This window comes from Anas acuta, chromosome 15 (assembly GCF_963932015.1).
Source record: "Anas acuta chromosome 15, bAnaAcu1.1, whole genome shotgun sequence".
Taxonomy (NCBI): domain Eukaryota; kingdom Metazoa; phylum Chordata; class Aves; order Anseriformes; family Anatidae; genus Anas; species Anas acuta.
The window spans coordinates 14,018,956-14,468,519 of record NC_088993.1 but is presented as its reverse complement, the minus strand read 5'-3'; the positions used below and the strand labels follow the sequence as shown (position 1 = coordinate 14,468,519).

The 449,564-nt window shown below is 38.9% G+C and overlaps 2 protein-coding genes and 3 long non-coding RNA genes across 7 annotated transcripts; all 5 read right to left on the bottom strand.

The window, feature by feature from the left end:
• Positions 1 to 6,590: 6,590 nt before the first annotated feature.
• LOC137865125 (uncharacterized) lies at positions 6,591 to 14,394 on the bottom strand. Of its 2 annotated transcripts, XR_011101758.1 has the most exons (5): positions 14,053 to 14,394; positions 13,509 to 13,568; positions 13,257 to 13,426; positions 8,148 to 10,798; positions 6,591 to 6,891 (listed from the first exon to the last, which is right to left on the bottom strand). It is a non-coding gene; the product is annotated as an uncharacterized lncRNA (long non-coding RNA). The 2 variants fall into 2 exon arrangements; XR_011101759.1 differs by lacking the exons at positions 6,591 to 6,891; positions 8,148 to 10,798 and adding an exon at positions 12,811 to 13,173.
• A 2,422-nt stretch (positions 14,395 to 16,816) lies between these two features.
• Positions 16,817 to 29,703, bottom strand: LOC137865123 (cytochrome P450 3A30-like). 2 transcript variants are annotated; one of them, XM_068699919.1, is made up of 13 exons: positions 29,543 to 29,703; positions 28,459 to 28,552; positions 27,293 to 27,345; positions 25,916 to 26,015; positions 25,327 to 25,440; positions 25,055 to 25,143; positions 24,457 to 24,605; positions 23,811 to 23,938; positions 23,398 to 23,476; positions 22,217 to 22,377; positions 21,795 to 22,021; positions 20,159 to 20,321; positions 16,817 to 17,993 (listed from the first exon to the last, which is right to left on the bottom strand). In XM_068699919.1, exons 1-13 carry the CDS (start codon positions 29,611 to 29,613, stop codon positions 17,898 to 17,900), a joined length of 1,524 nt encoding a protein of 507 aa, XP_068556020.1. In that variant the 5' UTR covers positions 29,614 to 29,703; the 3' UTR covers positions 16,817 to 17,897. The 2 variants fall into 2 exon arrangements, with proteins under 2 accessions (XP_068556020.1, XP_068556021.1); XM_068699920.1 differs by lacking the exon at positions 28,459 to 28,552 and having other exon boundaries at positions 29,543 to 29,620.
• Positions 29,704 to 36,557: 6,854 nt separating this feature from the next.
• Positions 36,558 to 429,225, bottom strand: SDK1 (sidekick cell adhesion molecule 1). Its single transcript, XM_068699921.1, has 45 exons — positions 427,468 to 429,225; positions 317,491 to 317,650; positions 312,266 to 312,372; positions 308,245 to 308,392; positions 247,544 to 247,677; positions 193,620 to 193,731; positions 192,437 to 192,627; positions 183,632 to 183,715; positions 177,588 to 177,782; positions 176,270 to 176,386; positions 175,846 to 176,013; positions 173,633 to 173,735; positions 172,342 to 172,518; positions 163,356 to 163,492; positions 156,513 to 156,660; positions 155,501 to 155,641; positions 151,875 to 152,056; positions 143,795 to 143,910; positions 140,538 to 140,730; positions 137,174 to 137,272; positions 132,057 to 132,248; positions 130,088 to 130,209; positions 122,366 to 122,475; positions 119,727 to 119,877; positions 117,591 to 117,828; positions 111,789 to 111,904; positions 111,334 to 111,523; positions 109,237 to 109,335; positions 101,119 to 101,313; positions 96,929 to 97,130; positions 94,846 to 94,949; positions 93,014 to 93,084; positions 88,053 to 88,188; positions 86,132 to 86,191; positions 84,118 to 84,219; positions 69,367 to 69,482; positions 67,751 to 67,937; positions 66,655 to 66,792; positions 63,495 to 63,656; positions 62,562 to 62,687; positions 54,655 to 54,819; positions 51,963 to 52,100; positions 49,850 to 49,970; positions 49,493 to 49,622; positions 36,558 to 42,752 (listed from the first exon to the last, which is right to left on the bottom strand). The coding sequence occupies exons 1-45, from the start codon at positions 427,937 to 427,939 to the stop codon at positions 42,480 to 42,482; spliced, it is 6,828 nt and encodes a 2,275-aa protein (XP_068556022.1). The 5' UTR covers positions 427,940 to 429,225; the 3' UTR covers positions 36,558 to 42,479.
• On the bottom strand, positions 388,120 to 407,028 carry LOC137865128 (uncharacterized). Its single transcript, XR_011101761.1, has 2 exons — positions 406,552 to 407,028; positions 388,120 to 389,203 (listed from the first exon to the last, which is right to left on the bottom strand). It is a non-coding gene; the product is annotated as an uncharacterized lncRNA (long non-coding RNA).
• Positions 412,012 to 427,461, bottom strand: LOC137865127 (uncharacterized). The gene is made up of 3 exons (XR_011101760.1): positions 424,302 to 427,461; positions 415,350 to 415,503; positions 412,012 to 414,242 (listed from the first exon to the last, which is right to left on the bottom strand). It is a non-coding gene; the product is annotated as an uncharacterized lncRNA (long non-coding RNA).
• Positions 429,226 to 449,564: the final 20,339 nt, after the last annotated feature.

Below are 449,564 nucleotides of genomic sequence, written 5' to 3'. Positions count from 1 at the left end.
CATCCTCATTCACACCCCCCAGGAAGCCCGCACGTGGTCCTGCAGGATGCCCAAACTCCTCTGCCTGGGACTCCACTAATTGCCCATGGTCCTCAAATAAAGCATCAGGCAGAGGAACGGCTCCATGGGCAACGAGCATCCTTGCTCTCAGATGAGGCTTTTGACTGCACTTCAAAAGGCTGCTGAATGCCACACGTGTGGGGATCTCAAGGACAAAGTTCTGCTCCCATTAAGCCAGGCTGTGCGAGCTGCCTGTGCCCATCTGCGGGAGCGGGGCTGGGTCCTCTGCCCACGCACCAGCGAGGCAGGGGTCTGCGCATGCATATGGATGTGCTTGGATAATTAGAAGCGTACAGCTGGGGGCTGGCATCCAAAAACCAGCATTTGGCTACGTGCCTCCCTTCCGATTGCTAGCAGCAGCCCGCGGTACCCAGAGCCACCCCTCTCCATGCCTTCACTCCTCGAGCAGCTGAGCAGCATTCATGGTGGCAGGTGAAGAGAGCAGGGCTCACTGCTCTCAGCCTCTCCAGGGAAATCCCCAAATCCCGGCAGAATTATAGATGCTTTTTTTTTTTTTTTGCCTTTTATCCCCAGACTTTTAGTCTAAGGGGGATACTGGACTCTGTTCTCACATTAGCAGTGAAAAAGAAGCAGAGAAGGAGTTTTCTGGGCTCCCTCGCCACCTTCATGAGTGGGGAAAAAAGGCAAAACCCAGGGGACCAGATGCAACTAAATTGCTAAGTCAGAGCACAGAGGGCATGCAGGCTAAGACTTTTCTAACAGACTGCTTTCTTCAGTCAGAAACCAATCATTAAACACAGTATTTCATGTGTGTGGGGAAAAAAAAAAAAAAAAGGAAAATTGTTAGAATAGCAAGTGTCTGATAATAGACCAGATTCAGAAGTAAATGTGTGCTATCTGAACAATAAAAGTATATGCATGTATAATAAATATGATGCCTGCCAATGACAAACTCTGATTTATATTCCTGGTGTTTCTAGCCCTAGAGCATCACAAAAACATCATAATGAAAAACATTCAGAAATAAATAGGAAAGGATGAACCTGCTTGTGCAAGCAGGGAATTACACTGCTTGCTGTGCCCCTGCCTGCAGGCACCAGGGTCCTGTGCTTGTTCATGGCCAAAAACATCAGATCCTACAGGAATCTGGTTTCTGCCGCAGTCACAGCTCTGTGCAAAGACTAGGTTGAGTTCATGCAATGCAGGGGGCCAAGGAAACATCCTCTAGACTGCAGGCTAGCAAAGTGAAAAGAGCAGAACATTGGTCACCAAACCACCAGTTTTAATCCAAAACGAGAGCCTTACCACGGTAGCAGTAGGTGGAAAACCCCCCTTCTTCAGGTGGATCTTCAGGGTCCGTGGCCAAGTAGCGTGGCTATGCCTGAGCTAGAGACCTGCCCTCCTCCAGCACAACTCAAAAAGGAACAAGGGCACCAAGATGTGCTTAAATGGTCCCCAGGGCCCTGGGTGTGGGTGCAAGACCCAGGTGAGGCTGGTCAGGGCTGTTAAGACCAGTCAGTGCCTCGGGGCCTGGACAGGCTCATGCTTTGCACCAGGTTCTGAAGATTTGCCTCTTCCAGCCTCAGCTGGATAAAATCTTTGTTAAGCCTTGACAGTTTAAGGCCTGTCTAGATGGGTTTGAGTGTCTGTAAGTTTGGTGCCTGGGTTTTAAAGCAGAAGTTTATAAAGGCCCATTACGGGGCATAAATACTGAATCTGTGTGATCTGTTCTACCTTTAGTCACCAGGTGTTTGGATCTGACAGCCTGGGTATGGCACCAGTAATTCAGAACTAGCACTGAGACTGTGAGCAGCCCCAGAAACCCAGCTGTCAAAGTAGGAACCAACTAGTTAATTTGGAAATTATTTTGTCCTTTTTCCCCTTAGCTGCAAGAGGAAAAAATATTTTTTAAAGTACCACTTCGGCTTTCAGGTGGCTGGGATGGACTTTTGATGCTCAAGTTCTGTGATCATCCATCCCCTCTTGCTGCTTGCATCTAGCTACAGAAGAGAGCAGCTTCAGCAGTTAGCAGAGAGGAGTCAGTACAAGATCAGATCGGGTCTGTAATAGGTAGCAGGCAGGAAAGGCTGGAACAGAGCAGCACTTTGGCAGCTGCTCCAGTGGTTTGGGACATGAGAGACCGAGGAAAATTCAAGATGGTCAAACAACACTTTGCCTTTTCACCTCCCCTCAACATGAATGTGACATTTTCACTGCAGGCTTTCATAAACTGCAGCAATAAGTGGAGCAGAAAGGCAGTAACCCATCCAAGGGCCAGTGCGGATCTCCATTGCCTGCAGTGGAGTCGAAGAAATCAGCCTGCCACGCATTTCCCAATGCCATAGGCTGCTACAGAAGATGCACCGTGCCAGGGTATCCAGCCTGAGAGCAGAGTCCATTTATTTCAGGACTGAATTTGGCCTGGGGCTGGTGCTATTCTGAACAAAGTTGGAAATCAGTGACCTGTGGAAAACACTTGTTCAGCACCTGGTTCAGTTAAGAGCCCAATCTGCAAACAGTAAAGTCTGGATGCTCCACCAACCAGAACGAGTCCTAAAGCTCTCAGAGTTTACTGTTGAAGTTAGGTTTACCCATCTCTTAATGAAGCAGATTTTTGTTCTGGGGGTATTGTGTCCATTTCACAATGCGTTTCATTGTCTTACAGATGTATGTCCCCTCTTTGGTCCTTCCTTTGAAAGGGTGAATGGGAAAGGGAAAGGGAAAGGGAAGGCACATATGACCCCTTCTGGGGTACATCAATCAGAGCAGAGCAGCGAAAGATAACAGGCTGCATAAACTCTTCTTAGGAGCCACCTACTATTTACCTAAATTGCATTTCTTAGCACTGTTGAGAAGCATTCCTCCTTCTTTGAAAGGAGGGATGAAAGCAGGAGTCCTGTGATGTCTCTGCCCCTCATCCCTTCTCACACCTCCCACCCACATGGGAACTGCTCTGTGCTGCAGCAGCTGCCTAATCACTAACCCCTGTAACACACATCAGACTAGACTAAATTTACCGATTTGGCAACATTCTGGCTGCTGCTTTGGCAGTGATGGGCAAATCTGAGATCCAAACACACCTGTTCACCATTTTAACCCCATTAACTGGATTTATAATGCTTTGGGTGTAGGAAGATATGGGAAATGTGTTCTCTGCATCAGCCCCTTTTGTTGGGTGACAGAGCTGCATTCATCTGTCCCTTAGACCAAGAATGTTTCACCAACTGATTTAATTACATGAAGCTTATGCAGGAGTTACAGAAGGATTATCTGGGTTTTATCATGGTTATTATAGAAAATGATTATATTGTTACTATTACAGAGTTACAAAACGTAAAGAGGAATCACAGCAAACTTGGCAAGAGCTCATTAGGAGTGTGGTGCAGTCTGCAGGAGCTAATTAAAAATGCCTATATCTCATAATAACCATTTATCTCATCACAGCCTCCATTCCCTGACTTTCTTTCTCTGGATGGAGTGAGAGCGAATGATCTCTTCTCACTGGTGTATGTGCACACTGTAAAACACACCGAATATGCTGCAGTACACATGGTTTTGTTCCAGGGTATGAAGCCACCAGCTCCATCCTTGCCCGCCTGGGCTGTGGGCTGACTGCCCTTCCCGACCACATGAGGCCACATTAGATGCTCTGGGGCTGCCTGGAGATGCTTTAGGAAATAACTTATTCAACTATTCCAGAAAAAGCTTCTTGACATTTTAGATTCTTGGCCCTGTGAAGCGTTATGATGATGAAGGTGACTCACAGCTCCTCTTCTGCTCATGAGGTCACTCCAACAAACTCCAGCTCTGTCCAAGCTCTCCAGAGGTGAGCACATCTCTTGCCTCCAAAGGCATCCACTTTAATTTTGTTAAATGCTGCTTATCTGCAGGATCCATCTTAATTTCCCTGGATCTTCTCACTACAACTGTCACACAGGTCCCTGACTGCAGTATCACTGTCTCCTCGTGGCAATAAGGGTAAGCGTGGGGCTGCTGTCTCCCAGCCGGAGGGATTGCCATGGCTCATCTAATTCTCTCTTTCCCCCATGCCCTGGAAACGACAGAGGAAATCTTCACTAATACATAAACCTGTGTGCTCCTCCAGGAGCTCTTCTTCTCTCCTGCATCTGTCACACCAGAATTGCAGGGGGAAGGCAAGGCAGGTGACACGAGGCAGCTCGGTGGTGGCTGTCTGACCCTGCTCTTCCCCCCGCGCTGCATACGGGACAACAGCTGCAGGAGAGGAGGAGGAAGGCTGAATGCAAGAAGATGGGGACCGTAACCCTGCAGGAGATGCTGGTTGGGAGACATGAAAATGGTATTAAAACAGCATAGTAACACGGGTATTTGCATTTATTGTGCTCAAAGTCTTACTGAAGTGGCTGGTAACTCTGGTATCTCTCTGTTTCCAGCAATATGTTGGTCTGCACTGCAAGCTTCGCTGAGACATCTGCATCTCTTCTGTAGGATTGCTCCTTCTGTACGTTTTCACAACAACAGAAAGACACAGCTTCCAGTTAATCTGTGTTATCTGGAAAGATGAAATCAAAGCGAAATTCGTTTTGTCAACAGGGGTGTGAGTGCTGACAGGAGATGGATAGGAACAGGCGAAAACTAGCTGTAGTGGTGCCCGACAAATCATTTCTCACACTTATGGTGCCTGGATGCAGGGGGATATTCTCGAGATGACATTTGATGAACCTGTTTTCTTTTGGAGCTGGAATTAAAAGGCTCTGTAGGAAAAGAAAAGAAATAACTTGCAAAGGCACACAGCTGTGATACCATTTTCTGTGCAGCCCCACGACACTGGGCAGCCTGCAGGGGAGCAGAGCAGAGAGGCACAGCCTGCCTTGCTCTCCAGGGAAAGGAGGGTGTACTTACACTTCTTAATCCATCCCAAAATATCAGTATCTTGGAAACAAATTCCTTGTCATGTTTAATCTTTGCACACATTTTCAATAAAGCAGATGGAGAGGCTGCTGAATAATGAAATCCTTGAGCCTGTTGCAGCTGAAGTCAGATGTAAAATCAACGTCAGCAGCACGGAGATTGTGCTCCTCGTGACAGCAGGAACCGAGTCTGAGGTCTGTTGGCCTTCAGTGCAACCCGGCGGATCCTCACCCCTCCAAGACACTGCTTTTCTGCTTAAAATTTCTTGGTCAAATAAAGACAATTAAGTAACTGAGGAGCATAAAAATGTCAGTGTGAGTAGCTCAGCCTGTTCCCAACAGTGCTGGCAGCAGATGCTCATGGAAAAGCCTGGGAACAGGGTGAGAGTTAAAGGTACTTCTCAGAAATACTCTCAGCTGCCTGGGCTTTGTGGTTCAAGGAGTCCATAGATAGGCTCAGAAAGGGAAATACCTCTTTTTGCGTGTACTGAAAACCTTCCAGTTTCAATCTTTAAATCTTTAGTTCTGCTGGGAGGGATGGTAGAAGTCATTCCCTCTTTGCCCTCTCCTTGTCACTCACAAGTGACATCAGGCAGCAGGAGATGGTGACTCTGTTAACCAGCTGCTGGAGTCCTGGCTACAGCTGAGCTAAAATAGACAACACTTAATTTAAAGTTTTTGTTTTGTTTGTTTGTTTGTTTGTTTTTTCTCCAAAGAATTCCTGCTGATTTGCAGCCAGACCTTGCTGTGTCCATAGGGAAACTCACTGCATCCTCTGCTTTGGGAGCTGTCTGCTGACCATTGCGCTGGCTCCCCCCTTTCCCAGTCATTATTTTGACACCAGCTGGCCATGGTTTTATTGGGTTTCTTTGATCATATAGACCCCATGTCCATAACTTCAGACAGAAATCAGAACTATTTTTCCCCAAACCATATATTTTAAATTGTTTCATCCTAAAAATAATTTCTATTTTTTTTCTCCCATTATTATTATTTATCCACACGTGTGACGAAGACGATCAAATGAGTAGTGCCTACTCTTCACTTTTCTGTACAGCCTGGTGTCTCTGGTGACTAGGAACACTTTATCAAAACCAATCAATTAAACCTAAACAATCAATTAAACTAATCAACTAAATCTAACCACTCAATTAAACTTATCCACTATGCCCATTGGGCTGGCATGTCCAATATTCAGAAAAAGAAAACACGTATTTAAAATCCTGGCATTTTCCCAAAAGTTGTCACTCCCCTTCTGAAAACAATGCTGGAGAAATCAGGATTTTGCTCCTGTAACTTCTGCACACTTCTCCCTTTTAAGCTTTCTTTGCCAAACTTCATTTTCAGATTTTCAGATTTTCAGATTTTCAGATTTTCAGATTCAGTATTCCTGCCTAAAACTCTGTTGTATCAGCCCTTCTCTCAGACGTCCTCTGTTTTCAGAGGCAGTTTTGACTGCACACAAAAACTCAGCTGCTGCCCAAGATGAGGAAATCTCTTTTTGCAAGGACAGCAGACAGGGAAGCTCTTGGCAGATGGAGCAACCTGTGAGTCACTTCCGTGGCTTTTCCAGGAGATGTTGCAGACAGAGGCAGGACATTGAACTTAGCTGAGATTTCCCAACTGTCATGTTATTTGGGTGGCCAAACATGAGTCATTTCTAAACCTAGATCACGCTGGTTTTGTTGTTGTTGTTTTGTTGTTTTTTTTTGTTTGTTTGTTTTCCCTGAAAACAGACTATCTACTAAAATAAAACAAAACAAAACAGATATTCCTGGTGAAATCAATCTGTGTCAGCTTTCCTGAAATCAGCACCATATAACAAGCATGAATTTTTCTCCTCTAAGTTATTTATCCTCATGCCTGGGACCAGACTGAGGAAAGAGGCTGGAGAGGCCGTTATGTCCCACCAGTAGCTGTCCTCTGAAAGCAGTCCTGTGAGCTGAACAGGGATGCAATGCTGCAGTCTCATCTCTGGATGCTGAAAAAAAATTCTAATGAGAAAAAGATTTTCATATGGTCAATGACTAAGACAGTAATTAAATGAACTATATAAAATGTTTTGGAATTAGTAGAGAAAAACACAGCTTTATAAAGTGTAATAGAGGCTAAGGAAAGCAGCAGTGTGACCCCCAAGATTTTGACATGTATTCAGCACGTGTAGCATGAGGTGTCCTGGTGTACACGTACAATGGGACTCGTCTGAAAGGAATGAAGAGCACCAAGGAGCGAGAAATTAGAAGACAGAAAAGAGGGAGGGGGATTAATCAGCATTAGTGCTGCTTTCAATCACTGTGTTCCCTATAGAAATTAAATTGCTCGACTCATATCAAGTTACCCATTACCAATACACGCCGTTGCTTTCGTTCCTCACTTTGCTGGGCAGACTGCAGTGATGTCCTTGTGCTTCAGCCTTGTCTGCAGAGTAAAGGGGTTAATTTGATCTCCCTCTCTGTCTCTTTAAATATAACTCCTAAATTTGATCGTTTGCCTTTTTTTTTTTTTTTTTTTTTTAATTATTACTACAATAGCTGCAGCTTTTCTGGAGGAAATAGCTCTCCCACCAATACACTGCAGTTTTCCAAAGCAAAGTTTGAACCACCTCCATCAAACCTAATGGTCACAGCTTTTAAACCTTTCAATGAGGGTAACAAGCTATTATTAACCACAGCACAAAAGCAAAATACAAGCTCTCCCAGCCCAGTATCTGCAGCTCCAAAACCAGATATAACAAGACAAACACATCATATACACATACGTAATCCTGAGAATATCTGTCACATATATACATGGTACACACTTTTGGTTCTTGCATAGATATCCATATACTTGGAGTAGCCACAAATGATAGCTGCAAAAAACAAGTCTCCGATTTTCATTACCACCTGTAATTCCACCTGGGTTCATTACTTCCTCTGCTAAAGTGATAAATAAAGTAATAATTCTCCCTAAAAGCTGTGCTGTGTATTGCACTGCTTGAGCACCCTCCTGGTACATTAATGGGGTGCTGGGACAGGCATTATGGATGTTTAGATCCCAGTATATGAGCTGAGTATTCCTCCCCACCTCAAATTAAGAAACCCAGCATTTTGAGGAGATTTACATTGATTTTTCTGCTGTAAGCCAAACCAAGCTAGAGCATCTGGAGTTCTTCACAAAGTGCTCGGCACGTGCTGGAAACTTGGCCTTGTGTCCCTGAACAGGCCAGAAATAGCCTGTCCCCAGGGATCAACTGACCTCCATGCTGCCTTTCCAGGTCTGTAAATTTTATCTGATGGGCTTCAAGGGATTTCCTCTGATTATTGCGGGTGCCTCTGGAGATAGATTTGAAAGGATCCTGAATGCCTGTGAGACCTCTCCCTCTGAAGCCAACCCATGGAGAAACCTGGCGGAGGAGCTGTAAATCTTGGGAGGTTTTACAGCAGCTCCCCAGACATCTGTATTGCCTGTATCAGCAAACGCTCCATGCATCGCTATGGGAGTGGGATGTGGCAAGGGGAGAGCTTAATTTAGAAAGCAACTATTTAATACCTACAGTTCTACATGGCAGCCAAATATGTAACCCCAGACAAATAGCTTTCCTAACGCAGACTGTATTAATATGTGTATATATATAAAGTAACAGCATTGCACTCACATGCTCATTTTCCACTGGCTGATCATGGGCAAACCCTCAATCACATCCAGACCCTGCTGTGCTACCACAAATGCTGGAAAGAGGTAAATATTCACGTGTCTAGGCTCCTTGTTTCCCTTCCAAAAAGAAGGCATGCTACTGCCCCAGCCCAGCTGCAAGGGAGGCATTTGAATTAAGAACAGAGCTGCACAATAAATCTTCCTGGGTGGGAACAGAGGTAGCACAATGGGGTTGAAAAAAGAGGGAGTGGGAAGAAGGTTCTGGGGCATGCTGGTATTTTGATAGCATACATAGTTTTGGCCAGAAAAAAAAATATCTCAGATTGGTTTAGTGGCAGTGATGTGATGGGTTTGCAACCTTTCCTACAAAACCTGATGTGCTTTGTATAAAGAGTGCCATAGAAATGAGAGGAATCAATACAAAGATGCCTCTGTGCGTGCATGTTTTATATTAAGACTTAGTTGATGACTTCTCGTCATTTGAAAGAAATGTTCAGCCTCAGTGCTTGAAATTATCCAGCTGCAGCATTTTCTACTCAAACCAATCTCCAGTTAATTTGATCCTTCATTTATCTTGAACAAAGCCTCCTAATAAAAACATTTGTATTACAAATGATACACTTGATCAATGGGATTGCTTTAGGCAAGTATTTGATAATTTGAACACTAGCTATAAAAAGTTCTCATTTAATAAATGTAACTGGCCCAAATTTGCAGTGAGAGAAAGCCCCAAACCTGTACATCACTAAACAAGCCAGACTGTAATTAAATATAGGGTTATTTAGATGTTCTTAACAACATTATTGTTAGAACTGGCTAGTGTAATCTCTGTGATATTAGCCGTAATTATTTTTAGGTAGCACGATTAATTATTTAGTTCAGTTCAAGTGACAAGAATGGATTGATTCAAAATAAGAAGCTGACTGGGTGCTAAGCTATTAATTTCCTTTCAATCCTGTAATTCCTTTGGTCAAATTGGTGAGATAAATACACACACGAGAAAGAGGCAGAGACCTCTCCCAGGCACGGACTCATGCACACAAATACCTGCACACCCCACCCCTCGCACTACAGGCACCTCCTTGACAAATCTGCCTGTGGGCATATTTACTGCTGTTTTCCCACAAAACCTGCCAGAAAACTTCTGACTTGTGTTTTGGGCAATAGCACCCTGGGCATCAACAGCAGCCAGGTCCTGTGCAGTACAGGGGATAACACGGGACCCTTTGCAGGGGCTGGGAGTGGGGAAACAGCCACCAATAACATTCATGCCTGCATTTCTGAGATCGCTTTTCAAGCATATGAGCACTTCAAGGTCGCAGACTGCTTTGCTATGGATGGTATGTTCCCCCTCACAGGCCTGGGTCTGAGCTAGGAAACATTACCCCTTGACAGTCAAAGCGGATTTCTGCTTTATTGCATTTGCTGTTATCCCTCACTCCTGGATGCTTTGGGAAGCAGTCCCCCTACTTGGAATTTTATGCTGTGTTTATTTTCATTAATGGTGGCATTAATCAGCTGTTTTCCCTGGGTCTCCATGGACTGCTCGAGGATACTCTTGGAATGCAAAGACAAATTCCAGGTCAGAATTCCTGTTGCTTGCTATTATTATGGTTGAAAAGTGAAATCACTGCTCTCTTTGTTCAGACTTGTGCACGAGCACACTAAAAAACTGCCAGCAGCTCCAGCATCCCTTCTGCACCCTGGTCAAAGAACTCTGTTCCGACACAGCTACCAGCAGCTGTATTATGAAAAAAATTGAAGTCTACAACAAAAATGTCACACCATACATCTGCCTATTTTGTTTTGCTTCTCCAACCCTTTTAAATCAGCATTTTTAGGACTTCATTTAAAATGGAAGACCAGGAAAGGGCACAATGAGGATTCTCTCCTGTCACATCACGCACTGAGTTGTACACCATAACAGCCTCAAATCTCTTCCAATCCATCACTTATTTCCCTCTAGAAACTTTTCCACTCTATTGTCTTTGACTGTTATTTATTTATTTGGTTAGCTGACTTCAAGGGACATTTCTCCTGGCTGGATAAAGACATTTTGCAAACAAACGCGTGGAAACATTTCTGATAACGCTGCAGAAAGCTGGGTCCCTGTGGGCAGGTGATGCTCCGTGCCGTCCAGCAGCCACCGCAGCCTGCTTCAGGAGCAGCATTTTCACTGCTGGCTGCAGCGAGGGCTGAGGTGGGAGGAATTAAAGGGTTGCTCGAGGATCCACCGGGCTCTAAGGACTCCCCTGGGGAGGATAAAAAGGAATTAAGAAGGACTTTTATTGACGAGGATATGTTGCTTGTGCACACAAAAGAGCGTAATTGTAAGTATAAGGAGGGAGGTTTGCTATGGCTGAAACTATCGTTTACACCCCATGGAGAGTAAAAAAAGGTCTTTTTAAAAAAATAATAATTAAAAAAAAAAAAGGCTGAGAACTTGGGTAGATGCTCTACCTTTTCTGGTGCTTTACAAGTCAGTCCAAAAGGCCTGAGGCCCAGATAAGGGTTACTAAATAGGAAAGCAGCAATAAATAAATAGCATTGTCGCCCCTTTTCAGAGAGCTCCACATTTTGCTGCAGCACCCTGAGACACTGAGCTGGAAGAAGAGATGTAGATCTTCATCAACAAAGTGTATTCCGTGGAAAAAAAAACCACCTTTGGGCAACTCTGCAGCATCCAAAGGAGAGGAGAACACGATGCCAGCGTCTGTTCAGCGCCGGGAGAAGAGAGCATCTGCTTCGAGACTCTCTGACGTTTACTTCGAGTGAGAAATCGTTGCCCTAGCCATAATACTTCAGGAGCGAGACACATAAAGTGAATGGAATCCACACAAATGAGGTAGTTAGCGTAACCGAATACGCTGTTCATTCCTTCAAGAATGAAAAATATGAGTAATTCCCTGGCAAGGCCCAATTACAGCCTGCCAGCCTTAGCACACGGGTTATATCTATTATGAAATAATAAGATAACATTAATAAGATTCCCAGAAAGAATATCAGATAGCCATTCTCCCAGCTGCATAAAGCTGGTCTGACTATTCAAGTTGTCTCCTGCCTGAGGAGCCCAGCACTCACCAGGTCTTTCTGGTCATCTTTGGCCAGAAAGGTGCAGGTCTGCCAGCTTTTAAGCAAGCGGCTCCGAGCGGGAGATAGGGCAAGGGCTGTGGGAGTTCTAAGGAGCTGCTCTCTTTAAGGGAATTTCAGTATCAGGCAGGAACTGGGTGCATATTCTTCAGGTGAATATTGCCACCCCCTTCCTTTCATTTTTTTTTTTTTTAAATAAAAATGAAATATAATAAATAATAAAAAGACTTAGGTACAGTTGATTGTAACATCACAGGTTGCTCAGAAGCCCAGAAGGGCAGGAGACAGCTGTGATTTCCATCACTGATTTAGCAAGCTGCTTCTCAGACACTGGTAGGGGGCAGCCAGCTCTCCAGGCCCAAGGAGCGAAGCTACCAGCAGCCAGAGGCTGTACATTTGGCAGGTGGCTAAATTGGCTCCGCAGCCTCACCCGGCCTTCCCTTCACGGGGAAGGGAAGATGCTGAGTCTCAGCACAGAGGGTAGTGTAATGAGGATTAATAAGGCGTGTGAAGATGCTATGTAATTGTCCGGCTGGCTGTTTCCTTTGCACCTTATGCTATCATTTATGCTCATGCAAAGTGGCTGTAAAATGCTCCTGGTCTGATTCAATATAACTCCACGGACCCTCGTACAGGTGTAAATTGCTCTGTGAAGTTCAGGGCAATGTCTAAATGCCCTGAATCTAGGCTCCTAATCTAGTCGTCTCCATTGTCTTTCCTTCTGTCCCTGAAATTGCACACAGCCAATTGAATATTTTAGTGCCCAATGAGCTACAAAATGTTGGCTATTTCATGCAAAATAATGCATGAAATAAATAAACAAATAAATAATAATCCCTGCCTGGGACTCCCCAAGAGGTGAATTTTCCGTTCTAGCCCCTCAGGGACTGGAGGTGCACGATGACCATGAATCCAAGCCAAAGACAAGCCATGAAAAATGAAGTTACAACATCGTCTTGAAGGAAATGGTCAAAAAGCCCATGCCTGACCTTGTCCAGACATAGGAAAAAGCAACTGCAGACCAAGAGCAGCTGTAAAATGAGCCTGAACTAAAACGTATTACAGGGAATAACCCTTAAAGAGGTGGAAGGCTTTGCTCGATGCACTCCTACAGGTAATTTCAATCCCTGGCAGCTGCAATGTTTCAATAATGAATGTCAGACCGCTGGACAGCTGAGAGGGGAATAAATATCTATTTGCCTTCACTGGAAGTAGCATTAGTTTGACATATGACATTCAAATGATATGAACTTTAAAAGAGTGGTTAAATGACTGCTGTTTGACTTGAAACCTTGAATCCACCGAAGCAGCATCCCAACCGTTTACCTTCGCTCCGAGGGGGATTGAAACGCTGGGCTTAAAAATGAGAGATCAGAGCGTTTCTGCAAACACAGCCCGCGGGATGCAGCGTGTCCAGCTGGTAGCATATGTGCCCCGTGGGACGAGAGGGGGAAAGATGGATTCTGCTGTATGGCACCGTCCTTGTGTCCCCATCACCGCAGACGCCTGCAGCCAGCACAGGGGGAGCAGCACAGAGCTGGGTGACAGAAGGGGAGAGGATTGAGGGACGAGCTCTGGGGCCATGGGACAGAATGGGGTGCGAGAGCAGGGTGCCCCTACCTGGTCCCGTCCTCTTTCTCCTGGTGTCCTCCTCCTCCTCCTCTTCCTCCACGCCGCTCTCGGAGGCTCTCTTGCACTCTGCCTCCCAGGCAGCCAGCCCAGCCTGTGCCGTGCCCGTCAGCTCATTTCGGGGTTGTCCGAGAAACCAGCGCTGTGGAGCATTTACCTCTCTATTTTGGGAGACCTTGTTAAGCACTTGTCACATTAGCCTGTCAGCTTAATACCAGCAGTCATAACACTTTTATAACCTACCTGCTGAAGTGCCTTTGCTTGCAATCCTTGCACTAAAGCAAGAGCTCAGGACCAAAGCTGCTGCAAGAAAAAAAAAAGAAATCGCTGCTTCCTGACCTTTGGGCAGACTCTGTGGGCTAATTATTCCATCGATTTTAACCGAATCAAGCGTTCAGTGAGGCTGTCTGGAGGCCTGCCTCTGTTCAACTGCAGGTCTCGTACCGCACCAGCAGCAATCATGCGGACAACCTTGTCGCGAGCTGGGGTCAGGGTCAGCAAAGCTCCGAGTGGCTCGCGCCTGGTGGCAGGCAGGGCTGGTGGCAGGCAGGGCTGCCCTAGCAGGGGACAGCCCAGGGACATCCCCACTCGCTGGCTCATGCCACCGGGGGAGAGGACCGAGAGCCAGCAGAGCACTGGGGCATGCATTAAGCCCAGCAGTGACACCCCTCCCAGCACCGTATTAAATGCAAGCGGGTGCTCTTGCTTAAAACTGGACTAAATAATTGAAGCACAAGTGAGTGGGGCCAGATTTGAATGTTGCAGCTTCGTGGTGAGCTCTCCTTACAGCAAGGAGAGCTTTCCAGGAGCTGCTGCTGCTAAGCTGAAGGCAGGTTAGCTTCAGGAAGCAGCACTGTGCTATGGGAGGGAAATCAGCACAGCAAAGGAGCTGGCACTGAGGGCCTTTTATAGATCCTATATGTGTTTCGGGGGCAGCAGGAGACTTGATTCAGCAGCTGAAGCACATTAGATGAGCTCCTGAAGCACTTGTGGTTGAGTGCCGTCCAACCGAAACCCATTTGCTCACTCTGTGACTTCACTGGGATCTGAGTCAAAGCATGGCACAAAGGCAGATATGCACCAGATCTCACTGTTGGTTAGCTGTAAACATTTTTATTTTTTAAATGTATTTGCAGGTAAACTGAGGCATGACGCTGCTGAAGCCTTAAGCTCCATTTCCCTCTGGCTGCAGGGGAGCTGTGCGTGTTCAGCACCTCTGGAAGTCAGAGCAGCAAGGACAGGCACAGACCAACCCCAGAACTGCGGCACCAACCAGAGGAACACCAGAAATCAATCCCATCCCACGGGCTATGCCAGGCTCGTGTCTATCTGTTGGAAGGCTCCCAGGATCAGAGCGATTCCCCACTGTAAGCTCCCACCCAGCCACCCCACCAAACCAACATTTGAACCTCATCATTGAAAACAGCATCCTGTTAACCTTTTCAATGCCTTTTTCCCCTAATCTTCCTTTCTGCTCTTCATCACTACCAGGTTTAGCAACCCCTGCCTCTGTGTCAGCCCCATTAGCAGCAGCACTGCTATCGATTCTCCTGGTCACAGTGAGGTGGACGTGAAGTTTCCTGGTTAACAGAGCAGAGCCTGGGAGCAGCACCACTCTCTGCCTCCCCTCCCTGATTCAAGGTGAAGGCAAACGGGCAGATCAGCCTCCTCTCCTAATCCTTCCTACAAGCCCAAGTGGGAAACAGCAAAGGCGTGCACTTGCTACTCTCCAGTGCTTCTGAATTCAGCCAAATGGAGGTGAGATTTGGCATGCCCCAGCATCACCTTATCTTTGCCAGAACCCAGCACAAGCACCTGAAGATAAAGCCAGGCAGCACCACGAGCTCGCTGGTGGGTTCTCCGCAGGTAAATCCGCGTTGCAAGCTGCAGCTGCCGGCTCACACGCTTAACCAGAGCAGAGAAGCAGCACCAGGGTGCCAGCAGATGAAGATGCCTTTGAACAGAGATGAGAAAGGCTGAAATCCTTTGACACCTGGAAGTGAACTGTATATTACTAAAATGTTAAGCAGCTTTGTGAGAGAGATTATCCTGAAGGATATTTTCCGCAGTGTTGACATTTGTGTGTGAGTGATTAATTCCAGCGCGGGCATGGAGCAGGGAGGCAAAACCCTTTGTGAACCGCTCGTGACTTCCCTCGCTGCCACCAGCCAAGCCACAGCCTTCAGTCTAGAGAGGTCGTTAATGCCTCCCTGACCTGTGACACTGTGTTACTTCATCACCCTCATCTGCTCGGTCACCTCTGAAGGCAGAGACTTGGGGATTTTCCATGCCCCTTTTTTGTCAACCACTGTGGCAGCAGAGTCACTTTTCTGCTGTTTGTTCTCCTGGTTTTTGACTGCCTCTATATTTTGTTGTTATCTCTTGAGATGCTCCATCACAGCCACAGTGAAACACAGAGCAATGGCTTTAAAAGAGAGGGACGGTAACAGCAGAAAACAAAGATGAACCCTTGCTTTTGTGCAAGGGCAGCAGAAGGTAGCTGTGAAGCTGCAGGTCATGAAGGCAAACAGGGAAGCTGGAATTTTCTGACCCTCCCACCCTGCTCATCGCTGGCTCTCAAGGGAAACAGCCTCATCCTTTCCCTACCCTTTCAGGCAAGGATGTCTTTCACTGGGGAATTTAATCCACTGCAGAAAGGTTGTTATGTGTCTTTTGGGGTTTTCAACTAAATGCTTCAAAAGTATGAAGAAAAAAAAAAGAAAATATAAACTATAAAAAGAAATAAAAGATATATAATAATATATATAATCTATCTGTCTATAAAAATAGTATATCAGAACAGAAAAGCAATATAAAAAGAAAGAAAACAACTGCTGTCTAGTGACTGAAGTTCCTAAGCCCATTTTTGCACTGGAGACCACTTCACACTTACACCATCAATGGCTCTCCTCAGCCATTTATTTTGGACTGGGGCGTCTTACACTCAGCGTCTCTACAAGCAGCTCTTACTACTGATGATATATGTTAGGTAACACCTTAGATGCGTTTAGGACAGAATGAGTTTTCATCCGCCAGGAATCCAAGCATTATTATACATGGTAGTGACCGGGGTAGGTGCACATGCAATTATTTCAGCCAGCACTGAAATTTGACAGTTTGGAAGCAGAAGACTGTGATGGGGAAGGGTACATCAGAGCAGGTACGTGAGTTGTCCAGGAGGGAGCACGGACAGCACTTTGAACCCTGCATGAAGTCATCAGATCTGCAGCATGGAGCAGACCCTGGAATCAAACCTCTTTGCTCTCACAGAAAGACGAATGCCTGGCTGAGACAAGCAAGCCAGCACCTTTGGTAATTTGTGTTGTTACCACGTCATAGTAGAAAAATGAACTGCCAAAACAGGCTCCTGTATCCATTCTGTGGCCCTGACTTTTGAGGCAGAGGTACATTGAGGATCCCACCTAAGCAATGAGGAAGCCTTGCTAGGAGAGGTGGTGGGACAGGACCACACCATTTTTTGGCAAACAGCTTGTTAGACCTACAGATGGATTAACTTGTGTATGGAGGAAAGAACAGAAGCAGAGACTGGCTTCAGTTGGGTACAAAAGAGGTAAGCAAGCTTTTTATTGTGATTAACTTCTCTTTAGCAGTTTCTGGACAAGTAACACGAAGTGGGAGAGTACAGAGCATAAGGTCCTCCAGAATGTAAAAAAAGCATAAAGTCTGGGCAAGACTTCCCAGCTCTCAACAGCCAAAGGCAACGTCTTTCTTCCAGACCAGTGTTCCCCAGGACATCCAAAGGCTCTCAGTGCTACACCCTGTGTCATTTTTAATTCAGTTAATTTGGTCTTACAATGGCCTAATACACATCAGAGACTAAAAGGTGTCACAGTAGCAGTGTAGATGGTGCCTGTACTGACAGTCGCTTCTGTGGGAGATGGCTGCGTGCCCGGGGTAAAACAAGCAAACAATCAGAAAATACACGCAGGGCACTTCTCTCCCACTCCACAAATCTCCAGTCATTAGGGGGAACTGCTTGTCTCTGGGCTCCTTCAGTTAACTCATCTGCAATCTGAATCACTCATAAAATCATAAGAAAATCTAAATAAATCAGCATCAGAAAATTTGCCACGGGCATTCATTCCTGCAAGGACGTGACCACTTTAACACTTGTCAGGGTCAGAGCACACAGCTGAGGAAATATCCCTGGACAACTCTGCATCCCCAGGAGTATAAAACCAGAAGACACACCGAGCTGCCCAGCAGGCAGTAGGAACAGGAGCAATAGTAGCATTACTTAACTGTGTGCAATTTGCTCTCCCTCTCCTGATTTAAATTACACTGCCAGAAGAGACTGACAGTGTCTGGAATCAAATTGCTGAGAAAAGTGCCTCTTCAGAAGTAGAAGAAAAAAAAAAAAACACCCAAATAACTTGAGTGGAAATGGTCTTGCAAAATGCCTATTGTGATCTGGGACAGCAGGATCTGGGACTGAGGAGTTTTCATTAGGCTAATGCTCATTTAATTATGCCAGGCCAACCCCCTAAATGCCATGTTGTGAAATGGGGATTTGCACCACTGACATTTTTACATTGCACACATCAATCTGGGTCTCTGCCTAAGATTTAGGCAGAGAAAGCACCATCAAACAAGAGTCTCTGATCTGTTCCTTCACTTTTCCAGGTCACCGCGGACTCTGGGGACCATCTTCAGGACGATGGGCTTCTTTGGTTGCATGAAACCTTTCGTGTCCAAAACCAGGGGGATCTTGAGGAAAAAAGAAAACCAAAAGTACCACGTAAGATGGGGAAAAATGGGGAAAAGGGCAGTCATGAAAATGAGAGAACCCCTACAGCCCACACACATCTCAGCCACCCCCCATTTTCAGTGCATTTCCTGACTTTACAGGTGTGTTTATAGGGCTATCACTAGTGCTCATGTAAAACAGACATGAGCTGGAGCTCAGTAGCCCTCAGCTCTTGATGAACTGGTCAGTGAACGCTGGTGTCCACATGGACAGTAAGAGGCACTCAGTGCTTGATGGGCTGCACACAGAGGGAAAAGCAGCCAAAATCCATCCAGGGAGCAGCAGCTGAGGAGGGGCACACGATGCCATTTTGTTTAACACTGAAATGTGTCAGCACTAAGGGGAGCTGGGCCATAATGGGAGTTAGAGGAACAATGTTATCTGGGAAATGAAGAAACAGAGAGAGCTGCTTGAGCTGAGTACCAAAGAAAAAGAGTCCTCCTGCAGAAAAGCACCAGGTTCCCTTGGGGTGGAAATTTCAATAAAAAGAACATTTACAGTTAGTGGTGAAGGGAGTCATCTTGTGGGGCAGGGAGAAGTGCTTCACCGAACCTCCTCCACTGCCACAATGCTGCTCATGTCCCAACTCTCCTCCTCCCCTGCAGGACACGGGCAGTACACCCCCACCCGACAAAGTGCACTAAAAGCCCCAATAAGCTTTGCTTCAGGAAATTTCAGCAATGTGGCTCTGAGCCCAATGTGCCATCAGTGGAGGAGTGAGAGGAGGTGGCAGCTCCCATGTCTGTATTCCAAAGGGATGTTCTGAGGTGAATTTTTCCCTTCCCCTCTGATTCAATACACACGACATCTTCTGAAGGAAAAAAGGGCTGAAAGAGACCCATAAACCTATGGGCACCAATAATACAATACATATTTAACTTGTCTCCCTTTAATTAAAGGCAGTTATAAAAAGAATCAATTTTATGGATTGCAGAGGACTAGAAAAATGTCATTAGACTTGGGGGAGGGTGGATAGGTCACCACATTGTTAATGGACTATTACAGTCTTTCACCTCCGGGTTACTAGTTGAGTCACAATCTGAATCTGCAGAGATTCCAGCTGAGTGCTCGTGCCAAGTAATAACTCTGTGAGTATTTTTGTTTTATACAACAAATGTCCTTTGAATGCACTTGCTGCCCCCTCTGCTCTGATCTCCTAAGCTTGTCTCGTGAACAAAATGTATTAATGGCAGCAAAGCCAGATTGGGGCTGGAAACTGAGTGTCCGTAGCCGAGAGTAACAGCAGATGCTACCTGCCTCTGAGTCATGGGGAGTTGCCCTGTTTTCAGGATATGCTGCGATGATTGCTGGAAAATTACATCAGGCATTTCCTTTATGTCAAACAGCCCCGTCCTGCAGGGCCTGTCCCATCAGCACCGTGTGCAGCAATGTGGGAGCCCACACAAAACCAAAAACAGGTGTGAAGGAGGGAGGGAGCCTGTTCCCTGTTTCTCCTCTGCCTCCGAGGACCTCCATAGCCTCAAAGGGGGAAGAGTCACCAATTAAAATTTATCTCAGATTGCACTTGGCTTAAAATTGTTATGCTTTAGAGGTCGCCTGGTGGCCCGTAAGAAATGAATTCTGCTGTCTCGGGGTCTCAAAGCGAATGGCCATGCCTGTGTGGCAAAGCACAGCCTTGGAGCAGGGATAATCACTCTCTGGAGCAGGGTCTGCCTAAGCTGGGTCAAGGCAGAGTGGCAGGGAACAGTAGGGGCTGAGCACCCTGCAGCTAGCTGCACCCCAAGCAAAGCAGAGTACTTCAGCCTGATATATTCCATTAACATCAATTCTGCTTCTGCAGAGGCTTAAAAAACGTATCAGTAACTTGTGTCAAACCATTTAAAATAACTGAGAGCATTTAAATACGGTTATTCCCACATGCCTCTCTAATCCACAGTGAAATCTTCCTCACTGGTCTCTGTGTGAAGCAGTAAAAACCCAAGTCTGCAGACAAGGTTCAGTGGTCATGAAGCTATCAGTCTCTGAACTCCTTGGGGATGGGGGATTTAATGTTCAAGTGGGACAGTTCCCTATTTGTCCTGAGATGCAGGAAAAAGAGAGTGCACAGGACCACCCCAGTGGGGCCAGAGAGCAGGTAACAGCACACATCATCCCAAATCCTCACCGGAGTGTCTTTGCAGGGTCTGAATGAGAAGTGTTGCAGAAGGACAACCACAGCCATTTTCATCACGAGGAGAGCAAACCTCATTCCGATGCAGTTCCTGGGGCCGGCCCCAAACGGCAGGAAGATGTAGGGGTCGATGGATTCTTTGTTTTCTTTACTGAACCTGATTACAGAAAAATATGTAAGGTTAGAAAGAGCTTCTGTTCTAGGTGTGTCGGCTCTCAGATCTGAAGATATGAGGGGTCTGGGAAGGCAAAGGCTTTTTGTGTTTCCGTGCATATTAGAAGAAACCAGCTAAGTCCCTTATTTCTGTCTCAATAGATGCCTTATGCCTCTGCTTTTATCCTGCTGTTTGGAGTTGGCTGCGCATCTCTGGGTGTGTCAGGTGAACAGGGAAGACCTGAAATATGCTAACAATTTCATAACTACTCTTTTCTCAGAACTCCCTCTAAGCTCAAAAACTGAACCCAGATTTCAAACCCTAAAACACACAGGTCTACAGCTTCACATCTTCCCTTTAGATCAAAGGCCTGAGCGAGCACAAAGACGTTCTCCCCCTGTGTGACTAAAAGGAGGGTTGCTTTTGAGACACACCAGCCATTCCTCTCCTCATCATGAAAAACAGGGAAGAACAATCAGCTTCACAGAGGAATTTTCCACTGAGCATTTTCAGCAATGCTTTTCAGTGATCAGTTAGTTTTCACGTCAGGAAGCTTTTCATTCCCAGTGCATGAGATCTGGGTATAAACCTTAACCACATTAAGCCAGCAGTGAAGTATCTCGCTACCAAGACACCAGCACAACCCGATGATGAATTTCCAGTGAGGCAAGTGATCCTTAAAGAGTTCCTGTCTACCCACCCTTCCCTGTTTGTCACCTGGTGTAAGAACCAAGCTGCTGGAGTTACCGAGGTGCAACACGCCCCTTGCCAGATGCTCCCACTGGGGTGGTTTCTTCAGCAGCCAGCATGAGGTACATGGCCCACAAGGGTCCATGCTGATTTCAGCAGTAAACATCCCCCTCTACCTTATGCCTGATGCCGCCGCCATGCTGTGTCCTGCAGGGGACCACAACCCCACACCAGGATTAGCTTCCAGAGGCATTTGAGCTCGTGGTGCAAGGGCACAGATCTGGGCCTGCTCTCCCTGGGCCAACCCTCAGTGCCTTCTTGGCCACCTGAAGATGAGCAAGCCCAGGGTCTCCCAGGCTTGCCTCAGGCCTTTGTCTCGTTTCCCAGCAGCTGGCAGAGCCTCCAAAGCAAGGATTGTTTCACAACTAGAGTTGAAAAATTAAGTTTTATTTCCTACCTGTCTTTGCCCTTCCACTGCTGATTTGCACGGCAGCATGCCAGTCACCCAATGGCTCTCGTTTTAATATCTGGCCATAAACCCCTCAGTGTTACAGCTGCTGGGAGCTGCTCTCACTGTCGCTTCCTTCAATGCAGTTAATTAAATTCCATGCACAGTTTATGGATGTAGATCATAAAACTCCCCTCACGGTAATGCTGGGACTAGATGTCAGACAATGATAAATGCCTAATTTAAATGTTATAATCATGCATTCCCCACTTTCACTGCCATTTCCCCTCCCAGGAACCAGGTCGAATGTGCAGCTATTTCTCGCACCAGGCCCTCACCTCTCAGGCCTGAACTCCTCCGGCTCAGGCCAGTACGCCGGGTCGCGGTGCATCACGTAGGCTGGGATCATGACCACCATGTCCTTTGGAATAGTCACCCCGTTGATCTCCACCGTCTTCTTGCAGACCCGCTCGATCCGCCCCCCAGGGGGGAAGAGCCTGAGGGTTTCGTTCACCACCATGTCCAGGTATTCCATCTGCATGATGGTGTTGTACGTGGGAGCAGCCTGGGGACAGCAGGGGAGACAAAGGTCTCAGGATGGCTATGAACACAGGACCCCAACCCCCCGCCAGAAACCAGAAAATGGGAAACCTCAGCCCCAGCATCAGTTCCATTCTGGGTTGCTTCCAGCCTGGTTTGTGGTTCAGGATCCACAAAAAAATATGTGGGAATGAGCCCAGAGTTTCTCCATCCTCCTTACCTTGTTGGGCAGGTTTGCATCAATCTCATCCTGAAGCTGCTGCTGCACATCAGGGTGTGTGGCCAGGTTATAGGAGATGTAGCTGAGGGTGGAACTGGTGGTTTCGTAACCAGCAAAGACAAAGACAAGAGCCTGGGCCAGAATCTCATCATCACTTAATGCTGAAAAGAGGCACCAGAAACATGTGTAAGAAGCTGAAATCTACAGCACAAGTGTGATTAACCCTCAGAAATCCAGGATCCCACTTGTCAGTCCAGGTAATACTATCAATAACTACTTAACACCTGTTGAAGGAAATATCCAGCTAACTTAGACTGGTAGCCTCTGGCACAGGGCAGGGTGGGTCTAGCACTGGTGTGAAGCCAGAAAAACACTGTCAAGGTCAGCAGTTACTTTGCTGTATTTAAGGGTAGAATTGCACCAGCAAAGATATGCATAGCCTGAGCCTGATTTAGAAAATCTGTTATCTTCTGGAACTGTGCTATCTGAGCAAAAAAAAATAAAAAAAAATGGGTATGTGCCAGGAAAAATTGAAGGTGAGGAGATGTCCAGCAACTGCTCTAAGCTCTGAGGTTAGCCACATGCTGCTGAGGGATTAGTAGCCCTGAGCATAGTTTGGCAGTGGTAATGAAGACAATACAGGATTGTGGTATTGCAGCAGCATCCCAGTGCTGCCAGGATGCAGCCTGCAGTGCAGGGTGCCACACAAATTCCCTGTCTGTGAATATCAGAAGTTAACAAGCTTCCTGCCTTGATGGAGGCTGATGGTCTGGGCTATGCCTTGGCTGACCCTTTATTTTCTGAATCTAACAGTTAACCTGGGATGAGCAACAGAGATGAGCTTGTCGATGAGCAAGGTACGTGCAGCATATGTGCTTTGTGTGCTTTATGAAATACAGCCAGCACCACTGGCCTTCAGAGAAGACAAAATAAGAAACAAAGAGGCAAGGAGATATTCACTCTGTTTGCTTTTTGTTGGATAAACGGCCCTCAGGACTTACCCCAGGAAATGGGATATAATAAAATATGGCTGATATGTGATAAGCATCATTATGGCCCTGCTACTGAGACCTTGAAACTCCCATAGAATAAATGACTACAATCCTCTCCTACTTCCATTCTTTAACCACATGAAGAACCACCTGCTCTCTGCTGAGGGCAGGACAGCTCTCAGGACGTACTTTTGTACAAGTCATTCTCCTCAGCAGACTTGGAGTTGTTCTGTGAGTCCACCATCAGCTGCAGGAAATCAACCCGGTCCTGGGGAGAGGAGGAGGCAGTCAGAGCAGAGGTGGGTGGGCAGGGAACAAAACTTGTTCAGCACAAGCTCCTTGAGGAGATGCCTGCTCCACTTGCAGCCCCCCAGCTTCAGAACATGTTGGGGTTCAGGCTGGAGACCCCCTATGAACACATACATTTTCCACATGGAAGCCCATGCAGGGGGTGTTTCTGGCCCTCCCACATTTGACAAGCAGGGAGTTATCCTGGAGAGGAGCAAATGAATACCCCACAGATGCTGAAGGCATGACCAGGGTCCTCCTGCACTCAGAAGGACAGTGCTACGGACAGAAAATGCCCTCTGGGCAGGACTCACCACTTGGTAGCCATTGTCCCGTTCCTTCTTCATCTTCATGAAGTTGGCATTGAAGAAATCCATGACTTTTGAGGGTAACAGAGTCACTTTCATCTTTTCCAGTACTGGGACAACGAAGGGGAACAACACTAAAAGGAGAGAAGTGAACAACATATTATAGCTCAAGGAGGCTGTTATGAAGCGTAGAAAGAAGTGGGGTGAATCTGAGTCCTGACCCAACAAATTGCCTTTCATTGCCTTCAGATCTTTTTTCTTTAAAATAAATAAATAAATAAATAAAAATTAAAATTAACAGGCCTCAGCTGGCATGCAATAGCACTTGAGAATCTTCTGGCCTTCTACTATGATATGTCCTCAGTTCTGCACTGAGTGCAGCTCTTGGTGACACACAACAGCAGCTCTCCACTGCAAAAAGTATCTCTGCTTGTAAGATGATGGAGCAAAGACCCACATGGGGCTGTGCAAATCTTGGCTGTGATTTCCCAGGGGAAATATTTCCTCAGTCCTGCTAGGGTGAATGTAATCCTGCAAAGTGCACCTCTCAGATGTCAAAGAGGACTCTGAGGTACTGAGGGAGCTAAAACGAAATGCAGGTGGTCACTGCACGTGGACGATTCAGGGCTGTATGAAATGAGGTGTGTCATACCTAATAATAGGAACACGGGGTTTAGAAAACTGAATTTGAGAAATTTCTTTATGTTGGTGACAAAGGGATCATTGGGGTTGTTCATGGAGTCAATATCCACACTGAAAGAAGTGCTGACCACTACGTCCATGCTGTAGGCTCCAAAAATGCTGAGTAGAGAAGAAAAAAGAGTGAATGGGATGAGCAAAACCAGAGCAGTGAATAATAGCCAATTTAGGAGCAATCCTTGAGAGAGGGAAGCTCTTTTACATTTTTATCTGTAAAAGAGACTGTAAAAATGGCATGTAAAAATACCACATCTGTGATTTGCGGGGCTTCTGGAATGGGCCCAACTGCTGCCTTGAAATGCATCCCCAATAAAATGAGATGGGGAACCGAGCACCGTTACCCAGCCTGAGCTGAGCAGAGCACAGCAGGCCCACTGCAGAGGAGCACAGCTGAGAAGGGCTCTGTGCTGCAGCATGAAAATCACAGAATTGTAAGGTTTGGAAAGGACCTCCAGATAGCGTTGGGTCACACCCCAAAATGGCTCTCCAAAACAGCTCCTTCCCCACACTGAATACATACTCTTTCCTGTCAGCCTCACAGAGTTACTCACTCCTTCATGGTCACGAACTCATCGTTAGCCACTTTCTTCTCAATGTTTTTCACTAATTTTTCACCATAGAGCTTAATGATAGGGAACATCTGAAATGCAAACCAAAGCAGAAGGCACTGAGACTCTTTCACCTTCTCTAAGCAAGGCTGGGCAGCTCCACGCTGCCATCTGCAACGGGCCACAGTGAGCAAGTCTTTGGCTTCTGGGGGAAGGGGAAAGGTCCCAGCACTCCTCCAGCTTTTGGTGCAAAATACCAGCGGCCTCTGCTTTACCTCCTTCAGCTTCCCGCTGGTGAAGGTTGGAGACAGCACCGTGCGGATCCTTTTCCACTTCTCATCTTCAGCCACACTGAGAGCTGACTCCAGGATCCCGTTCAGACGGAAGTTCTGCATGAGGAGAATTTGGCAGGAAAAGGGACGTGGTTTTACAGGGCAATGGGTGAAGGTTTCTGCCCCCCTTTGACATTACAGCAATGCAAAGAGGCAAGGAAAACAACAGCAACAACCAACACAACAAAACACACAAACAAATATCACGGAGCATTGACTTGGCCCCTAAAGTCATAGCAGCTCTACCTCAAACAGCAAACAACAGAAATGGAAACAGTGCAAGAGGCAGAAACAGCTCGGTTCTAGCATACATCCAGGCTGATGCCCCAGCCAGAATGGCCTCTCCACCTCCCTGGCAGAGTTTTGTTGTCAGTCCTGTCAATAAGCTGGGGCACAACAGAGAGCAAATACTTGCTGAAGGGCTCATAGAGACTCAGAAGCAGAGAGTAAGAACAGAAACCAAGAAGAAACTCTTCCTTTCTTGCTGCATTCGCTCCCCACCAGAGAGGAAAGCAGAGGACGAGATACCCACCCGGCGGTTGGTAAAATTGGTATAGCACTCCTTCACCAGGATGGTTTTGATGATGATGGGGTCGAGAACAGCCAGCAGAGGCTGCCTGCCGTCAAAAATCCTAAGCCAAGAGAAAGCCACGGTCAGTCCATTGCTCACGGGCAGCTGGAGTGAGAGCAGGCTGCTTTGCCCGGGGACAGAGCACTGCGCAATGAGCGCTGCAGCCCACGGGGTTTGGGCCAGCTGAGTCCCCTCTGACAAAGCTGCTAAAGGGACGGGGCTGAAATGGGTTTATTATGCCGTAAAACCAGAGAGAGGGGAAAAAAGGACAGTGCCAAACACGGACAGCATGAGCACTTCTAGCCATCATCTGTGCTGTTACAGAAGGATTTCCAAAGCAGTGTGAGTTCAGATAAAAGGCAGCTTTGGCTGCAACATTGATCCCCGCATTTGGGCTGTCTGAGCTGTGGTTCGGTAACTGGTGGCTGCAGTCAATAAGCCCATACTGAATGGCCACCTGTGGGGTAAAGAGATTTCCCTGTGTGGCCTACAAGGCAATGAGAGGGGAAAAAAATAAAATCTCATCTGCCTCTTCTGTTTTCCGGTCACCAGAGGCAGGAGAACTTAAAAGCCAAAGGGCAGGAGCCTTGGGCCACAGCCGAGGGAAGCTGCCGTCTTCAAGAGGTTTGAGAAAAATTTAATCTTTCCAAAAATATGCTTAGTTTCATGAAGCTCCTACGATCTTTGTGCACCAGTTTTGCTTCGGTCTGCGAGGTTCCCAGGAGAAGCACGATAAGAGCCCCGTGCCTGCCTGCACAGAGCCAGCGCTGGGCAGGGAGCGGGAGGAAGGTTTAAAGGTGGCTCGTGCCCTGGCTCTGGGAGAAGCAGGGAGCAAGATGAAACACACCACGGCAGCCTGCAGCTCGCTTTCTGCTCCAGACAGACACAACAGAGGCTTCAAAGGCTTGAGGCTCTGTTTGACACCAGCAGTGGAGTTTTCTGGGCTGGCTGCGTAGCTGGGAAATGATCGGTGCCTTTCCTCGCTAACGCAGCTGGAGCTAAGAGATAAAGGCACGGCCGTGCTGATGTGGTGGGTGCTGGAGGATGGGGGAGCTGCCTGTCCCCAAGGTCACTAACACCACTGTTTAGCTCTGAATGCTCCCAAAGTGGGGAAAAAAATAAAGACCCCCCAGCTGGCTTCCATCATCCCATCCCAGCAAGAGAGAAGTCCTGGAGAGAACGCTGGAGACTTCCCCAGCCATGAAACTGTTTTTTCCCCATGCCCCAAGCCATCACTGCAGGAATGACAGTGCAGGGACATGGTAGCAAGCCACCCATTCCCATTTGAGATAGAGAAACACCCAGATAGAGAACTTTGTTCTGCAGAAAGAAACTCACCCCCAGATTTTACCGTATTTTTCAAAGCACATCTGATCAAAATTTAGGAATCCCTGCAAAAGAAAAAAGGAGAAACGAATGGTTTGTGAGTGAAGAGTGATCAAAGCAGGTCCCAGCCTGCAGCTGGGAGCATCCCACGGACCCATCCTCAGAGGCAGAGGCTGGCGGGTGCACGGCAGCCCTTAAGAGCCACATAGACTCTGAGGGGACATTTGTGCTGGAGGTAAAAAGAGAGCAGAGAAAGAAAACTGCACTTTCAACTTCCACCAGCCAACCAGCGCTAAAAATATAATGAAGACAAGGTACGATAGGGTACACAGCTCTAGTGTGAGCAGAGTTAGCAGGCAGAACTAGATCCCAGCGTGTCCTTTCATCTTCAGCTCAACAGGTTAGAGCTGCTACTGCCTCGTCCTCCTGAGATCTTCCACAGCAGTTACTGAACCAGAGTGATGAGGGCTCTTCTGTTTTCCTTTGTTCCCATTAAGGTTTTAACTGATGTTACATGTAAGGATGAAACTTTTGGGACACATAACACTCACCATGCATCAACTAAACCATTAGTAAGAGACCATGTGTCATGCTGTAAACTCAGCAAACACAAGTTTAAACACCCCTTTCATTGAAGCTGAAGCTAATACATTTCATCCTGCGTTTCCAGGCAGTTATCTGGAGCCAGCTGATACCCAGTTCTTTGATAAGGTTTGCTAACTTGGTCGTACTTGTTTTATTTGGAAATCTATTCAGCTGGATTAGTTTTAGGATGGTGGAACAGATGGCTGGACAGGGCATTGCTGGGGTGTGACACAAAGCACGAAGAAGCACACAATTCTCAGAAAGTGGCAGCTTTAGGTAGCTCCTCAATATATTTTTTCTTTGTTTCCAACAGTTCTTCAGCTGCTGAGGAGTGGGTAGAAATCTAAATGGGAGCTAATAGCTCAAATTATGAAGTGAGTGAAAAACACAACACCCCTCGTTCAGGTCAGCAAGAACCTTAAAGTAATTTTTGTGTTCTCTGTGTATCCATGGAGCTTCCTACCTGGAAACGTCATTGCCATTACCAAGGAACCAAGGATAGGGGAAAGATGTGACCAAAGAATGGAAAAAACCAGCACCACCTACACGTAAGCCCCTAAGGCAGATGTGGATCAGCAGCTGCCCATACTCACGTGCCGGTACTCCAAGAGCGTTCCCAAAAACGGCAGAGGCCGTGGCCCGGGGATGCCCAGCTTCTTGAAGGTCTGGTAGGGCCATATCCCATAGCTGCCGAGCAAAGCCAGTGTGTGAGATGCATTTACGTAACAAGAAGAGAAGGCTCTTCACTCTAAGCACAGCGAGCAGCTTACATAGCTGCTTCTTGCCACACAGAAAAAGCTGAAATTACGGACAAGCAGCGGCAGACCTGCTGGGGCTGCTCTGCTACTTCAAGAAACCCAAGACCATTTGGGGTACATCTCCATACAAGACAAGGGCTGATGACAGCTGCAGCCCAGCCTAGGCAGATGCAGACATCTCAGACCTTTGCTCAGGGGCTGCATCCCACTGCCCAGGTCAGACAACGGTGACTCAGGAGGCTGAAGGGAACCTCAGAGGGACCAAGATCCCAAGCTGAGACCTGCCCTTGGCTTTGCAAAGACCTCCTGTGAAGCCCAGGTGGAAGAGCCAGAGCAGCACAGCAGCCAAGCAGGGGCATAAATTAAAAGAGCCAATTTAAGTTTTTGCCTGCGTAGCTCACTACAGCTCCCACGAGTGCTGTAAGCAAAAGGGCAATTTTGCCAGCATAACTATTTAAGCAGGGGCTTTTGCTTGCAGAAGCAGGGCAGACTTTACTTGCTGCCTACTCCCAGCTTGCACAGCCCAGCCCTTTGCAACCAGGCAGTTTGCTCCAGCAAAAATAGAATTACTCCTCCCTTTGGCTCTGTGTGGCAAAGCAAAAACAACAAACGAAAGAAAGAAAGAAACAAAACAAAACACAGAGGTTCCTTTTAATCCTCCCAATCGTTTCTTGCTGACAGGGAGGCAGGCAATACTCTCTGACTTCCTCCAGCAAAGATTTCCTTCGTCCCACCCACCCCCTTTATCAGTCCTCATCTCAGCCTTGCAGGTAGCACAGGAAGAGTCAGGATTGTTTTTCTAACACTAATTAATGCACCAGGGCACTTCCTACTGAGTGTGATGCCCCTGTGAGCCCTGGCTGCCCATGCACAGGGACTTCTCCTCCCCAGGCACCCGTCAGGTCTAGCCTCTACTCACAGAATCAGGAGGCTAAAGAAAATGATGAGGAGTGTCCAAGTGGCTAGGGAGAAGTCTGGCAGGAGATTCATCGTGCCTCCCAGCCTGACAGCACCTGACTCCTGCACCGCCCAGGCCTCGGTTTATGAGGTTTGGGGCTGACCTTCAGCTGCAGCCGCGCTCAGATGACGCGGAAGGAGGCGTTGTGCTGCCTCGGTTGCTCAGACTTTAACCCTTGGGCAGATTTGTCCCTGGATGGTGCCAATACCATGCCCAGCCCTGAAGGTTTTGTGACATGAAACTGCTGAAGGTGCAATTTTCAGCAGGGGAAAAGGTAGCGAAGGGGGAAGACATCCATAAAACACCTTCCTGGGAGCGGTGAGGCTCGTGCAGGGAGCTGCCAGCTGCTCTCGCTGCAGCCACCTGCTGCTGGCCGTGCTCTCCGTGGCCCAGCTCACCCCCAGCTGTGCTTTCACCACGTCCATCGCTTTTATCAAGGGGTATGATCAGGAGGGGCTAGGCAATGCTAGGAACTGCCAGGTTCCTAGACAGGTTGCTAAGGGCTGTGCCCCTGGGCCAGCAGCATTTTTTTGCCTCTGCCCTACTGTTTGCAAAACAGGTCCAGGCTCACCTCCAGACCTGTACTGAAGAGCCAAGAAGCAGCACTGACACCTTTCCTAGGAAGACATCTCGGAGGTGCCCAGCTTTGCACGGCCATGATGTGCTTGGTGATTTATGTAATCAGTGACAGATGGGAATCAATTAAGCATTTTACAGGGGCACGTGCCCGAGTTCTGCCCCATAGCCTGCACTGGGCAGCCAAAACCCCATCAGCATGGGGCTACAACTGCCATGTGAAAGGAACCTTACTTCCCTTTTGCTGGGCTCTTACAAAGCACCTGGACCTGAGGAGGCCATGCTCAGGCACTCATCCTGTATCTTTGCATCCAAAAGCAGGTTCTCCCCACACGGGGTGATGCTGGGGACCTCCAGCAGGATGTCAGGGGCTGAAGTTTTAGAGGTGCTCGGGGGCAGATGTGTCCCTGCGAGGGCTGCAGGCACGGGTTAGCTGCCTTGCTTCCCTCACACAAAGCCTTTGATTTTCCAATTACCTCTGCTAATAACTGGTGTTATATCTCAGCAGGAGCTGGGTTTGTGGTTGGGTATTTTCTCCTCTCAGACAGAAACTGAGGCAAAGCCTCAGCAGAGAGAGAGGCCAGCCCCCCTTCTTGCTCCCTCAGAAAGTAAATAAACTGTGCAGCAGCTTCACACACAAGGAAATCACTCCTTTCATCCCAGATGGGTCTGGTGGGAGCAATTTACTCATCTGTAGGTGACTGGCAATCTAACAGACCAGCCAGGAGTAGGAGCAAACAAGATGCAGAGCCCGACAAACCCACGGTGCTGCCGTGCTGGGGCTGGCAGGTGACAGTGGCACCATCCTGACCACACCAGGAGCACATCCCCTCCCACCAGCAACCTCCCCACAACCTCATGGTGATGAAGGAACCACATGCAGGAGAGGAAAACACGCTGCTGCAGCTCTGGAGGTGTTCCTGCTGCTGGGCAGTGGAGGGTCACTATTGAAAGCCACATCCACTGGGCTCCGCACCTGGCTGCTGAACCTTTACAAAGTCTTTACTTACCCAATTTTTCAATATATATATATATATATATATATTTTCTTGCTCGTCTCCTGGAGCACTGTTCTGTCTCTGGCTTGACAGACTTTGAGAAAAATCACAGTCAATAAAAGTCATTTCTCCTCTGAGAAGATGCCCTTCATGGTCTTCTCAGCCCCTGACCACCCAAGTGCTGCTGTCTGACAAGAGAAGAATCAGAAGGAGAAGGGGGAATTTATCCTATCTTACTAAATTAGGTATTCCCCCCCAAATAGCCACCACCAGTCAGAGCTGCAGATCCTGAACACATCACATAATTTTATATGAAATGAGGGTATTAAAGCAATCCTGCTATACATAGACAGTGCTTTGGACCAGACACGATGGGGGAGCGTGTCCTTACTGAGGCTATTTCTGTAATGAGAATATCACTGAAATGGCACCCAGGAGGGAAGAAGCAGAGCAGAAGGCTCTCCGCAGGATGATTCTGGAAACATCTGAGGGCTTGGAGGGCACCCAGAGAGTGCCTGCACACAGGCACAGTCCAGAGTCCTGCGGTACTGACCGGGGTGTGCCAGGTGCTTCCCACCTCAGGTGTGCAGCAAACAGGCTAAAACAAATGAAAAATAACTGTACTGAACTGATGTCAACTCTCTTAATTTTGAGTGATTCATAAAATTGTCCTTTTTTTTCTTCCTCTCCCAGCTCAGCTAATGGTTTCCTTAATAAGCAATATCTCCGCGAGAGCTGTTAACCCCAGCAGTAAGAGTCACGCTGGTGGCCAGCAGGCTCTTGGTGCACAGGGTCACAGAAGACACACGAGACAGGGATGGTTTGCAGCCACAGCCACATTCCCAGGGTTAACGGCGTGCGACCACAGAGGAACCAGCACGGTCCAAGCAGAGCCTCTTCCTCCAGGTCACGAGCAGCCGTGGCCTCAGCTCCCCTGACATCACCCTCATGCTGACACCAACACAGCGCTGCTGCTTCTCCCATCAATAAGAAAGCCCAAGGGCACTTGAGAAGCTTGTGAGAGCCCTGGCTGTCTGCAGGGAGCTGTAAAAAGGCTGTGCTGTCGTACCTCAGGGTGAGCAGGGGGAGCTCAGTGTGACCCTGTTCCCCAGGGCAGGGCAGCAAGGAAAGTATGGGTAATTCACAAGCTGCTGGTCACCACGCTTAACACAAACAGAAGGTGATTTGGGTGGTGATAGCTGGTTGCAGTCACCGGTATTGTCACAGCTGCAAAAATGGGCTTGTCACAGGAATGGCAATTCATCTTGGAGCATCAGGGAACTGATGACTGAATTGATGGGGCATGGAAGATGCAGAACTTCAGAGGAACGGGGCTGACAAATGAAAATGCCCTTCTGCTTGTAAAAACTCCTGGAGACACAGAGGTTTGAAAACCACACAGTCTTTCCCTGAGGAGAGGTGATGTTACCACCACCCGGCTGGCAAAAACAGGACCGAGAAACACAAGGGGAAGAACAGTCCTGCATGGACACAGACCACTGGGCTGATGACCACCCCAAGCAGTATCATAGACCCCCAAGGTTTACATTTCTTCCACAAGCTAGGGGAAAAAACAAACAAACAAACAAACAAAAACACACACACACACAAAAAAACAAACCATACTGTAACACACACCAGACTTCTAACAGACAAAGTATTTGCATTGACAAACAAACTGCCCTTCACTGACTGTCACACATTTAACAACTCTTTTCTTATGTTCCTCTCATCTCACTGTAGTCTTTTGCCTGAAGTCAAATTTCTGACCAGCTGTGCTCTCACACGAGCCTCCAGAAAGGCCTCAATGGGCAAGCACCACGCACACAACTGTTTACTCCGGTAACACCTCTGAAGGCTCCCGAAGCGTCAGCATCTGAAACCCATCTCCCTTTCACTCCTCTGTAATTTCCTAGCAAAGACAGAAAATTACAACCCACAGCCGGCGCTCCACATAAAGCCAATTACAAGAAGCGTGGGGGTGGCAGTGCTCTCTGACACCAGCCCCGCCAAGGACGGTCCATCCTTCGCACGTCTCGTCTGGTGCGATGGAAGAGCTCTTCTCTGCACCGCAGCCTCCGTTAATGAAGTACACTCGACAGAGAACTATCCGAGGGTGAAGGGGCAACACCACATTCACAGTGACCTCAATTTGTGCCCAGTCGCTTCAAAATCATGAGCCCAGGCAGATAACAAACAAACAAATATGTAAATGAATCACGGAAGGGCCTTAACGACACCAGCTCAGAACATGCAACACCCAGCCTTTTCCACCACGGTCCCCTTAGCCCAAACCCACCCCATATCATGGGACACGTTAGGAACATGTGGTGATTGCAGAGCCAGGGTGTGTGCCCAGCCAGACCCGGCTCTCAGCAGGGCATTGAGGCCCATGGGCAGAGTTAGGCCCAAGGCTCCTGGGCTGCGGTGGCTCTTCCTATCACAACTGCAGGTCGGGCAGCATGTGCGTGACAGGGCTGCTTGGCCCACAATTCATTCACTGCCAGCAGCTCCATATCAGCGGGAGTTGGATGTGAGCCATATCCAAGAAGGCCAGGCACGATCCCTCCTGAGAAACCCAGCAGGCTCAGCTGGAGGCTTCTTGCTCGCCCCTGGCTGGAGGGTTTCTGCTGTAACTAAAAGCCAGCACTGGGCTGTCTGGGCTAAGCCTGACCTGCTCAGTGAAACACAGACATCTCACCTTCTTTGTTTCTTCTGTGGTGGGGATCAGTGGAAGCACCTTCATCAATTGGGCTGGAAGGCTTTTGCCAAATGGAAGACTGAAAAGCTGAAACTTTCTTTTCCCGATCACTTGGTCACTTCCATGGTAGGTGGTTAAATGTTTCCTAATTTCCATCTGATTGCATGAGGTTGTATCCCAGAGGATAAGTTCTCCCAGACGATTAAGTCACAGTCCCACAAATCAGTCTGGAAATTTGCCCTGCTTCAACCCATATTTTCCACATTTCAGCTTCTCTGATTACTCTTAATTGCCCGTCTCCTCCCTGGCCCCTACCTCCAGGGTGTTTGTACCAATCAGATGTGCTTGTACGTACACAAAAAAAGAACCCAAGATTAAAAAAAAGTGTGTATTTACCAGTTGAGTCTTGTACTGCTGGAATTAATCTCTAATTAGGTCAGTCATGTTCCCCTGGTATGGTATGAGTGATAGCACTGGAAAACAAAGACAATTTATTGAGACCCAAAAATAACTCATCCTGCTGTTTCGTAAGAAAGATGGGTTTTCTTTGCCCTGCACCGAGGACGTTTGCAACTGAGGCCACTTGGACACGCAAACTGCGGCTTGGTCCCATAGGCAAAGCTGCCCTGTGCCTCAATTTCCTCCTGTTAAACAAAGAATATTAATCCTTTCCAGTCTGACAGGGTTGTGGTGAGGTCACCTGCGTTTGTAAGGCTTTTTATCACTCTTGGCACAAGGCCCCGGGCTATATTACACATGCCTTTTTTTTTTCAGGACCGCCTTTCAGCCTTATCTGCACGTTCTGTTTAGTGCACAAAGTACAAGCATTGGCACAGTCTCATGTTATCAAGGGTTGGGGTGAAGAGTAGCAGAGCCATTGGTGCAGCTACTGCATGTCTGCTTTCCTCGAGTGCATATCACAAGGCCCATGGTCACGAACAGTGACCTCAGCCTGCAGACGTTGCACAATATGGAGAAATCTCTTCTCATAACATCATGGGCGTTGGTTGCTTCCTCCTCTGACACACTGTTTTTGCTGTAAGGCACTGATAATTTGCAGCTTTTTTTTTTTTCTTTTTTTCCATATATAGGTGCAGATTCTCCAATTTTGCAAATGACTTCATCGGCGTCAGCACTATTGGCAGCTGAGACGTTTGCGTGCCTAAACTCTGCAGGATGACTTCACGCATTGAACTCACCTGACTTAATAACATCCTGCCTAACAAACAGCGATGCACATGCCAATTGCCTACCTAACAGAGGTCTCTACAGGCCTGGGAAGTCAGCACCAAAGCTTCAGCAACCACATCGCCAGGGCTTATCGCCTGCATTTTCAAGGAAATGGCACAGCAAAGCAAAAGGACCCCTTTTCTTGGGATGTGGTAGAAGTGCAAGAAAAATGAACAAAATCACATGTTCAGATAAAGTTCTTTTTGACATGGTGGGAATTGTGGGTTCAAAATGAAAACAATAAACAAAGCAAGATGAGGAGAAAAATATAAAAAACAAGAGGCAGGCTTAAAAATTTAAAATAAAAGGAGCAAGGAGAAAAATAAATAACCCCAGAGCAAAACTGCAGGGGTAAGAAGAGGAAACAAATGAGACAAATAGCAGGAAAAGGGCCAGTAATGAAAGCTCAGATTACTTGATTCACTCAAGCCATTGCTTTTGCTGTTCAGGGCAGGGCGGGAAGCCAATCTGTTTTCTCTGGTATTGTTTAGGCTACAAATACCATGGCAGATTTCCCATCCACTCCAGTGTTTATGGCCATGCTCCACTCCTAACCACGAAAACATGTGCAGAGGAAACGTGTCCTGAGAGGAGTGAGGGCTGGAAGCGGGAGGATGATACACTTTGGAGCTGAATGACCTCAAAAAAGCACTTCTGCATTTTTCTGGCTATTTTGTAGAATAATGTCTCGTTCACAAAATTCTACAGTGCAAGGATTTTCATCTTCAAAATGGGTACATTGATACCTCTGGGTTATTACAAGCTACCAGCCACAGAGGGCTGCCTGTATTTATACAACACTGCATTGTTTATAATATCCGTTTCAGAAGCAGGAAAATAAAAGTTCTTTCCTTAGCAGTTTGACTCCCTCCCCATCTCCCACTTGGAAAATATTGATTTCCCACCATTGCCTCTCCCAGCAGAGCTGCAGCCAACCTGGCTGCACTTGGTTTACTCCTCTAGGCCTGATCCTCACCTGGTGTCAAGCCACAATTACTCCTGAATAGCAGCTGCACGGATTTACACTGGTTGGGATCCAGCCTGGCCTCACAACATCAGCACACTTGTGGGACCTGAATAATGGCTGCTACAGGGCTGCAGGGAATGACAAATATTTGTGAAGGGACAAAATCATACAAACTGGTGGCCCCATGGGTTTCAGCTCTCGTGTACTAAAGGTCTGGGGGAAGTTTATCACCATCAAACACCACAAATTTCAGGCTGATCAAATTTTGGGTGTAAACTATTTGAGAGTGCCATTTTAGCTGAAAAGCAGCAGGGGATTATAAGATTTTATAGTCCAGAACTAACAGCGTGGAATTTCAGCCCGTGTTACATTTTCACTGTCCTGAGCTGTTAAATCGTGAGCACGCTGGCAAGGCACCAAGACATTTCTGCAAGCCAAAAATAACAGAAGAGGCTTGAACCCCCCCCAACCTCCCCACCAATAAAAGTACCAAGGACACACACATTCAAAAAGGGTTCTTTTAATTAGAAGCAATTTTGCAAAAGAAGAAGTAACTTTCTCATATAAAATAGTGGAGTGGTGAAGGTGAGGCTAACGAGAGGTGTGGAACAAAAATCCAGGGCAAATTCCCAAGGAGACACTGAAGTAAAAGCAACGGCCCAATAACCATAGTACACTAAAGGATAACTCTGAAACAGCTGGGTAAGGTGTTCCTACCCCTAAACTGACAGCAGATACCAAATCAGAGGACGGACTTCATCCAGAGAGCAGCAAAGCAACCGGCTGCCAAGCCACCCTAGCACCGTGTTCTTGCACCTTTCTGCTACCCGAGAGCTGCTGCAACATCCCCACAGGTCACACCACTGCCCCCATGCTCAGCGTCACCAATTGGGGAGTGCTATATGTCCTATGGGACACCACCAGCAGAAAGGTGGCACTTCCAGACATAGAGAATCGGACATACACCAGAGAACACTTTGACATAAAGTGCTGCAGTCCCATTCCAGTCTCTATATCCAGTGATTCAAGCCCCGAGAAAGTGCACAGTGATCAAACAGTAATCAACCGAAATAATGAATTTCGTGTCAAGTCTTGAGGCTCTGAAGCCATTTGAAATGGGCAGGTGGCAGCTCCGAGAAGATAAAAACTCTGAGTCAGTGCCCAAATCTCAAACCATAAAGGTACCTCGCCCCTTATTCAAACCCGTCCCACCTGTCCCACGTGACACTTGTGTGCTTATCAGTGCTGGCTCTACTAGAGTGGGTGGCAAGCTTTGCACCTCTACAAAGCCCACACCAACTTTATTTATCTGGGAGGGCTGGGGTTGAGATGTGAGGGAGAAGAGGAACGTAGAAATATGAAGAAATTAAGGGATTTGTCAGGTGAAGCCGCTTAAGGCTCATGCCCAGCCCAACCTGTTCAGTCTCAGGGTTAACGTGCTCCTAATTGAAGGGTGGCTTTCCGTGAGAAGGAGGTTTTAATGGATTCTGTACAACCACATTGTCATGCATGTGGCTTCTGTGTACACGCAACAGCAACAAACCTCTCCCCACGTGACCTCCAGTAACACCAGGATGTCGTACGGACTCCACACACGCTGGCAAAAACCTATAAAAACAACCTAAGAAATGTGATTGAACTAGCAGGAACTCCAGGCTGAATGAAACTCCTTTACAATACAACCTGCCTGTCTAGCAACCGTTCTGTGACAGCTTTTCCTCTTCAAATATAATCCCTCGTTGCATGTGCCCTTTTGGCTACTACTGATAAAGGAAATTGCCAAAGATAGGGGGTTTGGGGATCGAGTTCTCTTCTGTCTCAGGTTTCTAGCGCTGCTGATTTCTAATGGCCCTGCCAAAAGTTCTTTCTTTTTAAAAATTTCCTGACAAATTCTCTCTCTAAAAAGACTTTTCTGAAATCGGTTGCCTTGTTTAGTCTGAAAATAGCAAGTGGGAGAAGATAGCAGTGCTCTGTATGTATAAACAGCTCTCTCTCCTCCCTTTTTGGAGAGCAGATTGGATAATCTCTGGATGACCCAATGGATTTCTTGAGGGAAGCAATGACAAGGATAATAAATGTAACCCCACCTCACAACAGACATGGATATTTATTCTAAAATTTGCTAAAGCAGCTTCTGGCAGAGACCTGGGTATAAGCAGGAGAAATGAGATCTTGGCCCATCTGCAAAGCATCACTGCTTTTAGCACTCCAAATGATGAGGAAAAAAAATTATCTTTTTGGTAATGGATTAGCTTCCTTTTCTCCTTTTCTTCTCCAGTAATACCAACTGCCTCCAAACTGGGGTCACTGGCCACAGTGTGATTCCTTTAGTACGTGCTGCCGAACTCCTTTGCCTTGCATGTTGCCCCCACTCCCTGCTTTCCTCCCAAAGCAGTTTCCAGCTGGTGACTCCCAGGGTGGGGAAGGAGAGGCTGTCACTGACTGAAGTAGGAGAGTGCCCCCTCCTGTCCCTTCCCACCACTGCCCCATGCACCCCAGCCTTGCACCAACCTCAGAGCACTGAGATGGGAATGGAAAATACCCCAGCTGAGGCAGCAGGCTCTGGCTGGGGACACTCCATGTGCGAGATGGAGTTTTGGAGGACAAAAAGGCTCCATTGGCGGTGGCTTGGAACAATACCAGGGGCTGTGGGAGGCTCCTTTGCTCCACATGCACTTGTGCACATGGTTTGTAATAGCGCCGAGCCGATCCTCAGTCCCACGGGGAGGGCTGCGAGCATCGCTGACTGATGGCTGGTGTCAGCTCAGCCCTGGGAGGGGGGCGAAGGCTTGGGCACTCTTTTCCTGCAGGGAATGGGATATTTCCATGGCTATTGCATGAAAAATGAGCTCCTGTTAAACTGTTCCCTAAAATGTCTCCCTTGGTCATTTCATAACGCTGTTTTTATTTTTTAATAACAGTCACCCAGAGACCTGAGAAACAAGGCAAAGTAAATAAATAAATACAGATAAAATATCCTAACAAAGAGTTTTCCATAGAAGCCTTCATTTTTCAAGACTGTTCTAAATAGAAAAAAGGAAACAGAAGTAGATTTGATGGGTGAAGTTATTGTAACATGACAGCTAATGTTTAAAAGTTATATTTCAAAGCTGTAATTCCCAAAGATTACAGCTATGAAAGAGAGCTTTTCTTGCTAACTGATGGAGTGTTTCCTTCTAGATAGAACAATTTACCTGATATTAGAGGTAAATAAAACCTACCTATTCATCATATTTTGCAAGTGCAGCATATGAATAGGAAGGCACAGGCATCATGCATGTAGCTATACACATCCTGGGCAGGAGAACGTATATCCTCCTCTCATCTTAGGAGTGAGCAGGGTAGTGCATGTCCATGATTAGTGAATGCCTATGTAAAATAAACCCACATGTAAGAAAAGCCAACTCCTAAACAAAACAAAACCAGGAGTGATAATAGCCTGGAATGGAACAGAAATGGCTTTGTTCAGATCAATGGGTCCTAAAGGAATCCAATCTAACCTTTTCATTTGGTGGCAGTCAGAAGAAAAGGGCCATACAGCCATGTCAGCAGGCCCACAGCAAGCACAAGCACTTTTGTTGCAGATGGCACTGAAAAAAAAAGGGATTGTTTATTCTCCTCACTTTGTACAGACTGTACTGCTCCCCATGTTTTCCTTCAGTCAAACTGTGGCCACAAAGTCCTTTTTCTTTATTCCCCGTGGTTTCCTTGCCCTTTTTCTCAATGTGATATCAGAACAGTCCTAAGGAGTAACTTCACCTTATATCAATTCAGATCTGACAATATTCAGGAGGTATGGAGCTACTCACACAACGCTATCCTTTGGAGCAATGTCTTCAACATTTGATCTACTTTATTCTAAACTAGATCTTTAGGTCCCTTAGTGATCCTTGGAAGGTTCCTCCCATAGCACTACCTCTGTTGGAGTTAAGCCCCATTAAAATTCCAACATCAACGGCATTGTTGTGTCCCATGTATATATAACAAGAAGTTCAAAATACGTAATCTGATGCAGAAAATAACAAGGAAGAAAGAAAACAAATCAGAAAGTCACATCGATAATTTTGCCTAAGAAACAAACAAAAAATAATCAGACTGAACAATTTTTTGTTCAGTTCAGTAATTAAAGCAAAGTCCATATGGCTTAAGAGAACAGTCAAAGTGCACAGAAGGCAGCAGGGTTTTTTTGTTTGTTTTGCATTCCTCTTCACATCATCCTCTTTGGAGCCTCTTCTCCATCCCACACACATCCTACCCAGGTGCAGAGAAGGGGGTGCCTCACAAGGGTTTTGGCTCAAGCTTGTACCTTTGCAAGTCCCTTGTTATCTAATGAGCTGTGGATAATTATCCCAACCTCAAAAGCACTTAAACACACCCACCGGAGTTTTCGGTTCTGAACCTTTTGCTTTCTGGAGCCTGTGGAAAAGAACAGCAATCCAGTGCCAATGCTATCCGGAGTCTGTATGCACCAAGGGCAGCAGTGCTCAGAGGCAGTGCCAGAGAGTAAAGGCAGTTCTGAATTGGTTTGCCCTGTCTGAGAGGCACTGAAAGGTGACAGCAAGGCTGAGCATGCCCTTGGACCTTCCCTGTCCAGGTGAGGTGCCACCAGGCTACATCTAACCAGCCCCAAAAGGCAGGGATAGGCAGGTGCTGAAATCAGCGTTAGGTTGGTTTCAGCAGCCTGCCTTGAAGACACCACCAGGCAGTGCCACAGCTGTCCCTCAGCCCTGCAGAGAGGACAGGGACAATTTGCAATAGGAGCAGTGCCCACACGTGCCCCGATGCGACGTTAGCAAGTAGCAGGATGCCAACTTTCCTGGCTGACCTACATCCACCTGGGAGGAAATGCCAGATGCTGGAGTGGCGAGGACGTGCCTCCTTCCAAATTTACCTTTCAAACTCTTGCAGTAAAAAGCGTAGCGATCCAGGACTGCTGCTAGGTCCAAGGGCTGGACTCGGTTTCTTTAAACCCCTGACAATTTTCATGTGAACAAAGAACATGCTGCTAAACATGGCAGACTCAGGAAAAGGACAGAAAACAAAAATAAAGCTGTACAAAAGGAAGGAAAATAAACAAACCATCTCCCTCTTCTTTCCAAAGCCTGTAGCTTCAAGTGCACAAAGCAGCCTGTAAATGTGCACAAGGTAATTCATGACCCCAATGCTTGAAAAAAATGTGTTAGCTTTATTTGGAGACACTTCGTTGCTTTTCCTAGATAAGAAGCTGAAGAATCAATAAAAGGCACCTGTGGACACCAAAACTCACCCAAGCCGTGTGACGTGGCTTCAAAAATCAAACAAACCCAACTACCATGTACCATTTTTACAGATCAGCAAGCAGCACTGCAGAGTCTGGGCAAGAAAGGATGCTCAATTTCTATTGACAGGGCAGGATAACTTTCATGATCAAAAACCTCATCAATTAGTAGACGCTCTAGCTTGTCCCTGCAATCTTAATTGAAAGATTCCTCTGGCTTGCTGGGTTGTGTCCTTTGACTTTTAAAAAATGAACAATTCAAATGGCACATGCAGTCCACAAGGGAGGATTAGAGCCACACCAAAAATAAATCGACCTCGCATCTGAATTCTTCCCACTTGCTTCACCCACTGCTGCCCACGGTGCTCTTTTGAGCCATCAACTCTTCTAAAGGCCCTGGAGTTGGAATATTTAAAGATTGCAGCAGGCCCCATTTGAACAAGAAAGGAAAGCAGGTCAGCAATTCAGCATACGGACACCAGTAGTGAGCCTAGAGCAGACACAGTGACACATCTGAGCCTAAGTGAATCAGCCAGTGCTCCTAATGTGGGGAGCAGCCACGGGGAGAGGGGAGAGGAGGGGTCTGCTTTTCACGTCAAAGTCTGTCCCTTCTCTGTGTTTTCCTACTTGACCCTGATGGTAGGGAAAAATTGAAAAGAAAAATAAAGAGAGTAAAGCAAAAGGAGCCTGGGAGGTTTTATGTTCTCTCGTCAAATCACATCACAAAGTCACTCATTGCATCTAGGGAATTCACCTCCTTGTTGGACATGGGATAGGAGGAGGGCAGAGAAAGAAAGAGGGAAGAGAAGGGCACGGGAGCTGCTTCCTGAAGCAGTGTTACAAAAAAGTGGTTAAAAAACCCCTACTATTCACAAGTGGTTAAAATCATCACTTTGCAGAATTCCTTTTTTTTTTCCTTTTTTTTTTTTTTCTTTTTTTTAAACAAAGGTTCGGCTAGTTCAGCTCCATACTTTTAGAGTTGATTGTCTTCGGGAAAAAAAGGAAAACCAAAACCAAAACAGCCTCATTCGTGTTCCCATCCGCTCTACCCTGATAGAGAAAGTTATCACCCCCAAGTTCACCACCCCGGCCACGCGCACACGGTCGCTGCGACGGGGCGCCCCGCGTGCTGCCGGCGGCTCGCCTGGGCTCTTCCCTCCCGGCCCGTGTCAGACGAAGGAAGAGAACCCTGTCACTGGAGTCCGGGAGCCGGGCGCGGGCTGTCCCGTTGGGGTGTACACCCCTCCTGAGCTCTGTGTCGTGATGACAGTCTGGAAATAGGGTTCTGTCTCGCTGGCTGCGCACTCCTCGTATCTGTAGGACGCCGGGTGTTTCACCCCTTTCTGCTGCCGCTTCCAGGAGTTGTAGTACGTGGGGTCGCTCATGTAATGGTTCACAAAGGAGTGCTTGGGCAGCTCGTCTTCATAATCCGAGTCAGTGGCCTGGAGCAGCAGGGGAAAAAAAAGCAGCCATTAGCATCTGTGATTTAGCTTGCTCCGCTCTAAAAGAAATCAGAGAAGTTTAATATCAGCAGCTGACAAAAGCTGTGATTTTAGGGTAAGGTGGGTTGTAATCCAAGTGTAATACATTCTGGGCTGTAGGAAGCAACTGCTCTGGTTTAGCCAGGCTTTGCTGCTAGAGGGAAGGTTCCCCAATGATCTCTGATGCTAAGAGATGCAGAAAAATCCATTCTAATTCACCGCAGAACACTGCTGCAAGTGCTACAAGTTCCTGTTTTGACAGAAGATGCTGAGAAGGGTAGAGACACTGTAGGGAAACCAACAGCTTTCAGCCATATAATCAAAAAGATTGCAATTACAACAGCAATTGAGAATCTGTCTTCTTCTGCTGCAAGGACTGACAGAATGCCTCTCATGCAAATGCACACAAGTTAGCCAGACGTGCTGTTGTTTATGCTGGTCAGATCAGGGCACCTGCACAGTGCTCAGAGTCTGGCTTGCAAGCCCCATTAAATATTGAAAATTAGTTATATCACTGAAAGGGAATTAAGCAAAATTGCAGTTTATTTCAGGCAAACAACTCCATTCTGTATGTTCCAGCTGATTATCGGTGGTGTAACAATGCACCCAACCAGCAGCGATACAGGAAAACAGAAATGCAAAATCTGGAAAAGAACTGCCAGAAGGAGGGGTCACTCTCCTGACATGGCTCACATATAGGTCAGCGTTCAGAGAAGATCTTGGCCCTTCAAACATTTACACACAGTGCCTGGTAGCTTCAAAGCTTGTATCAACGTCTAGCTGGAGCTGAGGAGCTCTACTGAGATGCAACCAGATCAGCTGTGTGTGCCTGCCCCTTCCCCCGTACCACTGCTGTGATGCAGCTGGAGGAAGCACAGAGGGCTCATCCATCTCCTCTGAAGAGAGACCACAGCAAAGCCTTGGCCACTATATCTGAGCGCACATTTTCCTTCTGTTCCCAGTAACATTCCCACCGATAACAGCCACATCCCATACAGCACACAAACATTTACTCAGTCATTGCCATATCTCACGCCTTCCCTCAAAATCTCTTGTTTGAGTATGCAAAAGCTTTCACTTCTCTTTTTTTTTTTTTCTTTTTTTCTCCCAATAATCTGCATAGCCAATTCGAAAGGCAATTAAATATCAAAGCGGTGGCTGCCTAAGACATACAAGAGAGAGATGGGTAAGTGCAACTCGCAACTGTTAGTTGCTGCAATTAGTTTCAAAAAGTTGGTATCATTCTGATCTATGACACCCCACAGCAAACACACATCCTCCTTGATCCTGCCTGCCACACAACTAGTCTCTCCTCTTCTGAAGCTCCTTTTTAATGGTCTCTGAAGAACAACCCTCAAATGCCTTGCAAACCATCATTTGAAAAGGGCACCGCATCCATCATCCTACTTCTTTGCTTAGATAGCTGCTTCAATACTACTTCGTGAGTGTTTTCCAACACAGTGGGTGATGGACAGGGATGAGAAAAATTTCCCAGAGTTTTCCGAAAGCCTGAGCAACGCAACTCTTAACAGCTTTGCAAAATTTCCCTTCTGCTGTTAACAGTGCTCTGGCTTTTTCAGAATTACCTCGTTTGATTATTTTATGAATGTGAAGCTCCAGGTGCCTTGACACGTAATTAATATTACAACAAAACCCCACCAGCGTTTAACAATTATTCCAGAAGGAACCCAGCAAGTCTATCACCTAGAAAAACCCTCCTTTGCACCAGCTGCCAACCTCGGGAAGCCAACACCAGATTCCCTCCAAAGGCCATCCTGAACAGGTGGTTTTTGCAGCATGCCTGGAATATCCCCAGATTTGGAATACTTCACAGCCAGTGGGTGCAGAGAGCACTTCCAGAGTCTTGGCACTGCTGCAGGAACCATCCTGCCAGCACTGCCCTGTCTGTTTTGTAAGGCGCTCCAACAAAAGCGCCTCTGATGACTGCAGATGTGGCAGCACGACAGGGAGGGAGGGCAACAGCTTGGGCAGGCCAGTCCTCAGCTGCAAAGGCAACCAACCTTTCCTGCAAATCTGATTTCCTCGTTCCTATCGAGAAACAAGTTGCACTTGGCACCAGCCTACACCTCCAAACATTATGCTGCAGCTTCACAGTCTGATGTTAAGGTAGAAAGTGCGTGGGGATCTGGGGGATGGTGGCAGCACCCAGAAGAAAAGTCTCTGCATCCTGAGCAGAGGCAGGTGGCTATGGTTTATTCACCAGAAACTTGTAATTGAGCTCCCAGATGCCATGGATGGGCTCCCTCTATCAAAGGTACAATGCTACCACTGCCCTTACCATGTATTCTGACTCCTTCCCCAGTCCAAAGTCAGTCTTAGTGCCTTGCGCACACTCAGCCACCCCCAAAGAAACAAGCCCCTGCTGAAGAGAGGGATCACATCAGCTTAGTTGAGGTGTCACAAGGTGACACACTAAAAGCAAACAAAAAAACCCACACTTAGTGGTCTTTCTGATGACCCCACAGATGTACAGAAACATAAAGATGGTTAAAAGGGCAAGAGATCTAAGAAGAGATGCTGAGAAGCAGCTGTATCCAGAAAGCAAACTCATTACTTACTAGGTATAACAACACCAATGCAGCCACTTGATTTCTGTCCACTGCTAGGAGAAAATACTTACCCACAAAACTAATATAATTTCTGTACCCAAGCCAAATCCTTCTGAGACTGCCAGAAGTCAACATAATAAAGAGGAGAAATACTGGGAACACTTTTAGATGGGCTGCTGCCACTTGAAATAGTGTCACTTGGACTTGCCATGAACAGAAAGAGAGAATTTAAAACTAGGCCACCTGCTGATAATCTGTCCGCTAATTAGTCCATTATCCCTACTGAAAGAGAATACTAATTTAGTGTAAATAAGGCCAGTGCCTTTCAGAAGGGACTTGCATGAAACTTGTGTACCTGCACAAGCATCATCTAACTTCAGCCTTTCACCTTTGTTTGTGTTGATGCTGGAAAGGATAACCTACTCATTAGTCTCGATACATTGTTTTTTCTTTACATTTCCTTCAAAATAGGCAGGATCTGATTATTCTGTCCATGTTTCCAAAGTATATTCTAAGGTCTACTTTGAACAAGGTACTAATAACTGCCCTGAGCAGCAAGGAATTCTCCAAATTACAGTCCTACATCCCCCTCTGCCCTGATGAAAATCAAGCTCTAGAAAGATAAACGTTCTGCATGACAATACAGACAGCTTATACTAGGGGATTACTTTCTAGTGTTTTTTAAACTATTGAGTAAACAGAAATGCTGCAGGGCTTTTTGCTTTGTTTTTCCATTTTCCCCGCTCTGCGTCGCCCTTCAGTGCGGCTGTGGCTTTGTTACCTTGGAAACCTCCATAGGCTGGAGCGCGATTGGGTGTACTGTGACATTACCGACTGTCAACCAGGGGTGTGTGGATGCCTATGCAACAATAAATACAGAAAATGAGAGGCTATTTACGTATTTTATTGATAGCACGGAATGCACAAATGCTGTTCGGAGGCAGAACAGCCAGCAGTGCCGGCTAGCTTAGTCCATGGGAAATTTGAAAATAGTTCCAATTATGTAAGTATATATTTATATTAAGTTACGGGAGAAGCGGCTTTTGGAGATTATTTCTAAAAACGTAGATGGTAGCAGCTTCTCTTGGTTGACATGAAGTGCATATGCTGTAAGAGATGAGGTGACCTAGAAGGGCAAACAGATTTCTCTGGACATGGCAGCCCTTGCTCATTGAATGTGTCATCTGCAGCTGACTTCCACATGGTGCCCAACTTGTCAAAATCACTTGAGAACTTTATTGGAAATGAGTTAAATCATATTCCCTAACAAATGTTAAGTGGGAACTTATAATATGAGAAAGGGAAAATCAGTTAGACTGTAGAGAGCAGCCTGGAAGACCAGAGCATTGCCAGCAGTCAGCACTGACTGATACTGGGTGCAATCTGTGAGAACGTTATCTCCTGAAAACAGTTTTTTGAGACCAAAAAGATGCATGAGAGCAAGCAAACATACAACACCCTCCCCTACCCCCCAGTAAAACTGCTCTTCCATGGCTGGATGACACTGCAGACATATCATCAAGTTTCTGCACGTGGTGAACACCAAATTTCTTCAGATTGTCTGTCCAGAGCTTTGTCCACTTGACTCATTATCTAAAAGCCTATTATTATTAATCATTTAGAAATTACACTTTTAGCACTCTCTTGCTCCATACCTGCCAATTAAACTACTTTAACCTCATTAACAGTACTGGTGCTTGGCTTTCGTGACATGGAGTAAGTTAACCACTTGATTTATGAATTTTAGAGTACTGCTTGGTCTGCTACATTTTCTCGTCATTTCTCCCTTGTTCTCCTCTTCAGGAGGGAGCTCAGAGGAAGGCTCCCAGGCAGCTGTGTTGTAAATGCAGTCAGTCAGCCTGAGAGTTTCTCACAAACTTCTTCTTCATGTTCAGTAAACCCCACGAGACTTGAAGCCAGCGAGCTCCCTTCTTTTCCATGTAAAATCTTGACACCTCAGGCAATAGGGGTAAAACTGAGAAGCAACAAGATGACACGTGGGTTGAAAGCAAAAGCACAGTTTTTGTCCTTGCCTGCCCTTATGTGCATTGTATTAAGTGAAATTTGAGCTCCACACAAAGACATATTAGAGGAAAACAGCATCAGGACCCCACCCTCCTTTGCTGGAAAGAACCAAACGTGTGGAGCTCCTATATAAAAAAAAAGATATCTTTAACTTTTCATATAATAGGAAACACCCTCGTCTGCTAAAAGAGATGGAGATTCTGAAACTCTCAGAAAACAGCTTGTCTGTTAAGATATCCTTTGAGAACAGAAACCAAAAGAACAGCAAAGACAAACAGGAAGAGCTAATAGGTACACAAATATTTGAAAACAGAGCGGTCAAACATCTACAGCCACCTCTGCCCCCCTCCACCCTCACCTCCTGTCTATACCAGCCAACGTAAACAGCATTTTCAGGCTGATCAAAAGGCAGCATCTCCTCTTGCTACCTCTACTGGGAGCCTATTAACATTTCATGCCTAAAAGCACTCCCCACAAAAAAAAAAAAAAAGGCAAGCATCAAAGACATTATACAGAAGGGCTGCATATCTAAGCCCCAAGGAAAAACAGGAGGCACATTTTGTTCACATACTCACATGCACACACAGATTCACGAAAACACAAGAATCTCAACTGAGACCTTCAGGCTTGACAGCAATACACAGTAAATAAATAATATTAATAATAGTATGAGAAAACAAAACAAAACAAACCCCACTTTCTTCTGTGTTGCACAAACAGTGCATATAGAAGGCAGTAATGACACCCTGTAAGACAACTTCTGCGCATTACCAGGAAATACCACACGGGGCATTGAAATTAATGTCAGAAGGTGCTAGAGCTAAATTCATGATCATGCTCAGCGAACTGTTTTAATGACAGGTTTAATGCTGGGTTGTTACAGTGACATGACCAAAGCACTGTGGGTTTAATCTGGAGGTAACACTTGTGCCTCGCGCAGACAGCAGCTCCAGCTACACGAAGGAAAGCTGCCGACACGCTGGGTCGGCCATAGGGCAGCACAAAGCAGCAGGCTGTCCGTGGTAATTAACAGGAGGTGAGAGCTAGGTAGCCAGGAAAAGCAGCTGTAGCTGCAGGTGCAGAAAAGCTACAGATGAAAACTGTCATCTTCTTTCACTACTTGCTGCTCTTGATTTATTCTTGCTGGAAGGGTCAGGGTTGGAGTGGTTTGGCCCACTGCTCGCTTCTTGTGCTGTCAGCTCAGATTCGTCAGGCTCTCAGCTGACAACACACAATTTGAGAGACAGATTTACCTTTCTGTACGTCCCTTGGAGTCTGCCTATTCACCCATGGCCACTGTTGGGCTTCTGCAGACCAAAATCACTTTACTTCTTCTTAAAGGGGACGTGAGATAGGGCACAGCCAAAGGTATAATGCTGGCATACAACCACCTTCCTTGGAGAACAGTGCCTGAAAGCAACCCGAGCAGAAGGCTCCTTTAGTGCTAGCCTAATGTTGTGGACTGGAGTGTTTCGAAACCTGAATGCTGGGCTCTCACAGCAATTGCTATCCCTGGCAGGTTACTCATTCTTCACTTACTCCCACTGTGCCTGTAGCACAGGCAGCAGTTATCACCACTGAAGACCACACTTCCGAAGCTTAGTGTTTGCTGCAGCTGTCTAAAAAAGGCACTGTGAAAACTTCAAAGCACATCCCATACTTCAGTCACTGCAGCCATCCAGAGCGTGTCCAGGCAGTAGCTGCAGCCAGCTGGTTGTTTTGCAGCACGTACTTGTTTGCCCAAAAACACTCCATCGTTACAGTCCATGCGCAGAAGGGGATGTGCAGCTCCTTACCAGAGGAGTCAGCACACGCTGACTGACTGGTTGTGTTTGCCTTTCTGTGTAACACTGGAAAACTGTGAATATCTGCCAAGGACAGATCTGGAATCTGCCCTGGCTGGGTCCTGTTTGTGATTCCCTCTTGGGACATTTTAATTTTAAAATGTGATGTGAACAGCCCGAGGAATAGGACATTTTAAAGTCACCAAGACAGACAAATAATGACAACGGTATAAGGCAGGCATGGGAATGGCATTTCAAAGACTTTCCAGGATTAAGGGGGGAAAATTGGCAAGCACTTGGCAAGGCAAAGGCAAACACTTACTTCTGACTCTGATACTTCTAAGGGCTTCTCATTCAGGCCCAAGCCCTCGGTCAGCACGGCTCCGTTGTACTTGTTGCAGATATCCTCATCAGAGTAGTGCAGCCCTCCCGGGCTTGGGCGGGGAGGAGACCTAGGAAACAGTAGGTGAGTGTATAGGATACTGTTTTTTCTCTGAAATGACACAGTTAAAAATACAATTAAATCATGCTTAGAAGCCAGCCTCAGCCTAGGGCAGTGACTCGGGTAGTAAAGTCCTCCCTAGATCCTCCAGACAACAGTCTCATTTTGCCTATTTAACAGCTGTCTGAACCTAGATAAAAAGCCATTTCCAGGAGCATGTTGTTCCAAGCTTCTTACCTGGTTCCATTTTTCTTTGAGAAAGTGCTCTTGATGTTTAGGTGTCTGCTGTTGAGCTCCAGGGCAGTGAAGCCTCCGTTATCTAAGGTGACCGACTCTTCCACGTTGGAGATGGTTTTACCTGGAGCCAGGCAACAAAAAATTCAGCTGAAACATGGGTATTTTTCCCCCAAGTACAACTGTAAGGAGTCGCTATCTTCCCCTTCTTTATGTTTTATGCCATTATTATTCTTTTTGAAAATCTCTTTACCTTTGTTACTGGCAAATGAGTACAAGTTGAAAGAAAAGAGCATATCAGGAGTGCAAAAAGGCAGGAGTAGCCAAAAGAGGGGATGAAAGGAGTCATGGATGGATGTGTTTCATTTGGAGGTATCTAAAATAATGCAGATGAACAGTGCTCCACATGTGATTATTTTTGTCTTTTGTCTATGAATGGAATACAGGTGAGTAATTCAGGTAGCCACTGAAGATGCCCTAAACCAGGTGACAAGAATCCCATTTATGCTGATGGAAAGAAAGCAAGAGAAAGTAAAACTAGGAAATATAAAAAAAAATAAAAAAAATAAAAAAAAATGGGAGGACAAGAAGACAGCAAAGAAAGAGAAAGGGTCAGTGGGCAGCAAACAGGAAAAAGATGTCAGAGCTGTAATGAGCATAAGACATAGGTGTGAGACATCACCAGACAACATAAGGCAGGGAAAAGGACAGGGGACTGGCAGAAGAGGGAAAATACAGCAAAGTACACTTTTTTTTTTTTTTTTGGTGATCAAATATAGCAAGAGCTTATTCTTTCCCATGCTCTTCTTTATAATCCCAAAGGTGTGAGCTCAGCTAGTGTCCTGGGGAGAAAGACTGGTTGCACATTGCCACTTTGCAGCAGACAGGTACTTTATCCTCAACTTCAATTTCAATGCTACATTAAGACTCAGTGTGAACACTGATATCTGACAGTACAGGTCAGACCTGTCTTTTCATGTCTGTCCCCCAAACACTGAGCAAAACTAAGAAGATGAGCGATTTCCTATGAGCTATGCATACAAATATGTAATAGCATTAACTTGGTAAAATGCCGTGGTATTCTTTCATCTCATATCGCATGGGACTAAAATCTGATTTTCTAACGCTTTTTAGAAGTGAATTATAAAGAAAGAAAAGATCTTCTCTTTGGGACTGAATCGCTAAATATTGCCTGGAAGATTCTTTCAAGACTCCTTCATTACATTAATCCCTCAGAATGGGTAGTGCAAAGACTCATCCACCTGATCCTACTCATTAATGTGCCTTTTTGGTACCTTCTAGCAGCAGAGCAATTTCTTGCTGGAGGTGGAGAAGGCTATCTGAGAATTAACACACAGGAACAACCCTTCCATGTAAGAAGAAGAAAAGGTTCAGAACAATATTCAGTGCTCCAGAACAAGGTGCTTTGAAAGGGGACTCTTTTAACATTCCTAGTTACAGAGCAGGTAGTTCCTGTTTCCTTTCAAAAAGGAGACTGGTAAAAATTGTAAGTAAAGGAAAATTCTAAGCTAGATGCTCATGGTGCCTTAAAGTTTAACAGGTCCAGGTAACGAAGACTTCTAGCTCCTTGGTCCCAGCCCAATAACTGTAGCTTGGCTTAGGGAATGAATGTGAGATACTGGGCACCCTATTTAATGTAAAAGAGTTATGATGTAGTCCTTATGCATACAGGCGTAGGATATTTGCACTGGGTATGGACATGGAAAAGCAGAACCCTTCTTCTCCCCATCTATCAGGGAATGACAACTAAGCTAAATAAAGGCTCAGCTTATTCATTTTTTGTGGTCTTCTGCCAAACATTTGACCCAGACTCCTTGGCTTTAGCTACAGTCCCTGGGACTTCCAGATGCTGTCCTGTCCAAGCCCATGGCTGGTTAACTTCCAAAACCTGATAAGATCCAGCACTCTTTGCCCAGTAAAGCTATGGGCAAAAGCCATTTCTACCAAATTAGATAGTAAAAATATCCAAGTCTTCTGCCAAACAAAATACCTATAAAGAGAGTCCATGCCGATGAAATCACAGATTCAAAGGGAGGACATTTCTAATTCCTGCAGCTCTTGAGAGTATGTGTACAGCGCAGAGATGATGTCTTACCTGTGCTGCAGTTCTTGTACTTCTTGCTCTGGCCATGCAGGACCAATGCAAACACCACCAACAGGATGAGAATCAGACTTGAGAGAGCCATCACCAGCAGAAACCACCACTCCTCATAGAAAGGGGCTTCTATTTGTGCTGAAAGAGCAAAAGACAAACAGCAACTCCTTACACTCCTTCACAATTTCCCCTTCTTCTCCACAATGAGCGAAATCCATAACAGTACTCAGTAAAGAGGTGTTCAAAGGAAATAACCTAGTCCACGTGAAAATAAGACCCTCAAAAGGCTTTCTGACACTTCTAGATATATAGGACCATACCACAGCTCCAACTTCTCCACGAGCATCTCTCAGACTTGGAGCAGTGCTGCAGAATCCCCTAGCTAAGAAGCAGTTATCACCAAGTGAAGGTAAGAAGGTTTCTTCCCACAGCCCAGCACACCTGTATTTCTCAGCTCCTGTGGTATGCTTAATACTCCCTGGGTCAAAGGAGCCACTAATATACTTGTCATGACCCATGGCTACTCCACTTTTTAAGAGGCTTGCCTTGCCAAAATGCTGCTCAATGGCTCTTTGAAAAATACAACTAGTGCCAGGGAACAAGGTACATTCGAGTCAGTACCTCCGTAGTTTAAACCCCAAATTCCAACATTGACTCCTGTTCTATATGGTATTGTCAGTGACTTAAGCCAAGCCCAACACGCGGCACATTGACATTAATTCAGTTCCCTGAATTTTGTGTTATCTCAAGTCATTTCATTCCATTTGACCTCAATTGTAGGCACAAAATGATACTAACTTCCTTTTTCTAGAGTTATCTTGCCACTCTGGTTTGAAGTAGTAAGTACTATTATTTTTTTTCAGTGATATTCTCTTTGTCAGCATCCCTCAGCTCTGAGAAAAAGTGCTGCCACTGTAGCACAAATCAGCAGTTGTATATTATTTCCCTGTAGTCCGTAAGGTAGAAGAACACCCATAAGAGTGGGTGATGCCAGGAGACCAGCTTCAACCAAAATCCTCATTATCACTGAATCCAGGCACTCTTTTTCCCCACATTGTCCTGGACCCTGGATCTAAAAATGTCTGTTGTAAGCCTTACGATGTGGGCTTAAATTTGTTCCGGATCACTGGGTGTTCTGTAACGGTGAAAAGTAGCCACTGTCTTTCTTTGCTAGGAGGCCAGTCCAGGCCAACAAAGACCTAAAGGCAAACTGCACAAGCCATGCTGGGCTGAGCAGATTCAGTGCAATTTATACCTCCCTGTGTTAGCTGAAGTGGCCAGCCTAAAATACTGTATACTTTTACGACTGCGAATCTCAATGGAAACCTCTTACTTTCATGCAGCAATTTGAGATGAACACTGAAGCATCAAAAGGAGGTGAATTAAATAGTTCTGTTCAAGCGGAGAACATACAAACAAGCAGTTTATTTATAAAAAGCATCAGAAGGAGCTGCATGCCTGGCTTCAGGGGAATAATGTCTTCCGGGAAAGGAAAGATTGACATGATTACTGACCCTTTACATTGTGTTACAGCCTCTGTGAAACCACAGATAGGAAAAGCACTGACTCTTGGTGTTTGAAGTAGGTTGTCTATGCCCTTGTCCTGAAGGAGAAAAGGAAGGGTAGCACTCACACTGAAATCCATAGACAGCTCTCACAGGTTAAGTGGTTAATTGTGTAAGGACAAATGCAGCCGTGATGGCGATAGCAGCATTTGCTACTCCAGCCTGCTGGGTAATCGCTGAGTGGTGTTTATGCTTTTCACTCGAGAAGCAGAGATAAAAGCCACTCCAGAGACTGGATCATTGCCAGGTTCTCAGGACTCTCCAGAACTTTGAATCACAAAGACATTTTATCAGGTTCTTTTATTCCTCGTCTGTCTTTGCTGACACAGCAAGGATGAGACCTGTTGCTCAAAAGCAACCTGGAGCACAACCCTCTCTGCAAGGGTAACAGGAGAACTGAGAAAAACTTTTACAAGGGCGAGCTTCCCACTTCACAAGAAGCCATCGAGCTTGAACTGTCCAAACATAGCAAGCTGAGTGGAATTTGCTTTTCAAGGTGTAGAAGCTCCTTCAAGAAATCAGAGTGCTGGTTTGTTCAAAGGGACTGTGGAAGCATGCTCACATAGCCCTGTTTACCAGGAATAACCACAACAGAGCAGGTGGGTGGGAAGAGTCCGTGAGCACCACCAGCAAGCTGTTGTGATGGAGGCTGGAGGTATCACAATATGCTGGAATTACCAGCACAGAGGATATCATGAATAATTTGGGGAAACTATAATTCTACATTCTTGAGAGCTAAATGCAAAATAACACAGAAATTGCTTATCACAGAACCTTGGGGACAGAGAAGAAAGGAGAGTAAACAAAACAACAGACTAGGAGAGGAGGAAGAAGAAAAAAGCAAACACATTGTAGACTTTATAAATTAGTCTCAGGCAAGAAATCATATATGTAAACACTCACCAACTTCCTGAGAAGTTTGTCAAGCTTAAAAATGGCACATGACTATTCTTCCCCTTGAGAGTAAAGTATACTGTAATAACAAGCCTTGATTCACTCTGCTTTTGTCTTAAAATAAGTGAAAACAAGCTGGTCTTGATGATTTATTGTAACAACAGAAACTTCATTATTTTTTCTCCTCCACTCCCACTAATTCCATTGGAAAAGGTAACAAAAAGCTTGATTACCTGATACCGCCACAGAGGGAACACTTGGTTCTCCATAGCCAATTTCATTGACAGCCACCACCCGAAATTCATAGGTCACACCCTGCTTGAGTCTGTCCAGGCTGACTGTGTAGGAGGTAGCGCTGCGAGGGATGTCCTTCACAAACATGTCCCACAGTCCTTCATCTGGGAAAGCAGCAAGGAGAGGAACAGCATTAACTGTGTGACTTGGCACTTCCTTCTGCTCGTGGAAAATAATTGTCATTAATTGTGTGCTTGAACCGCAGGCAGTGGACATGCTTACCTGAAGGCTGCTCAGTGATACACACAAATGTCAGATTGCCCTGCAAGACCCCATCTGTAAAAGGATTTACTCGTGACGGGGGTCTTACAACAGCCCAGATGGAAGAGTTCTCTGCTAAAATCTGCAGCAGCACCCATGGTGACCTAAGCTGGCTAGAGCAGCTGCCAGCCATCTGGGTCCCTCCTGACCAGGTATGGTTGCTGCATCTGCATGCCTGTTATTTGACAGAGCAACTAAGCCCACAACAACCTGGTATTTTAATGAGTCCTAACTGCAAAGGATTTGCCTGCTTTTTCCATTGCAAAACTGACTTCACTATCCCGGTGCATAGGTTAGGTTTGCAGACTAATGTCAGATTTGGGTCTTGGCAGGAAGCACTGTGGCCTTGCATGAACTGGTGCCTGGTGGACTGGTGCCACTGGCGTGCTGCTTGCTTCACAATATCAATATAGAGACGTCCTTTTGCATGGGCTGGACTGCAGCGTGGCACAGCCCACAGAGAGAGGCAGCAGGCACTGCACTTCTGTGCCATGCATTTTTAAGCAGGAATGAGTTTTTGTTTGTATTATAAAGCTCTAAAAGTTGCTGGAAACACAATGCCTTCTGCATAACTGATGAGAGTGTTTCAGTAGGGTAATCTTGATTCTCAACAGCCATACTGACATTTATCCTGATGTGCATCCTGACGAGGCACCGTTCCGGTCCCTGATCCATACGCGTAATCTTATATTCACTTGACTTCAATGGAAAGGACTTTCAACAAGATGGATGCTGTTACCAGTAAGAACAAAACCAACTATAATTAAAGATGCCAGTCAATAATTTTGAGTGCAGGAATCAAACATTAATCTAAACAGACTGCTTTTCTATAACAACCGGTGCCCAGCACTTTTTTTTTTTTTTTTTTTTTTGCCACTGACAAAATGGCTGTCTACACAAGGTGCCAAACTCTCAGCTAGCCTAAGCCAGCACAGCTCTTAAGGATCTGACCTGATCAGGCTTTTACTTTTAGTTATCAAAGCTGTTCAAGCAATGCCTATTTTTCTCTGTATGTCCCACAGCAATAGAAGTACAGTGATAACCTCTGCACAGATACTATTGCAGCACAGGAGCCGGCTGCTTTGAAAGAAAGCCCTCTGCACTGTGAGACTCAAGCATCAGCATGACTTCTGTAGCTTGAGGTGTTATCAAGGTAACAATAAAGCTGAAGCCAGCAGCACCACCCTTAGCGACTACTGCTGCTGTGACAATGGAAGGCCAGAATCAGTTCTCGTTTGCTTTGCGTTTACCTGCATGTAAACTAATTGAAGTCACTGCAGCAATTCTGAAACTGTGCTGGTGTAACAGAGCAAAATTTGGCCCTCCGCCTACTTCTGTGCAACAGGGAACAAAAGCAAAGATGGATTGATTAACACTGCAGGTGCATTTCCATGTGAATATTTTAACTTTGGCACCAGTAAATATTGGCTCTGTGATTTGTAACGTGCTGCACGTCTAGCAACGCACACATTGACTAACAGCCCCCAAACTACATCTTTTCTGATCATGAGCTTTGGCATCTCAGTGGATGCAAAAAGCAAGCTGAAATGTTATTGTTCCAGCTACATTGAGAAATACTGAAGAACAATAAAAATAGGTAATTTTTCTGTCATGCTTAAAATTCAGACCAATACATTATTCACTAGCATGATCAGAGTATAATGAAGTTATCATAATGTACCATTGTTATGTATTAGTTGGATATTACAATGGCTATAAAACAAGAGATAAAATATTGACTTCCCTTTTACAGGGCAATAGATGGCTAGATTATTTCTACCACGTAAACTTACAATGTAATAAAAAGGGGGTTTGGGATTTAGTTTCTCCGAAAAGGGTGGAGTGAGGGATGCATTTTCAAAGTTGGATTGTTGCAACCACCAATACTAAGAAGACGCATCTCAGACTATAAAACATTGCCATAATTGCTAGAATTGCCTGAGCTTTCATAAACACATTTGTAAACAGCAATAAGAGAATTTGAGCCCATTGTGAATTGTCTGAAAAGCAATTTGTTTGCATTGAAAGATGCTTAAATGATGGAAGAAAAGGCAACAGTAGAAATGAAATGTTCAACGCTCATTGTCACAAACACAACTGTACACACACACACTTCCTTGCTCATTTTCTCAAACCTATCAGAGTGCACAGTGCAGAATATCAAACAGACCAAGGAAGCGTAAATTTAACCACTTGGTAAAGCTTGCAATAACTTGGTAAAACTATCCTTGAGAAGCTAGTGTGACATTTCTACCTCCTTGTCCCCTTGGCTATTGTGATGATGGTGTGAGGCAATGACAGCTGCTGGTGAATGCTTTTTCGGGGGGATTCCTGCCTCACTGGGACTCAGCAATGCTCTGGAAAGATGGGGACATCCTTATGACTCCCCCATTGCTGACACCAAGCAAATGTTATGCGCAGGGTAGTTTGCAGCTTCCCCAGCTCTGGCCAATAAGGTTTTTAATTACAGAGCTTCAGTTTATCTCATCTCCATCTGGAATATTCAGGCCTCTCTTTGTAAACAGAGATTGCAGTCAGATATACCCAAACTAAAAAAGCATTTTATTTCAGTACTGAGCTCGGTAATTAAATATTGAACAAAGACTTGTGAATTCATTCACCACATCTCTTCCCCCATCCCTTAAAACTAGGTTTGCTCTAAATGTTAGAAGTTCAGCTGAGATAGAATTCATTAGAAGGTCACCTGTGATAGCAAAGATTGGCCTTTAAGTTCAGTAGAAAATCATTAGTATACTGTACACATCATTTTCCACTCAGTTTAGGGAGGAAGGATGTGCATGCCATGGCTGGGATAGCAGCTGAGTATTAACTCAAGGAAACTATCAAGATAAGCCAAGTTTGCAATGCTGGACACCTGCAAGGAGGTACAAGACTCAGCCAGCCCCAGTCAGCTCCTGGTTCATGTCCTGTGCCACGCAGCACAGCTGGCATTGCACTTGTGTTGGAGCAGAAGCCTTTGTGAGCAGTAACATCTGTACCCTTCTGTATTTCACATGGTCTTTCAGTGGGCTCTCAGCCTCTTAACAATGCATGGGGAGAAGACCTAAATTACGAGAGAAGTCACAACCATCTCCAACCTACCATGAGTCCAGTGTGCCCTGGACATCCTCCTGTGCAGGCAACTCACCGCCCTGGTCAGGTGTAGCCCAGGCACAGCACCCACAGGCCTGCCTGTTTTCACCAGCAATTAATCGGGGGCCAAATAAAACTGTCAGGAAGCTACGAGGGCTCCTGGCTCTGCTAACTCCAGCCGCTAACAAACGACTGTAGTGCTGCAGCCAGAAAGATGGAAAGCTGTCAGTTATTTGGGTCTTAAACACCAGCCTTCCCCCTTGGAGAAAGAGGAGGGCTGTGCTGTAAAACTTTCTCCTAATTACGCATTAGGTGGTTTATGAGGGGAGAAGCAGCTGAGAGTTAAGGACCAGCTGAATGCGAGCAGCATTCCTCCTACAGAGGGAAAAATTAAAATGGGGATGCATTTGTTAGAGGGCTGGATTATCATGCAAACTAACGAAAGGACAAGAATGGGAAGTGAAGGCTGACAAACTGTCAGCCTCAGCATGTTGTTTGCAAGCAGAAGCGAACCAAAGGCCCCATGGCAGATGCCGGCAATGCAGCTGCACCCTTCACTTTGAATTTACTGACTTTTGCTGGTTTGAGTCCATGTTTGACACTGCACTCCCTCATTTGTTTAAAAATAAATAGAAAAGGAAGAAAACATGAAAACATTACTCAAGACACCAGAAAGAAAACTGAAGTGAGATCTGCCCTTGGGGTGTGGGAAGCGAAAACCAGCATTTATGGGAAGGACAATCCTCACTCCAAATAGACAAGTTCTTCCCCAAAACGTCTGCCGCCTTCATGGAACTGATCAACTGAGAGAACAAAAGAAAACACTATTCTGACTTGTCTACATCCTGAGCATATGATTTGTAGCTGATCTGAGGCCTAACCAGCCTATTCATGCCAGCCAGAGCGCTAGAAGTGTTATTATTGGAAACATATTAAGCTGCAATTAGCTCCCACTGGCCCGAAGTCATTCCTTACTTGGGGAAAAGCAAACAAACAAAACCCAAAACACATGGTGGGGAGAGAGGAAGCACAAGAGGAAACCTCTGCAGTCGTATCCTGGGTCAGAGGCTTTCCCGAGATGCCACCAGCTGTAAAACAGATTGACTGAGCATCTGCTCAGCTGCCCCACAGCTCGAGACAACCGTAGCAGGCCAATACGTGCGTGAAGGCCTACACATGGATGTGTCCTCCTGGCAGAGGGGGTCCCTAGGACACTGTGCAGAAACACCTGCTTTGTGAATAGGGGATAATTGGGAAGGAAAGCCTGAGTGGGCCTGCTCGACGCTTTACAGGCCACACGCCTGCCTTTAAAGCACGGTACAGAGAGAGGAGCCTTGGAGATGACACACAGTGGGGAAAAGAGGGGCAGACCCACCTTTGTCCACTCCCACCAACAGTGCTGGGAACTTTATTGATGTGCCATTTCTGTCTTTTGCTCTGCACATCGAAACAAAGGACATGATCTAATACCCACTTCTTAGCCAGCCTAGTCGATGTCTGGGGAGTGCTTACTATGGCAGCGACAGAGGCTGCTTAATTGCATTTCGAGTAATGCACAAGAAGCTAAACTGGAATCCATTTCTCCAGGGACAGAGGAGCTGAAGGAAAAGAAAAACAGTTCTGTTTCTGTACTGTCTTCCTCTAGCACAGATCACTGGAAAAAATATTGGTTTGCCTGCTCCATGCTGGTGTCTGAGTATATTCAAAATGCACAAGAGGTAGTCAGTCTGGTCACCTTCCATAAATCCAAGGGAGAAACGGGCAGATCAAATGAACAATCTCAGCTGCCTGCTGCCACCACTGCTAAACCCAGCAGGACGGCTAGAGCCCTGTGAAACACAGCAGGGCACTGAAAAATTCTAAGGGAAGTGACAAAAGGGGGTAGGGGCTTGCCATTTATGACAGAAAGCCACCCTCTTACTCTGATGGAAGAGCCTTGGCAGGGAGCTACAGCAGGGAAAATGAGATGATACAGCATTTAACGTTTGGGGTAATGAGGCCTATAATAGATGACACTTGAGATGTGAAATACTAAGGTAGTGGTATTGCATTTGAATATTGGCAACAAGCTAAAGCTTTTCATCTGTCTGTTCAATGCCCCTTTTTTGATCTCAGAAGGATGAATATCTTCTCCTTCCTTGATTTTATGTGAAGGGCACAAGTCAACTGCTCTTCTCTTGGACAACAAGTACTTAAAAATAAAGGTTGCTCCAAACCATGCTCTACTACCCATATAAATCAACATGCAGAAGCAAATTCTTAGAATTATATTAAAACACAAACGGCTCTGAATGGCCAGACCTGACAGGAGGAATTAGTTCTCTGTCTTTGTTAAGCTCATAATGCAGATTTCAAACTCCTCCATGCAGAGATGAGGAAGAAAAGCGGTACTGAAAGGAAGCCGACACTTGCGTGAAATAAGCAAGTGCTCCAATTAGTTCGTCTCCTCTCTTGGATCACATTTCACGCTTTCTACAGCTGCAACCAGAACTAAGGGTGAGAATCCAGCATACAAATGGCTAGTTCATTTGGTACAGCAGCATGAATAGGATTAAAATAATCTGAGGAGGAATTAAATGCCTCAACAGTCAGGTTGCAAGAGCAGGAGAATAAGACCTCTTCTGTGTGTTTCCAAGATCAGTGGAGTGGGGCCAGCTGGAATGACCCAGGGTTAATGCAGCTCAGACCTGCTTTGGAAGGACTATTTTCTTTCTACTCAAAAAGAGTGGACCACAAATCCTACATCGTTAACCATGAACTGTAAAGTGTTGGTGCACATCCAAAGGTGAGACAACCCCAGAAACATCCAATCAGTTTGCAGTGCTGCAACTCACAAGTTGAATTTCAAGCTGCAAACAATCTGTACATATGGTACAGGTTTCCCCCCAAAACAAATTTACTCTAAAAATTGTGTTTGGGGAAATGTAAGCTGGTAAGAAAGCCTCAGTGAAGGGTTTTGTTTTAACTTTACCTGTTAACGTTTTTACCTGTAAACAGCGTTATTCAAATGAGAGAGGGTATTTTCTGCATACAGGGAGATAAAGGCAGAGCCAATAAGCTGATGTAAAGCAAATGCAAGCACTGGGTGTCATGCCTCTAATTCAAAAAACTCTTGATCACTCTGGGGAACTCCAGTGCTTTGAAAATGCACACATTTTCCTTCAATTTGTTTTGGAAAAAAAAATTACGTTAAATGACAGAAATTAAGAAGAAATGTTAGAACTTGCTCTGCAGTGGCCCTATCAAAGGCAACTATGATTTTGCTCATTTGCAGCTTCAGTGATGACCAGGATGATTTTGTTACTGGTCTGGTTAAATGCAATTAAAATTGTTGGGTTTAAATACAACCTTACATTTAAGACACATCCAAGAAACAGTTAGGATCCTTTATATAGTCAAACAGATAAGCATTCACTTAATCAATATATAATCAAGCAATGTGTAGGCACCTAGAAGTAAAAAAAAGGAAAGAACAAGCAGCCAACATGGATATGTCAAGTATAAATCATGTCTAATTTCCTCCTGTGACAGGGTAGCAGACCTTGTCAATAGAGGAGAAAGAACAGACATCATCTATCCTGACTTCAGCAAAGCTTTTGACATCATGACATTCAAACACGGCCTACATGAAACAAGTATCTGGTAGATGCATCAACTGCTGAAAACTGTACTTGGAGAACGGTTATCAGCATTCCCTGTCAGAGTGGAGGGAATTTATCAAGTGAGATTAAACAGGGGTCTGGCAGCATTCACTGTTTTTGTTAATGACTTGGCTACCAGAAAGTGTGTGCTTAGTAAATATGCAAGGGGTACCAAACTAGGAGAGGCTGCAAACAAGCTGGAGAGCACACCTAAATTTAATATGATCTTCTCCAACTGGGAAAATATTTGGGGAAAAAGCAGAAAGCAGCTTTAGTAAAATGCAAATGCCAGAAGCACAGGAGCTCTGGGAAAGCACCAAAAAAAAAAACAACACACGGTGATGAGGGGACTCCTCTCACCCACTTATGCCCTCCCAGCAGAACAAACAGGGGAAGCCATGTGTGCATGCTGCTTCAGTTCTGGCCCTGCTATTAATGGTGATTAGCTGCTGAGTTCTGCTGCCGAAGGATAGATCTCTATCTGTGGCCCTCAAAACACAGTTTGCAAGTATTTAAAGGTCCTTGTGCATGAGAGATGCTGTAAGCATTTAAGTGAGTTTTAATTATTAACTCTATTGGTTCATCAGTTGGATGATTTACCAGTGATGTGGCACAGTGGAAACTAGAGCTCTTAGGGTAATTTTCTGTGACTATTCCTAAACAGGATAAAATCTGGTAAACCATGTAATAAACTAGCAAAGGCTTAATACTGGGTGGTGATGGCTTTCTCTCACAAAATCCCAGCAGTTTACTGGGACGACAAACAATCCCTCCACTGAAGGATGGGTTTCAGCGTGGACCAAAGGAAGGGAACCCAAAACATCAAGCTGTCCATGTTTCCCATGGCTTACCTGAGGGCCGTGCCTCTATAATGTACCCGGTTGTGGGTTTTTCTCCTGAATCTCCTTCAGTCCATTGTAGCGTCAGCCCAGAAGCAGATTTTGTCACCAGAATTTCCTGAGGGGAGCCAGGAGACCCTGAAGGATGAAATGACACGGCAAATGACATGTGGGTGGTATCAGAGACACAGTGTGGTATTATTCATTTCTTCTAGTGACAAAGGAAAAAAATAATCTAGAAATATTGGTCAACACACAAACAATATAAAACAGCTCAATAGGCTACTGGCCTAATTTTTGTGCTGGTTCTAGTCCCACCAGTTACAAACACCAATGGCTAGGTTTTACAGGTGTGCCTGTTAAGAAAAAAGACGATATAATTTGAGGGATTTTACCCTGTTAGACTATCTGGTATCACTGATCAAATAGGAGAACCAACTGTTTTGGTACACACACTGTATCAAGCAGAGAATGCTGAATTTCAGCCTCCTCTTGGCATATCAGGATATTTGCAGACATCTCCCTGTGCACAAGCCAAAGTATCAGGAGGAAACAATTGTAAATTCTTCCTGATTTTACATCCAGGAACCTCTGCTGGTTTAGGCAGAATTATTCTAGTTCTGACTCCAAAGCATAGCACTACAACCAGAATTATGAACCACGCTGTCTGGCTATAGCTTTGAATTCCCTGGGTGGCTACTTTGCGCTATGATTTATTCACGCTGTTTTGTTTATTCACATCAGTCTTTTAGATTTCAGAAAAAAAAGGAGATGTGTTTTTCATGGGTAGTTGTGAAACCCACTGAATCATGCCCTGAGCTCTTGTGACTCAACTTCTCCTTGGCTTAGAAATCCATGTTAAGCCCCAAGTGCTTTATTTCCTGCTGCTGCACTGCGTTTGCATAACTTATCTAGCTCATGACATGCTTTTATGGTTCCACTTACCTTCTGCTGGCCCAGCTGTGACATTGGCTTGCAGTTCAGGTCCATAGGCAATGGTTCGGGCTTGCACTCTGAATAAATAGGTCATGCCCTTGGTGAGATCTCGGACCTTCAGCCAGCGTTGCCAGTTCCCTTTTATGTCCACAGTCACCACCTTACTGACCCCTGAAGTAGCCACAAAGATGAAAAATAAGAGAAGGTTGCAGTGAAAAAAAAAAAAAAAAGAAAGAAAAAATTAGCTTATTACATCTAGTTGGTAAGTAAAATTATCTAACCGTTTGCTAAGAAAGTATTTCTTACAATTAGAAGGAGTTTAAGTAGTGATAATAGCCAATTTTCAGCACTGATAAGTATAATTAGAGTTTAAGCTTGATAAGTGGGTACTGACAAGAAAAAAACCTTACAACACAACTGGGAAATTACCAAGAGACTACATGCAACTTCACTAATTACTCTGGGAAGAAAGGAAGAGGTAAACGAGGAGGACTGCAGCGTTGCAGATTGCTTCCTATGCAAGCATTTCTCTGCTCTTTCTTTGCCAAGTAACTTGCAATGCTGCCTTGGAGGAGGACGTAAGGGAGGATGGTCTTCCCTTTGTTCTTGTCCTGGCTTCCACCATTACCAAGTGAACGCAGAATGAGGGACAAATATCTCACAGGTAACTTCTGGGTATAAATACCACTGCAAAAGGGGATGCAGTTAAAGCACTACTAATTTGAACAAGGCTAAAGTCATGATTTGTGTTTCACTCTTCCTCACTCTTTAAGAGTTTTTCTTGCATGGATGAATTAAACTATAGTTTTTGCTGATATTTTCTAAAACTAAGTTAACAGGAATAATTTGATACACGAAGTATTTTACAAAACAAAAAACATTTGAATTAACAGAGCCCTTTTGGCATTTTTTGGTCCTGTAGATGTACGTAACATTTCGAACCAAAAAGATACGAAGTGGAAAAATATTTTTCCCACTTGAGAAAGCTGTCTGCTAGTTTCCTCTCCAGAAAAAATACAGAATGAAGAAGTGTTTCAATCTAAATGTTTATTTTATGCAAATCAAGATACCTCTTTCAGTTTTTATCAGTTAAATAAAGAATAATGTCCAAGTGATTTCTGTTCAAAGTTTTCTCCCAGACAATTTATAATTCTGAGAATCTTTCCTCAGTTAACAAGGAAGCAGTAAAAGTGCTCCTTCCTTCCCTAGGTGTACTATTTCATTTCTCAGAGACAAATCATGAAGCATTTGTCATTTCAAAGTAACGTTCTGAAAAAAAAGAAGGAACTGTTAAAAAAAGGCTCCAGGGCAATTTTGTTGTCTATTATGGTGTAAAACATAACACTGTAAAGCTTAAACAATAAAAGGTCAAACAGGGAGAAGACTGCACTACAGGACAGATCACTGTTTGAAAGTTTTGCAAAATGTGCAGGTTTTATTTGGTGGCTCATGAGCGAGAAAGCAGGAGGTGTCACAATGGCAAGGAGGCTCAGCCAAGAACCACAGATGGGAGAAAAGTCAAAAGATACAGGAAAATGGTCTGGTCTGGGTGTTTTACTGTAGTGCAGAACATGAGACCTGGGGCTGGGAGGACCCTGCAGGATGTGGGAATCTGGCGGGTGGTGGTAGCCCACAAGCCCAGCTGCCTGGTGGCATTCAGCACCACTATGTGCTCCATCTTCAGTGAGTTTGGCTTTGCCTAAATAAATGAACATGGGTTTTCTATCTTTCCAAGCAAAATGATGGCTTTGAGGGAGGGATTGCTTACCACAGAGGGAGAATAAATGTTTGATGAAAGAAGAATGTTGGCACAAGAGTAAATGGGTAGAAACTGAAGAATAAATGTAGGCAAAAATTTAGAATTGAAGGAAAAACCCTCTATAACGTCCTTGCTCGCCCCAGAAATCTTCTACAGGGGAAGAGGAGACAATGTGGAGTCAGAAAGAGCACAGGCAGAGGTGGGCAGGAGAAGAAAAGAAAACAAAGATTCTGAAGAGGTTAAATCAAATGCATTTAGAGAAAATATGACCTGACACTTCCATACTTTCAGGGAAAAAAATGTATTCTTAAACACTGTGTAAGAATGAATCTAAGGCAGAAAATGTCCACAGAGCCTGAACCTCCTGCATACCCTGTGCACATTTCTTGGTCAAAATTAGAAATGCTTTCCGCATTAGCTCTTTGTGCTTGGATCTGCCAGCCATAAAGGCTGAAAGTGCTTTTATTCTCGTGTTTTCATTCCTGAGTATAATTTTCTCAGTGCACGAGACATGGATATTCAGACAATATAGATCTTTATTCCTTACAGAAGCAGCAAATACTGGTGGTTGATATCCTCATTTCTTTGGAAAAGAGTTCAAAATGGATTGGCAATGGCTGAAATTACTCTCCCTGCTGTCACACTGCCAAAGTTGGACATACTATTGAACTACTGGCAATCTACCAGGAATACAAAAATATTAATAAGACCATCCCCAAACTGCAATCTTTTCTAATTCACCTTTGAAATCAATTTACATTTGTTTTCAGATAAATTGCCAAATTATTTTCTGTTGCTGTTCTGGCAAATGAAGGAAACATTTGTGGCCACCACATTGTTGTGGTGTAGCTTAAATCTAGTGCTGGGTTAAAAATGCTGCCTGAAAACTCTGTGTAAACAGACACGACTAAAACTCTATCACAGTTATTCTCCCCTGTCAAAAGTAGCAGTGGTACCAGTGATGACTAACACATTTGATGCCCAGGCAATCTTTGCGATAACAGAAGTGACACATAATGTGATCAGAAACACAAATGAGCCTGACGACTATTCTGGGATGGAGCCCACTCAGCAATTTTATAGCGCAACACGGGGAGACAATCAGGCACGCTCAGGCTGAGTTTCCTCTTCTCCCACACTGGGTAACAATGGCAGTAAAATGACTTTTCAAATCATGCAGAATATAGTTTGTGCAAGAAAATGAGAGAGGACAGACAAAAGCTATATTCCACAATATTACAGTTTGCTGAATAGTTTTGGCAAAAGCAGAATTGTTTTACTTACCCTCTGCCACCTGGCCTCTCTTGGAAAATGGCAGAGAGCAAGTAGGAAATTGGGCAGAGATAAAAGATGCTTCAGTGCATTTCTGTCATTTTCCTATGAATATGTATGATCTTAGGTCTTTCTTACCCTGGACGGGAGCCAAAGGCTCATAGACTACTCGATAACCCTGCAGGACTCCATTCGCTGCTGTCGGCTCGCCCCAAGACACGTTGAGTGTCGTGGAAGTGATTTCAGAGAATGCCAAGAAGCTGGGAGCACTGGGTGCTGAAAGGATTACAAATATATTGAGTTGCAGCAGGCATAGTGAATCTGATATACATACGTATTATAGAACATTTTTTTTCCCAGACTAAATCTAAAGGACACAAACTAAGAATGGGATTTACCAATTGGATCAAAATTTCCCAGAATCAATCATAAATACAGCCTCTCCTAAGAAAACCACCCACTCCACTGCAAAATTGGATCTCAAAAGCAAGCAAGGAGACATGACAAAGAAGGAAAAGACTCTCACAGGGACACTAAGTTTGTCTTCGCTCTCTATCTAGCTGCTGATTTTCAGAAAACTTGCAGCATTTACATGTTTGATATCCCCCTGTCATTTCTGGTGGAAACGTGCTGCAGATGCTGGGATTTCTCAAGTTAACTCCCTCAGAAGAGTAGCAGAATTAGAGGGCTGACAGACAAAAGGGTACTAAGTGAGCACACAGCTCAAGTGCATGCTTCCTCCTCATGGCCAGCCACGATGGTGCTGCCTGCTGCAGTGCTGGAGCGCTCCCACTGCGGTCACATCCAGCACAGCTCAGCCTATGTGGCTTAAAAAAAAAATAAAAAGAAAAAAAAAGATGAATTGCAAAAATCTCAGCACTTCTCTCACAAGACTGCTTGGGGAATTTCCAGGCTCTGTAGACAAGTTTAGATTTTCAGATGTGATAGCAGCGGCCGCACAGAGACCCGCAGACAGTTTCATTCTGGATCAGCTCGCAGAGGGATCAGTCATTCTGCCTGCCTGTTCTAGCTTCCACTGCACTGTTCCCTTTCCCACGATTGCCTTTTCTGATCCCCTTTTTTCCCCCCTCCACAACCATTATAATGTAATGACCTGTCTAAAGATAACTCTAAACACCAGTACAGTCCTCCTGGACAACCACCCCAGCCGCTGCCCAGTTATTTGCTGGTGACCACCAAGTCCATGCTTTGAGGCAAAAAAGCGATCCCATACCAGCCTGGTGTGTCCTGCCCTGCGAGGGGCTGCTCCTTGGGCCATCCCCAGCTGCATTGAAGGCAGAAATGCAGACCATGTACCGCGTGTGGCTGGTCAGGTTTTTGAGCCGGACAGTCGTCTCCGGAAGGAAAAGGACCTTCACTTTCTCCGTGTCATTTTGGACGTCGCTCTCCCAGTAATAAATCTGTTGGAACAGGGAGGTGTTTTAGTATATCCACACCTCTAAAACATCCTGGCTTTACAGCTGTAAAAGATCAGGAGGACGGAGCAGCCTTGCTCTGGGATCCTCCATTAAATGGGATGCTAACGCTTTTCACCATAGGCCCAATCTTTTCTTCCCCTTTGGAACTTACCCTGAGTCTTGTGACCATGTAACTGAGCACATCATTCAAAAATAGAGCACAAGTTGAAGAATGTGGCCTAATGACAATAGATAGGAGCTGCCAGAGCTCAGCAATGACAGGTCAGTTTCTGAATTCTTCCTAAAATGCTATCTGCCTGTCAGCACTGGCACCGTGATACAATGCTCCCATAATTTGTCTCCTTATGCACACAACAGATTCACCATTTGTGTTCACAGGACAGCCAAGCAAATGTCTTCCTGAAGATGGTAATAAAGACTTTCCCTAAAGTTCCTTGAGGTACTTTTCCCCATTCTCGCCTTACATAATTTTTATCCCGATGCCATAAAATTAGGCTTTGGAGAAGACGATTCCAAGAGAAAAGTGGTGCCAACCCTACTTATTGGACAGGCCTGGCACGGAGAGCATTACAACAGGCCAAAGCAAGCCAGAAAGTTGAAAGAATGAGCCAAGGCGAGACTCTACCTTGGCTCTACAAGCCAAGCTGTTAGAGCCATCTATATACATAGAAAAGGAAAAGAACATGAATTGATATATAAGGTTGCTTGTTACTGCCAAGAAGGGATGCCAGATTATTCACATTGGCTTGGCTTTTCTTCGCTTATGGATCTAAATTCATGGAGAGAGGCAGAGCCAGACACTGAACCCCAGCCAAGCTCCAGTGTTTGTAGACTTGCCCATTTCCACTCTCTGAGGGTCCATTCTCTTGCTGGAGAAGCTAAACAACATGCCTGCGCAACGTCCTTGTCTCCTATGAACCAAATGCAATTAATACTATGATTTAATTTTGTTAAAGTTAAGGAAATGAAATAATTCTTGTGAAATCTGACCTGGCTCAGGCTTCTAGCTTGGAGGAAGTACTGCTTTTCCTAATAGCTTTGGAACAATTGATAGATAGAAAGCTCAGTTAGTGTTCTTCAATACTTTTTTGCCCCAAGCTCTGCTGTCTCTGTTGCTTTTTGGAGCAGATATGTTGCCTGAATAAGTGTAGCTGCCTCCCTGTCTGTGTGCCCTGTTTCCCCATGCTCTCCTTTCTCTGCAAATAGCAACACTCTTTTCCTTTTCTCCCCCCTTTCCCCTGCCTCATTTTCTTTCTTTAGATTTCAGGACACAGTGCCATTTCCACACCACAGTCTGAATGCTGTTTTAATTTGCCTTGTGCAGTGAGGGCAGCTGTAGTTATAGAGCTATCTTACAAGTCAGAGCAAAGCCAAGCAAGACAAATGAAACCAGCAGAAGCAGAAGTATTGCCTTGTAGCCTTGTATATTCCCATTTTGGCTGTCGGCGGGAGGAGGGTCCCAGGTGAGCTCCAGCTGGCTCGCAGAAAGGGAGTTTACTTGGATGTTCTGTGGGGCCATCGCCGGAGCTAGAGAGAGGAGGACAGAAGAATTAATAGTGACAAGCAGAACTAGTTCATATCCAGGCTGCAATGTTCCATTTGCGGAAGGACCCAGGACAGGCTCTGTTTACGCCACCAGCCAGCTAACAGAGCTGGCCCTGGAGGCGTCAGCATCGCGGGGAAGTCTCAGGTATAAAGCGGCAGCGCGCGTGGATGGAGAAGCCGCCGAGCCTCCAGAGAGCGCGATGCTCTGTCTCACACAGACCGGGTTAGACAGTGAATAAACTCAATCCTGTCAGCAGCTTTGGGAAATAAAAGCAAATCTTTTCTTTATTCTGTGGTGATGTTTCAGGCTTGCCTTTGGCAGCGATGCTGGGCTCCTCAACAACAGCCTTGAAAGCAACTGTGGGACGAGGCAGGCCCCTCGCTCTGGCAGCCCGGCCTTTCTTACAGGCCTTTGTAGCACTGAGAATGAGGACCAAAATGCTGCTGAAAACCACCTCCCAAAACAGATACTAATCGATTCAACTAATATTTTATGTATGACAGAATGGCTTTTAGCTTGCTACTTGTTAGCCTTGATTTCATTACACCTACCCATACACATACTGGATCTCCTGGGCTCCTGGTGGCACTTCTTTGCATTGTGCTATGCAAGAAAACTAATCTTTGGCTTCCTTTGAGCGCACCTGGGTCACACCAGCTTTCCCTTTTGTTGGGATCCAACTCGATGCGGATGGATTTTCCTCCCCAGTGGCTAGCAAGGTCTGCTTTCCAGACCTGCTGCCTCTGCCTCCAGCAGATCTTAACAAAACAGCACATTTTGTTTCCAGGAGAGATGTTGAAGCGTGTCGTGTTCGAACTCCAGAAGTGGGAAGGGAAAGGCAGGGCAAAGGGCACGCTTCCCCTTTCTCTGTGCTCGTGGTGCTGCAGCCTTCACCCAGCCTACCTGAGAAAGCTGCCTCTTTTCTCTCTGCCCGTTTATGGGCCATAAATAGAAGTGATAAAACATTCACCACTCAAGTAAGATAGCCCCGGTTATCTGTTCCTCTGGAGACTTCCTTCTTTAGAGAGAATGACCTTCATAAGTCACACTTTTCTACCGATACTCCCTCCCCCCAGCATTATAAAATAAAATAGTAATTAACACCCACTCAGCCTGACACCAACTATTTATTTTGTTCTAACTGTGTGGTTTCCATATTATCACTGCCCACCCTGCCGTTAATGGAAATGTTAATAACCAGCGCCAGGTTGTTGTGACAGATGCTTGGGCTCATTATCAGAAATTCTTATTTACCGCTCCATTAAACGACAGAATCGCACAAAAAAACAATTCAATCAAAACTAACTGGAGGAATTTTAACAGCCACATTAATAATCCAAAACATAAATAAAGTTCATGTCTTTTGCATGTTTGCCACCGGCAACTCTATTGCAAAATTATTGCTGTACAATTAAAATGTGAAAGGCAAAATTGAAAATAGCCATTATCCCAGTGCTCAGCTAAAACTATTTGTTTGTTATATTTTTTTGTTTCTTTTTTTTGGCTGGATGTACCAAACGCACTAGGTGACAATGACTGTCAGTAAAACATAGGTTTGGCTTGTTCACAGGGGTGCTCTCATCTAATTGCTGCCCTGCCTTCCTTTGTTTCTCTGGGGTATTGAAGGGGGCAGCTAGCTGGCTTGCTGGCTGCATTCACTGCAATGTAGTGCTGCTAAGGACCAAAAATCTCAGCATTTTGAGACTTTCGCAGCACATATCAGAGTGCAAAGCCAAACCGATCACATAATACAAACCTGAAAATACATCTCAGAGATTTGCAGATGATGACATGCTCAGAGAAACAGGAATATGTACAATCACAGGAAAATGGATCACTTTAGCGATGTATTTTCTTTCTAGGTAGTGACACTACTGTCTGTCCTGAGCTGACAGCTTCAAAGTGCTTTCAATACCCAGGTCTGAAGCGGTGTCTGCAATAGCATTTTTCTTTGGATCCTACACACCAGCCTGGAACAATTGCTGCTTCCGAGCTGCGACCATTAGAAGAGCCGGCGTGTGCAGCCTGCTGCCACAAAAACACCATTTTTCCTCAAACCCTTTTTATAGAGCACGTCTAAGAAACACAATGGTTAAAAACTGCCAGTGATCACTCTCCACTGACACCGTCGCTGCTGGAACTGCACTTTTGCTGGCATGGCGGTGGAGAATTTGATGGGAGGGGAAAAATAAAAAATAAAAGACTGTGGAAAAAAAGACATTTCACCACCCCAGAGCCTCAACAACATGCAAATTGTGTTGGTTTTGTGCCCTGTGAGTCTGTCCCTGTGTTCAACTTTCAAAGGCTGATCTGTCCCTCCTCTTCTAAGCACAGATTTCTTGTTGACAGCAAGGGACAGCAGAAAAGTGCTGCTTACTCTTGCTGCGGCTCTGTGCACACAGCACATTACACTAACAGTGAAATGAAATACTTTAAAAAGGAAGAAACACATCCCTAAAGACTCTACCTGCTTGAAACCCCAGACCACTCACTGAATGTATGGACAGCCTGTGCCAATAAAAGTGAATGCATTTTAAATGTGAATTCAAAAGCTTTTTACCTTCTAGGAATGCAGTTCAAGATTACCGAGCTCTGATTTTTTCATGGCTGTTGAAATCACTAATACATAAAAAGCGAGGTTAAAGCCTCATACCTCACACTGCTTTAGGTGTTAGTGACATTATCAACTACAGCAGGAGTGACATAGACCCCTGAGGGTCCAAATTCAGGTCATGGCAGGTGGAAGGCATTTCACTTTCCCTGAAAAATATGTATGCATTCATGAAATCTAATTCTCTGCAAGTATCCTGCTTTGGAATCTCCTGCAGATATTTACAAACATTTCTTTTCTTATCGGATTTCAATTCACCTTTAAGATAATCTCCTTGAAACTCTCAGTCAAAAAGTAAGGAGAAAAGCCTTGTATAGTAATTAGTAAAAATACCAATAGCTATGGACTGGGTTGATGTTGGCACGGTTGTGAAAAGACAACAAGTCTATCTGGAGTTAGAGCAACGAGAGTGAAAATGGATGCATTAAAAAAGTTACACATCTACATCCAAATTTAAACTTATCACTGTCCTCATTTGCACTTGAACTGAACAGCCTCTGCTCACGCTGCAGACAATTTGAGCTTGGAAATGCTTATAACCTTTAAAGAGAAGGTGCTTTAAATCCCCAGTGGCTCTGCACTAGATCTCCATGCACCGCAGAAGGTTCACCTTAGTTTTTCTCACTGCTTGCCTGGGATATTTGCTCTCTGGGCTGTGTGGCAGTACGAGCTTTTCATCAATATGAAAGTACTGTTCCTTTTCTTAGTGACAGTTGCCACAGGTAGGCTACAAATCCTTGTGATTCATCGGGTAAACTTAATAACTGTTTTTATAAAGCATTCCTTGCTGCTGTTGCATCTGCTCAAATTTCTGGGTAGAGAAAGACTTCTCCTCTACCGTCTTTCAAATTACTTAAATAAAGCCAGTATTATGTCAGGCAATTCACAGACAAGTCTGGGACAAGATGCCCCGATACTCATGTACTCATGTCATTTAAATAAACATGCAGACAAAAAAAAAAAAAAAGAAAAAAGAAAAAGCAGTGAAGCAGTGAAAGAGACCAAAGATTTTCTGTGCAACAGCTTGATCCCACAGTTCCAAACAATCCCAAGCAAATTTCTGTTCTATAAAGACCTCTGATCCTTTTCTATCTAGCAAGCATTTCCCCCCCTCCTTGTTCATCAAAGCATGCTTTTGTGAACATGCCTGCTTTTATTCCCTAGTAATCAATATATTTGCATTTTGGTGTTAGCACCTAGAGGCCAGAATCTCATTGCACAATGTGTTGCATAAACACAGAATAAAGACAGCTCCAGGCCCTAAAAGCCTCTAATCTGTATGTCTACACATTCTAATGGAGGGGTGGTTGGAGCATGTTCTAGCATATCAACTGTAATCTTAGCTACCTTCTCCCTACAACAAGAGAGACACAGCAATATTTAATGTAGCATAAGCGCACAATTACAGCATGAACACGCAGCACCTTCCAGGTTTACACATTGGTTCCTGGCACACGCGGTCCTGGAAAAATGGAGCTGGAAAGGATCCTGAGAGGGCTCAGACAATCCAGCCTCCTGCATCACACTGGGCTCAGCTCTGCTGGTCAGATGTTTGGGTAATCTTGGCCACTGTCCCCTTTCCAAATTCCTCTGCCATCCCCACACGGGCTCTGTCTATTTTAATAACTCTTAAAGCGTACTCTTGGGTTACTTGTTTTCCTTAACGTCTGGCCAAAGCCAGCCTCGCTGCACTGAAGTTCTGTTCCTGCAGCGGGATGGAGAACAGATCCTTCCCGCTCCCTCTGCAGCCGCTGCCCTCAAGTTATGGCAGAGATAAGCAACTGTTAAGTGGATTATAAAAAGCCAAACACAACAAAACAAACAGAAGGTCACAAGATAAAACAGCTGAGGCTGATCAGCAGAATGGGCAAAGGGAAATATAAGAGGCTTTCTTGCAGTCTGGGCTTAGAGAAGAAACACAAGGATGGTATCCTCCCGAGAAAGAACAAAGGGGTGTATTTGCAAATGTTTGTAGTCATTCCTTCCATGAAGGAAAAGCAGCATGAGAGAAAAACATTCTGTGCTTATTGGCCATTTTCTTACAGTGCCTGTGAAAGAAAGGTGGGAGCGAGGAATGCTTCCTCTGTGCGGCAGTACCTCTGTGCCATTAGGAATGCTGTGTGAGCTATGCTGATTAGTTCAATAACAATTAGTTAATTGTGCTTCAAAAACAGCAACTGTGAAGCTGCTTTCTGCTGTGACAAGGCAGTACAAGCTATATTTAGAATGTAAAAGATGTTTCCCACCAATTTCTGCCTGTTTTAAGCAAGGCTACATTTTTGTGATGGAAGTACACACTTTTTTTTTTTTTTTTCTTTCCAAGAGCTGCTCTTTCTGGGGCTATTCAGATGTATTTCAGATGCAGTAGGACAGGCAGATCCACATTCAAAAGCACACATAGTGACTGACATCCTTAACCCCTCCAACACAACTCTGTTTGCTAACACCAGACCTGATGATGCTCTTACCCTCTTATTCTGCCATCACAATTTGGCACCAAAACCTAGTGCTCTGCCAGTTACCAGCCTCGACAGGCTTGTGTCACCCTGCGACTTGACCTGAATCTGAGAAAAGGAGTTCTCTGATCTCTCTCACCTTTGAGAAGCCCAACCTCCTACTGGAGGGCAGCTGCAAACAGACGGCTTTAAGTAGGAAATAACCCGTTCTTCAGCGTGGTGAATTATGTGCTGATTTACAAGATTGCATAGATCAGTGTTAGAGAAATTGAAACATTTCCTAGTGTACAAGAGACCAAGAGAAGTCGATACAAGACTAACTCGAAGAAGAACTTTCTCACCTTTGTGAGCACTGATGAAGAGGGAGCACAGTCTAATCGAGCCAAAAAAGAAAGACAAATCTACCTTGGTGGGAAAGAAGGGATGGTAAGGAGAAAAACGCTGTCAGGATGGAGATTTGAAGAACCTAGAGCACCCACCACTACTTTCTTCTGTGCCATTTTATCTGGGTAGACAAAGACTTGCCCCCTGCCTGAACACTACATTTTGTGCAGTAGCCATATTTCACCACATCACATTATAAAGGGTATTAAGGTCATGAAAAAATGCAAATAAAAGCAGCTGCGAATGATACCCAGGAGTAACACACCCAACCCAGCTTCTCTGCTAATCACTGGGAGGCTTCCCAACATCCTCTAGGCATATCATCAGCCTTCTGGAGAGGTGTGTAGAGGGATGCAGGTAGTTAAAGAAGGAGAGATCACATTCAACACACGTATTGGAAAAAAACATTGAAATGAAACAAGGACTAGAAATGGGTATTCTTTCCATGGACCCAGACTCTAGGAGGTTATCTGCTAGTGCCATTTTTTCAAACTAAGGAGGCAATCATGTTCTGAGGAAACCTCCACGGATATGACTTATTCATGAAGAACCTTTATAAACTGGCAAGTGAATCAAGCAGAAGTAATTCTCATCCTCTCCCTCACCATCTCTTCCAGCAGTGGTGAAAACACTGGTGCAGTGATTGCTGATCTTTTAACTCAGAGTTCAGTTTTCCCAATGAGCTATGTGCAATCTGGGATGTTCCTGGGGCAGAGATGATCTGAGTGATGCAGAAAAGTTACTGTGTTCACAGCACAACGCCTAAACCAAGATGCATGCTATAGAGCGGTACAGTGAAATAGACCCTGCAAACAAAAGCTACACACTTGGCTTTTGCTGAAGCCCGCAGTTCTACTTAGCTAATAAAAACCTAAAATAGGCTATCACATTGCATACTGAGATTATCCATCAAGAGACCGAGAACAACCGACCCAGAAGTAAAGCCCTTACAAAACTGTCAGACTGCCTCTGGAAAGGGCATGCAGGTGGTTAAAACGGGAAGGGGAAAATAATAAAATATGCTTTTTTTTCTCTATTTTCTCTGTGTCAACAAGGATACTCTCACACAAAGGCAGCCCATCAGTCAGCAGAGATAGACCCACGAGCAGGAACAGCAAGAGTCTGACACGCATTAGGTACGCACAAACAAACATGCCAGTGTAAACCCTCATGCTGAAATCCCTTCTCACATCGATGTAAATTAGGGTTAGTTCCACTAAAGCGAGTGGAGCTAACCCAGTGTGAAAGTTGTGTAACTAGGAGCAGTGTCGGCTTCGATGAGCACAGGATTCACCCCCCGGGATGTACTGAAGGTTGTTCAAGGACGCATGAGGTGGCGAAGGACTGCTGAGTGTTTGGTGCTCCAGCCCGACTCCTCTCCCACTTGCACCAGGAGTGGGAGCAGCACCACCTGGGAAAGCACCACTCTCAGTTCTCTTAAAAAAGTCCATTAGACAGCAGCAACGCTACCCACTTCAGAACAACTCTCAGGCTGATACCCGAGACTCCTCCTCTGCCATTTACACTCATGCTCCTCTCATTATAACTTGTTAATCCCACACTCCAATATCATAATACCACAAGTTCATGGCAGCAGACAAAAGCACCCACTTAGTGTTCGCTAACAGCAGCACCTACTACAGCCTAATAAGCGCCAACGTCTCCTTACCTTCCACTAAAGTCAGGAGAACATATCAAATAATTAGGGTGAATCTCCACTGGGTTTGCCATATCCCAAACGTTAAAAGCTGTATCAAAAAAGTCAAACTGAGCAGGTAAGATCTGCCACTGAGATAACCTTTCCCTGCGGCTTTTGAAGCAAGTCGTATAGTTGACCTCCAATGAGGGATTAATTTAGGATTTACAGATTGCAATGGTAAGGGAACCCCAGGGAAACCTTTCAGGACTGTAATCCCATGGTCCTGGGGAGAGAGAGTCTAAATTTATGTCTTCTAAACTTTTGAGTGAAAGTTTTCTCCTAGTTTATTTTACAATCATAATATCTGTGAATTCATTACTGTGGTCCTCTGTCGCTGACACCATATTAGTGTCTGGATCTTTGTGGCCATGATGTTTTAGAATATTGCTAACTCATACTTTCATAATAAGAATGGCAACTTTTTTGCTTTCAGTCGACAAGAGGCAACCTGAAATGCCTCCAGGACCATGATTGACGATGGATACAGCAAACAGATGTCAGAAAAGAAAACCAACTGTGCATCTCTACAGCTGGCTTCACAGCAAAGCCATCCAGAGGAGACAAAGCCACAGGAGCTGAGACCTGTGTGAAAAAAACTACATTTTGCTCACATATCCCAGGATGAAGCAAAACAAGCAGAGCAGGACTGTGCAATTAGAGTAAACAGAAATTTGGCTGAAAATATAACCCTTTAGTCAAAAATACTCCAACTCTAGCCTGGGTCTGCTTGAATATGAGTTATCAGGCAGGGGCTTCCCCACTTCTTTACCAGTGCGATTTATGGTCCGTTTTACTTTATTACAGATTGCTCATGTTTTTGAAAGGAAGGTTAATTCCTTTGCTTTTAATGGAGTAGCTCTGCTGTCAGCTCAGTAAGGCTCTGCATACACGATCAGACTTCTCATCCCTCTGCCCTCTGTGCAGGGATGTCCCCGCACTCAGCTCTTCACAGGCCATATAACACCGCAGCAGAACTGTGAACGGCCAATTTGTCCTGTCGCTCCCACTGCTGCTTGCACCAGCTACAGAACAAAGGCGGGAGTCCTGATGATGAATTCAAGCACAGATAGTATGTCTGTCTCAGGCTATGGTCAGTGCTGAAAATCGACATCAAATTGGTGGGTTTGCGAGACAGAAGTTCATCATCCCAGCAAAACATCGTGTGCCAATTGCAGCCCAACACCACCTACGCCAACAATAGCAGTGGAAGAGATAAGGAAGCTCAGTTGATCAAAACCCGATTAGATTTTTGGTTGGACAGAAACATCTTTCCCACATTGAGATGTGATAAAAAGAGGCAATTAAACCAGAGCTAAGCAGGAGCTGCTGCACTGTATAAAGCATTGTGCTGTACCAAAGGCTGCTTATGACCAATATTAACAACTTAATGAGCTGTTAATGAGGCGCACATTCAGCTTTTACTTGCAGCATGAAAACACTGCAAATCATTTTAGGGAGCTTCTGGATCATCAATGGAGAATTAAAGATGTCAAATAAACCCATCAAAATCTATGTCTCAATCTGGCCACTGCTTTCTAGTAAATTCTCTTAAAATTCCTTTTCCTGTATGGCAGAATAACTTGCTTTGACAGCAGTATGACTCCCACTTAGAGTCTGCTTCCTTCTGCCTTGACATTAGATTTCAGTCTCCAGAGAGCTGCAGGGATGTCTTTTTGACATGTTGACATTAAGGACACTTTTTCCACAGACTCACACTGGCATGGTTACTTTCTGTTTTGCCGTTCTAAGATCAGCTACTGAGCTAAGCTACCAAATTCTGAAGTTTAATTCTGGAACCTCTGCACTCATCTATACACAAATTAAGAACTTAAAATTACCCTTCAAAAATAGCCAATTGGAGTAGGAAATGGAGGTAGGGTTTATCGAGAAAATTCATATCCATAATTCCCCAGCAGCGCAGCTCCACCGGTAACAAGCAACGACTAATGCTCTAATGTAGGCACGCTTTAGTTTGTTATTTTTTACTATGCTGTCATAACCCTGCAGGATTAGATAATGCAACTGAGTGCTATCTATACTGCTATTACCACCAGTGGAGCAGTGATGGGAACAACAAATCCAAATTGGACCAGCTGCAGACAAGCCCCAAGTGGAAACCATGTATACAGTGAGTCTGGAGTTTAAAATACACCACAAAATACTGATGTGATCTACCCAGTGGCTGATCCTGCTGTCTGAAAGGGAGTGCTGTTGAGATTTAGGGATTGTAGTTGTAATGGCTTGCAGTAACGCAAGAGAAGCAGAAAAGAGGTTTATATCCTGTTTGGAGTGGAAAAGGTCTTTTCACTTCTTTTCCCCCCAGCATCTTCCTATAGTTTTCCTTCCTTGCTCTGTTCTGATTTTACTCTGTTCTTTTAGCACGTTGTTGGTGAACCTCACTTGGATCTTTAACTCTGAGCTCAGTGGCTTAGAGAGAAAGGCACTGGGGACAGGATGAAAACCCAGTGTCAAGCCTGGAGCAGGACATGCCTGTTATTGCAACAGCCCTGCAAAATTTTTTATATTGAAGATGAAGGGAAAGTAAAATCAATGTATCAAACACCCTGCTGTCCCCCAAAAGTAGCCTTCTGCTGATGTTCAGAATTGTCAAAAATTAAAATGCAAATACCCTAACATACCAAAGGCTTGGCACTTCCAAAGCGCCAAGGAAGGTCAATCCCTTTGTTTAAAGTGGAAGAAAGCAAAACCAGTGATTTCTTTATTATACTGCTTTCCAATAGCTTCTCTCCCTCCCCTTTTGTTTATCAAGGGAAGATGCTGTCCCTAGGCTGACAGGTTTTAGACAACTGCAGTGTGAAACGGCCACGATAATCCCTCTCTTCCCTCCTCCAGTGGAGTCTGGGATGGAAATGCCCACCCAGTTCTTCTAGCTGTGCCAGCAGCAACACGGAGCCTATCTGCATAGGCACAGCCAGCCACTGAGAGGCAGAACGCACGTGTCCCAGACAGATAGGAGAAAACAGCCGAGGGGGCCACAGCAGACTGATTGAAGCTGCCAGTTCTAATGTGTTGAAATGCTGTCATTCTTCTTGTAGGCTGTTAACAAGGAGGCACAGGGGACTTCTCCGTACAGCATCTTCCCAGCTACGTTCGGGGCACAGAAGGAGATAAAGCTTCCGTGCTGTAAGAGAAAGGAGGCCCGAGGTAGTGCTGAGGGACTCCCTTCTCCAAAAAGTGACCTAGAACAGGTAGGCGAGTCCACGTAAGATATTTTATACAAACACACAACAAGAACGAGGCCTGCAGGTAGAGATGAGAATACTTTGGCATTTGCAAGCTTCACATCAAGGGGTAAATTCAAGTTTTTGAAGAGTGTAAGAGAAGAGAAGCAGTCATCCCTCTGTCCCATGCCTGTTCCTTTCTAAGCTATGGTTTCACTTTGATGAAAGCAAGATGGAGAGGAAACCTGCTTTTCCGAAAGATGTTAGCAACAAAGCAGTGTTTCAGCGGAGGACTTCTTAGAAGGGGATCTCTGTTTCCCAGCTCTTTGCTCCTTCCCTTTCCTTTAGCAGAATGAGCACTGAGAGATCATTATTAAAAAGAACATTATTAAAAAGAACAACAAACCAGCCTCATCAGTTCTGGTGAATTCTGAAGGTCACCAATGTCGCCATCAGTTATAATGACACACATCACTCCCCTCTCCACACGAATGGATTTACAACCTGTTCAAAGCCAAGCATCTCTCAGCGTACTTCACCCCTTCTGCTACCTCCTCTCCACACACACACTTGGTCTCCTCCAGCAGCAGCTGCTGGAAGAAATTATGAATTCCATTATTTTTCATCCAGAACAGCTTTGCAGTATGTAGCAAAAGCACTGGAGGCTGCAGGCTCGTTACTGCAGGATTTGTATTGCCGCCTTCCATTTTATTCACCATCCCAAATTAGGTGAAGCACGCGTGCCCCAAACCTGTGATTTCTGTTTAATTAAAATGCAGGTGGTGGAGCCTCCTGAACTCCAGAGCCCACCACACAATCAGATAGCGACAGCAAGCTGGTAAAATAATGCACTTGATGTAGTGGCTGCTCTAACAGAGTCTTAATTTCAGTCAAGCAGAACAGCACCTCTGGTAGCAGCTGCATTTAGGGCTGGGACGACTATCAGTACCCAGCCTCTCGCTGCACACTCACTGCCTTCCCAATCAAAGCCGGAGTCCCTGACAGCTCAACTGTTAAATGAATTAACAAGGCGAAAGGGGGGCTTGCCGAAGGGGCTGCAACTCCCTTCCTCGTTTCTGCAAGTGGCAGCTTTCAGTTTTTCTGTCGTTTGTCAGGAGCTGCACGTGGCTCTCTAATGAGCAGGGCAGAGCTGCAGCCAGATCTAAATAGGCTTTTTTTTTTTTTTTTTTTTTACCTATTCACCTATTACATGGAGCTTAAGGCAGTGCAGGGGAGGAATCCAGAGGCTCGATGCAAGTGGGAACAGCACCGGCTCTGCTCAGAGGGACCAGGCAGCGCAGCGCCCCTGCACACAGCACAGTCCCTGCCTGGTCTCCTGGTGTGGGGAAGGTTTGCTCTCCCACATCATGGAGTTTTTCAAACACCCAGACAGAACACAAAATGGAGCCTTCGTTGGGTTGTTTCATCTTATGGGAGAAAACTGCTGGGAGAAAAGTTTTGGTCCACCTATAGCAAACAAAACAAAACCAAACAAAGCCTGCTTGCATGTAGCCCCTTAGTTTACCTGGCTGCTCAGGATACAGGAGCTGTCATTCACGTCTAGCCCTTTGCCTACCAGCAGGTTGTTCTTACGGAGTTCCCAAAATCTCTCCCTGCCCCTCGGTCAGAGCCAAATGAGAGCTGAGCACACAAGCTGCCTGAGGAGGATGCTGGTTTGGGTACGGCTAAACAACATGCTTGAAAGAAACTCCTCGTTCTGGTGCTTTTTACTCGTTTGATTTGCAAAACTGCCAGAAGGATGGTTTTAATGGTGTATTTATTTGTTTATTTATTTCTGAGTTTGTTAGGGGGCTCCATTGCTCACTTGAGTTCTTACTGTAAAAATCCAGGTACAATGATTGGACAACGTCAAATCTAACAGGGGAGAGGGCAAGAGCAAAGGAAGGATTTGTGGATGCTTCTTCTTCTGCACTGATTATCTGACTGCACTGGACAGAGACGGGTCATTTACTGTTCTGATGCTGCACAGCACATCAACCGTCAGTATGATTTTTGGATGCTCCATGCTGTACAAAACACTATGAATTCAACAGAGTTGGGTATTTTCGCTGTGCTGGCTTAAATACAGCACATTCCCCCTTAAGGCATATGCTGTATATTCCTTTTCACAACTGAAAGGAATCTTCTCACACCTACCAGAATTACCGCAACCCTAACAGCAGAACAAAACACCATTTAACACAGTATTTGGACTTAAATTATCCAGGGTCTTCCTGGGGCTGGTCCCCTTCAGTAACTTTGTGTGCAGTGCTATGATCTCATTGCCAGCATCTGTTGTTTACTGAGAAAGATTTCTCTATTTTTTACATGGGTGACCCATCATCAAAGCTAAACAGACCCATTTTTTCCAGCTTGCTACTTAACTGCCTTTACCACGGGTAAGAACATCAAGCAAACAACAATAACAAAAACTTGTATTTCCCCAGCACACTTTAACTCAAAGGTGTCACAAGTCAATTTAAAACTTAAATTGCCATACCAGCTCCAATCACTTTGCTCACAGTATAAATCACAGTCGGCTCTGGAGGTGGAAGAAGCAGTTATATAACAAAGCATAGTAACTTCACACAACAAGTGTGAAAATCTGCGGGAAGCTCCTACGTTCATCACTTCTACTGCATGAATCCAGATTGTCCTGAAACAGAGGTAAATCCAGGATCTCTACAAATCGCACTGAGTCATGCTACAACTTCAGAAACACCAGCTCTGCCTGCCTGTGAAAGGTCTCCTGCATATCTGTTTCCTCCCAAGTTTTGCTCCTTCCAGTGCTCTGTTCCCTGAGTTACAATAAGAGAGACATGATATACCAGCATCTTTTTGTTTTCCCCAGCTGATTTTCTGTGCTGTGTACACGTGTAGAAATGTAGTTGCTGGCTGAGTTTGCAGCAGTGAGATTTCTAGTTCTGAAACAAAAATGTATTCTGAAGCCAGATACAGTTGGCTCCACTTGGGGCTTCCTTTGCTGCAGTTACAGAAGGAAGTTGGAGCAGCAGCAAGCTAGAAAAAATGTAAATATTGCCAACTGTTTCTCCAGAACCATGCTGCTCTGATTAATTTATGATGTTTTCAGAGGAAGATAGCGACTGGTACACCTTATTTGAAATGCAAAGGTTAAGCAGAGTTTAAAAAAAAACAAACCCTGTGCTTTACTGAGTTTTGAGCAATATATTTAATGAATAACAACAAAATGTATTAGCACCGAGTTTGATAACTTTTACATCCTAGCCTTGAGACAGAAGAACAAAAGTGCAATCAGATTTGTTCCCGGCAGCAGACTGAACAACAGGAGGGTGCATGCTGCTGCCTATTCTTGTTTTAGGCTTCAAAAAGATGTTGCTGCAGAAATTGATACCATAACTAACAACTATTTCAGCACCAGCCTCTCTCCAGCTGGGGTCACCGTAAATACCGCACTGCCACTGGGGCTGTGAGGAAGACATCAGCTATTCCAGTCCTGCGCTGGCTGCTCAGCTAGAGTTACTGAGAAGAACAGGCTCAGCTGTGTGTTATCTGTGCTCTGCAAAATCACCTGTTCTACAAAGCATTCAAAGAAGTGCCTAGTTAACTCTCTTGTCCTGATTTCTGCCTCTGGCCTTCCAATGGAGGGATTTAAAATTGATCAGCCAGTTACACTTCAGAAATACAGCCCGACTTCATGCACTACAACCATAATAAGTAATGGCATGAATATTGCACTGAAACACAGCTTAGGTAGAAGCTGGATGCTGGCATATAATGTCTGCATGTTCTTGAGAGTAATCATCATCTGTGACTCCAGAGCTACCATTAAACCGGACACAATGTCTTCTTGACTTCAAGAGCATAAAAATACAGCAAGATGTGGGGCACAGGCAATGTCTCTATAGAGCTATAAAATAAAAGAACCAGCTTTCCAAGTCTCCCTTGTTTTGCAGTTTTGTTTCTTTTCCCTTGTGGCTTTCCTATGCTCTACTTTTTACTTCTTTAACTTGAGTCAATTTTCCCCTCAAGCCAATTTGGTATGAACAGTCATCCTCCTGCGACTCCAAAAAGATTTTCTCTTCTTTCTTTCAGATGCACTCTCTTCCCTTATTCTTGTAGACCATCTGGCTTTCAAATGGCAAGAAGCTGTCAGAGCCAACCTATTCCAGGAGAGGACACTACAGAAAACCTGCTAGTGATCATGGTTGTGCAATTTTTCAAAGCAACCCTTTCCCAATATTTGGAGAATATTAGAACTTGATGGCACTTTAAAAAAAAAAAAAAAAATTTCTTTTTACCTACCTGCTTCACCCACAAACACTTCCACTGGTGTGCTGGTAGGGCTCTCACCAATTACATTATACACAGTCATCAGCACTTCATATCTCTTGTATTTCTTCAACTCTGAAAATGCAAATTATATTAAATATTATTACTTACCCTATATTACTTTATTGACATTTCTTATATTCTGTTACTTCTTTATCACCACATCTCTCTCGTGAAACACAGCATTAGAACAGTGCAATATCTACTTCCATCCTTCCTTAATACACACATCAAAGCAGAAATTGCATAATTAAGAAAGATCTTTGCAATGAGATGACAAAATTTTCCCAGCATTTCTTCAGTCCGTTGCTCCAATAGGAAGGATCATCCTTGATGGGTAACTAGCTAGGGGAACATCTCTAGGTCATTCTTGGTGACAGAGAAAAGGCAGGACTTTGCTTTGAATGTTCACCATTTGAGCTCATTCTGATTTCCTCTACTGGTAGGACAGAGCATGGCTTCAAGCCTTTGCCTAACCCCTGGGACTTTCACCTGGGGAGTCATTTAACAGCTGCACTGCTAGACAATGCCACTGCTGCAGCAAGGAATTTGGAGCCCCATGCAAAGTATTCAAGTATATCTTGCTCCCTCAAAGTGATCACAGTTTAAACATCAGTCACAAAGAGAAAGTGGAATTTGAAGTGTGGGCTCTGTTTGGCCACCAGGCAACCAATTTCTTTGTTGGCATATAAAAACTGCTCTTACAGATGAGGTATGAGAATGAAAGCAGTGTGAAAAAAGAAAACACAATGATATGGGGGTAATTAAATGATGTAAATGGGGGTGGAGTAGAACCATGTCAACATCATTAGATGAGGCAGCAGCTCAGCAGTTTCAGATTTTGCATATCCAGGATGAAATAATCAATCCTAACAGAAAAAAATATCATCTACAAATATTTAACAGTGAAATTAAAGTAGGAAAGAGATTGATACTATAAATTGCTGTATTTAAATGATCACTGAATGGATTAAGACATGCATGGCCAAGGGTCTAAATTTCTCCCTTTGCCATGAATTTTCTCTGTTATCTACAAATCACATTGTACCCTTATCTCTGTTATACTATGTCATTGGTTTGGTAAGGTTCAATATGTCTAATCATACAGGATTTTCAAGTTTCAGTTTCACAGAAGCATGTACAAGTGTCTTGCTCCTTTATTTGACACAGAATTCAGCATCGTTCCCTGGTCTCAGGTATACTGTGATACCCAACATATCACTAATGTTTTGCTAGTCTGTTAATAAAAAAAAATAATAATTAAAGATATATAGCTCTTGATTGGAAGTACAGTACTAGGCAGCTGGTACAGTGAAACTTTAATCGCTGCCATGAAAAGCCACAAGGGAGATTTTAGTGTTAACTGGATGTGGAAGAAAATGGAACATATGAGAGTTCATGCATGCAAGTTTCAGTGGGGATAGGGTTTCATATTTTTTTTAGCCCATCACAATCTGTGACTCAAAAGCCTTGGGCAAAACCTATCTAGTGAACCATCATCACTACAAAGCAACTTGCCTTTTAACTCTGTCGAATGCTATTTTATTCATTTCCAATTGAAAACACCTCTGGAGATGCATATAAATTCATTGGGCCCTCTCTAAACTGGCCTCATACTCCACGGAAAGCTTGAGCATTGCAATGTTTGAATCATAAGACTAATGATGTGATACAGCTAAACTCAGATGGACTGCAGAATATGTAGCAAGCATATCAAAATTCATTTAGCATCAGCAATACTGGGTTGTTACAGTCAATAATGTTTTACCTTCCCAGCAGCCACATTTTTACAACAGCTACCTACTTGCATCATCAATGTCTTTTGATGTAGGGAAAGCAAAAGCTTAAAGAAAAAGAAACTCAAGAAAGCAGAATCATTAATCTGTGTTGATTTCTGCTAGATCCACTGAGGAGAACCATAGGAGTTTGCCTATATTGTATTTTGAGCCATTAAAAAGAGTCTCATCTAAAGGCAATGTGCACTTACGTGTTAATTCATACGTCGTTAATGCAGAGCTGCTGTTCACTGTCTTGAAGCTGCTTTGGGCTATTCAGGGTAAGCAAAGCAGAAAGCTTGTTACAGTGCAAGGAAACAGTTATTGCAAATGATGTACAGCAGAGACAGAGGCAAATGATGCAGCACACACATACACAACTTGAGCTTCAGGACTATACCTTGAAGGGCAATAAAACCACATCACTCTTGTAACACATCAAAAGCATCTCACTCACACGGGTTCTTTCATTTCCTCCTCAAACAGAGTATCTCACAAATATACAACACAGAAATGTTCTGACTCCTAGATTAAATAGAATAAATGAGTGAAAAGGAAACAGTTTCTAGGGGGGAATCTCTCAACACTGTATTGCATTCTTATTTCTCAACATGCAAAATTCAGAACATGAGGAGCGGCAGGGTAAAGACCTGGAACACGGGCCACAAAGAGCAAACACTTACAATAGGACAAGACCTGATTCTTTAAACGTATGTTAGATTTCCCACAGTTTCACTTACAGAATTCAACATTCCTGCTGTGAACAAACTGTAATAATATGCTAAGCTGTGCAAAACTGCAGGTCAGTGAGGAACAGAGGTGTACTAAGGTTAACACTGTCATATTATAAGGAGAAAGAGGGAAGTTTCTATTAAAATGCTCGTCTCCAACCCTTTTGTTCTCTCTTGACTCCCTGGAGAAGTACAGCAAGGTGTTTTCTACTATACAGCTATTAGGAACATAGCTGCAGGGCCAGCCAAGAAGAGGGAAGAGAGGAAAACAGTAGGCTTTACAAGCTCCATGAGACTAGAGAGCATCCAAAGTCATTATTTTATGATAAAACACACAACCAATCATTCAGCTTTGTATGGAAAAAACAACAACTGCGCACACCCTATACCTATAGGAGTTTTATTTCTCTCCTCTGGTTAAAACTCTGTACCCTCCCAGAACTCTCGTTCAGAACTGATGATGTAAACGAGGGCAGAGTTAGAAGCTTATGATACGTTTAAAACATCCACTTTTTCCACACCCACACAAAAATTATCCTTGCTTTTGCAGAAACCATTTGTATGGGTTCAGGGAAACAAGGAAGTCAATAAAAGATATTAAAATAGTCTTATTCAGCCATATTCTGCTGCTCACAGAATATTATCTTATTCTGAATATTCCACTTACATCAAAAAGGACAAAAGATGGTCCTGCCCTGAGCATGTTTCATTACTGGGCCATACCTGTAAAGTTACTGAATGCTCACATCTTTACCTCCCATCACCTTATTCTACCTATTATTCCATCTGATTTTCTTTCTATCCTTTGTCTAAAAGTCCTTTTTATTTTTCTATTATCCCCTTCCCTCTCTACCTTCTTTCCATGAGAGCCAAAAAAAAATAGCAGCCAACACAGCAAGCATGCACCTTCTTGCTCATTTTTGCTATTTTCTTCCAAAATAGGGACTAGCACCTCAAAATTTTAGAAGTGTTACTTGAAATTTCTCATCTGTTGTTTTTATACCACAAAAACAAACTATCAATATTAGAAAAAATAGAAAATATTGGAAAATAGCAAGTGGAGGAAAATGAAGTCCCCCTCTTTTTCTTTTGACGGCAGAACTAAGTACACCAGGGTAATCATCCAGTGAAGACAGCAGAAAGTAGGAAATCAGAGGGTACATGGAGGACAGAACATCAGTTCAAGCACGATGGCACAGATTAGAGCGCACCATTACAAGTGATGCTGATCATACAGAAGTTAATAGCATTTTCCAGCATCTTCACTCTGAACGTGTAAAACCCAAATTATCCCCAGCACTCTTGGACACAATCGTGTGCTGTTTCCACGTGGTAAGAGTGCACGTAATGTCTGTGCATGGACAGATTTTGGGATATTACAGTGTTAAAAACATAGGCTTACGTGTGAGCTCTGCTCTTAAAGCTGAAGGGTTCTTGATGGTTTTGGATTCTGTTCCAGACCCGGTGTCGTAGTCCAGTTCCCGATAGTAGATGCGGTATCCCAACAGCAAGCCGTTCAGACTCTCAGCTTTAGGTGGCTGAAAGACATTCACCCGAAGAACACTCTTGTTAAGACATGCACTGCAACAAGCATCCGACACGACAGACAGGAGCTGGCACCAGTTCTGCACAAAGGGACGCGGTGCTGCTCTCTGGTGAAAACAGCCATTAGCAATGTACAAACTCGTGCAATGGGAAAAACACAAGTTAAAGGCAACTTTGATGATTTCTCTCAGCTGTGGCAATTACAAAAGGCTCTTTACTTAAAAATTGATGCCTAATGCATTTCTCTGAGATAAGCTGCTTTCCTTCTTGGTCCAAAAAAATCTGTGTGATAAATAACATAAACAGATCGCTGAAAATGCATGTCGCTGGTCTCCAATGCAGCAAACCATTATTTCACTTCTCCTGAGATGACAAAAATAAATTATTTTGCCAAAGACAAGCTATTTTCCTTGGGGACTGCTCATAGACTATTGCTCATTTGCCAATGTTTTACTGAAAGACTGATGAGAGAATAACCAAAACGTGTTATATCGTGGCTTTAATTAGGAAGATGAGAATAGGCATCAGAGAGGCTTTTAGAGAAGAGTCACAGTATGATGAACTCCGATGAGTTGCATAGGTTCAGTCCCATGGGAAAACACAGGTATCCCTCCACAACAGCTTGGAGCAGCAGAGTACGTGTGACCATTGAGCTGGCCCAAATGCATGTGGTTTGCTCCCCTGGAAGATGCTACTAGATGTCCCAAGACATGGTACCTCAGCATGGCTTCTTGAACAGTCCTTCACATCTTCCTTCAACTACAGATACCCAACCAGGAGCTTTTTGTCTGAATGGATTACTTAAGGACAAGAAAAGAGATTCTTGATGTTGGGGAAAAAATGACTTTTATGAGTCTAATGCAGGCTAAGAACTGCAGAGAAGAAAAGATGCCCTGAGCCATTTATCTTCTAAAGATTCTTGTACTGAAATTTAAGGGGCTGAAAGGATAAATGAAAAGGGTTTTAATGATGATCTTGCCTTTAATCCAAGAAGATCCCTAGCAGTCTTGAGAACTTTACTACAGAAACCTTCTGTCCATCATTAAAAAATTAACCACTGGTGTGATACACTGTTAGAGTATAAGGTAATACCACATGTAATTTTAATGCAGAAAGTAAGAAGAATATTTTTACAGGAAAGAAGGCAGAAATTTGGTAATAACCTAACATTCTGCTTCCAGAAATGACATGAATCTTCCATTACTTCCTCGGGATAGTAGAAGGTAAGAAACAGCTGTCCTGTCTCCTTGGAACTAAGTTTTCTTTGGGCAAGGGCTGAAGGAATTAAGTAGAAAGATTGTAGTTCATGGAAAAAAAAAAAAAAAAAAGTATGTGATCCAGTGTATATAATAAACACCAAATTACCAAGAAAAGGAGCAGAAAGTGCTCTTGCAAGAAGCCGCTTCTTTTGCAGCTGTCCTGCGCAGAATCTGTCGAAAGCAATCCCAGACTTCCCAGGATCTTGCTTTACTTGCTATGCATGGAGAACCTCATTCATCATCAGGTTTCATGCTCATTATTGTGCTCCATCCTTTGCAGAAGTTTTGACCGCCTTTCACTATTATTTAACAATTGTAGTACAGAATGATCCAGGAACACAAGATTGTGAGGGACCTTGGGAATCATCAAGATGAGGCCTTCATGACTGCAGAAAACAACTTCTAAAAGTCCTTTTCATAAACAGAGCAAGCTCCACCAGAAAATAAGCCAATTTTTCTGCTTCCCAGTATTTCTGTGGAAAGCTGTTCCAAACCTCCCTACTTGGGTGGTTAGAAACTTCATTAAATTTCTCATCTAAATAATTCAGAGAAAGTCCGTAACCATTTGTTTCTCTGCTAACATTGTCTTTTGGGTTAAATTGTTCTCCCTATAGGGTATTTATTCCTTTGCTATATTTAAAAGAAGAGCAGCCATACCCCCTCTCAGAGTCCACTTTACAAGGCAAATAAATCAACCCCTTGTACAAAAACCTTTTCCAGTCACAGGTTGAAGCCCTGGTGTAAGGGACTGAACAAATAAACCAAACAAAGTGACAGCCTTGTCCACGGCTGCCTGGCACCATCACTCATGGACCAGCTGAAATGTTATCCTCTGCGAGATGGAGAAGAGATATTGTTTATTGGCAATTACTAGCATATGTACCATGATTTTGATTTTTTTCTCCCTCCTTTTTCAATCTTATGACTTTCCTTTTTTGTTTTCTATATTATAACAAAGCTGCTTTAGCTCTGACAGTGCCCTAGCTGAGAAAGACCCGACAGCACTGTATAGTCATCACCTCCCTCTGTCCTAGAAGGGAGGAGTCAAACCACAAACCCGAGGACTGTTTTCTACACAGACAAGGTAAAGGGAGACATTGTCCTACCCGGGTAGTACATTGCCACAAAGGAGGAGAAAAGCTGAAAAAAAAATCTATATAATAAAGCCTGTCCATCATTGAAAAAACTTCACAGAATGAAAAAAAAAAGTATATATTACATGGATTTGCATTTCAGTTAATTATTATCTAGAAGGAAGGTGCTATTGCAAGGATTCAATGTCTTTTTCTATTTAACTTTTAATCAAAAACATTTTTTTACTTAAAAAAAAAAAGTTGAAATAGAAATCCTAGAGAATCTTAAAAGAAAAACACTACTGAAGCTGTTCCTCCCTACCCTGCCATACAGCTGCTAAGAGATAAAGCTTAATTCCTCACTGCGGTACAACACCGATTTGTTGATAGCAGGCATTGTTTTCTTACGCTTTCATGTGATTCTCCATTTTTCCCCTTCTTTAAATTTAGGACAGGAAAGCTCAGAAAATAAATGGCTTGAAATCTGTCTTTCTCCTTGCCACAGAAATGATGATTCTCTCCTGAAAAGGGTACTCTGCTAAAAGGTCAGGTCTTCCCCTTCCTATGCGTCTCTCATGGACAGAAGTCTGCTTTTGATGTAATGGATTATTTAGGGTTTTGTATGAAGGCCTGAGGGATCTGCTGAAACAGGTAAAATGATCATGAGTGGCAGGCCATAATGCTGTACAGAATTAAGAGAAACAGTTTTGTGCTCTTGAAAAAAGAAAGAAAACAACGTAAGTTTGAATAATTGCTGTCTCTATGGTAGAAGCAGAACAGTACATAACCCTGATGTTAACTGTAACATCCTCCAGAACATTTGAAATAACCTTGCATTATTGATACAGCAGCCCGCAATGGAAATTACTTATTTTCTTCCTACTTTAAATTTAAAAATAATGGACTGATTGGACCAAGCAGCTGAAAGCACAGATAGTGCATCTAGAGTTTGTTTTGTGAATTATTAACATGGCTCAAAGTTAAAAATTTAGCTTTGCTTGGAAATCTGCTCTCCCATTTAGCTTGACTGCTGTTTTCAGTTTACATTATTTCTTAAACACTGCTGTGAAACAACTTCTTAATTGGAGGCTATTGTGGGACTTGAAGATTTTTGTTTATTTGAAAAATATAGTGCGGCTGAATTACCAGGACCTATTAATATACATGTAGTAATGACATATAATCGCCCACAACTCCCTTGAGATGGCTCTGGCACAACAACCCCATTTCATTTTCATGAAATAAAAAGCATCCAATTACCTAAACAACCACCTATTTCACATTAACTACACACCAATAATCAGTCAATTGGGGGAATGTTTATTTCTACAGTACATCATGCCTCACATTCTCTTTGCCCTTTTTTTTTTTTTTTCATACCTTTTCCTTCACTGTGGGTTTTATTTGGAGGTGGGGCGACAGATTTACATCTCTCCACAATTCCTTTGGTAAAACCGTTCAACATGTCTCCTATTTGTTCAACATGCTGTAAGCAATGTTGTTACTTAGTATTATGCTGCATGAACTTGGGCCAGCAACCCAGTAGTAGAGCCAGGCATATTTTTAAAGTGCTGCTGCACAGCAATAAACAGACCCTCATACATACATTTTTTTTCCAAAATGCAAGGAGCCCCATCTGTACTGTAAACGCATATGTACATTTTTCACTCTAATGCAATCTGTCCAAAGCCATCCTTATTATGTGTGTGGGACATTGTCTCAGGAGTAGGGTGGGCAGAGGCTTTGCAGCAGAGGTTACAGATAACGCGCAGCACCCCACTGGGCTCCCTCTATTAGTGCTTACTCCACAAAAAGGAGCCTCAGGCACTGGGTCACAAAATGTTCCAGCATATCCCAGGAGGCCAGTATCAGATTGAAAGATAAAGGAAGGCACAGGAAAGACGTATATAAAATGCAGACTCGGCACGAATTCTTTCACATCCAACTCAGAGACATTACGGAGCGCTGAAACTTGCTTTCCTCTACTCTGAAGAAATCTCAGCTTTTAGCCCTCAGAAAGCCAAAAGGGCACATGGAGCTCCTCAAAGTACGAGCAGGATACCACGCACAGCATACACTTCTGATTACTTCAGCAGCTGGAGGAGGCAGTATGCAATGTGAACAGCAGTGAGCTTTTCCTGATCCTTACCAATACCACACACCGTTAAATGCTCTCATTGTAAAGATGCACATCTATTGCCCAACAATTAAAGGACAGAAGAATCTGTGAAAGTAATAATCTTGGGCATCTCTAGAGAAACTCTTACCTCCCAAGATTTTCCTCACAGGGTACAAAGTAAAACTAACACACAGAAATTTCTATCCATCACTAAAATATATGCCCAGAGCAGGAAACCAGGGAAGTAGCTGCAGTCCTTCAACTTTACTACACTCCTTCCAGCTCAGAAAAACAGCCATTGCAATGAACCATTGCGGCCAACAAGTCAAAGCAAACAAGAAACATCATGAGTTTGCATTTTACCTACCTGCCATTGCACAAGGACAGATGAAGTAGTGTGGGGAGTTACTAACACAGAACTGGGTGGCTCATCTGGAACTAAATGAGAAAAATAGAAAGGTAACCAAAACAGTTATAGCAACAGGGTGAAAAATAGGCAGCTTATTCATCAAATTCTTCACTGCTGAAAGAAGTCTTCTGTCCCAGTCACTATGCGGTGGGTTTCAAATGCAATGCTGCTGATACGAATATTGCAATCCAGGCAGAAGCCAGCCATTTCTCATACACTCCTTGCTCTACCTGTGGCCTTGGCAACTTGAGCAGGAATAAGAGAAAAGCTCAGGGCATAAATCTGGAGGAAGCTGCATCATGCCAGCTGCTCACAAACAACTAGCTAGAAATTCAAAGTGAAGTTAAACCAGCTGAGTGTGTGCTGGAAAGCATGAACAAACCACTCCCAAATTTTCCATGACATTTTTGCCACAGTTGGGGCAAGCCCACGTTGTTTTTAAGAGTCCATGTCATGCATTCCCAGATTATTTTAATTAGGACAGCTTGATTTACCATGGGTTAACCCATTCCTGTGTCCACGGCCTGTAACAAACACATCTGCACACACTCCAGCAGCTCACGTACAAAGAAGGGAAGGCTTATCAGGAGCTGACAGCCCTCTGCAGTGTAATGCTCTAGTGGCAGCACCAGGTTTGCTCAGCAGAATAAATGTTCACAGTTTGTTAAGGAGGTGAGAAGCTTTCACAGCCTTTCCTAGTTGTATTGTGAGGAGGCCAAGCACAACTCTGGATTCACCGTAGCTAAATTCAAAGAGAATTGAAAATAAAATTTTGAATTCCAAAATAGTGAGTCAGTATTGCCTCATTAGTACCAGTTACAGCCTGCACCATGCAGCAGCTCATTCTGGAAGGTGGAGAGTTGAGATGCCTTTAAAAGGCTGCTAGGCACATCGTTTTTTCAAGTACTACAAAAATACTTGTTTAACTTAGGATACCCCCAAGCTCTGTCCTGTTTTTCTAATTTCAGTATCACATTCTTTAAACATTCCTCGGCATTTTTTTTTCCTATTTTTATATCTGCATGTCCTATTTGACTAGTCATTCCTTGTGCTGTATTAAATACTAAATCTGAGCACTGTATAAACACAGGTATCCCAGTATTATGCTATTTCCCAGGCTAAGCGTAAATGCCAATGCTTTTTCTCACTTTGCAGAGTTCATTTCTCCATTGGTAGTCCCATTCAAGACATCAGAGCTAATTCTGCATTCAGGCATTGGCTTTATACAATCAAGGAATTAGAAGCTGATCTCTAAGGCTAAAAATAAAAGCCTTGTCAATGTCATTCACAGTTTATTAGTCCTGATCTGCAGGATTAAATGCTCGTGTTTCCAGGAGCTTCGTGCTCTTTCTTACTTATACCTCAGCAATTTTGCCGTACTGCAGAGTGATGTGGATTGTGAGTGAAAACAATTGAAGAAACTTCTTCAAATGTATTCACGGTTCTACATTTATTTTTAATGATCTCCTGTAAATTATTCAATTTCTGCAAAGATAATGGTTAGTGCAGAGTTTGGAAGCCAATCAAACGGAGTTTAATTCCATTTGGAGACTCCTGAAAGTATGATTCATTCCGAGGGCACAGCAGGACACTTAAGACTGTCTGTTATTAATTCAGCCCAACCTCGTTACTACCTGTATCAATCTCCTAAGAACAAAACCACATTTGATGTTGAATCTTCACTCCAGGCACCGTGGAGATCACATTGCAGCGGGTTCAGCAGACCCAGGAGCATGCCAGAGCACCCATCCCATGGCAATGTCCCCAACCTGCCTCTCCTCCATGCTTACCATCCTGCAGAGTTGTGACCGCTTCAGTCTCCGCACTGAAGTCACTGTCTCCGATATCGTTGGTTGCTTTCACTCGCAGTTTGTAAGAGGTGAATGGATTCAGGCTGTGGAACATACAATAAGGCATCTAAGAAATCTCCCTGCATCATCACAGATTGCTTCATAACAGGCCTTTAAAGACAGCCTGCCCATTGGCAGCTTCTCTTCCCCATGCCACTTTTTCTTTGCAGCCTCCCCCAGCTTCATCAGGACACAGAGCTGTTCACACCCTCAGTGCCACCAGCATCTTCTCAGATTGCCTTGGGCCTGAAATCCTGAAAACACGCATGGATTCAGAGCTGAATCATGCTCCAGAAAACAGCCATTAAGGTGCAGTGCATGGAGCAACCTATGACTGCTCTGCTGCATGGGGTTGCAAAACCTGGCTTTCATGGTGCTGCATAAGCTTTGCCTGAGTTATCCTCTGAACACACCAGCAGGTTTGCTCGTCCTCAGTGCACAGAGAGGCAGGTGATGTGCAGGGTCAGCCCGTGAGTCAGGATGAAGCTGGCATTGGAATTCAGAGCGTCAGCCTTCTGACTAATCCTCTACAGCACGCCGTGTGATCAGCGCGTTTTATTCCTACTGAATTTTAAATTAATGTTATTACCTAGATTATTTAATAAAGACAGTAACAACAGGTTCCCTGCAGCTCTTTTATCGACACAGGGCTTTAAGATATGCAAAGAGCGATTTCCAGCTGACATAACCTTAGCAAAGATTCTTCTGGCTTGGTTTGGCAGGGAGAAGGTGTGGGGGAGGCTGCCTTTTGATTCACATGCAGGGTAGAAATGCAGAGCTGTAAGTTATGGGGGATTTATCTGATTAATTGGAAGTGTCTAGCCACCAGCTGGCAGATGTAACACTGACTACAACCCAAGTAAAGATGCTTGTAAGGAATGATTAAACATCAAGAGATAATGCATTCTGATGGGCAGCACTCTAGCACCATGCACATACTACTCTTCTGGACTTTCACAGGAAAATGCTTTTAGCAAGTGGGAGAAGAACACTTTCAGCAGTACCACACTATTAGGACACCATTACTTACCTACAGCAACTTTAAGAATTTGAATCATCTTCCTTGAAATACAGATCTTTTGTTTTCAGTAATGCCAATGTCAAGTCTAAAGGACACAGTTGGTCTCCTTGATTTTAGAAGTTTTGACTGGAAAGATACTGGGTATAATTCAGGGGGGGTATAACACCTCCAGGGTTAATGAATCTGGTTTATATCTGTACAATAACTGTCAGGTTTTCTTTTTTTTTTTCTGCACAGTCAGACAAAAGGATACCAATGTATCTGCATCTTCTGGCACATGACCAGAGAGCAGCCATATGTCACAGCCACTGATATTTTTATAACAGACCTGAAAAATCTGTATCTGAATGCTTTGAGCTCAGTATTTTGCAGAAGCTCTCAGCCTTTCAGAAATAATCTGATTTGTACTAGTTGGTCAATAGAGGAAATGGACAGCAAAACAAGTACCTTCTCATAGACACTCAATTGTTTTCACAGATGTTACAAGGACTTTAATTACAACAGCACTGCTGAGGATATAATGAAGTCTGAATAACAAAGTTGAGGCATTCTGATGCTATCTATAAACTTCAGTATGGAAAACGCAGATAAAAATGGTTCTCATTTCATCTGGAAAAGCTTATATAGAGATAATTGCAATGCAGCATTAAGAGTGGATTTTAACATCAGTCACTACTGAAAGGATTTTTCACTAGTTGTATTTTACAGAGCACTGCATAGCTACATATGCTTTAGCCTGAGTAGCATTATCTACCGTGCTGAGCTTTCATAAGGGCTTCAAAAGATGCACTGCAATTCAAATTTAATTAGATTTATTGCATGACCTTCAGCAAATCTCTGAATTGCTTTTCATAACACCACCTCTACAATGGGATCGGTGACCCTCACTTAACCTATCTCCCTCCAAAAGACCGTGAAGCTGAGTGATGCTAGCTTTGGCCTTCTAACTGCTCTAAGTGGAAAACACTGGAATTTCCATGCCAGGCTGGGATCATACGGTACCTTTCAATGATGCAGGATGTTGCCTCATGGCTGATAGAAGAGGAATAGGTTTGCCAGTCTCCGTTTGGCAGCTCTCGCACTTGCACCGTGAAATACCGTATTGGTGAAGATCCGTCACTTCCAGGGACCCACTTCAACTGCAGGCTCCGTGATGACACATCCGACTGGGGGGTCGTCAGCTGCCTGGGAGGTGCTGGCCGTTCTGCAATTAAACCATAAATTGGTATTGCCTTGAGAGGCTATTCAAGCTAATAGAAAATGTGATAGCATAATTGGATTTTCATAGTGGTAATGCCACAGGAGATTGAACTTTTGGATTTGCCCCATGAAGTGTAAAAGCCATCCCCTTCCTTAACCTTCTGCAGCAAAGATGTGCAATAAAACTGATTCTTATCTCCCTACATAAAAGGTCATAACTGAACATATACTTTGCTAGCAGCAGACCTCAAACTTTTGAGGGTCATAACCTGGCAGGTTAAGGAAGAATCATTAGGAGCAGCAGCCAAGCAAATCAAAAAAGTCTTTAATGAAACTCAGGTGTGCTCCCAGCTACAACTGCTCTTTGACAAAACTTGCCTGTGAACTAGCTCACTTTTTAATCTGTGCTTTCTGCTTGGTACCAGAGGATTCTCTCTGTGCTACATCACATCTTCTTCTACCAGTTGCTCCCCAGTCAAGGCATGAAGAAGAGGAAGGGATGAACTGGACCAGGCTGGTGTGTAGCAGAGTCCAAGTCCACAACTTACAGTCCATCCCAATACCTGCTTCAGTTCACTTCCAGACCTCCCCTCTTCTTTCCTTCTCATTTACTAACTTTGAATCTGCAAAGTCAGACCAGCCACTGCCAATGTTGAGGGAGATCTCCCTGAAGTAATCAACAGTACACCTTTAGATGAGGCAAGGAGTGGTAACGCAGGTGTGAGCATGCCAGTCCCCAACTGTTTCAATATAGATCTCCTTTCCCGTCACTGTGTCTCTGCACTCCATCGATTTCAATAGAGAAACTCTATAGAGTGAGGAATAATTGTTTAATTGTTTATCATGAAGATTATTGATTCTGATTAAAATGTGTGGCATGTAATAAAGCAGAAATTGATTGGAGACACTGCAGTGACTTGCTTTTGAGAAGCAATTCAATTCAACTTCATCAGCACTCGTTTCCATAAACATCCCTCTGATGGCATGATTCCTCACAGCTCTGTATGGCGAGCACATTATTTGTTTGCCATCCCCTGAAAACATTTCCTATATGTTTTGGCACCTCTCTGCAGCATGCTCTTGCTGACATCAGTGCCAAAAGATTTGTAAGCTATTAGCTGTAGGAAGCCCTCAGTGCCAGCCGCCTGCGATCCAGAGTACAATGCAAAAGGTCAATGCCTTACACTGACAGGCTGAGACAGGTATTCAGGGTTATTCTATCAAAGGAAGTGAGTGTTATGTGGGGATTTAATACTCTCTGCTGATAAGCTTTAACCAGCTTGCAGTTTTGGGCAGGTCAGATCTTGCAGTCAGTCTCCCATGACTGGGTTTCCTTCTGCTGCTAATGGGAGATCTTAAAATCTCCTGTACTGCAAGATACACTTTGTGACTGTTTGTACAAAAGCATTAGTATAAAGAGTTTATTTCTGGGAATTTAGCCACAAGCAAATGTTCAGGTGAGCTGTTTGTGCAGGAATGTAAGACCAGGCCATATGACTCAATGGGCTCCTTTTAATTTCTTGCTACATTTACATCTTCTGACTCAGTTCTGCCTGGATCCCTGGTGCTAACTAGTCAGAAAGGTATCATGCCATTATGTAGATCCAGAGCTCTACGGAAGCATGTCTGGAGAACACAGCTACAATACAGCTCAGGACCTGTAAATCAGAGGTATCACTGTAAAATATAAAGCTTTATACTGCGGGAATTTAAAGGGCAAGAATAAGTGACCAATTTTGCTGATCTTCGAGGGAATTTTCATGCCTGCTTACCTCACTATCAAGGTCAACAAGGATATTAAATGTGTTTTTATTAATGGAAAGTAAATATCTTTTCACTCTAGAATATTTATTATGTATACAAGTTCCAGGCTTGTTTATTTGTTTACTTGTTCACAGAATAGCTGCGCTAGATAAACTTCTTTATCATCTCCTCACACTAATCTTGTTGATGTAAGATTATACATTTTTCTCTCTACACTTTACATATGGGATCACTTCAGTTAACTCTCAGTGCCTTGGGACTCAGTTCCATAGCACATGCACAGACACAGTAGAGCCATCCATCAAAAAGAGAAAGAGTTCCTTTTATTTTATGACTTGCCTATTCAAGATAACCCTAAAGCACTGACAGCAACAAGGGATCATTGTTCCTGCAGTGGAGCTGGGAGTTCTGCCTTGAGCTATTGTGTATCCAGCAACAGCCGGTGCATGGCCTGGGAAATCTGAGCACATTTTGTTGAAAAGGAGAGGTTCTGAGCTTTGACTATTCACTTTATTGGGCATGCCTTTTTTTTTCCTCCCCCTGAAACTTATACATTTGACTTTAAACTTCCACTTTGACAGCAATCAGACAGTGGTGGAAGAAACCTTGAGCTGATAAACCTGCTTGATGGACAGTATCTTTAGCAGAGGCACTTTAAGTTTCCTAATACAGCTCTAGAGGTTCTTTCTCTAAGGACTGCACTGTTACACACTGGGAGGCTGCATGTGACCTGGAGAGCTATGCTGGTGGGAATTTTAACACCAACCACACAGGATTGAAGTAGCTGAAATGCAACCCATCGGTCTTCCCTGCTGGTGGTTGAGTATCAGGCCAATGACTTCTCTTTTTCAGAAGTGTTATAGGAAAAGAGTAAGGAAGATGTGAGCAAATAGCATGCAAACTCCTTGCTCTCGCACTAACTAATTGGTGAAGTGTAGAAAGGACTTAAAATGAGAGATCGCTTTGTAGTTGCATTTTAAGAACCAAAAGTAAGTATTATTTGTAGTATTAGAGTGCAAATCTTGGGCTAGAGTAAAGACCATGTACACGTGCACACACAAAAGTGCTAAGAGTAGTTGAAAGATGTCTACAGAGGTCTGCTCTAGCTACCTGCTGAAGTGTGCTTCTCTCTGAACAGTGCTTTTATAAATCACAGAAGTTGTATGGTAGTAATATTTGAGGGTGAGGTTTTATTGAAAATCAATATGAAAATTGTACAATTGGTCAAGGTGGCACATGGCACAAAATCTAACTGCACAAGGGAGTGAGGCTGGTAACATTGCCCCAGCTAGTTTTGACTTCACCAGCTCAAGAGACTAGATAAACGCTTTGCAGTAGAACATGGCATATAATGTAAGAACAAAGTAAAGCCCACACTCTTGTTCTCTACTAATACCTCCTATTTTAGCTCTGAATGAAAAAAAAAAACTTAACAAATAGAAAATATTTTTTTTCTGTTAGCTCTGGAGATCCATTCTATGACTGGATAATTGAGCTGTTACTTGAGCCAAGGCATTAGAAACAAGCAATGATGCAGAGCAGATTCTGTAATAACTTATATTACTTATAACTTTCACATTTTGATACATTTATCTAAGCATCTGCATTCATTCATGTACATGGAGCTCTTGCTTTCTTCAGGTAGGTTTCCTACAGAACAGAATTTGAGGATGCAGAATGTGAATAACCATTTTGAGCCTGATACAAGAAGTAGAAAAATTCTGGACAATCCAGAGGCAAACACTCTGCTTGAATTTACAGCAGTGAAAAGGCCAAAGCAATTACTAACACACTAGGTCGGATTAAGGTGTAATGGAGGAACCACATGAAGAAATCCTGCAACATCACTGACTCTCATTCTGTGTTCCCTAATCAATGTAATTCATCCATCATTTACGTTCTTAAGCTTGCAATCTTTCTAGAGAAGAAGAGAGCTGAAAAAAATAAAACTATTTGACTGCAGAAGGAGGCTGCATATGGCCAATATAGCAGCTGATGGAAAAATCAATCTCCAACAGCCCGGCAGGTTAGAAGAACTGCCTCTCATAAAAGTCTGTCTTGCTCACCAGGTTTCTAAAATCATGATGTTGCTATGGTTTGGAGCAGGTTTATGGTGTGAGAAGGAGGAGGTGTACAGGCTGTAGCTTGTTATTAAAATTCCCCTAAGTGCAGCACAGGCTCTAAGGCATGCAACAGAAAGCTCCTCAACCTGTGGCTGCAAGCATTACCTCTTTTCTCTGTCGTGATCACTGTGGCTTCCAGAGGCTCCCCCCAGCCTTGCCTCGTCTTGGCAGACGTCCGAAAGATGTATGCTGACTCAGGGGTGAGGTCTGTAGCAGTAAACTGCCTGACCGTTGAACCAACCTCCACTGTTGTGAACTTGTTAGGGCTGCTGCTGGCCAGGCGGTATGCGATCTGATAACCTGAAATCACAGCGTCAACAGAAGAGAGTAGAGAGGTTAGGATGTTTTTCTAGCAGGAACAAAAGAGCACCAAAACTATTACTTTATTGTAATTACTTGTTTAACTGGACCAGAACTAAGTAATTTGCTTCCTTTAGGGCTTTAAAACTCTGCTACATGCCAGCCGTCCACAGTCAGGTGCAATACCTTACAGAGAAATTACACACTGCGGCGCACACAAGGGTCTATTCAATATTATCTGCCCTGGAACTGATTTCGCTTTCCATCCTTCATCCCAACAAGACACAAAAACGTATAATCTTTCCTGAGCATACTTATACTGTTTTGGAAAGGCAATGAAACATATAGTTTATGCAATTCATCTCACCTGGCTCAGCGAGTTCAGGACAACACTCTCTCAGCTTTCCACCCAAACCCACACACACACACTGTTCTCCCCTCTAACACACACCATGATAGCACTTGTTGAAACTAAAAGTTCTTCGGCTGTACCCAGGTAAATGCTTGCCCCTGCTTTTTGCATTTGCCTTTCTCTCAGCTCTCTCACTCCCCTGTAACTGTATGGTGAAGGCTGGGACTGGCAATAAAATCGTTCCCCTTCTGTCTTTAAACATTTCTGTCCCTGTCCACACCCCAAGGAAGAAGCCTGCAAGCTGTGAGGTCCTGCTTAAATCATGCTGCACTTAATAATCAATTTTGTGGATGCCTGCAAATGATAGCCCTCATTCCAACCTGCCTGCCTGACGATTACGAGCTCACAGTTTAGTGTGTATTATTAATGATCCAACTGTGCAAAGGAGGGCGTCCAGAGTTCTCACGCACCACTAGCAACAACTGGCCCCCATAGAGGGTCTGCCAAATGTTCAGACTCATTCTGTACATTCAGCAATTGAATCAGGCTCTTACTCCTGGAGCTTGATGGTAACTTTCAGTCCAGCTGCTAACTTCCAAAATCAATTAATACCCGAACTGGTGTGGGGCTTTATTGCTCAAGCTGAATACAGTTGTATGATTAAATGCTTCATGAAGTTACGCGGGGCGGAGGGCAGCCAGCACATCCAAATCAGAGCAGCTGAAAACAAAATAGTCATGACATGATTCTGCCAACCGTCTGCTCATCTTCTGAAAGACAAAGGGGTCTGCAGACACCTGGGACCACCTTTTTCTCTTGGAATTAATATCCCAGCTAGAGTTTGAACTCCCACCAAATTTTGGCTGAAACAACAACAAGGGGAGCCAAGCTCGGTGTGCTTCATTCTTGAAGGCCAGTGCATGAAAACTGCACATTGTATCTTACCTGTAGCTACTAGACAAAATCGAAGGCATTTATTTTTCACTGTGAATATGCAACAATTGGCACAGCCCCACTCACAGGAAAGACACAAACAGAGTTTGTGCGCACTCTTGAGGAAATGCCATACTTGTGTGTGGTACATGCTCTCATGAACAGTGAAATTTAATTGGGATACAGATGGTAATAATTTTGGTGTGCTGGTTCTCATAGTGCTGTTGATGAAGCCCCAGCACTTCCTTGACTTTTTTTTTTTTTTTTTCTTCTGCAGCTGTTAGGAAACGGAGGGCAACAGCCATAGCTGCCTTAACGTAGAACAAACCTGGCTGCACAGCCACCTCTAAGAGCAACCTGGCCTTCAGATCACCTGCAAGCTGTGGTTACAGCTGGGACAGAGCTGTGTCACTGCACTGCCCCAATATGCAGCAGCCACCCACACCTGAAAACATGCCCCAGGAACAGAAAGCTTCCTGCACCTGACCTGCCTCATTTCGTACTGCCGTGGGTATCCAGTGAATGTGCTGGGCACATTTGTACACCAACTTGTCCACAGCTGGGTGGATAACATTGGATTAACGGGGCCTGATTTTCAGAACTCCAGAGCATGCTTACATGCCAGCAAAGTCTTCAGGTCTGACTCTTTGAAGATCTCATTTCTTCTCCTGCAAACTATCTTCTTTCACCCACCAGCTCTCCCATTGCTGGTCCCATATGTTTCTTCACAATATTTCTGCATCTTTAATACTACGGCATTTTGATCTTTTGCAAAAGTCCACAGGAAGATAGATAGCAGCGGGGAGAAGGAATGGATACATTATGAGCTTTCTTGTTTATACAGGTGTGCAGAACTCAGGAGTGAGAACCCCAATGTAAGATCTCAATAAAGGGGAAAACAGAAAGAGAAAAGCACTGGGGCAATTTTTACAGCAGCAGGGAAGATGAAGGAAGAAGTGACTAAGATGGCTAAAGAAGTTTGATAAAGCGACTTAAGATGTAAAGAATAAGACCTGGAGGGAAACAGACAATATTAAAAGAATAGAAAACTAGATTTATCTAGTTATTAAAAGATAAGTATATCTGTGAAATATCATTGTCAAGCAATTTTCTCTCTTTTCTAAATCATTCTAAAATATAAAGTGTAGTTAAAATGTGAGGAGGAAATAGAAAGACAACTATTTACTGCTAAATGGTGGTACTCATGCTAGAAAGCCAATTACAAATGTGCACAGATCAGGCGAAGGAACACACTTGTCTAGGCCATCATAACAACTTACACGGGAGTGGATCCTTGGCTAGCGTAAAACCTAATTTAGCCACGAGAAAAAAGAAATCTCTCACGCCATCTCAGACAGGTTCTGCAAACTCCCTTTCAATGCACTTCTTCGAAAAATAGCACCGGCCACTGCTGTCCCCTCCCCTACACGTGCCATGCTGGGTGACAGCTGGGGTAAATATCTATTTTCCTGGGTGTCTCAGGCAGACTTTACACAGCCATAGCCTGCATCTTTAAATATTTCTTCAGAAACTCAACACTTCCCTCAGCATGATTCAAAGGTACATATCCAGCCTCTGCATCTGAACTCAGCTCACTCTTGTTGCTGCCTACAAACCTCCTGAGACACACTCAGTATCTTAATTTTGATCCCCTACATCACCTTCCACTATTAGACAATTTGGGCAGCCAAGATACGTTCTGTCATAAAAATCACTGCTCTGAGTGACACGGAAGATGTAATATTAAACCACAGCTCAGATAATAATTAGGGCTAACACAAGATCAAAAAGATAAAATTATTAAGTTGATGAATTTCAGCAACAAGGGAAGGGAGAAGACAGGAAATGTTGGGTGAAATTAAACGAGGCAAATCAATAGAAGTAAATGGAAAGTGTTCAAAGAGAAATTAATGTATGCTTGAGGGCTGTAAGAGGCAATACCTGTGATTACTGCAGAGGATGAATAAGGAAGCCACATTTCTTTACTAGATTACGACAATAAGATGTTACAGATACGTTAGATAAAAAAATAAAAAATCAAAGGTTATGAATGAAAATGAAATCCTTAAAGGATGATTGCAGCAAACTTTTCTAGGAAAGGAGTATCTTACAGAATGTTAATCATCTGGATGGTCAGTCAGAGGGATATGTACCATTTTCTTCATTTTTCTTGCTTTCTTTTTTTTTTTTTCCTACATAGCCTTAGACGCCAAATTTCTTCTGTTACTGGGAGTTCTGCTGTTCACCAGGCCAAACTAGCATAACAAAAAACCTGAAAGATCAGCTCCTCAGGAGTTTATTTATTCATTGAAACAAGGCTTATTTTTGCATTAGCATCTTCTTAAGTATTTTTTGCACAACTGCGAGCAGTTTCATGAGCTATGCTTTCTGAACTCAATAAATGGCAACAGTCTGAACTGCCTGTTAAATGTTAGGTCACTAACACAGCCAGCAGATTCCCCAAAGCAAACAGGCAGGAAGATGACAACACACCATGAATATAAAAAAGCTTTCAAGCTCATCACCATACAAAGCCCTTCAGAACTGACAGCACCCGCTCATGCAGGCCATGGTGCAGCAGAGATACAAACACTTATTAATTTGTCACAGAACTTAGGGAAAGCCAAACGATACTGGGAGGTTACGGTCTGCCTAGTGGAGCAGCAATCCAGTTTGTTGATTTTACTGCTTATCTGTTTAAGGGCCAGCGGGTGTGCAAATGCAGCCTAGGATCAAAATACGCATTTGCAAACATGGATTACATCCAATTTTGGTTCTAATTCTCAGTGGAGTTCTTACACTCTTTTGCAATAAGCTTCAGGTGAACGCTAAATACAAGTGTACCACGAGGAATACTAACCAGGAAGGATGCTGCCTGAGCTCTTGTTTTCAGGGGAAGCTCATGGATAGACTGGCATATATGCACATTAATGCATCATTTTCCTTTAATAGTGTTTGAAGGAGCTATGCTGGGTGCTAGCTGAATGGAGTGCAGAAAAGAAGACAGAATTAAGCCTCAGATGGTTACTGTAACATTCCCGAAAGGAGAAGTGGAAATATCTAGCAGTTCTCTACAGTAAAATATTTAAACAAACAAACAAGTAGTTTTCCCTCTTGGTGCCTGCCAGTATTTCATCCTGCTAATCTCTCTCTGAAATGCTAGAACATGTTTTGATATAGATTACAAAAATGTTAGCTGCAAAGGTGCTTGTATACTCAGAGGACAAAGCTAGCAGAGCAGGAACATTAGTTCAAAGGCTGTGAATATAAGTTGCTCTTGCAAAAGAAAAAAGTATTTTTTCCTTGCAACCCCACTAGTGAATAACAGGGCACCTTGCAAAGTAATATTAACTTATTATTTTCCAGTAATTCTACTTCAGTGTGCTACAGGGTGGTGGTTACAATGCTCTTTCAAAAGTTCATTGCAGTAATAAGATTTAAAAAGTGCACAAGAAAGAAAATAAACTTGCAACCTTTAGAATGCTACTTTTCTTTTTTTTTTTTTTTTTTTTTTTTTTTTTTAGGTATTTTTGAAGCACTCCTCACTTCTTATAAAAGATCACAGAAGTAAGTACCCAATGTAATTTTTACTTTTTCTCTCTGACACTGGCAGCTAACTACTTCCTCCAGGAACCTCAATTTTTCTACTATCAAAAAAACAGAGGAGTGAAAACTGTTGAATGAAGACAATGGATTTCAAAGAAGTGGACTGGGGAAATTGGTAAAGCCCCCTGGGAAGGAATTCTAAGGGAAAAAGGAATTCAGGTTAGCTGACAATTTTAAAAGAAACAAAAATAAAAGTTCAACTATCGCAATGCAGACAGAAGATGTTAAGAGCCCAGTACGTTTGCATTCAGATCTCACTAATGACCTGAAAATCAGATCTGAATTGTACTAAAAGTTGAAACAGGACAGATTACTAAGGGAGTGTATAAATAGACAGCACTAGCATGTAGGAACAAAATCAGAACAGCTAAAAGTGCACAGTGAGTTATAACTTAAAGGGCAAAGGCAGTGAGAAAGATTTTAGAAATACAAGAAACAGAAGGAGAGGTCAACTACTGGGAATAAAAGATGAACACAAGACAGGTGACACAAAAGAGCAGAAGCCTGATACCTCTGCTGCTTCACTTTGACACAAAACCCGTTGATATTGACTAGATACTTAACACAAATTAAAACTGACAACAATAGAAGTATGGATGTAGGCTAGAATAGAGAATAGGTTAACGAATATTTAGCTAAGCTAGATGTAATCAAGTCAGAAAGGCCTGATGAAATTTGCCCTGCAGTGCTTATATAACTAGCTGGAGCCATCTCTGAATAATTAGTGATTATCTTCAAGAACTTGTGGAGGGCAGGTGACATGCCAGAATATTACCGAAGGGCAAGCAGAGTACCTTATCTTATAAAATGGAGGAAGAAAAAACAAAGGAGTTATGAACAAATTAAGCTAAAGTTTAATACCTAGAAAGATCCCGGATAAAAAAAATTGAGGAAATATATAAACATCCATGAGATAATTAAGTGCCAGGGAACAGCTAATACGTATTTGCCTGGAACAAATAATAAATAACAAATCATTTGTTTTCCATTTTGACAGCGTAATTTGGCCAGGTGGGAAGAGTAGATATGATCCACATTGACTTTAAGTAAGGCTTTACTATGGTTCCACATGGCCCTGTCAAAAGCAAACTAGAGAAACAGAATTTAAGAAAAATACTGCACATTTTGCCTTGATCACTTAAAAAAAAAAAAAAAAAGTCAAAATGTTGTTAGCAACAGTTTGCTAACACATTGGTAGGGCATATTAAGTAAGGTCTCATGAGTACAAGTCCTGAGTCTGTTTCTGTTCAGTATTTCCATTAGTGACCTGGCTGATGGAATTGCCAGGCTACTTGCAAACTTCAAAAATAAAGCCAAATTGTGAGTAGTTGCAAGCCCTTTAAAGGACAAGACTGTAATTTGAAGTGATCCTGTTAATGAGAAGAGATGGTCTGGAATCAGTAAGATGAAATTCAATAAAAATACATGCAAAGTACTGCACTTACAAAGAAAAAGCTTAATGTACACCTGAAAGAGGGACTGACCTGCAGAAAAGGGGAATAAATTAATAGTGAGCCATAACTTACTTCATCACAACACCAGTGCTGCAAAAAAGTCAATACAGGACCAGGTACCCTGTGATGTGTTACTGGGTATGGAGTGTTGAAGACACAGGAGACAACAGTCTATGTGTTAAACATGACAACCATGCTAAGGGACACCTTTCACCTTCCCTTCCAGCCCCATACTTGTATGATTTTGTCATCAGTGTTGTGGCACTGACCCAGAATTGAACGAGTGGATGAATTGCACAGGGCACTGTACAAAGACGAAATAAAAGAGAGTTCTTACTCCACCGAGCTTGCAACTCCAGCAAATAAGGCTGACCAAGTGCAGAAATGGGAGACATTGCAACAGTCCAGAGAGCAAAATATCTTTTGTACTTTCTCATCATTTGTAACAAATGATTTTTTTTCTCCTTAACCACATCCTGTGATTCAAATCCCAGTCTCTACTAAGAGCAAACTTAGATGACACACAGTTCCTTACAAGAAACACAACAAATCAAACCCACAAGACAATCTGGAAGCCAAGCTTCCTTGAGCTGCAGAGAAACCCTGCGTGGATCTGTCTCTGACAACTAAGCGGTGCCAAGTTTCACGCAAACTCTCTTTCTTGTGCTAAGAAGATCCCTGCAGAGGCTGCCTTTGGACCCCATTTGATGATTTCCTTGCAACTTCAGGTGTCAGGATTACCTCCTGAGCACCCCCTGTGAGAAACTACACACCTAAGCAAAGACTCCAGCTTCTTGACTCAGGATCTAAACACAAAGACAGACTAGTCCTTTACTTAAAGGGATATTTAGAGGGATAATCCTTACTCACCTGCTAAGACTATCATAGAACGTGTTGAACATCAGCACAGAACACAGACAACACTACCATGTAAATATTAGCTACATTAATTTAAGAGGCAAGAATAGATTATTACATTGTAAAAGCCTTCGACGTTTTAAAGGTAGCTGCTGGTATACTCCTGGTGCAAAGGCAACCCGGGAGTTACAATAGCAGGAAAGTAAGAAGGTTTTTCATGAATTCCTCTCATTCCTTGCTGCTCCTGTTTATCTCAATAAAAAGCCAAGTGTGAGTTAACTCCTTGCAACCTGAAGGAAGCAGTAAAACAGAAGCACACGTGAAAATGACAAGTTAGGGATGCCTGGCAAAGGCAAGTGGGGGGGGAAGGAAGGGAAAAACCAACTCTGTCCTGCTGTTGCTCAACAGGCAGCTTGCCAAACAGCCCAGCCAAGCAGGTTACAAATCCAAATGCAGATAGAAAGAGAGATGACAACTCAAACACAGTGCCATGAATGAAATGCGATTCTGACTCAGGAAAACACGCGCCACGGAGTCTGGCAGAATTTTCCTCCTCACCGCAGGGCACCGTGCCTCTCAGCTGATATACCAGCCTATCTTTTCTTTAGCCATGGATCTGCTTATGTGTGGCTTCTAATCTGATGTGCAAGGGGAAGGAAAACCCAGCAGCCTTTGGTCTCCAGCCCTCTCCTGCCAGCCCTCTTTGCTGCTCCCTCTTACCCAGGATAACTCCGTTGGGCTCCTCCGGCGGCTGCCAAACAATTCGCACCGACGTCAGCCTCACCTCGGGGAACACCAGCCTCACGGGCGGCCCGGGGGCTGGAAAGAGAAACAGAGATCATGCTAGTAGGCATTACATGTCAGGGGAATTACAAGTTTTCTGCTTATTTTACATGGAAGGCAGCCCAAGGTGTAGCTCACCAATAATAAATAGATGGTTAGGAGCGCCCACGTACATACATAACACATTTACTCCGAGGGATCCTGTCCATAGCTGAATGCCTCCAGCACCCACGAGCTCCAAGCACAATACAGAACTAGTACACCCTACCGTGTTTTACTGCACATGTGAAATGAGTTTAGCAGGATGCTCTGACAAATGAGCTTGACCTCTGTGAGTTATCTCCCAGTGGCGTAGCGGGGAGCCCCTGTAAGCCAGCTGCATCGCTGCCTCGTCACCAGATAACCGAGCACATCCCACGAAGCAAGTCACTGAGCTGCCTTTATGGACAGGAGTTGTGTCAGCTTAATCTACTTCACACCTGCTGGAGCTGAATAATATCTCCTCTCTGTGTCATCGGTGCTAGCTTTGAACTGCTTTCTGATTTTACACGTGCATTTTAAACACGTAGGTCTGAGCAGGAGAACCCGAGGCAGGTGAGGTGCACATTAATAAGGATGGCTGGTGGCTGCACTGACCATTCCAGGTTTGCAAGGTGAGGAGATGTTAATTCACACATTTGCATCCACAAAATTTCCCCTTCAGCACAAATTCCACCTGCGTGTTACCCCTGATGATACATTTAATTAAGCTGAGCCCAGAGGAGACACAACATATTTATGTCAGGAGTACGGAGATGGAAGAACAATTTGTATCATTTGCCAACATGCACTTAAGGAGGGAACTGCTATAATGGGGTTATCTTAAACAAACAGTTTTAAATATTTCTCATTAAAGTCTGATACATACAATTCCGTGAGTGCTCTTTTACTCCCTGCAGAGTTCTGCTAACAGCAATTTCTCTTTGTTTCCTTTCAAAGAAAAGCCATGTCACTACAGAGGCTGAATGCTGAGAAAACGGCTAAAAGAAATGCCTGGGAGCTGCTGTCCCCGTTCTGTCCCATTCCTGTCCCTGCATGCTCTCGCACCTTCCCTGCACTCTGCAGAAAATGCCTGGTTAAGCCAGGAGTCTGAATGCACTTCAGCCCAACCAAATAGCCTTAATGAATTTGCTTGTAGATACCAATGTTTATTCCATTTCTACTGGGAACATCTTGACAAACTTGTTTGTTTGTTTTTCTTCACTGGGAGTAATAAACAGAAGCCTCTTGCACAGATACTACCCTTCATAGCAAAAAAGGTAATGAAACTAAAAGCAACTATAGCATCTGCAAAGCAAAAAATGCTCTAAGAGTTGAATTAAATTTCTGTACAACCCCACCAGCAGGAATTCTCTCACCCTGCAGGTGTGTTCAAACAGAACTGGGGTGAGGAGGGTTGCCCAGGGTTTTTCAGCATATGAAACTGCACTTCAGAGTCCCTGAGCTCATGGGAAGCACTGGAGGGAATTACAAAAGGAAGATGGTATGATCACTTTCCACGGTCAATGCCTTATTCTTTTGGAAAAAAAAAAAAAAAAAAGAGAATGGATTACTGAAGCTGCAAATTCCATATCTCTCCTTCAGTCCAATCAGACCCAGATTTGTTTATTGCTTCCAATTGTAGCACTCTACTTTTTCTTTAGAGCATGATTGAACTTCAATAGACATTTATAATTGGGCTTTATAAATTGTCTTCAATAGAAATTGTCTACATCAAGCTTCAGAGTACAAATAATTTTAGAAGAATTTTTCCTCTTCATTAGCTGTGGGGAAAGAGGAAATGGTGACTATAGTTTTCGATGTTTTTGCCAATTCTCATCCCATGATTGATGGAACAGTTACATTAGGTAAGGATCAAGTCCTTTTAGTTCAAAGTTGAAAAAAAAATCCAAAAAGTCTTAGTGTGGACTATCCTCTACACCTGCATTACTAAAAGAAAATAGTGTTAAAATTTGGATCAAGACAAACCCTTATTTTGGCAACCCGTACACTTACCATCATCCTTGGTTCTTTCTATAACTGGAGGAGAGCTGGGGACTCCATCTCCAATGCGAGTGAACGCCAAGACCTGGATCTCATAGAGCACATATTTCCGCAAGCCAGACAGCAGGCAAGACTGAGTGTGGTTCCCTCTCACTATTTGGCTCTTTGGTTCAGAGTCTAAATCTTTTGCTTTGAAAAGTATCTGTAGAATAAATGCATACGAATATGGAAAGAAAAACATATTACCAAAAGAGGGGTATGCATTTTAGATTCTTCCTTTTCACATGATATAAAATGAGATTAAATTCACCAGTCACCCCTTTCAAAAACAGCACACTTCCGCTATCTTATCTGGTTGAGTTATGGATAATATTAACATCCCCCAAGTGAACAATAAATTACAAATGCAAAAACGTAGCCAGGTAGTGCTTTAAAAATGTAGAAAACATGAAACTCCACTTGCATACCTTGTAACCCAGGACCAGACCATTCTGCTCTGACTCAGGGACTGCGCTCCATGTCAGAAGGATCTGGGTTGAACTCACAGCTTCAGCGGACACATTCTCAGGAGGAGCAGAGGGAACTAGAATAAAACAGCATTACCAACAGCAGAAATAGGTAAAACATTCCAGGTCATTTTGCTCCATCTCCCTATCTCCTTGGGATTGTTTCGGGATCCCTTAGAGTACTACTCTAATCCCAAAGGACTTGAATACGTTCTGAACAATCCCTTCTTTTCTAGTTTCATTATACATCATCTTCACATTTCAGCCTACTTAACAATTTCTCACCAGTTTGTCTCAGAAATCACGATGTTTGTAAAGAGCTAAACACTCAACGCTAATCACAGTCTACAGAAGAACAGTAAATATAGACAGACATGAATAAACTTGAGGTTCTATATATTTGCAGTAATTAGAATCAAGTTTAAATTGCTGGACTTCTACAAATGTCTATCTCCTAGCATTTCTTTTCCTTATGCTTCATTTCCCTATGCCAAAAGCTAGAAATCTTTATGAATGAGAGTTTATCTTACAGTATGATCTACTCTATCATGAAGTTTTAAGCCACACTGGCTATCTATACTATCCAAAAGGAAATTATAGCATCTTGTCTAGCGTTAGCAATAATTCCAACCACTGGACAGCACCCAGACCTCCCAGTTCAGTAAGAAGTGCTTTAACCTCTAAGCCTTTTGATTATGTGATGGTGCTTAACATTTGCAATACATCAATTATAGACAGATACATTAATGCAAGGTGTATTTTCAGGGATTGATATGGTGTAAATGAAAGATATGCCTATTTCATTTATGTTGCAAAATTGGCTCTTATGAAACTAGAAACATTATTAGAACTGATGGCACGGGAACACTGTAATTTTCTCTGACTTGAGAGAGGAGCAAACTTGCATTTTCTCATGCCATTAAAACTCAAGCCACTGCAAAACCACCATACAACTGCAAGCTTTTGTGGGCAAGCTTAATAGCACGCAGTGTTATGCAAGCAAAATTGGAGGCTATTTTTAAGAGTTCACATTTTATGCTGCCCTTTCATATTTTTTTCCTGTGGCATTTCCAACATCTGAAGGGTGCAATCTTTCCTAAAGCGTGATACACCTGTCAGACCTCAAGAGAACACTCACCAAGTTATGTTACACAAGTACTTATGGACAGTAAGGCTTGATTAGGTGCTGAATATATCACAAAAAGGAGCACAAGTCTCTGCCAAAAGTAATGCTGTCCAAATGAAAGAACAGATCAGCTGTTTTGAAGGCTAGCTTCTGAAGCTCCTAGCAACATGAACAAGATAATGAGTATGACACCGGAATTAATATAAATGGGGAAAAAAAAAAGACACTAGTCCTCACCCTTGTGCACTCAAGGTTAACCACAGAGATAGTCATTTCTGAAACAATTTCCCTGTTACCAATTATTTGGGACATGAGGAACAGAGCACCGTCACATGACACTGCAGCAGACTAAAATCCCATTTTTTTTCCCCTCCAACGCTGAAGTGCTCTTCTTTTTTTTTTAATCTTCTCCTAGATTTATCCCCCACAAGGATATAATTATGTTAAAGGAAAATAGATTGCCAGGAGCCATGAATGTCTTTGGATAGCTGCCATAACTTTATCTGTAGATCTTCACAAAGAGCTACTCCCACATGAATCACTTCTGGAGAGAGAAAGGGTGGAGGTGGGTCGCAGGAAACCAGAATGCATAGAGGAAAGAAGCCCTTTCCAGCCACACTTATTTTTATTTTATCTGCTTTGAATCCTTTCAAGAGTGAAAGTTCCTTTATTTTACAAATATTTCTTTTTCTCTTTGATCAGCAGCCACGAGATTTCCCGAATTCACAAAAGGTCGAGGCTGTGCCCGGGCTGGCCCTGTGTGCATGCTTTCTTTGAGGTGTGTGTACAATCACGCTGCTGGCAGGGGGACTCTAAAGCTAACAAAGGAGAGAATGGTTTGTTGGAAGATTTATTAGCTCAGACTCCTCCTAATTCCCAGTGACAGCAGCTGAATGTCCCCTTTCGCTGGGGAGGGATATAAACCCAACATCTAAAAGGCAAAAATACTTGCATTGATCACATATTTTGCTCCATGTTAGTTTTCCATTGCTATTCTCATATTGGTGTTGAGAATTTTATTTTAATACGGATGTATGAATTCCAGACCTCTGACTGGTAGCATGGATCTTATTGTTGCCTATCTTTTGTCAGGTAATGCAGTTTGATCAGCCATTTAAGAACGAATTGAAATGTAACCTTCATTTCTTTGACCTCCCTACTCTCTTAGGATATCCTGTTTCAAAGTAATTATAGTTTGCTAAGACTGATTAGTGACTTGAGTGAGGCATATAGATCCTTCTGTCCTCTGCAAACTCTGTTCTCTAATGCTGTTTCCTTAACTATTGCACTAAAGACTTAGTTAAAAGCTCCAAAGCAAAGTTCTCATTAGCAACCTACAAGAACAGTGCAGAAGCCAAGCAAGTCTCCATCATATCGCAGAGCTTTAAGGAAATGAACCAGAAAAACTGAAACTAAATGATTAGTTAATCCAGCAAACTGCCAAACTGTACTTTAGAAGATCAAACATTAGAAATTACAGAGTTTCTGGTACTTTGCACTTGAACTTCAATAGGAAAACAAGTTTTTAAGGTTATCTGTCTTGGCATCCAAGATCGTGCATCTTTCTACAGCTGATATAACCATATTTAATATACAGCAAATGATGCTGTTTTATGTCTCTAACTGGGCCAAAAGCATCTTTCAATAAGACAGTCTGAATTTTGGCTAAGAAAGCTAGATGGTATGATACAGTGGTTCTCTCCATAGCAAAAAGCACGCAACCATTTTGTGTACAAAATTAGATACTGCAGGCCACATTCTCAGCTTGTATCAACTGACAAATCTTGCAGTGACATTGGACCACATCTGAATTATCAACTGATGCTTGGTTACACCACGGTAACCGCTTCATGGAAGTCTGTCTCTGACTTTCATCAGAGATTGATCCTTGTGACCATGCTTGTGTAGGAGCTGATTTTGAAGACAACTATACACATTCATGTAGCTGAATACCAGAAAATATGAAGGAACTGGTTAGGTGTATCTGAGATGAACTCTTTGAAAATAAGGTTTGTATTTAAAACAAATCAGCCCTGTCATTGTTGCTCTAATAAATCAGATATCTTCACATTTTCTTGTTTTTTCTATACTATAACTACTACCATATTCAATTCATAGAGTATGAATTCAGCTTGTTATTTTGTACTTATTTTATGCTGTAAAATCAAATAAGTTTTTTTTTTTTTTAAGGTTAGAAATTAAATAACACACACACAAAAAAAAACAAAAAAAACAAAAAAAAACAGATTGATAAAACCTGTCCTGTTTAAAAATCCTAACTCATCCCACTCCATTTTCAGCTGCTTGCATTTTTAACCCAGATTTTCATTTAAGAGCTTCCCAACTTTTTTAAGTCTGGGTAACCAAAACCCACTGCATTATTTATTCTTCCTTTTTCTTTGTTTTAAGATGTTTCAAATTCAAGTGCTCCAGAATCAGGAGAATACCTGTACCAGCCTGCTCCTTTGTTGTTAGAGTGTGTGCTTGCTCAGCTATTGGTGATAAGATCTCTTATCATAGTAAAGTTTTATTTTTAATACAGGTTTTGGACTCCAGTGACTGCATGCTCATTAGATAGTATGAGCTAATTTAGTGCCTGGGCTCTGATTTCTGAAGCTCCTTGGATGGTGTAAAACCCAGAACTGAGAGTTCTGTCAACGAACCAGCTTGGACAATGTCACCTCTGGCCCACTGTGAGGGATGTTTAAAATCTGCAGCATCAGTCAAAACCCACTTTCCTAGGACTTTGTATCTATAAAATGGAAAAAGAAATGTTTAGGATACCTGCTTTTGAAGTATTTTGAAAGCCCAGGTGATAAATGTAATTTTTCTCATAACTCAAAAGACAGATGTAAAAAATGTTTTGAACTCTTTTGCCAACTTTTGATAATTTTATTCCTATTTTAACCTTATTCTGTGGTACATGCAGGTTAACTGCTGATTTCCTCTCTCATGCAGATTGCCCACATACCCTGCTTTTTGTATACTGCAAATTAATAAAGATACATCCAAAAGGCTGAGCCCTGACTTGCTCTATTCAAGAAATCAGATGTTAGTATCAAAGAAAATACATGAAAAAAAACAAATGAGTCCTTATGCCTAGATCACAGCTTTGTATTATTTTGATCCTGGTTTCAGTGTGTCTCCTATAATCATTTTCAAGTCAACCTTCTTTTAATACCGCAAGAGAAATGCCAAATACACACATGTAACCTCTGATCTTCAGATGCTGAGCAAGAGCACTATAATCCTAAGGTTTTATGAAATCACTTAATCTTAGTATTTACTACATTTCAAAAGAAGTGTTTGAAGAGTAGTGGAAAGGAGAAAATGGAGCATGTGGTATCTTTTTATTATGATACAAAACACTTCAAAACTATTTTGTCTGGGTCATGCTATCTCTAACTCCAGTACAAACATGCCCTGTTTAAAATACCTCTGGCAATAGCTTTCCAATTACTACTTTCCAAAAAGCAGCACTTTAATGGAAGGGGATGACTTCGTCTGGCCTTCTTCTCAGCTAGTTCAAAGGACAGTTATCTGAACCAGCAGACCAAATCGTGCACTACACACAGTGCTTCCATTTCACGCCAACCAGCACTGTGTGGTACAGAGGGAACACACATGTGCCCGTGTCTGTAAGTGTAGGGTATGCATAATATTAAACTGAAAAGCATTTTTATTAAGAAAAATGAGAAAAAATAGTAAGAAAAAATATCAGCATTGGACCATAGGTCACAAGAAGCTTTTATTATATAACTTTTAAAACATAAGTGTCATCCTTTCTTTTAATCATTCACTTGCAATATGAATTTTAATTTATCAGGTGCATGTAGGGCAGGTTTGGAAACAGGCTATGTGGAAGTTAACAGCTAGAGAGCAGCTTTTCAAGATCTGCTTTACTGTTGCTACTGAGCTAACAATAATTTACTGTTGCCTGAAATTGTGAGTTTGCTTATGGTATTTGAAGTCTCTATGCTAGTATGGATGAATCAGCTAGACAGTACAGTACCCACGCTCTATGTCTACATGAAGGTTATGTCTATATAACCTTGTGTACACAATTTTAGAGGGTAGTTTTGAAAATGTGTCATCAAAAGCTCAGATAATTATCTTATTTCTATGTGGCTAATCAGCTCTCTAAAATAATTTGTGCCCTTTTAGAAATACTTGGAGTTTGAAATTAAATTTCAGATAATCATAACTGCGAGAAAATCTGCCCCATACCAGAAGGAGATAGGGGAAGGGGGAGAATTAGGAGCAATGGAGCTACTAGGGAGGGAGAGGAAGCGTGTGCTGGCTGCTCAGTAAGAGAAGGCTGTACACAAGCTTCTCGTTGTGCTACCTGTTATGCTGCCAAACTGGGGCAGGAGTGGGGAGAGGTTGTTTTATTTGCTTTAAATAAACAACCTGCAGGTTTATGCATGAAAACATGGTAGGAGTAAGACAAATAAATAAATAAACTCCCTCAAATGTCTATATGTCTTTTTGCCTTCAGTGCGTCTAGAGATTGTTTTTTTTCCTTTCATTTTTGATTTAATGGATCAACAAGCAAAAAAAAAAAAAGCTGAACAAAAAGGCATAGAATGCTGAAAATTCTCCAGCATGTCCTTCACAGACACAATGCTTTGACTTACCAGACTCCCGTGTACGACCTCTCACTACTTCACTCCATGGTCCTGCCCCAATGGCATTGAAAGCCTGGATCTGCAGTTCATACTCCGTCCACTCCTCCAGATCTTCGATCGTGTACTCTCTCTCCAGTCGGTTGTTAATAACCTTCATCAGGGTAGGAGATTGCAAATCCGCACGCCAGAACTTTATCCTGTACCCCACCGATTCTGGATTGCCATTATACTGTGTGTCGGGGAGGGGCTGCCAGAGAAACAGACAAAGAAAAGCACAATATTACTACTCAGAACACACTGCCAGGGCTTTCCATGCTGTACACCAAGGCTGTCTAAGCTCGTATAAGGCCACAGGAAGGCAAAAGAGAAAGGGGGATTAATTTCTAGGGTTATTTATCTTTCATTTCTCTAATTTCTGTGTTGCTTGAAATTTTCTTTTAATTTTTACCTTTATTTTGTACCACATAGATATGCTGACAGAACTGTGCCACTTGCTGTGGGTGTATCAACAGAGATGATACCAACAGAATATATTCAGGGCTTTGTGATTAATTATGGAAATGAATGATAAATTGCTGGAGCATGTGACAAATTCATTTATCGTATTTTTTAAAAAACTTTTTTACTGACTCTCTCCCTATTCATTTATCAGCAGAGATTTATTCCAGTATTCTAACTCCTCAAGCAATTTGGGAGATTAAAATATGAAATAATTAGCCTACTTCATGAAGTTTCAAGTTTCTCCTCATAAAACTAACTACACGATGCCACGGATGGCTGAGATTCAGTTCTGATTCACTGGCAAAGTTTGATATACATTAACATTTCACAGCTTAGAAGACTATATCCCGCAGGCAAGCAGGGCTAAAAATGTGACCCTTATTCTGTTGGAAGGAAGGAATTCCCAGCTCCCAGAGGGACACAGATTCACCTGTAGGTCTTGAAAAAAAGAGATTAAACACTTTCAAATGCTGATGTTATCAAGCATGAAAAAGGTATGCCAGGGCATTTTTAGCTGTGGCTGTTGCTCCTTCTGAACCTTGCACAGTTGGACTCACGAAAACCAGGCTCCCAGATAGTGCAGCATGGAAACACAATCTTAAAAGTTTTTAAAAGTCTCTAAAACAACTTTGAGTTAATTTTGATGTAAGACGTGTAGGTCTGGCTATAGTACCAAAGGTTTAACAACGTGGGCACGTTATTCACACAGTAAAGCCATGAAGGAGTTACGTGGGTCCTATCAAATGAACTGCAAAGGCTTTTCTACACATCCTGAGGTGATGCCTTCGCGTTTGATGTTTTGGGCTTTCAAGGTTCAGAACTAACTCCTGTTCCATTGACAAATTAGAATTATTCCTGGCCGATGGGAGAAATCCCCTCCTGTTTCTGTAGCCTGATTTTGACTTCTAGACGTAATGAGTTTATGCATGGAAAAGCTAACGTTTGGGCAAAAGGAAACCTGCACTTCATCAGCTTCACACCACAGTAACCCCAGCGGAAAATCCGACCTAACAGGCGAGAAGAAAAACCATTCTGGAGCAGGTTAATTGCCAAACAAGTCCCAGTGTGGCCACCCTACAGGTAAGTGAGACAGTCAAAGGGGCACAGCAGTGTCATCAATCACTGCATCTTTGCAATTAATCAGTTGTGTCTACGCTTTATCACATAACTCCATAGCCTTTCACATAAATATCTTCCTACAGGAGCATAACATGCAAACTTTGCTGTCTTTGAACTGCAGCGATTCAGTACAGGCAGGATGACTGTCAATGGCCTGTGTGTACCTTCTGGGGGCTGTTTTATACAGAGCAAACAACTGAGCCCTAGGAAACTGCAAATTGGCTCCAGTATTATATTTCTGTCCCACATGTTGACCCAGACTGTGGAACTAGAGTCTCAAAAGCCGAGGCTTTACACACAGGCATATATTCCCCTGATGAAGTGGCAGAGGCAGTGGCAGTAGGCAATTTAAGTGATTAATAAGGCACTTAAGGTAAGTCTCAGATTTCCGAGTATTCTGAAAAAGGAAATCATTTTGCCGTCACTCCTTATGCCAAACGCAAGGAAAAAAATAGCATCGCTGAGCTGGGGACCGCCTCCGCGCCTCGGGCGCTGGCACCCCCCCATCACCACTCGATGGCTCACCACCCAGCGCATCCACAGGCTGGTCTCACTCGCCGTGCGCACGGTCACGCTCCCAGGGGCGACGTCCGGAGGAGCCTGCAGCGTCTGGATAACCCGCGAGGGCTGGCTCAGAGGGCTGGGGCCCACCACGTTCACCTGCCTCATCCGGAACCTGCAGCAAAGGGAGGAGGCTCAACGAGAGGCACCTCGTGTTCCCGAACACCCAAAGGGTGGGAAAACATGAACGGGGTCTCTCTAAATGTTCTGCAAAGGTCATCGTGTGTAGGTCCCTTTTGTATTCATTGCTGAATGGCTGATGGTAACCGTTTTCTGATCCTCTCAGGTATTTAAAAAAATGAAAACGAGATTAGCTTAGGTTCTATTAGAAACTTAGGTATTTGTGTGAGAAATTCACGTTAATTATGCTAAGTCTGATGAGCTTATGCTAGCTGTAAGTGATTTTCTCTTGCAGCACTTGCACAATACAACCAGAAAGGTATTAAAATATCAAACTTCAGATATTCTCATTCCCTGTCAATATAAAAAATATTCCGGTGATAACATTTCCCCTCAATTACTGGTTGAAAGAAGCTGATTTATCCCCATGCTGCGTTTTCAGGTTTCCTGCACAAGTAAGATTAAGTTATTTAATATGGATATGGTTCTTTAAAAAATAACCTGTCTGCTTGAAACCATCTCTTCTACAATAGAAATCCCTACTGGGTCAGAAGAGATTTAGAGAAATCTTTTTTTCAGGAAGCACCAAATAATTAAGACGTGCTGTACATTTCAGATACTCTCACCCATCATAAACACAAGAAGGTACTGCAATTAGAGGCATCCAGCACTTGCACATAAATACATGACCTGCTCATATTAAACAATTCAATTTTGGACCTAATGACTGAACTTGGGGAAAGGGTGAGCTAGTCAACATAGCTGTGTTTACTTATCTTCCCTGATCTCCTTGGAAAATGCATTAAAGGAAACACATTAAACAAATACTGTCCTTGATTCTAGTGTCAAACCTTGGCACAAAATATAGAAAAGAGGCTGGCCGATAAAGATGTGGTCTGATAATTAGCTTTCATGATTTATTTCCTAAGTAGGTAATAAGTAAAGCTGACTAGAGAACAACAAATCCATTTGGCAACAACACTCGAGGTTTAAAAAAAATTACATAAAATTGTTCTAGACAAACAAAATAAAAAAGCTCATCTTTGTGAGAGAAAATAGGTAAAATTCAAGGAGCTGCTTTAGTGTACAAATGATGATAAAGAAAATCAGAGGGATCAGGGGTCACTCTAATATTCAGTAAGTATGGAAGGAAAATGAGTGTGATGCTCCAGAGAGAGAAAAGAGATGTAGCAGCAAAATAAACCAGAAAGTTCGATAGAAAAATGTGTGTATATCTATCTATCTATCTATATCACAAACTCATCACACACTTTGTTATTATTTGTTAGCCCTAAGACAGTTCTCAATGCCTCTGGTATGTGTGTAAGTGATACTTTGCATGGACACTGAACACTGAGCTCTGGTACAATCTGCACTTTACTATCACCTATGCCTCTTCAGCTTTAAAGATCTACCATTTTGGAGAGCAAAGTCTTTTCAACCTAGGTCATTTTTCTAAACTTCTGTACAAGATATCTCTGCCCATGTACCAAAGTTTAGAAAGAGCTTTTATTTGAAAAAAAAAAAAAGAAAAAGAAAAAGAAAAAAAAAGGATAAAAAGCAAAGTACTTTAAAAAAAGGGTGAGGTGTAGGACGCTTCAGTGGAGAGTTTGTGTGAAACTCTCCAGTATGTTTCTGGGCTTTTGACTAAGGGAAGAAGACTAGTGGTGTACCAATTAGTTTAAAATGATACAAACTTTACTTTGGTTTTATCTAAGGCTAGCTCTCTACAGCACATGGGGTAGCTAACTGGCCTTTCAGCCAGGGGAAAATGTACAAAGCTTCTTGCAAGTTGATTTAACACTTGTCACTATATCTCCTTGCCAACGAGACTTTATGTCAGCAAGCTATTTCATCAAGTATTTTTGTAAGGATTGAATATCTCAAATTCTCAAACCTTATCTATACTAAAGCAATGCATCACTTACATTGCATTGATTTAAAAATCAATCTCATTTAACAGGGGTGCACCCATAACGTAGATGCACTTCAATCAGCTTAAGCCTTGCATATATCTATTAAGTTTAATTTGGGAAATTCTTATAAACAAAGGCTTCATCTAATTGATGTTACCAAATTAAGCTAAATCAATAAAATGATGTTTGAACTGGTGTAAATATGTAATTACAAGTTTGCACCAGTTTAACTACAATTGATTTGTCACTGATTGATGTTACACTGGTGCGCCCTTTAGCTGAGAGAAGTCACAGGAAATCAGTTACTCATAATACCATTTCACTTTGCACTTGTCTTCCCTTTTAAATGTTATGAACTATATTGCATGCAAATTATAATTAACAGTATCAGACAAACAATTTTAAGTATAAACTGTGGAAACAGTGAACCTTTTCCCTTTTGTTCGGATAACAAAATACAGCCAGCTGTTACTGATTAGGAAAGCTGTTCCATGATGCAATTAACTTTTTTTTTTTCTTTCTTTTTTTTTTCCCCCCACACCGCAGCTAATTACCTGCTGTTCTTACCTGTAATGAGTGTAAGGAGTAAGGTTTGGTACCTCCAGCATCTGAGCATCAGGTTCATTCTCCACCTCATGGAGATTCACCCACTCTTCTTCGTCACCTAGTACACCAACCTGTATAAAGAAAAGGTAAGAAAAAATATAAAGCAGACCATATGTGTGTGTGTTGCATATCTGTGTGTGTGTGTATATATATATACACACACATAAAATCTGTGTGTGTGTGTATATATATGTAATTTTACATACCCAATTTTGCAATTTGTGCCACTCTGTGCAACGGAAGGACAAATACTTCTAAACATGTGATATCCATTTAATATTTATTTTCACATAACAAGACATTAGTTATTTGTAAGGCAACAGCATAGCCAAGTTAGCCAACTTGTACCTAATTGGTACTTCACCGGGATTCTCTGATAGGATCTAGTCCAGAAAAACACCATGAGAGCTATTACCCCATTCAATCTCACTGCCGCAATACAAAAATATTAAGGAGTAATATAACAAAATGAAAAATAGCCTTGATAATAACTTACATGAACTGATGCATACTAAGTAAGTCTCAATTGAGGTAAAATGCTACACAAATGAAGACAGAGAAACAAGAACAAAGTCAAAGAACAAAAGTGTTTTAACCTCATCTACTGGGCTGCACTTAGACCAGGCTCTTCCACATTCAGAGCTTTGTAATAATTAATCACAGCACTGCTGAGAATCAGCCCAACACGTCCCTCAGCTACAGCGCTGTTAGAAGGGACAGAAGGGTGATGGGAGCCAAAAGCATTACTTTCCGTATAGATTTTTGGAGATGATATGAAGATGAATGAGGACTTTAGAAGGAAATCAACAAGACCTGAGAGGAAGGCCAGCCTGAAATGGGACCCTGGTAGGCGGCAGTAAGAGCAGGCAGGGCTGTGTGCTTAAGAGCCATAGAAGGAGATGTAAGAGAGGTGGTAGATGTCTGAATTTCACATTGGAGATTCACAAATGTAGAAATACAGAGGACCTTAGACAATACTCCCTGCTACAATTGCCTAGCACCATGCACTTTTTTACTCATATGCTTCAGCCCTGCCACAATGAAAGAGGGTCTTTGCTTCAATTCAATGAGGGAGTGATGTTCTTATCACTCTGTTCTTTCACCACAGCTCCAGGAAGATCCCACTTCATCAAGATTTAAGAACATAAAAAATATCCTTTGGGGTAGAACAAGTAGACCAGGAAGAACAAGTAGACCATTTCAGCTCCAACACAGCAGCAGCAAGTAGCATTTTGTGAGAGCCGCAATCCTGGCCATAGCTGTAGTCAGTTCCCTCACCCTGCCCTGGTATCCACAATTCTGGGTTGAGGGATATTAGAGGGACATACGCAGCTATTCCCTTTAGTATCTATTTATGGACTTCACGTCCATTAAGGTGACTAATCCTTTTTTAACCTTCTGACACTATCTACTTCCACAGCCTGCTGTGGCAACAAATTTCAGAAGCTCAAGACCCAGTGTGTAAAGAGCTACTCTCTTTAATCTTTTTTAAATAGATCCCTACAAGTTCTGTATACTAGCTACAGCCATTGACACTGTCAAGGCACTTGATAGGCAACATAGCCCAAAGTATCTAGCAAATCCCAAGTATTTTGAACAGAAAATGAGGTTTCTTGCACTCTTTCTTTCTTTCCCCTACAGGAGAAGCCGCCTGATTTATTTATAGATGTTTTAGTTCTTTGCTCACTCAGGAGTTGATGTGCTGCATATTTATGTTTGTGCATGAAGAAATGACACAAGGAAAATTAGGCCAAAGAAATAAGTTCTGCATTGCACAGCAAAAGGAAGCCTCTGTGATCTTCCTAGCAGAGGACTCCTTTCATGGAGGAACGTGGTTGCAAAGGTGTTGGTGGGTCTTTCAGTCTTGATGGGTATCACAGACACTGCTAAACACCAATGATCTTGTAATCTACACTGACATTTATTTTATGGGCCTTTGAAATTCCCAGTCCCAACCGTGCTCCAGAAATTCTAGTGAAGTTCATGGATAGAGAAGCTTAAAGGACGCATCTTGAGACAGGTCCGCATGGTAAAACAGAACAGACCTAAATGCAACACCGAGACCAAAGAGATGATAGAGATGTCTTTTTTTTTTAAAAAAAAAAAAAACAAAAACAAAAACACTTTTTTTTTTAAAAAAAAAAGCTACATGAACAAAGAAAGGAATAGAGAGTTCATTTTAGTCACGGAAACACAGAACACTGTTTATTAAAAGAGTTTCTGATTAATTTTGTAGAATGCTTATTTTTACAAAATTCCTTGCTCTTAACAGTATCTCCTCAAAGTGCCGCAGTAATTGTATAGCAACAATTCAGTGTTTTGGAGACTGCAAATAATCTCCAGTAGTGAGTTAGAGTCTTCTTTTTATATTCCAAGAACAATAAGAGCTTTTAAAATATTTCTTGCATAGGGGAAAAAAAAAAAAAAAAAGACCAAAAAGACCACAGGTTTCGATCATTATGCAGCAGCAGGCAGGTCATTAATACACATTAAGGACCACATGGTTCAGACCCAGAGGCCCACAGGGCTGAGAACAATTGACATTGACTCAAGCTTGAGAGGTGTCCAAAACCCCTGCCTGTTTTGCAGATATGCATTTACCAGCTGGCTGCAAAGGTGAAAATATTAAGGATCTTTTACTGATTGAGAGCTGGTGAAAGCTTTTATGCTCACAGGACTATGGCAAGCTCCCCAAAGGCTATCCCAGGAGATAGCTTTCTAATTTTAAATGCATTCCCTGCTAGGAAGGATGGGTGTAGCCTACAAGGAAATGGCAGATGCCAACCAAGCCCGCTATACTGATTGTCTCTGAGCTCAGGAGCCAGCTGGCAACAGGTGGCCACTACTTGGTTCAGGAGCTGGGGGACCCTGGGCAAAGCAGCAGCACAGACAATCCCAATTAACCTCTTGCAGACTCCTTCTCTGCTGAAAGGCAGTGATTGAGAGGGAGCAGGAGAAATCAAGCACAGGCATATTTCTGTAATTCAGGAAAAACAAAACAAAACAAAACACTTTTAAAAACAAATAGTTCAGGAACTTGCTTTATTTAGAATAATACCTGGTAATGCTCCATGATCTGCAGTCAGCATGTGGGCCATTTTGCTACTGAAATCAGTAGCACATTTAAGAGTGTCCTGCTTTTGTGGGGATTTTTTTTCCAAAGCAGGAAGACTGGAGGGTGAACAGCTCTAGGGGAGCTTGGTAAACAGCCTGGGGACTTCTGCATGACTTCTGCCTCATGAGGCCATGCGATTCTAGGTCACTGTTACTCAGTGCAAGTTTCACTTACTCAATTATCTCAGAAATGAGTCTTGGAACAGAACTTTCAGTGATGGACTCCTGTATTTTTAACTTCTGCAAGAACCTCTGTAGGTTCCGAGTTTCAGGCTCTTGAAGGAAAAGGAAATTATTTTTCCTGAAAAACTCTGATGGTAGATCAGAGGAAACGTATCCGTTTCAAAAATCAGAGTACAAAGGGATTCCCATGAGGCAAAAAGAACTGTGAGAAATGGTTAGGATAAGAGTCCTACAGGGGGCCAGAGAGTCCACTGTGAGCCAGCCTGCATTACATAAAGTTAATTTGGAGGCTTATTTCTCGTTGTTTTTTGGATAACAGTAAATGCAAAGTTCAGAAAAGGATTATGTTTGTGACAGGTGCACATGTATTCGTCTGTGCATTGTTTTAGGAGGCAGATGAGAACACCAACTGCTTTGCTGTTGCCATCAGCATAAAAACTCCTTAAGAAATGCACTCTGCATCTTAACAGTTCTCAATATAATAGGGCCGTGATCCCCAGCAGGTCTATGGGGACTGCCACAATTAAAATACCTACATCCGCCAAGTCACTTCATATGATTCTCCATAACTATCAGCCATCATAAGCTGGCACATATATATTTCCATCTCTAGGCTGTTCCCACGGCATTATGTTCAATAAAAGGGCACATTCATTTATTATTACAGAAACGAGACAGTAAAAAACAATATTGGAAATGATGTCAGACCCCCTTACTTTTCTAGGCATTAGTTTCTCCATTTCTAAATGGAAAATTTTACATATCTTATCATCTTATCAATTGACTTAACATTGTCTGATGGATACTATGTGAGTGAAGTTGCAGAATTTTGACTTAAAAAAAATCAAAAACAAAATTTGGAATGTAAAATCATTTGCTACCTTTTTTTTTTTTTTGACAGTGATGCTACCAAAATTGTGAACAGTTATTAAGAACTAACTGCAGGATTGGGAAACACAATGTTTCTGTACATTATAGAGGTACCTTGTGTTCCACTATAGTTCAAGATATGTCAGAGTTTTCATTATAGAGGTCTATAACTCAGGCATTTGAAGTCACTTTGGGAGAAATTCGGTTCACAGGATGTCAGCCTGGGTGCAATTTTTTTTCTTACAAAATCCTTAAATCGATTCACCCATTTTTGATTTAAAGATTGGCAAAGGCATAAAATTGTCAGAGTTTCAGACACTTTATTTGCCAGCTCTGAAGTGAAAACGACACCAAGAGAATCACCTCATACAATGGATGAATCCTATCTGGGTCACTGACTTAACCCACAAAACCAGAAAATTCATGGCTAAAGTTACAGATGTCCCAGCTCATGGTTTTACAAGAGAATACAGTGAGAATACTTTAAAGGTTTTACTACTTTGAAACTTCCCTTTCCATTTCTGCTGCTGCTCACAATAATAGTCAAAGGAAATCTTTCTCAAAACAGCAGAAAGGCTTTAAGCAAAAACTCTACATTAGTCCATATACTCATTAATTAACGTTAACCAGAAAACAAATCAAACTTGGCAGAAGTTAGTCAGCTTCTCTAATCAGCCCATAGAAAGCTAAAAGATATGGCCTACCTACCAAGGCACGGTTACAAAACTCTCATTTATATAATCTCACAACTAAACCACAAGAAAAATATGCTGAAAGTGGGTTGCAGCACAGAGAGAGTGCAAACATGAAACCATGTGAACACTAGCAGGGATTCATACTCATTTGTGGTTGCAAATTACCAGAAAAATATGTCCACAATAACTCGTCAAACTGCATCTGAGTTCAGGATGATTGGCGACAATAAGAAAAACTTACTGAAATTCTTTCAGGATGAACATGTAACTCGTGTCAATCCCACAAGACAGTTACTGCTGGACCTTCTGAACAAGTTTCTGCAAAACCTTTACAATACATTAGACCCTCTTTTTCTATAGATTATACTGTATGTAATGGAAGAGCATTTTAGAATCACTTTTAAAATGGCATTGGTATTTTTATTTAGCAGTTTGGAAATCCACTTTGCTACAGTTCTCTCAGTCTAGATGCAAAGATGGAGAAGAAACTGCTGATGATTTTTTTTTTTAATTTTATTTTAAGAAATCCTTCCAGAAGTACAGAAAGGAGCTTTACCAGAAACACAGAAATGAGATTTTCAACACTTGGTATTTCAGTATCTAGTAGCAATAAACTCTTAAAGACCTAATTTTCCTTCTTATGTTCGCTGACATAACTGAGAATTAGTTCCACAGTGGATCCCATGAATTTACCCCCCCAGCACAAAAAGCAGAAGCCAAGGCCAGATGTACAAATTTTCACACAAACTGGAATTCCCAGCTGTGTTTTCATACAAATTATTCATGAAGTATTGGATTTCAAAAATGGCACTTAGCCAAAATGGAAAATTTGGAAGACTTTCTAAACCTGTCCTCATCAACAAAACCTCATGCCACATGAAGGAAGAAAAACATGTTGGTGGCAGTGTGTAGATGTGTGTGTGTAACTTCTAAACTTCTGTTTAGAAAATACAGTGGGTAGGTTGGGTATAACCACTGCCCTTCAGCATAACACAGTCCCCAGGAACAATTATGGTAATTTGTACTAAAATACAGATGATGCAACAGTAGTCTGCATCATGTCACAGAGGAACCTTTGCTTAGAACAAATGTGAGTGGAAGGTCTAAGTGAACAATGGTGTTTCACTGGAAGCTGTTTTGTGAATGCTTGTGTGTCTCTGAAAGGTAAAGCATAAAAAATCATGAAGTCCAGGTCCATGGCAGCTTAGATCCAAGCCAGGATGTGGGCATTCCTGCCCTCATCTCTGATCCCACCACCATGTTCTCATCTCCTCCCCTACACTGATGCTCTTCTGATCACACACAAATCCTGAGTGGAGTCGAACTGTCTGAAAGTCATTTGTTCTTGGCTGGATCACGTCCTGTAGCAGCTCGGGATATGGCTGCACCAGAACTGGTGCAGGCAGAAGCTAAACAAGAGAAAGTCTTGCTGGGAGTGATGAGGATGACAAAAGAGAGCAGGACAACAAGACCTCTTGGTCTACACTGGCTAAAGGTGCTGTGAAATTGCACTTTGAGAGAGAAGTTTAAGTTGGAATGCTGGCAGAAAAGGGCTGTGAACAAAGGATTATATGCGGCTGTCATCCTGGAAACAGGATTTGCTATATCCGTAAGGAATCATCAATTTCTTTGCATAACTGAAAAGATTTTTTGTTAATCATGTGAGCAAGATTTTTTTTCCCAAGTATTAAATCCAATCGGAACAACATTTCTTGCTGTGCCAAAGCTGAACAGTGAGGTATAGTGCAGGAGAAACTTGCCGGGAGAGCTGTAGTGAAAAGCATGACAGACTCTGCTGTGATTTTGGCTGTGCCCCTTCCCCACATGGAGCAAATATTGGTGGACGCAAGATCTATAAGAACCACCAGTCTCTTAACTTTACTAGGGATGCATAGGATGTTATGGTGTTTGTGAACAGGAGAGATCCTCCCTTCTTCCCTCCCCGCACACCAAGAACCCTTCAACCACTATCTGCACTTGGGGCACTTCAAGGATGCAGATGAACCTCATGGTAATTATTATTGCAGTTTTCAAGTACTCAAATATATTTCATTTCAGTGGCTTTCTGCAACTCATGTGATTACAGAATTAACAAATTCCAAGCCATATCAATGTGGTGCTCCAGCACAAAAATGTTTCTCAGAATGTGCCAAGCCACCATATTATAGGATTTAAGTGTTTAATTCTGTAATATGTGATCGTGTGTATGTAAATTGTACAAAATGTACCAACTTGTTCACAACAGTCTCATTACCAAGTGAAGTGATTGTATCAACATGTCTAATTGGTGACGATGATATAAGAAGTCCAACATTTGGTCTTAAAAACAGATTATATTATTTATAAAGATCTGTGGGTGGAAAGGAAGAAGCAAAGCTCATCTGTCACAAGAACAAATGAGGAATATATAACTACTCCAAGGCATAATGACAGCAGAAAGAGGGATATTGTTTAAAGCCGATGAAGAGAATTCATCCTATTCATATCTAAAGACCTGGATAGAAAACCTCAGTATATTTCATTACAAGACAGCACAAATGCACTCAGTGTCATGAATAATGGTATCTTTACTGTTCGGGTGCAATTCTTCCTGTACTTCTGCTCTATGTGATAATAATTTTAGTTTGCATCTGGTTTGAAACCTGAGTTTAGGTTCTGTTAGGTGCGTTTTCAAACCAGATGCAAACTAAAATTATTATCACATAGAGCATCATTGCATTGATGCAATTAAACAAAAACTGTAATCCAAACAGAAATTCACTACTTGGACCCTTTTCAACTCCTCAAAAACTTCATTAGGAGCCTTTCGTCAGGGACATACCTGGCCTTCAACTATCCACTTGCAGATGGAGGTTTTGCCGTCATAACCTGGCCGGAATTGAAGTGTAGCAGAGCGAGGGCTGATGTTAGAGATCACCAGGTTGGACGGAGCACCTGGAAGTTCTGCAAAAAAGAGAAATAAATACACATGAGAGGTGGAAATGCTCTTGGTAATAAGGCCCTATAACACAGGCCAACATTCAGTGTTTCAGCATATAAAGTACCTTTGCACCGATTACTATAGATGAAATATTGTGGGTTTTTTCTTTCTTTCCTTCCTTTTTTTTTTTTTTTTTTTTTTTTTTTTGGCAGAGTATTAAATAAAGCACTACTATTTCTGCTGCTCTGAGCACGCACCACGTTTTACAGATAAAAAGAGAAGAAAGCCCCTCTACAGAATTACAGCTACTATTTTAGAGAAGTTGAGTAACAGACAAGGCGTGGTGGCTTGGGGGAAAGGTACTTCCCAGCTCCAGATCTGCCAGTCACTTGTCAAGTCACCTAGTTTCTCTGCACTTCTGTTTCTGTAGAATTAAAATGGCAATAATACTTACTTCTTATGGTAAACACAGCTTTAATATGTTAACAACTGAAAAAGACTCGAGTTTTCAGGTAGGGTAAGTGGAAGACTTTATGCTTCTCATACTGACCTGTAATAGGTGGGTGTTAGGAGCTATTTCTGATGGCTGAATAGAGCTAAAATATATATATTATAATGTCTATTGTCAATAAAGAGGGTGACCTTCCTATGGGGAAAAATCTGGAGCTCCAATAAGATCTTTGTCTCACATCAGTCAAGCTTAGAGTGGCATTTACATTTTTAATACTATCTGAATTATCAACAAAAGCAAGCTCAGGAAAGGGATTAAATGTAGATTGTTTAGAATAAATTCCCAACAGTACCTGCATTCGTAAGTAATGGAAATTAGTATTATAATCAGTAATCATTCATAATGTTGTACTATGTGCAAATGCAGCAAGCAAAAAATGGGCAGGTTTTTGGCACGTATTTCAAGTACACATAAATACACAATATTTCTTGCTTCTTACTTCACATTTGTGGGAACTATGATCAATAAACTAACTCTGACCAAACAGGATAATGCTGTTATCTGGGTAACAACAGGCAGCATGGCATTGATCCAGTCTGCAACTTGTCACAATTACCTGTGATTAGGGAAAAGAAAGGCAAGCATACTTCAAGACACACAGAAAAGTTCAAAAATACTAGAAAGGGGAAAAAATTGATTACCATCAGGGATGTACGTTAGCTGTTCCATTTTGGAAAGTTCTACTTGTACAGCCTATAAATTAACTGAAACTGCTGTTTTGAGGCTTGAAACGGCTTTTTAGTTTGCTTTCTATACAGGATGAAGGAGAGTGAAGAATTTTAAAATCCAAATAAAAAATGCTAAACCAAATAATTCACAGGTCCCTAAAATGCTGAATCAGACAATGGAGAATAGGACTACCTCTTCTCAAGTCTTTCTCAAGCCACAAATGCTAAATCTTGCAAATATTTCAGTTTCATTATACAAATGTCCTCTCACAGGTGATATAAACTATACTACTTATAAATAGAGAAACCATTCCCTTTTAACAGCATTCAAACTCTATTTTTCCCAAAAAGCAAAACTTTCTGATTTGATTTCTTCTTCTTATGTTACCTTGTAAATATTAATAGATTCTGTATGGTATCCACTTCAATTACTTTGACTGCATCATCTTGCACACTTTTTTTTTTTCCATGTGTACAAAACAACCTCAATTTTCTGGTAATTTCAATTTGTGAATGTATTCATGTTAATATTTTAATCTGTTCTAAGAATTAACTTTAAATTATGTGGTAAAGAATTCTGATGCTTTATAAACCCACCCATATTTATTATAACTGAATCAAAGTCGCTTGTGATCTTTGGAATACGTGTGGAATGAGCCTGCTTTAATTTGTTTCATGATATTTTACCAACCTGGAGGCACACCAGAAGAGATGGTGGAGGATGTGACCCATCCACTCCCTTTTGCTGTCACAGCTGCCACCTCGATCGTGTATGTGGTGAGAGATGACAGCCCCGTGATCTTGTACTCAAGTGTTGTGTTGGTTAGCGTGCGGGCAAGACGAGATTCATTTCTGCCATACACCTCCCAGGAGATCTGATAGCCTGAAAAATAATTACACAAAGTCAGGGGGCTGTAACAGTGGTGGGAGTCTAGTTTTTCTTCTAAAGCACTATTATGCAATAACCCAGAGACTGGTAAATTACTGCTTCTGCAAGATTTGCGTGTGGTCTATTGTAGTATGATTTATTTCTTACTCTACTCCATTACAGAAATCTTTTGTAAACAGTAAAAAAAAAATAAAAATAAAAAATTGAGGTAAACATTGGCTAAAATACCAAAGCATTTTTCTACTACATTTATTTCTAACAAACAATTGACATAAATACCCAGGGGGTGTCATCTGCCCATCAAATTACAGGTGGGGGAGGACATGGAGTCTCAATGGCCTATTTGTATTTTTCTATGAATATACAGAGCTTGCTGTGAAATCTCTAGGAAACCTGGGGATAAACTCAAAGAAAGGTGGACTTTCATTTTGTGAACCCTACAAAATGAATAGGAAGAAACACTGGAAAATATAACATTTTCTCACCAGCCAGAATATCTAATTAAAAATCTACATGCACTTAGTACACCTATCCCTTTTCCAGGCTGAAGCAACCTTCACTGCTATGTATCTACAAATCTAACAATAATGATCATGCAGAAACATTGTGGGACTCTTCTAGGAACCAAAAAAACCCTACTCCCCACTGCTTGTTCCTCGCACAAGTCCTTTAGCAAGGTGAATCATTATCCCTTCTTTCAAAACTGTAGTGTAGCCAATCTATTGTCCAAAACTGCACTCACCCTGACCTCCATATTATTCTTATATCACAACCAGGCTCTGAAACCCTTTCCTTTCTATCATTTTTATAACCATTTACCTTCCAAGAACTTTTGAAACTTTCTACTGTCTGATTTGCTCAATTTTACCTCCAAATCTGCTTGTCCTTCTCCTGCCCAGTCCTACTTTATTCTCATTTGAACCCACTTGAACCTTACTGTGCCAGTCTCCGGAGAGCGTGTCTGAAAAGTTTGCTTGATTGCAGCTCTCTTTGTGATTTGACTCAGGGGAAAAAAAAATACACATAGCTCTTGAATGCCTGTGAAATGGAAGTGAGTGAAAAGGACTAACAGAAAGGAATCCCACTGAGAGAGCCACGAATGAGGCAAGCTGGCTAGAGAAACTCCCTACTGGGTTCCTGTTCCCATCATACGAGATGAGGAATTCAGACCAGTTGTGGGGGAGGAGGGTTTTTGTTTTGTTTTGCTTTCTTTTTTTCCCCCCCAAACATAAGCTGATTAACATATTGAACTAGCAAAATACCTTATGGTCTTGATCAACAAGGAAACATCACCTCAGGAGCTAAACACTTGGTGAGACACACATTTGTGAGAGAGCTTGAAAGGTGTGAGATGGCATCCTCCCTCTGGTGCTAGCTGCCATCACTGACGGATTCAAGTTAACATACTTGTGCATGAAAATGGGCTCAGAGTAATCACATAGTCGTTAATTATGCTTCAAGTGAAAGGGCAGTGATAAACAGCCAAGAGGCGATGCTTCAACCAGTCCGGCTACATTTCAACCACTCGTCTGACTACAAACTACCTAGGGGAAGGAGAAAAACTCCCGAATGCTCACCTGGAGCCAGTTTTAAGTGTCCGAAATGTCCCATCTGTTAAATAGGATTTAATTAAGGCAGTAATTTACCAATATCTCAGAGACTCTGCAGTGATTTGAGGCTCTCTGCTTGAGAATCATTTACCAGCGATCAGAGTTTTTATAGTACAGGCAAGATTAAAATCTGCATGAAGATTTTGACAAAACTTAAGGACTTTAAGGACTTTAGAAACAGAGGGCGAACTGAAAGGTTGAGTGAGAATCAACGAAGGAGTTGCAAACAGAACCACGTCACTAGCATCCCCTCTCTTTCAAAATCTATGCTTGTTCCAGACAGGACAACGTGGATGAGTGAGAAACAGTCTGAGGAAGGTGCCCTTGTGCATTTTCCCACTTCTCAAGCTGTGGCACTGAGGACACAAAACCAGCAGCTGGGAGCCAAGCCAGCTCCCAGGAACGTCTGCGTGCAGCCATGGATGGGGCAGAGGCTGGGCAAGGGCCGTGCAGTGGCTCATCTGTCTGCCTGGGAGCTGCGGGTGACCCTGCCGTGCCTGCTTTGAACCTGTGCATGGGCTGGCAGAGGGAATCAAGGAGTACCACCCCGGAATAAAACAGAATGCATTGTTCAGAACAATAAACAGAATAAGAGATAAGCAGCAGACTTCTAATGCTCTCCCTGTCTGTTTGTGACTCACAAACGATAGGAAGTTTCCTGTACCATGCACAAGACAATCTGAAGTGACTGAGATTTCTTCTCTCCCATCTAGATAAACTTCGCATATACATCAAATGTTGGTGATTATTCTTTGAACATTTTATGTTTTCTCCCTTGTGACTACAGGGATGAGGCACAGCTTTCCTGCCCATTAGGCACATAGTCTCTATGTATTTATTTACTGAAAAAAAAAAAACTTTAACCAGGAAAAATATCATAAATTCGCATGCAGACTGAAGAAAAGGCAAAGAGGCAGCATTTACTGTGGATATTTCAGTCCCGAAAGTATAGTTAAATTCTAGTTGTATAAACACAGAAACAGAAAATACATACATATATGCCGAACTGACACAAAGCCAAACGTAATCATGCATAACAAAACCAGATGAAAAAACGCTGAAGGAAAGGAACAACAACAGGCGTACCCCCAAGTAGCACTTAAGCCACAATGACTGACAGATGGGCAGAACTTTAGGACATGTGGTTGGTAAAAATGTGCTCGCTGATTTACAGACGTGATCACTGCCAGCAACACGCATGGAGAGTCCGATCGGGCTGGGCAGAGTGCTTCCTCTGCCTTCAGCGTACGTGAGAGCAGGAGAGGTGCTGCAGAGCCCACCCGTATGCTTTGGCTCTGCATCCTCTCCATAAAACGCTGCCTAACAGAAACTAATGACCAGAAGAGTTTCAGAAATAATTTTCCGTTGATCTGGAGTAAATTCTCTACAAGCGAGCAGTACACCCAATCACGAACTGTCCGTCTACATCCAGGTGCTCATAAATCAGTGTTTACTGAGGGAGGAGGAAGATACGGAGATTTACAGCAAGAGTAATGGGCAATTTCCCAGAGCAGGCTGGCTGCCGGGCACCACCCTCCGTGTTTTCCTCCCCCCAGCTCCGGTGCACGGAACAAGAAGTTCCAGTAAAGATATCAATGAGCAGAAATGAAGAAGAAATGCCTCCCTGAGTGCTCAGACCTCCAAGGGGCTCTCTATAAACCTCTGAGGTACTCAGGGGCATGAACAGTTTTGCTGCTCTTCTAGCCCAAATGTAATTTGCAGCATTAAGAACATTTTTGTTTCCGTATATACTTTGTTGGGCATTTTTACATCAGTGTTCCTTCATGAAGGATATAGCCTCTCGAGTTCCTTCTCGCTAAAACAATTTGCCCCGACGATAACACAGTTCATCATTTCACTCCACTGGTTTTCAACCCATTCTGGGAGGTGGCAGCTCGTTTCTAGGAAAGCAATTCTGCAACACTAAACACAGTGCTGCTAATTGGTGCTTTACAAGGATGAATATTACATCATCTTGCTTAGATAACTAGATTGAGATTTAGGTACCTAAATTTAAGCACTCGGGCTTGAAGGCTTTGGCCATCCTCACTGAATCAATACTGCTCTGCTTTCAGAAGTCATTAGTTTCTGATCTTGAACCACTTAAATCAATGCATATTTCAGGACGGCTACTATGGTAAAAAGGAAGATGATAATCTGCGTAAAGAATCCACATGTACTATAAACAGCATGGAAGACATGCATAAATGGTGCATGTGAAGAGAAGACACTGACAGAAGCAAGTCCAATCCAAATACTCAGCCCTGTCAAAATTAAAATGTTTCATAAAATTGGACTGATATAACATTTTAATGCTCAGGAGCCAAAAAAATTATTTTGTTTGTTGTTGTTCTGTTTTTTTTTTTTCTTTTTTTTTTTTTTTTCCCTAAAATATATTTACTTTCTAAAAGTATTATGATACTTTCCTTAAAATTAAATGTTGATACTCCCCAAACAGAGGATATTGGTCCACATAAAATTACCTTCTCCCTTACCAACTATGATTTTAACTCCAGCAATTTTAAATTTGGGAGCTTTGTTGCGCTTCAAAACCTTGAAAGCCTTTGTTAAATAGAGTGTCCACCCTGTGCAACAGTAATAGTTTCCCATTTGAAAACAATACTGCCTCTGTTGATAAGAATTAGATTTTCTCAACTATTTATAGCTGCCTTTATGAAAAATAATGAAGTTGCTGATGTTACATCTACATTGGCACACAATAAATAGATAAATAGCAGAGAACAGTCAAATAGCCAGCTCATCAAAGAAATGAGAGAGTTCTGAACTGCTGTGATGGTTTATACAAAATTAAGTAATGACATGCAAATTCTGTCATGCAGTCCACAGCCAGACCACTTGATCACAGATGAAGGATACTGCTGATTTCAGGCTTGGACTTGATTGCAAACCTTAGCAATGCCAATTCAGATTTTGCAGCTGTAAATTCAATGTAGGAAACCCCAACCTCTGTGGCAAAGGACAAACACCGTCTCACAAAGTTTCAGAGATTAAGTAACAGAGGTGGAGGTCGTGGACAACTTAACAAGACTGTAGACTCTGTGGGGAGCTGATTTCTAATACAGGCTGCCATTTCAGTGACCACAATCATGAGCTGCCAGTAATTGGACCCGTACTTTCTATAATGTGCCCTAGCTGACATTTCAATTACCCAAAAGATGAACCAGGAAACCAGCACTCGCAGCAGCCGGTTCTCCCTAAATGCTCTATTATGCAAACTTTTTTTTCACTGCAATGATACATTCCTTCACCACCACCCCCTCCAAAAAAAAGGTAGCAGCTGATACTTGCCTGTAATGATGCCATTTTTCTCTACAGGTTCTTGCCAGCTGACCTTGAGAGATGTGTCCAGAATCTCAGTGAAACTCAGGTGTCCCACAGCTCCTGGCTCTGGCAATCAGAAAAGGAAATCTGTTAACAGGAGAACCCCACTTACTTCTGATCTGATTCATGTGGCAAGGTTAGGGCTGAAGAAATAAAACACTGAGCCGGGGCCAATAGAAGCCTGCTGGAAACATCAGTGAGAGCTGCAGGGGAGAGGGGAGAATGCAAGGTGTTAAGAAGCACTCTGGCTATCATCACATAAATTATTTTATCCAGTCGCCATCCTAACTGTGCAGAGAACTAAAGAGAGCGGCAGCAGGGGACTTGCACACAACGTGTTCTCTGTCTTTCTTCTTGATCTAATCTAATTAGAACAATCAAGCTGGCAATCCTGGAAGTGATTGTGTTTGTTTTTTTCCCTCCACTACAGCATGCTGTGGGTACCCGTGCTGCTGTGGGCAGCTCCTCAGGCCTTGTGGCTGTGAGCAACACCACCTGCACAACCCTCATCTGGAAAGAGCCTTTTGCCTATGCAAGGTCAGAGCAAGGACAGCATCACTACTTGGATAGACTGTCTCAAAACAACTCTAAAAACGTCCAACATAATGGCAACTATCTTCTGTAAAATGAATACAAGTGTGTGAAACTTTTAAAGGATTTTTATGATGTAGCTCAAGAGCTCTTAAAAATTTCAGCTCCCTGGTGTGCAATGAAAGAGCATAAAATGGAATGACTGTCAAGAATATGCCATCCTCCCTCAATTTTGATCTTCAAGGAAGACATCCTGACTGATTTTTGATCCAACTGCGGTTCTGTCTTCAATCGATGTACTGGAAAAAGGAGTTTTTGTTCACTTTATATTCACTGTGTTTCTGTCATTGGATCCCTGCCTGAGTATCCTCCAGCTCCACTGACATCAGTTGGCAATTTCTCGTCTGCAATTTCATATTTTGTTTCCTCTTCACTTTAGTCCAGTTTCTCATTCCCCTCCAGCTAGGATGAAAAAAAAAAAAAGCCTGCCAGTAGGTCGGCTACAACCACATTTGCAATTCTGCAATCCTAGTGAGGAAAATTTCCAAATCCATTCTGCACTATCTAGTAGTTGAAGCATTACACAGAAAGAACTGCTGATCTGGTAGTGATCTCAGGAATACCTAACAGGAGCACGGCAATTATGTGCTATTCAGGAACACGTATCTACACGCATGCAAGCCACAGAACTCACAAAGCTTCACTCCAATTAGCTCCTGCAATTGCATTCCAATTTTAATGTCATAATGAAAAACAGGTGCAGGTTACACCAAGCCAGGACACATTGCTTCTGACTGGATGTCAGATTTTATTTGACCTACAGTTCATCAGCAAACAGACTTGCTTGCACTATTTTTTTTAAAGGAATGCCTAACTTTGCTTTACAGACAGAAAATTATCACCTGAGAACATGAGTGACCGTCCCTTCAAACCTTTTCCCACTACATAAATCCAGAAACAACTTAGATTCAACAAGTTCTCCACAAAGACACATTATACCATACCACACTTAACTTCTCAATCATCATAAAAACAATTCTAAAGGAACTACAATTAAAAAAAAAATCTCGGTTATCTCTACTGCCTAAGATCCTTGCAGCGTGCAGCTGCATTTGACAAGAAATGTTTACAAAATAAAAGTTTGGCCTTTTCTTATTTTATGTTTCATGATGGAATTTTCTCATGTTTAAAATGGCATGTGATCCCAATGTTTCCCTGAGTTATTCCCAATATTTTGACTGTGCTCCCCCTCCCCCCTTTCCACAAAGTCTCTAAGGCTCATTTCTGCATTCCCTCTTCCATGAGCAGAAATATTAATAGTCTATTTTCTTCTTCCCAGCAGATTAATTTTCATGAAATCTTAGGAGTCTCATATCTTTGGCTTCTTGCTCTTCTTTACTCTCTGTAATTAGCCATGGAATAAAAATGTTTTTGGAGGGAGAAAGACAGATGGATCTAAGACAGACAGCCAAACACATTTACACTGCCAAAGCCTCATTTCCTAAAGAAAACAGGCAAGATGTTAATACGACACACAGAAACCTAATGCATGCTTTTCTTTCCTCCATGCCTTTTGCTTTAACTCCAGGTAAACATATATGAGTTTATATTAGTTACTAGGAAGAAAATTAACTCTGTCCTAACTGAAACCAGGACACTCATAGATATCTGATACTTACAATGCTGTCTCTGTGACCTTCTAATACGCAAAGGTTTAAGTCCAGAATCTGTTCTTGGGACACAGGTCTAGCACACGGAGGAGGTGAATCACAAAAGGAAAATCCATGGGAAGGTACTTAATTTTCTTCATACTCTTTCAAGAGTATCTCATGAAAAATTGGATTAGCACTTTGAGCCTCACTTCTGTGAATGTTAATGTTAATTAAATTTTTCTTTACGGGAACATCGACTAGCCTAAAAGGTCCTTATTAAGGCAAAGTAGTATTTCTAAAAACAATACCTTAATGGCTGCATTAGACTTTTTAAAAATTCTGATTTGGATCTCTAAATGTGCAGCAGTGTTTATGATGCTTTGTGAAAGGAAGACTGAAGCCCTGGCCAAAGCCAAGATCACCGCAGACACACAGTTAGCTATGATGGCCACTGCAATTTAATTACCTGCAACTGACAGACCAGACTTGTTAGTCCCAAACGTGCCTCAAACACACACTTTCAGGGAGCCACAGAGGTCAAAACATTTTTTTGATGCAGCAAATAATTTATAAGCTAAACGATCCAGCTCTTTTTATTTCATTCCATGAATTTGACTTCAGTTTTAGAGAGTAAAAGCTACTGAATTTTCACGATGTTGGCTGTTCTGTTTTACACAAATACTTGCAATATAATATAGAGATTTTCAATATATTGAATAGCAGAAGGAAACAATCTTAAATTAATCATTGATCTCCACAGGATGTTCTGGTGTTCAGTTCCTCAGAAGATCAATTCCTATTTATCTGGATGCCTAAACATGGACTTGGGAGCATAAGGGTTCACAGACAAACAACATATTGTGTTAGCTGAACCACGCTATGGAGCTTTCAGCTCCTAAGCAATATAAAATAGTTCAGTCCATAATGAGAAAAATATTAAACACCTTTCATTTTCTACCTGCGAAAAGAAAACATATGGACAACTGGCTGAGGTCATCATCTGATGCAAAGTAACTTAAGAAGAGACTACAAAATGCTTGTAAACTTAAGGTCTGATTTTAAGTGCCCAGATGTAAAAATTCTGGCTTTTATATTGAACCAGACAGAATCTGAGCACTGAGATTCTCTACCAGTGGCTCACTACTCACTGTCTTCAAGGGTGCGTAGCAGCTGCGGTGTGCTTCGAGGTCCATCTCCAGGTGTGGTGAAACACAGAACTGACGTATAGTAAGTAGTGTATTTCTTCAGGTTGGTGATACATCCGCTGTGAACACCATGGAAATCAGGAGCAATGGTGACCACAGTCACAGTCTCTGGAGCATCCACTGGCCATGCTAGAAGCTAGAAAATTTAAACATAAATGAGATCTCATTTGAAGCTGCGTCTATTCAGAACTAAAGTATGCTTGGCTGCCAAAACCATCTTAATCTGATTGTAAAAAACAAGCAGTACTGCTCAACTATTGTTAGTTCTGATGCTGAACAGATGGATATAATACTGTTAATATGGTAACAGGAGGGATGTGTGTAATACTTACTAGTGATGGGGGATGTACCGATTCCATGAAGGTATTACAATTCTCAATTTCTGCTACTGAACAAGGCCAAAATTATTGAGTGGCTATTTGTGTATTTTGTACAACATGACTCTCTTGTCCCCCTCTGGGCTGCTCTGCCTACCCTGAACAATCTTTGCCGCTGAAAGGAGAGTGAAGTAAGAAGGGCAATTTCAGTGCTACCCTGAGTTTAAAAAAAATAAAATAAATAAAAATAAATCATATTACAGGGTTCCCTGAAAGATCCCACTGGGCTGGGAAGGGGAAGAGAGGGGAGGGAAAATCCTCCTTCCCTTTCCATAGCCCTCAGCATCCCACTGATCAAGAATTTTACAGTGATTGACTGTGTGCGGATAGCCACACTGTGAATGATTCAAAAGGTTCTGGAACTACAGAAAGAATAGGAAATAATCATAAAAACGATTAGTACAGTTTTCGACAACTAGGTCCCAAAAGTGAGATTCCTGAAGATATTTTCATGCATTTAAAGTTAACATGCTTGTCAAGCCACACTTCTTCCAGGCTTTAGTCATCTCAGTGGATCTTCTGGGTGATCAACGTTTTTTAGAGTAGAATACCTTATCTCTAAGCACTTAAATAAAGACTTCAAACTTTGAATTTTAAAACGATTTCTGAAATCATTGTAACAACGTAGAGGTCTAAAGTTTTAAAGTGCTTATGAAACTTCTGTTTTGTTCAAAAATCCTTATCCTGTAGATGTTAAAATCTTAGCACGTTAAAATTCTAGGCCTTACTCAGTATCCGTGTAAATCATGCTAGTTGTATTGATTTCAGGCTCATAAACATGAATAGATACCTGAAATTATTGAGCTGTATTTGACACATTCAGCCGTCTACTGGCTGATAATCAGACTATACTCCTTATAGTCAGAAAGCAGTTAGAGGACTATAAGGACTCATTTTGTTAGAAATATTTCATATTTGAAAGGTGCACTTTACAACTTCTTGAAATGCAAATAAATTCCAAAGAAAAGATAAAAATGGAATAATGGTTGATGGAATTGTAAGTTTTATTTTCTTTTCTAAATCACCTTTGCGGATTAGATTTGGCATTTATAACTTTGGGGGACTGAACTTCTCTTTCTCAAGTATTTCATTGCACATTCTTCAGAAAACATGCGCAGGAAATAAAGGTGAAGAATTTTGTTAGCTAAAGGACAAAATGGGTTTAACCCTTAGGAAAAGCAAAGGCCTAGCTTTGGCTACTACTGTTTATAAACTACACAAAATAAACTATGCAATAGAAGTAACTGTCACAGCAATGTTCTCACACAGTCTGCATACTGTAATTCATATAGCCTGTGAAAAATAGGAATTACAAAGCTGTTGCAACCTAATCACGGAAATACAAGTATTTTTGATCATTCCCAGAAGTTTTTAATGACTACTGACAAATACAAATAAAGATCTTTGTTATTTTATACAATTGATAAATAAATTTAAACTTAAATGAGAAGCAGCTATGCAATGAAACTAATGATCTTCATACTGAAGCTCTGTGTTTGAATAAAACAAAGAATAAAAATCTAAAATGTGGCTTTTCCAAATCTGACTGAGCTCACCATGTTTGGACTTGCACCAGATAATTATAGCATGTTGCAGTCCACTGATCCCCAAAGGGCTTTTATTCTTCACAGTCCAAACAGAAGCCAGGTACTACCTCTGTATCGAGGTTTCAGGCTATGTTTTTGCAGTCTAAAATCACTGTCAGCAACCCAGTCCTGACAGCTGATCATATCTCTGGGAAAAAGAGACATGTACATCTACTTGTAATACTACTTCAGCAGGGAGATTCTGAAAACACCACTGTTCTTTATAAGAAAAATATAGATCTGGGCAAAAGTACTGAAACACATGTGTACCTCTGTCTCAGTTTCTCCATCACTTTCAGACATTCTTAAGAGAAGGATCAAGTCTTCTGAAACTCCTAAAATCCACCTACAATCCTCCAATTCACAGCTTGTCTTCTGAACCACACGTCCTTTTCAGCTCAGTGAGCATTTCCTCACACAACACCTAAATCCAGCTCCCTCCTCCCTGCCAACAGAACATACCTGTCGTCCCTTTTCTTCTGCAATTCCTACAAGGTTTCTCTTTGTTCTTTCTATGAATGTTTTTAAACCCTTCCTTTATTACGTCCCCACTGCTGAACCATGGAAGGAGTTTCTATTAAGCAGTCCTTCCTGAGAGACAGAAATAAACCACTCCAGCTACACTTCACTGGGCAGAGGACCACCAAGTGCTCTGTCAAGCACCCTCTACCTACTCTGCACACGGTAAAACATTGCCAACTGCCCCATCAACAGGGACTCACCATGCTAACACCACGCCATTGAGCACGATTTAAAATTTTACATTTTTACATCTCCAAAATCATCACAGTGGGAAAGTTAAGACAAATATTTAGCGTGACATCTTGGTTCCTAATGAAATGAATGGGAGTTTTGCATTAGAGTAAATAGAAATTTCCAGGCTGATTTAGTGGCACAATGATGTGTCTCCTGCACGATTTGACATCAAACTGCTTTTTGGATTTGGAAATTCTCCAGGCAAATAATAAAGGTATTAGAACTTTTATAATTATAGTTATTATAATATATATATATATTATAACAATATATTACATATATAATAATATATATATATTAACAATATATAAACCAGCAAATGTTACATGAGGAGCAACAACTGTTGAGTCCTCTCTTCATTTTGTTTCTTAAAATACACAGTCATTTTGGACATTCATAGATTGTTAAATTTCTAATTTTTGTATATCAGGCTCTTACAGGAAACATTATTTGAAGATGTAGAAATCTTGTTCCTATTTACCTTGTATCCTTGGTTAATACCATTGATGAACTGCTGGGGTGGAGGGTTCCAGAGGAACTGGATGGTTGTGGAGTTCACGGCTTCGACTTGCACGTTTTGCGGTGGAGCTGTAGGCACTGCTCCCAGTCAGGCAAGAGGAACAGAATATGAAACAGAATGGAGGAGAGATGAGAGGTCAAAAGAACCTCTTCACTGCCACTCATTAGTCTCAAAGTAATATCAAGCCTGAGAAAAGGATGCACTTCCTGTGATATGGTACCCAGCAATGATTTGCAAAGAATGGTAATCGAGTTATTTCTCATCCTGTATCAGAAATTCTTTCAGGGGGAGGGGATGAAATGCTTTCGGTAGCACATAACTCCTCAGATGAGTTTTTCATAAAACTTGACACAGGAACTAGGTAATGATAGGTGAACACATCTCTTTCAATTATCCATGACTGCACAGAGAATGAAGTTTCACCAAGAAACTTCCTGAGAATTTCTCTTAATACCACACAATTCCCCAGATCAAACTAGCAAATGTGGGGTCCGCACAATTAAATTTACAATTGTGAATTATAATCTAGCAACACCATTTATTATTTACTACTGCTTAAAAATTAGGACCAGTCATATCATATGCAATAGATTTTTCTTGGGAATTGGAGATATTTTATCTTGATACTGTATTCACTCACGTATATTAAATTTATTATATATAATCTGAACCAATACAACCTCAAATCTATTTAAACTTGTGTAAACTTTTCATGTCAAGTACTTATTTAGGTAGATTATTTCTTCAGTACAAAAGGAAAAAAAAAAAAAAAGCTTGGAACATGGAGGCATACTGGCTTCAAAAAACAACAACACAACCCACGATGTAAGTATTTTACCATTTAACATAATGTCTCTTTAAATATCTTCCAGGCAATTTCTTCAACTCATTGCTTTAGGATGTCATTTCTTTAGTTCTCAAGAGGAAGTAATACTAATAGTCAGGTCTATTTTTCCGAAATTATCAATTTCATAGTAAGTTAAAGAAGAAAATTGCTATTTGATTAAAAAAAGAAAAAGTACTAATACCCTTTGAATCCTAAAAAATCAGTTTAGTAAAGCTTCAAAAACATGACTATTGACAGCCATGCACATTTGTATTCTGTAAAACAGGAATAATCCACAAGTGATTTTGAAGCTTGAAAAGCTTTGTTCCTTCTGCTTCCAAGAGAAACTTTCTACCAAAGTCCAATGACCTATGCTTCTAAAAAGTAACCACAGTTCCAACTGAGAAATGCTGGTTTGTTCCATACTTTTCAAAAACAGGTCACAAACTTTAAAAGCTTCAAAGTACTTTTTGGAAATTGAGTCTTTGTATGGAGGAGAAATCAAGACATTAAGTTCAAAAATGTAAAAATGTCCCTTTGTCCACCAAAAGCTTTGTGTGAAAGAGACATCCAGGTCCATTATTCTTAACTGGTGTACAAGCTATAGTGAGGTTGCTGCCAACAGTGCTAAGACAGTGTACACCTAGTCAAAGACATTCACAACCTAGAAATATCAACACAGAAATCTGGAGAGATCCAGAAAGATGTGAGGTTTGAAATGATAAGGATATCCACTTTCTTGCCTTGTGGCACTAAAACTCTCTGATGGCTTCTGGCTTGAAAATTTAGCTCTGCACATTTCTTTCTTTAACTTCAGAAATAGTGTATATTATTGAGAATCACCTTGCCCTAATTTAAAACCCAATGTCACAATTTATAACTATGTTTAATTATTGAGTTCTAAAACCAGAATTTATCTGATACTACTCTAATTTCTTGTTAGAATCTAGGTCCTATTTCCAGCCATGTATCATAATTGCCTGTATGTTTTTGGAAAGTTACAATAATCTTACCAACCCGTAGACATCAAAGTTTTTGTAGTTAAGAGATTCACCAAATCATCCTGATATACAAGTCACTATACAGTCATAATGAGCTGCTTTGGCTACATTCCCCTACTATTTTTTTTTTTTTTTTAAATTATTCATGTTCTTTGATGAAACTGTTTATTATGAGAGCCATGATTGACTTCACTTTGCTTTTGTGTTCAATGCTTTGTATAACTGATAGCTAATGTAAGAATTTTTAAAATCAAAATTCATACTTTCCTGCACATTGGAATATTTTGTTGTTGTAGCTGCCAGAGATTTGTTATTGCAGAAGAAAATTGTATAGGAAACCTTCAAGTTAGTTTATTATCAGAAAGTCATCTGAATATCATAGGGAGATTAATCTCCTTCTGTCATTAAGGCTGAACAGCCGAGCATCCTCCTCTCCACTCATTTCCTTCTGTCGAAGTGCTACATTACAACTCTATTTATATGTGCTAAGTTGATTTTGTAACTTATAAAAACTACACAGAAAGTCTATATCTAACCCATACGCTGTTCACTGACAACCACAGCCAAAGAAATTCAGAATTTACCAGAGGTATGAAGAGTTTGTTGTTCCCAGAACACCAGTAACATACAGGTGACCACTGACGGAAGAGTCAGCCGTACAGCCACTGCCAACCAGGGTACTCCCAGTCTTCATCCTCCTAAAACACTTACTAGCATGCACACTGCTCGCTTCATTTCTGGGGGCATTTTCTTTACTGCAGAACTCCACAAATGCTGTATGACCAATAGCAAATTTCCAGTAATTTCAATAACATGAGGATTTTATTCTAGGAGTCTGACAAAAATACTTTTCATAATACTGCAAATTTTTCAAAATACTGCAATTTTTTGAGAGGAAAAAACCTGCATCAGCACGCCTCAAGTTTTCATTTATAGCCCTTATTGTAGCACATCTCGAAAGAGCCCAGGCAGGCACTTTAGGATAGGTTTACTGTAGTTTTAGAAATGTGGAAAACCAAATATACTAGTTATTTATTTTAAATAGTGAAATATTTTTCTTTCATTAGAGGATAATTTTCTGAAACACAAATAAATAATCACAGCACAAAGAGTACCTGCTATGATAAGAGAAGCGGTAAAAATCATGACCAGAAAATATAAACCCTTCAGAATACTGGAAACCACGATGTGTATTACAATTCATCTTTAAAATCTTTATTGAAGAATCAACATCTGCATCACAATGAATGAATTTAAGAGATGGAAAGAATATGGTCTGTCTAAGATGCATAAGCTTAATTATCCTGCAGAAGATGTAATATAATACATTTTTATATTTTTAATCAGTAAAATATTGGCATCATGACCTCGAATTTACTTCAAAGTGACAGGATAGAGTTCTTCTTTTATGTCCTGATCTTAAAGACTTTCTTGGTATTTGAATAGTTTTGCATTAAAAAGAAAAAGTTTGACAGAGCTGACCTTCTGGTCATTTCTAAACTCAGATACTTTTCCAAGATCACAGTTAGCACCTTGCTGAAGCTGCAACTGTCTGCATTAAGAATTTCCTAATTTAGTGGTGGATGGTTATCCTCCTCCTACGAGTTTCTTGTTGTCAAGCAGTACAAGAGCTACCAATGTCAAACAGTTGTTTCAAAAGTAATCCCCATGTGTTTACATACTCAATTTTAAAATCTGATCTTCATGATGTTTGCAAGTATTCCTAAACCATCTCACACCGGAGACCCACCTGGGAGTCATCTTGGAAGTGCAGATCAAATTGGTCAGACAAAACCAACTGTTACTTTCTTCCCTATAAAGTTCACGCGGTTGGAAATCTGTTAAGAGCTCAGCTCCCGGGACTGCAAGCTAATGTGCAGCATTCTAAGTAGAAAAGGTCATGGAAGCACTCTAGATAAAAGCCATTAAAAGGGTTTGGCTGACAAGATAATTGAGAGAAGAGAAGGCATTAAGGTTAAGCATGTGTACATGTAATTATTCTGTCTGTAGCTATGTGCAAATAGCATGTAAACCCTGCACAGATTCCAACGGACAGACTGCTGGTCTTAAATACCGACCTTCAACAAAGGCTTGTGGAAAAGCGCCCTGCTCCTCCCAAGCTCCTTGTTGGCAGCTTCCGTGTCTTAGCAAGGCAGGCTCAGGGAACCTCAGGTTTTTCTCTATGTGAGGGTTGAGTTTTTCCTTCAATGCACTGGCTTGAGGTGCTAAGCTGCACCCACTGGGAGCCATGGGGAGAGCCTTGTACAGGAGCGTGCTACTCCTTCTGCAAAGCCTCTTCCCCTCCGCACCTGGCCGACAACATTTGCTCTGCTTGGAACTGCAGCAGGTGCACAGAAACAGTGGTCTCTGCTGTTCTACACGTGCCAATATTTGAAATTCAAAAGTGTGAGGTTTGGCATCAACTGAAGAGTTTTGCTTCCTGCAGCTGGGAAATGCCTTTTTCCCTTTCTCACACGCCTCTCACAAGGACCAAGTTTTACTTCTTTAGTAAGAGCTGGAAGCCAGAAGCCTCACCAAAAACAACTGGTAATTCACAACCTTTGTGAAATCATTAAAAACAACACCAACAAAACAATAGATGGGAAATGACACCTAACAGTGGTAAGACTGAGAGCTATAAAATCCAGATGCTACAACTCCAACCTGCTTCTGCTCAGGAGCAGCTGGGCCAGAATGACATTCATGGACGCTTCCTGGCTGTTGGTAAGTTCCCCAAACAAGGTGAATAATGAAGATGGTTTTAGCAAAAATGTGTAAGGGAAAATTAAGGACTCTTTTACCTCAGGCAAACTGAAATGCTTGTAGAGGACACCCCTTATTCTGAGATTTCCATTTCAAGATTACTTCCTACATCAAGGAGGAAGTTTTCAGTCAACTGAAACAGATAACAGATTTGTCCAGTTCTTCTATCTCAGTCCTTATGAATTTATCTAATTCAACTCCTACTGCCTGTGGAAAAAGCCACTTTGGACCTGCTGAATACTACATTGTACTTCTGTCCTTCCCTGTACTCCATCAAGACTCACTAGTCTGGTGACTCTCCCAGCCTTTTACTCAAAAAGGGCCTTTTCTGGCCTTTTAAGGTGTCTGTACACAGCAAGTAGGGAAAATAAAATAATATCAAACTACATGCTGAGGCTTATAAACTTCAGGATATAACACTGGCTTTTGGAATGTGCATCAAAAGAAACACTTAACAGCTAAATTAGAAATAAAAGTAGGTTAATTCCAATGTAAATTGTCTAAGAAAAGCTCTGTCTCTACTTACAAGCCTTGCCTTGGCTAAATCTAAAGAGTGTTGGATGTTTTTCAAGGAGAGACAAGCTCAAAAGTATTCATGCTAGTGAGATTAAAGGGACAGTAAAAAATGGAAGATTCTCAAATCAGCCTGCAGGAAAAGGTAAACATGTCCAACAGTACTGAGCAGAGACAGTATCAGCGCTATCCACAAAGATGTTTATACATCTCACAAAACTACTCATATGAAAAAGTATTGGAAAACTTCAGTTTGTCATATGGCAATGAGAAGTCCTGCAGGACACTGTTTAACTAAGAAAAATTTGCCCTATGCAGGAGGCTGGCACAAATCCCTGTGAAAAGTAATATCAAAGTAAGGAACAGCTGGAGAAGCTCTGATGAAGAAAGACCTATATACCCAGAGCATCAAAGGATTAGGCTGAATATCACTCTGAAAAGACTTTCAAGATTTAGAGACAGTCAAACTGTCTGACCCTAGTGCTAGGAAGTTCAGTGCTTTGCCAGTAAGTCTTTCTGACATTTTATCTAGCTGACATTATGTGCCAGTCTCGCTACAAGTTTAGATCGCTCAGCATCTTGCAAGTTTGGCTATATTCTAGAAACTGGTAATTTTTGAAGAGCTTTGAGCAGCTGATTAGTTATCAGTGGCTAACACAATGCCAGAGGACTAATAAGGGATTAATGGACTGGGTTCTGGTATAAATCCACAGCTTATATGGCCAGTCAATATTCTTCCCGACGAAGATGCCAATGTGCTGATCTGCTCCTGCCAACGGCTTGATCTGCTCCCAGTGTTCATTTCCTGCCAGGCTTTGACTGCACAGCACATTTGATTAATATGAGGTATTTCAGGTATTTTTCATCAGCAGACAGACAGGTTCTTGCCAGCACAGCTCACATCATTTAATGCATGTCAGAATAGAGGTGGTGGTGGTCGTAGTAGGAGAGGGGGATGGATGGGAGTGTGTCTTTGACATTTATCTCGGCTCACATTAAAATCGGTGTATGATTTACAAGGCAGTTTTACACACTGCTTTTTCTCACTCTTGCTGCTTTGGTTTAGGAAGGACAATCTAGAGCAAGAAACAACCACTGGCCTTTCCTGTCATTTCCCAACTACAAGACAGACAAATATGCAGGGTTATGGACAGTAGGACGTTACTTATCGAGACTTTATTTTAATCCAATTTCAAATGATCCTGATACCACTCAACCTTTCTTCTTCTCAACTCTAGATGTAAAAAGGCTTCAAACTCTTTTTAGAGCAGACTTCAGTGATTTGCACAGATATCCAGAAGGGCATTGACTAGAAGATACAGCATCCATGAAGTAATTTTTTATTGCTATTATCAAATAATGTTATAAAATATATAACAAAGATCCTTTTGTTGTTGTTGTTGTTCATGTCTACCCACTCTTGATCAGTTAGGATATAGATAGAAACTGTATAAACAGGCCACTGCAGGTTGTCCTGCAGTCTAAACATTCTTGATAGTTAATATGAATGCAGGACTGATTACTCTTAATTTATAACAGAGGATTTATATCCTTATAAACGACAACAGACAGCCAATCAATAAAGGATGATAATAACAGCACATAATATCAAGGGAAATTAGAGTCAATTGCAGGGTTTAAGAAAAAGAGTGTGAAGTCCAAACCTGAGTCTTAACAGATGGAAGGCTAAGGTGATGTGATAGCCTAAAATGTCCAAATAAACAAAGTAATGAACTGCAAACATATTCACAGAATAGATTCAAATTCTTTGTGCAAACCAATTCTCAGCAGAGAGCTGGTCTTTAGTGGGATACAAAACATTAATCCTGGCTGTAGAGAGAAGACTTTGGAAAAAGCATTTCAAGGTCTGCTATAAATACTTCTAGAAAGAGGTGTCTAGACTCCTCTAAACTGCGAAACTTCAGATGCCCTAAGACAAAATATGGATAGCTTCCTGTTTTAATTATTGTGGTTAATTACTATTGCATGCAAACAATCTTTTCTTAAAGATCTCCCTACAACTCAAACTGTATCTAATCACATTATGAAGTACTCCTACTAACAATTAACAAACAACTACACAATTTTCACTGATTATAAATTAACTGATGTACTATAAAACTGCAAGTTTCTAAAATAGTTTAATTGTTTTATGACCAGTAGAGACCACATACTGTCCAGTGCTCAGAAACCAGCATAGCCCTGCCATTATGAAATATAAAAAAAGCTTTAAGGGCTTGGTACTTAATTATCCTACAGATTTTTATACCAATCTAGAGGTGTAAACATGCCTTACACTGGTTGTAAAAAGTAATTACATATCCTTTTTTTGATGCAATTTATATTCTTTTTAAAGCACTTACCAGAAAGGTGTGGAAGAGCCATAGCATAAAAATGAAGGCTCTGATGATCATTCTGTCTTCCTCTTTGCAAATGTCTGAAATGCATCATCCTTGAACTGCTATCAAACATACTTTCTCCAAAGGCTCTATTTCTCTTTCTACAGTTCCTTTCAAATTTATTCCAAATTTCTAAATCAAGTTATTCTGTGATCATCAAAAATAATGATGCTGGTTTGCTCTGCATTTGTCTCCTGTATTATGTATGTGGCATACTGCATATCTTGACTGCCATAAACCCAATTCCTTGACAAATTCCCTATGCCTCTCCTGTCAGAGTAGTCTCAGCCACTGCATGTCACACATCCTATAAATCCATTCCATGGGACCCACAGCTTTTTCTACAACAGAGGGAGCAATGGAGTCTCTACTTAAGCACTCGAAACTTGTGTTTTCTACTTCTTTCCAACCCAACAAAGATGTCTTTCAAATATGACTGAACTGACCATTCATTTTACAATTGTTAGGTGGGACTATCGGAGAGTGCATATTCTCCTTAGTAAATTGTGCTTTGACACATACAGTTCCGATTTGCTCACCTCCCTGTAAAGTGTACTCTGTCACAGGTCTGCTGAATGCTCCCAGCCCAGCTCCATTGTAAGACGCCACCTGGATTTCATACTGGGTCCAAATGATCAGGTCTTTCACTAAGCAGTAGTTAATTTCTGCACTGGTGATGTTCTTATACTGGTATTCTCCAGGGAGGCCAGCCAGGCGATACCTACCATATGGGAAGAAAAATTTGCTGTTAATTAGTTGGTATCAATTATAGAAAATATCCTGACTAGCAAAATAGCTTCCTTTGTGAAGAAGCAATATTCACACTTTTACAGCCGAATTATACAAAGAATAATGAAAAATTATCAGAAACAACAGACTAACTGCTGATAAGACCACATCTTGTTTGACTACTATAGTATTTATAATGTGATCTCACTGAAATTACGTGCATAGACCTAAACAAAATGGGTATTTTAACCTGTTTTATGGCTGTGGAAAAATTACAGCTTTTTAAATGTGGCTTGTCTAGTAAAAAATGTGATTTAGGAGAAAAAAATAGCCCCGATATGATTTTTATCAGGGTGCTGCTGTAAATCAGCTTGAGGAATGTTTTTTTCCTTCTCTGAAATCTGAAAAGGAAGAACTCAGGCAGGCTCTGACCTAGAGCTACAGGCACTGCCATCTCTGGCTTCCACCAGGATTCACATCACAGCATGATTAAAATAAGGACTGAATACATTTGAGATTGAAGGACTGGTTAAGCACAAGAATTCCTGGAGGAGAGCTGTACCAAATAAGGCTGAGTGGTAGACATCCTGATAAACTTTCTACTAAGGCATGGAAAACTGGAAAATGGAATATATTTTTCCCTGTAAAAACTGCGTTGCAGAAAACAAAGCCCTTTTGATGCATCTATTTAGGCTAAGAAACTACGAAGAATAAATAAATTATAGAAAACAAACAAACCCTGCAAATCTGTGAATGTGAATAATACTGTTTGTTTTCCTTCCTTTATTAAAATGGTACAATGGATGCTTACAATATGCTAATTCACATCAAATCAGAAAAAGAGACCAAGTAGTAAGGGGCATGAGGCATTACTGTTCCACAGAGCAGACAAATTCAGGAACATTTGAATTCTTATTCACGCACAACTTGTACACGCTCATATTCATCTTTTGCTTCACAATAAGCACCAAAATCTTATTGGCACAGAACAATTTCACTGACATCTTACAGACTGATCTTAAGTTATCTGAGTTAAATTGGTACAATTTCTACAGCTAGACAACTTCTGCATGTACTTCAGCCACAAATTTTGTTCTAAAATCTCCTCATAAAGAGATCAGTTCTTAATCACTGACAACCCCTCTTCTCTGTTGAGGAGTTGCTTGCCTGACCGTATTTTGTCACAGTTAATAACATCTGTGATGTTACAATTCCATTTGTGAAATAGAAATGGAAACAAAGAAATATCAGCTCTCAGCTGAGCTTATTGAATCATCTTCATCTTTTCTTTTATCTTTTTTTTTCTTCTTTTTTTTTTTTTTTTTACTTTATATATCTACCTTCTCCTTTCTTTCGTCTCCTGCGAAGGTTGCATGCATCCTGGCAAAGTCAATTCTTTGTGCAGCACTGTTTTGTCTCACACCTAGCAGACAAGGTGTGGAGTGCTCCTGTGATTTAATCTATTATGCTGTTAGCATGGCACTCCTCTAAATGCAATACTGCCAGTGAGAAAAAGGGCAGAGGAAGAAGGCCAGTTCAGAAATGTCATGTCTTCACAATTTTTCTCACCATAGACTTTGATGTATACTCTGTATGACTTGTGCAGTGCACCTTCACTTTTAAAGATCAGGTGCTCCATCAATTTAGTATCTTGCATGTCTTCAGCATTGGGTCTGTAGGATGCACAGTGGTTTTCATTTTGTTATACCTTAATACTATAGAAATCAGTGCAGGAAGACCTTTCTTCAGTGCACATATTGTTGTGGCCATGTATTTTGACTTAGAAGAACAGCTTGGTTTATTGCCTGGGACAGTTGTGCTTTTATACGATAATCTTAAATTCTTTTTGATTAAATGCTTTCTTTGTGGTCTAGACAAAGCACGTAGACATCAAAAACATTCACAGATTGACCATAATGAATATGATCAGTCTCTATTAAAATGGAAAGAGACGTTATAGGGAGGACCAGGATCAATTATGCTAATAATTGTTGGCATCACTGAAAATGCTCTACAGGGAAAACAGATAAGATTGCCAGAAGTGGGAGGCTATAGGATTGCTTTCTCAAAGGACTTAATGTTGAGACTGGTTAACTCACTACGAGTAGCTAAGGAGTTAATCCTATCATCAGGTAGGCTGGTTTGAAGGAAAGAACTGTACAGACAACATTTGTACCCTGTGCAAACTGGTACCCAACTCTCATGACAAAATTTCAGCTACAGACAGAAGCTAAAGCATCTTTCCCCACCTGTCACTGATGACCAGCACAGCTTTCAAATTGAGTCCATCTCTTAAATCCACAGGCACTTGCACAAGTGGTTCACTACTATAAAAGCTTCTGTGCAGGTGACAGGGAGATTAACAGACTTCAATTCTGCCTAAAGAGGAAAGGAACTTTCCAGCTCTATTTTGGGAACTCACCAACACTAACATCGCATAAGCATTCCCACCCGTGCCAGCAGAAGTAGGAGCACAGAATGAACAGGGTGTTGGCATTTAGACTGTAGCATTTAATTATATTTCAGTAGGTCTGGAGGACACTACATTAAAAATGTCAGCAACCTGCCTACAATAGGCTGTAACTGTCAGTCGGAAATATGTCAGTGGTGGTACAGTGCTTGGGAACTTCCCACAAATACTCTGATTTAGATAATGTCTCCCTTTCTAAAGGTAAGGTCCTAGCTGGCTGCTAGCATTGCACAAAACATAGGAAGCCAGTAGGCTGTAGATGAATTGGGTGTAGATGAATTCTGTTTCTCTTTAATAAATACAGCTGAGATTGAAAGAATCGTACTCAACTAACCAATTTTAAAAACCAGATCAAGGTCTTCCCCAGATCAAGGTCTGTCATGAAGCATTACCTGTGATTCCTTCCTCTCCATTTTGTTTGGCAGAATACTGAAGGTTATTGATTCTATTCTTGCTCTTCCATAGAGCAGGAGCCCTTTGTGACTTTGTTAAGGTAATTCACCTCTCTCTCAGTAGGCTGAGATTGCAATACACACATACACATCTGCAACGCATAGGCTGCACTGTACCAACTTCCCTTGTAAACACTTCTAGTTCTTGGTGTTTCACTTCACTTCACTTTAAAAATGGAAAAAAATTATCAGGATGCTGAGAGTCTCCATAGGATGCTAGTCCACACAGCAGGCCCATTCAGAGTAGCTATCAGTGTAAAAAACAAACTGGTGTTCACTAACTCTTTAGTAAGATGGGCCAGAATTCAAATGTCTGCACCCTTGGGATCATTTGAACAGAGGCAATTTCTCATCTGTAATAAACCAACGCAGCAATGGCATTTTTAAATAATAACTAACATATTTAATGGAATTAAGAATAGTTTTTCAATACCATATTCAAACACAGCATTAAGAACTCCCTCATGCATACAAGAATTGAGCTCCAGGCTTTCCAGGGTAGGAAATTACTTACCTTAGGATGTACCCATGAAGAACTCCATTATGTTCGCTTTCAGGAGGAGGTTGCCACTGGACCATGATAGACTGATTAGTGCGCCCACTGGCCACTATGTTTTTAGGTGGGGCACTAGGTGGCTCCTCAGGCAGCATCAACCTGAATATAAAACAACGTGAGGGAGGTGGGTGTTGAAATAAATGATAGGTAACATTTCTATTTCATGTATCCAACTCCATGTGAACCAGTATCGTTTATCAAAGTCTGATCACTAGAAAGAAATATAATGCTGATCAAACTGCTGAAGACATGCATGAAATAGTTACAACAAATCAACATAATAAGAAATCAGTTAAGCAAGCAACAAGACAGACAGCTGAGGTAACCTTATTCTCTCTGAATCACCCAGGCTGCTACAACTCTTTAAAAAGATTACAAGCCTGAATGAGTTAGAGCTCAGGTCCAGTGTCTGTGACTCCTTCCAAATTGTTTCTTTCAGCTCTTTCAATATTTTTCATATCAAACTCCTACATTTTGAAAAAGCCATTTAGAGTTCAGCTGTTCTGCAATTCAAGCTCACAGCAAGCTTCGGTTCACATAGGAAGGGGGATGCATTTGAAACCAAATTTGATGAAGCCATCCTTCTATGTCACATCTGGGTGAATTGCAGAAGTGACATTGCAATGATTGGGTGAAAGCTGTACTCCTTCCAGGGCTAACTGCAGTGACTTAACACAATAAGAAAAAAAATATTAGGGTTGCACACACTTATTTGACCATCTTCCAAGATTCTGTTCAGCTGATACACTGGAAATATGAGGGCACCTCTCCCATTGTGTGCTGATATCCTGCACCACCTAATTGCCATTATCACCAATTACTAGCAGCTGCAGAGCACTCTCCAGAGGCTTGGGTAATGATAACTGCTCCACTTCCCAGTTACTGTGCAAAAGATAACTTTATGCTATTCACTCACAACAGTCAGCATTTTTTTTTTCGTGGAGTACATAGGAATGTATTTTTACTGTACCTGCTGGTCTCAGCGCTGTACTGGCCTTTTCCCACCTGGTTAACTGCACATACTCTAAACTGGTAGGTTCGGGCTGGAGTTAGTCCACTCACAGTGACGCCAGTCATTTTGGGGTCAAGATTTGATAGGTGAACCTTCCAGGGAGAATCTGTTGGAATAATTAACATTTGAGAGAGACCGGAGTGCTTGTTAAAAACGCTGCAGAAGTGAGAAATTGTCTCTGACTGCACAGAGCTCTTTGTGTTTGTTTTCCTCAGAGGAACTTTGGAAAGAAGTTTCTTTTTCAGCAAAAGAAACCTTCCTGTCAGCCCACACGGTTATGCAGATTGCACATTTGTCTACTGGAAAGTGATGCTGCACATGTCATGGCATAATAAATAAAAACTATATTCATTAACATTTTAATAAAAGAGGAAACAAGCATGATAAAGACAGATGGGCTGTGTATTTCACAACCCATCTGTTTGGCAGGCCATTACAACACCACACCCATGAGTGGCTCTGGTGGAAGGACTGTAATGAAATTCACAGGCAGTTTGGAATATCGTTGTACCCAGCTTGCAGGCAGGTGTAGAAGCATTACGCTCTCTGCCAAATCAGCCCTTTGCTGTAAGACCTGAGAAAGCTTCTGCTGCAGATCCTACGTCTGCAATTTTTTTTCCTAGAGATAGTATATGGCATTCAGTCTAATCATTTCCTAGGAAGGTTCCCTGATATAAACAGTCCCAGCAGTACCATAAAACCCTTGTTGTCAGTTCACATACTTCACATGCCGAGCTCCTCTGATGCCCGAACTATATTTTCAAGTTTTCAAAGAGGTCAGAAATGAAACATGTTGAAAATTAAATATACTGACTTCTTTTCTTCCTGGGCTGATGTCATATATTCTCTCCAAAGTCACGACTGAAACCGTCAAGGAGATGTGACATTTGGTCTGCGTTGCAACAGTACAGCAATGGAATCAGCCAACTTAAAGATTTGCTCAGATTTTAAATAATACCAGCTGTTTTCATGCTCCCTGCTCAAAATTACAAATACTTTTGGAAATTACTGAGGAGCTAGCTGTAGATTTTGGCAACATATCTGTGCATGTTGCTCATCAGAAGTGCATCGCAGCTCCTGGCAGGTGACCTAGACGTCTGCCTGAAAATGAAGATGAGATGTCCCAAATGTAGAAAGCTGCTAAACTTCACACCAAGATGTAAACCACCAATTTAGTACTTTTCTGGCAGATTCCTTAGAAAGTTTAAGTCCACTGGGGTGTGATGCCTTTTGGGTTATAAACACTGCATCTTCAAGTTATTCAGGATATATTTACTCCAGTAGTGGCTTTCTGAGAAAAAAGTCCTTTTTAACAGGAAAACTGACAGAGCAGAATACTGGGAATGCTGGAGAGGGACATTTGCACAGCAGTCAAGTTCCATCTTTGCCAATTGTTGTTGATTTGCCATCAGTCGCTTCTGCTGCAAGATCTGGAGCGCAATTCATCTTAGCTGAACACTGGGCTTCTTTTAGGAAAAGGATACCTGTGCTGACATTGGCTAGGAGTTTTGTGCACTCTAGTTCCTTCTTTCTTTAATCAAGCTTCTCCTGAGACTTTACAAATAACTGTTTACCTTGTTACACCCAGAGTACACAGTAACAAATCAAGATAAGCCAAAGTTAAGGTATGGCTGACTTAGTAAGCTGCCTGAAGCAGCTGCATTAAGAAAACGGAAGAACAGACAACACTAAGAGAGCAAAATACCCTTGTATGAGCTACTTGGGTAGTGGTCCATTTCCTAGAGCAAATCAGTTTCATTTGTTTACTGCTAGTGTAAACACCACCTGAGAGTGCTTAACCCAAGCAGTTCAATGTAGTGAGCAGTTTGATTCAACAACAGGGCCTATTAATCTCTTCAGCACCTTGGGGCTTTGCTCTGTTTATATGCTGCATCTGTAGAATACTTTATTTATTCTTTTTCCTCTCCTGGTGGAAGATAAAAGATCTAGCAGGAAGAGAGATTAAACTGAAAACTAATATAAACGAACCCTATTCATCTCTTGGGCACTCTGATTCGTAAAGGAAAGTGGTTTGGGGGGGATTTGCTTGCTCATGGAGCAGTGGATACAGTGAGTGTTCAGAGTATCTTTAAAATTTAAATGTCAAGGTTTTTTTCTTGACAATTAATAAACTAAACATTTTGAGAGGCTGTTTCCCCACTTTAAATCCAGAACAAACCCCAGCATTGTACAGAAGTTCATTTTACCATGTAGAAAAGCAATTCTAGCATTGGAAACGTTCCATAAGATTTTCAACACTGACTCTCTTCTCCTTCAGGGATGACTGTCACTTGCCTGTCCCAGGAAGCCTGGAGAAGTTCCACAGTGACAAGAGACTTGCCAGGTCAAACTATTAAATAAATCTCTGTTATATTGAACAGACTCCACTAATCCTTCATTTAACTTAAGCTGCCCAGAAAGTATGCTGGGCTTTGCTTGCTTGCTCTTGTGCTGTAATTGCCACTCTCCGAAAAACTTTCACGTTTAGTTGTCTGTCTTCTTAAGGATATTGGGTATTTTGAATTAACTCCGATGGCCTCTCCAAGTTAATTTATTGGAAACCAAGAATCTCACAGGCTATTCTCTAGCTTATAATATGATTTTTCACCTTTGAGAAATGACTTTTGTTCTGTTAAGAATTTTGGATGCATTTTTGATACATTTGATAACACTGGTTACTGGTTACCTACCAAGAGGTATTTCTTCTATATTTTCCTATCTACCTCACAACTCTTGCACTAATTGCAAGTTCCTCAAGAATCATTTCCAATTTGATATTACAGAATATATCTATTGCAGAAATCTAATTTTTGTAGCTTTGGAGTACATTTCCATCTCCTTTCTTCTCCAAGGGTTTAGCACTGACAGTACTATTGGAATTTACTGTCCTACTGGAGTTTACTGAATTCATCTTTCATGACAATATGATATTGCAAAAAGCTCAAATAAAAATGAATTGGCTCATCCTTCCTTTGGTAGGACTTCAACAAGGTATATTACTGGCCTGAGAAAAGTATCTGTTTGCACTATCGTATATAGGCCTGCATCACTGTTGTAACAGAGTGTTGCTTTGATTTTTACAAAGATTTACCTATGTGTTCAATTTTTATCATTGGAATATTCCTACCAAATTCAGCAAGACAACTCACAGACTTTCAGTTAGGCTAGTACAGATGCTCTTCATAGGAGCTTTAATTATCTCCTCATTGAAATGATGTGATGAATAGGGAGAGTTGTATCATTACATCGCACAGATATCCCAGAATACAATAAAACAAAAATGGGCTTTTATGTTAACTGTACTCAGCAGAATTCTCTAAGTATTAATTCACTTCTTCAGATAAAAAAAAAGTCAGCATAATTTTTGATTAATCCTTGAAATCTAAACTTTTTTTGGGAATAAAATATACGGAATTCCTTCTAACACCATGAAGATTCTCCGCAGGAATTCCTCAGTATGCTGCAACAGGGGTTAAACAGGTCACAAAACATCCACAAATTATGTTGGTGCAAATAACAACTTATGCTACTATTTATTTGAAAATCCTATTTCAAATGGAGGTTCACTTTCCCAGCTCTGTGTGGGCAGGAATACTTAATGACTGTGTTTCCCTGGAACTGTGCTTTTCAAATTAGATTATAAATTTGCCCCCAAATGTTTAAGGCCATATGTCTCAAATCACCCACAGACACAGTCTACTGTGAATACTTGTAATTTGAGAATTATTACATTGTGCCAAATACATTCATTTTAAAAATTAGGTGACTTGGTGACTGGAGTTGTTCATATTTCCAGCAATTTATGTGCACGATCTGTCACTGTTTTTTTCCTCTAATTAAAATAAGGTTTTTATATCTCTTTACTGAATTGAAATTAATGAAAAGGAGTTCTAATCCATGCCAGGTGGATTGACACGCCTCTCTCTAATGTAGCTAGTAATTAGTCCCCTGAAATCTACACTCATTATTTTGAACCCTCTTCAGCTAGTTCTCTGAAACAGATACTGTTATTATGTATTCACTTACAGTATGTGCTTCAAAATGTACAATGGATCCTAAATGCTATTAGGAAATAATTCAAAGCAAAACAACTAAAAGGATGAAAAAAACTAGGCTACATTTTGGCACCTGTAGCAGTAAAGCAAAACCCACATATTAAAACTCCACACATCCAAGAATAAACTCTTCTATGCAGATTTGCTAAAAGAAATCATAATTCTGATGTCCCTCCCTAACCTTTAGATGGGTGAAAACAAACTGGGATTGGGATGTTAAGTATACTGCGCTGCTGCTGACAGTGAAAGAGCTACAGACACAAGGATGTGAGCACAAGGAGGGCACATGCCAAATCCCTGACAGTTGCTCTTTCTGCAGCACAAATGGGACCGATGGAAAACCTGAAAAGAAGTTTTCTTTGAAAAGCAAAGAAAGATGCTGCACAGTCATATCAGACAAAACTATACCTACATAAGATCAAATGTCAGCTTCATTCATGAACATCACATGGGGGGTGGGAGGGGAACATGGCAGCACCAAGGAAATACGCTGTTTTCCAAAGGAGTGGCAGGTCTGTAGAAACTAGATATTGACTACATGCTACTGAGATCAAAATGATCCTCAAAAACAAACACTTCACAAAAATAAAAGCAAAACAAGACAGTGACAGTATGTAGACAAAGTCAGCTTTGCAAACCAAAGTCACTGCTGACATTGTTCCACTATTCTGTTGACATCTCTAAAGCTGAGCAATAACATATGAAATTAGAGAGCATGGTAAAAGTGGAGTATTCAGGGGCTTAAATTCCTCCCTATCCTACTCCTATGAGTAACCATTTAGAGACCAGGCATAAAAGCAAAGGAAATATAGAGATGAAAATCAAATGAGAGCAAGATCTAGGGTATTTCTGGGAGTTCAGATGCTCAATGCACAAGAAGACTGGTCTGTGTTTGGTTTTTGCAGCTGCAAGCTTGCTGAAGTAAACATACCTATGATTTGTGATAATGAGACTCTCTCAGTGGTTGATTGCAATGCCATCAGCCAAAATTATTGGATCTATCATGGAGCGAGCAAGAGTTCACAGGATCCCGTGGAGTTCTGAGAGACTGCATAATTTCTGGAGAACTATTGTTGATTTTTGCTGAGCCTTCTACAGATTTCAGCAAATGAATTATAGCATTTTTGAAATGATGGCACATCTAGCCCATTCTCTTACTAGAACTGCAAAACATCCTTGCAATAATGACGTTGAAAGACCTTCCAAACCTCACCAGGACACTAAGTGAGTTGCCCCTTCTCTTATGGCCCCAAGTGCGTATGCTCAGTCAGTTCTTTGCTGCTTCCACGTAAACACAGCTCTAGTATCTTTGCATCATGTCCCCAGACTGGGATTTTATTAACTCAACTCTGTCAAAGCCACCGGGAGCCATGAAACGCAAGGGTAACAACCCTGGGTGAAAGAACACGTAAGGAGAAGCAGACATGCAGTACTGGCCTGTAGGCAATAGGAAGAGAAAGAGAGAGAAGAGAGATAAGAAAACAGATGGTGATAAAAAGGTGCAGTGGGGTGGGAGCCAGGAGCCCAGAACACTGTGAATTTTCTGAGTCATCCATTATAAATAAATAAATAAATAAATAAATAAATAAATAAATCAGGAGTCGTAGCTCTAAGACAACCGTTTTAAGGACAGTGGTCCTAGGCATGACTTCAGATTTCCGTTAGAACATTGCACTTTGCTCAACAGATGTCAAGATCATCAGTTCTGGAACCTCTGTATCTGAAAAGTTAGGTACTCCAGCCTGCAAAGCACAAAGGTTTATGTGATTGGAAGCTCAAGCTTCATCTCAAACTCCCTGTGTGGCAAAACAAAATGCTACTCTCTAGATAATAATAAATCAGCACTGTTTCACATTCAGTTATGCAGTGGCTAATTTCCACATGTCAGAAGAAGTGATGCTCTTAATTTTTTCATCAATTGCTAGGCTTGGATTTCCAGTTCCTAGGGTGATAGAGATTAGAAAGTATTGCCAAGGTGACTGATTTCCATATAACCTCATCTTTCAATCAATTCAGAAAGAAGCATTTAGCAGTGTCCCTGAATAACCTTGCAAACTGACAGCCACAAAGGACCAGACATGCAGCATGACAAAATTACGAGAAGTGGGCATTCACAAAGACCAGGTTTGCAATCTATGAAGCTAGATATTTGTATATTTTGCAGCTCTGTATCCTCAGCCACCTACTTAAAAGAAGGATATGAAATAAAAGCCTAGGGAAAGTGGAGAAAACATATGAAACCATATACAGATATGACAGTTGCTCCTATTGACATCCAAGTTGGTTCCTCTGACAGACCATCAATTCCTTGTATTATCATACTGCCTGCACTTTTCAAGTGAAATTGGGGCTCTGAATGCATCAGGATATCTAAGAACCCAGAGCAAAAGACAACAATGGAAAGAAATAAATATGACTCCTGCTATTTTACAGATGTCAAATAGAAGCACTGAAGGATGAGCTGACATGCCTGAAGTCAGACTGGCTGGAGGTAGAACTAAGGCTTTCCTGTATAGCAAATTCACCATATCAGAACTTTTTTTTTTCTTTTTTTTTTTTTTTTTTCTTTTTCAAATATTTCAGGATGTTAATAGCTGAGTGTAAAACCCAGGGCTTCCCTGCAAACTGTCGCTCATTTAGCAAATTACAATAATATTTTGTTGATGGCTCTGGTAAAAGCTAAGTCTGCAAGAAGGCTGAATAATTAAGAAGTATATGAGATTGAAACATATTTGACTTTACTCACTATTCTCAGAGAGCTCGACCATGTAGTAGAGAACAGGGCTGTTTCCATCAAAAGGACGCACCCAGGAAAGCATCACACTACGGCTGTATGAGGAATTCAGAGTGGCCAGAAGATTCTGAGGGGAATGAGGCAGCTCGCTGTTAAGAAAATAGAAAAAAAATGCACAGAAAAATCAATCTACATTTCATTCAGGACAGTCTTATAGGCAGCTAAAGGCACATGGCATCAGACTTGTATGATGATAGATATAAAACTACCAGCAGCTATTGTGCAATTAAATAAATGAAAGACATCTCTGAATTATTCACAATTTTGTCCTATTTGGGGGAAAAAAATAACTTGTGCTGAAAGTCCCAAGGCTGATGCTTAGAACAGCTAATGGAAATGTTGCTAAATGTGGGAAAAGCCAATTTTCATACTGTTTTTTGATTGAGACAAGTTGGTCAATAAATTTCTCTCTCTCGCTTTTTCTCCCCTTCTTACAATGATGTCCTAGCAATGTGACAGCAGTAATATGTATAAACAGTAAAACACATGGGAGATGCGATTTAACATGGAATTTTTCATACTCAAGGAAGCAGAAGACATTGACACTATCCATATAGAGCTACTAATCAAAATTACCATATGTATTCTTAGGCTACAGAACAGCTTGATTTACTCATGGATTCAGGCTTATCCTGTCATGGGTAGAATCTTTCCTTCCTATAATAAGGATTTTTTTGGAAGCACCTAACCAGAAAATACAGAGAAAATGCCTGCAGAAACCCCATGGAAATACAAAATGAAACATTAAAAAAAAATAAAAATAAAACAGCAGCTCAATTAAAACGTGTAATTTCTCTACATAAAGGCAATTTATGGAAAAACATTTCATTTGGACTCATTGCCTGAAAGTCAGAGGCTGCATGGTGCAGTGAGAAAACTGAATTCTGCTACATCCCTTAAAGGCTGATATGTATTAAGTGATAAGAGCCCTTCAGTCATTATAATTAAGCCTGATTTTTGCTCCTTCTATCCTGATTCCTGAGGAGGACGAGCATCTCTGACAGGGAAGGAAGAGCAAGGAGGGCCAGATTTTGCCCATTCAGTCTGGTGCTTCTCCCCAGGAAAGCTGAGCAGTAACCCTCCCTCAGCATGTACTGCTAATCTGCTCTGGCCAGAGCAGAAAGCCACAAGGGGACTTCATATCCTTAATTTAAAAAATAGCAATTTCACATCGTAATGTATCATGCTACTGAAGGCTTACAGTTATTTAAAAGCCGCAACTCCTTAGCCACTCACAGAAGTAAATACAGAGTCTGGCTTTAAGCCAGAACAATAAATATGCTCTGGATTCAGGTTTCTACTGGAAGACTGAGGAAAGTACAAGAGTCAATCCATACTTTTATTATTCTTCTGTTAAAGCTGTGAATGCTTTTGTTTGTCATGGCCATATGCTGTGGAGTTGGTGAGAAGGAAGCAGCGAAGGAAGAAAGAGGGGAAGGGAGGAAAGAAAGTAGAAAATGCCTCAAGAGCCAAAGAATTGCCAGGAAAATACACAGGTAAGGAGACAACACAAGTGGAAGGCTCTCACCCACCCACGCCTATGCTTCCTAAGGCTAAACTTGGGACCCAAGTCTTATCTTATCTCATTCGATTTTAAATTCCTAACCAAATTAGAAGCGTGGTAACCCCAGGCTTTTTCTGAGGAATGACACCTCAATTTGACCTCTGGAATGACAGAAATTCAGGTATTAGCTTTATTAAATCACTTGGTCAAGACTCTTTGATCCTTCCATCAATTACAAGGAGCATAGGCTGGCTATGTTCCCACTTAGTCTGGGCCTGATGCACCCAGGCTCCAGAATTTGATGCAAAAACAGCTAAGACATGGTCACTCTGGGGCTAGAGGAAACGTCAGGCGCAGGGAAGAACATGAACAGGCCCAACAGATGCAGATTTTGAACAGAGTGCTGCAAAATTAGCAAGTTTAGGGAAAAGGGAGACCTGGAAACAAAGTAGGAGGGCAGATGGCCACAAAACAAGAATAAGCTTGTTGTTTGAAAGCATGGAGCGGGTGTTTAAGATGTGGCCATTCACACAGGGATTACAGGCATGTGCTACTTCATTTTGAATGAAACACTAAATTATAATAAACATTAAACCTCCGCTACAATTTATCATCGTGTCCCTGAGCAAGCTGGTTGGAAAAATGTTTTTGTGATTAAGCTGGCAAAGAAAATTAGTGAAGGAGAGTGAGACGTCTTGTTGTGACACGGCTCAGAGAAGTCGCAGTCCCCACTTCATTTATCACCAGGCCCCGTGGGACAAGCTGCGGCTCCAGCCTCCTCCAGAAGACAACTCTCACAGGGGGAGCAGCACAGAAGGGATGGCTGAGAGGGCTCTCCCTGCAAACTTACCCCTAGTAACTCCTTTGCTGGGAGCTGAACAAACACTCCTGGAATACATTAAGGATATTTTCAGGGTGTGTGTTCACTGGCTAATCTTGTTTCCCCATGCATTTTGAAGGCTTGAACTAGCAGCTCATTTGACTAACAGCTCATTACACGACTGAAAGAAGAGACTACATGAAAAAGAATCTACGGATCAGTCTTTTTCATAGGGCACAAATATCTAAGTTCTTCTGGAGGAGAGAAGACTTTCCCTTCTTTACATTTTTTAAAGCACAAACTTAGCTGAAGTTTGTTTTTGCTCATGATTTTAATTGAGTTGATTATTCTGTTGGATTGACATAAAATGGTAATCAGTCGGCAGCATGATGGAAACAGGCACTCTGTTCAGAGGCTGAATAACGTGAGTTGCAGCAGCCATACAACACACCGATTTCCACTAATATCATATTCTTTACCCATGTGTCCACACTGAACAGCAACAGATGGTGCTTACAGATTTAAATCCCTCAAGGCAGACATAACAAGTGCCTACAAAACACACCTGGACAAAAATAAATAATTAAAACTACAATGACATTTCAGCACAGAAGTGAACTTCTCTCTTTGTACTATACAAAAGCAGAGATTAATAAATAGTAATTCCTACTTTAGCAAGCACTTGCACTTTGTCCCCTTATCATTTTCTACACATACTGTGTGGAAGGGATGATAAATGAGACCTGTGACACCACCATGAATATTCACATTCCCAAAACAGATCACTACTACTTTTTTTTTTTTTTTTTTTTTTTTTTCCTTACAGAGAATTACTTTTCCTTGCTGCTATCATCCAAAGTCATTGCAGGGAATGGTAATTTCAAACCTTCTTCAGGATGAAAAGAACCTCAGATGACAACTGCTCAACTTCTGATACACCAAGAAGGTTTAGGACAGTAACACGTGGGTCACATAGCAACCCTTGATCAGACACTGGAAGATTATAATTCATCATTATGATCCTTTTTTATTACTATTATTTTTATTATTATTCACTGAAGCCCCACATAGAAAATATATGAAGGTTTTTCAGTATCTTAAGGCCTTACTCCTCTAATGCTGAAGAGTTGCACGGAGTCAAGCTTTTCATAACTTACTTTGTATGATAGCAAAAACTGTATACAGACACTTTTGAAATCTGTAATTGATAGATAAGCCCAGGGTTAATGGCATAGCCACCAAGGTGACCTAAGGGGACTCTGACAAAGCAACTGAAAAAGCATATTTTCAAGAAAAGAACATGAAACCATTGTGACAATCTAGGAGAGAATTATTAGCTAGTTACAGATGATACATGTTCAAAACAGAAACCCTAATGTTTGAGTCAGCTCATCACTGCCAGAGGGTAGCTGAAAAATTTACTCAGCAAACACATCCAGTGTTTTATAAAATTAGCTAAAAGCAGAACTATTTGCTACGGGAAATAAACCAGACATGGTTTGGAGAGATTTCTGAGAAAAATGGTCCAACAGCAGGTAATTAGAGAGATTGTGACTGAAGAGGGGATTACTAAAAAGGCAAGGGAGATTAAACAAGTTTTCTTGTCAGTTTATAAAAAGCCCTGCTCTTACTTCATAAATGATTTCCTAAATCAGGTCCACCATACAAGTTTTACTTGGGAGCAGGTGGTTCATCTGCTACACCTGATAATTTTCTAAGAAGTTGAGGCAAGAAGACTAACAAAGCCGTCAGCCTTGATGGCTTTGCTCATAAAAGTTTATAACATTTTAAATAAACACATCATCTGTTGCTCAGGACTTTCCAGTTTCTCTTGCAAAAGAATCCTCTCTGATTTTTAAACACAGGAAGGACTGTTACAAGGCACCGATTAGTTCTGAAGTTTTTTCTCTTTTGCAGGCCTATATCAAGGTAGATTTTTGAAATTAAGCACTTGTCAAATCCCAAAGCACACAGATTTATTTCCTGCTTCATTCTGGCAGTTACCACAAGCTCAAGTCTACGGATGCCTTGGGAAAGGTTTCTGAATTTTATGCTTTCTTTTTGCTAAGAATACCTACATTTCTAAAACATGCTCAATAATGAACAGACAAAACTGTATTTCCAATTGTATTTCTGGGTGGTATTTCTTTTAGAGTATCAAGTGTATTTAGACTCAGCAGTGAGCTTTATTTCTTGGATAACATCTCAATAGAGAGCTTGGAAAAAATAAATAGAAGATTTCTTTTTAGTGATGAAAGAATAATATATTTTCAAGTTCGATACCCTTCTTGTTTTCACTCCCTACAAAAAGAAAAGAGGCTGCTGGAATTGAGGGACATGTGACCATATAAAAATAAGTCTGTAAAAAGCCATCATTTTCATTTGTTACTCTGCATTGGTCTTAGTGATCTTGTTTTTAGTAATCAAGCCATTTTATGGGATGTATTTGGAAGAAGTAGCAACTACAAATATCTCAAGCAAAAAGGGGTATCAAAATTCATTTTGTGCATTCTTGGCTTCACACTGGGTTTCATTGTAAGTGGTTAGCTCACCTCTCCTGCTTTTGAAGAAGACAGAACTATAATAGTTCTTTGGTGAAAGAGAACTGAAAGAAGATGAACTTGCTGCCAGGAATAAATTGCCTATTTTTTTATTACATTGTCCTCCCCATATTTTTGCATAGAGAAAGAGCCTAAAAGATTTTACTCTATGTTGTGACATAACAGAGGCTTGTACAGGGCTTTGATTTTCCTACAATGTAGCATTACCATACTTTTTAGTCACATTCATACAACAAAGAGATCCCTTAATATGGACTGCAGACAGGCAGATATTGAGCAGCAGGCACAGATAGTGGTAATTCTGCATATTTTATATACACTGAGAACCCTCAGGATAATTTGAGCTGGAATCATCAGTGTTTTCTGTCAGGAGAGTGATGCACTGCGATAACTCAAGCTTATGCAGCTTCAGGAACAAGCATTTTTTTCTCTGTATTTCATTCTGTATAGTATTTACAGGAATATAAAAGCAAGCTAAATGAAGTTACAAAGTTTCATTATATACAATTATTTTCAGGATCAACTCTTATAACTTGGAGGAACACAAGAGAAGCACTAGCGCATCACCAAAAGACTTGCAATTGTTTCTTTATTTGCAGTTGAGAAGCTCTTCCAGAAAAAAAAGGAAATAAGTAAAAAATTAAAATCTCTCTCTTACAGGATAGAAACATCACTTGTGAATGTTTTACCTTGTGCAAATCAAATCAAGTGATGTACATGAAGAATAAACACGTTTAGAAGAAAGACAAATGAATGAATAGAGTATCTTGACTAGCAATTAGTTTCTGTGCCCAAGTACCATCAGTGCAAAATTGATGAGCAAGGTAACCTTTGGCTGCACTTTAGCAAGTTCTTCATTAGTTTCTGGCTTTTCTTTTCAAATACTTTATTTCTTCATAGACACGCTGAGAAAAAATGATCCATCCTTCTTGCACTACCAATGTAAGCCACAGTAAAACTCTACTGTGCTATCACCATATATTCTTCTAGCAAGAAATGGCACATTTTTCCCAGGCATGCCTTCAAATGAGGGAAGAAAAAGGAGGAAAAAGTTTTCTTTTCTTTCCTTTTTTTTTTTTTTTCCACAGATTAGAAAACCAAACCACTCACAGATTGAATAACTGAAGGTCACCCTGAAGGTCGATGGTTTTGAATTGAATCAGTTTGAATAGAAATCAGTAACAAACTTATTTGTGCCTTTGAAAATTTCCTGTTACATGCCTAGAGGTAGAGGAGGGATATGCAGGATCCTGGGGGGAAAAAATGGTGAGACAATTAGAGCTGTCAGATAAGGCTAGGTAGGCTATGATATTATTCATTGCTAGACTGCTCCAGTCTGTAATTGGTTGAGAGGCCTCCTTTGAACATTTGTCTGACATTAGTGCTACTCAAGGCACTGAAGTGTAAGTGCTCATCGATGGGAACGTACATGCCCTGTTTGTTAATGTTCTGCACAAGAGAATTATCTGGGAGAACTGGGAATGTTATAGATCTGTCATTCGTATACTAGCTAGAATTTAATTTAAGCTTTACTTCAGACATTTCTTTTCCACATATTTTCTTCCTCATTTCGTTTCTGTTGTATCATGTATCTCTATTTCTCATAGATTTGTGCTGCTGAGCCAAATGATAATGACAAACGCTGCAAAGGAATGCAATGTTTTTTGGCATTATTGCACTACCTGCAGCACCACTTTGAAATAAAATGTCACATTTCAAGGTATGATTGAGTGACTTATCAGTTACTGAAGTCCTCTAAAGGAGTGGGTCTGATATATTTCCTTAATTCCTTCAGGAAAGGCAGGTTGTAGGCAATCAACAACCGAACATTGGAGGAAGCAGAGATGCAGGATTAAGAGAGGGTCACAGTGCATGGGGTCATGGAGAGGCAGCCAACAGAACTGCAACAAGGTGGGGTGCAAGGAAAAGCAGCATCCACAAGATGTGTCTCGCCCAGTTAACATCTAGAATGAGTTTTAAGAAGTATAAAACTTACTGGTCAACTGGAACCTACAAATAAATACATCTGCTGGGCTATACTGGGCTGCATAGGACATCTTCTGATATTTAGGATCAAGACTGTGTAAGTGTTTAGCACATATTTGTAGCTTTACTTCAAAAGCCGGGTTTTAACATTCTTTTCAGTCTTTACTCTATAATTTTCTGCCCTCCACTCAAAAACAGCCTCAGAGAAAAAGTATGATTATATAGTAGCAGTATATTTTGAATTGTCTTCTGCTCTTGGACTCATACCAGCAGTAAAATGTACTCCGGGAGGAGAGCTGAGGAGTGCTTAATTAGAGAAAGAATGTATGACCGCTCTCTGAAAATGGGCATCTGATCTAGCCTTGGCACTGTCAGAATAATGCTGTATCAAACGGCGCTCTGCATAGCAAATCTCTGAGGTGAACTCATTATACTGCCAACAGCAGAAGTTGCCATCTTCTCAGAGAGATCAGGCATGACCAGCAGAAACAGATGCAATTTTAGTTAAATTAAAGCATGGGGCACTACTCAAATGAAAAAAAATAAGACTACATAAAACGTTACTTTCTTATTCGTTTGATCTGCTCCACACATGTACCAAAACTGCAGTTGTTGCTTTTAGTGATAAAAATAAAATGGAAGCTTACTTTGCTCCAGTGGAATGACAGAAATAGAAAATACAGAACCCTGCAATGCCATCTTTATAATCCTTTTTCAGAAGGGAAATGTACTTTAAACATTTTTTTTTTTTCTAAATTGAATTTTTAAAGATCCTTAGGAATAAAGAAAGGCATACATAAAAATATTTTTCCCTGGAAACCTATGTATAAAGAGAATGAAAGAATAAGCAATGCCTGCTCAGGGATCAGCTATTTTCATATATGTTTAACAGAGAAAAAATACTAAAGGAGGGAAACAATTTCCTATAACCTTGGCATCTCCTGGACTTTATGGGAAAGTCCTTCAGCATGGGGTGACAGAAGGATTCAGGTTGGAAGGGGCCTCAGGAGGTCTCTGGCCAAAACTTCTGCTCAAAGCAGGGTAAGACATAAGCTCAGACCAGTTTATCCAGTCTGGTCTTGAAAAACTCTAACCTCTGTGGGCAATGTATTACAACATCTGAATGTCCTAAGTGAAAACATTTTTCCTTATATCCAGCCTGAATCGCTCTTGCTTCAGTTCATGGCTTTTGCTTCCCATCCTCCCACCACACATATTGCAAAGGGACTAGCTCCCCAAACCAAACACGGTATTCTAGATGCAGTCTAATGACTTTCAACAAGTAAAAGGGGGTAATCCCATCTGTCAATCTATTGTGCTTATTTTAATACAGGTCAGGATGCTCCTCGCCTGTTTTGTTGCCAGGGCACCCAGCTGGCTCATGTTCAGCTGCAGTCTACCAGGATCCCCAGGCTCTTTTGAGCAGAACTGCTACCAGACAGTCAGAGCCCAAACCGCATTACTGCAAAAGGTTATTCCTCCCCAAACATGGACTTTGCCTTTGTCCTTGTTGAATTTCATAAGGTTCCTGTTGGCCCAGCCCTCAGCCCATCTTGGCCCCTATGAATGGTGGCCCTACCTCGCAGCATATCAACTGTTCCCCACCCATTTTGTACCCTTTACAAACTTGATGAGTTTGCATTCCACCGTCTCCTCTAGGTCACTTATAAAAGATGTTGAACATGACATATCCCATTTTAGTCCCCTTTGTCTATTAGTGGCCTTCATTCAGACTACAACCCTTTAATTATTAATCCCTAGGTTTGATCATCCAACCAGATGGACATGTACTCATGGTGATGCAGACAGATGCAATTACTTGGAAGTATCTTCCAAGGCTTTAGTTACTTGAAAATCCAACCGGCATGGCAACATGCAAAAGGGAGGACATTTCAAGGCAATTTAATTTGGAACGATCCAGACTTAACTTCCCATTAAAATAAATGAATAAAAAAGTAATAAAATAAAACTTAAAAGCTAACCAGATCTCCTAGAATGAACTTCCAGAAAAATGTCCAAGAGCATCCCAAAACAAGCATAGCATTATCTTACAGATAGAATACTTACATCACTTCTAGTCTAGCCATTCTGGAGTCGTTTCCTCCAAAAGAAATGACTTCACAAGTGTAGTCCCCAATGTCACCTGACCACGTCTGGCTGATGAGAAGGGTTCCATCTTTCTCTACTGTGATCCTGGAACTGCTGGATGGATTTATTATGACACTGTCCTTCTTCCAAACGTACCTGAGTGTTACAACGTTTTTGTCAGTAGTTACTCAAAAGAACTTCAAAACAGATTTATCTGAATTATGCAAGGAGATACCAGCTTCCATAAACATATATTTAAAATGTCAGGCCTCTGTGGATACTTTCAGGAACAATGCCTGTTATAAATTTTAGTTTTAGATCAGTGATTAGAATGAGTAATGTAATTACATCCAAGATACTATTTTATAATACTTTGTATTTTGTATGGAAAAGATGTACTCATAAACATTCAAGTTTGCAAGTCCACCTTCACCAACAGTTTAAGTTGTAGGTAACAGCTGAGGTGTTGGCCCAGCTCTGCTAAGACTGTAATAACCTTACACTGCCAGAATCAGTAACATCTTAAACTATTATGGCAAAGTTCACTAGAGCTCATCTGTTAAAACAAATACATACCAACACGTCACAGATCTGTGTATAGTCCATGGTCTTACAGTTAAGGATCTCTACAGAACACTTTTACATCTGTATTGCTCTTTCTGAAGTTCTTTCTGCAGTTGGCCCTTCCTGGCTTCTTTCAAGCTGTCCCTTGCATTTTCTTTAATTTGTGCTGCTTTCAGACTACATAAATTTTCATGGTAAATTTATTTTAAAATGTTGAGCTTCCTCTAAGTGCTCTAGTGCAAATGTTAATAGTTCAGACAAGTTCTGTTTTCCTTTACGCAGTAAAAGCAGAATATAACCCCTAGTTATTGAGTTGTTTCCAAGAACATAGGCATCTCACATTGCTTTCATACACCCCAACGTAAACACTTCTGAAATCCTATTCCTTCTCTTTGGCTTTTACTCTCATTAAGTATCAGCTTCTGACAAGTTGCTTTTATTGATAGTGTATTAACCTTGACAGTAAAATCATGGAAGGCTATATTGAAGTCATGAAGTGGAACATAGCTCATTGTAAATAATACACAAGGCTGAAAAGGAAGATAGGATTTATATGAATAATGATACAGTGTACAACCTTACAATGCAGTAATAAGGGGTCTGGTGTTGAAATCTGAGGTCCTGGAACTTTTCACCTAATGCTATTCTTATAGCTTATAAAATTAAGCTCAGATAAACCACACAAACAAGAACTGACACCACCAACCTGATTGAAATTCTAGGATCATGAGTTGCGTCACATCGCAGAGTGGCTGTAGTTCCTTTGATCACAGTGCTATCCTCAGGGGGGTGAACAATGAAAGTCCGATCTGAAAGGAACACAAGCCATAGTTCAGGTGAAATTACAGCATTTTGACTTGGATATTCACTCAGGGAGCAGGCAACTGAACATTTGTCATTCAAAGCAAGCAGGCCATTCCTCTTCAAGTCTTTGCCGTGAAGCCTCCCCTGCCTCTAATGTCATTGTGTCAAGAAGAGGTTGTACACCGTGGGGTGCAGAGAGGCAAAAGCAGCAGAAGGCATGAGTCTGAGCCAGCAGTGCTCTGAGCAGGAAGAGTGCTAAAGCTGTACTAACTCTCACTTGTCTTTGTGGTAAGTGTCTAAGGCAACTCCCTAAAGTCACAAGGCAGCAAGTATGTTTATAATGCGTTACGAATGAATCAAAACAACACAGATTTAGTTGGGAAACAAGTCACGCTATTGGAGTGGAGAAAACAAAAACAAAGAAAATCTCTGCAAAAAAAACAGATGCTAGAAAAATACCCAGAAAGAGGAAAACTTGAATGGCACACTATAAAGAGGTTAAGGGAGGAGGAGTTTCTGATAGTCTGAATTTTTCACGTAAGAAAGATATGTTGTTTACTCAAATGTTTCAAAACATCTTTATTCAAGCACCTCCTGGAGACCCAGGACACAATAATTGCTGTAACTACAGCAACCTGATCAGGTGTGAAAGATCTCTATTATGCTTAGCACACAGTAGTAGCAGCAGATAGCATCATCTGAAGCAGGTAGTCAACCAAGATGAATATAGAAGATATGTGGATAATGTTAATCAGCCCCAAATCCCTACAGAGATGATCAGCATCTACTGAGATCTCATAGATGAAATCATCAGCAAAACCAAAGGCTATACCTCATAGCATGGATTTTTTGGCATTATTCCTGATGTGCCTATCCATGCCTTCCAGCTTTACAAGGGTGCTGTTGCTACATAACTGCTAGGCTGAAGTCACTTTTTCCCCCCCTTCAATGCAGTACATTGAACAGGAGCTGTCTTTAATGCATATTAGAACCAGTCCCTTGAGAATTAATAGGAAGGATCTCTTTTACTTGATCCATGCACCTGGATGTCAATCAGTTTATAACATCCGCATAAATCTACTGACTTTATATTGTCATTGAGGTATAAATATGATAGTCATATGACACAAGAACATTAGGTTTACTGCCAGCACTGCTTTCACGTATTGCCAAGTTCAAAAGGCAAAATGTTGCTGATGTAATTTGTACTTTTTTGGCATTAACAGATGTCAAATACATACTGCACATCAGCAGCATAATCAGTCTCACAGTTACAGTTCAAGTATAGGAGAAGAGCGAGAGCCACAATACTTTTGTATTTATCATCTTCATTGTTTTTAATTACTCTTAGCCCCAGCTCAGGGATTATTATTTCCCATCATTACTAGCAGAAAAACACATTGCACTTTAACTCTTCAGCTGCTGGTTTGGATCAGTCACACAGAACTTGTATTTCACCTTGCACTTAGGCGTAACAAAGGTAAAACTAATGAATCTGGTTTCTTACCAGAGAGATAAAGAGATAATAGAGATCAAGGGCAAACAATAAAAGATGGAATTTCATGGGCTGCCATGCCATTTTATGGCTGTGCCATGCCAATCTGTAGTATGAGACAGTAGCAGAAGTCTGCTGTACTTTGCTTTGGCTTCCAACAATGCCCAGCATCACAAAGAAATACAGTTATAAGAAACAGCACATCTACTGAACCTGTGGCCACAGCCTTAGTAACACCATAAGCTGTTCTATACTGCCCGCAGACTCCTGGAGGCAGAAAGAAACTGCAAGTAGCCTAATCTGCAAGTTAAAAGGGCTGACTGGCAATGCAGGCCAAGGCAAGATTCACCAATGAAAAACCTGAGTAAAACTGAAACTATCATTTAGATGCTCTATTTAAACACACTTTCTTTCACAACCTGTATCAGATCATATACATGATTTTACAAACAAAAAGAGTACTTGTGATAGGTTTCCTACAATAAATACAGTATTACTATTAAATTGTACAAGTATCCCTATTAACTAGAAAAGCATAATTGTGAAAATTTCCTGCGCATACACCAAAAACTGGTTAGTACTTGATTAAAGTTAGACTTTAAACAAAGCATTGTCCTTACTCCACACTGTCAGCGTCACAAAAGCATTCAGAGATCCCTCAGAGTTGACTGCAAAGCAAGTATAATTGCCAGCATCGTGAAGGAAAACCGGTGTTATCTGGAGCCCTCCAGATTCAAGAAGAATGAACCGAGGAATCTGAACTGAGCCACTGGCTAAGATCTGGTTTCCTGAAACACAGAAGGGAAAAACAGCATGATTACTGTCACGTAGACTGCTTGGATTAAGTACTGTAAATTCTAGCTCTTCCAAAACACTGTGATAACCCATCCAGGTCACTGGCTCACAGCAGGATCACCACAAACCCTCTGCTCACAAAACTAAAGAAATAAAGATATGTTAAATGGATCTACAAACCCTTAGGAACAGGAATGGACAAGAAAACAAGGATTACAGCTGTTCCATGACAAGATAGTAACTGGCTACCTTTCTTCCAGGATATGGCGGGTTTTGGAGCCCCTGAAACTTCACAGGTCAGCACTGCAGTCATCCCCTCAGTAACAGTGGTATCCTCTGGAGGCTGTATAAATGCTGGCTTAATGTCTAGAATGAAAAATTTAAAAAACTCAATGGATCAGCTATCAGAGAGATCCCTTACCTATTATCATGGACTGCTTTAAATCCACTTTTATAGAGCTGATCATGGAAAAGGACATGACAATAATACATGAAAACCTCTCAGCAGTGACTGTAACCTTTCATTATTCACCTCCTAGGAATTATCTAATTCAGTTTATTACCTACCTGGAAAATAAAAATCTATCAGTGTGTACACGTGTACAAGTAAGATGGCTTACAGATAAAGGCAGATAAAGCTCAAAATGAGTGTTTGGGGGGAAGTTGGGAAATCTAGATAAACAAAACTATTTTCTTTCATCTTCATAACAGAGTTCTTTAAGATGAAAAGCAACTTGAGAAAGGCATTAACTTTGAAACTTAAATGTCAGCCAAAAGAATTTAGAACCTGAGTCTCATCCAAGACATTTTCCAAGTTTTTTTCTCTCTTATTTTCCCCCAGTTGCATTTTACTACATTTTTTGCTGCAGTTTCCTAGATATATATTGAACTGGGGCTGATGTAGTTTCTGAAGGCTGCAGAAATTCTGGTCAGTATGTGTAAACTACTCTTGGGCTAAAAATCAGCCTCCTGAAGAGGCGTTAAAATATTATGGATATGCCTGTTAATAATTGCTTTTAAAAGAGACTACTAGGACTTGTAATTCTTCCATAGAGAAGAATGTATGTCATTAACAAATTACTTAGTCAGACTTTTTGGCCAAAAAACAAAAAAGACATTTAACTTGAATTTACTTTGTTTTTCCTGCTAAATGTAGTTGTAGACAAAGGGCAGAGAAAATGATACCATGCACAATCATGGAGCAATAGCTCCAATTCAGAACAGAATCACACGATAGGAGTACTGAATAATTTAAGTATAAAGGAGAACAGAAAATATTTTACAATTAACCTTTCTTTTTCTTGTCTTAGTTTTCATTTTTTCAGCGTGAAATAAGAGAGCTCACCTCAAGCCCCTAATGTCAAAGATAGATTTTTTACAGGCTTCAGCAAATTGTGTTCAGACCATACAGGGAATCTGGGGGCATCTTACAGACAGGACAGCTACACTTTATAAAAAATGAAGGTTCTGGGAGCCGAACTACACAGGCGCAGAGAAATCTGATGGATGTAGGCTCAACAGAAATGACAACACAGCTCATCAATCTCTATCACAGCTCCTTACTCACTAGTTACATCCAGGTAGGTGTACGTCTGTATCTCCCCGCCTTTATTACTAGCAAAACACTGGAAGATTCCAGCATCCTGAGGATGCAGAGCCTGGATCCGCAGCCCGCCACTCAGCAGGACTTTGTAGCGTGGGTTTTGCAGCTTGCTGAGAGGAACAGAGTCCTTATACCAGACGAGGGAGGGAATGGGAACTCCTATTAAAAAAAAAAAATTGCTATTAGTCTTTGCACAACATGCTTTAGATAGTGGAAACACACAACGCTCTTATGGTCATATCCCTGGTATCACTTCCTTCTACACTACTTATATTTCTACAAGCTGCTTTTGATAAATGGGAGGCTGCATCTTACATTATCAATGGTAATAATACACTGCAGAACATGTGGGAATAAAACCAGCAAACAGTGAAAGAGGGAATGTTGAGAAAACATGTTATCAAATTACTTCCTTCACCCAATCATATTTCATGCTACTACAAAATAAGATTTATAGCAATTTCACATTGAAAGCCAGAATCAGGCTACTTAAACAGCAGCAGTGTGGCAATGCAGCAAGTCTGTAAGACTGTTCCATCCCAAATAAGATTTTTCTGTGCTACTGTAGCTAAGATGTCAAAATAAAAAGGAAATGGCAAATTACACACAAGCAATGAAGTGCTCACATGACTGTACTCGAGTTCTAATTCGGCAGCTTAGTTTGAGTTAATGTGCAAGCAGCATGTTGCCACAATGAGATAACTTTAAATTATTATTTTTATTCACTTTCAAGCTTCACCTGTTATTTGAAGAATACAGACATTAGGAGAAAAAAAAATAAAACTGCCCTAAACATAACTTACAATCCCATTTCCTTTTTTTTTTCCTTCATGTGCATAAACACTGACACACTTATTTCAGTTTTGCTGCAGCCATTTCCCAGTCAGCAGCAATGAAGCAGCTGTAAATTCAATATTTACAAACAGTGTAGGATTCTTTCCTTCAGGAGATGTCAGGGGCCTAGAACAGCTGTATACAAATGTTCCTATCACACTCCTCCTATCAGAAACTGTTTTGCCTTTAAATCCCAGAAATCCCCAACTGATCAAATGCTAAGAGCCCTTGAGAGAGAACTGAAGTGAAGCAGATATTTTATTATGTGATTGGATAATCATAGGATCAGAAGGGTATCAAACTGATTTAAGTTACCTCAGCCCAAAACATAACATTATTTTCGTAATCAGTACCTTTTTCTCAAAAAGTATCACTTAAAACCTGGGTGCTTCACATCCCCTTGCTGCATGCATCACACTGGAACCACAGAGTTAAACTCACAGGTGAATGAAGTTTGCCCAAGCAGAAAAATACTGAGTAACACAGAAGCATTAAGGAAGGGATGTCACTGATGAATTGAGCATGTGCCGACCATGAATTTCTTTGTAATGCTGGCAATGACTTAAGATCCTCCTAGGGAAAGCACTACGGAGGATCCATATTATCATTTAAAAATCCCAAAGTTAAATACTGCTGTATTCTACTTCCATTCATATCTCCTTTCAATATACGTATTCTCTTGCTACAGACAAAAGCTGTACTAACTCTCAGAAAAAATGTACAAACAATGTAAGGAATGATTGAAAAACAACATTCAATTGCTGCTGTTATTTTTATAAACATGTATCATTTACTACAATCACATCTGATGCTTTTGTTCTGCTGATAAAATAAAATGTACTCATAATCTAGGAGGTAATCATCTCAGAAGAAATCCACTATGTAGAGTGCATTGTCTGATAAAGAATAGATGCAGTGTAGTATCTTGCAATAGACATAATTTAAACTTCCCACAACAGCCCATATACAGAATTAGCGTAAACCTCAATGTTCAGAACTCTCGGTGAGAGTGCTATTCATCTCTTGAAAATCCTCCTGGGCAAATACAAATTATCACCGAGTAATGAAGAAACAGATGATGCAAAATGGAATAGTTCTCCTGATGCAGAGAAGCCTGGAAATGATTTCAAGTTTAAATAATAGCAAGTCCATTTTCCCACACATTAGACTCGATGGGCACCTAGGAAATAACGAAATCCTGCATTCGATACACTCAAACCTTTAACACTGGTGTCATTCCATAAATCCCATTCTACTAACAGTATTAGCAAACCTTCTAATCCTCCAATCACTGTGAGATACACCTTCCTATCACCACCTCAGCTGACAAACTGAATATTACCATCTCTATTTTTCTACATTTCAGTTATGGATATCTTCCTCTACTCAAAGTTATGAGTCTGAATAATAGGATCTTATCTAGGCATTCTGATGCCTGTCAGCAGCATTCATTTGGGCTTTAGTGATCTTCCCAGAGAGATTTGTCTTCCAAGTTCTACACATTTTCTTTTATCATTTTGCTACCTCTTTAGCTATAAAAATGGTTAAAAACAGCTTCCTTTCTTCTCTGCTTCTCCTACAGCACAGTCTTTCCTCCCTGCCACCCTCCATGGAATTTTGCTTCTTTTCCTCTCTAAAAATTCAGCTGAAAAAAAAAAATAATAAGAAGAAAACATTTTAAAGACATTTTGGACTATGCCCTTCCCAGCAGTACCATTTTGTTTGAGAGATTACAGAGCAGCCTAAAAGACCAGTAATATTAAGTAAAACAAGCTTAATTCTCAGCATGTATATAAAGTGCACTTCATTGTTTCAAAGACAGGCTGACAAATCAATCCAGTATTGTGGAGGAGAAGGGAAAGCAGGAGACTGAGTCTCTGGTCCTGGCTTTTCCACTTTCTCTGTAACCTTGGGCAAATGATTTATGCAATCTGAGGCTCAGTTTCCCCATCTGTGAAACAGATGCTTGACTCTTTGCCAAATTTAACTTATTTAAGAACCTGGATAACAGACTCTCAATATTCACTGTGTCATTTTTGTTATTTATTTTTATAGCTTTCTCTAGCTCCCGGTGGACTACTGGGGAGTCCCAAAAGCATCTTTCCACCTACTTGTCTAAACAGGTAGAACTAAAGTCCAATTAACTGCGCTCCCCAGACACTACCACCGCTGCCTGCAGCCCTAAACTTTCTATAAGCAAATAAAGAAAAAGCATTTAAAGGAAACCCATTGAAAATGCACACAGCACCAGCAACTGCTGAAAGATATACAGAAGAGCACAGTTACTGTTCAGTCTGATACATTGAAACTCCATTACAGGGAAGTATAAAGCTAGTCTGTGCAAGTTGCAATTTTATTTACAGTTAATCTCTCCTTATACTGTGAAATTAATCTGTCTCTCACACATTCAAAGTGCACAAAGCCTGAGCAAATGGGCTTTGTGCACAGAACTTGATGGGGCTGGGGAAATCCAATCTGTCTTCCTATTTGCAGTGAAGGTGCAGGGCAGCTTTGTGGTTCCCCTCGTGCTTTATTCCAGCTCCTAGCTTGCAGCAGAGAGACAGCAACCTTCATTTACCCTCTTTTTAAAGGCTGGTGATTGCTAGGTCTGTGTAATAATGGATTAGAAGGCCTCTATGTTTAATACTGTATATAAGAGCAAGTACCTGCCCCTCACAAGTCTGGGTTACAGACACTCAGTAAAATAATCCACGTGAAGATAGGTTTTCCATGCTCCTGCACTGCATTCTTCAACAAATCAGACATGCACTAGAAGAGTTCAGCAGAAATAAATTATTTGGTCTAGTCATGGTTCCCATATCTCCAATAAGACCTCATCTCGTGAGTATGATTATGAATTCCCTATTAATCCCCTTGGAAGCTAAACTGCTCGAAGGAAGAGTTAGGATAGAAGTTAGAGTTTAAAAGTCAACCTCTTCTCTTCCTGACTCCTCTAGGATTTCTTTACTAATACACAAAAAACATCTGAGACAGCAGATTATTTTTTCAGTAACAGCAGCGAGACAGTTCAGAGATTTGTCAAATAGCATCATAGGATTGAAACATTTTCCAAAAATCTCAGAATGTTTTTAAAAATTCAATTTTTCTAATGACCTAACACTTAAATTCTGTTACCTAAAAATCTCTGATAAAAAAAAAAAGCCTATATGTTTGCAATTGCACATGCTAAAACAAAAAGTTGGTGGTACATGGCCAGAATAAAGATCTATCTAGTCACATTTCCTCCCTTTGAAATTGTCTTGCCCTTGCTGCTCAGGCACAAAGCACAAGAACAGCCCAATGACAGAACACTATTTACAACTTCTCAACTCCATTAATCTGTGCTTTAGCCATTTCCTGAGCTACGTGTTGCATACACACAGCTGTGTTTAATAGTTCATACAGGATTCTTCTTCCATAAATATGCTTAATATTGTTTTTTCTAAATAATATAATCTGTATTTCTGATCTTAACTGCCTGGGCCCATGACATCCATATTTTTATGTTTTCTAAAAAAAGTACTACCTTTGTTTCTTTACAATTCCTACCTGAAAACTTATTTTGGTGCCTCTTCTGCTTCTTGCACTAAGCAATACAGAATCATCTATTCACCTTTCTACATGGCAACAGCCCTTGGGTCATCTCTTTCACAAAGTGTTCCACTCAGTTTAATTTTTCAGTATTCAAAAATCATGGTAGACCTCTAATTATAATAAATCCTACTTTTTGGTACATTTTCTAGTTTTCCTATATCCCTTTCTATGGTAGAACAATTAGAATAGTGAAAGGTTTTGAGATGGGGGTGTCAAGCATTTATACAGTGGCATTCTTTTATTTATTCTATTCCTTTCTACCCACTACCTAGCATTTTGAACCACTGCTTGGCATGGAACTGAGGTTTTCAGAAGACATGGCTTTTCTGCAAAGTAATAGGTAATTTCATCTCTGTCAATAATTTCATGTGCCAGTTTACTGTCCAGTCAGTTCAAATCATCAAAACCCTCTGACTCTTCAGTGGTTATTTTTAATCTTGATTATCTTGAATAATTTTATATAATCAGCAAATATTATCACCTTACCATTCATCCTCTTTTCCAGGGCATTTACAAGTACACTCCACATCACAGACTCCTGGGGAACTCCACTGACAGCAGGTCCCAGCTTTGAGAACTGAGGATTTGTTCTCTTTAAAAAGCTATTAATTCACAACAAGACCTTGTCTCTTATAACCTGATAGCTTCGTTTCTACAAGAGCCTTTGGTAAGAGACCTCATCAAAGGCTTTTGAAATTCCAAATCAACCACAGCATCCTCACACACGCTTGCTGATTGTGCTAACATGTTTGCTAAGCTTCTCTCTAGAAAAGCACCGTTGACTCTTCCCTACATGAAGCAAAAAGTACTGAAATCATGATGCAAATAAAATCAATGTGAAAGAAAGAATACCTGTATTGGCTCTGATCTGAAGAATGAACCCATCCAAATAAGCCATACGTTTTACCTAAGGATCTCAAGGCATTTTTATGTGTACTGCCTGTTAAACTTAGTGTCAGGGAAACTGAGACATCAAAAAGTTAAGCAGCTTGCCAAAGTCATGCAGTAATTCCGTGACAGAGTCAAACCTTCTCTAATCACAACACTATGACGTCTCCTGTCTTTCTGGAGTGCTAAAATAGGATGTGTATCCATTTCTCTTGAAATAAATCTTAAACAGCAGTTTATCTTGGGTGGAATTCTAAACATCTGAAGGCTTTTATGCAATTAAGACACCTGTCAATTAAAACCTGCCTGTAAGAGTGTTCTGAAGGAAAACTATTAACTACACTTAAAAGTCAGAGCTACTGACAGCAGATATAGAAGTTCCGTAATTTTTTAGAAAAGAGGGCATTTGAATTGTTGAAAATATTGACTGTTTGCATTTCAAATCATGGGTTCTGAAACCATAGTCTTACCTCAGCTAATTTATTGGCTCAATACACTAATGTTTGCTATGAAGCAATTTATGGCAGATTTTCCAAAGGCAAATGCCCCCCCCCCCCCCTTTGTACCTGGATCTGGCAGAGTTAGCAATAACGCACAGACCTCAAGACATTAAAAGCTGACAAAAGATGCATTCTTTGGAACAGGATATCCATCTACCTGTCATCCGAGGTACAATACTTCTGCACACTCACCCATCGCTTGGCACAAGATGTCCACATCTTTCTCCACTTCAGCCAAAATCACGCTCTCAGGTTCAGCAGTAAAATATGGTGGTTCTTCAAAACAGAGAAAACAAAGAGAAGTAAACAAAGAAACCCACAGCAAAATGAAAAATAGGTATTGATTAAAGACATTCATATGATGTCTCCATAGACATTGTATTTAATGTGCTGTATTATGAACTGTCTAGCTTGTCTAAGTTTGTCTCTACTTGGAGGCTTTTTTTTTTTTTTTTTGGTAGTAAAAGCATCATAAAAAAGCCAACAAATTTTTGCTTTGCTGAGTATGAATTCAAAAGACTTGAGTCAATGTTCAGTAAGATTTAGCATTTTGCACTGCAAATTAATACTCAGAGCATGGGCTACTTTTCATTTTATAGGTCTGAATCGTGGAACATTTTAATTCTTCATTCAGAAAGGCCCTCCCGAGAGGTTTATAAAGGTTTATATTTACAACTTAGCATTTTATAGGATAGTTTGCTTCAGTATCTAAACTGAATCCAACCTCATGAAGGCATGAAGCATGTCAAATAAAGTGCCATAGTATGTCAGAAAGCTAACATCAGAGGATAAATGCAGTATAATTAAAAAAATTCTTCTCAACTGTTTTATTTCTTGAAAGCAAACAGATTTAATGCTTTAATTGAAGTTATAGTAATAATCATAAAAAGCCACACTTTATCGTTAGGACTAAAGAAAAGATATTAGACGTTTAATTAAACAAAGACAAGATTCCAGAAACTACAGTATTCTGTCATGTTACTTTCTTTTCTATGCAGCATAAAATTGAGGAGCATCATGTCAAAGTCCCACAGGCATTAAGGTTGCAGTAATTATCATGGTAACTAAAAACTGTCATAGTCTGTTCAATGCAATTATCATTCGAATACTGTTTTTAGAAGCATTTTATTTGATTATAACTAGAATTCTATTGTAGCATACACAAACTCAGTGCTAAGTTTTAGAAAACACAGAAAAGATAAAATAAGTAGCTTGTATGAACAAGTTACTTGTATTTTCATTTCAAAGAATTCAAGGATGTCTGAAAAAATGTAGCAAGCCACAAGGTCATCTTAGCTGATCTCTCAAATCTCTTCCCCAACTGTATGTTAAAACTGGATGTGCAGTTTGTATTATTGATAGGATGTTGGTATGTTCATAAATGAAAATAAAGTCATATTATTTTACTCCACAAATATCTGCTGTATCTCCTGCCACCACCTATAGTATAGCAAGTGTTGCCATCATCATCTCACAGAGTGAAACGCCAGCAGGCACACATCACTAAGCACCAGGACTGGATTGCAGAGCCCTCCCCCCCAGCAGTCCTTCCCGCTAACTACAATAAAATATTTGCTTGAGTGTACAGAACTGGGGCTTCATTTGGGCACCAATGGATATTACCACTCTGTATTAATTCCAAATAAAGTCAATCAATATTAGTCTTCAAAATCCTGCGCTGAGGGGAAGGTGAGGTTGCAAAATAGCTTGGAATATTCATTTACCCAGCAAAACCAATAAAACAAGCTACATGATTTATTATATTCTAATAATATACATGTGTTAACATTATTGATCCTCGCTGCCTAAATATAACGCTATTAATAAACATGCATAAGTTGTGATTTATTGCATATGATCTCATGCATTAATCTAAACAACAAATTGAAAAGCTGAACATTTAATTGAAATTCTCTGACGGCACACAGCGCTTGACATGTTTGATCATCAAAGTTGCCAAGTCCTCTACAATACGACTATGTCCATGTTTAATTATGAATATGCTCTCCCATCTCACTGCCATCCACCAAGCTTTGTCTGAAGTTTCTGCTCTGCTTTGCAGAATTTTAACTTTTCGACTTCTGAGTTTTTAGCTTAGTCTCATTACTTATCTATATGTCTGGACACACAGATCCACATCCATTTGTCCATCTTTGTTAAAACAAAATATGAGTCTTTCCTTCTGTGTCAATTTAATTTGATTGAGAGGAGAGACAGAGGGAAAAGGTGGCCAAACCACCATCCAAAGGAGTAAGACAGCACCAAGACACACACGCCCCTACCTAGACATTCGCTTCTAACTCTGGGCTTCTTCTACAAATTTCTCTTCAGTCAGTGAGGTTCAAGCATATTTTCCTCCTTTCAGGGAAGTCACGGAGTATACCTCTTGCACCCTCCCTTTTTATAAGGCACTCTGACCTTAACAGGCCAAGTTTTAACTTGGCAACCTTCGGCTGCCAGCTCTCAAACGTTCTCCTAGATCAGCAACATATTCACACACCAGTGATAAATCTGAAGATTTATCTTCAGCATGGGCCCGCAGTCCACCTGCAAAGCATTTAATGTGACCTCAAAGATGCCATTAGCGCCAAGACCACTTCTTATGAACTCCTGTTGCACAGTTCCTGCAGTTACACTTGGCATATTTATACAGAGTGTTTTCCCAGTGCCTCCCCCAAAACCTTATCCTACAGTCTGTGCTCCTTCCTTTAAATCCCATACAGGCTGTTATGTTACCTCAAAGAAATTTACTATATTAAGAGATGCTTACGTGAGCTTATCAAGCAATGAATTGCCTGACAAGGAACTTGAAGTCACTGACAACTGTCACTTAGCAAATAGGACTGTGATGTTATAAAAGGAAGATTCACGTTGGCTTTTTTGAAAGCAGCAGAAAGAAGCAGACAAGACAGAAAAAGAGCAGGAGTAGCAGAAAGATGCAATCAAAAGGCCACAAACAGTTCCCAGAGGACTTTCAGGGTGTAGGTATGCCAACAGATATGACTTCCAGTCTTCATCAAGACCAGACCCACTTTTTCCCTTACCCTAAAGCCTGCTGAGCTCAATTCTCACAGCCACTCCAGCAGCTGGAAGCTCTGCTAAATGCTGCAATTGGCATATGAGGGGTAGAGAGGCTGAGGCAACAACTGCATGCAGAGCTCTCAGATGTTATTCTTGTGAGATAAGTGCAGATACAGAAACACTTCCAGAAGCAGTTCCACAATATACTGATTGGTAACTACCTGCCTCTGCTGCCTGGAATTAAAGACAAGCCTGGATGCCAAGACAAGACCAAACTGTAAGGGAATTCTGAGAGATCTAGAATACCTTGTGGACAATAGTGCTGTTGCATCCCAAGTCTAATAGACATGGAAAATTGGTCTTGGTGATTTAAGGCACGAAAGAATCCCAGCAGTACTGCTGGGGGCATACTCTTAGGGCTATGTGTGAAATGAAGCAGTGATTGCCATGCAAGCAGGGCTACTTTTCCACAAGCTGTGTCCCTCATGTTAGCAACACAAATGCTCAAAAGGTCCTTTGCAAGCTCCAGTGTGCTTGCTTACTCTGCTGGGTAGCAAGGGTCTATGGCTTCAACAGAACCCAGGTGTAGATGAAATTAAGGCAAAACAGCTGTAGTTACACGTCATGGACCACTGAGATCTAGGCTCCCCACATTTTAGAAGTGTCTGATACATGATCTGCACATCAGGTGTGTGCCTAAAGGCCTGTAGGCCCAGCATAAATTGCTAGTGAAAAATTCCTGGGATCTGAATTTGGGTGCTACACACCAGCTGGTGAAAAACTGTCAGAAAGAGGCCATAAAAATGCTGCAGTATTTGTAGGGGTCAGATGGCATTCTGAAGGGGTATTCTGGTTGTCTGTATATATGACTCTATTACATATTTATAAGGCTTGGTTTGAATCACACTGCGCAAATTTGAACATTTATTGTTGTAGACAATAATCATGTGATGAAATTTAATGTGTGTGGTGAAATTAGAATGTCTTCCAAACTATATAACATGCCAGACACAAGCCCCCAGACACAGCAGCTTCTAGGAGCGACAGTCATCTGTTGGTACCAGGTCAAACATTTGATTTAAATTATAGAATCACAGTAGTTAGAACAGGGAAGGACCTATTACAAGGAGTTCACCCTGCTGGCACTGCAGCACCCTATGCAATGAGAGGGGGTCACATCTCATATTAGACGATGAAATGGATACTATATTGTTTGGATACTGTTTTGGTGTTTGAGTGATTTTAACTAAAAGGTCAAGAACAAGCAAAGGGGAAAAAGAATATTTGAATATAAATGCATGCTTTTAATAGTTGTCGAAGGTTTCAGGTTTTTTTTTGCACTACAGAAATCATTGAAAAGATAGCCGCTTTGCAAAGCCCCTGGGAGCCTGCAAAATTTGATACTGTTCTAACTTCCCCACGCAGAGTTACATGGTCACTGATTTTAACATTCAAAAGATAGCAGTCAGCATCCATTACATACCCTTCAAGCTGCATTGGAGATGTGTGACCTAATCCTAGATACATACATGAAAGTCAGAAAGAACAGAGAAAGCCCCAGGGGCTCCTCCAAAGCTGAAATTCCTGCATCACTCAAATTCAGGCCTGAATATTTAAGGAGAAAATTGAGCCCTAAACATGGAAGCCTTTCTCTAACATTAGCATAAACTAATTTATTTGGGGAATATCCTATAAAGAAAGTGGAACTGCGAACTTGAGAGCCGCTCGTAGGTTACCAGGTCCCTAACTCCAGACAGCACATCAGACTGCCTGTGCTGGGAGATGAGCCACGTTATATATGCAGGTGTAGCAGATTCCTTGAAGGAGAATTTTTCTTTGCACAAATATCACGTTAAAACAGAAACAGATAAAAAGGTACTCCTTGTTTCTTGCTTTCTGCACTGCATTCTCTCAATCATGGAAAACAATCCTGTTGAAGGAGAGCAACTATTTTAAAAAACAGATACAATTATTACATCTGGGGATCTACGGGGTATGACTAACTCCCCTACTGTTAGCTGCGGTCTGTGCATTGAAAAATCTCGTAACAGCCCAGGAAACACACCTCCTGTCTGCAGAACTGACAGAAAGGGGAATTTCTCATGAAGGTCACAGCCAGAACTGAAGTTCCAAAAAGTCCCCTTGTGGGATAGACTCCATGGGCATTTGGGCCCAACATGCAGGGAGACCTCTGTGGTGCACCACACCAAAAAATTGACAACTCAAGTTTAGACGTGTCCAAAGAGACTTTATATTTTAAGTTTTCCTGAAAACTCTTTTTTTTTTTTTTTTTTATGTGCCATACAGGAGCACAACCATTGTGGCCTTTTCTTAAGCACAACATATGAGCACAAACATCATGGAAAAATTCTTCACTCTGCTTTCAAGACATGGTTTGAAGTGTTTTTAAGTTTCCAAACAAGAACCACAAGAGCTATTGGGTCCAGAGAACTGAGCACAAAGTTTTGAGGTGGCTAGCAGCCAAGGTTGCAAGCTCAGTTCAAATTCACAAACAAGAGCAAGGCACAAAGAAGGCCCTTCTGCATCTCCAGGCTTGCTCCTGGAGAAGTACAGCGAAGGAGGAATACCCCCACGGTTCCTCTCATAGTCCAGCCAGGTGGGCTCTCCATGCTAACATTATAACATTTCAGCTGTATTCCTGAATCCCAGAGCCCTGTGAAGCAGCATCCTTCCCATTTGATGAAAACCAGGGTAGCCTTTAAAAAAGAGAGACACCTATTACACTCCCCTGTCGTCCTATTTTCAGAAAGTCATATACCCAGCTGAGATACAAAGTTCTCTCTTGAAAACACCAAGATGAGAATAACACATCTACTAATACAGGTCTTTTGGGCACAAAACTGCTCCAAAAAGAAGGAAAATGCTTAACTGTGATTCCACTTCATTCCAACAGTCCTTTGGATAGGCCAACAGGGCTTCAACACTCAGTTCTGGGCAATGCTTCATCATACAAAGCCATTCCTTCTCCTTGTTTTCTTCCTCATTTTATTTTGATTTTACTTTCTGACTGCATCTGACTTAAAGAACAGTATAGTTTTCATGTAGTGGAAGGGATTCATTTCTTTTTCTCTTAAGCTCCTAAAATTCATAATTTCCCAAAGAACAATCACTTAAAAAATGATGATTGCAATTTGTCGCTAACAGAACTTGCAGAACCAGAGCAAAAGAATTTAAAATTCGTTCAGTCTCCAAATTGGTTTGCTCATGAGAGGACTCCTTAAATTACTTAATCTTCAAACTGTTAGTGATAAAACAAATGTGCTCTTATCTAATCTGCAACAAATCTTCCCCAAACTGTTACTCTGCCAACTAAGGAACATGCTACCCTTTAAAAATTTATAACAACTGCAGCTAATAAAACCAGAGTTTGGAACCACCTCAGTTTATCTTTGCTGGAACAATATGAAGATGTCAGAAAGCTTTCTGCCACATCCAGAAGAAAATTGCAGTGCAGCACAAGACTACAGGATATTCTTCTTGCTCATGCAGTATTATTCTACTGCATTAGATATTCAGAATTTTTCAAATGCTAGTGTGATTTTAATTTAAAAAACTAAGATGTACTCTCAGAAGTAATACTGTAGGTCACAAATAATAATTTGAACTGAGTGCATGCCTTTGTACTAAGTTCCACTGCCTTTTAATAAAGCTCTTGTCACCATCTGGGTACACACTCAAATTATGTTATTTCCTTTAGTTAGGAAAGTCAAGGACTGATATATTTGTAAAATAAATAACAAAATCCATGATTAACTCAATATCTGTGATAGCTTTGATGCATCTTTTTATTACTACCTCTTTTCCACCTGTTAATAGCAATATTTTTTTCTATCAATCCACAAAAGCTCCTATTACCATACTATTGAGTGTCTCTATTTGATTTACCCAAATCATTTTGAAAACAAACCTCTTCTATTAACACAAATTCATTTTTCTGTTAGTCAAGACCCTTATTTAGTCCATGCTGTATTATTCTGCAGAGAACAGCTCATTATCAGGTCACTATCAACATGTACACACTGTAAGTATTTTATGCATGCAAATAGACAAGCATACTTGAATCTCTGTGAGTACTACTCCAACAGACTACAAGGGACACACTACAAAAAATCCTTAGGTTTGATTCTCATCTGTACTTTCTCCTAGAACCCATTCCTTGACTAATTAAACAATGCCTGAATCCATTCAAGAATTCTAAGGCTGAATATAAGTTATGCCATTAACTATTAATCCTATGATTTGGCTTCCTGTTTTGAATTAGATCCATCCTGCAGCTCGAGAAACTTATAAATAAATCTATCAGGCTTTGCTGACACATTGAGTAAACACCTGCAACTGAAGTGTCTTGTTCCATCAGAAGGAAATAAAAGTAATGGGTAACCAATTTGTTTCTGCTTTCTTTCATCTGCTTGTTCTTATCTACAGGCCTTTTCATAACTTCATTCCCTGACAGCCCCCTAAAACTGGATAAGAAATAAATAAAACATCTAAAAATAAGAGAAGAGATAAGCTACTAAATAAAGGCAGCAATGCTATTTTAATATCATTTCCCAATGATCGCTTCTCAGTTTTATTGTAACTGTATTTAAGAATCTTTTACCTTAACTGAGAGGCTGCTTTATGTATTGTATTAGGCTGGATCTGCCACCACAGCAGCAAAATTAAACTAGTTAAATAAAATCTTATGAATAAAGGAGAGTTTAAACCAAAACCATAAATCAGTGAAATCCGTCTCTGCTCCTTAACGGGTAGGAAAGCTGTGAGGTAATTCTAAGAAAAGAAGTATAAAGAAAAAGACTGGAACCAAACTTCATCCAGTAGGTAATAAATACAATGGAGACACAATGCTACAGATGAACCTGGAGCACAGCTTTGTAGAGAGAAGAGCTGTTTTCTCATTTAGCATGAACTACTTTAAATTACTTTAGTAGAATACAGACCATACAGTGGAGTTTTTAAAATTGTATTTCCTGAAGTCTGAAAGAGTGTAAAGAATTGTTGTGATGAATTCTCACTGCAAGGCACTACAGAAATTCATGTACATGAATTCTGATCACTGAGACCTGTATCATTGCCAAAGCAATACCCTGTCCAGGACATTCGCAGTTGCTACTGGGACTATTATATAAAAGCTAGACTTGACACAATCAGCTCTGGCTTATTGTTCTAAAACATTTCCTTTATCCTAAAAATACCAAGCAAACCTCTGTGCAGTGTCCAGTGAGCTCATTTGTGCTGTAATATCAGAACATGACAGACGTGGTAGCTAGGTTTTCAAACGACAACCCCCCTGCTACAGCAAAATTCCAGCAGGGAGGTGATAGTGGAAAAAGGCCAGCCCCTCCATCAAGAAAGGGCTGAAAAGCACTAATGTCCCTTTAAAACCTTTAAGTCCAAAGCTTCTCTTGGAGTTGGAGGTCAGGCACGTAGCGTTCATTTTAATGTTATTTTCTTCTCCCTTTTCTTCCCTCAGTAAAGACGTCTGCCTGCCTGTCTGCTCAGGAATGTCCTTGGCCCCCTGACTGGCACTTGCAACAGACGATGCACAGAAGTGCACCTAAAAGGCTTCTTTCAGAAATACTGGCACTTGACATATTAGAACTAGATGTAAGCAAGCCAGGAGTTAATCAGGGTTTAATGCAGCTAAAAGCCGAGATGGGGAAGCTACACAATAAGGATTTTACTACTGTTTCCCCAACTTCTGATTAAATGTATAGTTTCACAGAGATTCAGAATCAGATCAGTGTTTAGAAGTATCTATTTGATGAATTTATATTCATGGGGAAGAACTGCTGGATTAATTTGGAAGATAACCCCCTTCCACCTCTTTTGTTTTGTTCTCTGAAGAGAGGTTCAAATGTAAGGTCAATGAAATATTAAAATATCAATTTTATTTCCTACTATACCTCAGTCCAGAGCCTATTTTACTAAAAAATGCAGTGCATTGAGAATTACCTATTATAGAAAGGAAGGCATTTGCTCTCGCTGGTTCCTCTGTGCTGTCTCTCAATTTCGCTTCACAGAAGTACATCCCAACATCAGCAGAGGTTGGGTTGGTGATAGTGAGTCGTCTCCCAAAACTGCTAATTCCACTGGTTATTTTTATTCCATTTCTCTTCCAAGTCATGCTTAGTTTCTCAATGGGTCTACCAAGGTTAAAAAAAAAAAAAAAAAAAAAAAAGATAAAACATTTTACAGAATAATCTTTTCTATAGTTACATACAGATTATAAAAACTTCCTTTATGCCCTATTCATCTATTAGCTGAATGTCTAATATCTAATCTAGCTTTATCCCCTATTAGCTACTCAGAAATAAACATGTATGTAACTTCCACACACTACTCAAGTAGCATTATGCAAGTACACCTAATTGATATGGCAATGGAAGTTAAGTACTAATAATTTGATTTCTCTAAGCAAAAGGAGTAAATACTGTTATGGGAATCAGCTGCATGGGAAGTGCTTTCATTATAACTCAATTAGCAAGAAAATATTAACCATATCAAGAACATCTCTGCCCTCAGAGGATAAAGCAAATCAGTTGGTCTCCCATCATGTGAGGACCTCAACTATTCACTTCCTCCACAATTCAGTGCTGTGCAAGTCTAACTAGATGGAAACAGCCACATGCACAGAACAAATGCTGTGAACCCTGTTACGGTGCATTATGAACAGTTGAGCAATAATCACTGTAAACTAACAACATCTGTAAGAAATTACTCCATAGGAGAGCTTCCCTAATTTATTTACTTGGAAGCACAGACTGTTAATTTAAACAGTATCACCTTCCGTGTCAGTATGCAATACAGCTGAAATATTATTAAACCTTAACATAATTATTTCCTTAAGATAACGTTTGCTGCTTGAACAACTATACTTCTTTTCTTTACTGTGCATGTAACAGGTAGAAAACTCACTCACTCTATATCCTTATTTTGCCAAAAAAAAATCAATGCTTAATTCAGTAATGTTGGACAAATAAGATTATTTGTAAGGTTACTTTGAAGAATAAGTGACATGCTGCATGCGGCTTCAGTCATTAAAATAACAAAAAATGAAAAGAACTTCCTATGTCCTTTCCAATAAAGGACAGGCCATTAAAATTAGTTGCTTATAACCCCACTGCTTTTACAGTACCTTGCATTGGCCACACATTCCAGGGTAATTTCACTGCTCCCTGCTACGACGCTAGTATTTTGTGGAGGGATTACAATGACGGGAGCCATGGTGTCAGACAGGTCTACGGCATCTGCATGGGCAGAAAAGAAATATACTTGTGAATACTCTATACATCTGCAAACAGCAAGGACTGAAACATTTCAGGTAAAGGATCTTGTCAAGTGACACAGCTGCAAATTTCACTCTTCAGCCTCAGCACCCCCTTTTAATCTCCTCATTAAAGGGAGATCTTCAGCATGACCATTTTTGATGGCTTTCATTATACTGTACAAACACACTGTTTCAATACACCCAGCTTGGCATCATTCAAAACACACACAGCTCACCAGAACTGCTCCCAGATGGAGTGCAGAGGCCATTCTCAAATAGAAAGCAAATAAATTAAGCATCCTAAAGGTTTTCTATTGTTGAGCACTTTTATTTTTATCAAACACTTGCTGACTTTTATTTTTAAGACCGTTTCATGTTTTGTTTAATCTTAGCACTTCCATACCATTTCAAAAGAGTCTGCCAATACTCATGTTAGTCCTTTAAAAAGATTTTACACACTGGGGAACAAATATAAAATTAACAAAGCAGCATATCATAGCAACTTCAATCCCCTTTTCTTATCAGGAAAGTAAATAACCCAAATCTGCTACTCTTTTGTGAGGCATCATACTGTAAATAATTTAGCTTATGCAACAGTCAGCAGACACTTAAAAAATGGTAAAAAGGCTGCTTGTAAATTTTCTCTGTATACGTTTAGTAAGTGAATTAAAATACCCATGTATTCATAGGTACTTTGCTTCAAGCAACTCATTTGGGAAAGAAAAATTAGCTATTTTTTAGCTTGAATAAGAGAGTAATAAAAATTTCTAAAGACACGGAATCCAATAAGCAAATTATGGAGAAAAGTAATGAAAATAAAACTAAACTGATGCAAACCCAAGCCAATTCATCAAATAGTTTCTGCAAGAGAGGCTAACCCATGCCTATTAACTGTGAAGTAGAATGGGAAACTGGCAAATGCAAGGTGTGAATCCTGATATCCTCTTTTAAGATACAGCCCTAAATAATAGCAAATAGATAGAAAATTCTTTGCTTATCCAATAACTGCATGCCAAAAGCCATTTCACATTCTACTTCCCTTATTAGATAGACAAAATTTTTAGTAATAGGGCTCAAAGTTCACGAGGTCAGCAGATCTCTGAACTGTTGAATGACAAAATTTTTACCTCTTGACACTTTTGTAATGGGTAGCAAATAGTTGACTAAGGGAGATGAAAGCATATAGAACAGTTCTAAAATTTCAGGAATACCATGTGCACACCTGCATAAATTCAAGCATTCAAGGACAGTGCTTAAGGAAGGGGTAAGCACATACTTATTTCTTTCCATATGTATGCTCTGTTGACCTGACATGGCATACATATTACAGCTTGCATAGGATCTCAGAAACCAAGCTTGTTGTAGATTTTAGGTCTGTTTAGCAACATTCCTGGAAACATGGCGTTATCAGGTCCCACATCTACTCTCTAAGAAGATTTCCGTGGTGCTCTTAGAAGTACTCATGACAGTAATCTTCCAGATAGCAAATGAAAAAATATAAACCAAGTGCCAATCAGATTAGTAACTTGTTACTGATGAGAAGAAACCTCAGCATTACTGTTCACCGCTATTTCTGCACAAGATGAAGGCTTACAACAGTAAATGCTAAAAGATCAACAAACAAGTTACTAATTTGGCAATGATCACCTCTTATCTCCATCTGGAAAAGAGGAAAACCACTTGTTCAGCTTATCAGCTCCCTTAAGAATGGCTCAACCACACTAAAAACAACCAAAGAACAGAAGCCAGCTTTGTTGTAACCTCTAAGAGTTCGCCACATGGGAAAGGCTCTTTGTGCAGTGAGCAGATAAGCAGGGGAAATAAGAGAACTTTCCTCTGCCTGCAACCAGGAAAACATGAGGTTTCTTTGACTTAATTGCTAACCATAACAAGAATCTAAGCAAGGTATGTGCATTTATTTATTATTTTTTGTTTTCTTTTCATACCATCCCTGAAACAAATATATTAAAAGCAGTCTTTTGATAAGGATTTTGAGTGGGTGAACTAATAAAGATGTTACACTGAGAGCTCACCAAAACTGCTATCACTTGGATTCTAAGTAAAATCCTAAAAAGGTCAGCTGCAGATATAATGAGCACGAATATAGAACAACGTTTCCAAGTAATATCTAAACACTACCTAGACAGCATACGTATTCCTGTTTCATATTCAAAGGCTGTTTATGTTTCCCTTTGTGGCACAAAGAAACCACCTGCTGTAATTCAGTCCAGCCCAGTCCTGCTAAATAAAACTCAACAAGGACATTCCCACGGCTCCTCGTGGAGCTTACAGCTTTGTTTTGTGGCTGGTCAAAATATCAAAGGAGGAATTTAGTCTTACTTTACAGTAAAAATCTCAATAGGGCTGAAACTTGGAATCTGTGTGTCCACCCCATCCTTTCAGAACCTCACTCCTTGTAAGAAATCCACAGGCTGGATATTAGAGCAGCCAGGCTCCTAATCTAGATAAGGAGTAGCACTGTGATTTGGTTTCCACGATGTGATGCAGCAAATCAGACTTCAGCCTGGCTGTGGAAGGTAGAGAGCTATTTCAAACAATCAGATAATGAAAAACTACCCAGCCTTCTACGTTTCTTATCCTTCCTGTCAATAAGCCACTCCATCCCTCTCCTACTTCCAATGTACAGCACTGACGTGATTTTACTTGACTGGTGCTGCACTAAATTGCAATGCAGAATGTCACTGTTAGTAAACAGGTATTTTCTTTGAGAATCCTTTGTAGAAAACAATTGCATTTTTTCTTTTCTTCAATACTCCTTTATTTATTTATTTATTTATTTATTTATTTATTTTTACTTCATCAGACTCTTTGTTCTCTGTTTTCTAGGTCCTTGCCTCTGCTGTTTCTGCCTACCTTTTTATCTCCTCTTCCTCTGCCTCCCTTTACTCAGGCAACTTCTCTGCCTTCATCACTGGTTATTTCCCTTCCCTCAATCCCACGGTCCCCAATAGATAGTTCACATTATTAAAAGGCTGCTCAATTTCTCATGAATCCTTTATTTTAATGATTGAGCTTCAATCTCTCAGTTTCATATCCATTAGTAGGAAATATTTATTAAAGACACTGAAATGTGAGAACAATACAAGGACATAGTTATAATAAGATGAATCTGCTGTCAGGGGACCACCATTCCCACCCAAATTCCATTTTTTTTTTCTGAAAGAAAAGATTTTTCCTTTCTATCTGCTTTCTGAGCCCCTTTACTCTGCTAAGAAAGCAGAGCAACATTAGGGAAAGACACTGACCCCAGAATTGCAGCCAAGGGATGCCTAACTGTTAGACATAACGAGTCTGTGGGAACTTGTAGGAAGCTGCAGAGATGAGGAGGAAAGGCACTGAAGATCACTTAAGGGATGTGCTTCTAATCTGATTCTAGTCCTGAAGAAAAGACTGGACAGAAGGAGTGCTACAGGCAAGTCCTAATCCAGATACGGAGCTTTCTCCAAGAAAGGGCTCTTTGCTTTATTTCACACTGCATCTATTTCAGCTCCCGCACTCACAGTACTTCCAGTCTTTCCTTTGCTTCTAAACTCATCAGACTGCCTGAGTTATTACTGCTATCTCTCAGGGCCCAAGAACCAAAATGCTTTTGGGACTGGCCCTAACCAATCTCTGAGGCTCGAGGCATGGAGGAACTTACCTCGGAGCCATTTCAGTGTTCCCACAACCAGCTGCTCATGAAGCAGTTCCTGAAATGCTGCCATTTACAGCCCAAAATATTAATGTAAACTAGCACCAACATTATTTTTCCATATTAAACAAAAACAAGAAGAGAGACAAAGGAAAGTGAAAACAGAAAGGGAAGATCTGGGGTCTTCGTGTCCCTTGGACCATAAACTCCCTCAAGACTGTGCAGAACATATGGCAGTTCTGCACCAAGCAGATATATTGAGGGAAGAGAAAAAAGGGCAAACACCTCTTGCACGGTCTATTTCTTTTTATCACCAGTGGCTGCGTATGACTGCACAACTCTGATCCTGAATCACACTGAACTTCCCCTTTTTCCCTTCCATCTGACCAGGAATGAAAGCTGTCCCAGGTGGTCTGAAACATATATATATATATATATATATTTAATACCTGTGTGCTGTAAAATTTTTAATTTCTGTTATTTAAGTATGATAATTATGTAGACTCCCCTATCATCTCAGGAAAGTCATAATCAGCATTTTTATCTCCCTATATACATTAACATATAAGGCTCAAGGAACTTTAAATATTACGATTTACAATTTATAAATACCCCAGACTTTGTCAAAGCCACTTGGGTGCTTAATTTTCCCAACAGAGATGAAATCTTACTCGGGCCATATGACTGAAGATACAAAATGTGCTTTCCCCTTCAAAAATGTATAAACATCAGCTCCTTTCCCAGGTCTTACATTATGGCACACAAAGTTTATCTACATCTGTGTTTGCAGTGCAGAATATTAAGAGCATTACTTCATGGATGCTCAAATTTTTCTCAGAGAGATACTGTGCCAACCAGCCTTAATAAAAGGTGAGAGAAAGCGTTTATCTCTTGAAAAGAAGTAATAGCTTGAGCTCAGACCTGAGAAAAAATGGCAAGTCTTATTTTTGAGGCTGAGATTAAATTGCTTATAGGTCCCAACCTGTTGATGACACTTAACACAAACGAGGTTATCATGAGCGAGAGGAGAGAGAATTGCCTAAAGAAACACCCTCATTTACATGGCATGGGGCAGAGCCTGGAGCATGATGTCAACTGCTAGTCATTCCTACTATCAGTCTTAGTTACTACTGCAATTACTTCTCAGTGTCCTCTTGTCAGTGAAGAAGGAATTTCACTGGAATCAGTGTCCAAAAATGGATTTCCTTCTTTATGTTAGGAAATTCGTCGAAGGGAGAAAATACTTTGCAGAAAAGATCACCAGTATACTAGTACACCCTCCAGCTACTGGAGAAATTAAGTACTTCAGCAGAACTTTAAAAACAATTACAAATTAACCTGGAAGGAAAAAAAAACAAAACTTGCTATAAATTTCCTACAGACTTTCAGACTTGCATTGTATGCATTAGTGCCTTCTCATTTACTATGAGCTTCATTTACAAAATTATGGTTATTTTATTAGAAAAAAAAAAAAACAGAATAGGAGAAAAGAGTCTAATACAAATAGCAAAAATATTACATATAAGTAGTTCAACATTATGGCATCAAGGATGTACGGTCAGCCTATGTAACATGGAATATGATGAAGAAGGAGAAATAACAGTCATGGCACCTCAGAGATTGCTCAAGGGGAAAAAGACCTTAAAAATACAAACTATCCAATGGAATAGAATTAACTTTTTCTTTAAGGAATTAATTCCTCTTTTCAGTACAAGATGCACAACAGGAATTGGATCCCGATCAATAACAGATTAATTTCCCTTCCCCTTTGAAGTACAAGATGCACAACATGACCTAGAGCCTGATCAACAGACTAGCAAACGCTGACAACCACCTGTCAGCCCAGGAGAGAATCATTACACAAACAATAAAAAAAAGAAAAGGGTATTACCAATCATAAAACTCTACTTTAAACCACAGTTTATTTGTTCCCTACTTATTCGACTGTCTATTAACAGGTTATGCAATGAAGAAGTGTTAAGATAACAACTGTTACCATTTCATGTTCTCGCTTCTTTTCTAGCAAGGATGGTATAAATTTTCAAGAAAAGGGAAATGTTGCTGTACACCACTGTGTACAGTACAGGTCTCTGCTTAGATCTCTAGACAAAGAAAAATAACAGATTTTCCTGCCTTGATCACATTTGTTTAGTTTGACATATAATATTAAAACTCCAGATGGAGTATTTTGTATAAAATAATTAGCAATCTAATGACATGGAGTTGGTATTTGAAGAGTTAATGACTTGTCAGTGCCCGCAGATATCTTAAGAATTCCCAGACATGCAGGTATTATTTCTTATCTTCAAACCCTTGAGAAACTGGACCCTAGACTGAAAATAGTAAATAAGCAACAACATATAAACTTAGTTTTGTGGGTCAGATTTACAGCAAAAGCAGCCTAGTTGTTTGAATCAATCTCAGCAAGTGGATTCTTATATATACAACCTTTGTCTTGATCCAGACATCAGGAATGGTAACATATGAATAAAACACCAGATATGGAAAAGGTTTACAAAACACAGTACTAGCAAAACAAGCGAATGATCTAGGTCACTTATATTTATTGACTCAATATACTCCTGTCAATGTGACTAAGCTTTGCCCACATCAGATCAAAAATGATTAATTTCCACTGCAAGTAAACAAATAAACAAACAAAAAGTGAATAAAAGAAAACAATAACAACAAAATACAGCAAGTAGATCACAGATTAAATACATGGTGTGTGAGGGGGGATATGGTGAATAGCAGCAGTTGCCAAAGATTTCATCAGCAACTGTTGAGAAAGCCTTGCCTAAATTCATCTTGGCTGAGTCACCCATGCCATAAAGCAGTCAAGTGTCTGAAACCCTCCACTCCTTGCTTTTTGATCCACCCCTCCTGGGCCCATGTGATGCACCATACGTGTTACAACAGGACTACTGATGCATTTAACTTTAAAAACTCAAGTTCCCCAAAGATGAAGATAATTAACCTACAAGATATATTTCATACAGTCAAGCTTGCAGTTCTGCAAGCAGTTCAAAATGTGCGTAACGTCAGGAACTTGCTGGTCGGTTTGAAGAGAAAGAAAACACATTCCTAAGTTAAGCAGACACATCATCTTACAGAAACAGACTTCTAAAAGAGAAAACAGAAAAGTACATTATGCGAAACTTTGGCAAGGAGATGTTTTATGCATACAAGCTTCCTGCTAGCTGTGTGGGGGGCAGAGGGCTAGAAAGCCTTGCTCCCTCGCTGACGTCCCACCCCGTGATCCCATTGCTGAGCACACCGAGCACTTCTAACTTCGCTTTCTTGGATGGAAGGTTTCCTACAACCCTGTTCAATCTGTTAGAAACACTCCTAATTTCCAGCTTAAACATATTCATGACCAATGTACCCCATTTGTTCCTCTGCCAAAGCTGTCCTTTGGCTCAAATCTCTCTTTTTTCCCTCTGCGATTTTTATGTCCTAAAGTATTTATAGGCAACAATCATACTCCTTCACAGTCTTAGTTTTACTTAGCTAAACAAGCCAAACTCTTCTTGCCTGACAAGTCTTAAAGGATTCATTGAAATATATACAAACAAAAGAATAGGCGCAAGGGTAAAAAGAACAGCTAGCATCACACTATAAATGTTTCCAAATGTTTAAACAAATAACAGCCACGTTTGTAACAGCTTTTTTTCCCCCTTTGTAAAGACTTCACACAGACTGCAAGAGCTGTTAGCTTTAGCCCTAGGGAAAGATTAATGGAGAACTCAACTCTATCCACAAGATGACTTATACCCTTTTGTGTGTAGATACTCCAGCAAAGAAGAGCTTTCTATATTTTATTAGATAAAACAGGCTAAAATACAGGTTGAAAAGCTTCTAAAATCTTGTAGAGGGTTTTTAGGATTTATCCCTGGGCATAACGAGAGACGGGGGCCTGACTACAGCTGACGTGCAGTCAGCCAGCACTGCTGCCGACCAAAGCCGCTGCTGCTGAAGGAACAGCACCAAGCCCAGGCAGAGGCAGCCCAGCCTGATGGTTGCACGGTGCCAGACTCTCCAGGTTGTCTTGCACCAGCTCTGCTCCACAGACTGGGAAAGGGATGGTACATGTAGCTTTCTTCTTGATTTTGCCCTTTTTCTACAGGCCGTTAGTGCAGCAACTGCTATCGGTGGGCAAGCCCCCTGCAAGAGACCCATTCCTCCCTCTTTTCTGCTACCTGAGGGCTACAAACCCATTTTATATTTTAGGTCTACTTTGGAAATAAATTTTCAGTGTTGTCCCATGTAGTTTTAAGGAAATTAAGGCACTGCTTAGTAACACAGCTCCCTGTGATGACTCAGCAGCTCACTTCAAAAGCAGACCAAATTTCTGCTCCGACACTCTGAAATCCCCTTCTCACAACTCCTCGTGCACAAAAAGCAATTTGGAAGTTCAGTCTCTGTCACTGACCTGACCTTCCCCCATGCACAGTGAGGGTTTTTTTTCTGCCGAGAAACTTATCATCCAGTACATCATTAGAGCTTTCAACATTAAAAAATATAGAGCCTCAAGCTATTCTAGCTAAAGAACACTCAGGTGGCTTTTCAATTCACCAGATAGCTTTAATACCGGCTATATAAGTGGATAGTGTGTAATCTTATTCAACGGCAGTTAAAAGGGAAAAGAAAAAAAAATGCATGGTCTAGCAGTGGAATCTATTAGCCTCAGAGTCATCTCCAAAGCGATGCAAGGAGCCACAGGTAGAGCAGAGCAGAGCAGAGGAGCCCACCGCAGTGAGCCGGCGAGCGCTGCCCCTGCAGGCAACACCCAGAACCTTTTCAGCATCGTCATCGGGAACATGCTTATGTTTAAAAAGATTTTAAAATAACTCATCAGTGGAAATGATTTTAAGAGGTTGTATACTTTTACGACGCACTTTAGCGCATCATAAGAGAAGCATCATTTTAAATGCAAACAGGCATGCGCTTCGGGGGGGGGGGGGGGGGGAAGACAGGTTTGAGACAGCGATGCTTTGCTGCCCCTGTATTTCTGCAGCAGACAGCAAGAGTCACGTCCTGCTGAGGACAGAAAGGAACTTCTGACATCTTACAGCCCTGCTGCTTCACATACCTCAATATTTACCACTTGCTTTCTTAAGGAATGTAAATTAAGTTAATAAACCACTCATTAGTAATTGGCTGTTAAATAAACTAGAACTGTCAGTTAATCAAACAGTCCAGAAATGCAAAATTCACTGCAAAGATAAAAGCTGAGAGAAGAAATGAGGAAGGAAAGCTGAACTGGGACATGGCTGTGTTACACAAACCAGAGAACTGTTGGCGTTTTAGATGCTGCAGTTCTCACCAGCAGCTTGTGGTTTACTGTCAAGCAGCAGGAAAGAAAGAGAAATGGGAGACAATAAAATGCTGCCACACTATATTTTCAAACACATATTAAAAAGAAAAAGCCACATGTGAAGATAATTTCTTAACTCCTTGGCTTGGCAAAAGACAAACCAAAGTCACACAAATGATGGTCCATTTGCTTCTTCTCATACTCGCAACAAGTTTGAACACTTCTACTTAGAAATGAAATTGTGGATTAAAAAAAAAAAAAAAAAGAGAGAGAGAGAGAGAAAAAGACAAAATAAAAAATAAAAAGATAAAAATGACAGTTCTTATCTGTCCTTCACCAGACTTTAAAAAGAAGGATAAAGACAAGAATCCCCAGTGACTCTGGGGCAAAATGACTTAGGAAATGCCCCTCAGAATTTATTTTACGACAACAGTAAGTACATTTTTACTGGGAAGACTTAAGACTGGATGTGCTTGTAGAGCACTACAAGTATGTACAATCCATCATATGTGAATTTCTAAGATGTATTTATTTGTAGCACCCTTTTAAGTGAACCTGATGTTGTGAAGAAGTACAATGGAAGCAGACACTTGCATATATGTATACTGACAATCTGACAAGTGGTACTAATAAAGCTAAATTTAATACTAAATTTCAATTTAGTTTCAGAATTTGGGTTTTCCTAGTATCAACTTAGATTCAGGAGAACGCTACTAGATACCTGGAGAATTCATGAAAATAATAAATATTACTGAATTTTAGAGATTTCCTTATACTTGGATGTCTACTGTATCTGGCTGCTTAATTAAAAATCTGGGCTCTTCCCAGATGATGAAAGAATTTAAATCTGTCCTCACTGAAAATAAGCAAAAGACAAATCTGAAAGTGTTCCATGGTTGATTTCTCCTTCACAATGAAAGGAAGGGCTTCTGCGTCAGAGACAGTTGGTGCCAGTAAATTTGTACAGGCCACCAAATTGGCTGTCATTATGTAAAAAGCATATACAAGAGTACTTATATAGATCTGAGCAAGACAGCTTAAATCCATGCAAATACATTTTTGCAGTTACTGGATAAGCAAGGTGTTGATGAAAGCTTTCTCCAGCAAATCCCCTCTAAGAACAGGGATTAAAATTTACTACATTTGAACTTCAAAAAATAAAAATCGCCCAAATTTCAAAAACTGTCCTCAGATCCCATATGCTACGGACATGGAACAATTTGTGAAGGCTTAAGAGAGCACTTCTACAGATATTTATAATGTTGAACTATATAGGCACTTTTGTTCTTTGTTGCTGAAACTCCTATTCAAACCGAGATGCACTCGCTGAGCAGTATTTTAAGCTCAAGGTCAACTCTTGCCGCATTCTGTTTATATATTTATATGTGAAACATGTTTTGGGATCCAGATTGCTACCTTGCTCCCAAAGGTCTGCTGTTTCAAAGTCTTCACATAAAGAGAGCAGATCTGAAAAACAAGAAGATACCCCACAGCCTTCTTCCAACAGCTAACTCAACCAAACATATGGAATGACTTGTCAAAATAATATTTTGAGAAATAGGTTATCAGGGGCCTCGGGTCCATTCCATATGGTCTGAAGTTCTCCACGCCCCCTGACCACATCATGCTACTTTGTCCTTTTCTTCTATAAAGGGATACAATCCTTAATAGAAGTAGTGTTGTTCAGGTCACAGAGATTCAGAAGCAAATAAAATTTCATTTATATGTTTAGAATACTGTAAAATGTAAAAGCAGGGCAAAATCACTCAGAGCTCAGAATCCAAAGAAATAATATTGTACCAAAAGAAAGAATTTTTCTTCCTCTTTAAAGCACAGATGTTCTTCTAAATAAAGTGGAGGCTTTCCCTTTGCAGCCTTTGTGATTATCAATCTTTGGTTATTTTATAATATAAGGTTGCCTAAGACCTCAGCAGGGAGAAAAATACACATCGCTTTATTTCCTCTGTAGCAAGAACAAAACAACTGTGAAAGCAAAGAATGTTCCAAAAGAGCAAATAATAACCCAGCTGAAGAAAGTCTACAAACTTATTCATTCAAAAATAATTCCACAGATGGATAAGCATTTAATTTTCTGAAGTGAGAATAAAACAGCATCTCTCTTCTCAGGAAGATGGAGTAAGTTTTTGTCTGCCTATTTATACACAGTACATAAATGCATGCCCAGAGAATGCTGCAAGTACTGTAAAAAGAAATCTAGGGGGAAGTTATTACTCAGGGCTCTTTGTTAGTATTTCTGCAGTATGGGTAGTGTCAGCATTGTTATAAATAAATTGTTAGTCGTACCTTGGCCAGTACAAATGCTGCTTGCATTAATGTACTTATGATTTCCTTTCTGCTGCTCCCAGATAAGAGGGGAGTTTAAGAGCATAATGTCTTTTCGATCTTGCATTGACTTCTTACCCTCTCAGAAAAGGGCTAGGTCATTGTTTTCAGCTGTATGGACAGTAAACAGCCTTTTCTACAGATGACAAGGACTCATTGCTTCAATAGTGAAAAACAGAAGCTTATTTCTGCAGGGTGTTCCTGTCTCCCAGCTCACCCAAAACTTTGTATTACATGCTGCTGATTATTTCAAATTTCTATTATCATAATATGACACTAGGATGTCACAACAGAATTACAGTTAATAAGAAAATTAGGGAGAAGAAATGAGAGATAAAATGAGAAAATGATATACTTCCTTCCTTGTCTAAGATGTAAATTTAGTTCTTTTTGAGATACAATTGACATCTATCTTGTTTTATGTTGTAAAAAGAAATAAATTCACCCCTACATTTGCAAATGTGCAGCCAGTTTCAAAAATGTCCTTAGGTTACCAGTTTGAAATTAATTGGCAATGTGCAATTAGGCAGAACACAGCGACATTGTTTAGTCTTAAGCAACCCATTTATTTGATCTGCCCTGGAAACAACAGTAACAATATGATTTTACTATCTGGATGGTAACGGGCTGTGCTGTTAGTGCAGAACTGTCGAACACGAGAGCAAGTGAAACAATAAGAAAATGTTTTGGGGTGCACTTTGCAACAAAACATTGTCTCTTCCTGTCTCTCAGATACATAAAATCTCCTAAAACTTCTTTTATATATATAGGGTAAAGAACGAATCACTCTGCTTAGACATGCACGAAACGCTTTTAAATACAGATTAATATTAAAAAATATAAAATATATTATAACAGCAGAAGCAAAGATGGGAAGAGCTAGCTGTATGCTAGTACCTGGCAACCTGAATTTTCTGTAAGGGATGCCCATTAGCCTACAAACCTGAGCAAGTTTTGCCTTGTTTTGCTCTGGAACTTCTGTCCAGTTTGGGAGTTTTGGTATTCTGTAAACTCAGTGCATCCACACCAATCTTCAATGAAATAAAATACTACATGAATAAATCCCACACGGTATAAAAAAGCAACTGATGGCCACTCTACACAGCTACTGAAAACAGTGAGTGCAACCTAATTGACCTATCTTCTCTCCCTTTATTTCTTTCAAAAGTAATTACAAAGAAGAGACTTAGGTGTGCGAGACCATTTAGCTATTCAGGAGACAAAGAATTTTAAAACATAGACCAAACTTAAGACAACAAAATATATTGCATGTGGAACCACAAAATCTCTGAAAAAAAATCAAAATACAAGCAGCTTTTAGAAATAAACTAAATCTCCCCCTCCTGCTGCTTCCAAAGCCTTAACCAGAAACAAAACAAACAAACCCCACCCCCCAAACCTGAAGGGATATATAAAAATAAAAGTACAACCGAAGAATTTTTGACATTTCTCTATCACTCTCAAAAATAGTAATAATCCTGAACTATTGAAGTTGCTGAAAGAAAATAAAAATCAATGCATTTTCACTTAGTGCTTTTGAAAAGGATTACTTGGTATTTCAGCAAAATGCTTTAATGCAGCTTTGTAACAGAGCCCACCATAACTTACAAATAAAGCTCTTCACACTCCGACATTTCACTGCGTGTTGCTGCACGCCAGCGCTCGATACCCGGAGGGGTGCGTGGGCAAGGCCCAGCAGGCAGAGACACGAGGAACCCACAGCACCTCGGCTGCTGTGCTTGGGTCAAGCACAGGCACGGTGACACGCTGCTGGGAGAAAGCAGTTACTGGTACCAGTGTCACATCCAGCCTCTGTAATCTACTGGTACCAGTACCACGTCTGGGCTACGTAACCTACAGTGTTCTGGGGCTCCACAAACAACTGCTCCATAACACAGGGACTTTAGACAAGGATTTTATACATGTAATAAAGCAACGTTATTTCAAACAACCTGGAAATTGCCTTGGGCTGGTGTTTTCCTTGCTTACTCCTTAGCCTCAATTCAGCAAGCAACAGTGCACAAATGGAAGATGGTGTGTTTTCTTTGTTTTTCTTTTCAGTTTTTAATGTAAATAGAACAATTTACAAGCCTTAACTTTAGTGTGCACCCAAATGTTTGGAAGTGTTAGCTTTCAAGCCAATTGCATTTCGGATTTTTTGCCTGGTCATAACTTTTAGGCTTATAACTACGATCAGACTTAAAACGACCAAATAGCTGACAGACATTAAGAAGCTCCTGTAAATCATTGTGAACTATGCAAAACAACTTTTGAAAGGGGTAAGTGGTTGATCTTTCCCTTAATACAGGCAGGGTGGATATAAAATTGTATATTTTACAATGAACCACAGGTATTGCCCCAAACAATTAATATTGACAACCAATGCAAAAGACATGAAAAAAAAATAGGCTCTTGCAAACAAATCTATTTTTCTTAGCTCAAATGGGAGACCCAGAATCACCAAAAAATGCTTTAAAACAAATGGTTTAAAATGCCATTTTTTTCCCCATTGTTTCTGATTCCTCTCTATGCATACAAATACAGAAAATATAAAACCCAGCAAAGAGGGAAAGTGGAACATTTAAAAAAGCTGATTTAATTCTGCACTAAACCTTCATTCCTACCATTAAAAAGTACAATTTATTACCACTGGAAAGCATAAGAAGTAGAAAGTGCTCTTGAAAAATAATAACTACTTCTACCAGCACACCAGAGACCTCTACAGAAGATGTAGGAACCATTATCTCTATTTTACATGTGGTGAAAATGAGGCAAGGACAAACATTACTGAAACGAGGCTACAGCAGGTAGAAGCCTGACTTGTTCATTATAACCTTTCCAACATTTTAGGATATACTCAAATATATGATGGAGAACTTTTTTTCTTTCTACTCTCCAACTGGAAGAAGATGCTATACAATATCCATGGGGATCTTGCAGGCTCTGAAGCCATTTTTGACATCTCATATTCCCTTTGCAGCTCTGTTCTTGGTTGAAAGATTTGTTAATGGGATATGGCAATCAAAATTAAATTCTATTGCAAATTTTCAGACAACAGTGACTGGGCAGTTATTCACAGCATCTCTGGTCAACAGCTGACAGGATGCAGAAAAAAAGACAGAGTATTCTCCCAGGTTTTATCATTGGCAATGCCACTACAAGAATAAAACAGGCAATTTGCATTTCTCAGCATTATTGTTTCAAGCTGCCTGCAGACTCTGGCACATGTCATCACACCAATTTAAATGAGCTTCTGCTATTGGATCAAGCATTACAAATGAACGTCTAAACCCTTGCTCATAACGTATGTTAAGGCCACTCAAACAGCAGGTTACAGTCTAGAATTAAAAATCTGCTTTCCTGCTCCTCAGTCTCTACACTAATTTTCTGCCATGTCTTTCTTGTGTACTTGTTTTGAAGGGATCAAATGTATATATTCAACATACTTCAAAATAAAAGGCCAAAATGAAGAAGTGTGAAACACTGCAGAAGATGAATGTGGCGGGTGTGCAGTTCTGCCGACAGCAAGGACTTGACTTCATGGCCTACCCTGCCCTGAAACTGAGCTGGTAACGGTGCCTGGGGCAGGAGGACTGCTGTTCTCTTCTCGGGCATCTGAGCCGAGTCCTTCCAAGATGCAAACTAGCGGCTCTTTCCCTTCCCAGTTTTCCTACAAACAAAGCAGCAGTCAGCATCAAACACTCAAAGATGACTCCTGGCTGCTAGTTACTTCCACAGAGCAGCTGGGGGAGCCTCAACCCCTGACATGAACGTGGGCCAGCGCTGCCAAAAGGCCAAATTGAGGCCTGGAGCACACCAGCAGGCTCGGCAGCTTCCTTCTGGCTGTTGCTGCCTGTGGTAGAGGTCAGCTCAGATACGGTACAGCTGCGTAACCTTTGATCAAAGTGCTGGAAAAACAGCTCAGCTGAGAGAGCAGCAGCAGGGCGAGATGTGAGAAGTTACACCCAGGGCCTCCACCCCATGACTTGGGATCTATATTTAAGCTTGGGACTTTGCCTGAGTGACCCGGTCTTCAAATCTGGTGATTTCACATTTATTTTTCCAGTCTATGTCATTCATTGTATTTGATGATAAACTACCAACCAAAATGGCAAAATGAGATGCTGAGGAAACTGCTGTTGCTTTGCTTATCTTTTGAGTGCTTCACTGTCAGCAGCTGGATGAGTACACTGGATATAACAGATTACATGGATAGGGCCACTGGTATATCTGTGGTGAACTGCGTATACTAGTAGCACTACATGATTCAAAGATAATTTATATGAGGGAAGTCTCCTGGGTAGCAATTCAGATTTTTCATTTGCACATTGAAATGGCTTCTGAGGACATAACTTAGGATGAGTTGGTTTCTCCCTAATCACTCGCTTACCACAACCAAAAGTTGGAACTGGGACAAGAGTACTTAGAGAGCTTAAACGACAGATGTCATCCCATTTCTGAGAGGATGTTAAGGGATATTTGAGAAGGGATATGACTATCTCTTTAGAAAGAATGAAAAATAAATTGAATTTTCTCCCAGTAACCTTTATGAAACACAGTTTCCCATTTGTCTGTGGTGACAGATTCCTGTATTTCCCAGAGGAAAGTAATTTTCCTTGAGGAAGGGGAAGAGAAAGAGAAGGTGAATCAAAATGTTTTGATTCTTTTATTTTTTTCAAGGACCATTTTCTAAGGAAACGATTTGATGAATTCATCTGTATGACCCCTTTCCCAGGGGTCTTGTAACTACAGATGTATCCACAGGCTGAGATTAAGTCCCACAGGCCACTTGAAAGAAAAGGGACACAGTAAATATGGTACTAGTTAATACATTAGTCTTTGGCATATCTCTGAAGACGTGATTCAGCAATCCATCAACAAACTATTCCTTCCAAGGCAGGAACATTAATATGAGTTTGATCTGGATGGTCTCCAGACATCTCCAGCCATTCTTCTGACCACTGAGTATTTCTCTGACCACTGACAGAGCTCACGCTGAGCTGCCTCACTGAACATACATGTATACAGCCGCATATATTTGGTCAGTTTTAGACATTTTACTTTTTCATCAACCTGATCAAAGACTATGAGAAACAGGGAGTAAGCAACACCCTGAATGTGGGGTATGCATAGAATAAGCTGTGCATTTTCATAAGAACTCCTCCCCTCCATGAGTGCCCCTGATTTAAGGGGAAGAGACTTATTATTAACCTGCAAACTTCTATAATGAAGGCTAGAATTCTCAGCCCTTCTTATAGCATTACAGAAAAGGCATCCAAAGATGAAAGGGCACATTCAACAAAGCACAAATATATGTTAGCGTTATTTGATGATCAGCTTCAGGTTAAACCTGCCTTGAGACTGGAGATTAATAGTGATAGCTTCTTTTAATGACTGCAGAAATGCCACAGTGCCTGCCAATAACAACTTGAGCAATGAACAGGTTGCTATAGAATGTATTGTTTATGCACCACTGACTGCAATCTCTATACAGAAAATTTAATAGACCCTTTTTTCCCTCTCAGCAAGCTTATGTGGTTGGGGATTTAGAACTGCATTATTCCTTATGACCTGACTTATTTATCATGTCAATCATAGTAATGATGTGTCAAAATTATCACGATTCTGAAGCTTTCCCTTTATCATCATTTTGAGAGTGTTCTTCCTCAGCATTATAAGCACATATGACAGAAGAGACATCAGAGGCACAGATTTCATGCATGGCTCTAACAAAATCACAGGGTTAAATAGCTACTTCTAGAGCCAAAGCACCATGGAATAACTTCTTTCATTTTTCTAATTCAGTTCCTTGTAATAGCAGCTAGACACAGCTGCAACTGTAATTAAGGAGAAAAGATGGGGAATAAAACCACACAGAGTCAATTGCCAAAGGTCAAATTTGGGTACTGGAATTTGCAGGTCCTGACCTACCTAACAGCATGCAGTTGGCCTTCTGATACCACCAGTCAGGTTTAAAATTACAACTTTTGTGATTAGTAAGACTGAAGAATTAGACAGGCACGTTGCTTACTGGTGAGATTGTCCTTCCCCATCTAAACAAACAGCTTTGCCAGGGGGTCAAGGTAGGGAAAGGAAAACAATGTAGATGGAGGAGTAAGAATTTACTGAAACAAGTTACAGCCAAGCGTGTATTCAAGGTCACAACCACGTTCATGAAGGTGACTGGCTCAGCAGTTCAGGTGCAGCATTCCTCAGAATAGGTTTCTGAGCAAAATACTGGACTGCATCAGCACCATGTTACTGACTCAGAGAAATTAAAGGATGAGAAATAGTTAACAACAGGAGTTCTGTCAGAGGTACAACATATATTCTTTTGGTTCAATTTTTCTAGAGCCTGAGGTCTGAAAAAGATGGAAGCCTCCTTGAAAGGGCCTGGACAGCATTCTAAATTTCATGTACCATAAGTTTCTCTCAGTCACAGAAGATTAATTCACCATTTATTCTGTAGGCTAGCAAGAACACGGAAAGCAGATAGTGTGTGCTGTCCTGGAGGAAGGAGACAGTGAAGCCCTGTTCCCTCTGGGGCTTGTAACTGTGGCTGGAACCATTTTTAAATGCAGTTACAGTCAGAGAGAGTTTTAACAAGTTTGAATGCACACCTAACATTGTTATATCCTGAAATATGGATTGTCTAACTGGTAGCCTGTGTTGCAGCATAATTTTTGCTAGAATAGCTGTCTGAAATGATACTAAACCAAGCTAACTCCAGACACGTTGAAAAGTACCTGTCAAGTGCAGTTCCGGCAGCATCACCACGAAGCCTATTTGAAGTGTCCAACCTATGGATCAGCAAAAATATGTAGCTTAACGCAGACTAATAAAATAGAAATAGGCTGTTCTGCGGAAACCCTAATGGAGCTGCAGAACACTTACTGCTGAATTACAAAGGTGAGTGTGTCTCAGGGGACCCTAGAATCAATAAAAAGGAAATGACACAGCCCTCCACCAGGTAGAGTTAAGGCAGACAGGTCCACAAAATGAACTGACAACAGCCTGCAAGAACTGCTTATTTAAGAGGCATAAAGCTGTAGGAGCAGCTACTCATTGGAGGGAGTAAGCAACACCTAATGATAATTCAGAATTAACTATAAGCAAGCAATCTTAATCAAGCTCCTCAAAACTATTTATTCTTACAGAAGTTAAGATTTTGGTTGGAATAAAATTAAGATTTCACCACTTAATATACCTAAAGCATTTGCTGATACTTCGGCATGGTTCCTTCAGAAAATAGATTAGAGAGTAAAGGCACTCTCACGTTGGAGATTCATTGGACTTTTAAGAATCACAATCAACCTATTCTTATCTTAGGGAAATCCATCTCCCTGGGACACTTCTTTGAACATGGAGAATGCCACAAAATATAACCAAAAATAACCAAAGCTGACCTGACCACCAATGCGTCTACCACATCTGCGCACCTGGGCACTAATAAAACATTTCATGTAGTCATTATTTTAGCACCTATTAATGGGAATCTTCTAACTGCATTTCCAATCCCCACTTAAAAAATAGACTTTTCAAACATGTACTCGCAAAACAATTTTCATTCTCATGTGCAGACATGCACCCTGGTACATAAGCCAAGATTTGTGCTGCGCCTGTATACAGGTTTAAAATTGCACTACTAAATATAGGCATAGTGGGTCAGATCCTCAGGCAGAATATTTTGGCACAGATCCATTTCATTCAGGAGACAAATTTATTTATCTTAGGATTTGATGCATACCTGTATCTGTTTATAAATGCACTCATGCAGACTGCATCTCACAAAGAAATGCTCTCATCCAGAAGTGAAGGAATGGTTTGCTGAATGAGTAACACCTGGCAGAAAACAAGATTTATTCGGAATATGATTTGAGAAGAAACCGATGAGCACTGCTGCTTGTTGGAGTTTTCAGGCTTAAACCACAAGTGCATGCTTCACCAGAGAGGAATTCCCAACGGGAAAAGCTGGTGAAGACCCTACAAGGTTGCTGCAGAAAGGGTCACATTTGGAATGTGACAGAAAAATCATTAAAGTCAGGTCACAGTACCACAGGTCTTATGTTAAGGTATAAATCCAACTTCCAACCAAAGGTTCATGGGTTACAATGAAATAAAAATGAAGTCAAAACAGTTGAAAGGGAGATCAAACAAGATCAGCTCACTGCATTTATCTGTTCTCCTATGGACAAAAGAGTTTGAGAATCACTGTTGCAATTATATTAACTATATATACACAAACTTCATATGCATATGTAAAACTGAAGGCTACATTCCAGAGTTCATATTATACCATTATCTTGTGGCTAAGAAAGTATCAGCCAGATGAACAACTGAAGAAATGTGTCTTAACCTGCCCAATGGCGCCACTCAAAACCCTCGTTCTCTTTCTTTTCTTTTGGAGATCTTCACTAATTTGTCAACAAGCTTTAATATTGCTAAGGTAGTAACTGTAACTGCGATAGCATTAAGATCAATTTTCCTTGCTGGTGCCATGATTACCTTTCATTCATCCCCTGAGACAGCTCTCTAAGGAGTAAATGTTTGCAACACAAGTTCTATTACCATACATTTTTGTTGTCTTGGTCAAAAAGAGCAGCTGGAAAATTAACTTCTAATAGACTTCATTTTTCTTTTAAAAATTGATTTTTGTAAATGAAAACTGTAGTCTCACTATTCCAATACCTTGACTGAGAACTGATAAAGTTGAAACTTCTGTCTAAGCCTACTTAAACAAAAGGAGGTAAAAATCAGCCAGTCTTACAACAATAGAATCTGTAGCATAAATTTCATGTAATTAGTTTCTCGTCATTGGAGAGTCCTCAAATGTACTTTGGTGTCTCTTGATCTATTCCTATGACACATTCCAAATTAATCACTTAAAGACTGAAGTACTTTGATGGTGTGCTCACTGTAGGATATCTCAGCAAAGTATGATGACCTGTTATATACAGAAGGTCAAATCAGATTACTGCATACGTTCATATAGCTTCAAAATAAGAAATTTGTCATCAAAAGGAATGCCCCAATATCTCTGGAAACATTTTCAATAAACACACCTTTTAGTGTCACAATCATTTAGAGCTAGACTGAGCAACAAAAGCAAGTAGCAGGGAGGATACCAGAGCTGCCTCTCCAATTTGCAACCCATTCCAAGTCTGAAGCGTACACTGGAGCTGCACAGGGAATGCCCCTGAATGCCTGTGCTGTGGTGCAGGTATACCCACACCAAAGGAAACTCAATTAGCTTTGCTCTGTCCCTGTAGAGTTCATACGGACAAGTAATTTGGGTCATATTCCTTAGGAATTTCCAAATAAAATATCCTCTCAATATGAGCTCAAAGGACAACAAAAGTGTGGAAGTATGTTATGGGATGAAAATAATATATAGAAAATTCATGAAACCAAAAAAACTTGACATGTTTGTTAACATCACAGTCAGGCTGAATTTGGTTTCCTGGTGGTTTAAACAATAGGAACCCACTTTAAAAAAATTGATAACATCATCTTGAGCAACTTAAATCTACAAAAGTGAAGAAATTAGCCAATCCAATTGTACGGATCATTTCTCAACGTTCCATTTAGCTTTTAATTACCCAACAGACTGTAATAGCTCCTTTGGAGCTGTTACACTCCATCGTGTCAATTTGGCGGCTACAAATGCACAGCACAGAGTCCTCAAGCTAAAAATCATTATGAAATTATTGTTGAAAAAGATTGTTGGGCATGTGCAATAGCTAGCTTTTGAACTTCTATGTTTTACAATTTCTCTTTTTTATAAATAGCTAGAGCAATTAGATGCTGTTATGACGCTATTCAAAACCTCTCAGTTTTGAGATCCAAGGCATTTCTTGAGTTATAGAATTGTAAAAATTCAGTTAAATTGGTGAACTTCTGTTTGCAGTCTGTCACAGTCTCATATTTTCTCTTTACTTTTGTACACAATTTATTCAACTCATATTTTTACATAATGTTCCATCAGATAAAACACCAGAAAATATTTTAGAAAGTAAATGTAAGAAATCTGAAAAAATATAGGTCTAAGCTCAGAGCTACACAATACCAAGAAATATGTGTGTATAGATGAACAAAATAAATTCACAGAGTTAAGTAGCACACCTAGCCATTGTTGGACATTAGATTAAAAAGTGAAAAAAAGGTTTTAGGAACATGAGAATGCAAAGACAGAGAGACTTCATTTCAATCACAAGCCTTATAAACAAGGAAATTGTATTGGCGGGATTTGCGGAGAATTTATGGATTTGAAGGAAAACAAGCTGTATATATATGAGACATTTTCTCACTTGTGCTCTCCAAATCATGGAAATTTCAGCCTAAAGGCACTGGGTAGACCTGAACTGGAACAGAGTCTTGTCGAGGGCATGGACGAGGACTTCATAAAGTCAACAGTTCAAACTGAATAAAACAGACTGTACCCATCTCAAAGATCTTGCAGTGTAAGTATAAGATAGAAGTCCCCCTCCCAAAGGCGATACAGCCACATGAGAAAGTCGAAGGAAATTATTCAACTATATTTGACAGCTTATTAACGGCTGGATCATACTCAAAGTTTCTTGTAGGCATCCCAGCACAGAAATGCTTCCTGAAGATATTTTGTAGTAATAATGAGGTAGCTCTGCACAATGGTTTTTTTTTTCCTCAAGTATAAGTGAGGAGCAGCACAGGAATGAATGCAGGTGTGCCTGTTCAAAAACAGAACAAGAAGGTAACAGGCTGGCAAATGACTGACTGGAGCCAGGAGCTGATGTCTTCTTGCTGCCTTGGGGATAAGAAAGAGGCTATAAACCACCTCAAAAGTGGGGTTGGGGAAGAGAACTGTGTGACATGAAACAGGAGTGTAAATGTCAAAGCAATAGCTAAGAGCAGTGTTCTGAAGTGATACAATCAAGGTAAGACCACATATCTTTAGAGAAAAAAAATGACAAGACATTGTAGTAATTGAAATATGAGTTGTTGAGAGCTTGGACAAGAGTTTTAGATTTATTGGAAAGGCTGTATCATCACAGGAGGATTAAGTAAGACAAATTTCTAAATAAAAGATGCAACATAAATGTGAGGGTCCAGAAAGATGGCAGAGTAAATAATTCCTAGGCAATGACACCCCCTGGGACAAGCAGCATGTTTATGTTCTCTAGGGAAATTGGAAAAGAATGAGAGGAAGAGGTGTGGCAGGATCTGGAAGAACTGCTATGGCAAGATAAATCTGAGTTGTCAAATGTTGTTGATAAATAGTTGATACGTATCAGAGACATTAAGAGAAAGGGCAAAAAAGATACCCCAAGAAAGCTGAAATTGAGCTAAAGTGGGGGTTCTCTGAAAGAATGATTAGATAGATGAGAAATCAAGTGATGACGTTGTCCAAGCGGCTGAAGGTATCAAGATTTCAAGGAAGATATGCACCAAAGCATCAAGGGAGATTAACACCCCTTGTATTATTAGAAGGGGTGTTAAGGCACAATAGCAAAACATAAAGGATCAGGTGAAATGCCTCTGTGTACTATCAGCTTTTAAATAAATTTAATAAAAATAAGCATCTTGGAGAAACTGTGTTCTTAAAGTCTCATAAGGCTTACAAAATTCCCCAGTCTTCTTTCAATGTTTGGGTATTGAGAAAACTAAGAGGATCAGAAAAGGTTAAGAGAAGAAATGTACAGTGAATGAAGACATTGGAAAGGTCTGAAACACAGGGCCACAGCTTTAAAATAGATGCATAAACAGCTAGCAAATAAAGTATCAGAGCTGAAACATGTCTGAGATGACATGGAGAAACTTACTGAAACACATTATACAACACAGAAATTGTTGTGAAAAAAATTAAGGAATTGGAAGTTTTCGTTCCTATAGGCCTGTATTTTAGGGACGTTATTACATGACAATTACTACAAGCAAAGTCAGTTCACCAGAAAACAGACAATGCCTTTGTAGGCAGAGAACAATTTGGGCACATGTAACTGCTGGAAAAACAATTTTTTTATAAAAGGTAGCTATGAAATGCTATTGTTGGGAAGTAACACCACAGTATGGCAGTCTGTTTTTGTTTTGTTTGCCTTTAAAGATGTAAGAAAAAAACAAGCCAGCAAACAATGTGCAGAATTGCAGAACACAGACACAAAGCTCTGCACACTCCATAGAAAGCTGCTGATGCAGCACAGCGCCACAGAGGCAGTCACATAGCGTGTGGCATTTCCCTACAGCACAGAAACAAACAGTTCTTCCATCGCTATTTTTAGGAAAAATTAACAGCATTCTTGGACAGCCTTTCAGCTTCTGATTTTTTTTTTTTTTTTTTTTTAACCAATCTCCTCTGATTTTGCTTTCAAAGAAATTTTTACCTCACAGTTCATCTAAGTACAAGACATAATGTAGGGCATATATCTTAGAAGTATCTATAAATAAAATAATAGGCTTAACTTCTATCTGATATTAACAAGTAAATATGAAAGAATAAGGAAAAGTATAATTATATCTCCCAAAAGAAGAAGAATCAACATTTTGATTAAAAAGAGTGAAAAGGTGGACAACTCAATACAATGGACAAATATACACAGTGAGATTGGCAAATCCTCATTATGCTAAATAGAGATGTGGTCTGGGTAAAAAATACAACATTCAGCACAGACTTGGTCTAAAATAGCTCATCCGTGTTTATCATTTAAGATAAAGGCTGCCCAGTTTTTGCAATCAAAGTGAACTTCCATAGAAGTGTAAAACAAGAGGCTTCTCTCACTGTTATCTGCCACCTGATGCTCTCAGAGTTGCCGGTATAGTGAAGTGTATATTAAATTTTCTCCCCCAGGTGCTGAGAAGAGAGAGCCTTACACACTTCTATTCCCAGAATCAAGCTGAAGCCACAAGTTTGAATTGATACACCCTGGGAGGAAAGAGAATCTGCTTCCCACTCTCATGACCAACTCAGGTCACTGCTTTAGCCTGTTAACTCCAAGGTTTTGGCTAGCAACCATAAACAATGAACCTTTCTTCCTAGCTTAACAATGCTAGAAAGTTCCTAGCCATTTTCTTACTTCTTTTCTAGTTGTATAAAAAATAATTAAAGTTTGCATTATCAGACTATTTCGGTACATATTTTACAATGTCAATACTGAAGATACAAAAGGCCCAGAACAACTTCTGAAATAATTTCAGATTATTGTAAATATTTTGATGACAGCATAAAAGAACATCTTTCAGAAACTCTTGATTAAAAACAAACAAACAAACAAACAAACACACAAAAATACATACCTGTTACTAATGGCAAAGGCAAAATAAATCTTACTCATGTCCATCTAACTGACCTGTATAAAATCAAAAGCAACTATATCGCAGGTACAGTTAGAGATTCAGAAAGGAACAACGTATTTCTTTCAGAATTAGTACAGAATCTGTGCCCTGGATCATATTTTGGGATCCAAGTATTACCATCTGAGATTGAACAGAAAATGGCACTGCATTATATAATTTTAATTTTCCACACAATTATGTCTCTAGAGTTAATGTTAATAAGCACATATTATGCAGCTATTTGAAAGTCCACACAAAAGTTCAGTCAGATACAGAGCCCTCTTTCATTTCACCCCTTGAGCTACTGTGTAATTTGTTATGAGCCAGATTGCTAAAAATGTAATTACAGAAGTACCTGGTACTGTATAGAAGAGAAAGTAAAATATTCCCTACATTGAAGCTTATAGCACAATTAGGACAATTGTGGATTACAAGTGATACGCAAACTGTGCAATAAGTAATGCACATAATTTTTTGATTAGTGCTGGTGACAGCATTTAACTTTAGCACTGTTGCAAGACTTTGATCTATCACCAATATAACTGACTGAAAGCCTTTTGCTTAATTGCCATCACTAGGAGAATCTAATTAGACCAAGAAATATTAAAATAGTTTTAATAGTTAACATACAGCTTCATAAAAACAATCAGTCTGGTTCAAGGACACAACAAATAGCCCTTAGTTTGAAAAATATTGTGGTTACAATTATAACCAGACTGGTGCTCAATCCATCCTCTCTCCTTTTTCATAAAATCAGTATCTTGAAGAATGTTCCTATGGCACTACATGCACTGTAATTTTTCACTCTTTCTCTAAATCTCAGAAAATGTGCTGTAGATGGCCCCAGGAGCAAACACAGCAAAGATGAAGTAAAACTCGAAAAGGAGCTGTCTAGTTTAATCTATGAATGTTCACAGCAAGGGCTTCGTGTAGAAATTTGTAATCAGGATTTCCACAAATGATGGTGGCAAGGTTTCATTGGAGCTGGTGTTCTTGTCATCTGCAGAGCCTGTCACAGCAACCTGCAAGCATTTGCTGCTTCTCTGATTTGAGAATCCCCAAGCATTATGCTTCTCCCCAGTGCCCAAACACACACACTATATCTTTCTCTTTAGAAACCACCCTGGCTTAATAGCCATGCATTTGTTATGTACTGCAGGGAGAAGTGCAATACACGCTCGAACAAGCTTCTGTAGTTTCAAAACACTAACCCAAAACCTACCAAATTACATCTGTGCAGGGTAAAAGTTAGCACGTCAATTAGGAGCACTCCGTGTTGGTGATGGGTAGGTGAGGGACCAGGGGGAACGCCTGGGAAGGAACAGCAGTTGTCAAGGGGTTTTAACAAAGATGACTTCACCTTAGGCAAACAAATAGCATGGAGACTATGGGTCTTGTTTCTTCAGCGCATTTGCTGAATAAAAGTACCTCAGAAGCAGGATAACAAGCAATCCTCTAGCTATCCCCACCCTCTAATCTTTTATTTCATTTTTGTAAGTTTACTTCAATGTCATCAGCTTTACATGGCACAAGGCAGGATTTTTACAGAAATATCAGTCCAGTATGCTTCATCAGTATCAGCTGAATGGCGGTGACTTGTATTAAAAAACAATAAAAAAAAAAGTGTGACTTACACTTATCCACAGTCACATAGTAGTATCACATCCCAGTACATTCTCATCCACAGCCCCATATACAGAATGCACACACGGTGCTTCAGAGGCTGCCTTTCCTTGTAACTGCCAGACCTCAAACAACAGCTAGTTCAAAAACATTCTTTATCAAATGACAAATTAACTTGAACAAGAATAATCAAGTTAAAGTGGTACAAGAAAGAGGAGAATCAGTTCCTTGCTGTCCTCCTTACATCAACCAAACCCTTCAGGCAGTTTTCAACCTAGTTTTCGGTGACGTTTTCTCACCTTTTATTCTTTCCATTCTCGTATTTGCCTGGTGTATAGCCTGTATATAAACATCACATTCAGAATCATCATGTCTTAAAGCACCTCTTATATACACATAAAAAAAAAAAAAAGCACGCTCACCACAGGGGCTATTTGCACATTTTTATCTGGAGCATCATCTCACTGAGTATCAAAGGTAACTCTTCTCTCCCTTATCTTTATGAGAGGCTTGAAAGTTTGTACTAATGATAGGTTATACCCTGAAATTATCATCATCCTAAACATGACTGATACTGAACAATGACAGGGAGCTAATACAACTGTGGCACCAGCAGCCCTCTGCATGTGCTGTACCAGATCACTCGGCCCCACCGGTACCAGCAGCAGAGCACAGAAGCTGTGCAAACATCACGTCTCTCCCCACTCCCCATTCCCCAGCAAGGAGCTGCAGCAGAAAGTTGTGACTGCACGTGGATCAGTGGATCTTTGAGAAAAAACAGGGGAGAAAAGGGATTACACTGGAATATGAGACTTGGCTGAGACTTGGGCTGAAACCTCCATGGGGCAATCTTCTACAGTCAGATCAGACCAGCTGGGGTCAACACGGAGAAGACACAGATTGACAGCCTCCTGAACCAAAGTAACCTCTTGTTCCCAAAGGTTTTGTATTAACATTTTAATATTGCTCCACGCAATACACTGTGACTTCATTTTCATGACATATTGAAACGGGCCCTTTATCTGCAAAATTTGCAGCCTGTGCAGTAGGCATTTCCTTCTCAACACTGATTAAAACCAATAAAAAATTGCTTGTAAATCCTCACAAATAAGAATGCAAACACTTCAATAGCACATAAGAATGTTTCTTCCCCAATAATTTACTCATATTTTGCAATTTCAACTTATGGCAGTATGTGTAGAGAGAACGGGAAGGTAGAGGACAGCAATGGAGTTTATATCAACAATTCCCATTAACATTGATGGGAATTACACACATAAAAATTCTGGTCACTGATGCTTTTCTTTACTCATTAGGTAATTTCCAGCATTTTATTCTTTGGTTTTATGTTCTCTGCCCTGTAATTTCTAATGTAGTGCTTAGATTCTGCCAAAAAGCTTCATTGTGTGCTAGCCATCTCTTGCAAGTAAATAGCACTATGATGAACTTAGGAATATCTATTTCTCCTGTAATTGGTTGGTACAAGTCAATGCAGTCCAGCAACACAAAAAAAAAATAAATGAGGGAAATATGTTGCAAAAAATTAGCTGATTCAAATATTTTATGAAAACAGATATTCTACTAGACATTCTTACTAGGAGGAAAATACGAATGAGGGAGTATGATTCTGTATCACCAAAAATAGCTGTACCCAGCCTGAAAATTAAGGGACTAAAATCTGTGTGTATGCAACTGCTTTCTGCTAAGAGAACCTAAAGCAAGAGCTGTCTTCTCTCTCTAGCAGTAGGACACATTGCTCAATGCTCCTGTGGACACCACGCTGGCTATAGTACCCACAGTCCACTTGATGGTCCATCACAAACTATCTTGTCTACAATGTAATCTACCTACAATGTTCATTCTTCACTTTATTACATTTTACTTATTTATTGAATTGACCATCTGATCAGCTATTTCAATAAAAATGGCTAATGAACCAGTGTCAGATGCCAAGGATTACCAATCAGAAAGTTCAGGGAGAAAAGAGCTACTCTTTCCAAAAACATGGATGGCTTTCCAGATGGGAACACACCAAACTCAAGGTAATATATTCTAAAAGGCCATGTGTTCAGAATTCACTGATCACGCAGAATCAGTAAAGCTGGTCTTCACATTTATTACCCAGATAGGTCACAATCACTGCTGATAATCGTCTTTTAACAGACCAGCGAGGATCAGGTTTGATCTGTTAAGTGCTTTTGCCTTACTGTATTACACCATTGTCACCTAGCAGTGACAGATACTGAGTTACTTTTAATAGAAATTATTTGACAGTTCTCAAAAATTCTGTAAAATAATTATCCTTGTGTTGTATAGGAGTCAATTTTGTTAAGTGAGAAGAGCATGGGATTGGGAATTACAAAATGCAATTTCTAACCTTGTTTCTGCCACAGATTCTAACTAAGTGATCTTAGGCTAATCACTTTTATCTTTCTGTGTATCTATTTCCTCATTTTGATATTGGAATTAATGACATGCACCTTGGTAAAGACTTTTGAGGAATACTGATGAAAAGCATTAGATATGAATCAGGCCTTATTATTAATAATAGTAAATTGCTTTGGGATCCTTGGATGATAAGTGCTATTTAAATTCAAAGAAAATATTAGTACTTTAATTGCTTCAGCTTTCAGATCTACCCCAGTTTTACTTGCTCACACACTGACAGGTAAATTGAACTTAAATTACCTCATACCAGATACACAATGTTGTAAGTGTATAAAAATATTAAATTCCTTACATTATCATTGCCCCAGCTTCACAGGCTTTAAAACATTTACTCTGTAGCATTGAGGATTTCACACAGCAAACTGATCGAAATTTTTGCTGCTTTTGGAATATTCAGCATTAATGGAACTTTTCCCACAAATACTCAAATCCCCAAATTCCATCAACAGTCAAATTTCAGGCCTTCCATTCATGCAACGTTTTATCAAAGTCATTATAACTATGATGAAACTGCTATTGTTTTGAAATGATATACTGAACAAAATGACATTATCAAGTAGTTTCCCTGAGTAAATGGAGAACAGAGCCATAGTCTATTAATGCATTGCCATTGATTTATTCACTAATGTGCCCTATATTTTCATTTGCAAAAGCCTTTGTGAAATCCACAGTGTCTATTAGTGCAATTATCCAACATAACTACTCTGCAGGGCACAGCTCATTATGTTTCTTTTTTTGCTTTTAGTGCTGAATGCTGCCAATAACATCCGGGCTACAGGAGAGCTGACTTTGGCATGTGATGACAATATGAAAACAAGCACAGCATTGGCTTCAGGCTGCTCCGAATGGGAGCTTCACCCACTGTCTTCATAACAAACTGCAGAGAAAACAACCGTAAACTGATATTATCTTCTCAGTGGTATCCAGTGATAAAGAAGCAAGGGACACAAACAAGAAATTCTGATTAAACATAAGAATTTTTTATTTTTCTTTTTTAACTGGGAATTGTGATCAAGCACTGGAAAAGGATGGCCAGGGAGGCTGTGAAGTCTCCACCCTTGGAGATGCTCAAAATCCAGATAGGCACAGTCCCAAGCAACCTGCTCTAGGTGACCTGCTTTAGCATGGGGTTGGACCAGATGATCTCCAGAGGAGCCTTGCAGCCTTCTCCATCCTGTGTTTCCATGACTATTAATTCCTCTCAGATCACCAGGTTGTTGCTGTGTGACCTTTACTCACTACTGGAAATTAAAGAGAGAAGCTGCAAACCTGTTAGAAACCTGACTGTTTATAAAAATGTATCCCCTCATAAAAACAGAGAGAACTTTTTTTTTTTCTATTTACCCATCCTCCACTTGAATGAAGTGAAGCATAAACATGGCTCTTTTTAGTCATCCTAATTCAAGCAAGACAGCAACAACAGACTTAATTACTAATCAGTTTGCATCAGAAATTATCAGACAAAACGAAGAGTGCTTTATCATTCAGTTTAACACTGTCAGAATAGAACTTTTCATTATTGCAGAAATATCTCTTCACCTCAACACTACCTAGCCAGATAACATTACACTACAACAGCATTCCCTTCCAGTAACATTTTTTCTTCATTATAACCCAGATTGCAGGTTGAAAGCGAGCAGAGGCAACCTCGCCGGCTGCCTGAGCATCTATTAATTACCGACAAATCCCTGCCTGTCCCAGTGCCACCTTCAGACAGCTTGTCTTCGCAGTTCTCAGAAGCAAGGCGAACTCCATGGGAAAACAGTAACACATTTTAGTTTTGTTAATAACAAAACAAATCAATTAGATTAGCAATGATAGCCTTGGCCCCTGGCACTTGCGAGGAACCTTCTGGAGAATTAACAAGCGACTGGCACTTATGGCCTAAAGCAAAACTCCTCCAGGAGTTAGGGATCTGAACGAGCAGCCTAATTTTCAGCAGTGTTTGTTTCTCTGTGGGTAAGAAAGTGAGAATGGCTAAGGAAAGAAATTCGGATCAAAGAAACATTTTATTCCACCAAACATTAGTAACGCCCCTTTCTGTCATTCACTAAAATTGCGACCCTAGACTAAGCAGCTACCATTTCCTCTCAGTGTAGCTTTATACTTCAGTGGAAGTGATACCAGACTTCAGGACACAGACATTTTTTATAGCTCAGGGTGCTGCTGCAACAAAACCAGCAAATCAAGTCAAGATAGCTTGCCGTTTGGGGCTTGAACTATATGTGCTGTAAGACATAATTACTGCAAATGTCCACTTCATTTTCCAAAACAAATATAAAAACCATGCACATAAGGGAAAAGAATGATTTTCCAGTATCTCGTTTCCTGTATAAGGGGATATGGGCAATGAGAAGTGCATTATTTAAAAAACAAAAGGGCTATGTTCTAGCTATAGTCAGGCACTATAAATATTTCAGCTACTATTATAATTGGGTTCGTTTAAAATACTGTCTACTCGCAAAACATTGCATTCAAAATGCATTGTGTGGAAGAACTACCATTTATTTTGGTCACATCAAAATATCACTCAATTTTTTTTTTTTTTTTTTTTTCCTGAGTTGCTGTAAACACCATCTTCTGAGAGGAAAAAGTGCTGATGTAGAGTATATAACTCATCTTGTCTCTGGATAAAATGACTGCTATTAAAAAAAAAAAAAACTTTCACCGCAGAGGTGAAATAATATATATTATCTCAAGAAAACATAAGGTCTTTGACAGCACCTTATCTAATCTCAACGGTTACATCCCAAATAGTATCCTTAATAATGAATTCTCCTCACCTTCCTAACAATCAACCAAATTATGCAAGGCCAGTATTATAAATACAAGACCGTAAGAAAGGAAAGGTTTGTCACCTGAACCTTGAAAGCAGGTACTTGAGGACCTGATTAAGCATCTCAGCCACTGCTGTGCTACGTGGGCTGCCCAGATGCTGCAACAGGCAGAACGACAGCGCCATAGGTACTGCTCTCGTGCAATAGACACAATAGAACAGTGGAATAAAAAGCCTTTTGCTTTGAATTCTTGGCTTTGGGTGGATTAAGTCAAAATCTTAAGATTGGATTTTATCCTGTTCTACTTTTATGGCTTTCGTCTTTTAAGTGGCATTGAGCATTTTTCTGTAAGAAGTTAGCAATGAGAGAGGCTTACGTGCTGTATGAAACAGAGTATCCTTTTAAAAGATATATATTTAAATAAAAATAAAAACAAACCACCTTCCATTAAATAGGAGGTTTCATAGTTCAGATGCTATGAATTGCAATATAGATAAAAAAAAAAAAAAAAGGTCACAAGTTAGCAACTCCTAACAGAGGCTTCTAAAAGAAATGGTTTGTTTTGTAGCCAGCAAAAGCGTTAATATCCTCTGCACATTTCTTAACTTCTAGATGTTATCAACCATGAATGTGAGAAGCAAGAATAAAGAATAATCTCATAGGATTAACTGAATTGTTGGCTATGGGGACAAAATTGAAAACTCCTTAACACTTTTTTCTCCTAATACAGACGATATGTTTTCTCATGAGAGCAGCCCACTATTAACATTAACTTTTGTACAAGCATCAGCTCTGCCTTTTTAGCACTTTTAGACTTCAGTCTCAGTGACAGACATATCTTTCACCATTTCTAATCTTGAAAGCATTGCACAATTAAGTTAAATGTGACGGTAAGCAGCATTATTTACAGCATCGGCTTTTTAAGCGTTCAGAATGTCAGCTTTCATAAAGAAGCTAAAAAGCTTTTTCACCTCAGTTCAGAAACAGCAAAAAAGAAACCCACATCTGAAGTATTTTTTGAGAAATGGAATTGTGGCAGGTTGAAATCACACCAGAAAACATGTTTCAGAGTCCAAGGAACTGCCTCTGTGCAGTCTGTGTACCTGCCCTGCACGCCACATCTATGGCAGCACCCAGGACAAAGAACTTCGGGGGAATTACATGCAATGCTAAATGGTTGTCTTTGATGGGACCAGATGAAGAAGAACTAATGGTACCTGGTGTATGTTTTCACCACTGTTTGTTACTGTCCTTCTGCACCCCTGTTGATCTGTCAATTCCTTAAAACAGCCTTTCCATTGCTATTGTATGAGCCTGGGATGATTGGTGGCCCTCTTCTGCAGCACATTCCCAAAACAGCTTTTGTCTGCCGTGGTTATCCTGCTGCCCTACCCAGCTGTTAGAAAATGATCAAAATGGGCCGGTTATTACTCCAACCAAGAAATATTCTTCCACCAGGAACAAGAAATCACATGCACAGCTCCGGCCCTAAAGTATGCAAGGAAAATTATGTTCATTAAAACTCTTTTCATAATGACATCCTTACTATCAAAAGGCTCAGGGATGATTGACCTTGGCATCCAGGATTAAGCCAGCATTATTTTTCTTGATTACCAGCAGCAGAATAGTGGGGAAATTATAAAGCCATTGAGAGGATTAATACAGCCCTGATCTCTCTCTCCTGGCTCTTTATCTCAAGCGATTAAAGTTCTCGGGGGGGGGAAGTCATGTAGCATACGCCTGCTGCCATAGACAGATACACTATCAGCGCCATGCATCAGCTCCCCCTGACAGCCAGGCCAAAGGTTAATTATGCATTCTGTATATAGTTTTAATCATTTTAATCAGATCGCCACTCTGCTCCATCTCAGGCCTTAACTTTCTGAACGCAAGAGAAGCACTTCAAGCGTGGCAATGTTTGCTCTGCGAAGGGGAGGAGGGAGGATGAGGAGGAAACACGCAACATTACCCACAGACAAAAAGAGATGATGCAAAACCTATCGACCGAACAAGATGGCTAAACCCAATCATTTGTGTGAATAGAGGCAGAATGGCACTGAGCGGTCAAACAGAGGACACGAGGTCCTGTTCTAAGTCAGAGCTATATCCAGAGAGCTTTCCGGGAGCCTGGAACAAAGCACGTCCTCAACCAGCAGCCTTCACACTTCTCTCTGCTGTTGTCTCCGCTTTCAGTGCCCTACTCTAGCAACGGCAAATAAGAAAAGGGAAATAATTGCAGAGTAGTAGGAAAAAGCCATTAAAAGAGACGGAACTAACTGGTTGGGCACCACAGAAGTCACAGGTCTGTGGTCTGACATCAGAACAAAGGACTGCTCCTTTGAAAACTTCTGCTGTGATTATTACAAGCTCTCTTCAGCGCTTTGTGCTTACATCTCATGCAGACAAATCTCCCATTTACGGACTTTTAGTTGGAGAAGAAAGAGTTGAATAGGGCTCTGTTTTAGTTATTAAGGAATACTGGCCCTCAGGATGAAGGGAGGAAGCGCCATCCTTGGAATGACGTGGGAGACCAAAGTCTGCCTTTGTCTCCTCCAGAGCATACAGAGGCATTGTTATGTTCTCCTGAGTTGTTTTCAAAATGGCTGCAGCAAGGAGAGCGTTCGAGCTTCTCACCAGCAGCCAATATTTACTATGACACAAGAAATGTCAGACACAAACGGGTTCTCACTTTCAATGATGTGATCTCCAAGCCAAAGTTACCCTGGTTACAAGGCTCTGATACACCACCAGGCCCCACTGCCACCTTGTATTTTTCAGGGTACTTTACTCTTATATCAGAAAGCAGAACACTAAGATTATCATCTGGCCCCTCCAGCAAGCTCCGTTTTATAAAAATATCTAAAAATATTCGACAATTCCTTTGGAATCAAGGCCTCTCCAGTGTTTTATCAAACAAGTAGAAAAAAATATATATGTATAAATTCTCTTTACTCCATAGAAGTCCTTCAATTCTTCTTGGTATAATGTTTGGATATACCTGACTATTAACAGGGGACTTTAAAGATAATTTATTCTTTTTGAATCCAGACATCTAGACATACAAACACATTGACAGAATTACAGAATTACATAATAAAACCAATAACTAACAAAATCCTCCAACATCTGCCCAGGGGAGGACTCCCTTATCCAACAAAACCAACCTATCCTTACCCCTAAGGCCGCCATATTATTAGCCCCATTTTTTTTTCCTGCAGGTGATTTTCCTACACACACTAAAACCCACATTTGAATTACTTTTATTTCTGTTTTGCCCTTATAATCAATGGTCTATGCATTTAACCTTGAAAAATACTTTGGTAAGATCCTAAACAACAAAGTAACAAAATCAATGTGTTTTGGGTGTTGGGGAACAGGAAGCAAGAATTAGATCCCCATCAAGAGAAGTGTATTTGCTTCTCACTTTAAACCAGCACAACTTTTAGTTCAAGTACCATTGAAAACTCACTAAAACAAATGCTGTTCTTTTACATTCCTGTATTTCAAGGTGTCCAGAATTCAGCAAGATCTTTATTGCACAAATTCTTAAAATCAGATGCTACAGTCAAATCTCACAAGCATTAGGTTTCAGCTATCAATTCTGAATTGAAACAACTCATGGCTCCAACAATCTAACGCAATAGACTTCGTATTTTGAGTGCCGTGAAAGCACATGTTAAAAACTTTGGTATGTCTAAGGAAAGAAAGCACAAAAGCACTGGAAAGAATAAGGTCACTTTTTTTAGTGTAGATTTGTAAGCTATTTATTCAGTTCCCTACCTGCAATGATGGAAAGTTCCACCAACTCAGCTGAAACAAAAACCAGAGAAATCATTCATTTTCCTAAGTATATTGTCTCAAATTGGTGAAATATTCACAGCACCTTTTTATTCCTATTTCTTGTTTTCCAGTTTGTGATGTAGTCACACAACCGAGTATACTTGTACACACTCAGATTATCGTTCTTGGAATAAGGTGTTCATTTCCAGAGAAAGTTTGTCTTGTCAATGTCTTACCAAGTTTGAAAACTGATGGCAAGATCAGGCAGCCTTTTAGCAGCACCCATATATCTATGGAGGAAGTTGTCAGAGTTATGAAGCTGCAAGCTCTGGCCAGTTTTAGAATGGAATTCTCCTTCACCCGTATATTTCTAAAACTAAGAACCTCAACCACCTGAGAGATGGAAGATTCTGAAACTATTTTTCCGACATTGGTTGATAAAACAAAACATTTGACTTTCCAAAGAAAACTGTGTGATGAGAGCATTGGTCATGTCCAATGTATGGTGCAGCTTATCACCAGAACCTGATGGATCTGACAAAGATAATAGGCTAATTTCAGAGTACTGTCAAGACTGGAGTTAATAAGGGCAAGGTCAATTCCAAGTGTCACAGTATCTTTATGTAACATGCACTACTGCAGTATAAAAATGCTCCCAGCTCAAAGATTTTGCAAGTTGATATTATCACTATCAGAAAAATCACTTTAGAGCTTAGGAAGTAATGAAACACCTTTGAAAAGCAACTTAAGAAGAAGGGAGATAAAAGCAGGGGAAACAACTTTGCTACTCAAGAAAGATGCTGTTTTCAATAAATAAAACAAATGGCAAAACAAAATAAACCCTATTGCACAGAGAATGACCTTTAAGAGAGTCTAACCTTAGTTCAGTGTAAAGGAAATTAAAGTCTATCGTACTGATGCAGGCACAGTCAAGTGTCTTGTGCCGGTAGCAAGAATTCCCACTGCTGCTTTTCTTCTGACCTTTTGCATCTAGTAGGAGGAGAGGAAAGAGAAGGGAAACCATCTGGATTTCCTGTAGACAACATGTCTGTTAACATACATTATGACCCATCCAGTAAATAAAGGAACCTTGTGATATTTGTGGTAAGCAAAAACCTGTCTCGCTAATACTATTTTGCCAGGTGAGGTAATAACTCTGCATAGACTCCCCATTCTGAATAATCTGCTCTTTGTCTCCCGGGAAAACAGATTTAACATTTATTTGCCCTTTGGTTACTAAAGAAGCAGACCGACTGCAGACTGCCCTTTTTCTCAAGTCATTAGAGAAGCCGCCTTTCTAAGCTTGTTTCTCTAAGAAACTTGCTCCTTCATCTCTCAATATGACATTTGTCTAAAATGCTGTTTGCCCATCAACACAGGAGAGGAAGCTAGCTCTGGCAGAAGAGAAGACTCCTACCCTCCCCAGCAAGTCACCACCTACTGCAATTTGCTTTCTTCCTTGAAATATACGTGCTCTAGACTTCTCCTGATCTCATACAAATGTCTTGTCCCTCCATACTCAAGTCTGTGTGAAACATGACCAAGGCCAACCCATTTCAATATATCCTTTCCACGAATAATGTCAGAATGCCACTGGAAGTGATGGCTGTGAGAAGGAGGAGGAACATTTGGAATGCTTTAAAGAAAGTTTTGATCAGTAGTAAGAGTTCTAGGTCAACAGCCCAAAAATTCCTCAAGCACTGTAAGAAACAATGTAGAGGACTGCTAAATGTTAACTACCTTTTCCACAGAAGGATTCCACTGAAATCTATTTATCCAAATGGTGCAATACCTAACAGGGCTTCAGACGAGAATTTGGCTGCAGACCCAGAACTTCAGACACTCTGCTCCCGGTAAATCCATAATACTTGCATAAGTAACTGTGATGCTGCTGAAAAAACTGCAACACAGTGAGGTGATACACAACTTGCCCATAGCACAAAATGCCTCAAATGAGTTTAAAATAAATTAGTTTGCATTATCTCTTACATTCTTGCTGACCAAGTATACCTTTGTTTTAGAACACATATTACTGTCTGTTCTCTCCCATCTCATAATCCCAAAAGTCATCTTTGTGGGATGTGTTTAAGTAAACCTAGAGATATGTCCACAGCCTAATCTCTGTATTTTCAGTTCTCTACATGGCATCCCAGGAATGCAACCAATTCTCTACTTCAAGTGCCCTGGTGCTTTTTGTAAAACTAAGCAGCAAAATTTGACACTGATGATTACCAGTCCTGTTGCACTTATGCTTGTAAAGCCAGAATAAAGTTTTAAAAAAAAAAAAATCCTTGCAAAAGTTTACTTATTCATCTAGTCAACTCAGGAAACAAAGGCAAACAGTTTAAGTACAGTTGTTTTTCATCTCTGAAGAAGGTGGTGTTCTTGTAGGATCCTGCCAGAAGCAACATAACCCAGCAACTCTAGATAGCATAAGTATTGAATTAAGAGTGTATTAACACTAAGGGTCCTTGGGGAACATCATATATTTCCTCTCAAACATACCTATCATTATGGATTTTCTTAATTTAAAAATGAAATGCAGCAGACAACACCAGTAATAATTACCTTTATGATAATGCCACAACCCATTTTATTGCTCTGAAAGTCAAATATATTTATTAAATCTGCATAAATTACAATATTATTAAACTCTAATTTATGTGATACTGTGTAAATGAGAGACTGGTTGGACCTTTATACTAGTGTGTTCTAGCAGATAGGATGTAATTTATATTTGTACAGTGACTGTACTTTTAGTTTATTTAATAATAATATAACTATTCTCAAAATATAGTAAGCCATTAATTGAGTATCACCAACACTATAAAATCAACCTTCTATAAAGCAAACGTGGGTGAGACAGCCTTATCTCTTGCTGCTTAAATAAGGTTCAGTTCTCTTATGGAGACAGTTTTAATCTCATTCGACTGAAAATTTTGTTCAACAGTATTTAATAAACCCAGTACTACCAAGAGACACATATGCTATGTAGGAATTATACTATTTATTGGAATAAGTTATATGGCACATTTTTCAGCATCAATGATTGGTGACAGCCTTGTTTACTGCTCATTAATAAAAAATAGAGGTATCACTCCTGCTGGATAATAGTAAGGTTTCTTGTTTACATTTCCTTCCAATTACTGTAATTGACCAATAACTCACTGGCGTTCTGGGCATTTATTCTGAACTTCATACAGAATACAGCAACAACCCGTCAGTGTGGAAGCTAAATATGTCAGGATTAACATTGTGCTAAACATTCAATCAGAAATTACACTAGCATGGTAAGCTAGGGGTTTATGAGAGGTTTTGTGCAATTTGTGGATTTTCATCAGATCAGATAAGCATAAGTAAAGGTCGGTCACAAATCTGTATTCATCTCTCTACTAAGCCAAAAATATAAATTTTATCATACCTAAGTCTGATTTGAGAAAGAATTATACAGTAAGTTTGGTATATTTCTATAGGCTCTTCTCATTTTAAATCAAGCAAAATACCAACAACTTAAAGTAATCTCACTTGGTAACAAGAAAACAATACCACTGAATCATTAGCTCATCAGTTTGATCATGCAGAGATGCATTTCCCTCCCAGTTTTCTAGAAAGGTTGTCGTCGTGTGGTAAAACTAAAACATTAATTCCTGGCTTCCAGAATTTGGAAGATTTTTGCAATCACCAGATATAAATGGAGCTAATGCTTGGATAAGTAATTACAAATGAGACTGCGCCTTGAAAAGAGAAACTTATTTTATGCCAAGGCAAGAAATGCACTCTTGGTTCTAGATCTTGTACAGTACATTACAGAGGTGTCAAGCCATAGCCTCCAAAACTTCACATACAGCTATTGTACGACAGCTGTTGACTACAAACCTCTTCCAGAACTGTCCTAGCAAATACCTACACTGCACCTTGCAAATCTTGGCAATTTAGTAGCTGCCTCAAATTGTTTTTCAAAGTAGATTTCTCCTTTTATATAGCAATGGAATAAACACAAACTCTTCTAATTCAGTAATCAGGACAGATAATTACATCTCCTTAATTGTTTTCTTTTTCCAGCTTAGGTTCGTGTTGATGGGAGATGGTAAAATTAGTCCACGAGCCATCCGAAATTTGCTGCTTGCTGATTAAAGCCTTAATTGATTCAGAATGTTTTACAAATCAATCTCTGAATTCAGGATCATGGTGGCATATTGTAAAAAAAAATTCTCTCTCTCAAACACACACACACTCCCCTTGCAAATGCGAATCACATTCCCATAAACTGTAACTGCATGAGCAACTTGCTTATGTTGCTTTCACAATTCACTGTTTGGTAAAAACAGAGCAAAACTGTGAAATAAGAATTACTTATAGCAGTAACCTGCTGTCCCTTACAGAGGAGTCTCATTCCCTCTTATGCTTGTCTTATAATATCTGAATGGACTGCATACAATAAAAAAAAAAAATAAAAAAAATACTGTCCCGTCTTCTGCAGAGCTCATAAAACTGAGATCTACAACCTGATGTAAGTAATGCATTCAAAGCAGTATGTATTTCTATGATGCAGTGCGTTCCTTCCCTGTATCAGGATCTGCACTTTTCATTGACATTTTTTTTTATTATCTATCAGACAGTTTTGGTGAGCTTTGCATGTTTCCGGGGACTGCTACCCAGGAGTCTTTCTGAAACACACATTCTGAAGTTCCCATGGTGATCAAACATGAACGGGAAAGACATCTTACATAGTTCATCTAAAGGAACAACTCTAGCAATAAAGACAAGGCCCATCCTTTCATATTGCTAAATCTGCAGAAGACTGAGAAGTGCAAGATGACTTGGATGCAAGCCTCTCTTTCCGCATTGATTGTTCAATTCAGTTCACCCTTACTTCATTCTAAACACAAGCCCACCACAGTCAAGAATGAGACAACTTAAAACCCCACTGTATCCTTTAAAAATAATGAGAAACAAAAACAAACACAAGCTGTCTGGCTTTCTGTCATACACTTCAAATGCTGTCAGATTTCACAAAATGTCCTATTCTTTACAGCATACGCTGTCTATAATAATTGTAGTTGTCATCGTCTCCCCTCCCTTTTCTTTTTAATAGTTATGTCTGAAAAAATGTAATTGGATGCTAAAATGACCTAAATTGCAGAGCAACTTGATTATAGGCCAGTGTTTTTCCCGAGACCATTTCTTCTGAAGTCAGAAGGATCAGCAAATGCAGGCAGGTTTGCTGTTTATGTTCCTTCACAAGGCTTCCTATAAATTACTTAGCTATCGTGCACCATGAAGGTTAACTTTAGGTTAGAAAATTCTTCTTAAAAGATGTGGCCATCAGACTTTTGCATCATAAATATTACTTCTGTAAATCGTATTCATTTCTGATGAATATTTTTAAAAATACCACTCACTCAAGTATAAGTACTTAGTACAAATGTAATACCTTTAACGTTAGCACACGAATTAATTTTTTTTTGTTTTTTTTTACTTCCTGTTCCACTGGCATACTACATCATGAAACATGTGTAAATAATGTGTTAAGATACTAACAAGTTATCAAGGTTGCTTGCAATATTGTCAAGTGAAACTATAATGAAGTAACGGATCCACACCAAACTAAAACAGGATAATTGAGTCATTAAAGCTCAGTCTTTTAAAGATGGCAATAGAGGATTGTCTCCTGACTTCATAAACCTCTAATTTAAACATACAGTCTCCTTCAGAAAACAAAACAAAACAAAAAAACTTTATATATTGCTATAAAAGCAACAAAGTATAGATCTGAAAAGAAGCTGCCTTCATGAAACAGAGCTTGCAAAGACTTTCAGGAAAACAGCTTGGTCATTATTCGCAGTAAATTCCTAACTTGAATGTTTTAAGTTTTACAACTTGAAAATATTTTGACAAAATTAAAAACACCTCCTGTGGTATATGTGATGCAAGAGTGAACCAAGAATAATGGTATCCACCTGCACTGGCTAGCCATAAACCCCAGATGCACAGTGTTATTTCATGTTCCCCTTTGCTAGAGTTGCAAACTGCCACACTAAGCAGAGGGCTCTCACTTCTTCCATTACAAACACCCTCCGAAAGCAATTGTGCCAGTCTTCTACAAAACCAACCCACCAACAAAAGGACAATAAATTTTGTTATTCACTGAATGCATATTGCTTCCCTGTCTTGTAACCAGAAAGCAAGCCCTCATCAAATCACCCAGCTGAGTACAGGTACTAGTGCCACCACAGCCTAGAACAAATCCGTGCAACTAACCCGTAACTGCTTCACACTCAGCTTTGTGAAAATAACTTCTGCATTATACTCAGGGTAGGATTTCAAGCGTTATCCTGAAATGCAAAGTGGCCTGCCAGATTCCGTTGTACCTCTCCTCAGCAGCCTGTGAAGTGCAAAACGCCCCCTTCATCACTGCAGAGATCCGACCCATCAGCCACAGTCCATCACAGGCAGTCTTCCACTCCTCATCACATCTAATGCAAGCCTTTGCTTTTGTTGGCAGCACAGCCAATAATACTGGTTTTCAAAGTATCCCAGGATCTCACAGTTGTAACATGATATATCAATCATACACAGAAGTAATCAATACCCTTTCCAAAAAGCAAAGTGGCAGGTGATAATCCAAACTCTATCAAGACACTTCCAATTTTGAACTATTTGCCATATTTACTGGGCTTATAATTTCATACAAGACAATTCTTGAAGACCTGTAACTTTGAAAAGTTAAAATTTACATGTCCTAAGACTGCATGAACATAACATTGTCATACTTCAATCCACTGCTTCTTTCAATTGAACCATTTTTTTTCTATTTTTTTCTTTTAATTCCTCATTACTTCTTAGATATTATCTATTTTCATTAAAAGGTTGAATTTGTCTTTTCATGGTTAAAGGGAAGTGCTGAGTATCTGTTTAGACAATCCCTTAAAAACATGCCTGCTTCATAGACTAGGAATGAACCAGTAAGAGGTTTTTTTTTTGTTTTTGTTTTTTGTTTTTTAAGAAAAGCTTTTTACAGCACTTGCATGCAACAAACATTTTTGTCAAGTAGGACACAGACCAGTCCCTGTGCCAATATGGTTAGAAATAAGTATTATTGTAGTGGAATAAGCAGAATTCTCTACCAAATATAACAAGGGAATACCCATAAATGAAATAATATTAATTTAGACGAAGAATCAATATGCAGCAAAACCGGTAACATAACAATGACCACAAAATTCAGGTAAGCAGAAGAATTGTCTGTAGGGAAAATGATTAAACAAATGATTCCTGTCATACCAAAGGTAATAAGCAGTAATTGCACAACACATCTTATATAAATCTTTACAATAAATCCCACGGCGTTTTACAGTTCACCGGCAGACTAGACAGTCCAGCATGAAGTTTAGGAATCAATACACTAATAATACACTGAAGTATAAGCAACCATAGAAAATTGTTTTATTTGAAAATATGAAATTGGTCGGAAAGTGATGAGTTATAATCACAGTATGCACATGAAAACACTCCCTTGGGCTGTAAGTTCAATGCTATTGAGACACATGCAAGTTCTCTGTTTGTTTATTAATATATATATACACACACACAAAATGGGCAGGGCTCAAAATGAAGACATTTATGTATTTTTTTCAACTTTCCCTTCATTTGTTTTTCCTTACATCTTGAATTTCCATTTTAAACTACGGAACAATGTGAAACTTAGATTTTGAGCTAAAATAAGATTCCCAGATAACCTTTGCTTTGCGAGATAGTTCCCCAAACGAAATTAAGTCGCTCCACAGTAATTCTTGGCCTCGTTCCACGGTTATGTGGTAAGGAGCATTTGTCATAATCACTTGTAATTGGAAAAGAACAGGAAGAGATCACTGTTAATTACACTACGTTGTGTGTGTACATAGGACTTTGCAGACCCGTCACTGCTCAGTGGTGACAGTGATGACCTGGGATAACATACTTCACAAAGTGGAGTGAGACGCAGCAAGTTCTCTGCACAAAGAGATTCCCAGTACAAAAAGGCAGATATTTAGTTCCACCTCCCTTGATAACAGTAGGCCTATTTGAACTATGATGTTGCTTTTTGGGCTTTTTTATTTTGCTTGGGTGGGTGTTTTTTTCACGCGAGCATGGCGTATCTGCTAGCATGAGAATGCAAAACGCCCTTTTCCTGCAATTATCCTCAGCATATTCCCTTTTCGGTTTCATGGGCCTTTTTAGCTAGCTTTTACAGACTTGATTTAATATTCATAATCACCTTGAAAAGGCCATCTGCAATTTTAATCACTCACTACCAATTACTTTCTGTAATAGCTCTGACAGTATCACTCTCAGTGATCTGACAAACCCGCGAGGACAGGGGAAGGCAGCATGCGGGGAGGAGACGGCACCGTGACTTTTTGCACCTTCCCTGCCTTTACTGAGCCAGGTTTATGGGCACATGGCTTTACGGAGTGGATCCAAATACAGCCAACATGGAGTAAACAGGCCAGCTTTTATTTTTATCACTCTTTAGTACATTAGGAACAAATGGGAATTAAAAAACAAACAAACAAACAAACACACTACTACACACAACTTCTGTTGTCTTTCCTTCTTCAGGCAACAGACCCTCCAACTGCAATATTTTCCCTATACACAACTGCAGTAAGCTAACTTTTCTCAGCTTTTAAACATATTTAACATATATAACCAGCCAAAGTTAACAAGAATTTTGCAAGAGCAGGGCCATGGAGTCTAGGATGTTGCGTGCACCCTCAGTCTGTGCTACCACAGTCCGTCATTTTTAGTACACAAAGCCTTCAGTTCTTTATGGATACACCATCTAGCAACCATGTTCTCCTGATTAGAAGTGTAACTCGGTTCCCATATTCAATTAAAAAAATGATTTATCCACCATACAAATACACAATTTGGGATTGTGAATTATTTTTGAGGTGCTTAGACATATAGACAATAGTCTGCGCACCTGAAAAATAATTCAGTGTTTTTATTACCTTACAGTGTAGTTTGTATGAAAAAACAAACAAACAAACAAAAAACCACAACAACCAACACCACAAAACAAACAAACAAACAAAACAGAACGCGGATTACTTGGACATCTCACCCCTCTGCAGAGGCGAAGGCCAGGCTGAACAGCATGAGCATGAAGGCTTACAGACAGCCTGGGCTGGCAATTTCCAGCTCCCATCGTGCAAACAAGGAGGCAAGAAATCGATGCAGCTTTAATGTACATCAGGTGAAGCAACCCAGGTTACAGTCAAATTGAGTTTCTCTTCCTGTCCAATTATTCTGAATTACTTTAAAATTCATACCAAGTCCATACTAAAAAATCCAAACAGATTTCTATACTAAACATTTTTGTTAAAAAATGGAGCAAAAATTGGTTAGGTGTTTTCAGAAAAACACAACAGTGGAAGTTGCTATTTGCACACTGTCCATCTTTGCTACTGAACAAAACAGTAACAGTCAAATTAAATGCCTTAACCATAACGTGCCTATGCAAAGGAGAAGAGTTAAACTGATGACATTGAGTCAGGCATGTCCTAAGTCTCAAATGCTTATTTTGCAGTTTTAATATTTTTGATTTTTGTTCATATGCAGACTAGGCTATGTACTGTTCAGAATTACTTAGACAAGTATGTCTGGCAGAACGATGAGACAGTGATGTGAGGAGTTTCTATTCTTATTTAATTTCCCTGCTCTGTGATATATATTGAGAAGAGATTAAAAACATCTTTAGTATGAAAACTTTTAAAAATGATAACCCTCAAGCAACCATATGTTTGTGAAAGAATGAGATGAAAATTAGTTTTTGTAAATATGCTGGGGAGGGAGGGGGGTGTCTGCCAAGCAAGCCTTTAGCATGTGTAAGACAATCTTTAGGAAATAGTTAAGCTTTTGCAGTAAGTGAAAAAGTTATTCTATTAAACAGCTGTTTTGCGCTTATTTATTATGCCTCATCTCTATTGTTTATAAGACATTTCAAACTTGCCTAACACAATGACAGTTTAAAGAACATCAAATTACATCCTAAATTACTTATTGTTTTTTATACTTAAGAGCAAGCACTACTCCTGTGAATAAAAAGTGACATTCTGTGAGTTTACCCAATTTATAAGAAAAGATGCTCCTCACTATTTTATTAAGGAAGAGCTTTGTATCTTTTTATCCTCTCGTTGACAGAAGAGCCAGGACAAACTGTCTCATTACAGAATCATACAGAGCTGTCACAGCCATATATTACATGGATTTTTTTTCCCCTCTGAAAGTGATTTTTCCCTTAAAACAGCATGTTTAAGCTAAGGCTCCCTTCACTAAGTTAAAAAAAAAAAAAAAAAGTATTTTATTGTTAAAAAGCATCTCTCAGTAGAGTTTAGCAACTCTAAATAAATTAAAATGATATTTTAAATACACCCAACTTTGTAAAGATGTGAAGAGAAAAATTTCATGTCAGCTACTTAGAATACTTAGCCAGGAGTGTAGCACAACAGAAGGGGATTCATAAGATATCAAAAGGGGTAAATTGATACGAGAGCCTTCAGTAGGTATTCCTTTTAAAGCTTCAGAGTAATGATACTTATATAAACTGAAACTCAAACCTCTCTATGAATGCCTACAAATGGCTATATTTTTCTCCTCTAAGTTTATATAAAGGGCAATTTATCTTGCCCATACATGATAACAAAGAAATAGAGTTCTAGGGAAAAGATGGTGTGCCAGTCCCAGGATGGGGCCAACACTGGATGTTGTTTTTCTTAAAATCTTCTGGTTTATGATTTCTGTTACTGTTATATTATTTATCGTATCTATTTACTTAATAGTATTTTTGTAGTATTATCAGTACATTTTAAAAAGCTTTTCAAAGATTCAACACTACTGCTTAAAATTACACCTATGGGCAGCCACTACTATTTTCACACTGATTAATCATGGGTATAAAGTTTCTAAGCAAGAGACAACAGTAAATTAGTTTATTTCCTCGCTGCATTAAAATAGAACAAAGAAACTAGACAGAATTATTTTCACAGCAGAAGGCAGTTAAGTTGCAATTGGTCTATACCGTCAGTTTTACCATTTCCACCCCAGTAAGATGACTGAATCTTGACTGGCCGACATTGTTTTATGTCTGATCAAAATAATGCTTATTTCAGCAGCCTCCTTTCATCTTATTCCATGCTAGAGCACTAGTACAAGACTGACTCTGAAGAAAATTTTTGATTCTGATCAAAAATATTTTCTTTGTAAATTCTGAAATACTATTTAAAAGAATTGTAGGTCAATCAGTGAGATTAAAAAGCATATCCATTGAACTAGCAATACTTTTCTGTCCAGAAAAGTTTCTGGCATTTCTCTTATGTTGGCCTTCTAAAAAATGATCACAGTTTGTTCAAGATGGCATTTTTCTGTATGGCATGTATAATTGATGTATGTCACTTTTTGTAAAATGATTGCAAGGTAAATTCAATTTTCTCTTTTCCTTGTTTGTGTCCTCTAAGAATCTCTTATCTCCACATATCAATTACAGAGCAGTGACAGAGATAGGATACAAATCACTCCAATGAATGTAATAGCAAAAGTGATTAGAGATAGGAAGAGATTAATTGCATGTGTCAGATATAAATAAAAGGGTTTAGAAGACAACCCAGGATTTTGAGAGTGTGTGTGTATTCCAGATCTCTTACAGACAAAAAGAAAAACAAGCCTTACAAACAGACAAGTGTAACAAGAAGCTATGTTAAAATAATGAGTTGGATTTCAGAAACTCGACATTTGCCAGTTTTTCAGCTTGCATAATGTATGTACATATGCCAAAGGAATATACACTCAACTGGTGTGCATTTTCCCAGCTTCACAAGCTAGGGACGATTCCCCATAATAACAAGTGTTATGTAAGTGGCATTTGGGAGAAAAAGAAGGACCTATTTCCATAAAGTATGCATTTAAAGCTTTCTACATTTTTTTTGATGCAACATGATTAATCAAGTACCAGATATTTAAATATGTTACATGTTGATTTCTGCTGTTTATATTCTCAGTGAGACTGGAAAAAAAAAACATACAGAAAGTTTATTTTATTGTCTTTCCATTCCAAAAATACATCATCCTCTGCTGGGGTTGACGTACTTAAAATCTTATAAGGAATCTGAAGAAAGTCAACTGGAAGTCAAGTCCTACTAGCAGAGGGGCCACAAGTCACCTGGAAGGGGGGAGTTGCAGCAGATGCAAAAGTGCACCATGGGTGACAATAAGTGTTATCAAAAATAGTCCAGAGGAAGAAGCTGGAGACAAACCAGCCTTTCTGCTGTTTATCAGAACACTGATAGAATATTTGAGCAAAGCCAAAGAAAGTTCAAGCTACCACAGATGTTTCTTGCCTAATCTAGTTCCTGCAGCTCACCAATTTATGACTTTATCCATAGGATTTTCTTTACATCACTACAATTAAAAGTGAGAAAAGTTTTCCTTTAAGGGGAAGAAAGGCTCAGAATTACAGAAAAGATCTGGCAGCACAATTTGGAGCCCAAGAATATTGTTAAAATCAGAACATAATCTGTTATTTCTTTGTAATGCATATAATATGATTCTACATTGCAATTATGTCTCGCAGTAGATAATAGGGCAAACCAGTGAGAATATTAGCCTTCAACATAATTCCTAGCCCTGGACAATGCTTAAATCAACGTTTGTTCCAATGCCTCAAGACCGAATCTTTAACATTAACTCAATTTAGTCCTTTTTGTTACAGCTATAATTGTTACTTAAATGCTTTTGACTTAAACATATGCATATCAAAAGCATAGTTAATTTGTATGCAAACTATTATCAAAATCACAATAAACAAAAATTCCTGCTTAAAAACATATGCCTGTTAGTATTAGAGCAGATTGGAGCTACATCTAAAGAAAAAGCATATAGCAGCTTTCCAGGGTGTTAAAGATGGCATTTACACAGACTTCATCCTTAAGGTTCAATTTCAAATCCCAAACACTTCTACAGCCTCCTTCAAATTAACTTTTTGGATAACAAAAGAATGTTAAGTGATCATCAAAGTGAAGGCACACATTTGCTTGTGAAATCACACATGACAATTGCCAGGATATCTTCCCTAGAAATTCTGCCCAGCAAAGAGAAAGCAATGCCTGTGCAGAAAATGGGAAAGGAGAGAAGTGTCATTATCTCAAAGAATGAATTAAAACCAGTGTACAAAGGGCCGAGCTGTGCTCATTGGACTTCCCCACTACCTGATCACAACCTCAGGCATATACGGTACAAACACTGGACAGAAATGCAATTTTATTTCACCCCGTTCCTTTTCTTTTCCCCCATTCAAAAAAACAATAAAAAATCATTAATTTCACCTCAACAGCATTGACCCACAGGGGCTAAGTGGAGTAAATTCCCTTGGCAGGAACTAAAAACAGTTTGACAAGTTTATAGGACTTGCACGAAATTGACCTCAGAACAGAAATCTCTGTTCTCTAGGGGGTCCTGCCCACTCCCTTCCCTCTGCTGACACCTGAAAGCTGGAACTAGCAATGAAAAATTTATGCAGCAGTATGTTTCAAACATAGCCATGAAGGATCCTCAACATCTGCTGACTTGAGCAAACCTTGGTGGTTAATATGAAAAATTACGTGTGTGAAATGCTTTCTTCCGGAGAGGAAGATGTCTGCCCAGAGCCTTCTGAGAACTTATCTTCTCAACAGACCTGACAGAAGGGTGTCAAAAGCAGCATTGTATCAACTGAACTGGCAGGCAAAATGGCACGTTTTCCTCCACTTTCTTTTCTAACAGCGTAAAGAATATTTCATATTTACTGCCACTGGAAGTGGCCTAAACATCTTGTGCTATAAGAACTTTTCTTTATAACCAAAAAAAATGAACAAAAACTTTCACTGCAAAGTCAGTACCCTGTCAGTCTGGAACTGAACCCCTTCCTTCTGTAAAATTTTGGGTTTGATGATACATTAAATCAAAAAAAAAAAAAAAAGCCTCAACCAGAGACAAACTGTACAGCCTCATTTCAAGGGCTACCATTACAGAAGAAAATGTCCTCTTGTAACAAAAAGTGGAAGCCGGGCAGAACAACATGACACCCTCATATTTTAAATTAATTGCAATGCAACCAAGCCAGAAGTTTAATTTTTAGTCCCCAACTTACCCCCAACATTTTTTTTTTTTTTTAAGCAAGCATTGCCAGTGCTCAAGGGAAAAATTTATATTTGTTAAATGATAATTGGCTTTATTATCATTGACTCTTCAGAAATGCTGGCTGGCAAGGTTTTTAAAATTTTCATCAGTCTTGTTTTCTGTTTATACAAAGCCTGCATCAGAAAAAAGACATCAGTCTGCAGAGCACTCCGCATCTCCCGGTATTATGAATAGGTGTTGAGACTACCTAATTTACTAATAAATCTATTGAAGCGACATGCATCTCAATATTTCACAGCTTAATAAGGAGGTCCAGAAGTAAGGCCCCAAATTGCAGTTCCAGATGATTAGCGCTGCAAAACCAATTGAAGCAGGAGTATCTAAGCTGTCAGAACAGCTTACACATAGCCACCTTTTGCAAACTTGCCATTTAAATCACTTACCGGGAGACACTTACTCAAATTTTTCATAAAAATCCTTGGAACAAGCTCTGAAATAGCAGTGCATACTGTTAAAAGTTTGCAAGTGGGCCAGGGGTGCTCACGTCTATAGTGCTGCATTGTAGTTAATAATAGAAAGATCTCAGCAGGGTTTTTCGAACTTCTTAAGTGGCACTGGAGTCTTGCCGTGTCATTAAATAACAAAACAAGGACACTCGTTGTGTGCATTGCAGTGACTACCTCAGCCAGCAGCTTACGGTAATAAAAAGCTCCCTATTACTTATTCTTAAACACTTTTTAAATTCATGACTTACAAACCAGAAGCCCTAACAGTTACATTGGGAGGGTCTTCATAACTCTCTGCAGCCCACAGTCTCTCCCCAGTTTAAAAGAAAAAAAAAAAAAAACAAAGAATAAAAAGAATAAAAACCTCACCTTCACACGTAAGTGGCACAGACTACAGAAAAGTGCCATGTATCCTGTTTTTGGTTTTTGTTTAAGTTCCATGCTACAGCCAAAGGAAGCTTGCGGCAAGGTTTATGAGAAATTTAGCTGATATACAGGAGTATGACCATCAAGGAAATAAGAGCTTTATGATGGCCTTACTTTAATGAATACTTCCATCTTTAAGTTTCCTGCCAACACTGGTAAGATCAAAAGCCTGCCATTCTATCCCCCTGACAAGCCAGCAACTTCTCAAGGAAGAAAACCGACCATCTGTGCTGTAACGTTTAACTGGGAGAAGGAACAAAAAAAAAAGAAAAAGAAAAAAAGAATCAAGGACCAGTTTAAGGTATTATCATCAAACCTATTGATGAATAGATGAAGCAGGGAAGAACATTACAGTAAAAACAATTGGGAAATCCTTAAAGTGCTACTTGCATCTAAGAATAGAAGGTTGCAACAGCTCAGTGACAGGTTAACTATCTGTGTTAACAGGTTAACACGCCTCTGGTCAGGTTGGGAAGTTCCAGTGATGGAGTTAGCACTGAAATCCTCCAAAAACAGGAAATCTGCAGAATTTTTGACAGGCAGCAAGTGATGTATTTGAAAGAAAAGAGAAGAAAACTGTTTTTTGTGAATATTACTGCTACTAAACCCTTAACTTTCATAGCTGCTTGGCCAAATTTTTCCTTTGTTATTAATGAGGTGGCTCTATACATAGCTAAAAAGAAGTCAAGATTTCTGTTAGCTTTATATACATTTCAACTGATTTTAAGACATTTTAAATTCAGGACTGATTTATAACATCTCATTCTAATTTCAGACATGACATACTGGCTTTTGGATATCAGTTTGATTTCACCAGACAGTTTGGTATATTTTCCAGATATTGCTCAAACTCCATTTACTTCCAGCCACAATTCAAGGCTGTGACTTCAATCTGCAATATACAGGCCCTGCAACTCATGCTCTGCTTACCTTAGGGCTATACCTTTCTCCTAGTGTCAGTCTTATGTTTGGGACCAGAACAGGACTGCTTTCTCAGCTGTCAGACTTTGATTTTGTAAACGTGTTTTTTCTGTAGGCTGGAGCAAGTCCGATGCTGATGTCCTTCAAGGAATAACAAGCTGTGCATCTCTAACAGTATGTTCTCAGTGGATGACTACCCTGGGAATTATCTATATTTTTTTTCTGTCTGCCCTCAATAAAAGTGGCAATGTGTGCCGAGTCATGTAGCAAGGTTGCACTCAATTAATATATAAATATAGTCACACAGAGATTGGATATTCCACTTCACACTTGAAATAATGAAGCTGGTTTTCTTTGTTATTATTCTTGATTATTTTAGACCTGTCCTAACAGAAGATAACATGTGCTATCTCTTAAAATCTGATAGGATTCAGACAGTGACAATTCAATGTAGTATCTTCCAGTCCTGTATGTCCCTTTACAAATCTGTTTTCAACTGCTTGCTGGAATTATTTATTACTCTTCCAAAATACACCGTTTTCATGCAACCATTCTCTACATAGTCAATCATTCAGACCCTATTTTTGCCTGATTATTTCCTATTATTGGACTGAAGGGGTTTATTCACTTGTATCTAATCTATCACACATTTCTTTTCTTCCTCAGATCAAAGTTCACGACCACCATGTTAATCTCATTTCCTTTACAGACACTGCAATGCCTAATGGCCAGGGTCTTTCTTCAACTCATGTAGCGTTACTCATCCTGGCTCAATTTATTAAAATGTTTATTTATCTCTGAGGTTTTATGAGGTTTTAAATAGTCCTCGTTGATTACTATTCATTCTAACAAGCAAATCCATATTTGGCTTTCCACCTTGCCTCATTCCTATTGTTCTCATTCCAGATAGACTTTGCTTTCATGGTATCAAGTCTGCATGCATTTAAATGTTTTCTTTTCCATATGCTGGTATTACCTTCTGCTTTGCACAGAACTTGTTATGCATGCATGATCACAGACTATTTCTAGCATTAATTAAGATATGAAATTAAAGTGAGAAGTATATTATTGGTTGCATAATACAAACAATACAAGTTTGCTTTAAAAACCAAATTACTGAAGTGTTAGCAAACCTCTTTATATTGTTAGAAACAATGTTTACAATCTACATGCCACAGTACAGATGGAATTCACGAAAGTGGATTTGCAATATTATTTCCAATTCAGAAAAACGTACAAAAAGCATGAGGAGTTCATTTAATCTATAAACATAGCTAAGAAAACACAGGTTTGTCTCTCCTGCTCTGTGTTCCACCAGGCAGCCTCTGCCCTCCGTGACTCACTACACAATGTACTCCTGAACCCACTAGCAAAGCTTCCATTGTTTGCAGAAGAACAACTTTCCCTCAAATCTGATGAGGAACTTTACTAGAGAAAAAATCATTTTTTGTTAGAAATTAAATGTTTCACAGGTACATAATGTTTTTGATGAGCTTCTGATAAAAGCATATAATCAACAGCAATTTGCTACATTTCCTGCCCACAAACCAAGAGACTCCCAAGTTTTGTTCTTCTGAGGAGGCTAGCCATGTGGACTGGCTCAAACCTATTAATTTCCAAGATCAAAAGGGCATTTTATCATGCTGATTGGCAGAGATCTGAGAGCACTGCATCTTCTAGAAGCTTAAACTGAAAGAGTACCCTGTCAGTAACGCTGCCAGCCTTATAGACAATTTACTTAATCATCTCTTCCTTATCTCTATAATCAAAAATAGAAACCTCCACGTTCACTCAGGCTAACATACTCCCTACCTCACTGTTACATTAAAAACACCTCTACCAAATGCCCTCAAAGGGAGTCAAACCTTTCTACATGCTTAAATTTCTTTATGCAAACACATTTACCAAACAGTTTACAATATTTAACACATGCACATTTTACTGATCGTACATGTCAATATATGGTGTGCAGCCATTTTTCTGACCCCATTGCTCTGCTGCTTTTGCTGTAAAACCTACTTATGGAATGTCTCTGTAATGGTAGGTGTTAATACAATTTGTGCAAAGTAAAATAATAAGTAATAACAATGAAATGCGTGTTCCCTGGGACTCCGTGATAACTCCAGGTAAAAATAATGTCATAGACTGGGAATAGACTCATTAATAAAATTGCACTCAGAAGAGTGACTTGTTTACTTACGCACAATGGAAAACAATACATTATCAAACCCTGTATTAAAAAGAAATTATGATCACAACAGCACAACAAACAGCCAGGGATATCATCATGTACCTGCCTTGCACAAAACAAATAACCAGACAAAAGGCTTTGAGGCTGATTTGTCGAGGGCCTGTACTCCCCCAGGTCCCTCTTACTGCACAAGCTGTTCAGCATGCTCTGAACTAACCAGGAAAAGTCAAACTCCTCTAGGAATCCAATCCTTTGTTAGTAAGGCTGTTTTTATTAGGGCAGAGTTTTGGGAATACCTTCTGTAACCTCAGTACCACGGCATGTTTTCTAATATTTGGATACTCACTTGCTACGCTGAGCTGAATCAATGGACTCGTCTTGTTCTCACCGTTCTTTTCATTGACAGCCTGGACGTAGTAGCCTCCCGCATCAGCCACTGATGTTGCAAGGATCACCAGCTGATTCTCCAGTGTTATAGCTCTGTTTAGGAAAGTAAAAGATAGTGTTCAAACCAAAGAGCAGTATTCACTATGCAGAAATTGTACAGTGCTTCAGACTCAACAGAATCCTATGATATTCATTGGGCATTTAAGGCAAGATGTAAGGCAATCCAAAACAGCCTAACTTCAAACACATTCACAAGTAACACAAGATCTTTGATGCTTCTAGGTTTTTTCTCTGTTTAGATCACGTGACTTGTTTATGGTAACATGCAAAAAGCTATAAAAAAGCTATAACACATGAAATCAAAACAGTTTCAATGGTTTTAAGAAGTTCCAGATGAAGTGACGAATAAAAACAAAGACACCGTGCAACTGCATCATTATGGGCTAATGGTCCCAGCAAATATCAGCATACTGCAAAGTCAAGGTGACCGAAAACCTTTCCAACACATGAAAGCTAGCCTATTAAAAGGCTGACACTCCGGGAATAACACCACCTAGTTCAGTGGAAGGAAAAAAAAAAAGCAGCTGAACCCCAGAAGGTAAACTTTCTCTAGATACGGCATCAGTAATTATTGCAATACCACAGATGAAGAACACTGACAGGTTAGAGCCTAACCAATATCCTCAGATGAGCTGTGTGTACGTAGGGAGGGAAGAGCTTCCATTTAACCTAAAGCAGGTGGGAAAACACAACCCTGGGGTTAGCACCGGCAAAGACTTGGAGAAGTCAGTAAATGTAACTATATAACCCAAGTCTACTCTTGCTTCATGCTGCTATACATCAAATGTCTCTAGAAATCCCCTCGTAGGCCAGCATTACTCATTTACATTGCAGTAGGGTTGGTGCCTTTGCATTTTATACGTATTGAATAATCTTTTCCTTGCCTATGCAAGATAAAGTTTTAATCCAAAGAAATTATGTAAAATTCTAAGGGCTGAATTGACCAGGACACAGGTAGCTGAAAAATGGATGACAGAATATGTAGAGTTCCATAGCAAGCCTGGGGAGCTAAGAGACGACAAATGCCGACTGGGTCAGGCACAACTTCAGTAATCTGAATGCAAGTCTTGGAGCACGAAACTCATACCTGCACTTACATCACTTGATGAGAAACCCCACGGAGTTCAGCTGTGCTATTAGGCAAATCCTTGAGGGTGAGTTTGAAACACAAGATAGAAAGTTACACAAGATGAAAAAGTTCGTATATCAATAGGCCATAAAGAGTCAGATGCCAAGTCAAACTCTTTGTACATTAATCAATCAGTATTGAAATTTCCTGCGTGTCTTCCTCCTGTTTTGGCAAAGTATTGTTAACATTAGTAATTCACAATTATTTTGCTTTTGAAAAAGCATTTTAAAGCAATGGGGGAAGCCCACTCCTACTGTAGCATACTATTTATTTATTTATTTATTTATTTAATGTAGATGGCTGCATTGGAAATGAGAAGATAACAGTCTCTATTTGAAGTGTGTTCAAATGCTGCGGGTATCATTGTCACTTCAGTTTTCTAACGTGGATACAAAGAACACTGAATTTCTATAAGGCCATCAGTAGATATCAATAAAGCAAAAATATCCCCAAAATACATAAAGCTATTTTCCAGCACTGATGATGGTGCAAGTCTGTTAAATTCACTCACTGCACACCAGCTAAAGATTTTGTTTGCATTTATCTTTATTGATAGCTTTTATTATAGAAACTGTAAGAAATATGACGGCATGATTTTTTCTTTATTCAATGAACCTGTAATTGCTTAATTGACTTAGAAAATCAAAGATTGATAGATTTACAGAGTGGGGATATAAAATGCAATTAATGTGACATTTGATAAAGCAAATAAAGATAAAATTCCAGTGAAGTGCTAATAATTGAATATTAAAAGACTATACAATTATAGTCATTCCTACAGTAGTTCTAAAGCATGCAGCATAAGAAAGATTCTTTGAAAATACTGAGATACATTTCAGACTGCTTTGAGGCCAGCTGCCAGTTTTAAAACTCAAAAGTATTAAAGTTAATCCATGAATACTGGTGAGATGCACACTGATACTACCTGCATCTGTGAGCAAAATAATGTTTGCAAGTGAAATGTGAAGATTTTATACACGTAAGTGTATTTGAACTGAAAAAGCTCAGTGCAGAAGGGCTGAACATTATATATTGCGTATTCAAATTAGTGTGAAAAGTTTAATATTAATTTGTATAGCAAAAAATAATTAGAGGATAAAGAAACTACTGAATACAATTCTTTGGGGTCATCAATTCCACAGTCAAATTAATGTTAAATTAAAGAACCCCAAATGAGTTATTAATAACTAAGATTTCTGTGAAAAATCAAATGTTTCAACTTTGGTTACTAAAGACGGGAATAGGGTAAGACATGAGCATTCAGAGGCCACAGACTCTGGGAGTTTTCTTTAGATCAAGTAAGAGCTGTGTGCACCAGGAAAATCAATTAGTCACGTTTTAAGGACTCATTAATGCCAATGTTTCTAAACATCTGAAGATTCATGCCACATCCCCTATCAGGGCTGCAACCACATTTTGCACAACAGCTGCACAGAGCGCCCTAAAATTGGCTTAACATGTTCCTCTGGGTTCATTGTTTGTTTTCATTGTCTGTTGTAACTTTTAAATTATGACAGCACCGCACTCATGTTCGAAGGAAAATCTGATTGCCGGCTGCTCAGCTCACTAGCAAATTTGAGAAAGACAACTGCAGCAGATGGAGTGGTCCTGTCAGAAATTCATACCCAGAATTTATGGAAAACAAATATTGGTTTTAAAAAAACAAATGAACAAAAAAAACAACACCGAACTTAACTCAATTTAACATTTTCAAGACAGAAGCAACCAGCAAATAAACTAAACAGAGTGATCCCTTGGGGTTCCTTAAGCATAAGGAAAGAAGCATTTTAAATCATGTATTTTAATAGAAGATATTTTAGAAAATCTCCAGAGCTCAGTGGAAGCCTGTAGGGAACAGCAGCCAATATGCAAACAACATACACGTCTGAGTGGTAAGCAGTTACAATGATACCTCAGAAGCATTTCTACAACCCCTTTAGCACAGAAGCACCCACAGACTAGAATAAATGGATCTGAAAGGGAAGACAAGTTGTGCTTTCAAAACTGCAAGCCACGTCTATGACATGGTGCCTAACCAACTGCTGTTTTCTTGTCCTGTCAGATCATAGCCATGATGGAGATCCGTAATTTCATATATATGTACATCCAACTCTTCTAAGTATCTGAAGATGTAAACAGACACCTACTGAGATTTTCATGACTTCCATTTACTGAAACCAGAATTAAGCACTTGGACACACACTGGAATTTTTAACTGTAGACTTCTGAATTGAGCTAATACTTTAAAAAAATAATCTGCTGCAAATAATCTCTGAAGTTTGATCTAAAGCTTAAGGAATTTATGTTAATATCAGTGCGACGTGAATCAGGCCAATGGAAATAATGACACTTTGGAAAATTTTCATGGCATTTAATACCATATTTTTTGCTGTTAAAGCTTTCCAGCTCTAAAAATTGAATCATTTATTAAAATACTGGAAATGAACTCTGCAGTATCTCAAATTGGTGGATTTCATATTAAAACCAATTATTAATGGAAAATAGCAAAATCTACTCTACCAGTGGATAATTGTCTAAAGTTAGAATTTAACTCGGTTATTAGTGTACCAGATTACACAATAAGTAGATAGCACGACATCACAAAAACATCACAAAACGAGAATCAGAGTAACCTGATTAGGCTTCCTCTTAGAAGGCAGCCATCTGTTCCTGAGCAAGGGTGCAATATTTTAGTAAAAAGGCCTTCATAAAGCCTCTTTTCCTACAGCAAGTACCAATATCCAATCCCTCTCTCCCAGGTATTTTTACAAGACCCATGTCGCCCTCAGAGCACTAACACTGGCATTACTGACAGGTGTCCTCGTGGCTCTTTCCTGTTGGAAAGACACTCCATAGTTATAACACAGCTGTTCAGTGAAATCCTAACTCAGAGTAGGGCATGCGTGGCTTAGCCGTGAGCATTTCACCACCCATGTGTCTTCCAATTCTGACGGGAAATTATTAATCAAAGTTATTTAAATGCATGCAAACAGTTCTTGTTTTTCAAGACGTAATCACAGGGCAAAATATTAGTGTATCTGCTACAGAGCATGGCCATAGCAACAAAGCAAGAGGAGCCGTGACCGGATGCCAATTTTACAAAACAGTGCTCAGGTTTCAGTTATTTCATTGCAAATCAACTAAAAATAAAAGAAAATTATACTTACTCAGCTGCTGAATATTAAGTACAGCTACACAAATTAATGCATTGATTTTACAATCAATGCTAGTTTATAGCATCGCTTCTCTAACTGTGCCATGGCACAACAAGCAATTCTGGACTGGGATTTCTAGTCATGAAACCAAACCAAGGTTAAAGAAGAACAACAAAACCAGTCAAGATTTCCAGGCACAGGCTGAGTACCACTGTGTAATGAAAGCAGCCCAGCTACTGACCGGTAGATGAGGCCGACTGCTGGATTTTGGCAGACATATTTCCAGGAGGAAACAAGGGTTAGGACAGAACTTTGTATTCTAAGCCTGGCTTCCCTATTCTCTAGATCTGGTTTTGGAGTTTGCAAGACCTTGGTTTCATAGGGCTACTGACATTAATCCCCACGTTTGCTAATGAACCCCTTATGCAAAACCCCACCTGTGTAAAGCAAATGTAAAGCTGGAGCAGATGTGGACGGAAAACCGTACTTCATCAACGATCAGTGATCCACTGCCTGACTGAACATGGTATCAAGTAGAAGTCTATAGGGTCTGTCTTTGGCAGTATAATGGTTTTAGAAGTGACAGCATATCACAAATTAAACACAAGCCCATAACATCATGATTTATGAAACAGGTAAACCTCAGAACGGGTTGCAACAAAAACACTGGACGACTTAGGAAACATTACTGGTTCTAGCAAAGTGAGGTTTCCACTTAGGTTTGGCTACCAACCAAAATAAAAAATAAATAAATAAACACCACACGAAAACATTAACCCCACCCTCTGCAAAAACAAACAAAAAATAATAAAAAACATACAGTCATCCAGAAGACATGATATACTGGAGATGACTCAAGAAACCTTAATCCACAAAACACAAAAATTGTCACAAGTGTCTTAATATTTATGTACAGGGCTGCTGGAAAAAGTATCTCAGATTTAAGCAGAGCCATCAAATATTGAGTGTTGTTATAAAATTCTTAGCAGTTTGCCCTTGGAAAAGCTTATTTCTATTCTTTTGAGATAGAGGCTCCCAGAAGGGGCTCTTAGATCAGTTATCTGAAATATATATTTAAAATCGTGCCCATATCAAGCAATTACTGGTCTAGAGATAAAACAAAACAAAACCCAAGATAATCGCTACATAACTGATCATGAAATAGATGTTTGCAGTGAGACAATGCTACCGATCCAGGAGCAAGCAATTACAACCAGAACAAGCAGTAATATTCATAAGCGCACTGCTTATGTTAAAATGTTCCTTCTCTTCCCCCAGGTTTTCAGCAGCTTTAGTTCTTATTTAATACAACTTAATTATTATCACACAACTCTACTCCTTTGACATTTTTAAAAAATATATTAATTTTTAAGCAACAAGACAGTGCAGCCAATATAAGTACCTGTGTGTGCCTAGACGGCAGCTCTGAGGGGTTTTGTTACCCAGCCACACTGATCAACGGCTGAACTGCAATAGCAGTTCTCAAACTACAAGCAAAACCCAGAATTTCAAGATAAAAGGTACATCTCAGTCAACAACAGAAACCAAAAACTTGGAATAAAGAAAGTCAAATTTCTTCCAGCCTCCTTGTCTTCCCGAATTGTTACTGCACTCAAGGTACTGGTGTGTAAATAGAGCACCTATTCTCTCCTCTCTCCAGTTTATCATACAATCAACATGTTGAACTCCACTTACGACATCGCTATTTGTTGCTATGGCCATAGCTAGCAACCACTGGAAAGAGAACTGGTGAAAAGTCTTAAGTACGATTTTTATTTTTTATTTTTTTAACAAAACATTGCAGTTAGAAATTATCTTAGGTTGTTGATCTACACAGCTGGCTGGCTTCACTTACAGCAAGCACAAAGACCATTTGTAATCATTTGGGATTTTATAGCCCAATTTACAGATACAAACAGACATGAATATTGCTCTGCTCTATGACATTTCTCCTGAACTGATTATTCAAGGTGTTGCGTATTTGTTTGTTTTAAAATGCTGATTTTTTCCCTTTCCTTCTCTGTGGAAGGAAAACTTCTGTTATTAAATTGCATCTTCACTTCTGATAAAATATGTCAGCATAATGGTATGTGGTATCATGGTTTGTAGTTAAGTATTAAAGTTTTCTGCCGAAGATATAATAATCTTCATACCATTATTTCACTGACAGGTATACTACTGAATAAAAACAAATGTGAGGCATGACTGTGAACTGCACTAAAGATAAAACAAATTAGCAGTGGCACATCCCTGTCACAGGGCAATGCACTGAAAAGGTAATTGATTATACAACAAAAACTTCAACCTCTAAATAGCATATTTAACAGATAAATTTAGACATGCCATAACTTTGCCTACTTAGATGCTCCCAACCTCTGCTTATTCATGTTCCTGAATTTGCCCTCAGCCATATTTCTGCCATTCTGTGCTTGATTCCACACCCGTCTCATTTTAAATAATCTTTTTCACTAGCTGAGAATAATATTTGACATGGCTGTTTCTGTATAAACATACCTAGTCTCAGTGACCCAAAAGACTGCATCACAGCAAGTAAGTACCCACACAGTCTGAAAATAAAATTTCAAATCTTGGGTCAATGGAGAACACTTTCCAATACATTTGGTCCATTTTCTCATACTACAATTCGATACAATTCATACATTTCAATCTACATAAATGCATATGAGGATTTTTAAAACCAATATACCGAGTACATGGTGCTTTGACAAAAGTCTGGCTATACTCATGAAACCCAATGGCAGCTGCCTAACAGCGATGATGAAACAGCCACACACATTGTGGAAGAGGGTCACAGGAGCCAATGGCTTTGTTGGTTTTTTGTTTGTTTGTTTTTAACTAGTGCCAGGAAAATACTAGCCATTCAACTGTTAGGTGGTCCAATATACAAGTATGTTGAAATAAATTGGAGAGTTTCGTTGGAAAGGAAAATTTGTACAGCTGTAACTTACTGCATGTTTGTTTTGTGGAATAGTAGGGAATTCTCCAGAATTAACTGCTGAGTAGTCCATCACTATTTATATGCATTATCACTCCTTTTAACAGCACCAAATCTTTGTTAAAAGAGAATGAATACGTTAAAAAGTAGCAAGTGACTCAAGCATTAACCTTTACTGCTGCTACCTGTACAAAGAGCAGTGGTACTGGGCAGCAGTAGAGCAATTTGTTTAGCCAAGTTTTACTATGAAAGATAATTAAAGATTTAGTGGCTTGGATCAATACAACAGCTCATGCTATCTATGTACAGAACTGCAGTTTGCTGAGACTAGCACGTGTGTTATTGCTGCAAATTCACTGTACAATTTTATTACACAATATCTTGGAGGTTTGCTGTCTATATCAAGATAGCGACCTTGTGAAGTTATTTCTACTCACACACCATTAAGACATATATTATTGCTACATGGCGTGAATTGAGCAGAGGCCTGGGAGCCATGTATATCCAGTATTTTGTTGGTGATACGTAGCCTTGAGTTAGTTATTTAGCCTTTTGGTCTCTACGTTCTGCTGAGAGAGAAAAAGGATAATACATATATTTCTTTCTTTTTATGCTGAAAAATTTATCTATAAGCTTAAATAGTTAATACCTCTAGCACTCAAAAGATGTAGTGGATTATGCAAGTGCTAAATCTTAATACTCTTTACTTTCCCCTTGCTTTTCACTTTAGCTGTATGGCATTTTGTTATGACTTTAGGCAAAACTTCTCACCTACTGTCTTGCAACTGCTTGAAAATCTCCTGAATTATACAGACCGAGCAGGTGAGCATCGCTTTCAAACACCAGTCTTCTAGTAACCCATGGGATTGTAGAGTACATCCCTAAGCAGAATCCCCTCATATTTAAACCTACAAATCTGTATTGAATAACAGCTGCATTTAGTAACAGATGCATCTACCACAGATGCCATAAAATCCTGGTTATTATTGAGAATAATACAGCAGAGGAAATTTCAAGTCAGATAATCACACACTTTAACACCATTAATGCAAACATTTCCAAGCACTTCAAGTTAGTGACAGTAAAACAAAGAAAACACTAATAAAAACAGTACCACCATTCCCACAAATACAACTCCAGCAGAAATCTGCAAGGAAGCAATGACTCCCTGTATCTGCTGTAAGAAAGTGATGCAATGACAGAAAAGAAAAGCCAAGTTGGGTACATTCAACCATATTTGTAGAGCTTAGGGATATGGTTTAGTGGGGACTGTTAGCATTAGGTCAGAGGTTGGACTCGATGATCTTGAGGTCTCTTTCAACCTAGAAATTCTGTGATTCTGTGATATGTGGAACATCCACATGAAGCCAAACACTGAAAACTTAAAAAAAAAAAAAAAAAAAAGACGAAAAGAACAGAACAGCGTAACATCCCAGTGGCTTTTATGTCATGGCTTGTATCTAACAAGATTTCCTATCGATACTGTAGGAAACAGACCAGAACAAACAACTGGAAAATCCTATTCTATCAATAGCTTTTTATCTATTTTTAGGTCTGTGCTATACACTCCTAATTTAAAAAATAACACAAGCTAAAAAAATCAGAAAATTTAATTTTCTAATAAATGAGGTTAACATACATGAAGCTATGTCACAGCAAAGCTGTAGAACTCAAGAAAGTGGAAAGCAAAGTCAGGAGAAGCTTTATGTAAGAGACTGAGAGGACAGACACAGTGGCAGCTAAACCTCACCCTTTGACCATCCCTTTCTCAAACTCCCCAAGCATCAGCACATGTGTATGCTGAAAAGAAAGGGGTGAGAAGAGCAGAGAGAAGCTTTCTGTAGCCTTCTATATTTACTGACATTAAATATACTACAGCACTGCATATGTTAAAATCTATGAAACCCCAGTAAGTGCATTAGCATCTTTTAAAATAAAGCATCCTGGAAAATAGCCTTCAGACACTCAGAAGTATAACTCCCTCTTGGGATCCATTTGTATTTTGTATTTGAAACCAGGTTACTGCCCTCGACTCTAAAACCCATAAAGAAAACTTCAGTAGCCAACTAAAATGTAAATAATGCATGACTCAAAGAGCAACAGGCCACATAGATTTTTTTGCTTTCAACTTCGGTGGTGTTACCAAAAACAGGAAGATAGGTAACCTATCAAATCCATTTATTTTTAAAATTACCTGAAATCAATACACGGGTGTATGACTTACTGTGTATTTGACTTCAGAGGCTAATGACACAAGTTTCCTTGTGGCGGGGCAGCAACATATATTCAGGCCTTCTGGTTGTAAACCTTAAGCAAGTTAGAGGCCAAAGCCTCTGCAGTAAATCTTGCCAATCCTCTGGTAGAATGACAGCAACTTCTACTTTAAAAATAGTCCCAAAGGTAACGTAGAAGGACAGAACTTCAAGTCCCTTCCATCTGATACTGAAGCTGTAAGCAGCACACATTCCCTCTAACGAAGAGCAATACAGAGCATGCATCCGAGAGACTGCCTTGTTTACATTTTCTGGATGATCCATAAACACTCTGCCTATGGAGCAGGGAAATGAAACCCAGAATTGTCAGTAGATGCAATTTTGTTTCTTTGATTTTATGGCTACAATATGCTTTGCAGAGCATTTTTATTTTCAGTGCTGAAGAAATACCCAGCTATGAGTTACATGGCACAAGAACTCACAAATCCTGGAAAACACGCATGCGAATTACCAGACTAGCTTATATGCCTTACGTCGTGAACAGAATGCTCAACATCTTGCCGATGCAAGTAATTCTACATAATAGTTAGACCAGAACAGGAAACCTCTGATGCCCCCAAAGTCTTTACTGCAATCTGTCTTCACATATTTATCTCCCTACTTGCAGACGTTTCTGCCGCAGAGGTTTTAGGGATTTGCTCCTGCAACGCAGCAAAACGCTGCTCCCTGTGAATCCCCTCATCTGGAGAAGAGGTGCTATTACTGAGTTAATGGACAGTAGGCACAACAGTTCCATCACCTTCAGTTACTGACTCTTTTTATCCACTTCACTCTGTAATGAGGATCTCTACTTGCTCACATTCTCGTAACAGCAGCATCAGCTATCCCCTAATCCTACAACACATTAAAATCGAAAGATAGATGCAGGAAAACATTAAAACGCCCTTATCACTTGCCTGCAGGGGTATAAACTTAAAATAGAAGATTGTTTTTCAGTTGAAAACAAGCAAATAAATACATTTACTTAATATTCTTCTTAAACAATCCTTATAGGAGTTGAAAGGATCCTTTGATTACTTTTGTAAAGATAAACAGTGAAACATTCCATTATATCTTACCTAGGTTATAGAGGTAAAAAAATCAATTCCTTCCTGTACATGTTTTTCCCAGGTGTATTAACACACTCAAGAACCAACATTACACTCAAGAACCAACTTTTATTACAAGCCGAGTGGGGAGGGTAGTGGGCTACAGAGAAAGAAAACAGAATGAACGGAATGCTAATGAGAAAGAAAAATGCAACCCCATTAGCCAATGCCTTTAATTAGACGTGTGCCTGCATTTCTAACGTCCACGTTCTTAATGCTGTCATTACTGAATTCAGAAGATGGAAAATCGAAATAATGCTCACAAATAAACCCTGCAGACTACTTTGTTAAAGGAAATACAATATAAGAGATTAATTTTCACAAGATGAAAATTTGACATAAAAGAATGACATACAAGGATCTTATGAGGCCAGAGAGCAAGATGCACAAACTTCAGAATGAAACACTGAAAAAAAAAAGATAATAAATAGGAGATATAGAACAAGGCACATACACTGGATGCTTAAGCAGACTTCTCGTTTTCATCTCTATACTCTTTATACACAAAATTAACAGCTAGAACATACTTGGCTATTCTACACCCTTCCCAAATCACATAAAACAATCAGAAAAGTTAACACTGCCAACAAGCCTCATTAACTTAATATTAATAGTGAAGGAGTGTTTCTTGCAGGTTTGTAGTACTCGGTCGGATAAATTCCCATTTGTTGTTAAGATCCTTTATACAAAAGACAGAGATAAGTTTACATAGTAACCTGTGTTTTCAGACAGCAAACACAGATTGTGAGAGTGCTAATATTTAACTGAGAACAGAAGCTGAAGCAGGACTGTAACACTTCTTAAAGCTAAAACAATTACAAAGCTACTCGAGCTCTCAGTTATTCAATACATCTAAGTCTACGCATTGGCTCAATATACTCTCTGCAAAGTTAGAGAGACCACTGGGGGTAAAAAAAAAAATAAATAAATAAAATTCAAGGCATGGCTCTTTTTTAATTGACTGCAAGTGTATGAGAATGAGCAGAAGAGAGGGCACACATCCCCAGTAAAACACGTAGGTACAGATCTCAGGAGATGTGTCTGAGCTGCTTCTTGACTGATTCCCCTGCCAGCCCCCATCTACTGAAGTTCCTCCTTCAGCTCATTCAACAGGCTGAGTTTTTGAAGTAGGCACTTCAAATTCAGTTTCCCGGTGCCACAAATAAGCCAGCAGCGCCTACATGAAGACAGAGATTCTGTAATCACAGAATCAAGTTTCAAGACTTAATGATACTGCTCCACAAATAATTCCAGTGTTCTTAGTTTAGACAACTCCACCTAAAAGGAATGGAAATAATGCACTTCTTCCCTCTGTCTTTACTCTTTATTACAGCATGGCAACTGCAGAGGACTGTTAGAGAAAAGAAACCTAGTTACCTGCAACAGCAGAAGCAGCACCAACACCACCAGCACCAACACCTCAGTGGCTTCCCCCTGAAGAAGCAGAGGGACTGTCAGCTTAAAGAACCTCCTCACCCCGACAGCATCGGACACAGGGGGGAAAGAGACCCTGAAGCCACCTGAAAATCTGCTCTCTCACCCGCAGCATCAGTTTCTGTTGCACTTGCTGCCAGCCCAGGACACAGCCCATGCTGCACATCCCAATGCCGAGACAAGGCACCAGTGATTCCACTTACAGGAGCCTTCAGCAACACGTAAAGGGTAATGCTAAGGTGATCTGTGAAGATGGATGAGCAAACCCCAGTGCTCTGAATTTCAATGCTGTGTTGGTTTACACCATATTTCATTCATTTAACATAGACCTAAGAGAGGTCCTTGGGATTGCTTTCAAACAAGTATGTACTTAAAGAGAAAAAGGACACAAAACAGTTGCTGAAACACAATTGTAATTCTACATGCCTAACATTTCCATTTGCATTATTTTCTGCAAACATATACATGTAGTGCCAACAAATGCAAAATTATGCATGTTTGTTGTTAAACTGAAATTACCTCATGGGGTAAAACGGTGCAGAGGCCAACCAGTGAGTGTTGAAACAACAGCTGCTGTACTGCACTCTGCTTCAGCAGCACAAATACAGCCCATATTGCAAAGTAGCATCCGATACTAAGAAGACAAACCTGCTGTTCTGAGCAGCACAACTAATAAGCCCTTTTCTCTTGCATTGTGTGTCCCTGAATCTCTCCCTGACCCTACAACCTCTCTCTCTCAGAGCTCAGCTCAGGTGGACCCTTCCTGCCAGTGGGGTACCTCTGGGGTTTCTTCCCTAGCACCCGATTCACAGAGAGCCTGGGGGAACTTGTTTAAACCCTCTGTTCAGCAGGGCTAACATCAGCCCACAGATTAAAAAAATATTTGTAAGAACAAAACAGAATTAGAGGTGGAGAAGAAGAACAAACAATACTGCAAAAGTTTCAGTCTTTTAGGTGAAACATTTGTAAACACGTCCACATCCTACCAGACACCATTTATTTCCTGGTAGCTACATTACTTTTCACAGTATTACACTGAGTCTTGTGGATAACCTCTTTACCTCTTTATAACAAATTCCAGTGCTCCATTCTCAGAGCAGAAAGATACAGAACTGAAATTCATGCTTTTATGATTTTTTTCATGTCTGGATACAAGCTCACATATACTTCTGATCCTCAGATATATAGTCTATATATATAGAGTAGACCTGTCTATATATTCTAGATCTATAGAATGGATATATAGAGATATTCATTGAATTTATCTTTGTATATATTCTGTGCCCATAACAAGAAACCTATAGTATATTCTATACCTACAAAACAAGTTTCTGTTTGGAGGTTTGAGTTACAGAAACTAAGCTACTATTAATTAAAAATCAAATTATAATTTCCTTTGGTCTTTTTATTTATTCCTTACACCGACTGCATTTCATTCTTTAAATAGTTGTTTCAAGAACTCCAGGGAGAAGAAAAATGTGCTACTGTTGATGATATGCCTGCCCTCCTCTATAAGCTTTAGGCTTTGCTTCCAACAGCCAGATAAGTAGCAGGAAAGTGGAAGGTTAAAAACTTTGCAGTTCATCTCTGCCAAAACAGTAAAAGAAAAATGAGATTGTTGAATAGCTGACAATGACTGCAGAATCAACACAGCAGTGGTCTGCCTATAAGCTGCAAAGGGCAAAACTGAGGCATCTGCTTAAAAGCTTATACCAACTGTGGGAGCCGGTACAAAAAGAGTAAGGAAGCCACAATAAAACATAATTGTTACAGGAGCTATAATTATGGCATTATTCTTTGACATATTCAATGTTGTGCACATTAAACGTTGTACACTGTGAATATTTAATAATTATATGCTTACTCAGAGCACTTAATGTCCTTAAAATGCAGGTATTTTTCATGCATTAAGAAGAAATTACACATAATTTTTGTCCTAAGGATCTGCAGTTGAAATAGACGGACAGCATTCTGAGTGTCTTCTGCAAATGCAAATCTCAAAGCTTTGGAAACCATGGGTGTTTACAGCCTACGAAGGTCAATTTTCAGTTCTGTTTGAAACAATAATCCACCACCTTAGCCTCAGGAAAGCAAAATATAACCTTCCAGTGGTCAATTATGGTCACCAAGAATTCTTTATTCTCATACTTTAAGACTTACTGCTAAACAGCTACCTCCAGTTACGCTAGCACTGGATCTCCAAGAAGTTTAAAAAACTTTAGATAAATACAAACACCCTTCAGTAGTAACAAGCAAAAGATAAATTTTGTCAATAAGGACTAGCAAGAAGTATGACTCACTAAGTGCCAGCATAGCATAAAACACTGTAGTTTCTGCTAAACTATTTTTCTGTAAACCATGCAGGCAGCTACCATATAAAAAAGACAGATTTTGGTATGCAACGTAGTGTAACAGGGGCCAGGCATATCATTTTCAGTGTGGTATAAAGATATAGGTGAAAAATTACTAGATTTTTCTAGCATACATTGAGGCTTTACTACAGAAAATATTAGCAAAGGATTTACTACATTCTGTGCACTGCATCTTTATCTGAATGGTAAGCACTACAACTAGATATACCTGATTTTTATACCAGAAAAGACCGACATTTTTAAAGAGCTTATTTAACTTTTTGTCAACAGCTTGGGTTGTGTTTTGCTCACAATTTGTCTTTTTCCAAATACTAACCTTTAAATCACCACAAACTTAGAAAAAACAGCCTCCAAGACAACTGGTTGGTTCAGTGTATCGTGATGAGAATCCTGCAGGTCCTACAAACGATTTCACTTTAGCAGAGAACTGCTGATAACTATTCTCAAAGTGCAGTTTTTCAGTTTTTCACCCCCTTCCTAATAACTTCTAGCAGATCAGACTTTCTTATGACTTACAAGGTAGTATCAAAAGCCTCGCTGAAATCAAGATATGTGACATCTGTTGCTCTACTCATACCTACAGATCTTGATACCGAATTACGGAAGGGTTCAACACAATCTATTTCTGGCATATATATATGTGTATATATATACAGGTTGTTAAATGACCTTTCTTTTTTGTTTGAGGGGAATAGCATCAGTTTCTTTGGTTGCTTTTTATGGTATTTTTCCAGGAATGAAAGGTAAGCTGACTGGCATTTCATTTCCAATTTTCTTTTTCCCCTTCTGGAAAGCAGGCATCACATTTCCTTTCACATTTTTCCTTTTTTTTTTTCTCCTTCCCAAACTCACATTCTGCATTCTTTCCCAAGGATAACTGCTAAAAGTTCCAAGATTATTCAATGGCTTACCACATAACCTAGATACAACCTCAGATGGCCTATTGATTAGAAAATATTTAAGGTATGACATCAAGTAAGAGGGAGGGTTATTTATGTAATAAAGATGAAATATTGCTTATTTATAAAAGCACCATGATCTCATGGTTTTTATTATTACTCATTTCCATTTTAATATCTCAGCATCTCGGAATGCTCTGTCATTCTAGCTAGCTAGCTGGAGAGCTAGCTCAGCCCTCTGGATCTAACACTTCTGATCCTCAGGATATGGTTTGAGGCCTTGGAAGGATATTGAGTTAAAAGGAAAATTAGTATGAACTAAATTAAGCTTTTCACTGCATGGTTTACTTTTTAAAACAAACTAAATCATGCTTGACAACATTCCCCCAGATGCCTCCACGGCTTTTCTTACATCTCTGTGAGCAATTCAGCCGTGGGTGCTCTGCGCAAGTGCCACTTGCTCTTTGCTGTGGCTGCTTGCAGCTCTCCAGCTGGATGACTCCCATCTTTCAAGTCCCAAGGCAAACCTCTGACTGTAGGAGCTCCTAAAAGTAACATTTCTTCATCCCATGCTTCGTAACCCTTCAGGTCAGAAGAGAGGATATGAAGAACCTGAAAACCAGTGAGAGTTTTCTGCCTCAATGATGCCAGCAGGACTGAACACTCTAAGCCAGACACTGGCAGCCAGATTCTGTCTTTACCTGCTCTAGAAAATGTAAGGAAGGAGGGAGAGATGTCAATTTCTGATTGCTTTCCGTGGTTACAGTACAGCAAAGGAGAACACAACAAAGAATCTGCTCCACAGCATTGTCTTGGCCATCAATTTCTTGGTAAACTTCATGGGTAAACATCTGATGTAGCTATATGCATAAAAACATCAGTGAAGAGCATAGGAGCAACTCAGCTCCCCAGAACACCTGGATAAGTTAGATCCTAAGTAGTAATGCAAATGCCACACAAAAGAGCTAGCCAGTAAATTATATAACTAATTAAAGTAACTAAACACATAGAAAAAGACCATTTACTCAAGCCTTGTTATTTGTAAAATTTCTTCAAATGATGTTCAATAAGGTTACAGGTGCACTAGGACCAAGAATGGGAACTCTGGTAGTGAACACAGCATTCCAGCGCACCCTCATTGGGAAATCTCTCCATATCCCATGTAGTGGAGCTACCAGGTCACAGAAGTGGCATTTGGTTTGGTGGGTAGTTTTTGGCAACACAATGAATGATGTAAGACTTTTTAGCAGCCACATTTGTAGTATTTGAGGTCATCTTGATGCATTGCCTTCTGCTGCTTGATATTTAAGGGCTTCCAAATAATTGTGGATTTTTTTAATATTATTTGACAACGTGTCTATTATTCATAAAATATGTATTACCAGGTGCAGTGTGCATGCTAGGCATAACAGTTTAACAGATCTATGTATCATCTTGAGAAGCACAAGCATTGTCTTAACTTATTTGTGCATTTAAGAGCACATATATGCAATTCTTGTAAATACATCTGTAAATGAAAAGGAAATAGAACGGAAAGGTGATTTTTCTAATCATGTTTTTGAAAAAATAATGGTATCATTATCCTTCCCAAACTACATAACTGTAGAATATTGCATTTTCAATTAAATATCGTCACTGTTTCTGTAAAACATTTTCTTATACCTGGCAGAGTTGCATAGATGTCATTTTAAAGCTGTAATTCAAGAATACATGCTCTAAAAATATCTCTGTTATCAGGGTTTTCCAGGAAGTAGATATACAAAGGGAAAACTAGTTCTTAGATTATGCAGTATACTGATATGAAATCCATTTGATTAAATAAAAACATTTTTTTTTCCACCAGACCATATTTCTCTTCTTCTCCCAGTTTATGCAACTAAGAGTTCCAACTTGTTGCTTCATTCCAGCCTCTTTTATGCCTCCAAGTCTAATGCAAAAAATCTATAGTCACATAAAATATCCCATTTGTCACTATGCAGCATACCATAGCCTCTCAGAACTTCAAAGCATCAGGACAAACCAAATTGGGATCCTTCTTTTTCAAAAGCACTGGCTCCGTGAGATAAGAAAATCTTCATTAGCTGCTTGCTTTATGGAGCCGATGAGTCAATTAAGCAATTCTAAATCCACGCAATGAAGGGCAATAATATGAATGTATACACCAGATAACTAGCAGTTGTATAACTTGTAAAACTTTGCATGGTTTAGATACTGCTGATATTACAATTGGTTGCATGATAACTTTTTGTTTTCTGCACTATTTGTACTACTTATACTGAACAGCAGTGGTGGATGGCCAGAATCCAGACTGCTTGTTTTGTCCTTCTCGGTGTTCTCAAAGTGAAGGATTTGGATGAGTGTTTTTTTTTTTATTATTTTTTTTATTTTTTTTTATTTTTTTTTATTTATTTTCAATGGAATATTTCACAGATGAGAAAAATTCAAATGATGTATGGTAAACATTTGCATTCCATAGAAAGCATCTCGTGTGATAAGACTGTTCTTAGTTTTCATAAGTGGAAGCATTCCAATTCACTTTCTGGTGCTTGCAATTGAGCTGCTGAAAAGATAGTACTCAAAGATTCTTACCCTAGGAAATATATTTAAATAGTTCATTTTTCTGGAAGGGCTTGAATAAGTAGATTCCTTATACATTTATTCTTTAAAATTACTTAGCTTAATACAGTCAATGTTTTTTTTTTTTTTTTTTTATAAATGTTGTTCCTCTTTTAAATTTATTTTTAGCACCAACATGCAAACAAAGCATTATAACTATAAAAAACACAGGCTGATTTAACTTGGAATTAAGAAAACGCAATGTTAATAGTGGCAAATGGGAAGATACTATTTTTCAGTCACATAAAACAAGAAGAAAAGTTGCATTAGAGAGGTTTAAATTGAGATATGATGCTGCAGTCCTCAGTAGCATTTTGCAATACTTATTATCTTTAATAAATACAACAGTACGGTAGAATTATTAAAAATCTCAAGGTAAATTAGCTGCTCTGCCCAAAGCTGACTGTGTAATACTGCAGAAGTTATTCTACTTGATGAGAGTAAAGCCCCACGCAGAAAAAAAACACTCCTTTCCATTTTTTTTCCTCAAAAGAATTATTACTCCCAATTAAAGATACTGTTTTAATCTTGAAAACTCAAGGTTGAAGTATTCTTGCATACCTCCTGGAACCACTGTATCACCAATGCACAAAGGAACTCATCCTCAAAATTTTACATGGAATTAACCTATTTGAGGGAAAGCTCACCTAAGAATGATATAAAAAGTTCTTCCATAATAGAGGAGAGTCTTTTTTCCCCCCTAATATGGAAGAGTAATTGTTTTGTTTCTGAATTCTAAATCTGAATTTAGCATCTAATAAAGACATAATTATTCTCAAAATCAGAGTGAGCAAGCATATGATTAATGTTTTGGACTTTTTTGCCTTCTTCTATTATGCATACAAGCCAAGAGCAATACGTGTATATATGCACTCTATATATGATTGCATTAATTAATCTAATCCCTCGACAAAAGCACAAATAAAAATGGCAAGTTGCAGTACATTTCTTGTCAAGTAGGGCAAATAGCAATTGTATCTTCTATGATTAAAGCCAAATTTTGGTTCTCCTAATTGATACCCACCCAACTTCATCTGACCCCTAGATTCACAAGCAAAATTCTGAAGATTCAACAGAATTGCCTAAATAGATCTGAAGCGTGGCAGGCATATGAGCAGAGCTTTTTCTGTTCTCTTTATAAACATCCATTTTTTATGACTAGTCCTAATCCCTTTACTACACCTTTTATTTTTCATTTTTTTCTTTCTCTGCTTCAAAGACCTTTCAACTTCTTCAGAAGTTCTGAGGTTTTGTTTTGTTTTCACCAGCTGGAATGGATTGCTGCAGATGTTGTGGATTGCAGGAGTGCCGAACATCACACGTTCACGAGGGCCTTCAACAGGCCTGCAGCTACATGCGAACATCTGTGTGTTTCTTCACCAGCCTAGAAATCCATCCACACATTCCAAAAATCTCTTCTTTCAAAATAGTAAACGTACAGAACTTACTTTCCAATACCAAAAATGAAGGTTGTGGCTATAGATAAAAATTGGAGAATTAATGAGGGGTTTCAATACAACTCTAAAATGCAAACACGACAGGTTGAAAATGCTGTGGAAGTCTTCCTGCAAAAGAAAAGTCCCAAATCTCCAAGGAAAAAGGCAAGAGACCACCCACATCCACATGCAGCCACTGTGATAGTTATTAAAGTGCTGAGAGGAATTCAATTTCGAGACTGGAAGCAGAAATACCAGGCATGAGAGGGGATTTCTGCAGAGAGACTCGAGTAACTGCTTCGGCTTACAGATATCGATCAGAGCATGCAGATGAAAGGCAAACACATTGCTGGTCTTACAGACAAGTCAGAATGTTATTACTGTAACAAAATCAAGCTATCTGCCTTTTCCCCTTTTTAATTAGATACTTCAAAAAGTATGGAGTGTACAGATTCTCATCACCCCACCAGTAACTAGAAGTAAACACTCTCTTCAGTTTAAATGCAGGATTAAGCTCAGTGCTGAATCAGCTCACCATGCCTCTGGAAAAGCTCAGACTGAAGAGACACAAGCAAGTTGCTGCCAGAAGTCGAGCTTGTGCTGTTCCTGTAACATTTTTTTTCTATTGTTGTTTTGAAAGTAACTGGGCCTCAGCAATCCTGCCAGGAGGCCCCAAAAAGCCCATCTGTCCTTTGAAAATGTCTGAAAAGCAGACATTCCTGCTTGACTCCAAAAGTTAGTGGGTCAGGATCACAGCATCCCAGAACAACAGAAGAGGGCAGGGCCGCGACACTGGGAGGCATCACTATATGGCAAGGAAAGCACATTTTTTGGCTTTTCTTGGGTGTATATGTATTCCTTAGAAACAGAGAAGTATAAAGAACTTTCTGGTGCAGATACTGCAGACAATTAATGTCCAAAAGCGCAATGTATCTGTCTATAAACAGCCCCTCTCAGCAGATTGTGGAGCTGCTTAGGTACTGTGCCATTTCATTAATCAGCGCTTGCCTGAGGCACAGCACATGAACTCACTTAAATCGCTGCCAGGGTTCCTAGATCATCCTTTGGCTTCCTAGGACGTTTCAGAATGATAATTACCCTTCAGTCACTATCCTATACTTACCAAATCCATTCATACAACATCTGAATTTATGCAGTACACACACTGTAGACAGCAGGCAGTTGCTATTATGTAAATTAAGTCTCCTAAGAACAAGGTGCAGGCAGAGAACATGACTTGTTAGAGACAATCAGCAGTGAAGAAGATAGAGCAAAGGAGACTGAGTAAACATCATTTTATCTAAACTGACTATAAATTACCGTTCTTTTAAAGACAAGAATTCTGAAAATGTCAGATAATTAAGAGACAGATGCTATAATTCCTGACTTTAAAGGAAGTCAAGAACATTAATATTTTGCACAGTCAGAATATTAACCAAATCTGATATGATTGTAACATATATAAGAAACAAGAGGCAATACTCTACAGCCTTACTGTAGCTCTGTTAAAAAAAAAAACCTCTAAGAAAGGAACACTCAATGGATTCACACTTTGTGCTATCAGTATACCTCCTGATTCAAGTTACATTTCTGTGCACCACAATGAACAAACAAATAAGCTCCATGAACTTCAGATATTTCAAGCATGTCTTAAAGACTCAAAAATGATATCCTTCTAGTTTTTACTTTTATTTAAATAAACACAACTCTGTTTTTTATTCTTTTCAAGGAGGAAAAAATATCCACAATTACTGAGGTTAAAAAAAAAAAAAAAGAAAAAAGAAAAAAAAAAAACACCAAAAAAGAGGGAAAAAATCCAGATGTTTAAAGAAAACTTTTTTTTTCTCTACATAGCAAACAAATGTGGGATGGCTTTTGACACCATGTCTGTCTACTTAAAAACCTCTTTTTGTACTGAATCTGCAGAAACAGCTCTCACTGATGAGTTATGTCACTAGAATGTGGCATTTTGATGATGTGTGATAAAAAGTCATCACCCCATTTGATAACATGGTAGGGAAAACAGCTTGAACAACACTGAAAAGTGGTTCATTTTGATAAATACTACAGTAAGAAGTTTTATATGGAAAAGAAACAACATGCTTTTATTTATTTTTACACATTATCTCCCACAAGTGTTACACTGTTCACTTTCTGGCATAGACTAAAAGCTATTATTGAGTTCACGGACATCAAAGACTTAGTGAATTCCAACACATGGTCTTTATTTTTCTCATGTACATAACAGTATTTCATAATAACAGAGAAACACTACTAGCAAGTGACCACAGTTTCCCCCTTTGAAAGATGCTACCTAGAGCAAGTAATGTGTAATGTTCTTCCAGAATATAAATAAAAATTATATCTTCTAGCAATTACCTTGAATTAAAAAAGTATATATATTATATACTGTTTTGATATTATCAAAATCCCCAGCTACATTGTAGGTATGCAACCTACAAAAAGTGGTTCATGTTATCCCTATTTTTTGCCCTTTATGATAATTTCTAATCCTGAAAACTGTACACAGAAGACAGATTTGACTACAGTACTCACCCACACCAGAACAGGGATTTATTACAGGTTCGTTGCAAACAACTGCAGACCTAATGTAATTCACTTCTCCAGCCTAAGATGAACAACCTGGAAGTCTTAACATCTGTACTTTTTCTAATCAAAATCTGTTTCACTGATGGACATCAAACTGCATTGCAAGATGGATTACGCATTTATTTTATAAAAGCCAATATACAGAATAACTTTGGGCATAAAGACAGAAAAGGAAGGAAAGAGAAGGAATGTTAATATTTTAGTGTTGTCTTTGTTAATTTAATCTTACTCTAGGGTATTCTATTGAAGTGCCATGTACTAAATGCACTTCTTAAAAAAGGATGCCAATTTCTTCCCAGTGTCAAGAATGTTAAGCCTACAAAACAAACAGATACCTTAATCTAAGGCCATTTAGCTACTTTGCATTCCTGCCTGTGAACATCTCACGTGAATTGCTTTCAGTGGTATCATTTTGCCTGAAATGCACAAGCATTACAGCACGTTGAAGTAATGAAACCCAATGGACCCTTCAACCTTGTTCTGTTTATACTATATAATTATGAAAACATGATTTTTAAAAATAAAATGCTATTCTAAGCTAGGAAAAGGATGCTACAAGATATAGCAAATGTATCTGTCTATCCTGCAAACCAAATACCCGTCTGATGACATTTGCTCTGTTTGGAATGTTTTTTGTTTGTTTGTTTTTTGTTTTAGTTTTGATTGTGAATAGCAAACTTCAAAACTAAGCTGAAAGTGAAGCTGAGCTCTTTCTCTCTCTTTTCTTCATCCTCACCAGTAATAAATGTTCTGATACCTAAACGCTGCTTACTTACAACTGTGGAATATCACTGTCTGCAAAATATGACCTGATGAAAACCACAAGAGTCACTCAGCCACCGTTTTGTCACTCCCAGTGATCTCATATTAAAAACAAATAAACAAACAAACAAAAAAAAAACAAAAAACACACTGGCTCTCTCTCTTATACTCGTATTAATACCTAACTTTAAAACCCATTACTATGTATGTATTCAAATGATTTTTTTTTTCCAACTGTGCATTATTTTTTACTTTTACTATGTTATTCTCTTTTGGCTGAGTTAGTGAACAAAATTCTAAAGATTGTGTTTAGTCCTTTTTATAGCTTTCATTATAGACATTGTGAAAACAGCTTCATATCACTGGGATTTCTTATCAGTTGTGTAATTTTGCCAGAAGACAGACTGTGACAGTCACCACCATAGTCATCACTACAGTAGTTAAGCATCAGTAAGAAAATCTCAGCATGCTTGAGGTTTGTATTGCAAAACAAAACAGATAAAGAACAGAATATGCATGCACAGCAGTACATTCATTGCCTCACCGATAACTGAGTCAATGGTACAAGATGTATCAGCTCTAGGAAATATATTTTCAAGGCAGCTATACTCCTGCATGTGCAATCCTTATTCATGTAAGGAGAAAATATTTTTGCTGTAAATTTTAAGGAAACTGATAGGTATTTTCAATTAAGCAAAGGTTTGTCTAGGAACCAATTATATTCACAGGATAACACAAGAGTATGGAACTTAAATTACATGTATGTATGCTACAATTACTACGATCAACCCCGAACTTATTTCATCTCTGACACTAAGTTTTGTGAGACAAGACTATACTTGCTCTAAGTGCATTATGCTTAGTATCTTCTGTTTAGAACCGACATCATATAATCCAGAAATATAATTGTTCCATTTAGCTGCTGTCAAAGCACAGATAGGCAAGCATCAGTGAAGAAATAAAGGAAGATGTAGTTGACCAATAAATTATTTCTCTATATTACTATTTTTTATCTGTCTTGCAAGGATTTTAAAGCAGTTTATTTTTATGATGTTTTATTTGCTCTGTAGAGTATAGTTTCCACAGTGTCTACACTTCAGTTAATACAGAGTAATCCTGTTATACAACACTAGCCTGTATTCTCTAGAGTTCCAAAATAACAGCTTTTGTGTTCAGACTCCAGAAGATATTGTTTTCCTCTGCTATTCTTCACACTTCCAGCTGCTTTGACAGTACTGGTATTTACAACTGGGAAAAAATGGTTAACAAAATTACAAGTATCTGCTAAAGAGGGATTAAGACAGCAATGGACTGTCATCTTGGTCTCACTCTAACATGGAAGTCATCTTTTTTTCTGAAACCATTGTCCAGAGGGAAGTCAAACTACACATTTCCAATTCTGCCTGGCTTTCACATTCACTCTTTAAAATGTAGATAAATTTCTTCTTTAAGACAGCATGCAAATCAAGTGCAGAAAAGGACATATATGATCAGGAAGAACTGTCTCACCTCTCATACCTTAATTAATCAAATTTCCATTTTTATATCATGTCCCCAGGTCCCTTTAATAATGACTGATCATTTGAAGGTAAAAGCTGCAGTTATTCCAAATGCATGGCAACGATGCAATGGTAGGATCAGTTTGCTGCTGCCAGCATCATGCAGAATAGTGTTTTGCAGATTACAGTATGAAGCAATTTGCAATAAAGAATGTATGTGTAGGACATAAAGCAAAATTAGTCTTTAATGTTTTTAATTCCAGACAAATATAATTCATGTTGCGGTAGGGATATGAGATGCATTCACATACATCAGTGTGTCTGCTAAAAGCTCTGTTTTTAAATAGGTAGCTCGAGCAGAGGGTCCAAGATCCAGAAGAAATATTAAGCAATGAAGACACAAGATAAAGCATTGCCTGTCTCTGGAAAAACAGCAGGTAGGAGAGATCTCAGACACAGGAAAACATATCCTCAGCATTTCCCAGATAGTTTCAGACAACTATATACATCTGCCTTTGGATGGTCCTTTTGAATTTGGTATGTGGTTATTTCAGTTCCTTCAGCCTGGACATTGGAGATTGAGAAGAAAATGAAAAATAGGTGAAAGAACAAAGGAAGGCCTGTGGATGGAATTTAAATTTTCAGTCACGGGAAAAGAAGAGTAACCATAAGCTTATATATAATGTGATACTGATACATAAGAAATGTTGGGACATGTAATTGTATTTTATGCATTTAATGTTGTGGATTTAATAAAATATAAATACCAGTAAGTACCCAAAATACCAGTGTTTGGTACATGTAAATAGCCAGTAATGTAAGGTGGTCTTACATTACTGATCGTTACCATGGATCCAAATTTCCCTCTTCTGTAATATGTACAAAACATAATTTTAAAAAATCTAACATTTGCAACATAGCATGTCACAATGGCTTTACCACTACTAGATACAGTTTCTGTTCCTAAATTCAAGCAAAAAAAGAAATAAATGTTTTCCAGTCACAAATGTCATATGTGATGCAGAGTCCTGTTCCCTAACCATTCCTATTGTCACATAAAAAACAGGGGATCCAGTATATATTTCAGCCATTTTTAAAGTCAGTTTATGTTTTTTGAGCTTAGCACTCAAGAAGATTTGTAAACAAGCCCAGTCAGTCTCTGGAGAATGCTTTAGTAGTTTCAAATCTTAAGAAATAGTAACTTAAATTGACTTGCCTCCCAGCATCATAGTATGTTCCTTTCAAACCACCATTTTCCTTCTGAGAGCTTGTTTTCACCTGTAATCAGCATACTTCCAGAGATCTTATCAAGTCACGATAAGAATATTAACCAAGGCAAAACATTTCTTTTTAGACATCCCAAGTTTCATCAGTTCTCTAGAATTTAATTAGGAATAGTATTAATGTATAGACAGATCTACGTGCTGTGTGAATAATGCGTGCGGACAACAAAAGAGAAGACAGACTTAATAGTCAACGAAACTAGAAGAGTCAGACAAGTTTCCAAGAAAGCTGAAAAAAAGATTTACTTACTTTCACTTAGTCTTTAACGATCGCTTCTAAATAAATTCATACAGTTGCTAAAAGTAGTATAATGTGTTCAGAACTGAGTGAAAAGGTAAAAGACAAGCCAGTTTTTAACAGACAGCCCATCAGGACGTACTAAAGACCACAATGTACGCACGGAAAGGCTTTAAGGATGGGAAAAAAAGGATTTTTAAGGTTGAAATAAATATCTGTTGATATGACAGTACATCCTCAAGAGCTCCTGCTTACATACTGAGGCACATTTCATCAGCAGAAAAAAGCGTATTAAATACTTTTTTTGCTTTTACTCCACATACAAGAAGCAAGTGGCCACCATTAACTACTCCTGTGTAGAATACAGATTTCAGACTGGTTCAAAACATTTAAATCAACAGTAAAGTTTAATAAAAACACTCACAGAACCAGACTATTTTCCTTGCAAGACCAGTAATGGGCATGGAAGGAATCTAGCAAATAGCATCAGCTGGGACAGATGCTTACAAGAAGGGCAGAACACAATTACTCTGCCTGAATTTGTAAGTTCATTGTATCTGCCAACTATTGGGATTTCAGATCTGAGAAAGGAAAACAAAACAAAACAAAACAAAGCCTAAGAGAACAGTCTTTTATTTACATTGGCCAGTAAAAATACGTTCACTGAGTCAAAAAGCAAAAATGAGGTGGTGTTGGGAATTGGCTTTTCTGTACATAATGATATACTACAGGCTTTGGGCAGCAGAAGCAAGAGCACAGTGTGTTTCCTCAGCTTTCACGTTGGAAATGGCTGCTTCCAAACCACCCATCAGCACAGAGAAAGCTTATTTTTTAATTCAAATCTAAGGGAAATACTGAAGAACTCCAGAGCACAACCACGTGATATAATGCACTGCTTAAACAGACAAACAACAGAACAAAACAAAAAACCCAAGCCACTGTAGCATGTGTGGAATTACATATTCATTTTTCAAGTAAAGCTTTAAGATTAAGTTTAAGCTCTAGCTTCTGTCTCATGAGAACTCAAGATACTCAGAATTATCTGAACTTGAAAGGTGACAATTCGGATGGCAGTTCCTCAGCCCATCCCCAACACCTTATCTTTCAGAGTATGCCAACCAAGGAGAAGGTGCTATTCTCTCTGCTCCACATTTGATTGTGGAAATTTAAAAAAAAAAATCTTTGTGAGACACCATTCTCTGTACTGCCGAAGCTGCTTCTAGCTCTTCTGCACAAATTCTTTGAACTTAGAGAAATCAGAGTTTAAACTGGGTCAGAAGACACAAAAGATAGACTCTTAAATATTTCCTCTCCAACAGTTTATAATATAGCCAACAGGAAGCAACACCTGAAGAACAGAAAACTTTTAAAATTCAACGATAACTGTAGAGATCTGATAACTTTTTTTCTTGGGTATTTTTGTGCAAAATAGAACTAGAAGAAAGCAGAAGAGAACTAGAAGAAGCATAGATAACAAACTCCTGGGTCAGACATTTCCAGTCCTTTCTCACTAGGAATTAGGTGAGGCAAACAGGAAGGCAGAAAGAACCAACTCTGAAAAAGCTTTCATCAGCTGCACTAGGAAAAGCTGTTTGAATTTAAAAAAATAAATTTTTTTTCTCCATCCCCACAGTACCAGCTAACTCTCTAATCTGAAATCTTTAAAATAAAACATCCGAGGAATAGGACGAGCAGTTTGCAGGTAATAATATTTGGACTGTATGCCTAAAATCAGATTACTGAAGCATGAATTCACAAAGCTTTCAAATTAAATGGATGAAAAACTAGTTTGCATATTTTATATCGTGAATGTATAGGAAATACTAAGGTGGCAAAGCTGATCTTATTACGTAGTGGCAGTACTTTCTGCATGTGGAAAGTTCTGGTTACCTCGTTTGTACAACTTCAAGCACAGAACACTAGCGCTGCCACCGAGAGATGTGGCAATTTGTCAGCAATGTCCATCTCTGAACGTATATCAATGTTAGTATCCTTTCTATAGTCATTAGAAGCCTTACAGGTGCCAAGCGCTTACAAGCCCTCTTGAAGTAACGTCATTAAACTATATATGTAGATTGCTTGAGAATTATGGGTTTAGTCTGTTAAATACCAACTCGTATTCATTCTTTGGCCTACAAAAGATGAATAACAACAAATTTTGTTCAGTTTTCTCCTTTAGATTTCATATTTGGTTAAGATTTTATAAATAAATAATGAAAAAGTACTATTATGCCAGAGGATGTTAGAAAAGAGACAAAAGTGTGCTTCTCCCAATTCTGAAGAGATATTCAACTTTTATACCACTATAAATGGAGTAGTATCATAAAGTTTGAGAATCCACTGCTGAGCATGAAAGATCAAAACTAAAAACTGTTTTAACAATCCCAAGTCTAGCAAGAAAACAAACAGGAAGAAAAAAAAATCTGTGGCTCAGCTGCTGACCTCTGTACATGAAAATAATTTAAGAATTTCAATAAAGCAAAGATCCCCATTAACATGTTAGACTATCATCAATATTAACTAAATACAGAAAACAGTGCACTCATCCGAATAAACAAAATTCAGTCGTGTGCCATTTGATTATGATTCTATGATTAATACTCTCAGAAGACTGACCCAGTTCCAACTCAGTGGGAACAATGAATTCCTCTAAAAAATCATTTTCTTTTTTTTTTATTTATAAAATTGTAGGCAAGGAAAAGGTAGTCAAGAATCTTAATGGGATATTTAATTTTTTAAATCCCATAAACTCAGTGATGACTCTAAAGACTGTTTTATTAGTAATATTGATCCTCCTTAGCCAGACTTCCATTTTAAAAATAGATTTAATTACCTCTCTTTTAACTAGACTTCTACATTGTCTCCTTTATCTGTCATATTAAAAAAAAAAAAAAAAAGGCAGAATCAAAAATGTGTTTGGATACCAAGCTACTGTTGAAACTCACAATACTCCAAGCAATTGGGTTCCTGCAGCTCCACTGAAAACAGAAGTACTTGCAAACTCATCTACAAAGTCCCCTCTCTTTGCTTGTCCCTAAAACTCTGGCATTTTTCAGCTCCAAACAGCAAGCAAACACAACCCAGTCTCTCTAAGAGAAAAGTAAATCTTTACTACTTACTCAGTTTAAGAAATCTTTGATATTAATGAGTATAATACTGAGACTTAATATACCATGAAGTTCCAAAGAGAAGGCCAAGAGGAGACCTTGTCAGAGAGTGACTGGGACAGAAGAATGCAGAGAAACCGAATGGAGATGTCAGACAACAAGAGGGGAAGTAAAGGGATGGAGGTTGTTTTTTTTTTTTTAATTATTATTATTATCATTTTTCAATCTTTTATTGAGTGCTAATTCTAGTTTAGCATTCATCTTTTTCCTTGCAAATGTAAATCAATTTACTACTTTTTCCAGTTTCAAATTTTGTAGATAAAACTATTTCTCCTCATTTAACTTTTCCAACTAAGAGATATACAAAAATGAGGTGAAGTGGAAAGAGATGATAGCTCATTATCCTTCTTTAACTTTTCTGTTCAATATGTTTTCATCCTACATTTATTTTGCAATTCAGTATGCTACCTATTACTATTTTTTTTCACTTTGTTTTGTTCTTGTTATTGTTTTAATTTAAAAAAACTACTTAGATTACTATGTATGAATAGGTGCTTTTGGAGCTTTTCATTACCAATTTATTTTGTGCATGTACATAGCTGCTAGTATGATTTATTTATTTATTTTTTTAAATCTTCTTCAGCTTTACCTACTGGAGATACCCCACATAATAAACTCATTTTCTTGCCAACATATGTACCTATTTTTGGTCACTCAGAGCCTTGATTAAGCTCCAGTGATTGACTGCAGGTGAGATGCCCTCTGAGCCCCTGGTTCCCAAGCCAGCGTGCCATCAAATCTCCTTCATCGGCATTCCAGTTTATGTAACTAAATTCCATGAAGATAATATTGCAGCTGTCTGATTAATTCATTTTCGTAACATTTCCCACTGTAGTGTACCATTCCTGCTTTATTTCACCATCTGAATATTTCAGTTTTACACATTTTGCATCCCCACTGAGATGCTTCTGTAATTTCCCCCGTCTTTCCATTTCTTTTGCCGTACACTGCTTTCATGTTTCCTACTGCTTTGCCAGATTTAAGTCTTCTGAGTCATTTTGGTCCCCGTTGCACGTGTTCCACTCCTGTACCGTTAGATGCTCCCCATACTCTTCTCATGCATTTCTCCAGGCCAGAAGATTACGGATGTACCGAACTCTGAGCTAAGTGGTGATTCTCAGCAGGGGAAATGTCGATGGACCAGGTAACTAAGATGGTCAGAGCGCTGTGGGGCAGAAGGCTGGAGGAATCACCCAAGGACTGTGGGGAGCAGGCCACTCATGAAAATGGCCAGCAAAGTAACCGTTTTCTCATTACATACGGCAGCTGTCACATAACTTCTTACAATTCACATGGGTAGATACGTTCAGTGTAAAAACTGCTGTTTACTGCAGGGACATAAGCCCATACAGGCCTGCCACTGGCCATGGCTGAGTGCAGCGAGTGCGAGCAGGAACAAAATCATAAAAACTGGCTACCAAATAAATAGGAGCCATAACAACGCAGCTCTGAAGAGGAAGCTGGTGACAGCTCCCTGTGCTGCAATTCGTTTTCAAAGTCACAAAAACCCTTTTGAACTTCTTGTATTCCCCTGACTAATGCCATCATTATTTCAACACTGGCTGTTCAGAGTGAAACAGGTGCTATCTTGTCAAACGAGACTCTCCTGCTTTCATCATCCTGGAGTTATTCATTGTGTATTGTTACCGCTGACAAGGTTTTGGGTTGCCTGGATACCAGGTCATGCTGATATAACTGCTAGTGATCTCTGCATAACCAAACTTTTGGGTGAGAAGTAAGCGAGGGGAGGAACGGTGTGGAAAAGAGTTGCTTTATTCCCATCTGTCGGCCTCCCCGCCAAAGAAGTTCCACGAGCTTCTCTCAGAGGGATACGGAGTGAGGAGCGGTGGAACGCTTCCAGCACCTGATTAAAATGATTCACTCTATAATAAGCTAACATTTCTCCTTTCATTTCTAAAAGCTTTTCTTCCTCACTACTTACAACAGTCTGCCAGATTCCTAAATAGAAGGGAAAGATTAATCTGTGCTAAATTACCTGATGTGGTTTTAAAATTATCCTGACAGAAAAGTAGAACAAAGTTTGCCTGAGGAAGCAAAGACTGGAGTACCCACCTCCTCCTCCAAGACAGCATTCACGTACAAACACCACGAGCCGCCAGCCTCATCCAATCCGGAGAAATGCTTCCAGCTACCTCACAAAGGTGGTTAGATTCAGTTGAATCAGTTTTTGTCCTGAATTTTCTTTGTAGCTCTCAGGACAGATGGTTTTCAGAAATAAATGTTTTTCAGCCACCTGCCTCTCTAAACTTTCCTAGGAACTTTTCCTATAAACATGGTATGTGTACAAACACCGTTATAGAAGAGGTTTTAGTTTATGTAAACCATTCTTTGTCTGAGGAATAATTAAGGTTTTACTTATAAAGCATTGTTAGCCATTCTGATGCTGGAGACTCTTACTGTCATTGTCCTGGGACAGGAATTTTTTAACAATAGTAGACAGAAAAAAGCCTGACCTCACCTGTTGTCTACAAGGTGCTAAAAATGACAGAATTAAACTCTGCAAAATTCTGCAATTTCTTGCAGAGATCTATGATTGAGCTCTGTAAAACAACTGTTTTGTTGTTTCTATAAATGGTTCTGATTTCAAGATGCAAAGCGTAAATGTCCAAACTTCTGAAGACATGTACACCAGAGAAATCCATCTAAGTCAATGGCAGTCACTCTCATGTAGCCAGATAAAAAGGTTTCTCTTAAGTAATATACTTTGGCAGCTTGCTCGGGCATATCAATTGAAATGCTCAAGTTCCTTGAAATGCTACTCAAGCCTTTAATGTTTTAAGCTAATTTTACATGGGAGACATCATTTATCATACACAGCTTAGAACATGGTAGAATTAGAAAAACTAACAAGTTTTTTTTGGCTGATGCCCTGCTAATTCTGGGCAGGCGGGTGTTGAAGAAGTCACGAAAACCACCTGCTCTCAAATGGAGAAAAATATGCCTGGCCATGCTTTTATAGTTAATCTAGTCTATTAATTAAAAACAATCTTCTCAACGTCTCCAAGAAAGTCATTAGAACAGCAATTGAAAAATACAGATAAACACTCTTGACCACATCTGGTGAAAAGAAAGATGCAGAATGGGTGAGGTAGCATGCAAGAATGAAGAAGGCACGCCTGAACTTCCAACCAAGCAAACAAACCTGCTTTTAAGTCCTGGATATCAAAAGAAAATTAGTAGGACCAGAGGAGGGAGAAAGAAATTCACTAATATGAAGAAGTTGCAAGAGACTTAAGTGGATTGTTTTACTAATCTAAAACCATATTGAATAGATAATTGTTTACAAAGGAATAACTATGTTTCTCTCTTCAAAACATTTCATCAGTTTCATTCAAAAGGAAACGTCAAAATATAAAAGTTCATGTCGGAATTCATGTGTGTAATAGAATATATGAGGAGTCATGTGGAAAGAGTTCCATTGACTTCCTCCTCCTACGGCTACCATACAGCTGGAAAACAAACCCTAAAGTAGGGAAAACAGTGGCGAAGCAGCTTTAAAGTAGAGCAGTACATGTTTTCAGAACGTGGAAGAATTAGGAAGCAAAAATGCTTTAAAAAATGTTCATATCAACTGACTGTTGCCCAAGGTCTGTAAGAATTTTTGAATGTGGACCTGTGACTTAAGTACGGACGTAAAATTCCCTGAGACCCTGATGAGCAATACTAATAGGCATGCAACTTGCAACACTTTTTAACATGTATTTTTAATTTAATCCATTAGAGCCACAAAGGAATAATGTATTAAAGTGATAAGTCTGTACATTCAGTAAATAAATATCAAAGTGAAAGTCATGAAAGCTTTAGGAAAAAAAAAACTACCAGTCAGAAAAGAAAAAAAAATTAAAGCCCTTGAAGGAATACATCACAGAAAAAATAAATTGATCTACTAAATTAATTAAGTAAATTGATTGTAAAAATTTACTACCCTATGCAAGTATAGAATAAGTCTCATGGGAGGGAAGTTACCAGAGTCAATTTGAGCCTTTCAACCATAAGGAACTTGTAAAGCACTTCATAAACTCTTTCAATACCACTGTCGAAGAAAAATAAAAACTAGCTATACACTAAATGCTAAATACCTCAAACAATAACCTGCAACCTAACTTCCTCCTGTATTGCTTTTTGTTCAGTGTCCCTAGCTTGTCCCTTTTTATTAAAACCAAAATAAAATATATAATTCTTTCAGTGCACTTTTAATTATGCTCACAGTATGTGAAAAATGCTATATAGAGAGCATCCACTTATTAACCTTTTTTATAGTTGACTTGCTGGGTATTTATTCAATAGAAAAACATAAGATTTCCATTTCATAAATTCACCAGTTTTGAAAAGCAAGCACCTTCCTAAATTTCCTGTACTGACCTTTCAAAGGACCGCCCATGAATAACAAACAACCCATTTCTCTTAATCACAGAGCTGTGCACATGAATCACAGAACCAGCTATTTCTAGAGCAGCCACGAGAGACCATCTGGGTACGTCCTCCAGCGTAAGGCAGGACAGCAATACCTCAATTATTCCAAAAGAGAAATTTGTCTTATTACACTTTAAAAAATTACCTATAAAGGATATGTCAAAAGCTCTTCTCTCAGGGAAGTATCAGTATCTATTTATTCTTTCGGTTAAAAAAAAAAAAAAAAAAAAAAAAAAAAGCTAACTTAAATCTTCCTTACAATAAATTAAATGGATTTTTTCTTGTTCTATCTCCTTTCCCCACAAGCTACACAGAAAAACTGATCATCGTCCACTTAATAATCTAACATACATTAGAAAATGTTATCATGTTCCTTCCTAATCTTCTGGAACTAAACAAATCCCATTTCTCCATCCTGTCATCATTTGCCAATTCTTCTGGGAGAACTGCTTACCCCCAGCCTCACATCTCTGAGGAGACTTGATCTTCTTCCAGTTAACCCGGCAACAGACACAATGAAAGAATTTCCAAGTTTATAAAAAACTGGTTGTGATCATGAAAAGCACTTCAGTGTTTCTAACAGATATGCTAATTAACAGAGATAACCAGCCTTAATCACACTAATTACACTACAGATTAAAGGTATTTGGAATTTGACACAGCTTCTTCCATGTATCTATAATACATTATGGTGACCTTAAGCAGCAACCTGGAATAAATATATTAGGATGTTTCTTCAAAGAATGCTTAACATAATTTAACCATAAAATTTAAAAGACAGGAACTAAAGAAGCAGCAATCATAGTTTTTATGATTTTTGTTCTTGTTCAGTACTGGGGGGAAAGAAAACCCTGTCAACTCCGGTGAAGATCAAGATATTTCTCATACTCGCTGACTGGAATTTCAGTTCCTTGTTATTGATTCACTGAATGTGCATGTCAGGCCTGTGTAATGGCTCAAAGACACGGGGGAGCTGGAGGCAATGCTACGAATACATAACCTGTTGTACCTGGGGCGCCGCGGCTTGACTGCGGGCATCACCTGCCACTGTGGCATCCATGTATTGTGCAGCTTCAGTATGACAGCAGCAAGAGCATTTTACAGAAAGATGGAAGCCCTGCATCCTAGCAGAAAGGGTTGAGTTCAATTAATACAGCACAATCACTGTCCCAAAGCCATTCTGTTCCTTTCATTACTATGAAGCTTCCAGAGTATACAAAGGAACAGCGTCAACAAAAGCAGACTAACACCTTAATATAGACAATTTTTGTTCATTTCCCGGCTATGTAGCCCTCTTCATAGCTCTCACTGTTAGAGTTTTTTCACTCCTTCACAGAGTATCTGGCAACTCTCAAACTGCCCTGCATATTTTTTTCTAGGAAGGCTGGCCCAACAAGGTGATTCTTAATTTTAGAGTGCATGAAATCACCTTCTGTGCTGTCAGAGGTATTTTATTCATCAGCTTTCTTGCAAAAATATTCACTGCTCCGTTTAGATTGCAACCTCTTTGCTGTCCCTATTTCTGATCCTCAGTGGCATCCCTCTTTTCAACCTTCAGTACCAGAGCTTTACATGAGACCATCTGATTAAGGTCTGAGGCATGGAATGATGACATTATGACCTATAAAATATTCTCTACCCATTTTTTTTTTTCTTTCTGCATTAAATTTTGTTTCTTTCTCATTTCTGCAATAATAAATCCCATGACAAGATCACAGTCTCATTGATGCCCAAAGGTTTCCACAGTAAAGAAGAATACGAACATAAAAATATTAAGTGTTTGTAGAAGCTGGAAGGAAAACAATGTAGTAATTTTATTTTAATTGCTACCCACACATTGTCTTATAAGGTCAATTCAAAATGTATATAATTTAAACTAATTAATTGTAAACATTGTATTTGTTCTGTTTTTGCATTCAAAGATTAAGAAATGAAAATGATAAGGCAGCTACAACCTCTCTGTACTACACAAATTAATACAGATATGCACGGATGAACTACAGGAGAAAGGAATGGTGTAGGAGTCTTTTCTGGGTATTGCAGTTATTATTACATCAGTTCAGAATTCCTTTATATATCTGTGAAGCCTTAAAAAGTTCAAATCACTCTGAGTCCTATTCTAGGATAGACATGTTGTTTTCCACAAACAAATTATTTGTTTAGGTACAACTCAGAAGTTATACATAACACAAATAAAATCGTACCCACGCAGATTTACTCCAATTACTTTAGTCTACTTCACCCTGTTCTTTGTGAGGTATGCAAGGATATATAACTGTTGTAATGCAGGACATGCACATGTGAAGAGGCAAATTAAATGCCTGATTAAATAAGTTAGTTCCTTCACTGTTTGTTCTCCTCCTCTTCCTTCATCAGCTTCTTAACTGCTCGCTTGTTCGAGACAGCTTGGTAACAGAATACATCTTCACAGCTTTAATAGGAGCTAATACCTCTACAAACAGATACAGACACGTGGATTTAGATCTCCTAATCTATTTTAGATTGACTTCCTCCTGAGGTGTGATTAATTTGCCTCTAAACAGGCATCTAACACTATGAGAGGTGACTTGGGATACGACACTCCACAGGCACAGCACAAGGCACAAGACATTCCGGAGACCTGTGCCCTTCTGGAGCTGCACCTGGAGGGAAGGGAAGCTGGACAGCACCATCTGTCCAAAACGGCACCAGGCTCTACCCTCAGGCAACTGACTCGTGACGTGAGTCACTGCCAACACTCATAAAACCAGAGAAGTTGGAGATAAATGGCAAGATACAAACTACTGAATTGTTATCAGCTTAGACAATATTTTTGTAGGCATCTGATATGTACACACAGGCTCCCTCAACTGTCAGTGCAGCAAGTTTCAGTCTAACAGAGTGAAAAATGAATTCCACTAGTTGCAGACAATGTAGTTCTTCTGCCATCATTTCTAAATTTTATTATTTATTTTACCTTTTCTAGTAATTACCTGCTACATATGCCTGATAGGTCTTGACAAGAAGAAGCAGGATTAACCCAAATCCTACTTCCATGTAAACATTCCTTTAACAGGCAGGTATATTTGTGAAGTCTATCTCAAAACATCAATTAAATTGTTTCTCTAGGTCAGAAAGTGTTTCTATGCTATCCTCTCACTTGTTTAGAAAGGCCTCTGGCTTGAACATCCTTGTGAGCTAAGTAATCTGTTCAGAGTTACTTTCTAACAAAACTAAGAATTTACTCTTATTTTTATTTCCTGATGGTGATAGGATCTCAAGACGGGAATTGAGTTAGAGAATGTTGAAACACGCACAAGTAACCTGAAGTTAAACTGCAGCTGCACAGCTACAGGCAGCAATAAGAGGGTGCAAAACCACCACATGCTAGAGACAGTCCTGTATTCACTGGGTGCAGCTGATGAGTACCTGGGAGAGCGATGGCCTCGCCTGGACTTGGCTGAAGTGGCTGAACACTCCTTCTCCCCTGCCTCCCAGGCAGAGGTTATTAAACCACAGATCAGCTCTCCACTTGCTACAATGTCAGTTCAAGCTTATTAGCTCAAGTCTTCCCCTGTGGTTTAAACTGGGATGGCAGACTGCGCTGAAGCACTTGGGGAGTGTTCATATTACCAGCTCTACTCCAGGATGAATCTCTAGCTGACGGGAGACACTGATACCAAGGCGTTACAACTTTTTAAATCACACCAACCTATCAAAAGTGAACATAAGTCTAAATCCTAATATATATAATATTCTTAAGTAGTCAGTGTTTGGTTTCTTCAGTTTAATGAGAATCTGAGCAGGAAGGCAAAAGAATCTGTGTTCCCCTCGGGATTCATGTTTACCTGGAAAAGCTAGCCCAAATAAAGCTCAATGGGAACTTTAGCGGAACAACTATTTCATAAAAGTAACCCACAAGAAAATTCCTATTTTAAGGGAGAATTATTCAAACTAACTGCTCCTTCATTCAGGTACAGGATTTTGGGAAACAGTAATAACAGTAAAGTTCCTGTGATGCTTTAGTTGACTGAACACTGGTCAACGGCTGCAGTCAATTTAGCTCGTGCTGATCAAATTACTGGTAACTCGATATAACTACCATAATATACTGTCTTTTTTCTTGATACAAAGTTTCATGTACAGAACATATTTTTCCGTTATCTGACATCATTACTAATGACCTGCTCTATTATCCTTTAGTAAGTTGAAGCGTTCTAAGTTTGTTTGTTTTTAATAATTAAAATGATTAATAAAGGGTTCTACATGGTTAACTGCTAAGCTTCCTGGTTTTGGCTGGGATAGTGTTAGTTTTCTTTGGAGTAGATTGTATGGTGCTGTGTTTTGGATTTGTGATGAAAACTATCACAAAAAATCTGCTTACATTGCTACAGCTGATTACAGTTAAATTAACCAATGAAAAAAATTTACAAAAAATAAGAAAGTTTCTATGTTTTTTTTTCCCCCTCGTTAATAAAAGCATACAAGTTCTACTCCAAGCTTACCAGTAGTATCTTCTGAAGAATATCTCTATTGAAGTGCTTCAAAAGAAAGGCAATTCGCATATTTCTGAACACAGCATGCAAACCATTAACTTCTGTCAAGTCACATTATTTGCCACTGTAAGCTGGCAATATTAAGCATGTATAAGACATGGATTAAAGACATAAATAAAAAACTGATACTTTACTACTGTGATTTTGGAGTCCTGTTTAACACAAGCTGTTTTCTGAGCCAGCATTCTCTTCTCATGTTAAAAGATATCTCAAACGTGTATAGTCCTCAAGACACGAGAACTATCCAAAGATAACCTATGCCATACTCATCTGTTCTCCTATTAGATGTTAAAATAACTTCAGAACATTTATTTGGTATAGGTTAGCAACACAGTACCCAAACTACAGACCTCATCATTCTCCACTTCATTCTCCTCTGAATGCACTTCTGGCCTCTTTCCTCAACCTGCCAACAACCCCGCCAAGCCCACTCCTCCTCCTAAGCATATGTAATAAATAACTAGAAAAACTTCTTAGTGCTAATATTTTATCCTGACAATCTTTTATTTAGCTCAACTAAAGACACGGTGTTGAGGTGATATTTATATTCTTGTGAATTCTATCATCTTATTGTTGGAGATGACAGTTTGACTGCAATAAGTGAAATTTATCTACATAAAACCCTTTGTGAAGATGCATGTGAAGGTGAATCTCAGTTACAAAGTAAATTAAAACATACTGCGTTTGAACAGAACAGAATCGTGACTGAACATGTCAAAGTATGCAAAGGAAAAAGCAAATCTGTCATCATGATAACTGCAAGCTTCGAAACGGGCTTCTTTTCTTTTTATTACATTACTTTAACCATCAGAAAATGACTATGAGGAAAGAAATACTCCAAATAGTAAATACTCTGAGGAGTCAATAAAATTTAAACCAAACAGATCATGTCACATTGTCCTCTAAAATTACAGAAAATGGTTGACTGCATTACTCATGGTTTCTGCATGCTGGTTGCTGTAGATCCCTAATGTAAACATTTCTAAAATGAAGTGGGGTTACTCTGTTTATCCTAAACCATCTCCAGTTACACTCATCTCCAAAAAACACATTTATACCATCATTCTAAGCCTTCCATATTTACGATTTCAATGGGATGGATCGCAAATCGCTCAGTATATGGACAGATGATCAAAAGTGACAAATTATCAAGGCTTAGAAAATCTCTACTAATCATCGGAGCCATCACAGCTGACTGTGTATAGTCAAGAATTTACATCAAAAAGGCTGAAAAAAAAGTGAAGACTATTAAAAAAAAATCAGCACCAGAAATTAATCTTAGACATTCTTGCTGCACTTTTCAATATTCTCCATTTCTTTAAGTCTTTATAGCAACATCATCTTTCATTCTAATTCCAGGCTTTTCTTCTTAAATGCCTTGCAAACAGGTTTTCATTTGTTTTAACTGGATGAGAAATACATCTCTCATCTCTAGGCAGCTGCTCACTTTCCATTCTCTATTCCTGTAACCCTCTCCTTCAAAGACTTTTCTGTTTTAGAAAAAACTGACTGACAATTAATTTAGCACACTTATCACAATGATTTAAGTGGTTAGATGAAAATTCTTCCTAATTCAGACAGTTTTGTCATGTAAAGAAGGTGCAGAAATCCTCTACACACGGTATTAATGTTAAAATAATGTGAATCTACCCCAAAACTTTTGTCTCCTCATCACCAGACAGTTTAACTACTAATGTTTCCAAAGACTATTTGGATAAATTAAAGCCAAATTTTATGATACATTTCTAAGAACAGATCTCATACTTTCTGCTACTGTAAAACAACACGTAATTCGATTTACTGTGTTCCCCATTTAGTGATTCCAATTATACATTAGATCTGTACACACAAACAAACAGCAGTCAGATAAAATCAATGCAGCAACAAGATTCCCTTTTAAATGAAAAGTATCTCAACTCTCTTTTGCCAAGCAAACAACCATTGAGTGGTACTTTTTCTCAGTGTCTATTTATGATGCGAGCCAAAATGAAAAAATCAATGCCCTTCAACAGAGGGAAGCATCAGTGTCTCTTTGTAACCACAGTAAATGACCCATTCTTGTTCCTTATCACAGCCATGCCACCTTTGTAAAGCTTAAAAAACACATTCCCGGGAATGTCAGTCAGAAGAGGAAACCTCTCTAATGATCCTTCACTAGGAAAGAGGTTGTAGAGCTTTCAACAAACTGTTATGTACTGCTCACAGACAGAGAAAATCTCCTAAGGTATCACTTGGTTCATTTTATCAGAAAGGACAAAGAAAATTATATTAGTGTTAAAAAACACTGGTACCACCAAAATTCATATAAAATGTTACCTCTGCGGTATTTTTTCAACCTGTGTTTTCTTTGAACTTGATCATCTACTTATTTTTTCTTTTTTTTTCTTTTTTTTTTTTTTTATATAAAACAAGCTTTCATAGATCATTTGAAAGCACCCACAAGAGATTTTGAAAAAGGCAGAAAATAAAGTTAAGCATATTTCATTCTACAAAAAAATTGTCCAAAAACCTTGCATTTTAGGGTTAGCTAAAGCTACAAAACAAACACATCTGGTAATAATTTCTTGTTGTGTACCTTGCCAATGTTCAGTGAATGGCATAAACTAATCCAGTTATCTCCGAACTTATGAACTACTTCAGAAAACTGAGTGTTACTAAGATTAAAAAATAGAACCATTCTGTATAACTTTCAGCGACAGCACAGAGCATAAAACATTGAATAAAAGGTTAACTTGCTCTAGTATAAGGAACCAAGTAAGAGGTGGCACTTGAGCTATGAGACCATCTTCAGGCTTAGGAAAAAAAAATAGAAGATATTTTCTCTTAGCTCTAAGAGCAGCTTACAGCTGAAATGTCTTTTCTAATCTTATTGTTTACATATAATCTGCATTTAATATCTTCTTTGTTTTTATTTTGCAGCTACCGTCCTCCTGCAGGACCCCATTTGTCTCCAGATGTCGATCAGTACTAATTGTTTTTACTAAACGTCTTCTAGACCTAAAGTCTTTTTCATACTGGGGTTTGGTAATCACAACCTTTTGTACTTTTGCCGTTAGCATAAACCAAGGCCTCCCAGGAACAGAAAGTGATGGCAGTCAATTGAAGTCAGGTGTCATGCAAATAGATGCCATCCAAATGTTTTAAAAATAATTCTGCAAATATACTTTATTCCAGCATTATAACTGGCAAGTGAAATGGGAAATTTATAGATTCCCCTCTCTTTCTTAATGTTGTGTAAGTACATTTTAGAGCAGACTCAATTTAATGTTATATGAAATTGGATTTTGACTGCTGTAATTTCAGATACTTAATTGCAATTACAAGCTCTGTTTTTAAGGAAACTGTAATCCAGTAGTCACATGGTCCAAAAGCCTTCCTCCTGAAGAAAAAAACAGATATACTGTTGCCTTGAAATGTTTACTTAATAAACATCTCCACTGTTCCCCAGAGAAGATTATTACTTGGCACAGAAATATTAGAAGTATTTCCTCATAGGAGAAGTGGCATTTTGTTTAGCTTTCTGTTGTCATCTGCTCTTCAATGACTGAGGAAGGAAGTTCCAGAAAGTCAACAGCCCTACAGCTGACATCCAAACACCCAGGAAACTGCTGGAGTTTCTCTCTCCAAATCTTCAACCATGAAAGAAGCTGATGAACTGTGTTTTAACCCAAGAAAACATCCCATGCTAAATATGGCTACACAGTGCCTTTTTTTTGATGATTCACAAGGTACTGCTCTGGATGCAGAGTTAATCCCCACCTGAGTGGAGGGTCACTCTAACACGTTAATCCTTAATCAACTCAATTCGGTGATGATAGGGCAGATTGAGAAAATGCTGCAGCTGGTGTACAGTAGAGTAAGAGTTCAAGAAATTTCTCCCACTCCCATTAGTAAAGGCTTAGAATTTTTGCCAACACAGTAAATTCAGCTAGATTTAAAGGCATCTCTTTATCAGAAAAAGCCCTGATATATACATGTATGCAACTGTATCATAAATATCTGCATAGGGAGTGTAGAAACCTAAACTCTGAATCTCTGTTGTTTTTTAGTGATTAAAGGACATTTTTTTTCTGGGTACAAGTATAAGCATTCCATTTTTACTAACACACAACCATATCTGTTAGGAGATTCGGTCCACATAACACTCAGGAAGCCTTTTCTAACTCAGCCCTTTGTGAAACAGCCAAGCAGAAAAGATGAAAGAAATAGAAGAAACGCATATTGCCCTCTTGCTGAACAAAGTTTAGAGAGTCAGATGAATACCCTGAAATATCATTCAAAAAGTTTTAACTTTTTTTTTTCTTATTTTTTTTTTTTTTATTCCAGAACTCCTGGACTCCAACACTCTTCTACTACCAGGAAAAGTGCTAACGCTTGATCATTAAAGACCTGGCCAAGATTTTTTATTCCCCTTCCCCCCCCATTTTTTGAAAGATCCTCTGGTTTTCAACCAAATGTGATCCTGCATTTACCTTGTCTAATATCTCCAGATGTTTGCATCAGTCCTTTAACTTTCCATCAAATTCAGTATAATGTGTGAATGTTGTTTAATGTATTATTTAGTCTCTTTCCTAATAAATATTAAACAGTAGAGACATTTTCATAAATCTGTGTGGTCATACTGAAATGGTTTGCTGTTTATATTTTGATTTTTTGTCTAATTTTTTAAAGAAGAGAATGTGCATGTGCTACTCTATTGCTTTGTGAGTGGATAAGGCACATAAAATCCTTTTTCTGTTCACAAATTTTTATTTTTTACCACATTTAAATTACATTTATGATTATATAAGGGTAAATCAATTTTAATAATAGCTAACAACAAAAAAATAGTGAACTCACAGAGGCAGTCAGTATCAGCAGGTTCAAAACAGAATTAGACAAATGCATGGACAGCAAGTTTATAACCAGATACTGGAAGAACTGGGCAGGAATAAACAATCAGCATCGGTAATCCAAAAATCACAGTTGCCGGAAGAGAACAAGGGAGAAAGCTATATGGCTGTATGCTCTCACTTTGCTAGTGGCAAGGCAGAATACAGGACTTGATGGACCATTAGTCTGAGCCAACAGGGCATTTCTTATGTTCTAATGGAACACCTAATTTATCTTTTCTAAAAGCCAATTAGACACCATACAAAACAGATATTATCATCAAGATAGGACAACCTGTAAATGGAGTATTCAAAACTAGTAGTGTTTAGAGAAATGCAAGTTCTGTTAAGTGAATGCTGACTATACGCGCTGTTATTTTGGATTAGACAGGGCAGTAAGAGCATGTTATAAATTAGTGTTCAAGGGATGTTGATCACTTTAAAATCAGAACAAAGTGAAATGACTGGGTTTGCGTATATCATTTTACGTATATTTTTCTATAAAGTTTTTCAAGCTGCATGATTCAAGGTAATTTCCAAGATTTTTTCCCATAATCTGGATTTCAAGGAGAATTACAATGGACATGCAGAAGTGGAAAACTTGTTCCACTCTAGCTTCTAGGGCTGTAATGGAGCAAACACGAACAATGTTGGAAATTTCATGAGGAGATTAAACGTATGTCACCCTACCTCAGGTACCATTTTACAGAACTGTCTGAAATATACCCCAAAGTTACCAGCATTCAGAAAAGTAGAATAAGATCTTTGAAACAAAGGTGCTGAGTATATGTAATTTCTGTGATTGTGCAAATACAGCTTCATCAAGGGCCAGATTAAAGCACAAAGCACTAGAAGCCCTTAAATAGCAACTCAAATGCTGGAGTGGAATAACACAATTTGAATTCCATGATATGAATCTAATCTAGCAAATTTCTGAAAATCACACAAGGTAAAATTCTGAGAGAATGCAAACAATAAAAATGTTTCAAAGGGTACTAATGTTAAACATTTCAGATGCTTTCAAATATTTGCTTCCTTATTTTTGTTTCAACAGTAGTAATAACAGTAGAAGCAATGAATCTGAGTACTGAAGTTTTAAAAATGTTATTGTCTAACTGGTCAGAAGAAAATCTACATAGTAATCTGCTAAAAATGAATGGGGTTACTATTTTCTCTCTTAGCACCCATCATCTTAGAGCTGCATCAACAGAGACTGTGAGGAGAGGAAGAAGAATTCACTCTGTACAGCCCTGGTCCAAAGAAAAAAAAGTGCATGCCAACATCAGGTAACGTGGTCAGAATAAGGAGAGAAATTACTGTAGTACTTCCATGCATCTCCAAACTCAATCTTTTTTTTCTTTTTTTTTTTTTTAACTTAACCTGCATACATAGAAACGAGGCTCACACAGAAACAAATCTGTAATTGACAGGCTAAGGAAAAATGTGATAAATTTTCTTTTTTGTTGTTGTTATGGTTCTAAATTCAGTTACTTTACCAGAACTAACAACCTCTAATGAGACTGTCATTTTTTAAATACTGGAAATATACGGCCAGTCATATAAGCCTACAGGTTTTACCCATCTTTGAAAGATTTGTTAAAAATTAACATTAGCAGATAAGAACCAATTGGTTGGTTCCTTTAACACATCTGGAATAAATTCACACATAAGCCTTCTATTTAGTCCACACTATTATATGGATCATACCTACCTATCTAATTTTATGGTATTTGTTCTGCCTATTCCTAATAAGCATTTTTAGTTTGTACCTGATAGATTCATACCTGACTTAGTTTACATTTGGTCCTGCTACATTTTAAAAGCTTTTGCCTTGTCCAATACTTTGAAATGAGGTCAGCTATTAGTTAAGACTGAAATCTCTCCTTCATCAGAGCCACCCGTTTGCAATTTGCACAGAGGAAACATCTTTTCACGTAAGTCAGTGGCACATCAGTGAAGACTGTAACAGCTTCTGATTCAGTCCATTTTTACTGAACGGTAGAAATCGAGCAAAGTAGGTCAGCATCATCGCCCCATAAGGTTTATCAGTAAGTTTCCTAAGTGAAAGCTCAAACGCTAGATCAAAGCCTCACCTAGACTGACACACTCAAGGATCCCTCTAGGATGTGCTTCCTTATGAAAAACTCTTGTTAGGTTCCATGGGAGCTTAAAGCCCGCACAAATGAAACGCTACCATTTCCTTGTTGTTGTACTTTACAGCTCCTTGAAAAACGCTGTTATTCTCTCCAAAGACTGTAATTGAAAGTTATAAGTTATAAAAACTGATTTATTCTTGCTGAAGGACTATTTAAAATGATCTGAACTAACTGAAATTTAAAGTTTAAAAACCACATCAATAGTTCTATCCTCAACATTTATTTAAAAGAGGTTTCGAACAGAGCAGTATGATATAATTTAAAAGTGAATTCAACAGTTGTTTTTGCTCCCTCAGAGAGCAGTTACTGCCTGTCATATAATTAAGTGAATATGCCACTGACAGAATACACAAAGCAGCAGGGAGTACAGGAAAATACAGAAGCTTCTTGTATATCCGTAAGCCTTTCGGCTCACCACAGTGAGAAAAACCTGTCTAATATATTAAAAAGAGCGAATTAAAAGACATGATCAGAAACACAAGAAATTGCAAAAGAGAAGTTCTATCATTATATTTCATACTGGGTGTGAATCAGTCCAGATGATGCTCGATGAATTTTATGACATATTACAAAACATGCTGTACATTTTATCTCACATAAACATTTCATCTTGCATAAATTTAAAATTGATAAAAGTCAGCTAAAAATAATAATGCACCTTGAAGAGCTATGTTGAAAGAAAGAATTTCACATAGCTTCCATCCAGACTGAACACTGCACTATCTAGGGTTTATCTACTCTATTTGAATCAGCCTAATATGTATATACAAGTGTAGACACCTTTGAATTTTTTTTGTATTCAATTATGAGACCCTCTACAATAAAGAAAAGGAAACAGAAGGTTCTTCCTCTTCTCTAGACAGGCACACAGTGAACAGAAGCTTTGGACTAGTGAATTTTGCTTCTCAAACAAATGTATATGTAAGTTGTCATTAAAACCGTCCAGATTCCTCAACACAAGGCGAGATGTTTAATGTTACAACTACAAAGCTAGAAGACTTCCCCATGAGATATAAAACTGGCATTAACATGCCATATTTTAGACAGCAGTCAGTAACTCTTCCAGCAATATTTATTAGGCTGTCTCATCTCTAGTCACTACTCCAGTGACACAGTATTCTCTTCTTAAGCATCACCAGAAGATATCATTACATGTGTTCAGAATAAAACTACAAATATGATAGACAGAAACAGGATAGTCAAAAATATTTCCATATGTAATTTTCTGGAAAACAAATTACAATTTTTTTTCTCATAAAAAGGGACCTTTTCATGAATATAGGTATTGTTTCACTAAGTTTCAAAAGATATTCAGTGTGCTCATAATATTGTTCCATGTCTTTACTCTTTTCTTCGTATTGTCTTTGTATTGTAAATAAAGGGTTTTATACGCATCTTCCACAAGTGTCTAATTTACATGCACTCCCAGAGAGATTAAAAAAAAATAAAAATCTTAAAATGTTTTAAGAAATGTGAGCAAGGTAGAAGAATGTTTTGTTTTAAATCTATATTTTACCTACTGATGAAGTCCCAAGAAAATTTGAGAGCCAAAAATGCTTGAGGTCACCTAACCATCAGATTAGAATGATAGCACTGCTCCTTTGGAATTTCTTACTCCCTTCCTTTCTGCCTGTTTCACTTATTTAATACCTTAATCGAGTGCAAGTTTCTCATTATCTTCCTATAGTGGAGGACCCTAAATGAATGGAGGACTCTCAGTGGAAGTGCCAGGGCTGCTGGCAGCCATGGGACTGCTGGCTATGACAAGGGAATGGCTGTGGCCACATGCATCTGGGGGAGCCACAGAGGAGACCGACACGGGTGAGCTCCAGCTACAGTTTTTCTCACTGTCTTCCACTTCAGGGGAAATTCAGTGAGCATTGCTTCTATTATGATTCCACTATGGTCTCATTTATTCCCATACTCTGTAAATAAACTTCATGCTTTTTGTTTATATTTTTTAATCTCTTGTTGAAAAATCTGAAAAAGATTCATGAGAAATGCCTCCATAAGCTTAGACTAAAATTGCAGAAGCTAAAGATGAAACTCCAGCATAAAAGTTAGCATGTGAGCCAAGTTAATAATAGACTAACTGCTTTTCAAGAACAGAAACAACCCTTCATAGTCTTGCCAGGGAAGATCAGCACAGTCACAGAATACTAAACTCAAAATACCAATCTCCAAAGCCATCGATACTCTCAGCATGTGGCCACGTCCCACTGCTGCAGTATCTGGAAACAAGAATATATTTTGAATAAACATATGGTTGATGACAAATTAAGGTGCATTTCCTCTGAGATGAGCTGCTGTTATATCACCCATGTTGAATTCCATCATCCAAAATCCCAAACCAACCAGCAGATTTTGGTCCCGTGATTCTTACTGCAGTGCTCTACACAGCGATGCTGCACACGTGAGAACATTTTTCTGGAAGCTTCCAATTACCATGGAATTTGGCTTAGGGATTTTTTGCACCGTTGATTAAAGATAATTATGAAAAGAAAACTATGGCTACTAATTGTTGAAGTTGTAAGGGAATATATTGAGATGATTATCAACTTAATGAAGCTGGCACTGAAATACATTTTCCTGATCTGCTTACTCTGTGTACTGTGTCTTCTAACTGAATAATACGCTGTGTTTTTACTCAATCTCAGTAAATAACAGACTGATCTCTCTTGTTTACAAATGACAGCAAACAGTTCCAGGAAAAATAAAACAAACAAGCACAACATGCACTGCAAGAATCAACCATTTCAGTCTCAGTGAAAACAAGCTTTACAGAGAAAGGCTTGTTTCAATATACTTAAAATTTGATGCTAATTTGTAATTACAAATATAATTCTGAACTACTTACTAATTAAAAATAATTTAGAGTGGAAATTTCATATGGATGCCTTTGTTTAAGTGCAAATACACACAGACTGATTTAGAAAGCTAAGTTATATACACCTTCTGAGGAGAAAAATAAAACTGTTTTTTAAAAAACGTCCACCTTCCTCTGATTTCAGTAAAGGTTAACACCCCTGAAAAATTTTGCAGTGCTTTGTTTCTTGTTCTGTCTTTACTACTTATATTGAGAAAAACCTTTATTTGAATATGCACAGGGAGAAAACTGGGTGGTTTTGACTTCCTACCACCAATTTACCACAACTATTCAAAGCTTTGCCTGTGAAAGCCTGTTAATACCCTATGTATATATTCCACTATTACTAATATAAACCCTCCTTTTGATCTTCTGATGAATCTCTCCCTTGCAAGAACAAACTCTGAAGGGCCAGAGCCAAAGCTCTAGACTACTAAAAATTTCTGACTTATTTGAGGTATGAATATCAAGCAGTTAAAGGTGCTTTTTGGAGTTCATAAAAATGCTATGATGTTACGTGGACATAGCCAGACTGGTACTTCAAGTGCCACAATGAGCAAACTCATCAGGCCTTAACATACTAAATGCAGCATGTTATTCTTACAGGACAACCGATCAGTGAGAAACAAATTATTAAAAAAACACCCTAATGTTCTTTACTTGTACAGTATTCATCTGTGCACAGATTAAATTAACTCCTAAGTTCACAGATGATCAGCCTGTAGCAGTACTTGGCATAACTTTACAATTGCTTATGTTTTCAATGCTGTGCGCATAGTAACTAATTAATCCTCAGGATACGTGAAGCATATGTGTAAGTGTTAGCTTATGCCCTGAAGCATGAGGTTTCATTACCTTTACCACTGTTTTAGCTCTTGTAAAAATAAATGTTAACAGTAAGATAGAATAGTCCAAGAGAGAACGAGGCAGTTACCTGCAGCTAGAGCATTTGATTTCAGGAGCAGCAATATTCCAAACATCGAGTGCAAACGTACATTTAATTCTACTGAACATATCACTGTTACAAGTCAGAAAAAGTAACCAATACATTATATCTTTCATTATCCAAATATTGTACTCCATATAGCCTTTCTAATGCCACTGCAAATGGCCACAAATCCTGCTCCAATTGCCAAGGAGATAACTAAGATGCAGAGTTGATTCTGAACAATCTTAATGTTTCTATAATTGGCTGATGTTGAATTATGAATTGTGATATGGCAAAAACGCAAAGGACAAAGCAAATTTACTTATTCATGACTAGAGAAGGCTAAGATTGAACAGGGAAGGTTGAAAAAACAAGTACTAACTAATGTAAAACACTACAGGGGTTTTGAAAGAATAATGCGAGTTATTCATATACCAAAATGGCTCAGAACAATACTGACAGGAATTCATGGGCAACTACAGCTGCTCTTCCAGTTTGTTCTATTTTAAGCTATTCTAGAAAGGTTTCCATTTTTATTCTCCTTGCTGATCCTTCTCACTGCTTTCACCTAAGTTAAAATGCCCCTGCTACTACAGAGGTGAGTGACTCAGAAGACCCCTGTTCTTTACTTATCTGTGCACTGCAACGAAGCACCTTGTTGTTATTGTGAGGCATGGCACGGCCTAGGGAGGAACTATTTCACTGTTCTAAGGATTTCCCCACCCGAACATACTTCAGCCTCTGTATAGCCCTGCCCTACACACCCTCCCTTCCCCTTTACAGCTAGCATTAGCACAGGGTGCAATCATCTCTGATAGTCACAAGATGAAACAAATACAAAGAACTTCTAAAGCATGACTGTATTCAAGGAGTAGGAAACTGCTGGAACAGTGTCAAAATGAGAGCCCAAATCTTCAAAACTCAGCGTACTATACTTAAAAATGTAAATTTAAGAAACCTATTAAAATACTAGATTTTACATTAGCATTTATTGAGCACACTTTCAGAGTCCTTATCATAATTCCGGTAAATCCCTCCTGCAGTTTAATAAAAGAAGATACTCAACATTTGCATGTGAGTAAAGACCCAGTGGATTATTTTTTTTAAGGTATGATATTAAAAAAAAAAAAAAAAGCAACCCTTTGAAAAATCCTTTGATGTTACACAAACAAAGGTTTTATTATTAAGTCATTTTCACAGAGATAAATGAAATATTAGGGAATTAAAGATTTCAACTATTAGCAAATTATCTGGCATCTAGCTGGGTGACTTAGACCTGCTGTCATACTGTTTGACGATTGTACATCATGCGTATGCTCTTTGTATTACTCATGCTATATACAAAACAAGGTGTTACACAATACATCATTTTTGCTTTTGGTATAAAACAATCTGCCTGTGCTACCTCATACTAAGGTATCTTAGTTCTTTTCCATTCTGGAATTTTTTCCTGAATAAAAGTGGCTTCTCAAAGGGGCAAGAGGATGAGAGGATGACAACTGAAATTTTACCTTTATGAATCCTGATTAGTGAACCTTCAGCCCCATAAACTTTTTTTATTTAGTGGAATCAACACTGACAGTTATGGATTAAAAGCTATCAGGCATTAAAACGTTAACCTGTCACTTCTCTTTATTTCACTGAAGCAAGGAGATTTTGCTAACTCCCTGGCTTTATTAAATTATCAGTGACATATTAGCTGATTTCTTTGTACTGAAATTTTAAATTATCAACATACGATAAAGGCCTATTTACACAATGCCTTTAAGATATTTTCAATTTTGCTGCTAAAAATTTTCTTAAAAACAAATTTACTCCTCAGATAATGCAGTTGAAACTAGAGATGTATCCAGTTCATACAAGATCTAGGACCCACTAAAATGGTTGCACAATATGCTTTGTACATACTCTTGCTGTGACACTTAGACAATACACACCAGGTATTTATCCTCCTCCTTATTACATCACTTTTATTTTATTTTTAACTTTACGTATGAATGCAAAAGTAGATAAATCCATCTCTTTGAAAATATAGCTTGATTTGTTTATAATTATACATATATGTGAATGACAATAAATATGAATAAGTTATTGATAAAACCAATACACAGATGTGAGGGCATATATTTAGTTTAGGAAGTTGTTACGGTAGTAACAGTAAAATATGTGATCTGAGATAAGCTCCTGTGAAAGCACAGACCCCATACAGAAGCCTTAGAAGACCTTATGGCTCTCTATAGGTACATTAAAGGAGGCTGTACTGAGGTGGGGATTGGTCTATTCTCCCATGTGCCTGGTGACAGGATGAGGGGGAACGGGCTAAAGTTGTGCCAGGGGAGGTTTAGGTTGGATATTAGGAAAAACTTTACTGAAAGGATGGTTAGGCATTGGAATGGGCTGCCCAGGGAAGTGGTGGAGTTGCCATCCCTGGAGGTCTTTAAAAGATGTTTAGGTGTTGAACTTAGCAATTTGGTTTAGTGGAGGACTTGTTAGTATTAGGTCAGAGGATGGACTCGATGATCTTGAGGTCTTTTCCAACCTAGGTGATTCTGTGAAGCATGAACTGAGAACTGGTGGAGCATTCCACTAGCCTCTGCACACTCCAGACATAGGACAGAGGGATAAGATTACCAAGGAATAACAGTGTACCTGACACCTGTATGTGGGACCCTCCCACTATATGTTGCCCCCTCAAGGCAGGACATTTATCCGTTCTCTTTCGTCATAGTCCTAATAAAAGAATAGGAATGCCTGCAATTCAACTTTGATGGGAACACCTAATATTGACTGCACATGTTGGAGATTACTGACATTTTCTCTCTCCTTCATTACAACATTTTTGTTAAGTTGTGAAAAACGTGAATAAAAATTAAAATAAAATGTACATAGAAATTTAAAAGTGTATTATGGGCTTCTTGCTGCAGTATGTGTTGGGTAAACAGAAAATGCAGCTGTAGAACAACAGCCATTGAAATTTATAAGTATCCCAATAAACTCTGCTTCTTGCTGCTGCTAAGGCCAGTTTCAGTTCCCATGGAAACGGATGACGGATTGCCAAAAATGAGTTTTGATGTTTTAAAATAATCAGTGATTCGAACTAGTGATTATTATAAAAGTATTGCACTCTTCTTCCAGTGAAGAAGTATTACACTGGGAGTAGGAACAAGAACACATGGCAGCTGGCAGACAGCAACAGAGTTGTTAAAATTCTTGCAAACAGTATTGGTTGCTGAACGACAACAAGAAATGCAGTTTCTTGAAAAATTATTGAGCAAAATCTAGCAAAACTCTATTTTAAAAAGTGAATAGCTTTTGGCATTTTGCAGAAAAAAAAAAAAAAAAAAAAAAAAAAAAAACAACAAACATAAAAAGGCTTTGTACAGATCTTACCTTCAATGCTTTCCCCAAATAAAGTCTCCTTTATATCTCTGGTTTGAGAATTCACGTAGCCAGGAACATACAACAGAAAAAATGCCAGAACATGCCAATACTGAATCTATAACCTCTCTTGCTTTTTAACCTATGCATTTGTTGTTCAATCACGCTTGGTTCCAAGCCTACAGATCCCCAACCACACAGACGAAACGTGGGCCACATTCAGCTCTACCAGCAACAGAAGGGTATGGCTGGAGGGGAGCAGTGTCTAGGAGGGCACAGCAGAAATCTCTCCCTCTTGCAGTGTTTGGGACCCTTCCCCTGGCCAGGCCATCTACTGAGTTCCTCTCTGCCTTGCCTTCTCTCCATCGGGGTCGGACACCATACAACCCACATCCATCCCACCCAGTCCCCACAGACTTCACACTTGCCTTGACCCAGCTGCTTTTCTTCATGGCTGCACTGACAGCACGTACCAGCAGAAGGGGTGGAGAGGCATGGACATCTCCCTCTCATCCCAACCCCTCGCCACTGCTATGATGACAATTAGGCTGATCTGGCTAGTGGCTGGATTTTGGAGGGGAAGGCGAAGAGCATGAAGGTGAACAAGCAATGCCTGTGGTCACTCAGCAGCCAGATGCCTTTTGTCTATGTCTGGAATTGGTCCTGACATCTATAGCAACAGATCTGGCTAACACATATAAATAGCCACAGACATATAAACAAATAAAAGGGTAGTGCTAATGTGCAGCAAACAAATTCTGTATGAAAACTGGCAGTTTGACTGTTTTTTCTCTTTTAATTGCGAGATGCCTTTAGAAAGTTTCACCAGAGCTAGAAATCATCCTTCTCATACAGATCAGATAGGCCCGTGAAAGCTCAGACAGGGCATTTACAATCTATTTAAATTCATTTGGAATCTGTTAGATGAAGGCCAGACAGAAAACAGCTAAAGATTCCACTCACAACTACGGATCAGAGATAAGCCATAGGCAGGCTGCCAACTTCTTTCCTTCTCTGTAGCGTTAATTAATGTAAGGTCTGCTTCACATTTGCTTCCCTGTACCAAATTCTTTAAATCAAGTTGAATACTGTTAACAAACTAGACTTGATGCAAATCAACCACAAAAACCGCAACACATCCCCAGTGTGCAAAGTTCTGCTTTTTTTCCCTCCTCCTGAATCACACAAGTTTTCAATGTGAAAATAAATCTGCCAGAACGATAGGCTTTTAAGATGGTTCTACATAAATTCATATTATAAAATTACAAACGTGTGTCTTAACACCCTCACACATCATGTAAAAACCCAGCAGAATCATGAGGAAAGACAGTATTTGTTTCTCTGCATAGAAAGAAAATTAATAATCCCTTGTAGTAAACAGCCAAAGTACTGACAGATACATTTTACTTCAGTCAGTTTTGATTAATAAAAGCTAATTGGTAAACATAAGACATTACCTGCTGCTATACTTGATAAGTCACTAGCATTTTGCATCTATTTCCATAAAGATACAGATATGTGAGGGGTCATAGGAAATAAATTGTTCATAGGGATTTGTAAATAATTGCTATTTGTTAAGCATAAAACAAGAGCTCTATCTGGCATATTTGCTCTTAGAAATGATTGCAACACTTCTAAAAGGTCTTATCTTGTCTGCACATAAAAATATTTCAGTTTGAAGATAGGGTAGTTCAAAGATAGAAAAAAAAAATGTTTTCCCACAAAAGCACGTCAGCTCTTAAGGAGTTTTATTAGTGATTTGTTCCTAATAGTATAATTAGTTCTGGAAATGTAGCAGGTGGAAGGAGTGAGCCCCAAAGTACAATGACAGTGAGTCTTCGTATCTATCCACTCTAGATCAGATATGATTTTTAGAAAAATAGTGCAAGTTCCTTTCAGAGAGTAATGCTATTAACACTTTGCTCATAGTCCACAGTTTTTTTTCCAAGTACATTTGTCTCCAGAAAGCAACAGAGTCATAAATCAATATCTCACTGCAAGCAGTGATAACTAAATCATACTTAGAGCAAAAAGGTTTCTTTCTAGTGACACTTCCATCCATTCCCTGTTGTTTTACAAATTCTAAATCTATGATTAATAAGCGTAGTGACACACACACACACACAAATGATTTTATTCTTTAAATGTGATCATCTTAGAAAAAAAACAGTATCTAGTAGTCAGATTTTTCTCTTAGCTGTCTTTAAAGTTTCATTGATATTTACAGCTGTTGAAGATTGCACTGAGAGATACCAAGAGCAGCTGAGGCCCATTAAAACAGTAATAGTTCCAAGCATCAACTCTCAAAAGCATGGGTTTTGCAGTGCTGGTGTAATAGCAGCAACTTCCCCTGATTCATAAATAAATAAATATATTATATATATATACATTATATATATATATATATATTTTAACTCCATGTTTTATGGTCCAAATTCATAACGAAAAATATTGGTCAAATCCCAAAATGTGCCTTGCACCTCCTCAGAATTTATCTCTTGGGAACAATTTGCTTTCAAATGAGCTCTTCAAAGAGGCATGGTTTTGCAGCATTTTTTTTCTTCTACTGTCTCTCTTCCATGCTGTAATGGGCTGTGTCCCTCCTACACACCATGAATTCAACACACGTAGTCCACAAATACAACTCCCTTCACCTAACCAACCAGAAGTTTCATCCTAAAAGTTAAGAGGTCTGAATAAACTAATAATTAAAACACATATTTAAAGCCAGTGGCAAACTTTGAGCAGAGAGGAAAAACAGCGAGGTTGAATCTAGACAAGTCAAACAGCTTTAGAAAATAATCCTGGGATTTGTTGTTAACTGAGGTGTTAATGTTTTCCCTCTACTGAACACAGTAGACAATAATACTCAAAACAGTCCACTGACAGCACCCAGGAATCCAACTTAGTAATTGAGAAGATGATGGGAGGTTTCCCTACGGTCTTTTGTATGCCTGCGAGTCCTGGGCATAGCAGTAAAATTGTGTGAGATGATTTCTTGTGCTGCTTGTTCCTTTAAATTTGAATCACTCAATGCAAAAGTTTACTTAAAAATTAATAACAGAATAGTAATGTATTTCAGTTACAGGGAGTAATTTAATTCTACCATATATCCTTCTTTCTCAGGTACTTAGAAGTTGACTTGAAAATTAATGTGGAGCATGTAAAAGGTAGAGATAGATGAAAGCAACTCAGTTTTCTTGTCATGCCTCTTACTGCTGAGAGGTGCCACTTCATAACACGTTAGCAGACTGGAGAGATCTGCAAACTTTATTCTTTAAATTATTACTCAGCTAATACACGGCAGAGTTGACAGTCTCTGAATTTATTGTTCGTTAATGCTAATCATCAGAATTTTAATTAAAGTATTATCTGGTGTATGTGAAAAGTAATTATGTGCAACTAACGTAAGTTGTATGACAGGCTAGTATTTGCAGAGAAATGCATTGTTGGCGCTAGAACTGCTCATATAAAATGAAGTGGTGTTTGTTTTAAAGTGAAAAATGTATACATGAAGCATTAAGTGAGCTGTTATCATCCAAAAGTTAATCTAATGCTAATATCAACCCAAAATCAAATATATTACTCCCAGATACTTTGTTCTTTCTCATTTTTCAAGTCTGTTCAGCTATAGCTACTATTCTTTGTTAGACTGTCATTAACGTATGTGCCATTTTACCTTAACAAATGGCTAGGAAGTCTGTACCAGCTTTGCTTAGTTGCAAGGTATTATGAGTGCCCAAAACCAAAGCAAGTCATATTTGAGGACTGCTTGTGCCTAACATATTTTTGTTGCACAGTCTGTCAGCACATTTAGTCTCTGTAAGAGCTAGTAATGACCACACACATTCAAATGCATAATTAAGCGTTCTTACTGAGAAAAAAAAAAAAAAGAGAGAAAAAAAAAAAAAGATATTCATGTATATCTAAAGGTAACGCAATTCATCTTCACTGTCTGGCAGGATAAAGTAGTGCATTTGTGAAGTGTTTTGATCCATTTACAATTAACTAGGTAGCAAACATCCACCCAGCTAAAAAGGACACCCCAGAACTGATTTTACATGACAAAAACAAACTTCCCTGATTTGCGACAGACAGAATTCCACTAGCAAAAGAGTTAATATTCATCTATCTGTAGCTTGCTAGGGGGGTGAAAAGTTTCACTCTAGAAAGTTACTGAAGATAGCTAAAATGTACTTATAGTACAAGTTTTCTTCTTAAAGAAGAAATCGAGAATAAATGAAATGACTGCTCGAGTGAACTTTTTCAGTGAAAAAGTCCTTCACTTAGAAAAAAGTGTAAAAACAAACAAAAAACCACACCTAAGAATACTAAGAATTTAATTCCTCACTATTTCAACTGAAAGGCAATTGTAGACCTGGACAGTACTACTATCCTGTGTGCCTTTTCAAGGCGTAGATGCCTCATGTAAAGAAAGTGAAATGCACTCTGCTTTGAACTCTTGCTCATCTGCCTGATGAAGTACACCCAGGCAAGATATGCTGAAGACATGACAACTCAGAGTAACAATTTCTTTTGATAGAGTTACCTTTAGAGAGGTTATTGTTTTCTGTAAAATGTGAGGGGAAATAAGTGGAATCATCCCATCAGTCAAGTCCCTGGATAACAGCACAGTTGTTATTCCACATTAGTCTACTGGTGTATCTGGAAAACATTAATCTGTCAAGGTGTAATATGAAGCAACTTCTAAAGCTCCTATGAAAAATTTCACATAATTTAACTATAAAAAAACATCCCAGAACCTAATTCCTCTCCTTGCTTACTTTCTCCTGCTACTGAACTTCTGGTCTTCTCTCTCTGATTCCCCATTTCATACTTTTCTAGCATGTCCGCAGCTTCCTTCTGATGATCTAGGAACATGCCTTTAAAATATTGAATCGAGACTTTGCAAAGGATAATGCACAAAAGCCAAAATGAATATATATGCACACTGCACTAAGTGGGGGAAGAAAATCCTAGAAGTTAAATTTTTAAATACATGCCATCATATCACGCTAGCTCTGCTGCAGATACGTTACTGGCCCTGAGTCAGAAACTATATCAACAACCCCATAAGTATATGCAGGCCATTTGCTTCACATTCATATATTATAAAGAGATTTGTTAGCTTCACATGCCCACTCATTTAGGAGAAACTTGTCATGAAAAAGGTTATATAAAAAAAATAACACCCATTATTCTTATCTTGGGTCTTTGACAAATATTATGGCATAAACAGCAGTGAGGTAGGAACTAATACATAGTTATTTGCTACAAATTTCTGCTGTGAATTATGCTGCTAGTTAAGTTAAATAGAATATGCAGTTTGGGAAAAAAAAAGAAAAGCCCATGTCTCAAAATGAAACTTTCTCCGAGCAATATCGTATCTATGCTGGCTCAGAGTAAAATTGCCATTCTGACTTTTCCTTCATAAAAGGCTGTGAAGCCAAAGCTATCCACTGAATCAATTCTCCCACTCTCATTCTAAACAGTTGGTACTTTCCAGGCTAATGACCAGTAGGAGAAACAGGAATTTACAGGTCTGTTCCATCTGGTCATCAGAATTCGTTAGAGCTAGCAACTGTATTGAGGCATACAAATAATATTAGAAACCCCAAAGTACAAGAGTCTAATTTGATATATTTGTAAAGCATCTCCAAAATAATACATACAGCGATACCAGAATTTTGTGACAACTCAGCAATACACTTTGTTGTCTTAGCTCCCTAGAAATACAGTACTATGGGAACACTGAAGAGGTGGCAAAAGTCCTCCCCTAAATGTCCTAAATAGCAGTAAACAGTAAGAGAATTACATCAGTATTTACTACTTTAAAACTGCTATGTAAACCTTGCTGCAGAGCCAATTAAATGCCATTCCTTGAAACAGCTCAAGACACCTTTTTCCTTTTTTCCAAAACTACTCCTCACTTTTGATGTTTCATATTTCTTACCTCATGAGAAAAGTCAGCGCATTGCCCATGTCTCTTTCCACATCTATGAAATTAATTCAGTCCAACAGGGACAGTAGTCCTTAAGACTTCTGTGTAAGTAAAAGTTAACTAGAGGAACTATATGAATGAACAGTTTTCTTAGAAGTCACTACAAATAAAAAAAAAAATGGGACAATGCCAACTTTGCATTCAACAGGCACTTACAAGAAATTATTGTGTACCATAACCACCTCTTCTATCCTTGTCTTCAGCACTGTTTATGTCCTCAGTCTGCATGCACTACTGTGGTGTCACTTGGAAATCATTATTATAGCTGAATGACTAGCTGACTGATTCGGCTAAATCATCATAAGCTTAAGACGATTAAAAAAGCTTTATATTGATTTAGCAATATAAGGGACTTTTAACCAGTTTAAAGAGCATCTCTACAAGGTGGTGGCATCAATTTAACTGATCCGTTTAGCGGTTGATCCTGTTAGATAGATGCATCAGTCTCACTGGATCACCTACTAAACAGATGAGTTAAATTGATACACCTCCTAGCGTACAGAAAACATGACTTGAAATGCACAATCTCCTCCACAGAGGAGAAAAACAGTTATGGTAAGAAAAGCTCTTTTTACATTTCTCACATTTTTATGTATATTCCCTGTGTGTCTTGCGTTTCAAGTATTTTTTAGGGCTGCCATATTTACTTCCAGAATTTCACAGGCAGCAATGTGTGAATGGATGCCCTACAATTTTTCTAATACTTTGGGGGAGCAGCAGACCTACTGCACAGAGTGCGCAAGTGATTAGTGTGAGCACCATAAACCTGTCATTTCCTGAACTTATGAACTTATCAGGCTTATTGTATGAGATATATCAAACTTCCAAGGAGGTTTACACTTTCAGCATGTGTACTTAAAAAAAAACAACAACAAAAAAAAAACAAAAAGAAACTCAACTTCTCAATTTCCTGGACAGCCACCACAGATATAAAAGTCCTCAAATTCCTTTCAGATGAAATTTCTGACCAGGTAAATAAAATATATATGTTGAAAAAAATGGTTATATTCCACCCCTATTATAAAACAGAATTTTACAGTTCTCCAGTTCTCCCATTCATAAACATTAATGCAGTGCTATGAATTAAAAGTGATTTTACCCTAAAAATCCCAACAGACAAGGAGTAAGAGTAAAGCATAGCATATGAAAATAAGAATTGAAAATTAAGAAATACGTGAAACACACCTCTACTTGTAATTTTCCCAAACTGTAAGAGAACCTAACTGAAACTCATTTTCAGACGCTACATGCTTGTCTAGGTCACTCTGTTCTGTTCCCCAGCAATTGTTTCCAAGAAACTGCCTGATACCTGGACAACAAGGCTTTTTCACTATCTGCAATTATTTTTTTAATTGTGTATTCTTAGCATTAAGAAAAGAAAATTTGTCATGCAGCAGGAGTGCAAGAAGTAGGTTCTTAATGGTTAATAACTCAGGATTTGTCACTTCACTCTCTTCAAGAGATTGCCCAGAAACCCATTGTTTCAGCTTCCAGCTTGTTTCCCATCAAATTACTATTAAACTACTCATAAATTATTACACAGTTGCTTCACAGCCTTGCAATACCAATTTTAACAGTTTCAAAGAGTCTGTAATACCAGCTTTTGCATTTACAAAATGAACATGAGCAGCAGTAAAATATGCAGTACGGATTAATAAAATTAAAATCCACCAAGAGTTTTCCCTCTCTAGTATAAAGTCTGAAGACTCAGCAGCCTTTCCGCAGCTTCCTAAGATCCCATAACCATCACTTGCTAGCATGTCTTGCAACTTGGAACACATGAAAACAGACTGCAAAGATGAAATAACCACCAAGATTCTTGGCATTCCGTAACAAATTTGACAAGATATATATCTATATATTTATATAAATATATTTTATATATAAATATTTTTAAAATTTTACAGCTAGCCTCCGCGGTCTTTAAATCAGTTTAAGGTTAAAACACAGAATGGCCTTACAACCATTTCAGAAAATGATAAACAAGCACATCTTGAGATAACAACTAACCACAGTGATCTTCTGCCATTACTGGGTGAGCTGCTAATTATTCAAAAATAAACTTTCATTGTAAGCTAAAAACACGAGGAAAAATAAGATTTGCATGGTGAGGGAAACAGTATTGAGCATAAGTCCATGTGAGAAAATCAGACCCATCAAAAAAGAAAAATCTAAGTATTCATTTAGTCCACTGAAGTAAACATAATCGAGAGATGAGCATTTACTTTTCCAAAATGTATCACGGAAATGAATAGCATGAAGGAAATGCAGGCATTCTACATATCTGCTCCCTTATGCTGCACCAGGACCATTAAAACCACATGAATTATTTTGTCAAACTGCTTAGGAAGTTCAGAGATGGTCTTAAAATAGTAATTTGTCTCAAACTTAGTATGAACGAGGCTACTTTATTCTCTTTAAACCTTAATTAGCTTACTTTAAATGTAAGTTGTGTTATCAAAGGTAATTAATCATATTGTAGGGTGGGGTTTTTTGAGCTTTAAATTGACTTACATTCTGCTGCTTGGTATAATCTTGTGCCCGTCTCTAAACCACGTCACTTGTGGTCTTGGATAGCTGAGGATGTGCAGGAAATTCAGAACAGCAGCTTGCCCTTCAGTCACTGTTTTTCTCTGGTTTGTGTCCATGAAGTTTCCCATGTCTGTAAAGACAAAAATTACATTGAGTCCTGGAAGTTCTTGTCTCACTCCCCATTTCATTTCAGTGGCCAGAAAAAGAAATAATTCTGCTTTACAATAGTCATTGACATTGCTATAATTAGTCAATATTACATGACATATCATGAGACAATGTTAATTAACACAGATTTGGGTGAGCAGTAAGGCATAAGGCAAAGCCAAGTGTTGCTAGAGCACACAAGAAGTGCATCAGTCAGCAGTACAGAATGGCAACAGTGTTCTTTTCAAATACCAAAGTGTTTTTAACCAAAAGTGACATTTTAATGCAGTTTTTGCTGTTTTTGTTATTGTTTTTAATAAGTCCTTGTGGTATATAAAATAAATTCCTATGCAATGCAAGGAAACACAATTGGTACGTGTAATTTGATGAATTTCTGTTCACTAAATATTTTTATCATAGCATCTTTCCTTCTATTCTACACAAATAAGCAGCTGCATCACCTGTAGTCAAATGAATGAATAGCCAGATCTGAGTAAGCCATTATACCCACATGCATATCAAAATAACAAGTTTATAGTCATGTTGGTAGCAATTAGTTCTTCTGGCACTATACTATGATTCAAATAGGTCTTCGACATTTACAAAAGCATCAGTAGTATTCAACAGCAGCTTTTAGCAAAAATATTAATGGAAGAAAGAAAACAACAATTGCAGAACTCCTGTTGCTGAAGGTTTCATTTCACAGACAAGTTCATGCATCTATGGAGTCCTTGTTAAAAATTCAGTGAACATTTTTTTTCCTTGGATTTCTTTTGCTTTTTGTATCTTATTTCTATCCATTAAAATGAACAGGGCTGTAGGCTCCTACTTATTCACCCTCCAAAGAACTTCTATGCATTTTAATTTGCTTTAAACCAAGAAACCAATACACATGACTATTCTGGTTTCTGCCACTGAATTCTTTTGTTTTGTTTTTAGAGGCCACGGGGTTCTTTACAGGCTCTCTGGGGCAGAGAGATGCAAGGGACATGGAAACATGGAAGTACACTATCAGGTCTGTGGATCAAAGGAGATTAGAAGAGATGGAACAAAAACAGGAATTAAAAACACACGGTATTTTACAGCTTTAATTATCTTTCTGATTTTCACGTTATTTATTCAGACATAAACATCACCGTATTCCTCTGTTGCTCCTTATTTCTTACAACTGTAATCATATCAGCTACTTGAAGTTTCAAACCACGTAGGTGGATCTAATTAACTTCCCTGTCATAGTTATTTTAGTCTTCACAATCCAAGAGTTTTAAGCCCGTTCTGTAACTAAGATTTACTCAGCAATTTTCACACACATACCTGTTCCCATTCAGTTAAGTCATACATTAGCATGCATTAAGAACATTTTAAAAATTATTTAACAAGTTCCCTACTACTTCAGATATAGAGGACAGGGAAAATACCTCAGATCTTTCTCAATCCAGCTTATTCTTATGCCTTACAATTTTCCACTAGAGATCTTAAGTTTCTTAAAGTGTATCAGTGAGCATTTTGTAGCCAGTGGCAAAAAATAGTTTATTTCCTGTAAACCCATCTGAGTTAAACATCTAATACACAGTTCCTCGTAACTCTCAATAAGTGGATAAGCTGACTTGAGTGACCCCTTCTAATGCTACTTTCCAGTATGTTTTCAGAAATAAAGTAAAATTTGGTAAAATATCAGGTATTTTATTACACCTACGTACCTTAAAACAATTAATTTAGACTGAAAATGTTAAAACACAATCACATAGTGTCAGTAGCTACCTTGGGTATAGGAGAAAGGATGTTTAAAGCTGGTAGAACACTGGAATCCGTGCGATAAAGTGCAAGTCTGACTGAGAAGTTTCACAATAGAAGCAATATAGGTCACTATAGGATCAAGACCAAAGATCTCCCAGGTCACACAAAATCTGCTTTGCTTTGTCTCAATGGCTTTATCAGTGCAAATAAATAAATAAATAAGCTGCTTAACTCACAGAGAGAAGTCTTAAGAGACAGCTTTTTAGCCTTGTTCCCACTGCAGAACTACATATTAAATGGGGGGAGGGAGGGTGGAATTTGAAAACTGAAAAGTAAACCATTACACCTCTTTCTCTCAAGAACCACCAAATACACACACAAAAAAAAATAAAAATGAAAGCCTGGAGAAATAAAGCACTTGACTGAACACTTTTTCCTCATTCAGAAGGGAATAAAGCTGTCTTTTCAGAAGACAAAATTCTTGAGCAGTATCAAGGTAAACTATTCCTGTGCCGCCTCCTCCCCATCACTCCCACAAGCACTTCCTCAAGAATTGCTCCCTGTGCTCCGCCACTACAACCATGGTACAGCTGTGTGGGGAACCAGATGGGGGGGGCGAGAATGAACGATTTTAACAAACCCTACAATTTTTATTTTCCCAAGTATTGGAGAAGTTTCTCAAGTCTACAGCTGCACAAACGAGCTTTCCAGCTCAGCCTAAAGGGATAATGCACTACACTGCGGTACAAGAGTGGGAAGAATTAGTGGGAAGGAGGAGGAGAAAATGAGGACATTTCTCCAGTACTGGTGCCAGATTTTTTGCTCCCTGAAACCACACCTGTGGATGCACCTCCTGAGGCTTTCAGGCTAATCTAATGGCAGTCTGTGATAGAAAGAAAAGTATCTCACACTCACCTTCCCTTTTCCTTCTTGATCCATCTTTCCCCACTGGTCCCTTCTTGCTCCATCTTCCCTGTTGGAGCCCCCCCACCCCATTCACAGCTGCCTCACTTGTACCAGCTTTCACTAGATCCTCTGTGACCTGATACAATCCACTAAAGCATAAAAATATTCTGAGAATTATCTCCAAGGGTCTGACACATGTCAGACAAGATCACTAAAAGAAGAGCATGCAGCAAGGGCATTAGGGGTGGGAGACGGCAGAGGAGGAAAATCCCATTCTGACAGCAGAGAATTTTTACATTAGTATCTCTGAAACAATACCACTGAGAGATCAAACATCAAATTATGTGACTATGTCTGTAATATCAGTAATTTACTGCAATACAGTAAGTTAGTGAACGACACCAAAACTTACATAGCACCAACTTAAAACTGTTTTTACTTTCAAGCACAGAAAATTCCATGTAACTTCCCTCATGACAGAGTTAATAATCTGCATCAGTTCCTTGGAACTTTTTTCTAATAATTCAATTTAACTGAACTCCACTTTGTCAAGACATTTACTACCACTGAATTTTCATTTATTGACACAGAGGATGAGAAATTTGATCCCATGTATCAGATTGCTAACATCCAGGATAGAAAGCTGTCTCTCAATTTCTTTGTTTTAAAAGACTGAAGCTGAATTTTACGATTACTGTATCCAATAAATAATGAAATAATAAGTCTGTTTGGGGAACAGACTTTATTGTTTGGTTAGCATGGTTTTGGCTACGAAACCTGTACTTTTCTATCATAAAAGTTATAATCTGAAATCTTCATAGAGCTGTCCACCACACTGTTTTCTTTCAGATATCCTCTCCTGTCTGCCGGGCTTTTGTTTTTGATTATTTTGTGCTATATAGACTTTGTTAAACCCTGCATATTGGAGAAAGACAATATTTTTCACTCATACTACAGCCATCTCCACATCATCTCGTTTTGATTGTGTGGAAGAGTTTAAACCTCCCTCTAAAGAATTAATATTGCATCATTTTCTGTTTGTTTCCCAGAAGATATCTACAGTGAATATGAAACTTCTTGTAAATATAGTAATTTTAAAAATTAATTTTATATCCAATACATTTTTGAACTAGAAAATATAATTGGAACATTGTGTTTTACCCACAGAGTCAGTTAGCTAATGCATGACAGAATAACATCCATTCAAACCTACATGCCACCTGAACTTCAGATCTTCTTTGCAGCAATGCCCCCATCCTGTTTCGTACAACGCATTGATAAAAGCCAGCATCGGACCTCTGCAAAGCTGGGATGATGTACCTGCAAGACAGAAGTGCAGAATTACAACACTCTTCTTACCTGCCGATCCATGCTACTTTCTGTGGCATTTCTTATTGCTCCTTTAATACTTTACACATTGTCTCAAAGGCATACTGTATTTTATCTTATGAATAGTAGTCACATAGTCTCTGGTCTATGGCCACAATATTAGCTGTATGGTATCAAATTAAAAATACTTTTTTTAATATGCATTAAAAAACCCTGTCTTAGGAACTACATTTGGTAAGTACTAATTAGTCTCCACAATTTTTCTTGAAATATAAACTTAAATGTTTTGCTTAGATTCCTCTGCCCTCATTCATAAGGCAAAGAATGCCTGGTATTTTATTTAGAGGTGGTACAAGAAGACTACCACCTAAATGGAGGCAGCAAATAACCTCACAAAAAATATCAAAGCTCTCCAATGAAAAAAGCTTTTTACTACGCTGTGTGACCAGCGTAACTCAGAAGAGCACTGGAAAAGACACGGTGCCCTGTACATTGTATTTGTTTTGCCCTTCAGTATCCTTAAAAAGTCACTTATTCTGCTAATGCTTACCTTCCTCATTCAACTATATCTGATTACCTAACATGAAAATGAGCTGATAGGCACAGTTTTAATGTGAATAAAACACATGAATAATATAGATAATCCTGCATTAAACAAACATTAATCAAAGCACATATTCCCCCTGGTCACCTTCTGGAGATATTATGGTAGGATTAATGAAAGTCTTTATGAAAAGATAAGGGAAAATAATACTGCTGAATTTTAATCTTTGAAATTTAATTCCCCTAAAAGAAAGGATCTCTTCCCATACTCACACATACTATAGACACCCACATACAGAGCTAATATGTGGAAAGGATCAGACAGCATAAAAACAAAGGATATACAAGAAATCTACTTTAAGTGATAAGTGAAGTCTATAATCACTGCATTATAATTACAATCAAAGACATTGTAGCAAATAGGTCAGACAACCTAAAATGGCAAATAAAAACAGAGCCCAACAAATTTCACCAAGGTGATACCTAGAAAACCCTGGCTCCCTAGGAGCAATTATAGGCAATTGTGTCATCTGCCTGCACGCCTGCCTTAGCTGACTCCTCCTGACCTGCTTTGGAGCAACCAGCAAATTTTCTTTACTGATTACAGCAATTTGTATTGGGAAGAGAAGGAAGACTCAAACCAGTGCTCTGTTAGGGAGCAGCAAGCCAGACAATCAGACACAAATACTCGGTGTCCAGTGAGTATACATAACTGAATTAGCCACGTTGCCTCATCTGACAAGTGCGACATAAGAAACAAAAAGCAGGTGAAAAAACAGGGCATAGGGCAGAAATAAACACAACAGAAGGCTTCCTAAATTTCTTCCAGATTCATTTGCTTCTCTGCCAGGCAGATGACTGCTGCAAAGCATCGCTAGCCAAAAAATAATATTTGAAGATTCTGACAAATATCGACGGTTCTTCGTAACATTTAATTTTACCACAGTTTACAGCTTTACAAGCTTTTCTTCCTCCCATAAAGACTTGGTATTGTACTTGGCTAGCATTTATTCTTCTGTTTGTCTATTAAATAGAGCCAAAACTAAAGGCTTCTTTCTTTGCTATTCCTCTGCACCAAGACATAAGAGAGTTCATTTTTCTGCTATTAGGACAAAACAACTCAATTAGATCAGAAATATCTTACATTGGTTTTCTTTTGTGACTTATTAATGTTTCAAGCAGGAAACATTCTTAATATGTAGCCTAAAGAAAAATCTTTTAGCAGGAACACTTTTAGGAGCTTACAGTGAAAATCCCATCTGTGCTGCCAATTTCAGCACAGCCCAAACCTGCTGAGCACTGGGCTTCCCAGTGCACCTACCAGCCAGCGCTGTGCAGGTAAGGCAAGCAAATGGGCACTCGCTGGAATATGGTCTTGGAAATAGGATGATTTTGAATTTTTTTTTCTGGGTAATTGTACAATGGGATATGTGCAGACTGTCAAAGAAAAAAAAGGGCAAGAGGTTGAAAAATATTTTGGAAGGGTGTTTTAAAAGGTAAGAAGCAAGGAGGAGGAAAGTACTGTGACCTCTAAGGAAAGAAGTAAAAGGACATAAAAAAGGTTTGGCTGGTGCATGGCTCTTGTTTGAGATAAGAGGGGGAAGAATGCTGAATGAACCGGCACACAAATTTGATGCCGGTCAGATACTTTTAAGTAGTTTGCCAAGGAAGTGCGCTACTGCTTAGACATAACATTGGTTTCTTAAGCTCAATTAAATTAATATCCTCGGGCCACAACAGCAAGTAAGGAAGATGTCTTCAGTCCAGAACTTAATTCCTAAGGAAAAAAACTGGAAGAAAGTCACTGCCTGAACTTTGAACACTCTTAAATTATAGACACAACCAAAATTGCTACTTCAGTCAGCAATATTGATTTGTTTTCATTACATGCATCTCAGATCACAACGAACGTATAAGGTTGTTTTATAAATTCTTAATAGAAACTAGTGCATGCACAGTCACTATAAAAGCCAGGCTATGTGCATAATCAGCATCGTTTACAAAGAAAAGCTGTTCATTCAGGGTCACCAATGTCAAAATGCAAAGACTCCAATTAGTTCTTTACTCACTTGGTGTGTTATAATAAGCTTTGGATATTTCCAGCCTATTACAATATAGACATTACTTTAACTAAGACACACTAAGTAATATCAATTACTGAAAATCTTTGATCGATGATTCAACTTGTAGCAGAAGTCACTTACACAGGAAAGATTCATGCATTTAAACAGAGTATTTACCTAAGAGTTGCAGAACAAACTATTATAGGGTCAAAGTTCAACTTTTGCAACTGGAACTTTTATGTCTAAGCATATTCGTACTTTGCTTTAATTCTTCCTAATGCACCTATGCCATGTACACTTTCTTGGAAGGTTAAAATCTTCACATGGCCACAGAATCAAAACCCTGTTTGGCAATTCTCTGGCTGTGGTGAGGAACTACAAATTACTACTGGGGTTGCAACATCTAAATTAGTATTTTCTGACAATGCTATTTATTATCAGAAATTAGTAGTTTACCATCTTTTTAGTCACCTCTATAGCAGATGTTTTAATTACAAATGGAAAAGAGAACATAAACAGAAAATGAATAGCGTGTAGCATGAACCTCATGTTCACCTGGTGCAAAATCCAATGACAAGAAACAGAGCACTGTATTCAGGTCTGTATACAGACAGCTTAGGAAAGGTGATCCAATACACTAACATATACTGCAATGCACAGTTACATTAAAAATTTTGGATCTTGGTGAGCTTATTAGAGATGTGCACTTACATAATAAGAATCATGAGACTGATCTAAGTTTCAAAATGTCATACATGATTATTCATATTTTTTCGACTATCGTGAAACGTACGTCTCTCGGACTAGCACAGCAACAAAGCTCAAGTTCTAGCCTTTGCTTTTTGTTATCACCCCATGATTGTGTGTCTCGCCCTCCTACACAGTTTTTCTGTTACTTTCTCAGCACTTTACAAGGAGAAGAGCTGGTGTCAGCTCCTTCTACCAAGGAACTGCAATGGACTCCGCTATTGTTGATCAAAACAACAGTGGCATTTATCCCAAATGATGTTCAAACACTGTGATTAATTGGGCTATTAGAGATTTTGTTGGTTTTCTAAGAAGTATTCACAAATCTTTTCTATAAATTGAACACCACCCCATTGCATGTATGTGGCTTATTTTGAGGTATCAGCATATCCCAAGGCTTGAAAACAGCAACCATTAATTGATGCCATTATTCAGGACTGTGTTCTCAACTAAATCAAGTCTTGACTTTTTAGGGAAGTTCAGATAGAACTGTACATTTTGTTGGAAATGGTTGCTCAGTATTTTATGTGCTAAATGTCTCCCAAACATTTTAAAATGCTGTTTAAGGGATTCTTTGCTACTGTTCTGTAAATGTAAATAATATATAAGATAAATTTTCAAAATTGTCATGCAATGTTAGTTAAAAAATTAATTATGGACTACCTCATGTAATATGGAACTTTTTACCATTATCCATATTCTTGCACTAATCTCTCCTTAAATTTATTTTTACAGTTGTGGAACACAACGTTTCCCTACTTTTAGTAATTATATTGCTTATATGCAGTATTTGGCTTGCTTTACTAATGACAAGTGTTATTACCAGGGTTCTGTCACATACTTGCCCCTTATAAATTCTGAATTCACTAGCTGATTCCAAGAAAATTTGGGAGATGCACAGAAGCTGCATAAATATTAGATTTCTACAAGATTATGGAAATAAGCAGTTGCATAGGGGAGGCCCAGTTAATGCTCCTGCTCAGGAAAAGGCAGACAAAACTTGGCTGTTTCACACTTTGATGTTTGGCCAGACATCTGCTGCCTATCAACAAAAACGTAGCTCAGATTAGCCACAGTGTGCTTTTTCTCCTACCTGATGGGACATGCTGAGGAATGGGGAAGGAGTCAGTGAGGTCCAGGGAACAAAGTGCATAATCACATAAGAAACGTTTCTTAAACTAGAAGACCTACGCTTTATCAGAAGTGAAACTGAAAGTTGCATACAGAGTTGAAGATAGACCACGCTCTTTTTTGTTTATCTTGCTAAAAATAATAATCCCATTGAGGTTGGTTCTCTACAAGGAGGAGTAGCATAACATATCTAACATTTAGCCAATGCTTGCCCTGCTTTCAGCATGCTGTACTTGGTCTACATGGTAGAGAAGCAAAGATTCTAGAGTAGCAAACAAAATGACAAACTTTTTTTTTTTTGATTCTGAACAAAGTCCTGATTTTTAATGAACACCGTCTATACAAAAGCTTCAAGGAATACGTCTGCTCTTTATTACGAGTATAAATTTTCATAACCAGCAAAAAGCTTTTTTTGGTACTTAAAATATTTTATGTTAGAACCTTTATTTTAGAGTGTTAAATATTGTTTTTAGTAAAAGAAATTCTCAGAGATCATACCCATATACGAAAAATGGTCTTCATAAGAAAACATTATCAATATGTTAGTATTTACAGAGGTGCTTTAAGATACTGTAGTTTGTCTACAATTACACTGAGAGAAGACTATGACATGGTTTTTATTTACTTGTATTCACTGGAGTAGGCAGTTATTTCGCTGTCATTGTGCAACCACTTGAATTCCAAGGGCCAGCTGCCTTCAGCAAGGCACGTAAGTACAAGTCTGTTTCCTTCCAAGTGTATCTGGGGCAAGCCTGGTTCTGTCTTGAAGTATGGTGCAACATCATCTGAAACAGAGACAAAAGAGTTTTGTAAATTGAGTACAGTAAAAGGCACTGATATTGAGCTAATTTTTTCTCAAAATAAGCAATAAGAGAGACGACATGACTCAGTAGTTAAGGCTTAATTATTATTATAATTAAGCTTTCTAATCTAAAAAAACATAGTTCACAAGTGTCGAAGATCTTAATAACCTCAGTCCTTGGTACATATTTAGAAGGGAAGTGCCCACTCAGACAACTTTTTGTGCATGTTTAGTAATTATACTTGAGATTTTTCAGCATTGTCTACCACAGACATCTGATAGGCATGTTTGCTGCCTTCCCCCCTCCCACCCCCTTCCTCTTCGAGGATTAAATCCACTCAGAAGTTTTTATTTTTTTTGTAGAAACCACAGGAGTAATTTTGGAGAGGAATGTTTATCACAGCAGGAGAAGTCTGACAGTAAATGAGGAATTTGGATAGAAAAAAGAGTTTAGAACAGAAGACCTCAAAGAATTGCAAGATTAATGTGTTTTTCAATGTTATTGCTAACCAAAATGCATTAAATTATATTACCCGAAACCACTAACAGATTTTCTATTAGGGTACTTTAATAATGTTCAGGGGTCACACGTGGTCCCGAACTCTTGTGAATCACAAATGTTCAAAATACTCCAAGCAGCAAAACTCAATTCTTAAACTGCCATATATCCACCAAAAGGCAGATTTAACATGATTCAACACCTGTTGGAGACTCCCTCCTTATTCAGCTCTGGAAGATCAAGGTTTTCATACCTCACACCTAACATTTGTGCTTGTAACCATCAGAAATATACATTAATATAAAAATTTGCAAACGCATCCTGTCATCAAAAAGAACATTCATGCATAAAAATACCTAAGTGTTTCATTCAAGGTCAGAGATGTAATGCAAAATAATAAAAAACAATATTATGGGCTGCCCAAAGGTTGTGGAGTCTCCTTCCTTGGACGCTCCAAGAGCCACCTGAACGTGATGCTGGGCACCTGCTCTGGGTGGCCCCAAAGGGGCAGAGTTGGAGCAGAGGGACCCAGAGGTTCCTGCTAGCCCCAGCCCTTCAGAGAATATTTTAAAGGCTGTGTCAATCTTACAGCCCAACTGGGTTTCATACAGTTTTATGTATTTGCTCCATCCCAATACCCCAAAGTTCATTGGAGCAGCTGTTACAGAATAGGCTAAGGTACATTAAACTTGTCCACTTCAGTGTTAATTCACAGATTAATTTCTTTAATTAATCTTTTCATCATGCAGGACAGAACAATACGCTAAGTGTATAAATTTAAAAAAAAAATGGCTCTCTAGAGGTGATTACTACTATTTATTAATACTAATGAGTTAGTTTCCACTTGAACTTCTACTCTTTTTTTAATTTAATTTTTGCCACTGAAAAATAGTTAAGAAATTAATAACTTCACAATTAAGACCACCTTTTGATTTGACTTGCAAAGACAAACTGTCTCACTGGTTTAGAATAGTTCTCTACAAATAAATAAATAAATAAAAACATTAACATCTTAGAGCAATACTTTCAAAACTATTACATACAATCTGACTATAACACACCTAATTAACTAAATTAAAGAATGTATTTTGAGGTAATGTCCTTAGATTTGAAGCGTTTTAAACAATTTATCTTTCAAACAAATGAATTGATAGTGCAGATCGCTAATATATATTTTTTAATTGGATAAACGGGAAACAATGAAAATTGAACGTGAGAGAACAGAAACAGTTCCACAATGGCAGATATTCCCAGGCTAACCAGTGAGATGAAATTCTGCAAAGCTTTTTTTTTTTTTAAACTGTAAATATTTTTTTATACTTAGTCTCAATTCTCACACTTCTCTAGCTAGTAAAAACAACCTATATTTTAAAACTCTATAATGAAAAAATGAAGCTAGACAAGTATTAAACAGTTATTTCACCCAGAACAAAATGTAAATAGTCCTTTTTTAAAAAAAGTGGTTGAAGTATTGTATGTAATACAATCATTATTGGAACAATTTATATGCTTTTTCAGTCTCCAAATAAAATTGTAATATAGAAATTTCTAAACAAGCAAGGAAGCGTTTAATCTTTCCAGAGGCTTCAAGTATACTTTTGGGAGTCTCCCAAGGGAGTTATGAGACAGACTTAATAATCATACACTCGCCAGATGAAAGGTGCCAGGCTTCCTTATGGAGATGAAAAGACAGTGGCAGAGTTGTTCTCGTACCTAGGGGAGGGGGGTGTTACAGGAGTTTCCACGAGTCCTACAGCACAGATCCCAACTGCTGAGCTGAAATGATGAGCACTGAGTTTGCTAAAAACAGTTATATGCACCTGCTAGTATAGCAAGGCCCATGAAACGAGCTCATCAAGTTAGTCCTTCCTGAAGAAAGCCGAGCCATTCAGTGAGATCACAACGAAGCTGGTATCTGCACTATAAACCTCTACCCAAGTAACCTGTTTATCCTCTCTAACATGGATTTTCAAGACTCAAACAGCACAGAATCTTTCATTATTTCACTCATAATTATCCATTTACTCATTATGCCTCATGTTTTTCCAAGAACAAATGATTTACTTGAAGACAAAGACTGCTGTCCACGGCTCCACCATTCAGTCCTGCCACCACAACTCAAACGATGCCAAGCCAGCAATGCTGCAACCCCCTCAGAGCTCTCTCCCATTTGAACTACCACAATCAGGCTGGCGTTACATGAAAATGGTTCTCAAAATTCAATCCAATTCTGTTAGAAGGTAAAATTTAATAGACCTACATGAATATTTTGATAAAGAATATGGCATGCTTTATGAATTACCCCAGCTCTGGAAGATTTACTTAAAGCCTTAAAGTAATTTTATCTCCTAATCTTTTACTCACGAATTTCTCATCAATCACATAGCATCAGTTTATCAAATTCAATTATACAATCGGAGCTCACTAAATACTCACTGAAAGCAGAAATGAAAGTAAAATACTGGGCAAGGATTCCGTGAAGAAATGTGGCAGTAAAGCTTTGACGACTTTGGCATTTCTACAGCTCTGCACAGACAGAAGATCAAAATGATGTTACGCTAAGCTCTGCGTTCCATTATAAGCTGCAAGGGTAAGCAGAGTTATAACTGGACCTCCAAGTTGAGCTGTTACAAACCATCACAAGGAAATGGGAAAATTAACAGGAAAAATGAAAGCCATTTCAAAAAGAAAACTGTGGGAAGGGAGGAACTGACTATGGGATGGAAGATAAGCACTTCATTTAATAGTATCATGAGATACTTGGACTTCATATATATTGGAAGGTCTCAATTAAGCCTAACCTTAGCCGCTCAATGGTTTATAAGCCATAAGAGCATCTCTTAACTCTCATTCACTTGAAAGATGGAGCAAACAGATAAGAAAAAGTGCATTTGAGTCCTAGAAACAGGAGTAATCAAATCATGGAATTAGGGTTCTTAGCTAAAAGACTTCTTATCCCCACAAAAAGTCAAACATTCATATTGTATGCTGATGGTTTCCTCTGAACACATGAGGGCTAACACTTCCAGCCTCTCTGGCTCTTCAACTAGGCTGATCTAAAACCAAAAAATAAATTGTCAGAGTTGCAAGGAGGAGTGAAGGGATAAGGTCTCTATCTGCTGGCACATACATACAGCTTTTCTGCAATTTTTCATTAAGTCTGCTTACCCAATTCACTAACGTTCTGACTGGTATCCCTTAAAAAGGATGTTGCAGATTTATTTTCATGAAAATCTTCAGGAAAAAAACAGGACTGAATGTCAAAATTATCTGTGTATTTGCACTAAAACCTGTCTGCCTTGTGTTTGTGCATCATTAAACAGCAAGTTACATTATACTGCCAGGTTAGCCTGTCTATTTTCTTTCCTTGGTACACACAAAGCTTAGATGGATTTTATCTCAGTATATTTTCAAGACCTAATTCAACAATGCACATACACTTCTGTTTGGATTAATGCTGACATTTAAATATAAAAAAAATTGCTGTATGGAATTGTTATCTACTTTGGGCTTCTCCCTGGCCCTAGCAGATGAGGAGCATCAAAAGACCCGAGAGCTCTCTCATACTCTATTCCCCTGTGAAAACCACATTCAGGTACAAACTTGCGCATAAAATTTGTAAGAGGAGAAGGCAGTCTGACTACAGCTTTGTACTGAATGGAATGGGAACAAAAATGAGTTGCCACTCATCAGCTAGGTAAGAGAACTTCAGGAAAGCAGAAGCAAACACAGCTTCAGAAACAGAGTACCGCCATCTCAAGGAACTCAAACACACCCTCCAATAAACGCATTAACAAACTTTGACTAATGAGTTTTAGCCATCTAAGAGATTACATTATTACAACACATAAATCTGAGTCAGATTAAATAAATCTTTCAGTTACTACAGGTTACCACAGAATCTTGAAAGCAGTCCTATCACCCAGAAATCCATATGTTTTAATAAAAGATGCAATTTGATCTTGAGCACATCTGTCCTACTGAGAAAAAGGAAGTTACCAGACTCCAGAGAAGTATCACATCATCTTCACCAGCAAAAAAGCACTGCAGCTACTACCCTGTTAAAATCTCAGGATTTTTTTCTCCAGAAATCACGAGTGCCAACAGCTGCAGGTCAAAATCACATGCTTGTATCCTGAGAAAATCAGTTACTGAGGTTCTGAAGACACTCAGAGGAATGTTGCAGTGAATGCAGAGAACAGGTTAATAGATCCTTGCTGCCATTACTATTTGTCTTTCTTATATGTATCTACTCTTAAATCATTTTTAGATGAAGCAATATTGAATATTAAAAGTAGATTAACCCGTTCATAAATCACCAAGTCAGAGTAAATACAGTTCAATCACTAATATATGTCATTTTAGCATATCTTCCCATCACTCAGTTTACTGAACAGATGATACTGAAAACAAATCTTGACTGAGATATATTTCAGTATAACCTAGAAAGAATACAATTGGTTTATTAAAGAACACACCTATATTGATTCTACTTTATTAGACCCAAGTCAAAGCATGATGCCCATCATCCTTTTTCACGTGTCTAAACCATGATCAACTGACACAGAAAAATAAAGATAATCTCTCTGAGGAATTTTCCAGGAAATGAGACTACAAAAACTACACAGAGAATGAATGATGAGTCCAGAAGAGCCACAATACAGAAATGCATTTTCACTCACTGTTTGCAAAGAAAAGAGATGTGAGCCATCTTCAGGTAGGTTAATGATAATTGCCACAAAGAGCATTTTAGATGATCTGTCTGGGGGATTAAACACTTAATATAAAAGAATAGTTAAATTAAAAAGGAAACTAGAGGCAGGAAGCCCAAACTGGAGACAGAAAGACTTCTCAGTGCTCCAAGCAAAGTATATAGCTGCAACTATGGGCAGCAGAATCCCATCAAAAAGATTAAAGTTCAGCTGTGACATTCATAAGCCGATGCTTCAGAGTGCACACAATTGACTACGAGCTGCTCTGTACTGATTGACAGCTGATAACTGCAACCTTCTGGGGAATCAGAGCCATTTTCTTCTTATTCGTGACTCGGATAGGCAAAAGATTTTTCTTTTTCAACTTATCCTAATTCCTAACATGCAAGCATGCATGTACAAGCTCTGGATGCAAGTTGTATTCTCTGACAAAAATGAACTTCAATATCTTGTATGGCATAAGTATTTGGAAAAATTACACAATAAATCTTGAGAAATGTACCAGCAAGTCAAATTGAATTCAGATATATTTGAGTCGATCTTCTTTTTATTTCAAACCTTCTAAAGTATGTTGGTGAAATGCTGTGAAAGTTAGTATATGATCTATTCATAAACTGTCAACAACGTCAAACATACATTAGAGCGTTGAGTCACTTTAACTGTATTGATTTTCAGGAATGCTATTCTACCCAAAATATTGGATATTTGAGATTCAGATTTTCTTGGTTGGAAGTGTGACATAAATCACTAAGTACAACAATTAAATTAAAATTGCATTTTACTACCTTATGCTAAGCCTGGGTTTGAAAGGACTGATACATCAATAGTGAATATTTCATTAAAATATCAGGTTATTTTTCCAATATACTGCCATGGCTCAGAATTTTCACACAACAGTATAAAACATGCCCTTAAAGTGGATTTCCTGAGCTTTTATCAGAACCAATATCTGATTTCATATTGAAATAATACTGAAGCATCTATATTTAAATCAAGTCTTCTTCCTTAATTTCATAGTCAACTAAATGAGTGCACATTACCCATTTTTTGTACTGCTATAGACAAAAGAGATAACCTGCTTTGTGGGTACATCCACTACAATCTCTAAATGCAAGTACAGTAAGAGCTGAGGTTGATGGATAGTGCTTTTAAAGGTTTAATTGAGGATGGAATTAAATTGTTTTAGGACTCAGCAAGTTCTGTGAGGAAACCTGCATATTTCTAGAATAAGTGACATTTATTTCTTTTAAATGTACAGTCAATGGAAGACAAAATTTCAATAGGTACCTGTTTTCATCTCGAATAGGTCAAATAACTAATTGGCTTGTCAGTTATTGGATAATTGCCAATCATTTGTTCGATTTGGGTGGAAGAAATGTTGAACTTAGGTTACATACGTGTTGCACACTATTCCAAGAGAAAAACTAAACATTCTGAAATGTACAGATCTGGTTGCCTTTTAAACAATTAACTAGGAGTCCCAAGTGGCAAGAATAAGTGTTGCACACTAATAGTTAAGTAGACTTAATCAAAAACTTACTTTGTTTAAAGAGAAAAATAAAACAAACAAAAAAACCCCATCAAGTACCAGTTTTCTATTTCAGAATTGCCCAAATGGCATTGCAAATTCCATTTTGCTTTCATCTTCCTCATTTCTCAATACAAATAGATCACATGCTTTTCCCAAATCATGACTAATACATAGCTTAGTTTTCTAAAGAAAAAAAAAAAAAAAGAAACCAAACACCATTCATTCAAACACCTTCAGAAACTTAAGGAATGCTAACATACACATCATGAAATGTATTGTTAGAGGAAAACCTGCCTCAACATTGCAACCCTTCTACTTTGTTTTAATGCACAAACATTTCATGTTTTATCTGCTTTCTTCCATTTTCCCCTACAAATTACTTAAGAAACTAGAAAAACAGCTCAGTGTAACATACAAAGCTAAGACAGATGAACAAAAGCCAGAGCAGTTTTTTGATGATTAAAAAAGAAAATCCTATCACCACCTGTTGCCTAACAAAACCCTTAGACATAACCTGTTGTGTTCACAAAACCTAAACCTATTCCTGAACACTGTTGTCTGTTTAAAAACAGTCTTTTCAAACACCACAGATTTCTTTCCCTTTTGAGAAAAGATTTCTTGAGGCTGGCAGTGCTTTAGCAGAAACACTGAGAACGGGACCAAAATGAGAGGGCCCCTACAGAAGCCCGGAAGAGACATCTGGATCTGGGAGGAAACATACAGTGGTCAGTAACATCATTCTCTTCAAAATTCCACAATAAATGCTCTTGGTTCTCCCCAGCGAGCAAAATTTTCCCACATGCAATTATATCGTTTTTTTCTTAAAATCGATTTCCTTAGCAGACCAGACAAGAAAAAGAATGAGCTGATATCATTTTATCTGAGCCTCAAGCAGCTCCTGATATATTAACCAAAAGTCCTGTTATGGTTTCTTTCCCAGTTTAATTTCTACATCTCACATTTTAGTTTCTCTTTCTGACCTTCTGTAACACTTCAGCTGAAACAGAGGAGGGAGGGAAAAAAAAGAGGTTTATTGTATCAGAAGGCAATAACAGCTGATACTCCATGAATTCATGAAACTGACTTGTAAGATTAAAAATCAAGAAGCTACAGATCATGTTCTTAAATTATGTTTAGTATAATTCATCCTCAAAAGAGGCTGCAGAATTATTCTGGGAAATGCTCATAAGCACATCTCGAAGTTACAAAGTTTCTGAGATAAAAAGCACTACAGTGTACAAAGCAGGTAAATAAATGAGAACCCATTAAGTATCAAAACCAAACAAAAAACCTCCAAAGAAATATGACCTCTCTAGACTGAATTTGGTATCAAAGCATAACCTCCATTGTTTTTATATTCTCTTAATATTTAGTGATGTTTACAGAGACTTTTGAGGCTCCCAAGGAAATAAGCTGCTATAGTTTAAATCACAGCACACAGCAGGTGGAAAGCAAAGACTGCGTTACAAGGGAGGAAAAAAAAAAATCCAAATATTGCATGACTTGCTTCCTTATCTAACCGCAAAGGAAACTACTGTTGCCACTACACAATCTTCAACCATTGGAGGGCCAGCTCAGATCACACTGGTATCGATGTAGATCCACTAAACATAACAGACACTGGGATGGAACCCTGCAGACAAATTAACAGAACAGATAAAGCAAATCACAAATATGCCTTTCACAACTTCGTCCTTGGTGCAAGGCAGATTCTCGGTTGTTTTGTAGAAGATGAATTAAATCAAAAAGGTAAACAGCAGATGAGTGCCTGGAAGTACCAGAACAGAAACACTAGTGCAGCAGTGGGAAACAATGGCACAGCAAAGGCACTGCCAGACTTGAAAGGCATGTAAGGTCACTTATTTATTATTTCAAGGACAAAATTATTTCTAAATAGCTAGGAGACTATGAATAACCATAAAAGATATGAACACATCTCTCTTGATGAAGGGGATTGAATGGGAAATGATTCATGCACAAGCCTTTGTTAAAACAACACCCGCTCCTTACTGCTATTGTTGTTTTGTTTATGTGTAGCTTGTAATTTTCTTTTCTGCCCTTTAAACTTGGAAATGTAAATAGGCTTATAAATTGGATAAGGTCTGCCTCAACAAACTCAATTCAAAGGACCTCAATGGTGCTATTGAATTCAAGGGTGGTAAGCACACGATCACATGCCATACCAAACAGACACGGAATTGTTCATATCCTTATGTGATGCTGAATTAGGGCAAAAACGCAATCAAAGCAAAGCCCAAAGTTCACAGAACCCAATTCAAGTACTCCCATCATCTTAAGCAAATTCTGCAGCAGGCACCTGGTTAGTGCTTGAGTCAGGAACAACAGTTCGCAGTGATCCTTGCAGAGCTCTCCAACTATCTCATTGCCCGATTTGCGTAGACAACTGGAGAGTACCTTGTACTGTGCACACAGGGAGATACAGCTTTGCATACTTTCACAGAGGAGAGCAGGCACTAATTAAAGGCAAGTTCAAAGGCTCTTTAAAAACCTGACATAAATTAGCTACCTTAATTTTCCCTAATACTATCAGTTATTCCTGCATCTTTTACACCAAACCCTTTCAAAACTATCCAAGTGGAATCCTTTCACCACCTCGGGGATAATGCACGCACCTAGAGACTACAGAATTATTTTCAACAATACTAACGAAACATATAATTTCTCCTTGTCAGAAGTTGGAAGAAGCATATCACTGTTCTTGAAAATGTAACTCAGCTTGACATATCTGAAGGCAAAAAAAAAGCAGTTACTTTATTAATTTTATTTAATTTTCTTTGGGTTATAAATAAGCAACAAGTTAATACTATTCTCAACTTTTGACAGTTCTAATGTTAATTACATGTACTGGATTTTATAAATCAATACTTCTTACATAAAGTGTTATTTAAGTTGCCAAGTGTAGCAATAGATCAATGCATTTACTGTTCTTGCTAACATTGATGGACGACATGCATCAAAGGGATATGTAAAGAAAAAATATAAGATTTGTAAATCAGGCAGGGTTAAACTTCAGTTAGACAGAAAGGGAATTTAAATAGTGTTTTGAAAATAATGTCATAACTTTATTAAGGTTTAAGAGGATGTAGAAGTTTGGGAGGCACAATTCATTACTCCAAGCACCATATTCCCGTGTTCAGTCACAACACCTCCATCTAAACACACAGTTAGGCGACCAAAAAAATTCAGTATGGTTGATAATTACAATTCCCAAACTTGTGCTTAAAATTTCATCATAGTAGAGACTGAGGTTACTTTCACCAGGATCCACCAGACAGAAGTCTGAAAGCAGAAGCATTTCTGCTAAAAAAAAAAAAAAAAAAAAAAAGCAGATTTTTGTGGGACAATGAAGGAAAGGACATCTAAATTATTTCCTTGAGTAGATGAGGCATGTTCTTTTTTTTTTTTTTTTTCCTACCCACAGAGGAAATAATTACATTCCCTGAAAGGACTGAAGGACTAGGAATTTCAAACATTTTTAAGCAAAGAGCAGTTCTGTGCCTAACACAAGCTCTAACCTGTGTCAGGAAAGCAAGAGGTGAGACAAGATCAGCAGAAGTAACTTCAGCACTCACCACACACCTAATGCCAACCTGAGCTATTTGATGTTTAAGATTCACAAATAACATTGACTGCTCTCCCTCTTCCAATACTGGAGTTCCTCACATATTTATGTATAGGGCTAAAAAATATCTATGTAAACTTGCTGGTTTTCCAATCGAAAACCCTACAATGAAATCAATTATGTAGAACATGTATGAAAATGTTCCAAATCTAAGAGAAAAAACTTGTACGAACAAATTGAAGAAATAGCATCCTCTAGAAATACCTGAAAACAGTTTCTAAAATATCAAACGGGGATTTAGAAGTGTAAGGAAAAGCCTGCAGCTATCGTGTAACAGCCAAACATACAGCTTTTTCTGTTTTGAGATTAACTGTTCTGGAGGAGGTCACTGTATTTGTAAGCACTTGTAATCCCATAGCGATACTCTGATACAGTACTTATTGCAAAAAAAGCTCATTTTGCAAATTTCTCTGGGAGGCAGAATGCAGGTGCTGAGGCACAGCCAAAATCCAAGCACTGCCTACAGGTGCCAGGAGCAGGCAGCCTTTGGGTGCTTCCCACCAAGGAGAAAAAGGGAAAGAAAAAGCCCACGAGACACCCCTGCTCTAACTCTTAAAAGATCTGGCATCTGAATTGCAAAAAATATACAGAACAGGTTGACTCCCAGATTTTTCAACGTCCTGTGACATATTCGAAATACTCTACAGCCATATTTTAAGAGCTTATCCCAAATACTTATTCATACATTTTTCATGCAGCTTTCATCGACATAGTTTATGGCAATGTCTTTTATTAGCATTGATTTTAAAAGGCTTGTTTCATGGAGTAGATCTTCAGAGATACATGCTCAACCAGAAACCGTGTCTGACTGAAATGCTAGCACATTACACCGGCTCATTAAGAAGCAAATTAGTTGTTTTTCTATTTGTTTAGCAATACTCAACAGGTACTTACTGTGACACTCTTTTAATGTGGAAACATTAAATTAACATGTTCCATGGTTATAGGAGACATTAATTGGACAAAGGCTAAACCCCCAGCTTCACATCAAAAATGTGGGTTTCAAAATTAAAGTAACATACATTAAATTACTTCCCTGCACGTGCTTCTTGCCAACCCATTGTATCTGACAAATGGTGAAGAATTCTGTAAATATGAAGGAGAGTGCACCTCAAACACAAATATAAAAATTAGATACATGACAAAAACAGAGCCACGGTCTACTCTGAATACACAGCTAAATCCTAAAAGCTGTAACAACCTCAGCCATTTCTCTTCACTACGTATAAAAAACAAGCAACTATTCAGCCTAAATTAGCATTAACTTTTTTTTTTTTTTTAAAAAAAAAAAAAACTTTTGACATTTGGCCTTTAGTTAATACCAGCTTAGGAATAGCTAGAAAAAGTACAGCAATGGCAAATAAAACAATGGAACTGTAAAAAATAGTATGATGGATTAAAATATATTGTTCTCATTGGGTGTCAATAGGGCAAGTGCTTTCTAAAAATTATGTTTCCCTTTGACAAAATCAGTACAATACTTGCTGGTACAAGCAGTAAGAAAACCTCACATAAAACACTTCCGACTTGGCTTTCCATTTTAATGGCTGCAGGCAAAATTCAGAATACATTTGTCAAGTTGATATTATCAACACAACAGGGGCATGCCTGACTTGTTCTACATTTGTTCTCAAAGTTCACTTTCAGAGGCCATCAGCCAAGAAGGGAGAACACAGGAAACCAAAATCATTCATACTAGACAGACACAGAAATATACCTTCAAATATTTAAGAGAAGTTTCAGTAAATGTTATCACATATTTCTCTGCAAGGCATCAATCACATTCACTTGAACATTAAATACAAAACACCAACCAGTCTGAAAATTAAAGGTGATGCGCACTCTCTCTTTGCTCAGTTTAATGAGACATCCTAGTCTGATCTGTGACAACTAGTGCCAACATCTTTAACTTTTTGCCTGACATCTGAAATTGATTTCAAAGACAGATCCTTGAGAAGGCAAGAATACTACAGAAAAGGAGGAAAGAAAAGCATCCTAAAAGAGAAAAGTGAATGTATAGACCTAGCCTTTTTTTTTTTTTTTTTTTTACCCCTTTAGTACTTAAAAATCATATGCATCATTAAGTAGCCTGAAGGAAGATTCCATTAAAAGTTCTTAAATGTATCTAAACCTTGCTCTTGTGCCTTTGAAATGAATACCAGACAAACATATTAAAAACAATTCTTTGCCTTTATATTGTTCATGTTCTATTTTTATTATTCTTTGATAATATGTGGAAAAGGATTTTTTTCACCACATACTTAGTGAAAGCCTATTCTTTCATGAAAATAGATGCCTTTGTGCATGTATTTTATCTTTTAGTTTCTTAGATGTATTTTCCAGCCTAAAACATATACAGAGAGAATATATTAGAGATCAAAAAGCAATCAATTGTGTAGTTCTATGATTCACCCATAGATTTAATGACTACATAGTTAGTATGACTTAATAGGAACAATACCCACAGAATTATTTAAAAAGAAATCTTTTTTAAACATACATTGGATGGAAATTCAACAAACCCTAGCACTGAGGCTCTACATAAAGAACTGCTATACAACACTGTTGTACCAGGAATTACAATAGTATTTAATGGGCTTTGAGTATAATAAAGCGCTTGGGTTGCTAATTTTTAAATGAGGGCACAACAATATTAGGGTAAGAAGCTTCACTTTGGCACCAATGCAGTGCTTGTAAGAGAGGGATTTCAACAGCTGTCCTGTACAGATGGTTGCTTTTACTTACAAAGCTTTGAACTGAAGACAGATTAGGTCTATGGATGAGGGACCTTTACCTTGCTGCTTTACTTGCACAATTGGCAAAGAGAAAAAAGCAAAGAGAATACAATAAACATCTTGTCTACATCACGCACATTTCTTAAATGTACAAAAACGTGTTTATTTGATTTTAGCAGTATGCTGGTTCCACTGAAGACCCTGAAGTTTTTTGGGGTGGGAAACCTAAAATTCACCTTTCTAGAATTCCTTTCAGAATGTCCAGTATTACAAAAAAAAGAACACGCCAAACAAACAACAACATGAACACAAAACACACACACAAAACCCAGCAGATAAATAGAAATTACAGAGGAAATGAATCTGAGTCAAAGTGAGTCAGAAGCAACCAGTGTAAAAGCAGCATGCCACACATTGCATGACTAACGGTACGTGCCTTGGTTCCAAGGTAATTAATCCTATTTTTCATTGGAAGTTGAAAGGTTTGAAAGAGTCATTCCCAGGAAAAAAATCTGTTTTTCTTTAAAACAAGGTATAATAGCAAAGCATTATATTTTGCAGTGTTGACATAACCTTAGAAAGTGGAAACGTACGCCATTCAGTGAAAATGTATTTGAATAGAGTTCACAAAACACAGAAACTACTTTACAATTCTGACCCAAGGTTTCATTTTTGAAATCTGTCTCCACACTGGCTTTTTAAAGACCCTGGTTTAGCAATTCCTTGGTTTACTGCAACTGTTTACTGCAAATCATTGCCTGATAACAGTTGTTCACATCACACAAGTATCTATATCAGTAACAGCTCCTCTTGAGCCTTAAAATAGGATATCAATACACCTGATAAAGGAACTATACGACCCATGGCAGTTATCACACATCTTCCAGCCCTTTACCTCTAATGAGTGCATCTATTGAGCACAAAGGTTCTAAGGAAATATTAATTAATTCTAATCTGGCAGCTATATACTATCTAAAGGCCAAAATGGAAGGAATCTGGATGGAATCCATAGAGCGTAAGGTGAAAATTTATTTGAAATTGTACATGAGAATTTGAAAGCTCTAAATCCTCTCAAGAGATTTAAAACTGAAACTGATCTTTTGATCTCATCAACTGCATTTATGAGAGACACCTTTTTATGAAGGAAAGTGAAACAATAAAACACTATTCAAACGCATACACAAAAAAAAAAAAAAAAGAATTCTTTGGAATTGTAAACCCTTCCTGGAAACTAAGAACCATGTGTTACTCATCAGCTTACACTAAACAAATATAAAACAAACAGTAACAAATAGTTCCCAAACAGAAAGGAAAAGCATAAAAGGTTTTGGAACATGGCATATTTCTCAGTCTCAGGCTGGATCAAGATATTGGCACAATTGATTATAACTATAAACAAGAGGAGCACACTAGCAATTTCTTGTAATTTTTGAGTACATCTCCCATGAGTAGGTTCTAGACCAATTATTCGCATAGTGACTGTTGCAGAAGGCCACACACTAGCTTCCTCCTTCTACAAAACCCACTTGGAGAACTCTGTGGCATCAGCCTATCAACAAATATTTTTGAAAATATGATAAGTTATGGTTACATCTTCAGGAGTGTCCTGCAAGATAAAATCTTCAACATATCACATTACTCCCCCCCAAGAGGCTCATTTCAGATGAGATTTCAGATTGTGAATCTTTCCAAACATTGCTGAAGTCCCCGTATTCATACCATTTGAAAAATCTGAATTAGGAAAACGATCACAATTACTTTTTTCTCCTCTTTCAGTGAAAGAGCAGTACACCAATGGTTCCACATTTTCCTTCTGATCTACTCGTAGCTCCATCATGCTCCTTGTAATGCTGCAGTGCTTTCAGGCACTACCTATCACCGACATCCCAACTGGTGAGTGCGCTTTGGTCTGCTTTCTTTTCCCCTTTCCCTGCAGATACGACAGCCACTGGAAGCTGTTGTGACCATTCCTTCCTTTCTACCTAGAACACACTTTCAAATCCACTCTCGAAGAGGTTTCCCAAGTGACTGTAAATCATTTCCAAGTTTCTTCCACAAGCGGCCGATATAAAAAGTTCATTTCTTTAACCCTGCTTGCAAAGCAAGCTTTCTTACTTATCTCCCCTTGCCACCCAAATAATAGATGACAGTCAGCTGTTTTATGTTAAGACTCTCATTCCCAGATCCCTCATGCTGATTCATTCTCAGCTTTCACAGTGTGGGCATTAGTTGTCAGGAAGAGCTATGCTGGCTACATTTCCCATATGGAATCCAACAGCTGGAGTTCATTCATTAGAGCAAGCAAGAAGTCCTGGTATAAATTAAAGACAGCAAAACAACACTGACAAACCCTTCTTCATGTATCTCAAGCACAATATCGAAAAGCATTGTAAAGAAAGCACATTGTTCTCTGAGGGAGGGAATTAATAAAGTCCAATTAGCTGTGGGAATGCATGTTTCTATGAAGTCCCCTCACTCTCAGATTCCAGTAACCCCAAAGTCTTTCCCCCTCATTCACGGCTCCCTGAATACCAATGGTCCAGTCCCACATTTAACACCAGGTCCCCTCCACACCCCTATACCTTCATCCAACCCACAGATTGTCACACTCCTGGGACACTTCAGGCTACAAAAATCCTGAGATGTGGTGGGAGACTTCTACTTGCTGCTGGGACAGCTGCTACGAGTAACCAGTGAGCCAGTAAGTCCACCACCACAGACAACTGCTGAGGTTATGTTTAATGGAAATAGTAATTAGAGAAAAATAGATTGGAGGCTTCTGCCTTCCCTCTGAGTGTGTTAGAAGTTATTGGCATGGGAAGGATTAGTACCAGCGATCAGTCCTGCTTCCTTGAAGGTACAGGATAAAGTAACAAAGCTGCCATATCAGAATTAATTTGAAATGCATAATTAATAAACATAAAGATGGTGTTAGCACCCTTCATTCAGGTTCTGACCCTCAATATCAGAGAACCCCTCCTGACACAGCAGGACAGCCGATCCGGCTTGCTCACACTGTACACCCCGCTTCCCTCTCCTGGGTAGCCTGACATGCCTTTAATTCTGAAACAGAGGAAGCCAGCGGGATTTCAAAGTACTCTAAGTTACAGAACAGAAGCTTAGTTTGGTTCTTTTCAAATTCACACTTTGCATACAGAATGTTACTATAAGCTTTGTTTCATTTTTATTTATTTTCTCTTTTAGATGCATCAAACCATTCAGCTCTAATATCTGCTTAGAGAAGGAAAATTTCTCTCTCCTTTACTCTACAATACGACAATTTGTTACACTGGTGAACCTATATTTTTTTTTTCTTCCTAGAAGTATCACAAGATTAAATTGTCTAAAATCATATAGACCAGTATTACATCAATGCACACACATGATGGAATATACCCTTGTTATATTCAATGTGGTTAATTCTTTTGATTTTTAAAGAGTACAAAAAGAGTCAAAGGAAACATCCCAGACCTTAGATAAATGGTAATCAAATTATTTTTCTGTCTCTGGGTTATTCTTAAGCAAATCAAATTATTTAACTTAATAATTAACCTAACAATCACCTTTAACAGCTTTTTGAAGTTAACTACTATGCCAACTTTTATCTTTAATAATAATCAGCTTTCTGCTAGTAAGACAAACATAACCCATAACACTTCCGAAATGATTTTGAGATAAGCTACTTGCAAGCTTTCTCACTGATATTTTTAATCAAACTTTCAAATATCTGTCAAGGAATTTCCTAAAATTCTTTCTCTGTATATTTTTAAATATAGCAGCACAGCGTTCTTTTCATAGTTTTGGGTTTTGTTACTTTGATAAAAACATCTATTTAAACTCACGAAAGGAAGTATTTTGTTAAACTATTATAGAAGTAATGAGAAAATCTTCTACAACATTATTTAATTTCAAAAGGGCAAACCGCCTAGAATAAGGAAGCTTATTAAAAGGGTCAGAAAGGTTAAGCACAAGGATAGATAAGGCAAGTAAGAAAAGGTCTTTCAAAAAAATTAAAGTTCAAATGATAGAAAAAAACACAAAGCCTTGCATGGTGAATGCAGAAATACAGCAAGAGTGTCCCAAAAATAGAGGTTCAAGAACAACACATGGACTTTTTTCCCTCCTAAATCAAACACACTATCTTCCATTCTGTAATGATATCCTAAAAAAGTAGCTCAAGAAAAGGTCCCAGTAAATAAGCTAAGTAAATTCTTCACATCCGTGTTACCCATGTAAAAGCCTAGAAGCTTCTCAGGCCACATATGACGTTTTGTTGTTGTTGTTCAAGTTAGAGGAGTTGACTACAAACACTAAGAGCAAGATGTCCTGCAGCCTGAGGGCTGGTGAGAGCCTTGGGGCATCTCTCACTCCAAAGGCCGGTCCCCACAGGCCCACTGGGCAGCAGGGATGGAGGGGAGCTGCCCAAAGCACACATCCAGCTTCCCTCCCGGCAGCATGGCACAAGAGCACGGTGGTTGTTTCTCTCTGCTAATAAAGCTCCTCAGCACCAGCTTAGGGCTAGCTGATGTGTTTCTCTCACTGCCTTCTCCTCTGCTCCACGAACATGCTCTTTTCTGCTGCCCCACGTTTGCTTTACTGCTGCCAGTTCAGCTTTAGCAGTAGCCCCATCCATTCCAATTGCCATCATTTATATTGTATATAATGGAAAGGCATCACAACAGGGTCTGCAAGACTGCACTAATCAACAGTGACTCACGATGGAAAAAGAGATGTCATTTTGATTGTTTCTTATTTTTTGTTATTGTTGTTTTTAAACGTGCATTGCCTACCTTGTATCGCTTGAATCTGAATACAGAGGAATATGAAGACATCACAATAATATAATGAAAACTGAACAGCAATCTTGTCCGTACAACGTTGATGTATTTTGAAAAATAAATTAATGAATTGGACTACTTTAGGTAAAGGCCTACATGACAGGCAGAAAGAAGTCTCAATAGACACAATGAAAAAAGCTTCATACCAATGAATACAATATGAATCAGCCCCTCCCAGCCATAAGGCAAAAGGAGGTCCATACAGAAGCACCACACCACTTCAGGTGTGTTCAGAGCACTCAGCTCTAGTCACCACATTATGCGGTATCTGAAGACAGAGCAACTAGAATAAGAAGCTGAAATGACAACCTAATTTTAAGAAATGCGTTTCAAAACCTTGTTCAAATGTGGTTCAAAACTGAAGGTGCACAGCTAGCACACAACCTTGAAAACAAAACCTTTTGCACATGGTGCAGGACTTGGTACTATGAAAACATGCACTGCCTTTGGTTCCTCTTGATATATGTAGTTTTTTCCACATTCCTCTGGAAATTATGCATATTAAAGAACAAACCACTTAATCACTGGCTAATGTTTCTTTTACAATGAGAAAAACAACGTTTTAGCATGAATAATCATCATTAACATCGCCTGAATTTTTGATGTTAAACAGCACGTTGTCAGACTAAAGATTTTAAAAGAATTATTTAAATGGAAATATTAAATATGTATCAGAGTAGGAGATAAATAGTAGTTGTGACCTCTCTTCTACTTAATTTAAAGCCAAAAAGGCCAAAGCAGCACAGCATTTTTATTGATTTTTGTAAACACTGAAATAAAAGTTATTTTCAGAATTTTGATTCCTATTTTTAGATGCGTTCCCTAACTTCTGCCTTATGCTAAAATTATGTAAGGCACATTATTAACATGATCACAGTAATATTAATGGTTTTAATGAGCTATTTCTTAGAACAAAAGGAAAAAATGTTTCTTGATTTTTTTAGAAGACTTAGATCTATTCAATAAATGATAAACAAAACTGTTGCAGATGGCATTAAGTGATCCACAACTCTTTCAGAACAGTCTCAGCAATGAAGTCTAGCACAAATAATGCTACAGTGTTCAAGTGAAAATCTGTGAGCCACCTGCAGATTTGAATTCTTGTTTCTGTGAGAATTGTAGCAGAGATTTTCCCATTCCAGATTTATTATGATGTTTCAAGTATTTTATAAACCTGGAAAGTGCAGTAGATTTTATCATCTGCCATGATACAGAATAATCTGAGTCAACAAGTCTCTAGCTGGCTTTTGCAAGAAGCAGAAAAATAATATTTGATAATACAAATAGCATTGATGATTCTGTATATAACTAGGAATAGGTCTAGTGTTAAATGGTCAAAGACTGCCCGATAAACATAAGAGCCCATGTACCAAATAGCAAAACTGAAGTTTTCTACTCCGTCCTACAACAGAAAAAACTCCAAGGCACATTTATGTTTCAGCATGGAGTTCTACTGTAGCACCATAATTATTGTTGTTTCTGTTGTAGTAATTAATATATCCATGTGAAAAGTTTTAGTATTGCACTGACAGTTACCATGGAGAAACCTAAGTTTGACAATATTACTCAAAATACTCCTTTCTTTCCTTTTTAAACTTTTTTTTTCCATGAAATTGATCATAAAGTTTTTTTTCTAGAAAAAGCCACCAGTATGTGACACAGTTTTTGTGCATGCTGCTTTTTTTTGTTCCAAGAACAAGAATCTGAATACTTAAATTGAGTGTAATTATAATTTATTTAGATGGAATAATTTGAAGGGGGAGATATCACTAGGAAGACAGCTCCGAGATGAGTCACAACTTTCACCTTAGCTGAGCAAAACCTAATATTTCTGCATTGCTGAGGAGATTAAACAGGTAAGATGGAAGACTGTGAAAAAGTGGCACATCAATATGGAAACAAACAGAACTGTCCTTTAAATATGAAGCAGAGGAAAATGCACCATATTTCACAGGGATATTGATCGCAGAACACTGACGGGGAAGTGTCCTAGCACCTTTATTTAAAGGCAGGCTTCAGTGAAATTGTTGGTCTATTTTTAAGAAATTATAAAAAGAAGATAAAGGCCATGCATGATGAATTGGAAAAAACTTCTGATGGATGTAACAGACTCGTGGATCAAAAGCTTTAACGCAAGAACTGTAAAACGGTAAGTCAGATAAAAGTCATACCAGCAAACACCAAATTTATTGGCTGGAAAAGTAAATTGTCAGCTTACACCCTGGCAATACATCTGCTTTGTCAAGTTTTAAAAATGACTAATATTAGTGGAGCCTTGGCCTTGAAATTGTATTAGTAATCAGATATTATGCTGTGAGTGACAGTCAAAGTTGATTGAATAGAAAGAAAACACAAAGATGCAGAGAAAGGCATGCCCAGACCAAATGGGTTACTTTGTCTAGACAGAGTGCTGAAATTAGTTAGCTTAAGGGCATATCGGAAGACCTGGTAAAGGAAGATTATGGTGTAAGGGAGATATGCACATGTACATTTTTCTGCTTTCTGGTTCTTGTTCTACCTTTCACTCTGAACCTTCAGAAAAATGAGTAATTAATGCTTTATGTTGCTGACGATGGCTTTGAGTCATTTTCATCAAGTTCCTAATAACAAATTCAAAAGGGAAACAGCTTGCAGATGTCCAATACAATCGGGTGCGTGGTAGGAAAACAGCTAGACCAGACACATCTGGGACAATGGATACAGCGTTTTCATCTCAAAGTGGGAAGAGTCAAAAGAGGCATCACTCTAGGTACAGAATAAGGAAATCGAAGCAAAATGTTTCTCCCACCACCATGACACATCTAAATAATGAAAGACCTAGAAACAATTCTCTCTGCACTACAGGCAGAGAACCCTTTGAAATAGAACCACTGCAAAAAATACTAGATTTTAAGTCCATCTTTCCTATCTAAACCGCTAAGGTAAGGAATGCTTAAAAAAGCCTGGGGGCTTCCCAGGCCAATTTAATCCAGTTTTGTAGAACAATCCTTGAGAAAGATGTGCTGCCATTACAATTAAACAAGTTACTTTTCCAAAGTTTATTATTTATGATTCTAATAGATGGTTTGCATTTGTACTGTATCATTGCAATGCATATCTTGGTATCATTCTCTCCTACGAAGAAAAACTGTTGAAGTGTTTAGCGATTTACCATTTTCAATTATATTACAAATTCGCCTGGAAGTTGATTTTTATACTTTGATCTAAAACTATTACCCAAGTCTTGTACAATGTAATTAAATAAATTAAACCAGCCCTTGGGGACCTTTTGCTCTAAAATGAAATTTCAGATCCAAAGAGTGCCTGTAACCTTTACTGTAACCATGTCTAAAATGCTACTTGTAATTTCACAAGTAATCAGATCTTGACAGAACGGCAGACACTTGTTGATGGAACCCCTCCTTCCTGATATCCCCAAGGATAAATTTACCACATCATGATTGAAACAAATTCTATTACATCAGAGCCCATATTTTCAAAAGGATATTATGAGTCCTGAAGAAAGGGTTTTGGAACAATTCTGGTCAGTTATAAAGCATGTGCATCACTCACCCCCTACACAGCTGCTGGCCTGGTCAGCTCGCTGAAAAAATCCTATTTAGTGACATATAATATTCTTCTTCCACATCAGCCCTTGTAAAAATCAGTCTGACTGCAAGGTAGTACAGATAAGCCATAATAAGCCAAAAAAAAGCCATGCAGATGAAGCACTAGTGTAAAAAGCCAGCTTTAAACATGAATCCCTGGCCTTTCATATTACGTTAAAAAATAATAATAATAAAATAAATCTTCAATCCTACCTCTCCCAAAAATAGTCAACAGTCCCTAATTAAAAAGCAATAACTATAGTCAATAATCAATAATTTAAAAGCAAGAAATAACTGAACAGACAGCAGTTTTTGTCACCATGTAACTGTGCAAACAAAATATATGCAAAAAGCTGTAGTGATATAATGCAGGTACACAATGAAACGTCGGCTCAAGACAACACAACAACTAGTCACAACTGATTTTTGCGTGACACCTGAAAATTTCACCTTCTTCTCCCTGCAGTTCATTAATCAGAGCACACTCAATAGTATTGCTACCACTTGCAGGACGTGATTTCAGCTGTTTGTGCACAGAGGTTAACAGGCACACACCAAATGAGCATGCAGGGGGGCTCTGTGCTCCTACTTGTGCCCTTCTCCAAACTGCCCTGCACGAGCACGTACTAGAAGTGCCAACTGAACTCAGACACAGCACTGGGTCTGGGGCACCACACGGGGCTGAAAGTCACCTCACGAACACCAAAGACCAAGGAACTGCTCCAACCTGACACTGTTAGTAAATCCTCCGATGTTATTTGTTCTTACTGACATATTAGAGTTCAACAGCTGTCAGTAGCTATTGATCAAATATATGGTTTTTTAAACCTGGATATCATCAGCCAGAAAATTGCAGGAGTCAGTGATCGCTGTTCAAGACTTTGCATACTTCACTTAACATGCTTTTCTTTTCATTAGAATGTCTTTTATATCGATGACATTGAGCAGGAGAATGTTCTGCCATCTGAAAAATTTGTCATTCTGTCCACTGAAATTGGAGCATCAGCTTTCAAGGGCAGCCTCCCACCTTTCTGCTCCCTCTGACAGTCACCACACTCACGTACTCTGACAAAGCAAAATGCTTAGCTTCAAGGTGTTCCTATGCAAGGTGGCACCATAATCAAGCACCAGTTGTAATCCCTGAAGCTCTGCTAGAGCAAGCCTTGGTTTCTCACCCAGCACTGTACCTTCATTTTGCCAATTAGAAAACAGTTTATAAAGCACAGATCTTTTACACCTTCTCTGACATCTTATATGTTTTAACTTAAGAAAGTACTAAGCACTTCGCTGAACTGAATCTGTAGTCACTTCACTATAACAAAATACAGAATATCAATAAACAGATATCGTACAAAAGGAATCCTTATGGAGATTCAAAGAAAGTACTCCAATGCAAATACTTTCATTCTTTCCAGCTACAGAAATAATGTGCTATCCGTCCTGAAAGAAAGGTAACCAAGGAAGCTTGTCATTTGCAATAGGTTCACTATGTGAGAGCAAAGTGGTTTTTCATTATTATTATTTTAGCTACTTCTGTGTATTTCAGCGTTGAAAGTAGTATCACACAGCATCAAAACATTTCTGATGAATTACAGGCATGTAACCAAAAATACAAGTGAGAAGATATTAAGAAAACATTAATTCCTTCACATTACTACTTTCAAAGGTCATATCTGAGGTTTTTCCATTTTTCTGAGAATAATCCTACCTTGTCCAAAATATCTCATGCTCCTTTTTGTTCTCCTCCCCCCAACAATGGGAGAACTATAATGCTTCAGGAATTTGATCTCCCTAGGAGATGAATCAATATGTCTGAAGAACATCACTTATTATAATAAAAATACATTCATTAGTAGTATTAAGCCATTTAATGCATAACTGAATTTTAATTTTTCAAACCTATGGGTTACAGAATACACATACCCAAACAAATGTAATTATAATGTACTTAGTATGAAAGACACCATCATATCAAAGCATAATCCCAAAGTGTGCCTACATACAGGGAAGGCATATCTAAACAAATAAATGTGTCACAGCCAGAAAACTTAAAGCAGCATGTAGCAAACCACTATGTTCAGGAAAACAGAAGCAGAGAATCACAGAAGAGTTTGGGTTGGAAGGGACCTTGAAAAGATCAACGAATACAAAAGCATTAAAATAAACCATCTGTATCAACAATATAAATATAAACAATATAAATAGCAGCCACTCCAGCCTCCTTGCCAAACTTTACAGCCTGATTGTGCCAGCCACTGCACTTAACAGCTGGGGCTACAGACCAACCTCCTTGTTTTGCACTGCACAATGAAGAGACCAAACTCATCCTAGAGTCTAAGGTTTTGTTTTTCCATAGTGAACTAATGATTGAGGTATACCCCGTGTAATAGGAAGAGTTAGAAAGAGGCTTTTTGATCTCATTCACTGCTCCTTGCAGAGCAAAGCAGCAGCAGACACATCACCTGAGTGCCAATGAGCCACCACTCTCCAGTATTTGCAGTCGTAGCTTTCTAAGTGCGCTTGGGTAATATAAGCACGCTGCCACATAGAAAACAGCTTTATTGACATGACATAACTCACTAGGAATTAAAGACCTGGGTGAAATGACTCCGGCTTCTTACTTATAAATCCATTAAATGGTTTAAAAGGGACAAACAGTGGAGTCTCAGAGGGCTTCTTTCCTATCTTCCAGGTGATCTTTTACTCACAGGGTAACAGCAGGTAACAAGATAGTAAAATTTTGCTCTCTGTTCCCTGTTTCTCCAAAGGCCTAATGTCTCTGTGTGGCTTTGTACGGGTTATAACCTCTCTAGATTTCATTTACCCATCTCTAAAATGTGAACGCTGCTGCATTTCCTCCTGGGAGTTACATGGAGCCCTAGAATATTAATCCTGGTAGAGAGCTTTGAAATCAGAGAATTGAAAACAGCACAAAGGTCCAGCTTTTATCTTGTGAAACTTCCTTACTGCTTTTCCACTGTCAGTCTCACACAGAATTAACTACAGGCATTTAAATCATTATACCTTCTAATCTTGCCCTTCCCAAGATTTTTATTTATTTATTTTAAAGATAGACAGAGGTAAAGTAACTTAAACCAACATTTCATCTGTTCCTACCTACAGATGTAACATGCATTGTGATGTTCCATATGGTGTTTCTGTTGGGCCAGTGCTGTGTTCAATACTTACAATGGCATCCTCCACAGCCTTCTCTGTCTAGATGAACAATATTTAAGGAGCCTTCTAAAAGCAATAATCGATTTCATTACGAAAACGTTCTTTAAAACGATTACAAAGTGGTCCTTGTGGATCACTTTCTCTGTTGATATCTAAAAGCTTTTCCTTATTTTTTTTCTTCTTTCCAAATGAATAAAAGACATTGAGTACTTAAATTCTATGGAAGATTAAACATTTTGCTAACAATCTTACTAGGCATTACTGTAAAATGTAGAGTATTTTTCTACTTGGTATATAAATTAATGGACTCGTTCAGAGCTGAAGAACAGAAAAAAGAATACTTTAAAAACATCTTTGATGTCTGTTATAAGAAAATACAGATGGGATCTGTTAGATTTAAAAAAAAAAAATAAAACAAAAACCTTAACATTTATGAGAAGTATTTATATTTTGAAGCAATTCCAAAGGACTATAATATAACTGAAGTTACTTTCATAAGAACTACTTGCATTTGTTTTCAGTGAACCCAATAGAAATGCAATAAAACCCAATAAAATATTGGACCAAAGTCCACCAGTAGGCCCAACATTCACAACGTATAGACAACTAACTATAACGAAACATCACAGGTTAATTAAGTCCTCAAATGAGAGAATGACTTTTTCAAAGCCCGTACATGTTAGTACTTCTGTTGTTTTATTCGTATCATCTTCTTCTGGCTCACAAAATTATTATGATTTCATGATCTGTGAACAGATCATGAACAAGCTGCCCTTTCCACATTCATATCAGCTGGGCCTTTATCATGAAACCACTAGAAATGCTCACGAAATTTTAGCTTTTTGCTGTAACTGAACTCCATCTTGATCCCATGGAATTTCCTTTTATTTTATTTATTTATTTTGCCAGAAGTTTGCCTAGATAGTCCTCTTCAAACCTTCACCAGAATGAGAACATAGGGAAATATGATTAAGCCCATTTTGTACTACATCACAAAAGGAGTTTACCAGTTATGACACCTCATCAGAACCTGGCTGGCTGACAAGATCAATCCCTGAAGCACACAAGCCCATGCAAGAGTGTATGAACAAGGGAGACCTGGTCAGTTGAATTGGTGAGAGTCCTGTGCAAGTTTCTGCAACACATCTTCCTAGATAATCATAGATTTTGATCCAGCAATAAACACTAATAAAAAATATATTTTTTCTACAGATATGATTCATGGTGTTAAAAAAAAGTTTTAAAATTCAGAATTTCCTTTGTAGGAGATGATTAAGATATTAAGAGAATTAGGATGTAAAGGATATATTATATTAGGATATAAAAAAATATTAGGAGAATTTTAGAGATATACTAACCAGAAACGTGGGTGATCTTTCACTACAAAGTCACACATTTTGACGTTAGGTTTAGTTTGTTAAAACAGATTCCTTCAGAATAAGTGAAAACAACCTAAACATTCATTCTTTGAGAACTACATGGGAAAGTATTTATCTAAGTTAGCTGCAATATATCTTAAAAGCAGGCTCAATGTAATGGCAGTTAAAGCTCTGAGAAACTACTCCACATTGTTCTATATTGTTTTACTGAACCCATGGGAATATGTCTTTCTGTATGCTTTAGTGATGCACGCAGCTTTGACGACACTTCAATTATCTCCGGCTGAAATTGAATCTGTTAAGAACACTGTAAACCGAATAATCCAATTCCTTCTAATACACCAGACTGAATCCCTGAGCCCTAATGAACATTTTTCCTTTTTCATTCCCTCTCCCTAGAGCTAACTAAATTGTTGAGTCAAGAACCTAGCAATTACGTATCATTTAAATATTTTTAGTTTATACGTATTCATCATTTGCAAGTGAGGACGTGATTGCAGTAAGCTTCCCAACAATGCTATGCAATTTTAATTACCAGAAATCCAACACAGTAGGTGAAACAATGTCATCGATACCTAAAACAATGCACTCAATGTTGCTAGCAGTACTACAACTACAGGAAAACAAGGTTTATCATACAGGTGAAATGTGTGTGTATATATATATATATATATATAATATACACACAAACACACCTTTATGCATTATTTCATACATAAGAGTTTACAATGAAAAGAATCAAAAATCAGTGTCTAAAGCTTTAAATTCACTATTAGCATCTGTTCTCCACCAAACCTCGAATTCTTAAATACAGTATCAAGAACTTACCAGTTTTGAGGATAATTCTCAGTACTCCTAACTCAAACTTCATGCAACTCACCTAGACAAGATAACGAGTAACAGATTTAATCCTGAAGATATCCCTGCTGCGAGCGAGAAGCTGAACTCCATCAGCTCCTACAGCCTCTTCCTGCTTAGCTTCTTCAGGAATTCTGTAATTGCTACACTTGAAATCAGAATTTGTGGTCCCTGTTGCACACAATGGCTAAGAAATATTTAAGCAATCTTTTAATAGAGTACTCTGTGCAAGTCTGTGCAATATACTCTCAGACCACCATTACTTTCAACTCTTTCATAATTTTGTATTACAGAAATTTTTATATTACAGGAATGTTCAGGTTCTAAAGACAATCTTTATAATGCTCTTTTATACATAACACTGTTATTAAGACAAGAATTAATGCCTTGATCTTCTCCTCACGACTGAAAGAGTCAGATTGAAGTCCACAAGATGGTCTTTTCCTGTACAGTTAAAGAATTTAAAACAGGGCTAGTGACTACTATATACAGTGATTAGTGATCCCACTCCTTTGAGGAAAGTCAGATACGTCCCAAGTTTCTGAAAATACTAACCAAAATAAATGCAAATTTAATGACTCATTTTGTTAAATGTTATCAATACTTATTTTCTCTAGAAATAACCTGCAAACTAGTACAAGTGCCTTTTCAAAAGTAAAATGCACAGCATTTAGATTAGCACACATTTGAAGTTCCTAAAAGCCATCTTAAAAGGATGCAATCTCAAAAAGCATTAGCTTTTAGCTAATATTCTTCACTCTTACAAGTTTAAAAAGTACCTTCACAGTGTATTCATGCTGAAAAGTAAAAGCCAGTAATTCTTAAGATAAGCAGCAATATAGCATCTGGGAAGAAAAAAAAAAAAATTGGCTACAAAATTCAAAATCCTGGGAACCAAAACTGAAGAGTGTGAAAGCTGACAGGAACGAGCTCTTTAATGTTAATTTTCTACTTCAAAACAATTATGCAGTAGCTTTCCACAAACAGTCAGATCAGCAGGATGACAAGACCCACCTGTTACATTAAGCCTGCAACACACACAGTTTTTGTGTTTGAAATTCAGCATGAGTTAGGTAGTTAAGTAGAATGGCTCTCGAAATGCCTGGTATAGAGCCTATTTTGGAGAACCCTACAAACTGCTGTGGGATTTCAGGTTATTAGCTAGAATCAAGGGAATTCAGTTGTACAAATTACTGTATTTTCATCAAGGTCATTACATGTTTAAGCAAAAGCAAGGGCATGCTGCAGTATTATTTTTCAAACAAAGCATAATAATAATATTGATCAAAGTCTGATGATGCTTTAAAAACATAACACAAACTTCTCCAGGATGTAATTTCAACCAACATAAAAACCTTTGAATTATAAAGACAGAAATAGTTGGATCAACATTAATTCAAAAATATTGTCCTCAAGAGCCATGTTTTCTAAACTGTGATTCTGTAAGACCTTCAAGATACTTGGATACCTTCATCCACACGTGTTACAAGTAAATAAATATCTCACTTCAGAGAAGGGCAGCACTCCAACCTTCCCTTTTGGTGACTGTCCTTTCACACAGAGACGCATCTTTCCCTAAACCTTCCATTCAATATCATGCGTACATTAAAACCTTGCGTTACAAACACTTTGAGCCACTCCAGAGAACGCCCACCCTCCTCTTAGGCAAATCAGAATATTTTGATTTATTTAATGCTATTAGATAACCTCTCTGAATTTCATCTAAGTTTAAATTATACAGTCACTGTAAAAGAGCGCTCTTCGGCGGAAAAAAAAAAAAAAGAAAAATCTTCACTTCTTTTTCCAACAGCCAATTTAGTGGCTGATCTGATGATACAGCACAATCAAAACAGTGTCACAGCATGGGAATATTAGTTCCCAGCCTAACCAAACTAGAGAACCTCGAGTACAGGCAATTATCGGACACTCAAGACAGTACGAGTGCCTTCCTACCTGTTCATTATCTCTATTTAGACAAAGGAACAATGTCAATAATTTCCACAAGGAGGCATATATAACCTTCTTCAGAAAGGGGACACCTTAACATACCCTTACTTCTCTTTACCCAGACCTAAATAAAGTCTAAACAATTAACAGGTTTCCAAGGGAGTTGGTTATCTCATCTACTTTTGTATTATCAATCATTCTCTGCTGTTCATGCTGTAAATAAACTTTCTTCTTAAATTCTCTGATGTTAAATAAATGTTTTTCCTATAGGCACCCAAGCCATCCCAATAACTTATACTAGTTTACTGTGTTTTGCAGTTATTTTTGTATTTTACATGCAAGTTCTGCTCTGAATTTGTTTTGGTATCTTTCCCTTTGATACCACCCTTACTGACACCACAGTATGTGAATTTCAGTTTTATCCTTTTAAAAGTTTCAGATATTCTACACGTCTTCTTGTGAAAATAAATTGGCACCATCAAGAGCCTAAGACCTTTTTGTTCTTTTTAAGCAAAGCTATAATATCATACGACTTAGTTATGATTTGAGATGGCTTTTATCCAAGGCAAAATAGGAATAGACGTTTAACAACTGATTGCTGGGGGCTAGCAAAATAATTTCAGTATGCCATATCCTAACCACTTTGCCCGTGTGACAGGCAGGTATTGTATTAGCAGCATCAATACCTACTTCCCTGAACACTAATAAATCTCCTCTTCCCACTGTTTCCATAACACATCTCCTTGTCCCATGTGTCTCCTTCCGACAGCATTGTGATAGCCTACCTGATTCCCCCACCTGTTGGCAAGCTCCACTGAGATCACCTGCCTCCCACTTGCAGCACTCGTGTTTTCACTGCAGCATATTTCGCATACGTGTCTGGGAGGACTTAGCACAGCTCTCACAGTAATGTCCTTCAGGACTACCCATTCCATTTTCATGCTGGGTAACGAACATATTATGTCCAGAGAAACTCCAGGTAACTGTTTCCCCAGAAACAGATTAAGCAGCAATAAAAGGACTGCATTTTCACTTTTTGCAAGGGACTGAAAAATTAAGCCCTAGAAATCAGTGTCCATTAAATAGCCCTGGGGGTGGAGGTGGTCTTTGTAGGAGGATGGTATTTAGTGTTTGGTGTGCCTGGCACTTGAGGGTTGTTTATCTGCAGCAACTCACAAGTCTCTCAGGGTTGCCAGCAAGTGCTGCTTTACTCAGACTCATCATCGCCAGAACAGAGAGTGCTTTTCTGATATGTCGCATTCATCCCAATTCATCCACATCCTAATGTCATGCAATTAATGCCTAATAGCTTTCACTTAAAATTCTCAATGTGCCCTAGTTATTCAACCTGGAGAGTCAAGTGTCCAGAGTAAGTCCTCCTCCATGTGAAACTCAATGCTGACTGCCCCATTCAGCCATTCCCAGTATTTGGAGCTACATTTACCTCTACGGGCTTTACCTGAAGCCAGGCATATAGGGTACCTCATAGTGACGCTCCCCTAACACCGTTCCTTATGTGGATTTGATCTGCAAAGGACTATATGAACTTTATCAGTGGGCTCAATCACTATGGCTCTCAATTCCTTTTGGCTCTAGGGGACCACCAATGCTTATTTCATTTCTGTTCTTATTCATCCCAGATCTACCCATTTCTCATCCAACCTGAACTGTTCCCTTTACATAATTGACTGATGACACCTTTAAAATACGTAATTTATTGCATATATATGCTTTACATTATGCAGTATTTTATGTGCTGCCTTTTCTCCCCGTTGAGACCACACATAAAATGCTATTAATACAAATGTCCCACAATATTAAGTTATTCTGCTTTAAACCACCTGAGACAAAAATCCTCCTTTCAAAAGTTCTATCACACATCACATTGTCTCATACCTGAAGTCCCTCCTCAGCTCTCACGGGTTTTCAGAAGATATGAAGGACAGTTAGGTCTTCCCTATGTGATTCTGAAAATCTTCCCTCTGGAATTTCTAAGAGGGCTGAACTGACACCCCTGGTTGCTAAAGCCCTTCATCCTCAAAAAAGGTACAAAGAACAAAATTGCAAGTTTCCTTAGAACTGTCCTCCTGGTGAACTCGAAGAAATCATCCTTAGGAATGCAAACAGGGTTCAGACCCCGTGTCCACTCAGTTCTTGAACCATGGTGGCTGCTCTGCTGCTTCAGCGAGATACAACACACTTCAGCTTCCGAGCAAACCTATGCTTCAGCCTCTCTGTACAATAGCAGCAACCCCTGGAGACAGCAGAAGTTTCACTTCTCAGTGAAGAGATGCTTATTTACTGCTTCAGCGTGTTCCAGAAGGGACAGCATTTATACATTCTGCATTACAAGGTCTCTCTGTGGCTGCCTCTCTACTACACATGCTGCAGGATTTTAGTGTAGGATTTACACTCCGTTGAAAGCAATACATCTTAAATGAAATGTTGTTACATATTCAAATTAGAAATGTAAAAAATGAAATAAGTTAAAGTTATAACATTATAAATGCATTGCAGACAAAAACACAACTGGAAAAAAAGTATTGATTTACCTCAGGCCTAAAAAAAAATATGGAGAAATAGACAGGAATATACCGCCAGTGAACTATTTCAAGATAGTTTAAATTATGGATAGGAGCATTTTCATACAGGTAGTATTTATATAAGAACAGTAAGAGCTGGAGAACTGGATATAAATTTCTTTACTCGGAAAGTTGTTGAAAAGACCCTGTCACTCTTCAGGACCTGTGAATCGTTGTCTACCATTTCAGCTCCAGTTCTGTTCTCATCCTTCTGGAATTTGAGTCACCTCAGATATTTAACGCGGTGCTTTGGAAAGACAACAGCAGTTTACAACCAGAGGACATTTTCAGATTATATTTTAGAAATCTGATTGAAACGAGTGAAAAAAACACCCTAAAGGTTAAAGTTTCCAAATAAAACGACCGTTTAGCTGTGGGGCTTAACGGCAGCAAGCTTTGGAGGATCACTTTCTTTAAATCAATTATGATCAATACAAGCCAGATGGCCAGCCTGTCACACAGGATTGAGCTGTCTAGATGATAAGGTCACTGCATCTGTTGGTGGGAAAGTGCCGCAAAAGGCGTCACATCCAGAGCTCCCGATGCTCCCAGCCCATCTCTTTGAGGGGAGCACATCAGGGATGAAGACATGTGGTGCAGGAATTAGGCGAGGTTACCACATTTGACAGTGTCAAGTTATCTTTTACCACTTTTGTGGAAAGATTCAAGAACCAAAACTATGCTGTATTGCCCCTTTAGCCAAAAGAAATTTCCAACAAGTTTCTCCCGTGGGGAGGTATTTTCTTTCCTTGCATCTGCAAACAACATTTTCATGTAATTTCCCACAGACTGCATAATTTTAATGCACACCATACTGTGTATCAGCTATCAGAAAAGTTATTATCATAATTAAATGTCATCTCTTTGAGGGGACAGAAATACCAAATTCCTTCTGTATCATAACTAGTATTGTACAGCCACTCATAAAATAATCTCTCCTGCTGCTCCAGATACTCAAAAATACCAATGACTACCAATTTTTGTTACTTTTATTATTGTTGTTATTGTACATATGGAGATGTACATATTATAACACTGCAAGGAAAAAAATGACAGAAATTTAAACACTTAAAACCAAGTACTAATTCAAACTGTCTGCAGGTAAAGTTTGAAAATACCCAGATCTTCTCTTTGGTGCTTTTATGTCAGTTTTGGTTACATACGCTGAATCATAGGAGATTAAAGTCTGCTGCCTTTCAGCATCCTCCCAAGTGGTTTCACAGAGTTTTACCTGTCTTCCCTAACACCATAATTAAAAATAACAGAACTGATAGGACTCAACTGAGAACAAGCAGATGTACCTGTGTGTTTTTTTCCCTTTAAAATATGGATTAGAAGAAGTAGCTCTGTGTTGTTTAATAGCCTGAGTACTAATAAATAATTTACTACAGAAACACTAAAATATTGAAACACTATTTGAATGGGATACTTAGCCCATAATTTACATGCAGTAAATTACTAACTAAAACTGTTTTCCATTCAATTTCTTTTCAAAGAAACAACGAAAACAAAAAATTGGAACTATGCATCCTCTGACATAAACAAATATCCTTACCACATATGAAGAAAATTAGAGCTACACTTCATGACTGCAATGTTACTGTCTAAAGATACAAAAGTATTTCTCAGCTTAGCTAATAAAGAAAGCCTTGCATGCTTCACCAACTGCTATTAAAAATATAGTTCAATAAGTGTATGGCAAAGTAGGCCCATTCAATATCAAATGCACTTGTGATACAAAATTTCTTAGACTTTTAGATACTGCAAATTTATTAGATTCATAATAAGTAATAAAACATGACTTAAACTTTAAGAAACGCAAAACATGCTGTTTGAAAGCAAATGTGAGAGCTAGGAAAGGCAATTCATTGTCCTAATCACAAATTCCTAGGGTATTGTTTAAATCTCATTCTGTGTTCAACCAGTTTCTTCTTTTACAATAAAAACCACATGTTCTTTCTTAGTTTTTTTTTTTTTTTTTTTCCTCCATAAACTGCAGGGTACTCCCTTTTCTTTCAGCAGGAAGGAAAGCACATTTTCAGAGGGCCCACTTTTGTGGTTCCATTAGAACATCAACAAGTCAATTCAAGACTTTCTGGACAAGTAAGTCTCCACTTATTTGTCAGAACATCTCTTCTACATTTTCCTACTAAACCAGCAAGAGACTTGTGCATCTTTCTTGACTTGTCTGGACAAATTACAGAAATACATTGGTTAAACGTCGTAGAGTCGTTTGGTTTTAGTACATAATCTACTGCTAAATTAGATCAGTGTTGCTTTTCATTCTACTGACTTAAAACTAAGTTTAAAGTATCTGGGTGAAATGAAGAAAAGTAGTCCAAGTAAATTGAAAAGCATTCAAATTCAACAGCAGTCTGCAAAATACCTTCGGATGCATTAATGTCTTGTGCTGTTTTTATTCATGCTGCGCTAGGAGAGGTATAAGGTAGTCAGAGTTTCTCAGTGAATAAAAATCACCCCTTTGTGTCGCTGAGCTTGTACAGAATTCCAGAGCTCTGGGGTTTGACAGCAGAGGGCCCGAGGCTCTTTCCCTAAGGCCTCTCCCAGTCCCTTGGGTAGGCATCAGACTGGTTCAGGAAATTCTAGGCCTTGACTGCTTGTTGCTGAGCACTTGTTCTGTACATAAAATTACCAGAGATATCTGCACATGAATAAAAGCAGAAGACAAATCGCTAACAGTAAGTGCTGTACTAATACAACACACAGCTGCAAGTTCCTTAACTCCAGTGCTTTGTATTTCTGTGTAAAAATTTTAAATTACATTTTTTAAATTAAAAAGACTCTCCACTGATTCATCCATCTAAATTTGCACCTTCCTGAAGAGTTTATATGTATCCAGCAAATTAACAGATGATTCTAAGAAGCCTTCATGGGAATAGGGGAGGAGTGAAGAATAAGATTAACAGGTTAAACACCGAGGATGACTGTGAATGCCTCATCTGCCCTACAGCAAAGACAGACATCTTGAGAAAGCACGTAGAGCATAAAAGTCGCTCAGAAAGAGGAATGTATGAAAACTATAGTAAAATATACAACTCTTGCTTAACTCAATTGGAAGGTTTCTTAGATATCACAGCTTTGAAATGTAAACTAAATTTCAAGTCAAGCAAAAGAGGTTCCACAAAGCACGGGTCTGCAGAAAGCAGAAAAGCCATGCTTGCGTCTTATATGTGTGGTCATCACCTCAAGCATTGCTGGTGATCCCACACAATGAGTGACAGTAGCATTGGGGCTTGCCTTTTTTTTTTTTTTTTTTTTTGAAATAAAGCCAGCTCTTCAGGCAAACAGGCCTTTAAAAGAACAGACCAGCATTCATATTTTTATATAAGTTATCAAACAAAACATTCCAGTCAACTATATTTCATCAGCTTTACAAAACTATGCTGTGTTCTTTTCCATCTCTTCCCAACATCCGTACCACAAATAGCACTGCTCGACCTTATAATTCTTGAGCTTTCTAACCTGTAAACTTCCATGCTCACCAATCAGGCCCTAATCTTTTGCTGCTACCTACCCTTACAAATATTAATGCTAATATCCCTTCTGAATTTTGAAACATGACATAATACTCTGTTCAATTAAATACTTCTTTCTGGTTTCCTTATAAAGAATAAAGAAGGATCCCGAGGATTTGAAAGCATGAAAAATATTTCATGCTAATCCTTACCACCAAACAAAGCCTCTGGTTCATGTAATTGTTGCCACTGATTTTAGCTCATTTAGCTTCCGTTACAATATAGCTTTCTCTCCTCTTATTTTGGGAGTAACTTTAAATGGCTATTTCATGATGTGATAAGTATAAGTTTATGAATTCACTTCATATTTTCATTAATCACTTAGGCAATATAAAGAAGGGATAAAGACTTTCTTCCATTTTTATATCTTTGCCACTGACTAATCCCCTTGACCCTGAACAAAACACTTCTTCTTTGTTCTCACGTTTTGCATATAAAAAAAGCATGTAATTTTTTCCTCAAGTTTTAAGTAACAGGTTAAGCCTACCTAACAGCCTAAGGATATGAAGCTCTACATAAGTTGTCAGTACTAAGATATTTTCCACTTAGCTGCTACGTGTTCCACTTCTACTCCAGTCTATATTTAAAAAAAAAATCTTAAGAAATATTTCAGCTCCTCAATAATCATTAATCACAAAAATCTTTTCAGAAGGGAACCGGTATTCCTTTTTGAGTTGCTTTCCTAATATAGTTCTCTCCACAGGATTAAAAAATGAAGCAGGAATTTAAGAAAAAATTCTGTGATATGTGTACAAAGAGAAGTGCTTTAGTAGTCATTCACAGGTGGAGAGATGGGGTTCATACACAAAAGGTAGTTTAACTTTTAATAAATTGGGAGGTTGGGGATGCATAAGTTATGCAGTGGAGACCACTGAAAAAGAAAAATATATTTTTGGAGTTAATAATCCTATTCCCTTATACTCAGCAGGTATAATCCTCAAACACAGCTCGATAAATCAGCAACTTGATTGTATTAACAGGCAGATGGGATCTTGAAGTTTCAGGAAGGCTGTGGGACAAAGCAGCAGCGTGAGCCCCATCTGACAGCCCGAAGGGGAGCAAAGCACAGCTCTCGGTGTCAGACAGCACGTCCGAGGAGGAGGCTGGCCTCCCAACGTGACTGAATGGACCACTCCACACACCACGTCTCACGTTTGCAATTTAAGAAGTGATTTACAAGCTGTAATTGCAATGCCACTGGCAATACAGGCTATATTGGCTCTACTGAATGTGACAATAACTTTAAACTTGTAAGTTTACGAACCAACAACAGCATATCTACAGGAGCAAGAAGCTGCTGTGATTTGGAAAAATCTGTCAAGTAACTTGATTAAATACTCTGGTGGCCATTTTGTGCAGAATATTGGGCTACTGTGGCTACTTCTGGCTAAACTGCTGCTGTTTAAGTTAAGTACTTTAGAGTTGGACCCAAGAAGTCTTTACAGGCTGTGACTCTGGTCAGATCCTTTTCATCGCATAGGCATGCCCTTCCTTTCATGCCTGGGAAGCTAATCATAGAGGATGTCGGACATTCACCTTGTCTTATTGATTCACAAACCAGCTCTGTAGCTTCAGCAGAGGCTTGCTGCAAAATACGCTGCACATACTTGATCTGGACAGTATAACATTTCTCAAATTGTCAGCAATTAAAAGTTTGGTTCTGGCTGCTTCCAAAGACATTCCTATCCTTACCGAATTTACACTTTGGGTTTTGAAGTAAGTAATCCGAGTGGCTTAGTTACTGGTGGAAAGCAATGCCAGCCTGTAAGCATGGTACAGAGCTTGACAAATACAACAGGGACCTGTAACAGCACTGTGACACTAGGGATAAAATACTTTCAATCTTTTTTTGGTGTTTAGGAGGAAATAAATTTAGACCTAAAAATAGGATCTACAAAAGGTCCTCCCCAGATGGTAAAGAAAACAGGGCAACCCAGAATAATCTCTTTAGGCCCAACTAAGCAACCATACATATATATAACATATATATATAAAATATATATTAAAACAGTAATATATGTATTTTCATATCAGGATGTGATGAAGAAAAAAAAGTAGAAAACACCTGTAACATCTCAGCAAGACAGACAGTTGTTCTGTTAAAGATGCTGGGAACTGAAGGAAAGTAAGTAGAATCATTCTTCTTTCCTCTAAATGCCTTTCGATGAGGAAGAATATCAACCCAAAACATTTCTAGTTCCTTTAAGAGCTATTTAGTAACTCATTTACTAAGGTGCCCATACCATAGCTAAGGAAGCCTTGTAGCTACAGAATTAAATAGTCACTGACAAGCCCCCACTTCGCTGAAGACATATTTCACAGCTAATTGCCACCTAAACCAAATATTACAGGAAAAAAAAAAAAAAAAAAAAAAAAACACAAACAAGGAGAAAATGCATAATATATCATTCTTGATATTACCTTCAACAGGAATAAAGAGGCAAAAAAACACCATCATTTACAGCACCACCCACCAATTAGCTCTTTTCATGTTAACCTTCTGTTGCCTCATGCCTGACGGGTGTAATTGGTTTTACTGGAAGAAAGTTTCTTAAGCTTCCTGCTACATGTTTTCATATAAGAAAGCTTTTAACTTTTCACTTCTGAAAAAATCGTTTTTGTATCTCTGGATAAAAGACAGATCAGTGCCTAATTTTAAGTACTCACAGCTTAATATCCCTTCTTCATTTTCATCAGCTTAATATTTATCTGGTAAATAACTGACACAGCTTTATTTAAAAAATGATTACGTCTAGAATTTTCCCTACTTTTTATTTCAAGAAAAAAAAAGAAAACTTTTCTTTAATAATTAAGGTCCTGAAACTACATAAAACTTACTGAAATATTACTAGATATTTAGTAATTTTCAGAGCTTTCTCAAAATTTGTTTCTTCAGACTCGGGACAATGAACATTTTTTATTTTATTTTATTTTATTTCTGAAAGGAAGCAGATAAATTACTGGTTCTTTAACCAAAATAATCCCCAAACCTACCAACAGGTGTCGAAATGGAGATACCTAGCAGACACGAAGCATACAGTATGATTTGCAGATCTTTCCGAAGTGAAGGACGGATGCTTAACACTTTCTCAAGGATACCAGGGACATCCTATCGCAGCTCTGAGCATTTTCTCAGTACAAGCTGTCTTGTTCTCACCTGAGCTATTTAGTGCTAAATCCCACTCTGGAAAATGACTGTACAATGATAGGAACATCTTCCTCCCTTGTGTCTTAATCAGGTGGTAACAAAAGCAAGGTTAATAATTCCACTACAGGACAGTGGTGTCATGCTAAATAAATCCCATCCAGATGTTAGCAGTAACACCAACACATCACGACCTAAAAAAATATTATTATTATTTATTTATTTTTTATATATCTGCACCTTTAGTGGAAGCCTTTTAAGCATCCGTGTTAGGGGAGAAAGAATATATGAAAAACATCATTAATATGCATTTGAGACTGTACGATTATACATCCAAGTTTCTAAGCTAGGGGAAAAGTTAGTTCCTTGGCATCCCTTGGTATACTCACATCACAGTCACAGTAAGGCAAACTTAGTTGCAATACAGGACTAATTTATTCTTATCTCCAAGATTAATAGAAGTACAACTGCAAACTCATCCAGAAATATCAACCAAAATCTAAACAGTAGCCTACTTGTGTTTTGTTTATTCATCAGAAAGGCCTTTTAATTTGATGGAGCTGGCATTGCCGTTCATTTTGGCATAACATTGGGCTCAATCCAATTGCTAGACAGCACACACAAAGTATTCGGGCAGAAATAGTGTACTCAGCAGCCTACTCCAGCTGCAGTTTCCTATTCTATTTTTCCTTCAAACAGCTCCTGCAGGTGCCAGCATAAGCTTCAGTCCCATCCGACAGCAAGCAACATCCAAAAAGCTACTTCACAGCTGCTCCTACCGAGAAGCTTTGCTGTGTTGTGAACATGCTCCCAGGCCTGTACCACCTTTCCCCGACCTCACATCGAGGAGCAGCAGTCGTACATGTCCCTGGTTAGCCGTGGCCTCAGTGGAAGTGAATTGCACTGTGACAAAAACACACAGGAGCAATACCACAGTACTATTAGGGCAGAAAGCTAATTTCACCCAAGTTACCACTGCACAGCTAACAGAGTTGAGACAAACCCAGAATGGGAACTTTTTACTATTATTTAATATGAAGAAATTTAAAGAAACCTAAGTATTAAAGGAACCTAAATAAGAGAAAATCAACAGGAAAGCTTATTTTACCACAGAGACCTAGACAGAAGAAGGAAGAAGAAAAATCACATGGTTAAGACTCAGGAACATGCAGTTCTTACATATAAGAAAAATACAGTTGAAGTGTGGGGGGTGAGGAAATCCTTCACTTTGTTTATATAGAACCTTTTTAACTTGTAAATCAGCATCATGTCAAAAGAACAAGACAAGTTATTGCTCATAAAACCTGCCATACAAATGATGCAAACCAAGCTGGAATGAAGTTCTTGTTTACAGAAAAGTGGATTTTAACAAGCCATTAATCTATCATTTTATATCACAAGTCAAGCAATTTGCAACTGAACATTAGAAAAACTTGTATAGGTCACACCTGCTACTTACAAAGTGTTGACATTCTTGCCATGTTTCACAAATATACTGTCAAAGCTTCAAAGTACAAGATAAATTTATGCAATTAAGTTTTTGTTTGGATTACTAAAACAAGCCATAATTGATTGCTCATATTCTTTGCTTCATTAATGACTCTCTAATTAGCTAAAACTTATCCATATCTGTGGCTGGAGGGTTAGCAGTCAGTGATAAAAATACAGGTGTGAAATAACCCAATTTACAGTATCAGATGATGTTAATGATTTCACACAAAGAAATAAGGTCCCATGAAATATACTCTCAATTCCTATTACTACCTACTGACAATCACAGTTTTATATCATGAAAAGATTACTATACTTATCTTCTCATTAGTAGCTAATTTCACTCATTCCTCTTGCCAGGCTAATTATAAGATTTTTTTTTCAGGCTGAAATGAATTAATAGGACACTTGGACCCCACTCATTTTTCTCGTGGTAAAATAATTAATAAGCACTTATATACAAAAAATCAAAATAGTTGTGTTAGCTAATTAGGAACAGTAAGGACAATAAAACCTGTAATATACTAAAGTAATAAAAACTCATTTTAGTGAGTAATCATCATCAGATTTTGGTAACTTGCAGTTCTATTATAACAAAGAGAAATTAAATTGAATAAGGCTGTCATAAAAATTATTTCCCTTTCCAAAATCTCACCAGCTGTTCCCCAAAGAAAAAAGGTTAGCAACAGTGCACCCCTGAAGCTAGTTCTGAAGCCAGTGTTTCAAGGTATTAATGATTTAGACTGATTATCAAGTTGATAAATTTCCTGATTATCCTACATTATTTTTACCAGAAAAATGAATGGGGGAAAAAAAAAAAAAAAAGTGAACTCCATTAGGTATGAGATAAAAGCATGAAGACAAAAAGAGATCTTTGAGTGATATGTACCTCCTTTTGTAGCTGTGCTGAGGACTGTTATTGGTGCATGGTATACACCGCACGGCACAATGAAGACTGGCACATGGGTGGGAATCTGAAAACCAGGCCTTACAAAGAACAGCCTTTAGTTTTGCCACCACCAACAACAACCTAGAGCTGGGTGATTATGGCATTCTGTTGGAAGATGAGGAAACTTAAACAGATCCATTATGAACTGAAGAAAGAATGGATCAAACGATAAGGGTTATAAATCCCATTGATTCTGTGTACTGACTTCACATTCAGCAAGCCTTAAAGTCCTTGTGCTGCTCTTTAAGTCACATTGCCTGCACTTAGGTTTCTGAGAAACAGTAACAACTGGCATTGGTGTAACATCCGCAATTAAACTAAAAAGTAATAGTTAGAAAAATGTCACAAATAAGGCATTCGGGAATATGAAAGGACATTTCACCGGCCACAGGCCAAGTGTCTCAGAAGAACACAACTGGAGGTACAGACACGCAAATGAAACGCACAACTGATATCCTGGATATCCTGATTTGTATCATCCACATTGGGTAAATATTTCCTAAATACAATGTTATTGTATTACCTAAATACAATGTTATAATACATTGTAATAATAGGTAATAATGTTATTACCTAAATACAATGTTATTGTATTACCTACAATGTTACGTATTACCTAAATACAATGTTATTGTATTTAGGTAATACATAAAAACAACTCAATTTTGTTGCCTATATGTATATATAATTTGCAATAGTCCGTATTGCATATTTCCATATAACCATTAAGAGAACCCTATCTGGAAATCACGATGCATTTCTGGTGCTTATCCCTGTGAACACCACACAGACGGTTGGTTGCTTCAAAAATTTCCCCCCAGTAGGAAGTGTTCCCAACTACTGAAAGCAAAGTGAATGATTTCATGGGTCAAAAACACAAATAGATTATTTGAAGGTACAACCCAAATTGGAATACACATAGGAATTTCAATACAAGTCTCAAATGAAGAAAAATGTAAACGTGGATTTTCATATTAAAGGCACTGTAGGCACACAACCACAAAGTCATGTATCGTTTAAAAGTTTTGGAGAATAATGTAGTCTGTAAGCATAGACTTTTTTTTTTTGAACTTGCAAGAACGAATTTTGATTTGTCTGAACATAAGCACCTCAATATAAAGCTAAGCTCAGATTAGAGACAGATTCAGTTTTAATTACTTTACTGGAACCAAGCCCCTTGCTAGCCTCTTTAAACGTCACTTTGTCCAGAGGGTACTACATTTATCATCCCTCTGGATTTGAATTAATATAAAGCATTCCACAGAGGGTTGGTTTGTTCTTTGCTTTGGCTTCTCCCTTCCAAAGGGTACCAGGCACATTTATTTTCAATTTTTGTTAAAGAAAAAAAAAAAAAAAGCAACAAAACACAACTATGATCAGTACTCCAAATCTCAATTCCCTAAAAACAAACAAAAAAAAAGAAAGTCAACAAAACCCTCCAAAACACCATCTGACTTGAAATCATAGGCAGTATTTTTATTGGGAAGAGATGTCTGATAGCTTTCTTTTTAATCTATCTTTACAAAGCTCTCTGAAGATCAAAAGAAGTCTTGCACAGATGTATTTTCATGCCAATGGCTAGGAGAAAGAATAGCCTTCAAGGAAACTGCTCACTGAATCCCTAAGTAATCAGGCAGCAGCACAGAGTATAAAAACCTTCAAAAAAGGTCAATGGATAAGGAAAAAAAAAATGTTTACTTTAAAATGTTGTGTTTGTTTCATTTTAACTCAACTACTCTGGAGTTAACTGCTAACTGGGTAATTTAACCATATTTGGCAGTAATTTCTTTAAAATAAAGAAATGTGTTGAAGAAAATAACTACTGAGAAGAAAACAAAGAAATATGCAAATCACCACACTATTTATCAAGATAAAATGCTTTTTGTTACCTACTTCTAGCACTACTGCTTAAACATGTTTAAAGAACAACAAAGAAATCCCTCAGGACATCAAATAACTGAGCAGATGATTAACTTTGTTATGCATTTAATATAAACAATTAATAAAAAATATACAGTGCTTCATAAGAGTCAATTAAAGTTATCTTTTTGTAGCGAAATAAGTATGTAACAAATGTATTCTAATCACATATTCAGTATAGGAATTTGAATCTTAGTCTTCGTTATCATTTGCCCCTAGGAGCCTCATTTGTTGTTTACCTACATCTTCGTCCAGGATTTCCACGTGAGCATTTCTGCAACACACTCATATCAGAGCTACACTAAGCAAGCCAACAGCAAGCGTCCTGCATTACTGGCCCGGTCACACGCAGTGATTCCGATTCATCCCGCTCTGCGTGTGCCATGGAACTGAACTGAGCATGGACAACTGCCAAAAATCTTGTTCTACAAACAGAAATGCCAAACAGAAGAAGGGAACATGTCCGTTCTAGCATAATACATGCTTCCTTGTACTGATTCCATGCCCTTCATATAGGGCCAGCAAATGCTATTGCCTTTATCTTTAAGTAACTTAAGAGCTTTCCCTTTACTACATATTACACGTTTACTCCTTAACTTAAATCATTTGCAAGTTTTCATTGTTTTTATATATTTCCACCCCCCCAAAATGTGTTCACACAATAATGCCTGTGATTTACTCTTCAGCTCTGGCATGAAGCAAGGTGACCTTAAATCCTCAGAGCTGCACAAGCACTGGGTATTAGCACTAGTCATACAAGCACTTCCAGCTTTTTTTTTTTTTTTTTTTTTTTTTTTCCTTTTCTGCTCCCTTTTCCTTTTCAGATGCATCATGAAAGGTCTTGCAACAAATTTGTCATTTTTCGAAGTGTGTGAAACAGTTTCGGAGTATGGCTTTTAGGACCTGGAACACTTTTTTTTTTATTATTTTTTTATTTTTTGCTTGCCTGAGTTTTGAAACAAGGACATGATAACAGTTTTTCGACTGCTGCAACGTGCTTTGTTGTGTTGTACCACTTTTTCAGGATAAAACAAGTTTGGGACAATGCAGGCAGGATGTGGAGAGGAAAAAAACAGCATAAAGATAAGTTCTACTTGTAGGTCTTATCAGAGAAAAAAAAAAAAACCTACGTACGATGATACAAAATGAATTGTAGAACTATTTATATCAGATTACTTTAATCATACATGCCCTCCTACGTTTCAAAATAGACCTGATATAAACATCATGCTTCACAGCATTAATGGCAAAATTAACCTAATTACTAAATAGCACTCAATCTCAACTATGATCTACCACGCACTAACTCTATAGCTGCTAGGAAGCCTGAAAATCAAGCTAATATTCAGTCAGTTTTAGGGAAATCTGAGTATTTAGTATCCAGTACCTCTCTTATAAAGTATTCCTTTTTTCCAAGATGAAAAAATGAGATAATTTTTATGGTTTTCAGTGGAATTTCACAGAATTTTCACCATGCATTAAAACACTGGGAGACCAGAAGAGCTTTCCCACTTGAGACATTCTTACCAAGAACGATCAGTGTTTTGTACAAACAGAACCTGTACCATATGCACGACTGACTTTGTTGTTCACTATTACATGCTAAGACCACCTCTGCAAGACAGTTTGCATCCTTGCTCATATGCTAGCGAAGTAAATGAGAAATTAAAACAGGTGTTTAATGAGCGTTGAGTTCAGCAAGGACATCACCGATACTTGTTACCTTCCAAATACCATCCCCTAGCTGTAGCTGTCTCAGGGCTTGTAGCACACGTGCTTTGTCAGACCAGATGCTGGGAGCTTCAGAGGTGTGCGACAGGCAACAAAATCACCTTAGGCTATCCTGAGGTTTGCAGAAACTGCTACAGCACCCAGCAGAATCATTGAGATTCTACCTTTATCATATACCCGATACAGGAGGGTGTTTCTTTTAGGGGGTTCAGGCAGTCTTGGCAGTAATCAAATGAGTATTGAAAAATCTGCAACTGTTCACTTTTAATAAAATCCAAACATATGCAAACTATTGCAGCAATGAAAAAAATAGGAGAGAAGTTTCTTGTCTCAGCAGAACAAACATCAGGCTGGAATTCTAATACCGAATGAAGCCTTGAAGAAAAAGATGTCACAGCCTTCAGCTAGGAGAGCAATCCTTCCTGGGCTGGGGGAAAGGACACGCCAGCAGCTTTCGATACCTTAGTTTAACATATGAATTCATAATCTCCTTCTGATTACAGATCTTATCATTCATCCTCCTTAGCATAATACAAGGACTCAAACTGCTCTCTCCCAGTGGGCTGAGCTAGGCTTCACCTCCAGTGCTTTGTACTTGTGACAGGTGTCAGGGCCGCTGTCAGTGGGATGAGAATTAGCTGTGCTGCCCTGACCACCCGTGTAACAGAGAAAGGAAATAACAAAAAATAAATTAAAAAATCCTTTGAGCACAAAAGAAACTGGCTGTCATGATCTTTAGCAGTCTAAAAGCTCTGAGTAAAGGAACTTGTGTTCACCATGAGGTTGTGTTTTAAAAATTGCTCCAACAAAGTAGAATATGTTAATCTGAGTTGCTGAAAATTCTAAGTAATATTTCTAAATGTTTGTATACAAATTTGACAGCTGAACAACTTCCCAGTTACTTCATTTGAAGTTTTAATCAAACAATATCTTAATATTTTAAGAGTTCAGTCATCTTGTCACATTAGCATGCATTTCAAAATGCGCATATGTAAAAATTATCCAACCCTTGGCTCATACACATCTCAGCTTGCTTGATTAAACTTCTCTTTGAAACTCATCCATCTTTTGCTCAATCTCCAGCGAGCATTCCTCCAGTACACTGGATGAGAACAGAGCAAGCTACCAGGAGTTCTAAGGAAAAAGAAGATACAAAGCAAAACAAAACCAAAACCCACCAAAATACTATGGGGGCAGGGGGAAGTGATGACACATACACAAGAAACTGCAACCCCCTAACCCCAAAATAGTTGAAACATGACTCAAATCTTGAAAGCCTGAAGAGTGTATAGCAGTTCTCAGGCTTGTGTGGGGAATACTTTATGGGATCCAAAACCAGGTAATAGAAAAGCACACACTAAGCAGCAATTTGCATGTCTTTCCTCATGGGAAGAACAGAAAAAAAGCCACTAGTCTAGTAACTATTTCAAGTATTTCTTGAGAATACTGAATTCAATAAGTAAAGTTTCAGTATTAATCTGTCATTGTGTTTCTGTCAATGAGTACACACTCAGACAAATATATATTTAATATTTATATTTAATATATTTATATTTATACAAAATTATCAAAGCATAAGATTTCACAAAGGAAAAAGCAAAAAAAAAAAAAAAAAAAAAAACAACCCAAGACAGTTGAATAAAATTAAGTTCCATAAATACATTTTCATAAGTTTGCTATGACAGGTCCCTAAATCTCCCTGGTTGTAACAGCCCCAAGTGAACTTGGAACCCTACAGCTCATTTAAAGTTAACATTCGTTAACTTTAAAATCCATAAAAAGCAAAAGCTGCAGAGAAACTACTACTGACATAAGAGCTTAGACCAAAGGTCTGGCTGCTCTCAGACTGTGTCTGAGTGACTAAAAGAAACTACTCCTTTCCGTGCACAGGTCCTGCAGATGTCTGCTCACCTGGCTGCATTACCAGCACTTCGGTTTTATCTCCAACAGCTCATTCACTTTGGCAGGTCTCAAGGATGAAGCAATTCCTTTTTCATCCATTTTTGTCATCTACAGCCAAGAACTTCACAAGTCACAACTGTCTCCATTGTCACATTTCTTCTTCATGCTTCATAAAGATACTTATTTAATAGTGCCTCAATGTAGTCTGCTAGATAACTTGTATATTTCTAGAATGCACACACATTGAAAAAAGGTGATGTTGGTTTTTGTTCTTTTTAATATAACAAATATTCTTGAGTCAATATTCTTGAGGCAAAGCCTTACACAAGGTCAACTGTATTAATGTTTAACTAAGCCTGTTATTTCTACTTTTATATCATCTTATGATCACAAGTACTAAGGGCCACTTGAGTTTAACTATGCATTCCCATGCACAGTCTAATTAATTCAGCATACAAACAAGTTCTCATTGGAACGAAATGATCTTTAAGGTCCCTTCCAACCCAAGCCATTCTCTGATTCCCTTTCGAGTAAAGCTGAATCCTGCCAGCCACACAAAGACCATATTTTTTCTACTCTTACTGTAGGTTATGAAGTACCTGTCTGTAGTGGGTTGACCCCAGGCAGCAGCTAAGCACCCACACAGCCACTCACTCACACACCCAACAGGATAGAAGAGAATAGGAGAGCAAAAACAAGAGAACTTTTAGGTCAAGATAAAGACAGTTTACTAAGCAAAGGAAATGGTGAAGGAGAACAAACAAGTGATGCAAAGGCATCTCACCACCTCCCACAAGCAGACTGATGCCCAGCCAGTCTCCAAGCAACAACTACCTCAGAACGCCAGGCAAAAACAACAACAAAAAAAAACTACACTAGTTTTGTTTCCTTTTTTTTTTTTTAAAAAAAAAAAAAAAAAAAAAAATACTCCAAGCATGTTTCTTGTGATGGGACAGTGCTTTCACCAATCCAGGCCAGCTCTTTCAGGTGCCTCCCCAGCTCCTGGCATAACACTGGGGAGGGCTGGGGGTGAATCAGTGAGGAAAAGGCAGCATTAATGCTATACAAGCACTGCTCAGCATCAGCCAAAACATTGGTGGGTTATCAACACTCTTTTAGTCACAAATTCCAAACACAGCACCATATGGGCTGCTACTGAAGAAAGTTTACTCCAAACCAGGCAGAACCAGTACGCCATCCAAAAGGATGGGGCTTGTTATTAATATATAGTACTAAAGATAAGAAAAAATGCATTTTAAATCCCCTTTCCATCTGCCTTCTCTATACAAATGCCAGTATATACTGTGAATTCCACTTGTCATAGCCAAATTCTTTAAGAATTTCTTAAAACTAACAAGTAAAATTCTTATTTTTAAGTAGCACCTTTGCCTTGAAGGCTAAAAATGCTTTAAAATTCAGGAACTCTTCTCTCTCAAGTTTTCCTCTTCCCACCAATGCAGATCACAAATATTAACTTATTTTTGTATCTAAAAGAATGTCAATGAAATTCTCTCATTTCCAGAGTAACCACAAATGTAACATTCATGCAAAAGCAATTTGTACACTACTGTACTGAGTTGGGTACACCGTATTTATGTTAAGCCATTAAAAAGCATCTACAGTATTCATTTCTGCAAGCATCCTGTCACCTACATACATGCCTACTCATTTCAAAGCTTCAAGCTTCTATATCCAGGAGAAACATAACTGGAGCATCCACCGTAAAATACTCATTTTCCACAGTTCTCATCTTTTTCGTGGTTGGGGGAAGAGAGAGGAACTAAAAATTCTATCAGCAATTTGAGAAAGAAACATTATATACTCTAGGTTATCTTGAGGAATTAAAATGTCCCTTGGTTATCATATTCCAAAGCAAAACCTATTAGGCTTATTCTGCATATATTATGAAAGTTTTAAATCCCATCTGACAAATTCAATTAAGCATATCCTTAGAAGATGGTTGTATAGGTAATGGAACACTCTTAAGGATGTTTAAAACTTCATTAAGGGATACAGGTAAACTGCATTAAGATTTATTCAACAAACTCATCAGTAAACCAATTCAAATACACTCCTTAACAGGAAGCATGCTAGTTGACTAAGCCATTACTTTCTGAAAAGCAAGGGGAAAATCTGAAAAGCAAAGGAAAATATGGAAACACCTAACTCTTACAGTTCCTTTAGGATTAACCTACACGTCTCTTAAGTGGCCTTATTCTGAAGCCACCTCAGGTCCTCCCCAGGAGGCCCCACCACAAGTGCAAGGAACATCCCTTATACTTTCACACCCTCAGGTCCTCACGTGCCCAGGGCCTCTACGTCATTCACAAACACAGCTATACAAGCTATCACACACTCTTCTCTGATTGTTTTAAAACCCCATAATTACATGTCATTGAATGCATAATTTAAATCATTTCATATGTATATAATGGTTCTGGAAAAGCCTTGAAAATAGTCACATTAAAATAATTACAATTACAACCAAAAATTACCTTTATCTTGTGCACAGAAGTAGTCAACCAAACTACCTTAACCCATAAAGCTAAATAGAACACTATTTTATCAAAGGTAGCTGGCTCAGATTCATAATGAAGTACTCTATTCATTTAAATATGGTTATCAGTACATGTTAAAATTTTATGAATACATTTTACTAGCATCCAGTTTAGGACACTTTCCACTTAATAAAGAAATTTCATTAGAGATTTTAAATTGGAAGTACTATTCAGGTAATATCATTTCTTTCTTTTCCTTTACCCACTCACTATGGAAGAACGTCTTTTAGCAGTGTATAAGGCAACAATAATTCTTTTTACATGCTCTCAGAAGTCCCATATTTTTCGTTTGTGGTTAAATGGAACCGAACAAATATACTATAGACAACTGATGAAAAATGAAGTGAATGATTAAATTCGTAACCATTTTTTATTGTCTGCAAAATTAATACAAAATATTAGCAAGAGAACATACTAAAACACTTTACTAAGCTGATTTAGCAGCCAATCAGAGGAAAAATCTATTCTTTATAAAGTACAATAGTTACTTTGCATATTCTGAAGTCAAATTCTCAGGAAGAATTTCAGTATATACATCCATAGTGTTTCAAAATACATCTTTCCTTTATTAACTAATTTCAACCACCCTGCCAAGTAGAAGAACATCCTCTTCAAATTAAAAAAGTCCATTTGGAAGAGAACAGTCTTGCTACTTGCATAAAGTTGTTCTCTCAGCAGAACAGCATTATTGCTGTACACAAAACCTGTAGTTTGATTTTTACTTTACATGAGGTATTGATTACAAAACCTGCGAGGCTGGCAACAGTATCTGCCAGGAAGATTCTGCCAGACCAGTATCTTGGCCTTCATGTAAAAAGATTTAGTTTTGTCCAAAATAGTTATTGTAATTACTGAAATTCGTTTTTTTACAAACTTCATGAACATGCATGGGTGTATATGAAAAATCAAATTTTTCAATCAAACTACACTTTCTCTGTCTATTCGAGAAGACTTCTGAGTTCTAATGACTCTACCTCTGAAAGTTTTTAATATTTTACTTTCTAAAGAAATTTAGTTGGTGATTTAGCTACTTTTTCCCATTTTTGGAAAGCTTACTTAGAGAAATCTTTTGCCCCCCAAAATTCAAACACAATATATGGATTATCTCTAATTTTATGCAAGAAAAATAACCTTTGTTTAATGCAAGTGTAGTATAAATTCTTTAATCTCCCCAACAAATTAATTTTAAACCATTTCACTCAAATAACTTCACATGAAAGTGAAATAATTATATTAGCAAGTGTGGCTGTTGTCCTAAAGTTTGAAGCAAGAAGACAGTTTTCTTATATCAGAAGTTTTACAAATGATTGCTTAAAAAAGAAAAGAACATTGCTAGCATTGAAGCATCCTTTTCTTAAAAGCTAAAATGAAGACAAGTTCTTCATTTAGCTTTGAAACCATCACACTGATGAACTTATCAGAAAGTGAACTTCAGGACTTTTCAGAGTGGACATAATTGCCCTCTTCAACTACTTAATAGCATTTACCTTAAAAAAGATTTTAGATTTTTAGATCATGCCAGAAGCACTAGCTGCAATAGTCACAAAATTCCTGAAAAAAAACGAGATCTGCTGACACAGGGAAATTAGCTGCATTGACTTCTCCATCATAAAGCTATGCCTTAACCTTTTGAACAGTCACTTCCATAACAGCAGTTAAATTTATGCTTCAAAATTTATTTACCTAATACATATGAAATGCACAAAGTTTGTTTGTTGGTTTTTTTTTTTTTTTGCACTTTCAGCAGCAACAAAGGTTAAAAAAATTTGATCTTCAATGGGATTGTTAGTAAACATAGCTTTCTCTTAAACTGCAAAAGGTTCTTCAGCTCTCATCCAAAAATGTATTTGCCAATTATCTTTGTGAAAAGCAGAAAAAAAACTAACTATTCAATTTCACTAATGTTACATGTATTTTTCCTACTAAAGGAAATAAGAGCAAGCAGCAGTGGAAGACTAATCACATTCAAGACTCAGATGTGATTTTGTCCACATCGTTTGGCTCCATTCCATGGGCAGAAGTGGAACTCATTAATAATATGGAAAGTAGAAGGTCCCTTGAAAAACTACTGGATAGAGTTAATTACTGGAAATGGAAAATGTCTGGTTATTTATTGATTATGCTATTGTATTTAAGAATATCCTTACATATAAAGTACCAGTTTGGGAAAGTGATATTGATTTTTAGCTTGATAATTACAACCAGAACAGTCCCTTTCTAATAGAAAGCTCTATTCAAAACAATATTTGCCACAAAGTTTTGTGCCATGCAGTACAATCAATTACCACCCACAATCTCTTTAAGTCACAAAACATTAACGTGGACATTTTAACAAGTTCGGTGGTTTGTGGGGTTTTTTTGTTTGCTTGTTTCCAATTCCGTGAGGGATTTTTTTTTTTAATTTGATCTAATGACTAAAAGCCTGAATGACAGCTGCAAGAATGTAGAAACTACCAAAATACAAATCAAATTCCTCATCGTGGCAGACCATAGTTACATATTCCAAGTGTCACACCCATTGTCCACAAATAGCCATCTTCAAAAAACATGAGACATGCCACACAGGCTTCCAAATTCCTTTGAGATTAGGAAGTACAATTAATGTTAAACATTTGGTGTTTTTTCATTTACAGTGATCCCTGTGAAGATCAGGAACACAAGAAGTTGGAGGGTAATTAAATTTTGGTCTGGATACTCAATTTTTGCATCGTTTTGTTGAAATAGCATGGTAACTGCACTGTGTGGCTTTCTAAAGACTGTGGGTTGCATAGAATCCCCTAGGTATGTCAGGAGAAGGCTTGTATTTAGAGGTCTATTTTTGGAAAAACTAGTTAGACTTCAGAATACTTTTAAAATTGACTCACATTTAAACTTGCCTTTAATGAGAAACAAATTATATAGTCATCTTTGTATACAAGAACAGAAGTCCAGATATAAACACATGTAGTTTTTATAGATATTCATTCCTATTACAAAGTACTCTTTCTGTAAGACCAGTTGGTGATCTAATTAGAATGCACTAAAAAAGAATGATTGATAACTCAACTAAACCCTACCTTTTCCTGATCATAATTTGCTTTATGATTACCTGTAATTAGAGATGGCTTTCAGTCAATTTAAATAAATCTACAGTCACTTAATGAAAAACAGCCTGAAAACATTTCTCAGTCTCTGTTTCTCAGCAAGGAGGGTCAGCAGGCCATTAGAATACTACATCTGAATGGTTACAAAATATTACTCAAGATAAGAAATAATATTTGAGTTCTACCCAATATATCAACAGTAAAATGGAAATATACCCACTATATTAATTCTCATTCAAAAGTGAAAATAAATTTAAAATAATGTATTCTAAGATAAGCTTTTCCAGCCTAGGACAGCTCCACAGGTCCAAATAATCATTCCCCAGATGCTATCTGCCAGAGTTTAGGTGAGGTCAGTAACCATCAATCTTTTTGGCAATAAAACCTAACAAGCTTTTTTGTTCAGGAATAAACGTCTGGACTAAGTACTAATACTCTTTATACAACATAATTGAAGTACAACATCTTGTGAAAACAGTAATCTATCACACTTGCTCAAAAAATAGATAAACGCATTGTCTTAAACTAAAACTTTGTTTCAGGAATCCTTTATTAAAAAAAATTGTCAGAGGACTGGTGTCTCTTTTCACTTCTGAAATTTACTCCTCTGACAGGGAAGTATAATTCTGAAGAACCGAAGAAAGCAACAATAGCCTAAAGAGCATTTGTGCCATGCTGGTTTCTTCCACTATATTAGGGAAAATCATTTTTGAACCTACAAGCTATAGTCAAACTTTCAGCTGAAAATTACTTCAAGCAAAGAACCAAAACATTGTCACTTTTTAAAAGCCTATTCTATACAATATTAAAATGGAAACTTTAAATCTTTTTAAAAAAAGGCAGTATCATGAAGTCTGTCACTTGCTGTCACCATAGGAGTAATTTCAACTTTTATCAGAATAATGTTGGTACTCTGAGCTCTACCTGCAGGAGAAATAAATATAATTTGTGACAGAAACTAATATTTCTAAGTCTAAACCACTTTTCCAAGGTACTTGCATGAAGCAGTATCAGTATGTTTTACTTGATACTTCATTTGCCAAAGATCAAATTAGAACGACATATGAAGTTTCCCTCATCTTTTAAATTTGCTTAGTGTATCACCTGTTTCCCTGATTTATGTAGTAAGACGAAAGGCTGCTGGTGGCTATAGAGATGTCTTTATCTGCTGTTAAGAAAATCTCTCAGCAATAATGTTCAAAATATTTGACATGCTTCACAAATGAGCATTTACAGATAGAAAGAGAAAACTACCAAAATACAAATTCAAAATGCTCACTGAATTTTCGTAGATTTTGCAGAAAGATTTTGTAGAGGAGTGGCACTCAAGTATCCCCCTCCGCTTTATTTCATAAATGCTAATGAGAGTCTTTCAAGAGAAAGAACTTTTTTTTGCACACCTTTTTACACTACCAACAGAACCACAGGCTACTTGGAGAAGCCTTTACCATTCCAAGGTTCTTTTAAGTTCTAAAGATTCACAGTAATTTAAAGAATAACATTGCATCTGACAAATTTTCCAACTTGACTTACTATTTAAATCACACAAAGTTAAAATGAAAATAAAACCTTAATACAAGGCTATGCTGGTGTTAAACGCTTCGTTACTTAAAAGCAAACTAGCATTTGTAGCTTGTACTTACTTCATTGTTGACAAGAACTGAGCCAGAATTTTCAAGCATTTGTTCCCAAATTCAAGCAACTACATCCAAATATACCTCTAGTCTTCCAAATAGTTATGCAAGTATTTTGATTATTTGAAAGTGATCATCTTGAAGCATGTACATAAGCTGAAGAGATGCCAAAGCAATGATGTCTGTGATTTCAGATTGGCACTGCAGTCAAGGTGAATTTTCACTGTACAGCATCTTTAAAAAAAAATCCCATCCCTTACACGGGCAACTGTATTTTTTTTTCAGTGTTAAATTTAGACATGCTTATTTATATGCACATTATCATTTATCTCCACAATGTTTGCTTCTAAGATGCTGCACAGTCAAAATTTAAGACATCCTACTCCTGGTTATATCTTTCTTTGAACAGCACAGCATTTTAGAGAAAAAAAAAAGAATTCTGTATTTTGTGTTTCTACGTGTTCATAAATTATTCCAGAAAGGATGACAGTGTCCCTTTAAGATGCTAGATTAGGTCATGTTCTCATTTCAATTTTTTTTTCTCTGGTGTTGACATTTTCTTCCTCTTTAGCTGAACATAAGTAAGATGGCTATTGAATTTCTCGTTGAATCAGCACAATTAAAGACAAAAACATATGGATTCTTATCACAACCTCAGGTACAAGCCAAAAGGCAGAACACCTCTCCCACGGGTATTGCTGCTGGCGGGTGCTGGAATGACTTCTCTGACTCGTTCCTGTGCAGTAACAAGGAATCTTCACAAGATCATGAAATGCTCTGGTATTAGAGAAACATCTCCAACTAAGCTCAGAGGTTACTATTCACAACAGACTTCTATTTTTCCAGATCGATGGATCCACTTTAGAACAGGACCAAACCAGCGACCATATCAATTACATGCAGCAGCAGGACAGAACATTAAAATGACTCCAGCAGGCATCTCAGTATGCATAGACATTTACCCCCTTGTTCCTCCTGTGTTCTGAGCTGAACATGAGCCAGTTCACAACGAGGTTCAGGTGTGCAGACATTCAGCAGGCCTCATCAGCTCAGGTACAGTCACTCCTACACTAAGACACTCGTTTGCTTTACTACCATGATCCACACAAATTCCTGACCCAGAGTATAAGGACAAGAACCTATTCTCCTAGGCATGTGGTCACACACTTAATATTAACAAAATATGTGTCTTGCTTCCAAAGGTTAAATGAAGGTGATTATTTTGGTATTGTTTATTCTTGCTTTGGGAGAGCCAATTCCTTCTCCATCCACCTGCTAGTTCCACATTAAATAGTTTATTTTAGGCAGGGGCACATGTGTTTTATTTTGTATTAGGAGCTACAAAACTCATATAGAAAAGTCATCTCCAAACCTATAATCAGTTACGAATATTTAAGCATAATTCCAGAGAACCTGATAACTTGACTAAATGAGTTAATTCTTGCTGTTCCTTATCTTGGATTTAACCATAAAAGAACATATTATTATGACAAGAACAGCTCTCACACCTTGAAGCTTCTACAATTCTCTCTTTGAATTGCTACCATTCTTTAATATGTCCTATCACACACACCTGAGGCAATATAGTATTAAACTACAATTTAAAAAGTTTGAGTTTGCATCTGCATGGTACTTAAAATCTGCACCAGCATGAACCTTTTATTGAAAAAATCACAACCTGAGTGGGATACAACCCATCAGCTTGTGCCATTTTATCAAGCATCTGTATTTTGGTCATACTAAGGATAGACAGTATTTATTCTAGAAACCTGAAGAGAAAAAATTGGCACAGAAGCCTGGCTAAAAACGGAGGTAACAGAGGTGCTATGTTCCTCTTCTTTCAACTCCCCTTTCAATCCAATTAAAAAAATAATAAAAAAAAAACTATCCAGTTTTCCATATTAAAATGTTAGTTCAGCTGTTACTCTACCAATGTTTGGCTCACACATCACAAGTCAGATATACTTTACCAGCTGCATCCATGGTTTTCACAGTAAGTTTGGAGAGTTTTAGGAAACAGACTCAGCTGGTAGATAGAACTTAGTCTTGCTATTTGAATGCATCACTGTACACTGTAATCTGTCTGTTTTCCAATGCATTAGATTAACATTTATCTCTTTAAGCACACAGCTTATCTGTCAAAAAAATCCTCTACAGTGTCTGGAGCTATGTCTCCAAACAGAGTGTCCTAGTTCTGCACAGACTTATTTAGTGTCCCAATTTTGTTCACTTTGATAAAGATGAAAACTATTCAGTTCTGACAAGTTGATTAACAACAATCAGCATTATTTTCAGAAAACCAGATCAGCTATTCCCAGACAAAAAAAGTGAAACTATTCACATCTATTTTTGACAAGGTAGAAACGTACATCAATTCTATGAATGACAGCGATAGTCAGAGCAGAATTAAAGTACGATTGCTTGTATGAGAATTACACCTGCTAGCAAGTATTTTCATGCCCCAAATTCATGACTTGACCCCAAAATTACAGTTTGAAAGATGAAGTATTTTCTACAGATTCTAAAGCTTTCATTTCAAAAATAAATCTTTGTAGCCTTGTAAGCACAAAAATAACCTCCACAAAGTAAGTCGAAGTTGTTTTGATATATTAACACGAGCCAAAAATGTACATTTGTATTTGCCTTTCCTATTTCTATTCTTTTCTGCCTTAATAATGTATACCACAACTCACACAATCTCAGGAACTTGGCCTATTCTCATTTACATACCTATGTTTGCTGTTATTGCTGCATCATGAATTATTAGGGCAATTTTGACTTCTACATTCCCATACTACTCCACTGTTTTTTCAGCTAATCCATGAACAAGATTCAATAGATGTGCTGCTTCACAATATATCTGTTTCAGAAGGGTATAATTCTGCACTCTCAACTGTTTTCCTATCTTGCTGATGACTATGAAGTTTTTCCATCCAAAATCAGATCTTAAAGATCAAATCAAATTGTATCTGAACTTCTAGACTTGTTATAAACATAATCCTCTGCCCACAGACATACGGTTATGGTATCAGGATATTTCTGAACACTGAGATTATGAAATATTTATTAGGTATTATATCACTTCCAGGAATGTGCAGCATACTTTTTTTTTTTAATTTATTTTTTAAATAAAATTGTATTTGGGTTGAAATTTGGGCTAATGAAATCTTATTTACCACTTTGTTCTTGGCTCTAGGTTGAAAAACCAAATGATTCTGTAACAGAAAAATATCTTGAGGTAGCTTCATGTAGCTTGGAGGAGGAGATGAAAAGAGGTCCTAACTTCCTAGACCCGATGGTTTAATCATGTTCTGCTGTACCACGAACAACTGCGTCAATCTTGACTATCATCATTACATCCACGGAGTTCTTCTGTGAACAGCATACTAAAAATTTTTGTATCGATCACAGTAACTTCTTGTTCAGTAATTTGGAAGTAAATCTCAGAAGCGTTATACCTCTGATATACATCTCAGATGTACTGTCTCAAATGGTGATCCTGTAGGGATAATTTTTCTTCTAAAATGGGGAATTTAGTAAGGGATTAAGTACACTAATAACAAAAAATATTTGAATTCAAAATTTTCAACTTTGTTCCTCTTTTACTCAGCAGGCAATAACATTCTTCTTCAGAAGCCACAGTGTTTGCTACCACATGCATACATTTGCAGTGGATTAACATGGTGAACATTCAAAAACTTCTGTGAAGTGCTAGAGAGGGATTAGACATGATAACCATTATAAGTGACTCAATATGTTCAAAATCAAAGGCCTTAAATTTTGCGAATAAACAACATAAGCTTACTAATAAGCTAAAAAGTTTCCTTCAGCACACAGAGGTACATTTCTGTAACTAAGGCTAAAGAAAGAGGCTAGAGGCAGTACAGTATTTTTATATTCTTCCTCAGGCAGTGGTGGTTGTTTCCTCAGGAGCGGATTGTACAGCACACTTCTGAGGCAGGAAAGGCGTGAACCGGACTGGGGACACAACAAGAAAGGTGACCGACAGAAATCATTCAGCAGTTCACGATGCTGCTGTACACAGCCATCATTGACAACTGAGAGCCACCCGTTCCTAAACAGCAGGCTGTAAGCTGCAGAAAGCCTTGCTGACAAACACCTGGTATTCCGACTGCCCCTCAAGCCCCTGTTTGTATTCAGAACACTCAGCACATGCCACAACAGTAATTTAAAGCAATATTACTCAGCTGATCTTTTAGATTATTATGATTAAATATAAATAGGTCAGTTCTACTCTACTTCTTCTCTGATAGGAATTTTAGAAGCCAATTTTTATTTGATTATGTATAAAAGTCACATCTTCAAATATCAAGAGACTTTCTGAATATCAGTGCCATAAACAGCACTGAAGAATTCCAAGATAAAAACCAAAACGCTAGTCTGTGAATTTGTTGCTGAAAACCTGGAATCATGTGCAATGCTAACCCACAACAGAAAGTAGATAGCTTATATCTCTCTCCCAATGTTAATAAGTCACCAAATAATACAGCCTTCTGGGTAAATCTTGAATATAATTCTAAGCTAGCCTAAATGGGTGCAAATGGAAGTGATACAGCGCTGGTACTGTGAGATTGTAGGGAAGTTACAACACCAAGGCGAACACAAGGTGCACCACACCTGGCATTAACCAGGGCAGCACATTGTCATGTTGATCAACCGTAACTCAGTTATGGCACTGACTGTGTTACCTTAGACTTTGAGAACAAAGCTTAGTTATCAATTCACTTAAGAGTTCCTACTAACTTTCTGAAAGCCACATCCCCCAAAACATTTGAACACCACTAACCGCTAAATTTTAAAGTAGTCATCACAATAACATCTGCCAATAGTCAGGTTTTAGACATTCTATGAAAGCAACCATTGAAAAAAACAAAACAAAACAAAAAAGAACACCACACACACACAATAAAAAACAGAAAATACAATATAGATAATCCTGTATATAGGAGTTGCCCACACACAAAAACAAATTCATTTCTAAATTAAATCACTGTAATATAAAACAAGATATAAAACCTCAAATGGTATTCAGAGTATTTTCTCTAAAGGCAAAAGTTTTTCACTAAAAGCAGAAAGGTTTTCCTTATAAACAAATACAAAATTACTTGATAAACGCTAACATGAAAGTAAAAGCATGCTGATTTAAACCATTGCAGGTTCAATGATGCCAAAACCATGCCATAGTCTTGAGGCATGAAAACTGATTATTATTTCAAACAAACATACACTGTCAGGTCCTACCAATAACAAATTTAATAACCTTCAAAACAAGTATCTTATGTGAGGTAAGACTAGTTGCATTAACTGCAACAAAGTTAGTCAAGGAAAGGAAGCACACCACCGTTCTTTTGACTACCTTCCAGCCTATGCTGACGACATTAAACAAGCATTATTTTAAAATAAATGCAAGTTCTACAAAGGACTTTTTTTGTTTTGCCTGTAATAATCTCTCACCTAAACTTGTACAATTGCGTAAACAATAGTGCATTAGTAACTCATTAGATGTGAATTTAAACTCAGTTTTCATTTCCTTGCAAAAATGGAAGTGAAATTTCTTGCCAGTTGAACTGTTTTCTTTATATATTTCCAACACTGAAAATTCACAGAACTATGGAAAATACAGTTTAAACAAAGAAGAAATGGGATTTCTGTGTTTCTAGTTTTAAGCATCTCACCTGTGCCATTGGAATTTTCCTCTTACCCTAGGCTTTAGGAAAAAAAGGAAAGGAATTTTTTCTATCTGTCTAGATACATTTTCTTACTAGAAATCAAAGAAATACATCTGATCTCAGTATGGCATCTGTTAAAGTTCCAGCAAAAACATGGATCTAAAAAGAAAAAAAGTTGAGTAAGTTACTGTCATTACTTTTCTCAGTCATCTTACACCCCAGAATTCATTGTAATTTATGAACAACCAATTGCAAAACCAATTTCCACAAACAAAATGGAAATATTAAAAGCATCATGGAAATAGGACTGAAGTGGAAAAAAGTTACAGGTCTGATACATTTATCTTTCAAATTTGCAAGAAAGCAAGTAACACTGAAACATTAAGGAATGTTGGCTGGAATTCAAAGTGAGGCAGAGATTGCAAACTGCCAGGAGCATTTGTGGCAAAAGCAAACCAAGACTTGAGAAGGGAGTTTCTTTCTACAAAAGAGACAAAAACTTCATCAGAGAAGAGATGAGTATTGCACACTGCTTGGAAGGCAGGAAGGTATTAGGCAACTTCCTTTTTCAATTTTTATTCTGTTAAGTAGAGTCTCAAACAAGCATTCTTTGTGTAAATGAAGTGACAATGAGTTATAGCACTGCCAGACCATCTGCCAGTATGCCTTTTATCTGAACTTAACCATCTCCTCTGCTATGGTCTAACCCAAACACAAATTTCCTGAAGTATCCCATTTTCCAGAAAGAAAGAGGATATGAAGAGAGGAGTATGAAAGATGCTTTGAGAAAAAACAAACAAACAAACAAACAAGCTTAAAACCATAGAGAGGAGATTAGAAGCATCCTATTTTTAAGAAATGGATGCATTATCTCTGGAATATAACCAGAAAAAAAAAAAAAAAGAAAAAAAAAAGAAGTAGCAATGGCATGTGGAACACCTGGCTCTGCAAAAAATAAACATATGCTTTAACAGAACATCTTGTAGTGGTTAGAGAAAAAGGATCAAAGATCATACATCAGCACTGTCAGTTTCCTCAGGATGATGTTTTTTTACTGGGTATGTGGCATGTCTGAAGTACCCCAAGAACTAAGCTTCCCAAGGAGGCTACAGACAGCTGTTTCATTTGCCTGGAAAAGGAGGGTGTTTGATCCATATGACAGCACAGAGCTTAAGTAATTTCATCTTTTCATGAGATTGTTAGAGACCATAAAAAATACATCAGTCCACGAGGACAACAGCAACTGTCAGGGGATTTTCTGCTGTTGTTTTTTAAACGTTTTGGCATATTAAACAGAACTGGTCAGGTTCTCTGGTCCCAGGGGTATCCAGCAAACTGGAACATTGGCGTGGGACCCAGTAAGAGTCTTCTGGCCAGCACACAGGCTCAGCCACAAGTTACAGCATTCTGGAGACGGTGCTGAAGCAGCTGTCAGATGCAGCACGCTAGACTTCAAAAACATTGTTTTTCACTTTACACATGATTTTCCTTAGCTGCCACACACAGCCTGCATGAAAGCTGCCAGGATGCAGGTGGTATTTACACCAACAAGTTTTTATACTGATTCTGAGATTTTAGGCAGCTACACAACTCAGAGCAATCAATAAGAGTCCTCCTATCATTATTTCAAGCTTCCTTTATTTTGAAGAGAAATGAACCATTTCAGGTTGTTGCTATTTATTCCCATCTAGGCTCTAATTCAATGCTTTAAGCAGCAAATCATGCAACCATAATGAAATTCAATGGAAAGTTAAATAGAAAAAAAAAAAGTTAACTTCCATGACCAAGTTCTAACACCCCTCTAAACAGAATCTGAGGACAAAGAATTACCTTACATTTTTCCTTAACAAGTACTACAAGTGCACAGACCACTTGAGATCAATTCATAATTATATAGAAAACTGATTTTCTAGAGATTTCTATAGTATGCCTGTTTATCTGCACTTGACTATCACCTTCATTTATCTCACAAGTCAGCCATCATTACCTTTCTGACACTTTCATAGCAGAAAAAAAAAAAATCAGTCATCCCCTGTCTTAAATTTTTTATCTATGTAACAGTTCCTGTGCCCAACAAGGTATGTTCAGCTGCATGACATTTTGGTTTAACAGCTGGGAGAAGCAAGGCTGGCAGGCTGCAGGGGAGAAGCCTACACCCAAGCACGGTGACACACCACACAAGCCGAAATTTGCGTGTGCTTGAGAATACTCCAGGGAATCTAATTACTTGGTAGAATTCACTAGCATTATATACAGGAATACTTGGAAATGCCCGTATTTCATGCTCTTAGTCATAATGGCAACCTCTAACATGATTTCTAGAACAACCTACATGACATTTTCATCGTTCCTGGCAATGCTTTTCCAATACGGTGAGTAAGCCATCCAACCAACCAAAAATTCACCTAAAATACACTGTGCAACACTAAGTGTGAGCTTCCTATATAAAAGTAAACCGTGCTAGCACATAGTCAGTGAAAACTGAAAGTTATCATACCTTTCTCTATTAATCCTGCTGGTAATGTGCATCGTACTAGCAGAATGGTGCAGAAGACTAGAGATTGAGAGTCCAACTGGAGACATAAAACTGAGAATCCAGAGTTGATTTTCACTTCCATCATTAATCTCTAATTCTAGTCAAAACACTCCCCCCCCCCCCATCAGTTTATTACTTTCACAGTCCACTGAAGGTTAGCTCACGCTTATAAACAAAAAGGGATTTACCTGTGATTGCTAAGTAATAGAATTACCCATGTCTTCCTTCTGAACAGAGACAGGAATTATTTTAAGCAATAATTTTCTTTTACAGCATGGTTGTTCGGATTATGGTGTGATGGCCCAGTAACAATGAGAAAAACAATTCATTTATTTTAAACTGGCTTTACCATTTATATTAATATTAAGTGGGACCTTGGGGTCCAACCTAGTTTTCTTCCTTAAAGAAAAATAAGTAATATTTTAGAGGAAAAAAGTTTTTAGGTTTTCTTGTAGGCTCAAAACAAACATAAGACCCAAATCAAAAAAAACAATCATTGCTGTAACACACAGCAATAATGATTCTCAAACGATGAGTTTTCCTAAGATATTTTCACAGGCATATTGCTTTTTTCAACTTGAGCAGGATATCATTTTTAAGTGAAATTCAACCCATGTCCTCAGAAGCATTTGCAGTAGACTACCATTAACATTAATGCACAGTTCTGTGTAATGATGGCATAAAAGTAGCTCTCCATCCGCTTCATCAGTAATCTTGGCATCCATAACCCTAAATCTGTGCCAAACATAATTTGCATGGAGAACCTTCTGCTAGTTTCAGGTAAAAAAATCAGATGAAGCCGCATTGCAAAAAAGTCAGCCAGAACTGTAGTTCTTCCACATGTTTGGAAAAAAAAGTTTCTGTTTTCTGGCACCGAACAACACACTTACTAATTTAGCACAGATCTAAAAATAAAAAAATAAAATAAAATAAAATAAAAAAATAAAAAAAAGAATGGTGGAGTGGGGTGGGAGTGCTAAATGCCTTCCAGGCTTTAGGATCTTATCAACTTATTTGAAGAGTTCATTAGTGAATATAAAACCAAGTGGAAAAACATAAAAGAAAACCACTATTTTTACCAAATGACCTCAGTCTAGTTTCTCCAATTAGGATTATAAAACAACAGTACATGAGTAAGAAAACAAAGTGTTTAGTATAGTTAATCTTGACAAGTTCTTCTAGAAACTCACCTTTCTCATTGCAATTGCTTTTAAGCCAAAGGAATGGCATGAACTTCTTCATAGGAGATGAAGAAAAGATATTGTAACATTAACTGTAAAGGTACTCCAACCTTACACATTCTCATCCCACATAATTAGTAGTGTAAAAGATAAAATGTACTCTCAAATCAAGTAGACCTATAATTTTAAACAAGCCTAAGCCAGTACAAGATAGATACCGGGTTGTCAAGACTTGTAATAAAACTGAAATGCACTAAAATAGCGAACAGTTCCTGTGTTCTTCTAGGAACAAAGGATTTAAGCTGCATCCAAAAAATGCCTTAACAGGAACTAATGAGATCCAAATTAAAACCTGAGAAGATCACAAAGGTATTGAAACCATCTGCACTGTGATGCCCTTTAGCACCCCCATCCTGGCAACTCAAGCAAAAAAAGTTAATACTGGCCTAGCTAGCCACTTTTAGTTCTTTTTGATTAAAATTAAGTTCAGAAAGTCATCTCAATGTACCTCCTCAGAGTTAAAAAGTCACAGACTTCATACAGAAACAATTTATAAAAAATACTACTATGAGTATCACTTAAAACTTCAAATTGAATAAAGACATTTTTTCCATTACTGTTGCCTTTTCTGTTATGAACGTGCCAGGTCTCCTCTGTTCACTCAATCATTGCAGAGCAATTGCTCAACTGACTTCAGTCAACTACTAATCCTCTACTTTAAGCAGATCAACTGCATGTAATATCATTAAGTTCCTACCTTTCACAAATTTAAAGATCTTGAATGACTTTTGAGCCAATTCATGGCTTCCAAAGCCACAAATATCCTCAGAAAACCTGAAAACCGAAGAACTGCTTTAGAGTTAAAATTCTTAAAGAGCATTTGTACGGTTTTGAAAGATGAGACAGATTTCAACTATAGGTTGATTTATGCTCTCCTGCACTTGTCATTTCCTTCCTGCGATATCAGCTCATTGCAAGCACACACTTGCCTTACAAAATTATTGCTATGTTAACTTCTAATTAGATATAAGCTAACATTCTCCTAACACAGTACGAAGAAACAGGAAGGCATGCAACACTTTATTTTACCTTTTTCACCTTTAATTTCCCTCACCAGATGATAGATCTCTCTATTCTACAACAGTGAAGACGGGACAACATGACATGGGGAATCTATGCCCAAACTATTTTTTCTGCAAGAGGGCTCAGGGCTGTGCAATGTGAAGTTCTTGTCTCTACCTGCTGTTGCCCCTCCTGGCTCTTCCAATCAGCCCAACAGAATCTGAATTCTGAACGAAAATTCACCTACGTCCAGACATTTTCCATACGAACCCACGCTGATCTGCCCACTAAAATGCAGAATTTTAGTGTTCTTGCAGAAAGGAAAACTGAACTCTACATTGCACATGTACATTAGCAGTATTGTCCTCCCTTGCACGCTGTCATGGATTTTATTTCTTTCACTGTACTTGTCCTTGGAACGTCAAGTATTTAACAGGATTTTGACATATTGGTTCCCCCTCCCTGCCCCAAGTTAAGGCACAGCCAATTCATGTGAATTCCCTCTGTTGGCTGATAATTGCTAAAAGCTAGTGTCTGGTAACTGTATTTCCTAGATAACTCCATTCAAATGTTAATATTTCTTTATAGCCTATTCAATTCATTTGGACATGGCTATCTGACGAGTACCTCGTCCATGTTCTCCTTCCCCTCCTCCTGCCACAGCACTGCATGAGCCCTACTTCACTGCTATGGAATATGTGAAAATCATATATTTTGCATTCATTATCCGTACAAAACCATTATTTTTTTTCTTTACAGGTCACTGAGCAGAATATTTCTCCAAGTTCATGTGCAAGACAAGCCTTCTGATAAACTCCCAGAAAACCAGCAAGTTCACACTGGAGGTTTTTTGTTGTTGTTGTTTTTGTTTGTTTTTAAAACAACTGTTGGAAGCTGTTTTACAAAATTGAAGCTTAACATTTCTATTTTTTTTTCTGACATTACCCTCTAAAAAGAAAAACAGAAGATGAAAGAAGTGCAAAAAAATGAATTTGCTTCCACAGAGACCAACATACCCACAGTGAGACTGCAGGAGCAATGTCACTGCAGTAGAACGAAGCTGTCCTGCTCTATAAAAAAAGGCACGTCTAATTGCCATTGATCTACCAGACAGCCTGGGGAATGGTGGGTGCCTGTCTTGCTCAGGGTTAGCTGCATGTATTCAGCAGAATCCTATACCAACAAGGCACAGTTAAGAACACAAGTTGGGATTACCCACGGATTGTTTCTCTCTCTTTATAGTTGCTTGTGGAGGTTGAGATGGCATGTAGGTATGTTTGAGGGAACTAGTGTGACTAAAGCAAAATAAAGGCATAACAACAGTTCTCCTTAAGAAAGTTATAGATTAGCTGCATGTAGCAGCAATTTTTAATTTGTTCACCCTGCCCTACTCCCAGCTGTCTGATCTACTCTTCTGCACTGCTAGCAGAGACGGGCCTTGCCAGATATATAGAATGGAATTCCTACTTAAGAGCCCCATACTACAACAACTTGTAGCATATTTAAAAAAACATATTAAAAAACAACAAGCCAAGTACCATCCTTATTGACAACTCTCTCAGACTATACAACACTGCAGGATCAATAACAAACCTCTTGAATGGTAGCGCACACACTAAGAAACAGAAATAAAAAAAAAAAAAGTAATTGGAATGAGATGATTGGCATGCACTCCTTTAATATTAGCAAGTACTTTGCAGACCACACTTTACACATTTTTTGTGTTGTTTTCACCACTCATAAAAAGTTACAAAGCGTTGTATATAAGGAAGAGCAACAGCGAGATCGGCTTGGGTACAAAGAGGATTATACCCACATGGGTCCCACATCCATTCTAAATCACTGTGGGTACATCAGCAGCCAAGACAACTGGATGAAGTAGCAGCTGAGCCAGCTACTCAGAAATAGTGCTCTATACCATACCATTGATATCTGAAATTGCCCCCCCACACACACACACACTTCTTTTCTATAATACAGGAATTATCCAGCACTGGATAATAGCATGAATGTGCTCTGTGAACTGCATCAAGGGCTCAGTGATCAGATAAAAGCATATTTGGGCTTCCAGCAGAAGATAAAATTCACAGTAACTTCGTAAGTTTATGTTTACATTTCATAAATGTAAATAAAGTGTAATGCATTTTTTAACAACTTCAGGTTTCCATATGCATATCATGTTTTCCCAGACATCAGTCATTTTGTAGCTTTTTGGTTCCCGACCAGCACCACTCCCAGAAGACATTTATTTCCAGGAATTCTGAAGAACATTATATAAATAATTACTTTGGTAGAATTACATTCAGAATATAAACACAAACCCAAACCATGTTGTTCTACAAACTCTTGACCTCATTATTCCTGAGAAAGGTACAGTACAATAAATCTATTGATTTCTCTGTACTTTCTTGAACAGTCAAGCTGAAAGCACTTTTCTTTTTTTACACTTGAAAAACAAGATTAGCAAGTTAGCCATGCTAAACTTTTTTCTTTTAAAACTCCAGCATAGCTTTTACATTTGTTTCTGATTTTAAAAAATAGTGATAATTATGTCAACATTGAAAGGATTCAGACACTGCTATTGGTTAAATTCAGACCACTTACTGGATGTGCAGTTGTTGATACTGCAGTTATTGATCCCATTCATGTAATAACACTGACAAAGAGATAGATGTATTTTTTACCCTGCAAAACCACCTCTCAGTCTCTTACTATTTGAGTACGTTTCTTCCAGTTTCATACTTATTACTTTAACTATAAAGATCAGGAAAAAAAGCAAACTGTAAAGACCAATTTTTTGAAATTTAGTAACGCTCATTAAGTATTATATGGATACAAGTCACTAAGTTTGCTTTACTTTTCCTTGTTTGAGCAATATAATCTTTGTTCAAAACATTATTCAAAGTGGTTTTTGTGATACCCTAAATTATAATTGAAATATCTTGTACTGAGACATCAATAAAAGAAACGACCAGGTTACAATCTTAAAATTATTAATAAAATTTAAGAAACTTGCAACTGTAGCTTTCAGCTTTCTTGTTTACATAACCTATGTAAATGAACACATGCTCACTATGGAGCTAGTAACTATCTAGTATGTGTACAATAGCCGGCAGTAAGTAAAATGATTATTTCATTTCTTTCCCTTCACTTTTCCCTCTTTCAAATCAGAATCCACTTCATGTTGTATGTAATCTCAAGAGCTTTCTTATCCTTAGTTTCAGCATAAACTGTCACACTTGTGAAACCTTTGTTTTATAGTTTTATAATTGCATCATGATTGCTTTTTAAAGAAAACCAACAAGCAAACCAAACCTAAACCAGTGTTGACTTCCTTATAGCTGCACCACTCTGACACAACATCTCAGATCAGTATGAAATTAGTTGAAATCTGTTATTGACTCTGAAACCTAAAGATGGCAATTTAGATGTCAACATTAACTAACTTGATTTTAATGTTAACATACAACAACTATGACAAATGAATTGATGACATGTACAAATTTCTGACATCTGTAACTTCAGATAGCAAATGGAGTTGACAAATGGATCTGATGGCAAATATTATGTGACTCCATAATTAAGTACGTACTGAAGTTTACACTGAAGCTGCACTGGGATAACACTGAATTTTCCACTGACTTGAGTATTAGGTGGCTATTTTCAGTTATGTGAAGTATATGCAAGGGGAATCATTAAAAAAAGCCTACAACCTAATAGCACTGTTCATCACCTGCTTCACAAAGGTGCAAAGCAGCAGACACTAGTTCTTTGACAAAACAAGCAAAGAATAGCTCACAATTTACCTCACTTATACTACAGTGTTCTAGACTCAATTAAGTTTTCTACAAAAATTAAGAGAATTTATAAATTGTTCATTAGAAATAATAGTTTTAATGATTCAAAATATATTTACTAAAAACAAGTATTTAAGTAGTTTAGTGAGTCACTGAGGGATATAAATACAAACAGAGCTTGCTTTCTGTATCCGAGGAGACCCATTTTCCTCATTATTTCTCTAACTAATGTTATCATTGCATGTACAACTTCCAGTCACAGATGAGATTTTACCACACTGTGAAAGCATAAAGCAAAAAAATAATTAGGCACCAAAAAACATACTATAAAATTCCAAGGAGTTCTTTTTAGGCCCATTTTTACAGATGCAAAAGACAGGATCACTTGAGCACTTCAATACATTATAAAGTCCATCTATTTAACAAAGCTTTTAACAAAATGTTTAAGTCCAGTTGATTTCACTAGGACACATGCATCACTAGACAGTCCCAGCGCAAGCTCTGCGTTGTACATACTGTCATGGGCACACACCAGGAACAAGCCTTCAGTACAGGACTATCTGGGGTCCCACATGCACTCCACAAGTTCTCACATAGCAGTTTGCTTCCTCAAAAACGTGGGGCTGTGAAACTGGAAAGCAGCCATGATGCTACAGTAGGAACAGTGCTGAAGGGCAAGGAAAAGAGAAGCAGGGACTAATTTGGAAGGTTTATGTACCTTCAGCTCCTCTATTAATTCCAAAGCTGATCTTAAGTACAAGTTTAAATAATACCACGAACTGAGCAATAGTCCTTCTGAGTCTATAGAAATCCCAGATGTCCTATGAACACTGTCACTTTTCTGTCCTATTTTTGGGTTTTACCATTCAATTTGCTATTTCAAAGCTGTAACCACAAATGATCTAGTTATGAAAGCATCTTCAGTGAGTATTATTTACAGGCAGGAGTCCTCAGCTACAGAATCCCAATTTCTCTCTCTGTACTGCCTGTAATAGCTCTAATTGAGTTGGGTCATCAGTACATAGCAAACTAAAAACAGTCACCAAGGCACTCTAAGCTAGGCTTTGCGTAAACATTCCAAATGCTACAAGTGAAAGTTCTGCTAAGTTATTGATTAGTACCCTAAACATATTTATTCTAAGGTAAAAGCCTTTCCACAACCTGTATTGCTGATAGATGTACTCAAGTCTTCTCCATGTATTGTGAATTTTTTTTATTTTTTTTATTTATTTTTTTTTTTTTTACTAAAGCACAGCTTTTACTGGGAAAAATCAGGATCCCAAGATATCGGTCAGATTTGTTTTACATTTCTTGCAACATTCCAGCATAATCCACTGAATATTTGTAGAACTAAATTGCAAACCTTCTAAAATTTATATTTAAACACCAGATAAAAATTAACACATCTGATTCCTTTAGGATTCCATTAGAAATCAGAATTTTTATCATAACACATCTCCGTATGAAAAAAAAATTATTTCATACTTTGTGTTCACAGGGTATATTGTTTCATTTGAGGAAATATAATCATATTCTCATGTATGACCTTTACAGCCTTTGTCACAGCTTGATAACAACTTCCTGATAATTTCTTTCCATACAACATTCAACGTTACTTCAGGAAAAAAAATTAAAAAATTCATATCATCAATGTCAATTCTAGGAAGTGTTTAATTTGGGCTTTTCTACCTCTCAAATTAATATTGGATTTGACTTTTAGGCCATGCAGGTACAGAAGGCATAGGCAGGCTAAGGTACTGAAAGCACCCTAGTTTTAAAGGTATTAACAATGTAGTCAGTGTTATGTCAAACACTGCTCATTTAAATCACAGCTAAACAATATTTAATTATGACAAAAGATTTTGTTCATACGTTAGCTTAGAGACCATTGATCTAATGGCTTTCATGATGTTCAAATTGTTTCATTTGCTGTGAATCTCCATAAAAATCATGAGGAAAAAATAGTTTAAGTCACTGTGTTTTTTTTTGTCGTTGTTTTTTAGAATTACTGCCATAATCGAAAAACGTTTATTTCTTGTTAAATACTGCCCTGCACTTATGGTTTTTGCCTTTGCCCAGAATGACAGAATGAAAAAGCCATAGTTAATCTTTTTAGTTGAGATTTTTTTTTTTTTTTAAACATTACATGTGCTGCAGACTTATGAATTAATTAGCTTACTGAGCCTGCAATTACCAAAAGAACCTGGGATATTTAAAATAAGGGTAAGGTTCCACATACCTTCTCCTCAGTAGCAATGCTGACTTAAGGATTTTCCCTTCCTCCTACTCTGCTACTCATCCTTGTCCCCATCCTGCCCTTCACAACTGCTGCTATGGATGCATTGGGAATGACAGGAACTAATCCGAAGGGGGGGAGAAGAGTTTGATTAAAACAAATCAGCTCCCTGATTCAGTTCAGAGCACGCTCCCAGAAATAGCTATAGGCACATGTCTAAAGGGACAAGGTGAGGAAGTGTAGGAGTAAACAGAATGGAATAGTAATATCATAAAGCAATGCTACTGATGAATTCAACTTTGGGTAAAACTACTGATTAAAATACATCCAAAAAATTCTATATACTTGAAACTCTTGGTATTTTAAGATATTTTCCCTCCAGATTATTTTTAAAACTTATTTTTCCCATTTACTCCTGTTACTAAAAATGCATCCTCATCTCCCACAGACAAAATACTCTGTTCATGTCAGTGAATGAAAGAGTACTAGAAAAGAAGATTTCTTGAAGATACCTCATCTTTTACCATTTATTTATCATTATTCCTTCTATGGTTATACTCATCTCAACTAAAAACAACTGTGTTATCACACTAATGTTTATCAATCGTATGTTCGAGAGCACATTGACATTTTTAGTCAATATTTGAGTACCAAAACCCAATTTGCATAATATGATTAGAATTTGCTATGAAAGCAGGAAAAATTATGCATTATATTTTAATATCCAGAAGGCTTATACAGTACCAAACTCTACAAAGGTATTCATATATTTTATTGTGTACATGTTTAACTTTGTCTTTGCAATTATTACAACTTGATAATGCAAGCACCATTATTTAAAACACATATTAATATGTAGTATAAACAATTATATACAAATGCTCCAAGAAAAGGCAAAGTTACAATAAGACAGAGCAACCTGTGCTAAAGCTTTTGTCTTCAGAAAACAGGAATGTTGCCAAGCCTGCTGTAATGCATACCATACACAATTTTACATTGCTGTTGATTAAGACCATTAAGCACGAATACTAACAAAAGTGAGCTTTATAGATGAGCAATAAATTAAGGTTCACTGCAGAAGCTATGGAACAAAACTGAAATTCTTTCCCTAAAAACAACTTTGGTGTTCATGCAGTACATGATTACAATTATCCATTTAAATAAAAGCTTAGGCCAACATTTCCACAGAAGCACTGGTTCATAGTTAATACAGTCATACTGTATCTCTACAGAAGTCTTCCTTGTAATGTTTCACCTCCACTAACAATTTCAGATGTCAAGTATGCAGGCCATATACTTATAGATAACAGCCAGCTCCGTTAAACCCCACAGAGTCTTCCAGGCGGAACGATGCAGACATCCGCTCTTCATACTAATTTCAAAGCTTCCGAGAACTTCTGAACTTGCTTAATATGCAAGACTCAAATATAGGCAGAAGTCATCCATAAAAGTTCCCAAAATATCAGACTTCCCCCACAGGAAATACTGAAGCTATATATGCACAAGGAGTCCAGTGATATCCAACAGCTTTTCCAATGTGCACAGCTGATGTGTCTGGGATTGTCTGGCATGCAGCAAACTGACTACCAAGCAGTAGCTGTGTCCAGAAATACCGGGCAAATACAAGAGAGATACACATGTAAATACATGTGTGCATACATGCACACGTTCCCCAAAAATATATAAAGCAGATAAATTTATAGGCATTTGTCTGGGGGGAATACAATCAACACAATTCTAGGAAGAAAAATAAAAAAGATAAGCTGAGGAATCCTCATCCTGCATAGTGTTATATTTATACCAGCAAGACTTCCACCCTCTGCAATTAATACAGAAAATTAATTTTATGCTTACCTGTCAATTTGTTTTCTGAAAATTAGTACTTGCTCTAAAGCTGAATCAAGTACCTTCAAGGCCCTAGAGCAGTCAATATGTCTAAACAAGGGTAAAGGAAGCCAGAGAAAGCATTCATCTAAATTTAATATCTCTATGAATATATAATTTAGTACATCATATAGTAAAACTGAAGAACTAAATCTTGTAGTTAACATTGTTTCCAGAAATAAATTAGAAGATGCATACATAATTATGTAAAAATGACATCTGGCTCTCTAGCAAAAGATGCAAACTTGAGAAAAATCAATGAGATCACATTGGAAGACTGGAGAGAGAGAAAGTCAACGTGAATTTTTGTGCTGCCCTCTCTTTTAGTTTGTTACATATTCATCTTTTAATTTAAGAAAATAAAAAAAAAAGCCTTCACTCTCCCTCCCTCACATGAATAAGAAAATCATTGGGGTACTACTAAAATAATAGTAAGAGAAAAATTATTGTGCTACTATAATTAGAGTTGAAGTATCAGCTATATAGATATTTGTCTGGAAATATGAGGGTCAATGATTTACTACGGACATCTTATTTTCTGGAATATAAAAATATTCCAGATAATTCCAGATAAATGTTTATAGCATTTATTGAAAAAAAACTAAGTTGCATGCTCTATCTTTCTGGTTATCTTTTTTTATTTTTGGTTGGTCAAGCAGTATGATTAATTTTCATACAGTTTTATGTTGATTTTTGAGCCCTCAAATTAGACTTAATAACAGAACGGTTGATTGTTTTGTTGGTTATTTTGTTGATTTAAAAGTTAAGATAAGATTGAAGTGCAAAAGGTATATTGGCCTCAGATTTTTCAAAATCTGAAAAAAACATGGTAAGAGCATGTATTTTTAAGTACTTAAAACCAACATTTTAATCTGATGTACTTCTAAGGATCATTCATTAAGTAGGCAGTGCAAACTGACTGACTGACTTACAAAATCACTTTACCAGTAAGGAGTTACTAATTAGCATGATAGAGTTAGTAGCTAATAAAAATTTCATTGTTCAATTTGAAATAAAGCTATTTCAGTAAACGCTCCATGAAATGTTTTGCTGAAAGGCAATATATTTCTGAACTTAAGTTTATCCTGTGACCTTTCAGTTTGCCTACATCTGCTCATTTCAGAGTTTCCATTTTCTTTGTGCTATAAATATAACCAGATCTGATCCTCACCATTTTTTCTGCCTTTTGCACTTGTCCACTTAACAATAAAATGCATAATTCATGTATTACTGACATCTACAATACCATGATTTTGACTGATGTTTTCAGCATACTATCAGGTAGAATACTTATCAAGGGCAATGACTCTTTGCACAAGAGTCAAAAAAGAATTTACCCTCTATCTCTCAAGAGTAAAAGATTTAAAAATATGCAAAATATTTATATATAAAAATTTATAAGAAAATCCTATTTTATATAAATAAATAGTCTTCAGATGAAGACATAGATGCTGTTTTCAGTATCAGTAAATCACGAGCAGCAATAATTCAATGGTATGTTTAACATTTTTTTCATCATATTATTGAGTTTGGACAACAAGCAAGGAAAAATGAGTGCTAGGTTCAGAAAAAGTACTGATTGTATATTTTAAGCAAGCTCTTATGCCTTTGAAACTTGACTTCACCTCCCACAAACTCTAGCCCTAAGGTCTGTGTTTTAATCGCATATCATCAAATAACATTTCCATCAAGCTCTGAGGTCCGCGGATCAATGCTATCATAGCCTCTTTGCTGTCCTTGTAGAGGCCACTGAAATTCATTCATTTTTATACATATATATTCATAAATGTAAAGAATGTTAAGGCAGAAAGTCTATTTCCTTATTATCTTAGGATACAAAGTACGCCAGCAGGTAAAAATCAGCAACTTTATACTCCTATGAATCCATAATCACTTCATTCTATAAAAGTGTTTAATAATTTACTGTGATTGTACTAAACTCAAACATTGCCCCCCCCTTCTTGCACCTTCAGATAAAAATTTATGTCCTCAAATTGGTTAAGTTATACCAACGTAAGACTAAACGACACTCAAATGTAGCAAAATATCATGTATTTGGTGTCACCTTCAAGTAATCAGATTCATACAGTATAAGAGGGCTTGAATCAAATCTTACAACCCTGGCAAATCAAATGACATCTAACATTATTCCTTTTGGCTACACAGCTTCATTTTACTTTAGGTTTAAAGACCAGCAGCACTCAACTCCTAAATGAGGCAAGATACTACAATTCATAAAACCCAGGATGCATCACTGTGTTTGCAATTCCTTGTTGACCGATGATGTTTTCACGTGTTCTACTGAGGTGCTGAGCTTCTACTTGGCACAAACAAGCTTAATGAAATTCTGCACTTGAGAGTTTGTGCCTGTCTTCTGCTGAACTAATGGAAAGGAATGAGAGGTGGGAGAAACAGCTAGGGAATTCAGACAGCTTTCCTGTTTTTCTGTTGTTCAAAAATATATTTCTTGGACTATTCTCTCCCTGACTGTACACTTGAGCACTTCAGAAAGGAGAAAGACTTCACCTAGCAAGATTGTTCCCTACTTGGTGAATTTCTCCTTTCTACTTAGCTTCTTCTAAGGACTGCTCTGATTGCAAGAACAAAGCACTCAGCCTAGTAGAATAGATTCACTGCCTGCAAATGAAGTGTCTTCAAGATCTCACTTTTTCGAGGCACTTTGCTGCCAATGTCTTATGATTCCTTCTCTGGGATGAATTAATTTTCTTGTCAGATTGCTTTCTTCTGAGAAAAGCCTTCTCTCTGCAAACATCATTGTATCTTTTGCTAAGACTTACCAGTTTTATCTAATTTTGTTACTTGAGTAAAGCAAGTATCTTCATTTTGAAATGTGTGATTTTAAATATTAACTACAATAAAATCAACTTTTTGCCATCAGTGTATTCATTGAGAACTCAATTTTTGCAGTACTGCTCTCAAATAAAAGGCTTTTCAAAGAAAGGAAGATCTCTAATGACACATTCTGAACTTCTTTGCCTAAGCTTCTGCATTATCTCCTTTTAGCTTATGTTGATTTTTCCTTAGACTTGCTTGCATGCTTAATATTTTCTTTATTATTTTTTTTCCAAAGCCGAAACATTATGAAGCTTCCAAACAAGGACAACATGCAGTGCTCAGATCCATTATCTATGGATAAACCAGAATGTTGCATACATTCATAGTTGAGAAACACGTGCCCTCAAAGAACATGACCAGAAGCTACTCATTCCAGGAATGAACACCTTAGTGCAATATTCACGTCCTCATCCAGTGCCTCCAGCATTCAGCATGAGACTTCAGAAGCAAATATAGGGACCTGGAGCCAGTAAAACCAAAGTGCTATTAGAACTGACATTTTTATCTTACTCCAGTGGTATTTTCTGATGTGTCTAGCCTCTCCACAAGATGCTTTCATTGGGTATTTTTTTTCCCAAGCAGCTGTATTTTTAAGAGGTCAACTGTTGCTCAGAAACAGTCTTGCTTTTACCATTAACATTTCAGAAGACAGGCTGAAGTAGGAAAATTTTATCCCCAAAAGCGTTTCTCTCTGGGTAATGTCAAAACTCTAGAAATTTAGCACAAGATGACATTTGCACAAGAGAATAAGGTTTACCTCACTTACTGAAGCAGTAAACTACAAGGATTTCATACTTTCTTCTCCATCATTAAAAGTTAAAGAGGAGGGAAAGTACTCATATAGAAAATTCACATCCATGACATAACTTGGAAAAAAAAAAAAAAAGGCATCTCAAAGCTACAAGATTCTCAGAATTTAATTTAAGACCCAGGTTTTAGATGAACAGTTTTGTCTATCAGCATCTCTGATGTTTAACATTTTGGATCCTTTTGAAAGACATTCATAGCTGACCAATTTGGTAATTTAAAGAGTTTTGGATGTACACGTGGGCTTCCATAAACATACACTAACAGCAGGTAGAAAGAATATTTCTTGAAACGTCTTGAGTTTTTTTCTAGATCCCTAATTTTAGATGTACTAAATAAGAACAACCCTAGTGAAAACTCTCCCTTGTCCAAGAAGTTGCTTTCACAGTGGGAATTTGTGTATTTTTTTCTTTACAGTTCAATTTTTTAATTAAAAAAAAAAAAAAAAATCTCCCTTTATATTTATCAAGGCTTGATCTGTTTACAATGAAGAAGGTAGCCGACCATCTCTAGAAGCTCCAAGAGTCCTAAATAAAGCAGCACAAGAAAAAGGAGATTTATGATTAAACTATCCAATTAAAGATGTCTATGTGACATCTTGATTACAGAAAAATAAAGGCACTGGAAACGTCTTTCATTAGTGCTTTCCCAATTGTAAAAAGTTGGCTGAAATACATCAGACTGGCTTGGTTGAAGGCTGAGCCTTCTCCCCAGAAGTCAGCTTTTCTGCTGACCTGCCAGCAGTCACCAGGTGAACCACATTTTCCTCCATTCAGAAGTATACTATTAACTTTTCTAAGCAACAGTCCTAATTCTACATTGTTCTCAAATGTGGGAAAAAAAAAAAAATAGATTGAAGTTCTATTTCACAGTATAATCAGCCATCAATCGCTGCTACAATACTCAACCTTTGTATTAAAAAAATGCACCGCATACATGTATCTAAAGAATATAAGTTGAACTACTCATTATTTTTAACTAGAGGTCTGAAATAAGAACTGTTCTCACTTCCAATTGGTTTCTAATTGGATTGTGAACCACAAACCAAAATGATTCAAGAAGAGCATTTCTGTTTATTTGAGTAAAATTAAGGGTAAGCTCTTAAGGGTCTCAAAATCAAGAATCAGAAGTTTACAAAAAAGTTACCCAAACCAGATAGAGGCATCATGGAAAAGTTTGCCCACCACTGACAGCCAGGAAAACAAAAGTTGATGTTTTCACTTCAGAAAAGCGAACACACAATCCTACCACCACCTTGCTCTTAAATCTAACCACCCCTTTGGAGGCCACGGAACAGCACAACTTCAGACCAGTTCTCTGCTTTCTCTATTCAACAACGTGCACTTCTATCCAATATTTTAGTATATATCAATCAGAAACACTCTTGGTAAACATCACACACTAAAAGAAAAAACTACGGCTTGTAGTAGGGAACACTTGAAGACAAGTGAAAGTGTAGAGAGCAAAGAGCATGAGGATAATCTAGAAAGCAGAAGTTTCCTCCTCCTTCCTTTCAGAAGGCACTACACTTGGTAATTGCTGCAGGTGCTGAAGTTATCCTTCCAGCTACAGAAAGCTATGTCAATTTTTATGTGCTGCCCTGCCCCAACTCATTTCACCAGAAACAGCCTAAACTCTACTTCAACAGCAACAGGAGCAATTCACAGATTTGCAGCATATGAGCATAAAAGACACTGCAGAAGTTAGAAATGAAAAACCCTACATAAATAAAGTATAGTACCTGGTGTCATTTCATCTGAGATTATTTTACTGTAGGCCAAGGCCAGGAGAGGAAAAGATCAAGTGTAAGCAAGCTGACAATTCCATCTTAAAGAGGCAGTTTCACAGCTTACAGATCTACTATATATAAAGAAGAAAACTGACTGAAAATGGGAGAGCAAAAGAAAAAGAAAGCTTCTAGTTACTGCTATCATGAGTTAACTCAAATTCAGAGTGTATTATCAAAAACATGCTGACAAGAAGTTTGCAGAAATCATTTTTGCAATAAAAAATGAGCAGGCAGGCAAAAATGATGTCAAATTGGCTGTCTAAATAAAAACAGTTAAGCAGCAGTGTCCAAAACAATGAAAGATTCACTGATCATTAAAATTATTCAACACTGCAGGTTTTTCTTTTAATAAAATACTTCCCTATAATATGTTTGATATTGCATTAAGTTTATTATATTCATACTTGAATTTCTGCAGTGTTTCAAATGGAATAACACATAATTGTTCCTATGTATTCAAGGGAGAATATAATCACATGCAAAACTCAAACACTTTGATTTGAAATATTTGCTAGCAGAACAAATCTATTAGTATTTATGATGTGTCTTACATTAAATATGAATTCACAGTTGTAACTAACATAACCAAATAAAATTGGAAATGAGCTGATGGAACACTTCAGATTCATTTTCTCCAAAAGTAAATTAAAAATATGCAAATTAAAAAGGTACAGTAACTACCATGGTTACAGTGTAAACAATAATCACTTGTATTTACCTCACCATATCATCTTTTCAGAGGCAGTTTTTGACCATCTGAAAGAAAAGCATCTGAGAAAGTGTTTTAGCCTCCTTAGGTGTTCCTCCTCTCCCTGTTCTTTGTATTCTGATGGGAATATTAGGAATTGCAGAAAAAATTGGAATGGTGGCAGAGCATTTGCATCATCTCAGAGCTAATGCACGGCCTGGCCTGCCCAGACCCATTCTGACGCAAGATAAGCAAGCGTTCAAGTTTGTTTTGGAGCAGAAAAAATAATAATAATAAAAAAAAAAAAAAGTCACCACCAACAAAAACACTACTTTATCAAGGTGAAATAACCAAGAGGCTATAAAGGATGGAGCTGTTGAAAGAGTAACCACATGGGTGCAGAAAACTTTCAGTTCTGGTGTGTGCTTTCAACCCCGGTGCACAGTTACAGCTGTGGTGAGATGCGGTGCCAGCCTGTGTACCATCCACACATCAATACAGAATGTTTCTTGTATTTAATTGGCTAAATTTCACATTCTACCCATCATCTTCAATTACTAGTACATTTTAATTCATATATTAATTCTTAGATGGACTAAAGGTACTATGGATGTTATCGAGGCTAGCAGAATCCAGACACAAAAAAAAAGGCAAAAAATATTTGTGATGATAACAGCGAAATAAGCACGATAAAAAGAGAGAAAATTTAAATGAAGCATTAAAACGATAGAGTAAGGATGAAATTTAACCAACATAAAGCTAGAAGTCAGTTGTCTTCTGTATTGTTCAGTTTTCTGTAAATAAGGTTTTAACTAGATTTTGTCTTTCAAAAAACTTTATTGCATCCATACATAACTTGAGCTTCTAGCCAAATCATTAATTCCAACAATAAACCCTCCTCCATCATACTAACAGTAAGTAACATTTACATAAGCTTACTTTGCAATTTATCCATACCATCTTATTTTTTTAGCATTTTAAATTTAGCTTTTTACTGTGAATTAACCTAAAACAGCTAGCCGCAGCTATTTTTAAGCTTCACAACACCTACAATCTTCCTTATTTATTTATTTCTGAGCTAAATAGCTAAATCCAAAGTGACAGAAGCAGCGTAAGTCAAAGATTTATACTTTCAATTAAATGAACACTGCAAACAAATGAAGCGTCAACTTCCTTCATCAACATAACTTTTGTTTTAAAAGTTCAGGGTTTAAGTTTAGATTAGAAATATTTCAAGAAGTAAATTATGACATGAGCATCTGAATACAAAAATAACTTCCCCACCCTGCAAAGTCTATCTTTCAAAAATTTGAATGAATATGCAATTGCTATAGGAGATGTAGAAAGTGGAAATTGAATAGGCTAATATATGGAATTCTTATTATCAGACAACTAGCATAGTAATAAGACTGATATCTACTCAAATGAAATGAAAACCAAGGAAGCATGACTGCAATACCATCCAACTCTAAGTGCTCTCTATTTTATTCTGACTTCTGAAGTTTTGTCTCATTCTGGAAAAAAACAGATTCCTAGAGTTTCTCAGTATGTTATTGTTGGGCCAATATTCATAGTCTGTGTTAGAGAGACGAAAATCAACATATGCACAGAGAAGAAGCGCAAGCATGAACTAAAGTTACCATTTGTGATGGAGTAAGTTGTCCTGTCACCTCAAAAAGATATCATTCCATGAAATTCAATTACTGGTGCAGAGTTTAAGTGTTCTGCAATATCCCAGATTCTCAAACTCTGTTCTCAATATATTTTTTTCCTACTGCTTTATCTCGACATTTCTTATTAGCATTTCCCATATAAATACATAGGTGCTGTAGGCACATATGTGGGGGAACATTAAAGATTATCTGCCCTGTTTAAATAAATAACAAAATTCAGAGGAACTCCAGTGAGATAGGAATTTACCTTATATAAAATCAAACAAAAAATCTTCAGATTCTTCAGAATACATTTCTAGGTTCTGCCATTTATATGTTTTTTTTTAATTCTCTAAACTAGGAACAATGATAATGTTCAGTGGAACGGAAACAGAATAATATATGAAACACTTTAAAGGCCAAAGAACTTAAAAGAATGAAATTGCTGTTTTAAAATTACAGTCTTACAAATGAAACTAAATCCTGACACTCAAAGGTATATTCTGTAATTCTTAGTACATTTTTTCCAAGATTCTTAGTTTTTAATGACTATTTCTTAAAGTAATTATTTTTAGGCAATAGACTTCTATGACTTCAAACTTCCAACGTTAGTAAATTATATAAGATCAAATTAATTTATGTAAGACCAAATTAATTCTAACATCAGAAAATATTTACAGCCCAGGCACAAAACAGACTTGCCTCTCTTACACATACATTAGCATTTTTTTGATGCTGCAATTGATACATACTTGACCTAAGGCAATTTGAGGTTTTGTACTTCATTACCTACATTTTAAAGAACAGGTAATCAACTGCCTCATATTTCTAAACAGTTCTTTGTTTTGTTTTAAGACTATGTTTGGAAACCTACATTTTTAAAAATAGAATATTGTTCAGTAATTAGATCTAATTTGCTATGTTGCTTTTCTTTTCAAACATGCAGTCTAGGGGTTGAAAGGGATTGACAGAGATTTTTTTATCCCTTAGGGGTTAACATTTGTATAGCTGTCTCTCTTTGTTGGCACAACCCAGTTTGAAAAGAAAGAACCATCTGCCCAGCTGTCTGGAATGCAGCTCTGTCTGATAATTCCCATGGTGAAAAATAACATTTCACAAAACCCATGCACTGAGGAAACCGATTACTCTTCTAATGACTAGGCTATCAAGCAACACCTTTGGAAGCCATACAAAACACAAAAACTTTGTTTTCAGTTTGAAACTGATGTTTTCCCTTACTTTTCTATTGGATACTATTTTTAAGCTTTACAAGTTCTGCAACTTGACTCATTGAATATAGCAATTATATTAAAAAGAGTCAATATTAATGTATTCTTGTTTGATTACTATCAGCACTGTTATGATTGGTCCTAAGAAATGAATGGTCTAAGTACAATGTTTTAATAACAACTCTGATGTGCAAATATAAACTAAATAAAAAAAATTATAAAGTGTTAGTAGTAACATGTGTGATTACTATCCGAAAACCACTTGTGGACATTTGTGTTGTTTTTTTCCCCTCTGAGTTTATGCCTCCAACCCCTGCCCCCCACCCCCCCCCCACCCTAAACATTACAACTACTGTTCAAATCAACTCAAAAGAGTACAGAATACTAAATTATATACGTGTTCCTAAGCATCTTTAAGTAAATGGCTTTGTTTTTACTATTTTTGACTTCATATTTCATTTTCTTTCTAAGAGAGCAGACAGAAAATGTTTACTTATGTAGTAGGGAACATTTCAACATAGAGGATGCAATGACCTCCCTTGTCTTCTGAACACCTTGAACATTGGTTGTACAAAGCCTAGCTATTCTCAGTTGTTACAGTTCACTAGATTTAAGACTGAACTAAGTCTATCTTTTGGCCTATCTTTTTAAAACTCAATAGTGTGCAAGGTTTTCCAGGTTCCAGAAAAAAAAAATTCAAATACACAAACTTTGGCTCTCAAGCTAACCCAGCACCATAGGCCTGTACTCCAGGCAGTGTCTTCTACTATTTCAATCATTAAATAGGGTATTAATCATAGAGTCATTTGGGTTAGGAAAGACCTCTAAAATCTTCTAGTCCAACCCTTAACCTAGTACTTTAGTCCACCACTAAACCATGCTATTAAGTTCTACATCTACGTGTTTATTGAAGACCTCCAGGGATGGTGACTTCCCTGGGCAGCCTGCCCCAATACCGCACAACCCTTTCAGTAAAGAAATTTCTCCTAATATCCAAACTAAGAGCTCCCTTGCTTAGTCTGAACTGCCTAAGGATACCTTGTGACTGAAAAGGTTATGAAATGAGGAACGGGGCTTGCAACTGCGTTCTAGGTATACATGTACAATCGCTACCTCGCTTTCACATATCTCATGTATTCCCAACACAATTAAGCTTAGAATGAAGTAACACTTCATTTGTTTCAGCATCAGAAGTCAAAACTCACATAAATGAGCTATTATATTTGCCTGCCAGTTTGCAAACTGTAGGTTATCTGGCTAAAAAAGTTATTGCAAGATCCGTTGCTAGGGACAGTAGAAGATTTCAAATCTTTTTCTGCTTATTAGCGAGAATAAAGTTTGACATCTTTTCCTACAGATTTTTAAGTCTTTATATCAGGACATTGCATATTCTTTTATTCCTAAGTTTTGAAGCTATGTCAGACAGTGTCAGTCAGAGGAAACTAGGTTACTTACTAAAGGAAACTATGATACTTAGTAAATCACAACAAACTTGCTTTCTTCTGAAGTGGATGTTTGCTTGAAGAATACATAGCTGCCCCCTTTTCCTGTATGGTTGGGTATTCCTTGCCTTTTTGTTTCTGGTAGCAGGAAGAAAAATTGTTGAGATGAGTCAGATATGTTTGAGAAGCAATTGTCTATTTATAAGAACAGCATATATACACATCAAGGATCTTCTTCTTGAGCAGAACAAAGAAACTGCAGTCCTCGTTTAGAGCTTCAGTCTCTCTAATTAGAAATTAGCTTCTTTTTCCAAATAACTTCCTGCCATGGATATAGCCATATTGCCCCATGACCATTTTTCTCTTTCTTGTACCCATTATTTCTATTTTCTTTTACACATACAACTGCAACAAATCATGAACTTGAGTGAAGAACTTCTTCCAGAACCACTGTTTAGGTTAAGTTAACTGTTTAGGCTAAGTGCTAACACACTGACTCCCTTAGGTCTATAACTGATAAATACTGATATCACAAGCATATGCATAACCATTCCTGTGATCTAATAGCATAATTAACCCACTGCCCCACCTGATCTTCAGGACAGTCTTGAAATTTGGGAGTTATAAAATCCTTCACCTTTAATCAGTGGTTAGTCAAATAGCAATGAAACACATCACATCATTTATCAGTGCAAGAGTTTTCCACTTATCAAAATTAACTCTAAATTGAACTAAACTAAAAGGGTAGTTGTCATGTAACAACAAAAATAAGAAAAGGCACCTATAGCAGAGAAATAAATAGTGGTATGACTACCACTGAGGTTTGCAGGGAAGGGGGAAATAGAAAGCACCAGTAAAATTAATTTCCCCCCACATTTCTTTGCCATCCAAACAATTTAAAGCAGGATTCAACAGAATAAGGAGTAGAGATAATGTACAGCATTATTCTGCGTATTTTTGAAGGACCCCAACACAGATTAGCTGTCCGTCTGAACTCTAGAATAGTGTTGGGAAGAATTATTTTAAAAGTCTGGTGGCACATAATTGGCAACAACTTGTACATTAAAAAAATGATAATTCTTACAACTACTAATTGTAGGGAAATAAATAACTGTTAAGCATGCAACATGTTGTTTAGCCAATTATTTTTATAAAGGACATTTTGACTAGTGCTCAATTCCAATACATTGTCCCAATCAGTCTGAGAGGGCACTTACTGTTAACACAAAATGAACATGCAATACGGAAAAGATCCCAGAACTATGAACCAAGTCTCTTTTGTTATCTTTCCCTCCCCCTTTAATTACAAGCTATTATGCTGTTCTAGACTGTCTCTTATCTTCACTTCTGCATCCTTGGCGTTACAATAAACTTTTATCAGCTCCTCTCCATCTTCAAAGAGCAAGTGGAAATTTTTGTATTGAAATATTTAATTTCACATTGCTCCAACACTATGTGTGCTCTGTCCTCTGATTTCTCAATCCTGCAGTAAAATTATGCTCCAATTTGTATGCACGAAAAACTCAAGACATAACCTTACTACACCACATGAAAAGGGAGACTGCTCTCCTCTTTGACATGATAATTAAATAAAAGAGATATGTAACTGCACTGCTCCCAAGCGCAATACCATTATATACCATCATATATCCAAGATTAATTCTTCACTTGAGTGGGCGCCAGGCTAAATTCAGACAAAATATAGTAAATTAGCTTTTGCACTTCATTAATACTGCCAGTTTCACGCTTGATGTCCAGTACATAAAAGATAGGAAGCTTATATGAGGTTAAACAAACAGCAGAACTAGATGACAAAACAAAGTTACTGGGATTAAAAAAAATAAATATGTTAACTTAAAAAAAAAAAAAAAAAGAGGAAAGAGGAAGTATACGATGTTGAATATATAAATATGAATTGTTCAATCTTAGTTCTTCACTAAATAATGCTTTTCCATACATCACAGTTCCAAATTCTAATGCATACTAATTGTGTATTGCACTCAAATTTCAAGATTTTCTTTTGTCAATTCATGACAAATTGTTCAGTGGTCACACACCACCATAACGTTCAAATATAAGACAAAAAGGGCAGAGCAGAACACACAGTTGAGCTGCTGAATTCAACTCCATGGAACGTTGTCTGTCACCAGACACAAGATATTTAGAGGGGAATAAGCAATGCAGATAGCAGAGCTTCTTTAGGTGTAACAGTTTCAGAACCACGAAGTAAAATTCAAAATGCCAGTACATGAATCACCTCTTCATCACAAATCCCAGACTTGTATTACTAACCTTCTCCTTAATCAGGAAGGTAAAAGAATTCAATTCAGTAACATTACAAAAACATTGATGTCTTGATGTCACACATTGCTTTCCTGAAACCAAGTAGAAATGCTGTTCACCCTTCCCACTTCAGAAGTAAAAGCAGAGAACACTGAGGCTGGGAAATTATACCCTCATGGTAACATAACTTTTTGGAATTCCCATAAGCAGCAATTAAAGCCATCGTATCTCCAACATGTCAGGTTAACCCTTGACCAATGTGACCCAGACAGAAGCCATATAGCATGTAAAAAAAAAAAAAAATGCGGAGGTGTCATCTGAAACAGACCAAAACCAGCTCACACATGATATACTAATAACTTGTCTAGCCAGGAGGCTGAATCTTCCTAAGTATGGCTCTAACATCATCAGTCCCTTATCTAACATTTACAGCTAGATGTAAAGCACATGCCTAAGCTCTAATAAATTTATAAATGGAGTCACCTAACTTCAGCTAGATGGCAGACGCACTGAAAACATGCCTAGCCATTTTGTATATAGCTATGTGGAGAGCAGCCTTACTGCATCAGTTCCTTATACAGAAAATGTCATACCTTCTCTTATTTGGGGAACAGCCAGATTTCTGGAAAAGAAACTATGCTATATACAACATTTTAAGTTCTCAAAGACAGATGTATGGAATGTGTTTTGCTATGTATTACTTCAAAAGACCTTTTGTTGCACATTACAAGTCTACTGCAGAAATGATGAGGTTAAGTATAGCAAATTAATCTCATTAAACAATTTTTAAACTTTTCTCTAATGTTTAACTGCTATTCCATGATAAAAAAACCTTTGATGCTTTTCAGAGACATTCTACTCAACTGGAGAGTACAGGAGATCTGATAATTTAAGTAGATACAAGGCAAAAAGAGGTATTATTAAAAACTTGACCGCCAACATAGGCTTTCTTCATCTCTTCTCTCACTGTAAACAGGAAAAACTCCGAGGTCAAATATCAACACAATACTTATTGAAAACAAGGGCCTTCATAAGCACTGTGACACTATTGCTTAAAAAACAATGTATTTCTTTCTTTTTTTTTTTTTTTTTTTCCAATATAGGACTTCTAAATTGTTTTTGTCTTAAATGTGAGAAAAGTAGAATTACTTGCACATTCCACGTGTTACAGTTTGAGATATATATTTCCAAGTATTTTAATATAAAGGTAAATCTTATTAAAGCTACCTGATGTCGTTATGATAATTAAAACATTTGTGTACAAATGAAGCAAAGCTGTTTGATGCTGCAACTGTTTATCCTGACAAATGCTTTAACTTGCTATATGTGTGCACATTTGTGAACACTCTGACTTGGGATTAGTCATGTATCTGGCAATGCTTCTTCAATCTTCAGAAACACTTCGGAGAAGTATACAAGTTCTCATGGTTGGTTCTCTCAGTCACAGCTTCAATGTCCAACGATAAGAAAAAAAAATAGTAATCTTTTCTCAACTAATTGAGCTTCACTTCTCCAAGTGCACCTTTGCTCATTTTGACACCTGTAGGCAGGAAAATAAACCATATCCTTCAGTGTCTTCCATCCAAACTGTCAGAAATGTATGAAGGAAAGTAGAAAAGCCAAATTGCAATAAAACTCTGACCCTGATAAAGTTACTGGGACCTCAGCTGTATATATTGGATTTAGTGGAGCAACTTGGCTGAAACGTTGTTGCCTTTGAAACATAAAGGCCATTTTCTAGGGATCATTTTCTCTCAGGAAGGCTGCTGGACAGCCAACAAACTACCAGGTAACCAAGATAGTTTTCTTGAGTTCCTACTGCATCAAATCCTTCAACAGGTTACGCATTTGTCAATTAAAAATACTTTATGATGGAAATAATTTATCTTGGTTCATTTATTGGATTAGTCTATACTGCTCTGGGACCAAAGGGAGAAGATGGATACAATTCAAAAAATAAGTTATCGCAGAGACCTCTTTCAGATTTTAAGTTTTTATTCACACAAACTACACAAAACCGTTCATCTCCCTAACTTTAAGCACAGCCTCGTATGATTTTTGCCATGCAGTGCGGGTTACGTGGAAGGGCTCTGTAGCCCCCTGGGCTGCACTCCAGCCCCTCCGACCCGTCCCTGAGGGGGAAGGCCCCGGAGCGCCCCGAGGCCGGTCACAGGCCGAGGGGCCCAGCGCCGACGCCGCCATTTCAGCCCGCGTGCGCGGCCCGCCCGGGCCTCGGGCGCCCTCTGGTGGCACTGGCGGCCGCAGCACCGCCGCGTCCCCCCGCCTGCTCCGGGCAGGGCCCGCTCCGGCTGGCACCGCCGCCTAGGATGCTTTTCGGGCTTCCTACAACTAGTTACTATGCGTTTTCTTTTGGCAGTTTTAGGACTTCTGAGTACCTTCTGCAGAAGTACAAGTGCGGTGCTCACAGCCTAGCTCCTCGGATGGGCGGTGAAGGGCACGGACACCGACACAACGTGCACACCGAGCTCCAAACCCAGGGGTATTCCAACATACTCCTTGCATCCTCTAGCTTAAATTGAGAAACTGAAGCACAAAACAGCTTCCCAGCTGAGTCTCACTTTAAGAAACGTATGAAACACTAATACACAGGCAAACAACTATCATCCATTTGCTAGTTCCCTTGCACCTTCCTTCTACTCTTCAGTGTTTTCTATAATGTAGGATTCCAAACTTATCTTGGTTCTCTGGCCTGGGCATTGAAACACTGAAATATGAAGCATGGCTTGGGCAAAATTTGCATTAAACACTGAAATCTCCTACATTACCTACAATTCTGTACATTTACCATATAGTTAGTCTGCAGACTTCACCTTCCAGAAGATGGAAAAAGTAGAACATTTTAAAAATTTGAGCTTTACATCTCAGTTTCACCCTAAATAAAATTGTTATTTCCTCCCCAGCTGAACCTTCTCTTAAGTGCCCCCTGCCATGGGGAGGGCAGTCTGATACTCATCGGCACACGAGTTCAGAACTGAAGGATTCTGATTTCTGACCCCTGAAAGGAGAGATATGTTCCAGTACTTCACATCCAGAAAACACATCAGACTGAAAAGATGCAACTCTGAAAGGAGTATAAAACTTCATCATTCCCTCTCTGGCAGAAGGCTGCAGATGTACAAGATTACAGGAAGTTTTGCCTTTTTTTTTTTTTCTTTTAATTAATGAAGGTCCTAATTGTTAACTCCTCTGCAGCACTCTTATGACTTCCCGAAACTTGGCTGAACAATCCGTTCAGAACACATTTTGGATTTTCACTTACTTTACTAATAAACAATATCACAGTTCTCCTCAAATTTCAATTCAAGAAGCATTGGGTCATCAAAACCATGAAATGGAAAAGGATTTTGTATAGCAGGTATCTGAAATACCATCTACTTGAGCAATCTAGAGTACTAGTAGCAACAAAAGCAATTAGACTCTGAACTCAGGAAAATAGTCTTTGCAACTTGCATAGTTAAGTAGTGAAGAGGCTGACAACAGAGCCTCTGCAATCTCCCTTACTGAAGGGTTTAGAAAGCACATGAAATAAATATGTCAGGAGTTGTACTGGTATGACTGATCCTCCCATAGCCCAGGAGAATATAATGCTGAACTTCAAAACTCCTCTTCTAGTCACCCACCACTCACCCTTTTACCTTTTCACTGCATTTCAGTTAGTTTATCTTTTGAAAACGCACTCAAAACTAAGCATATTTAATTCAGCCATGGAGCAGCAGATGATCAGACAAGTCTTATAACCTTAAAGCAATGATAAAGAAGGCATTACTAGGGAAGGTCGCAATCCCAAGGGAAGGCAGAAAAGAAGGACCAACAACCAATAGGTTGAAGAGTGGAGGTGAGGGGCTGGAAGGCATACTGGTGCCAGGAAACCACAGCCATGCCACAGAGCTGCGTTTACTGTTCCTGCCACTGAGGCAAGAAAACAAGAATAAAACTATTGGGCAATGACACTAAGAAAGTCTGTTCATTGTGGTACTCATCCAGGAGCAGGATGCTGAATATTCAGTAGCAATAGGCAGCACCAAGGACTGGCTCTTTCCAAATGCAAAACAAGTCAGGATGCAAGGGTGACCCCAGCACAGGCAGCACCCCCCCAGTGCTGGCTGCAAGCCCCCAGGCACAGGGACACAGCAGACAGAGGTGGGTGCAGGTAGCTGAACCCACTGACAATCCTAACCAAGCCATAAGACAACAATACCCAGAGAGCCCCCTCAGAAACAAAAGCTGACATGGCCAGAAAGAAACAGCATTAATCAGACACAACACCATGCAGCCAGTGGGACAAATCACCTACCCAAAGGGCTGATTCAGGATAGGACACAGGAACATCCACAGCAGAGCTCAGGCAAAGACTAATCCCCCAAACCTAAGGCTAAATTGGGCTCTGGGGGCAGAGGATGTGGGGTGGAGACCCCAGGTGAGGCTCATCAAAGCAGTTCGGACTTAATGTCCTACAGGCCCTGATAGTTAGACAGTAACGCACCTAATCTTCATTTGAGAGAGGCAAAGTTGGCAAGTGATCCGCAGCCACACCTTAACAGTCTATGTGTTCCCCTAGATAGCTGTTAATTATCATCAGCTGAAGTTTATATCCTCCTAAGTGCAGATCACTTCATGTTAAGATGAAATCGGAGTAGAGAGTTCAGTGTAAAAAAAGAAAAGACTCCCTTACTATGGCAAAACATTTAGGCAAAGAAAAAAAAAAGCTTCAGTGATGTTCAAGCCCATTTTTGCACAAGTAATATTTGTGCTCAATAGCTTGAAAGTACAAGAAATTCTATACACTACTCAAAATCTCACAATTTTTTATTATTATTATTTTAAATCTAGAGCAAAGCCAAGCAAGACTAATAGGATGTTTCCCATTTACAAAGAATAATTTACAGAAACTTTTCACCATGAAAGACATCAAATGAGTGGGGGATTTTTTGTAATACAAACGATGATCCAACTTCAGTAAGATAAAGCATGCTTGACTTACCAATAATATCACTTCTCATGTACTTGAAATTAAGCTTTTGCTGAAGTACCGTACTGAATTGGGCCTATAAACAGAGCATTCATTTCATTAGTTTTAATAAAATTGTATGGAATCTTTGCTCAATGATTTGGGGATGGAATTTAGCTAAATTAAAATCATAATCAAATCAACCTTCCAAAACCAAGTGTAATAAATTAATTCTTGGAAATGTTCTTCATTATCATTTTCTAGCAAAGAACTCTTTAATACCAAGAGTCAAGTCAAACAGCCTATAGTTGTCATTCCCTGGCTTAATGAGCTTATCTCTTGTTAAGATGGAGCAACGTTTGTAAGAAAAGGCAGAAGTATCCACATAACAGAACCTAATTGCTTCTAATTTGAACAAAAAGTACTTAACAATAAAAGCACCTCTCTTTTTAATATATTCTAACTTTTAAGACATAAGACAGACTCACAAAAGCGTTTATGCGATACCTAGCTTTGAGACATCTGCTCGTGCTGTTTGGGTACAACTTCTTAGTTATTAGTCTTCCAAACACTGTCTGAACATGCCTTCAGGGTAGTGTGTCTAGGACATATTTCTGACATACTGTTTGCACGTATTTGTTCATCTTTTTTCAGTAGGTAAAAGAATTTAATACATGGATTCTATCCTATTACATATCATATTATGTTCTGTGCAACATACGGTTGTATCATGCCACGTGGCCTCGGTGCAGAGCACAGGTCTGGTCTGTTTTGTTTACCAGCACAGAGGTGGTATTACGTTCTGCAATTGCCTTTGGGCACAAAAAACTAGGCCCACTGGTTTTTCCAAGGACAGCATCTTTATCTCCAGGATATCAAAATGTGGGTTTGGTCATGTCCCTCAACACAAGGAGTTCAAATCTGAAATTTCTGTATCCTGTTCCTAGAAAAATGCCTGTAGCATGATGCCACAGGACAAGGCTGGAAGTATTTCTGTTATGCAGTTGAAGCTGCATACATACTCAAGGAAAAGGATCACTAAAAAAATAAATGGCAAAAGCATAAACACACTAAGATGACTGAAGCTCTTTATAACATTGAGCAGAAAATTCTGAAGAGGGAGTAGTCTTGGGTTCCTATGTCTGCCTCCAATATTGACTATGGATTTTGTGTAACATCTGTTTTAAACTGCAAACATGACCCTGAGAGTAGGGTCAAGAACATGGGACTTCTCTGGCTGAGAGGTGTTACTGAATTAAGCTCTGCACTGTTACTGCTGGACTATTCCAAGCTACCCGGCATAGTTTTTTGATTTATAAGTTATCTCTGTGCAGTCCTGTAAAATGGGGATCCAAGATAGATTAACACAAAGCTAGAATACACTAAATTAAAAATAAATAATCTCATTCCATGTAAATAGCAGCATGGCAACAAAATTAACACCACCACCACCACCACCCCGGGCTTTTTTAGATTATTTAGTTCAGTTATTTATTCATTCATTGGATCTATACTAGTAATAAAAAAAAAAAAATAGTAATTAAGATATGAATTTATTGTTTAATTTAGCTTCATTTCCCAGTACAATATTGTGCTTATGTGTGGCTAAGCTTTGACTGATAAATTAAGGAGCAATTTAAAGCAATCTTTTCAACTTGTTTTGCATTGTGTTTTTTTTTGTTGTTGTTGTGTTTTGTGTTTTTTTTTTTTACTTGACACTGCTCCATCACCCTAAGAAAATCATCTTAATTACTTCTGAGGTAAATATCCCCTTTTTATAAAAATATTTCAAATATAAACATATGTTTAACTGGGCTTTGTTCTTTTATTCACAAGTATTTATCTGCAGCTTTTCCATCAGACCAAACGGGCCCAAAAGAAATGCTGTCTGAAAAGGAACAAACATACAATTAACAGACTCTACAAGTCCTCATCAAACAGCTGTCTACTTATAATACAGATGAATACTCTGGATACTTCTCAAAAGTCTTGTAAGAATCATGTCACTGAACGTACTAATTTTCCCTGCCAATCCTACATTTTCATGTAACAGTAACTAGGTTGATGTCAAAGAACTGAAACAAAATTATATTCCATATGTCATACCAGACGCAACTTGTAAAGATTAACATATTTATAAGACAAAAAAATGCATTGTAAGTAATGAAAATATGAAAAAACTTTTTATTTGTAAAACCATTTTTTCCGATTAAAGTATGCTTTTTTACTTTTCTTTTACAGGATCAAAGAAATTAAATTCCATGCTGTAGGAAAGATCTGGGAGGGAGTAACATCTGATATTGAGCAGAAAGTCAACTATCAGTAATTTATCCTTTTAACCTGTAATGCCATGGTCTAAACAATAATCCATCTGGCTGAAGACAAGGAAGTCAGCCTGGTAACGGTCACAACAGGCCAAAACGTTCCAAGTTCAAAACTATGTGGGACAAGAACGACATAAATAACTGTAAGTTTCTAACTGAGATCTGGTATTTTTCACGAGTCTATTTTGGCAAATTTTGAATCGTCTATCTGAATTCATTTAGACAAACTTTTTCAACCAGCACTCTTTATACCCCCTTGTAAAAATCTGAAAAGTAATGCTAAATGAAGATGAACAATTAAAAGCATGTGCTTTCAGCAGAAGACCATTTTGCAAATAAAAAGAAGTTATTAAAAACAAAACTAATGGATAGCTAGCAAACTATACTACCTTTATTATGGTCATTAACTCTGAAAGCAGCAATAAAACTCAGAATATTATTTGTCTACCTCCCATGACATATTTCTCAACAGAGCTGATGGACTAACATGTATTTCAATGTATTCCACATGTATTTTGTTATATTGCCTTTGGTCATAATGTATAATTTAGCTAACCTAATTTAATGTCAATATCAAAATAGCTTGCCAGAGGAAACAGTATGCTAGTTAAATATATACTTTGCCTAGTAGGAACATAACTTGTTATCTAAGAATCTTCACAAAAAATACTTACAATTCTCTGACAAACATTTTCATTTTCAAAATGTGAAAGCTGACTACAGATTAATTGCACTAACTTCAGATTAATAATTATATTTCTGGAATAAATTATAAATCCCCTTTTGAAGGAGCTGAAGCAGACAGATGAAATGACCCAAAATCATTGGATTGATTCATCAACTACTAATCAGAGAAGTACTCATTAAAGTATTTTTAACCAATATGCTCAATATATAACAAGTAAAGGTTACTCTGTGTTTCTAGTGCTGATAATGACATGGATAAACTATGTAGTATAAAATTAAGCTTACATGGCTTATAACGTAGTACCAATAACTATCCACTATCTCAAGGCAACTTAATTTTAAATATAGCCTAACCTACAGAAAACATATTGGCCACTACTATTCCAATGATTGTTAGAGGGGAAAAATGACTAAGGATGATCAGTATTTCAGATAAACATGGTATATATGTGAACGTTTTTGGCAGAAGACAACCACACACTGTTTTCCTCTAGATTCTAAAGTGACAGAAACTGAAAGGAGAGAAAGATTATTTTAATGGCAATCAGAAACTGTCTAATTTTCTCTATTTTCTAAGATGAGGTCTATTCAAATCTGATATACCTGGTTCAACCAACAGCCACCAAAATAGCTCAGGGTTACTGGGTTCATTAAACCTGATATAGTTTCACCTCAGGCTACAAATGCATACCCAAAAACATTTTAGACTAGTAAAGTAAAACCTATTGTTAAATTCACAAGCATTAATTAGGGAGTTTTTCTAATGGAACTGCAACACAAAGAAAACGCAAAGCCAGACTTAACTTTATTATTATTATTCCCACAAACTACCAAATAAAATACATTCATACATTATTTCTTTCTACCCAGATTCCTGTGGAGAAAGACATTTCAACAAGACAAGGAAAAGAGGGGAGAGGGGAACTTTAGGTTAACAAATTCCATAAAAACCATAGGAGTCAATGGAAGAAAGTTTCGTGAGTCATCTCTTAAATCTAATGGAGAATCTTCAAACAACATTAGCGTGGAAATACAAATAAAAGGCAAAGGAGGAATAATAAAAAAATAACTCCTGAGAAATAATGACCCTCAAAGGTGTCATCTGCCACACATGGCACAAGGGAAAGATGCTTGGCGAAGGGAGAGAATGGGAAACATCAGTGTGTAAAAGCTTTGTAGTTACTCCACTGAAGTATCTGTACAACTGAAAAGACACATGGAAAAGGAGGCAAGCTAACTGGAGTGACTTACAGATGCTTACATATGGCCTTCAGAACATCAAAATCCTGAGGAGTTTTTAGTCTGCTACCTGATACTTTGGTCTTCAAAACAGAACTCTGCTAAGAGCAGTGTAGATGACCCAAGCCCTTCCCACAGAACACCGTAAGAAGCACCAGTAGACAATAAAAATGTCCTATAAAATGATGTGATGACCATTTCATGGGGATATAAAAATGGGACCATCTTGTTCAAGCATTATCTACTCTACCGATGGCTGATACACTCTAAACCCTTACAGCTTGCCAGTTTTTCATATTTCTGCTCATCAACTAACCTCCATGGTACACTAAATGCTTTGTGGCTGATATTTTTGCTGGCTCCTTCAAGACACTAAAGTTACGGATATATGCATATCGACAACATCCTCAGTTAAATTTTGGAAACTTGTTCAACATGGATGCTAACTACCTTTCAGATAAATATTTATGTTAACAGCATTATAAACTTCCAGCATAAGGAGACTGAGTGATGACTATTTAATTCAACAGCTATATTGCAGAGATTTGTAGAGAGGGGCAGGAGGATTCAGCATGCATAATTCCTGTTCTTCATTGCCTCCTGAGCAGAACAAAACCAACCAACCAAAAAAAAAAAAAAAAAAACAAAAAAAACACACTCCTCCCCTGAATACATGGCAGAATTAGCAGTCAAGCCAAAGAATACAGTTACTTATAAACACACAATTTTAACAGAAATTGTGAGTTCCTGTTGAAATAATTTATCAAGATTAGATGTGATTTTTCTAAGTTCTCAAATTGTCAAATTTGATCACATTATAATTAAACTGAGTTTAGTTTCCTCCCACTTTACCACTTTTCACCTCCAGAATCACAAAATTACCTAAACATTGTCCTAAAAAACTGCTATTTAATAATCACTATTCTTATTTCTCTAAATATTTTGTTTTCCTGCACTACTGCAACAACTTCCTGATGTAGAAGAGGAAAAAGAGATAAGTGATAAACTGAATACCCACAAAACTTATTACTCTTATTACTTATCATATTATAATTAATATTGTTACTGCTCAAACTTAGTTTTCCAACATAATAAATATTTTATTTCTCTCAAGCTCAATACTGTAGGGCATTTATTCTATCTATAATTATTACATTTTTACATAATGGTTTTTAAGTTCTTTCAAAGTGAAAGGAAACAACATATTACAAAATTATCTGGGATGAAGACAAATGTAATTTTACTCTTATGGATAAACAATCAATATTAAATGAATATTTGAGGTAGCTGTCTGCTCCAGAATTCAGAGAAACAATCAAGAACAAAACGGACATTACTATATTTTTCCTTGTTACTGAATAGCCCATACCCTGCAGCATCAAGTACAAATCTGCAACGAAAGGAAACCATTCAAATTGGCATAATATGCTTTCAAGTTTACTATCACTTACTGATTTTCATGCCATATATATTCTATTACAAATCAAACTCTCAACTGACAGTCCTGTGTTAGTTATCTGAGAATAAAAGCTACTATCTGAGAATAAAAATTCTTTGATTTTCCAAGACTGTAACCAGTCATAGAAGTTATGCCCAACAAATTTAATATTTGCAGTATCAATGCAGTATTATTACCTTCACCATCAGTTGCAAAGGCTTTTGTGCCTTGGAAGAGTTTGCATAGGTTAATTGCCTGGAACTTGATAAACAATTCTGATGATAATGTACAACAAGAAATGTGATCCAAGATCAAATAGCCATCAGGACACTAAAGAAGATAAATGATAACAGATTCGTGTGCCACTCTTGTCACAGGAACCAAGTAAAACTCTTTCACCTATCTCCAGTCTTAAAAACAACACAGACAAGAGGGTATCCAGGAGAACATACTTGGTAAGTAAATGAAAGTGTGATGGAATATGCCACACTTCAGAGTCACAACACTAAGAAAGATACATAAGAATATTAGACATCTTTAATTGCATTTTTTTTTTTTTAATCATGGCAAGTAGAGGAAATCCGTTCACTATTTTATTTATTTATTTAGGACTGTGAAATACCTTAAAGTGGGATAAATCTAAATATATGACTGAAAATGCATCTTTATTTTGAAGCTACTAAAAGAAAAGGATTAGGCTTAGAATAAATAATGTCTTCTTATGGCTGGGCATTTACATATCTGGAATAGCCAAGTAAAATACAACTCAAAAAAAATCAGTATTGCTGTTTCTGTTTTGAATAGCTTCATAAGCATCTACATTTAAGACTTAAGAACTTTATTAAGTATCACACACACACTCTGATAGAAGACTTAAGATTTTGATTGTCATTTACTAACTTTGTGAGCTATCAAAAGTGCTAAGCAACATTATGTAAAAATATTAGCATATTTTGATTAACAGTACACATGAAGATACCGTCTCATGTCATATCTTTTCCTGGTTCAGGCAAAAGTACTATGTATTATTCTTTTTCTGCTTTTGATCTTCTCAACAACCTGATTGTTTATTTTCTTAAGTCTCTTATATAGAGACGATACATATATATATATAATTATTTGTAAAGAAAAAAACAAACAACACATAACTCCTTCACTTTATTATGAACTTCTGAAAAAACATATACCCCAAAAGACAAGTATTTACATCATGAAGTACCTACGTATAAACTTTTTACGTTTAATGGGTATTACTTCCCACTAGTCGTATGAGTGGATAGACTAATTTCTCAGTTCTTGCAACCTGCTGAAGCACATCCTTTTTCACACACAAAGAAACACATTTGCTTCTGTGCAAAAAAAAAAAAAAAAAAAAAAGATTAGACTGACATTAAGAAGAGCAATACAATTTACACACTGACATTAAAGAACTTCATTAGGATTAATCTGTGTAACTTCAGTATTTACTAGTTACCCCTATAGTATATATTAATTACTCTACCAGAAAAGTTTTAAAACGGCCCCAATGCAACCAAAGCTTTTAAATGCATAGAGCAAAAACTATTAAGAACAGTATAATAGCAACATAAAAATTTAAAGCATAAAAACCTTCAATATATTAAGTAAAAATCACTGGAGAATATTTTTAACCTGTAAGCTTTGCTGAACACTACCTAAATTAAAATCACCTACTTTTATACACATTATTTTATTAGTAAAATTACATTACTTATCATATTCAACAAGGCCACAGAAAGCTTAACCTTTCTTTTTATGATATTAGGTTTGATAGTCATTAGTTTCCTCCTACCAAAAGGATTCATTGCAATCAGTTGTAGATTAGTGCAAGTCCTAAAATACTGTAGACATGTACTAGATGAGCCGAAAACAAAAACAACTAAAAAAAGCCAACAACAACAAAACTAAGACCTATTCTGTGCTACATGGAAGTGTAATAATGCACTTCACTTTTTACCCACAAATTTAATACCACACTTAATGAATGAGCCATAGTGGCAATTGTTCACCCCTTTACCAAGGACTCAGACCTTGAAACCTGTTGCATTTAGCTATTTCTTCAAAAACAGTAGGTCTGAAAGATCTGAACACTTTGTTTCTTACAGAGCTACTACACAGAGTGATATGAAAAAGCACAACTAATTCAATAACCACAAGTGCTTTGACTCTAACATTATTACATTTCACCATGTAGATTTATGAGATTTAAGATCTCCATTTAAGATCACACAATTTCACAGTTTCTCTCTGTCAATATACAAGGTATAAAATGATAAATAAATAAAGCTCACAAACAAAAAGAGGAGGCCTCCAAAATGAGTTTTTGAAAACAGATGTTATTAGTTGAACAAGTTAAGGATGTAGATTCATAGCATTTCTGCATCTCACCTACATTGTTATTTATTTATTTATTTTGTTCCCCATTTCTTTATCACTACCTTGCTCCTGTCAGAAGGATTTGGAGGATCAAGTGAAGGCAACTGAGTAGGGGAGAAGGAATTATGGGTGGAAATTATTATTAGGACAACATTTTCCATCTTATGCTCCATGCTGAAGGTCATAGTTCTGAATTGCCATGGAGCCAAAAAAAATCTGGGAAAAAAAAAAAACGAGTACAGTTATTTAACTCAATGCCAAATGACACAAAACATTCTTTTAGATATGTTAAAATAACCTGATAAAAAAGAATTATTAAAGATTAAAAAAATAATAACCAGATAAAAAAAGGAATGAATAAATATTAAAGAATTATTAAAAACAGGGCAGATACATTAAAATCAAATTTTGGAAAACATAATTATGCAAAGCACTAATATGTCTAATAACATGCAAATTTTAATCTTTCTTTTCTTTCTATGTAGAAGTAATACTTTATATAAAAAAAAATAGAAAAAATAAAAGATCTTTTGACCAGCAACAGTAAGAGGACTTCACAGGTCTGGAACACACTGAAGGCTTTGAAAATTCCGGTATATCAATCACTATGGACAGTTCTTCGTACATACAGTGCATTCTACTTGTCAGCTTACACCATGAGCTCTGAATAGTTACGTCTTGTGTTTTATTTGCTTCAATGCAGCATCTGACCTAGCAGGCATGCATACAGTTTATTTGGCACGTAGCCTCTTTTCCAGAACCTCAAGGCAGCTGAGACTTAGATATCTGGAAAAGCAACTGAGAGTTGCAAATTTGTATGAAATCGACATTTGCCTTTCACGTGGGATGTAGGATTTGACTGAATTATAGGAAATCTATATCTAGCGTCTCCCATACTGGTTTTGGGAGCTCTTTCAGTCTAGGCAGTCACGTCCTTAAAACAGTATAACATCTTGTCTTGAAATAGAACAGTAGCAAACATTTTCTTCCCCAAGTGCTACAATATCCACTGTCTTTGGCACATGTTACTAGTTCAAACAGAGCTCTCCTGGTAAACACACTGGTTTGGATGTTACTAAATTCAAGTGCCAGTGACAACTACATACCCTGCACGTGCCCAACACCAACACTCACTAATTGCTTTTAAGAAATGTGCAACATGCCATAATTTACCAAAGCACCAATGCCTATTCACTTCATGCTGCAATGAATTCCAAGTAAACATGGGTAGCTATGCCATTAATTTTAATAAAGTGACAGCTAACGCTTACTCCATTGCACTGAACATTTGCACAAAAACTGGCTTATGAGTAGTTAGAAAGCCCAGTAGCTCTACAGGAAGATATTTAGAATTCCTGTAACAAACCAGGCATTTGTTCACATGAAAGTGTGAAAACCCACACATAATCAACACTTTATTTGTAATAAACAATATTAACACTATGACCTCATTTGTTTTAAACCATCAGGACAGATATTAACTAATGAAATGAATAATTGATCATTTCTTAACCTAATAACTCTTTTTGACCAGACTGCACAAGCACAAAGTGGCAGTTAACTCAGAGTGATCAGTCTTGTTGTTAACCAGCTACACGAGCACGTGGTTGAAAACTTCTGGGCACGGAACTTTCACTGAGATCAGAATACACCCTTGTGGAGAAGTTCTTCCCAAACTGAAAAGTATATTGGCAGCAGTGAAATGGAGACACAGAACAAAATTAGAAGATTAAAAATACTGTCTCCCAACTCACCTGCCAACAATTCACATTGATAAATCACTTCCCATTATTACTGTACTTATCAGTGGGTGAAATCTTTTGTATTTTATCATTTGTAAGTGCAGAAAAATAACTCCTGTTTGCTCTCCAAAGGACATCCTTCATTTAATAGCTATCACAAATGAAACTAAGCATTCAAAGGACAATGCAAACAAAATCCTACTTAGTTGCACCTCAGTGAGAGTAGAGCCTAGACCAAAGAGTATCTTCATTGCACTGAGCCCTTCTGCACTCAGCCATTTAGGGGAAAGCACCTGAAGTAATTTTGGAAGCTCCCTCTGCCAACAGCTTCCTCTGCTGGCAGGTTTTCATTTCACCGTGACATATGCCTGTTTTAGTTGTGTTTGTGTCTCCTCACTGTCTGCCAACGTACAGAGGAAATTGTCTATAGAAAGGAAATATTAAAATAGATGTATTCAGAATAATGTCAAATGCATTAAAAAAATGAAAAAACTGTTTTATCTCTATTCAGTCAAAGAGCATTTAGGCTGAAAGTGATAACACATTTGTTGGTGAAAGCTATTTTGCAGGCATCAAGCTTCAATTCTGCATTGTTACAGATAAAAGTATTCATCTCTGCCCAAGAGATTAGGATTGTCCAGTTGCAGAGTCATATTACATTTTCTCACTAGCTAACCCACTATTTTTTGTTTGGTTGTTGCTGTTGTTTAGATAGTATAACACCAACAATTTAAAACTGTCAAAATTTTAAATTTTAGATCTTGTCTGGATTTCTGCAATTAATTTTCAAATTTACCAAGTACAACAGTTAGCGTAGCAGACTTTTACTGGCTAGTGTGCCATAAGAATGTCTGTTCAGATTCTAGGTAGCAGAAGACAAACCTTAATCCAGAATAAAAAAAAAATAAAAAAAAATAAAAAAAAAAATAAAAAAAAAAAGATGAAAATTATACTTGAATGGAATTGACCAGGCATCTTATTTTAATCATGATATATTTACATGGTGAATGTAGCAGTGAACTCCCAGCACTTAAAACTTTTGAGTTTGACATGATTTTGCTCTCAATTCTCAACTGAATATTCAGAAAAAAATATGTATAAATATTTTACCAATTAAAAGCTATTAATAAATCATATGTAATGAATATGTGAGAAAGCTTGATATTGACACAGGTATAGGGGAACCTGAAATAAAGACACTGGGTACTAATAAGCCTGTTTTGCTTTTTGAGCTAGGGCAAAATCATTTAATCTAGTCTCCCATGGCAATGAACAAAACAGTTTAAAAGTAGAATTTTAGTCTTGTTTTAGGGATAACCAGCACTAGCACACTTAGGCTCTGTGAAAAGGAAACACTTTCTCTCAGCCTACAAATTTCAGGAAGTTTTTAAATAAAATACATGTATTCTTTTCAAGAGCAGAAAGCACAGACCTCTCAGGAGTAGTTCATAAAAGCCAAGAGTCTTGCAAACTGTCCCAGAGAGAAGACAGCACAGAACTTAAAAAAAAAATAAAAGAGCTTAAGACATCTGTAAAGAACATTAGTTTCTCTTAAAATATATTCTTAACATGATGGTTGCACATGCTGATTCAGGAAATGAATTTAACAATTATCCATGATTTTTCTGCATCTGAGACACATTTGACGTTGCTATTGATAAGTAACCAATTATGTTTGCAAAATATATTTTTAATGGAAAATGGGAAAATAGTAGCATTTGCCTTAAAATCTGCTGTTTGAAGTGGCATATATTAAAAAAAGTTTTTTTGAAGTATCTTCAGTTACTCCCTCTTCAGAAACAAAACAAAACAACGCAAAACAAAAACAAAACAACAAGAAAAGGCAACTAACTTCTTAGTATTAAAAATAACATAAGGCAAAATACGGGAGTTACTATTCTTGATCTTTTGTCTCTTAGTCTTACCTAACACTTTTGAAAATCTTAGTCTTTCTGGTTACCTGTTGTGAATAAGGTCTTCTAGCACAATAAAAGCCCTGCTTCAGACATTAAGAGTGTCCTAGAAAACCTATTTTGTGGCCAGTTAGAGGATAACTAAGGAATCTGTTCTACATTTCACAAATAAAAAAGAGGATTTTAAACTATCACCTCAGTCATTTACTAGCAGTAGGCATTACGTGTGTTACAGTAACTAATACAATAAACAGAGACCCGAACTACATTGTGGTAGAGGTTATATCAACCTGGGACAGAAAGATAAAGCAAACAGAGGAGAACAGCAAGGGACACAGATGGGCATACACATGAGCAATTAGACAGTGCTCATCAGTATGAACAGCAGTGTTTCCAGAGCATTATCAACTAAGCAACGGTAAAGTTTCTGTGCGTATCATAGAAGAAAAAAGCGTGCTCACAGAGTTTAAAGGCCATATTTGCTGATGGACAAAGAGTTTCTCCTAAGCAAGGAGTACAGCAGGGAAGAAAACACCAGGGCGCTATTTTACAAATATTATGTTAGCGTGATAGGTTAGAATCAGTTAACCTCTGATGCTGAAGGAAAGAAAACAGCCCCAAACAATCTGCAAGAAAGGTCAGTAGTACCTCTACACACACAGATTCCAGAAAACTTAAAAACACAACAAGCAGTACCCCCATTTAGAAATGCCGTGAGGTAATTTCCTTCCCTCCTCCTACCCACTTCAATACTACAGCACTGTGTCACTTGCCATTCATTTCGTGTTACAATGAAAGCATTATCTTTGAAATGCAGCTATGCCATAGTGCTACACATTTATTTTCCAATCACTGTATACCATTTAGTTATTTCAGAACTACTTAGTCATGACTGTACTTTGCACTTCCTTAAAGATAAGAAGTAAGAAAGAAGGGATGCTCACCAACGCACAAGATAACAATGATTGTGTTCTACCAACTCTGTATTAGACGCAAACATTAGACGAGCAAACAGTCCAGTATAAAGAAATGTATTTTTCTATATGTCTAAATGTTAGACATATTTGAATTATAGTTTCATTATTTTCTTAGTACTTCCCTTCAGAGGCAGTAATGCTGCTGAGCAGGCTTCCTATAAACTCAATGCCAAAAGCACTCATCAAAGCCACAACGTATACGGAGTTAGATAAATATGAAAATGAGATTGGAAGTAGCATCTACCAGATCTTCCGATGTTTTTGTGTAATAATGAGTTAAGAACTCTTCAATTTCATCCTGGAATCAATGTGGGACCACTTAAGCAACATGTACTGGAGCTATGTATCATTACTGTCTACTTTCTGGTCCAAGAAGGCTATACCCAACAAATTATTTTCTAGATAACTTGTTAGACCTAGAAGTTTATTAAAAAAATATATGGCTTATTGCTTGAAAGGCCATAAAGTGGTTTAAATAGACCTAAGGGACAATGATTTATCTACCAGAATCAACTTTCTCTTCAGGCTGCTGCAATAGAGCATGGAAATGTGAAAAACGGGATTAAAGATTCAAGTTATCTGCCTAAATCCCACAAATGCTTTATCATTTATCAAGAATGACACTTCAGAACTTATCTCGATGCTGTGACATACCATAAGATTGTACAATCCACTTCCACATTTTGCATAAAGTGATGTTAAAGATTTCATTTTATCAGTTGTTGGAGCTCGTATCATCATTTTCACCTGCTGAATCTGCATATTTGATACCAATGTTAACAAGTAATACCTGTGGAATTTGCAACTTTAGTAGATGAGACAGAGGAAAAAAATACATTATTCCCCTTTTAGGTTTCAAGAATTTAAATGTAAGGGGGCTAAAGGGAATATTCACATTGCCTAACTTTACCTGATAAGCTTCCCTCTAACAGAAACTCCCTTAAGTGTCTTTCAGAGAAGAAACCCTATGTTAAGTCTTCCAAACTACCCCTCTAAAGGCACTAACCTTTCTACTTCCTATCCAGGAACACCAGCCTCCAAATGTTTGTAAGTTAGGCTGTGCATATTCCCTTGCATTTTGTCTCAACCTGAAAGCTCTCTAACAATTTAAACTCATTTTAGTGATGGCTGCCAGGATCATGCCCCTGACCACACATTCCCATCACCTCTTTCACATCCCTGATGCTTTTGTGACCCCAGTTTCAGTTAGTTCAGGGAGCCAAAACAACTGAAAATTAGCCTTACAAACACTTACCCTTTCAAAGCCTACATTTTCAGTATTACTGAGGGTGCCAGTTGTATTACAGGGCATTTCACAGAGAAAACATATGATTAGCTGCAGACTACTATATATTGTAGTAACAGGATTATTATTTTTTGGAGCAAGAGCAAAACAAAAAAATAACTTTAAGCAAACCAAAAATACTAACACTCAAGGTACGGTATGCAAATACCATGTACGCCTACAAGCCAAGCATCTGTATAATGCATAATTAATTAAACACTGCATTCATAGATTCATAAAGGTTGGAAAAGACCTCCAAGATCATCTGGTCCAACCATCTCCCTCCTACCAACATCACTCACTAAACCACGTCCCCAAGCATATCCAATCTTTCCTTAAACACCCCCAGGGATGGTGACTCCACCACCTACCCAGGCAACCCATTCCTAGATCTTACAAAAACAGCCATAATAGTTTAAAAGTAATAAAGCCAGTATGTATGTTAAAATAAAAGGTTCTTCCCTCCTCAACCATGTAAACCCTTGAACTCAGACCTGTAAATGTTACATTATCTAATCCCTGTAGAACCACTGAAATTCCAGGGTTCTGGCATTTCAAAGACCATGTCCATGAGGAATCCGAAAGTTTTAGTTAAGTGAAAAAAAAATTAAAAAACTCGTCTATTTAATACCCATTCATAACCAATAAACTGAGAAAACAATATGCCTCCCATACAAAAGCGTGCCAACTACTACACATCTGCAAAAGTGAACTTGGCTATGTGTGTAACCACTTGACTACTTATCAGAGTTAGGAAAGTATTATTTCCTAGGGAACAAAAAATATGAAATTGTCTCAACTACTCTGTAAGAAGACCAACATCGCCACAGGCAGAAAGAATTCCAGGAGCCCCAACTTCTTCAGGAACAGACCTTTCACGGAGTTATATTTTTGTTCTGCTTGATCTGTATGGCTGGTGAAGGGTCATCTTTGAGGCACATGGAGAGAAGTGTCTTCATTCACTAGAAAATACTCACTCCTTAGTCACTCACACATAGAAACCAACTCTCACCAATCACCTGCTTTCCAGCTGTAAAAACTCTAAGTAGTCTAATCCAATGCAATGCTATAGCTGTTAAGAGTTCTTCCTTTCGTCCACACAAAAGTCTCATTGTGTGGAACTTAAAAGATTTGAAGTAAACGAAAGATGGGTCCAAGCACTGACAAGAAAACAAAATACTGAAAAATTGATCAGTGAGCACTATTCAATCTTAGTTCTAAGGTAGGCTGTAAAATATTATGTATCAGTTTAAAGTTAATCATAATGCTCACGCATAAGAAATTAAGATTAAAGATGCACTTGCTATCTTAGCTCTGGCACGTTCTAATCTCCGAGCAACTCTTTCTGAAAATTAATCTAGTTGATATAACTTCAAGAAAAAAAAAAAAAAAAAAAAAAAACATTTTGAAGACCACAAATCATCAATTTGTTCATAAAAAGTATTTAAATACATATTATATATGCAAAGGATTTCAGCATATACAGTAGAAAAAACTCTTTCTGCAATGAGCTCAGCAGGAGCAGGATTTTGCTCCATGTGGAATCTAATTGCCTTCAGCCTGCCCACAGACTCATTACAACAAAAAGGCCCCAGTGAACCAAGTAACCAGTCCCTTCAGAACATACACAGCTTCAGGTAAAACTATATACAAAGTTGGTAAATGGTTGAAAATCTTTTATGTTCATCAACAGTGCCTTCAAGATTGTGTTGGTAAGAACAGTAGAAGAAACAGACAAACAGAAAAACATCCTGAGACATCCCAAAGCTCAAACCCTTCACACAGATTCATAATAATTCATTTTAAGATTGCTTATTAACATTTCCATGGTTTGTTTAATCAGCCAGATAATCTTTAAAATATTAGCCAATATTTGTCTTTGTTGTTCAGAATAGACAAGTACGCCACTGAGATGGCAGAACCTTCCAGAATAACCTTTCAAAGGCAACGAGCTATGGGCATAGCAGATTCCCTTCCCTTTTTCTTAAGTGATGTGAAAGTTGCACTGCAAAACTCTGAGACTGAACTGCCACAACTTCCCTCTGTCCCTAGGTCATCACTGGTCTAAGTATCTTCTGATAATACACGGAAAACACACTGATAAACACCTATTAGATATGGTTTCCTGCCCCGCTAATAGCACTGCAACGGTGCAGTCTTATGAAATCATCTGAAACACTGTATTTTAAATGTTAACAAGTATGTTTGAATTTGCTTTAGGAAGTAGATTAAGTCATTTTTCGGCAAAAATAAGGATAGAGAGCAAACTTAGATCTACCACAGTAGAGTTAAAAGTTGGATGATAAGGCCACAGAAAAAGCCTACTCTCTCCATCCTGCTCCTACATATACTTGGCCTGTAACACCTCCTTCAAATCCATTTTTTATTATTATAATTATATACACAAAAAAATTACCTGTTAAAAAACTAGCACACATTTAATACGTTCTTCTGAAGAAAGGGAATACAAGTAAATCCAGTATACATTAATGAGCGTCCAAAAAACAGTACCAGAATCTCTTTCAATTAGAAATGCACCATTCAACATTTAATTCATAATGCTTTTTCATTCTTCAGTAAGTATCGCCTTCACATGAAACTCTCTGTCCTTCCAACAGCTAAAAACTCTGTGCAGGTTGCTTATCTTCTCTGCACATCAAATGCAGTTGGAAATTTGCTTGAAAATACTTCCTACACTTAGCATATTTATAAGTTACAGAAGATCAAATATTTGAATTCGAAAAGCTGGGCCCCAGAAACATTTTCTACTGCCTTTCACATCACTGCTTCTGTCAAAGCACAACGGATATCAATACCACCTTAAATACGCATTTAGGTCCTTGTAGAATGCTGAATTATAGATTTCACCAAGTGGCATAAAAAGATTACATTTCCACTGCTGTTAAACTAAGAAAATTCAGACAAGCTTCTCTTTCTTAATATTTAAAGATACCATCTCCGACCGGAGAAACTTAAAGCTATGCATTGGTTTTATCTATTTTAAGATCATTCTGAACTACAGCCATCAATCCAAAAGAAGCACATTTTCTAAGTATTAATTCTTTGACAGAAGTAAGATGTTGGGAAGGTACTTAACTCCATTAAGATGCACGTAGAGTAACCTAGCACTACTGAGACAGAGGTCACTACAGAATAGTATTAGTTAGTTACTGTGTTGAAATATTTCACCTCTGCCATCACCTTGCAAATTCTGATTTGATAATGCTGGTGGATATCAATTAGCACCTCATCGCTAGTTGATGACACACAATGACTTAAGGCTAATTGGCACCTAATACTCAAATTTAACAAAATTGCCATGGAGAGGGGCATCAGGCAGAGGCTAACTAACACGGAGAACTAAATAAGCAAAGAAATGTACACCAATTTTCAGACTCTCACATGCTAGTTTGCCAGACAACCTTCACATTCACAGACTGGGATGCTAAGTAGAGTGAAACATGCACAGTCTGCATGGATGCCTACTCAGATCTGCCACCAAAACAGCCTAGATTGGTACTCCCACCGCTATATTCATGGGACAGGCCACAGCATTTGTTATTCCTCAGCTTCTTCCACCAGAAAATCACTTCCATGATGAGCAGGTCTGCACCAACAATACTCAGCTTTGAAGAAAATGCTTGATTATGCAGTACAGTAAAACAATGCATGATTCATAACAATTAAATTTACTTGGAAAAGGAAAACATAATCCTGCAAATCCTTATAACTGTTTAACACAGCTATCAAAGAAGATGGAAAGCTGAAAAAAACAAGTAAAAAATGAATTTACAAGTGGTTCTACCTACAGTTCACCTCCAGATCTTCTTGTACACGGATGATGATTCCAAGTCTAGATAATTCTCAAACCACCTGTTGCAGTTGAAAATACTTTATTCCATTCACTTTACAGTATAACACACTTAATCTCAATGACTATTTAATCTGTTTCCTCTGAATTTAGAACCTATATTTCAGTATGCCTGAAATATTTATTTCTTTAATGCTTAAGTAGTTATTACAGAAACATTAGCTGGTTATAGCACAGTATTATAATTCATCAAAATAGCCAAGCCCCATATATTTAGAACATTCATTTCTTTATCACATAAAGAGATTGGAGTCATGTAATTCTGTCATGCATATGACCACATCATTCCATTAAAGTTTTTTGTGGCTGAATGTCTATTTTCATGAAGGTCTTTTATAAAAATGTCATCTTATCTCCAAAGTAAATTTTGGCGTACAAATGATGGGTGTATTAGAATCCATTAGAATTCAAAAAGCCAAAAGAACTGTGAGTTATAAATTAACACAGATTTTCTGAAAACCTCATAGAAGCACTCTGCATTAAGACCTCCACATTGGTTATCTGTCAAAGAATTTTTAAAAGACTAACTGTAAGATACATTTTCTGCACTATATTATGCAGAAACATATACTTGTTTTCTTTTCTTTCATTGTTTAGTGTCTTCTAAACTCCATACCTTTATCTACACCCATATTTCTCAGAAATATTGTATCTTAACTCTTTCCACCTTCCCTCCCTTCCTATTTACTGGTGGGTTAAACTGGTGTTACGAGTTTTCTTTAGAACAGTTTGTGACCACCACATAACTCCTCAAGACATACAGGACCTAAAACTCATAATGCTGCAAATGCTTAGTAATCTGAAATATGCTATTGAAATATTTCTTCATAGTTTGCGTTAAACAAAAGTTTCAACTCACTTTTTAATCCAACATGATGGCTAGTTTACTACTAAACCATAAAGAACTGTTTTACATGACATCCACATTGATTTCTGAATCACTTGCCCTTAAAACTGGCTTAAATGAAATTTTTTTTGCATTTTTAACGTAAACACCAAGAATAATCAGCATTTGTTTTCCAGAATGAAGCATCATGTTGGCATCTATCAACAACAACTACCAAAGGCAACAAAAAAGTTATGTGAATTTTAATTTGCAGGGAGAATTATTTCAGGTATGTCCTGTTTCAAAATAACAATACCCTGTTAGGGCTTGCAGGCCTCAGCATAAGTAGTTTGGGAATGGGAATGACAGCATAAACAAAGCACTGAACAAGGTTTATGAGGGTGGAGTCCATTATTAAACACTGGCTCAAAATTCTTCTGTATCCTGCGGCTCCAAACTTTCAGAAGGTGCAATAGTAAGCCCTGAGCAGACAAACTAGAGCAGACTTGGCTCTGTAACCTCTCTTCCTCAACTCATGAGCCCATCCAGTTATTAAAACTGAATGCACTGTTGTTCCCTATGAAATACTCAGAAACAAAGAACTAAAGCACAAAAAGCATTCCCCTTTGGAGAGTATTAACTTCCGCTTTTAATAACTAACTCATCGTCCCACACGATACAGTTCAGCACTGTACGACACATACCACTTCTGCCAGACAATGCACACTGCAATAAAACTCAGCCCAGTGAAGAAAGTGAAAGCTGCGTTTGTTCAGCATGTTATTTTGCGCAGCGAACTGTAATGCTTCTGCCTGCCATTTATTGTTTACTCTGTCAAAGGATTATTAAGAATTAAGCTACATTTGGTGATTTTTTGAGAATTTACATGCAAAGTGACTGACACTTGATATTTAGAGTCTATTGGTGGACTCTGACCCTTCATTTACAAGTGACTCATTTGACTGTAAGGATCTCTGATGTGGAAATGCTCAGATCCGAATCAATTGCAGTTTTTGTCTCGGGTAAATGTTACTTGGCAATCCAAAAGAAACGAACAATGCTCAAACCAAGGTTCACATAGAATAGTCCTCATATGCTTAAAGAATTCCTTTTACATGCCTGATTTAGTTCTAGTCGGCGGATTTATGAGTCCCCTTCTCCTAATAACTTATCCCAGTGCACAGTGTTTTTAAACGCACACAACCAGCAGTTAACTCTTCTGCTGCCTAAATGAAAATGAACTGACATGACAGACTTATTTAAGTAAATAAAAATGCAGACTTGGTCCTGATAAGGCTTTTGATTCTCTGTGGGAGATGGGGATAGGAGAAAGAAGGGAGGATGAGAAAGGGAAACATGTAGATACAGTTTGCAAATCCCTGCTCCATAAAGACAGGATTGTGTATAATGAATGACCATTCCTACATGAAATCAGCTCTGTGCAAATCCTGCAGTTTGCCTCTGACAGGGATGAAGTAAAATAGTATATCTTTACCCTAGCGAGATTTCTTCCCTATTAGAAGGCAGATGCAGCATTTCTATAAACAAAAACGTCTCTAGCCGTACCTTGTGCCAGTGCTTGCAACATGTGGAGCTGAAGCAACAGAAACGCCCACCATCCCCGACAGAAGAAGAAACAGAAGTTTAACTTCATCATCATTCCGTCTCTCCTGCTATTCCTCCGGGCAATAATTTCGCGATCCACCTTTCTTTCAACCATTATTGCCTCACTGATCCCCAACGGATCCGACTGCCTGCCACTCCTGCCAGGGCTTTGGTCATTGCTCATTCCGCACCCCGAGGCCGGGCTCTCTTTGGTGGGTTGGGAACATCGCCAGCTGCCTTTGCCCCGGAGTTTTGGGGGAGCAGAAGCCCCCACGTCACGGCAACCGAGGACTCTTTGATTTGTGCTCACTTTGCATGCAACCCGAAGGCAGCACTCTGTGTGCCTCACTGTATTACAGTCGCCACCTAAGTCAATGTTTCTTGTGGAGGTATTGATTGCGCCAAAACAACCAGTCAGAAATGTGAAACACATGTTTCTCTGCGCTGTCACATCCAATGCCTTCAACACAGAGGGAGCAAGTTTATTGGCGTCAGTATTTCAGTAAATCCGGATCCTTCAGCACATTTGTAACAGACACAGAGAAAGCCTGATCCATGTTAGCCACCAGCAGACGATCCAGAGTACCTTTCATACCGCAAGGATGACGGAAACTGTTACCCCTGTGATATTCATGAAGCGTGATGAGTTTTCCGGCATGTGTCCCATTCTCCCGCAAAACCTTGCTGTGAAAGTGTTAAATTCTTGTTCTGGGGGAGGGGGGGGGGGGGGGAGAGGGGGAGCACCAAGGAAAAAAAAAAAAAAAAGCTAATTGAAAGTATCTCTATTCCTTGTGCTAAGGATTTATTTCAGACAATTTCAAGATTAGCCATGCAGACAGAGTAGTCTCCAGATATCCCCGCAAAGCTCTGCATAGTTTATAGTAATCCGATTTTCCTCTGGATACAAATCTCCACCGTCAACAGAAGGCTTTGAAGGGTCCTCGAGCAGGTAACTGGGGCGGCTCTGGCCGCGGCTCCAGCCGTGCAGTCCGCCAGCCACAGGCCAGCGGCGGTGTCACTTCAACTCTCAGCCGGAGGTAGGGAAAACCTCAGTTGGTCGCGTTTCCCTCCTCCTCCTCGCAGACCGGTGCCGGTTTCTTTCTCGCTGGGAGACCGCGACAAAAAAAATAAAATAAAATAAAAAAATCACCTCTAACACGGAGAGCGTTTCGCTTCTGGCCGGCTGCGGACGCAGCGAGGAATGAAACCCTCCGCTGGATGGTCTGCGGTGCGGGGGGAGGCAAAATCTCCCGAAACAAGCAGCAACAAGGTGAAATCCTCCCAGCTTCGCCCGGCTGGGCTCCTGCTCTCCTTGTTTACGCAGCCCGGGGATCCTGCTCCTTCCTCCGAGCGTCTCTCCCGCACAGAGGCTGTAAACACAAGAGGGAACGCGCTTGCCACAACGGCAGCGGCGGCGGCAATAAAACCGTACCCAAAAAAAAAAAAAAAAAAAGGCAGCAAGCGCCGAAGGTTTTAACGTTCAAACAATGCACCGGGTATTGTTTCAGTCCCGCCTTCCGTAAAAGTTTCGTGCGAGATGCCCTCCCCCCCGCATCAAAAAGAAGGGCTGCGAGGAGCACCCCGGAGAAACGCCAAGTGCAAAACAAAGCACCTAGGCTCCAAGTTGATCAAACAAAAATCCTGCCAGCTTCCTCCCCCGAAGAGCAGCCTGAACTTTTCTCGCCCCTTCCAGCCCAGGCTCGGCGCCCACCCTCTCTCCCTCACCCACCCAGCCGGGCGCCCACCTCGGCGTCCCCGCCCCGCTCCCCTCCCTCAGCCCCTCAGCGCGCAGCTCGCGGCCGCGCCTCAGCCCACCTTCCCCTGCCCTACACCTAAACGGGGCTGTGTGGGGGCACATCCTCCGCTGAGGGAGGGGACGGGTGTGTGCAACTGTCAGGACTTGGTGTGGGGGGGACATTTTAACACAGCTTTCCACAGGCGAGGAGGAGGAGGAGGACGAAGCCGCCCCTCCTCACCGCCCGCCTGCCCGGCGGGACCTGCCCGCAGCCTCCCCTCACGCTCCCGCTCCACCCCTCGTTGGCTCTGCCCCCAGCCCGCCCGCTGATTGGGCGGCGGCCGCGCGGGGCGGGAAAGGGCGCCGAGGAGCCGCGCGCAGCGCGCGAGCCCTAGCGGGACGTTACCGCGCGTGCCCGCGCTCCGCTAACGGCCGCGCGCGTGCGCCCCCCTGAGGGAGGGGATTTTTTTTTTTTTCCGCTCCCGCGTGCCCGCGCTCCCCAACGGCCGCGCGCGTGCGCGCCGGGCTCGGCCGTTGCTCGCTGCGCCCCCTTAGGGCCGTGAGGCGCCGCTGCTCCGGCTCGTGCCTCCCCGCGGCTGTTTTTTTTTTTTTAACATATATATATTTATATTTTTTCAGCGGATGAGGGAAATGGGTGTGTGACAACAGGAGTTAGCGCCCGTCCTGCTCGCTCCTCTCAGCCTGCGAGGTTGGCAGCGAGGTGGCTGAGCTCAGTTTTGCTTTATTTAGTGGGTGTAAGGAACGTTTGAGTCAAGCCTGGCAGCCAGCTTCTGCTCTTTTTTTTTTTTTTTTTTTTTCCTCCTTTTTGACAAGCTGTCTGCTCGTGATAGAGTCAAGTAGGCAAGCACAGTGAACCACCACATCACATCCAAGGTCACTTTTTTTGTGTTAACGCTGGTGTTTTGAGTGTCTGCCAGAGGCACGTTGTTCAAGACAGCACCTTCTTCACGTGCCTTCGTCCCTTTATAGCAGCAAAAAGGTGAAGGTTCTGTTTGGATGCCACCCCAGTGTTACATGAACAACACGTACAAGCAGAACCAGCCCTGTGCAAACAATGCGTGCTCCTCTCCAGGACTTCCAGCCCATGCAAACTGCTGCTGCTCAGCCTTCCCTCTACACCCTCCCTTTGTATCTCACAAGCACACCTCGTCTGCTAGACTCTCACCACCACCAGCATCTTCTTCTGGTATCTCACAGATTACAGAAGTTAAGATATCCGTTTGCTGTCCTTGATTTCATCTTCCATGTGTGTGAAAGCTGGTTGCTTCCCATGCTTAAGAAGTTGCTGTACTTAAATGACTTCCCTACTCGGATACCTTCTCCTAGTAACTCAAAGGAAGGAGATGTAGTTGAGTTATCTCTTACTCGTAGTCCCCTGCATGTAACAAGCACTTCAAAGATGTCTCACACCTCACACTTCCGTGTGTGTGTAGATCACCTGAATAATTATCTACAGGATCAGGACCCAGTGCTCACGATTTTCCCTGCATGTTGCCCTATTGCCAGAACAATACAAGGAGAGCCCAGATTGTTCTTGGCTGTGTTGAGAACAGGCCTTGAGGAAGTGCCACTGTATTTGTAACGCCCAATGCACCATTCAGTAATGGTAGCCAGCCTACTGCTGCGTGAGGAGTCTGCTTTTCTATTCAACTTGTAAGTTTGGGTGGTAAGTCCTGTTTCATCTTAACTAGAAATAAAAAGTATATTTCATTGTGGTTTTCGTTTGTTTTAAAGTGTTTTTAATAAAGTAGGATAGGGCTGTTGATTTGTTAGCTTAAGTATTAGTTTAAAATGTTACATTCAGTTTGATATGTAAGAAGGTACTTACTGCTTACTTGTAAGTTATAAGGGAGGCAAATTGAGGATATTAATGTCTAAAGTCTGCTGAAAGGCTCATTGTCAAGCAGTTAAGGTTTACAACCAAGATACTACAGAAGAAAAATACTAATTTCTATTACCGTGCTTAATTTAAGTGAAAGCTTGTTTCTGATTGGAATTAATACATTTTTCTAGTAGCAACTCAAATCTGTTCAATGTATAAATGTAAGAACAATAAGTTAACTAGTATTCACACTCAAGCCTTGCTTTTAAATCATTATTTAAACATGGTAGTGTTATTTTTTTGTTTGTTTTGTTGTATTGTTGTTGTTGCTTTATTTTTCCATAGTCTCCAACTCTCCAACTTCTTATGTAGGGTGAAATGCTTTTAGTTGGATATTACCTTCTCTTTAAAAATAATACAAAATCCCTTTGCTGTGTTACAGACACTTGTGGTTGTTTTTCTGTTTGCTTTGGTTGCAGTACTGGTACTTAATAGTGGTTAAAGCAGAAAAATGTCAGTGAAGTCTTGTTATCTAGATCAGGAAAAGGATTCCACCATTTCAGTAACTCTGTTTTGTGCCTGCTTCACTTTCTTGCATACATATAGCAAGTGAGGAATTAACCTGTTAAACATGCAGCAGAAAGATTGGTAGGAGAACAGCTCTGCCACAGGCTGCTAGTGAAAGGCAACTTTCTAGCATAGAAAATAAGCCATGGAACTACTTCCAGAGGAAAATCTCACCAGTGTTGTACAAACTTGATTCTTATTTTCATTCCACAAGTGTATATATTTTCTAAGGTATAGCCTATTGACTTTTTTCTAGCATTTGGAGTTTAGCCAAGCTCCTTTAGAGTGAGCATTCTCATATACAAACATTTATGCACTTTTTGAGAAATGCAGCAGGTTGTTTTGATCCCGTGCATCACCTGTTGTAGTCTTTGGTTCCTGCAGTCATTGATAGGTAATATCAAATTAGGGAAGTGTGGATTATACCATCCTGAAAATTTTTAACCTGGAAATTTCTTTTTTGTTTGTTTGTTTTGTTTTGTCTGTTTAGACCTTTAAACTGAGATATTATCTTGCATTTATTCTTCTTCAAAATATATAATTCATTGATTTTGTTCTGGTGTATGGTATTTTCCATGGGCACACTTCTCTGGAGGATGACTTACTGTACCTGAAAAACTTAACTGGTTAAAGAAAAAAAAAGCCATAGCAAAAACTACGAAAATTAAATGGAAGGAGATATGAATACACTGACAGGTTAATATAGTCTCACAATCTAGATATTAATATTCTATTAACACCGTCATCAGAAGTGTTGTAGAACAATTAGTATTTCTAGTCTGAAGGTAGGAGGACTCCTACTGAAGGTATAGATTCTGTGGGTACCCTGAAAACATTGCTTTGTGATTTCTTCCCTTGCTTCCATTTTCCTTCACTCTAAAACTGAAAGTGCAAAACTTAGGGCAAGCAATTGCATTAACTACCACATGGTTGTCCCAGAAGATTTTTATATTGCTTTTCCTCTTCTCCCAAGGGAGACAGAGCTTTAGAAAACAATGAGTGTGTGAGTAGAAAGTAAGTTGCTTTCAAATAGGATTGTTTTTCAGCATACTAAATCAACTTGAATGCAGTAAACTATTGGAGGGGGCTAAAATCTTCGTTAACAAGGGTATATTCCCAAGGGTCACTAGCCAGCTGCTCTGCTTTTATGGTGTAAATATGCTTCTGCAATAATAAAGATTGGAAGAGCAGAAAAAAAAATATCACATTACATAGCTGGAAGTCTCAGGGGAGACGTTAAACAATGACTTCACCACACTTCTGGAAGTATCTTCTGCAATGAACACAGTCACAAGAACAGGAATAACTCCCATTAAATTTTACTGGGCTTAAATAACTTAATATGGTGTCACTTACAAAGCCCCAAAACAAACATAATGACAGATTTTTGTTTTCTCTATGTAATGTGAATTTACATAAAGGAAATTAGAAATAGATTTATAAACCTTTTAGGTCTCATTTTAAATTCAGAAATGCTAGCAAGTTCAGAGTTAAATTTGTTCACTTGCCACTTAATTTGATTGTGCTTAAGAGTCTGAGAACAGGAAAGGTACAGTCCTAAGGCACAGCGGTAAAAGTTGAGGGCAGAGTGAATAGATTGAAATGTGTGTTTAGCAGCTTTCATGAGTCCAAGAGCTATCCTGATAGAGCTGTTGAACAGATGTGTTTATATTAAAAAAACATTAAGCAGATACGGACAATGTCTGTACAGTCAAGAGAAGGGAGTCATGTAGTTACTGAATCATCCCATCTTCTGTATTATCCCAATGTAACAATAGGCTTTCCTATTTAGCTATTAGAAGGAATTCACGATGACCTAGCCACGTTGCCCTGCTGTGTTTTATGGAGTAGAGAGTTAGCGAAGTAACACAAAGGATCAAGACAACAGGTTCTGCGTTTTTGAAATGTAGACGTTTGAAAACATTCTTAGAGCCTCCCAGAGGAAGACTACAGGGGCTGTAATGATTCTACTCCAAACAAGTTTGGCTAGAATGTAGAGAGAGATCTTACTTTAAGAAGTCTGTGTCTTCAAACACCAGTCGGTCTGGCTATCCAGTGATGGGTTGCGGGGACTACTCTTTCATGATTCAGATGGTGCCCCAGGTGTAAGTGACCTGAGCACTTTGAGGAATGTCTGAAATCCTCCATAAATGCTAGGGAGGACTTTAGACAAAGACTAAATCTTCTGGCTATACCCAACCTTTATACTTTTGAGTGCCATCCTGCAACTTTCTCAACCTACTAGTTGATCGATGGGAGAAAGAAAAAATATATATTAAAAAAAAAAAAAAAAAAAAAGCAGAACCTGAAACCATAAGTACAAAAAAATCTACTGTGTTGCAATTGAACCGGCAACAATAACACTATAGAAATGCAATAATGCATCAATTTATACTTGCTCACACTAAGTAGAAGATTTTCAGAGAATACCAACATGCGTAGAAAGTGTGGTGTTGGCTGCTTTTTTTCCCCTCCAAAACTGAACAAAAACCCAACCACAATAATAAAAGGTACTGCTTCTACAATGGATGTATTTCAGGTAGAACATAAGATGTCAAGCACCATGAAACGATACCAGATTTCCTTTTTATTTTTCCATTTTAAAAGTGATAACTTTGGTATATTAAAAAACAAACCACAAAGCAAAAAACTGAAGTCATTGTATACCATCTAGGAGCAACTGTGATTTCTGTTGGCTACACTTCTCTTAATTTCTGGATCATCTTGTACTAAGATGCTATAATACGGCTGTGGTATCACGCAGAGAGAATGTTAGTTCAATGTTTAGTGAATTGATGACTGTCTCCTATATGCTTACTCACAAAGATACTGAGAAGACTTAGATAACATGCTCGTAGTGTTGTAGATCATGTTTTTATGAATGTGTGTGTTATTTTCCGATGTGGAATAAACACCTTGTTTTAAGTAAGCAAAGGCATCTGTTGAACATTTTGTGATGGGATTACATTATTGCTGTGAAGAACAATGTTACTGTGAAGAACAGTGTTAAATGTATACATGGATATATTAAAAAAAAAAAAAAAAACATACTGTTGATGTACTGGAATAAATTAAGAAATGCCACTTAATACATGTGATGAGTTCATGATTATAATCATGCATTTTTCTGAATCGATCAACATGATTTTAATAACCTTAAAATAAAAACCCCATTTATTACAAGGTGATAAACAGGTAACTAGAAGAAGGATGAAAATAATTACCATGAGGATTTGTGCGATCACACTTGCTAGGAAGGGATATAACTGAACATCTCAGCCATACTACTGCTGCTATTGTCTACAATTTCCTCATCATGTAAAACAGATCATGAAATGAAGAAGTATAAAAACATATATAGAAGTTGTTTACAGAGATTTCAGCACTGACCACCTCAGTTATAGTGTTTTTGTTGTTGTTGTTTTTCTATTGATTAGTGGTGTTTTAGATTAAGATTAAAATCTAGAGGAATCTGCCACTATGGGGACTTAGCAGAAAGTTTTCTGCTATGCTGTGACTATTGCTTGTCTTAATAACATTGTCTTTATTAATATTTTGAGCTTGAATAGTTGTGTATTCAAGGATTTTCCAGCTTTATTGATGACCGAAGTTGAGACACCAAGCTTAGATACACTAACTCTTGTTTGTGTGTATGGGGGGGGAAAGCTGAACCAGGCTGTGTCACTTCAGGGAGATGATACGCAAGTGAAAGGATTAATATGAGTGAAACAATGTACCAGCTCGTTTTTACAAGCACTGGTATTTAGTATAAAACTAAAGTTAACAAAAAAACTTTTCCCCACTTACTTGGTGCACATCATCTCCACCAGCAGGTTCTTCTCTTTGGTAGGTAAAATAATTTTTGTCACCAGTGGTCTCCTTGGTTGCATCCATGTGTATGTCAACTCACACCTTCTCCTGAGTGACTATAATTCAGTTGGCATCTAACCAGTGCTTCAGTGCTTTTCAAGGCTGGTTCTACTGAGTGCTGTGATTCTTCCTTTTTATTTTTATTTTTATTTTTTTAAGGTGATCAGAAGCAATTATATCTTTGAATCTGTTCAAGATAGGACAGGGGTCCAAATTAACACTAAAGATCTCTTTTCCACAGATCTCCTATTATGATTCTACTAACATAATTAATTTTGTAGAAATGGAGACTGTGGACATGAACAGTATATTTTACTGTTTTCATAGCTTTGGCTCAAGGTTATTATCACTGTTCTGTGCTCAGAAGGGAAGAATATATCTTACTCACAAATTTGATCTTCATTTCCATAGCAATTACATGTTATTTTAAAGGGGTAATCTGAAAGATCTTCTGTGTGATCCAATTGGATGACACCCTTGCACCATTTTTAGGAAATTTGTGAAAACATATTTAAATGTGTAATAAGGCTCATCTGGTCTTTTTACTTGATTCAGAATCAAAATCTCACTTCTTGGTAGTAAACACAATATGGAATGTATGTTCCTTCAAAAAAACACCCACAACAAAGAAACTCGCACCAGTGGTAAATTTAAACAAGAACAGCATCTTATGATAGACTTGACTTCAAGCAGTAGCTGAAGTAACAGAGAAATGTTGGAGTAAAAATTAAAATAATCTTTAATAAAGAAATCTATGTACTAAAGAAAGTAGTAAAGGTTTGTGGTTATTTATCATAGAAACCACTGATTTTTCTCAACTGTTCTGTGAAGCATCTATGCAGTAATTTGGAATGCTTATACTTAAAACAGATGCTAGCATTATTCTTCAGAGAATGTTCAGAGCAGAGGGAGCATGAGACAGATGGACACACAAGAATCAATAGTTCAGAGAGCTATCTCAGATGCATGTATTTCACATAGGTCAAGTTTGATGAAACCTAAGTTTCTTGAATCAACACCTCTGATGTAAATAATTCACAGTAATGGGAAAAAGCACTAAGCCTGTATGGGATGAATGTAAACATACTTGAAAAATAGTAGTTTGAGTTATGGTATGATCTAAGCCTTGCTGTTGTTTTATATGTAGATATGATTATATTAATGTGTGTGTGTGACGGGGGGGGGAGGGGTTGAAACAGCGAAAGATTGGAAGATTGGAGATTTTCTTCTTGTAATTAATTTAGTAAGATATGGGGAAAAAAATCATGAAATTTCAACTGAGTGGCAATTGTAGTACAATAATGCTATAGTATGGGTTTTGGTCTTGTTTGTTCTTTTTTTTATGAATATATTGTAAAAATCTCTGTAATTCTTCACATTAATATTTAAATCTGATCTCATTCCTGACTTTGTATGCATATCATCGTTTTTTAAGTATTCCAAGATGACTATAATGACCTTCCTTTGGGAGTTGCTCCACAGTGCTCTCATAGTTACAAGAGGAAAATGTAAGTACAAACTACAAGGTGATATCATGCTATATAAAGCACTCAGTAATCAGGGCAGCGCTTCTGTTGCCTCAGCTAACAGTGAAATAAAGTAAGGCCCACCCAGTTTGGATTGCAACAAAAAAGTACATTTTGATCCAACTCATTAGTTGAGCTGTTGCAAATATACAGATTTTGATGTTAATTCTGGTTTACACCGTTAAGCTGAAAAACATAGCAAAATTAATGTAATTTTCTTTCCAAGAAGTATAGTAGAATCCAGGCACTATATAAGATCAGAATAAGGGCTACTACAGTGTTTTCCTAAGACTATATTGTTGTTTTTCATGGCAGACTTATAAAAGGACCTTTTAAACATCCCTCACAAGGATAAAAGTTAAGCAGGTAAAGGTGAAACTTCAATACAAAGCAGTAATTTGTTTTCGTTCAGTTGCAACTGAACTGAATTATGAAGTTTATAACCTCTGAAATCTATAAAAGCATAATATGAACTAGGGCTAGCCAAGTTGAAGATGGTGTATACATTACCAATTAAGGACACAACTCTAATATTTTCCTTCTGTGTTTGGAAACAACTACTGATATATCTCTTAATTAATCAAAATAATACTAAAATTTACATGGAAGAATATAAAATAACTTCAAGTCTCAGATCTTTTACAAATACAGATTAATAAAAAGTAAATGGGCATTGGATGTTGGCAAATCTCAGAACCATATGTTCAGAGAGTTCTTTCATTTGTTCATAATTAACTTTATTTTTTTATTTTTTCAAAATAAGTAGCTTTAATCATTTAGATACCTGGGTGAAGTCTGAATCCTGCTATGGATGTTTGAACTCTCAGGGATTTGCAATAGAACAAGAAGAGCTTTCATAGATGTGGCCTTATTACTTTGATTATATACACCTGTTCTAAATAATATCAAGCCTAATTCTGCCTATAGTCATAATGATATAATTCCAAAACAAAGCCTTAATACTGCAAGGGCTTGGCACATAAACTCCAGGCATGGGACAAATCCTACGTATTACAGTAGTAATATTCATCTGCCAGAAGCTGAACATGTCTTTCTCTTTGCAGGTTTTAATGTAAGCAGACACTTCTAGTATAAATGAATGTCACCTAGAGCAGAGCTTGCTGCTGTAGCTAAAGGCATTATGCCTTGCTTACTATTTTTTGTTGATCTTACAAGTTGCACAGACTTATAGTCACCTAATGTTCTTTACTTCAGCAAAAAAAATCATTAAAAAGGATCCTAAAAACTACTGAAATATGGGTAAATTATACAAACTCTAAAGGGGGAAAAATACATCTTCAAGTGCTGCTTAAAACACTGCAGATGTAGAATTTCTGTGGTTACAAGCCATTTAAAATTATTCCATTTTTAGTTACTTTTATATATATTTTCTAGTAACATACATAAATATGTCCCCAAAAGAACATTGCAAAAAGTTAAAAAGACTCCTTGTTTTAATTGTGCTCCCGTGCTGACTGGTTATGCTTTGCATTGGCTCACGATAAACATTTAGGTGGAGAGTAATTCTAAAAAAGAAAAATGGAAAAGAAGCTTTCCTTCTGGCACTTTGCAGTATATTGTATTATGACACAGCTAAGTATAGCTAATTTATTTGGAGCAAAGGGGTTATTAAGATGAAGATTAATGCACAAATAACTCTTATTCTTGGAAGCTTACTGTGAAGCATAAACTCACAAAATCTGTTGCATAGGAGGGTTTACAACTGTGCCCACTGTAGCTGTGATCTTTATATCAGTGTAATAATCCTCAAGGTACTCTTCCAGAACCTGTTGTTGAAGAAGGGGGGAGGATCTGGAGTTTATTTTATGATCAGAAACATATTTTAGCATGTATCGTGGAAGAAGAATAATTGTATCTAGGGTTCAAGATGGTTTATGATTGCAAGAGGAGTTAGTACCATGATTCCATGCTGATAGAGACAGCATAGAGAAACCATAAGTCAGCACATGGGAATTGTTTTTTCTTCTGATAGTCCTTTTGGTTTGCTTTTCTTTGGAGAACTGTGTATTAGGTAGAGACAATATTCTGATTTTTAGTGGATCCAGTATCTTGTTCAGAATACCCCTCCTGTAACTTCGTGCATGAGTCTTACCTGGATCTTATGTCTACTGTAATAATTTAACAATCATACAGCAATTTTTCTCTAGTAAGGTTGAGAGTTATAAAATGGTGTTAGCAGTTCCGAGGCCACACAATTAAATACAGTGTGATAGAGCATCTCAGGCAGCATGTTCTGTAAGACTGTAAATGTCTAATATGTTTAGGGAAACTGTACCACAGGGAACATATTAGGAAGAATTCATCAGTGGATCAAAATTGTCTTGGAGCCTTAGTTATTGGGGACCAGTACGGTTTTAAATTATTGCTGTCTTAAGAAAAGCCTCAAGACAAATTGTATTTCTTAGATTAGCTTTACAAGAATGGGTCAATAATTTCTATTGGAGAGTTTTGAAGGTTTTTTTTAACACTAGCATGAGCAATTTCAATAATTTGAACTCTGTAATTAAGTTTTGAGTCTTTTCCCAAATGATTTTCAAATTGCTTAATAAGCTGTTTATAGTCTGTCATTCTTTACAGATGAAATTGGACATATTTGTGAAGTGTCTTAGCAGTGTGCCTCTAATGACAAAGAACTTTAATTATAAAATGTTTCTGCAAGTTTTGCGTTAATTAGACATAAAATTAACAAAGTGTAAAGCGTGTACACATGTTCATACACATACAGAACATCAGCCAAGTTTCATCCATCGATGTTTAAACATTTGGAATCATATTGCTTTAAGAGTAATAGCAATTAATAAGAATTCTGCTATTCCTAATCATTGGAGCAGGGGTTGGAATTGACATCTCTAGAGTCCAGCACTCAAATTAGTGCCAAATTCTTTACTGAAGTACTTCATCTTGCCATCCCGTTTCTCTCTGACCTAGTTTATCCTGTCTTATAAACATAGTGCAGCTTCAACAGCTAAGAATAATGCACCCCCTAGGAAGCTCTGGAACCTGAAAAGCTTTGAATTTCTTCAGGATAACCCTTGTGTAGATTCTTCATCCATTAGCTTGAGAAGGTGTTGGTATCTATGTTCACTACCATTTTTGCCTGAATTTAGAGTGAGCTTTTGAAGTGAATCTACCAGCTGCCCATACTTAGCATGCTTTGGTTTGCAGTATGGGCTTAGCTCTTGTGAATTGGATTCATGTCAGATAAAACTAAATTGATAGATGTGCTCAAGTGTCCAATACATTGGATGAGACAGGAACAAGTCTGAAGTAAATACTTGTGAAACGGGCATAGATGTTCAGTCTTCAGCATCTTTTTTTTTTCATTTTGTATGTCTACTCCTGTATCACAGTAACAATTTTTTACAGAACCTCATTTTACCGAAGAAAAGCAAGGACATGTGTTCTTGTTTGTTTGTTTTTTTTTTTTTCCTTTAAAGCCTGGGAAATCTTGTAGGCTATCAGTCCTAAAAGAAGTTAAATAACTACCTGGAATCTGGAAGACTAAAATCTCAAAAGAAATTGAAGTGTTAAAGGAAGGTGTGTGTTTTAAATCTCATAAGGCTAGTTTGGTTACCTTCTCAACTTGTTGGCTATTGAACATTCTGTGTTGAGTTGCTTGGTTCTTATGTACATTGTATAAATAATTAATAAAACACATAGCATATAGTCATGGAATCTACAGGTTTCTGAAAATTAAATCTTGATATGACCTCTACAATGATTACAACACCTTAATGAATATAGCCTTTAGTTTAAATTTTGTGTTTAATAAGGAACACATAATAGCTGTCCACAAGGCAACAATTTGTTATTCTTCAGCTGGACTCTTCCTTCAATACAAATGTCCAAATTAAAAGCTTATTATGTACTGCCACTCAGCTGTATTAGCTCTATTACATTCATGAGGTTTAAAATCATGATGGACTATAATGCACAACTTAAACAGAAAAACTTTATACCATGGAGCAAATAAATATGATTGAATTAATAATCCTCCAGTTTTGGTGTGACTGCTGTGTACAAAGAACAACTTACTATTGTGACCAAGTGATGACAATATTAGAGAATTGCTATGATTAAACTTAATATTGCCTTTATTTTATTATGACTGCCTTGATCTGATTTGTATAGGCATTCATTTGGAAGCTAGGCATTTCTGCAGAATAAGATTTATTTATATTTTTGGTGGCCTATGTTGCACACAGTAATTAAGAACAAACTTAAAATTAAGTATGCATTTAGCTGTTTTGTTGAGATGTTGCAACTTTTATCACCTTTAATTCAAATTTATGCCCCAAATTCAAAGGCTCTGGCTCTCATGATCTTACTGATGTTGAGTAATGACTTACTTGTTAGACTATAATTTTGACCCAGACCATTCTAATCTCAGAACAAGAAAAAACAAATGCAGGTCAGTTAGCAAGCTGTGTTCAAACCTAGAATTAAAATGTTTTGACAGAATCGAATAGAAGAGGAAATAAGGTTTTATGTTAATCATTGTTAGCAAATATAATCCATGGTTTGTAATCCATGGAAAGGACTAATGAGGCTTATATATCAAGTACATACTGATTTTTATAGCAGAGTAAAAGTGATCAACCAAAATGAATTTAGAGAAAAAACAGTGTTTTTTATTGATACCTGGGATTGTTAGATCTCTGATTTAGTAGTTCCCATAACAACATAGAAATGACTGAAAAGTCTGTACAATTGCTGTCCACTGAACCAATGGGATGTAGCAAACTATTGTTCTGACTTCCTTGTTTCTGAGAAAGGCAAATGCTTTTCGGAAGTTGACTTTACGTTTACACTCTCTGTAACTTTCTACCTATAAAAATGACAAAACCAAAATACATAGTGTTGGAGTCCTTACCTACCCTATACAATTCAAGCCTGTCCTCCTTTGAGTGCCCAGAGAAATGCTCTACAGCTATATATTTGTTGATTCAAAATTATGAAATAAAAGCACTCTTTTTGTAAATATCATTTAATTTCCCAGTAATAACAATATTTCTCTGCCTAATATTATCAGATTAGGCAGAACGAGAGTAGAAACCAGCACATTAAGAGGTTGAGGGACTTTTCCTTTAAAATGATTTTGATCCTTTCTGACATGAGTAAAGAGCATGTAAATGCTGTAAGGTGAGGAAATTATATTTTTGTCTTCCAACTTATGCTTTGCTAAGTTAGATATTCATTTTCACAAAACTTTTTATTTCTCCAAATAATAAAAAAGAGAGGTGCATGAAGTAAACCTGAAGCTATATTCAGAAGTCTGTTTGAACAGAGCAGTTTAGTCCAACAAATTGACAGGACTCATACTCCCTCTAGTCTGCTGACAGTACAACTAGTTCATTCTGCCTTGAATTTGTTAAGATATAGACAGGAAAGGGATTTGCAGGTTGGGAAATGTTGTTTTGTTTATCCTGCTGGTGATGAAAATAACCCTCTAAATATCTGATGGCAACCTGCTATTTTAGAGATTAAAAAGTGCCTGAGCTGCCTGTAAAATAGTTAATAGCCTACTTTGCAAGTAGCCACAATCTTTAATTTATTTATTAAAGATATTTTCATAGAATATCTATGTTAAATCTGACAACATGATTGCACTGGGGTCATGCCCCAGGGCAGCTATTTGGATGCATCATGGACACAGAATATCAACACAAAGTAGTTTTGCTAGAATAAAAAGTCTGTTTATCATGCTGTCCATATTTACTGTCTCAAGTGTACAATTCAACAGTTTTATAAAATTGAATAGTATATGCTCCAATTCTCTCTTGGAATGTTGTGATGTTAGAAAACTATTGTATTTCTGTGCAGAAGGAGATGAATCTTTATTCTGTAGAAAAGCCTTGCCTGGAGCATGAAAAATTTTCCCTACCCTTATGTTTAATATGTTTCTATATACAAATTACTTTTAGGCCAAACTTCTTCACAACTAGCTTATAGCTATCTCTTCCAAGCTGTTGGTATGTTAATAAAGCAATTTTTGTTACACCCCCTCCCCGCAAAATACTAAGCCAAGAAGGAGATAAGTTTGAGAACGGTGTGAGAAGGATGCTAATACCCAACAAATGCACATATATATGTCAGTAAGGGAAATGTAATAGTTATTCCAAAAACAAGAATTACAAAGCTAGAAAATTACGTTAGCATGTTTGGATTTAATTTGATCTGTGAGGCATGGAAGCAGACTGAACTTAGAATAAATAGTCTGTCAGCAATGCCGTACAGTAAAACATAGAAATTCCAAAACAGAGGAGAAAAAAAAAAAATTCTAATGTTTTGCAGCCTACTTCATAGTGGTGTGCAGCAAGGAAACAGTGTTTTCATCCCAGCCAAAAATATATATTTATATATATGTATATATAAAATTAGGAATTTCTGCAATAAGTACACAATTATGATCAAAATAAGTTTGTAGCACTAGTTTAGACAACACTGAGTTTTGAGTTCCTAGTTTTCAGATGTAGCAAGCAGTTGAAATCCTTCTTAAGGTGCAAAATACAACCGCATCTTAACTATGAGCTGTTACTTGATATTGTCTATAATAAGTAGTTATCCGTGTTTACTCAATGCTTTACACAATACAGCTATGTGCCTGCTGTTATTTCCCCCCACAGGCTTCTTTCTCCATTCAGAATAGAGGAATGTTCGTACGTACTTGCTTGAGTATGTCTGCATAGTATGGCGAATTGGTATGCAGAAAAGACCATGCGAGCTCTTGAATATGCGTTTATGCCTGAACTTTAATGCAGACAGTTTGTAGCAGCCAAGAGCTGCAACTGCATTGGGAAGTCCACTTAGGTTTGAATATAGTACACTCAAGGTGGATCGAATCTTGCTGCCATTGGCAGATAAACTCAGTCTCCAGTTAGCTATCCAAACTCATTTGCAAAAGATTTGCAGCAACTACATCTGAGCAAATTTTCAGAAGAATAGCAAAAGCTAAATCCCAGAGGTGAATAATACGTTCTTGCCAGTATCTGAGTTCCATGCTCTAGTGCGAGATATTCAATGTTGTTCAGTCCACCAATAAGCTTACTTTCATATTTTTATGTCAAATTATATTATGTATTAATTGTTCAGAACCCCCTTGTTTTTCTTACTAGATTGTTTAGTTTAACTGAAATGTAATGAACTCTCAACCTAGAGAGGGCAATGGAAAGAAAATGCAGATGTGTTCTTAAAATTTTCTAATTTCAACCTATTTGATAAGTTCATTGAAAAATGTAGGTGAAGGAACAGTGACAGTGCACCTGTCTCTTTTAGATGACATTGGAATAATTAATTTTATGAAAATGACTTCTATTGGAGGTTAATTTATTTTGGCTGACAGTCACATACATTAGTAGACATGTTTAATGCTGCAGTCTGAACTTTATTTAGAAGAGCTTATTTATATCTTTGGGTGATTTCCTTGATATGAAAGACATTTAGGATCATCAAGCATGAACATTTTTCATAGTTAAAAATAAAATAAATGAACAGAACAAAAAATAAAAATAAAAAAGTCTACTTGAATGTTTTTACTTTATGATGCAAAATTATTTAATTTCCTTCACCAGTGAAGTTGAAGCAGTTTCTTCAGGTGACACATTTGAGTTCTTTTAACAGTAAGCAAACATCGCATATCTTCTCTCTTTTCATTTCTAGTGGTGGGTGGGTATAATGACAAGGAGACATTGTGAAAGTTCAGTATATGAAGTAGTGTTTGCATACACTTCAGATGGTTCTGCTTACCTGTTCTGACCATAATTTGGTGTTTACAACCATCTCATTTGTAAATAATTTAATGACACCAAAATGGTCAAGCACAATAATATGTATTTTTAACACACACATTTTAAATAGCTCAGGTATGATAGAATGTAATGACACCATACTTTAGAGAGAGGACCAAATCTGAGAATATTGAGTGCATTTATATACTATTCGAGTGTGAAAAATCCGTATCAAGAAGATAATCTACGTGCCCATCTCAAGTTCTAGGTTCATGAGGCCAGTACAGTAGATTTTGTAAGTGTGTATTGCAATAATGATTTCCCAAGAGGTAGCTACTCCTTATACTTTTTGTGCATTTGTGTGTAGGTGGATGGAGGCTAATGTAATTTTGAAGGCTTAATTTTAACCTGGTTTATATTTGTGTTTTCACTGGCCCCAGCTAATAAAGAAAATAAAACTGGTGGATTATGGTTTTTGTGTAATTAAGGTAATACTTGTCTTCCTAAGTTTGTGAAATGCAGGTAGTTGGTATGTATGGGGAGAGGACATGCTTACAAATTCCCTTTTTATAAACAGGGTTATGTTGCCTGTATCAGGAAATTAATTCTTCAGAATAATTATTGCCTTTTTAGTCATTCATGCCCATGTTAAATATGTTTTGTATATATAAATATGTATTTGTAAATGTATGTACACAGAGAGGGATTTTGTAAAATTCAGTGGGATCATTGTAGTAGCATTTTACAGTTCTTTTTGCAACTGTGTGACAGGTAGTGAGAGTGAGATCTAAGCTATTTAGAATCAGATTTATCTTAATTTAGGCACAAATTTATTCTACTTGTGTGGAATTCCTGAGATACTTAAATGCAGAATGCATATCCTGACTGCCTTAAGATTTAGGACCCAATATTGAGATCCTGGAACAGATACCTCCACAAAAAATTAAGCAGGGATACGTATTTCCAATTACAATTCAGTGGGTTAAATGATGGGTCAGCTGTTCAGTCCTCTCAAAGACAGCCAAGATGAATGGAACTGAGTGTAAAGTTTGACTAATGCTTTTCCCTTCAGAGTGGTTCCCGTTGCTCCTGCCAGAATGCCAGCCCTGTGGAGTTAACCAGATTTTTTATGGTTATGCTTCGGTTTCTCAACTGCAGTTTCTCTGTAAGAGTCATAGTATTCGTTGATCGTGCATTCTCCTTGGTTACTAATCTGAGGTAAAAATCAGTTCAAATTCAAAGAGTCTTTCTGCACTGGTGATCACAGTTCTCAGTATATTTGCCCTTTCTATAGATTTTGTAGGTTCTAATCTAAGTGTCCAAGGTCACTGAGTAAGGGAAGGAGAGAGGCAGACAATGATAATTCTGCTGCTGTTGAGTGCTACATTGGAATTGACTTAGAAAAAAATTCATTGAAAAGGTGTCAGTGCTAACTCCTAAATGAACCAGAGTGAAACTATTGAAATGTGCCAAGTGTCAACTTTTATCTCGTCTAACTGTTAAAAGACTAACTAGTGTTGTTGATGTAGCAAGGACTTATAGATCCTCACCCTAGAGGTTACTCATTAGAAGAATGATTATTATGGTAGTAGTATGGCAAACCTAAAAACCACAAAACTTAAAGTAACTCTAGTAAGTAAATCACTCATTCTGAAAGACTCTTGAAGTCCCTGTCCTCTATAATAGTCTATAGCATCAGTTGGCAATATCATGATGGATTTATTCTCAAGGAGGTTGTAGTTATATGCACAATGCAGCATATTAATTTTGACTTTTTGAGGACTTGTTGTGGGAAAAAAAAATATCCAGAGTAGTGGAAATCAGATTTTTTTTCTTTTGCCCCTTAGTATTTATCTCTGCTTTTCACTGTTTTTCTTTTCCTTGTTGAACCTAATTATTTTCCATTGGTTTTCTTCAAGCTTTCCCTGAATTTCATCTGTATGGTTTTCCAACTGCAATCTTGTCAGATAGGAAAATAAAACACATTACATGAAAACACAGTTTTGTGGGAAAGGTACTGGCTTACGTTACAAGGCTTGCTAGATTTCAGGCACCTTTTTCTCCCAGTACAAAATACAAGATTTTGCAAGAGCAATAAGAGAAAGGTGACCTTTAATCTAAGATGTAGTTTGTCTAGTTTCTCTTATGTCCGAGGCTTTAAGAATAAGGTAAGCCTACTCGCCTTTCCCTCCTCCCATGCCTCTTCCTGGTGAACTGCATTAGCAGTTCTGACCAGAAAGAATATATTCCCTTTGGGTTAATGCTTGTGTGGATACTGCCTTACAGCCTTTGTACATTCAGAATAATACATGTTTTATGTCTGAATACCATTCTGTGCTTCAAAAGGAGATGCAGTACTGACGACATAAAAGGTGGAGCGATTTATAAATGGCAGCAGAACTCTATGATTAAATTACAGGGTAACTATTTAGCCCTGAAACTATATATTGTTATTGGCCATGTACATTAAGAGATTTTCAGTAGTTAGTCTCCAGGGGCTATAATTTATAGTTTACTTTGCAGGTGGAAAAAGTTTATAGTTTGAGAAACCGTGTGTGTGAAACCGTGTTTGTGCCATTGTGTGTGAAGGGGTTGTGGAAGAAGCAGAAGACATCAAGGAAATCTTTAGCTTAATGGAAAAACCCATGGAGTATATGAACATAAGGTAGAATGATCCTTTTTTTTTTTTTTTCTTTTGAGTTTGTACAGTGTGCTGTTATCTGTGTAATTTTGGAGTCGTCATAGCATTATGCACTTTTACAGAGAAGTCCTTCATCTGTAGTAAGGCAGTTTCATGCTTGAAAAGATGCTAAAAGGCTTCCTATAAATTTTTCACTCAGTATTATTCAAATATACATGTAGCTCAGAAAATATACAGTACACTAAAGAACATTTAATGATTGTCATATAAAAATTTTGTGTGGTAACATGATTATTACATTTTAGGCCACTAATTATGTGGATATGAATTGAAATATATTGTACCCAGTTGTCATATTTAATAATAAGAAAAAGGTTAGGAATTCAATCAAATTATTAACACTGTTGGTGCTATTGCACATCCATTCAAAACAAAAATAGTTACTGTTACTACTTGATTGCGGTTGATTTGGACTTTCACAGTGAATATTGCAAAACCTAGTCATTTTTTAAGCAGCTAAGAATTGACATGACAGATCAAACCAATTGTTTAAGGCTGTATCCTCTGTTGCATTTGGAAGTATTAAACTTACTGGTGATGGGTTCAAAACAATCCACAATGTGTTTGTGTTAACAGCCAGGAAGCTGGCCAGAGGACTGAAGCATGGGTGCTTGTATCCCTGGTAATTCTATCAGATGTAATTATGCTTCAGTGTAAATGTCTGATCCTTTATTTGAATTCTGCTTGATTTTTGGCCTCTGGTTTTTATAGCAATGAGTTCATGCAGCAAGTGATTAATTTTTAGCAGTAATTTTCATGGATTGTCATGAAATGCTACTAATGAAAAAGTGGTTTAAAACTTTTTGCTGGGGAGGGTTTTTAAAAAATAAAAATTAAAGGATTTTGTGCATTTTACCATTTTACATGCTTACTTCTTGGGATACAATGTACATGCAAAGGTAGGGGATTTAAGTCCACTAGATAAGCATTTAACTTATTTATGTGAGCAGTAGGTTTCATCATGGGGAGGAATCAACAAGTAGCTTGTGATAAGCAGCTTCCACTAAGTTGCAGTGAAGCATTCCACAACTGTAATTCTGTGAAATGATTAAAACGTGCTTATATGTATGCCTTGCAGCAGCCACAATTTGAAAGTAAAGCAGAAGATTCAGTGATGCACTGGAAGGGCAAGGGTTATAGTGTCATTTCCAATAGTAAATTATTCATGAGGATCAATTAGCCAGCGTTTGTACTGTTCTTTGGAAATGCAAAGCTTCATGGAAATAGCAAGTCACAGTATTAAGTGATGAATCTTAGTTTTCTGAGATCTATAAATAAATTTCTACATTGGTACTCTTCTTTCCTTTATATAATATGATTTTTCCATTATGTACTGCAATTTTTAGTCTGCTTTCAAGAACAGATACCAGTGTTTGTTGTAACCTCCACAAGACAAACAACTGACAAGAAATAATACTACTTAAGTAGCTTCTTGCTATATGTAATACAAACTACCTCAATCTCTGTTTTCTGTATGCTGCTGAGCTGCTTTTCTTCCTTGGGAGCCTGGGTTTTAATATCCTACATGTGAGTTGGCAGTGAATTGTCAGCCCAAGATAACTGTTCATTTGTTATAGGAATTGTGACATTGTGTTATGTGCTATAAGACAGTGGCATGCTTTTAATATGGGGTGGTTAGACATGGCACAATGCAGGGCCAATACCAGCAATGCTAGGGAAAAAAAGGTGCATGAATTTTAGATGAGATATTGTTGTGGATTAGACTAGAATAATACGCTATTTGTTCATTTTTCATGTGTGTGTTTGCTCATTTATTTGTTGTGTTAAGCGTGTTGGTTTGTTTTGTTTTTGTAGTGGTTATGAAGGTGTTTTTCTACAAGAAAGCCATGTCTGAGCACATCGTCCCCTAAGGTCCATGAGTGGCAGTCATTTTCCTGAGGGCTTAGATATTTTGACCATTTAAAAAAAAAAAAAAAAAAAAAAAAAAAAAGACAACAAAACATTGCTGTAACACCTACATGCAGAAACTAAGTTGGGAATGTCTCAGGAGTATGGCCCTAGCCCACAGATTTGTTGACAGAAATGTTAGAAACTAAGCCAACTTCAC

What these genes read in the sequence shown, in the direction of transcription:
- LOC137865123 (XM_068699919.1), bottom strand. Translation starts at nt 29,613, where the DNA reads ATGAATCTCCTGCCAGACTTCTCCCTAGCCACTTGGACACTCCTCATC. An exon ending in AAATACGGTAAAATCTGGGG is followed by an intron (nt 26,016 to 27,292) that starts GTGAGTTTCTTT and finishes CTCTTGGCTTAG; the next exon opens with GATTTTTGACGGCAGGCAGC. An exon ending in GGAGAATGACTTGTACAAAA is followed by an intron (nt 22,378 to 23,397) that starts GTACGTCCTGAG and finishes GCCTCTTTTCAG; the next exon opens with CATTAAGTGATGATGAGATT.
- SDK1 (XM_068699921.1), bottom strand. Translation starts at nt 427,939, where the DNA reads ATGTGTTTCACATTTCTGACTGGTTGTTTTGGCGCAATCAATACCTCC. An exon ending in CGCCATATCCTGGAAGAAAG is followed by an intron (nt 176,014 to 176,269) that starts GTAGCCAGTTAC and finishes TCTGTGTTTCAG; the next exon opens with GAAACCAGATCTTAGCCAGT. An exon ending in GATCACGACAGAGAAAAGAG is followed by an intron (nt 97,131 to 101,118) that starts GTAATGCTTGCA and finishes GTTTAATTGCAG; the next exon opens with AACGGCCAGCACCTCCCAGG.